The following is a 576716-nucleotide window of genomic DNA, read 5'->3' on the forward strand; positions in this document are numbered from 1 at the left end:
GGGTACATCTTACGTAGGGTAACGTGGGTTATCTGGATAGAAGTATCCGGTGTAAATGTTGGTGGGGCTGGGGTGTGGGTGGGGGTGGGGAGGAAGAAAGGCTTAAAGAGACAGGCTCGGGAGGCATCGTAGAGAGCTCAGGGTTGAAGCCACAGAGAGCCTGCTGGAGGCAAGAGTTAGTGACATGAGAAAGGTGAAGGTGGAAACCTGCTACAATTGAAGGGGTGGTGGAAGTGGGGGGCAGACTTCTTAAGAATCATTAGTAACACACATAAAAGCAAAAAGATTGTAAACCCAGCAATTAAAAAATGAAGTTGAGTAGGTACTATTTCCTACCTCACTTCCACTCCCCAGGGTTAACGATGCGGGAGCACCTCCTGGGTATCCCTCCAGCCTTTTCCTTTGCTTATTCATATGGACTCTGAGCTCCCCTTAAATACACTCTCATCTCAAAAGTCTATGCCCTTCCAATTCATTCTCCAGCAATAGTTAACAAGTACTAGAGGCAAAATGGACTTCTGAGCTCAGAAGCATACAAACCCATAATTACACCTGTATGGAAGGAAGCACAAAACATCCATGTACTGAATTTATAGGATGGAAGTACCTTATTAAATGTAGGGTTTTTTTGTCATTTTTTTGGTCTTTTGTCTTTTTAGGGCTACACCCGAGGCATATGGATGTTCCCAGGCTAGGGGTTTAATCAGAGCTGCAGCCGCCGGCCTACGCCAGAGCCACAGCAAATGCCAGATCCTTAACCCACTGAGCAAGTCCAGGGATCGAACCTGCAACCTCATGGTCCTAGTCGGATTCGTTTCCACAGTACCACAACGGGAACTCCAAATGTAGGGTTTTTAAACCATACATTGAAATGACAGTTTTTATTTTTTTATTTTATTTTATTTTTATTTATTTATTTATTTATTTTTTTTTTGGTCTTTTTGCTATTTCTTGGGCCGCTCCTGCGGCATATGGAGGTTCCCAGGCTAGGGGTCGAATCGGAGCTGCAGCCACCAGCCTATGCCAGAGCCACAGCAACGCTGGATCCGAGCTGCGTCTGCAACCTATACCACAGCTCACGGCAACGCCGGATCGTTAACCCACTGAGCTAGGGCAGGGATCGAACCCGCAACCTCATGGTTCCTAGTCGGATTCGTTAACCACTGCGCCACGACGGGAATTCCGAAATGACAGTTTTTAACGGAAGAAAGTAATTATAAGTATTATATTAATTAAGCACTTAAATATTTTGGGTGGTCAATTTTTTTACACCATTCTGGTCCCTTTACTTTCCCATAAATATTCAAAACAAAAACCAATTACGTGGAGGATTTTATGAAAGCTCTTCATGAATTCAGGCTGGCCAGTGGAGGTAGCTTTATAAATATCGTTGAGGACACATGGATCATCACAGTGGACCCCACTCCCACAGTCGAGAGAACTGACTAAAAAATCAGCCTTTGGGATAATATAGATAGAGGAGATATGGACCATTTTTGACTCATTCCAATAAAGAGTCTCAATCTTTGTAGTCACAATACAGCATCCACGGGAATGGTACACTTCAAAAGAAAAGAGCACTTATTGGTTCTCCAAGTAGGATGAATGCCTAATGTCTGTCCTTCATGAGAACTTAGAACGTAAGTTCCATGAGGATGGCATTGTGTTGTCCTATTATGTCCCCAGACTTTAGCAGCACTGCCCAGAGTAGATGATCAATACCAGTGGAAGGAAGGACAGAGGGAGGGAAAGGGGACAAGGGAGGAGGCCTCCGCCTTTGGCCCAGCTATGAAAACCAGACCTCGTCACACCACACTCATGTACACTGGGTACCTTCTAAAGGGTGGCTGCTCTCACTTCATGTTTTATTTGAAAGACAAAGAAGAAAGAAAGTTCTAATTTCCTGGAAGCACTCCCTCCTGGCCTGGCATCTCCAGGGAGCTCCTTGGCCTTCTCTTTAGAGGAGAGCATCCCAAAAATTCTCAAAATTTTCAAGTCAGACACTTGACATTTTTTGAGCATCTGACCAAGGATCTCATTTATTTTTCCATTTTACCATTAAGATATTTTTAAAGTAAAGATCTAAGGAGTTCCCGTTGTGGCTCAGCGGTTAACGAATCTGACTAGGAACCATGAGGTTCGGATCCCGCGTTGCTGTGGCTATGGTATAGGCCGGCAGCTATGGCTCCGATTGGACCCCTGGCCTGGAAACCTCCATATGCCACAGGAGTGGCCCAAGAAATGACAAAAAAAAAAAAAAAAAAAAAAAAAGATCTAAAAATTTCCTTAGCTGAGCAAAAGATGGGTAAAATTTCATATTTACGATATTTATTTTAGGAAGATAAGAATGTTCCCACCTTGATGCTGTGAAACTAGCTTGGTGAAAACTTTCCTCAACAATCTAAGCCACTTTTACATAAATGTTATTTTTAAATATCTGGTCATTTACAAAGCACTTTTAAATACATTTTCTGAACAATCATGGGCGAAAATAAGAAATCCCATTTTACAGATTAGAAAATTGAGGCTCAGAAATCTTTAATAACCTACTTGAAGTTACAGAGCTAGGAAGAGAAGGAAAAGCTATAAGAATTTTGACTCATTTCCTTCTGGCTCAGCTAGCTGATTCAGAGAAAAAAAAATTTCAATTATTAGTATTTAATTCATAAACCAAGGCAAGCATCTCAGCATTAGCTCTCACTTTCTAATCTCTCACTAAGTTATTATAAAAGACAGTAGCTCTGCCTAAATTCTGGACTAAATTCTCACAGGAAAGAGTCCTTGATGTGGTTAAAAAGTACACAACCGTTAATACTTCTGTTTCAATCAGATAAGCATAGAAGAAGTCTTTTCTGTGTGTTTCAGAATGTACAGTTGTCAGGCTACTCCATCCATTTTATTTGTTTTGAAATTAACATTTGTGTATCTTTCCCTTGCTCCTGCCTTCTGTGACCTTCCAGACTGACATTGTCATTAAAGAACTAGAAAAACTGTGTGCTGACTGGAGTTAGAAACACAAAGATATTCTATCATTCCCAGCCCATCTTGGTTTTTAGGTTTCTCCAGCTGGACTGAGATATCGCACACAAATATCTTAGCCAAGTGCTTATAATAGAAGCTCAGGTGATGGAGAAGTTTCAGGTCTTTAACAATCACAGATGATGTGAAGTTCAGGACTCAATTTTCCTCCAGCCAGCGGACTCTATCCTGGGTCACCAGAGGCACAAGAATGCCACCAAAAGCTGCTTGGTACTGTACAAGAGAAACAGCTTCTTCTGGAACAGATGTTAGTTTGTAAGGCATTTTATTCAGGATAAGCATTTTTGGTGGACAATATCCATTTTTAAAAATAGATCATGGAGTTCCCGTTGTGGCTCAGCAAGTTAAGAACCTGATTAGTATCAATGAGGATGCAGGTTAGATCCCTGGCTTTGCTCAGTGGGTTAAAGATCTGGCATTGCTACAAGATTCAATGTAGGTTGCAGACGCAGCTCTGATTTGTGGTGCAGGCCTGTAGCAGCAGCTCCAATTCAACCACTAGCCTAGGAACTTCCCTATGCCGCAGGTATGGCCCTAAAAAAATAAAATAAAATAAAATAAAATAAAATAAAATAAAATAAAAGATCATATGTGAGTGGATATATATATAACTGAATCACTTTGCTGTAAACCTGAAACTGACACAACATTGTACATCAACTATCCTCCAATATAAAATAAAATAAAATTAAAAATAGATCAAGGAGTTCCCGTTGTGGCGCAGTGGTTAACGAATCCGACTAGGAACCATGAGGTTGCGGGTTTGATCCCTGCCCTTGCTCAGTGGGTTAACGATCCGGTGTTGCCGTGAGCTGTGGTGTAGGTCGAAGACATAGCTCGGATCCTGAGTTGCTGTGGCTCTGGCGTGGGCTGGTGGCTACAGCTCCGATTAGACCCCTAGCCTGGGAACCTCCCATATGCCACAAGAGCGGCCCAAGAAATGGCAAAAAGACAAAAAATAAATAAATAAATAAATAAAATAAAAATAGATCACATGTAATGCCCTATGGAATTAAATGGAGGTTGTCTAAATTGGGTTAACTCATGGGTTCTGATACAACAGACAGAGGACCCAATTTGAAGCCTGGATGCAGCATAATGCCATCATTTATTCAATCATAGATGTCAGTGAGACCTTGATTTCTCTGATCCTGTTTTCTCATCAATAAAGTGAGGATTCAGTAGAGGAATTCACTAATATTAGCACCTTTCACGGCTAATGTCTGGTAAATTTATTATTTTAAAGCATTCCAAAATGATATAATAGCCACAAAGCATCACAAAACCACTAAAAAGACTGTGCTCTTTTATGACTATCTTGAGAAGAAATCGATATGATGTGCTCAAAAAGATAGATCTTTACACAATTCAGTTAAATGAATTCTCCCTCTTGAAGGTAAAACCGAATATTGATGCAATTACATAGAGGATATTTGCTCTAAGCATTTCAAGTGGGGTTAAAAAAAAAACTGGAATTTAATAAAGAGTAGCCTCCATTGTTTATTTTTGGGGGGTTATGAAAGTTAAAGACCTGAAGATGAAGTGATAGAAAGTAAAATTTTAATATATCTATATGATAGCTGATAATTATGATTAAAATTTCAAATCCTTGAGGAAATCTAATTATTTGCTATATGGCTTGATCGCAAATAATGCAATTCACACACACACATATCTATGTATAGCTGATTTACAATGCTGTGCCAATTTCTACTGCACGGCTATATACATACATTCCCTCTCATATTATTTTCTGTCATGGTTTATCCCAAGAGACTGGATATAGTTCCCTATGCTATACAGTAGGACCTCATTGCAATTAGCCTGATTTAGAGTCCCTTTCCTTCTAAAAGTATTCTTTTTAATATTTGCTAAGACTCTGCAGTTCATTGTTATCAGAGCGTGAGAAAACTTTTCTACACTCCAAAGTCAGAGGAATGCAGTAGAAAGAACACGGAGTCAGCAAGTATGAGTTTTAGCCCTGTTCTTGTTAAAGAGTTTTGTGAGCTTAGGCAAATCACTTAGCCTCTCTGAGCTTCTGTGTCCTAATTGCTAACATTAAGGTGCCTAGGATATTAGACAACTTCAAGGGCCCTTCCGTGCCCAAAAATATTACAGCAAAACCATCTCTGAGCGATAGATGAAATGTCTTAGAGGTTCAGCTCACTTCAGGCATCCAGATATAACTTCCGTATTTCTCAGAGCACAAAAAAGTGCAGGCAAAAATCTCACAGGAAAGATAAGACATTTCATACAGGTGTGTTTTGAAATACTTGCCCAGAATTACCACCCTCACCTATCTGCCAAGACAGTCTTCCCTACATTTACCCCAGGACATTTCCACCATTAACAAGTAAAGAAAAAGTGGAGCATGCAGAATACCACCGATCAGACACAGGTTCTACCTGAAAGGGAAGTATAGCCACTGGTCTCCTTTGCAACTGCAACCTAAGCCACAGCTGTGGAAACACTGGGTCCCCAGCCCACCAGGCCGGACTGGGGATAGAACCTGCGTCCCAGGGCTCCCAAGATGCTGAGGATCCTGTTGCACCACAGTGGGAACTCCTATAATTATACTTTTTAAATGCCATGTATTCAGTTAAATATAGAGGAGATTAGCTGCTGGCTTAGAGGAAAAAGTGGAAGCAGGGATCAAGGCAGATTTAAAGAGATGCCAGAAAAATGAAAACACAAAATGTTTACCTGGTGGGGATACAGGAGCAAGTAAAGGTAAATCAGTGGGAAAGAATAGGAACAGAACAGGCTCATGGGAAACATGAGTGTCGCAACACATTGTGTATGTGTAATCACATCATCAAAGGACCTGTCGCAACACATTGTGTATGTGTAATCACAACATCAAAGGACCTAACTGTCTTCCTGAAAAACACAAGAGCTCCTGTCCCGAACAGGGTGATGGATGTGGAGCACAGAGTAGGCAGAGCCGTCATGACAAGAAGCCATCTAAGCCATGTGTAGGCAGGATGGGATTGCAGAAATCTGGTGTCATAACGAGAAGAAGCGATCTTTGTTGTTGCCTTTTTTGAGTAGTTGTGTAGATAAACCTACTCTAGGGTAGAAGCTGAGCCCCAGGACCTAAATGCCGGGTGGAACCCAAGCTTCAGGGAGGAGAGAGAATTTGACTTTGGTACAGAATCCAGAGAGCAGAAGGCAGGAGGGAGGCCTGCGAAGGGAGCCCTGCTGGCCAAAGCCAGGAGGTGACAAGCCTGGGGAGAGCATCGGTGGCTCAGGGGGATGGTTGAGTTGTTGCTTCTTTAAAAATGCCCAGAAGGCACAGTTGGTCTCATCAGCAGGCCCTCTGGAGCTTAGGTCACAGGCTGGCCTCGTGCCAGCCTTGAGCATCACAGTGGCTCTGTGATAGACTCAGCCAGTGTGGGGCCTGGAAGTGTAGGGGATTTCTGGCCCAGGAGCCGGAGATGCTGGCCCTGTTGTGAAGTTACTGAAGGCAGCCCTGTGGCACGGAGCCTCGCTGTCTGCAGCAGAGACCTTGAGAACACACCATGTGATTCTTCCTCCTTTTGTCCCTCACAGTCCTTTTCCTCATCCTGCTTCCCGAGATCACCTCCCAAAGGAGCTCCCTGTGCTGGAGTCTTGCCTCAGTTTGCTTTGGAGAGAACCCCAAACTAGGAAGCTGTGTCAACACCGGGTTCATGTGAATGGAATTTGGAGACTGCAGGAGCAGGACACCTTGTCTCAGGTCAGCCTGACTGAGAGCAAACTAGGAAATGCCACCCGGATGCAGAGTCTCCTGGACCAGAGGAGAGTAATGTCTAAGTGACTCTGGGAAGTTGCTGCTGTGGCACAGTGGGTTAAGAATCCAACTGCATTGACACAGCACCATAAATCAACGATACTGTAATAAAAATAAAATAAAAATTTTAAATTTATTTTAAAAAATCTTTGTGGGGGTAAAGTCTCTAGCATGAATCTATGTAACCAAAGCCTTAGAAACATCTCATCATATTGTGGGTGTTTATTTTAAATATTGTATGACCAGGAAATTAATTGGCATAGCGGAAATGAATCAGACTAGGAACCATGAGGTTGCAGGTTCGATCCCTAGTCTCGCTCAGTGGGTTAAGGATCCAGTGTGGCCGTGAGCTGTGATGTAGGTCGCAGAAGTGGCTCGGATCTGGCATTGCTGTGGCTCTGGTGTAGGCTGGCAGCAACAGCTCTGATTAGACTCCTAGCCTGGGAACCTCCATATGCCATGGGTGTGGCCCTAAAAGGACAAAAGACAAAAAAAAAAATTTGTACGACCAAACACTCCTGCTCTGGCTCTTAAAAAAAAAAAAAAAAAAAAAGAATTCTCCTGCAACTGCAGCAGCTCTGTAAGGGTACAGGTTTAACCCCCCAGGGAAGGGGCAGTGGGTTAAAGGATCCTATGGTGTGGCTGTGGCTGCTGTGGCCGCTGCAGTAGGTCGCAGTTGCAGCTCTCCTGGGAACTTCCATATGCCACCAGTGTGGCCATAAAATTTTTTTAATTAAAAAAAATAAAAATCAATAAATGACTCTGGGCCTTGTTATCAGAGAAACATGTTTCCTGTTGCCTTTGCCTTCCTTTATTTCATCCACTTTATCTCTCCATCAGGGCATCTGGTTGACTCCTCCCCCTGTGTCCTGCTGGTGCATCCTGCTGGTAATGAGACTGACTGCACAAAGAGTTCAGTTAAAAACCAAGCAAAAAGACGCTTTATGGAGGAAGACAAGCCAACTGCTAATAAGCACGTGAAAAATTATCAACATCATTAGTCATGAGGGAACTGGAAGTTAATGCCACAGAGAGAAACCATTCTTCCCTCCCTAGAACGGCTACAGTTAAAAAGTAATAAATGTGGATGAACAGGGAACTATTATGCCGAGGAGAAGGATCCTTTTCAAAAGAGAATATAGTCGTCTCCAGTAATGGGAAGTTCTGGGGCGACTATAATCTGTAGTTCACAGGACTGGTCGAAGTAGTTGAAAAAAATGAAAAAGAACGGTGGCCTTGCTGGGGGTGAGTAAAGATAATAACTGATTGGGAAAACGTATGAAAGAACGTCTGATGTAAAGGAAAACGTCTGTATCTTGATGGAGTTTTAAGTTACACAGCTTTGTGTATCTGTCCAAACCCATGAAATGGGGCATTTAAGAAAAAAAATGATTATAAACAAACATTGAACTCTAATTAATGATATATATAATAAAGTATTTAGTAAGAAATCTGCTAATGTCTGAAACTATCAAATGCATTAAAAGATGGATTAATGTGTGCACAGAGAGCTGATAAAGTACCTGTGGTAAATGTGAGTTGTAGGATGGGGTGAGTATATGGGTGCCCACTGTCCTTTCATCTTTTTGGTAGGTTTAAGGTTTTCCATAGGGTAAGTTTCAAAAAAAAAAAAAATCGGTAATGCAATAGAAAAAGGATAGCTGCTTTTCCTGAGAAATTGCTTTATGCCATGTTATCCCTATAATACCTTATATTTTTATTGTCTCAAAAATCCTGAGGAGTAGATATTCCCCCATTATCCTCAGGAGAGAAAAGTACCACCCACAGAGGTTAAATTAACTTCCCCAAGATCAAATAGCAGAATATGATATTCAGTGACTATAAGTATAAACAAATACTATGGCCCAGCAAATCCACTTAAGAAATCCTTTTCAAAAGATTTGTACAAGAATGTTCAGAGCAGCTTTATTTATAATACAGGAAGCAAAGTCAGATCTTTCCCAAAATTATGCTTTTAACTTTCATGATATCCTGGTTTAAAAAAAAAAAAAAAAAAACAGGGATACAATCTCTACCTTTAAGTAGTTCTTGTTCAGTTGGGCAACCAAGTATGTATTTACAAAAGGATGTAGTATCTCAGGGAATTCTGCCCAATATTCTGTGATAATGTCTATGGCAAAATAATCTGAAAAAGAATGGATGTGTGGATATGTATAACTGACTCACTTTGTTGTACAGTAGAAATTATCACAACATTGTAAATCAACTATACTTCAATAAAACTTAAAAAAAAAAAAGAATGTGTGTCTCTGTTTCTCTAAACTTGGAATATCTGTCTTAATCATGACTCCCAGAGGTGCCAGGACATGCAGTCCCAGTGCCAGGGAGGAATGAGAAAGGCAGGCTGGCAGCATAGCTCCCATGCAGCCAGGGAAGCCAGGGGAAGGCTGGCAGAAGGGCCCTGCAACTGCCCAGGTCAGAAAGGCCACAAGTCCACACACACAGTGGTCAGCAAAGAGTTAAGGTGCTATGAGAGGTCATCAAGCCCCAGGCCAACCCAAAATCTAAGGAAAGAGATTGGACCAGAAAAAGAACTGGACTTACAAACATAGGGCCTGGTTACAACAACCATGTTGCTTGTTGTTGTTTAATAGACTTGTCTAGAGCAGTCTTAGACTCACAGAAAAAATATGCAGAAAGTACAGAGATTCATTTCTGCTGTGCCATGAAGGAACTCCTGAGGACCTGTTTTCTAATGTATGCAGTGACCAAAACCCCACTGAAACTCTTCATTTTAAAATGGGGAAAATTGTTTACATACATATAGCTTTGGTGAGACTAAATGAGGTGATAAATATGAGTCTCTGCAGATTAAAAAAAATTAAGAACATTAATATTTAAAGATTTTAAAGGCATCAAGAACATCATTATGGAACCCTGTAGAAGGCGGGCTAAGGGCAGTTACTAGCACTTGGAATTATGCATACTGAATGAGTTAACACAGAAGAGGCCCTGGGCCTAGGGAGGGGCCACTGAAGGTTAGTGAATATTACTGGTATTAGTTTGCTTGCTGAGTGCAAGCCTGTCTGAGTTGTAAGTTCTAGAAGCTTCTGGTTGATCTCTGCTCCTTCCCACTTTCTGTCAGCCTTTCCGGATCCATGTGTCTTTGTCTCAACTAGTCAGAATATGGGGCTCAAGAGTGAGTATGGGTGTGTTTTAACTTGTGCTTTATTTATGCATAAATAACAACTTATTGCACAAACAATAATTTCTTGCTTCTAGTTTCTTCAATGAGTTCTAATTCTTTTCTGTTTCTCTATTCGCTCACTCATGTTCACTTCCCTTTCCTCATCCTTACTTCCCCACCCTCTGCCAAAGTCAAATCAAACTTCACTTGAAATGGCTTTTTATTGTGAATTGTCTCTGCTGAGTCAACGGCCTTCAATGGAACAAAACATTTCCTACCTCCTCTGAAACGTCTATGCTTTTATTCCTATACTCATTGCATTGCTGAGAAAACGATCTCATTTTAAGACAAAATTTATTGGCAGAGATATTTGAAGCAGCTAAATTTGACTAATTCTCAAAACAAGCATCAATTTGGCTTTTCTAGGTATGAAAAAAAAAGCAATATTACCAATTCTGTAGCAACTAAGCAGTCTTTAACTAAAAAGAAATTTTAAAATACAGACATCATAGGTCATGTAGAATGGATAAAAGTGCAGGTTTGAACTCTGACCTATTAGCTGCATAACATTGAGCAAGTGATTTAACCTCTCTGAGCTTCAGTTGCCTTAGCTATGAAATGAGGTACCTTGAGTGCTGTCATGAGGATTAAATATAATAATTACCTTAAAATGCTTACTATACAGGCTGGTCTTAGGAAATACTAAGAAATACTTTTAAGTCAAATGATTTGAACTTCCAACTGTCACTTCTATACTACACATCTGGACTTTGGAAAGTGCCAAAGCTTTTCTAAAAATCTGTAATTCCTTAGCTAAGCATACAAATAGGTAGTTTTGTTCTAAATTATTTCACGTGACTTGTGGCCGTGGTCCCTCTTGTTTGTGCATATGACCCATTTGATCTGAGAGCTGGTATGTCCCTGAATTAGGACAAGGGTTTTGAGCCCTATTATCATGCATGACCAGGAAGAGATCAAAGTAGCCTTTATTTTTCTTTCTGAAACTTAATACAAACTGACAGACCATAAGCAGCAATTTCTGCATCCTGTATCAGTTCCAAGGAACACACCCCACCTCCTGAACTCCCTCTGACCCAAGTTCTCCACCATTCCTCTGGGTATTCATGGAAATTTATTCCCCAGCTCACTCCCCTTCTGTCCTCTTTGCTTTTCCCCCAAGGTCTGCTGAATAAAAAGGTGTCAAATCTCTAAGATCCTTTCAAAACATTGCATAGTACTTGTTTGTTTAAAGAAAGAAAGAAAGAAAGAAAGAAAGAAAGAAAGAAAGAAAGAAAGAAAGAAAGAAAGAAAGAAAGAAAGAAAGAAAGAAAGAAAGAAAGCCACACATGATTCCTGCCTCTGAGAAGGAGCTGACGTCTTAGGACCTCCACACAGTGCCATGAGGGGCACACAGCTCTTGGAAAGGGGAAGCTGAGGATGACCTTGGATGTGAATTGGGTAGGAAGAGTGGACCCCTAAGATGCATCTAGTTATTTCAGTGTCAAGGTGGCTCCTGAATTGGTCAAGTGGAGGAGAGACTTTCAGTTTGGTCTTGGATCAACTTTTTGGAAATTGTGTCAACTTGGGAAGTTTTCACGTGATAGGCAGTAGTGGGGATAGGACCGGCTTTCACCTAATAATGTTTGTAAAAATCCTTTGCAGACTTAACAAAAAGATTGCTTTTTTTTCTCCAAAAAATTCATAATGTTAATGACAATTAGATAAAAAGATGAATGTTGACTGTCTCCTAATCTACTCTGAGTCACACTATTGAATCTAGCATTTCCAATGTAACTCTGAATTCAGTATGAAATTAAACATGACTGATGTTTTTGTGTATGCAGAAGCCACATACTCTACATGAAAATTTCTAAAAACCAGTCATTCTTTTTTTTTTCCCACTGTACAGCAAGGGGATCAAGTTATCCTTACATGTATACATTACAATTACATTTTTTTCCCCACCCTTTCTTCTGTTGCAACATGAGTATCTAGACAAAGTTCTCAATGCTATTCAGCAGGATCTCCTTGTAAATCTATTCTAAGTTGTGTCTGATAAGCCCAAGCTCCCAGTCCCTCCCACTCCCTCCCCCTCCCATCAGGCAGCCACAAGTCTCTTTTCCAAGTCCATGATTTTCTTTTCTGAGGAGATGTTCATTTGTGCTGGATATTAGATTCCAGTTATAAATGATATCATATGGTATTTGTCTTTGTCTTTCTGGCTCATTTCACTCAGGATGAGATTCTTTAGTTCCATCCATGTTGCTGCAAATGGCATTATGTCATTCTTTTTTATGGCTGAGTAGTATTCCATACCACATGTTCCGAATTCAATCATCTGTTGATGGACATCTGGGTTGTTTCCATGTCCTGGCTATTGTGAATAGGGCTGCAATGAACATGCGGGTGCATGTGTCTCTTTTAAGGAGAGTTTTGTCCGGATAGATGCTCAAGAGTGGGATTGCAGGGTCATATGGAAGTTCTACGTATAGATTTCTAAGGTATCTCCAAACTGTTCTCCATAGTGGCTGTACCAGTTTACATTCCCACCAACAGTGCAGGCGGGTTCCCTTTTCTCCACAGCCCCTCCAGCACTTGTTATTTGTCGATTTATTTTTTTTTTTTTTGTCTTTTTGTCTTTTGTTGTTGTTGTTGTTGCTATTTCTTGGGCCACTCCCGCGGCATATGGAGGTTCCCAGGCTAGGGGTTGAATCGGAGCTGTAGCCACCGGCCTACGCCAGAGCCACAGCAACGTGGGATCCGAGCCGAGTCTGCAACCTACACCACAGCTCACGGCAACGCCGGATCGTTAACCCACTGAGCAAGGGCAGGGATCGAACCCGCAACCTCATGGTTCCTAGTCGGATTCGTTAACCACTGTGCCACGACGGGAACTCCAATTTGTCGATTTATTAATGATGGCCATTCTGACTGGTGTGAGGTGGTATCTCATGGTAGTTTTGATTTGCATTTCTCTTATAATCAGCGATGTTGAGCATTTTTTCATGTGTTTGCTGGCCATCTGTATATCTTCCCTGGAGAAATGTCTATTCAGGTCTTTTGCCCATTCTTCCATTGATTGATTGGCTTTTTTGCTGTTGGGTTGTATAAGTTGTTTATATATTCTAGAGATTCAGCCCTTGTCGGTTGCATCATTTGAAACTATTTTCTCCCATTCTGTAAGTTGTCTTTTTGTTTTCTTTTTGGTTTCCTTTACTGTGCAAAAGCTTTTCAGTTTGATTAGGTCCCATGGGTAAAAACCAGTCATTCTTATTATTAGAAGAATAACTGGAGTATGGTGGCCAAACTGAGCAAATAAAAATATGGAACTCCCATATTCTGAAATTCAAATTTAATCAAGGGTCCTGCCTTTTATATGGTGACTCCAAGTTACAGAAAAATTTTCAAATAAACAAAAAAATTAAAAATAAAAATGTCGACGATCACCATAGACTTAAGTTGGGCAAGGGCTGCTTTCAGATTTATTGAAATCAGGAGATCTATATATGAGGCCAGCACTGAGATACTGGATCTTGATTCTGAAGATCAAAGGTACCCAAATAGAACCAGAGAAATTCATTTTAGGAATTTCTTGTGGTACAATGGGTTAAGGATCCGGTGTTGTCACTGCTGTGGCATAGGTTTGATCCCCGGACCAGGAACTTCCACAGGATGCAGACACAGCCCCAAAAAATAAATAAATAAAATAATTTTTTGAAAAAGGAATTCATTTTAATACAGGTAACAATAAAGCTTTAATATCTATAGCTAGCATAAAATGCTTAAAAACTTACAAGGAAATACCACTGATGCATTGGAAAAATTGAACAGTGCTATGAAATAAAGCTCACCAAATCTAAATGGCTAAGAAATACGAAATGAATAGGAAAATTCGAAAGAGCAATTGATATATTGTTATACCGATGATAGTCCAAGTACCCAACTAGAAAAGTGACAGCATTTTACTCCTTTTTAAATGGCTCTCTGTGGAATCATGCACCTTGAAAATGTTTGTGTTGAGGATTATTTGAGAAGAACAAAGAAGGTATTTTGTTTCAACCCCAACTGATACACTCCAGTTCAATTCTGGTACTATGCAGACTCCACATGTTAAAGTCTGCGTCCTCCCCAGGACTGCCCCCACCTCAGACACCAGCCACAATGTCAAGGGTCCCCAAACCACTTGCTCTCTGGCCTACTGGCTACGAATTTGGAGGTTCCCATAACCTCCAACAGTTTCAATTATTCACTAGATGAACTCTCAGAATTCAAAAGAGTTATGCTTATTATCACGGTTTTATTATAAAGGACATGACTCACAAACAGTCATTAAAGTCTCAGAGCAAGGTCTAGAGACTTCCCAGGTGTGAAAGGTTGTGTCCTCTCCCCACACGTCCACATGTGCACCAACTAGGAAGTTTCGCCGAGCTTCCATCTTCAGAGTTGTTCCCAGTTTATTGATTGAATAAATCACTGACCATGGTTGAACTTTCCTGCTACCTCCCCTTCCCCAGGGGTCAGGCAGCTGAAAGCCCTAGCCCTCTCATCTGTGCTGTTTTTCTGGTGACCAGCCCCAATCCCGAAGATAACTAGAGGTCAGCTATGAGTCCCCTCATTAACATATAATCAGGTGTGATCCAAGGGGATCATGAATAACAAAGATACTTTTACCACTTAAGAAATTCCAAAGGTTTTAAAAGTTCCATGCCAGAAAGTGGGGACAAAGACCAGATAAATCTTTTTTTCTCTTTAAAATTTTTTTAATTATTATTTTTTAAAATTAAAGTGTAGTTGTTAGTCTCTTGGGATAGACCATGATGGAAGATAATATAAGAAAGGGTATGTGTGTGTAGATTGATCTATCTCTCTCTCTCTATCTATCTATCTATGAATATGAATGAATGGGTCACTATGCTGTACAGCAGAAATTAGCAGATAAATTCTTTATTGTACAATAAAGAGTAAATGATGAGACCAAGTGTTTGAAAAGGTAACATACTCCAGATCAAGGTTTTTCAAACTTGAGGTCATGCCCATTCATGAGTAGAAAAAATTTATTCCATGGGGAACCAGTATTACTTTTACTAGAATACAGAATCGAATCGAATCAAATTGAATCGAATAGAATATATGCAAGTATATCATGTATAGTAAGTATAAGTTATTTTTTGAAATTTTGCTTCAGACATATATAGATCTATAGCTAAATACAGATCTAGTCCATTAGACATATATATACATTTTTACTGTGGTTTAAGGTCATAAATATTTAAGACCAGTGCCCCAAATGGACAGATAACATTTTGAGATATTTTTAAGGTGTCATGAGAATTGCAGAATCTTTTTATCCATGTTTTATTTTTAGTATTGGTTATTATTAGGATTTCAGTAAACATTTTAATTAGCATTTAAGCCATTTGAAAATAACTCAGCCCAAATGATGAACTGCACTTATTTCTCTTGTTAAAGCAAACACTTACTACAGTATCTATGCTAATTTTGGGGTTTTTTTACTACCCAGTCACCTAGCTGAAAGTTGTAAATTTACTTGGTTCCATGTAAGTGTAGCCACTCAATCATCAGAATAAGAAACTTTGAGCCAGGAAGTCTTCTAAGGAAGGATTTCTAGTGAATTATGGAGTTGTTGTGGAATTCATTTCCACATTTCCTGCATTAACTGAATCCCTTTCACAACCCCTTGGTCTATGGGAACCTTGATTCATATCTGTGAGTTTGAGGCTTTTTTTTTTTTTTTAGAATATAGTTGATTTACAATGTTGTGTCCATTTCTGTGGAAGAGCATAGCGACCCAGTCATTCATATATATATTTATAGAGAGAGATTCTTTTTCTCATACTATCTTCCATCATGTCCTACCCCCGAGAGATCAGATATAGTTCCCTATACTGTGGGGGAGGATCTCATTGCTTATGCATAAATGAGGCTTTCTTTATGGCTGATTATATGATCAATTTTTATGTTTTACGTTTGTAGGGGAAATATATATATTTTAGATTTATTAGAAGCAGAATTCTTAAAAGTCTGCTAGACCCAACTTATTGTTTTTGTTGCTTAGATCTTCCATTTACCTGCTCATTTTTGTCTGCTTAGCTTTCAACGGTTAGGAGAGATAAGTTGAAATCTCTCCACTTATGATGGTGAACTTCTTAATGTCTTCCTACTGTTGTATCAATTTTTGCCTCATATATTTTGAAGGCCTTCGGAGGTGTTTAATGCCTTGACTATTTTCTCATTATGCGGTTACAGTCTTCCTCTCTTTATCCTAAAACCTCTGCCGATATGAAACACCGACTCTTTTTTTTTTTTTTTTTTTTTTTTCCCACTGTACAGCAAGGGGGTCAGGTTATCCTTACATGTATACATTGCAATTACAGTTTTTCCCCCACTCTTTCTTCTGTTGCAACATGAGTATCTAGACATAGTTCTCAATGCTATTCAGCAGGATCTCCTTGTAAATCTATTCTAGGTTGTGTCTGCTAAGTCGACTCTCTTTTAGTTAGGCTCTACCTGACATATTTTTAACATCCTTTACCTTGAACCTTTGTATCCAATATGCTTAGGTGTGTCTTTTGTAAACAGCATCTGCCAATATTTGTTTTTTAACTGGCATATTCAGTTCATTTGCTTTTACATAATAACTGATATATATTTCTTTATCTATTATTGCAGTTTGTCCCTCACTTTTTCTATGCTTCATTTTAATCAGCCCCCAAAGATAAGAATTTTAACATGTTCTCATATCCCTCGACCTAGTCTGCCTCCAAGTTACTCATCAGGTTCATGCCAGGCACACTTTTGGTAGTCAGTCACAGAAGCCTTCGAAGATGACAAACAGCATCAGGATACTTCATCATAGCTTCTTCACACTGTCTCTTACAACACCATCTCCTGGATTTGCTTTTAAATACTTCACACAAACTTTTTTCACTGAGTCATTTTGCATAGCAAGGTGTCCAAAGGCTTACAAGCCTCAGAATATTTCACGCCCTCAGATTCAAATGAGTTTGTATGTTTAAGTTTTTTTCTTCAACACTACCCCACTCTCTATAGACATCTAATTTTTGTTCTTTTGTATTCTTCTCTCTATATATGTAGGGTTTAGAATTTCTTCTTTGTCCTTGGCATGATTAAATTTCACCACAAGCTGTGGATGTTTTTCCTTCTTTCTTCTCTTAATTTTTTAAAATTAATTCTGCAAATTTTATATATTATTTATAAACACATAAATTAAAAAATTTAAATGCATTTGTTTTTTGGAGTTTCTTCAAACATTTCTTGAAATATTTCTTCCTCTCCATTTAAAATTTTTATCTGCTTCTGGAACTCCTAAGTAAGATATTCTACGTCTATCCCCCATATCGCATAATTTTTATTTTGAAATTTTTATTTCTTTGCTTTCTTACCTTCTGGGAGATTTTCCAAATCTGGTGCTCCCGATTCACCAATTCATTCCTTAGTGAAATCAAGCAGGGCCCTGTGGGCTCCTGGGCACACAAGCCTTTCTGTGCTCCCCATTTCTTGTTTTTAGGAAATAAACTTCAGGCTCCATGACCTTCCCTGAGTTTCAAAGGCTGGTTCAAACACTTGATATTCAGGGGAGGAGGGGGGATCATGCAGAGACTGGAGAGGAGCAGTCAAATAACAACAGTGCAACTTTGGGGCAGGGTTCTGGTCCCTCCTCAAGGAATATCAGTAACAATATCTTTGAGTTCTACAAAACTAAAACCCTCAACTAATGGAGGATGTTAATGAAGCATTCTTTATTTCGGAAAGAAGACCACCAGGCCACTGAACACCAGCTTTGAAAACAATGCAAACCTGCCTCTACCCTGATCCTTACCTGTGGCCCTATTTTTCACTCCCAAAACTATAAAACCACCTCCCAGTCTCTCCTAAGGGGGGCACAGTCGTTAAGGCTATTTCCTGCTGTGACCCTCCTTTTCCTGGTAAAGTAATAAAGCTATTTTTATTCCTTCGCCCAAAACTCTGTCCCAGCATTTGTATTTGGCACTGGTGAGCAGAGGCTGAGCCCCAGCGACACTGGCTGTATCCACTCTGCTGTTACTCTTCGCCTTGATGTGTGCTTTATTAAAATTGTGGAAATACCAAATATTTCTGCTTAATTCTCATTTTCTTCTTTTTACTGCTAAAAATTTTCCTTATCTCATTTTTCATGCTGACTAGGCTACATGCAAATTCTTGGTTCATCTGTTCTGAGAGTCCTACCTCTTATAGGAACTATAACTGTATGTGTCTCTTATTAGAAATGCTCCTCCTCCTCCTCCTCCTCCGAGATCTTGTTAGTGTGTTGGATGAGTTCCTGTTTGCCGTGAACCTACAGGGCAATGCATCAGACATGACCCCAGAGAGTATGAACTTAGTGAGCTTAGAAGATGAGGAGTGAATGGGCCCTGGGTGGAGAGCCCCAACCACTAACCCACATCAATAAACCAGCTCTCCTGCCTCAAAATAACTCCTCCGCTCAGCTTCTATACCTCCCTAGCCCTGCCCACTCCACCCCTTCCAGCAGCCTGGCCCTGGGAAGCCCTCTACACGATCTTTCCCCACCCTCTGGCTGTGGAGGCTCAGAGGTAGGGAGAGCACTGCCCAGAGTCAGTCCCGCGTGTTTTTCTCAAATTTTAAGCATAAGACATCCATGTTGCCATGATGCCTCACCCACATCCATGATTTTCCTCCAGAAGACCCTTGGACCAGAGCTCTAGGTTTCTATGTGTGGCTAGGCAGGCACTGTCTGGTCCCAGGTATAGCAAGAAGAGCAAAAGCAGAACTCTACTGGCGTCCTTTATATTTTATCCTCTACAACATCAGCATCACCGCTGCTTCCTACCACTCACCTAGACTGCTCCCCACCTACACACCACCCCCGTTCTTCCCCACCTCTGCAGTTTCTGTTTTTGTGTTTTCTTCCATCATTCCTCCAGGGGAGTGCTTCCATCGTTCCCCTTGTGCGGAGATACAGCAAAATCAGCACTTTGTAGAAACTGGAAACTGATCACTAGCTCCTTAACACATTCAAATGATGCAACAATGGCTTTCTTTTGTACATAAGCAGAGTGTAACACCCTCACTCCAGTTGTCAACTTGTCAGGGGCTAGCAGAACAGAGCAGAACAGGTTGGGGGAAGACACCCCTGCCACACAGACGCACACAGTGATGCTCTGCCGAGGGGTCTCTGCAGGGGAGAGACATGATATTCTTCTGCTACAAGATTATGAACTTCAAGGAGCTGTTTGTGTAGGGGCACTGAGAGCATACATTTGAAAAAAATCAGTGTGTGCCCAGTAAAATTTTAAGGGCCTATCCTTGGGTTGAGACATTTAACTTTCTTTATGCTAATATTTACAGGGCACACTTCCCTATTTTAGGAGCATATAGAAAAGAAAAGCAAAGCCAATTTTTCTTTTCTTTCAGGCAATGCAGATGTTCAGAAGGCATTTGGTTCTAGACATCTGTAGCTTTGGAGATGCTCAGGTCATGTTTCAGTTTACTGAGGACAGTGGGAGCCATGGCAACAGATGGAATTCATGAGAGGCCCCCCAGGGTAAGAGGAAGAGAGGACCTTAAAGCTGGAGGTGTAAACTGTGATCCAGCCCAAAATCAAAGGGCAGATGGGGAGAGGGCTCCTCAAAAAATCAGGGGCCAGGAACATGGAACATCTTTCCATTTCTTTACGTCTTCAAAACTTTCCTTAAAAAAGACACATGCACCTGCATGTTCATTGCAGCACTATTCACAATAGCCAAGACATGGAAACAACCCAAATGTCCATGACAGACGATTGCATTAGGAAGATGTGGTATATATACACAATGCAATACCACTCAGCCGTAAAACAGAATGACATAATGCCATTTGCAGCAACATGGATGGAACTAGAGACTCTCATACTGAGTGAAATAAGTCAGAAAGAGAAAGACAAATAGCATATGGTATCACTTAAAACTGGAATCTAATATATAGCATAAATGAACGTTTCCACAGAAAAGAAAATCATAGACTTGGGAGAATAGACTTGTGGCTGCCCCGGGGGAGAGAGAGGGAGTGGGAGGGATAGGGAGCTTAGGGGTTAACAGATGCAAACTATTGCTCTTGGAATGGATTTACTGAGATCCTGCTGTGTAGCATTGATAACCAAGTCTAGATACTTACATCGCAACACAACAATGGGAGGAAAAAGTATGTATACATGTATGTGTAACTTGGTCCCCATGCTGTACAGCGGAAAAAAAAAAATTGGGGACCAATGAAAACATGAAAGAGAGGGGAAAAAAGAAAAAACATACACATGTATATGGATAAAAAAGACTAGATGAATGTAAACCAAAATGCTAACAGTGAGGTCATAGTTAATTTCTCTCTCTCTTTTTTCCTTTTTTAGGGCCGCACCTGAAGCATATGGAAGTTTCCAGGCTAGGGGTCCAACTGGAGCTGCAGCTGTGGCCTACACCACAGCCACAGCAACACTGGATCTGAGCCACATCTGTGACCTATGCCGCAGCTCACAGCAATACTGGATCCTTAGCCTCCTAAGGGAAGCGAAGGATTGAACCAGCATCCTCACAGACACAGTGTTGGGTTTTTAACCCTTTGAACTACAATAGGAACTCCTTTTTTTCTCTTTTATTTTGTCCAACAGTCAAATACTTCTGTCATCACAAAAGGCCATACATTTTATATTTAAAAAGAAAATGGTTTACCCTAAGGGAATTTTTCTCTCTCAAGATGTATTAGTCTGGAAAGGAAGTAATATTCTGAACTATGGAACATGTTGCCATGTATTAGTACAAAGAACTGAATGCAAACAGTAATTCCAACGAGTCACTTTCTCTCTGGCTCCTTTTAAACCGTGAGATAGCAATCAGGCCTAATTATTTGGATTTATAAATATTTACTCTCGAGACAAGTTCCTTATGTTAATAATGTTGACTGAACCAATGCAAGTTGACATTGATATATTACATGACTTCCTCTTTCAAGGGTGAGGTATTGTATTGAAAGAGTTTCATGAAGAGGAGCAAGAATAAAGAGAGCCAAGAAGAGCTTCTGTGACTACCCAGTTTTAACCCATGACCTCTCCAACAAACAAACACACAGAGATTTCTTGTTCCTCTTTCAACCTTGTTTTCCTCCTTAGCACTTATTAACATAGTATCTGTACCACTGTAACATCTGAAATCTGTAAACTCACCTACACACAGGTGTTCCTGTGTCTCTGGTACAGATTAAAACAGAAATTCTGATTTAGCTGGGCCATAGTAAGATTTGAGCATTGCTACTTTTTGATGCCTCCGGGGCGATTCTTACTAACAGCCAGGATTCCACAACATCAACTCAGTTAAATCAAAAATGGAATTTTTTTGAGACTTGCTCCCTTGTGCCATGAATATCCAAATCTTCTCTGGGCTGTTAACATTCCTGCCATCTGTGGTCCCAGCCATCCTGAGTACCTGGCTGTTCAGTTCCCTGATACACCCTGTTTTCAGTGTCTGCCTTTGTGTCTCTCCTTTGGGAAAGTTAACTGAACTAATCAAGTAGAAAAATGGAGAAAACGGACACCTCAGATCCTTTGAAAAATAAGTAAGTAAAGGTCAAATCACATCTTTCAAGTACTTCAAAAGGCAAAATGAAAGAAATGCCTTTGATGGAAAAGTTACACCTGTAAGAACTTGTCAAGGGCTGCTTTGCGATGTTTAATGGTGAGCCCAGGGCCGCAGCTGGCAAGGGTGCCATGAAGTTCATCGGAAACTCAGAAGTGACAGCTGGCAGAGCTCACGTTGTGTCACTTAAGGAAGTTCCTCGGAGATTATGAAGTAGCAGCTGGCAGGACTACACGTGAAATCAACTCAGATGACATAAACTATACCAAAATCACTTTCTCAACCAGTATCATCTTTGTCAAGTTTTGTTTTTAAATAATTAAGATTTATAGGAGACTTCAAAAATAATACAGAGTTTTACCTTTTACTAAGTTTCTCCCAATGGTTACAACTTGTGGAACTATGGTCCAACATCAAACCCGGGACACCGGCACTGGTACAACATGTGTGTACAGTTCTGTGCTGTTTGTACCACACGTGTAGATTCGTGTACCATCACTGCAATTGAGATATAGAAATATCCCATCATTTTCATTTCTCCAGAGTAAATGCCCAGGAACTCTATGGCTAGGTCTTTTTGGTGGATTGACTATCTACCCTTTTGGTTCTCTCTGTACTTGGAAATTCTCTTTGCCCTCAAGTTGGCTTTATCTGATTTCTTCTGACTCATGTTTGCATGCTGCATCTTTTTCCATTCTTTTACTTTTACCCTATATATATAGTTATAGTTTAACTGAATATATTATAAACAGCATATAACTGTGTCATTTTTCAAAGCAAAGAAAAATTCAGACTTTGAAAGGGATTGAGTTGATGGAAAACTCTTGTAGTGAGTAGAGTTCCCACACACTCCTTCCCTTCACTCTCTCCCCAGAATTCCCCTATTATTCATGTCTTACACTAGTGTAGAACATTTGTTACAACTGATAAACCAATATTGATGCATTATTATTAACAAAAGCTCATCATTTATATTAGGGTTCACTTTTGTGTTGTACATTCTATGGTTTGACAAATGCATGACGTCACGTCCCTGCCATGCCGGTGTCACGTAGAAGAGTTTCATGGCCTGAAAAAATCTCTTGTGCTCCATCTACTCATTCCTCCCTCCCCTGCAAATTCTCAACAACCACTAGTTATTTCACTGTCCCTATAGTTTTGCATTTTCCAGAAGGCCTTGTAGCTAGAATCACATAGTAGATGGCCTTTTCAGACTGGCTTCCTCTACTCTGCAATATGCCTTTAAGATTCCTCCATGATTTTTTGTGGCTTCAGTGGCTCATTCTTTTTCAACATTGAATAACATTCCATCACATGGATGTATCATGGTTTGTTTATTCATTCACACACTGAAGGACGTGTCTTGATTACTTCCAAGTTTTGGGAAGTATGAACAAAGATTTTATAAACATTCATGTGCAATTTTCTGTGTATACATGTTTCAACTCATTTAGGTAAATACCTAGGAAAACTGCATCTATGCTCTCCTTCTGGAAGGAGAGGTCTCCTAGACAGCACTATTTGAGAAGGGAAATCAATGCATTGTTAATCTGTAGCTATTGTTTTTTTTTTTTTTTTTTTTTTTTTGCCACGACCAGGATATTTTTTAATTATCTTTTTTTTTTTTTCTTTTTAGGGCTGCACCTGCGGCATATGGAAGTTCCCAGGCTAGGGGTCATATCCAAGTTGCATCTGTGACCTATATACCGCAGCTTGCAGCAACACTGGATCCTTAACCCACTGAGCGAGGCCAGAGATTTTTTAAAAGGTATTACTTGACTCTCTTTGAGAATTATACAGCTAGCTATACAAGAAAATGGAGAAAATTATATGAAGTTAACTGAAGAATAACTCAAGTGAGATCAAATTTCAATAAGCATATCAATAGAGCAAGTTATTAGTTCCCTTGACTGAATAAAAAAAGTGTTACCCATTTTAAATTTATTTTGAATTTGATATAAGTAATTTTGACTAATGATTACCTTTTAAACATAAATTAATATTTTTCTTCAGCTGTCAGTAATCTCTTTGCTAAGTTTCAGACAGGCGATAGAAATTCCAAATATGAAGACAGAGTATACTCATTGGCTTCTAATATGTCAATGTCTACACTAGCTTTATCTCGGGAAAAAGGTGACTTGGCTACCTCAGCATAATTTAAGTCTATGCTGTTTTTAGCTACTAGTAGTTTGTGCAATGAGAGTGAAATTGTTTGTCATCGCTCAAAATAAACAATGGCAATATAAATACTGTAGATTCATTGTGAAAGTTATCTAAACTTTAATAAAAAGGGAAGTCTTCAGGGATAATTAGAAAAATGCTTACTTGTATAACGCAATGCAAAAGTCATTCAGGGAAATACGAAAATTTCACCCATCAGTCTTAACGATCCTTACCCGTTGGTTTATGACTAGGATGTGATGTCTCCTCTGAGCCTGCTTTGTACCCCAGCTCAGGTCTCCCCACACCTTCCTCTTCCCAGCCTTTCACATGAACCACCACCCCATCGTGGTTATCCCAGCCTGCTGGAGGCTGACATCCAGCATGCTACACCCAGTACTTTCAAGGGGTCAGGAAGCCGTGGCTTGATCCAGGACAAGAAATGGAACTAGAATCTCTAACCAAGCTCACCACAGTGGTCCACTGATGCTCTATCTCCTTTCCAGGCTCTACTTATTCTAAATGACTATTAAAGATAGGACACATACTATCCAGATACTCATTCATTTATTTATTTCATAACAAGGTGTATCACCTTGTTTTAGGTGGTGCAGAGACAGCAGTGAATGAGGTAATTCCTCTCCTCTTCTGTTCCTGGAGCTTATGGTTCCATGTTGGGAGACAGATAATGAATAAATGCACAAGTAGAAAGGTATATGGGAGTTCCCGTTGTGGCTCAGTGGTTAACGAATCCGACTAGGAACCATGAGGTTTCAGGTTTGATCCCTGGCCTCGCTCAGTGTAGGATCCCCCATTGCCCTGAGCTGTGGTGTAGGTCAAAGATGCAGGGTGGATCCCACGTTGCTGTGGTTGTGGTGTAGGCCGGTGGTTACAGCTCTGATTAGACCCCTAGCCTGGGAACCTCCAAATGCTGCGGGTGTGGGCTTAGAAAAGACAAGAAAGAAAGAGAAAAAGAAAGATATTTTCGTATACAGTGTGATGCTGTGGTGATAAGTACAATGGAGAAAGTAAAGCTGGCTAAGACAGTAGAGATTATCAGCGTGAAAGGCCGTGGACGTATCCGGGAAGGGCTCTCTGTGTTGGTGACCTCTGAATGGATACCTAAGAAAGAGAGGGCCGTAATGGGTATGTAGGCAAGTGCAAAGGCCCCAAGGCAGGAACATGTGTGTCTTCTTTAAAAAAGGTAATAGAGAGACTGCGCAAGGGAGGAGAGAAAGTCAGAGGGAGAGCCAGGGACTGGATCATGTGTGGCTTTAGAGCCATGAACAGGATTGTGATTTATCCTAAACCAGGGAGAAAGCCTCTGAAGGCTGTCTGTGGTTTTCCTAGATCTGCTTATACCACCTGCCTGTTGCCCTGGATGCTGCGGGGTGGACATTCCATAGGGCACATGCAGACACTGGGAGACCACTGGGGGCTCCTCCAGGAGATGGTGGTAGCTAGGGGAGGATTTGCTGTGGTAGAGGTGGTGAGAAGAACCATGATACTGGATACATTTCCAATTTAGAGCCTGAAGAATTTGTGGATGATTTAAATGAGCCGTGTGAGAAAAACAGGAGCTTCAAGATCGATACTGGCTGAACTGTGGTGCCATTCTTAGAAACAGACAACACTGAGGGAGGAGCAAGTCTTGAGAGAGAAATCAAGAAGCCCTGACATAGTAGATACTTGACCTTAATATATTTTTTTAATATTTTATTTTACTTTTTAAAAATATTTTATTTATTTGCTTTTTAGGGCCACACCCACATATGGAGGTTCCCAGGCTAGGGATCCAATTGGCTATAGCCGCCGTCCTATAGCACTCAGGATCAGAGGAGCGTCTGCAACCTACGCCACAGCCCACAGCAACATCAGATCCTTAACTCACTGAGGGAGGCCAGGGATCGAACCTGCAACCTCATGGTTCCTAGTTGGATTCGTTTCCTCTGCACCATGACCGGATCTCTGGACCTTAACATTTTTTGAGGTAAGTTATTGAGGCATTTATGAATTGGGGGGAGGTCCAATTCAAGGAATCCCCCAATTCATAAATGCCTCAATAACCTATCATTTTTCCCATAAAATACAGCAGAGTGGCCTCTTCCTTTTTGTCCCTTAAAGATCCCTCTCTTACTTGACAACAATTATGGCTGAGGTCAGAGAATGCTCTTGAAACAGTGTCATAAATGTCCTTTTCTTACCATTCCATAAGACCACACACTGTACTGTACTCATCATTGGTGTGACTGTTCCACATGAAATTTGACCTTGCCTTCTAGTTTATGCAGAATGTTTCATTTTCAGCTCAGGTTTTTTTTTAGGCATTTCACTTCCATCATCAGCATTAGCAGTAGTTTCTTTTTTTTGGCCATTTTTCAAAATGAAATAGAATTGGTTTCACCTCGCTAGTGTTTCTGAATATGGGACAATGACTCAGCAAAAGAAAGCCAAGTGAAGACAAGATTGGGAAGTGAGCTAGAAGCATCTCTCAGTAGCTAAGTAGATCATTCAGGAATATCATCTTGCCTATACCTAAAAGATTCCAATGTGCGAATCAGTAAAATTTGAAATTCTTTCAAGTTATAAACCAGGGAGCCTCATAAACAGTTAAAACCATGAATTTTATATAGAAGAATGTCTCAGTTGATCCCATCTAGTTTCTGCTAATTTGTTTTACTTCCTATCCATGAAGCGGTGTGTTCTGAAACCCCCTTCTTACTGCCTAGGGTAAAGGCAAAGCTTCCCCTGCCTACTTCTGAGAATCTATCAAGACCTCAGTAAAGTTTTATCTATGCTAAAGAGAACATATTTGAACAGAATAGCCCAGATTCAAGTCCTGTCTCTACCATTTACAAGCTGTGTGGCTTCTGGAAAGTGGCTTAGCCTCTCTGAACATGTTTCTCCATCTTTTAGTGGGGATAATGACAACTACCTTGTGAGGTCGTTGAAAATGACCCAGAGTAAGTGCCTTTGTTATCATGGAGATACACCACTCAGACAGCCTTTCAAGAGATGCTGCTGTGAGGAGCTCATTGTGCCAATAGCTCTGGCTGCCACACCTTTGGATTTGCTGTGGCATTTACATGGAGGCCACTCCTTCCCTCGAAAGACCGAACATGGCAAGTGCACTAGAGTTGGGCCACTTGAATTCAAAAGGTCAGACTCTTCTGGAAAATCTCATAGGCCTGGCTGAAACTTTTCTTGAGAGCTGCTCTGAACAACCTATGACTATATTTACACAACCATCTTTCCTTTTCACTCTCCACACACAACAGGCAGAGCTGTCACAGGAGGAAGAAGCCTGTCTCCTCTTGCTCTCTAACACTTCACCCTTCGCATGTGTGTCCCTTGATATACTTCCTGTGTATCTGACTGTGTCTTAGCATCTGCCTCTCATAGGACCCTAACACACACATCTTTCATAGAGGCAGATAGCACCTTGGACAGGGGTCCAGGGCGGTCCAGCATTTCTTCTCACCAGGATATAGGACGCAGGCTGCCTCTCTGCAAGGTTACTCATGAGTAGCTAAGTCAACATTAGCCATGCTTGAAAATTTCTATTCCATAATTGCTCTTAACCTACGGCCTCCAAAGCATATATATCAACTTCCCAGTGTGGTTCTGTCTATCTTTTTCAGAATTCTTAATCTACCTTTGTGTTGGGTCTGTCATCACCCCACCCTGTCCTATCACATCACTATTCCAGCTCCTCAAGTTTTCCAAGCTCATGGAAATATATGTACAGAAGACCTCAGGAACTGGGTCATAATTCCCCTGATTTAACATGAACAAGGAAACAAGAACTCAACGGCGCAACCACCCAGACAGTCTCCAAGTTTGGGTAATGATTAGTGTGGCGTGGAGGGCAAAGCTTGTGTCCAGGCAGATCCTGAACCTGCCACTTATTAGACATGTAGACCCAACTATGCAAGTGTGACTTTGAGTGATTAGTACCGCAATGTCTTTGCTTTTTAAAAATCGGATAACAATCACATAGTGAAAATTCATTGCTCATTAATGTCTGCTACTACATATTAATCACAAAACATTTTCCTGGTAAATTGGGATGCCTTTATGAATTTGGTTTTTCTTTTTTATTTTTTGCTTTTTAGGGCCGCACCCACAGCATATGGAGATTCCCAGCCTAGGGGTCGAACTGGAGCCACAGCTGTAGGCCTACACCACAGCCACAGCAACTTGGGATCCGAGCCACTTCTATGACCTACATCACAGCTCATGGCACCGCCAGATCCTTAACCCACTGTTCGAGGCCAGGGATCAAACCCGCAACCTCATGGTTCCTAGTCGGATTCGTTTCCACTACACCATGACAGGAACTCCTGAATTTGGTTTTTAAATATGGGTTTGTCTTTAGAGAACAAAGTTAAAGTTAAGGGATTGTGTTTACTACATCTGATAATTCAGACAAGTTTCACAGTGTTAATTAAGCCATATCAGAAAGCATAGTGCCACAACATAGGTAGTTCACTCACAACAAATTAGCCTTTATAGAATGTAATGGTTGGAGAGGAGGAAGAAAGAATTAAAGAAAAAGAAAAAGAGAAAAAAATAGAGAAGAAAAAGGAAGAAAGAAAGCTAGACAGGCGTTCCCGTCATGTCTCAGCAGGAACTAATCTAGCATTCATGAGGATGCAGGTTCGATCCCTGGCCTTGCTCAGTGAGTTAAGGCTCTGGCATTGCTGTGAGCTGTGATGTAGGTTGCAGTCATGGCTCGGATCCCGAGTTGCTGTGGCTGTGGCGTAGGCTGGCGGCTACAGCTCCAATTGGACCCCTAGCCTGGGAACTTCCATATGCCAAGGGTTCGGCTCTAAAAAGCAAAAAAAAAAAAAAAAAAAAAAAAACTAGACAATAAAATAATTAATATTCAGGACCATGGAGTAAAGATGAGGTGTCAATATGGAGGGATGTTTATTTCTCAATTTGTGATGTAATATACTGGCTGGAAGCTGGTGTTTTCCAACATTTTAAACAACTTTGTTGAAATATAAATGGTATCTTCAAAACTGCATTTATTAAATACCTACCATTTGATGAGTTTAGACTTACATTCATGAAACTACTACAGTCAAGTCAACTTAAAAAAAAAACAACAAACCTATTTTCCCCTACTCTGGGAAGGGCTTTTTTTAGAGATGTTTTTATAATGATCCCTCCATCCCATGAAAATTTAATACCACCTATATCTCATTGTAAAGCTGGCCCTTTGGAGGTGACAACTATAATATCTAAAATTTTTTGCCCCCAAGGACCAATTTCCCCCCACCGGAGCAACACCGCCCTTGCTGAGAAGGCCTCTGTAGTCAAGAGCCTTGAGCTCTGGTCATATGTTCCCTGGTTCTTCAGCCTTTGCAAGTCACTCACTCTTCGAGAATTGCTTTTCTCATTTGTAAGTTGAAGAGGTTGAACAACATGCACCTGAAGACAGTGCAGCCCTGGTCCTGATTCTCTGTGGTTTGCATGGACCCACAGAAACTGCCTCCTCCTGACCTGTCTGCCTTTGCATCACCCACCTTTGCGGGCAGAAGGAGGAGGCAGCGACTGTGCGGTGACAGTGGGTGTGTGTGCCAGTCTCCCTCCAAAACCACATGAGCTGCTTGAAGACCGAGTCCATGTGCATCTGGTATAGGAGCTGGCAAGACACACGCACTCCGTAGACTCTGTAGCATGGGCTGCACAGTGTATAGACGAGTGGGAGGAGATGAAACTGCCAATGTTAGATCTTTTTTTTTTTTTTAATCAAATTTAATTCTGCTTTTTTCTTTTTTCTTTTTATTTTTATTCTTTTGTCTTTTTGCCATTTCTGGGCCGCTCCCACAGCATATGCAGGTTCCCAGGCTAGGGGTCTAATCGGAGCTGTAGCCACCGGCCTACGCCAGAGCCACAGAAACGCGGGATCCGAGCTGTGTCTTCGACCTACACCACAGCTCACGGCAACGCCGGATCCTTAACCCACTGAGCAAGGGCAGGGACCGAACCCGCAACCTCATGGTTCCTAGTCGGATTCGTTAACCACTGCGCCACGATGGGAACGGGAACTCCCCCAATGTTAGATCTTTATGACATCAGATATAGGCTAACTTGGGCACGGTGGAGTTAAATGACACCTATTCCCTCCTGTAGCTCACAGGGTAGTATGTGACATTTCAAGAGGAAGGAAAGTGGACAGTGAAAGAGAGAAAAGGCAAAAAAGTCATACTGGTACCAATTTTATATACCTTCAAAAAGTGCTGAGTAACATTTAGCCAGTGCAGATCGTTTCCCCCAGATCCAGCAGGTGTAGGGATACTGACATTGAAAAATGTTATACTTTTTATAGTATAAATCTGCCATTAAGAAAAAGAGAAGGAAACAAGGGTTCTCATTGTGGCTGAGCATGTTACAAACCCGACTAGTATCCATGAGGACACAGGTTCAATCCCTGGCCTCTCTCATTGGGTTAAGGATCTGGCGTGGCCACAAACTGCTTGGATGCAGCTCGGATCTGGTGTGACTGTGGCTGTGGTGTAGGTCAGCGGCAGCTGCAGCTCTGATTTGATCCCTAGCCTGGGAACTTAAATATGCTGCAGGTGTGGCCCCTAAAAAACAAAAACAAAAACAAAAACAAAAAAAGCAAAAAAAAAGAAAGGAAGATGGAAACAGTTGTTTGTCAAGCACTTTGTAGTTTCCAAAGGACTTTCTCACTGACTATCTCATTGCATGCTCCAGAAAAGTGTCATCTCGTATCAAAGTCAGTCAACTAAGGAAATCCATGGAACCACTGCTAGGATCATTCCACTGTCAGCCACCTTTTTATCTTACCTAGTTGTCTTAAGCACTATCTTCACAGACTGAGAGTATTCAAAGTTGCCATGGTTAAAAGATAGCGATATAACCCATTTGCCATTTCTCATTCTCAGCCACAAACCCTGTGACTAGACCAAGAAAATGTAAGAAACCAGTCTCACTAACTACCATGGCTTAACACCACAGAATGTAGGTGGTAGAAGAAACTTTATCTTCCTGTGTAGATATTGTTTTTTTTTTTTTTCACTTTTGAAAAAATTAAAGTATAGTTGATTTACGATGTTTTGTCAATCTCTGCTTTACAGCACAGTGACCCAGTCATACATATTTAGATTCCTTTTCCTTTTTTTTTTTTCTTTTTGCCTTTTCTAGGGCTACTCCCACGGCATATGAAGGTTCCGAGGCTAGAGGTCGAATTGGAGCTGTAGCCACTGGCCTATGCCACAGCCACAGCAACATAGGATCCGAGCCACGTCTGTGACCTACACCACAGCTCACGGCAACGCCGGATCCTTAACCCACTGAGCAAGGGCAGGGATCGAACCCTCCACCTCATGGTTCCTAGTCAGATTCGTTAACCACTGCGCCACGACAGGAACTCCTTTTCTCAAGTCAGCCCTCACCATGTTCTATCATTGGACACAGTTCCCTGTGCTGTAGAGCAGGACCTCACTGCCCATGCATTCTAAATGTAATAGTTTACATGTGCTAACCTCAGATATTCGTAATCTTAGGTACATGAATCCCTAAAATCGACCAGAACACTTCACGGCTATAAGAATATTTCTTACGACAGTCCATAGCTTTCATCAGATCATGAAGGTGGACGGGCTTCACCACGACAGCATTTACATATGGGTAATGGAGCCTGGAGAGGCCAGGGGAATTTCTGGGGGTTCCACAGCACTAGTTAGGGGCAGAATTGGCCTTGTGACACTCCTAGTTAAATGCCCTTTTCCCTTGTCACTCCAATGTCTTCAGGAGCCATAGGCTTTTGACCTCAATCAGGGAACAGTTATCCATGTATTTCTGAATTGGAATATGAAAGGTTCTTGCACCAGCCTGTCTAATTTATCCTAAGGTTCCAGAGTTTAATTGGGATGAGTAGCATTACCTTAATTATACAATCTCAGCAGTAATGCATAAAGAAAATGAGTCATTTCACAAGGTTAAAATTTGATGGGTGCTCATTAAAATTTTGAATAGAACTGATAATGTTCCATGATTACAGATTAAAACATACATTCAGCTTCCTTGGAAAAGATTAGTGCAGATGTCATTATTTAAGAATCAAGAAACTGAGAGCAAATCTTACCGTAACTGGAGTAATCTTAACTCATATACAAAAAGCAGTAGTAAAGATGCTGAAAAAGCTTATTATAATCATGTAGGGACAAAATTTTTAAAAGGCTGCAATGCCAAAGTTACAAGTGAGAAGATAGGAAACATTAATAGAATTATGGGAAATAAGATTTCCCCTAGTTTTTGTATTCAGGAATTGGCCCAAATTATCTGAATAGTATTCTTCTTATTTTTTTTTTTTAGGGCCACACCCGGGGAGGTTTCCCGGGCTAGGGGTTGAATCGGAGCTGCAGCTGCCAGCCTACACCACAGCCACAGCAACGCTGGATCTGAATGGTATCTGTGACCTATGCTAGATCAATAACCCACTGAGCAAGGCCAGGGATTGAACCTGTGTCCTCATGGCTACTAGTCAGATTCACTTCCGTTGAGCCACGATGGGAACTCCTGAACAGTACTTTCTGAACAGATTCTTAATGTATAGACCAACGCATTATGTCCTCATTCAGCTGACCCCATGAATAACTTATGCCTTTAGGTCTTTGTTCTTAAGCTTAAGTCATTTACCAGCACTGTGACTGTTTTTCAAGCAGGAAGATGGGATAAAGTAAAGCAGGACAAGATGGAGTATTCAGCAAAGAGGCTAAGAAAATATTGTAGAAACATGTCTTGCAACAGATAACCTAGTGGTTAAGGATCCAGCACTGTCACCCCTGGGGCTCAGGTCACTGGCAAGGGTTCCATTCTTGACTGGGAACTTCTGCAGGCAACAGGTTCGGCCAAAAAAAAAAAAAAAAAAAAAAAAAAAAAAAGAATTCTACCTCTCATAGGTCCTTAACTCTTTATTCTAGCTACTTCTCCCACTCAGATCTTCAGAGTCCATATTTTGCCCTCCCATCAAAATCAGCTTTTAGGAAAACAGGTCATGCTACTAAAAGATAAAGCCCTGATGACACCTTCATGTCTCTATGGAAAACTACTAAAGTCTCAAAAAATGCAGGGAAAGAAAACCCTTAAAGCAGGGGTTACCCTATTAGCACATGTCCAAATACTCTCTGGCCTGCACAGCCCTGAAAATAATAAGATTTGAGGACAGGAAACCCCACTTCGAAATGAAGGAGATGGTGAGCATTCTTTGGTCACTGGGCAGCCTGCCTAGTGCCCCCAAGTGTCATAGGAAGTACTGCTCCCCATTCTTCCAAAGCCTTCCTGATCACCGAGAGGGGACCGCAGAGAGAGGGAGGCCTTGGGTGCCAAGACTCACCGTTGGAGAGGGTGCTGTGGGGACATAGAGGTGGAGCCAGGTGCTGGCCTGGAGACTCCTGGGGCTCTGCTCCCTACTGTCCTAGAAGCGTGGCTATTGCTCAAAGAGCCACAGGTGAAGACGTGGACATCTAGATGCCTTCTCCCAGCTCTTCTATCAGGGCTCTCCAAGTGGGAAGAGTTGAAGATAAGGAAGGAGGAAATGACAGAGGAAGCATCAGATGCTGTGTTGGGGAAAGCACCCCTCAGCCACATCACTGGCCTGACCACACAAGGTGGGAGAGATGCCACTTCCCTCTCCAGGTTCTGCCTCTGCTTCTGCCTCTGCTTCTGGATGCTTAGAAAACAAGGGAAGAGCTTTCAGAGCAGCTGCCAAATTATGGGATTGGAATCTTAGAGAACATCTATCACAAAATGTTATTCCATTAGCAACCGATGACCTGAGGGCCAGCCAACTCTGTAGGGTCTGTGGTCAAGTGTCAAAATGGGAACAGAGGGGTAATATGGAGTTCTTTAAACTGCTGATGGTGGCAATTGAAAGAAACTTTCCACTCCTGCTAGAACTGACAAAAGGCGTACCCCGTCTGGAGTGAGGGGCTTCGGAAGTGGGGAGAGCAGTGGGCCCCAGAGATGGATTGTGTCTGCCCAGCTTCCTTGAAGATGTTGACTGTTGGTAAGATCTCCCCACCCCCCACTCCCAAAAGAGAATATTTTTGGCCAGTCTCTCTGGCCTGGCACCTTATTTATTTGCAGAGCTGTTATTCTGTAAGATCTGAGCCAGGCCGGGCCAGTTTTTTTGCCAGTCATGCTGAACCTGCCATCCTGTCACCCTTTCCCCTCATGTTTTTACTAGGGGTGCCACGTGTGGGGCTAGGAGGAAAGAGGGCTTTTGTTTGCTTCATGGACAGTCTTCCCAGCAACTCCAGGATGCTTCCTCTGCTTTCTAAGCCTCAGCCATGGAAAGCATTTTAGCTCTGAGTCCACCATGTCTCCCAGGCTGAAAATATCTGGGTCTGCTTTGTTGACAGGCCAGGGAGAAAAGGCCAGGGGGTAAGGGACCAGCAGGCACCACACTCTCACGCCCCCTCTTTCCTTTTTTCCCATGTGTACCACAGTGAAACGGAGTTACCATCACACCATCATGGGCAGCTTTGAAGGCGGAAAGTCATTGGACGATGAAGGGAGAGGGGCAGAGGGATCCTGCATGTTCCTTGATGCTTTGAGGCAAAGGATGGTAAGAGCATGGGGGGCACATGACAGTTCTGGGCAAAGGTCACCTCTCCTCTACAACTGCTGGAGTCATGGTCAGACTGCACACACCGCGTAACTCAGTGAGAGCTGCTGCTTATAAAATCTGCTTCTTTTGAAAACCTGAATTTGAGTCTAATGGGTCCAGTTATAAATCTGTACTACTTGAAGTGATCCTTTGAACTTGAGACTTTAAGGATTAGATGAAAACCTGAACTGACATATATGCAATCACCTATATGAAACTGAACAGATTCTCACTATATAGGCTCATGTGTCCACCAATATACATAGCACAGGATACAATTCTGGGGTTAGAGCTACGTCTAACTAGCAAGTAGAAAAAAAAAAAAGACTCAGGCAAACTTGACTAATAGGATAAACATCTTCTTTCTATCTAGATTTGTGTCAGATGACCCCCCACCCCGTCCCCTGTTGGCCCAATTTGGAAATTACATCGTTATTTTCAGGTTCTCATTCTAAAGGCAGAGCACTGCCAGTTTATCTGTTTACAATTGGTCGGATTTCACATTTTTAAGTAAGTATTCATTTACCGTAATTCTCTACCTCAGGCTAGCATATTCACTGCACAGATTCATACAATGGTGCTTTTTTGTTTGTTTTGTCTTTTTAGGGCCACAACCACGGCATATGGAGGTTCCCAGGCTAGGGGTCAAATCAGAGCTACAGCTGTCAGCCTATACCACAGCCACAGCAATGTGGGATTCGAGCCACATCTGCGACCTACACCACAGCTCACGGCAATGCCGGATCCTTAACCCACTGAGTGAGGCCAAGAATCGAACCTACAACCTCATGATTCCTAGTCAGAATCGTTTCAGCTGCACCATGATGGGAACTCCTATGCTTGCTTTTAAATTTCTCACTTCAGCTTATTCACGGCTGCCCACAGCATGTGATGGAAGAATGCTAAATGGGCAACCCCTACCTGTCATTAAGAAAACAATGAACACTTTGGGTTGCATGCTGCTTAAAAAGATTTATCCTTTTTTCCAAAAGGCGTTGATCTTACTATCTTTCTTTTGCATTACTATAAAAAACAAGCCCTTCCTGCAGCTTCCCAGTGTTTTAAGAGATAGCCATTTCATTCCCAAGCGTGGAGGGCTCACCAAGAACACTTCAGCTTGAGAGGTATGGTAGGGTTTGGGGCTAAACCAAGACGGCTACAGGTGAGGAGTCCTGGTCTAGGTGACCAAAGCATTTTCTAGGCAGACAACGAGCAAGTGCAAAGAGCCTGAGATACAAACGTTTATGTAATATCTGCTCTGTGCTCCATACTGCCCGGGTCATCAGGAAGACAGAGCTGAGGATGCCATAGTTCTCAGCCCAGTGCGTAGCCTATGTGTAGTTTCCCAAATATTGTTTGTGACTTTATTTTTCCATAAGCCTAAGCACTTTATCAAGCTGCTCACATTTGATATCAGTTTTCTCAAATTGGAGAAAGAGAATTTTAAAACACCTCTTAGGGTACCCCCCCATCTTTAAGGGATAAAATCCCCTATAAGACAATAGAGAGGGGGGTTCTTCTCCCCCCTCCCAGCTTTCCTGGGAGCTGTCTGCTTTCCTGTAATAAAGACTTTGCTTGGGAAAAACAAACAAACAAAACAAAACACATCTCTTGGGATATGTCCCTATGGTCAAAACATTTGCACTTAGGTTTTTAAGCAATTTCTTCACTAAGGATGTCTTTCGGTAGTTGCATTTGTCCACTCTTTTGTGTTGGAGCTGGAAGACCTAAGTACAAGATGGATGCCATTAAGAAGCGGAGAAAAAAAGAAGTAGAGAAAATGGAATCATACAATTTCTCAGACAGCCTCTTGGAAATGACTTTCACTCTCTTACTAGATTACTGTGTTCTCTGGTGTGGGAGGAGTAGCTTCTAGAATATCTAGAGTATTGGTGTCTCTGTTTCTAACTCAAAGCAATTTGCCAGCAGAGAAATGAGCTCATCAAGTGATGAAGTCAGCATTGCAGCAATTCCATGAAGAGTTAAAACATATTCAGGAGTACAGTGTATAGCCACAATATAACACTAAACAACCATTTTTGAAAGTAATGAATCTCATATACTTCTTAAAGTAAAAGAAATATTATAGAATTTCAGATATATGGGCAGTGGTCTTTAGGTTAATAAAATCTCATTGCAATGATATAAAGAGGCACACCCTGTTTTCCATGTTAGCAAGTTTTTTGGCAAAGTCGCTAATACTTTGTTTTTTGGTACAGGCTTGGTAATGTTTATCATGTGCTTATGAAATTGCAGAATAGAGTCAAGTCAGAATGACAACAGTATAAAAAGGGCTGAGCTAATACTAATTTTATATAGGGTATGTATGATTTCTAATCAACCATCAAGAATTTAAGCTAATAGATTCAAGCTGCATATTGCAGTAACATGATTTATTATAAGGCACACATCTGCTTTATGTACTTAGATCTGACGAAATTGGAGGAAGCTAGAAACTAGTTTTAGGGTATTTTTATTTGGATAAGGGACCTGTATTCACCCAAAGAGAATGGTTTTCATAAAAGACATAGAAATTAGTATCTTAATTATAGGCACCCCCACACACACACCCCTATTAGATCCATTAGATTCTTAAGGCAAATATAATTTAACTAAAATTATCTTGCAAATAAATTAAATCTTTGTGATTCCTCCACGTTTCTTTCTTGATTTCGCTAATACTTTCCAGACTCCTAAATCACATTAATATTTCCTTTCATATACCATGGAATTGCCACGGCCATAATCAATAGTTATTCTCTAATTATTCGACTTTTCTCCATGCTTAAGTTGCTCTAAGCATTAAGTTTGAGATGTAGGAAAAATCCATTAATTCCATGAGCTCCCTAGACCAGGAAATTTGAAACTTAGCAATAGCTATTATTAAAATGCTATTTATTAAGAAGAGAATTTGGCGCTAAGGACCACCAATCCTGATAGAAAATGCAAAGAACTGAAATGAGTTTTTTAAAAAAACTCTATAGGTTTCTTAGCTAGTATGTTCTCAGATTATTTTTCCCATATCAGAACACAGTCTTTCCAATTCTAATCTATTTTTGACTAGATTTAAAATTACTTCTTATATAAATTCATTCCATGTATTTACAATGTAAATACTAGCCAGGCTTACTTTTTTCTGTAGGAATACAAAGTCAAGCTGTTTGATGAAAGTGACAGTTTGTTTGCTTGTTGAAATATAACTCATATGGGAATTGCTTTGAGAACACTCTGAGTACAGAATGCCTTAAAAAAAATGTTCTTGTATTTGCCAACACGGGCTGCACTGCAACAAATTCTACCAAAATGTAAAATGAAAACACACAGCTGAATCACCATGATGAATTGAAATTCACTTTTTCCACTATGGCAGAATTTGCCATGATAAATAAAGACAAGGAAATACTCATTTTTAGTTTGAAATAATAAAATTTTACATGAGGCAGCCTACATACAAATGAGAGCCACTTTCTAGGAAGCAGATAAAAATGCAACTTTAAAGCAATATTCTAAGAGGTATATGTAAGTCCAGAAATACTTAATTTGGACAGCGTTTAACTGGAGGTTGTGAAAGGTCAATACAAGAGGAAAAAAAAAAAAAAACCCATTTAGGACAAATCTTGCCCTTAAATTCTCACTTGCAAATCCCAGTGGTGAAGCCAATGGAAAGTTTATGGAAATATCTGAAAGGCACATTTGGCCTAGTTCAAAAGCTCTATTAAATTAGTATTTTAGTACATTGTCCTAGATAAAGTCTTGCCTTTACAGTCCTTTTAACATTGCTGCAACCAGGGTTCATTCATAGCTTACTCAGAAATCATAGAAATGAGGGTAGGCTAACAAGGTATCTTTGACCTTTTGTTTAATTTCAAAAGTAGCTTAGCTCCCTAACCTCCTCCATCCCAATGTTGAGAAAAGGACCTATGTGAAGAAATTCATGGATCCAAGAAACTTGCTTTGTGCTTTTTTTAAAAATGCTCATAAGGAGGGAAGTATAAACAGATGTAAAAATGTATAATACTAGTACTTAGCTAGAGGGAATTTAGTCCTTTAAACTGCATGTAGCTGATAGTACCTAATGTCATGAATATTGTTATAAGTTTTATTTTATAATACTGAATGTATAAATGTCATTGTAGCTGCTTCCTTGCCTTAGAAGGAGGAAGTCAGGAAACCTCTAACTTCCTGTGATCTGCATTTACAAAGCCTCTATTTTTGCCCTGATACTGCCTAAGATACTCAGTTATGTACCTTGTCAATGTTACCAGATTTGGTTTTTTTGGGAATGCAGGGGCAAAACATCACTTTATCACACTGTGGAGTCAGCTATCAAAGAAACTTGATTTCCTTAAAGAGGTGAACCTTGCTAAGTAACCACCATCAGGTGTTTTCAGACTTACCTTTGCAGGTAGTACCAAGGGGGCTTCCGGGGGACCTCTGCTCAGAGAAGGAGGAGCCGGTGAGACAGTCTCTGCTCAAGACCAAGCCTTGTCCTGGAAGGAGAATTTGAACCATAGACTCTGGAGCCAGATGGACCAAGTTCATATCCCTGCTCCATTACTTACCAGCTCTGTGACCTGACTTTTATTTAACCTCTCTGGGCCTGAGTTACCTCAGCCCTAAAAAATGGACACAACCACAGGGTTTTGACAGAATTCAAGAGTTCAAATATTACTGTTTTGTCAGTTTAGTTCTCATTATTGTTTTTTATTAAATTTTGTTACTTAGATTAATTTCTTAGTCCAGATCTTCTATGCTTCCCCCACTACTCCCCCTATTGAAATAACGGTAAGGGGACCTGGGATGGGAGAAAATGAAGGGAGAATGAGATACTGTAAGATAAAAATGGAAAGAGCTGCTTCAGTAAAAACTCTGTGAACTTCCCTGCCCCTGCTCTGTCTTGATAACTATCTAACATTATTTCACAAAAAGGAGAGAAAGGCAGTTTCCTCCTTATGCAATGTGACCCTCGGTGGGCTTCTGTGAATCAGAAGAGGCTGGTGGGGCCAGGGACCTGCCAATGGGGGTGGCAGGGCTGGAGAAGAGGAATAAAAGCAGGTATCACTTTGCAACGGTGTGGGTTCTCAGCCCTTTTGAGACACTCCCAGGAGGTGCTCTGAAACATGGTCAAGAACTGGGGGAAGTAAGAAGTTACCAGAAAACTATCAACTCACCAAACATGTTTGGCTTCTCTGTTACACACCAGGCATTGTACAGGCAATTGGTGACACAAAGGTGATGATGATCAGTCTTTGACCTCAAGTCTCCGTCTGGCTCATCCCAGGGACCCAGATGTTTTTAAGACCACGTGTGGAATTCAGGGGGACTTGGAGACCCAGGCAATCTGAGACTGCACGGGGGAACCACAGCTGGAGACACCAAGGCAAGAGGAACGTAGACATCAGGCCCGTGGAGAGACTTCAGGTAGAGAGTGCCCTGCAGGGCAAGAAAATGAACTTTTTGCTTTACATTTGCATTTGTACCTCTTAACTAAGGCTGTCTGAAAATATTGAAGGCACAAACGAAATGAAGTCCTGCTTTAAAATCGAATGAATCAACTACGTATGGCTTAAGCATTAAATACTCCTCGCATCACCATTTCGGAAATGTCTTAATATTAATACTGACAAGAAACACATTTTTTTTTTTTTTCACAAGAAGGGGGATCGCATCCCTTGGTATCCGTGCGTATAGGGAAGTGGGACGTGAACAGGATTCCCACTGAAAGGCCTAGAGGCGGTGGGCTCCGTCCAGACGTTGCACACGTGTTGCCGGCCCCGCCTCTGCGCCCCGCCCCATCCCAATGGTACAGAGTCCGCCAACGCTCGCGAGAGCCCTCTCGCCTTCCACGTTTGCCACGTTCCAAAGGACCAGGACAGACTGGAAAGCCGAAAGCGGCTTGCGCTCACAGGCTGCCGAGTCGCGCTAGAACAGCTCTAAGTCCGCAGGGGGCGGGGAAGCGCTATACGGTTCTGCCCCCGTCATAGGAGCCTTTATGATTGGCTGCTTGGCTCGTCACTCTGCCTTCCGCTGGTGGCGAGGGGGCGGAGTTCAGCCGGGAAGGGGCGTGGCCTCAAGCTGGAGCGGGGCGCGCTCTCGCGCGGGGAGGGTAGACACTGGTTCGGCGCGCGCGAGAGCCGGGCGCGCGCAGGAGGCACGCGGGCGAAAGTCCTCAGAGGCGCTGCGGGCGGTGCTGAGACACCCACGCCGCTGCAGAAGCCGCGGCCCGCACCCGCTGTAGCGCCAGCAGCCGTCAGCGCCCCCCGCGCCCTGAGGGAGCCCCCCACCCCTCGCCTGCTCCAGCGGTGCGCATGATGGCCCCGCGCAAGAATGCCAAGGGAGGCGGCGGCGGCAACAGCAGCAGCAGCAGCTCCAGCAGCCCGAGCAGCTGCACCAGCGGCGGCAGCAGCAGCCCCGGGGCCCGGAGAGGTCAGAGGCGCTCCGGGGCCGGGGGCCGGGGCCGGCCCTGGGGATGGGGCCCGGGCGGCGGCACTGCGGATCCATCTCCCCAGATGCTGCCGTGCGTCTTCTCCATCCTCCGTGTCGTTCCTCGTGTGGGCGCGGGGCGGAGGCCGCGCTGGGTGGGCCTGGCGGGCTGGTTCGAGGGGCCAGGCCCAGTGGGGTGCGCGGCCTCGGGTTGGTCGGGTCGGGTAGCCCCTTCCTAGCTGATGTCCTACCTGCAGTGCGCAGCCGAGATAGAGATTATATTGATCTCCTCTTTCTTGGCTTGTCGTGGAATTGATGATGGGAATAGGAGAAACAATTTGCCTTTGCTCTGCATATTTTTGGGAGTTTGGAAATGGGCCAAAGTCAGAGAAAATAAGTTCGTGCCAAACCAGCAGCTTTCTGGACAATTCAAAGGAGAATGTTCTATGAGGGCTGCAGGGGTGTGTCGGGGGATGGGGAGGGAATGGTTTGAATGTTCTTAAACATTGGCTTAAATATTTTTGCCTTTATGTCGCTTTCTTAACGTGCGTTGTAGTTGCTTTTAGAGAGTCATAGAATACCATGGAATACTGGGCGACCTTTTCTATTTTTTCCTTTTGTCCTCCCTTCTTAAAAAAAGTCTGTTGGATATTCACCTTTCTCCTCCATGTGCAGACCCAGCAAAGAGAGAGGACAGATGTTTTAAATGTTTCATCTCGTATTTCAGTGGTTCTTGGTTTCTTATATACTTCCTTTGACTCATATTTAGGATGTTGAAACTGTAGTACACATATGTATTGAGTGTGAGCTGTAAACTTTCCTGTTGGAAATGATTTCAACTCTTTGTTTCTTGAGGTCTGCAAGTAATGTATTTATATGTGTCAAGAAAGTAAACCAGCTAAGTGTAGTCATACTTAAAAGAACGTTTTAAAATAGCACTTTCCACTGTGGGAAATTACTTATTTTCTTGTGTATTCCTTCCCGTCTTACTCCCTTTTCTTGTTCCTTCTTATTCCTAACTCCTTGAGTGAGTCTGGCCCTTAACAGATGCTCAATAAACCTTTGATTAGAGAATGAAGGACTACATTTAAATGGTGAAAGTGGTAGCAATTAAAATTATTGCATAAATTTACCTTCTGAGAACGAATCATTGTAAAGAGAAAAAGATACATGCGGTTTGCATTTTAAAGCAAGCATGTTAATTCACCTTTGTTATGAGTAAAAGTTTGTATTCCTCTGTCACTTTAGGTTCCCTTAAATGCCAGCTAGTTTACTTAAACAGGTAGAAGAGTAGATGAATTGTCCTTTGCGGAACTGGCTACACTTTTTAAAGTTTCTAAACGAGAAGAGCCCGTTGTACAGCTTAAGCACCAAGCCTAGAACGCTGTCGTAGGAGACTTTAATGTTAATTGTTTTCCAAAGTTTTCTGGAGCTGTTTATGCGTGAAGCACTTCTTTTTTCCATTTTGTCCTTTGCAGTCCTGGGTAGAAAGGAGTGACTCCACTTGAAGAAGCTGCTTTCTGGGGCCTGGTACTGGTGGGCAGGTGTGTAATGTGTTCTTACCTCCCACTGGTTCAATAACTGGACCCGTTTTAACAGGCAGGTGATAAACATAGGACATAAATAAATATGTTTCAGCTTTCATATTCAGGAATTTCAGAGCAAGTTCTGTCTGGATTTGAGGATCTGTAGCCTTTTAAGCATTTACAGGTTGATTCTGTAATGGTCGTGAAACAGACAATGTATCAAAGAGCATGTGTAAAGGAGAGAAGTACCTGTATTATCAGCAAAACGCACAAACATTCAAAGCTTGTATTGGAGTCTTGCGTGTTATATAATGAGTATTCTTTTTCTGCAGTTGTTTTTTTTTTTTTTTTTCCTTTCAGTAAATACTGAGTTCGGCCTGTGTACCGGGTAGAAGGTACTGGAAATGGAAAGGATTCTCAGTGGTAAACAGTTACACTGCAGTGTTAAAGTGCCAGTCTGTTTGTATTGATTCCTTGTAGCAGCATATACTGGGAAGATCAAGCCACGTCTCTTGTTGCTCTGTGTATTGGGTCACTGAGGTGTACTCACTGATGCCCAAATCAGTCCCATGTGCCAGGGAATCACAGAAGCTGAGGAGATTTTAGCCCGCGGCCTTCATGTGAGGCCCATTCAGTTCCCTTCTCCAGCCTCGGAGATGAGGAAAGTAATGCTCAGGAAGATTGGCTGGTTCCTTAAAGGTTATGTAGCTCTTGGAAAACCATCTCGTGAATGGATGGCCCAAGACTTAACCCAGGTTTTCTGTTATTCGTTCATTATACCATAATACTGGATTTGGGGTTCTTTACTTCTGTCAGGTTTTATGGGGAATCTTGGACTTGAAGTAGATTATCTTTTACATTTGAAACAGTACATTCGAAAAATCTTACTTTGAGAAGAAGCACTTGGGCTCAGTATACGGTTTTTGAGATGTTTTGCATTGAGAGTCTGAAGTTAATGATGACGTTGGTGACATTAAACATTATTGTTTCTTAAATTTTTGTATGCATGCAAGTATAGCAGGAAAAGGACCCAGTCCTTTGAAGTGTGCATTTTAAGGAAAATGTAATTATCTGGACTTTTGCTTATCGTGGTGGTCATTTTTTTTTTCAAAAGTGGTGTTTGAAACTGCAACTTTGGGGATTTATATAACACTTAGATTTTTCTTTTTTCTTCTTTTCTTTTTATGGCCGCACCCATGACATATGGAAATTTCTCGGCCAGGGGTGAATCACAGCCACAGTTGGAGCCTACCCCACAGCTATGACAACATCAGATCCGAGCCGCATCTGTGACTTATGCCACAGTTTTTGGCAATGCCAGATCCTGAACCCACTGATGGAGGCCAGGGATGGAACCTGTATGCTCACAGAGTCAACATTGGGTCCTTAACCTGCTGAGCCACAAGGGGAACTCCGACACTTAGATTTTTAAAGCAGATGTCTCCTTTTTAACTCTTCAACTTAAATTGAAAACTGACAAAATGTCTCTAGTTTGTTTTGCAGAGCTCAATTTTACCTTTTCCAGTTTTATTCTTTAAAATATAAAAGAAACATGAGTAAATTGGACTTTACTCATGTTTAAATCTTTTAAATCTTACCTTTAGAAAATTGACTTACCTGGCCAGTTGGGACCAAGGCAAACCTCTTTCAGATTTATTGATTTGAAAATCTTTGGTTAAGAAGGATCATGATGTGCTTTTGAACTTATTTTGTAGTTACAGACACTGGAATGTATAATGTTTTCTTTAGCTGTTTCCTTTTTGGGTATCATTCCCTTTTGATTCTTCCCTGCAGCTTCTAATTTGCTGCAGGGATGTAGACATCAGACTATTTTGTCTAATAGTGTCATGCTGTCATGTCCTGCTTTACCGGTAGGTGTCGCTGTAGAACACTTTTTCCTCTTTCAGTTTGAAGCTTCAGATTATGTAACAGCTTTGTACACCCTCAAAACCATTGATGGACAACTACTTAAAAATGCTCAGCCACTACTGTTGAATTCTCTCAAAATCTCTAACAGCAGGTTCTGAAATCGAGTAGTATGGGTTGGTCCCTATCAGTCTTCTTTATTTAGGCTTATCTTATTTAGAATTAAGGGCATTCATATACTACCTGTAAAGTGTATACATTTGTAGATATTTATTTGATGGGTGTTAATCGCTGAGAATATTTTCTTTCTCTTTATTTTCAATATCTCTTAGACTCCTTCATAATTAACATACAGTACAGTGCTGGTTCCCTTCTAGTTCCCTTGAGTGAGGAGGCCTTGGTGAATTTCCCTTTCTTTAGCCAGAGACTGTGGGTTAGGGCCAGTTGCTTAATCCTCTGTTAGTCATGCTAGAATGAGAAAATAGGAAGGCTCTAATTCTTCTACTGTAAGAACTGTGTGTTTTGTGTTCAGTTGAATAGCATTTTGGACCACCTGGCCAGCTTGGATGGAACCAAGTGTAAAAAAAATGTTCTGAGGGAATCCTTGAACACCTGTGTCAGGTTTAGGATGTACAACGGAGAGAGCTGTACTTTAGCTTTGCTTTAAAATCATGTGTCTCAGAGCGATTACTGGAAAATGAAAAGTTTTCATTTTCAGCTGATTACCAACTGGGTAACTTGGTTAAAGGAGCCTGTGGGCTATCCACTCTATTTTTAGTTAGTATCAGAAGTGTAACCCCTGAGCTCTGTCATCTCAATATAATAAAATCTTTTTTTTTCCTCTAGAAAGGCAATGTAGTTTAGGAAAGTCAGATGACCTGGATTCGTACTCATTTAAGAACTCAAAATTTCTAACCCTGGTCTCAAATGGAAAGAATTAGAGTTATGATAGCCTTGAAATCAGTTTTATAAGCCTCCATCTTTCTCATGCTTTTGTGAAAGTGCCTTTCATGTTAAAGGAGTATAAAACTTTGGAGAATATAAGGCTGTAGAACTAAGCAGGCTACTGCATGCTTGGCATTTTTATATGGTTTATGTAAATAAATAATTTTCTGTTATATTGTGCAGCATCTGTTGAAGTGAAATGGATATTCTAGAAGTGGTGTTCATACTGGGCTGTAGGTACCACTTGACACAGCTTCTGTCTGTCTCTGGGGGTATAAGCATCCATCTGCACCTCCGCCTTGAAGCTGCTGATTTACCCTCTAATCCCTTTGAGAGCTGTGTTATTTTCTCTTACTAGCACTCAGACAGTTTCATCTTTTGAGGCTACTCCAGCATCCTGTTTTAAGGTCAGGAAAACATGCGACTTAGTTTGTGTCTTGGATACTTCTGCGTCTCTTACGTGGTTTGAAATCATTCTGTACCAAGGTACAGAACATTTTAAAATTAACTTATCTTGAATAAATCGTGATGTACATAGAACCCACCTACAGGTTACCCAGGTCTCTGGGGAGAGCCTCAGCCATCTGTCGGGAGACATGGGGGGGCCCAGGCTGACTCCTTTGTTTAAGCATCTGCTGCCCCAGTGTCTGCCCAGCTCTGCACACCTGGGTCTCCTGCACACCTGGCCATTTCTACTAGAGGACCAGGGCGAGGATGTTCAGTTCTTCCTTCCCTTGTTCTCTATCTGCTACTCCAGAGGCACCTATTAAAGTCCAGTGCTTTAGCCATTTCACTTCCTTCTGCTGGTTCCGGGAGCCCAGGTGCTATTTGCTTGTCAGTCATTATTATTTTTTTAATGATGGTGCTTCAGGCATTTGGTCTGCATTTAATGTTTGTTTTCCGGGATGTGTCTTAGTTACCTTTGGCTGATGGGGTTACCTTTTAGTGGCCAATCACTGAATGCAATGTAGTTCTGATCAGATTGGTGACACCTGAGGACAGATTTTCTGTAGACAACCAACCTGTTAGACTCAAAGGACATTTTGAGCTTACTTGGTGAATGAGTCATTAGAAAAAATAGTTACATAAGATCTTTTGAAGGATTGGGGCTGTTCTTTGGCCCCTGTGTGACCCCAGTGACGTGCCCCATTGTTCTGGCTGTAGCATGACTGTCATCACCCGCTGTACCTAGATGCTCTGTGTGCTATGATGCGGATGGGGCTGGGGGTGGACCGGTATCCAGTTAGGGCAGCATGGAAGCCACTCTTGCTGTACTTGGAGAGATGCCAGCATTTCTCTCCCACATGTGTCCATGCAAATCTAACTCACTACAGAAACCAGCAAACATCAGTCTTAATTTTGAAGTAAGAAAATGTGACTTGAGAAAATAATTTTTTCCCATAACCGATATTATATAACTTCCTGCTCTTATATCTTATGTAGGTTTGACAGCCTTTGCTGCCATTGCCTAGCTCAGCCTCAGTGAGCTTTTGTTTTTAAACTTCTGGTTTTTATTATATGGCTAATAGACAGTTTCTCACACTGTCTTTCACACTCTGTTTTTAATTCAATTTTCCTGAATTGGTATTCTGGAAAGCCTTTTTTGGTCTTAGGTTCACAGGCAAATTTTATTTAGAAGTTAGTTGTTTTTCCTTACATGAAAATAAAAATCTGTGTTCTGAGTGTTGAAAGAATATCAAGCGTTTAGCTTTTCCATTCTCTGAATCAAATCAGTTTGGATAAGATGCTTGTCACTTACTGAATTTTACAAAGTGTTTATGAATTATTTGGGTGCTTTTGGGTGACAGGTCATCTCTCTAATGTTTAGAATACAAATATTTCTATGTACTGCTCTTTAAAACTATTTGAGGAGTTCCCACTGTGATGCAGTGGGTCAAGAATCTGACTTCAGTGGCTTGGGTTGCTGCAGAGATGCTGGTTCGATCCCCACTTTGGTGTAGTGGCTTAAAGGATCTGGCTCTGCCACAGCTATGGCATAGGTCACAGCTGTGGCTGGGATTCAATACCTGGCCCAGGAACTTCCACATGCCACGGATATGGCATTAGAAAAACCCAAAAACAACTATCCATTTGAAATATTACATATTAAGACATTTAAATAGGTGTAAAGAGTAATGCAATGAATACCATTTATCTACCATCCAGATAAGGAAGTAAAATGTTTCCAAATTCTTGTTTTCTTCTCTCTTGTGTTTTCCTCCTCCCAGTCATAAGCATTGGTGATAAGCATTCTCATTCATTTCTTTATAATATATAGACACACAGATGATATATGTTATATAATGTGTTGCACATTGTATACTATTTATCTATTTGTATAAAGTAGGTCTGTTGTTAAATACTATATATGCATATATATAAGATAGATAGGAAGTGTATCTATATCCCTCTGTATAGAAATATTTTATATATATACATGTATATATGTATATATATGTATATGCCGGCATTTACACTTGTTTAGCACATGCTAAAAGTTTTATGAATAGGCTCGTTATCTGACATACTAATTTGACACCATTTCTTTGTGATTCTACCAATCCGTCTTTTTTGTTTTCATAAATATATTTCTTTTTTAAAATTTTATTAAAATTTTTTATTAAAAATTTTTTGTTAAAGTATAGTTGATTTACAGTGTTTCTTCAATTTCTGTTGTACAGCAAAGTGACCCAATCACACCCAGTTCCCTATGCTGTACAGTAGGGCCCCATTGTCCATCCCTTCCAAGCGTTAACAGTTTGCATCCCCAAACCCAAACTGCCTGTCCATCCCACTCCCTCCCACCTCCCCCTGGGAACCACCAGTGTGTTTCTGTTTTTTTTTTGTTGTTTGTTTTTTTGTTTTGTCTTTTTGCCATTTCTTGGGCTGTTCCCAAGGTGTATGGAGGTTCCCAGGCTAGAGGTCCAATCGGAGCTGTAGCTGCCAGCCTACACCAGAGCCACGGCAACTCGGGATCCGGGCCGCGTTTGTGACCCACACCACAGCTCAGGGCAATGCCGGATCCTTAACCACTGAGCAAGGCCAGGGATTAAACCTGCAACCTCATGGTTCCTAGTTGGATTCGTTAACCACTGCGCCACGACGGGAACTCCTGTTTCTGTTTGGTAGATAGGATCATCTGTGCCATATTTTAGATTCCACAAATGATATCATATGGTACTTGTCTTTTTCTTTCTGGCTTACTTCATTTAGTATAAGAATCTCTAGTTCCATCCATGCTGCTAAATGGCATTAGTTTATATTTTTAATGGCTGAGTAGTATTCCATTGTGTTTATGTACCACATCTTGATCCATTCATCTGTCATTGGACATTTAGGTTGTTTCCATGTCTTGGCTATTGTGAATAGTGCTGTGATGAATATAGGGGTGCACGTATCTTTTTCAGTGAAAGTTTTGTCTGTATATATGCCCAGGAGTGGGATTGCTGAATCATGTGGTAGTTCTATATTTAGTTTTTGGAGGTACCTCCCTACTGTTTTCCATAGTGATTGTACCAACTTACATTCCCACCAACAGTGAAGGAAGGTAACCTTTTCTCCACACCCTCTCCAGTGTTTGTTATTTGTTGACTTCTTAATGATAGCCATTCTGATAGGTATGAGTTAGTCCTTCATTGTAGTTTTGATTTGCATTTCTCTAATAATTAGTAATGTTGAGCATTTTTTCATGTGCCTGGTGGCCATCTGTATGTCTTCTTTGGAGAACTGTCTATTTAGGTCTTCTACCCATTTTTCAATGAATTGTTTTTTTGTTGTTGTAATCATATGTATATTTTGGAGATTAGGCCCTTGTCTGTTGCATTGTTTGCAAAGATTTTCTCTTGCTCTGTGGGTTGTCTTTTCATTTTTTTTTTTAAATGGTTTCCTTTGCTGTGCAAAAGTTTTGGGTTTAATTAGGTCCATTGGTTTATTTTTGTCTTTATTGTCATCATTCTAGGAGGTGGATCAAACAAGATGTTGCTGTGATTTACGTCAAAGAGCATTCTGCCTATGTTTTCCTCTAGGGCTTTTATAGTGTCTGGCCTTATATTTAGGTCTTTAATCCATTTCGAGTTTATTTTTGTGTATGGTGTTAGGTAGTGTTTTATTTTCATTCTTTTAAGTGTAGCTTTCCAGTTTTCCCAGCAGCATTTATTGAAGAGGCTATCTTTCTTCCACTGAATGTTCTTGCCTCCTTTGTCACAGATTAGTTGACTGCAGCTGCTTGGGTTTATATCTGGGCTTTCTATCCTGTTCCATTTATCTATATTTTTGTTTTTGTGCCAGTACCGTATTTTTTTTTTTTTGATAACTATAGCTTTGTAGTATTGCCCGAAGTCAGGAAGCTTGATTCCTTCATTTTCGTTTTCCTTTTTCAATATTGCTTTGGCTATTCGGGGTCTCTTATGTTTCCCATACAAATTTTAAAATATTCTGTTCTAGTTCTGTGAAGAATGTCCTGGTGATTTGATAAGGATTGCTTTGAATCTGCAGATTGTTTTGGGTCGTATGGTTAAAATATAGTTCTTCACTGTATGAATGTGCTACTTTTTCTTTAGGCTTCCTGGCATCTACAACCACTTGGCTTATTTTCATTTTTTTCTTTGAAACACTGCTGCTCTGTACCCGCCTGTAGGCCGTCCATCCCTTTGTGTACATGTCTAACTGTTTTTCTAGAGCATAGTTTAGGATTGGAGTTGTTGGGTTGTAGCAAATACACGTATGAAACTTTACACATATTAAGCTTTACATATATTAAACTTTATTAGATATTGCCTTTTTTTTCACCCCAAAGTGGTTGTATCACTTTACACTCCCACCCCCATGAACGTAGCTACCTGTGTGCTGCAACCGCTTTACCAACATAACCTTTAATATTGCAAGTTTAGTGGGTGTGACGTAGTATTTTGTGTTTTTTTTTTCCTCCTTTTTTCTTTTTAGGGCTGCACCTGCAGCATATGGAAGTTCCCAGGCTAGGGGTTGATTTAGAGCTGCAGCTGAGGCCTACACTACAGCCATGGCAGCACTGGATCCATATTGCATCTGCAGCCTATACTGCTTGTGGCAATGCTGGATCCTCAACCCACTGAGCAAGGCCAGGAATCAAACCTGCATCCTCACGGGTACTCTTTGGATTCTTAACCCACTGAGCCACAACGAGAACTCTGTATTTTGTGTTTTAAATTCGCATTTTCCTCATCACCAGTGAGGTTACTAGTGAGCCATTTAATTTTCCTTTTTTGTGAGTTGTTTATATATTTTACCTATTTTTCTGGGTTTTTAAATTTTAATAATTAAAATTTTTGGTTTAGAATTTCTTTCTTTTTTTTTTTTTTTTTTGTCTTTTTGTCTTTTGTTGTTGTTGTTGTTGCTATTTCTTGGGCCGCTCCCGCGGCATATGGAGGTTCCCAGGCTAGGGGTTGAATCGGAGCTGTAGCCCCCGGCCTACGCCAGAGGCACAGCAACGCAGGATCCGAGCCGCGTCTGCAACCTACACCACAGCTCACGGCAACGCCGGATCGTTAACCCACTGAGCTAGGGCAGGGACCGAACCCGCAACCTCATGGTTCCTAGTCGGATTCGTTAACCACTGCGCCATGCCGGGAACTCCAAGAATTTCTTTCTTTATCCTGAACCTTGTGATGCTGTGGTAGAGGACTTCTCCCAGTCTGTCATTATTCACATTGTCATTTTCTGTGGTATATTTTGTTGAACAGAATTTTTAGACTTTTAATATATGTAGAGTAGAATTTTTCTATTTTGTACTTTGTGGTTTGTGCTTTTGTGCTTCATTTAAGACATGCTTTCTAATATAGATCATAAAGCATCCTCTATTTTTTTCTATACAGTATCTTAAACTTTGCCTTTCACATTTAGATGTCTGAACTGTGGCATGTAGATTGTGTTGTGTATATTGTGCGGGAGGGATCTGACTCAGTATTTTTAAAGAGTAGAAAATGAAAATTTCCTGTACTGTTAGTTGAAGTGTTCCATTTCTACACCAATCTGCAGTATCACCTGATGTGTGTGGATACGTGTGGCTCTGTTTTGTGCCTGGCATGTAGATGTGGTACCCCATTCTTTCCTCTCTATGGCACCTCTGATTGGGCAAGTCCTTCTACACCGTCTTTTTCACCACTGTTCTTGCTGTACTGGGACCTTTCCTTGCCTTTTTATAATTTGCTCATCAAGTTAAGTTTCATGAAAAACATTTCAGGATTGTATTGAATTTCTAGAACAGTTTGGGACAAGTACACGTTTGTAATACTGAGTCTTCCTGTACATTTAACATGGAATACTTTCCTGCTTATTTGTCTTACAGCTTTTATAATTTTATCCCAAAGTGAACAGACCTCTTTTATTAGATTTAGTCTACATATGTTTTGTTTTTGAAACAAACACTTTACTAGGGAAAATTTAAAGTATACACCAAATCTAAAAGAACTGTAAGATGATCCCATCATCTAGATTTTACAGTGGTGAGCATTTAATACATTTGCTTTATATTGTGCTCATCAATTAACCTATTCTTTTATGCGTTTCAAAGTAAGATGTAGACATGAGCATAGCTCATTCCTTAACATGTGTGCCTACATGCCTGTCATTAGAGTCTAATATTTGTTCTGTTTCCCCCCTACACACTCTAAGGTAATATTTTCATGGATTTTTTTTTTTCTCTTTTAGGGCCACACCCACAGCATATGGAGGTTCCCAGGCTAAGGTTTGAATAGGAGCTACAGCTGTGGGCCTTCGCCACAGCCACAGCCACAGCCACAGCAATGCGGGATCTGAGCTGCATCTGTGACCTACACCACAGCTCATGGCAACACTGAGAAAGGCCAGGGATCATTCTTTTATTGATGGACACTTGGGCTGTCCCTGGTTTGGAGTAATAGCAAGAATAGTCTATGAATATTGTAATATTGGAGATTTCTTTCTTTTTTTTTTGGTGGACATATGTCTTCATTTCTCTTGAGCAAATACATAGGAGAGGAATTAGTGGGCTCTGGGTAGGTGTATGTTTAGTTTTATTAAAAAAAAAAAAAAACCTGCCAAACTGTTTCCAGAGTGATTGTACAATTTCGTTGACACTCTCGCTGACACTGTGTGGGAGCTTTAGTTGTTCTGCATCTGTACCAACATTTGCAGTTGTCAGTCTTCCTAATTTTAGTTGTTCTGGTGGGTGTTCAGTGACTTTTCATTGTATTTTAAAATTGTATTTCCCTGACGACTGTGATGTCATGTACTTTTTCTTGTGCTTAATGGCTTTATACGTTAGTGTCTTCATTTATGAAGTTTCTGTTTAGCTTTTTTTGCCCATTTTTATTTATTTTTGTTACTGAGCTGGGATTTTTGTGTATTCTGGATAGAGGTTCTTTTCAGATATATGTATTTTGACTATTTCTCTCACTGTATAGCTTGCCTTTTCATTTTTTGGAGAGCAAATATTTTGAATGCTGATTTTTAAAAATGGTTTTGTTTTCCATATCTTGTGTAATAACTTTTCCTATTCACAAGTCACAAAGCTATCCTTCCGTGTTTCCTTCTGAAAGTTTTGTAATTTTAGTTTTTGTGTTTAGGTCAATGATCCATCTCGAAACAATTTTGGCTTAGTTTTTTGTTTTTCCATGTGGATACCTAGAGGTTATGGCACCATTTGTTCAAAAGGCTTTGCTTTTCATCATTGGATTGCTCTTGGCATCTTTGTCAAAAACCAAATGACGATGTAATTGTAGACCTATGCCTGGGCTCTGTATTTGTTGTTGTTTTGTTTATTTTTATTATCTATTCGTTCTTATGCCTTTACAACACACTCCTGATTACTCTAGCTCCATAGTTAAGTCTTAAAATCAAATAGTGTAAATCTTCCAACTTTATCATTCCTTATTAGTTAGCTCTGGATATTCCAGGTCCATTGTATGATCATGTACAGTTTAGATTCAATGTGTTGGTTTCTACAGAATAAAGCATGCTAGGGTTTCTGATTAGAATTCATTAAATGTATAGACCAAGTTTGGGTGAATTGACATCGTAATGATATTGAGTCTTCCTCCAGTCCATGACTGTGGCATGTCTTCATTTATTTAGGTCTTAAATTTCTTTCTTCCTTGTTTTTAATTTTTTTGTGTGAAGATCTTACACATCTTTTAGTTAAATATTTTTATAAATATTGTTTTTTTTGACGTTACTGTATAAGGTGTTTAAAATTTTTCACTTTCCTGTTACTTCTTGCTAGTTTACAGACATAGAGTGGATACTTATATCGTGTGACTTTGAAAAATTAATTTATTCTAGTATTTTTTTAAAAGACTAGATTCCTTGGGATTTTTAATATGAATATATCACCTGTGAATAGAGACAGTCTAACTTCTTTTCCAGTCTGTATTCCTTTTATTTTCTTGCCTAATTGCACTATTTAGCACCTCTAAAACAAGTGTTGGAGCTGAAGAAATAAAAAGTATTAAAATGTGGAGAGTTGTTTAAATTGGTCAAGTCCCCACTGGTAGTTTCAACATGATAGTATTTAGGCCAGTGAGAAGCTTTCATAGATCGTTCATTCTGATTGGGAGGAAGGCTGGGCAGAAGCAGGCATTTATTTGTTCTGCATTTTGTGGAATTTGAAAAGCTCTGCTTACTTTGCAAGATTTTGATTTCCCTTCACTTTATTAATAACTGTGACTCATAGATAGGCTAAAATTATTTATGTGAATACTAAAGTACTGCTACATTTTCATTCCCTTTATTTTTTGGTTTTAGCTTTTAAAATCCTTTTGTAACAATTATGTGTATTTCCCTCTTGACTCAAGACTTTGTTAATTTTAATTAAAAAATAAACAAACTATGAACAAAGCTAACATTTAAAGAGGAGAATGTATATTAAAATGCTGTATCTTTTAAATTCAAGGTAATAAAATTTTCCAAATGGTTATTTTCATGGTCCCATATACTCTTTTACCCTAATACAATACTTAGCAAAGTGAATTTTTATTTTATTTGTATTTCTTTTTCTCCTCACTGGACTGTCAGCTAAGTGGCCATTGCTATAGCACAGGGTATGGATTTCAAGAGTGCTTGCTGAATAATTGAATATTCAGGTGCATGGAGAAAACTGTGGATGCGCTTTCAAATTTACCATCCCATGATTTTGATTATTTTGTGTCTTTTTTGTTTGTTTGTTTTAATGCCTGCACCTGTGGCATATGGAAGTTCTTGGACTAGGGGTTGAATCTGAACTGCAGCTGCAGGCCTACCCACAGCCCCAGCAACACCAGATCCCATTGGCATCTGCAACCTATGCCACAGCTTGTGGCAACTCCAGATCCTTAACTCACTGAGCAGAGGCCGGGAATCGAACCTGCATCTTCAAGGACACTATATTGAGTTCTTATCCCTAAGCCACAGCAGGAACTCCTACTTTGTGTTTAAAATCTTTATTAGCTTATGGAGTGGAAAGCACTTTGTTTTGCTGCTCCGAATTATATGTTGAACAGAAATGTTCTATTTAGAGCAAGACTTTTATCCAGGATGGTATTAAAAATGTTTAACCACTGCCAGGAAGGAGACCCCAGCTGGTCATCCAGCACCTGTAAAACATCTCTGCTTTCTGCCTGAACATTAGCTTTGCTCTAATGAGCATTAAGCTTTGAGACTTGGGCCTGGTCAGATTTTATTGGGTTGTATACTCCTGGGCACTTTTGGCAGTAGACTAGCTGGGTTGCTCTGGAATATAGCCAAGATACTAGCATTTGAAACAGTTTGCTGCAGTGCAGCCTGAGCCCAGGACAGCGAGCAGGGTGCCTGGTGACTTTAGTTCTGGGTGACCTCAGCCAGGGGAGGGAGGGAGTGCCTTTGGTGAAGCTGGAGCTGAGGGAGGGGTTGGGGAGGGAGGTTAGAGCCTAGTGAGCCAGTGAGAGGAGAGTTAGGGGACACCTGAACAGGTGGTGACAAGGGCCATCGCTTTGGTTTTGAACTGGGGGAGGCTTGGGAGGAAAGGACCGAGTTGGGGTATGGGGTGGGTTCATTGAGGTGATGAAGCCAGTGGGGTCCTTGCTGCACCTGCCCTGGCCATTCCTGTCCCTCACCCAGGACTAGCCTGTCCTCTGCTGCCTTGTGGTCTGGTTTTGTTTTCAGGATACTCCATGTGTGTTAGATTTGCTTTACCATCTAGATGGGACAAAGACCATTTATATTTCCTTTTTTTTTTTTTTTTACATGGAAGATCGTGTAAATTGTCAGTGAAGGTAATGAGGGTTTACTGTGCCCCAGGTCCCGTGCCCTGTGGGGAGAGGACATAGACTCTGGGAAGTCCCCATGCTATGGGCTGCAGAGCAGGAAATACTTGTTGAGTGGATGAGGTGTGCATGGTCAGGGAGTGGGGAAAGGAAGACTAACAAGCACACCAGCCAAGGCTTTTCAGGACTCTCCAAGCTACAGCCCCAGCTAAAGTTTGCTGGGTAGTTAACCTTTGAGGAGTGGTGCACATTAGAAGAGGTGACAAAGACACTCGAGGGACAAATGGCCCGTTTTTATTACAGGAAAGAAAAGGAGATTCAGGGCAACTCTGAACTGATGTCTCATGACAATCCCAGGTGCATTCTAGAATTAAAAATTATTTTTCAACCCGGAGAAAAGAAAGCCGTGAACACTAGGAGGTTCTAATTGGGCATTTTGACAAGCTTTCTAGACTCAGTGGTCAGATTACAATCTTGTGATTTTTCCTGACTTCACCAAGGGGTTTAACACCATCTCTGTACCTTGGATGGTAAATATTAGGCCTATGATGGAGTTTGGATCACAGCCGACTGCAGCTCTGTCCCCGCAGAGTGTCATTAGAGGGTTGATGGCAACTTCACCAGAGCCCAGCCAGTCAGCGTCTCCTAAAGCAGTGTGTGGCACAGAGGTGAGGGCAGTTGGTCCTGAAGGAAAGAGCCACCAGGCAAAAGAGCAGCCTGGCTGAAGCAAGGACTCTGACAGGTGTGCACACTTTTGCAGAACCAATGCTTTGTTGAAGATATGCTGGGACAGGCTTGAAGAAGTAGGGGCTCTTTCAAAAAGGCCTAGTGTTTTTTGTTTGGGTTGGGTTTTTGTAATTGCTTGCAGTCCCGGAGGGCTGCCTACAGGGTGTGTTTCTCAAGGAGTCCCCTGGAGAGTGAGTGTGATCAGTCCCACCCTGTGTTGGTCGGCTGCATCTGGAATCCTGTTTCAGTTGTGGAGGGTGCACATTAGGGAGACGATGGTGGGGACCACCTTTCAGATGAAGGTGCGGGGGTAGGGGGTGGACCCCACCTTTCCGATGAAGCCCCGAGATGAGGGTGTGCTAACCTGGTGGGGGAGAGGGTTGAGCACCCTGGGGCGCCGGCCTGAACGAGAGGCCCCCCCCCAGGAGGCGGCAGAGGACTTAGATGGCTCCAAGGCGTCCAGTCGCAAATGCCCGGTGAGGAGGTGGAGGTCTGTGGGCCGCAGAGACGTGGTGGGGAGAGCATTTTCCCTTCGGGTTGACACAAGTCGGAGGCCAGACGTGCAATCAGTGTGCTTTTCATTACTGCTGGCTTTAGGTCTTGATCCTCGCCTTCTCTTATTGGTTTATTTTTATTTTATTTATTTTTTTTGTCTGTATAGGGCCGCACCCACGGCATATGGAGGTTCCCAGGCTAGGGGGTCTAATCAGAGCTTCAGCTGCCAGCCTACACCACAGCCACAGCAACGCCAGATCCCAGCCACGTCTGTGACCTACACCACTGCTCATGGCAATGCTGGATCCTTAACCCACTGAGCAAGGCCAGGGATCGAACTCACAATCTCATGGTTCCTAGTCAGATTCGCTTCCACTGCGCAGGACAGGAACTCTTTATTGGTTTATTTTAAAATCGGTTTAATTTCATTTTTATGTTTATATTTATCCAATCTTTTGTTTTGAAACTTTAAGATCTATTTAACAGCAAAAAAGATTTCCACATCGAAAGGTTCCTGTGCTCTTCACCTGCGTTTACCAGCTGTAAATGGCTGTTGGCTGTGTTTGCTTTTTTTAAGTATTGATCTGCCTTCTTCTCCCTCCCTCTCTCTACCCGCACCCCCCCCCCCCCACCTCCCTTGAACCTCTCTTAAGGTAAGCTGTTAGTCGTCAGGACAGCTGGCTTACCTACTTCCTTCCCTGCACATCTCCTAAGGATGAGCACGTACTTGTATGTAACTGCGGTAAGGTTCTCAAACCTAGGAAGGTAACACTGATACAGTATTACCTAAGTGCACTCCCTATTCAGATTTCTCTAGGAGCCTCTAGAAGCATTTGAAGGTTTTAATTTAATTTTTTTAAACTTATACAGAATCTAATCAAGAATTAATTTGGGAGAGTTTAACAATTCAGATTCCTTAGCATTTACCCTCTGGAATCTCTGATTCTTTAGGACTAGAATGCACCTGGAGATCTGTATTTCCCCAACTTTTTAGTGTTAAAAAAATTCAAACCTTCGAGCGGGTTATAAGAGAAATTCATCTAGATCCATCAGTTATTAATATTTTGGTAACTTTGCTTTTTTTTTTTTTTTTTTTTTTTTTTTGGTCTTTTTAGGGCCTTACCCAGGCTAGGGGGTTCCCACGCTAGGGGTCCAATTGGAGCTATAGCCACCTGCCTACACCACAGCCACAGCAACACAGGATCCAAGCTGTGTCTGAGAACTACACTGCAGCTCATAGGAACTCCGGATCCTTAACACACTGAGTGAGGCCAGGGATTGAACCTGCTTCCATGAGGATGTTAACTGCTGAGCCAGATGGGAACTCCCCATTTTGTTTATTCATTTTTCTGCTGAATCATTTGCAAGTGAAATCATGATACTTTACCCTTAATATCTTCAGCACGTTTTCCCTGTGAACAAGGATATGTTCCTATAAACCACAGTGTAATATCACACTCCGGAAGTTTCACATGATTTACAGCACTGTGACCTGACTAAAGCCAGTAGTCACATCTTCCTAATTTATTCCAGTAATGTCCTTGAAATAGCCCCCTCTACCTTGAATTCTTGATGTCTCTTTTATACAGAGGTTTTTTTTTAATTAAAATAGATTTTCTCCCACAAAGTCTCATGGGCAAACGATATGCCTTTTCTCCAATATATGTTGCTTTTTGCGATTTTTCTAAAGATCTTACAGGATGGATAGGGTGAAAATCACAGTAAGGAGACACTTTTTGATTTCTTCCCTTTACAACAGTCTGGTAAGTTAAATTCGTGAGTCATGAAATGTTGGGGTGGGGAACATGCAGATAAAAACACAAGTACACTGGCTTTAGGAAGAAGAAGTTCAAGTCTTGGCAGGGCTGTTGAGTGGCAGAGGAATAGATTTATCCCATCCAGTTGAACCTGAGGGAATAATAAGTTGCTTAGAAACATTTTGAGACTCATTGGAAATAATGAAAATATTCCTTAAAATTATCAAAGTTCTCTTGCTTTTCCTCTGTGATACCTGCCACTAACAGATATTTAGTTGACACCCTGGACTTTGACTTGGGAACTGTCCTTTTCACTGGCACAAGTGTTTGAGTCAGTAACATGGCTTCTGTCAGCGACTGTGTCACAGATCCAGTGATTGTGTAAAAGTGCTAAAACAGACATCGCATTTCAGAATGTAAAGCGTGGAAACCCTCTCAGTGTTTAAGTAACATTTTCTAATTTTTTGATATATTTAAAATATATATGTATATATATAATTAATACATTAGGCATCATCCAAATTAAAAATTTTTACTCTTTAAGAAGTTCCTGTGTGGCTCGGTGGGTTAAGGATCTGGTGGTGTCACTGCTGTGGCTCTGTTCACTGCTGTGGTGGATTCAGTCCTTGGCCCAGGAACTTCCACATGCTGTGGGCACTGCCAAAAAACCCCTTTACCCATTAAAAGATGCTTTAGGAAAACGAATAGGACAGTCATAACCTGGGAGAAAATTTTGTAACACATGTATCTGTTAAAGGACAGATGTCCATAAAAATAAAAAGAACTCCTACAGTTCAATAAAAAAAAAAAAAAACCCAATTAAAAAATAAACAAATGTACAAAATATTTGAATAGACAGTTCACAAAAGATTAAATGGTTAATTTGCATGTGAAGAAAGTGCTCAAACATTGGCCCTCAGGAATGCAAATTAAACTACAGTGAGAGACCTCTGCATACTCAGAAAGGCTAAAACTAAAAAGACTGACAACACCAAATGTTGGCAAAATCTGAGAACAAAAGAACTCTTATACCTTCTTGGCTGGTGTATAAAATGGTAGAACCACTTTGGTGAAAAGTCTGGCAGTTTCTTATAACATCAGGTGTACTGTGCCGTGGAAACAGCAGCTTTATTTATAATAATCCAAGTCAGGAAACAGTTCAGGCTTTTAGCTATAGGAGAATACTCTGAAACACTCTGGTGTATTTATCTTTTACCTGTATACTCTGAAATACTCTGGTGTATTTCTCCCTCCAGTGGCCTACTTCCCAGCAACAGGAAAGAATGGAGGACCACTGAACATACCATAAAGCTGGGGGTGGGTAGGTGGGGCCATACACAGACAGCCACGTACTGCAGAATGCTGTTTTTAATGACAGTTCAAAAACAGGCAAAACTAACCTGCACTGAAAAAAAGGCAGAACAGTGGGGCTGTCCCTGGAGTTTGGGTTGATGCAGAATGTGTCTGGTAAGAGCCATGAGAGAACTTAGGGGTGGCTTGATGTCCTATGTCTTGATAGGGATTTGGGTTACACAGTGTATATTTTAGTGAAAACTCAGGAAGGTACACGTAAAATTAGGGCATTTCATTTTATGTAGATTGTATGTAAAAATGATAACTTTTGGATTGTAATTTATGATATAGAAACTGAAGTTCTTAGAAGCGTGCTAATGTCTACAGTTTATTTTTTTTAATGAAAAAAATTTTTTGGCCATGCCCACAGCATACAGAAGTTCCCCAGGCCTGGGATCGAACCCATACCACAGCAGCAGCCCGAGCCATGGCAGTGACAACGCTGGATCTTTAGCCTGCTGAGCCACCAGGAAACTCTTACAGTTTATTTTGAAATGCATTCGACATAGAAAATGGATTAATGGATGGACATAGAGGGGTGAATAGACATGCCATAAGCAACATGATAAAATGATAATCATAGAATCAGTGATACGGAGAGGGACAGTCCATGTGAAATTCTTTCAGCTTTGTTGTACATTTGGAAATTTTCATAATAAAATATTTTGCAAATATTCACATATTGTTTGAATCCTGTGAAATAGCCACTTTCGTGGGCCCCGAATGATCAAATACGGGCAGTTTTTTATGGCTCAGCCCACATGTTGTAGCTGTTATTTAGCAGTCTTGGCCTGACAGCACGACGCTTCATTTTCCTCTGTCATTGTGGTTAGCCGGGTAGATTAATCTCTGGGTAGCAAAGGCTGGTGACCATCTCAGAGAGTGGTGTCACACAGATTCCTCAACACCCCAGTCACTCTCCATTTTGAAAAGTCTGTCTACTTTAAATACGATCTCATTTTCAAGGCAGGTTTCTTGTCCCCCGTGGCAGGAAGGCAGGAGGGCCTGAAGGGGGGACTGGGATGTGTACGCACCCCACATGGCTGGGCGGGGCCCTCCTGGCCTTTTCTGCTCTAGCCTCTTGGGAGTCCCTGGAAAGGAGCTGGTCCCCTCGCTGGTCCCTGTCAGAGTCGCCTGCCGGTTGATAAGATGCAATGACCATGGATGCCCTCACATGACAGGCACCCAGACGCCTCCTCTGGACGCTCTTTGGAAAGCTTGGGGGACCCTCACCTAGGGGCACTCTCCTGAGCAGGTATACAGCTTCTTCCTGCCCTCCTGGGCGTTCGCTCCTGAAGGGCAGTACACTCTCTCTTGCGCCTGGGAACCCCTGGCCTGGCAGTCAGCCCTTTTGAGTGAGATGCCGGCACGAAGCCCCCTCCGTCCTTTTCGGGCCATAGGAGTCGGGCATCTGGCCAGGCTGCAGCCCGCCTGGTAGCTGCCGCCTCCCCCCCACTCCATGTCTTTGCTTCTGCTCAACTCCCTTAGGTGGGCCATGGAGTCTGACGCTTGAGTAAAGGTGCCCGGCACAGGAGACATCCGTGCCCCCAACCTCGGGCACTCCTAGTCTCTTCAAGGGATTCTCCTGCAGGACCCTTGTCTCTCCTTTGGCTTTAGACAGGGAGTTGCTGGAATTTATAAATGAATATTCATTTCTTATTAAGTTTGTTGACACTGAGACTCACTATTCCCCAAGTGTGGTGATTGAGCTCTTGGCAAAGCTGTGAGATTTCCATGGAGATAGCTGTCAGAAAGGATGCAGTTCATGTAATGTGGGGAAAGGACACTGGTAGCCAATCAGTCATTTTTAATTGGTCATGGCTTCTGCAAGGAGTCAAGGTAAACTGAGCCATCCAAGGAGACTGTCCCCATGAGACCGCCCTCACTTCACATAGCAGCCCCAAGTTTGGAGGAGCTCAGGGATGCTATCCATTCAGACCAGCTGGCCACAAATGTGGGGGTCCCCACACCCACTCTCAGGCTTGATAGTTCATTGGAATAACTGGGAACTCAGAAAAGTGCTCTATTCACCACTGCAGTTTATTACAGTGAGAGGATACTGATTAGAACCAGCCGGAGGAAGAGACTCAGGGTAAAGTGGAAAGATTCCAAACACAAAGCTCCCATTGTGCTCAGGGAGATCAGTGTGGGACAATAATACGTATGGATTGTTGCCAACTAGGGGAGCTCATCTGAGCCTTTGGTACCCAGAGTTTTTTACTGGGGCTCCAGAGTTTTTTACTGTGGGTATGGCTAGCATTACCCGATACAGCCGTACAGGCTGCCCCAAAGTCTCCTCGTAAATCATATTGTTTGTCCTGGGGCCAAAGTCCCCAAGCTAACCAATCCCTGCTACCAGGCAGGACATTCCAGGGACCTCCAAGGAGGCTGGGGCAAAAGCCAGACCTCTCTTTGGGTCAAGTTAATTCTTCACTACGCACTTGCAGCTATTATAATAATTGCAGCTATTCTTGCTTTTTATTTATCTTTTTTATTGGCTTCATTATTGTTGATTTGTTTTATAAAGGGTCATTGGCTGTCCCCAAAATGTATTGTGATGCATAATTGCATCGGCTGTTTTTTTTTTCCTGTAATTTTTCAAGACGCATATGTTTTGTATTTTACCTGTGAATTTTCTGTGTATTTTGTGCTGATGCTTTCATTTGTTCCCTATCTCCCCTCCCTCTTGGCATCTACAGGGTACTTTGTTGCAAATGCTGAATTTTGTCCTAGAAAGTGGAAGCTGGTGGGGAAGGATGGCTGTGGATCTTTTGCTGTCTAAATGGGTTAAAGTCAGACACCTTCAGGCCTGCAGCTGCAGACGGGTGACGGTCACACATGATGGCTTTGTGACCTAGTCTTAATGCCTTGTTTAAATGAGGGAGGCTAGGCTTTTCTGCTGGCTTTGTTTTTGAAAAAAAAATACCCTTTTTTTGTTTTGAGTGAACTTTTAACAATTTTTTTCTTTTTCTTTTTTTCTTTTCTTTTTTTTTTTTTTTTTAAGGGCCACACTCATGGCATATGGAGGTTGCCAGGCTAGGGGTCAAATTGGAGATGCAGCTGCCGGCCTACACCACAGCCACAGCAACACCAGATCCAAGCCACATCTGCGACCTACACCATAGCTCACGGCAACGCCGGATCCTTAACCCTCTGAGCGAGGCCAGGGATCCAACCTGCGTCCTCATCCTCTGAGCCACGACGGGAACTCTGGAAAAAAAAAAAATCTTTTTGGTTGTTTTTAAACAATTTTACACCATCTCAGAGTTTCTGAATGGATACCACAACTTATTTTTTTTTAAATACCTTTTCCCACTCCCAGTCCGGCAGGCGCCCGTCACAGTGTGAACACCATACTAATAGCCGTTACCCATACAGACAAACGGTTGATGAGTTCGGGCCATTCTTTCTAGGAGACTAAGTGTTCTGTCTTTATTGAATCATCTGTAGGGAGAACTAATGAAGTCTAAAGAACTAACTCATTGGGCCTGGCATGGGCTTTTGGAGTTAACTATCATTTCTTTTTCTTTTCTTTTTTTTCTTTTTTTGGGGGCTACACCCATGTTGTGTGGAAGTTCCCAGACCAGGGGTCGAACCCATACCACAGCAGTGACCTAAGCTGCTGGAGTAACAACACTAGATCCCCAATCCACTGAATTACCAGGGAACTCCAGCTTCTTTCTTTTGGGGCAGGGGGCAGATTTTGGCCACTCCTGCAGCATGTGGTGGGACCCAGGCTAGGGATCAAACCCATGCCATAGCAGTGACCCAAGCCACTGCAGGGACAAAGCCTGATCCTTAACCTGCTGCGCCACCAGGGAACTCCCATTTTTAGCCTCTTACCAGTGCAGTTTTGGTTCATCACATAGTCATAAGGTGAGGTTGATGGGCCTGACTTATGATTCCGTTGTTCCCCTCTGCAGTGAATCAGCAGTTGTACAGACAGAGACATAAGCCAGAGCAGTGGGTCTCCAACTTGGGGTTCCAAAGAATAATAAAGATTAAAGAAATAGCTGCTGCTAATATTTCTCTTCCCTTTATTTATCCTGATGCAAATGGAAATGACTTTCTCAGTTTTGTTTTACTAAATTCTAAAACCCACAGCAGCCTCCCGTTATCCCTTGAGCCATGCAAGCCTCCCCCAGGGCCAGCCAGGGGCCCTGTTTTAGGTGTCTGGCTGTTGGGCTGGATGAATGGCCTGCAACACCTTTGTACTTGGGCCTTCTCATGGTCAGACTGGGTGTCTTTCACCCAAGATGGATCAACAAGGAATATTTATCTGACACGAAGAGATGAAGACTTGGTCATGGACCCCTTCAGTGTGGCCTTTAAGTTCACACAAATGAACGTATTTCCAAAACAGAAAGGGACTCACAGACCTAGAAAACAAACTTATGGCTACCAAAGGGGAAAAGCTGGTGAGGGGCGGGATTAATCAGGAGTTTGGGATAAACATGTACACTACTCTATATAAGAGAGATGACTAATAAGGACTTACTGTAGAGCACAGGAAACTAGTCAGTATTTTGTAATAACCTGTAAGGGAGAAGATTCTGAAAAATTACGCGTATATGTATATATCTGAATCGCTGTGCTGTACACCTGAAACTAATACAACATCGTAAATCAACTATACTTCAATTTAAAAAGAATTAAGGAAAAAGAGTCAACTAGAGGAGCACGAGCCGGCAAAAAAGATTGGGAATTAGAATGTCCAGAAAGGTAGCAGAAACACCAGGTGGTTCTGGAGTAATGAAGGTCAAGGGAAGAGAATACTTAAGAAGGAGGGAGAATGCTTCTGAGGGGCAACTTAGATAAGGACAGAACATTTCTGTTGGGTTTAATGACACGGAAGCAGTTCCTAGGACACGGGAGCTGCCACGGTGGAGGCATGTGGCAGAAGCCAGGTTGCAGTGTCCGGGCTGTAAGGAGTGATGGGCGGCCAGAGAATGAGAGCAGTGAAGTGACAGCTCTGCAGAGAGTGCACCTGTGATGGGGAGTGATGGGGAGGAGGGAAGGTGCAGTCTGGGGCCCAGGCTGGTGGTGGAGCTGAGAACAGAGAGAGGGCAGGGTGGCTGAGGAGGGAGGGGGAGGACTTGAGAGGAAGGCAGAGAGTGCCTGCAGGTGGGTTCAGTCTGCAAGGGTTGGCAGCACACCGTCAGGACCATCCCTGCTGATGGCTCTGTCTTCTCTGTGATGTAAGAGTGGCATTTTTTTCCTTTGACTTGAAAAGATAGACCACTTTAGAGGCAGAGAAATAGCCGTCGTGGAGAATGGAAAAGCAAGCTCTGTAAGGGTGTGTGGTGGAATCCGCAGGCAGGTGGGCTCCACTGCCTGGTGCCAGACTTGCCCTCGGTGCCCAGCCGCCCTCACCATCGGGCGGTGGGGGAGTAGCTGTTTGTCCAGGGAGCTAGTGATGGCAGATTGATACAGTGAAAGGGTACAGCAGCAGGTGTTTAGTGAGTCAGGAAGCCGTTTAAATGAGGAACCCTGGGCTTTGGAAAGATGTGAAGACAGAAGGTGAAGAGAAGGTAAGAAAAAGGAGATGCCAGAGAACTACCTGGTCCAAGAATGTGTTGAGTAAACAAGCTGGAACAATGGGACAGTTGTGATCCCAGTGGATATTTTCGTTCTGTGCATCACATATTCGTTGGAACATAAACCTTTTCCTGTAGAGAAAGTGTTCCCTGGCTGGGGGTGAGTTTAAGGAGATTTTACTCAGTGTCTGCTGAGCTGTCTCTTGTTACTTCTGTACTACTGCCTACCTAATGTTAGGTCTAGAATGATAAACATGCTCGTGTTTGCTGTGTTTGCTCTGGAGAAGGTATGTGTGATGAAAGGTTTGGGGGTTTTGTTTAAAGAACTCTATTTTTGGCACCTCAGTCTTTGTCATGCACCCCAACAAGCCTTGCTGTGCTCATAGGGTTGCAGGACCTGTTAGGATGATTGTGCCAGGAAAACTGCAGAGATATGTCAGCAAGAATGAAGATGCCATGGGGAAGGTGCGTTAGGTTACGTTGAGGACAAGGCTCGTGGTGAGACTGTGACAGTGAGTGTGTGGCTCTGCAGTGAAAGGGAACAGGTCAGTGGGGATGAAAAAACGAAGGCAGGAGAACCTGATGTGCCGGCCACACAGCTGGACGGTGCAATCTCGGCGAAGAAGAGCTCACGGGGGAGGGGAGGGCGGTGACGGGGCGGAGACAGGAGGAGCTTAGTGGAATCCTGGACCTTGCGGGAGCAGGGTTCTGTTTTCTTCTTTAGGTGGTGAGCAGTGAAGGTCTGGAACTTGGTAACAGCTGGCGCTCCTTTCCCTTGCTGCAGACGCAGAGAATTAGGATGTCTAGAGCAGCAGTGCCATGACTCCGCATATGTGTGGTCACTATATCAGCCGCATCACAGCACTTGGGAATTTACTAGAAATGCACATTCTCAGGCTCCGCTCCAGACCTACAGAATCGGAAACTCTGGGCGGGACCCGCAATCTGTGTTTCTAGTACCCCTCCAGGTGACTCTGAAGTTGAGAACCACTACTGTGATAGCTGATTGGGTAAAGGGAGGGAACTCAAGAGAGCTCAGGTGCCTTTTTACTTGGTTGGTTTTGAAGGCAGGTAGAGCGCTGGACTCCATAGGTTCTTGTTGTCTCCAGTGGCATCAGGCTGAGAGTAATAGTCTCAGAGCACATGATAGATGTTTGACGTTTCTTGGACCTAGACATTTGCTATTAATTCTAGCACCTCTTATAAGAAATAGTTAATAATACTTTAGTTCTCTTTGCTAGGGTTTTAAAAACATGATTTGCTATATGCAAATTTTGTTTATTTAATACAAGTTTTTAGAAACATATCCCATCATAAAAATGAATAGTTATTCTATAAGATAGTTCCTTGGAACCCAGAATTTCTTTTCCTTTAAGAAATGTGGTAGAATGGCGTTCCCATCGTGGCTCAGTGGTTAACAAATCCGACTAGGAACCATGAGATTTTGGGTTTGATTCCTGGCCTCACTCAGCGGGTTAAGGATCTGGTGTTGCGGTGAGCTGTGGTGTAGGTTGCAGATGCGGCTTGGGATCTGGAGTTGCTGTGGCTCATAGGCCGGTAGCTACAGCTCCAATTCGACCTCTAGCCTGGTAACCTCCATATGCCACCATTGCGGCCCTAGAAAAGACAAAACAAAACAAACAAACAAACAAACAAACAAAAAAACAAAAAAAAGAGAAAGAAAGAAAGAAAAAAGAAATGTGGTAGATTAAATGTTATTTCAGAGCCATTTATCCTAATCACCTTATCTAGAATAACAGGTATGCCATTAATGTGAAACTAAGGAAGGAAGATATTTTATTTAAATAATTGTAAAACTGTTGCAAAACATAGAGGAGGAGGTAAAGCCTAGGAATATATGTGATGAAGATTTTTGGAGGAGACCTAATTGGAGCTTGTGCTGAAGGAGCCTCAGGGATGAGACACACCCATACTTAGTAGCTGTGATTCTTGTTTTCAGTTCAGAGACTGAAATTTAGGATGCAGCTGGCCTTGCACAGATCCCCAAGGGGAGAGAGGGAACTCTGGCAGCCTCTGCATTCTTGGTGGCAGGCAGGGATCATGAAAAGAGCTGGGAATTGGAGATGAGGAGACTTGTGCACGAGTCTAGATTGATTCAGTCAAAATAAGTTTCGTGCATGACTTCAAGAAATATTTACCTGCCTAGTTGGTGTCAAGACAGGTTTGATCGGCAAGGAAATCAAGGCCCAAATGATAACTTTACCCAAATCAAAGGTGATGATGCAGCTGGAATTGAATCCAGGTCTCTTAAGTCTGAAATGGGCTACTGCCGTGTAAGTGTGGTGGCTTGGTTTTCAGTCGTCCCAAGAAGGGCTCTCTGGTCACTCTCACTCTTTCTTTGAAAACCACAGAAGCTTCTGAAATATTTGTCTAATCAATTTGTATGATAGTTGATCATCTATCTTAAGCCCCTGTCTCCAGATGATGCATTATCATTCAGCATTTTAGTAAGCACCGGCTTCAGTGGGACACATCCTTGAGGAAAGGAATGGCTCTCGGTCAGGACACATGAGACCCTGGTCAGTTTTGATGTGTTGTCCCTGCTCCCCTGTTCACTCTGTCCCAGCCTTGGGCCATCAAATATTGGTGTCTTAGTTTGCTGACTCCTTTTCAGAACATTAAACTGTTTAATTTGCATGGGAGGCATTCGCTTTGAGAAAAAATTGAAGACTCATAAACCACTTTGAAAGGTTGCTGCTTTGTTCTGGATACTATTTGTGTTAAATTAATTTGGTGGACTGATCAGAGCTCTGATGAATTCTGTGAGCTGCTAATCTTAGATCAGTGAATAAATTGGGTTGGTTTTATTTCCCAGAAGAGAATATTTGAGGAGAGGGGGCAGGAGGGACATAGCAGAAAATCAGAATGCAGCTGTACAGTCTCTTTCTGGTTCCCTGAGATCGTGTTTCCTAGGTGAGACTCTTACTGATGAAAAGTTCCTTTCCTTGTCCACCTCTCCATGCCTTTCTGCCTTGCTCTCCTCCCCTCCTTCTCTAGGGAGACCCCCTCCCCCGACCCCCGATGCACCCATGGCGTGAGGAAGTTCCTGGGCCTGGGATTGAACCGGAGCCATAGCAGCAACCTGAGGCCACTACGGTGACAACTGCAGATCCTTAATCTGCAGCACAGGGAAACTCCCGGGAGACAGTTTGTTATTATTGCTTTACTTTTGCTGTTGGAGGACTTAGTCTTGGGATGGTAATGCTTATGAATCAGAATTCTGGAGCATTAATTTATTTCTTACCATGTAGGGTTCTGTTTTGTTCAAATGAACTAAGCAATGGGCTTTCCATGTAGGCAGTCAGTGATTCTGAGAGGCCAATTCAAGCTGTTGCTGGGTGTGGGGCCACGGTTTAGAGCAAGACCTGTTTTGGTTTGGAATGATTTTGTACTTAGGCTAACAGCATTCAAGACTGATTCCAGAAACCCCACACTGGCAGCACGTTTGTTCCATTTGTTTTTTTTTCAACATGCCTGATTTTCTTTTTAGGGTTTGGAGTTGGGGGATAGAGCCAGCCCAGAAAGGAATCCCATAAGTGGGAGAAAGGCAGTCGGACTGTTAGCAGAGCATTTCAGTCTGAGTGATTAGCAGTGTTTGGTCATGAGGAAGAGGCCTCTAAAAATAACTGGTGAGCAGAATTTTCGGCAGGTCCAATTTCAGTTCTAGAGGCCTTGCCTGAGGAGCCACTGGCCAGCCCACAGCTCAGTAGGAAGGCCTGCAGTGCCGGACACCTGCTGATAGGGCTTTGGTCCTTTTCCTTCCATATATATTATTCATGGATTGAGGAAATCACAATGGCAGAAGGTAGAGGTCTGTCTTTATTGTTAGGGTGGTTGAAAGTGGTTTGGGATTTGGCTGATAGTATTTAGTTTGATTTTCAGTTGTGCGCTGTGCAGATATTTTTGGCCAAGTGCTTTGACTGCATCTTCTGCATTTTCTATTTTGAACTTCTGGAGACCTCGACATTTCACATAGTTTAATTTTTTGGTGGGATAATCTGTCTTTAATGTGAATAGGAAGTTTTAGCGTCTTATAATATATTTTAGGGTATTATACTACCAGAGACCGCATTTTACAAACTTTGGAAAAATGAACACGTGGTCTGCCTTGGTCTTAGAGGTTAATTACAGTGAATTTAAAGACATGTGTGCATTCAGATCTCATGTAAAATTATGAGAAATGTCAGGTCTGTACAAGTTTCGTCTTGTGTTGGTGAGTGCACTTTGTTGGCTCAAGCAGAGACTTAACCACATGTGGGAAGGGACCTAATTTTTGCAAAGCAGACCACAAATATAAGAGAAGACACTAGGGTTTTATTTTGTTTTTTAAATTGAATCATTAACCTTGAACTATTCTTTAATAGTGTGTTGAACTTACATTTTTATGTTTGTTTTTGCTTGGTCAGTTAAGATTGTCTTTTCATTTAATTGAAATCAAGCTACATTGGCTCATGAGGTCGAAAACGTATTTAAGGAAAGAAAAAATAGACGTATTAAGACAGCTTCCAACTCTCAGCTGCCTGAGCAGTGGCTGGAAGGATTCTATTATTAGTATAGAGAAGATGGGTGTCTCTGCTGTGGACACCGTTTTAAATAAATGGTTAGAATGGGTCACTTGACTTTTGTGATAAACGGTGCCTCGTGAAGCCGAGAAGAAGAATATGAGGCTCAGATCTGACTTTCAGTTCTTGCAGAAGGCGTTTCCCCCTTCTCTCTGGATTGCTTAATCCACATAGGCAAAATCCACTGTTACTTCTGACCCACTTTTAACAGTTCTTGGCTTCAAAGGATGACATTTTGTAATGTGGAAAAGTAATAAGTTGGATGAGTTGCTTTTTTTTTTTTTTTAACTTGACGTGTGTGAGTTTATGTTGTACGTATGAAAGTACCAGCATCATCACCAAACTCATAAATGGTCGAGTTATAACTCACTTCGTTGTAGTTGTAGCTCAGTGAGGGACTAGCATTCAGGGGTACATCTTCGGTTCTCCCTTTCCTTAACCAAATAAATACAATTTCCGATTGTCCCCAGCCCGCTCTTTGTTTTGTAGAGACTCATTCTGTTGCTCACTGCAGTCGTTTTCTGTGTTCAGTGGTACGTGAGAGCGTTGTCTGATTTGGTCATTACTTTTAACGGGTCAACATGGAAAAAAAAAAATGCATCACGTAGGTCTTGCCGTATGAAAAAAACATGCCCCATTAAAAAATCTTTTCACTAATTTCTGGGGCTGCAGGTTGAATATGGAACCAGAAAGCGAAATGAAAATTCTTAGATTTATTCTCATCTGAGAAAAGAGGGAAGACTCCAAGATGTTCTTCCAGAATAAGTTTGGAACAGAGTCCTGGTTTCAGGTTTGCTCGGGGAGTTGTGTTAACTTTCTGGAAGGGTTTACCTTACTATGTTTTGGTTTTATTTTTTCTGTTTGGTTGGACAGAAACTGATCTTCCCTTAGGGACTAGGCACACCGTATTTACAAAATAACGAATCAGAAGTGTGTCACTTGGTGTCAGTTAAAAAGTCCCCCTAAAAAAGATGTCTTCGGCAAGACTCCTTTTTATAATTTACCGTTCTGTTCCTTTATGGAATTAGTAAATATTAACAGCAAAAAGATTAATAGTGCTAGAGTAACACCTTATTTATTTAACATTATAAAGGGATGGGTAAAATAACGTTAATTGTTGCATGTTCTAGCTAAATAACCTTTACCCTTTTCTTGACATTGATCTTTTAAAGTGATAAATCAATTTAATAAAAAAATACTTTGAGGGAGTTCCCGTCGTGGTGCAGTGCAAACGAATCCAACTAGGAACCATGAGGTTGCACGTTCTATCCCTGGCCTCGCTCAGTGGTTAAGGATCCTGAGTTGCTGTGAGCTGTGGTGTAGGTTGCAGACGTGGCTCGGATCTGGTGTTGCTCTGGCTCTGGCATAGGCTCTGTAGCTCTGAAGACCCCTAGCCTGGGAACCTCCATATGCTGCGGGTGTGGCCCTAAAAAGCAAAAAAAGAAAAATTTTGAATGAAACTTTCCAAGGTTTATTTTACATTTCTTGCCTTCTTAAACAGTTTAAAATAAGATTTTAATGAAAAATTAATATGAATATCATTATTACCTTATAGTAGAGATTATTTTAATAGTTAAGGACTGTAAATTTAGGGGTTAAGGACTAGTCATGGTTTACCTCCAGCATCCATCATAACGAGCCTCCTGCCACTCTTCTAAGGTCTAGTGTCTATTCTTGCTGTTTTTGAACATTTTATAGGCCTTCCTAACATCAGCACTTTGTTATTTTAACTTCTGTAGGTTAGGCTGTCTTTAAAGTCTATTCTTTAGTTTTGTGCAGTGAGTTTGGGAACTTGACTGAAGTTAAGAGTCATGTCTAAAGTAAAAGGAATAGATTCTCGGTAAAGCTGTGTTCTTTACTGTGTTCGACTTTCTCTCTCTTCCCTCCTAATCCCGTCTCTCTGTCTTAGTACATGCATTTACAAAATGAAAAAAAGAACAACTTCTCCACTTTTTTGCTTGTATTTGTTGTCGCAGGTCAGTAACTTAAACAAATATTACTGAATTAATTTGGATAAATAATACTGTCCTTTTGAGAATCTCAGAAATTTTCCTCTTCCATTTCTGCTTTAAGAAAGAGATAGAAATGGACAATGGATTCAAATGATTATTTTGTTTTATTATATATTATTTATTATATATTACTTTGTTTTTACTATTTCTTTATAAGCTTATTTTGTTTTTGCTTTTGAGGGCTGCACCTGCGGCATATGGAGGTTCCCAGGCTAGGGGTGAAATCGGAGCTGTAGCCGCTGCCTACATACACCACAGCCACAGCAATGCCAGATCCGAGCTGTGTCTGCCACCTACACCACAGCTCATGGCAACGCCGGATTCTTAACCCACTGAGCAAGGCCAGAGATCAAACCTTCAACCTCGTGGTTCCTAGTCAGATTTGTTTCCACTGTGCCACGTGGGAGCTTCTAAGCTTATTTTAAATGGCATCACCTGGGGTGTATTTTTATTGAGGTACATATTTTGAAAACGTTATTGACTAAGAACTGTGTCACGTCTGGCACATAGATAGTGAATGAATACATTAGATAAATGAGTAAAAGGATGAACTGTATTTACTTAGCCTTATGATTTTCTAGTTAATAAGAAACAGTATAAGAGCCTGGTGTCAGTTACCAAATGTTCAAGAGGAGATAAGACATTCAGTTTTCTTGCCATTTTAGCACTTACTTTAAATAAAAAATTTAAATTTGATTCTTAGGTAATAAGTAACCAAAGAAGGATCATAACTATTAACTATTATAGTTCCATCATTAATTATTATAGTTCCTTATTTAAAAGTAGATGGATTTTAACCTGAAGGCATTATTCTTATTTTTTTTAATTCCTAACATTCCTTCCCTTATTTGCAATTATTCTTATTAGAGTTAGTATTCTATATAGATGGTTATGTTTGCATGTATTGATTTGTTATATAGAAATAAGAGTTTTTAAGATATAGTCTTAAAAAATGTCATGTTTATAGAAGTTTAATAAATTACACATGCAACACTGCTACTGAATCTGAGGTGTTTCCCTTCCCACAGAAGCAATTTCTTTTTTCTTTTTAAAAATTTGAGTGGTGCTTTATTTGTTAGTGGTTCTTCTAATTTCTGTGTTTAAAATACATAAAAATATTTGAAGTCATCATTTTCCCCTGAAATTTTCATCTTGTCTCTGCCTTCCATGGCTATGTTCAGATAATAAAACAGTGAAGCCTGTTTTATGTGAATTTATTTATTTATTTATCTTTTCTAGGGCTGCACCAACGGCATATGGATGTTCCCAGGCTAGGGGTCCAATCCTAACTACAGCTGCCAGCCTGTGCCACAGCCACAGCAACTCGGGATCCGAGCCGAATCTGCAACCTACACCACAGCTAATGGCAATGCTGGATCCTTAACCCACTGAGCAAGGCCAGGGATTGAACCAACAGCCTCATGGTTCCTAGTCGGATTCGTTTCCGCTGCGCCACAATGGGAACTCCTGAAGGAGGTTATATTTAAATAGTTTGGATAAAGAACTTGGAAGGAATACACAGCAGATCCATTTTTATTGAAAAAAATCATTAGGGAGTTCCCATTGTGGCTCAGCAGGTTAACAACCTGACATAGTGTCTGTGAGGATGCAGGTTCAATCCCTGGCCTTGCTCAGTGGGTTAAGGATCTAGTGTTGCTGCATGTTGCAGCATAGGTCACAGATGTGGCTCCAGTCCAGTGTTGCCATGGCTGTGGTGTAGGGCTCAGCTGCAGCTCTGACTCAACCCCTAGCCGAGGAACTTCCATATTCAGGTGTGACTGTAAAAAAAATAATAAGAAGAAGAAAACATTAGCCCACTGGTAGTTTATTTCTTTTTCTTTCACTGCTTTGAAGTTAGGGTCTTACATAGGTGGTGTTGAGCCTAAGCATAGTCTTTTCCATTTTCAAAGTCATTTTTTTGGTAATATGATTTGGGAATTTCAGTGAAATCTAATTTTGAAATGATTTTCCCTTGTAAGTACGATCAAATTCCTGGAGAAATGAATGAATGAAAAGAGGTTTAGTAAAGCGTTTCCTTCTTACATAATGACGTGGTCTGTCTGTCTGATTTTTTAACAGAGACAAAGCATGGAGGACAGAAGAATGGGAAGAAAGGAGGACTTTCTGGAAGTTCATTTTTCACGTGGTTTATGGTCATTGCGTTGCTGGGAGTCTGGACATCGGTAGCTGTTGTCTGGTTTGATCTTGTTGATTATGAGGAAGTATTAGGTAAGGATTTTGATATTGTTTTTATTGGTACTATTAATTTCTGGAGACTTTCCGGGGTTCTCAGGAGGGAAGGAATGAAAGGGGATGTTATCAGAGTTCCCTCAGAGTCGTGGTTTCAGCTGCTTTGAACACAGTGACCTAAGCCATTGCAGACAGATGCTTAACCCACTGTGCCACAGCGGGAACTCCTCTATATGTACTGCGTTGTGTAGAAAACCCTCTCTCTTCCATAGAACCTCCTGTACTTTTGCTTTACTTATTGGATAGTCATCTTTCGAGGGAAAAGAGCAAAGAATGACATCACACTTCCATGTAAATATCTTTTGTTGAAGCCTCTCATTTTTATTACTTTTTAGGAAAAGGTCTCTGGATAGAGTGATAGAGGAAGAATTTTAATTTGGAGACAAACTTCTCAGTAGATCTGTGTTTTTGTTGACTTAGAGTGATGTGTTGCTAGGGAAAGTCTATTAAACAAGAGATTTAAAAGATTGTACATTTCAGCACAAGTAACAATTTTCATATTTTTACATGCATGCAGCCAAAGCAAAGGACTTCCGTTATAACTTATCAGAGGTACTTCAAGGTAGGCTATTGGAGATGCGTTTTAAGTCTGCTTGTGTTGGTCTCTGAAACTTCATCCTTAGGCTCCTGGTTGAGTTATCACCTGCTTCAGAGAGTGTTAAGTGGTAGGACCAATTTCCCCTTTTAAGTGTGTCAGAAAGTATAGTATTTTAAAATATAGAATACTTCTAAAGTATAATATACTATAATATAAATATAACATACTATAATATAAATACTTCTGTAGTATTTTAATGCTGTTGAACTCTGTGCTATGTGTAGCCTCGACTGCAGATTAGAGTTTTTCATTTATATTTTCTTAGCTGTAGAAATAACTTCCCTATCTCTCCATTATTATTATTTTTAATGTGTGTGGGTTTGTAAAGCAGACTTCTACATAGCAAGTTAACTATTTTCCTAAGTAGTACACCAGTTCTGAGAGGGTCCAGATTGGTCATAGCTACTCTGCTCCCAAAGGTCCTCCTGCTCTTATGCAATGTTTTAGTTTATGTTTTATTGAGAAATGATGGCATGCTGCCAGCTGGGGCTTTGTACTGATGGCTGGCTGGATTTGTGAATGTGTTTTAAAATACATTTAAAACATGGTTGTTTAAAGTCTTAAACTGAACAAGTCTCTTCACAGCCATTGTCCAATGAGGAATTATAAATCGTGTTGATTTTAGGATGTTTTTAGGGAATTGAATGTATTTGACTCATATTTAAAATGCTAAACATGACAGTACTCTGAGATGATGAAACTTTGTTAAAGCTTATTTGTTTGTTTGTTTATTTTTGTCTTTTTAGGGCTTCGCCTTCGGCATAGGGAGGTTCCCAGAATGGGGGTCGAATTGGAGCTGCCGGCCTGTGCCACACCCACAGCAACGCCAGATCCGAGCCACATCTGTGACCTACACCACAGCTCATGGCAATGTTGGATCCTTAACCCACTGAGCAAGGCCAGAGATCGAACTGCATCCTCATGGATCCTAGTCAGATTTGTTTCTGCTGTGCCATGCCAGGAACTCCCCTGTTAAAGCTTTAAAATATATATTTCCTGGAGTTCCCGTCATGGCGCAGTGGAAATGAATCCGACTAGGAACCATGAGGTGGCGGGTTCGATCCCTGGCCTCGATCAGTGGGTTAAGGATCCAGTGCTGCCATGAGCTGTGGTGTAGGTTGCAGATGCGGCTCGGATCTTTCTTTGCTATGGCTGTGGTGTAGGCCAGTGGCTACAGCTCCGATTAGACCCCTAGCCTGGGAACCTCCATATGCCTCGGGTGCGGCCCTAAAAAGCAAAAAAAAAAAAAGTATTTCCTGTTCACGAAGGAGGAAGGCTCTAGTAGTATTGCCTTTTCAGTTTATATGTTCTAAGCCTTATTTTTTACTTAGCTGGCCAGTGCTAATTATGTTTTTATGTAGGATAACAAGTTCTCCTTTGTAATTTCAAAAAGCTAGTTCTACATACTTTATTTTCAGAACTTTTTTTTAGGTTGATTCTTGATGTTTCAGTTGTAAATCATTTATTGTAAAATATAAAATTAATAACCCTCTCATTTTTAGTACTTATACTCGAAGTTAATTTAGTCTTTATTTGTGGCTTCGTGGGTGTTTTTTTGTTTTGAATATTGATGGCTTGAGGAACTTCTATACTTTAGAAACATTCCATTTCATGTAACTGTTAGACATGGATTAATATTGTTCCTTGCATGTGTTGAAAATTTGACCTAAAATATTTTTAGCAGTAAAATTAAAAAAAATTATTTTGCAATGATTAAATCTCAGGGTAATGTTAAACCCTTAAAGAAAACATTATCTCAGCTATACTTCTTGGCTTTGTTAGGTGAACATTTCTTGAATCCCTAAGTGAGTTGCCTTCATTTTCAGGTGGGATATTCACTGAACATGGCTTTTTAGGATTAAAGGAGCAAAGAATTGCATTGATGGGTAGTGTTGATGGCCGACATGCAGAACTGCAAGTGGTAAAGTCTTATTAAATTTGTTTTTCCCTTTGTTCCCATACCCTTCTTTCCTCTCCTCTTGTAGGGAAACTAGGAATCTATGATGCTGATGGTGATGGGGATTTCGATGTGGATGACGCCAAGGTTTTATTAGGCAAGTACACATTTCGTTTTGTCGTAGTGGTGGTAAAATGTTGGAAACAAAATAATATTTTTGCTTTAATAATATCTATGTCAATCACTTACATTTTCTGGAAGATATTTTCCCACTTAAATCATATATTTCATTCTTGTTGGGATGTTAAATACCTTGATGCTCACATATCAATTTACTTTTACAAATGGATAAGTACGTAGCCCTTGTGCAGGTATTTTTAATAAGTAAAATAATTTCAGGTGTGTTTTTAGATTTAAAGCATTTTGTATTCTAAATGTAACATTTGGACATATAGGTAATGTCCTAGTCTGTTTTCAAATATGGTAATTACAGCCATTCTTTAGACTCTTTGACATATTCACTTCTATTTGAAAGTGTAAATTAAAGGCCTACATAAATGCATTTTGAAATAAAACAGTGGTAGTAAACATCTTAAAATGTGCTATTCATGTTTGAAAGGTATCATTAAAATATAAACTAAGTAGTCTTTGGCCAGGTTTCTTGATTTTTTTTTTTTTTTTTAAGTCTCTTGGACCCTTCTCTTTTATCACCAGAATTGCCTGTCTTTATCATTGAGAGGTTTTTTTGTAATAAATAAAGATGTGGTATTTCTTCATTTATTTTAAAGCATTGTCATACGAGAAAGGATGGTGCTAAGTTAAATATGCAAATTTTCTATAATCTGGCCTGGTGAGAGATGTATCTCTGCTTGTTCAACAGCATCCTTTCCTTTGTTATAGTATATAGCAGAATATGTATTAAAACATTTTATACTCAAGTCTTTAGTAAATTAACAAATATGGCAAGACATTATACACTAAGTTTAATAGAACAAGGGCACAAAGAATTTCTTCCTAGATAAACAATTTTGTATGTATTTGTGGACATGAGAAAAAGGGAGATACTGCCTCTGTAAACAATGAAACTTTTCAGTTATTCAAACAATAAGGTCTAAATATGAAGAGGTGTTTTGGTTGTGATTAAATGTGATAAAGCTTCTTAGTTTTGACTTTATATGTTCTTGTTACTAGTCAGTGAGCATTATTTTGCTACTTAACAGTAAAAGCTTCCTACCCATGAAATTTCTTTTCCTGTCTTAATCTTAAAAGAATTTTCTATATAATTTTGTCATTACAATCTAAATTTGGTTTCTATAAATATAGTAAGTCTTCAGAAGACTATAATCCTAGGCGTGTGAAATAAAGAAAATTATATAGAATTTATACTAGAATGATGCTAATTTTCTTGCCTAGAAATGGTTTATTACTCAATTTTGTTACTTTAAATGACAGATTCTGAATAGCAAAGCTTTTTATTTTAAAAATAATCTCATGTGGGGCCAAGTTCCCTCATTTTTAGAAATAATGTTACTTATCTACTGTGCTTTGTTGATATTTATGAGGGTGTGCTTAGGATCAGCTATCTGGTATGTCAGGAAATGTCAACTACTAAAAATTAAAACATTTTTTCTTCCATAGCACACATTAATTTCTTTAGCAAACTTATATTAATAACTTGATTTTTAGTATTTTAAATTTCGAAAGCTTATTCCCCTTAATATTTTAAAGCAACCATTAAAAGTGTAATTAACTATAATTGAGAACATTGCCATCTGCGGGTTGCCACATATGAGTTATGGGCAAACAGTAACGTGTTCCTTTTATAAGAATCATATACTTGGAGACAGAACCAATTTAGTCAGTATGAGGGTTCATTTGGTAATTTGACTATTAAAAGCACAAAGGCTAAGCTACGCTGTCTCAGGTTCTGATTCACAGTTGGCTTGTGGCTTTGGTAAAGATGAAAGAAACTAATGTGAGCTGTTTGTCCTCTGACCTTAGTTCTATAGTGTTTGGGTTCTCTGCATGAAATACAACTTTGACCAGAGTTGAATTTTATGGCCAAAGTTCTTTTCTTAGTTGGTGTGGTGATTGTAGCTTAGTTGTTCCTCTGTTACCGGTGGGTGGTTGCAAGAACCAGGTGAAATTCTTGGGGTTTAGAGGTGTCACTGGGCTCTGTAAGTTCGGGGCGAGGTTACGGGCAGGAGGTTCAGTGAGAGTGTACCCAAAAGGGAGCCAGCCTCAGGGGTACGTTCTCATTGGAGAAGCAGCTAAGGCTAAGAGCTTTGAATTAAGTGAATGAATAAATATGGCAAGACATTGTACACTGACTTTGGATCAAGTCCCGAGGCAGGGAAGGAAGTAGGAAGGCAGAGGTTAGAGGAGAGCGTGGCGTGGCAAGTGTGGTAATAGTTTTGCTGAACTTTCAGGGTTTGGCATTTGTTTGTTTGGTATTTCTTTCTGGAGTCTTCTATTTGCATACATCTAAATCTGATAAATTTGAGGAAATGTTTACCTGTTTCCCTTTCTTTCACATTTCAAACTTTGGCTTTTCTTATGAAATATAAAGAAAGAATGAAATATGTCAGTAAATCAAGATCAGTAGCCATCATTAATTTTATTCTTTCTGGCCGTGGCCCCATGATATACTTTGAAAATAGTCTAAGCCTATTCTTGTTTCCCGCTTCCCACTTTTGTTGCCAAATGAGCTTAAAATAAAATGTCTTTGATTTTTGGTTTGGATTATTGATAGCTACATTGTCTGAAAATGTCTTCTTTGAAAACTTGTTTCCCAAATAAAATCTGTGGGAAAGAGGACTAAGTGCGGAGTAACATTTTCTTAGAGTAACTCCACCTGTGGGTTACATGGTTACCCTTTTTTCCTGTGATGAGCACCTAGCTGGCACCAGGTATGGCTGGAGAACACAAGGGAAGGCAGTTCCTGGAGCCTGACCAACGTTTGCAGACGGACCTCTGCATGAGTGAGCAGAGGAGGAGAAGGGCTCAGGCTCTCCCAGTCCAGGGCATCCACGCCCAGCCCTTTGGTTCGGTCTTATTCCTAGAGGTTAAGGAATTGCATACCCAGAATATATTTTCCTTTTCTCTTTGGGCTAGTACTTTTGTCTTAAGAACCACAGAAAGGTTGCAGAGTTGGGCAGATTGTTCAAATGTTTTTGCATATCTGTTGCCTGCTTCAGCCTGTCATACGGAAGGGTGGTAAAGTTTCATGTTATATATTCAATATGTGGAAGTACTTATATTGGATAATGGAGAAAAAGAAAAGTGTTTATCCTAAATATACAGCTGCAGTGTTTTTAGACACGAAGAAGAAACTGTGCTATTTCCACAGAGGCTTGGATGGGAATACAGAGCTCTGTCCAAAGCACTTGTCAGCTGTTAAATTCAGTGAAGAAACATTCTGGGTTAGTCAAAAAATAAATTTAACACCACCTGCAATGTGTGGCTTCCCCACCCCCTCCCTTTATGTGAAGAATGGCAAGATGTAGTCCTTCTATGGACGAATGAGAAATTCACTATACTCATTAACAGGAAACCAGCTGTCTTACTATTAGACATGCTATGTGGGGAAACTCTGTGTTGCCAAAGTCAGAAATACCGAATTAGGTGGTTATAATTTGAAATGCTCCAAAATCATGGATGTTCACATGTCTTAGAGCCAGAACCCTCCAGCCTGTTATTTTTCCCCTCAGAATTATGGATTTTGCTGTATAGAGCTTGACAGTGTTGGTGAACTTTGATACTCAGTGGAGCGGAGACCGGTCTTACCCAAAGCCAGTTCTTCACAGGAAGAAAACAAATGATAAAAACCACATATGTGTTGCTTTCTTGCCATCATGGCAGTCTGTTTGGGGGCCAAGACTTAAACACAGCAGAGATGGGCTCTTGGTAGTAGCCTTGGCTAATTTCACCAGCTGATCAGGGGACAACTCTGGAATGTTCCTATTACAGGTGGCTGGCCTTGATTACATTTTGTAAGTGGTAGGCTGAGTGAATTGTTATTAATAGCTGACTCTTATTATTGGTCAGCATTACAGGACCACAAGTCAGTGGCCAGAGCATCATAGAGCTAACGTTTCATAGTGTTAAAATTTAAGTTGAGGGAATTCCTGTTGCGGCTCAGTGGGTTAAGAACCGGACATAGGGTCCGTGAGGATGCAGGTTCGATCCCTGGCCTCAATCAGTAGGGTAAAGATCCAGCATTGCTGCAAGCTTCAGCATTGATTACCAGCGCGGCTCAGACTGGTGTTGATGTGGCCGTGGTGTAGACCGGCAGCTGCAGCTCTGATTGGACCTCCAGCCCGGGAATTTCCATATGCCGCACGTGCAGCCGTAAAAAGAAAAAAATTAAGTTGCTTATCTGATACAACTTGAATATGTTAGTGCCCATCCGTGGAGGCTGTGAACCGTAATCTAATCCTTTTCATTCCAGAGTTTCCTAAATTCACTGCAGCTCCTGAGGGGAAAAGCTTCAGGAAATGAATGTCTCTATTCCGGTGAATATTTGTTGATGTATGTAAATGTTGGTATAATCAACTCTCGATAATATCTGGTTGCTGCGTGAGCAGATGTGGGGTTGTTGGGAGTGTCTGTCCTTTTATCCTCATACTGCCTTTACCCACTCTTCCCATTGACGGTGGTCGATCATTGTTGGCCGATACTATTTCGTGTCTTCCAGGCTCTGGACTCTCTAACGAGAGAAGGGCAAACCCAGGTAGGGGCTGATAGGGTTGGTGAGGATGCTCAGATTTCCTCCTTTTGCACATATGATTGAGAGTTGATTGTAAGGTGTGCATCTTAATCGTTTTCTTTGTTTCCCTGCTGTTTTCCCTATAAACGTCCCCGACCCTGATGCACATCCTTTTTGAGATCCCTCTTTTCCACCTAACTACTCTCCTTATTTTCTCTCTCTCTCTTCCTTTATTCTTATGTAGGCCTGACCAAAGATGGCAGTAATGAAAATATTGATTCTCTTGAGGAAGTCCTTAATATTTTAGCAGAGGAAAGTTCAGATTGGTTTTATGGTTTCCTCTCATTTCTCTATGATATAATGACTCCCTTTGAAATGCTAGAAGAAGAAGAAGAAGAAAGCGAGACCGCAGATGGTGCTGATGGTTCGTCACAGAACGAAGGGGTTCAGGGAAAGACGTGCGTCATTCTGGATTTACATAACCAGTAACTTTGATGCAGGGACTCAAGTGACTGACTGGCTCATGAACCCCCGAAGCAGGCTCCTTTTTCTTTCTTTCCTTTGCTCACCCAGGGCTTAACGTGCAGTGGGGCAACTGTGATTGAACCGTCCAAGGCTACCACGTGATCTTTTCCCCAGTCCAGCGCCTAGCTAGTCCCTTGCTTGACTTTCCCCCTTGAGGAAAGCGGCATCCTTCATTCTCCTAGTTGTCCCCAAAGTGCTTTGAGAATGATGTTCTTGGTAGTATAATTGGTTTCTGTTATTGTTTTGTTTCAACTCATGTACTCACTGAACTAAATTTAGAAACTTTAATAGCAAATTGTTTGGTGATTAACCCTTGCTGCTTGTCCTTCTAACACACTGTTGATCGAGACGATTATGATGGAATTGATGATAAAAATATTTCTAGCATGATTCATAAGTTAAATGCTTCTCTGTTGATCCCTAACATGACTGATGTGTGAAATGATGGTTCTTTAAAAAGCTGATTTTTTTTAATTGTAATTTGTTTAGGTTGATTTGTCAGATGGGTTGATACAAATTTCAGTGTAAAATTCTGTATTAATGGTGCTTTTAAAATAATTTGAAAATAACCCCATGTTTTTGCCTTAGGGTAGTTAAATTACTGTATTCAGGTAGTACTGTGTCTGAATATTTCTGTCTATGAAAGCGAAATTTATTTTTAATTTTGTTTCCAAATATACATACAGAAAAAGTAATTTGTATTTTTTTTAAAGCAGGCATTTACACAAGAAGGAAAATGTGAATATGTATCTTTAAAAATGTTGTACATACATATTAAAATTATTCATCCTAAATAATGGTCTTTTTCCATTTTTTCCTGTATTTACTTATTAACTGGCCATCTACTTTGGTCTAGGCATAATATGATTTTTAGATTTGTAAATTAAATTTATTAAAGTGGTCATTCTTTTTAGGAGAATCAATTTTTGCCCTTAGAAAACCTTAAAAATACCTTTGTATCGATTCATTTAAAATGAGTTTACTTCGGTGATAGCAAAGACTATTATATTAGACGTATGTAACAGGCATTTCTTTTTTCTTTTTTTTTTTTTTTTTTTTTGGCCACACCTTGAGGCATGTGAAAGTTCCTGGGCTAGGGTTTGAACCCGCACCACAGCAGGTTTAAGACCTGAGCCACTGCAGTGATGACGCCAGATCCTTAACCCGCTGCACCACAAAGGAACTCCTAACATGCATTTTTTGAAATGAGATTTCATTCTTTTCCTATCTCAAACAAAGCTCTTAACAGCTTGTGAGTGACAAGACCTAAGAGCTTCAGTTTCTTTTACCCTTTTAGGGAGTCGATCATGTTTTTACATCTCTGAGCTTCTGTGAAACTTAGCTTTGTTTCTTTATGAAGCTTAACATTTGGAAATACTTGCATTTTTAACATTTTACTTAACTATAATGATTCCTACTTTTCAAATCTTCATTTTTTAAAATTTAATCAAGTTGCTTTCAGAAAGTGGATTTATTCACCCATTTTTTCAGAGGGGAAGGTGACAAATTTCACTTCTTTTTTAGAAATCACTCTTGTAGGCTATCAAAACAATAGCCTGAAAGTAAAAGCCTCAAATCAGAGCACTGAACGCACATCAACTGTGTGTCAGCAAAGACTGTCCAGCTTGCTATTCTTACTTTAAAAAGGCATCATTCAATAGCTACTTTTGGAAATAGGTACATGTGTTGTACATTAGACAGTGATCTCCTAACTCTTAAATGACTATTGTAAAGCTATTGTCTTTTCCTAATTGGTCAGGGAATATATATCATTCTGTTCATGTTTCTGACAGTCAGAAGCTTCTGATTTGGGAATGTTAATATTCTGGAACAAATGAGTCTGATTTACTAACGTTCTTTCTGAAAGTGTGTGCAGTCTTTGCTCACATTTATCCTGCCTTCCACTTTGAGTGCTGCGAAGTATCAAAGTTGGTTAGGTTTAAGTTCAAAATCACTTCTAGGCCTCACTCTCAGAGAAGGTCGCTTAGCCCCATATCTGAGATGTGGTTTTTAGGCAGTCTTGTTTCTTAATGCTTCATTGCTACTAACTCTTGAAGATGTTGGATGAGTTTACGAGAGGTAAATAATTAAATTTGTGTGTTAAAAATGTTTGGAATCGTTCATGTCTCACCAGGCTCTGTTTTTTGTTTGTTTTGTTTGCCATTATACTAACACACTTTTTATGTACAGAGATTAATTGTGCTTTATTTTTGTAAGTGAAAAGTAACGTGAGATAATAATTTGCCATTTCTTTGGTACCTCCTCTGATCAGCCCTTTTGAAAAGCCTCCAATGAAGGTAAAATCCAGGTAGCTGTTGAACCCCTGACTTCTGTGACTGCCTTCAACTTGTGCCTGTGGCTTGCTTTGGTGAGAAAATAAAGTTATTTCCAAAACCGGTATAGAGTATTTTGAAGCTAATCCAAATTGCTTTCCTTCCATTTTATCTTCTATGTATGTTACAGTTGTTAATTTTCTAAAGGATGTATTGTGTAATTTTCTGTTCGATTATAGAATTTTCCTAGCATATGACTTTTAAACTTAAGAGCTTAAAAAGGCAAAATTGTAATCTGTACGTTTGCATGTTTCCTCATAGTGATGGAATTTTCTGTTGTACTATTTTTCCTGGGACGTGAGGGGTGGGGTATAAGGAAGCCAGTTGAAGAAGCATCTTTTGGGTTCTGATCTTATTAAATCCCTGAGGCTGAGCTGCTGGTTCGCTGCCTCGGATGTGATGGCATGCTGGGTGATTCTGCTCTTTCATCTTGCACTTGATGCTTTATTCTAGAAATCACCTCAGTGTATCCAGACAGGGTGCATCCAGACAGGGGAGAAAAACTTTTCTCTGAATTCTGGTTTGTTTTCATTTCCAGTTGGCTCAGCTGAGCACAGTGTTTCCTTGTCTGTCCTGATGTTTCGAACTTTGGAGACTTGTCAAATGCCAATAGAGGTATGGACAGTTATGAATTTGAACCCTTGGCAGTTACACCTCTTGGGAACTGATACTCAGTGATCCTTTCTGTAGCAGATTCTGGCCTACAGAACAAGTTAGTATGCTATGATTTGGGCTGTGGAGTTTTCTTTGATCACCATACATATTATGGAACACTTTTATGAAATTCAGTGACGCAAACATTGATAGATGGAATAGTATACCGAATTCTCTGCCTCTGTTACCTATTGAGAGAACCACGTAATACATAGGAGCAGATATTAACTCAGTTGTGAATTCTCTGGAGTTAGGAGTCCGGCAAGGCTTCATTGGAATTCCTCTTCAATTCTGAGCCCAGCGCAGAGTATTTTATTCGCTGGGGTTAGTCCTTACGAGTGAGAGCATCAGAAGTTGCCCATTGCATGATAAAGGACTGATGCTTTTTTTAAACAGCTTAAATAAGTGAAAAAAATGCTTGGATGTGTTTTTTTTTTTCCAATCGAAATGACGCTTTGACACTTTGCTAGCAGGGGTCTTCGGGTCATCTTTCTGATGTCTCCTGTGGGTTGAATCTGTGTTTATCAGGCTCTCAGTCTCTGGATAGAATCCTTCTTAAACTTTGGGTCTTTCCATTCTCTTAGGTTCTGACATTCTCTTATCTTTGAATGTTGGAAGGTTTGTAGCTTCTTTTTGTTCAAACATGTCTGTGATCATATTATTACACCTTCTATTTAAAAATAAAAAGGAAAGGGATGTAGTGTCTTGGCTGCATTTTACCAAAACTAGACATCCTAAGGCAGAGCCGGCCTAGCTCACAGAATCTTCTCTGAAGCATTTGGGGCTTCATCTTTAGTCAATGTTGAAATAAATTATGATGTTTCAGACGGGCGGAAGGAAGATCACTGGTCTCACCAAGGACGATGGCGAGACGGGGATGACCTAAGCCCGACATGGAACCCCGCTGGCCAGTTCTGTGACCCAGTCCCTGAAAGCCTGCAGTTTCTCCTTGGGTTTCTGTAATGGGAGCCAGGCTCCTAAAATTGTGGTGGGACGGCAGGTCCAACCACTGGCCTCAGGATTCAGGATTTCCATTTCATCCAGAACATTTCACTTTGAAAATGTGTGTGGGATAGGGGCTCTGAGGCAGTTGCCAAAATAACATTAACTGCCTTTAAGCAACTCCTTCAGGGTCTAAGGGAGGACGTGCTTTTGCAAATTTCTGTGTAAGAATTCTCAAATAGGAGTTCCTGTCATGGCACAGTGGAAACGAATCCAACTAGGAACCATGAGGTTGCGGGTTTGATCCCTGGCCTCACTTGGTGGGTTGGGGATCTGGCGTTGCCGTAAGCTGTGCTGTAGGTCGAAGACGTGGCTCGGATCTGGCATTGCTGTGGCTCTGGCGTAGGTGGGCAGCTGTAGCTCCAATTGTACCCCTGGCCTAGGAAACTCCACATGCTGCAGGTGAGGCCCTAAAAGGAGAAAAGGACAAAAAAAAAAAAAAAAAAAAAAAGAATTCTCAAACAGTCAAGAGCTTTAGCACTGAGGGCCTTAATCCATCAGAATAAGCATACAGGGCAAAAAAGAAGTAAATTTTATGGGGGTGATTTTATGTTATTGTTTTTACTATTCTCTTTGCCTGTGGCCACATGCTAATACTTCTCTGATGACTGCCTTCGATTGGAATGTATTCTGTGGATAAAAACAACTTTTATCCAGATGGATCACAGAGTCCCAAGATGCCTCCTTTTCAGATGCTAATTGATGTAATTTTCTCCTTAGTACTTGGAAATTATTTTTAAGGAATTATTGTATTGTCATGAATTTTATTATCTGCTGGAATCACTCTTATTTTTTCCTCTTGGGTTTTGGCTATGGTAATAAAGAGAAAAGGAGAGAGACAGGGTACCCTTGTTGATTTGGGGCAGTGTTGTAGGGAGCATGCAAATCCCATCTGCCGCAGATGGGAAGGATAAAAACTTAAGTCTGTCTAGAATTAGATCGTATATGAAAGTAAAGCCTCACACATGGAGGCTGCTACTTCTGTAATGTCCCCCCAAACTTGAACTTTTCTTTGTTTTGTTTTGTTTTCCCCTCTACATGCTGTCACCCATCAGAGATCACTGCCAAGCTCTTCTCCACCCCAGGGCTTCACACTGTGGTCAGAAAGAGATCGAGTCTGACCTCACCTGAATTCAGCCTCTGGGAGGTGCTCCCTGTTCTGTGACAGTTACAGTCTTTCGTAGGAGGTCAGAACCTTGCCACGCTCCCTCATCTTCCCTCCTCTGCACAACTGGTTTTGTTTTCTCCTTTACCAAGAGAGTCAACTCTGGCCTGGGTTCTATTATCGTCTCTCTACCCTGCGTGGCATTTCTGTACTCTGAGCAGTTTTTTGAATCATTGTTTCCTCTCTCATTGGTCATTTTTTTCGGAACCTGACCTTTGCTCCGTGGCTGCACTTCCTGCTTCTGGCTTCAAAAAACGAAGAACCTTACTTACGGGACAGGACCAGTGCAAATCCTAAGGCCTTGTTCATGCTTGCCTTCCTTCCTTCTTCCAACTACTGCTTTGACTTTTAGAATCCTGCATTTTCTATTTCATTCATTGATTCATTCATTTATTTCCTGCATTTTCTTGACTCTTACCTCCTTCTTTGTTACTTAGGGGCTCCTTCTGTTTTCCAAGTGCTGTGCTATCTTTCACATTTCTACTCTTCCCTTCAAAGACTCAATATCATTGTGATTTAGATGACTTGTTCCAGTAGGCTTTGTCATGTCAAAAATATTGAAAAATTATTGACTGTATTCGTTAGGTTCAGAAAAGGCAGCTTAAATGGATACTTTGGAATTTTATATAGTACATTGCACATTGTTAATTTGTATCACTTTAGGGATTTATGCCCAAACTGGAAAAGTTTTAAATCAAGTACTTATTTTTTTCTTTCTCGTGTCATTCCTCTGATGTTGGTCTAAGATTGGCTTGTTTGTGACAAAAGTTAACTTCAGCCTTTTTATCAATATCAATATCAATATTTTTGACTATATCATTGTAGTGGGATTGGGAGCAAAGGGATAACCCGATGCTCACTATTGTGCTTTTAAGGGAAAATCCTGGCCTGCCAGTCAGGAATGTGCAGAATCAGGAGGGGACATTAGCATCACTAAAAGTGTATTTTAATGCTTTATGCTAATTCCTTCTGCATGTTGGATAATAATACCTATGTACTTAAAAGTTGGCATTACAAGAATAAGTTAGATATTTCACCGAAATAAGCTTTACTGGGGAGCGGTCCAAGACAGCATTTGGTACTACAAGATGGTATGCTGTTTTGGAATGAGTTTAGGAAAGAATTGGACTTGATCTGTGAAAAATAGTTGTCATGTGCACACACTGGTTGTGGTTATATACACCTGGTCAGATGTAGGTAGTCACAGGGAATATTTAATTTGCGTTTCTGTTTTTAATGTAGTCAGTGGTAAGACATACTAATACCCATTTTTCCTCCGAGAATAGCAATAGTGATATCCCAACCAAAATAAATTGGCATTCTCAAATGGACTGTCTCATTTGATGGAAACAAATTGTCTTGAGCTGAGAAAGGGAAAGGGATTCAGGAATGGATCATGATGCGAACAGTATCACAGAATAGGAGGAAAAATATCTCTTACTGGAAGTGGAGTGTGATTGTGGTTTTGAGAAACACCCAGAATGGGTTCTACAGTTTTTAACTGGAATATATGTGAAAGGGCTTCTGGACCTATGCCCGCACTTCAAGACCTTAGTTGTAGTGACAGATTGTGTGTGGTGCTGCCCCCTACAGGAGGTGAGCAGGAATCGCCACATCTCCTGCCCTGGTGGACCCAGGAAATGGATGGGCAACTTGGAATGCTGATTTGGAGAGTTTGCTGGTACATGAGTATAAAATAGCATTTGTATGACCATTTATAGAAGTAGCAACATCTGTTGGCTGAGACACTAAGTACAGGCTGGTTGGAATAACAGTGTACTGAGAGGTGTTTGGTATTGATATTTGTTAGAAAGTTAAGAATAAACCCATTCTAAGAACTTTCATTTGTCACGAGAGGAAACAGAAAGCCTTTGCAGTGTTTTTAAATGAAAAATAAAAAAGTTAATATACTCTTCCATAGTGGTATAATTCTTACTTATGTAGTTTTTTATAAAGAAAGCTTGAAACTATTGGGGGAAAAGCCGAGATTATTGAGAGAGTAAAATATGCTATCCTTTCTTGGGGTGGCAGTGTTGATTAAGTAGGGAAGTAAGGTCCCCCCCACCCCCCACCCCCCGCCGTGCTTATAGATGATCATCTGTGTCAGAGCAGAAGCCTACTGATACCCAGGCGCCACTGAGAGGAAAATGCCATTTCCAGTGGTCCATTGAAATGTCCAATGTAGACATTTCTAAAGTCATAAATTCTCTCAGCTCTAAGCCAGGTTGTTGGTTTGACCAAATTAAAAAAAAAAAATGATTTTAATGCATTTTTTTCGGTTATAGATAGTGGAAGTAAGGTTCTAAAATGACATATAAATGATAGGTATTTGTATGTTGAAGGAGTGTTTTTTTAAATGGTGAATTTAAATAAATTTGTTTACTAGATGCATCAATTTTAGCTTTTATAGATATTTATTTTTTAGTTATCTTAATATTTTCTGTTTATAACCTATTTTCATCTTGTAAATACCAACAGAAGGACCCGGTGGGGTAGCCAAGAGAAAAACTAAGGCTAAAGGTATTTTGTGTTTTTCAAATTAGCCTTGAGTGAATCAACTTTGGTGCTTGAAAATGCATGATAGTTTCTAGATGCGTTGTGTAAATGCGGCTACTAATGCTAAACATTGTTGCTTTTTGATTTTGGGTGCACCTTTGGTCATAAGTAGTTTTGTCAAGACTTTATTAAAGATTTTTCTGCATCATGCCTATAATTTTAAGATTGTCCTTTTCAGTACACCTATAAATGTAATAAAATCCATTAAGTATTTAAAAAGGATTTCCTTTTCATATTAGCAAAACCTCATGAAAGCCTTTAAATAACACTTGTTAAATTTATAGTATACATACCTTCTGCCTTCCAACATCTAAAATCTAATTTGAATATTTTAGTTACTTTTGGAAATAAAAATGAATTCATAAGTGATTGATTTCATTTCTCCTAAAGCTCTGATGGTGCTGTCTTGGAGCACAATAAAAGCCAGTGTGTTCAAATTTTTAGTTTTCAGTAAAATCAAAATTTAGATTTAGAATCTGGAGCACTGCATTGTGCCAGTATAGAATTTACCAGGTTTGATATTTTGATTCATTAAAAATGATTACACCTGTCAACTGTTTGATATAGGCTAACAGCTTATTATTGCAGCTTTATTTTATATCCCTGTGTTTTTTTTTTCATTCACTTATAAATATTTCTGTGCTTTAGAGGGAGGGGCATGGGGAAAATGCATGCTTTTCTTTATAAACTTGGAGTATTCTTTTGTGTGCAAGTGCTTGGCACATTGTTTGTAATTTGATTTTGGTGAAGCATTAACAGGTGAGATTTTACTATGTGATCTGCAGGGTTTTGTGGTTTGTATTATAATTTTAGGATTAGGAAATTTTAATGTTTTAACTTTGGTATTCCACCTGAATAATGCCTAGAAAGAAAACAGAATTTTTACAATTTTATTCTTGTATAAATAACTGTGAAATAAATGACCAGTAAAGTATAATTTTACCCTTTGATCTAGAGAGGCAAGTTAAACGCTAAATATTTAATATTATAAAAACCGTGTGCAGAATAAGACCTGCCACTGTGGTACCAGCATTCTCCTCCTGCAGTGGCCTTGTCTGTGTTTGTCTAAAGGGCCCTGCAGGAGAATGAGGACTTGGAGGATGGCGCATGGTTTATTAATTCTATTCTGTATTTTCACAAGGTTTTAATAAATTGTCAGGCAGAATCGAATAGCATTTTGTACTATGTGAGTTTTAGGTGATATTGGTAGGCAAAAACATCTTCCACATTTTATTGTATTAAATCTGTCTAATTTTTGTTTCTGCTTAAATGCTACATTGTACTGTGACTGCCTTGCTTCTCTGGTGATTTCCTAATGAGAGAGCAGGAAGGTGAAATTCAGAGCATTTGCCAGCAGCCCTGTTAAACTTGATTGGAAGCAAGCTGAAAGCAGCGTCTCACATGAGATTTGGAATCGCTGTATTTTCCGTTTACCTGCTCTTCCCGTTAGCGCATGGACAGCATAGATTTTGGCTTAGAGTGGATCTACATAAAATAACAGAGAATATACTTAAAGGAATGCTGATTTCAAAATGTTGAATAGAAGCAGGAAAGGAGTTCTTCTTGTCATTTTAGATGCTTTATGTAACAAAGTTTCATACTCATTATGGAAATTGTATTTTTCTTAACTAAAATTTTTCATACCTTTTATTGGCATATATCTTGATTTTTCTTAGCTTTTCATTTTGCATTGTATTTGTTTCCAAGGAATGTAAACACAAATAGTTTAAGGTCATAATTTTTTGTTAGAGCTAAAGATTTTTAAATTCTTTTTATTTCCTTTATTGGCCGCCTCCACGGCATATGGAAATTCCTGGACCAAGGATTGAATTCGAGCTGCAGCTGCAACCTGTGTTACAGCTGCAGCAATGCTGGATCCTTAACCCACAGCATCACAGTGGGAACTCCCTAAAATTATCTTTTTAAAAATGCTTGCAAGTTATGGAAAATTTGTTCTTATGTTACCAGTGTTCCTTTAATTATTATAGCTGTGAAATGTGAGTTGTCAACGCTTTGTATAAATACTCCCTTTATGGATGGACTCATTTTATTAATATTGCATGTTAACCTTGTTTTGAGCCAACTCATACTATATTGCAAACTGGAAAAATATGACTGCAGGTTTCTAGCGTTTCTTTTATAGTTGATACTTTATAGAGGTAGCTCTCTGTTTTTAGCCAAGTTAAAACTAGGGGATGAAAGTCACTTTTTGAATGATCATTTCATGTGAGGGAGGAGATAGGGAAAAAGACAATACTTTTGCACTAAGTTGCTGTTCTGTGAATTAAGAGATGCCTGCAATAAACATTTTTTCCTTTGATTGGAAAACCCAAAAGTTAAAGAACTCACTAAAGAAGAGCTCAAGAAAGAAAAAGAGAAACTTGAGTCAAGGAAGGAAAGTAAGACTGAAGAGAGAAAAAGGGGGAAGAAAGAAAAAGAGGATGACCGGAAGGAGAAGAGAATTACGGATTCAGGTGTTTCCAGGAAAGCGTCTCCTAGGGATAAAAAGGACAGAGAAAAGGAGAAAGTGGGGCCGGATAAAGGTGCGAAAGCCAAGGAAAATAGGAGGAAATCAACCACCATAAAGGAAGTTTCTGGTAAAATGGCACCTGGAGGCAAAGATGATAGAAAGGAAGGGAGAAGTTCTGCCAAACACGCTCACCCAGCCAAAGGAGATAACCAGAAGAGAAGGCACTGAAGTTCTAACAGCATCATCCCAGGAAATGGTCAGAGTCTTCATCCTGATTCTGCTGCAGGGCATGGAAAACTCACTGTTGCTCTGGTTGGGGAAGAAGTGCCATTTAGCCACTGAATGTCTTTATTGGTGCTCAGCAAGAAAAGTCTTTGAAATTTAAGTACCTTTCTCATGCTTCTAAATGTAAAAGATGAAGCTTTGTGAAAATATGTCCTTAAAACTGTGATGTAATTACAACTGTTTCTATTAACATATTGATCCTGTATGCAGGTAAACTGTATACGTATAACACGCATTGTAATGACTGTATTAATACAGAATATTTTCCTTGGAGTTACATAAGAATATTAACATTTTAAATAGTATTTACTTGCAGAGTGATTTATAAGTTTTCGGTAAGACACATACTCAGGTAGGTAGGAAGTTCTCTTCTTTCTCAGTCAGCTGTTGTTCTGCTTCCCTCCTTCCCCTTCCTGCTTCCCTGCTTCCCTCTCTTGCTCACCTCCCCTTCCTTTCTCCACCCCCTTTTGTGTCTCTGTCTTCCGCTCCCCTCCCCCCAGCCTTTGCCGGGCCCCTCCCCAGGCTCTTTTGAGATCACCTGCCTCATCCCCTCTTCCTCAGGCTCTTCCACATCCAGGGTTCCCGTCTGCGTCTTTCTCCTTTCTGTCTCTCCTTCTCGATCTTTCACTATCTCTTTTACCTCCTTTTTCACCCCTCCACGCCTCCTCGCTCTTCACCCCTCCTCCATGCCTCTGCCTTTCCAGCCATCACTCCCCATCTTCTCCTGCCCCCCAATCAATACTTAGTGTTTACTGTGTTCTGCAAATTCTAGAAACAGTCATGGATAAAAGAGGGAATTTTATGTAGAAGAACAATTTTAGAGCACTTATTTACTGTATCTTCACAGACTCAAAATAGTTATAGAAAGACTTTAATTATCTCAAATTAGCATATACTTTCATTTTCTATCACACCGTTTATCAGTTAGGTTGGTGGAATGGCATATCTTTTTCATATTTTATTGTATCATACTTGTGTACCATTTCTAAGGCAGTGCAAATTTGAGACCTAACTTATAGATCAGAAGTGAGTTCCAAAAATATTTAATAAAATGAAATTTCAACAAGAAATACAGTCCTACAAATGGTTTGTGCTGTTCTGCATGAAGTCTTAAATCTCTAATTGTGACTGCTGGTGTCATTCAGTTACTGAATTTGATAAGAGCAACCTGATTTGTTGTAACAGAATCCTAAGTGCTGTCACAAAAAAATTTATTTTATTTTTTTAAATAATTCTTCGACGCTTTTTTCTATGGAGAGCTTTTAAAGACAGATTTTGGCATAATTAAAGATAATTTTGAATCAGAAATGATTAAGCATTAAGTGTGAAATTTTCTAAAAGTATTGTGCACTTTTTTTTTTTTTTTTAATGTGCGGGCACCACCTTTTACTGCTTAAAATCAGACACGTACATTTAGTTGACAAAAATTCCAACTGATGCGATAAAATTATACAGCAAGGGGGCAAGCCTAGAGAGTTTCTAGTCGAATATCTAATCTAGTCCTCTCATTTCATTGTTTAAAAACTGAGACCCAGAGAAATTGTCACATGTGTTCCCTTGGGGTTTCGTTATGTTGATCAGTTAAGACATGGTTGTTTTTATGGATTGATTGTAGGAGTACAACCAGTTTATGGCTCATTCTCTTGGCAAATATGGGGCACTGGCTTGAGGGGAATAGGTCCCAAGTATAGAGCTCTTCCTTCCTAGCTTTCTTTTCAAATTCTGGGTCTTCTGATTTCTACTTGACTTTAAAGGTGGTCCTTATTGGGCCCCAGACACACCTTTCTCCTTTAGCCATCCTTGGGCAAGGTGTAGTTTTCTTGGATGGCCTTGAGAAAAAGAGTCCTGGGCAAGTCCCCCTGTCCTGCTCGGTCCTGGAAGCATCTGTGACCATCCTGCAGTTGGGGATGGTTGGTCTTCCCAGGCTGGCTCCTGTGGATAAAACTTTGGGTGTGGGGTGAGGGAGTCCCTCTGATGCCACATAAAACGTTTCCTGCAGGAAAGAGTTTCTGGGAGAAGAGGTGGGGGAGAACAGGACAGAACAATGAGCAAAACTATGTCTACCAACTACATAAAATTACAGCTTTTTATATCCTGATGTTAGCTCTTGCTAAGATAAATGGATTGATTTTTTAAATTTATGTACCAGATTTTAAGTGTTCATTTCTGTATAGATGGCTTTTCCCCCCTCCCTTGCAGAAAAAGGCAGAGAATTATAACACTTATTAAGGGCATTCTAATTTTGCTTAGGTTTTGGAAGGACGCTCAGTGGCAGTGGGTCATGAAGTATATAGATGCTAAATTCTAAGAAAATGAGTGAAAAAAATTTAGAATAATCCTAATCACTGTAAGCATGTAAACATTTTCTGTTGCTACGTAGTAAAGCACTAAAGCACTTGGAAATATTTTAGTTTTGTCATTGAGTTTTCCTTTGAATATCAGCTCCAGAATTGACTTGAAACTTCTCTGCTAAAACATTAAAAATATTTCAGGAGCTCTTGTGAACTGGGAATTGGCTTGCTTGCTTGCTTGCTTGCTTGCTTTCTTTCTTTCTTTCTTTCTTTCTTTCTTTCTTTCCTCTTTCTTTCTCTTTCTTTCTTTCTTCCTTTCATTTTATTCAGTAAATAAAGGCTTTAAGTGAATTTTTTTGCGGTCAAAGTCACACTTTACTCAGCTGCATTGGCCCTTACTGTTCACCTAAAAAACTTAATGCAAGATCTGCTTTTGATCATGGTTGATGGATTAAAATTATGCTTGCTTTCTCAGTTTTACTCATTTTTTTATTCAGCACGTAGTATTTCTATATTCTGGGGCTTATTATTATGTAAAAATCATTAAAACCAGAAATGTCACTTTTTTTAAAATAAGTTAACTAAAAACAGGGACAAAAACTTTATAACGTGAAGTAGTTGGGAGACAGAAAAAGTCCTGAAAAGTGAAAATTAAATACCGAGAGTATAAATTAATTTTGTTATATCACCAACATGTTATTTAATCTGCGCTAAGAGATAATACATGGAATTCTAAAACTTGGTATTATTGGTGTAATTTTCCTTAAACTTTGTATGATTGTGTCCCCATGTCATAAAGACGGTCTATTTTACAGAAAAATATTTGAGAGCCTATCAGTTTTTCCAGGAATCTCTTATCCTTTAATGTTCAAAATACTTGAGAAGCACTTCATCCTCGATTTTTTTTCCTTCAGTTGCTGTGATGTGTAACTTCTGTGTTTCATTGGTTAATGGCTTGTGTGTGTGAATTTCAGCTATTTCTAACATCGCTTGTAATCAACTATTTGAAATCTTTTTTAAAATTTATTTTTTTCATTTAAAAATTTTTTTATTTTTTTAATTGTATGGCCACACCCATGACATATGGCCACACCCACAGCATATGGAAGTTTCTGAGCCAGCTCTGATTGAATCTGAGCTGCAGCTGTGACCTATGCCGCACTTTTTGCTGGACCCTTTAACCCACCGCACCACATAGGGGACTGAACCCGCGGCTCTTGCAGCAATAAGAGCCACCGCAGTCAGATTCTTGACCCACTGTGCCACAGCAGGACCTCCACTTTTGTTTGTTTGGTTTTTTAAATAATATTTTAGTTTTACTTTATGGGTGATTTGCATTATGTATAGACAGTCCACTCTTCAAAATGAGGGGGAGACTGGTAAAGAAATCGACATAAACCATGGGCGTGAAAGTTGGAGTTAACCCTGGGGAATTAATTCTGCCAGTGATTGGCTCATAGAAAGTGTGTCCTGGTGTTGTGGCCATGCTCCTTTGTCACTTCAGAGGTTCTCATGATGATTACTTGGGTAATAAGGTCTCCCTGTATATACTGCCTGCACTAGGAAACAGGTCATAGACAAGTATGATTTTACGTGTCAATAGTTTAAGTGCATTGTCATATCATTTTCCGTGAAATGGGTCTGATGATTTTGACTGTGACTTCTGACTTGAACTCTTTTCTCCTGTGTCCTGCACTGTTCCTTCTGTACATGCAGTCAATGACAACTCTCCAAATTGATTACTCAGGTTAGTTCACTCGAATATGCGTCTTGGAAATGCTGGTTTACCTCACCTTTCCCTCAAGGTGCTATGGAAACAGCTGGCATTACCTGTGCACGAGCAGCTGGTACGTTGTTGGAACTCATGCTTCCCTTTTCTCTGGCAGAATAATGGGAAAATTCTACCAAGCTGTTTCATTCAGTCGTCAAAAATGTAGACGCGCTTGGGCTATGATCCCATTCCTGCTTTTACCAGCAGATTGTGAGACAAATACTTATCCTTTATCCTTTGTGACTTACATGTCTTTGTGGAATGGGGGTACTGGCCCCTGCTTTGTTCTACTGAGATCATTGGGGGGGGCGAATGAAAGTCATTCTAAATGTTACTTACGTATGTGTAAAGGCACAAGAATGCTCAGTTATTTAAAGGATACAGTTACACATGGAAGGACAAGATGTGAGCTGTAAAGGCTAGTTACGAAGAAACAAAGTATAGCCTTAAGTATTAGGCATAACAATTCTAAATTGTGAAAAACTTACTTATAAGTTTGTTTGTCCTCAGAACACATTTTCCCATAGAAGTGGTTTTATGGTCTTTGGAGGTTTTCTATTCCAGTCTGCAAAAATCCATTTAATCCCTAATGTCCTGTTTTGCAAGTCTTGGTGTAAATATATTTCTGTGGACAAGGCATTCATCATTCTTCCTTCGGATATTAGGAACACATGTAGTTTGACTTCTAAGTATTTTCCAGAATTCTTTTGGTTATATTCATTAAAATTAGCTTATATGGACTGAAAACATGGACTGGCTGACTTAACTGTAACGCTCTGGGGAGAGTTGTGGGGTTTGTCTCTTGATTGTGCTCAGACAGTGGTCTGGATCCCTCTCTCCATCTTTGGACTCTCTGAGGGTGGCCTTCTTTCTCAGGCAGCCTGCCCTGGGTCAGGTCCATTCCCCACCCCCCTCATATTTATCCCTAATCCTTACAGAATGAGGGGAGGGAGCGGGGATGGGGTAACAGAGCTGTGACTGCAGGACCACAGGCATGTAAGTGCCACCTTTCAGACTGTGGAAGGATGGGAAACCAGTCCCTCAATGAGAATCGGTGTGCTTTTACTGGAAGAACAGGAGTAAGGTGGGTGGGGGGTGGGATAGGTGCCGGCTGGCCACACAGTGAGTGTTTATACCCTGCACTTCATCTGCATCAAAGGCAGCAGCGGCTCATGCAATTGTTTTCCTCTTCTCTTCTCCTCACCTGATGCCTCATTCCGCTGCTGACTGGATCTCAAGGGTTGGATGGAATGAGCCCGATGGGGTATCTCGGAGTTAGAGCAATGGAAATAGCGAGAACCCATCCCAACCCTGCTCAGCCATAACTGCAGACAGCTAAAAGAATATAAGAGAATATTTCCATATGATAAACACTATCACTTAGTTAACAGGTGAGTTAGGTTTATTTTGTCGTTAAACTCTTTACATCCTCCAGGTTCTAGTTAAAGAGAAAGTTGTTCTCAGAAAACAAGGGTGGATATCTCCTGAGACTTTTTCTCATGAAAATCTTGTTTGAGGAACTCAGATAAAATCCTCAGAAACAATCTTGTCGTCTCATAGCCCGCTCCCTTCATTTGCCTGAGGATAAAACAACATGAACTAGATGGGAAAATGTGTTCTGAGGACCAAGCAAACTTATAAGTAAGTTTTTCACAATTAGGTTTCAATTTTTTTTTTTTCTTTCTAGGGTCGTATGTGTGGCAAATGAAGGTTCCCAGGCTAGGGGTCGAATCAGAGCTGCAGCTGCCGGCCTTCACCATAGCCCCGGCAACTCGGGATCCCAGCCAGCCGCATCTTCGACCTACACTGCAGCTCAGGGTAATGCTGGATCCATAACCCACTGAGCGAGGCCAGGGATCGCACCCGCATCCTCATGGATCCTAGTCGGGTTGTTACCACTGAGCCACAATGGGAACCCCCAAGTGCCTTAGCTTTTATGGGCTAGGTATATGAAGCCCTATGAAGCAACACACTCTGTATAATCCTTTTGCAGATTTTGTTGAGGCAGCAGTTTGTTGGGGTTTTTTTGTCCTTTTGCCTTTTCTAGGGCCGTTTCCGAGGCATATGGAGGTTCCCAGGCTAAGGGTCTAATCGGAGCTGTAGCTGCCGGCCTATACCACAGCCACAGCAATGCGGGATCTGAGCCGCTTCTGCAACCTACACCACAGCTCATGGCAACGCCGGATCCTTAACCCACAGAGCAAGGCCAGGGATCGACCCCGAAACCTCATGGTTCCTAGTTGGATTCGTTAACCACTGCGCCACCACGAGAACTCCAGAGACAGCAGTTTGTGTCTAATTCTTGGAAAAAGTGAATCCTTGACTCTCACTCAAGTAAAGGCCTTGGTGAGCCGGGTGGCCAGGACCTTGCTGATGCTCAGGCCTGTCCTCCGCAGCGTGCTGGCCACCTGGTCCTCCTCACTCCCGAACCTTCCTGGCTGAGGAAGGTCCTACTTGCTGGTCTAGAGCTTTTCCTGCAGACTCCTCCCCAGTGTAGCTCAGTGGCCACATCCCTGACTTTGTTCAGGGGTCTGTCCCAGTCTTAGCAGTGAGTCATTTCCTTGTCAATTTCTCATAAATAGTCCCACTCCCTTTCCCTAAGGGCCTGCCACTTCCCCCTCTGATATACTCTAAACAATTCCTGTTTCTTACCTTTTTAATTGATCCCTTCCTATGGGAGGGAGGGGGTTTGTGTGTTGGTTTCCTATAAAACAGTGCCTTGCATTAGTGAGTGCTAAATATTTGTTGAACGAACGAATGCAACATGCATTGTAGTCGCTTTTAAACTGTTGGGGGTTTTGGGGAAGAAAGTCCGTTCTTTCACCTCATGATCAGCTGTGGTTGGGTAGCACTGAACCAAGTAAGCTTATATTGGGCCAGGATAATTGTGTCAGATAATCAAATTTACTATGAGTTCAAGTGCTTTTTTCTTTTCCTTTTTTAAAAATATTTTATTTTTTAAATGTAATTTTATTGAAGTATCATTGGGTTACAGTGTCGTGTTAGTTTCTGCTGTACAGCAAAGTGATTCAGTCATACAGACACACATCTCCATTCCCATGTAGGTTATTGTAGAACATTGAATAGATTTCTGTGTGCTCATTTCATTTACTTTTGGCAACTTCTTCCATTTTCACTTACGATTAGAGGAAAAGTGCTATTTATTAACCTAAACTTAAAAAAAATTTCTAATGTATCGGATGCACCCCAAAAACTAAAACCAAGGTATGTTTTAAGGGAATTCGTTGGTTTTCCACATCATACGGAAGCTGCTGTGGTTAACTTGCAACATTCAGTCAAGCCTGGATAATTACTATCCAGCAAGTGTGGTCCTCCTGCTTCCCTTGCCCGTTTAGGAATGGAAGCGGGTTCTGGTTTTGACGATTACAATTGAAAGGGAAGAATTCTGGGAGCTTCCAGGCAAGACTTCCTCAAGCCTAAGAAGGAAGCAGAGCAAGAGGTGGTCCTTTCTTCTGGACACCATCTTGCTGAAAGAGGAGCTTGCAGCTGGAAAAGCCCCGATTGTGGCCTAAGGATGAAGCCAGTGCTGAGCGTGAGCCAGCTGCCTCTGTGCTTCTTGTGAAGTCAGATAATAAACTATCTTGCTCAAGCCAGTGTGAGTTGGTGTTTTGTTATTTGCAGCCCCAGGAACATCAAAACTGCTACATTCATTTCATAACCCAAATTCGACTAGTTACTTCAGTGCTACATCCTTGCCGTGTGAACCTCGTAATAAATCCAGTTTGAATACCTTTCCTTTGCGTGATATGTATTTATTTTTCTAAATTTTTGTTTACCTTTTGCCTAAAATCTTGTCTGAGATATGGATTTACCACTGTTTGGGGAACATTTATTCATGGATTCATGGACTAAAATGGACTTGGGTGACAGAGATCTTTTTGTAGATGCCAGAGTAAAAGCTTCCATATGGTTATCAAAACAATAAGAATTATTCCAGAATGTGTTTTTCTTAAATAGTAGAAAGTTTATAAGGGCCTAGGGAAAAAGATGTGTTAATATGATCTTCAGCTTCTTTGAAATTTATAAAATAGTTAATTTCTGCATTGATTTCACCTCTGAAAAAGAGCTGCGACCAGGTACCAGTAAATTTACAATTCCGCTGCCACTCTGGACAGAAAAGAAAACTGCTCCATGTTTTCTCTTGTTATGTACTTTTGCTTTCTCCTGTTGTTTATCACTGTTTACAATTTCATTTTTAGAGACAAATAACTCCCAGCTGATTTAAAGAAAGCCAGTTTGTGGGTCTGGATATTTATGAACTCATAGTTTTGCAAGCACGTTTAGCATCCAAATTTTTTCAAATAAAACTTTTTTTGGAAAACCAATTAAAAATGGGATTTTCAAGCAGCTTAAATCTTTAGTTTCATGGGGAAATATTTTACTGCTTATCGAACCCGTGGAGCACAGTTTGAAAACCTGCCATGGATGGGATTAGTGAAGAACCTGGTAAATTTTCATCCAATCTGAGATACTTGTGACAGTGAAATAATGATTCCAGGACAGCAGACATAAACAGGGACTGTCCGGGAGAGTCAGGTCCATGGACCACAACGGTGGATGCTGCCAGAGCACACGTAGACTTCTCTTTGGTAAATAGTAGTAGGAAAATTGACAAGCACCCCTCCCCCACTTCCGTCCTCTATAGCCCTAAGCTGTTTGCAGCTGGAACCCTGGCTCTGGCAGAGTCTGCAGCCATTTAAAGAGCAGAGCAGTTGCACCCTGGGTGTGCTCAGCCCTTCACACGTGCTTATTGAGCACCTGCTCTGTGCCAAGTGTTTTCTCAGGTGCTGAGAGTGTAAAGATAAATGATTGATTGTGACGACTCAAGGTTCGTCCTATTCATTCAGCAAAACTTAGCCGTGAATAGGTCCGTCCATCCCTGTTCCATGAACAGTCAGAGATGTAAGCATGGGTTGTTTAAATGAAAAGGACATGGGAGAGTTCTCAGCCCTCAGCTTGGGATTTGAAACATGATGCCTTTTGATAGTTACCTCCTGCCCCCCTGAAATGGATGGAGCTACAGTTAGGGTCTCTGCCTAGGTGTGCATGCTGTCTCTGGAATCTGCTTTCTAGTTAGGAATATTGCACAGCTATGTGTGTTGGTGTCGGGTTTTCTAAAGTTAGGTTTTTTGGATAAATTGTGTCAGAAATCAGTGACTAGAGGAGATTTAAATGATGAGGTGGGGAGTCCCTCGAAGCTCTGTTTCAGTGTCTTTTTAGGATTTGGAAAAGGAAAGTGGGCGTATGTTTTTGTCAATGAGAGAAAAATGAAGAGATACAGAAAAGGGAAAATAAAAAGAACCAAAGAAGAAGTATTGAAATGAGGATTTCGCAGACTATCATACTATATCCACACTGAGTTGTGGAGAGGTGCTTAAGTTTAGAAAAGGCCTCTCAGTTCTGTGCTGAACCTTTTCAGACATGCACGCAGAACACATGCTCTTTAACAGCAGATCTCAGTACAAGATTCCCTGTGGGCTGGCGAAGAGCCGAGAGTTTGGTCAATGGAATTGTCAGGCTCTTGACCATCTGATTTAGGTTTCTAAATAATTGTATTTAATTTAGTTTATATTTTAATGGGCTACATATGAAAATACCAAAAAACTAGCAATGTTATAGATTTTAGACTATCATGCACTTCAAAATCAGCTTTCTTGTTAATTTACCCTGATGTCTTATTTTACTTAAAGGCTTAAAAAAAAAAAACAAAAGAACTTTATTTCCCCATGTTTTTTAATGGAATAATAGCTCATAAGTGTTACCTTTAGAAGATTGTATATAGTGAATTACGTATGGTTTCCTCCCATGTTTAACTACAGTTTTTAAGAATAATTGTATATAAATCAAAACATGGAGTGCAGGCTTATAAATAACAGTAGGATTCTGGTGCATCTTAGTTGTCTTATTTCTCAATTCAGAGTTCAAGACTTAGAAGTTAATTAGTCACTTATGAACACAAGGGGAGCTTGAACTCATACTGAACTTATTTTGGCAGGTTCAGACCTGACTTTTTGTTTTGGTTTCCTTATTTTTTTTATTTTTTATTTTTTGGTGACTTTATATTTTAGAGATTCATGAATATTTAAACAATGATTTGTTATTCTTTTTTAAAGGAGAGTTTATTTAGGCAAAGAGATGTTGAAGACCTAGGTGAAATTAAAGAACAAACTATTTTCCTACTTGAATTTTTAAGCATATCAACATTTTCATGTAATATAAAGTCTAGGAAAACGAGTTACTGGCAGTTTTGATGAAATGTTTGAGAATATTATTTTGCTTGGTTTAACATCAAAAAAATTTTTTTTTTAAAAATAAAAAAAACCCTTCAGTTAACTTTGTGAATAAAAATGCAGGCCTTAAAGAAAGATCTGCTCCAAAGCCAACAATCCCACCAGAAGAGGCCGAGCCGTACCCTTGGCTGGAGGATCAGGTTCTGGAGGGGCCAGGTAAGCATTCCTCTGATGCTGACCAGATGCACCTCAGCTGCAAGGTAGCCCAGATAGTGGTGTCCAGAATCATGTTTTACCCATAATTTTGTTTTACAAAGTTTGCATAATAATGAAATACCTTTTATTCTTCTTGTCTGAAATTTTGTAGTAAACCTAATTTTTTTCCGAGAAAAAAATTTACACAGGATTATTTTAATTTTTGAGGTCAAGAATCAGGAGTTCCTGTTGTGGCGCAGCAGAAACAAATCCCACTAGGAACCATGAGGTTACGGGTTCGATCCCTGGCCTCGCTCAGCGGGTTAAGGATCACCGTGAGCTGTGGCGTAGGTCGCAGACATGGCTCGGATCTGGCGTTGTTGTGGTGGCTGTGGCATAGGCCAGTGGCAACAGCAGCACCGATAAGACCCCTAGCCTGGGAACTTCCATATGCTGCAGGTGCCGCCCTAAAAAGCAAAAAGACCAAAAAAGAAAAAAAAAATCAAAGGCACAGAGGGTTGCTCCTGGGCTATCATAGTTAGAAACATTGTGAGCTATGTTCCTTCATTCCAAGTCCAGGACTACTGTACCATATTATATTAAGAGTGAAATTAGACCTGTACTGTACACCAGTTTTGTCCTCTTTCATCACATTGTTTAAAGTAGTTCCCAATCTTTTTTTTTTTTTTTTTTACTATTTTAGAGCTGCACCTGTGGCGTATGGAGGGTCCCAGGCTAGGGGTCGAGGGGTTGAATTGGAGCTGTAGCCACAGGCCTACCCATAGTCACAGCAATGCAAGATCCTAGCCTCTTCTGCGTCCTACACCACAGCTCATGGCAAAGCTGGATCCTTAACCCACCGAGCGAGGCCAGGGATCAAACCTGCATCCTCATGGATCCTAGTCGGGTTCATTAACCGCTGAGCCACCAAGGAAACTCCCCCAGTCTTTTTAATATGAGTCTGCTGTCCATAGCAGAAGACTTCCTAGGCCTCCACATGATATCTGTGAAGCCTGTTTTACATCTGCATGAATTCATAGATCAGTTCAGGTATTTTTTTAGTTATTCAAGGGGCTGTGACCCATAGGATGAAAACTGCTGAACTCTCTTAATAAATGGGTGATTCTATTACTATCATTTCCTTTTTATGCTTTGATTTTTTATGACAAAGTACTATTTAATTTCTGCACATGTTTCCCTTCCCCAGGAGTTCTCAAAATTTTGGTTTTATTTTGCCATCTATTGGAAGTGTTAGGTATGACACTGCATATACTGGCAACGTAATTACTGACTCCAAATGGGGGGGGGGGCGCTGATGTTATCACTATGTACTGGTGAATAATACTTGATTTTCCCTCCTTCCTTTTAATAAAGATCAATATGTTGTTCTCATTTTTTGTTGTTGCTCTAATAATCCCAGGAGAATTTCCTGTTTCTCTCTCTGTCTCTGTCTCTGTCTTTCTGTCTCTCTCTCCCATTCCTGTAGAATCCCTATAATCATACCGCGGCTCAGGCACGAAAGTGATTTTTTTCTTTTTTTTTTTAAATTTTATAACTTAAATGTGTATTTGGACTTAGAACCTCAAATTTTACTCTGTAGTCAATTAATATATAATTTAAAAAAATCATGCTTGTCAAAGCTGGTACTTTGAAATGTACTGTTTGCTTTCTCTCTTCCTTTTTTATTCTTTGTTATTATTACTCTTTACATATTACTGATAAATTGTCCTCCTGAGTCCTTTGGTTTGTCATTAGCTCACATCCTTTTCAACTCCTTGGTGATAGTGGTTTTGTTTAAATGTTGCCTTCTCCTCCTCCCTCTTGTCTAAGTCTTTGCCTTCTCTCTTCTCTGACTACCTACCTATTCTGTAAACAAAGGTATCTTTCATTAAAGCACAGTGAAATAACCATCCCCCTTGATCTACCTGCCCTCCAGTCCCTCTCCTTGCAGTACTAGACACACTTTTGAAAGAAGGATCTACAGTTGCTTCCCACCCACCCCCCTTTTTCCCACTTAGTCTTTAACTCATTGCAGTCTGGGTTGTTTTTTTTTTTCTTTTTCTTTTCCTCTACTGACTCTTCTCCAGGGAAAGGAGGAGCATTAGAGAATCATGGGAAGATGAAACAATATGGTTCGCTCACCAAGTTCACAGCCAGTGCTGACAGCAAATGATTCTAGAGAGACAGGTGAAGGCTAGATTGTGGAGGTCTTATACTCCCTTTTGAGGCTTTAAGGAGCTTAGATTTTCATCTCTTCAGGCAAGGGAAGCCATGAAAGTGTTATGCAGAGGAGCGGAGAGCCAATCTCCGCTTTTCTTTACTCACATTATATTTTCTGTGAATGGTGCTGTCAGCAGTTGTAAAACTGAGAACCCAGTGAGAAGGCTGTCGTGGGAGTTGTGAGAGATGATGCGAGAAGAATAGAGATTGGCTGGCTCTTCTGTAATTCTATGAGACTATGTATAAACATAGTTGGTGAAATATAAACATCTGTATGCTGTGTGCTGTAGAAATGGCTTTGTTGGGTAAGTAGTGTAATAGAATCTCACACTTTTTTCCAACCCAGAGTTAAATTAACTCACTCTGTTTTGGTCATTGAAGATTACGTCATCGGTATAGCTGATGTCGTTGGCATTATTTCACATGACCGTGTTCATGATACTAAGTCTCGAGCTACTCCTACTTAGTGAACATAGATGACGTTTGTTAGAAAATTTGCAATAATGTCAATGGAATTATGGCTTCTTGTTTGTTGTGTGGTATGGCAATAAACTTGATAATCCAGTCAGCATCCCAGTGTCGTTGGACTGTCGTCACCAATGTCTGTGATTTACATCTGCTCGAATCTATGGATCTGACTGTCAGATAAGGGTCTTCAGAGCTGGGAGGATTATCTTGTAAGGTCTTCTATTCAGGCTTCCTGTCACTTTCTGGGAGTGAGCAGCCCACCCTGATCCACCCAGCCCTCACACCAGTCAGAGGGCCCTTTCTCCAGTCTATTGGGGAAGACACTGGTTGACCATGGACTTGACTGTGTATTGAGCTCATCTTTATTTCCCAGTACTTCCTTTTCTGAAAGCTTTGCACTTTGCATTTTCTTTCTTCTATCACTATTCTGAATTTTGTTAACTAGAAACTGAAGAAATTTTGCTCTGAGGGAGGGTTTTTTTTTTTTAAGAAAAATATGAATTCAAATTAGTTTCCTATTTTTAAAAATTTTATGCAGAAGTCTTTTAGCATTGATATCTGTTGTCAAAATAAAACCAATTTTAAATATCTACTGTCTTTGCTCACATAGAAAAAAGGGAAAAACTGATATGATTAGGCAAATATATTTATTTTAATATGTATACATGGAGGCCGTATTTCATGTTCTACATTAATATCTAGATTTTTTTCTACTTAGTTATGTTTTGTAATTATTTTAGGGCCTCAGAATATTGAAGATGAACTGCAAGACCAAATTCAGTCACTTCTTGATGAAACCGTGTACCCAGAACATGGTATGAATTAAAAATATGTTTTTTTCATGCCTTACTAAAATAATGATTAATTGTGTAAAAGTGACTTGGACATTATTTTAAAACTTAAATAATACTTGAGTGTTTGTGGGTTTTTTCCCAAGTTATTAGAGGACAAGTATTTCTAAAATAGTACTACACATTTTATTTTACCCCATTTTATTGGTAAGAGAATAAATGGAGACCAATGATACACCAAAAACCAATGACAGCAAGAGGCGGGAGGGAGATTTAAGAAAACCCAGGGAACTGTGATGGGCTGTCTGGAAGCTGTCATTGGGCCTCAAATTATACTGAATGCTTGAGCAGCTCCCAAAGCAAAAAAGGAGAAACTTTTAATTACGTGGGTCATATTATTAGAGAAGTAAACATGCTATTTACTTAGAGAATATAAAGCACTTCCCCAGCTCTTACATCTAAAAAGTTTCTTATGTGAAGTTTTGTACAAAGACTATTAAATGATAGCCTGGAAACCAGTGTCTTAAGATTTTAGAAGACTGTTTCTTGAAGCATCCTTGATAAAAGCAGGTGGAATAAGCCTAATGTGTAGCAGAAGGATTTTAAAGGCAGAACACACCGTATCCTGAAACTTGCAGTGGTTTGGTGTGAGCCGAAGGTAGTCCTAAAGGAAAAGCATGTATTTTTAAAGACATTTAAATTGGGCTTTAGCAGGCCCTGCTAAACTGTCTTATTTAGTCTTAGGTATTTGGGGTTAAGTGTAAAACATCTGATCCAGCTTCATCTGTGCTGTTTGGGAGACCAGTTTTGGCTGAGTGGGTAGGTTTTTGCCCTTGGTTACTAGGGGTCTAGGAGCCTGTGTATTCCTTTTATTACCAGTTTCTTTTCAGTTAGAAAAGCAACTTCACCCAAGCATATGTCTGCCTATGTGAGCAAACGCAGGCTTTCCCTTCCTACATCTTTTTTTTTTTTTTTTTTAAGAGCTGAGCCTGTGGCATGTGGAAGTTCCCAGGCTGAGGGTTGAATCTGAGCTGCAGCCACTGGCCTACACCACAGCCACAGCAATGCCAGATCCGAGCCGCATCTACAACCTACACCACAGTGCAAGACAATGCCAGATCCTTAACCCACTGAACAAGGCCAGAGGTTGAACCCACATCCTCATGGATGCTAGTCAGACTCATTTCTGCTGAGCCATGACAGGAACTCCCTACTTCGTTTTTTAAAATTTAACCTAACACAAGGGTAGTACAGTCTCCAATATGATGAGGTGAGTGCTGTGATGATGAAACACGGGGTGCTATGAGGGACTTTCTCAGATTTGGGGGTTAGCAGTGGCTTCCTGGAAGAAAGGACATTTTGCATCAGGAACAGAAGGATGGTGCAGTGCTTTGCCAGGCAAATGTTTAGCCGCGGGTTTTATGCAAAGGGCATGGTGTGTGTGAGAGTCCAGAGGCCAAAAGGATCTGAATGTAGTTCAGGTCAGCTGGCACGTGGAATAGGCAGGTGGAGAGATTTTGACTTGATTCTAAGAGGAGTTGAAACCACTGGAGGTTTTGTGTTCTGTCTGCAGCGTGAAAGATGAGGTGGAGGGAGAGCAGATGGGAGCTTGTCCTGGTGCCCAAGTGAGTCGGGCTGGTCGGTCACTAAATTTCTTCTAAGGTGGGGGGAGAAGGCGGGGGAGGGCGTGGTAGACACTTAGGTGAGTGGATACAGGAAGCCACCCTGAGGAGGGGGGAGTCCAGTCTGCCATTGTGTTCCTCGGACTTGGTCTTTTTTTTTTCTTTTTTTTGTTTTTGCCTTTTTTTAGGCCTGCACCCGAACCGTATGGAGGTTCCCAGGCTAGGGGTCGAATTGGAGCTGTGGCCGCTGGCCTATACCACAGCCACAGCAACTCGGGATCTGAGCTGCATCTGCAACCTACACCACAGCCACAGCAATGCTGGACCCTTAACCCACTGAGCGAGGCCAGGGGTGGAACCTGCATCCTTATGGATACTAGTCAGATTCATTTCCGCTGAGCTACGACTTGGGAACTCCTAGACTTCTTTTTTATCAAGACTTTCTCCTTAGAGGATCACAGGCCATGGCTTTGCATATTATTTGTATTGCTTCTGAATATGTATCTATAGCCCAGCTCTCTCATCTAAGCTCCTGGGTTATCTAACTGTATATTCTTATCTCTATTTGCATGTTTTTTGGATATCTCCCACTTAAAGTGTCCCTAAAATTGAATTCTTGATTCTTCTCCATCTCACAGTTCCCCTCTCCCCTCCAAAAATGTTTTACTTTTATTCCATTCTTTCATATTTTACTTAGTGGTCTCCCTATTTGCTTAGTTGCTTAAGCTAAAACCCTAGGAGTTTTCCTTGATTTCTCGCTTATGTTTTCCCCTCATATGTCATCCATCAGCAGGTCTCTTCAGTTTTGCCTCCAACGTATTTTGATATCTGCACAGTGTCAGCTGTCACCAGTCCCTGTTTCCATCTTTTGCTCCTCTGCACCTTGTGTTTGATGTGCCCCAGCCCACTGTGCCTTATCTGGGCCAGATCTCTCTCCCCTGGTCACCCCCCCCAACCTGCTTTTTAGGGCTGCCCCTGTGGCATACGGAAGTTCCCAGGCTAGGGGTTGAGGTGGAGCTGCAGCCACCAGTCTATGCCACAGCCACAGCAATGCCAGACACGAGCTGTGTCTGCGACCTACACATCTCCCGGCACCTTGGGATCCTTAACCCACTGAGCAGGGCCAGGGATAGAACTTGCATCCTCATGGATACTAGTCAGATTCATGTCCACTGAGCCGCGACAGGAACTCCCCCTGGTCACTTTTTTCTAGCCGAGAAAGCCCAGAAGCTGGCCTTCTCTCTTCCTTGTAATTGCCAGGCCTGTCCCTGCCCTGGGGCCTTTGACTTGTTCCAGCTTGTTAATGTGTGTGTGTGTGTGTGTGTGTTCCACTCTTCACATCCTATCAGACCATACTTGACCTCCTTGACACTGTCTCTAAAGGAGATTCTGTCTCAATGATTCTGTAGTTCATTGGTAGTTTAGGTACTGCTGTTGCATTTATTAGCAGTGTGCCTTTAGCAAAGTTCCTCGAGTCCCTCATCCTTCAGAGTGGGATGATAGTGCTACCTCATAAGGCTGGTGCGGTGGCTGTTGAGGGCATGGCAGTCCCTCTGGTGAGGTCTAGTAAGCTCTACGGAAGCTGTTTTTCTCAAAGCAGGCTGTCCCTGAGCAGTGGAGACTCACACACGGTGTCCAGTGCTTGGTTGGTTTTCCTATGAAAACAGATGCTTCCACTGACCAGATCAGGCTGGCTCATGTAGAAACTGTAAATGAGTGAGTGAGTGAGAATAAGGGGAAAGGAACATGGCGAGAAGAAAAGGAGTCGTAGAATTAGTGATAGGAAGAATTCTCCTTGCCCTGTTCCCTGGTTTGCTGAGGAGAAAATCTGAAATGAGGAGATATAACATAGGAGGCTATGATGGGAAGACGGGAGACAAATAGAATCCAATAAAAGGGCCTAAGGATTCAGTGACACCTGAGAGCATCACTGGGCCACACCAACCATAACGTGCTAAGGACACCATCCTGCAGTTGAGGGGAGGGTTCAGCAGCAGTGGAAATAGTAGTATTGTTATTACTGTGATGATGATGATGGTAAATATATTAACAACATCAGCAGCACAACAACAATAAATTCTAAATACTTATTATGGGCCAGGTATTTTTCCAAGTGCTTTAGTTCTCATGACAATGCAGTGAATAGGTACTCTTATTTTTTCTTTTTTCGCCTTTTAGGGCCACACTCGTGGGATATGGAAGTTCTCAGGCTTGGGGTCGAATTGGAGCTGGAGCTGTCAGCCTATGCCACAGCCATAGCAATGCCAGATCCGAGCTGTGTCTGTGACCTACACTGCAGTTCATGGCAACGCTGGATCCGTAACCCGCTGAGCGTGGCCAGGCATCGAACCTGTGTCCTCATGGTTACTAATCAGGTTCGTTACCACTGAGCCACGATGGGAACGCCTTATTTTTTCTTTTTAATGAAAGAGAAGTCTTAGGCACAGAGTAATTAAATAACTTACCCAGGGCCACACAGCTGGTGTGGAAGAACGTAGATCCTGAGTCACATATTTCAGACTGCACGCTCCTAGAGTGATGCTGCACTGCACAGCTAGGTCTAATTCTCTTGTGTCCTATGGTTAGAGTGTTATGCCCAGCATCTTCTGCTTAAGGTCATGCCAAGTTACTGCTGGGAGAATGCTTTTCACCACAGCGACAAGCTGAACCATGTGGCAATGGAGTAACATAGCATGTCCAACATCTATACAAGAGAAGCAAGAAGCAGAACAGCTCATTATATCATGAAAATCTCAGAAGAGAAAATGAGCATCTGCATAACTTGAAGGCTCAATATAGGACCCTTTAGAAGCAAAGTATACAACAGTGGACCTCATGTAGATGACCTAGCATACGGTTTAGATGGTGCCTGGCTATTCTTTGCAATAAAGCATTTGCATAGAGTTATTTAAGATTGTTACCTGGAGTCTTGTCAACTCTTAGCGAAAAGTTGCAAGGTGAGCTTTGCTCTGACCTAGTGATAACTGAAGAGGCAAATATAATTCTAAACTCATTTATTTACTTATTAAATATAAAAACTTCCTAGGGCCAGTCCTGGCCCAGGTCCTGGCCATACATGGTCACTAGAATATGGAAGGTCCCTTCCTTGGTGAGTTTATGTTCTAGTGAGAGAGGACCTGTTCCCCCTCAGGTGGACTAGCCCTTGGCCAGAGTGAGGACAGAGCTTCAGAGTGGGCAGCGGTGTGTTCGGAGGCCCAGAGAAGGGCCCGGGCGTGCCCAGCAGCTGAAGTGGGTAGGTGGCAGCCGTTCTGATGGGATGTGTGTGTCTGTGTCAGCTGCTGCCTGGGGCCTGGCTACAGATCTGTGTCACTTTGTTCATTCTCACTGTTCAAGGTGAGGACCTGCAGCAAGAACAGGATGCACCAGCAGGAGAACTGCAGCTGGAAGATGCTCTCCTCACAGGAAGGGATGAAGATGAAAGAATTGAGTCCATGGGAACTGAAGCAATCCATGAAGGTAGAACACTTTTTTTTTTTTTTTGGTTTCAGAATAAAATTCAATAGGTAATTTTTAATTATGACTGTTGAAGTTTTTCTTAGACACCTTTAAAACCAGTATTTAATTTTTTCTAAAGTTTTTTAAACTGAAGCTAAAAACTTCAATTAAAATGATTTTTTCCCTAAAATAAATAGATGTCCCATTTTTAAAATATATATATATATATATATATATATATATATATATATTTTTTTTTTTTTTGTCTTTTTAGAGCCTCATCTGAGGCATATGGAGATTCCCAGGCTAGGGGTCGAATAGGAGCTGTAGCTGTTGCCCTACACCACAGCCACAGCAACACAGGATCCGAGCTGCGTTTGCGACCTACACCACAGCTCATGGCAGCGCCGGATCCTTAACCCACTTAGCGAGGGCAGGGATTGAACCGGAAACCTCATGGTTCCTGGTCAGATTCGTTTCCTCTGCGCCACGACAGGAACTCCCTGATTTTTTTAAATTCAAAGCATGTTCAGGGAAATTCTCAGGATATAGGAATTTCTTTTGGAATGTAGGGGAAATCCTTCAGCACTTTCTTTTCTTTTCTTTTCTTTTTTTTTTTTTAGGGTTGCACCTGTGGCAAATGGAAGTTCCCAGGGTAGGGGTGGAATCAGAGCTACAGCTGCTGTCCTATGCCATAGCAATGCAGGATCCTAGCTGTGTCTCTGTGACCTACACCACAGTTCAGGCATGGATAGATCCTCAACCCACCAAGCGAGGCCAGGGATTGAACCCACATCCTCATGGATACTAGTCGGGTTTGTAACCCACTGCGCCACATCGGGAACTCCCAGATGCTTTATTTTTGAAGAATGAGACAAGAAAACAAGCCGATGCTGACTGGGGGCGCGGGGGGCCGGGGGTACGTTGATGGCACCAACACAGAATGAGCCCTAATGCATAATATGTCCCCTCCTAGTCATCAGAGTCTGTAGGACCGGTGTAATAGCATCACATCGCCGGCCACAGAGGGTCTAGACTGGGGTGTCTTGCAGGGTTCAGGGGACCTAAGCAGAGTTCAGAGAGGGAGACAGAACTGTGAGGAAGGTGGCGGGGGGCGGGTATCAGATCCGCACCGCTGGTGCGGTAGGAAGGTCTGGAGCCACGGGGTCGCGGATGCAGAGAGACAACTTCTTGTGAACAAGATCCGCTACCGTGGATTGATAGCCCTGAACGCGGTTTCTGGTCCTGGAGGCCCCGTAGTGGCCCCCGGGGAGCTTTTAAAAGAATTCCCGCGACTCACCCAGGACAAAGTGAACCGGAAAGTTTGTGGTGTGGAGCCCCGCAAAAGGATACTTGTACAAGCTCCCTGGAGTTAGGAAAGTGCACCAGGGTTGATCCCGAGTGTGGCTGTGCTGTTTACTGTCTCCTGGGCCTCACCCCACGTCCTGCTCTGCTGGGTCTGAGCAGGTTAAGATTCTGACATCTGGGCTCTTAACGAGTGGGAAGGACGCGGGGCACCTGGGACTTGTCCGGGCCACGGAAAAGCCGCGTGGACAGGCAGCCTCCAGACAGTACAGCTGGTAAAGGGTTGCAAGGACTATTTTAAAGCATAAATGTTATGAAAAAGCAAAGTAGGTCTACTTCTTGCAGTATTTAATATTCCGAGAAACTCCTTGAGAAGCAAACAATCCTAATGAATGAATGTATTTCTCAAAGCTTACATGTCTGCCTGTTGTTGAGAGCAGAAAAATGCACTTTTCCGTGGAGATAATGTTATAAGTAGTTTGGTTTGTGTCCGTACCAACCTATAGGATTGTATATGATGCATAATTTTCTGGGAAAAATGTCAGTTCAGAATGCTTTTTGAACATGTGTGTGATTTCAGCTACACTGGGCATTGAAAACAGGCATTTATTTACAGATTAGCTTTTGAACTTTAGACCTTTAGTTATCATCTATGTCATGATTTCTATGGGAAAAATCTTTCTAAGTTCTGAGTAGGAATGCTGATAAAATCATTTCCGCATTTCCTTGGTCTCTCTTGGTCCTTCCTACCTTCTGCCACGATGGTTCAGGAAGATTGACAGCTGCTCAGAATTTTGGTGTCGTAGATGCTGCTTATATAGCACATTTCAATGAAGACATTCAAATAATCTGAAATATAAAGAATTTGATATTTTTGAGGTTAGGAGTTATAGGGAGCAGGAAGAAACACTTCTGAAAAGTTCCTAAGTGGAAGACACCTTATTTTCTGAGCTAATTTTTGATTGGGGCGTGGAGTTAGTTTGAACTGAAAAGTTGCTTGTTAAAGATCTTCAGAAATTTAAAAATATATGTATATACTCCATAGGGCCGCTAAATTAATGAGGGTCACGTGAGTAGCAGCACTTTGCCCTTGTGGTGTGGGTTACTTTCAGCTCCTCAAATGAGTAAAGTCTCCCTGTTCTTCGTGTCCCTGTGTGGAGATGATGCACTTTTGCTCGAGAGCATGGCAGGAAGTGTCAGAAAATAGGATGCCACAGTGGAATGAGATGTGGATACGGCCTTTGTCACTGTATTACTCTAAATTATCCTCCCTCCATAGCCCGAGTTATGGTACGTATCACCCTTGTGGGATGTTAAGTGGATCATATAAGAGAATGTGTGAGACATTTCTATGTACAGTTCTAATGAAAGGTAGTGTTTAGCAGATATTTAATTGCTATTTTCATGGGCTTTTAAAAAATTTTTTTTGGCTGTGCCTGCGGAAATTCCCAGGCCAGGGATCGAACGCATGCCACGGCTGTAACCAGAGCCACAGCAGTGACTACACCGATCCTTAACCCGCTAAGCCATGAGGAAACTCTCTCATGTTTTATTTTAATAGTTATTTGCTTTCAAAATAAAGGACAAACATTCACTCAGAATATACATATACAGTATATGAACATACCATTTTATGAAAGCAGTAATATTTATTTAATGTCATTTTTTTCAGAAACTGAAGATAGCTACCATGTAGAAGAGACAGGTAAGATTTTAATTTAGTGATATTCTTTTTTAACTAGAAGGAGTTTTTTCCTGTAAAGGAGCACTGTGCGAAAGAAAGATAAGATTGTGGTTATTATTAATTTTAATGTTACAGTTTATATCAAATGTCACATCATAATAATTATTATATAATATATATTATATCACAATTTTATTTATATTTGTGATTATATTTTTGTGCTTTTGAAGTCTACTTCCTGGGGATAAATTCCTAGTAATGGGTTGAAAGACTTTGTGGAATTGCATGTTTTGTAGTCTTAAATTACAAAGTCAGTGAATGGTTAGAATTATGTGTTGTCAACATGTCATGTGTCCCCAGAAGCTATGGCAACACTGGAGATGGACACATCTTTTTTTTTTTTTTTTTTTTGCTTTTTAGGGCCGCACTCACGGCATGTGGAGGTTCCCAGGCTAGGGGTCAATCGGAGCTACAGCGGTCAGCCTATGCCACAGCCACAGCAACACCAGATCCAAGCCACGTCTTCGACCCACACCACAGCTCACTGCAATGCCGGATCCTTAACCCACTGAGTGAGGCCAGGGATCAAACCTGCAACCTCATGATTCCAAGTTGGATTTGTTTCCCCTGTGACACAACGGGAACTCCATGCACACATCATCTTTCAATAAACTGTGTTGTTGGCCAGTTTTTCTCCTGATGTTGGAATAGATCCCTCTTTTTGTGCTTGAGGAGCAGGAGATATTGTTGGCATTTAGGACCTATATTGTTTCAACAGTAGGTGTCTACAAACACTAGAACTACAGGTGTTTAGTCCACATGAGGAGCTGGGGAGTGTGTGTCCTTGCTCAGGCTCACTTTGGCAGGTGCCTGCTGAGTGCCCGGGAGGAGGGTTCACCTGCACTGCTGTCTCCCTCTCTCTTGAGTCTCTGTCTCATTTTTTTGTTTCATGATTATAGTTGAATTTGCATAAGCTAAATGGGAATATAGTGCCCCAGTTTTGTGCTTCAGTTACAAACTCATTGATAGTGAGGACTTTATTGTTCATCTTTCTATTTGGCATCTGTATTTAGCAATTAATACCTGTTTGTTTCAGGAGTGAATGTAAGTTTGAGCATCATTGTGATTTGGTTTCTATCCTTAGAAGAAATTTTGCTTTTCCTGTTTTAAATATCAAGTGTAATCCTTTTTTGGAGACATGTTTGTAATTTCCTAATTATTTCCTAATTTACAGCCTCACCAGCCTATAATCAAGATACAGAAGACATGATGTATGAACAAGAAAATCCAGGTCTGTGATACATGTTTCTGTGTGAGGCAGTGGCCAAGGTCATTTTCAGTCAGGGTTAATGATTCACTCTGCTTCAACATAGGGATCTCTTTATAATAATCATTTTTGGTCGCCCAGATATTTTATCCATTTCTGAATATAATTTCATATTACATAGTTGGAAGTGCTGTAAAATTTGGTTGTGATGATTGTTGTACACCTATAAATGTGGTAGAATTCATTAAGTAGTTTAAAAAAATTTAATATTACATAGGAACATAGAGAAAAAGGAGAGGTGTTTTTCAAACCACTGTTGGGATTTTGGTCTTTGTAGGTGGGATACTGGAAAGAATATTTGGAAATGAACGAAGCAGTACCATGTAGTAGAGTCAGAGTGGAAGCAAATCCTAGTTCTGCTCCTTCCTATCTTTGTGCCTTGAGAGAAAATTATGGACTGTTATTCCGCTTAGATTTAATTAAATCGTGAGAATAATATCTTTCTTTCACAGCTGTGAAGATGAGAATTGACTTGTAAATATTTTAGAATGGTGTCTAGCAATGTGTTTTTTTTTTTTTTTTTTTCAAGTCTGGCAAAGGTATATGTTTTTTCTTTTTAGAGTCCAGTGAACCAGTAGTGGAAGATGATGGAAGAATATACCAAGAAGCAGGTATCAGATGAACGTTTTCATTAGATTTTAAACATTACTGACAGCTTTACCAGCACAATGCTCTATTAACATGGTGACTTTTCTTTCAGTGGGTCAAAGACATGAGTTTTCACACCTAAATACAAGACTTTTTGCTTTGTCACAAAATTAGATTATTCAAAGAAGATCAGACTTTTGTATTTCACCTCATCTGCCATCTTTCCACAACAAAGGAGGATATTAATTCCTAATACTCCTTTTGCATGTCTTGTTTTATGTCAATTTGAGGAATTTTTATGAAAGTAATTTACCTGCCTTTCCCACAGGTTGCTTTGGGCAGAGACTTTTTCTCAGTGTGCAGACATTAATATTGAAAGGAATCTAAATCTGTAGTTGAGATTAAGTTGTGTTTTTTTAGCTAAGCAATTACACGGAATGACTCAAGTGGTACTTATTTTGGTTTTATTCTCTTTTTTTGCAGACGACGTAACATACCAAGACTATGATGAACAAGGTTTGAAAATGCTCCTTACCTTAAGCTACCTACTTGTTTTAATATGGACTCATAGTTTGGTTGTAAAAATGGAGAGTGGTGTTTTTAACACCTCAACGGAAAAAATCCAAATGAATGGGTACTTTTCACAGAGTTTACTTGAGGATGTTGTTTACCTATTCCAGTGGTTCTGTCATTGCCTAAATAGTTTCTTAAACTCTTTGCAAGGTGCCTTAGGAACCGGTTACCAAGAAAATTTAATCTCACTACTATAAAGTCATAGCACTCTTTTTTTTTTTTGTCTTTTTGTCTTTTTACCATTTCTTGGGCCGCTCCCATGGCAAATGGAGGTTCCCAGGCTAGGGGTCTAATCGGAGCCGTAGCCACCAGCCTACGCCAGAGCCACAGCAACTCAGGATCCGAGCTGCGTCTGCGACCTACACCACAGCTCACGGCAACGCCGGATCGTTAACCCACTGAGCAAGGGCAGGGATCGACCCCGAAACCTCATGGTTCCCAGTCGGATTTGTTAACCACTGCGCCACGACGGGAACTCCCATAGCACTCTTTTATTGAAAATATGTCTTGAGGGAGTTCCCCGTCTTGGCACAGAGGAAGCGAATGAATCCGAGTAGGAACCATGAGGTTGCAGGTTCCATCCCTTGCTTCGCTCAGTGGATTAAGGATCCGGCATTGCTGTGAGCTGTGGTGTAGGTCACAGACATGGCTCAGATCCTGTGTTGCTGTGGCTGTGGTGTAGGCCAGCGGTGACAGCTTGGATTCGACCCCTAGCCTGGGAATCTCCATATGCTGTGGGTGCGGCCCTAAAAGGACAAAAAAAAAAAAAAATATATATATATATATATATGTCTTGTGGTTGGGAAAGATTACTTTAGTCTGAGTTTAACTACTCTAGCTGCCTCTGCAAATTAATTTCACTTAAATAAAGATGACTGATCTGCCAGCATGGAGAAGGGTACAGAGGATTTTCGTTCCAGGCTTAAAGGGAGCCTGGAGAAAAGCATTTTGGTGTCCAATTCTGATTCAGGCAATTATAGATCTTCTTGTTGCCCAGGCTTGGTTCATGTTGTTTTTATTAAACTCCATGAAATGGAGTGTATTTTCATTACCTCCAAAATGAGAGAAATAAGGTTCAGAGAATGTAAGAAATTTTGCATAAGTTCCTATGACTAAGAAATGATAGAGCCAATGGAATATCCTTTTTATTCCAATATCTTCAAAGATGAATTGGTAGAAGGAAAGAAGCCAATCGGGTGTAATTTTCTGTGATGCAAAAAGGACGAAGGAATGCCTGGGTCAAGGTTGGAGGATGTTCCATGCTGGGTAGTTTTAGGGCTTGATATTTAAATCTGAGTAATATAGAGTCAGTCTCTACTTTCTTTCTTTTTCTTTTTCTGTTTAGGACTGCACCCACAGCATGTGGAAGTTCCCAGGCTAGGGGTCAAATCAGAGCTGTAGCTGCCGGCCTACGCCACAGACACAGCAATGCTGGCTCCAAGCCACAACTGCGTCCTATACCACAGCTCGAGGCAAGTGCAGATCCTTAACCCACTGAGTGAGGCCAGAGATAGAACCTACGTCCTCATGGATACTAGTCAGGTTTGTTCCCATTGAGCCACAATGGGAACTCCTCTATTTTCAAAAAAATTTATAGTCACATGTTAGCAGATGAATCTTGAGTGAAGAGAATTAGCAAGTGCCATGTATAGATCTGATATGTTCATTTATCAAATGTGTGTTTTTGAGATTTGAGACCCAACCAGATCATCATCCATGGTGGCTATTCCTATGGGAGGTGAATGGTACCACTGGAAGAATCCTGGAGCCTGACTCTAGGGACTAGTATTTTTAATAAGAAATTAAATAACTCGGCCACTGTGATTGCATTTAGATATTTTTTTCAGTGTTGAATTTGAAGGAGAAAATAGGAATTTGAGGTTTAAAAGTTGCACATAGAGGTGGATTAGAGATAATTTTCACCATGTCTATCAGCAGTTTTAGTGTTTTTCTAAATATGCTAACAGGAACATATTTGGAATGCAGATTTGCAGACCAGATCTAGAAAGTTTAAAATCAAATTTGAAAGAAGTGTAAAATTAGATAATATGCTAAAAAGGATGTGAAAGTAAAAATATTTTCATGGCAGAATATCCTAAGAAACATAATTTAAAATGTTAACAGAGTAAAATTATGCCCTGAGGAGTCATCAAAATTTGATGACATACTTTGAATTACCTTGTTTTAGAACATACATTTTTTTCAAAACAAATATATCTAATAGAACAGAGGATTATTTATTACGTACTAAAATTGTGCAAATCAGGAACCAAGCGAGGGAAACCAAGTGACTATATCTATAAGTAGGATGTAAACAAACACTGTTTTTCAGTGGGAGAAGCAAATATATTCTGTACTAAACTCCCTAAACTCTAGAACCTGCAGAACATAGTAAATTACTAAGACTGTAGAGGGAACCAGTTTTCCATATAAAAAATAACCTGGAAGGCATTGAGCCTACACTGGAAACACCTGAGAGATGACATTTCAGTCTCACCATCTAACTGATTTATTTATTCATACACTACATACATATTATGTATTCTGTGGCCAAAGCATAGAACTTCACTGATCGGTTCCAGGGAAGAACATACATGCGGTTCCTATTCTCATGGACCTTGTATTTTAGCAACCGGATAAAATTGTACCAATAGTATGAATTTAATATTCAGTCACGGTTATGCAAAGTGCTGGTGAGAGTGTGTGCAGTGTGTAAGGAGAGTGTATGGTGAGAGCCCCCACCTGATTTGTGGACCAGGAAGGCTGAAGTGTGAGCTAATAGTACACTTGAGGAGGCAAGGGGCAGGGATGCTGGAATGGAGAATGACGCCTCTGATGGGAACATGTGTCTGGGACGCTGAGCATAAAAAGAGAGATGAGAGCTGATGTTGTGAGATAGCCTGGGTCCGGAGGATGTTCATCTTCAGTTAAGGATGTTCACCTTCGCCTTAGAGCACTGTTCTAAGGCAGCACATTTTGTAAGGACTGATGTGTCTAAAATGCAGTAAATAGATTGGCAGGCCCAGAGGAGATGTGGGAGACCAGCTGGGTTACCGTGTTATCCAAACCTCAGCTTCCCTGACCCACATCTCTGCCAAATGAGGCGTCAGAGCTGAGTTTAAAGAAAGGGGTGTTGTGCAGTGTCCCGGCTGCCGGGGGCCCTTGTGGGTGGAACCCTGAGGACCTGCCTTAGACCTTGTGCCGCAGAGACCCTACCAGTGACCTGGGCAAGAGCCGTTTTCAATGGACAGAAGTTGGACAGAGACAATAGTTTAAAGCTGGGTGGTGGCAGTGAAGGTGCAGGAAGTAGGCAAAACTGAGGAGAAGATAAAATTGATAGGGCTCAACGAGCAGGTGTAGCTGGGGAGAGAGAGCGAGGTGTTGGGAACCACGTCCAACTTCCTGCTTCTGCACCTGGTGGGTGGGTGGGTGCCTCTTCTTGAGGCAGGTGAGCCTGGAAAACAGGCCTGGGGCCCCAAGGTCATGAGCAGTCTGCCCATACCGGTAACGCCCGCTGAGCCACCCAAGGGAAGATGCCAACTTAGCACGGATGGTATCTGGCTGTCAGGAAAGCCTATTCAAGGTTGAGTTTGAGAATCAGCAGAATATGCATGGGGATTGAAGCCAAAGGCTGAGATTTTTTTTTTTTTTTTTTTGTATTTTTTGGGCCACACCCAAGGCATATGGAGGCTCCCAGGCTAGGGGTCGAATTGGATCTGTTAGGTGCCATCCTACACCATAGCGACAGCAACACCAGATCCCAGCCGCATCTGCAACCTGCACCACAGCTCATGGCAACGCCAGATCCTTAACCCACTGAGCAAGGCCAGGGATGGAACCTGCGTCTTCAAGGATGCTAGCCGAGTTTGTTTCCTCTGAGCCATGATGGGAACTCCAAAGGAGAGAAGAGAGAGCAGGAAGAGAGGAGGTTCCATGGCTGGACTCTGAGGAAAGGCCACATTCAGGGCCTGGGAAGAAAAGGGTGAAGTGATAAAGAAGAGGAGAAAGGAGAGAATGAAAGGAGAGTGTGGTTACACTGGGTCCAAGGACGAGGGTGTTGGAAAGGAAGGGGCTGCTAGGAGGTCTAATACCGTCAAGGCAGAGAGTGCCCGTTAGGTTAAATGTGGTGCTCCTGGGTGATCTTAGGGGAGCTTTTCAGGCCTGTGGTCAGAGGTCAGGGCCCAGGGCTGGAAGGCAGATTGGAGTGGGTCCAGGAGAGGAAGCGGGGAGTGAGACAGTGTGTGTAAATGACTCTGAAGGAACAGGTTGTGAAGCGGAGGAAAGAGGGGGTGGGGGACTTATAATGGAGAAGAATCTGAAAAGGATAGATAGGTGATAGTTAAGTAGGTGGATAGCTAGGTACATAGACAGAGAGCCTGAAACACTGTGCATCAACTGTACTCCCATAAAAAAATAGAGCACATACAAAAGAAATAAATAAAATAAAAATAGCAACAGAAAACAACAGCCTGTTTGTTTTTCAGTTGATAGAGCATATTTATTTATTTATTAAGTCTTTTGTCTTTTTACGCCCGCACCTGAGGCATGTGGAGGTTCCCAGGCTAGGGTCTGATAGGAGCAATAATGCCGGCCTATGCCAGAGCCACAGCAACGCCAGATCCAAGCCTCGTCTGCAACTTATAGCACAGCCACAGCAAGGCCGGATCCTTAACCCACTGAGTGAGGCCAGGGATCGAACCCTCAACCTCATGGTTCCTAGTCAGATTCATTTCCACTGTGCCATGACGGAAACTCTGATAGAGCATATTTAAATGCTGACACACTTCAGGGTGACAGAGGGAGCAAATGCTCGTGACTCCTTTGTCTTCCAAATGCCACCAAAAGGATGGAAAGCGATCTCTTAAAAATTGTTCCTTGCTTTACCCGAGCACTAGGAGTCATATCTGAAAGATAGTAGATGCTCAAAAGTTTTCTTTATTAAATGAACGAGCAGAAAACATTTGTAACCATTCTAGGAAAATAACACAGTTTGCCCTTTGGGTACCAGAAAACTTGAGGCTTTTTGGACAGTAGGAAAAGAGGGATCAGGCTGAGTAGGAAAGCTTCCAGCTATGCAAGCATGAGAGGAGTCCGTGGCCAGGACAGGGACCTCCTTTGCAGTGGAGCAGAGACCTGTTGAGCCCTGCAGGCAGGTCAGAGGAGAGATGAGCCCTGGGCTGTGGATTAAGGGCCTGCCAGACGAACCCTCATTCTCAGGGGCTTAAGCCAGGGCCCTTTGCTCCGGGTGAAAGATCTGAGCATTGCTCCCTAAGCAAGGTAGAAAGTCTCCCTGGTACAAATTTGAATCCAGAGTGATAAGCCGGTAGAGCCACAAGTAACTCAGAACCTCCGCCATAGTCATGAAGAAAAGAAAAAAAGGAAATTCAGTGCCACCAGGGAGTAAACCAATTCCTGAAGCCTGGTAACAAGAGACTGGGGAGGGACTTTGATTTTCCCCATTTTGCAGGAAGGAAGTGGGCGTAATTGCCCATCTCCTCTGACTAAGAGTAGCTGCCCTGCAATTAGTATCCAGGCCTGTTTCACTCTAGCCAAGCTCTCCCCCACTCTACGCTGTAACCTGCCATTTCCCAGTGACTAAACCTCAGGGGTTCAGGGATAAATTAGACAGTGGTTTGATCTTGAACCACACAGCCAGTGCTGTGTTTTCATGGGAGTTATGCAGTGCTGAACGGTTATTTTTTTGTGTGTATTCTACAGTGTATGAGCCAGCGGAAAATGAAGGAACAGAAAGTTCAGGTAAGGTATTTCTTCTCTAAGCCGATGTTTCCTACAAGTCAGTTCTCCTTGTATTTGTTAAAATGAGTATAACTGGTGGAACAAAGATAGATGTCGTAAGAAACACAAGACATTCTCAAGTCACTAAGGAAGTAATTGGTAATGTCAAGATATTTATTCCCCATTTATGGTGCAGGTGTTAGGTCAGCAGGGGCAATATCAGCCCTTTGATGTATTCTTTAAATATAATTTAGAAATTAAAGTTGATGAGTCTTTCTATACGATGCCTCAATCCAAAAAAAAAGAGCCAGATTTAGATCTCTGGGCAGATATAAGTTAATTTAAGGACCTAGTGAAGGTGAGTTGGTAAGATACATTTCCTTTTTTTTTTAGATAATGCTGTAGACGATTCACACACAATTTTAGAAGGTAAGTTCATTTTATAGACATCATTTTCCTTTGGATATTAAAAGTATGTTCATTTCTTTAACAAGTATTTATTGAACACTTACCATTTGCTGTCTTTACAGTGTTTGGGGGCTAGAAGGATGAGAGTGAATAAGACAGATGGAATTCTGTTTTCACTGGGGCTGGCAAGCTAGTGGCTGAAGAGATGATAAAGTAATGAAAGATCACTGCAGACAAAACCAGAATCGTCTAATAGAAAGTAACTCGTTGGGGTGAGGACAGCTACCCTAAGTAGGAGGCGTTATCCATGGGCAGAAATGGGTTGAAAGTTGGGTCCTTGACATTGTTATTCAGCTGGAAAAAAAATTTTTTGAAAGCGAACAATCTTTATTTGTTTCTAAAAAAACTTGTCACATATAGTACATAGTGGGGCTTTGACACGACTTAGATTTCTAGAGTTCACAACAGTTTGCATAAAATTATTTACGATATACTTTTTCCATTGTTTCTCACCATAGTAAACACTGAAGAGGTAGGACAAATGCCTGTGTACTTACTTTACAGATGAAGGGCTGAGAGTGTCCAGAGGTCAGGTCACTGCCCCCCCGACCCCGGAGTTCTAGGCTAGGAGTGGCTACGCTGGTCTTCAGCACCAGCCAGGTGACTCTAGGGTCCCTGTGCCCACAAGGAACATGTCACAGGGAATTTTGCTCACAAAATGACTCTTAGAATTCCTTTGTGAGCCACTGATGGTCAATTTTCAAGTTAAGTATTACTGCTTCTGAGCTTGCTTAGGCACAGTCAATACTAGTACAGTTGACTGAAATGGGAAAAGATGGGGTGGGTGGGGGGGAGGGGAGGGGAGTCTAGAGCTGCCCTCACTGTCCCCTTAGCTGCTGGGAGACACCCTGCTGTGGCCACAGTGTCGACCTGATGCATCTCCATGTAGCAGGCTGGATGGAGCTCAAATGTTCTTCCACCTCCCATTGCTCGATTCTCCATGGAAAACATAACCGAGTCTGGTTTTTTTATTCACTTAGAATCAGAAAACAGAACCCGGAAATCCCTAGGAAGAACTTCGTCCAATCCATGCCATATATTGTTTTATACAAAAGCACTAACCTCACAGTATGCAAAGTAGCTTTGCTTTTTTTTGTACTAGAAATACAGAAATACAGGTTTCTGCTAAGATTTTTCAGGCATCCTGATAAGCTTGTGGAGGGCAGTGCAGAGATGGTTAAGGGAATTCCTTCGAGTGGGTGGTGGGGCTCTGGACTGTGCCTGTGGTTTCTGTCTTTCTGTGGACAGCGACGGGGAGCTCAGCATTTTCACATGCCCAGGGACCTTCTCTTCCCCCATCTCCCCCGTGTCGGCTGGTCGCATCCATATGCATTGGGTTCCCAAGCCAGACCTGTGAGACACAGCTCCTCTCTAGCCAGTCCCAAGTCCCAAGTCCTGTTGAATAGACTACTTAAATATTTCCCAATTCATTCTTTTCCTTGTAGCTGTAGTGACGTATCAGCCCCTCCCCATCTTCCTGGACAGTGGCGGTAACCACCTCGCTAGTCTTAAGTCCATACTTGTCCGCTTCAAATCCATCTTTTACAAAGCCATTAATGATCTCTCTCTTCGAAAGTAAACATCTGGCTGTATCGGTCCTGTGCTTCAACCCTTCTGTGTGTCCCCATCTGCATCAGTAAGGTTACTTTCTGTTGCAGGTAACAGAAAACTGAATTCGAATTGGCTTAAGTAATAAACAGACAGGGGGTAGATCCCTTGGGACCTTGGAGGCCCTCATAAGAAATCTGGATTGTGCTCTAAGTACAGTGAGAACCTATGGAAATACTTGTGAGATATGGCATAATCTAATTTATGTTTTGAAAAATGACTTCCAGTGTTAGAGAATGGATTGGATGGACAAAGAATGGAAGTGGGGGCCACCCTGTTAGGAAATTATCATGTCCTAATCCAGGGAAGTGATTGTGGTGGCCTGAAGGAAGATCATGACGTGGACATGGAGGGGGAAGTTTTGAATTTGAGATCTATTTTAGAATTACACTTGATGGAACTTTCTGATGGTTTTGAAATAAAGAGGAATAAAAGGGGCCTTTGATTTGAATGACTGTTGGCTGGTGGGGCCATTTACTGAGGAGAAAGCCACATTGTAGAAGAAACTGGTTTTAGGAAAGAAAACCAAATATTGTATATCTGATATTTTATGTTTGGGAATTATGTGAGATACCCAGTGGAGGTAGCAGGTAGGGATCTGGTTAGGCCAGTCTGAGCTAGGTGGGCGAGATCAGAGATGGATATAAAGGCTTGGGAGCCATCATCGAGAAGATGGTATCAGCTCCATGGAAACGGGCTGGATCATTTTGGAGGTGAGAGCAGAGAGCGGATCAGCAGTCCTGGGACTGAGCTGTAAGGAATCCCAACATTGTGAGGCAGGAGGAAAACCAGTAGAGGAGAGCGGGAAAGGGCAGAAGGAAGGAATCTATTCTGTGGAGTTTCAGGACCTGAGGAGCATGGATTGCATTTGGCAGTGTGGGGAATGTTGGTGATCTTAGCAAAAACTATTCGAGAAAGGTAATGGGAGTCAAAGCCATCCTGAAGTGGGTTTAAAATGTCCCAGAGTAGGAAAAGGAGGCCATATCAATAGGCAGACCTTTCAGGTTGTGCTGATATAATTATTTCTTTTCAGAAATTCCTTCTGTTCTATCATTATCAGAATGCATTTCAGATAAGTTTGTTAAATGTGCTTTTTTTTCCCAGAATAAATTTAGATGAAAATTTATCCTGCAGCAGTAATAAGTCTCTCTAGCAGGTAACATTATTGATGGAAATAACAACGGAAGTGGTTAATACTTTCTGATCCACACAGTTTTTACAAATGCACAAAAGTAAAAGAAATTCTGAGAAAGAAATTGGTAAAGTTGGTAAAGGGCTAATTTGCCTCAAGATTATTAAGAACCAGGCTCAGTGTTAACGAAACTGACTGGTATCCATGAGGACGAAGGTTCCATCCCTGGCGCTGCTCAGTGGGTTAAGGATCCAGCTTTGCTGTGAGCTGTGGTGTAGGTCGAAGACGTGGCTCAGATCCTGAGTTGCTGTGGCTCTGGCGTAGCCTGGCGGCTGCAGCTCTTTAAATCCCTAGCCTGGGAGCCTCCTATGCAGGTGCGGCCCTAAAGACAAAAAAAAAAAAAAAAAAAAAAAAAAGAGAGAGGGAGAGATTGTTAAGAACCAAATAGATAGGTAAACCATTAACAAACCAGTTACAACACAGAAAGCTAGTAAACATTCATGGTGCTGCCACTAAAAGAAGGAAATATCTCGGAATAGTAACAGGAATCAGGGTGATATTTTTCTGTTTCCTTTTTACTTTTACCTAAAATATTTCCAGTGTTTTCTTACAGTTAGAAGCAAAGTACAAGACGAAAAATGATTAAAATAGCTGCAAAGTATTTTCAGTTTTTTAGAAAATGCTATTAAAACTTCCTCTTTTGACCAAAGCCTGTTAGAGATGTTAAGGTGCAAAAGGAAAGCAGATACAATCTTATCTCTAGATCAAGGTCATTGTTAAATGGGCTGTTAGGTATGAAGATATTAATGTGTGAGGTAATTTTATAGAGTGAATCAGGTCAATATATAATTATACTGTTGGGTGGCAAGGCTTAACTTTCTTTATTTGTAAGGGGGTTGAAGTAGCCAGGGAAAAAGACTAGAGGTTATAAAACTCATATCCACACTTTTGGTTAGTTTTAGAATATGTTTTGAGTATTATTTTTTAAAAGCTGCTTTACTAAGAATAGCGATACATTTTTCAGATTCTATTTCCATTTAATTTTTTGTGTTGTTAGCAAGAAACAAGATGCTTAACTACCTTTCCTCAGCTTTCTTATCAAGTCTGATGCCAAATTGTGAAAACCTAGGTTTTAGTTCATATCTCCTTTGCCAGACCTTGAGTTTTGAGGTTAGGCAGTTAGGCAGATAATGTTTTAAAGCCTGTAGTTCAGAACAGTTGAGAGATAGATAACGTTTTACAAAGTTAGAGCTAATTTTTGTTGTGATAGGGTAAAAACCCAACTTTTTATGATAATTGCAATCAACATCCCCCACACACACTCCCCGCCGCAAGAGTCTGTAAAAACAGTCACCTTAACTTAAAGATCAGCAGTATGTATTTTCAATACTGGTTAGCAGTATATAATGGGTTGTTTTATTATTTTCTTTATTCTTTATTATTTATTTTAGAAGTGCACGTGCCCCCTGCAGAGGAACAGCAGGAAGTACCACCAGGTAAGGCATTTTATTAGATATATTGCTTTTTCCTTTTTTATTTAATTTAAAAGGTGCTGGAGTTCCCTGATGGCTTAGCAGGTAAAGGATCTGGCATTGTCACTGCTGTGATTCTGGTCACCGCCGTGGCATAGGTTACATCCCTGGCCCAGGAAATTCCCCACACCCTGGGTGCGGCCTAAAAAAAAAAAAAAAGAATTTAAAAGGTGCTGTTGATAGTCACACTAGCTGTATGAAATAATTCTATAAAGAGTAAAATTCCCAAGAGAAAAGGATTAATTATACCTACATTAAAAAAAAACAAAAACATTTTCTTTGTTTTGCTCGGTCTAGCCAGTGTAATGGGAAATACACATTAGACCCAGACTAGTAGATATTTGTTGAGCTAGAATTTAAGAAACATTCGTCATTCACAATCAAAGTACCATATGATTTTTGCCATTGTAGATGGTGATGGTGGTAGAAGTTAGAGGGTTCCCCCCCTTTTTTGATTGACAGTCAATTTGTAGAGGATGTGGACTCAGACTTGCCTTCAGATGAAAAGTTGAATAGTGCCTAAGTTTGTGACATTGCCCCTCCTCCCCAGCCCCCGTCTTCCCTGAGAGCATCCTTAGTGCCCCAGGTGATCCAGCCTGCTTAGGACTTCAGCCTACAGTTTTACCCCCATTTCTCTGATTTTTCCTACCTGCCCCCCTGTCCGTTTCATCATCAGTGAGCTTAAAGAATGGGAACAGAATTTCAGTCAACACCTGTGCTTTTGAATGCATTTTAGAGATGATATCAATGATACCTACAGTCAGAAATTAACACATAAACCTCCTGTAAGTGGGGAAAGAAACATTTCATAAAGAGAGGATTTTCTCATACCCGTTTCCCAAATATGCTTCTTCTTGTTTCCGTGTTTCATTTCCATTTTTTTTTTTCTTTTCGTGTCATTTGTTGGCTCAGTTTTTACTCACATTTTTCACAGAACACTGTGAAATTTGTAGCTGTGATATGCGTTTGTGGCATTGATTTTGGTAGAAATAATTGTGCCTGCCAAAATTTATTGAAATGCTAAATTTCAAGGGGGAAAGAACCTTTTATAATCCAGGACTATTTTTTAGTAATACCTCAGCTTGTGTTTGCTTATTTAATGGTCGGGACATTTTAGGTTTTGATAGTTACATATGTTGTACGTTTTTACTATTTACAAATGCTGAAGGAAATACAGCATTGTTGGTATTATGATATGACTGAGGAAAGAAACCCATGGAGAAGTTGACCTTTGACATGTTGACTGCTGGGCATATGTGTAGATTTTGTGTTTGGGAAAGATGCACAGAGCAAGGAAGTTTGATGTTTCTGTCCTACTTTTGTTATTTCCTCTTTATGGTTGAGCAATGCTTCTCAAAGTGCCTTGTTTCTAACCTAAGGGTGCAGGGCAGGTTACTGAAGTCGCCTTTTGATTACTATTCATCCTTTGAAAGAAATTGTTTTATAAGTATTCCTGCAACAATGACTTTTTTCTAGTTCATATTTTTACCATTGACCTGACTTTAATAAGGTGTGAAACACAGTAATATTATTTTCTGACCAAAAAGCTCTGTGCTTCTATTTTGGTGTATTATAAACAAAGCCCAAGAATTTCCTTGGAATGTAATTATAAAATACTAAGCAGTTGGTGGACCGGAATAAGGTGCTTTTTCTTGATGAAATATTTAACAGCCAGAGCAAGTGGAAATGAAGATTTGATTCATATGCATACTTGCTGACACACAGTGAGCTCCCATTAGAGCAGCTGTGGCTGTTATTGTTAGTAATTAATTAGCCTGATCTTTGAAGTGGATCAAGAGAAGCTAAATTCTGAAAGGCCTGCTCAAGAGGTTATAACCTGTCATTTGGTGTCATAAAACTTTTGAGAGATGCACTGCGTGGCTGTAGTGTGACCTTTACCAAAGAGAATGTGAGACCGAGCGTTAGCAGTAGTTATTTGTAATGATTACATCGGGTTGCTTATTTCCTATTATTGTCTTAGTCTTAATTTTTTTATTATTCAATCTTACAAAAGACTAGTTTTCATAAATCAGTCTCTATTTTGTATGTAAGCTGACTGCTGTTGCGTTAGTGCTCAATTATGGATATGACACAGCAACTGCAGAAACACTCACTGTGGAGCTCTTCTCCTTACTACCTTTCAATCCTTAAAATTCTATATTCAGTAGGGAGTTCAAATTGAGGCCCTCTGTAAAATACTGGCTATTCGTTCGCTCTTTCCCGGCCCTCAGACTCTAATTGATGCTTACTTTGCCTTCCCTGATTGTTCGAAGAGTAGGTTGTTCGGTGTTAATATTGTATATTAAATTTCATAATACCCTTATTGGCGTGATAATCCCCCAGAGCAGGAACTATCTTAATTTGCCATTGTATCCAGCCACCCACCAAGGGACAGAAAATGCTAGCTTTATTAAGCATTGTGTATGTAAGGCTCTTCTAGAAACACACATGCATTAACTCAGTAGCTCTAGCAGCCCGAGAGGTGGATATGCTGTTAGCTCCATTGTACAGTTGGGAAAACTGAGGCACAGCAGGGCATTGTCACCTGCCCAAGGTCACAGAGCTATCAAACGGTAGAACTGAGTTTGATTCTTACATTCTGGCTCCAGAGTTCACACTCTCAGCTGCTGTACTCTAGAAGATTTTACATGAGTGAAGACCTGGGAGTTGCATTTTGAGAGCTGTTTTGATGGGATAAAAGCAGAGCTATCATATTCTTTGGTATCTTTTTCTTAAAATGCATTAGCCCTTGTTTTAAGACTCAGAAATATTGAAGATCAGTTATGATTCATTGTGGGAAAGTAAGTTTAAATTTTCCAAGTCCAGTCATTTAAATTTTGCCAGATTTTGCTTATATTTGTACATTTGTAAGTGCTCTGCTGGCATATGTTTGGCAAAGCGTAAAAGGTTAATCCTGAGAATTGGTTATTCTGGTGTTAGAAGTCAGTCATTTTGAATACTAGATTTTTTTTTTTTTTAATTGATTTTGGAACCTCTACTCCTTTAGTGGATTTTCACCTTTGTCTTCAACATCATATTTTTACTTGAAATCATAGAGCGTCTTTCTAGCTATATAGAAAGGTGACAGGAGGCCACTGAACAATTCCGAGGAGACAGGGCACACATGGAGTGGCCTATGAAGGAATTGCTTAGGAAATTCATCAGAGTAAAATTTCCTGCCAAACAGTACTTTAAGGCTGTTTGACTCATTGGTCCTATTAATGACTTTTCTGTCATGCCATGCCAGAAAAGAAAGTTAATGTTATGTCTCGTGATGACAGTTATGTTATTTGAAATGGAGGTATGTGAATGTGTCCATTTTTGGGTGAACCTGGGGCTTGTCTCAGAAAATTATTTGAGATAACATGTGTCACCCATCCCACTTTTGAGTCTCTAGAGGGGCTGATGGTTCCACCCCGCTGCGTCTGTCCAGAGCTGAGCGCCATGCCGCCTCTGTCACCACACTTTCTAACACTGACCAGTAAGGCCCACAGCCAGCTTCAGCCTGGCCGCATTGGCGGTCTTAGCTTACAAAATTCCTAAAATGCCTATCAGTGTTACCGATGTCATTATTCATTAATTCAAGAAATTCACTAACTGCTCTGGTATAGACTTGGCCCGGGACAGTGCAGATACACGTGACCAATACAGGGCCCGTGTCACAGCCATTCACAGACACGTGAGTGCGCGTGCGCACAGCTGAGGACAGCAGCCAACACGGCGTCATTAACGTCACAGTGTGTCACATAGGGCAGCACACAGAGGGGATAACTAACCCAGCTTAGGGGGCCGGGTTGGGGGTGAGCGTGAGGGACGGCTTCCCGCGTCAGGAGCTGGCACGTGGGGAGCAGGGAAGCAGGGGCTGGCAGCGCAGAGACCTCGGCCCAGCGGGCAGGGTGCCGGGTGCTGGGTGCTGGGTACAGGCTGAGAAGGCAGGGCACATGGGCAGGCAGGCAGCACTTCTCTGAGTGTCCCAGAAATGTGTGAGGATTTGAATATGGGCCTAAAGGTGACAGGAGGCCGCTGAACAATTCCAAGCCAAGGAGTCACATGACCAGACCCAGCTCTGCAAAGAGCAGTCTTGCAAGGAGATGGAGCCTGGTTGGGCAGATGTGTTCATCCAAGCATAAATGGGGGGTGTGGGGGGGGGGCACGCGCTGGGCCTGGGGTAGCGAGGATGCAGAGCAGGAGTGGAGTTCCTGACTTGGGCTTGCAGGTAGTTTGGTGGGAAAGGGGGCTGGTTGCGGGGGAGGAGTGGAGGAGGAGTCCGATGCTTCTGGCTTGAAAGGCTGAGTGATGGAACCGCAGTGGAGATACGGAAGGCAGGGGGAACAGAGAGTAGCAGAGACAACTGGCCTGAATTTGGAGATGTTAGTTTTGCAAGCTGATGAACAACTGATGAGTGGAGAAGTATTCAGATATTTAGGGGCATGTATTTGAGTCCTTCGAAATTGTAAATGAGCTTTTAGTTCATTTGCCTTACTCATACTTTGAACAAGTTCCCAGTCTCCAGGATTTTTGATTGCACAGGTTACACAAATGCTTCTTCCTCACAGTCCAGCTAATTGTTAAATTGGAGGAGACCCTCAGGTCAAACCCATTTTCAAAAGCGCTCTCTGTTGAGGTGTAATTTACACACAGGAAAGTGCTCCCCATTGATGGTACAGCCTGGTGAACTTGTCCACATAATATTCTTGTACCTCCTACACGGTTCTTCCAGAACCCAGGAAATTGCTCCCTCTTTCCTCCTCAGTAACGCCCCCACCAAAGAGAACCAAGGTTCTGACCTGTGTCATCACAGACGGATTTGCCTGCTTTTGAACTTGATGAAATAGAACTACAAGTAAACATGCACAAATACACATACACACTTTTTTGTGTGACTGGTTTCTGTTGCTCACCATCATGACTGTGAGTTTCATACACCTTGATGTGTTTAGTAATTGGTCTTATTCACTGCTATTTACTACAAATATACACCCCTAAAAAATCCCCTTCTACATTGATGGCTGTAGTGTTGTTTCCAAGATTGGGTTATTATGAAGAAAGCTGCTCTGAGTATTCTTATACATGTCTTTTGGTGGACCTAAACACTCATTTCTGTTGGATATATAAAATGTACATATCATTTCCACTTACTTCTCCTTTGCACCAAATAACTCTGCTTATATAAAAATTTCTGGTTACACACACATGTCTGTACACATGTGTAGATAGATGGAAAGGAAGGGAGGAAGGGATGAAGGGAGGGGAGAATAATGGAAGGATCATAATTGAGTTTCAGAAATTATATCTAAATTTGACTGGGCCTTTTGTGCACAAGCTCCTTTTTTACTCTAATGGTAGATCCAATGCTATGATAGTACAATAAATCAGATACTAAAGTTTGGAATAAGAAAGTTGTTTATAGAAAGTTGGGCAGAAATCAATTTGACGTCTTTCAAAATACAATCTACTTTTTTTTTTTACACCAACCAATTATATTGTCAATAACATTAAAAATAACGTAAGATTATTAAAGTAATATATTTAAGTGCAGCTTACAGTATCCGGTTGCTCCTAAAAAATCCCTACTGTAGTTGTGTTTCAAATACCATATGGGATTTTTTTTCCCTCTATTGCATTTCATTTTTAATACAGTGAAAACACTGATGGGAGAAAGAAATGTAACACTTGGTTTTCTTGAAAAACGGACATTCTTGAATTCAATTGCAGTTCTCAGATGCTCTAAAGAACCTCAAATTTTCAGCAGCTTTGCAGATAGTCCCACAGAAACTCCTCTAGGTAGTTAATCATTCTGTTGTCAAGTTGCTCTTAAAAACAACAACAATACAAAAGCAAAAAAAAAAAAAAAAAAAAAAAAGCATTTACTTCTGTTGGTGGGTTTTTTAAAAGTAGAGTAAAAATTAAGCAGCTTCACAGTCTATGTCTAGTTGGTCCTTTAATTTAGATTTCCCCTTATTTTTGCAGATACTTAAAGCTTCAAAAAGACTGCCCCTACTACAAGAGGACCAGCTTAACCATACGCTCCAAAAGATGGCTGTGATAGATCTTGTGAAGTAATTTCTGAGCAGACCAAGATCTTTGGGAATGAACACTAAAGATGTTTCAAATGAACCATAGTCCACTGGCATTTTAGTGTGTGTGTGTGGTTTTTTTTTTTTAGAAACAAAAATCACACGTAATGTTACATTCCTGCATGTCCTTTTTTGATAGCATTAGTGGATCCATTGGGTTTCTTTTCTTTTTCCTTTGGTGACACAGCTTTTAGTCTTACTTGTATTTATGTGTTTTGCAGACAGTAGTTAATAATGATATTGATGATGTAGCAGCGATTGTCATGGCAGGGTTTTAATATATATTATCAGTAATTAACACTAACTATGTTGGGTGACTTGTATAAACTGTGCATTAAACATGATTTAAAGCCACTAAGAGTGCCTCGTTAAGAGCTCTTAAAAACACTGGTAAGGGGTCATCATTAGCTGTGAGGATTTGAGTTGTATATATTTGCACTGATATCTTTATAAAAAATTTTGACATTAACTTTGAGTGTTCAGGGTGTAAAACTCAACATTTGAGATCCCTGCAGCTTTTAGCTTGTGAATGAGAAAAATTCAATATATCAATAAAAGTTTAAATTATCACGATTAATTTAATTTTCAAAATAAAGGGGGAAAATTACAATTCCTTGTTAGGACATAGGGGAAAGGCATGGCTTGTCATATCATGCAAAATGCTTCATGACACAGAGATCGATGGCACAATAGCTATTGTCCCATCAGTGTTTGTTTAAATTTTAGAAGATCTCTATCAATTACTGGTGCATAACTTAGGGTTGCTCTGCCTTTGGCTAATGTAGTTAGAGCCTGCCCAACACTGAAGGCTGCTCCCCGCAAAATAGCCACGTTGCCTCTGGCTGGGTGACGTGGGGTGTGCCGAGTGCTCACAAGCCAGAGGCCAGCTGCTGTTGCACAGCATTTGAGCCTTTTCCTTTCCACACCCAAGGGCTCCTTCTGTTACTGTAGCTTATTCGTGGCTCAGAAATAGTTGCTGTGATAAAAATATTTCATCTGTTAGAAAAAAAGGGTAGCTCCACCCTCTTTTCGAAAGGACCATGAGCCACTGAAAAACTCTAAGAAGTGGTTTCATTTACATGTCGGGGGTGGGGGGGAGTTCTTGATCATGTTCACATTGTTTTAAGATAAAGTGATGTTTTTCCTGCTTTTAGGGTTAAAATCAAAGAGATTTTATATTTTTATCGTTAGAGATCATAGTTACAATGTAGTAAGTTATGCTGAATCAATGTATAGTGAAACCCAAAGCAATATGTTAGTAAAAAAGCAATACTTTTCTAACGCTGTGATATGGGTAATACAGAGTTGCTACTCAGAATCTGATAAAGCTCTTACTTCCTATCGTGAATTAGGGAACACTACTTTTTATAAAGCCATATTTTTTTAGGGAAGCTTAGGAGTGACATGGATCTAATGAGTGAATGAGTGAAATGTTGCTGGATTTTTGTATAGAATCATCTCTAAAACTGTGGACACTGAGGATTCATTTTGCTGTGGTCAACTTCAAATACTTTCTAATTCCAAATACCTGAATTCATGAGCCTTGTCTTTACAAATGTCTGCCAAGCTGGGCAACACCAATGGATTTCTAAAAAGAATGGAAGTGTCTTCTGTTTAATGTTATTTGAGTGCAATAAAATGCAGAATTCTTCTCTATATTGTCATTGTTTTGAAGTCTTTCTGGTTTTGTATGTAACGGTTCATTTATACTCTGGTATTTTAGAATATTATAGCATTTTTGTTGACTAAAGTCACAAAGCAGTGTGAATGTCTTAACCTATTTGTAGTAAGTAATTCCTAGTAGTACTGATTTCTCGTGGTGGTAATTTCTAGTAGGTAATGTTTGTTTATGTTGTGTAACATTTACTATCATGCTCCATTTTCTGGGGCAGGATTAAAATGAAATAGCTCCTGTGTCCGTCCTGTGTAGGTTTTTGGCACCTAGAAGTTCTGATAATTCCCCAGAGAGTACCCCCCCCACACACCGCCGTACCCTTCTGATCCTCCGTGGCCATCATAGCATACTGTGGGGATATTACTTCATCCTGGTTTCGAGGATTGAGGAGTCTGAGCAGGTAGAAGGGTAGCAAAGGGTACAGGAAGTTCTCTTTCTTCTGAACTTTATCCTCTGGGCAGAAAAGGAGAACTAGACACAAAGGAATCATGTGTCTGCATGGATTCTGCAGAGGGCTGAGCGCATGGTAGAAAGTTGAGTTTTCCTAGCACTTGAATGTTATTGCTCTGCCTGCAGACAGACTGAGGGTCAGAGAGGCAGAAATGCTTGCAGACGTGGATGTGAGGCAGGGGCAGAAGGGGACACAACCGAGGGCTTTTGCCTCAGGGCTGGAATGGTTGGATTAGGCTTTCTTAGGTCAGCCTCTCGTGCCATCCATCCTAGGGACCACACTGCAGGAGGAAGAAAGATGGCAGCTGTGGTTCCTGGGAGCACCTGGCTGGGGCCCTCCCACACCCATTTAAAATGTGACCAGTTCAATCCACTCCTCTTTCCTTGGTTCCCCACCCCAGGGGCGGGAAGATTTGTGGAGAGCCCTAAACCCTTCTTCGAAATACTGCCGAAAGAACTCCTCAAAGACCTCAATTTTTGATGTTTTTTTTCTCACTGGTGTCCCCTTGTCTTATGCCTACAAGAGTACCTTCTACTAAATGATGCATTCACTGCCTAACTTTACGATAAGGAGCTTATAGTTAATACAATCAGAAATTCTAGAACATTCAACAGAGACATAGAACTCTGGTAGCTCTGGCGGGGGGCAGAGGGGGGGTGGTGTGTGGCAGCCAACTTCATAAAACCCACTCTTTGCAAAGGCCAAGACCGGCACTTCTCTTTCCCTTTGTTTTTCCTGCAACAGAAGTAGAGTCTGGCGCAGTGGGAAGAACGTGTGTTTTGGAATCATGTACACCGCTGACTTTGATAACTTGGACCCTCTGCTTTCTCATCCTCAGCCTCCTCCTCTGTACAGAGAAGGAGGTAAGACCTTTACCTCCTAACTAAAGGAGGCTAAAGACATGCCTTGTGCTTGGCACCAAGCTTGATACACTTTCAGTCGGCTTGCATCCTCTCCCCAGGGACACCAAGGAGAGACACTTGACCCATAAGAACCCTCTCCTTGCTTCAGATTTACTTCTCGCCTCCAAAAAGTGAAATGTTTCATATGAAAGAATGAGGGAAACTGAAGATCAAAAGTATTGAATGATCATGACTGCACCGCTGATCGCACGCTGTCTGGCATCCATACCCTCTTATATCTGCTCTGGGGAAAGGATGGAGTCTATGATCTTTTTTAAAAATTAATCTTCCAGGAGTTCCTGTCGTGGCACAGAGGAAACGAATCCGACTAGGAACCATGAGGTTGCAGGTTCAATCCTTGGCCTCGCTCAGTAGGTTAAGGATTCCCCCATTGCCCTGAGCTGTGGTGTAGTTCCCAGACGCAGCTTGGATCCCGCGTAGTGTAGGCTGGCAGCTGTAGCCTCCATATACCACAGGCTCGGTCCTAAAAAGCAAATAAAGAAATACGTAAGTAAATAAATACATAAGTTCCCAAACTCTGCCCATCCCCACTGTGACTCATGCACACATTCCTTCCTAGAAATTCTCTAAAACTAGATAAGTACCGACAGGGACTGAAACTGACGGGTCTACCTTGAAAATTAACTAGATACTAATCTATACTAAACAAAAGGCCGGCCATGAGGTGATACATGCAGAAATGAGGTCGTTGGCACACAGTCAGGTTATGTGTTGTTTCCTGTGTGGGTGTTCTTTGGCTGGCTCAGGTTCTTGGTGGGTTTCATGGCACTCAGCAGCTCCATGCATTTGTGGGAGAGACATTTTAACTGTGGTTAACTTAGTGAGAGGCTGATACAACTGGGCTCTTGGACCCACCCCAGCTTCTCAGCAGGTGAGCTATAGCACACCTAGGCTCTGTGCCGGCACCTCCAGGGGACATGTAAAATGAAAATAATTCAGGATTATATAACTCATATAATGTGTAAAGAATCCAGGATTTTTGGAAAATTGAATCATTCGCCCAGAAATAGTTTCCTTTAAAAAAAAATGAAGTATAGTTAATTTACAATGTTGTGTTAGTTTCAGGTATATAGCAAAGTTTTTCAGATATTTTTCCATTATAAGTTATTACATGATATTGAATATAATCCCCTCTACTAAACAGTAGGTCCTTATTGTTTATCTGTTTTATATACAGTAGTGTGTATCTCTCCATCCCAGAAATATTTTTCCGAAACTATCTTTATTTGAATTCATTTAAAGATAGTCCTATAATTTGAGATACTGAATAGTGACTCTCACAGTACTTATTTTGTTTTGTCTTTACTTTTCAGAAACAAAGAGGAAAACAGATGATCCCGAAAAAAAAGAAAAAGGTGAGATTATCAAATCAACAACCTTTTAATATACATAGAGGAAAGTTATTTACTATCCATGAATAACATGATTTTATTTTATATCAGTAGTTAAAGTAAATTGCCGGTGAGTTTATTGTTTCAACAATCTTATCAAAAGACATGAATATTCTACATAAACATTAAGAGCTAAGGCTCTGGAGAAAGATTAGTTTCTAATCCAAGTTTCGCCATTCACCGTGTGTCTTGAGAATTATTTAACCTCTGTGCCTTAGTTTCCTCTTCTGTGATGTAGGAATGATAATAATAGTACCAGCTTCCAAAACCATAAGACTGTTGTTTCCACAATAGTAATTAGCTGAAAATATATGTAAAGTGCTTAAAGCAGTGACCAGCACAGGGAAAGCCCTTAGGGAATATTTATTATTTATTGTCACCTATGTTGACAACTATGCTTAAAAGTACAAGGGAATGCAAATTTTACTAGAATGTGTTTTCTCAAGGAACTCGGAATTGTTGGAAAGATGTGCAAAGTTACCCGTAGACAAAGGATCCTCTCTGCCTTCCAAGAGTTTAATGCAGAGGCATTCTAATGAATTTAAGGACGCAGTAGAGGGATTTCCCTTTGTGGCTCAGTAGTAATGAACCCAACTAGTATCCTTGGGGATGAGGGGTTGATCCCTGGCCTCGCTCAGTGGGTTAAGGATGAGGCATTGCTGTGAGCTGTGGTGTAGGTTGAAGACTCAGCTTGGATCCTGAGTTGCTGTGGCTGTGGTGTAGGCTGGCAGCTGCAGCTCTGATTCAACACCTAGCTTGGGAATTTGCATATGCTGTGGGTGCAGCCCTAAAAAGAGAGAAAGAAAAAAAGGAATCGGTAGAACTTTAACTCAACTCTCATCAAGGTTCCTAAACTTAGGAGTTGTTTTTAAAGTTAAATTTATAAAAAATGATATGGGTGGTCATTGAACAGTGGTTATACTTTTAGTATCAAGTGAATGATAAAATCTTCAATGATTAAACATGATTATAGTTTCATGCAGGGCTTAATTTGTAGTGATTAAAGCTATAGTTCACATTAGGTATGAGATCTTGCTTTCTCAGTGTGTAAATACTTCTTGAGTATATGGAGTTGTAGCCTCTGGCCGTAATTTCACTAAGAACCAGGCATTTTGTGCATGCATTTTTTTTTTCTGACAAGTTGTTTTTAATTTTTTATCAACGTAATATACAGCTCTAGTTTTTAAAGTTACTTATGAAGAAAAACAATATTCTTCTACCCTACTCCTCCCTATCCATGAGGCCCATTCCAGCTTTTTTCTAGGTGTTCTGGTACCTCCCTACGCATTTCTAAATAACTTAATGAATTCCGCAACTTTCTCCTCCATATTGGAAGCTGTCAGTTGTCTTTTACATATAGATGCCTGGGATTTTGCCCAGTCATCAGACTCCACAGGCTCTCCTCCATGCCTTACCTCCACCCCCACCCCCCCGCCGCGCCCCCGCATACTCAAAACATGCTTTGCTCTACTGGGTAGCGAGTAAGTACCAAGGAGAGAAGACAAGGCAGAGAGGAGGGAATCCCGAGCTTGTGATAGAACTAACCGTTTCTTCCACCCTGAACCCTTCCTTCCCTGGCCTGCAGAATGCCATACCCCCCCCGCTTCCTCCTAGCCTCTCCTCTTTGCTTTTTCTCAGCCTTTTGGGTGGATGCTCCTCATCACCTTGACCGTCAAGCACTGGAGGCCCCAGGATTGGTCCTCAGAGCGTTTCTCTATCCGCACACACACTCCCTTGATGATCCCATCCACTCTCATGGCTTTAAATGTCTATATGCCAAAGACAGCTTTTACCTGCAGCCCGGTCTCTTCCCAGAACTCTAGAGGGGTATGTCCAGCTGTCTACATGATGGAACTTGATGCCCTCAGATGGGTGTGTAATAATCACATCAAACTTAATAGGTGTGAAATGGAACTCCTGACCTTCCCGTGAAAACACACTCCTCCTATGAATCCTCTCTTTCCTGCCTCCCTGTCCTTCCATCAGCAACCACCCCCCCGCCCTCTCTTCAGACTATATCCTGAATCCAGCTGCTCCCTGCCACTCCCCCTCCACCCTTCGGGTCCCAGCCAGCACCCGCTTTTACCGGATTCCCCCCTTGCCTCCTAACTTGTCTTCCTTTGTCCCATATTCTTTCTTCATTCAGTAGCCATGGTGACCGTTTTAAAACCGAAGTCGTATCAAGTTGTTTAGATGCTTCCAGCACCTTCACATCTTCCTCAGAGTCAAACCAAAGCCTTTTGCTGTGGTTTGCAGGCCTCACACGACCTGTCCTCTCTCATAGAAGGTCTCTGAGGAGGTTAGTGATGTGCGCAGGGCAGCTGTGGGAAGACTTGGCTAAGAGAACAGTCTGTGCAAAGGTCCTGAGGCAGGAATGAAAGGCTTGGGAAGCAGGAGCATCCTGTACAAGCTGCGAGTTTGTGCTATGCAGTGGGAGAGAAAGTGGGGGAGCAGACCATGCCAGAGTTGGACGTTCTTCCTTCTGCAGTGGGACGCCAGGCCCAGCCCACCCTCGCAGGTGACTGCGCAGATCACCGCCTTTCCCATTCATGCACTGCCCGGATCGCTTTCTGGATGTGCACCCCCACATGTTCTTGCAAAGGTGGCGACCAGAGCGGGGAGATTGTTGAGTGTCGCTGATTGTAGACATGAACATGTGCGAACCCTGCACAGTGTCTGTGACCATGACTCCTTACTCCACACCGCCTGGTACCCTCAGCACAGCTTCATCCTCCCAGAGCTCTGAGCCTAAAGGGCGTTTTCCAGTGACATGGGAGGTGGGCCCCCTTGGCCATTTCTTTATGGAATCTGTGAGAGAATCTGTAGCAACTTCACCTGGCTCCTGGCTCCTTGCTTTCCTCATCGTAGAACTAGAGGCTTATATTAGTGCCAGCCGAAGGATATTGACAACTAAAGCCTTTTATTGCATGTGACATCCAGAAAGTGTCGTCAGATTAAAAGATGTAATGAATCAATGTTACCCAGATTCATTGAAAATCCCGTTTGAGCTAATTGTCAGCTTTGGGAATTCCATCTGTTTTTCACTCAGTTAGATGCTGTTAACTGTTAGATGCTGTTAACTGTTAGATGCTGTTAACTGTTAGGGCAGATGGAGGGGGAGGTAATTCATTTCTGGAATATGTAGTGACAAACCGAATGTTTTAATAGTCAGATTTTAATTTCATAATAATAAATATGGAGATTTTTTTAAATGGGAATTAAATTTAAGGACAGACATTAGGTTGCCTAATTTTCGGAAACGGAAGGGGAAATGGTTTTACTTAGAATTAGTAATCATATGATCCCTTTATTTTAGAGAATTAGGTTTAGTTTATTTTGATGGAGGCATAGGTTTGGAATAGGTCTAATTCCGAAACAGGCCCTCTTTGGAGATGCGAGCTTCTTAAATTCAATCAGATCGTTTACATCTGTCTTAGTGAAAATTGCTATATCAGTTTCTCCCCACTGGATGTCATCTTTTCCCTTGTATTTCATATTCCACACCCACAGAATGAAAGGGTGAGCTCAAAGTAATGCAATACAAAATGGTTATTAGGTGTCCTTATTTGTGTTCATCCATTTATTCAGTACGTATCAAGTACCTGCTATGTGCCAGCCCCGTTTTAGGCACTGGGACTAAAACATTCAATGGAAACAAAGTCCCAGTTCTCAGAGTACTTACCACTTATATTTTAGTGTTGTGGGGGATGTGTAATTTTTAAAAAAGAATATAATATGCAGTGATAAGTATGAAAAGGAATATAAAGCAGAAGAGTACAGAGATTGACAGTGGCTGGTGTGTCGCTCTGTTGATGGGCCTCTTGGACAGTGACATTTGGAGATAGAAGATGCAAGGGTGTGAGCTCCACAGCCATCTGGGAGGAGTGAGTTCCAAGCGTGGAAAAGCATATTCATAGTCCCTTCACACCTGTAAGGATGAGTGAGGAGGCCAGTGTGGCCGAGGAGGAATATGAGGGGGGAGAGAGGAGTGGGTGAGATCAGAGGGGTATATGGTCTAAATCACATAGGGCTTTGAAGAAGGGCTTTGATTATTATCTCAAGTGAGATAGAAAATCTTTGGGAGATTCTAAGATTCATATAATCTGCTTTATATTTCAAAAGGCTCATTCTGGGTCTAGGGATGCACAGCTGGAAGCGGGGAGGCCGCTTAGAAGATGCTTGCAACAGTCCAGGCGAGAGGCGGTGACACCCAGGATTAGGAGATGGGGTAGATATAGCGAGTGACAGTTAGATTCTGCATCTATTCACATGCGAGGTCTATGGGATTTACTAGTGGCTAGGATACTGGGTATGAAAGAGAGGAGGCAAAAATGAGGATGTTTCCAGGTGGTGCAGTGGGTTAAGGATCCAGCGTTGCCGCAGTGGTGGTGCAGGTCACAACTGTTGCATGGGTTTGATCCCTGGCCCAGGAACTTCCACATGCCACTGGTGTGGGGGTGAGGATGGGAGACCCTCAAAGCTGCATGTTATCAAATCCACTGAACATAAAAATATATATGAGTATAAATATATATATATATTATTGATTTAATACATGTAAAATGTCAGTTATTAGCTGAGGACTTGTGAGTCTTTGAAGAAATTTGAGTAGTAACAATATCCATCCCTGAAAAAAGTGACTGTGGTTTTGCTTGTGTGTGTGTGTGTGTGTGTGTTTTAGATAAAATTGCTTTTAGGTCAGTCTTTTCCTGAAATTCTCCTTTGATTTAGACTAATATTTAATGTCCTGTTATATTATTCATTACAACTTAGGATATGCTTATCTTTCGTGAATGTCTTTAAGAAGGCAATTGAAGATTTCCGGGTCACTCTTCATATTCTTTTTAAAAATAATAGTCAATGCCCCAACAAAACACCAGATGGCACTAGAAAACAAGTCACTTTTATACTAACAAATGACGTCTTTTATGTGACTCAGAGAAAAGGCTGCCATGGCTCTATTATTGCCCTTAAATCATCTGGATGCAACTAGTTCCTCACACAGATACTTCTGAGTTTTCTATGATCATAAGGAAAATAGAGAACCAACAAGGGCAATAATCAAGCCTAATTAAGAAATTTTCTTGTTTTAGACTGTATCTATCTCTCTGAAGTTTTTCCTGGGATTCTTACAACAGTTATGTAACATGTTTGAGCAAAAATAGACAACAGGAGGATAAAAACTAGACTCCTTAGGATAGCACGTGCCACATCTCAAGATCTGTCTGCTGCTCATGGCTTTCCTCTGCTTGGAATGTTCTTCGTTGCCTCCACACTCCACAATCACAAACCCCTCTTCCTTAGAACTGAGCTTAGAGTTGACCTCTGCCAGGAAGCCTCCCCTGACTACACCCTATCTCCTGCCCCAAACCAGATGTATTTCTTCTCTCTTTTTTTCAAGAAACCCCGAGTTTCAGCTACTGTTCTTTTCAGCTATAGATTTCTGATTGCTTCTTTTTTTAAAAAAGCTTCCATTTCAGTGTTGAGATTTCATCTCTGTTCACTCATTAATACATTGTTTTTCTTTAATCCTTTGTACTGATTTATAATCACTGATTTGAAGTGTTTTTCTAATAAACCTGATATCTGGGGCATACGCAAAGGCAGTTGCTATTGACTGCTCTTTTATTTTCCTGATTTTGAGTCAGGAGAGTTCTGTTCCTTTGCATGCCTTTAGTAATTTTTGGTCAAAAGCTGGATTTTGTATGTAGTGTGTTGCCACAACTCTGAAATTTTTTTTTTCCTGGGAATTGTTGGTGTCTAGTACACAGTTAATTTGTCTGGACTCAAACTGAAAAATCTGTCTCCTCTGCCATCTGAAGCAGCTACTGGCTCTGCTCCGGTTTCTTGGCTCCCAGCTGCTGTTTTTAAGTCTAGTCCTCTCATGGGTGGGGTGGAGGTGCCCTGTATAGCATACTGATCTGTGGAATATTTGGGCAGAATTCATACTCAAATTTTGAGGCTTGCTTCTGGGATTTCCCTTTGCATCTGGGATTCCCCATCTAAGTTTCTGGCTGCTTTGACAGCCCCAACTTCTGCTCAAGTTATGCCTCAAGCCAGTAGAACATCTATTTTCTGCTACTCAAACTATGTGTGTATTGTGAAGTGTATTCAGGCAAAACAGCAAACTTACAGATTTCATAAGAAGCAGTTCTGTTTTTTTCAAGATCAATTTCTGTAGTAGTTTGCTTCCACAAGACCCCCAGTGATTCTTGCCTCCTCACTTTCATGCCTCTGTGTTGTCTTCTCTTCACTGACAAGGGCAAACCTGTGTGACCAGTAGGACATTGCAGAAATGACAGAGTGTGACTTCCAAGGCTAGGTCATAAGAGACATTGCAGCTTCTGCCTTGCTCTTCTTTGGATACTTGCTCTGGGGGACACCGCCTGCCATGTTTTGAGACTATATACCAACAGTCCTTTAGGCAGGTCTGCGTAGCTAGGAACTTGTGTAAGATAAAAAATGTTTGTGGCTGTTGTATGCTGCTAAGTTTAGGGATAGTTTGTTTTGCAGTCATGTATAACGAATCCATCCTCTTCGAGTTTCTGCTTGCTTTGTCACCAGCCTTGCTGGGGGGACCCATGAAGGTAGAGAGTTATTAATCAGCCAGGGATTTGGGCACAGTTTACTCTCAGGACCTCATCCCTTCTGTGGCTCTCCTGCTTCCAAAATTTCTGTCTGCTCTGTTGCTCTGAATGCTCTCATCTGCTCCCTTCAGTGAGGAAGGACTTGGGGTGGTTAGGGAGCACCTCATGCGAGCAAACCACAAACTCACCATTCTTACCCAATATAGAAATAGTCTTTCAAGAAGAAACTCTTCTATTTTTAAGTTTCTGCCTGTCTTAGTCATTTTCCAGTGCCTTCAAATAGTTGTTTTAATGTCACGGTGATATGTGATTGATTTAATGAATGAAATATGAATGCTGATACTCTGAATACTGGAGGGGCTGGATATCTCAGTTTTGTAACTCATTATGGATTGATTCCCTTGAACTTCCTTTTTTAAAAGATAATTTTAGGAGTTCCCGTTGTGGCTCAGTGGTTAACAAATCCAACTAGGAACCATGAGGTTGCGGGTTCGATCCCTGGCCTCGCTCTGTGGGTTAAGGATCTGGCGTTGCCATGAGCTGTGGTGTAGGTTGCAGACGCGGCTTGGATCTGGCGTAGGCTGGTGGCTACACCTTTGATTCAACCCCTAACCTGGGAACCTCCATGTGCTATGGAAAGTGGCCCTAGAAAAGGCAAAAAGACACAAAAAAAATTAATTAAAAAATAATTTTATTGGGGTATAGTTGATTTGCCATGTTGAATTAGTTTCAGGTGTACAGCAAAGTGAATCTGTGGTACATATACATCTATCCATTCTTTTTTCCCATGTAAGATTTTGTAGAACACTGAATAGCCCTCCCTGTGCTATGCAGGAGTCCTTGTTAGTTTTCTGTTTTATATACAGAAGTGTGTGTGTGTTCATCCCCATCCTCCCAGTTTATCCCTCCCCCACCGTGATTCACCCTTCGGTAACCATCAGTTTGATTTGGAAATCTGTGAGTCTGTTTCTGTTTTATAAATAAATTCTTTTGTATCTTTTTTATGAGACTGCACATAAAAGTAAAATCATGTGATATTTGTCTTTGTCTGACTTAACGTCACTTAGTATGATCATCTCTAGGTCCATCCGTGTGGCTGCGAATGGATTATTTCATTCTTTTTATGACTGGATGATATTCCATGGTATATCTGTACCACATCTTCTTTATCCATTCCTCTGTCGATGGACATGTAGGTTGTTTCCATGTCTTGGCTATTCTAAATAGTGCTGCAGTGAACATTAGGGTGTATGTATCTTTTTGAATTATGGTTTTCTCTGGATTTATGCCCAGGAGTGGGAGTGCTGGGTCATAGGGCAGTTCTTTATTTAGTTTTTTAAGGAACCTCCATCCTCTTTTTTTTTTTTTACAGTGGTTGCGGAACTTCCTATTCACATTTTATTTAAATTTTTTTTTCTTGATCTTCAGTGGTTTCTTTAGTATTACTGGTATTAATCCCATGTTGATTTTTGTATTAAAAATATTTTCCCAACTGTTTTTTAGTCTGTTAATTTCATGCCTCATGCCTTACAGGTACATAATGGTTGAAATAAAGGAGTATATCAATGAATACATGAGAAGGGTCTTCTCTAGTCTGGTTTGGTACTTTGAACAGGTCTAACAATATCCCCTTGTTTTCATATATTTTTCTATTATAAAATAATAAAATATGACCCAATTCCTGGTACCAAAAAAAAAAAAAAACCCAAAAATAAAACAAAATGAAATATGTACAAAACGTGGACAACCTTGATTCAGATGGCTTTGCCTTGGGAGCTTCAGAAGGATGAAGCATGGTCTTTCCCTTAAAGAACTTATTCATTTGTCTTATTGAGATAAGAACTCTCGCACCTGGCTTTGGTGATACCTGTCCTCAAGCTTCAATTATTTGGTCTCTGAGGGTCCTTTTTCTTGATGCATGTGGGCTTGACCAAGTCATCACTGCCTTGAACTTAATTCCTGCGAGGCCAGTGTGTGTAGGTCTTCTGTCTTTAAGCTGCCCGTTAGAGGTGCTTTGGTTCATTGACTTGGGCAGTCTCTAAAACACTCTCTAGTTTTCATTATTAGTAGCAACAATCCGCTTAAATGTAGCACTGGCTGGTGGTTCGGTTCAGGCCACACTGCTATGATGTTGTAATCTTTCCATAATGTAGAAGAGCAGTGTAGCAATAGCACACTTAAACCAACTCAGGGCAAAGCTTTGGAAAAACCATCTCCCTCCCACCCTTGCAGCTGTGAAAAGAGGTTATGAGATAACCGCTGTTCAAGATTTATTATAGTCATTACATTCAACAGCTACAGTCATTTTAGTGGTTCCGAAAATACACCAGGAGTTATTGTCTGATTACTTCTACAGATAAGTTAATTATAGGAGATTTCTGACTCTTATACAAGTCTGATTTAGAGAGAAGTTTAATTACAGCAATTTTGGTGATTTAAATAAGCTCAGCATATATTACCAGGCTCACCAAGTGGAGGAGAGGTTTTTAGCGGTGTTGAAAATACACATTTGCTTTGTTTTTATTTTTCATGTCATGATTTTTAACTGTGTTGTAGTAGGAGTGATAATTCAGGGCACCTGCTTCCACCAGAGTGCATCTTCAGTCAAATACACCGCAGGACAATAATAGCAAATTCTTCGTTATCATTAAAATCTCATTCTAATGTTTCCCATTGAGCATTCAACATTTTACAGTGCTCATTTGTGTAATGGTTGTGACAACATGAGCAGGGAAGTAAAATAGGTTTCTTAAGGGAAAAAACTCAGATATTAGTGTGTTTTGAAATTATCATTAGGATCTAAATTTTCTTTTAATTGATGGGAAATGCAACCCTATGTTCAAATCAAAACAATCCACTTTATTGTGTATTAACATATTGTCTATGTGTATACTAAAGCAAATTAAAAAGTAGCATTTTAGCCACATATGCCCAAGCTAGCTTACAGTTAAGCTTTCAAAAAACGTGCTGTTTAAAGACAGTTCTGTTGGAAATTGAATATATTCATTTATTTAAAAAGGACTTCAAATAGGAGAGTGCATTAGTTTGAAAAAATACATTAGAGAAAATTATCTCAGTCTGATTTTGGAGCTATTCCCCAGAGCATTTTTCATTCTTCTGATCTAATGGTAGATTGTACTGGCATTTACAGCAATAGTGCTTGCCATATGTTTGTTTTTTCATTAAAAAATCAAGTATGTGTTGACAATAGAGCATATTAGTTACAGTGAAAATAAATCACTTTGTGTTTCATTTTGGGTGCTTTTATTCCATTCTGTCGGGGAAGCTGTTTTGTTTACTTATCCCTAACACCGTGTCAGTTTTGCTTTTCTCCTTTGCTAGAATGTTCTTTCTACGTTCTCTTTGCTTAGATCCTACCTCCCTTTGCTGTGACTGAGCCTGGTCAGCGTGGGAGTGGCTGGAACCTAAGGTCAGGTGGACACTCAAGGATGGGGCAGAAAATTAGGCACAAGCATCTGGGAGAAATAGGCAACAGGCAAATACATTAGGAATGGAGAGAAGCCAGTAACCATCACAGGGATTCGGGAAAGGACCCTAAGGAAAGCTGGGAGCCGGAGGACATTTGCTGACAAAGTATTTTCACATAGAGGAGTAGCACTGAAATCCTCCAACAGCCCTACCTACCGTAGAGCCCTGTCACCAGCCCTGCCAGGGACTCTTAGGAGCTGGTCCAGGGTGATGGCAGCAGGGCATGAGGTTGGTGCATGGACATCAACCATACGCAAAGCTTATCAGCTGCCATAAAGCTTTTTTTTTTTTTTTTTTGTCTTTTTTGTCTTTTTGCCATTTCTTGGGCCGCTCCCGCAGCATATGGAGGTTCCCAGGCTAGGAGTCGCATCAGAGCTATAGCCACCGGCCTGCGCCAGAGCCACAGCAACACAGGATCTGAGCTGAGTCTGCAACCTACACCACAGCTCATGACAATGCCAGATCCTTAACCCACTGAGCAAGGCCGGGGATCGAACCCGCAACCTCATGGCTCCTAGTCGGATTCGTTAACCACTGAGCCACGATGAGAATTCCTGCCGTAAAGCTTTTATTTAACCCTCCACTTGTCCTCTCCCACTCCACCCAGAAACATTGGAAGCTAATATATGGGATTAACCGCTTTTGAAATCAGGAATGAACCTGAATACAACTAGTTTCTGTGCAGGCTCTGGTGTATAATACAGCAATGCTCAACCCCAACTTCATATTAGAATCGCTTGTGGGAGCTTTCAGAAAATGCCCTGGGACCACCCCCTAGCTATTGTGATTACCTAGTTCTAGAGCAGTCTTTCTAATGAGCAGTCATGGTTGAGAAGTACTAGATCTGTACTAGGTAATGATGATTACCTGGTCAACCTGGTTTGTCCACCAGGATCCTCTTAACTGAAAGTTTCCATTGGATCCACTGGTTTGGATATCATTCCTTGGTAATATTTGAATCCAATTTGAAGGGACTTTTAAAGTAAAATATAAAGACAACAAAATGATTATTTGAGATGAGCTGAACCTATACTAAGGAATGAACCATCATAAGTTTATTAAACTGCTCTCTTAAAGACAAGTGTAGGAGCCACAAATGTAAACAAACCAGTGGCACTGCTGATCTGGGGGAACCAGCGGCTTCCTCATCGTGGTGTTCATAGGATGCTGAGCTGGGCCAGGGAGGTGTCTGTGTCTGGCTCTGGCTCTGGCCCCTTTTCCTCTTTCCTGGCCCATCTGCAGACCCTCTTCTCACCTCGTGTGGGTCCATCTCTTTGCCAAGTCTTGCAAATTTGAATTGAGACTAAGAGAACAATGTTAATGACTTCTCAGTTGCCATCTACCCATGCTCGAATTTCAGGTATTGAAAATTGAAAGAACATGATTTTTAGCAATGACATTTTCATGAGTCCAGCTTCTTTGCTTAGTTACTATTGCATTGATGGCACCAATGTTGGAAGCGAGATGAGCCTCTTCCAAGGCTGCACAGATGCCACCTGGGAAGACAGTGGTTGCCTCTCTGGCTTTGACCAGGAGGGACCCATATCCAGGCAGCCCCCCTCCCCACTGTTGTCCTCCTCACCCACCCTCCTGCAATGTTCTGGGGCAGAAAATGCCCCTTTTGGGATTTTTGCTGCTTAATTGTTAGAGACCACTAAGTTACCCCTCAGGCGTAGGTTCTAAACATCTGGGGAGTAGGTGTATCATTAATTGAAGACATATTTCTACACAGGATGAAAATGTTTGGGAAAAAATATAAGCCTATAATAAAAAGCAAATACATTCCACTACTTTGATTCATTTTTTGCCCTCTACTTGATGGGGCCTGGCTGTGCCTCATGCACAGAAGCTGCTCAGCATTGAACGGATCACTGCCATGCCCCATTTTTTACTTTTTTTCTATTAAAGTCATAAGAAAATGGAGTTCCTGTTGTGGCTCAGCAGGTTAAGAACCCGACTAGTATCCATGAGGATGCGGATTCGATCCCTGGCCTCGCTCAGTGGGTTAAGGATCTGGCATTGCCGCAAGCTTCAGCATGGGTCGAGGCTTTGGCTCGGATCTGGCTTTGCGGTGACTGTGATGTAGGCCAGCAGCTGCAGCTCAGATTCGACCCCTAGCCTGGAAACTTCCATATGTCATGGGTGTGCCCTAAAATGAAAAAAAAGTCATAAGAAAACATCACTGAGGTAGTTAAAGGAATCTATTTTGTACATCCTCCAAATTATTCAGTACTGGAGATATTCATCATTGAAGGCAAATATGCAGCAATTTAACTGCAAATTCTAAATTTATTTCAATTCACAAGTACATTTGCCCACTTGATTGTGGTAGAATCAGAACACACTGATTTTTGCCTTTGAGTTATTTTTTAAGAAGTCAGCGCGTGTGGGTGAAGGGAGTAAGAGTAGGAATTGCATGTGTTCTAACACATTGCTTTCACAGGAGATTCATTTGTGTTCAGTGACAGTGTCCTCTCTTTAGCCATGACTCCTTCCTCCCCTCTGTGTGTTGCCATCTTAAAGAATGGATGTGGGAAGTTCCTGTTGTGGCACAGCAGAAACAAACCTGACTAGTATTCCTGAGGTTGCGGTTCGATCCCTGGCCTTGCTCAGTAGTTTAAGGATCTGGCGTTGCTGTGAGCTGTGGTGTAGGTCACAAACATGGCTTGGATCCTGCATGGCTGTGGCTGTGGTGTAGGCCAGCAGCTGCAGCTCTGATTCAACCCCTAGCCTGGGAACTTCCCATATGCCACAAGTGCAGCCCTAAAAAAAAAAAAAAAAATGATCGTACATGGGAACCAAGTAGTCAAGGATTTCAGCTTCCCCTGGTTGCCGTGCCCTGTGGAGTGCACTGAAAATAAAGCCAGTAAAAAGCTACAGTAAAAGGAAGCAGAGGTTAGGAGCAAAATGCTGTGGGAGCAGGAAGGAGGGAGTAACTTGCTGCTGGGGGGTGGCGGGGGATGGAAAGAGCTGCCATATTCATGGACGGGTGATATTTGGGCTGGTCCTCTATTAGCGAGTAAGGGTTGTATCCACGCAGTTCTCTTTGCATAACCCGTGTACACAGATACTGAATGATTTTTGATGACAGGGATGGTGGGTGGTGTTTCTGCTCACAGCCAGCTCATCTTTACTCCAAGAGCAGTACTGCTGGAGTATCACAGGAATGCTCCCTATGAAAGAGTTGACAACACTTGGCACTACCACTTTCGGGGAAAATTGTTATAATTTAGAAATATAGAGAGTGTTTTTTTTTATATACGTTCTCTCCCTTGATTCTTCAGTACCATTGATGGTCCCTTTTGTTGAGTCCTTTCCTGTAGATTAAATTAGAGCCTACTTCTAGGACTATGACTATATATTTTATCTGGAACCTTCAGGGTCCGTTAGCTCCCATGATTATACAGTATCAACTCTGCTCAAGTTGTGTGAAACACTCAAAACTAAACTTGAAATAAAGGTAGATGAAATCTATTTATACTGCATGGTGCCTTTTGTTGATATCTTGTACCTAAAAGCCAGGGTTTGATAAAGGTGTGTTTCGGGTAATAGCCTTGATCTTAATGATTCACTGAAGTTTGTTCCTCTCCCCCATGGATCACTGACTTCTTTGTACATTGATAGCACTGGATGTGTGATGTCATCACTAATGTCATTCAGCCACTCATAGGGTGGAAGTAGCGTTAATTGCGAATTATAGCTTCTACATAAAATCAGTGAACTTGGGTGAGCTTTTTATTTCTGTGCCTTGTCACTTTGATTCATACCACATCTTGCTTTTTAACTGCTGCCGTGAACCCCATGTGCTTTTCTCTGCAGTCTATTTTTTCATGGCCCTTGTAGACAGAGACTCAAGCAGCAGAGGACCCAGCAGGGCGTGTGTTGTTGTGCCGTTAATTGCATACCCTGTTCCTGGCTAGGAAGGAGGCTGGGGGCAGATTGTCTTTTACCCCCTGAGAGGTATGATAATAGCTCAAAAACGTACTTCCTGGATTGTTTCCCTGTGATTATAAAACACGAGGGAAGAGACTTGTTGGAAAGAAAGAAAAAAGGAATATTCTTAAATTGCCTCCTAGATTAAAAGTATCAAAGATGCTTAGTGCACTAGCACCAGAGTGATGGAAAAACACCGTGTTACCACTCTTGGTTGGTCATCTTAGACTGAGTTTCCGGTTTGATCGGTTTTGTTTTTAGATGAACGTATGTGGCTGATGCGGTGTTTGGAGGTTGAGGCTGATCACAACATTACAGGAAATTTCGAGATAAGAGTATTATTCCGCCTGCATCAGCCTTTAAAGTAGCCATCATTTTTTTCCCTTTCTTTTTGTGAATATTTTCCTCATCTATATTTAAATCCCTCATACCAGCATCAAACTGCTTGATCAGAGCTAGAAAACTGTTGCAGCATGTGAAAGGAGTCCTTTTCCAAGAGTTTTAGTCTTGGCTCTATCATTGCTCATTACCATTTGATCTTTGAGCTTCTTATTTGCAATTCCAACTTGAACAAGTCTCTTAGCCTCTTAAAACTTCTCTTTTTCCACATGTAAAGTATGGAGAAGATTCTCCCTGCCCTCCTGCAGTTTGGGGTATGTCAGGTGACTCTTTGTCACTGATGTCATGCTGTCCAGAGAGGAGCAACCATTATCATTGCTTTCCCTCCAGTTACTTTTTTATGTAAAATGTATGCAATCTCCAATCCAGATGCTGTTTAATACTGTTTATTTTCTATGTTCATTTTCCAAGAGGCTCTTGATGAATCCGATAAGTTTAATCCTCATGACATCCCAATATATTTAATGTTTTAAGTGCAAGAGGAGCCTACTGGTTCTTCAGGGATGTTCCTCTAAAAAATGTTTATAGGTAGAGAATAAAAATCTCCATGCTGAATGAGGTCAGAGAATACTGAGAGCTACTTGAAGAATGCGCATAGTGGCATCTCATTAAAGAGTAAGTTATGCTTTCCTCCTGCCTCGGGTGTTAAAGCTTTATTAACACCGCTTTGGAAAACAGCTAACTAAAAAAGCTAAATGCTTAAGGGATTTATTATAAAACTCAATCGTGCCATTAATTTCCATGTGTGCTTTAAATTGCTGGAGTACAATAATGTATTCAGAAAGTAAGCAAGTTCTTGCTTCTCCCATGTGTCCGCTTGATTGTGCTATTGGTAGCTGGTTCTTTAATTAAATGTGTCCAAAGATAGGATCAGCTAAAGTGTTTACTGTATAAATAGTTTTCATTCCCAGTGTGCAAGTTTAAAACCCTGGTAAAAAGAGTTTGCCATCTGTTAAAAGCTAAAACATGTGGTGTCCCATTGCATAAAAATAAACTGCACATTATTTATAAAAAGATTCGCATCGTAGATCCTATCCTTCTGTCTTTTGGATGGACAGTAATTTGCGATGCTTTAGAATGTCGCCGCCTTCCCTCCAAGTGATAGCATGCATTATGTTTAAAAACATGGTCATCTAGAAACAGTGAAATTAATAGATGCGTTTTTATTCAAGAGAAGGTAGATTTGTCTGAATGTAAGTTTTACTCGTGAGAAATTGCAGCTTTTTTTCTTTGGTATTTGCAAATGTGCTTCTTTCTAAGGGCTTTATTTTCAAGTCTTCTTTTTCCCTCAATCAAATCTTATAACCCTTTGATTTAGCCAGGAATTTGATTCCAAAATGTTGAGTAGAATTCTCTGTGCTATACAGTAGGTCTTTGTTGTTTATCTATTTTATACTGTATAGTGGTGTGTCTGTGTTAATCCCAAATTCCTAATTTATCCCTCCCCTCACTTTCCCCTTTGGTAACTGTTAAGTTTGCTTTCTATGTCTGCGGGTCTATTTTTGTTTTGTAAATAAGTTCATTTTTATCATTTTTTTAGATTCCGTATATGTGTATGTGATGTGATATTTGTCTTTCTCTTTCTGGCTTACTTCACTTAGTAGGATTATCTCTAGGTCTGTCCATATTGCTGCAAAGGGCATTATTTCATTCTTTTTAATGGATGAGTAGTAATAGATTGTATGTATGAACCACATGTTCTGTATCCATTTATCTGTCAATGGACATTAAGTTTGCTCCATGTCTTAGCTGTTGTAAATAGTGCTGCTTTGGCCATCGGGGTGCATGTGTCTTTTTGGATTATAGTTTTCTATGGATAGGTGCTCAGGAGCGGGATTGCAGGATGAGATAGTAACTCTTGTTTTTACTTCTTTAAGGAACCTCCATACTGTTCTCCATAGAGAATTTACTTTCCCACCAACAGTGCAGGAGGTTTTCTTTTTCTCTACAATCTCTTCCATTTCTCTCCTTTGCCTTTCTATTTATATATATTCACGATAAGAGAAACTTCCTAAAACACAGGCTATGTATGGTCGTCCATGAAAACCATCAGGAACTATTGCCTATGGGATAGAGTCCGAATTCCTTAGACTGTTTTTCAGGAAACTCCATAATCTGACTCCGAGCCATCAGTGTAGCCTTGACACTCACTATTCCTGACCTACAGCCCTATAAAATTCCACCACTTTCCACAGATCACCAGACTCGCCTCTTTCACGTTTCCATCTCCATATATTCCTCTTTCCACGGAAGATTTTTCTCTGCTCCTGCCTCAGCCCAAGTTAGATTGGTGCTTCAAGACTCAGCTGAATAGGGGAGTTCCCAGTGTGGCTCAGTGGGTTACAAACCCAACTAGTATCCATGAGGATGCAGGTCGATCCCTGCATTCACTCAGTGGGTTAAGGATCCAGTGTTGCTGCAAGCTGTGGTGTAGATTGCAGATGCGGCTCTGATCTGGCATTGCTGTGGCTGTGGCTGTGGCTGGCAGCTGCAGCTCCAGTTCGACCCCTGGGCTGGGAACTTCCATATGCCACACATGTGGTTCTAAAAAGCAAAAAAAAAAAAAAAAAAAAAAAAAAAAAAGACTTAGCTAAACTCCAAATTCTTCCTGGAATGCTATTGTTCCAAGGATAAGCAAAGTAGAACACCTTGCTTCTTTATGTTCCCAAAGAATTTTATAATCCTGGTTTTGCCTAATAATTATCAACATGCTATTCTAGTCATTAATTTGCTTTGTTTTTATTTTCTAATATCGATTGCTTGAGGATAGAGATTTGCTTCTCGAGCTGCTTAACAAAAATACCGTAAACTGGGTGGCTTATCAGAAGTTTATTTCCCCGGTTCTGGAGGCTAGAGAGAGCCCAAGATTAGAGCCCCTGCGATTTGACATCTGGTGAGAAATCTGGTTCCTGCACGGTACTTTCTTGCTGTGCCCTTAATTGATGGAAGGGACTGGGGTTGCTCTCTGGAGTATCGTCTGTGAAGCACTAATCTCACTCAGGAGTTGGAGCCTTTGTGACCCAGTCACCTTCAAAAGGCCCCACCTCCTAACACCGTTACCTGAGTGGTTTGGGTTACAACATAGGAGTTTCTGGGGCACAGAAAGATTTAACCTTTAGCGGGATTATATCCAGTTCATTTTTGTATCCCCTTCATGAGCCAGCACTCCATAAATGTTTGTCAAAGGGGCTAGAAACCTGATGCACACGTTCCTCTGAAGAACTTATAACAGCAAATAAATGCAATGGAGAAATTTAGGTCAGAGCAGATTTTCAGACTCCAGGTTTGATTTTTTTAATAGAACTGCTGGGCAATAGTTATGGATGTCCTAAAATAATCTCAGCTCCTTCTGTTCAGTATTTCTTAATGGACAATTAACATCGCCCAAGACTTTGTGGGAAGTTCTGCCTAATTTGTCGGAGACAAAACCCGTCATCATCTCTGTACCTCGTTTGGAGACCACATCAGAATAACAAATGTGAAAAATATAAATTTTTAAGATAATTCGGGAAAGGTAGTCATGGACTCTCCAGTGAAAGCGAATGCAATATGAGAGTCAAGAATTATTGTTAATTTTTTTAGATATGATTATAGGAGGGTGGTTATGTTTTATACGTTTATTATAAAAGCTTTATTGAGATAGTTAACATGCAATAAACTTAATCTAAAGCTTACAATTTGGTGTGTTTGGACAAGTATAGAGCTGGGAAACCCTCACCATAATCAAGATTATGACCCTATCCCGTGGCACCAAAAGTTTCTGGGTTTTCCCTCTGCTGCCACTCATCCTACATGCTCCCCCTTCCGCATGCACCGAAGCCCCTCCCCACCCATTAGTTTACATTTCCAAGAAGTTTATGTAAGTGAAATCTCACCGTGTGTGCCCTTTTTCGGTCTGGTTTCTTTCACCCAACAATTATTTTGACACGCATCCTTGTGGTGTGTAGTGATAATTTATTTCCTTTTACTGATGAATGAAATCCATTTTATGGATATAACAGCTTGCTCATCCATCCTCCTCATTGATAGACATTTGAGTTATTTCTAGACTTTAACTATTACAGTTAAATCTGTGAAGATTTATGTACAAATTGTGTGGAAATATGCTTTCATTTCCCTGGGGTGAGCACCTCCAAGTGAAATGGCTAGATCATAGGGTAGTTGTATGTTTAACTTTTTTAGAAATTCTCAGTTTTTCAAGGGATTCCCAATTTAATTTTACATTCTCAGCAGCAATGTGTAAGAGTTCCAGTTCTTCCACATCCTTACTAACCCTTTGTATGATCAGTCTTTTTAATTTTAGCCATTCTAATAGGTGGGTTATGGTATCTCATTTTGTTCTTAATTTGTGTGCTTTTAGTGATGAATGATGTTGAGCATCTTTTCATGAACTCAGTTCTCGTTCTTATCTCTTCATTGCTGAAGTGTTTGTTCTAATCTTTTGCATATTTTTAAAATTTTGGTTGTTTTCTTTTTATTCTTTGAGTTTTGAGAGTTCTTTATATGTTATTTTTTATAGCATTTTTATCAGGTAAATGACTTGCAGATAGATACTTTCTTCCAGACTCTGGCTTGTCTTTTCATTTTCTTAATAGTAGCTTTTGAAGATTTTTAAAAATTTTTTGTGGCCATGCCCATGGCATGTGGAATTTCCTAGGCCAGGGATCAAATCTAAGCTGCAGTTGCCCTGTACACCACAGCTGCAGCAACGCTGGATTCTAAACCCACTGCAGTGGGCTGGGATCAAACCCACACCACCGCCAAGACGATGCTGGATCCTTAACCTACTGCGCCACCTTGGGAATATTTTTTATTTTAATGCAGTCTAATTTGTGGACTTGTTCTTTTATGGATGGTGCTCTTGGGGTCATGCCTAAGAGATCTTGGCCTAATTCAGGGTCATGAAAATTTTCTCTTATGATTGTTTCCAGAAGTATTGTGGTTTAAAGTCTTATGTTTAGTCTGTGTTCTATTTTGAGTTAAAAATACAGATATCCAAGATAAAAAGAACAAACTAGTGGTTACCAGTGGGGAGACAGAAGAGGGGAGGAGCCACATAGAGGTATGAGATTAAGAGATACAAACTACTATGTGTAGAATAAGTAAGTAACAAGGATATATTGTACAGCACAGGTAAATATAGACATTACTTTGCAATGACTTTAAATGGAGTATAATCTATAAAAATATTAAATCACTGTGTTATATAGCTGAAACTGATATAATATTGTAAATTAAAAAACCATATGGATACTTAATTATTCCAGTATAATTTGTTGAAAAGATTATTTTTTCCCAGCAAATTGCCTCTCCACCTTCATTGAAAATGTCCCAATATGTGTGGCTCTATTTTTGGACTCTATTTTGTCCCATTGATCTGTTTATTTCTATACCACACTATCTTGATTAATCTAGCTTTCTAAGAAGCCTGGAAATCACAGAATTTCAAATTTCCTTTTCATAGTTGTTTTGGTTAGAGTAGAGATTATTTTTATTTCCATATGGATTTTAGGATTAGTTTGTCAATTTCTACCAAATGAAAAAGCCAGCTGGGATTTTGACTGAGATTGCATATAATCTGTGTACTTCTTTGGGGTGAATTGACATTTTTACTGCACTGAGTCTTCTGATCTCTGAATATGGTATGTCTCTCCATTTAAGTTTTTAAAAAAATTTCTCTTGGCATTGTTTTATAGTTTCTCTTGTATAGGACTTTTACAACTTTTGTCAGATTTATTCCTAAGTATATCATATTTTGGGATGCAATTGTAATGGTATTAGTTTTATCATTTCAACTTCCTCTTGTTTGTTACTGGTACGTAGAAAGAAAATTGATTTGTCTATATTGATCTGTATCCTGGAGTCTTGCTAAACTGACTTTGGCATTTCAATAATTTTCCTCTACTTTTTGTCAGATTTTCTACAAAGATATTTATGTTACCTCTAAATAAAGACAGTTCTATTTTGTTTTCAGTCAGAGTGCTATTTCTTGCTTGATTCAGTGGCTAAAACCTCAAGTAGAATTTCAAACAGAAGTTATGAGAGGAAGAAATTTTGTCTCGTTCCAGACCACTGGGGGAAAAAATCAGGCTTTCACCATTACCTATGATGTTAGCAGTAGATTTTTCATAGATGCTCTTTATCAGATTGAGAAAGTTTCCTTGTATTTCTACATTGCTGAGAGCTGTGATTATGAATGAATTTTAGATTCAGTCAGGGATCGTTTCTTCCTAATAAAATGATCATATGGTTTTTCCATTTTTATTGTGTTAATATTATAAATTACATTGATTTACATGATTTTCGGATATTAAACCAACTGTGTCCATGCCTGAGATAAACCTCATGAGGCATTATCCTTTGTATATGTTATTGGGTTTAATTTGCTAAAATTTTGTGTAGAATTTTTTTACATCTATGTTCATGAGGAAAATCAGTTTGTAATTTTCTTCTCATGTAATATCTTTGTCTAGTTTTGGTTTCATAATAATATTGATCTAACAAAATGAGTTGGGTAGCAATCACTCCTCTTCATGAATTTATGTGTTATGAGAGTTCCTGTTGTGGCTCAGCAGGTTAAGAACCCAACATGGTGTCTGTGAGGATGCAGGTTTGATCCCTGGTCTTGCTCAGTGGATTAAGTATCCAGTGTTGCACAAGCTATGGCATAAGCTGCAGATGCAGCTTAGATCTGGTGCTGCTGTAGCTGTGGTGTATGCCTGCTGCTGCAGGTCCAATTTGATCCCTAGCCTGGAATTTCCATGTGCTGCAAATGTGGCCCTAAAAAGAAAAAAAATAATAATAATTTATGTATTATGTATTATTTCTTCCTTAAATGTTTGGTGGAACTTACCTGTGAAATGACTGGGCCTAGAGTTTGCTTTGTGCTATCATTTTAAATTGCATATCCAATTTCCTTCATTGGTGTAGGATATTCAGGTTATTTATTTCTTCTTGAGTAACCTGGTAGTTTGTGTCTGCTTCATCTAATTTGTTGAATTCATTGGCATAGCATTGCTCATAATATTCTATTATCCTCTCAATAATTGTAGATTCTATAATGATTCTACATTACTTGACTCATTCCCGATATTGGTTATTTATATCTTCCTTTTTCCTGATTAGCCTAGCTGGGGTTTTATCATATTGCTTATCTTTTCTCAAAATCAGATTTAATTTTATTGACCTTGTTATTTTTCCATTTTCTAAGCTATCGATATTTGTTCTGATCTTTATTGTCTGCTTTCTTGTACTGCTTTAGGTTTAAGTTGCTCTTTGTTTTTTAATTTTTTTTTTTTTTTTCTTTTTAGGGCCGCACCCATGGCATATGGAAGTTCCCATACTAGGAGCTGAATTGGAGCTGCAGCTGTGGGGCCTTCACCACAGCACAGCAAGGCAGGATCTGAGCCGCATCTGTGAACTACACCACAGCTCATGGCAACGCCGGATCCTTAAACCACTGAGTGAGGCCAGGGATTGAACCTGCATTCTCATGGATACTAGTTGGATTAATTTCTGCTACACAACAATGGGAACTTCTTAAATTTTTAAGATGAAAGCTTGGGAAATATTACATATGCACTTGCAAACATGTATGTTTCAGTGTTGTTGAGGGAGCATGCTAGAAATGTCTTACTCAAATCGTCCTTATCCTTTCTGGTATTCTCTCTACTTTTTCTACCAGTTGTTGAATGAGCAGTATCAAAATCTTTGCCGGATTTACAGATTTTTCTATTTTCTTTGCAGCTCTGTCAGGTTTTGATTCATGCATTTTGAAGCTTGGTTACTAGATGTATAAACATTTAGATTATTATGTTCTCCTAGTGAATTGACTCCTTTGTTATTATGAAATAACCTTTGTCATGTCTCTTCTTTGTTCCATTTTTTTTTCTTCCCCTTTCTCTGCCTTCTTTTGGAGTAATCAAGTAATTTTCATGGTTCCATTTTATCTCCTTTATTGGGTTATTAGCTATAACTCTTTGTTCTCTTACTTTACTGATTGCTTTAGTGTTTCTGGAATATATTCTTAACTCATTTCAGTCTACCTTCAAGTGAGATTATACTATTTGACATACATTGTCTGGAACCTTACAATGGTATACTTCCTTCTCCCCTCCGAGTTTGTGCTATTGCTCACATACATTTTATTTTTACATGTGCTCTAAACTCTACACTTCATGGTTTTTATTTTTGTTTAAACTATTATTTTATTTTAATAAACTTAACCTTTGAAGAATTTTAAATAATAAGGGAGAAGACTTATATTAACCACTTCCAGTCCTTTCATCTTTTTGTGTGTAGATCCATATTCCCCACCAGTTATCATTTTTCTTCTGCCTGAAGGGTGTTGTTTAACCTATCTCATAGTGCACACCAGTTGGTGATGAATTCTTTCAGCTTTTGTATATCTGAAAAAGCCTTTGTTTTGAGAGATATTTTTGCTGGGTATAGAATTCTCAGTTGACATTTTTTTTTTTCTGTTCTTTCTTTAATAATATTGCTATACTCTCTTCTCCCTTTCATTTTTTCCTAATAATATATCTATTATTCTTATTTTTGTTTCTCTGTATTTTACATGTCTATTCTGTTTACCTTTAGAATTCTCTTCCTATCACTGGTTTTAAAAAAAATTAATTCCTGTCTCTCAGGGGTCACTGCCTTTCATTATCTAATGTACAGTGTCTTGAAAACCACTGTTTCATATATGATACAGAAATTTTTAGAAATTTGATTTTTTTTTTTTTGGAAAGTATGTTCTTAACCTTACTATTTGAAAATAGCATCCCTTTCTTCTTTATTGTTAGTTCTGCTACATCTCTTTCAGAAAGACAATGGCTTTATTTTTCTGCATATTGAATTAAAAGTTTATGTCTCTGTTCCTGAGCCTTATTCACACTTGTCTGTATGAAAGGCTAGCCATTTCTACTTGTTAAAATATCAGAAATTGTTTGTCACTCTATCATCCTGCTGTTGCCTGAGTAAACACAACTATTTCTCATTTCTCTGAGATCCAGATCTTTATAGTTTGGTTGCTTGTTGAAAGTGTAGCCATCTTAGTCTGTCTACTACCTCTCCCATAAACGAAGACTAGTATATTCTATAATATCAGGTTTTCATTTTTTGTCACACAGGGAGAAACTCCAAAGATACTCTTGGGATTTCTCTCACTGCAGTGATCAAATTATATTGAAAGATTTCCACTTGGGTTTGGTGAAGTCTTTTATATTGTCTAAAAATACATGAGCTCGATGTAACTTCTGTCTTAAAAGATATAATAATCAAGACCAGTTGATATCAGTGCTGGCAAACACCCATCAAACATATAGATCCTTGTCAATACCTAAACAATCAAATAAAATTTAAAGTAGTGCTAGACATTTAAGCTTAAATAAGTGAATACCTATATTATTCACTTACATCTCATATTGATCTTTAGGTATACCTGAGATGTTACAGAGTGGAGTTACATACACTTTTTTTTTTTTTTTTTTTTTTTTTTTTTTTAGTAGAGGTTCTTGTTGCTTCCTCCCACTCCCTTCATCATTTTTATTTGATGGTGTTTGGGAATGTGTATTTTGTTTCCAGTTCCCCTGGTGGTACTGTGCAGGCAGGCTTGAAAATTATTGTTTTATTTGACACTCCTAACCAGGAATTTCATAGAAAATGTTTTATTTGACATTCCTTCCCAGTATTTCATAGAAACATGTATCTAAAGATGACTTTAAATCCCTTTAAGCACCATTTAAACAAAATTAACAAAATTTGGTAGATACTTCTTTTTTTTGATACTTTTCTAAAATGCTTTTTATGCCTCTCTGCCTCTTTAAATTGTATGCTGCACACAATTTAACTTTCTTTGGTGATTGGAGACTATCATGCCCATTGTAATGAACATTGGTTCTTGTTCAGTGATACCTCTTGGGGCTATTGAAGTACATAGCCCTGTTTACCTCTTTGCAGTCTGACCCATACTGCAATGCTTTTTGAGCTGGATTTTATTTCTGGTGGTGTTTCTGTCTTTCTTACTGTAGTCTGTTGGCCTCTACTTCCGGCTGCTTATTCAAGCAACCCTCACTTCCTCTTTCTGATTTATTTGTAAATAAGTTAAAGGAGCTAGCCTCTAGAACCTGAAGATCAAGATTGTTATAATTGGAGTTCCCGTTGTGGCGCAGTGGTTAACGAATCCGACTAGGAACCATGAGGTTGCGGGTTCGGTCCCTGCCCTTGCTCAGTGGGTTAACAATCCGGCGTTGCCGTGAGCTGTGGTGTAGGTTGCAGACACGGCTCGGATCCCGTGTTGCTGTGGCTCTGGCGTAGGCCGGTGGCTACAGCTCCGATTGGACCCCTAGCCTGGGAACCTCCATATGCCGTGGGAACGGCCCAAGAAATAGCAACAACAGCAACAACAACAACAAAAGACAAAAAAAAAAAGAAAAAAAAGATTGTTATAATTGCAGCTAAATAAAGTGTGTGTGGGGGGTGGCTATTCTCACATGGAAGAGTGAACATGGAGATGGAATTTCTAATGTATGAAGCAGCCTGTGGACAGCCTTGGTCCTGAACAGGTTTCTCTTATGTATAGAAAATACATCACTTAGTGTCTCTGAAATTTCTAATTTAACCTATGGGGTCACATTTGTTAAAGGATTATTACTTTATAAGGGGAGTGATGTATAATTTATTAAAATAACCCTATGGGGAGACAGCAGACTACATTTAATAAACTGGAATACCTGCTGGATCCATTGACTGCTCCCAACTGATTCTCACATTATTTCAATAGAGGGGGAAGATGAAAACAATTGCCCTTTATCTAATGTTTACTATGTTGTAGTACTGAGTGTCTCTCAGCTGAAAAACAATTCTGTTAACCGTTCAATTTAAGCTTTGCTGGCAGGTAGGTGATATTTAATTCTTAGGAAAACTAAAGTCCATTAGCTGTAGGAGGCAAGGGAAGGGTTCATCTCCCCCCTTCCCTCCAACCTGCAGTAAAGCCTGGCAGGTAAGACAGTCTTCCCTGAGCTGCCCAGATTTGCCTCTTCTCCCTCGATGGGGTACCTACAAGGTAGACGGTAGGGAAAGGGGGCTCCGAAGGGGTTCTTTTTGGATCAAACACATTAATTTTCCTTTTCCACAGTGATAATACAAAGACTCCTGCCAGCAGCACTTCCATGGCTGTCTGCTGATTGGGTTTCTCGATAGCCACTAACATGACCCTCTCTCAATGGGAAAGCAGATTTATTTCAGACCCCAGGGTGAGGCAGCAATAGAATACCTTACACAAGTCCTACTTTTAAATGAAAGAGAAAGGAACTCAAGGTTCCTGCCCAAATCCCCTGCCTATGCCTTGGAGGAGCTCTGACGGATGTGGGCTTCTTTCCCTGTACCCAGCAGGAGGAACTTCATCAAAAACCCTAGTACTGGATTCTTGAAATCCTGACTGTTTTGCTCCACTGTTCTCTTCTTTTTTTTTAATCATTTGCCTTAATGTATAGTTCTTACCGCCAGACAAATTTGGTATACAGATTTTTATCTTATTTTGAAATCCATCACTGATTTTAAAAAGCAAAGCAAAATCAACTTCCAAATCTAACATAGGAAGATTAAAATAAGTAGTGGGGGGGTCTGTCTTGGGTTAACTGCTAATTAACATGAATAATATTGCAATAAAGCATTATGTAATTATTTCAGCTTAAGGCTGCACCTCGGATGTAGAGCAAATTTTTCTTCAGGGTCTTACTCTGGTCTTACATTTCCTTCCCTTAAATCATTTTGCTTTTTAGACTATTTCTCATCCAATTCCACCTTTGGATACCTATAACAAAAAGCAGCCCTTCATATTTTATGTATTTCTGCTTGAAAACACACATAGTAGGGTTTAGGGTTTAGGGAACAGGGGTGCACAATGGGGCCCCATGGCCCCTTGGTCCTTTGTTGAGCCAGGAAAAACAAACTGGATGTAGGGCTAGTTAGACAAAGTTATTGGTTTCCCAAAATCTCTGCCAGGGAAATGTTTGACTGTAAAGCAAAGCATATGTAGTATCTTAAAAAAAAAAAAATTAATTGCTCAAACATTTACTAATAAGGTAGAACATAGACATCTCCCATTTAATTAAAGAGCAGAATTTTAAAGTAAGTGAAAATAAGGCATTATAGATTAAAGTCATGACTAACATTTATACAATGTTTTATGCTCCCTTATGGTTGGTAGGTGGCAGTCAGACATGATTCCCATTTCATGGATGTGATATTAAGCCAATCACCTGAGACAGGCAGAACTGAGGCTCACACTCTGGCTACCAGACTCCATGGCCTGTGACCTTCCCACTAAGTCAGGCATCTGTGTAATGTGTAGCCATTGGGTCTTTGAGACACAAAAGGACAGAAACTCACTGTGATTATTTAACTACCTTTATCCTCTGAGAGAAGTAGTCCAAAGTTCAGCTACTTCCTCATACCGAAAAATACTTAGACTAATACTTAATTCCACTCTGTCATCACTTTCCAAGCCCGTAGGGACACCCTGATTTCTTAACTTCTTGGCCAGATGCCAGGTATACAGCAAAATGGTCAAAGCATAGACATTGGAGTCAAGACAGCCCCAACTCCAGTCTTGGCTCCTGACAATTTGTGCAGCCTGGATGAGGTAAACATGTTCAGCAGAGTAAGTGATCAATGGATGTCAACAATTATTATCAGCAAGTAATTTGATAAGGCATTAGGCACTGATTCAGAACATAAAAGCAAGCTGCTTGGTGAATTTTTTATGTTTACTAAAGTGAACTGGACTTTGCAGTCCAAGAACTTACTGGTTAGTTGTATCCAGTATTCTGCCATTTGTGTTCTAAGTTGCTAAATATATGGAAAAACAAGAATGGAATAAGAAATACATATTCAGCCATAATGGAAAAAATAAAAATAATTTTAATTAATTAATTAATTAATTAAACACTGTAAACCAGCTATAATGGAAAAAATAAAAATAATTTAAATAAATAAATTTTAAAAAAGAAAGAAAGAAATATTGCTGCTCTCTATAAAATCTTCAGTGGGGATTATCTCTCACGTACCTAGTGTTTTCTTGTGTTTTCTCTTGTCTTCCTCCGTCGCCTCTGTTGCTGGCCATTGACACTTTTTGGACTAGACTTTCTTTATAAAGCAAGGTACTCTCATTCTCAATTCATCCCCTATCTTGGTTCTTTAACAATTTTCAGGTTGTTTTTTAAATGGCTGATATGCCTAAGTTATAAATTGTCATCGTCCTGTCCTCTTCTGGAGTATCTTTTTTTTTTTTAATTGAGTTAAAATACACATGTAATATTACTTTCAGGTGTCCAACATGGTGATTCGATGTTTTTTATACTTTATAAAATGATCACCACAATATATCGTTACTATCTGTCACCAAAGTTGTTGCAGTATCACCCTATGTGTACATGGCATCCCTGTTATTTATTTTGTAGATGAAAGTTTGTCCTCCTAATCCTCTCCTCCTATTTCACCCAACCTACCACCCACCTCTCCCCAGCAACCATCATTTTGTTTCCTGTATATCTGAGTCTATTTCTGCCTTGTTTTGTTTGCCCATTTGTTTTGTTTTTTAGATTCCACATATGACTGAAATCACACAGCATTTGTCACTCAGCATAATACCTTCTAGGTCCCTCCACATTGTTGCAAATGGCAAGATTTCATGGAACATCCTGATCCGTTCGTGCTTACATGTATTTATATATGTTCAGAAACATTTATTGCAGACTTTATGGGATGGGTTATGTGCTGTGCTGGAAATAAATTATGAGGCAGACAGTTCTTTCCTCACAAAATTAACAACTCAGCAAGATGCTGGGGGCGGGGGCGGGGGGGAGGGGGGAGGCGAGTGGACATATGTAACCATCTGGCCAACTTAAACACAGCCTGAAACTTTACTGTTTCTAGGAAGTGTTATATGAGCACAGAAAAGAAAGGGTTTTGTTTTTTGGTTTTTGTTTTTGTTTTTTGTTTTTTCATGAAGATGTCTTTAGATGACTTGAGAGTGGGAATGGTCTCATTTAAATTAGGGTTCAAAAATTGAAATAGAGTATTCTCAGGCAAAAAAAAAGAACCACAAGAGAAGAGTCCTGGCAGCTCATAGGAGACTTGAGAGTCTGTGTAAAGGGGGCATAATCTGCTTTACAGCAAGTGACAGGAGGTGAGGGTAGGGAGACCAGGAGCCAGTTTGTGAAAAGCAGTAAAGCCGGTTCCAGGAAACCACTGTGAAAGAGTTATTTCAGGATGTACAGATTTTCCTTGATTAAATACTGCGTTTCAGGGGAGTTCCCATTGTGGCGCAGTGGAAATGAATCTGACTAGTGTCTGTGATGATGTGGGTTGGATGCCTGGACCTGCTTAGTGGGTTAAGGCTCCCGTGTTGCTGTGAGCTGTGGTGTCGGTCGAAGATGAGGCTCAGATATAATGTTGCTGTGGCTCTGGTGTGGGACAGCAAGCAGCTGCAGCTCCCATTCCACCCCTAGCCTGGGAACCTCCACATACCATGGATTCGGCTCTAAAAAGCAAAAAAAAAAAAAAAAAAAAAAAAAAATACTGCATTTCAGATAGGTTTTGAATTGGTGGGAAAAGTTCCCATTTGCTCACTCTTTCTCAGAGTAAAGTTAAATTAAGGTCTTTCATCAGCCCTACAATATTGTATCAGGAGCAGATGGCAGCCCCGGGCAGAGCAGATGCTCTGGCCCTCAGCATAGGCATCTCGAATCTGGCGTCTGGGTGGGGTGAGGGGGCTACAGCTGTCTGCTTTCTGTCTCGCATGTTTGCAAATGCCCAATTCTTGCTGTGCCGCCTCCTATAGTTGGGGTGTACATCCTCTCTCTACAAAACTGAAATGCCCTGAATGTGCATTTCCTGCTCCTTCTGGCTCTTGGAGCAGACACAGTGTCATGAAGGCCACATCCTCAGATGTGGTGAGAAGGTAGGTCAGTGCCCAGAGTCCCTGAGCAATATCTCCACCATGAGCGTTCCAAAATTCTGCAAAGTCCGGGTTCCCATAACAAGAGTATTCATATATATTGTACCAAACCCTAGCATCCAAGCAGGAGAAGACTTTTAGCCTTTGACTTACAAGAAAAATAGCTAATTGGAGTTCCCATCATGGCTTAGTGGAAACGAATCCGACTAGGATCCGTGAGGATGCAGGTTCGATTCCTGGTCTTGCTCAGTGGGTTAATGATCCAGTGTTGCCGTGAGCTGTAGTGTAGGTCACAGACGTGGCTTGGATCCTGCATTGCTATGGCTGTGGCGTAGGCTGGCAGCTACAGCTCTGATTGGACCCCTAGCCTGAGACTCTCCATATGCCATGAGTGCAGCCCTAAAAAGACAAAAAAAAAAAAAAGGAAGGAAGGAAGGAAGAAAGAGAAAGAAAGAAAGAAAGAAAGAAAGAAAGAAAGAAAGAAAGAAAGAAAGAAAGAAAGAAAGAAAAAGAGAGAAAGAAAGAAAGTGACTAATGGTGAAAATCCAATTTCCTAATCTTGTGACCAAATTACAAAATAAATATTCTTTCCTCTGCTCAGAATGCTCCTTCTGCCTGGATATATATATATATATATATATATATATATATACACACACACACACACACACTTAAATTCTAAGTTTCCTCTGAAGCTTTCCCTCCCCCTTCCCCAAAAGAGTAGCACCACTCCTGACCCACCCTTAGAATTGCTCTCATTCCCATAAAGATTCATTATCCACTTAGAGCTTTCTCCTCAGTAAGACTGTAGCCTCCTTGAGGAAGGTTCTTTTGAATTCCGAGCACTTAGCACAATCCTTAGAACACAGTGGCATTTTAGCCAGTAGTTGATGAAAAGAATGAACCAGTGAACAAGGCTGGTCTCAATCCTAAGTCCTGGGGCCCCTACCGCTGCTTACAGAGCCACACACTAAAGAACAGCAGTGGCCCACTGTACTTTAAGAGTCAGCAGAAACTTTTAAAGAAAAATAAAAAGTAGGAGTTCCCGTCGTGGCTCAGTGGTTAACGAATCCAACTAAGAACCATGAGGTTTTGGGTTCCATCCCTGGCATTGCTTAGTGGGTTAAGGATCCCGTGTTGCTGTGAGCTGTGGTGTAGGCCTGCGGCTACAGCTCCGATTAGACCCCTAGCCTGGGAACCTCCATATGCTGCAGGAGCAGCCCTAGAAAATAAATAAATAAATAAATAAAAATAAAAATAAAAAGTATGTTGCTTGGAGGGTTGAATGAATGATAAGAAGAGACAGAGCCAGAAGCAGAGAAGGTGGCTGGGATATTAAATAAGGCAACTGCATAGACGTGATCAAGGGCATAGTTGAGGCTAGAAGAGCATTTTTATTCCTTTTTTCTTATTTTTGCAGGAGGGAGCATCTTCAGCATGGTTGAATTTGAATAAGATCAAATTACCTCCTGATGGGTTCATGGTTGGCAGGGAGAGCTCAAAATCATATTTAATTTTTTCTTCTTTTTATGGCCACACCTGCAGGAAATGCAAGTTCCCCGGGCTAAAATGCTATGTAGGAGTTCCCGTCGTGGCTCAGTGGTTAACGAATCTGACTAGGAACCATGAGGTTGCAGGTTCGATCCCTGGCCTTGCTCAGTGGGTTAAGGATCCGGCATTGCCGTGAGCTATGGTGTAGGTCGCAGACACGGCTTGGATCCTGCGTTACTATGGCTCTGGCGTAGGCTGGTGGCTACAGCTCCAATTAGACACCTAGCCTGGGAACCTCCATATGCCGCATGAGCGGCCCTAGAAATGGCAAAAAGACAAAAATAAAAATAAAAAAATAAAATGCTATGTAAAGGGAATTGTCCAGTTGGTGGCCTTTTGAATTTGGCCTCTGTCACTTGTGATGCATCTGAGATGTACCCATGTGGTTGCCTGTGTTCATATTGTATGTCTGTTCACCACCTGATGGCCATTTGGAATTTTTCTTGCTTTGGGCTGTTTTGGGGCTACAGTGACTATGTGCATACAGGTCTTGGGGTGACCTGTGTCCTCTTTCCTCTTGGGCAGATAACTAGGAACAGGATTCCTAGGCTGGTACTCTAAGGAGTTTAGTTTTTATTTTATAGGTTTGGAGGATCCGTGGTTTATTTTATATATTCAGGAAGATCCTGCAGACAATGTAGAGAGGGGACAGCCTGGCTGCGGGGAGACGGGTCGGGAAAGTTGCTTTTCTGTCAACCTTATGGCAGTCATTGCCACTTCCTTCGCTTGTCAGTGGAGCGGGTCAAGGACATGGAGTCACGTGAAGATTCCAAATCTGTCTTTATTGGTGATCAGCTTCTTCTCATGTGCCGTAGTCTGAAAACATTTTCTTCTGTGGACCAAGTGGAGATGAAAGGGAGTCAACATTTAATTGTTATGTAATTGATGTGTGTAGTGTTCGTCTTTTTTCATGGCTTTAATTGTTCTTTTATTTTCCTTCTTTTCTATTTCATTTGCTGTTAATGTTTCAACCATGGCATGGGAGGTCAGGATTTGAAATGTAACTAGTTGCTGTTTTCCCTTCTTTGTGGTTTTGGAAAAGGGTAAAACGCTTGTAATGGCACTAACTGCCCCCCTTCCCCCAAATTATAAAGTTTATAAAACATAGACAGCTTCTTCCTAAACCATTTTTAAAAATCCAAGTTCAAAGTTCCCGTGGTGGCTCAGTGGTTAACGAATACGACTAGGAACCATGAGGTTGCGGGGTCGATCCCTGGCCTTGCTCAGTGGGTTAAGGATCCGACGTTGCCGTGAGCTGTGGTGTAGGTCGCAGATACGGCTCGGATCCTGCATTGCTGTGGCTGTGGCATAGGCCAGCAGCTACAGCTCCAATTGGGCCCCTAGCCTGGGAACCTTCATATGCCGCAGGTGTGGCCCTAGAAAAAGACATAAAAAGAAAAATCCAAATTCAACAAAATTAACAAATGGAGTTCCCACTGCAGTGCAGTGAGTTAAAAATCTGACTGTAGTAGCTCCAGTCACTTTGGAGGCACAAGTTCAATCCTTGGCTGGCTGGTGCAGTGGGTTAAGGGATCCCACATTGCTGCAGCTGCAGCATAGGTCAAAACCGAGGCTTGGATTCTGTCCCTGGCTTGGAAACTTCCATATGCCACTGCTGTGGGTATAAGAATAAAACAACAACAACAACAAAAATAACAACCCATGTGAGTACTTCTGGGTCTAGTTTAAAAAGACATTAACATGATGTAAATCAACTGAAAATTAGAAGCACAGGATTTGTTCAAAGAGATCTTAGGAGAACTAGCCCAAGCCACTCATTTGTAGACAAAAAAACTGAGGCCCAAAGTGCCTGAGTGACTTCACCCCTTCTCATCAGCAACCCCAAGAAGCCATTGCTGTTTCTATAGCAAGACCACGTGCTTCCCCAGATGAAGAAGGAAGAGTTCTCTCTGTTTTCACAATTGAGAACATTGCCTTAGGCTTTTTATACACTTAAAAATAAAAGTCGTCATGATAGGACAAAACTTGAATTTCAAAAAGATGAGCCATATTAGCAGCTATTCAAGAGGAAGGTATATGAAAAGATGAGACAAAGTTATTTCTCTCGGCAACAAAGGCTTTGAGATTTTCATATTCTATTTTGGGGATGATATTGAAATATTTTGGCACTAAGTACGGTATGACTATTTAACAGACATATTTACTGTTGACTGTTCTGGATGTCCTGAGCTGCCAATAGTTTTGTTTTGTTTTTCTTTGTAATTACATCTCATGGTAACTTTAACTGCAAACACGGGAGGTACCAAGGGAGGTGCTGAAACCTCAGTGGCTACTTGGGTGATGTTCAGTTCCCCACATCCGGGAGGTTGCGAGGATTAAAGGAGACGTGTAAAGGCTCTGGCCTGGAGACTGGCACACGGTGTGTGCTGAACAAAGAGGAGTCTGCTCCTCCGGCTCCTTCTTTGCCCTGTCGTACTTGCCTTCTCTAACCAGGTTTGTCATTTGGAAAGAGATGTATATGGTACCACCCTCTGAAATAGGGCACATCTGAGACAGAATGGATTTGTGAGCCACAGCGAAGTTCATTTCTGATCTGAGCTTGAATATCCTGTGTCCATAGGCACCTGGGTTTATGATTTTTGTGTGGCAAGAGAAAATTAACTAGTTAATATGTATCTCAGTTTGGAAGCCCTTTAGAGGCTGAAGACGACCGTGAAGAGTACGATATGATGCAGCCCAGCAGAGGGCAGGAGACTGGAAGGAGAACCAGGAGAGCCAGCCACACGGCAGTCCAGGAGGGGGGTCCTTTTGGGAAGGAGAGAGAAGTCCATTGTGTCCGATGCTGCAGTGGGCCAGGTGGAATGGGAGAAGAAGCGACAAGGGACCTTGTAGAGAAAGACAGCCCACGCATTGTCAGCTCTCAGATGCTTAACACTTATTGTATGTATGCTTAACGCTCTGCCAGTTGCCCACGTGCAGTACTGATTTAATTCTTGAAAAGACTATCCGCCTGTGATAGATTAGGGAAATAAGCGTCAGAAAAGTCTGGCACCAGTTTGGCTCAGGTCACAGAGCTGGAACTCAGGCCCCTGCCATCTGACTCTTAACCACTGAGCCTCCTTCCTTCCAGAAGACTGGCTTTTGCCCCTGGCGCAGGTGAGGAAGTGAATTCTGTGGGTGGAGAGGGAGCCAGGAGAGGGCGGGGAAGAGAGGATGAGTAGGGGAGAGGAGGCTCATTTTGTCCTGATTGGTTGGTTGGCTTTAGGATGGCAGAGACCAGCACTGTGAAATGTGGACAGAGGCTCAGAGGAGAGCCAGGGGGGCTGGGAGACCTTCAGAGAGCTAGAGGGGGCAGAGGGCAGGTGTGTGTGCGGAGGACAGGGACCTTAGCAAGAGAGCCCCTCCTCCTTCATCACAGAATAGAGCAGAAGGGAATGACTGTGTCGGTCTCATGTCAGAACATTGAGGAAGTTCTCTGACTGTTCTTGCATCTCCCTACCTGAAACATCTGGCTTACGGTTCCACCTTGTCATACCTCTGAGCCCTGAAATAGGATGATTTGCTCTGGGCATCCCCGAGCACTGGGTGTCTGTCTGCATCCATCCACTCCACAGGCTCTGTGGGATATGGACCAGCAGGCCTGCCCCTCACCTGCTGGGTACCACTTGATACTGAGTAAGCCTGAGGATATTTGCATCTAGGACACAGTGCCCCTCTGCAGGGGCTAATGGTTTGGAAAAGGACCAAGATAAGTACACAAATGATTATAATAAGTCTAAGGGGGAAGAACCACAAAAAAAGATGTATGCGTGGTGCTGTGGACTTCAGTGTGGCAGAGAGAGAGGGAGAGAAAGCAGAGCACTTGTGTGAATGATGTGAGGAGTGAGTGTGGTTGTGAGCTGGTGGTTGAAGGAAGGGCGTATTTTCAACTGATAAGGAATAAGCCAATTTCCTTGGAGAACGTAGCCTCAGAAATGGCACAAAGCTTATTAGGAAAACGTGGGGTGGTCCCTTCTGGCTAAAGTGTGGAATGTGCTAGAATTTAAGTCCATGATGCAACAGCAGCGCCTTGAGTCCTAGACAAGGACTAAGAAATCCTGCTCACATGAGTTTCTTAGGAGTAGCTTCCTCCTTTTATTGTAGGTGTGTTCAGAGATGGGAATCAGCAGCTTTGGGGTTTAGTCAAGGAGCTGAACATAAGCGTGAGGAACCACCTACCATTTTCATTCGAGAAATTAGGTTACTGAGAGTTTCAGGATCCCAGCACCCACCCAGTCTCCCAAGAAAACTTTGAGCCTATGAGGAAAAGGGCTCAAGGCATTTACTGACTGGGTCACTCTGGGGGCAGGGGTGCAGTTTCTGACTGGATCATACTGGGGGTAGGGGCACAGTTTCTGACTGGGTCATACTGGGGGTGGGTGCAGTTTCTGACTGGGTCATATTGGGGTGGGGGGAGCCATGTGGGAAGGTGAGCCAGGAGTGTACTTGCTCCTCCAGTTATAGGCTCGAGACCTATGTTGGGTTTCTTACTACTTTCGTAAATTACTATTCTTATAACCATTTCTAGACAAAAGAATAAAATTTAAAACCTCTTTTTCTTTCAGTTAAGAAAAAGAAGCCTAAACTATTAAATAAATTTGATAAGACCATTAAAGCTGAACTTGATGCTGCAGAAAAACTCCGTAAAAGGGTAGGTGGCTGTTTTGTCTTGCACGGAAATGGGCAATGGTTTCGTTATTAAATAAACTCAGGCATTACTCTTGGTTTTGTTTAGGGGAAAAAAAAAATGTCAGAGAAACAACCTTTGAGTAGAGTGAATTTTTCCCCAGGCGCATTAGCATTCCACAGGGAGTGAATCAAATGAAAAGAAAAATTGCAGCTCTAATGGCCAAATAGAAATAGAACTTTACTTTCGGTCAGATGACTTGGGAGTCAGGCCCCTTCCATCACAGTCGAGTTGCGTGGCTTTGGGCAAATCATTTGGTCATTCTGAGCCTGTTTCCTTATTTTTAAAAATGAGAATAATAAGTACTCTTCCTACTTGGTTTTTGTAAAGATTAAATAAGACTAAAAAAAAAAAATTAGTATTGTCCAGTACCGTACAAGTAGGGGTTTTAATTTTCAAAAACCTCGATGCAAAAAGAAAGAAAAAAAGGTTAGTCCAATACTCTTAGAATGGTTGCTATTAGGGGAAATGACATTAGATTTAATATTCTTCTTAGTTGGGATTAACTTCATATTCCTCTATTTTCCAGGGTGACTGTTTTATATTTTCCTTTGTCATCTGTTAATTTGAGATATGATTTGCATTGTTTCTGGATATTACAAGTCTTTGAAAACAGTGAATTAAAACTAGACTGCAGATTTCTGTTCTCTTAACTGGGTCATGTTCATCTAATTATTGGGGCAAGTATTTATCCTAATATATTTAATGGTATCTTTACTTTATCGCCTAGAGGCATACTTCATTTTCTTGTACATTCTTGTGCTTCACAGATATTGTACTTTTTGCACATTGAAGGTCTGTGGCAACCCTGTGTCAGTCAAGTGTATTGGTGCCATTTTTCCAACTGTATTTGCTCACTTCGTGTCTCTTTGTCACATTTCGGTAATTCTCAAAATATTTCAAACCCTCCACCAGCAGAAAGACTATGACCCCCTGAAGGCTCAGATGATTAGCATTTTTAGGAATAAAGTGTTTTTAATTAAGGTATGTGCTTTGTTTTTTAGGCACGATGCTATTGCATGCCTAATAGATTGCAGTATAATGTAAACATAACTTTTATGTGCCCTGGGAACCGGAATTCATAGGACTCGCTTTATTGCGGTATTCGCTTTCTTAATGGTTACCTGAAACAGCCCAAAATATCTCTAAGATCTGCCTGTACTTGTTCTTTTTTTTTTAATTTTTCATTATAATTGATTTACAATGTTCTATCAAATTCTGCTGTACAGCAAAGCGACCCAGTCATACACATATATACATTATCTTCCAACATGTTCTATCACAAGGGATTGGATATAGTTAGTTCCCTGTGCTGTACAGCAGGATCCCATTGCTTATCTGCCTGTACTTGTTTCTCATGGAAATTTCTCTTTCTCTTCTCTGTACTTGAATTTATACTCACTATTGGCCTGTAATGTGGTTTTTAATCAGTAGACATTGGCTGCAAAAAAGGGAATAAAGGGACTATCATTCTTAAGCAACAGCAATAAAATGACCCAAGCTAGGTACTAAAATGGGACAAGAATGTGCTTCCCATGTATTTTTCAGGACAGCCTCAGCAAGCGTGGAGATGCTTGTAACTAGCATTAAACAAGGTTCCCAACCCAAAGCCTGGCTTACCCTTGTCAGCGGCCACTACAAATGTCATAATTCCGAATGTGGCAGCAAAATCACTATCCGTGAAATTAACATGGAGTGATCTCGGTTTCTATCGTGTTTAACTTTATAAAATGAAGCCATCTACTATTTGTTGAAAATTTGCATTCCTTAAGAGACATGAAGCGGGCTCTTCTTTCCCCACTTTTCTCTGCGCTGCATGCTGTTTATGAAAATGGGGGAGGGTGCCTCTTTCACAGGTGCCTTAGGGGGTAAAGAAAAAAAACCGAGCAGCTTTGGAGAAGGATTTTTATGTGATTATAATGAATAGTAAATAAGGCCTCCATTATCAAGGGGCAGATAAGCCAGTGAAACATAAAAGCGCTGGAACAGTCATGGGCGTTCTAGCTCACCTGGAGAAATGGTGCTCTCCTCAAGGAGCACCTGCATCTATAACAGGCTAAATCACAGAAGCAGTTCTTGAATCCGAAACAACAGGGAGCTGTATTATTGACCGAATCATCAGCATAACTTCATTAGGGTCATTATTATAACTGGCGTTTCCAAACAATGCAACCCCCCTGAATAGCTATGGCCCTGAGGGGTGCCCTGCTCAAAGGCCTGGACTTCAGATACTATGTGACATGAAATAGGAGGTTACTTTAGTTTTCCTCCAAAAATCCTATCAACAGATCATATTTCAATCATCTATTTTTTTAAAAATAATATTCATTGTTTAAAAGTCCTCTTTAGATACCAGCGAAAGGATAGGAAATGATGTGCCGAAATGTTTGTTCATTTGTTGGAATCATTTATTATTCTTGTATTATAAATGGAGAAAAAAAAGGAAAGAAGGGAAAAGTTAATCAAGCCAGAGTCAGGCCAGTGCAGAACAGTTCACACCACAGGCCCTAAGTGGACCTGGGAATGCTGCAAACTGGAGGTGGAAGGAGGAAGGGGTGGGCAGAGCCTGCTGCTGCCAGATGAACAGGGTGCTTCAGAATAGCTGTTCTGCACCAAGTCCAGAGACAAAAGTTCTGCTGTAGGTCTTCATAAAGGTACACTGACGGATGGCCCAGCCTCCTCCCTAATGTCACACAGGCCGAGTTTATGTGACCTCTACCGGGTGTGTTAATGTTCTTCAGTGCAGCCCATTGGCCTCCTGCCAAAATGGGAGGGGGGAAATACCCCTCTGTCCAATGAACTGTCTTGGTTCTAGGATCAAATATAAGCTACGGTGAAGAACAGATGATTTTCAGGCAGTGCTTTGCAAGTATTCTATCTTGTAGTTGAGGTGTTTTTTGTTTGTTTGTTTTTTGGTTTTGGTTTTTTTTCCTTCTTTAGGGCTGCACCTGCAGCATATGGAAATTCCCAGGCTAGGGGTTGAATCAGAGCTGCAGCTGCCGGCCTACACCACAGCCACAGCAACTTGGGATCTGAGCCACATCTGCAATCTACACCACAGTTCACAGCAACACTGGATCCTTAACCTACTGAGTAAGGCCAGGGATTGAACCCGCATCCTCATGGATGCTGGTTGGATCCGTTTCTGCTGCACCCCAATGGAAACTCCCTATAGTTGAGTTTTTAAATAAGAATTGTGCTAGATTCTCTTATAGTAAGAACCTGGGAAGGGAAGTTCTTTCAGACTAAAAGCAAACACATTTCCTTCACCAGCAACTGAGACGAGAGCAGGGCTGAAGGTCCTTTAGGAGAGGCACATAGCCCCTGTGATAACAGATCCAAAGGATGCATAGGAGAAAGCCAAAATAATCCATTATTTTTATAACCTTGATGGCCAACTAAGGGAGTTTTAATTGGGAACAAAATACTTGAGCAAATTTGTTATGAATATTGTTATTCCCATATTTTAAATCTGGAAATGGTACATTTAACATAATTTTCAGAAAAATAGCCTCAACAGTAACAAACAAATAGATTTTCATCTTAAGGTCTAAAGCAGCATTTCATTCCTAATAATCACGTCTTGAGCATTAACCTTAAATAAATTACTAAAGCATATCGAAAAAACATGGCCTCCACATTTGCGATTTCACTTTGCATGAGGCATGTGGTAGGCTGAAAACAGTTGTCCCCCCCACCCCGGCCGCAAGATATCTGTGTCCTAGGCCCCGGAACCTGTAAAACCTGTAAATGTTACTGAACTTGGAGACAGCGTCTTTGCAGATATGATTCAGTGATGGGTCTTAAAATGGGGGGATTATCCTGGATTATCTAGTTGGGCCCTAAATTCAATCACATGTTTTCATACAAGAGAGATGCAGACAAAAGAGGAAGCACAGATAGATGAGAAAGCAATGTGAAGGCAGAAGTGGAAGTTGAAGTGATGCAAGAAATGCTGTCTGGAGGCAAGGAGCAGGTGCTCCCCTAGTGCCTCCCGAGGAAGAACAGCCCTGCTGACACCCTGATTTCGGCCCCCATGAAACCGATTTTGGACTTCTGTTCGCCAGGACCCCGAAAGAATGAATTTCTTCTTTTCAAGCCATCAAGTTTGTGGTACTTTGTTACAGCAGCCACAGGAAACTAATACTGGGTGGTTAGAAGAACGTTACACAGGACAACGTGTTTAACATGAGTTTTTCATTCCTTAAAATCAGTCGTGGAAGAAATGACAGAGTGGTTTTAAAAACTGTTGTCGTGGAGTACCCATTGCGGCTCAGCGGAAACAAACCTGACTACTATCCCTGCGGATGTGGGTTCGATCCCTGGCTTCACTCAGTGGGTTAAAGGATCCGGCGTTGCTGTGAGCTGTGGTGTAGGTCGGAGATGTGTCTTGGATCCCGCATGGCTGTGGCTGTGGCTGTGGTGTAGGCCAGCAGCTGCCACTCCAATTTGACCCCAGGCCTGGGAACTTCCAGATGCTGTGGATGCGGCCCTAAAAAGACCAATAAATAAATAGAGGAACTTTAATGTAAATATTTCCTGGCTCTATTTAGTCAAGTTGTTGACAAGTAGATGTCAATAACAGTTGAGTAGCACTGTGTGATTTGCTGAGCCCAGTCACACTTGTAGGGTAAAACTTTGTTGTGAAAACTCACTCAGTGAAGGTCAAAACATACAAACCAGGGTCAGCTTATATCTATGCACTGGATGAATGGATTTATGGATTTATAGGTGCTTGAAGTGTCTGGTAAAGTTCAGCTCAGATAGTCTGTCTCTGTCTTACGGTTCCCATATCCCGAGGGGCTGTCATGCGTTAGAAACTGGGAGACATTTGTTTCTCCCTGTGGAGTGATGCTGGATGGACGGGGGTGGCAGGTGGCGGGGCGAGGGGAGGTTCCTCACCACCATGCCAAGAGGCCAGTGACCCTCTTATCCTGCATGCTCATTCCCCACCAGGCATGCACTTCTCATTGCAGACCCAAAGGCATTCCAGCTGCCTGCAGGATTTTTCTCCAACTTAAATCCTAAATAATTTTTTTAAGAATGCAAGTAAGAACCATACACCTGGAGGGAAAATGCAGTTTCTTTAACAAAGGTTCATGGTACATCCTTTGTCAGGTATCTGTCTTTAAAACAATAAAGTATAGGTATAGTCGTTTCTAGTTTTATGTTCACCATAATGCAGGTCATTATTTAAAGTCTTAAGATAAAATTGGAGTCCAGGAAATTCTGATAAAATTACTTGGTGAATATTAAATAACTATGTTGAATAACACTATGCATTTGAATTTCTTGTATTTATGTCATTTCCTCTTCCTAACAGGGGAAAATTGAGGAAGCACTGAATGCGTTTGAAGAACTAGTTCGCAGGTACCCTAAGAGCCCAGGGGCGCGCTATGGAAAAGCACAGGTACGTAGAAACCCCGCCACTTAGGATGCTGTTTATTCTGTATAATTGGACTTTCACCACCCAGTGTTTGTATTTTATTTTTCTCTTCTCGTGTGTATGCTGAATCAATTTCTCATGCATATGCCTGAATTCAAGCAAAAAATACTTTTTAAAATAAGACAATTAATTATTGCTGTTTGCACTGGTGAATTTAGTGGCTTTTCTTTTTCTCCCCCTCCATATAGCTTCTGTCTGGGTTTGCAAAGAAAATAAAGAATAACACTTTTGTCACTCATTTCCCATCACCCTCACGTTCCTTCTGTTTAGACCCACCATGTAGTTTTGACCTCAGGTTCCTTAGGGCTTTAAGAACCTCGTTTTATCGCTAGAGGTGCCTGCAGAGGGTGCTTAGGAAAGACTCTTTTAATATAAAGTGGAATAGGGAGTTCCTGTTGTGGCTCAGTGATTAACAAGCCTGACTAGGAACCATGAGGTTTCGGATTCGATCCCTGGCCTCACTCAGTGGGTTAAGGATCCGGCGTTGCCGTGAGCTGTGGTGTAGGTTGCAGATGTGGCTTGGATCCAGTGTTTGCTGTGGCTGTGGCATAGGCTGGCAGCTACAGCTCTGATTGGACCCCTAGCCTGGGAACCTCCATATGCCATGGGTGTGGCCCTAAAAAGACAAAGTAAAATAAAATAAAATAAAGTGGATAGACTTTGTTCTCTCTGTAGTTTCTATCAGCTGACTCGTTTCTTACCACCTCCCTTCTCCCATCGCCACCTCCACCTTCTCCTTTCTTACTGAACCTTCCCCGTTTTCCAGCTCCTCAATTCATGAAGCTTTTCCACATCTGTCTGTAGCTGCGGAAACCCTCTGTGGGTCACGTACTGTTTTAGGCCCTGGGATTATCTAGAGGACACGCTAGGGGTCTCTGTCCTTGTGGATCTTATATTCCAATGGAAGCTATTTTAAAAGTTTCTTATTCACAATTTTTTAGTGAATAAAAATGTGGCAGGCCCTGTTCCAGGCACTGCAGCCACCCACAAAACATGTGGCATTTTCATTGTGATGGAGAAGACAATCATGAGACATAGAAAATCTATTGCTTTTGCTACTGGATACTTTGTCAGGAGACAAAAACAAGGCAGAGCCCAGCTATAGGATGCGTGAGGGGGTTGAGGTGCTGGATAGGACGGCAGGAAAATATCTCACCACGGACGTGACCTTAGAGCAAAACCCTGAAAGTCTTTACGAATAAATATATATTTAAAGAATATTAGAAATGTTAAAGTAAATACATTAGACCATCTCACATAGTAATACATGCTGCAAAGAGAAAGTCATGGAATACAGAGCAGGTCATTAAGATGTTCTGTTGGCGTTCTCACTGTGGCACCGTGGGTTAAGAATCCGACTGCAGTGGCTCAGGTCACTGCAGAGGCTGGGGTTTAATCCCTGGCAAGGTGCAGTGGGTTAAGGGATCCAGTGTTGCCATAGCTCATATTCAGTCCCTAGCCTGGGGACATATCTCCATATGCCCGGAGTGGGCCATTAAAAAAAAAAAAAAAAAAGATTTTTTTTTTTGTTTACAGATGTTGTATTTGAGTGACAGCAGACTACACTTGAGATAAGATGATCCAAAAAGGGAGGTGACAAGTGGCTGAGATGTGACAAGGTCGAGGAAGGAGATGTCCAGACAGAGCGAACAGTGGGGACAAAGGCCATGATGCCGGGACTCAGCCTTGGCATTATCTGTGGGGACTAGGGAGGGCTGAGCCGAGAGGGGTGACGTGGTGGCGGTTTAATTCTCTGAGCCGTGGGAGCCTTGGAGGGTTTGTGCATGGCATGCCTGGCTGGTTGTCTGTTTGTTTGTTTTAATGACGATTGCTTTGGTTGCTGGGTGGAGAATAGCTTGCGGAGTAGAAGCCAGGAGAATGGGGGACCTGAGATCCACTGGCTCGGACAGTGGTTATGGCCGTGGAGATGGGCAGTGGACAAGGGCGGAGCCAAGAGGACTTGATGATGGATTTGATGTGAGGGTCAGGAAGAGAGGACTCAAGAGCAACCCTGGGGTTTGGGGGTCGGCCATCTGAGGAGATGCCAGTTACTGACCCAGAAGACGGGTAGAGGCACAGGTTTGGGGGGCTGCACAATCAAGAGTTTTCTTTCAGTCCTGTTAAGTTTGTGATGCCTATGACACAATCAAGTGCACATGTCCAGCAGACCATTGGAGTTTTGGGGTCTGGAACCCAGGATGAAAGCCGAGGCTGATGTGCAAGTGTCAGGCAGTTGAGCTCCTCCAGCCTGCCTCGGAGACCAGACTGTCAGCCCTGCCCGGAAACAACAGATGCAGAGCTGCAGAAATTTTCCAGACCCAGGAGAAGCTGCCAACACCCCATTGGAGGGGGCAGTACAGTCACTTGGGTGTGACACTCATACGGAAACCAACACGTCTAGAGATAAAACAAGTATGTTTTGCTCTGAACTGAGGGTGACAACCACTCAAAATCCAGATACTTAAGTTCTTCCTGTCTTCCCTTTAAAAACTTATTAATTAAATTTGTATTAATTCAGTTTCAATAAGTTAAATTTGTGAAAATTTAATGCAAAGAAGTTCCTTTTATCCATGGTACAATATAGACTAGGTTTATAGCAACTGCAACTGCATTTTTCCTATAAATGAATTTGGTCAGTAATCCTCCTAAACTTCTAAATTGTATTGTTATTATTGAGCAAGAGAATATGTGTGTGTTGCCAAAAGATCACACCTATTCATATAAGTAATGTGCTTTGCCACTAGTTCTGACAATCATTTGATTAAGGAAAGGATGTTAACTCAAGAGAATAATGATTGGGGCAGATGCTAATTAAGGCAAAAATGTTTGACGACTTAGAATTTTTCTCATATGTGATATTAATTGCAGGTACCAAAGTCTAAGTAATGCGGTACTTTTTGCACAAGGCAGAGGCTGTATTTATACTCTTATTTAACAGTAAGAATTTGAGATTTACGCCCCAGCAATATTTCTTATCTCTGAACTATTATGCTACAAAGTGTTATTGCTATTAACATCAGTACACAATTTAAGCATGGTAAAGTAAGGTTTAATAGACAATTTAACAGAAACTTTAAATTCATAAGAGTTTTAGAAAAAAGTTCTACAGAGGATGGATTTCATAGGGAGGAATACGATGGCTTTTTCACTCTTTGTCAGCAGATTAAACAGTCAATGGAATATCCCAACACATTTTTAAAATTCCGCAACATTAAGTTAAATAGAAACTATAGTATTTGTCATTTCTAAAATAGCGCTGATATTGTCTTAATCTTTGGATTACTGTAAAAATCAATTTTGACCGAGTTCCCTGATCATCAGACACAAAATATTAAATTATGAGCTCAATTCACTTTATTATCTTACACAAATCGTTAATGCCTCTCAGGCAAGATATGCCATACCTCTTAGAAAGGTTGGATCGGGAGTTGTTTCCAATCAAAACGCTTTGTGATGTTAACATCCTGAAACAAATGTTCAGTTTCAGCACAAATCATTTATCTACGTGTGCTAAATTGATCAAAATCAATTTTGATTTTTCAGAGCAAAGCCTATCGGTTTTCTACAAGAGATTTAAAAAATTATGTGCCATTTTAATACTGATATTTTCCAACCCTGGAGGTTCTAAAATGTTTATACTTCATTCAGATGAAGGACTTGAGGATCAGGGGTGGGGACAGAGGAACGAAGTGTGTAGTTGTATCATCATTTTCTCATTTCAGATTGAGTTTAGTAAAGATATGTATTACTCTCTCTATAGAGAATGATGTTTTGGTAGGCATTTGTCCTTGCACTGATCTTGAAAAACCTTCAGTCCTGGGATCTGTTTGGTAGCTCCAAGGGGTTGCCAGATGAAGAAGGCAAACGAGATGGCCTCAAAAGGGCTCTCTCAGCTCTAGGACTGGCATTCTGTGACATCATTTATGAACAGTCATGTTTTGGGGAGTTAACTCACTATAGCCAAACTCACAAGAAACTGATGCCTAAACAGAAAAGCCAGGATGTGAATATATGGAAGGCCACGAAGCAGGATGACCAGTATGGGTCACTGACATTGGATTTTCTCTCTTGGTAGATATGTCTATTCTGGAGACCATTTGCAGATATGAAAAGATTGTTGTATATGTGGAAGCTTTTATCTGTCAGGCACAGGTGAATTGCCCTTTTCTAACCTACAGAGTTTCATCCCATCAATTTTCCTTTATCATAAGTCCATCATTGTCTGTCACCACACTTCAATTCCAGCCCTCTTCGTCTTAGGAAACTTATCCTTATCAGTGCATGTTAATGAGTTATTTCTTTTTTTTTTTTTTGTCTTTTTGCCTTTTCTGGGGCCACTTCCACGGCATATGAGGTTCCCAGGCCAGGGGTCCAATCGGAGCTGTAGCCACTGGCCTACACCACAGCCACAGCAACGTGGGATCCTTAACCCACTGAGCAAGGCCAGGGACCGAACCCGCAACCTCATGGTTCCTAGTCGGTTTCGTTAACCACTGAGCCATGACAGCAGCTCCAATAAGTGATTTCTTTGATGTGGTATTTTCTGAAAAGCTTCCCACAGATATCTTATTTTTATCCATTTGTCCTGGTTCTTGTTAGTTTTTCATTTGGGGGTCAGGTAGGGATGGATCATTTTCTTACTATGTCCTCACATTGTGGGATCATGGTTTTGGTTTTGTTTTTTTGTCTTTTTGCCATTTCTTGGGCCGCTCCCTCAGCATATGGAGGTTCCCAGGCTAGGGATTGAATTGGAGCTGTAGCCACCGGCCTACACCAGAGCCACAGCAACGCAGGATCCCAGCCGAGTCTGCAAATTACACCACAGCTCACGGCAACGCTGGATCCTTAACCTACTGAGCAAGGCCAGGGATCGAACCTGCAACCTGATGGTTTCTAGTCAGATTCATTAACCACTGCGCCACAATGGGAACTCCATGTGGGATTATGCTTTATTTTGCTTCTGTAGGAATCTATATATTGCCTACAGAACGTACTTTATTTTAACATGGTAAAAATGCTAAATAGGATAATCTAAGGGAAAAAAAACCACGTATACTTCTTTTAGCATCTATATCACATTTTCTCAAATGGTCATCTTCAAATTGTAGTCAACTAAATCTGATGGATTTCCAAAACCATTTTACATGTTCTCCCCTCTCTTCCCACCCCAGTATTTTGGTCCCTGTTCTCATGGATGAACTGTTCTCACCTACTGAAAGACATCATTCTAATTTTGGGTCCCCTGCATCATCAGATGTGCCCCCTCTCCTGGGACTTTCTTATCAGCTTAGAAACAGGCTCTAATATTTCCCATTGCTTAAAAAAACCCAACCAAACAAAAACAAAACCTCTCCCTTTTGTCTACATTACCTACAATTACTGGTCCATCTCTCTACTTCCCTTTACAGCAAAATTCCTTGAAAGCGTTGTCTTCACCTCCCTCCCTCCTGTTTTCTCTTAAACCTGCTCCATTCAATTCTGGGTCCCCAGAAGCCCCATGGAAATGCTCTTACTGGGGCCACGAGAGGCACCACATTGCCTAGAATGCTCTTCTCCCACATATGTTGGTGCCTCACTTCCTCTCTTCTCTCAGACCCTCTTTGACCATCTTGGTTAAAGCGGAATCCTCCCTGCCGCCCACTCCCAGCGTTCCTAAGCCTGCATTGTATCCACAGCATTTATGGCATTCCTAAGCCAGGAATTCCTAAGCCTGCATTGTATCCGCAACACTTACAGCCCCAAGACACGTGATACTTTCATTTGCGTATTGATGTACCTTTCTAGAACGAAGCAAAAAGAGAAAAGGGCTCTGTCCGTTTTGTCCAATCTGTCTGCCACCTGCATAGAACAATGCCTGACTCCCAGAATATAGCTGTTGAATGAATGAATGAACACAGGGATAAACCAGTGAAAGAACAGGACCTGCGGATGGGAGCTCTGTCAGCTAATGTTAATGTGTAACAGCCCAGCATGTATTAGCCTTGCTTTCACGATATTCTTTCTCCTCTGTAGTCCTAACTTTTCTTCCTATTACGAAAATAACGGGTTGTGTTGCTTTGCTTTACTTGTTTATCCTTCATAAAAAGAAAATTTTCATTTGTCCTGGATTACTTTTTTAAAATTAAGGTATAATTGATTTACAATGTTGTGCTAATTTCTGCTGTACAGCAAAGTGACCCAGTCTCCTCTCTCTCTCTCTCACGCGCGCACACACACACACACACATATTTATCTTCTTATATTATCTTCCATCATGTTCTATTGCAAGAGACTGGATATAGTTCCTTGTGCTATATACAATAGGACCTCATTGCCCATCCATTCTCAATGTAATAGTTTGCATCTACCAACCTCAGGCTCCCAGTCCATCCCACTCCCTCACCCCTGACCCCGGCAACCACAAGTCTGCTCTTCATCTCTGAGTCTGTCTCTGCTTTATAGATAGGTTCATTTGTGCCATATTTTAGATTCCACATATAAGTGATATCACGTGGTATTTGTTTTTCTCTTTCTGACTTACTCTGCTTAGTATCAGAATCTCTAGTTGCATCCATGTTGCTGCAAATGGCATTATTTTGTTCTTTTTTATGGCTGAGTAGTATTCCATTGTGTATATGTACCACATCTTCTTAACCCATTCATCTGTCAGTGGACACTTAGGTTGTTTCCATGTCTTCACCTTTGTAAATAGTGCTGCTATGAATATAGAGGAGCATATATCTTTTTGAATGATGGTTTTGTCCTGATATATGCCCAGGAGTGGGATTGCTGGATCATATAAATGGTAGCTCTATGTTCAGTTTTCCGAGGCACTTCCATGCCCTTCTCCATAGTGGTTATACTAGTTTACATTCCCACCAACGGTGTAGGATGGATGTCTTGGATGACTGCTCTTTTTTTTTTTTTTTTTTTTTTTTTTGGTCTTTTCTAGGGCCGCTCCTGCGGCATATGGAGGTTCCCAGGCTAGAGGTCTAATTGGAGCTGTAGCTGCCGGCCTACGCCAGAGCCACAGCAACACGGGATCCAAGCTGCGTCTGTGACCTACAGCACCGCTCAGGGCAACGCCGGATCCTTAACCCACTGAGCAAGGGCAGGGATCAAACCCGCAACCTCATGGTTCCTAGTCAGATTCATTAACCACTGGGCCACAATGGAAACTCCTCGGATGACTTTGAAAACATGTCCCAAAGCCAACTTTTCATAAATATTTTGGGTAACTGCAAAAATAGCTTGTCCTGGGACATTTATCCCGTGCCGAAACTTCCTCTAGTGTGAAGATGATTTGGCCGAGAAGAGGAGGAGCAATGAGATCCTGCGCAGGGCCATCCAGACCTACCAGGAAGCGGCCAGCCTGCCGGACGTCCCCGCAGACCTCGTGAAGCTGAGCTTGAAGCGACGGTCAGACAGACAACAGTTTCTAGGTGAGATGGCTAAGAATCTGCTCAGTAGCAAATGGTGCGCTTTTATCTTGAAAAGCCTGACGGCTGTGTGTACTTGTAGAAAAGTTTAGTTACATGGAAGGAAACCTGAGTATTATAACTCATTTCAGGCAGTTTATCTGATGGTGACAGACTGAAATAGCAATCCTAATCTTCATACTGGCAAAGATGCAGATGGTATTTTTGCCGCCAACCCACCCCACACACATTTTACAGATGAGGCAAATGGAATCTTGAGAGGTTGGATAATTTGCCTAAGGAATCATAGCTAATAAATTAATAGGTCTGGAATCAAGAGCTCCTCCTATCATCCCAAACTCTTCTCTTTCTGAACTATCACCAACTGGTTCACGGAGGCTAAAAGCATCAGTGCAGTAATTTTTTTTGTGGCCCCAGTCCCCCCGGGCCAGGGATTGAATCTAAGCCTCAGCCGTGACCTCTGCCTCAGTTGTGGCCACACCGGATCTTTTAACCCTGCTGCAGTCGGATTCTTCACCCACTGGACTACAGTGGAAACTCTGAGTGCAATAATTTTTCTGGAGGAATGGTGGTTCTAAGCCCTCTAAAAAAATTTTACCTGTTGGAGTTCCCGTCATGGCGCAGTGGTTAACGAATCCGACTAGGAACCATGAGGTTGCGGGTTCAGTCCCTGCCCTTGCTCAGCGGGTTAATGATCCGGCGTTGCCGTGAGCTGTGGTGTAGGTTGCAGACGCGGCTCGGATCCCGCGTTGCTGTGGCTCTGGCGTAGGCCTGCGGCTACAGCTCCGATTAGACCCCTAGCCTGGGAACCTCCATATGCCGCGGGAACGGCCCAAGAAACAGCAAAAAGACAAAAAAAAAAAAAAAAAAAATTACCTGTTGAGTTTTTTACTTTATACCGTAGAACATGATAGGGAAAAAATGTTCATCAACAAGCAAATTTGCAAATTCTTTGAACAGAGCCGCATAAAGCATCTACTCTGACTGACCCAGGTTCCCAGGGCCAAAGGCAAGCGAGACTCACTTTATTTTAACCAGGCTAGTGGTGGGTTCTCTCTCACCCAGAATGCCCTCAGTGTGCCGGGAGGGGAGACTAAAGCATGTGTAACTGCTCAGGTGGGCTCTCTGCTGGCTGGATAGGTTATGTAGGTGAATTATCTCAGTGTCACTAGAAGAGCCCCATGAAAGTAGTGTTCAAAGCCAACTGAACCTTGTATCAGTTTTCCGAGGGTTAGAATTAAAGGGAGTTGTGTCGCTTTGGTAGATGAGTTAGAAACTGGAAGAAATAGCCCATTAGACATATTCATAAGGGCTAGTCCAGGGGAAGAAAAATGCACAGCACACAGAGCGGATGGAAAAGGCAGGGCTGCGGCTCCATGCACGCACGCACCTTGGGTGCGCAATCAGTATCACCAAGCTGTCCTCTTTCCGCAGGCCTCTGATGTGGCTCTGTTTGGCACGGTGGGTTTTTTACATTAATTTTTATTTTTAAAAAGAATACATAGGTGTTCCTGTTGTGGCTCAGCCGGTTATGAACCTGACGAGTGTCCATGAGGATGCAAGTTTAATCCCTGGCCTCACTCAGTGGGTTAAAGATGCGGCATTGCCATGAGCCGTGGTGTAGGTCACAGACATAGCTCGGATCCCGCGTTGCTGTGGCTCTGGCGTAGGCCCGCAGCTGTAGCTCCAATTGGACCCCTAGCCTGGGAACCTCCATATACCGCAGGTACGGCCCTAAAGAAAGAAAGAAAGACGTAAAATATCTTTCATCTTGATTCCTGGATTTTTGGTGCCCTTTTATTAAACTCTGCACTAACTGTCAGCCTCATCACCCTATATAGCCCTGGAGAAAGATGACCTGTGAGTAGGTCTGACCTTCTTTCGAAACAGTCCTTCAATATTTGAATCTAGTCTTCTCTCTGAATGAGAATGAGACGGGGAGGGAATCCGACACAGACAAGGTGGTTCGTTCCTCGGAGGCAGCATGGAAGGAACAGGGAGCATGTGGCAGCAGGACAAAATCTCACCTGGGCCTTTGCTGTGGTTCAGCTGGGGGGAGTTTAGAGGCAGAAGGAAAGTGTGAGCCTAGGCTGGGCAGATGAGAAGGAAGGGTCCAGGGAGGGGGAGTCAGATTTATTCATGAAAGAAAGAATGGCTGAGCAAACCACCCTAGGTCGCCAGTAATGGAGAGTGGGTCATGGGGTAAAGTAGCGGTATTTTATGCCAGATAGGTTTTCTGTTAGTGAGGCATCTAACTGCAATTAGCTTTTTTTTTAAATTATTAACGTATAGTTGATTTACAGTGTTATGCCAATTTCTGCTATACAGCAAAGTGACCCAGTCATACCTGTGTATACATTCCCTTTCTTAGATTATCTTCCATCATGGTCTATCCCAAGAGAGCAGATAGAGTTCCCTGTGCCAGGCAGGAGGATCTCATTGCTTCTCCTTTTTAAATGTAATAGTTTACGTCTACTAACATCAAACTCTCAGTCCATCCCACTCCCCCCCCCCAAAAAAACCTAAATGCCATTTGCAGGCATGTGGATGCAACTAGAGATTCTCATACCAAGTGAAGTAAGGCAGAAAGAGAAAGACAAATACCGTATGATGTCACTTGTACATGGAATCTAAAATATGGCACAAACAATCCTATCTGCCTTAGCTTATTGATGGTCCTACCATCTTAGCTGATTTTCAGTTTGTCAGCAAAACCCTAGTGGTAATTAATCTCATTATGTATACTAGTCTCATTTGGAAAACTTTCTGTTATACTTGTCTTTCCAGCTATGATGAGGAGTAATGACGCCTGGCCCCTGAAATCTTAAATTCCATAAGAGAGCCTTAAAAATGAATTGAAGCTAGGTTTTCATGACATATGTGCGCATAGTATCTTATCGTCCACCAGAGGGCGCCCTAATACCGAACGATGCCTCCTTTGCCTCCATGACTAGGTCGAAACCCAGAGAGAGAGCACCTCAGTGCCTCCTCAGGTTCCATGGAGGGTGCTGGACCCTCTATGAAATCTATTAGATTTTTTTATTTACCTGTTCTCTATGCATAATTTTAAAGTTAGTCATAATAAACCAAAAATATCCCAGAAAAATACTTTTTAAGTAAGGACTTGATAACTGAAACTTTCTTAAGAAGGAATTTGACATCAAAGGATAAATGTTGATGATGAATTTAGAGAAAAAGAATATATATATATAATACATATAAAAAACTGGGTAACTTTGATGTGCAGCAGAAATTGACAGGACATTGTAAATCAACTATAGAAAAATTAAAAAGAAAAAGAAAATAAGAATGCCTTTAAAATATTTATCATCAGTATTATATTCAGTATCTTCTTATGGGAGCTACTGATGCTTTGGCAGCTGCAGAATGAAATCCTAATAGAGACTTAGCTGTCAGTATACAGTCAGATTTAAGCAGGTCTTCAGGCTCTGTTGAATAGTCTCTTATAATGTGTAGTCTCAATACAAAGGTGAACATAATCTGTCTTTATTTCTACTGTTTTTTTTTTTTTTTTCTTTCCACCGAATCAGGTCACATGAGAGGTTCCCTGCTTACTCTACAGAAGTTAGTTCAACTCTTTCCTGATGACACTTCCTTAAAGAATGACCTTGGCGTGGGGTACCTCTTGATAGGAGATAATGACAATGCCAAGAAGGTTTATGAAGCGGTGAGCAAGCAGCAATGTGCTATTAACTACATCGAATAATTTGAATATGAAGTTCTAATGTTACTTGCAAATTGCATTTAATTCTTCCTGTCTCTTACTCTATTTTATATTCAGTTAAATAGAATTTAAGTATTATTATGGTTGGCTATCCTAAGTTTTGTTTCATCCTTTCCCCACTTCATCAGAAGATTTTAGATTTTAGATGACCCTTGGTACATCAAAACCTTCAACTACAATTATGATATTTTAAAAAATGATGTATTTATCAGTCCACAAATAGGCTTTCTAAAAGTGTTCTTTATGATAGGAAGAGGAACTCAAAAGCTTGTGAACTTAAACTCATGACCTGAAAAACACATAATCTTGTTCTTCTTTTCACTCAAAGTCCAAACTAGAGAGAGACTACACAACACAAGACTTTCGGACCTATGGACTAAATCACTCACCTTTCAGAGGGCATTGACTGTTTGATCCTACAGCAAGGATACCTTTAAAAAAAAAAAGTCGGAGTTCCCGTCGTGGTGCAGTGGTTAACGAATCCGACTAGGAACCATGATGTTGCGGGTTCGGTCCCTGCCCTTGCTCAGTGGGTTAATGATCCGGCGTTGCCGTGAGCTGTGGTGTAGGTCGCAGACGCGGCTCGGATCCCGCGTTGCTGTGGCTCTGGCGTAGGCCGGTGGCTACAGCTCCGATTCGACCCCTAGCCTGGGAACCTCCATATGCCGCGGGAGCAGCCCAAGAAACAGCAAAAAGACAAAAAAAAAAAAAAAAAAAAAAAGTCTCCCTTAATAATGGATGCTGTAATAAATAACTGCAAAGTCACAAGTAACTATATCATCTAGAAAACTGTGACTCCTTCAAGCACTGAGGGATCTTGGTACAGAATAGACAGGATTGAGAACTATGTCTAGATACTCATATTGTAGCAGAACAAAGAGAGGGAAAAAAATGTATACATGTAAGAGTAACTTGATCTCCATGCTGTACAGCGGAAAAAAGAAAAAAAAAAAAGAATAGACAGGATACCCAATGAACTTTGAAGCTGGAGCACATCAGAGCCTCTGTAAAAGAAAAAAAGCACATTTCCTTGTTATTCTGTTATTTAGGTCTTGGGATCAATGGCTTTCAAAATGCTGCTGCTCAGTACAGGCAATAAGATTCCTTCTGTTTTTAAAATGCTGTGGGGAATAGTGATTTCATTCTCAGTCTAGGGACTGGATCCACTCACAAAGTGGTGCTTTCCTCCCCCCCCCCCCCCCCGCCCCGCTGTTGGTCCCCTAATCAAGAAAAACGGACTTTCAGAGCAATAGTCTTTTGACTTTTGTCCTAATTTTTCCATTTTCTGAAAGAGCAGAAATGGGACCTTTGCTGTTTATAGCATTTCTACTATCTATTCAGAGTGGATTGAGCTTACAGTGTTGAAAATGTGTGCCACATACTAAAGTACCTGTTATAAATCATGAAATAAGTCCATATGGGGCATTGTATTTGCTAAGGGCTAAGACAGTACATTGAATACCCTGTCTTGCAGAGTTTGGCTAAGAGAAACATTGTGTTATCTCAATGGTCCAGGAACATAGGAATTTAAGAATTGCCAAATTATATCAGAAATGCCCATTATTAGATACACACTTTCACAAGCCACAAAGGTGGAATTACAGAAGTCCTTTCTTCCCTCTCTCTCTCCCTTCCTGCCTTTCCTCCTTCCTTCCTTCTTCCAAAAAACCATGATCAAGTGTCTGTAGGGTGTCAAGGACATTCGAGGTTAGCCTAGGGTCTGAAGGCATCCTTGTTTCTTTCACGCACTATAGGTTTGTCCTTTTGCAAAACCTTCCTTGAATATATTCATTCCTTTAACCTGATACTAAATGATGTTGAAACATTTTCATTCATTTTGAAAAATAAAGCTTAACCTGCTGTTGTTTATATATTTGAAATTATAATCCCATAGGAATTAATAACAGGATGCAGAAAGTCTAAAATATCCCCATATTACACAACCGAATGGGTTTCTTTTTAAAGACATATTAACAGCCTGAAAATATGTGTGGGGTTTGTCTTTTGTTCCCTGCTCTCACTACTAAGTTAATAAGCTGAATCTAATGGATTCTCTTTGCTTTACCAAAGTTTATCCTATATGTTGATGTCTCAGTCAAAGATTATTTTCAGAGAAGGGATATTGTAACTTTATATTTCTCCTCTGTTGATTTTTATCTTTGAATAAATCTATAAAAACCATCGATCACTCCCTTTCTGGGTTTTTTAGCTCCTTCTAGTTTCAACCAAGACCGATTTAAAGTGGTTGGAGGTGGTTGCCTCACAGCCGTGGCTTTTGGAGGCTCTCCTCCACCTCCCTCCACGTTGGTAACACATCACTTCCCTGAGTCACACCCGGTGGAAAGTCCAGCATCTTCCTGACCCCTCCCTCCCTCACTCCTGACATGTATCCTTTCACTCAGCACATAGTGACTGAAACCCACACACACTCTCTTGGGAAGCGGGTTAAAGAAACAAACACAGAGTATATGCCCTTATGGAGTTATCACCTGGTCCCAAATCCCTAATCTCTGTTAACTTTATCTCCTCCATATCTTTCAAGTCCCCTTCCTTTTTTACCCAGGCGTGTATCATCTCTTGCCTAACATAGGAGAGATCCATCCTGCCCAGGCTTGTGCTTATACAAGCTGTGTGGAGAAGGGGTTACAGGAGAGTCAGGCTGGAGCTGTAGAGAGTCAGCTGTGGGAGGCTCCTATAAGAATGTAGAGAAATGATAGACTTGGACCAAGGTAGCAGCAGTAGAGGAAGTGAACAAGGGGTATGATTCTGAACATATTGTGAAGGTATTGTTGGCTGGATTTGCCAGTGCATGAGGTGCACGTACAGATGCAAGATGGAAAATGCTAAAATATGGGCACTGTGTACTGCGGATTCGCCAGGGGCATGGGGTCCCCGCCTGGCACCCTCACTCCTTCTGTGTAAAGATCCCATGACTTCCCTTTGCAACTCAGGCTCAAGGACGAAGAGAAGCTACAAGATATTCACCTTTTTTTCTGCATGTTTTCAACTCCAACCTTCTTCAGCTTTCATTTTCATTCTGTGAATGAGCTTGTCTAAGCAGTTTCACAAGTTTAATGTTGTTGTTTTGATAACTCACTGCTAATATTTAATTTGGAGGCATTTTGTGTAATTTATCTTTAATCATAATAAATGCATACAGTCATAAACAATGATTTGATTTATATTAAATATTTACCTGGGTTTTATCACAGAATATTGGATTTGCTCACCACTTTATCCTCAGTACTTAAAATGGGCTGGGTGTTCAAGAAATTTATGTTGAATGAGTGGACCATGACATTATCTTGAATGCAAATCTAAATTTTCTCCTAAGTAAGGCAATAATTAAGGATATATATAAAGAAGTGTATAATAACCATTGAGAGTTGACTTCGAGGAGAACTAATTTAAAGCAGTTTTTCCCTGATCACTAAAAAAATATTGAGGTCATAAAATTGACAGAGATTTTGCTGATTTGCATTGTTAAAACAGTGCTTTAATGGTCATTGCCTTTTCATTCATTTTTTTCATTCTTGGAGAACTAATGTGTAGAATTGGAAACATTTTGAATTGAGGGAAATGGGGCCATTTAAGCCTGATGGATCGCAGTGGGAGAAAACATTATAGCTATAACATCATAATCCAGTCCATGTATGGCAAAGTTAATTAAAATCTGTTTTGACAGTCATTGGTATAATTCATAGTCCATCACAATAGCCCTTTGTTTTCTTTGAGCTTAGGTTCTGAATGTGACGCCTAATGATGGCTTTGCTAAAGTGCATTATGGCTTTATCCTGAAGGCACAGAACAAGATCGCGGAGAGCATCCCCTACCTAAAGGTACCTCCCTCCCCTCCTCTCTTGTCCTCTTCCCACCCCTTTCAGTCCTTTGCACACCCTTGACTATGTATCATAGATTGATTGGCTTGTACTGCTGAATCTTTTCATCACCAAAATGTACGCCCCCTGACTGCAACATTCTTAGGCAGAGTAGACCTTCAGCATAATCAAGAGTGTCAGATGGAGAAGAACCAACTATGTAAACAAAGATTCTTTGGAAAAGATTGTATGAAGTTCCTAAAACTGCAGTTATGTGTTGATAAAGTATTTTACAATGTGAACAGTGCATTACTCTTCCTTTTATACTTTCATTATACATTGATACTGTGTTACACAGGGCTCATGGCAACCTATACAAAGTGAGGTAACACATGCAGACTGAATAGGTCAAATCCCCAAAAGCCTGATAGCTTGAAAGACTCAGAGTAAAGTATGCGGTCATTTTTTTCTCACCTCTCTAATTGAATCCTTGTCCATTCACCAGAATCACATTTGGTCTAGCTCAGGGCTGCCCCACAGAACTTTCTGCCCCAATGGAAATGTTCTTCACTGGTATTCTTTAATGTGGTAGCCACAGGATACACATGACTATTGAGCATCTAGAATATGGCCAGTGTGACTGAGGAACTGAATTTTTAATTTAATTTTTTTCTTTTTCGGCCACATGCATGGAAGTTCCCAGGCCAGGGATCAAATCCAAGCTGCAGCCACAACTGTGTCACAGCATAGAAATGCCAGGTCCTTAACCCACTGTGCCATAGCAGGAACTCCTATTTTAATTTTAAGTAATGTTAATTGAAATAGTAACACTCCCTGATAGCTGCCATATCAACCAGGTAGCTGATTGAATACCAGTGACCTTTAAGTAACAGCTTTGTGATCTCTTTCACATGACTTGATCAGAGATCCCAAATAGCAGCCCACTGATTGCAAATAGCTTGCCTGGTCTATTTGGCCAACATAATTCCTTTAAAAACAATTTTAATTGCTTGTGCTAGTTGAGAATCTGAACAGTTTATGTAATTATGCAGGTTTCTGGTCTCTGGAAAGGTCACATCTGGCCCTCCCACATCCCAGCACAGGACTAAGTGGTGGTATCCCCTGGAGGTGGCCATGCACCTACCCCCCCAGGGTGCTTGGCTGTCACTGGGCCTCTGCAACCTTCCCATTTCCTACCATGGTTCTGTGGGCACGTGGGTTTCTCTGATTTAAAGAGTTCCCCTTAGATTTCCTTTGACCTAATAAGGGCCTACCTAATAGTACCTTCCTGGCTCAGAGGTGGGGAAGCAAGGGTAGGGTTGATTAGTTAATGAGCGTGGATGCTTATTTGCCCATCTGTCAGTCAAGAGTCTGGATCACCACTCTCCTCTCCTGAGTGATGCTTCTGGTCCTTGCTGATATTTTCCAACAGCATGAAAATAAAATTTCTTCTGAGTGAAAGATAATGGACTTCTTGTGAAGAGGCCTCAAAGATGAAGATTTTTAGACATTTAAATAGGCTTTATCTTTGAATTTTCTAAATTCATTCTCTCGTTTTGATATTTTCTCTTTTGTTTTTATGCAAATTTAAATTTCAGTTCTTTTGTGGGCAATGGGGATAGAAATCAGCTAAGCATTTTAGGAGTTGTTTAATAAAATTATATTTTCATAGATTCCAACTGGCTTTAATCCTATTGTGTGTTCTGTAAAAGATTTCATCGAAAAGTGAGAACACATTTGTTTTTTGAGTGGAAATAAAAATATTACTTGCAGTTGGGTCTCTATCATTTCAAATGTCTATGAGCAACTAAACATTTTGGTTCAGGGATGAAAAAGCCTCTAGATGACATATGGTCAGATTTGGAGAGCAAAATTAATGTGATAGAAACCCAGCCAAAGAAATTCTTTGGGATATTGAAATCCGATTGCTCCCACAGAGGCAATTCACAAAGCATCTTACTAATTTTATGGGCTATTATTCCAGTGTTAATTGATGATGAATGTATTGTTAAATTTAATTTTACCACCTCCTTTTGGTTTTGCATTGTCAATGTTGACCAGTAACCTAAGTGCCAAACTTTAATATTGAGATGAGTTTTCTGGTTCATTTTCATATGGTATTTGAAGATTAAGTAAATCAGTGGATTAAATCTGGTATTTAATTCTTTCATAAATACTAACACTGTCCTTTCTACAGGAGGGGATAGAGTCTGGGCATCCTGGCACTGATGATGGGCGATTTTATTTCCACCTGGGGGATGCCATGCAAAGAGTTGGAAACAAAGAGGTAAAGCGTTCGTGGACTTTTTGTTCTTTTTAACAGAAAATGGGGGGGGGGTGTTATTTGTCTGAGAAAGTTACAATTGAAAAAAATATTTTCAGCATAAATTTTTGAAGGTGGTGTTTTAAACAACCCAATAATTCCTACTAAATCCTGTAAAGGACTTTTGGGCTTTGACTTTTATAATTCCTTTCAAGAAAGTATCTGAATTATCATAAAAGCAGCCTCTACATCACTGTGTGTTTGTGTATGTCTGTGTGCCTGTGTGTATACCTGTGTGTGTGTCCATAGAGAAGATATTGCCTTGAAAAAATATTTTTAAAATTGTGAAACAAAGAGATGTCTTGAAATTGTTTAAATATTCTAAAACTTTTTACAGTTTACCAAGATTTTTACTTTATTTTGGAATTTTAAAAGTAGTTCTATTTATTTATTTAGTTAGTTAGTTAGTTTTTTTGCCTTTTCTGGGGCTGCACCTGCAGCACCTTCAGGCTAGGGGTTGAATTGGAGATGTAGCCACCGGCCTGGCCTGTGCCAGAGCCACAGCAATGCAGGATCTGAGCTGTGTCTGTGACCTACACCACAGCTCACGGCAACGCCAGATCGTTAACCCACTGAGCAAGGGGAGAGATCGAACCCGCAACCTCATGGTTCCTGGTCGGATTTGTTAACCACTGAGCCATGATGGGAACTCCAAAGTGGTTCTTTTTAGAATGAAGGGTTTATTCAAATGACTCCTAAGCATACTGAACCCAGTGATTAATTGGGTCATTTGCTTTCTGAAACGTTTAATACCAAGTTTAAGATGAACACCTGTAGCTATGGTATTGACCTGTACTGACACAGAAAATGGAATGGCTGAAACGAATCAGATGTTTTCTTTGTGATTCTTCCTTTTTTCTGAGTGCAGTGTCAGCTTTTTTAGACATAACACTGGATCATTAATCCTGACGTCATACAATGTAAATTCCTCAGCTTTCATCATCCGTGTGGTTCACACAGCATTGCCGGATCTGTCCTACACCATCGCAAGGCTCTGGGCTGGGCTCTCCTTAGAGTAAGGGATCAAAGACTGAAGTGAGATCTTGAATCTTCGTGACCATGCATTCTATATAGATAATAAATTTTGGTTGCTAAAATTAATAAGAACCTGGGATCATTTGGACAGTTGAGAGGGTTTATTGGAGCAAGGGGTTTTGTGATGGGGAATTGTCAGCTAAAGACATGAACCAATTTGGGTAACAGAAATTTGGATAATTGACACTGTTTTCTTTATACATTGCTATCTATCTGTACCTTTCCCCTTCTGACCTGCCAGTCAATCAACTGGAACTGAATGAGAAAGGAGAGGTGAAGAGAAAGAAGGGAGAAGAAATGCTGATTCGTAGTGACTTTTGTGTTCATTCTTTTAGATGTAAATGCCTAGTACCTCCTTTGAATGAAAGAGATAAGAAAGATTTTGCCACAGTATCTAACACTGGATACATGCTCATTTCTGATTGCTAGAAATGTAATTGTCACTAATTAATTTACCTTTGAACATCTCAGGGTCCAGGGCAAAGACAGATAAAAGAAGTCTATGATTTATTTTCACGTCTTAGATGAAAACAGCCCAGACTTCAAGGGCAAAGAATTCACTACCAAAGACGTGTTAAGGGCTTGGGATTTGAACCTATGGGACAGTTCTATCAGCTAATTACCATTCATATGCAAAGAACAGCACAGTTTTTGAATAGAAAAAGTTCACAAAGATTCATCCTTACAGGAGGAGCAAGCCTATAGAAGCCCCACATTAGTCTGAGTCTGAATTGACTCTGTGCTGAGTTTGCAGACAAGAAGCCACCATCCTTCATGCCCTGAAGCACGAAGCTCTGCTTCAGGCAGCCCGGGCGGTGAAGACCCACAGCCCCTAACGGGACCATTTCCCATGGTCAGGAAATGGGAGGAAGATCAGTCAGGGTACTTTGGGGCCAGCTCAAGCCTGGGCGGTTCCCAGTATTTCTGTATCTCCCAAATCTACTTCCTAGCCCTGGGCTCTTGCTCAAAGCTCAGAATCCCATGTTTTCTGGTTGCCTAAGGTCCCCACATGATGACACAATAACCCCTTGCTTGTTTTCCTCCAAGCCATGCCCCTTCCTAGTTCCGGCTCTTGTGTGATGGTATGGCCCACTCCTGGCCTCAGACTTGAATATCAGCCTCATCTCTTCCCCCGCTGTGCCCAACCCCCTCCTCACCCCAAGCTGGTCAGGGTCTCTTTGTTACCGTCCACCTCCACGGTGGCTGTAAGAACCCGGTTGTCGTTTCCTGCTTTAGTCTCACTTTCTTCCAGGCACCTTGGGCTCAAGACACCCATGGTAGAAAATAAAAATAAAGTAGTATTTCCAAGCAATGGCTTTCAGGATCCTCCCAGGCCAGTGGCAGCCACCTGTTCTCATCACAGGTGTGTGTGTTCCATGTCCAAGCCCTGTGCTCTGGGCAGAACAGCAGGCCTCACACATGGCCTGGGCTTCCTGAGTTAGACTCTCGACACACTATTTTTATGCAGTGAGTGTGTGTGTGTGTGTGTGCGCGCGCATGTGTGTGAATGACAGCTGGCACTGGTTTGAAGTATAGTCGACCCTGACATAGACCACATATAACAAGGTGCCCAGGTGTGCCTTCTGTCTATTTCGGTATTCCTGAGGAGAGAGAGAAAAAGGAAATAGCAAAGAGGACATTTTCAGAGGAGTCTAACAACTTGATCACTGGTTTTCTAGCAACTTTTATTGTAAAAAAAAAAAAAAAAAATAGGTGTTCCCATTGTGGCTCAGCAGAAACAAATGTTAAAAAAAAAAAAAAATAGGTGTTCCCATTGTGGCTCAGCAGAAATGAATCTGACTAGCATCCATGAGGACGTAGGTTCCATTCCTGGCCTCGCTCAGTGGGTTAAGGATCCTGCATTGCTGTGAGCTGTGGTATAGGTGGTATAGGTCACAGATGCAACCCAGATCCCACAGTCCTGTGGCTCTGGTGTAGGCCGGCAGCCACGGCTCTGATTTGACCCCTAGCCTGGGAATCTCCATATGCCATGGGTGTGACCCTAAAAAATAAATACATAAATAAATAAATAATAAAAAGGAACCTCACTGAATTCATTGGGTCCCCTATATCAATGAAGATATTTTTGTGGATGATTTTTCTAATTCCTAATATATCATTTCATAGTTCCATTTCTCTAAAAGTTAAATGGCAGGGCTATAAAAATCAGGGGTCCTGTATGATGCACTAGTACTGACTTTGAGTGTCAGAAAAGCTCTTGTAGACAGTTTAAACCCGTCACCGTAAACAAAGTCCCTCGCCCAGGTGTCCTGCATGGTGAGTGTTAAAGCCAGGATTGAAATCTACCTTCTGAACTAGAATTATAAAGTTTGCTGTAATATGTATATATTAATATAATAAGATAATATGAGGCTTTCCTATAATAATTTCTTTCTCACTGTTCTAACAATATGCCAAGTCCTTTTTTAAAATTCAAATATAGTTGATTTACAATGTTTCTCTAGTATCTGCTGTACAGCAAAGTGACCCAGTCACACACAGTTCCCTGTGCTGTACACAGATGCCCCATTGCCCATCCAAATGAATTGCTGATAGTTCCAAAATTAATGGACTATGAGTTTCCAAAAATTATCCATGGTAATTAATACTGTTTTTCACTTTAACACTGAAAAGCATAGGAAATTAAATCCTAAGTTTAAATTGGACAAAAATAACTAAAATAGTCAATTTCATTTCAAAAGTAAAGTGCTATATTTTTAAAATCAGACAACCACGAGCCATTTTTCTGGTTTTTAAAGAAACTGCTTTATGGTTACCACTGACATGTATTTCAAGGGAAATGCGCTAGAGTGATTAGCATATGTGTTCTTAATTTGAGAAATTACTGAGAAAGAGAATTAAATAAGTTTACTTGTGATAATGTATTTTTGATTTTTTTTTTTAAATGGTACAAAGATGGAAGGAGAATGGAATAATTTGCCAGGTATCCTGGGCGATGGTTCAATATATTTAGTGTTTTTTAAATCTCAGTTTCACCACTTGTAAAATGGACTTATCTGAGGTTATTGGGAAGATCAAATGAAATGACACATGCAGAAGCAAGTAGTCAGCTAGAAAGTGTTACTGAAAATGGGAGTGGTTCTGCTAGCACACTCGCTTTTCCTAACCAAGGAAATTTGGACCTGCGAATCTTAAAAGACTGTTTAAAGTGATTATTTCTTGCATCCAAAGGTAGTGAGATATTATGAAGATACTCTTCTTGACTATCTTCTTAATCTGCTTGATGTTTAATGTCTGTTTTCATTGCTCCAAATGCATATTTGAAATCACTCTTCGAAAATAATCATTGGAACATTCTTTAAAACCCTTTGTTGTGCACATTATCTGGCAGTACATTCTCTCAATCTTAAAGTTACTGAAATGTCCTAAGTCAACTTACATTTTGAATGATTTTTTTTTTCTAGTTATGGAATTCTAGGTTAGCAGGTCTGTTTGTGGCTAGGTGTGTTTCAACACTTCCTCTTTATATGCGTTGTTTCTGGTGAGAATTCTGCCGTCTTGTATATTTATCCCCTCTGTGTAATGTGTCTTCGTTTCCCCTTAACTGCTTTTGAGATTTTATTTCTATCACTAATTTTCAGCTTGCCTTGCTGAATTTCCGCTTGTTTATGATGTGCCTTGGTGTGGTATTCTTTGGATCTTTTGTTGCTTGGGTTTTAATGAGCTTCTTGGATATACAGGTTTAGTTTTTATTAAATGTGAGAAAATGTACAGATAATTGCCAAATATGGCTGTCATTGCCTTGAATACAGAATAAGTGAAACAATTCAATTTTTTTTTAAAGTATCCATTAGATGGGAATTAAAATAACAGACAGGATGCTATTCATCACACTCCTCGAATCGCCTTCCATTCTAAAGACAATGGGGCAAGCCCCATGCAGAAGACGTGTGGGGAGGGCCACCAGGAGAGCATATGGCTGGGGTGTCATTTGAAGGGGACATATGGAACAGACTGCAGGCAGCTGTCCCTGAAAAGGCTAGTCTTCTTGGAGGCAAGTCGTATCGTGTTACAGCTAGCCTCCAGCCACAAATGTTATCCCTTCTGGTAGGGAAAAAAATACGAGGAACAAAAATGCCCTTCTGAAAAATGGAATGCAGACTATCACTCTATTTACTGCCAGCTCGGAGTAGTATTTTCTTTCTGTCGGCTTCCTTAACGGAGGATGTACACGCTGTTACCCTGAGGTAGCCGTCTTCATGGGGACGGTTTATGCGAAAAGAACCTGCTCTCCATTCTGGCATTGCAGTTCACTCAGTGCAGATATCCATGAAGAAATTATGACAATCACAGTCTTTTCCTTTTAAAGGAGACATAGAAATAGAATTTAGAAATGAAAGCTAAATGATCGACTGGACCCTCGGGAAGAGACCAGAATGAATGCAGCCTGCGCCCTATATTCAGAGAGCTTGCAGCCTGGGAGTGAAGATAAAAGACCGACATTTATTTAAAATGATGGTTCCTAATCAGAAACCCAATCAAGTGACAGTATTTTTGCCAGTGTAACAGATTTAGACACCTGACAAGCAAGCACTTTCTTGAAATGTCGCAAAGTCCTATTTTTAGTGACTTTAATTGTTTTCTCTAAATCAAGGGAAAAAAACTTTATTTTTTTATATGTAATGATTTCTTTTTTTTTTTTCATCATAGCTGGTTTCCAGTCTTCTGTCAATTTTCTACTGTACAGCATGGTGACCCAGTTACACATACATGTATAGATTCTTTTTTTTCCTCACGTGATCATGCCTTTAATTGTAACATGAGTAAAAACACTTCGTTTGGAGTTCAGTCTTCCTGCTTTCCTCCAGGCGTATAAGTGGTACGAGCTTGGGCACCAGCGGGGCCACTTTGCATCCGTGTGGCAGCGCTCCCTGTACAACGTGCGAGGACTGAGAGCCCAGCCCTGGTGGACCCCCAAGGAGACGGGCTACACGGAACTTGTGAAGGTGAGCTTTGCCCCCCCCCGCACCCCCCTCCCCAGCCCTTGTCAGTTTCCTCCTCGAAATACTTTTAACAGTGAAAAGTATAGGAAATTAAATCCTAAATAAATTGAGAAAAATAACAAAAACAGCCAATTTCATCTCAAAAGTAAAAGGCTGTATTTTTAAAAGCAGACAACCATGAGCCATTTTTCTAGTTTTGAAATGTCAGGGAGGAGATAGATTTCCTTTCCAGGGCTTTTGCAAAAAATACCGCAGAAAGAATCTTTTCGTCTCGTCTCGCTAGCCAAGAGTTCGGGTCAGATGGGGGAGGAAGGAGTTTGTTGAAGAAGAGCCCTCAAATATTTTGGCTTCCGGACCCCTTTCCACTCTTAAGCTTATCGAGCACTCCAAGGAGTTGGAGGGGGCCAGCTGTGTGGGGTGTGGGAGTTATGTCTGGTCAATATGATTTTTAGAAATTAAAACTGAAAGAAAATGTACTCTTTTTATGATTTCTTTGAAAATAAAATAACGATTCCATGACATGTTAATAGAAATAACTTGAAAAATACATTTTCGAAACACAAAAGGCGAAATGAGAAGATGGGAATTGATTTATATTTTCACAAATCTCTTTGATGTCTGGCCTAATGGAAGACAGGAGGGTTCTGAGTTCCCGTTGTGCCTCAGCAGGTTAAGAACTCAACTAGTATCCATGAGGATGCAGCTTTGATCCCTGGCCTCACTCAGTGGGTTAAGGATCTGGAGCTACTGCAAGCTGTGGCGTAGATCACAGATGCAGCTCAGATCTGGTGTTGCTGTGGCCGTGGTATAAGCTGGCAGCTGCAGCTCCAAGTGGACCCCTTGCCCAGGAACTTCCATATGCTACAAGTGCAGCCCTAAAAAGGAAAAAAAAAAAAAAAAGACAGGAGGATTCTCACCACTACTTTACACACACCCCACCAGAGCAATGATCCAGCCTCTGGAACACTCCACTTGTGTGCCCATTGCAAGAGAGAGCATGTAAAAAGCAAATAACATCCTTGTGGTATTAAGAAAATGGTTTTGATCTTACACACCCCCTCATGGGCCAAGAGAACCCCCCAATGTCCCTGCCCGCACTCTAAGAACCACTGGTCCTCAGTATATTAAAAAAAAATTAGATACGCATATTTTTAGAAAATGTTGTGGTAGATATGTAGGTTAAGAAATGAAGTGATTCCAACAACTTACTGGCTTAAATATGTATATATTGCAAGCTTTTATAATGGTAGATTGAATCCAAACTGTAAGAATGTCTACTTTCTGATTTTGGCACACTTTTTTGATAAACTCCTTCTTCTTAGATACCTTAATAAAATGGAAATCTTGTTTACTATTCAAAATGTAAAAGACATCATTTATCGCATGCATTAGATGGTCTTCAGTGGTCTGGCCTGAGAATCTAACGGCCATATGTACATTGTTCATACAAGAAAAGACATCCTGATTTCAAACAACTGATTACACATAGTCAAAGTGTGTTTTTCAACACCACCGGGGAATTCTCCAGTTTTCAGGGGACACTGACTGGGTGCCCTACAAATTGAACTCCATTCTCATACTAGCTACCTGGAGATAGCATCAGATCCCAGAAGTTAAGGGCCCAATCCCAGAAGACTGCCCCCCATTTCAGATGCCAAAAGCAAGTTCAGATTGTCACATGAGCTTCTGACCAACTGTCTGTAAAATCAGAGGTTTCCCTATGACCGTCCCCTGGGGGTTAATTTTTCAGAGTAGTATGCAGAACTCAGAAGATTTACTCAGGTTTGCTAGTTTATTATAAAGGAGATTGTAAAGCATACAGAGAACAGCCAAATGAAGAGGTCAGAGGGTGAGGTCCAGAAGGGTCCCAAGTCCAGTGGCCTCTGTCCCTGAGGAACTGGGGTACACCACCCTCCTGGTGTGTGGACACACTCATCCACCCAGAAACTCATCAAATCTTGTGGTTCTAGAGTTTTTGTGGAGCTTAATCTGCAGCACCCTCCCCTGTAACCTGACCTCCCTCCCTTCCAGTGGTGGGTGGGGCTGAAAGTTCCAACCTTCTAATCATCTTATCTTTCTGGTGACCAGCCCCAACTTGAGGCGACCTGGGCCCCAGGCTAAGTGGTCACATTGGCATAAATTCACTTGTGCTCCAAAGGGGCTCCTTTGAATGACAAAGTCACTCCTGTTATTCAGGCAATTTTGTGCATTTTAGGAGGTTTGTGCCCCAAAGTGGAGACAAAGGCCAGATATCTTTCTTGTATTATCCCACACCACCCCTAGGTTTTGACCAACAGAGCCCTTCTGACAAAAGGATGCTAAGAGTTAACTGACGCTGCCACGGCTACTAGATCTCATTCAGTCATTAATAATGAGTTCAGTCCATCATCACATCTTAGGAAAGTATCCCCCAGGGCGAGTCCACTTGGGGTGGCCCGCCTCCAGGAGCTCTCTTAGTTCCAAAAGTAAGAGTGGTCCTAGCAGCAGATGGAGTCCCCCATTTAGACATCAGGTGTCACTGAGAAGACAGTGTCTCGCCCCCAGCCTCTTCGAGGTGTTCGTGTACTATTGGAGTCCCCGTGACATACCCCCCTTATTCATCCTCTTAACTTCAGCCACTGTTTCTCCTTTTCTTCATTTATACCCAAACTTTTCCACCTTTGGGAAGGACATGAGGTTTGGCTCTTGAGAGGGTCTGGGTTGTAGGCAACAGCGCTCGTCTTACCAAGTGTTCCCCTCAACCCACGCTCATTCGGACAGGGAGGGTCACCCTGGGCTCCTGGGCTGTTTTTACCACCAGGCACACTCTCATCTGAGAGAGGCGAGGAGGGAAAAGCAAGCGGGACAAAATATTGATAATTTTGGAATCTAGATGATGGATATACAGAATTCTTTATACTGTGCTCTTTACCTTCAGGTATATATTTTACATGTTTTGTAATATTTTGGTTAAAGACCATTGTGAGTAAAATGTGTCTATAAGACTTAGAAGACTTCATTGATCAATTCGGTCTACTTGAGGAGAAAACTTTCATTGCGTTTTCAGTATCCTTACATTAAATATCTTCCTTAACACTGTTTATTTCATATCTTATTGCAGAAGCACACTTTATAATGATCACAATCCAGTTGTAAAGTAGGATGTCATCAGTTAGCCTTTGAATATTTTATAGATCAAAAAACCATGGTGTGGGGACAGTGAATGCAGATCGATTTAAAGAGGTTCTATAGCCAAAGCAGAAATAGTACAGGAAAAACTTGTTCCTTGAATTATCTACTGCATTGAGCATTGTCAGTGATGGTTTTTCCTTTGTAAAATTCCATCCTATCTCAGATGGAATCACACTGAGTTCCTCTGATCCCCCTCTACTATCTAATCTTATTTTTTTCTTTGGTCTCTTTATGAGTTTATTTCCCTGCTGTAGCTTTCAGGATGCTTTCAAGTTCAAGTAACGTAGATGCGCCTGTCTTAAACAACAAAGAATTTGATTGACTCATGTTAAGGAAGCCTAGCAGCAGGGCAGACTTCAGGGTGGTGTAATCTGGGGAAGATTTTCTTGTCACTACTCTTGCTCCTTGGTCACTTTTGCCCCGTGCTGGCTTTTTGCATGATGGTTGCCCAGCAGCAAGTGGGAGAGATGGAAGGTGGGAATTTCATAACATTGTTGAACCCCCACATCAGCCCTAAGTGGACTTGTGGAAACCTAGCAGACCCTCTCCTGTTGGCCAAAACCATATATGTGGGTGCTCACAGTTACAAGGGAGCCTAAGAAACCAAGTAGCTGGCAATAGGCTGGAGCAGTAGGCTTTTAACAGGAGAAAGAGTGTCCCTCTCCATCGGGCAGGAACACAGTCTGACTGAACCAGTTTCCATCACATCTCTACTCTGAATGAAGTACTAGCAAGAGGCTGTGAGATTTTCCCTAAAGCAACAGATCAACCACTAGAGCCAGGGAAGGGTCAGATTCTGCTAAATCGAATGGATTATCTGGGGGGAGAGGGAACACTCGAACTAAATCAGGGATCTCTTAGGAAAGAGGAAGGATCACAGTGAATGTTGGAAAGTGACCTACAGTGGCCAGTGCCCTCGCTGACTCAGATCGAAACACTGTTCTCTGCTTTGGGGTCTCCCTTTTTTTTCTCTTCTTCTTCTTCTTCTTTTTTCTTTTTAGGGCTGCACCTGCAGCATATAGAAGTTCCCAGGCTATGGGTTGAATCAGAGCTGTAGCTGCCAGCCTACACCACAGCCACAGCAACACGGGATCAAAGCTGCATACAAAATACCTTCTACATCCTTTTTAAGCCCTTAGCACACTGTATTCTAAGAGCCCATGAGGCGTTCCCATTGTAGCTCAGCGGGTTTCAAGCCTGACTAGTATCCACGAGGACGTGGGTTTGATCCCTGGCCTCGCTCAGTGGGTTAAGGATCTGGCATGGCCATGAGTTGTGGTGTGAGTTGCAGATGCAGCTCTTATTCAACCCCTAGCTGGGAACTTCCATATGCCACAGGTGTGGCGCTAAAAAGATCAGAAAATACAAAGTAAAATAAAATAAGAGCCTATGAGACTGTAAGAGGGACCATGTCCATCTTACTCAGGACCAGCACAGTATCTGATACATGATAGACACTCAAAAATCAGGCTTGTTGTATGAGGGTTTGTTGTTGTTGTTGTTGTTGCTTTTTAGGGCTGCACCTACGGTATATGGAGGTTCCCAGGCTAGGGCTCAAATCAGAGCTATAGATGCAGAGCCACAGCAACGTGGGATCCGAGTCGTGTCAGCAACCTACACCACAGCTCGCGGCAACGCCAGATCCTTTAACCCACTGAGCTATGAGTTTTTATAAACATTCTTTTCTCTAATGGTTTCATAGATGTGTTGGAAATTTCAGAAATGTAAAAATCTTATCACTTGGCATTTCCTATATGTAATAGTTGGTACAAGTGGCATTCTTCTTTGCTGAGAGTGAGGAAAACTCTCTCTTACTTCTTCTGCACTGCAACAGGATGGCTTGGAGAAGAGAAAAATGCTCTCTCCCTGCTGTTTTAGGAACAAGAGTGTTCTAGCCTGGAAATTGCTGCTGCATAAAAAGGAAGGTTATTTAGACCGTTCAGAGTTCCTGTTGAAACTTCAGCTGATTAACTGCTTATAAAATATTGGGGTAGGCCTTTGGAATGGCAGAAAGAATATCTCTGTGAATTTACCCCTCCATAAAAGCAATGAAAACATGGAGAAAAATTGTCTAAATCAACTTTGGAACTCTTTACATTAACCAAAGACTTATAGCAGTCTGTGGAGTGTTTGGTCAAGAAAACCTGCTAAACATCAGTAAGAACAGCAGGATTTGTGGGATGGTAACTTGACTTACTCCCAGCCATTCCTCCCCAGCTCCAGGGTAGCCTTGAAAACTGGCAGTCTCACAACACTGCCTATGAAGACCACAGCCTTTCAGGCCTTGGTGGGAGCCCATGAAGTTTGGAGCACTTGAAAAAGTTTCGCCCCCAAGGCAGTATCACTCTTTGACCTATTTCGTGCTGCTCAAAAAACCCTGTCATCAGGACATTATTGTTATTTGAACTCAGTCATAAGCAAAACTTCATCCCAGGCTGTTAGACAAGACAATCTTGTGGTTGTTTTTAAAATATCACAGCTGCCCAAGGCAGCGGTACCAATTAGGGCTAACAAGAACCTGGCCAAAAAAAAAAAAAAAAAAAAAAGGCTTAAAAAAGAAGATCTGTCCAGGCAGGACTTTGAAAAGCTCCAACATATTCCTGGGGATGTGGAAAGCCAATGCACGTGCGTGCAGCGTGGCGAGCGTGTCCAGGAAGTACCTGAGAGGACACAGTCTTCCACCTTTGTCTGACCTTGAGACATTGCACAAGCAAGAACTGAAGGCTCGAGCAGAGTTGTAAACTGCCTGAGCATCACAGGCATACCCCCAAACTTTCCCCCACCTCAGCAAAGGGAGGAAGAGTTATTGGTTAAAGGTCAAATTTCTGACCTTTCATTAGTTGACCATTAAACTCACCAAGAAGAAGCTCTAGTGGTCATCCAGTACCCCAGAGTAATAGAAACTTCACAGAATTATTCCAAGAAAGTCACCAAACAAGCAGTAACAACAAAAATCATCAACAAATGCTGGAGTAGGGTGTGCATCTACTTTCTAGAGTTGCCACATTATGTTATCTGAAATGTCCATTTTCAACAAAAATGACATGACATAGAAATAAACAGAAAAATATATACGTTATTAGAAAAAAATGCAGTCAGTAAAAACTGTTTATGAGGGTTCTAGATGCTGAACTTACTAGACAAAGACTTTATTTATTTTTTTTTTTTTTATTTTCCCACTGTACAGCAAGGGGGTCAGGTTATCCTTACATGTATACATCACAATTACAGTTTTTCCCCCACCCTTTCTTCTGTTGCAACATGAGTATCTAGACATAGTTCTCAATGCTATTCAGCAGGATCTCCTTGTAAATCTATTCTAAGTTGTGTCTGATAAGCCCAAGCTCCCGATCCCTCCCACTCCCTCCCCCTCCCATCAGGCAACCACAAGTCTCTCCTCCAAGTCCATGATTTTCTTTTCTGAGGAGATGTTCATTTGTGCTGGATATTAGATTCCAGTTATAAGTGATATCATATGGTATTTAGACAAAGACTTTAAATCAGCTATTATAAAACATGTTCAAATACCTGTAGGAAGCCATGTTTAAAGAATAATGGAAATGATGATGATGGTGTGTCACCAAATAGGGAATATTAATAAAGAGATAGAAATAATAGAAAAAATCAAGTGGAAAATTTGGAGTCATAAAGGACAACACCACACAGATTCAATAACAGATTTGTGCAGTAGAGGAACTAATCAGCAGATTTGAAGCTGGGTCCATTGAAAACCAAATCCTCTTCACAAACTCTTCCAAAAAGTGAAAGAGGAGGAAAATTTTTCTGACTTGCTGTATGAGGCCAGTCTAATCCTGATACTCAAACCTAACAAAGACATCACAGGAAAAGAAAACTGTAAGCCAGTATTCTTTATGAATACAGACACAAAAATCCTCAGAAAATTAGCATACCAAATCCAGCAACATATAAAAGGAATTATGTGCCATGCCCAAGTGGGTTTTTTCTCCAGAATGAAATGAAATCAATAACCATGACAAACCATTTATAGAATAGAGAATTAAAATTACATAATCATTTCATTAGAAATGATCAGAAATTCATTAGAAATGAATGGAAAAGGCATTTGACAAAATCCAATGCCCTTTCTTGATAAAAATCAATACGTAAAAAACTAGGAATAGAAGGGAACTTTCCCAGTCTGTAAAGGGACAGCTATGAAAAACCTATATCTAACATTCTACTTAACATTAAGAGACTGAAAGGAAGAAGAAAAGTTATCTGTATTTACATAAGGCAAGTGCTGGGGGGGGTACATCTTCAGCATATAAATTTGGGGATCATAATTCAACCCTGAAAATATACTTAAGAAAAAATTTTTCAAAGAAGTGCAGACTTGGCGTGTACCTCTCCATCAGGCAGGGAACACAATGTGATACACCTTTTTTTTGGTCTTTTTATTTTATTTTATTTTATCATTTTTTTTTTAGGACCGCACCCACAGCATATGGAGGTTCCCAGGCTAGGGGTCGAATCAGAGCCGTAGCTGCCAGGCTACACCACAGCCACAGCAGCTCTGGATCCGAGTCGCATCTGCCACCTACACCACAACTCCCGGCAACACCGGGATCCTCAACTTAATCCTTAGGCGAGGCCAGGGATCAAACCTGCGTCCTCATGGATACCAGTCAGATTCGTTTCTGCTAAGCCATTACAGGGACTCCAACAAAATGTGATATATCTACACAATGGCAATCAAAGAGGACCCAGCTCTGAGATCCATGGTACAACATGAATGAACCACCTTGCACAATTATATCCCTATGAACTGTGTGTGGACAGGCAAAGCAGGAGGGAGAAGAAGTAGGTTGGTGTGGCCCAGGATCGAGGGGAGGGGCTGAGGGTGAGTGACTGCTCAAGTGTAAGGAGCTACTTTTTGGTGTGATGAAAACATTCTAAAATTAGTTAGTGTTGATGGTTTCATAACTCTGTGAATATCCTAAAAGCCACTGAATTGTAAAAAGTTAATTGAGCAAATTTTTATGGCATGTGAGTTGTCTCAATAAATCTGTTAAAAAATGGGAAGCTGTGATATATATAGTGTAGTTCAAGTATGTTAGAAAATAAACAGGTTTCTGGGGGTTGATGAAGAACTCCTGACTTAACTGTCAGTGAGGCCGTGCAGGTTAGACCATCCACTCCATAGCCATAGTCTGTTTTTGTTTGTTTGTTTTGCTGGTTTTGTTTTTATCGACGTATAACTAATTTACCATATTATGTTAGCTTCAGGGGTACAGCATAGTGATTCAGTTTTTGTACAGTTTGTACACAGGAGTTCCCACTGTAGTGCAGTGAGTTAAGGATCTGATGTTGCATAGGTCACAGCTGCAGCTTGGATTCAATCGCTGGCCTGAGAACTTCCATCTGCTGAGAGTACAGCCATTAGAAAAAAAAAAAAAAGTTATCAATAATTCCCTGTGTGGCACAGTATACCCTTTCTGCTTATCTATTGTATAAATAGTGGTTTGTATCTTTTAATCCATATGCTTTATGGCTCCTCCTCCTTCTGTCTGCCCCACAGGTAACCACTAGTTTGTTTTCTGTATCATCAAGTCTGTTTCCGTTTTGTGATATTCAAGCATTTTTTAAATTTTTTAGATTCCACATGCAAGTGATAACAGAGTGTTTGTTTTTTCTCTGTCTGACTTATTTCACTATGCATAATACTCTCTAGGTCCACCCACGTTGCTGCAAATGACAGAATTTCGTTCTTTCTTATGGCTGAGTAATACTCCATTCTGTACATATATATAACACCTCTAGATCCATTTGTCTGTGGATAGCAATGCAGTGAAATAGTTTAGAGCATCTGCTCCACAGCTACATTGCCTGGTTTCCATTTTTTGGCCCCATTCCTTACTAGCCATGTGATATTGAGCAAGATTTCTTCTTGCTTCTATTTCATTAGCTGCCAAGCGCCTAGGACGTGTTCCATGTTTATTTAATAAGTAGGAAGTACTCAATAAACATTATTGTTATGATGTATCATTTTAATGTATTATCTTGTTTTCATAGGAAAGTACTTTCTAGTTTCTAAAAAATAAGTTGGAAAGCCAATTTTGAAATTTTATGTATTATTGAAATAAGAGCATAACAGCTGTCATGTATTAAATGTCTCCTATTCGTGGAGTTACCACCATGGTGCAGTGGTTAATGAATCCGACTAAGAACTATGAGGTTGCAGGTTCAATCCCTGGCCTTGCTCAGTGGGTTAAGGATCCGGCGTTGCCCTAAGCTATAGTGTGGGTCACAGACGTGGCCCGGATCCCGAGTTGCCGTGGCTCTGGTGTAGGCTGGTGGCCACAGCTCTGATTAGACCCCTAGCCTGGGAACCTCTATATGCCTCGGGAACGGCTCAAGAAAAGGCAAAAAGACAAAAAAAATAAAAAATAAAAATAAATAAATGTCTTCTATTTGTAATCAATTTGCTAAATGCTTTTGTACATAATACTTCTAATCTTTAAACAACTCTTTAAGATAGGTATGGTTTTATGCACTTATATTTGAGTAAATAAAGATTAGAGGAAATCAGAAATTTGCTCAAGGTCCCATGTTCATGGATCAGGGCTGGGACTGGAACTGGGGTCTCCTTGTCCTCCAGCCCATGCCCTACGCACTCCAAGTGAGGTCTGCCCTTATGGCTCATGTTATTCTCCTTTTTGCCAATTAAGTCTTTATCTCAACATTCTATTTCTCTGGGCTTCTTCCCTTCAGCCCTGCCTGCTTTAAGCTCTGCTTCATCTAGGAAGAAAAGCAAGTCCTGGGCTTTAATCACAAGGCCCCCAGCAGCATAGACTCTCAAGTGGATGACAGCTTGGGTTTCAAAATCAGTGCTTTGTGATTGTGAAGTTAGTTCTACTTTGCTATCTACTTTTATTTATTTATTTATTTATTTATTTATTTATTTATTTGCGGGGCAGGGTTGCTCCCGTGGCATATGAATATTCCGAGGCTAGGGGGTCTAATTGGAGCTGTAGCCGATGGCCTACACCACAGAGCCAGATCCAGGCCACATCTGAAACCTATACCACAGCTCACGGCAATGCCAGATCCTTATCCCACTGAGCGAGGCCAGGGATCGAACCTGAGGCCTCATGGTTCCTAGTTGGACTCGTTTCCACTGCACCATGACGAGAACTCCTACTATCTACTTTTATTAGCAGAAATGTTAATATTGTTTATGTCAAGACTTTCAAAAAAAAGTAATTTCAAGGTGACCCCTTGCCAGTAATGATGGTGACAAGAGAGAATTTGCTATGTGAGGAGACCTGGGGCCCAGGACCACTTAATTGACACCCACTTGCATATCAAGATGTTTTTCTGTTTTCAAATTACAGATTTGACTATTGTGAATCACAGACAGTCACCCAGGCATGAATATTCTAAGGTGGGACCCTTCTAGATGGGGGAGCTGCCATGTTTGACCAAACTCCTTTTAGAATAATTACCCAGATTCTGGCCTTTGAGTAACGATTAACTAACATGGATAGCACATTTTCATTTAAATTAGCCTCATCGTATGTTCCAGGGAGCTGTGGAGTGCAGTTTTCTTGAAGCACAGGACAATGTTCAGTAAAATAAATGTATCATCTGTGTTTTCTTTTTGGTTGAACTGCCATTGTTCTCCCCTTATTGTGTAGCTTGGAATTTGGCAAATTTCTGTACACTGGGGGTGTTAAGAGTCTGTACCAAGTGGTGAAAAAAAAAATTTAAAGAAAAATATCCCCGTCGAGTTTTCTCTTTTTGGAATATTTTCATTCAAATTGAGTTATTTTTTTGTCCAAATAACAAGTATGAAAGCCCCAAGTAGCTTGGGGGTATTTAACATCGAAATAGAAACAAAAATGGATTCACATCCTTGCTAAGTTATAAATAAGAAAGGGCAAAGAAATTTTTTCCAGTGAGAGAAAAGCCATCATACTTAAGAATTTTGCTTTTCTTTTTGGAGACTACGTTGTTTTTTTTCTTTCTTTCTTTCTTTCTTTTTTTTTTTTTTTGAAGGGGAGGTCTTTTTTTTAGAGCTGCGCCAGCAGGATTTGGAGGTTCCCAGGCTAGGGGTCGAATCACAGCCACAGCTGCCAGCCTACACCACAGTTCACGGCAACACCAGATACTTAACCCACTGAATAAGGCCAGGGATCAAACCCGAGTCCTCAGGGATACTAGTTGGATTCGTTAACTGCTGAGCCATGACAAGAATTCCAAGATTAGCTTTTTGATCCAAATCATTCCATGGCTAATTTAGACATAAACATGCATGCATTGAAACCGAGGTAGTAACATTGAGAACGCAACGACAGGCAATAGCAACTGAAAAACCATAGCTCCGAATAACTCTTTCCCATTTTTTCCCTGTTGCCTACCTTTGTCTTCATCATTGGGGAAAAGGAAAACACTTGCATCCTTTTTCTGAGTTTTTCAAAAGAGCTGCTCTGATATAAACATATAGCATCACAGATAAGTTTTCCTTCCTCATACTGTACTTTTATTCCAGTTGGAGAAGTGCCCAGTAATATTTGCCAGGCTGTGACATGGTGCCTAAGAATGATTGATTAGAATGATACTCTGTCTGGCATTTTCCCTCAGACTGTGGCTTTTATTAATTAAGAAACCCATTGTGTAGGAATAAGACCACCTGGACAAAAATAAGACTCAGGCAGGACTACATTCGCAGTTTGGCATTTGCATCTGTCTGATTAAATATTTGAATGTTTTCACTGAACTGCATTGGAAATGAATTAGATGGAGACAGAAGCAAAAGTGTCAGATTACAGTGGAATTAAACTGTAAATTAAGAGGATTATCAATTTTATGGAAAAGCAAATATAGGGTAAAGAAGTGCTGAAAGCAGTTTTTTAAGATTAACGTAATAGTTTAATCCTATTTTTCTAAATCAGACTTTAGACTTTTGGATTCCAATTATATTTTCAGTAAAAATGACGACAGTCCAGAGAATTTACACAATTTAGTGGTTATGTAATTTAAAATGAACCTAGAAGCTTGGAGTTCCCATTGTGGTGCAGTGGAAACCAATCCAACTAGATTCCATGAGGGTTTGGGTTCGATCCCTGGCCTTGCTCAGTGGGTTAAGGATCTGGCTTTGCCATGAGCTGTGGTGTAGGTTGCAGACACGGCTTGGATCCTGCATTGCTGTGGCTGTGGTGTAGGCCGGCAGCTACAGCTCTCATTCGACTGCCTTGCCTGGGAACTTCCATGTGTCGAGGGTGCAGACCTAAAAAAAAAAAAAAAGAAAAAGAAAAAAAAGGCAATAAAATAAAATAAATAAAATGAACCTAGAAGCAGATTAGTTTTGCTTTCAGCTCCGACATCTTGGCAAAGTCTTTTCAGCCATCTGAGCCTTAGTTTCTTTCTCTCCAGATTCAAAATCATTGCCTCACTTCCTCCTCTCCTCCAAGGTGCAAAAACAAAACACAACACAACAAAACTGCACCAGTGTGGATGTGCCTGTGTGTGTTTCAGAGTGTTTCTAAGCTTCGACACTCTGCAGAGATTGTAGGATGGTATAAGGTGCCAGTTATGATAACATATTAGAAGGATGAAATATTTGAAATTCTTTGAATTAGTTCAAACTAAAAGGTCATTTTCTTTCTCAAAGCAAAATCAATGAGTTTTCAGTATTTGTCAGTTTTTTAGAAGGTGTCTAAAAATTGGCTTTATCTCTGCCCCCATTGGGAGGTCCAGTCCAGGGTGTGACCTACAGCACCGGGCACTGTGTTGCAAGCTGTACCTCTAGGGTGGTGCACCGTTTGCAGCTCCAGATTGTATGATGAGTGGGTCATGATCCATAGCTTAATACACGTACACCTCCACTGAGGTGTTAAATGTGCATCCACACACATTATGTGTAGAATATTTGCGTATCTGTTTATCAAGTGGTTCATTTTATATCTAAGGAGAATGTCTATCTCAGACTTTCAGCCCCTGGCGATTAGGGACTTGGAGCTTTTTACTCCCTCCAGACATCGCCCAGGGCACTCTTCCATCTGGGGGGATCGCGAAGGGGAGACAAAGCCCTGTCTCCCCTTTACTTTCCTCTGACGAGCAAGTTGGCCAGCGTCCTGGCCAGTCTAGGCTGGAGTCCCAGGAACATGGATCTCCTTTGCTCTCTGAGACCTTGAACCCCGCAGGCTGGCTGTTTCTTCTGGCAACCTGGACTATCCTTTTTCCTTTCTCCTAGGAGAAGAAGCCTTTGCGCACCCTCCCCCCCTCAACTGCCCCTTTAGAAAGAACAGAATTCAGTCCTTCCAGACTCTTCCCTGACCCTGTGCTACGTACTTGATGTGATCCTTTTCCATCGGTAAGGACAACGAGAGACTAAATGTACCAAGCCACCATGGCCAGACCTTTCAGAAACCCAGAACTTTAACCCACAACCTGCAGCAACCTGCCAGGAAAACCAACCCCTTTTCTACAATACATAACCCAGGAAGCCAGGCTGCTGTAAATCAGACTTGCAATAAGCCAGATCGCCCTCTCCAGAGACGGTCCAGGAAGCTAAACAATACCTTCTATAATCTTCTGCCCCAAACGGCCAGGACCTGATTCCTAACTGACAACTTCTCTAATGTTTATCTCCACTTTCAACCTAAGACCAACCAGAGAAAGCCAAATATGCTCCCCTAACAAACCACTGGGACCCCCAGCATCCAGTCAGCCTGCCTACCGCTTCCCTGGGGCCAGCAGCCTCCAATCAGGTCACAGCCAAAGTCTTCCCTTGTGTCACCAGAAGGCTTTCCCACTCGCTCTGAACACACAGCCCTCGCTTTCCTCACGTGGCGGGTCTTTGTTTATTTCCCCAATAAGGAATATCAGATGTTTTCCTTTATTTTTATATTCAAACTTGAAAAACAGGAGCTCTGATTGAAATATATTTGGACCAGCAAGAGCTTGCTCTTTCAATGCTACTAATTTCCCTGGAGATTTTATTAAGATGAGTTTGCTGTGAGAGCGTTGCACTTATTATGGTGTTTGCTCTAATTTCCTAACTGCAGCTCAGCACTCAGGGGGCCACCCCTCTACCCTGGTACATTCTTTCTAAGGCAGAGGACACTGCTACCCCATGTCGTCTCATCACAATGTGAAGTGTAGGCATGTTTTGGCTAAGATTTAAGTAAAGTGACTATCTTTAAAAAAAAAAAAAAAAAAACAGATATAAAATTCCTAAAATAATTACCTGTAACCCAGCAGCCTTTTGGACAATTAGGTAAAATTTGCTATCCATCCTACGAATGCACCATTGTTATCAATTCCTCTGACTCCAATTTTATGTATAAATGTTGCCTAGAATAGTCTTTGACCCCATCCCTTCTCTTCATTTAGAGTCAGAACCTTTCCAGGTACATACAGTTCAGAGGTCTCTGGGACTTCCCAATTGGCAATGTCTGGGTTTTTTCAGTTCCCTTTTTTCTTAACAGCTAATCATACACAGTTATTTACCTTAATCTTGCTTATGTTAATCTGAGCTCTACAATTTCTTTTTCATTTTTGTTTTGGCTGTACCCATGGCATGCCGAAGTTCCCTGGCCAGGGATCAAACCTGTGCTACTAAAGTGACCCTAGCCACAGTAGTAACAACGCTTTGAGCTACACGGGAACTCCTATGAGCTCTTGTATGATGTTTTGCCTACATAGGGTTTTTTGGGGTTTTTTTGTTTGTTTGTTTGTTTTGCTTTTTAGGGCCACACCCATGGCATATGGAAGTTCCCAGGCCAGGGGTTAATTTGGAGCTGCAGCTGCTGGCCTACACCACAGCCACAGCTATGCCAGATCCAAGCCACGTCTGCGCCCTACACCATAGCTCATGGCAAAACACTGGATCTTTAACACACTGAGCAAGGCCAGGGACCCAGCCTGTGTCCTCATGCATGGATCCGAATTGGGTTTGTTAACCGCTGAGCTACAATGGAAACTCCTGTGCACATGTTCAAAGCATCACCCTTCCTGACTTTTTCCCTGTGTTTTATTTGCTGCTATAGATTTACTTGATTCCTGATCCCCTTCTATCTGCTCTTTGCTTTCATAGCTGGATCTAGTTTTACCCTGAATCTTCAGTCGTGTTACAGGTTGATCATGTGCCCTCAAAAATTATGTATTGAATTCTTAACCCTGCTAGGACCTCAGAGTGTGATTATGCTTGGAGACAGGGCCTTTAAAGAGGTAGTTAAGTTAAAATGAGGCTGTTAGGCTGGTCCCTAATCCAGTATGACTAGTGTCCTTATAAGAAAGGGACATTTAAACAAAGAGTGGTGTACATGCACACAGAGGAAAGACATGGAAGGACAGAAGATGCCCATCTGCAAGCCAGGGAGAGAGGATGCGAAAGAAACCAAACCTGCTGACACCTTGATCTTGGACTCCAGCCTCCAGATCTGGGTGACCACACAATTCTCCTATTTAAGTCACCCAGTCTGTGGGGTTGTGTTATGGCAGCCCTGGCAAACTAATGCCATTAGTGACTTTCCTTACGTATCGATCTGCGACATTTCCTAACTGCCTTCAGCAAAAATGTTCCTCTGAGCAGTCCTATTTTCCTCCACAGAAGAAAATATTTAAAGCTCAGTTAAATGAATTTTGTTTGATTAGGACAAAATTCAAGTGATTTTATGTCAAGCTTCAAGCATCGTAATTTTATCATCACCTGAGCACATCATGGAATTGGGTCTGTAGCAACTATGATGCAAGGAAAGTGTAGAGGCCAAGAGGTGAAGACAAATTGGTTGACAATAATCAATGTATGGATTAGCAGAGTTTGGTTTAAAATGTGAAATATGATGCTGAGAATGCTTTCTTCTCTGTTGATAAATTTTTTTCACAGGAACATCATTACTTTGAGTTTTGTCACCTTTTGTAGACACATTTGAGGGGTTGATAAAGGCTTTTGCAAGCCAGTAGGATTTCATTTCTAAACTTCACTAGAAAGTGGAATTATATGTTACAAGATCTTTCTAGTTTAAGAGAAGAGAAGGAGGTAAGCAGTCTATAATAATCAGCTCTTAGAGGTGTATGAAAAATATGAATGAGGCTTGGTTACGCAAAAGCGGACACATCACATGTAACACCTCCCCACGAAACCTCACATAAATGGCAATTAAGAAATAAAAATGGGAGTTCCTGTTGTGGCTCAGTAGGTTAAGAACCTGATATAGCATCTGTGAGAATGTGGGTTTGATCCCTGGCCTTGCTCAGTGGATTAAAGATCTGGTATTGTTGCAAGTTGTGGCATAGGTTGCGATGTGGCTCGGATCTGGCATTGCTGTGGGTGTGGCGTAGGCTGGCAGCCACAGCACCGAATCGACCCCTAGCCTGGGAACTTCATGTTCTGCAGGTGTGGCTGTAAAAATAATGATAATAATAATAATACTATAAACCTACAAATAAAAAAAATGGAGGGCAGCAATAATAGCAGAAGACAACGTCAATGCTTTTTGGAAATGGCAGATGCAAGAAAGGTGAGAGTGAAGTAAGTCTTGCAGAGACTTCAAAGAGAAGGAATTTCACGTACCTGGTACTACAGCAACTAAAAAAGTATGTAGCCTCAAAAAAGAGGCCTGTCTGTCCTGACATTTTAGGGAGCCCTGAGAAAACACTAGCCTGACAGTGCACCCAAGAGTGAAGCCTGTCAATCATGGGCTCTGCCCTTTCCCACAGAGTTTCCAATGATAACTCAGTTCTATAGGACTAACATCCAGGGGTCACCTCACATTGGAGAGACCTTCAACTCTGAAGAAGATAAAACAAAATCAGAAAGAATTCTGTAGTTCACAGCAAACAGAAAAATTGGGAAGCAAAGGCCAACTTAATAGCTCTAATATACTCAGAGCAATAAGAGAAGAGAGTGCAGCCGTGAAAAGAGAATAGGATGCTTATTAAAAGAGGCAGGGCTCTCAGCAATTAAGAAATGTGATTTGCAGAAAAAGAATTTAATAACAGTATTAGAGGCTAAGTCAAGGAAGTCTCCCAGATGGACAAAGAAAAAGACAAAACTGGAAAATATAAAGTTGTGAAAATTCCAATATAACATGTCCAACATAGAAACATAAAGAAATTCCAGAAAGAGTATGGTGGAAAATGGAGGAGAAATTACTAAAGACGTTATACTAGATAACATAAGATTGAAAAATGTGAGTTTCCACATTGGGGGGGACCACTGATTTACTCTAAGGCACGTTTCCATAAGATTCCAGGAAATTAGAAATAAAGATCTTAAAATTTTCATCATTATCATCATAGCTCTATTTAAATATAGCACAGTTACTTTTAGCACATTTGATCTTCTTGGAAGAGGGAAGTAGTAGTATTTTATTCTCTTTAGAAAAGAGAAGTCTAAGGCACAGAACCATTAAGTAACCTGCCCAATAGCACACAGCTAATAAATGGTAGAGCCAGGTTTCCAAACCAGGCAGTCTGGCTCTGTTTTACACCCCTAACCAACACACTGTACTGACTACAAAGCTTATAGAAGGAAAAATAAAAAAAGAAATCCAAAGGCATCAACTTGTGCACTACTGGGGGGAAGGTAAAGTGGTGCAGCTACTGTGGCAATTTCTCAAAAAATTAAAATTCTATGTGGGAAAAGAAAAGAAAGGCATCAGATTTCCCAACAGCAGTACTAAGCATTATAATGCAATGGATCAATGTTTTCAGAAGTCTACAGAGAAATTATTTAATACCTAGTTTTTTGGTTTTTTGTCTACACCCACGGCTTATGGATGTTCCCAGGCCAGGGACTGAACCCATGCCCCAGCCGTGACCCTAGACGCTTCAGTGACAATGCAGAATCCTTAACCTGCTGCACCACAGGGGAAATCCTGGAATCTGTGCATAGTCAAGGCTTCAGTCAGGTGTAAGAATAGCTTCAGATTTTCAAAAATTTGATTTTGCCTGTGACGTGTCCTTGGACATAGATAATCTTTTATCCGGATTAGAATCCAATAATTAGGGAGCCTCACCCTGGGCAGAGGTCAAGTGAAGTTCCCTGATGGCAGTTGTCCAGCACACCCCAGACAGCAACCCGTTCACAGATGGCTGCTGAGTGGTTCCTTCAAAAAGAGAAAGAAAGAAAATAGAAGCTTATTTGATGTTTTGGGCAAAGGGTAGAATAGCACCAAGAGATTTTACAGTACTCTTTCAGTGCCATAAAGATAAGGGCATTCAAAAATTAAGCCAAAGAAAAAAAAGGCAAAAAAAAAAATCTACACGTGAGATGAAGTGTAATTGTTACAACTCGGTAAAATATGAGTTTACCCAGATGTAGGAAGGGTTTGTGAAATGAGCTGAATTGCTAGACAGAGAAGAGGGAAAAGACGTCATCACCTTGCTAACTTGCTACCTTCCTTGATAGGAAATGAGTGACAGTCTAGAGTTAATAAATCAAAGAGTAGCAATATAAACATACTATCTAGATGTAAGCAGGTAACTTTGAGAAAAAAAAATTGAAAGGAATTAGCAGGGGATTGGACTCAGGACTGGGGAAAATTGAGTCTACTGCTTTCATGGTACAACTTGTAGTAATGTTTGATTTTTTAAAATGGATATTTCTTAATTGAATGCAGATAGCAAGGGAAATAGTTAAGAATTAGTTTGGCTTTAGTTTTCTCCTCTAAAGACTTTGTGTAAGCAATCAGTTTTAGAAGACTTTAATGAAAATAGGACCTAGTCTAATTTGATGCTGAAAAGTCTTCCATGCAAGTGGGGTGAGCAGAATATCTGGGGAGGGAGAAAATGGGCCTGTACCGGTTGGGGCACTTGGATTAGGAGAGCTGGCGCACACGGCAGGATTAATGGGGCTTGAAACTGGGAAGTCCATTTATAGATGACTAGGATGCCAAATACAGCTGAGGTTTAACTGAAAGTCAAGTGCTGATGACGGGTTTAGAATGCCACGTGATGCTGTAAAAACAAACAAATCTCCGTTTTCTAAAGTCTGTGTAGCCAGAAATGAGAATCAGAAGCTGTTGTCTTGTGGGCAACTCAGATACCTATGCTATTTGTTTCTCTTCTCAATTTTCTGAAATGAGTGTATTTAGGGTCAAGGAGGTAATATTTCAGATGAAACCCTTAAACATATAGGCATGATCTGCTCTGCGTGAGCTGTTGGAACTTCCTAAAAAATTAGAATTATTTGCCAGACAACTAATAACATTGCCTCTGTCTCTCTCACGCATGCACACACATAATTAAATTTGGTCTCTAATGCCCTGTAACCATGTGGATTTTGTATAATGTCATTTGTATTGAAAATACCACTTCCAGACATTCCTGTTGTGGCTCAGTGTAACAAACCCAACTAGCATCCATGAGGATGTGAGTTCAATCCCTGGCCTCAGTCAGTAGGTTAAGGATTTGGTGTTGCCATGAGCTGTGGTTGTAGGTCAAAGACACGGCTCAGATCCAGCGTTGCTGTGGCTGTGGCTGTGGCGTAGGCCAGCGGCTACAGGTCTGATCTGACCCCTAGCCTGGGAATCTCCATATGCCCCTAAAAAAGACAAAAAAGAAAAGAAAAAGAAAGTTGGGAACCAGGAGGCTCTTTTGCACTTGTTTGCTCCTTTTGGCCACAAGTCTGTCATCCAGCACCTCTGCCATGTGTAGATGGACAAATAAGAAAGTGTTTAAAAAGCCTCACTCCTCATGGAAAAGCCCCTTAGCAACACTTCCCTGGGGGCAGAAGGTAGGAGGGGACAGGAGTGACACTTCACAGGACAGCCTGCTCTTAAGGAAAATTTTAAAATGTTATTAAGTGGTACAATCACTACAATCACTTTAACATTTTCCCCTGGGGCTGTGTGCCCTATTTTTAGAACAAAAGATCAACTCTTTCCAAAGATAAGATGCCCCTAAAGTCGGCTTTCAAAAGACATGAAAGCGGTTGGGGGGAGAAGAGCAGTGCCTGCTGTATGAGGCACCCATAACCTCCTTTGAAAAGGAATTCTGTGTGCTGGTAGTTCTCCCTGTCTGTGCGGCAGTTTAACAAGAATCGAACAAATTTATCTAACAACTTGAACAGGTCACGATAGCTTCTTCGGGGAGTGTTGGTGATTTAGGTGCATTTGAGAAGATGTGAATATCTGGGGTGTGGGTTTTTTTTTCCTTCCCTTTCCATGATCTTGGGATTCTTGAGAAAACCATGATTTTCTCTCAACCCCTGAGACCTAAGCGAGGGCTTTTGAGTATCTCTTAATTGCCATTCAGTCTTTGACTTACTATTTATCAGTTACCTTCTTAAGATGAAGTAATACTGAAATTGTTACCCAACAGATTCCTTTGCCTGGTGGGTGGCAGCAAAGAAAGGGTTTATTCACAAGGCAGCCAAGGGAGGACATGGGAGACCTGGTCTCAGATCGCCTCCCTGCACCCCAGGCTCTTGAGATATTTATTGGTAAAAGCGGCAGGGTGGTCTTGGGTGTGGGGAAAGGTGATTGGAAGTAAGGAAAAGGCTATTTTACAGCCACACCTGCGGCATATGGAAGTCCCCAGGCCAGGGGTCAAATCTGAGCTGCAGCTGTTGGCCTGTGCCACAGGCATGGCAACACTGTGTCTGAGCCACATCTGCAACCTACACTGCAGCTTATGGCAACATCAGATTCTTAACCCAGTGAGCAAGGCCAGGGATCAAACTTGCATCATGGATATTATGTTGGGTTCTTAACCTGCCGAGCCACAATGGGAACTCCCTGGAAGGTATATTTTAAAATGGAGGCATCTAACACAATCTGAGGATGGAGGTTTTGGCCCTCTGAGTCAAAAGGTCATTCATCAACCACCTACACAGAGCCAGTTTTAGTGTTGGTGGTCCCATCCAGCCTTTTGTAGCTTCAACTTGAACTAGACACAACTGACTCCAAGTTCCTGGAAGACAACTCAGGCAAACATTGTCTTGTTTAGGCAATATGAAGCTTGGAGGATATGCAGTCTGGAACAAAATAATTAAGGTGAGCTTGCTCTGTGAAGGCGAGCTGCAAAGCAGAGGGATTTTGAGCAAGTTCTAAGGCAAGCTCTGGAATTTCTGATAGCCATCCATTTCTGTTCACTCTATGGGACACAGTCTCGGGATGGGTTTTTTTTTCTTTTTTTTAACTCTGTGAGGCATGGTTTCAAGATTATTTGTGGACAGATGACTGGCACCAGCATAGAACAGGGTGATGATAGGATCAGCTCTAGATTTTGACACAAATCAGTGGGTGGGTTTCATAGAAGTTGAAATATAAAACAGATTGGTGCAGCTACTGTGGAAAACATTAAGACCCAGCCATCCCAGGATTGGGTCTCTAGCCAAAGAAATGCAAATAAGATTCAAAATAAATATTGAAGCAATATCTGCACTTTTGTGTTCATTGTACAATTATTTCCAAGATTATATACCTTATAACCAAGATATGAAAAGAACCTGACTTCCATCCATGGATGAGTGGAGAAAGAAGATGTAACAGGGAGTTCCCGTCATGGCGCAGTGGTTAACGAATCCGACTAGGAACCATGAGGTTGCGGGTTCGGTCCCTGCCCTTGCTCAGTGGGTTAACGATCCGGCGTTGCCGTGAGCTGTGGTGTAGGTTGCAGACGCGGCTCGGATCCCGTGTTGCTGTGGCTCTGGCGTAGGCCGGTGGCTACAGCTCCGATTCAACCCCTAGCCTGGGAACCTCCATATGCCGCAGGAGCGGCCCAAGAAATAGCAACAATAACAACAACAACAACGACAACAAAAAAAAAAAAAAAAAAAAAAAAAAAAAAAAAAAAAAAAGAAGATGTAACACACACACACACATATGCACACACACATACATGTATGCACTACGGAACACTACTCAGCTGTGAGAAAGGAAATCCTGCCATTTGCAACATGAATGGATGTTGAGGGCATTATGCCTCTCGAGATCCACCAGACACAGAAAGACAAACACTGTGTGATACTACTTACATGTGGACTCTGCATTTAAAAACAACAGGACTTCCCTTCATGGCTCAGCAGTTAACAAATCTGACTAGAATCCATGAGGATGCGGGTTCAATCCCTGACCTTGTTCCGTGGGTTAAGGATCTGGTGTTGCCGTGAGCTGTGGTGTAGGTTGCAGACGCGGCTCGGATCCTGCGTTGCTGTGGCTGTGGTGTAGGCTGGTCAAATAGGTCCAATTTGACCCCTAGCCTGGGAACCTCCATATGCTACGGATGTGGTCCTGAAAAGCAAAAAAAAAAAAAAAAAAAAAAAAAAAAAAAAAAAAAAAAAGAATAAAATAAAATAATATAAAAAAATAAAAACATCCACAAAAGTGAAACTCATAGAAGCAGAGAGTAGACAGGTGAGTGCCCGGGACAGGGGGTGAAGGAAAAGAGAGAGGTTTTGGTAAATGGCAAAAGCTTTCAGCTCTAAAATGAATGAGTGCTGAGGATCTGATGTATAACATCATGACTGTAGTTGATAACTCTGTAGTATGTGCTTGGAATTTGCTAAGACAGTAGGATTTAAATGTTCTCACCCCTGAAAATTAAATAAATTATGAGACGATAAACATGTTCATTAGTCAGATACACAATGTATATGTATATGTATATCAACTTTCAATATCTTACAATTTTATATGTGAATTATGCCTCAAAGCTAAAAATTTTTTAAGAACGAAAGAAGCCAGTAGACTGACAGAAATAAAGGAGAAAAAAGAAGCATGAAATCAATATCTCATCTTCAAATCTCTTTCTCACCCCAGACTATTTTAATATATGTACTGTGGTCACACAGTGTAACAGGTGTCCCTTAGATGTGGCTGAAGCTGGCACCGTGTTTTCACACCAGCCTCTGAGGGTGTCTGTCTTTGGCACCCAAGATCGCTTGGGTGATCTTCCTGGCTTCTTACTGTTTATCCTACATTGAATCATGAAGTCATAAAGCATGGCTGGTAAAAACACTTTACACGCTGTCGTGGGCTTCACTCTATCCAGTCATTGGTCCTCCAAGCTTCCCTTGAATAATTCAAAAGATAGAGTCTCCTGTTTTACAAAGCAACTCCATCCATTTTCAGAGCACGCTAATTGTTGCTTCTATTGTGTGTCAAAATCTTCCTCTGTTTATAACTCATTAGTTTTACTTCTGTCCCTGAGCCCTGATTCTTGCTGAAATCAGCTGTTGTGTTCTTGCCTATCCATTATCACAGACTCCACGACCCTATCCACTTCTCACTTAACATAGAGATGTTTGAAATTATTCATATTTCAAAATCCTAGTATATCTGTATAGCCTTCCACTTTCAGACAGTAGGAGAGCAATTTTTATTCTTTTCTCCCGATGGTAGTTCCTACTAGGCTGCCACTAGGATGCTTGCCCTGCCTGGCCCCCTGTCCCCCTCGGTCCCCACCCCCATTGCTGTCCCCACTGCTCATCAGGGGCAGCATGTAGTGAGGATTAAGAAGAGGAAAGCCCGACTCTCTCCTTCCACGGGATCTGCCCACACCAGCTGAGTGCTTCCTGACAGGTGCCTGCAGCACCCTCATAAGTGTGAAGTCAGGAAAATGTTTGGTTGAATTCTAAACACGAGGGCATTTATTTGTTTTGGGTTGCTATTAATTTTATAACACATTACATGCTCCAATGGACATTTTTCCAATATTCTCAAAAGTTTAATTAATACTTCCATGTGGAGTGGCATCTTTATGAGGACCTCTACTGAGAAGTGGAATTAAGTCTGTGATTTGTATTCCAGTTTGGTTGCTGGGGTGTCACACAGAGCGCCTGGCAGGGTCATGGTGTGAAATGATCAACAGGATTAGTCCTCTTGTTAGGTTATAGTCTTTTAAAAAAAAGAAAAACAAACAAACAAAAAACCTCTAGGCAAACCTAAAGACAAATTATAGAGGGAATTACTCTCTGAGGTTCCTAGGAATTGTGGAGATTCTTATGCTGCAATGGCATTTGGTTCTGAAAAGTAATATCAGGTGGGTTTTCTCATACCCTTGACACGAAGTCCCAGAGGAAATTGAAATAAGCCATCCAGATGAGAGGAGAATTTTCATTACTTACTAATCAGACCAGCCAACGAAAAGCTGACTGTCATGATGAAATGTTTTACCAGGCATATTTTCAGTCAAGTAAAACCAGAACCTTCCCTCTAGTCCTTAGAAAGAAACTGGAAGTTAATCCGAGACGAAGGCCTTGCAGTGATGGATAGAACCCAGGGCCTCTTCCTGCCTGAAGATGAGAACCTGAGGGAAAAGGGCGACTGGAGCCAGTTTACACTGTGGCAGCAAGGTGAGCGCCTGACTTCCAGAGCCTTCTCCACACCCTGATGGGAAGGGGTGCTTCTGGCATAATTTCCCAGGGCCAGGATCCCTGGGAAACCCAGATTATCCAAATCTACCCATTATTTCTTGAAACTATGTATGAACGCTCTGTGTGTGTGTGTGTGTGTGTGTGTGTGTGTGTGAGAATTCATGTGTGCATATGCGCATGTGTATTTGGATAAACATATATATGTATATGTGTTTATACAGACACACACACATATTGTATTTTGTATATATATATATAAATTGTATTTTGATATTCCTGGCCTTTCCTGGTAAATGATTTGTTACAAAGAGTTGCCCTGCCACGCAGGCACACCTGAAGAGCCCACCATGTGCTCATCAGCACTTTAGAAAGGAGCTTCCCTGAGCCTTTGCTCCTGTACAGTGGAGACGATGCTGGTGCCTAAATGGTATCCCAGCAGGTGAAGGCTGTTAGGAATGGTGACACACAAGAATGACAAGTCCAGAATAACTAGTGTCTGAGCTCAGCAAGAACAGGAAAGGGTTCTCCATCAACCTGATATTCCTTGAGCTTAACCCAGGCCCAGGTGCATAGGCCAGGCTCCAATATGAGTGTATCCATCTGTCCTCAGAATGAAGAGCTTTGAATCTTATCTTTAAAGCTCTCTCCAATTCTCTCCTTGGAAATTCAAGTTAACCGGGGTTAGCAATAGCTGTACAAAAACTAAATCCACTTTGAAGACTGAACGGCACGTGTCCCACCTCTTTAGCTGCAGAGAGTAAACGGAGAGGATGATAAGCAGTCAGTTTATATTAAAGGACAAATAAGTACAGTCGTTTATCTGAGTTTGCTTTCAGAATACTAGGATTTACGTGTCAGGGGACGAAGAACAACTTAAGCAATAATTTCAGGGAAATGTCCATCAGAGGAGAGATCACATGATTTCAAGTGACTCTGTCAGCTTTCTGCCTGCAAGATTTTTTAAATAGAGCTATAATAGGGTCAATAGGTACGCGGCCTGCTGATTTTATCTATTGGCCTCTCACTGAATGAGTCAATTCTGTTGGCTTTAAGCATTCCCCAGTTCATTTGATGTCTCAGTTCCATGAACATCCTCATGCTTCATGGAAGCTGTTGGGCTTCCTAGAAGAAGGCTTCAGAATAGTACACATCCTGGCAGTAATTTCCGGAAACCATAGCCTCTGCTAGAAACCCATGCTTTAATAAAGTTGAAATGCGCAAAGCATTACAGGGTGTATCACAGTATTAAACAGGAAAGGAAATAATAGAAGCGATTTGATTGGCAACATTTTGACTTGGGTTTTGTGTTTTTGTTAGGTGTTTGGGTTTTTTTACTTTTTTAAATTTAGCGAAATACACGTAACTTAAAATTTACCCCTACACATTCCGTAGGGTCAGGTATATTCATATGTTCATGCATCCAGTCTGCAGAACTGTTTCATTATGCAAAACTCAAACTCCACACCCATTCACAGCATTCCCCAGGGCCCCTGCCCAGCCCTTGGCTCTCAACTGCACTTTTTGTTTCTACGAATTTGCCTACCTCGGACACCTCATATTAATGGAATCACGCAATATTGGTGAACTTGTACATTTTCACCTTTTTTTTTTTTTGATCTTTTGTCTTTTTAGGGCCACACCTGCGGTATATGGTGGTTCCCAGGCTAGGGGTTGAATTGGAGCTACAGCTGCTGGCCTGCACCACAACCACAGCAACATTGGATCCGAGCCAAGTTTGTGACCTACACCACAGCTCACGGCAATGCCAGATCTTTAACCCACTAAGAGAGGCCAGGGATTGAACCCACAACCTCATGGTTCCTAGTTGGATATGTTTCTGCTGTGCCACAATGGGAACTCCCACACAAACCTCTTGTTATCTCAGCAGCAAAGCCTTGAAACTTAAGAAAGATACAACCCAGGACCTTTAAAAATCCCAGGTCCTGTGGTGTAGGTCGCAGATGCCGCTCGGATCTGGCATTGCTGTGGCCGTGGAGTAGGCTGGCAGCTATAGCTCCATTGGACCCCTAGTCTGGGAACCTCCATATGCTGTGGGTACGGCCCTAAAAAGACAAAAGACACACACACACACACACACAAACACACACACACAAACCAGCTCCATGAATATCTCATGGGGTATAGTCATGGGGTATAGTCTTCACATGTAAATGCAATTTTCAGTTGATTCTTTGAGATCTGCATTGGCATTTCGATCTCTTTCTAGGGCCATTTTCCCCAAAGAAATAAAGTTTATCACATCCCAAAAGCTGCTTTAAATTTTGTGGAAAATCATAAGCTAATAACACAACCACACTGAGCTGCTGGACAGATGAAGGGTTTGTTCTGCACACTTATGTTCAAATCCAAGATACAACAAAAGAGAAAATCAGGCTTTAAAGCACAGACTTTGGAGCCCAACAGTCCTGAGTTGGGGTCCTGGCTGCACCACTTAGCATGTGATGTGAGCGTGTTCCTACATCTCTGTGCCTGATTCCTCATCTGAAAGATGATGATGAAACTGTGCCCCAAGTGTGGGGTTGTTAGTGGGATCAGTGAGCACTCGCAAAGGTCTGCCATACAGACCAATGGCACTGATGCGGTTTATTATTACATAATAATCATATGTAATAATAACAGTAATGGAGACGGTCTTAGGTCATGGTTAAAAACGTGGACTCTGGATCCAGCTGGGCTGGAATTCCTGCTTTACCACTTAGCCTGTGACAGCTCTGTGCCTGGGTCCCTTTTCTGCAAAAGACAACCTTAATAGCCCCTCCCTCACCAGATGTTGTGGGCATCAGGTGAGTGGTCCCTGACCCATGCTGAGCACCACAGAGCTGTGGCTGCACGCACTTCTAAACCCTCACGATTACAAGCAAATAGTTAAACTGCCAGGGGCAATCCACGAATGTCACACATCTACTCCCAGTTTCTGCCCCTACAGAGAATGTGTGTTCACAGACTAGAAAAGATTCATGTGTCTCACAGGCTGGAGACACTTTCTCACCCAACCCTGACCACGTGGCAAGCCTAGTGACCCAATCCATAGTTCCCCATTCATTACCCATCACTCAGGTAAAACACACCTGTTCTCAAGTGGCACATGCTCAGCCCTCACTGTTGTGCCGGTGGGAAGTCCAGATGTCTCTGGTTGCTCATTGAAAAGCCAGACTTTACTCAGCTGCTGCCTGAACAGCATGGAACCCAGTACTGAGACTCCTGCCAAGGCATCCCCAGACACAGTGTAGGGAATGGCTGGAGAAGCTGGGGCTTCAAAATGCCTTAGGATGGCTTATACAGGAATCTATTTGTTCAAAGTGACATTTATCATTAAACTCATTGGGGGTATTCACTTAAAGACTAAAATCAGCCACTAACATCTTACTCAAGAGACAAAAAGATTACTTAGGACAAACTAATGTAGGGTGGTTTTCTAAAATATGGAGGGGAGTCCCTTGAAGATGCTTTCCCCGTACCTCTCATTTTAGTCTCAGTGTAGGGTTATGTTATAACATTACTTAAATACAATTAAACTCAGTTTTCAATGGAGCAGTTTCTCATAGGAATCCACAATAGGGAATTAGAATGTCTCTGTCTTTAAAAAACAAAACAAAACATCCTTTTAATCCTCCGTGAGAGCAAATGATGTTCTACGTTCCTGAGCACATTGCCCCTAAGAAACAGTGATTCTGTAGATGACGAAGAAATTTGCATAGTCCAGGATGCTTAAGACTGTGTTCCAAAATTTGTGTCCCTGAAACCACTCTGTCCTTCCTAAAAACCACTGTCTCTCAGAGACCCCCTCCCCTTTTCATTTAAATCTTCTTTAGCAGCCTATAAAGGATGAGCTGAACATTGAAAAACACATTACATTTCAATGGGAAATGTTTAAATGATTAGAATATAGTCCTAGAAATGCACTCTGAGTTTAGAAATATGAGCTCTTTCCTTCTTTGCAGGGGGAGTGGATTTGTTTACCATGGCTGCTATAACAAATTACCATGAACTTAGCAGCCTAAAATAACTCCAAAGTATTATCTTTATGCTTCTAGAGGTCAGAAGTGGGTCTCGTTGGGCTAAAATCAGCGTGTCCTCAGGCCTCCCTGCCTTCTGGAGGTGACAGCTTCTAGAGGTTGCCCACATGCCTTAGCTTGTGGTCCCCTTCCATCTTCAGAGCCAGCAGTGGCCAGTCAGGTCTTTCTTATTTTGTGCCACTCTGGCACTGATTCTTCTGCTACCCTTGTCTACATTCAGATCCTGTGGTTACACCAGGGGCACCCAGTTCATCCACAATAATCTCCTTAATTAAAGGTCAGCTGATTAGGGAGTTCCCATTGTGGCTGAGCATGTTAAGGACCTGACGTTTTTTTCCCAGAGGATGCAGGTTTGATCCCTGACCTCACTCAGTGGGTTAAGGATCCAGTGTTGCTGCAAGCTGCAGAGTAGGTGGAAGATGTGGCTCGGAACCAGTGTTGCCATGGCTGTGGTGTAGGCCTGCAGCTGCAGCTCTGACTCAACTCCTAGCCTGGGAACTTGCATATGCCATGGGTGTGCCTGTTAAAAACAAACAAAAACACCAAGCTGATTAGTAATCCCAAAGTCATCTGCAGCCTTAATTTCCTCTTGCCACATAACATAACATATTCACAGTTCCTGAGCTCAGGATGGGGACCCCTTTGGGAGGGGGGCATTCTGCCTGCCTCAGGGGGAAGTAAGTTCAGCACGTGCCATGTCCATTAGACATTCTCAGCCAAGTCGTCCAGTGCCGAGTGGGGACTTCTGGTCCTTGCTCTGCCAGTCACTATCTATTGTCTGCCTGTGTGTCATACAGTGAGGTGGATGATAGAGACTGTAGATGGTCAGAATGAGATGAGTTAAAGCTTTCCTGTGCTTTGTTTCTAACTGTGGTTTAATCATGTATTGTTCTAGGAAGAAAAAATGAAAATGCCTGCAAAGGAGCTCCTAAAACCTGTTCTTTACTAGACAAATTCCCTGAAACAACAGGATGCCGAAGAGGACAGGTACCAAGAGTGTTTCCCGCGATGGGAAGAACACTGGCCGTTATTAGCATGCGGGAAAACAGAACTTAACGGAGACATGGCATGGTTATTCGCTTTGCCCCGCTGAATGCCTCTTTTTTCACTCGTTTTTTAATGAAACATAATTTCATGCCCTTGATGTCAGAATGGAGGGTGGAAAATGTTCAGTGTATTTATAGCCTTGTGGCAAATGGGAGTCCTTATTTTTAGATCCCTCACAAAGAAATAAGACGAGAATATAAATTCTGAGTTCTACAAAGGCTCTAATCTAAATTGACAGTAATTTCGTCCTGTCACGTTAAATTAGCAGTTCTCCCACACCTTGATAAATGGATGAACGGGGTGGTATATTTTCTGTGCAGATCAAGTATTCCGTCATGCACCCAGGAACCCACGTGTGGCCGCACACGGGACCCACGAACTGCAGGCTCCGGATGCACCTGGGCCTGGTGATCCCCAAGGAGGGCTGCAAAATCCGATGTGCCAACGAGACCAAGTATGTGTCCCCGTCCCCAGCCCCGTCATTTTCTCTCTTAGTCACCACCTCTGAGGATGGATGTCTGTCACAACGGAGCTCTGTTTGGCTGGATTATTTCTCTTCCTCCGTAGCTGAAGTTGCCTGGGTGGGTGTATGAATCCAGCTTCTCTCGTCCATCTCGGTGCCCTCTGCTCTCATGGAGACGATCCCCAGTTTCAGGGCCGCACTCTCGTCTGGGTGTTGAGCCTTCTTGCTTTTCTCTCTAGATGGACAAACTTGCATTCAGAGTCAGCTCACCTGTGCTGGGCCCTGCTCATATTACACATATTAGTGCTTATGGCTTTACAACCTGAATTATCCATCAGTACAAAGAATCCCCTTCCTGGAGTGATGTTTATGTCTTGCTCTCGAGGAGACAGCACAGTGCCGTGGACATGACTGCCTTTTTCAAATCCCAGCGCTGCCAGCTAATCCTGTGTCACCTTGGTCAGTTTCTTAAGCCCCTGGAGCCTCAGCCTCCTTGCCTAGAAAACTGGCGATGATGCTCTCGGCTTTGCACGACTGTTGCACTGATTCAATGAAAAGATGCGTACGAGGCACTTAGCCCAGGTACTGGCCAGAATAGCAACAAGGGGGATATTAGGGCAGCTTCTTCTAATGTCTTTTCCTAACCTGATCTTATTATTTTCATCACCTGGAACTCTCCATCTTTTTCACCCATCCAACATAAATATATTACCAAGATCCAATTTTATTCCCTGAAAGGGAACCTTTCTTTTGACTTCTGGGAGTATGCAGAGTGTATATTCGCAGTGACCTTGTTCTTTATCTTCCATTGCTCCTTATTAATCGGTGCATATTAGTCTAATCCCCATGGTCGAGCTGTAAGTGCCTGGAGGGCAGAAACCAGTTGTCTTCTTGCCTGTCTCTCACAGCCCTTAGCTGATGGAGGGGGGTTCAGGACTACAGAGCCCTTTGTTTGGTTATTGGCAGACACCGGCCTGCTCCTTGGGGTGGGGGATTTGAGGGGGCCCTTCCCCACCGGAGGTGTCCATCAGGGAGACGATAGAGCTCGAAAGTCATAGGAGAGGCACAGACAGGGAAGCTGCAGGTGGGTCAGTGGGCAGATAGCTCATGGCTGCTGAGACTCGGGAACGGCTTTTCAAGACAGGCAGGCTGTGTATCTGAAACTAATACAACATTGTGAGTTCACTGTACTCCAAGTAAATAAATAAACAAGGACAGGAAAGATCTGGACCTTTAAAGCTGGAAGAAAGGGGAGTTCCTGCTGTGGCTCAGCTGGTTAAGGACCCGATGTTGTCTTGTGAGGATGCGGGTTCCATCCCTGGCCCTGTTGAGTGTGTTAACCCTCTGGCAGGGATCCCATATCATGGCTGTGGCTTAGGCTGCAGCTGCAGCTCTGATTCGACTCCCGGCCCGGGAACTGCCATATGCCAGAGGTGCAACTGTAAAAAAGAAAAAAGAAAACAAGAAAAAAAAAAAAAAGCCAGTAGACAGGTGCATCTACCAAGGCACAGAGGCAAGCATTATAGGCCATATGTGAGGAACATTGAGTGATTTCAGCAACCAAGAGCATAGGATACTGTTAAAAGGTAAACCGACACATGTTAACATTTTCAAGAATTCAGGAGTTTCCCCCTTGTGGCTCAGCGGAAACAAATCTGAATAGCATCCATGAGGACGCAGGTTCCATCCCTGGCCTCACACAGTGGGTAAAGATCCAGTGTTGCCGTGAGCTATGGTGCAGGTCGCAGACGTGGCTCAGATCTGGCGTTGCTGTGGCTGTGGCGTAGGCTGGTGGCTACAGCTCCGATTCGACCCCTAGCCTGGGAACCTCCATGTGCCGCAGGCGCGGCCCTTAAAAGACCAAAAAAAATTTTTTTTCAAGAATTTATTTCAACAAATACAATTCAAGTCAGGCAGCACCAAACCAAAGGTGGTTAGCAACACTGACAGGAGCTAAGGGCCAGATCTTTATAGTGAAGGCACTGCAGCAAAACAAGGAAATAATTTGACTGGTTCCTGTATCTGGCAAAGCCTGGCTGACTGTTTGTCACAGGTTGTTCTGAAATTTCACTCTCTCAGATTTGAGTGCATTGGCTCGGGTTGAGGTTCTGGTTTTACCAAGGCGGCTACCCAGGCATTAGAGCTCTTCCATCCAATGGCTTCTTTGTTTAATTACCTTAACATACAGAATAAGGGTGGAAAGTTAGAGCTTGGGTTAACAGCTAAATCATGGAAGGCTTTGAATACAAACCAATGAGATCAGACCTGTGTTAGGAGGGTCTTCCGGAAGCTGTGGGTGAGTCCTGTGGGAGGGGGGCGGGGTGGGAAGAACAGCTAACAGACTGTCACGGGGGCCCATCCCAGAAGAGCTGGTGCTGGGATCCTGAAAAGAAAGGGAGAGTGGGGAGCAGATGTTGGAGATGCGACGGAGGCTGACTCTAATGTCTAGAGTGTGTGAGGCGGGGGAGGCGATTTTGCCAAGGACAGACTGTTTCGCGTGGTCTCGCCCCTGAGGGGCTGGGAAGCATCACTGCCCCTCCTCCCCTCATCACTGCTGTCAGCATCCTTCTCCGTGTCCCTCCTATTGTGTCTGTTTTGTGTTGTGTTACATTCTCATCCTTAATAAGCCTTCACTCGGGTTGCTGGGTCAGGCTAAGGACATCGTTAAAGAAAGAGTGGTTTTCATGAGAGAAATATGTCAATTAAATTAAAGCATTGTGCCATGCTTATAGTGAAAATAGCTCGATTATCTGACTAGGAGAGTCGGTTTATAAACTGAGGACAGAAGGACTGTAATATGAAATCTGGAAGTTTAATGCTGTTATCGTGGAAATACTATTAGCATGGAAACAGAAGCACACATACCAAGCATCACTCATGCGGGAAGCAATCTTTCAGAGCGTCTCAGCTTTTGAAAGAATAGCAGTTGGTGCGAAGTAGTTCTCAGGTATTAGCAATCGCACTGCTATTCCTCCAGCACTTTGCGATTCCTGCTAGCGTGCATGCGGGTTGTTTAGAGTCCAGAAGTTGAAAGAACATTGTAAATCAACTGTGCTTTAATGAAAAAAAATTTTTCTAAAAAAGATTCTGTCATTGCAAAACATAGCACAGCTTTTTTTTTAATCTGAGGATGAGCTTGCAGGTGTGCAGCCCTTTATCCCTATAAATCAAATGATCGTTTAAAATTAATAAATGCTTTCCGACGACAAAACTGACACATGCTCGCTCCTGCTACATAATTTGTGAAACACAGAGAAGCAGGATAAAGAGAGTAAACATCATTTCTGATCTCAAGACCCCCGAGCTATTGCCCAGGTGCTCCTCAGAGCTTGTACGTGTGTCTTCACAATAAGGACACACAAGTGATGACAGACGTTGTGCTTGCCGTGTGCCAAGCGTAGTTCTAGAGCTCTGCCTACATTCATGCCTCAACCCTCACAAACTATCCTGTGTAACTGGGATTATTAAAATCTATTTTTCCAGAGTTCCCATTGTGGCTTAGTGGTAATGATCCTGGCTAGTATCCATGAAGATGTGTGTTCGAACTGTGGCCTGGCTCAGTGGGTTGGGGATCCAGCATTGCCGTGAACTGGGGTGTAGGTCACAGAGGTAGCTCGGATCCCACATTGCTGTGGTGTAGGCTGGCAGCTGTAGCCCCAGTTCAGCCCCTAGCCTGGGATCTTCCATATGCCACATGTTCTGCCAAAAAAAAAAAAAAAACAACAACAAAAACCTCTATTTTTCAGTGGAGGAGGCCAATGTATAAACATACTAAATAATGTCTCCAAGGTTACTCAGCTTCATAAGAGTTAGTTGATATTTGCATTAGTGCCCTGGGCCTGTTGTAACAAAGTACCACAACCTAGATGAATTAAAACAACAGAAATTGGAGTTCCTATTGCAGCTCAGCAGGGAGGAACCCAACATAGTGTCTATGAGGATGCGGGTTTGATCCCTGGCCTCGCCTAGTGGGTTAAGGTTCCGGCATTACCGTGAGCTGTGGTGTGGGTCGCAGACATGGCTCTGAACCCGAGTTGCTGTGGCTGTTGTATAGGCTGCCAGCTGCGGCTCCAATTCAACCTCTAGCCTGGGAACTTCCATATGCTGCAGGTGTGTCCATAAAAAGAAAAAAAAAAAAAGACAACCAAAAACCCCAGAAATTTATTCTCTCACAGTTTAGACAACAGAAATCTGAATTCAAGGTACCTCAGGGTTGGCTCCTCCTGGAGGCACTGAGGGAGAAGCGGTTCCCCACCCCACTCCTGGCTTGGTGGCTGCGAGCTCTGCCGGCTGTGTCCTTGTAGGCACATCCTCCATCTCTGCCTCTGTGGTCACATCACCTCCTCCCCGCACCTTCTCTTCTTTGTAAAGGCACTTCCTGGATTCAGAGCCCAGCCTAACCCAGAATGATCTTGTCTCAAGATCTTGAACTTAATTACAACTGCAGAGGCCCTTTCTCCTTGTAAGGTTACATTCACATCTTCCAGGTGGACCACCATTCATCCCCTATAATGTTGGAACCAAGGTTCTGTCCCAGACAATCTGGCTTAAATGTCTGTGCTTGTTGCCTCGATGCCATGGACTCACTATATAGAGATTTTGGGGCTTTTTGAGTTTTGTCGTTGTTTCCAAAATTTGGATTGTGCTCTATTTCTAAGGTGAGCCCTTCGAAGGCTGCTTTTTGTTTCCAGACCACAAGGTAACAAGTTAGAGAAAGCAGCGGGGTAGCTCCATCTCTGGGGGTTTGTCTGCATCACCCCCGACAAGCTATGCTTTGTGGTGTGTAAGATGAGCTCATTAGAGGTCTTGAGCCAGAGCAGAATGAACTTGAGTCAATAGATAAAGATGCCACCGCTGGCAAGTAGGAATAAATGTGTTCCCACTATTATGTCGTTATCATTAATTATAATAATTTATAATAGTAGTTCCTGTGGTGGCTCAGTGGTAACGAACCCAACTAGTATCCATGAGGACTTGGGTTTGATCTCTGGACTTGCTCAGTGGATTAAGAATCCAGTGTTGCCATGAACTGTGGTGTAGGTTGCAGACATGGCTTGGATCCTGTGTTACTGAAGATGTGGTGTAGGCCAGTAGCTGCAACTCCAATTCGACCTGTAGCCTGGAAACTTCCATATGCCACATGTGAGCAAGAAGGAAGGAAGGAAGGAAATGGAAAGGCAAATATAACTAGTAGGAAACACTTACCCTTAGGATTTTTACGGCCCTCATGGAATCCAGCCGCTTGGATTACCTCCCAGATTTCTTGTGTAAAAAATTGTTTAATCAGTGGTTTACATTAGCCCATATTAGACCTAAACTATCTGAAAAACCACCAACCGGTAGTAACTTAGTTCCGCCTTTATAGGTACTGGTGCTCCATGAACGAACCAGTTCCCACACTCAAAGTTTCTCCAAATTTACAAGGAATTGAAATTAATAAATAGAATGCTAAGATTTTTCTCACATCAAGCATTCCTAAATCACTGGCTTTCTTATACCTATCATAATCTAGTGAAAAATGTCATTTTGTGGGAACTAAGAATGTTCTACTTAGTTGTTTTAATTACTTCCAGTATTTTAAGTAGGTTCTCCATTCTTGGCCGCTCAAAAAAACCATTGAGAATGACTTGTCATTGTCACACAGATTCTCTTAGAGATTTGAGATCACATCTGCTGGGAAGTTTTCACTTTTCTCAAACAAAGGCAAGCGCCGAGGGAGTGATGCCGGTGTGAGTTGGGCTAATGTGATACCACTTCCGGACACGGTCACCGCCATTGTTTATCTTTGCCCTTCGTGCCTCTGTGTTTTCCTTTCTCCTCTGTCATTTCTTATTCTCTACCATTCATCGAACATCTACTTATGCCAACCCTCTGCTCCCGGTGACCTCAACAATCAGATAGATACAAAGGCTCAAACCTGTTAAGTGGCTCACCCCAGGTCACACAGCGGTAAACAGCAGAGCCAAGACATTGAAATCTGCTTCCCGTTTTCTCTTCTACCACCTGCTCTCCTTGCCGGTCCCTTTTTTCCCTTGTTGTGTTCAGATGCACTTAGCAAAATGTACCGTCTTTCCTCTTTGTAAATCTGTATAGTGTCGTGGCATGAGGTGCATTCAGACTGTGCTCCCATCGCCAGCGTCCATCCACAGAATTCTCTCTTAGCATGGGAACTCTTGTACCCCTGAGCTCCATCATCCTAGCATCTGTGTGAACTTGACCACTCTCAGTGTCTCATAGAAGGGGAATCACACAATCTTTGTCCTTGTGCGAGTGGCTTGTTTCACTTAGATGATGGCCTAAGGTGTATCCATGTTGCAGAAGTTCCTTCTCCAAGGCAGAGCGACCTTCCATTGTGCGTGGGAACCACGTTTGCTATCCATTCATCTGTCAGTGGATGCTGGCGTTGCCTCCACCTTCTGGCTAAGAGGTGGAAAGCTGCCTTCATGCAGGTGAACTGCCTTTGTCTTTTGAGGGCCTCCTCCCTCATCTTCTGCCCATATTGTGGGCTTATCAGTGGGACCTCCAGACATTACTTCATCGCTCCAATAACACTATGATCGAGGAGGAAATGACCATCAAATTGTATAAGCTGTGGGTCATTTCACTTCTCTTTTCCTGTCATTTTTTTCCCCTTAACTTTGCCTTTCTTTTCAAGTTTGGTTTGGCACAGCAAGGAATACTTACTCTGTCCTTTGCTCCTGAGTCTATATATTTCTGTCCTTTGTTACATTTGGCCGAGACTCCAGTAGAACACTGAACTTTCAGAGGAACTGGATCAAAGAACCAAGCAACTCTTTTACTGAGTGCAAGACAGGAGGCTGGGGGTGTGTGAGAGAGCACACGAGGTGCGTGGGGGAGGGAGGGAACGGGGACCAGAAGTAAGAGGATTGGTTCCCAACTCCAAGGAACTTTGAACTTGCATCTGTTTGTTACTCTACTAGTTACTATAAATAATTTGCACATTTTATTGTCAGTCATTTACATGTCTGGGATGAAACTGTCTCCTAGCTCACTGCCCAGGACATTTGGCAATGACTGGGGACATTTTTGATCGTCACAACAGGTAGCAGAGCGCTACTAGCACCCAGTGGGTGGGGTCCAGAGATGCTGCTAGACGCCTCACAAAACACTGCACGGCCCCCACAACAGAGAATTATCTGGCAAAAACGTCAGTTGAAAAATGCTGCAATATGTAATATTACTTAATTTAATATTGATTAATCACCCAGTAATGAACATAAAAAGACAAATCATTTCCCTAAGGAACACTTCCTTATGATCATGCAACAAAATGATATCAAGCTAGCATTTTTCCTCCTATAGTTTTAATTGTTAGCTAATCCAGGAAGTAAAATTTTAAATATTTGAGAAAATGTTAACATCTAGAGAAAATTTCCTAGTAAAACTTTTATTTTAAAAGCATAGCCTAGCATTTAATATATTGGCAGTTAATACCTATTTGAAAAAGAAGAGAATATTAGCATAATTAATCAACTTTTTTAGGGTTTGAAAGGCACTGAATGTATGGTTGCCTCTTCTATATTTCTCTCTTGACTGCTTTATTTAGACTAATACCATATTTAGATATCTTATGAAGTAATACTGTAAGCCTTAAAAGATGTTTCACAGTATTCATTTAAAATATTCCATGGAGGAGTTGTGGCTCAGCAGGTTAAGAACCTGACATAGTATCCGCGAGGATGCGGGTTCGAACCCTGGCCTCACTTAGTGGATTAAGGATCCAGTGTTGCCATAAGCTGCCGCATGGGTCACAGATGCAGGCCGGATCTGGATCTGGCGTTGCAGTGGCTATGACGTAGGCCGGCAGCTGCAGCTCTGATTTGACCCCTAGCTCAGGAACTTCCATAAACTGCAGGTGCGGCTGTAAAAAGAAAGAAAGAAATGTTCGATGGATAACCCTTTTCATAGCAGATAACATTAGAAATATAAACAATCTTCCCTTCCATAAATGAAACTTTAACAAATGGAACAAGTTGAAAAGAGAATCATTTGGAGATGCACACACACCATGCCAGGCATCCTACAGGACAGAGAGATGTCTGAGACTCAGTTGTTGTGGGTAGGGCTACACCAGTCTCTGAAATGCCACTGAGGACACCATGGAGTCATTTTCTGGGAGGGCACCTTGGGAATGAGCCATTGGGTGCTTGCCCAGCTAAACAAACCTTGCCTGGGTTTGTACCAAAAATGTTTCCCCTGCATCAGCCCCCTGTTCTTTGTACTCCTTCAGAGTTAAGTACTAAAAATCGATATTCATGGTAGGGATCCTGAAATAATTCCTTCCTTCCTTCCTTCCTTCCTTCCTTCCTTTCTTTCTTTCTTTCTTTCTTTCTTTCTTTCTTTCTTTCTTTCTTTCTTTCTTTCTTTCTTTCTTTCTTTCTCTCTCTCTCTCTCTTTCCTTCCTTCTTTTTCTTTTTCTTTCTTTTTTTCTTCCTTCCTTTCTTTCTCTCTTTCTCTCTTCCATATGCACCTGTGGCATATGGAGGTACCCAGGCTAGGGGTCAAATCCGAGCTGCAGCTGTCCTCTACAGCAATACCAGATCCTTAACCCATGGAGTGAAGTCAGGGATCGAACCCGCATCCTCTTGGGTGCTAGTCTAAATCGTCTTCTTTACTCGCTAAGCCGTAATGGGAACTCCCTAAAATTCTTTCCTAATCACCTAGGAAAGTACACATCCTTGCTTGCTGTTCCACTTACCTGGCCATATGGCAAAGGTTATCTTGAGAATGCCTGCTTGAACTTAGATGTGGGTCAGACCTCAGGCATCTGAATCATAAGCTCCCATGCTTTTCTGTGCCAGGACCTGGGAAGAAGGCAAGGTGCTCATCTTCGACGACTCCTTTGAGCACGAGGTGTGGCAGGACGCCAAGTCTTTCCGGCTGATTTTCATCGTGGATGTGTGGCACCCGGAGCTGACACCCCAGCAGAGACTCAGCCTTCCTGCAATTTAGTCGTGCCGTCTCGGACACGCTGGAGAGGTTCCGACTCCTTGATGTGGACATAGACCTTCAAACACCATAGCCCTTAATTCCCTTGACTTGCAGCCTGAAAAATTTCTAAACCTCCTCTGGGATCGGAAGATGCTAAAGGGAATATTCGCCTTGCTGTAGTTCTTTTAGAAAAGACCTGCCGGTTTTCACCCAGGACAGCCCTAATCTGATGCCCGTATTCCAGGTGAACACATGATGCTTCTACCTTGCCAGCCAAAGATATTTTTTTCCACTGAAAGTAGGCAAAATCAACATAAATGAGAATATGTGTAGAGATTGTGAATAATTGCTTTAGTTTGCCATTTTTCTCTACAGTTATATTTTTCGAGGGTCGCTAGACCATTTTGTCATCACATACCACGACTGTTTTTGTTCATTTTAGTGACAGGCTGTATAAATGCTTGACTTCTAGCTGTAGCTTCCCTGGTGAACTCAGATTTCCATCTTTTAGTTATTTTTAGTAAAAGGCACTCATTTGAAAAAAGAAAATTCTACTTTCCTAATACAAAGGAGAAGGAAGTAATCACGCCAGTGTCTATGAACTGGACTGCTCCCTACCCATTGGGTCGATTTACTCTTTTGTCTTCATTGAGAGCCGGTGTCTTAATTTCTCTCCTCGCCATGTGAATTGTGGAAATACTGTCAAAATGGTATTTCTTTCTAAGAGGAACTTATTTTACACTGAAAAGGGACTTGGAATCATTCTATGTTGAGTTATAAAAATGACACGTGTAAACATTTTTTTCATGCCAAGTATAGGCATTGGGGGCAAACATGTAAAATTTCTCCAAGTGGAAATTTTCTCTCGGGATCAGGTAGCTAGGGGCTGCTTGGACATCTGCCTTGTGACCTCTGTCATCTGTGAAACGGGGCTGGTATCCAGAGTGTCTTCTGCTGTTTATCCCTGTGAGTGACGAGGCCCTTGAGAGGGTTTCCCATCACAGTTCTATAAAAATATGAGGGATAGAGAGCAGAAGACCAAGAATGCTGGACTCTGTGTCCTGGGTGTAGCGTGTCAACATTGCTTTCCTCTTTGAAATCACTTGGAAGACGCTTACATCTCCCTGCCTTGAGAAACTGCTGCCACTTAAACATCACCTTGAGATGGCAATTATTATTGATAATTTAACTGTACTGTTACCCACAGCATAGAAGTAACTATTGCCTACTCGTTCCAAAGAGGATCATGTTATTAATTTAGTAGCACATCAAGGCGTTCAATTTCAAGATTTTTTAAATCAGAGCTAACTAGGAATGTTAGCTATAAGAATGTAATAATATTTATGCACTGAATTTTAAGCCAATATGAACAAAAGTGCTGGAAATGACATATAGGTTACCAGACTTCATTCACAGGTAGGAAGAAAACCACTTGTGCTTCCGTTTCCATTGAAGGACAAAGAGGGATGCTTGCTTTTATTTTTATTTTTATTTTTATTTTTTTAAGGGCCGCAACTCGTGGCATGTAGAGGTTCCCGGGCTAGGGGTCGAATTGGAGCTGCAGTTGCTGGCCTACACCACAGCAACTCAGGATCCAAGCTATGTCTTCAACCTACACCACAGCTCACGGCAAAGCCAGATCCTTAACCCACTGAGTGGGGCCAGGGACCGAACCTGAGTCCTCATGGATACTAGTCGAGTTCATTAACTGCTGAGCCACAACAGGAACTCCAAAGATGCTTTCTGTATCTCATTTAAGAAACAGTTCTTTAAAATTGAAATGGACCCCTTTTGCTTGTCCTTAAGGACATTAGCTTCCAGTAGAAGAGTTAGCACAGTATTTGTCTTGTCCCCTCTGTTTTGCCAATATTGAAAAATCCCACTAAAATAGATGAAGAAGCAAGTGAGGAAAAATATCAAAATTCATTACCAAAGCCCAGAAAAAAGGCAGACTCTTGCAAGATAAAAAGTCATGTGTGTCCTTCAGTATTTATTGAACAGAAGAAATGACTGACAAAGGACAATACAATCCAGTGCTCATATGGTAACATTCATGTCACTTACTGAATTTGGTTCTTGTATGTATATTGCATACACATAAGGAAATTCAAAGTGTAAGTTGTCACTGTTGAACCATCACCTTTTACATTCGTTTAATGAAATCATGGAATAGAGTAAAAACTAGCTCTTAACTTAGTAATAATTATAATATGGTATTTAAAATCAGGTCACTACAGTAGGATTCTAAATATTGCCGATTGAAAAGCCAAAATTATTAGTACTGTTGCAAAACGTTGGCCATAATTGACTCCAATAGCATTTTAAATACTTGGATCCCACACCTATTTTATAAACTCGAGTTATAAAATGGGTTTTCTAATTTGCTTGAATGCTTCATTTTTCTACCCTATACAGTGGTATTTGAGAAAAGTTATTTCTGTCACTGCATTGGTAGAATCATCTCAATGTTAATATTTTGTTATTGGACATGTCTACACAAAATGGATTGGTTTTGTTTATACTGTGATACAGTTGGTTGAGAAATATTTTAAATTGTTTTAATTTTATTTCAAGGGTAGAATACAAAAATCTCTTCTGTTATTATTTTCTGTCAGTAGAAAAAAAATTAAAACACCAGATCTGTTGAGAAGGAGATGTGATAAATGATAAAGATGGATAAGAACGTCTAATGAGAATGATTACGGCCAGTCGAATCACCTCTTTCCTTTGAATTTTTTTAGCTAACGGATAACCTTCCCCCATACTTAAAAGTATAAAATCATATTTTACTGCTCATTATCAACTAAAATATTTTTCATTTGACATTGAGCACCCACTGGTCCTACTCATGAAGGCCCATGTCATGCAGATGGCTGGGAGAGTAAGAGAGCGCTAAAAACATACAACCGGTTTTGGGAAACAGGGCACAAGTCAGGATCATACCCCGTGATATCTGTTTATTTTTATCTAATTTCCTTTGAATGGACAGTTGGGGACTCCATTTCTAAGGATAATAAACAAAGAAATAAAATGATCTTTGGCATTTCATCCTGCATTCCTGGTCTTCTCTTATTTTCAGTGTTTGTGTACACAGCCATCCTGAAGGGTCTTCATCCATGGTTAACACCCGCCCTCCCAGCAACAGCCAGACCCTTTCTCCACACCTTTAACTGGTTGCAGGAGGAGTTGGGGGGGATGCGTGGGGGTTGTTTAATGCTTTTGTAGCACTTCTCTTTGCTGTAGTGACCCAAATGAGGCAACTTGAATGGATTCATTAATCACTGACATGTTTTCTCAATGAGAACCCCCCCCCACCAGCACAGGACACGTATTTCCCCTGGGGAGTCACATTGCTAAGATGCACTAGTCATATTTCAAATGGTGCGTCTTTGTTTAAAATCTGCTCATGATAATCATCTGGCGGCCTGACCAAAGATGTCACATCAAATCATTTTTGCAGGATATCAAAATAAACCAAGTCTGCAAATAGCCAGACCTAACAAGAACATACTCTCAGGCTGAATAATTTGAAATTTGATGCTGGTGATGAGGTCAAAGAAAATAGTTCAATATAGAAATGGAAATTACTGGAGACGCTATTGTCTTGGGGCTTTGCTCTACATTAAACTTGACAATTGTGTCTGCACAGTTTAATTCCTACGTATCTACTTGGAAATGTACTCAGTCTTAAATTGCAAAAACTAGAGAGGATCTCTGCAATGCCTCAGAAAAATCCTTGTCCTAATGAAGTGTGTGCATCAAATTGAGTTTGTCTCTTTTCGATCCATTTAACACCATAAATATGGGGCAGAGTGTGAATCTTGTTCACATAATGGCCTTACTTCATCCTCCAGTTCCCTCATTGGAAAAAAAAAAAAATCTCTCAAGTCTTCGTTCAACTTTGGCTGCTCAGACCAATGGCTGGTGACAGTCATTACTGGGTGGCAGGAGTGGAGGCCCTTGGGTCGAGCCGAACGCATGTGTTGTGGGGTCAGTTGCACATGAGCTTCCTGGTGGCTCATGCCACTGAGGGCTGGCAATGCGCAGGAGCACAGGGTGGCTCGGGGTTCAGTCCAGAGCTAGGAGAGGCTGGGTGTTCTCATTCTCTCCCTTCTCCTCGTGTTTCAGGGTCCCAGCTTCCACCACCGACTGAGATCTAGTAACAGGGGAAGGAAAAAGATAGGATGACAGACAGTTCATGGTGGCCACGGTTTTGGATCCTCGGAGGGGATTCAGACTTTATGTTCCCCTTATAACCAAGACACTCAAAAGGACTATAATGTCTCCCCCCTTCTGTATCTCTGTTTTCCTTGCTTTTGTGTCTTCTTCACAACGTTTTTATGGATGAAGCATCTTGGAATCTTCTTTGCAAGAATCTCTTTTCTCAACGGAACAAACCCATGTTTTTCCACTAATCTGCCCCTGGTTTAACATTCTGTGGATCTTGAGATGTATAAAGTCCAATGAATTTTGTTGGATCTTTAATGTTTTAAAATACTTTTTGGAGCCTTTCTTTCTCAAGATCATAGGAAACTATCAGATATGATGTTAAGACTGTGAGGTTTGGGGGAGTTCCTTGGTGGCTTGGCAGGCTAAGGATTTGGCCTTGTCACTGCTGTGGCTCAGGTTTGATCCCTGGCCCAGGAACTTATGCATGCTGTGAGAATGGCAAAGTAAATAAATAAATAAATAAATAAAACTTTTAAAAAGGCCATGAGATTTGGAATCAGATAACAGATGTAGATTCAACCCCTTACTGACTGACTTATGTAACATAATTCCATTTACCTGATTACGCATCAACATTTGATATAAGTAGCACACTATATCATGAAGTAGAAGTATTTAAAATTCATTGGAAAAACAGAAAGCATGTGTTGCTTTTTTAAAAAAATCCACTATCAATAAAGTGCAGAGAAGTGCTCCCTGGTGGTGCAGTGGGTTAAGGACGTGGCGTGGTCACTGCTGTGTATCTGATTGCAGCTGTGGTGAAGGTTTGAGCCCTAGCCTGGTATTTTCCACATGCCAGAGGCACAGTCAAAAAAAAAAATTTTTTTTTTTTAAAACACAGAAGCACAGAGAAACACCTTTTTAAATTCTTGCCGTCAGTCCACTTAGCTGAGTCTAAGTACTCTCTGGGAAAACTGAACAACTGGGTCACTGATAAAAAATATCTCCATCGGGAGTTTCTGTCGTGGCTCAGTGGTTAATGAATCTGACTAGCATAAGGACGCAGGTTCGATCCCTGGCCTTGCTCAGTGGGTTGAGGATCCAGCATGGCTGTAAGCTGTGGTGTAGGTAGTAGACATGGCTCAGATCCTGTGTTGCTGTGGTTGTGGCATAGACCAGCAGCTGTAGCTCTGATTGGACCCCTAACCTGGGAATCTCCACATGCCAAGAGTGGGTCTGGAAAAAGAAAAAAAAAAATCACTTGTAAACAGAGGGTTTGGGAGTGTTCACTAACCATGGAAGAGCCACTTGCTTTTGCAAATTTGTTGCTCTCTTTGGTAGCTGATCACCCCCATCAGTGGCTTTGCCTTCTCACTAGATCAACACTTCTGCTAAAAGAAACATTTCAGACTTTTCTCTTGGGTTCTCTTTCCAACACTGAAAGCCAGTTTAACCCCAAGGGAAAGCAGGGGAGTTTGGGGGGATTTCTTGGAGCTATTTCAGGCACCATTATCTCAGTGGTGTAGCAGATGCCCTAATAGAGGCTTCATTCTTGCCTTAGTGGTCACTTTGTTTTCCTGCTATTATATCTCCTCTCTGTCTGTCTCTTTCTCTCTGTCTCTCTCCCATTCCCTCTCTCTTTCTTCTTTCTACCTCCTCCTTTTCCTCTCCAAAATTTGGAACTTTCCCCGATGCATGTCATCAAACATCTATAGCCATAGTTTAATTTTTACTGATTCCAAAGGCAATTAAATTCCAAAAAGAGTAAGATGAAGATAGAAAATGTTCACCATAAGCCAGTCAATTCTACACAGACTTACAGTTGGACTAAGTTTTATTCGTGGTCAGAGGTTTATTTCCAAAGCCCTGTTTAGCTGCCTTATCCCAATAGCTATCTTCTTACTAATGAACTGCTATTGCCTGGCTTGGGCTTCATGGACCGTAAATAAGGGCACAGGAACCCCAGGCAAGAGTCACAGAAGGCCAGGGCTGGAAGGAGCCTCAGAGGCAAATTAGTCAAACCCTCATTCAGTGCAGGTCCTCCCCCTTCCTTTTCCGGGATCTCGTCATTTCATCCGGAACTATTCAGTGGTTCTGATTTTATTTTATTTTATTTTATTTCATTTCATTTTATTTTATTTTATTTCATTTTATTTTATTTTATTTACTTTTTGCCCTTTTTGGGGGCCACACCTGCAGCATATGGAAGTTCCCAAGCTAGGGATAGAATGGAAGCTGTAGCTGCCAGCCTATACCACAGCCACAGCAACGTGGGCCCTGAGCCTCGTCTGCAACCTACACCACAGCTCACGGCAACGCCAGATCCTTAACCCACCGAGCAAGGCCAGGGATCGAACCGGCATCCTCATGCATGCTAGGTCAGATATGTTTCCGCTGAGCCACGATGGGAACTCCCTGATTTTATTTCTTACAGTCAGTGATAGGCTTGGTTTTGTGGAATAGTGTAGAACTCTGTGTCTAATACCCTAGTGAGCCTGTAGAAGAACTTCTAAACAAAAAGTGTTTGTTTTTTTTTTTTCTCTTAATTCTTCTAAGTAATTCTATTCAGTCTCTTTTTCTCCCTGTAAGTTAAATTATCAAGGAAATTCCCTCAGGAGCTCCTGCCTGGCTTGAATGATGGCACTGGCTTTGTAAGCTTGGACCAACTCCACCCCCTTGTGTGTAAAGTGGGAGCACGCTGGTGCCTGCATCACAGGAGTAGTGAGAATTAGATGAATTAAGGCATGTAAAGCGTTTAGCCCAGTGTCAGCTAGCATATGTTTTCGTTCCTTTTTAGCTTTTATTATTCGTCTCCACGTGCAGATAAGAAAATTAAGGTCTGGAATATTTAGCTCATTTACACACAGAGTCAAGAAGCATGAATTCAACTCAAAGTTCCCATAGCCTCAGTGTTACACGTATAAGAGAGAAGTATAAACTCATGTGTGTCATGTCAACTGACACCCACTGAAGACTAAGATTGGACAATGGATAAAACTAACATTTTAAAAATTCAAAATAAGTGATGAGACTATTCCACATGCAAGCTAACCTTATTATTTTACCTTATATCTTATACTTTTGAGACGTAACACAGAAATTTCACCCCTAATTACGGGTGGCCACTGAGGACTTAAAAATGGGCCAGTCTGAGTTGAGATGGGCTGTAAAGACAACGGCTACATTGAATTTCAAAGATAGTATTTTAAAAAAAGAACGTGAAATATCTCATCAACACTTTCTTTAAAAATTACGTTTTAAAATTATTATTTTTAGGCACATTGGTTTAAATAAAACATTATTCAAATTAATTTCATGTTTCTCTTCACATTTGTAATGTGGCTACGAGACAACTTAAAATTCCATATATATGGCTCACACTGTATTTCTAAAGGACGGCAGTGGTCTAAGCCCTCATTCCCTCCATCATGCTTGTGGCTGAGCCAGAGTAATGTACTAATCCTCGTTTAGAAATTCATAGTCATCCCAAAGGACCGCAGCAACATCACCAAGTGTCATTGCCAATATCCACTGTGCTGAGTTATCTTCCATGTGTTAACTCATTAAATCCTCACACTGACGCACATAAAGCCCCAGATGACATGAGAGCCGTTTGCTGAGTATCACTGTTGTTCCTTGAATTCTAAACAGAAAGAAACTCCATTTGTTTAGCCTCATTAATTTGTTATCATTTAGATGAGGGTCAACAAACACCCTTATTTTATCTCTGACACAAAAGACTTTAGGAAGATATTTAAACTGCTTGAAGAGAAATAACTTCTTTCCAAAGAAAATAGAAAAATGAATATTAACTCTGTGTTATGACTACAGATGTTTTTTGCTGTTCATTGTAAGGGCCCTTAGAAGGTGAGCTGATGGAAGAGAACTAGCCTGGGAATTAAATGCATCTTCTCGTTCCTTGTGTCACTAACTTGTCAGAGGACTGCATGGAGCCCCTCACTCAGCTTCTATGATCTCACTTTCTTCAACTGCAAAATGATGATTTCGGACAAAGTGATATTTTTGGCCCCAAGATTTCGTGAAGTTACCAGACTGGTTTGTTTATTTATTTATGTATTTATTTAGTCTCTTTTTTTTTCTTTTTTTTTTTCTTTTTGCCTTTTCTAGGGCCGCTCACACGGCATGTGGAGGTTCCCAGGCTAGGGGTGTAATCGGAGCTGTAGCCACCGGCCTACGCCAGAGCCACAGCAACTCGGGATCTGAGCCACATCTGCGACCTACACCACAGCTCAGGACAACGCCGGATCCCTAACCCGCTGAGCAAGGGCAGGGATCGAACCCACAACCTCATGGTTCCTAGTTGGATTCGTTAACCACTGCACCACAACGGGAACGCCTACCAAGCTGGTTTAAATCAACTGTTTGTTCTTGAAATGATTGGACTTCGGTTTTCAAAGTTATTTCAGACTTTAAGCTAATTCACTGAAATATCTAAGTACCTCTCAACCACAGCATTTGTTTTACCTCCTTCTAGAAAAGCATCACAATACTAAAAATGACAAAATTTAGCCAGACATGGAAAGTCTTTCCTGAAACTTGCATATGCCCAATACCTTTAGATTCTATGAGTCAAAAATATTTACATTTCAAAAATATTTTTGCTTCCATAAAATTTCCAAATGTGGAATTTGAAGCTGCAAGGTGCTACTTGACAACTATTTCTCTGTCATTGCACAGTTTCTGTTAAAAATAATGTATTGCTACATGTGATCCATCCTCAGGTCAGGGTTTCCTGCTACTGAGAGTTGCTCCATCAGATCTAAAGTCACCAAGGGTGTCCCAGAGTGAACAAAATTTCCACTCAGCTCTCAGTAAATCTTGTTTGTCCCTCTGAAATAAGTTTGAAAATGTTTCAGAAAAGAAGATTTCAACAAACGCTTTACTTGGATATTTTTAGAACTGTCACCTACAAGAGAGTTTCCCATCACCAAGGCTAGTTATAATTATTGTCATCTTCTCATCATCATTATCAACAATAACAACCATACCATTTATTGAGCACTTACTACATGCCAGGCTCTGCATTAAGTATTTAGCCTGCATCATCTTTGTTTAGGCCTTTGTTCAGTAATTTTCTGAGCTGAGTATGGTCAATTTCATTCTGCATATCAGGAAACTGAGCCTTAGAAAAGCTAATTAATTTGCTCAAGATTCCACAGTTAGTTGTGAACTAAAATCTGAACCCCCAAATGAATCTATAATCCAAATTCTTAAACACTATGCTATCCTGTGCAAGAAAAATTGACAACTTGGTTAGAAACCAAAGAACATAAACATATGTATCAGGAGCCATTAATATTCAATTTCACAGAGATGCATTTCTTCTTTTGGTATTGATTAAGCCAATGGTTAGCAAAATCATCTTATTTATTAAAACTTTATTTTAGGCATAGTGATAAATCAGAAAAGAAAATAGCAGAACTTCATTCAAGAGAAAAACATTCTAAGAATTATATGTTGTACAATCGTATCTTCATCAATAATGACCAGCAGAGTGTTTAATAAATCTTCAAGGTCCTGTCTTCGAAATGTACAGCATTCACCCAAATACCTGGGGACATCTCAACAGAACTGGGATCAGCCAACAGGGCAAGTCGATTAGGATGGAGAAAGGGAGCAGATAAGATTAACTGGGAACGGGAGTTCCCATCGTGGCGCAGTGGTTAACAAATCTGACTAGGAACCATGAGGTTGTGAGTTTGATCCCTGGCCTTGCTCAGTGGGTTAAGGATCCGGCATTGCCATGAGCTGTGGTGTAGGTCGCACACGCGGCTCGGATCCCGCGTTGCTGTGGCTCTGGCATAGTCTGGCAGCTATAGCTCTGATTAGACCCCTAGCCTGGGAACCTCCATGTGCCGCGGGAGCGGCCCAAGAAATGGCAAAAAGACGGAAAAAAAAAAAAAAAAAAAAAAAAAAAGATTAAGCGGGAACAGAGCTCGGCTGCCGGAAGACAAATCAGCCCTGCACCTTGGAGATGGAGAGGAAGAAATGAAAGAAGGAACCAGGAAAGGTCACGGTAGAAACAGGCTGCTGCCACTGGATGTTTTGATTAACTTGCTGGCAGAGGCGTTTATTGCTCTTTATAAAACTATGCATTCCAGGCAGATGAACTCACAGTTTTTCACCTGTAAAATGAGGGTAGAATATTACCACATTCTCCAGAGCACTCTGAGAGAAAAAGATAACAGTGAAGTGCTTGGAGCTCTTTCAAGAAGGAGTTATTTAAATTGGAAGAGCTTATCATTTTACCAACACTGCCCTGAATATGCTCTTGTGACACTTGGCCTTGTCTGATAACAGAGGTAGCCCCTGTCTGTCCACTTGAAGAAAACCAAAGAAAAGACTGCAAACTTAGAAATATATTGGAGTTCCCATTGTGGGGCAGTGGAAACACATCCAACTAGTATCCGTGAGGATGCAGGTTTGATCCTTGGCCTCACTCAGTAAGTTGAGGATCCGGCATTGCCATGAGCTGTGGTGTAGGTCACAGATGCAGCTTGGATCTTGCATTGCTGGGGCTGTGGCGTAGGCTGGCAGCTGCAGCACCGATTTGACCCCTAGCCTGGGAACTTCCATATGCTGCAAGTGCAGCCCTAAAAAACAAAAAACCAAAAAAACAAACAAAAAAAAAAACAAAAAAGAAAGAAAAGAAAAGATATGTAGAGCAGTAGATCATTTATACTATAAGAATATTCTTAATTCTACTGAGCCATTTACCAAAGCATTTCTTTAAGCAGTCATCCTAGTGCCATTGGGGAGTGAGACTATTCAAGGTCATAATTAGTGTGTATTGTTCCTAAATTCTTCAGAGGAACCCCGGGCATCAGATGGGGTCTCTAGACATCTTAGGGCCCAATCTGACAAGATCGAGTGTGTTCAGGGTGGTATGGCCGTAGACTTAGGGCCCAATCTGTGTCTGAACCAGTCAACCTTCCTCGCTGCTCTGTGTGTGTGCAGATTTTAAAATGTCGAGAAATGGAATCCACTGCTATAGGTACTTCCATGTGGATTCAGGGGTCCTGAAATGGTCAGAGGGCCGTTCAGACAATACGGGTTTAATGTGCAGATGTTTCTCAAGAGGTAGTTTCTACCACTAATCATAACTCAAAATAGCAACCCAGTAAATGGCTGCAGGTGCTTGCACTACCTGCTTTGAATGGAGTCATATTTCAGTAAAATTAGACGGGCACAAAGAGCTGCCAGTCACTTTCAGAGCACGCCTAATGTTTCCTAATTATTCTGCTCCTGCTGAAATGAATGGTGCTCACCCTCAGTGGGGTTGCTGGGGTTGCACTAGAAGCAGGTAGAGAAATGCCAGAGGCTGCCACCAGCTGAGACAGTGAGGCTGACTTGTTCCAGCTGAGTTTGAAAAGGAAGGCTAGTGTCCTCGATAAAAAGTACCTGCCCTAAGTCTATTTTGGGGTCAGATGATTTAAATGGATCCAAATGGCAGGACAGTAACGGATCTTCTCTGATATGACTACATTTAGCCTGTATATCAATTTTCTTCCTGAATAGCTTATCTTCCCCACTCAGAATGGGGTTTGGGGACAGCACAGTGCATGGAAAATGTGACAAAGGAAGTTGTTTTTCAACTGTGTCCAAAAGACAGGGAACCATTGGGGCTGGCAGGAAAGGGACCAGACATCTGAGACAGCTGCAGTGCTTTGAACAAAGGCACTTGCCCCCAGTGGGTGCTCTAGAAGCCCGTGTGGAAAGAGTGAATAAGGGAATGTGTCCGTGAAGGCATGAAAGTGTGAGAACAGATGTGATAAAGGAGACAGAGCATTGAGCTGGGAATGAAGAAAACTGAATTTACAATATTTCACCACCAACCAGCCCTGCGATCAGGGCTAAATCATTAACCTCTGTGTGTTTCAGTTACTTTATGTATTACACGAGGAGAGCAATCTGTCTATATTAATTAATTCTAATCTATTGTTAAGATTCTCTATTTTTAAAAATCCTTGTTTTTTAAAAAAAAAGATCTCAAAACTCCAAAGACTCAGTTTTCCAAGAACACTCAGCCTGAGTCCAGGAACATTTGTATCCAGCCTGGCATGTGGAAGATACCCCAGTCTGGGGCCTTGCCACTCAAAGTATTGTCCCCAGACTCGCAGCACAGGCACCACCTGGGAGCTGGCTAGAAATGAAGATTCTCAGGCCCACCCCGGATCTACTGAATCCAAATCTTCATTTTAGCAATATCCCGGCGCATTGTATACACATTGCAATTTTCGAGGCATTGCTCTGGAGCTGCCTGGCCTGTCTACCTGACCACGGGGCTGTTAGAAACCTTCCCTTCCAGCTTTGCCTAAAAGGAAACCTGCTCTCATCTGCCTCAAGAAGAGCTGTAAAGATTTGTCGGGTGCGGCTCATTCCAACCAAATTCTTGCTCTGTTCAATTTCAGATTCTAATCAAACACTGATTACAAAGAAGACGGGGAGTTTCTGTGGCACAGCGGAAATGACTAGGATCCATGAGGATGCTGGTTCAATCCCTGGCCTCGCTCAGTGGGTTAAGGATCCGGCACTGCTGTGAGCTGCATTGTATGTCACAGATGCTGGAGTTGCTGTGGCTGTGGTGTGGGCTGGCAGCTGTAGCTCCCATTGGACCCCTAGCCTGCGAACCTTCATATGCCTCAGGTGCAGGCCAAAGAGAAAACAAACAAAAAACAAAAACAAAAAAGAAGATGATGATACTCTCTTATTCCATAAGGGAGGGCTATTTCTGACTATTTCTTTATCGCTCTACAGAGCATTTACTGTTAGGACTCGTCATTTATTCTGGCTCTGACGGCAAGCCCTGAGTTATATCCAAGACTCCACATGGTTACATGGTTTGCCCAAGGTCACCTAACTGGAAAAATCCCTGGAAGGAAGTGATCAGAACACATGTCTAGTCTGATGAGGGGAGACTGGTGTGGGGGTGGGAGAGGAAAAGACAAATAGAGAAGACAAGAAATGTAACCACTGCCTCAAAGTCCCAAGGCTGAAGCAAGCAGCTGGGATTAGGATGTGCTGGCACGTGCCTGGCGCACCGAGGGCCCTCTTGAAGAGGAGAGGAGCAAAGCGAAGCAGGGCCAGCAGCCCTGGTCACCATCATCACAGCGACACAGGCACCCACACCCCAGGTGGGGCCCTCCGGGGTTTCAGGGAGATGTTCAAAGCTCCACCCTCACTTAGGGCCTCAATGGGAAAATGCAAACACTGCGGTTTGGATATGTGAAGCCCGAATGCGATCTATAGCAAGGTTTGCTTAAACTTGAAGAGAAACTGTACGTCTCTGTGCAGGCAGCGCATTGTCTCTATGAACGACACTTCAAAAGAGATTTTTATCAGGTACCACGTCAAATACTCGCTTTCATCCGTAGGATCAGTAAAGCGTATGAGAGAGACCCACTCCTGGCTCGGTGTGGTACACACAGCATCCGCTTTGTTGGAATCAGGCAAAATGTTTGAGTACCAACAGCAATATGTTCACAAAAATAAACCCTTTTGTTTTTTCTTCCCTAGACCACATCTCCCTTTCCAAGTAATCACTTCTGACCACCGGGCATTACCACACAGGAGTCTTTTTTTTTTGGAACATAGCCTGTGAGTAACCAAACACTTTGCGTTTGATACCACACCCAGTCACATCCAGGGCTGCTCATGTTCCTCGATATCAACCCACCTTCTTGGCTGTGCCAGGAGCTGAGAATGCTTCCTCTCACCCTTGGTCACATCACTCAGCAGAAATCGAAGGAACATGGTAAATCAACTAGATTTTAGTAACTTTAATAAACATTTTTAAAGTTAAAAAATAAAGTAGGAGTTCCCGTTGTGGCGCAGTGGTTAACGAGTCCGACTAGGAACCATGAGGTTGCAGATTCGATCCCTGGCCTTGCTCAGTGGGTTAGGGATCCAGCGTTGCCGTGAACTGTGGTGTAGGTTGCAGACGTGGCTCGGATCCTGCGTTGCTGTGGCTCTGGCATAGGCTGGTGGCTACAGCTCTGATTAGACCCCTAGCCTGGGAACCTCCATATGCCGCGGGAGCGGCCCAAGAAATGCCAAAAAGACAAAAAAAAAAAAAAAAAAAGGTAATAAAAACCAAATAATTTTAATAAATGAATGAATTAAAAATTTGATTTATAAATAAAAATTTAATAACAAAAATATTTTATTAAAATTTTTTTTAAAAAGCTTTAAAACCTCAAAAAAAAGGCGGGGGAGCATGTCCCCCCGCACTCAGCATTTTGTCTGGCCTCATCCATGTCCTGAACTCATTGTCTAGATTCTCTTTTGTTCTAACCTTACATGGCTCTACCGGAGGCATCTGTGGGCAGATGACCCACCTCCTGTTCTGCCCCAGCGCAGAAAGCTGTATAAATGCAGGGTAACCCCTCAGCCGATGCACAAGTAACAAAGAGGCCAAGCAGCTATTTTTCCTGCTTCTTTAAGAAGTGTTAACAAATTCCTGTCAGCACCCTTGCGACACTCCAGTATCCAATAACCAACATAACACCCTGGCGAGTACGAGTACGGCTCACCCAAAAGGTCCTTGCTTCTAGAAGCGATGACGTCTCAGGTAGCGGCTGCCTGAAGTGGACTGACATCCCCAAAGTGAGAAGTTCAGTCCCATTTGAGCTATAAACCAGTCATGAGCCCACTCACAGGGCAGCGGGCAGCAGGGACTGCGGGGCGTTCATTAAGAAACGGTGCATTATGTAATTTTATGGAACGTAACGTCCATCTGGAACATCTGTTCCCAAGCCACATGGTGAAAGGGACCCTTTTGGCCCTGACTGCTTAGAAGACAAGGGTCCCCCTGTTCCCGCCCTGCCACCCCTCATTCCTTTCCTATGGCTTGTATTTCACGATGATGTGTGACTTCTGCCGGAAATGAGCAGTTATCCAGCAAAGGCGGACGCTCACCCTATAAAACGAGGACAACATGCTGAACGAGCACCAAGGTCGTGGCCAATTCTACTGACAGCTGAAAACAGTTAAAGTGACTTTTTTCTTAACCACCCAGGCAGAAGCCAAGAGGGAACAACATGGCCAAAAATCTCCTTCTCGCTCAGAAATCTGAACTCAACTCACGCGTTTCTCCCCCCACCCCCCACCCTACTTCCTCCAAAAAAAAAGGGGGGGGGGAAATGGCTCGTTGTTTTGACATCATCCCACTTCTTCCATGTGGGGTCTAGGAGAGGAGTTTAGGGAACATAAGGATGATGGCGTTTGGTCAAAGGGATTAAAAGCAGTCCTTCCACTGTGTTGTTGGCAAGATCCCAAAGCACTGGTCCCTCCCACTGCCTGGTGTGCAGGTTAGACTAGATGGATCATTTCTGTCAAAGCTGGGTCCACTCCTTCCTGACAGGAGTAGAGGTGCAGCTTGGGTCTTTAAGGCCTCTTCCTCTACAAATCATTTTCTGGATTCCTAATATGTTCTAAAGTTTAATAAATGAGTACAAGCAGGAGTTATTGCATATACTTAGCCAAACTTTGTCTATGATCAAGTTGCATCAAAAACTCCTAAAGCACTGGAAATTACAAAATTTGACAGATTTGACTGCATGGTGGTGTTATCTTTAGATTTAAAAAAAATCTTGGGAACAAACACTTTTACATGTAAATACATACTGAGGGCAGCAGAATCACTGCCATGTCATACTACTTAGAAAGTCAGTGTAGAAGTGGTAACCAAAACATTAGGTGTGTGCTCTTCTGTGTGTGTGATGCATGTCTGCTGTGTGTCTACCCTGTGCTGGACGTTGAGCTGGATCTTTGGGAAGTGAGTAAGGTGACTAAGAGTTAGACAAAGCTTTAACCCTCCAGAACCCACTGTCTAATCATGGAGGGTGGCACCCCCCTCTGCTCCTCAACATTTAGTCAGAGGGGGATCTTGGGGTCAGGACATGTCTGGTCCCCTAAAAGAGACAGAACTCTGGTCATCTGGGGAAAGAGGGGCAAATTCCTATTTTATACCACTTGACTTCGGAGGTTCAGGTACTTAATGAGAGTACAACAGCCTTATCCAAACAAGATAGAGTAGGGACAGACCTATCCTGAGATGTCACTATCCCCATCCATGGAGGGCCTGGGGAGAGAAGGCTGGCAGGAAAATTGGGGATAGAAAGTATAAGGAAAAGCAGGCAGTGTGCCATATCTCATAGAGGACATGAACCAGGAGCATGGAGCCCGCCTGCCCAGGTCTGAAACCCATCTTGGCCATTTACTAGCCGTGTGATCTTGAACAGTTGCTTAACCTCTCTGTCTCTGATGCCTCATTTGTAAGATGATAATAATGACAATACCTTTCTCATGTAGCCCAGTCCCTCAGAGGAGACTCCGACAGTGATACTTCTCCTTCCCTAGATCTCCAGAATTCAGGGGGCCTTCCACTGCTTCTGCCTTAGTTCTGGACCCCGAATTCCCACCTGAATTCCTACATCATCCTTCTGGTGGCTGTTAGTCTCCCCTTCTCCTCTAATTCCATGATTCTTACAAAATCCAGACTTAGCTGTGCTTAACGACATCTGGTGGGAAAATACAAATGAAAACAAAAATACGATACAGATGTCCCACCAACAGAATGATGATTAATACTGAAGTGAAAAACAAACTCATAGAAAAAGAGAGATCAGATCAGTGGTTACCAGAGGCAAGGAGCCAGGAGGGGGGCGGGGAGGAAAAATTGGATGAAGGCAGTAAAAGAAAGTTCCAGTGATAAGATCAATAAGTACTAGGGATATAATGACAACCTGATAAATATCATTAGAACTGCTGTTGTGTTACACACGAACGTTGTTAAGAGAGTAAATCTCAAGAGTTTCCATTACAGGGAAACATTTTTTTCTGTTTCTTTAATTTTGTATCTATATGGAATGCTGGATGTCCACTAAATTTAGGGTAATAGTCATTTCATCATGTTTGTGAGTCAAATCATTATTTTGTACACCTTCAATTTCTATAGTGTTGTCTGTCAATTATATCTCCAGAGAAAAAAAATCGAGGTCTGATAACGTCAAGCATTTTTCATGCGTCTGGGAGGGAGAGTCTCACACACCCTTGGTGGGAGTATGACATGTGACAAGTAGGGTCACTTTGGAGGGCGTTTAGGCCACGTGGAGATATGTAAGATGCACAGTCCTCCACCCCAGCATCTGCAGGGCTCCACGTCCACCCAGGGAGCTTTCCCATGACAGTGAAGGAGGCACATCAAGAACATTCATTGAGTCCCCGTCGTGGCTCAGTGGAAATGAATCTGACTAGCATCCATGACAACTCAGGTTCGATCCCTGGCCTCCATCACTGGGTTAAGGATTTGGCATTGCTGTGAGCTGTGGTGTAAGTCAAAGATGTTGGATCTGGCATTGCTGTGGCTGTGGTGTAGGCCAGCGGCTACAGCTCAGATTTGACCTCTAGCCTGGGAACCTCCATATGCCAAGGGTGTGGCCCTAAAAAAAAAAAAAGAAGAAGTATATTCATTGAACCCTGTTTGGAATAGAGAAAAAAAAATCCTAACTGCCTGTCAACAGGGATATATCCATGTTCTGGAATATTCTGTGGCACCGAAAATGTGAGGTATGCCCAGATTTACTGACATGAAAAGATGTTACTTAATGGCACGTTATGGGTTTCATTGTGTTGTCCCCACCTCGGATTCACATGTTGAAGTCCTACCCCCACTACCACAGACTATGACTGTATTTGGAGATGGAGTCTTTAAAGAAGGGATAAAAATTGGGTGATATGACTTGTGTCCTTATAAGAAGAGGGGATTAAGCTACAAAGAGACATGCACAAGTGGAAAACCATGTGAAGGCGCAGAGAGAAGATGCCATCTACCAGCCAAGAAGAGAGGCCTCAGAAGGTGCCAACCCTGCTGACACCTTGGTCTTAGACTTCTGGCTTCCAAAATGTGAGGAAATAAATTTCTATTGTTTTAGGCACCTCGTCTGTCTTAGTCTATGTGCTTTGTTACATCAGCCCTATTGAACTAGTCTACACAATACACAGCATTAGATGATTCCTATAGGTGTGTATAGATGTGTGTCATGTATGGAAGGCCCACCCCAGTATGAGGACAGTGGACACCTTTGGTGAGGGACTGGGATTAGGGGACAGCAGTGGAAGGGGTAAAATAGGGATTTACTTTTTATAATTATTTGCACATTACTTTAGAAACCCCTCCCCCATGGCCCGCTACTGAATACCCTACACAATGCACTCCCCCACCTGGACCCACAATCTTTGGAATGTGATTCCCACTCTCATCCCTGACCCTCACACACATATTTGCCACACTAGAACATCCACCCCTCCTCTGCTTCTTTCCCTCTGTCTTGTCTTTCCCCCTTTTTTAAGCCTGGGCCGCTGATTTTCATCCTTGAGAGCCCAACTCAAATGCCATCCGCTTTAGGAAGAGGTTGCTAAAAGTCTTACTTGGCAGATTTTCCCAAGGCCTACTTCTCTCTCTCTCTCTCTCTTTTGATGTCTTTATTCATATTTATTTTCCCAGTGCCTAATCAGTGCCTGAGGCCAAATAAAGGCTCAGAAAATGGGTCCGAATGCATTGATGATCGGGACGTTTTATGGCAGTTTGCTTTTTCTTCCAGTAGATCTCAAAGGTCCCACATTGCATCCTGTGTGAATTCACAGCCTCCCTAGAGACGAGGACTTCAATCAGGACATGAGTGAGGTCCTAGCCTTTTACTGTTTTCTTCGTACAAGGGGGACAACCAATTTCTGGACCAGCCAAGCCCCATTTACTTTCAATTCTGGTGGAATCGGCTGAGAACGGATTGCAATTTATTTTATTCAAGTTCTGTGCCCATAAATGTCTTCAATTGCTTAATTCACTATAGGCCGGCATCAAAAACTCCTACTGACCTCTACTTGGGAGGGTCTATAACCCAGGCCTTACCTCTTCATCGGCTTGGGTGAGCATTCTCTCTCCAGATTGGACGATGTGTGTTTCACATGCATTGCGTTATAGGAAGTATGCGTATAATCATTTTCATCACTGTAGTCAGGTCCAAGCAGTGTCCGGGCCCAAGTTCCCATGTCATAAGGAGGAAGGGTTCCTCCAAATTCAGACGGCAAAAATTCAGGGTGTATTAGCTGGTGGAGGCTGTTTAAGTTGTTTCCATGCAGGAAAATCTGGAAAGAAAAATTAATTAGCAATAAAAAAATTCAAACCATATGACTAAGTGTTTCATCTCAGACACAGTTTAGCAATGACAAAGTGGATACACTACTGGTAATCATGGTGTTTAAAGAGGCATTCAATTTTGTACCTGTGGCTTAGTCTTCATAAAATGTTAATTTATTGCTCAGAAAAGGGGCTGAATTAATTGTCCTTAAAAATGAAGTTCATGAACAAATTGGGTATTATTTGGCCATGGCCCAGATGTGCACATACAGTCATCTCTTAATTATCTCTGATGATGAACAGAGTAATGATCACTGATGCAGACCACTGAAACCCCTAATCGCCCTGCAGCGGCATCCCCACATTGCTCTCCTCTCCCCCAGAGCATCCTTTGGACCCACCTCGGTCCTCCCCATCCTTCCCAGGCCTACACCGAGTGGTAACTTCTTCTTCCATCTGTCCCGGTGACACCTGCTCACTCTGGTTCTCCCTCCCTCCCCCTAGTTAACTCATCTTATGCGATGACTTCTATTTGTTTCTGATTTGTTCATTTATGTCTTGCTTCCCCATAGGAAGAGCAGAATGCTCAGGAAAAGGGACAGTATTTTCTTGCTCCTTTTTTTAGGCCACACCCATGGCATGTGGAAGTTCCTGGGCCAGGGGTAGAACCTGCACCACAGCAGCGACCTGAGCCACAGCAGTGACAAGGCTGGACCCTTAACCTGCTGTGCCACTGGGGAACTCCTGTTTTCTTAGTCTTTTATTAGTCTCCTAGCTCCCAGGGTGGGGTGGACCCAAGGCAAAATCTCAATGAATTCTTTCAATGGAACTGAAAGCTGGGACTTGAAAATTTCTTATGAAATATTTTTGCAACAATTTTCTATTTTTGTCCGGATTGAGGGCCAATCCTCTCAACAAACAAGTTTCCATCTTCTAAGCATATCAAGTATGGTGATGGAAATTAGTCAAGCAGGGGAGAAATCACCCCCAAATAACAACATTTTCAAACAAATCTATAGAGTGGATAAGCTACAAGATGATAATTACCATTGCCTATGATTTAGGAATTGACTTCTAAAAGTTTATTTATTTATTTATTTATTTATTTTTCTGAAAGTTTATTTAAAGTGAATCTGTGTATGGAGTTCCCTTCATGGCTCAGCGGTTAACAAACCCGAGTAGGATCCACGAGGATGCAGGTTCAATCCCTGGCCTCACTCAGTGGGTTAAGGATCCTGTGTTGCCATGAGCTGTGGTGTAGGTCGCAGACACAGCTCGGATCCTGTCTTGCTGTGGCTGTGGTGCAGGCCAACAGTGGTAGCTCAGATTCAACCCCTAGCCTGGGAACTTCCATATGCTGTGCCATAATGGGAACTCCATAACAGCATCATTTAAAGAGGAAGGGGACAATACATTTTTCTGACATCGGATTGGTGGACGTGACTGAATTTTAGCAAGAATTTTTTTGAGAGGGGGAAGAAATTCATGTATTCTGGCTTTTGCAAAATATGTCATGTGAGGAAATGTAGTATCGAAAGCATGGAAAAGCTGGAGTGAAATGCTGGCCCTGGGGTTCAGAGCAAACATTCGTACCCACCCACCCAACCCCTCCAATTCTTAAAGGAAAAGGATCGATGGGGAAACCAGCCCTCTCTCCAGGGGTCCTGTGGGATGGAGGAAGTCAGCAGGTGGGAGATGGAATCCCCAGCTTCTGGATTCTGTGCTGCACCCAGAGATTCTCCTGAGTAGATGGAGCCTGTGGGAAGCCTGAAGCCATATAGGGGACAGTCTAGGGCACTTCTCTGTCCTTATCACATCCTGAGCCCCAAACAGATTGCAGGGTGTCCTAGAATGTTTCTGCCTCCTGAGGCAGGTGAATCCTAGTTTCCGGCTCCACATTCATGTGGGGACAGAGGAATTCCGGCTCCCATAGCCTAGTGCAGTGTTTCTTAAAGATCTGGAAGCATCTGAGGTCTAGGAGTGAGGAATCCTGCAGGGTGCGTATGGGCGGGGGGGAGGGGGTCCCTCACATCAACATGTCCCCCTGAATTCTCAGAGCTCTTCCCCAGCATGGGGTCCCTGGGGTATAGAGGCCAATGGGAGGTACTGTGGGACTGACCCTGGTTCCCTTACGAGGTGGTGCCCCTGAGCTAGACCAGAGCTGAGAGCAGAGCATGTGCAAGAAAAGAGCCAAATGGGAGAGAGAAGTAAGAGTAACGGAGCTTCTGCTGCACGAATGGCCTTCTGCTTTTTCTGTCTCTTTAAATTACCCCAACGACTCCGGGTCGTGGGTGTTAGCGTTTCCATTTCATAAATAAGGGACTGAGTTTCGGGGTAGTTAAAGAATGTTCGGTTCCTCGGCGAATCAGAATGCTGTGAAAACAAACAAACAAACAGAAAACCTGGCTCTGATGGAAGATGTTGGCTTGGGAAATGCCATCAGCTGATGCCATCAGGATTTTAAAAGGAGTTCCTGCTGTGGCTCAGTGGTTAAGGAACCCGACTAGTATCCATGAGGACACAGGTTCGATCCCCGGCCTCGCTCAGTGGGTTAAAGATCTGGCGTTGCCGTGAGGTGTGGTGTAGGTCGCAGATGCAGCTTGGATCTGGTGTTGCTGTGGCTGCAGTGTAGGCCAGTAGCTACAGCTCCGATCAACCCCTAGCCTGGGAACCTCCATATGCTGCTGTCTGGCCCTAAAAAGACAAAAGACCAAAAAAAAAAAAAAAAAAAAAAAAAGATTTTAAAAAGCTTTCTTTCTACAAGCATTATTATTTCCAATGAAAAATGCTTCCCCGGTCTCAAGTGGGATGGAGCTGGCAGCTATGACCCAAGAGCCACGGGGAAAAAATACAAATTATCAACGTTCTTCATAGTGATAATATATTCATAGGACAAAACACTAGCTCTTAAATTATTCCATGAGCAGGAAGCTGCTTGACCCCACATCACCTGCAAGCATTTACAGTAAAAGGGGCATCTGATATTTGCATATGCCTTCAGTGCTTCCTTTGGTTTGTCACAGGGACTCTAAAATAACCCAGTTCTACTGAATTATTGATTCAATCCAGGCCATTTGCAAACTCCAGCTGAGGCTCAAATGCTCAGGGACTGCAGAAAAGCAAAAACAAAACAAAAACAAAAACCCACCATGACAATTAAGGAGAGAAGGAGTGATTAGGAGGAGGGGCTTGTTAATTTTCCCCCGAATGTCCCCCTTTGGGTATTTGTTTTCATTACCCGTTTCCTGGTCTTGTCCTTGAGGAATGGCTTGATGAGCGTGTACAGGGCGTGAATGTACCAGGGCTGGTTGACAAAATGGACGCCTCCGAAGCGGGCAGGAAAGCTGTCCTGGGTGGAAAGAGAGAAACGAAGCGCACACCAGTCAGCACGCATCACAGGTTAGATGGGACCAGCAGGACTGAAGCAGCTGCTCTCGGCGGCAGAGACGGGAAACCCTTCCCAGCGGTTAAGGTTTTCTCAGTTCCTGGGCCTCCCTCCTCCCCTGTGACCCCACAGGTGCAAAGTCAGGTACAGGGGCCAGGCCTGTCTTTCCAAGTCACAACTCTAGGACCTGGCACCAGAGCAATTGCAGACTGGACGGCGAAGAAGTTGGGATTCTTTGTGATGTCAGGGGACCAAGGCTCCAGTCCCCGCCCGGCCCAGCCCTATGAGATGGCTCTTTACTCTGAGTTTTGCCCTCCACTCCAGCCCTCTCTGCACGGTGATCATGACAATAGCTGAGTGAGCAAGCTGTGCATCGGAAGGAGTTGGGAAAGGATTTTCAAGGGTCTTCAGAGATGGGGCTCTGAAAGCCCCCAGGTCTGACAACACCGTGGGTTCTTTTTGACAGATTTCACCATTTTATTTATTTTTGCTTTGTAGGGCTGCGCCCGCAGCATATGGAAGTTCCCAGGCCAGGGGTCGAATCAGCTACCGGCCTACACCACAGCCACAGCAATGCCGGATCCTTAACGCACTGAGTGAGGCCAGGGATTGAGCCTGCGTCCTCATGGACACTAGTCAAGTTCATTACCGCTGAGCCACAGTGGGAGTTCCTTTTTCACAGATTTCAGCAATTGCTCCTTACTTCATCCTGGGACCCAGACCCACACAGTAGGAAGATGCTTGCTGACTAATTGGTTAGTTGATTTCTCTAATTGAGGTCCTACTTTTCTGCAGATCAACACATTTTGTAAATATTGGGAAATAAGAGCATTTTTTAAAATGCTTCCAGTGGGATGGACTGGGAGGTTGGGGTTAGAAGATGCAAACTATCACATTTAGAGTGGATAAGCAATGAGGTCCTGCTATACAGCACAGAGAACTATAACCAGCCTCTTGGGATAGACAATGATGGAAGATAATATAAGAAAGGGAATGTATGTACATATATATATGTATTACTGGATCGCTTTGCTGTACAGCAGAAATTGGCACAACATTGTAAATTAACTCTATTCTATAAAAAAATTAAAAATGCTTCCAATTTTAGAATCCAGATCAGGATATAAGATTAGATGTTGGAAGCTGAGGAGCTACTCTGGGTGCTAATTAGATCCACAGAACACGGGACCTTGATCAGAAAGCTTGAACTAGTTCCACAGCACCAGGTCCTGAGTTTTTGATGCAGGGCTTCTGAAAATTGCATTCATTGCGGTTCATGGAATTTAAAAAGAAAGGACATCCCATGCAATTTGCATTGCCAAGCATGCTGACAATCAGCTTCATGGCAACAAACATCTTTGCAGCATGTCAACAAAGATGGGATGGAAGCAGAAGGAGCCTGGTTATCTGAGCTAACAGTTCAGGCAGCTAACCTCTCCTTGCAGGTGTATGAAATGCGCAGTCTGGATCTTTTTTAGTAACGAGGAAAGAGGGCTATTCACTTTTTTCAGAATGCTTTGAGTCTACAGGCTCCCTGAGCATCTTCTACACTGAGACCTAGTTTCCAAGGAAGTACATGGAACTGTGCTTAAAGGTTGACCTTTAAAAAACTTAATAAATTTGCCTCTATCTAGACATTTTACAGAGTACAAAGAAATTAAATATTTTGAAGGTCAAACTAGACCATTTGAGTGAAAGGTCTTTGTTTGGCAGGGCAGGTACTTTCTGTATTGTTTATCTTATTTTTGAAAATCTTAATGAAGCTGCCAAGTAAGAATGGAAGGACTGTGTACATCGGTTTGCACACTTGTCATCATCTCTCACGATTCCAGAGGAGAATGTGGCAAATCAGAAGTTCTTCATAAGGTTTTCTCTTCTCTTTTTGGTACAGTTTGGGATCTAAACATTCTTTGGTTTCTTAAAAAGAACTACCTTTCCCTGAAGTTTATCCTTTGCAATAAGTGCTCTAACCTCCAGTCTTTGGGGACCTTTTGAACTTGTTATACGGAAATATAATTCATCATCTTACACGCGAAATATGGGTCCAAGGGCTGCAGAAGGAAAGCAAGAGCAAAGGGTTTGTCTATAAACTAGGGTTTTCCTGTCTTTTTCAACAGGACCAATAAGAAGGGTTTTATGTCTATTGAGAGTCTATATGTTATACATTTCTAGGTTGATAAAGTAGAAAAAAACAACAACACAAAAACCCTCTGTAAATAATACCCTAGAGGCACTAGGCAAAATCTCAAAGAAATATTAACCTTTAAAAAAATATCTAGAGGCTCCTAATTTTATTCTGTGGGATCTCAATCCTCAGAGATATCTATTTGTGTCAGAAGAGGTTGACAGAAAAAATACGGGGCTAAAACCCCCCCAGCTGGCTCTAGTTGGCCCTGGCTTCGAGCCTGCTGTCTTGAAGGTGTGGGATTTTATTGATCTCATGCAGGCCAGCAAGCAAACATGTGCAGATTAATGCATTTGAAATCCTTGCCTCAATTTTAGGTTTGGAAACAGGGTCACTTCTCTTAGGTCCCTCCTATAAAATTCAAATGAAAGGACTTCCTTTGTAATAAGGGCAATGGGCCAATGTTCTTGTTATCCTCAAATGAGCCTGACTACATTATTAATAATTGTGTGTGTGTGTGTGTGTGTGTGTGTGTGTGTGTGTGTGGTGCAAAGGGAAGGGCAAGGGGAGGGAAAATTAGCAGATACAACCTTCTTTTAAGCAAGGCCCATTATTGCCAGTCATTTTGCCTGATCTCATTAGCAAACCACAGATAAAGGTATTGTCACATAAACGTCTCCCAGGACTGCAGGGAGTCATCCAAGCTCAGGCAGGTGCATTTCTTAGGGACCTTTCTCAAGATGGTAAACCTTGATTCATTGACAGTATAACACTTTGTTTTTCAGAGTTCTTGGCCCCTAAAAGGTATGTTCCCAAAAAACATACCCCAGGTTCAAGAAAATGGCATTAATTTTTATGCATTTCATGCAGGTATCAATAAAAATCCAAGATAATTTCAAATTATAAACATACTCAAATCATAAAATTGATCTTTTCTCCAGTTTATCTTAATTTTATTTATTTCCTTATTACAAAAATTTTACCCATTTTAAAAAGTACAAAATAGATTTTAGAAAACATTTGAAAAATTAGAAAATACAGAAAGACAAGAAAGAAGAAAAGAAAAAACCCACCAATCATCCAGTTGCTAAAGACATACTCTATTTTCTATCATTCAGGGCAGGTGATATTATGCCACAGTAACAAAAAAGCCCTGCTGGTTTGCTTGCTTGCTTTCTCTTTCCTTCCTTCCTTCCTTCCTCCCTCCCTCGTTTCCTTCCTTCCTTCCTTTCCTTCCTTCCTTCTTTCCTTCTTTCAATCCTTCCTTCCTTCCTTCCTTTCTTTCTGCCTCCCCAGGCCAGGATGTTCCCAGGCTAGGGATTAGATCCGAGCCACAGTTTTGACCTAAGTTGCGGCCACCTGTGTCAATGCCAGATCCTTAACCCCCTGTGCTGGACTGGGGATTGAACCTGTATCCTGTCCCAGTGCTCCCAAGATGCTACCAATCCCTTTGAGCCACAGCAGGAACTCCAACCCCTGCTTCAGTCATTTAAAACTGTGAAGATTTATTTCTCGTTCACACCAAGTGTCCTCCTCGCTGGGTGAGCAGGAGCTGGGCTTGACAGGGACGCTACCTCCCCCGTCTAGAGGGGGGCTGCTCCCATAGCTGAGGGAACCCACCTGGGAAGGGACTCACAACTTAGCTCTTAAGCGTGGCCACCAGAAGTGACACATTTCATCTGTCACATTTCACAGGTCAAACACCTGCCTGAATTTAATGGGTCAGGAAATAGAATCCTACTCTGTGGCCAGCAGGGAAAGACCGAAAATGTTGGCGAACCACACTACTGATTACCAGACCTCTCCTCTCCTTCTTCATTCCCTTCTTTTTTTCCTTCTTCCTTTCTAAATGAGATCATGTTTTTTTACATTGGACTTACTGTTTTTACATTGGATTTTTTTTTTTTTTTTTGCTGCACCTGCAGAAGTTCCTGGGCCAGGGATGGAACTCTTGCCCCACCAGTGGCAATGCCAGATCCTTAGCCCACTGAGCCACCAGGAAACTCCTACACTGGACTTCATGGATGGCCTGTTTGATGCTAGTGAAATAACATCAAATAATTAATACCCAAATTGGTGTTTACAGAGTAGAAGGGAAAACAGAAAATTGCTTCCACGTAGTAATTAGTTTAGTGTCTATAATTCTTTGCTAAACAGTCATTTCATGCCTTGTACCATTTTGATTCAGCACACACATGAGTGTTGACTACACGACAAACACTGGTTTAAGCTCTTTATTTATTTATTTATTTATTTATTTATTTATTGTCTTTTTGTCTTTTTAGGTCCTCACTCTCCGCACCCATGGCATATGGAGGTTCCCAGGCTAGGGGTCTAATCGGAACCATGGCCACAGCAACTTGGGATCTGAGCCACATCTGTGACCTACACCACAGCTCACGGCAACGCCGGATCCTTAACCCACTGAGTGAGGCCAGGGATCGATCCTGCAACCTCAAGGTTCCTAGTTGGATTTGTTAACCACTGCGCCACGACAGGAACTCCAGGTTTAAGCTCTTTAAAGTGTCAAGTATACTTGACAGGAACAGCCACTGCCAGGACCTTCAAGGATTTTGACTCCTTTTTGCCCCTTCTCTATCTGAGCTCTAACCACACCCAAAGCTGCTGAGGTCAGGTTTATGTCCCTTGGTGTTCTTAAAAAAAAAAAAAATTGCAATCTTGCCTTTCTAATATTTTCCTCTGGAACAGTGGTGACACTAAGAGGTAGCTTGGAGCACTAACATTGCTGTGATCAATCCTTCCTCTAACTCCTAAGTCACATGAATACATGTTCACACTAGATAAACTAGCAAGGATATTTTTCCAAACTAGTCCCCAAGGCATTCTAACTCCACATTCGAAGAATGCTACCTGTAAATTCCTCCTAAATGGAAAACTGGCTCAATGATTGACTAGAAAATCTGCAACCAGGATTCCCTCTTTGCTTTCTGAATACTCAGAGAAGGCTGTTCTCATCTACCTGCCTTATTTTCCTATAGCCGATAAATATCACAGCATTTGAGTGTTATTAAGAAAAGAATCTGATATCAGAGAAAGTAGGAAGTAGGATAACACTGACTTAAGGGGAATAGAGGATGAGCCAGTGACCAAGAGAGTGATGGTGAATAAAAACAGGTCTGAACATGCTGGGGAAAAAAAATTTTTTTTAAGAAATTGAGAATGTCAGTTGAGTGGAATAAACTCAGCTAGGAAAGGAAGGAGATAGAGGAGTTTCTAGTGTATATTCTATTGTTCATAAATCTAAGAGTCAAATAAATACTGGAGATTGATCTTTACTGTGAAAAATAAGAAAGTGAACCAGAGACACAGCATCATGGACAAGAGGTTACTGGCAGGGGAAACCACATTAAGGCTGTATGGGATCTCTCTGTATTATCTCTTAAAACGGTATGTGAATCTGCTATCATCTCAAAATAAAAATGAAAGAAGTCTCATTTTTGTATTTCAAAACTCCCCAAAATAGGAGTAGCCATTTTCTTAAGCATAGTAAAAGCATTTCTAAGGATGACCTTTTCTGCTTTTGATGAAATGTTAGACAAAAAATGCCAAGGTAATCTATAAGGCCCAAGATACACAGTGGAACATTTGAAGGGGCTCTTCTTTATTCTGGGGGGCACTTGGGCAGCATTAGATTCTTGCAATCCATTAGAAATACCCTTTATTTGTAAATGGGCACTTCGTGTGCACTTCATTTTCACACAGGCACTCTACAAGCACCGCTCAGCTGACTTTTCATCTGTTTGATGGAGATTTAGGAGCAACATGGCAGAGGCAAAACCATTTCCCCTCTCCCTCCTTGACAATCAGATACAGATGTTGCTGGTGGCATTTGGCCGAGTTTCCTCCTGGATAATGAAGCACTTACTAGCGCTATTCTCTAAGATTTGTAATGCCTGCAGGCTAATACTTCCAAGAGGGTTCAAAACACACCTGACCTCAAAATCCTGTTGCCCTGCAAAGCTGGGGGAGCTCTGCTCATTCTGGCTGCCCTCTCTAACTCCCTTCTTTCCTCACCTCTCGTCGCTTTTTTGTGGAACCAGAACAGGATCAAATTCACCAAAAATTACGCTCCTCCCCCCATCTACCAAGATGCTGCTGAAAACCAAATGCAAAGAAGAAAGGAGAGAGTATGGGCATGTAAGCTCTCTTTCAGTCCGCGTGGCTCCTTCCCTTTGGTAGCTCTGAGTGTCTTTTGAGACCTTGGCAGAAAACGCCCATTCATTCATAAAACTGCACGTATGTAGGTCTGCAGGCAGCACGAAGACACAAGCGTGAAGTCAGGATTTATGTATTCAGTTCGTGCCAGTCCTACTAATGATACCCATTTCCCACATCAAAGCAGAGAAAAACATTTTCAGCAGCATAAATGGGCTTCGCTGATGCAGGAGAGCCTTCTAAACATGCTATATTTCATGGTGATGGGTTTCTATGACACCACGTGGTACTCATTAGCCTGGAAGTCACATATCCACCTATTTGCAAGGAAATGGAGAGCTCACGTGATAGCAGTTACACACCAAATGCTTTACATACATCAGCAGCAAGCATGAGGGAGGAAAGAGGGTACTTATTAGGGTGGCCACTGGGCAATGTCTCCAGCTGACTACAGGCGATGGATTTTCTCTGGATATATGCTCCTGGCTCGCTGATATCTGAGAAGCTGTACCTAAGCAGTGTCCTCTTGATAGGAGGGGCCAGGGCTCTTTATGCAGGTTCAGACCAGGGCATGCTGGAAAATAAAGCTTTTTATCTGCAGATCCTAGAACTGTTATAAGCCTTTGGCAATTGTCCTAAAGAGAATAAACTAAACTGGTCATCTGTCAAAAAGGCCCAGACCACCAGATCAAGCTCAGAACCAGCCCTGGCTACAACCTCATGTTCCTTGATGCTCTTTCTCATATTCAGTTCTGGTCAACAGTTCAACAAGCAGTTATTGAGCTCCTTGTATGAGGAAAATGCAGGGGTGCGTGGACACTGGAGATGCACTTCTGCCTCCAATCCGTTCATCTAGTGAGAGAGACAGAGAAACGGTGCTGCTTCAAAGGAGGGAAAGACCCAGAACTCAGAATGTAGCGTCTATGGTTTATGGCCATTCCTTCAAATGGAGCTAATAAACAGCTCAGATGACCAGAGGCAAGGATCGGGGGAGGCTGAATGTCAGGCAGAGGCCAGATATAAAAAGTCTTATATAAAAAAGCTATGAGAATCTTTGGGAATTTAAGGGCCAAATGAGAGAAGATTATTACTAATAAAATTAGATGTTTTCTATTAGAGAAAATTTACCTCCACCATTAAAAATTCCTAGGGGAAAATGGCTTTCCTGTTTTTTAATTAGTAATACAAATTCTTATGAGTATTTTATATTTTATACCAGCAAAAAAACCCCACTATATTTATTGAAAATTACACTATTGAGGCATTCTATTTCAGATTAGAGGCTTCCAGAATTACCTGTTATTTTCAAGAAAATTCTTTTAAATATAATGATATCACACATAAATCATAGCATATATATCTACAGGATAATGGCTCACCGGATGATCAGAGAGTATCTTAATCAGCCCCAAAGGGAAGAAGGTGTTTTTTTAATTTTTTAAAAAATTTTTATTATAGTTGATTTACAATGTTCTGTCAATTTCTGCTGTACAGCAAAGTGACCCCGTTATATACTTATACACATTCTTTTTTTCACATTATCCTCCATCACATTCTTTCACAAGTGGCTAGATATAATTCCTAGTGCTATGCAGCAGGATCTCATTGCTTATCCACTCCAAATGCAAGAGTTTACATCTACTAACCCCAAAATCCCTGTCTATCCCACTCCCTCCCCCACAAGTCTGTTCTCCATGTCCATGAATTTGTTTCTTAAGAATGTGTCTTTTCATATCAGCACAATTCAGATTTGCTCTCCTAGCTTCACGCCCTCTGCGGAGTTCTTCCTTCAGAAATGAGAATTCACTACCTGAGGGAAAAGACTCCAGGGATCTTATGCAGGATGTTATAACATTGCCCTCTTTTCCAACTTAATTTTATGTTAACATTTTGGCCATTAGCTATAGTTCTGTAATTGAATGTTAACTCAGGATAAAAGTTGTTTTTTTTTTTTTTGCCATTTAGGGCCGCACTGGCGGCATATGGAGGTTCCCAGGCTAGGGGTCTAACCAGAGCTACAGCTGCTGGCCTACACCGCAGCCACAGCAACACGGGATCCAAGCCGCGTTTGCAACCTACACCACAGCTCATGGCAACGCCGGATCCTTCATCCACTGAGCGAGGCCAGGGATTGAACCTGCAATCTCATGGTTCCTAGTTGGATTTGTTTCTGCTGCACCACGATGGGAACTCTGATAAAAGTTCTTATTTTGTTCTTTCTCTCCTCCCCTTACACACACACACTCACCACAGACCCCAGGATGTAATTGATATATGTCTATCTTTTCGCTTTCCTCTTCCTTGCTTATTATTGATGCCTCCCAAATTTAGGATTAAATGAATTCAAATTTACCAAAAAAAAAAAAATCCAAAGTTGACCTTCTAAGCAAGCAATCATGCTGTGACTTGTGACTTTGGTAAGCTCAGGGTGGGCACACATCCCACTCCTTCAGCCAGCAGATCTGTCATTAAAGAACCATCCCTCTGCCAAAAAGCTGATCTCCTGGTAAAGCAGGCACCACTGTCAGGGTAACACTCCAATTATTTTTCTCACTATTTCCTGAGAGCAGATCCGGAGGTGTTATGGGTGTTATGGGTGTAGGTTGTGCATGTCTGTGTGCTGGGGGTGGGGCTGGAGGAGGAAGGTGAGTGTCAGTGACAGAGAATAACAACTGGAGGCTGAGAAGGAAGGCTGCCAGGGATGGTGGAGGAGAACTGCTGCCAGCTCCCCCTGCACCTGCTCTGTCCCTCTAAGGATATTGCCAAAAGCGACGTCCTTATGGGCTCCTTAGAGAACTCAACACTGTATCAGCTGCAGCAGGTCCGTGGATGCTTGGCGGGCAGTGAGCTCTGGTTCTGAAGCTACATATGTATGACTTTGGGCAAGCTACTTAATCTCTCTGGGCCCAGTTTTCTGCTGGTAAGCTTCTGCAGCAGCTGTAAGGCTTCAACTGCAAGACATGTATGAGATCCACCAGGTCTGGCAACCGGAATATGCCCTGATGTCCCTTTGGAGCCTTTGAAAAGTTTTGAGTGTGTGAAGGTGTCACTGTGGACCCCTAGTGGGAGGCAGAGTGAGTAGGGATGAGGTCTGTATAGGAGATGATGGATAGTGTCCATGGGCTGACCCTGGTTGGGTTTCCATTGAAAGAGTAGAATAGAGGTAAAGTGTGAGATGGAAGCGAGCCTAAACTCTTCATGTGTATGCCCTATGGGCTTCTGACTGGAGCCAGGTTCCAAGTCTGATAAACTCATTAAAAAAATGTATTCACAGCTCAATAGGGCCAGAGATATCAAATGATGGTATTCTAGCAGCTTAAAACCAACTTCATACAAAATGGAGTTGTGTTGAAGTTGACAGCAATCATGCACAGAAGTTAGTCTGTGTACTCTGAGCTTATCTCCAAAAAGAAGTACATCTAACGAGTTGCACTGTGGACTCTTTTCCATCTTTATACCCCAGATAGTATTCAATCAATATTTGTAGAACAAATGAATAAGAGAATGGCATGTCAGTATAAACCACCACACCACTGTCTATTCTAATCATGAAAACTCTAAATTCCACATTTAAGATGATTTTTCCTACTGAAATGAAGCTACATGGAGCTTGGGACAGGGGTACGGGGAGTGAGGGCTGATGGGAACAGGGTGTCTATATGAGGTGATGAAAATGCTCTGAAATTGAACAGCGGTGATGGTTGGAAAACTCTGTGACTATACAACTCACCGAACTGTGCACTTTTTAAACATTTTATTTATTTATTTATTTATTTATTTATTTATTTATTTTGTTTGTCTTTCTCAAGATTGTTTTGGCTATTCAAAGTCTTTTGTGGTTCCATACATATTTGAGGATTGTCTGTTTCATTTCTGTGATAAATGAATTGGAGTTTTAATAAATATTGCATTGAATCTATAAAAAAAAATTAAACCTTTTTTTTTTGTTGTTGTTTTTTGTTTTTTGTTTTTTTATAGGGCTGCACCCGTGGCATATGTTCCCAGGCTAGGGGTCGAATGAGAGCTGTAGTTGTCGGCCTATGCCACAGCCACAGCAACGCGGGATCCCTGACCCAACAACAGCGCCGATTCCTTTCTGTTGCACCACAAAGGGAGCTCCTTGAATTGTGCCCTTTAAAGGGGTGAATTTTGTGGTGTATGAATTACACTTCAATAGAGCTGTTTGTTTTTAGAAATTGTAGTTGAGATTCAGTCTTGATGAAATACGTTATAACTCGAGAATGCAAATACAGCTCATTGTACATAGTGCAGTAAATTAGTTTTATTCTTGAAAGTAAGGAGATTTGTGTTATAATCCAAAGAAAATTATGACTTTACAATAGAGAAAACATTTTCCTGTTGAAATAGGAAAGCACTTTTAACAGGAGACCAGCATGCAAATGAGCAGGGGCTCATTAACCAAGAGCTGTAAATATTTTGCGTATCAGAGAATTGATAGGTGGGCTGTTGGTCCATTTGGTATTTCAGCCAACAGATGTTTATTAAGAAATCTGAGTAGGAGTTCCCATGATGGCGCAGTGGTTAACAAATCTGACTAGGAACCATGAGGTTGCGGGTTTGATCCCTGGCCTTGCTCAGCGGGTTAAGGATCCGGCATTGCCGTGAGCTGTGGTGTGGGTCACAGATGCGGCTCAGATCCCTCATTGCTATGGCTGTGGTGTAGGCCAGCAGCTGCAGCTAGAGCTCTGGTTAGACCCCTAGCCTGGGAACCTCCATATGCCTCGGGAGTGGCCCTGGAAAAGGCAAAAAGGCAAAAGGCAAAAGGCAAAAGGCAAAAAAAAAAAAAAAAAAAAAAAGAAAAGAAAAAAAAAAAAGAAAGAAATCTGAGAGACAGTATTTTTTTTAGGATCCTTAAGAGCTGTCCTGTCACTGGCTGAATCATGGAGCACTAGAAAGTTTTGAAATTTGAACTTCTCTAAGACCACATGAATACACTACAACCCAGGCTGTATGGATCCATCTGCTACAACAGCAAGACTCTGGGTCTCTCCCTGATGGGAACTGGGGGAGAGAGTTGCATAGCTCTAGCAGAATTGGGTTCATCTGGACCACAAATCTCTCTCTCTCTCTCTCTCTCTCTCTCTTCCTTCCTTTCTTTCTTTTCTCTCTCTCTCTCTCTCTTTCTTTTTTTTTTTTTAAATTTGCTTTTTAGGGCCCCACTCGAGGCATATGGAAGTTCCTGGGTTAGGGGTCGAATTAGAGCTACAGCTGCCAGCCACAGCCACAGCCACAGCCATGCCAGATCTGAGCCATGTCTGTGACCTACACCACAGGTGCATGTCTGTGACCTACACCACAGTTTACAGCAATGCTGGATCCTTAACCTACTGAGCAGGGCCAGGGACCAAACCCGAATCCTCATGGATACTAGTCCAGTTCGTTACTGCTGAGCCACAATGGGAACTCCTTGACCACAAATCTTGATGCCTCTACAAACAGGGAAGCAGAAGTTCTTTCCTAGTGATAGTGACTTTGCTCTTACATTTATGGTCTAGAACTACCATCAGTTCTCCATCCACCCGGCATCCACTGTAAGCTTCAACAGACTGAAGGGTAGTCAATTTCTATAACCTTGAACTGGCCAGTATCTGTGCCACTGGAACAACAAGGTTTCTGAACAGCTGAAATGTGTCTTATCCGTCCTGGATGTGCTATCAGTATAAAATACCCACCCACTTTTGGAGTTCCTGTCGTGGCTCAGTGGTTAATGAATCCGACTAGGAATCATGAGGTTGCGGGTTTGATCCCTGGGTGGGTTAGCTCAGTGGGTTAAAGATCTGGCATTGCCGTGACCTGTGGTGTAGGTTGCAGACCCAGCTGGAATCCCACGTTGCTGTGGTTCTGGTGTAGGCCAGTGGCTAGAACTCTGATTCGACCCCTAGACTGGGAACCTCCTTTGCCATGGGAGCAGCCCAGGAAATGACAAAAAAGACAAAAAAAATAAAATACCCACCCACTTTTGAAGACTTGTGCTGAAAATCTAAAAAACTCCCTTGATATTTTAAAGTTGGTATCACATGCTGAAATCACACTATTTTGGATATAGTGGGTGAAATAAAAGTACATCACCCCTCCCCACAAATGGAGCAATCCCTTCCCTGAGGGTGAACAGCAAAGAGACTCAGGTACAGAAAGTTCAGCCTTGTGAAGGCAAGAAAGAGTATTGTCAAAAAAGGTGAAGAGAGGCTTGGCGAGCCTCTGATGCCTAATTTTTGTAACTGCTGTCATAATTGGGGGGAAATCATGAGAATGCGTTTTGGGATATTAATCTAAACCTGGTTTAACCCTTCAGTCCTTCTGAGATTTTAACACCATTTTATAAGCAAGTGTTCTTTCTGGAAGGAGAACTCGAGTCGCCCACAGGCATCAGACTGTGTTCCTGGGCATCAAAAACTAGATCTTCCACAGAGGCTCAGGTCACTGCTGCTGCTACGGACAGGCACAGCCAGACATTTGGAGAGTGGAACCAGCTTCTTAGGGAGGATCAAGAAAACTGGAGCCCTTTGCCTAATATCCTCATGGATATTGGGAGTATAGTTTGAAAGCGACCGCTTATCTCAATCCCTGGCCTTGCTTGGTAGGTCAAGGATCCTGCGTTGCTGTGAGCTGTGGTGTAGGTCGTAGATGTGGCTCAGATCCAGCGTTGCTGTGGCTGTGGCATAGCCGGCAGCTGCAGCTACGATTGGATCTCTAGCCTGGGAACTTCCATATATGTTGCCAGTATGGCCATAAAAACAAACAAGCAAAAGGAAATCTCCCTAAATAGCATTTTCAAGGAAACTAGATAAGATAAATTATTCTTAAAAAAAAAAAAAGAGAGAGAGAGAGAGAAAAGTTAGGCAAAGAAAATGTTGCCCACTATATCAGTAAATATGAGATTTTGCTTGTGTGCATGTGTTTGGGGGCCAATAAACAGACTTTACAATACACTAAGCATCTTTATAACATTCCTTTGTGGATAGCACACATAAGCTCATCTTGCAGATCTTAGAGTAAGATATGCTGCCAGTGTTTCCCATAAAGGTTTATAATTGCACACTTATTTTTGACATAACTTTGGTCAGATTTAGGACACATTCCCTTTATTGAAAAACGTTTTTAAGCACAATTATATAACACCACACAGATTGCGTTTTGGAAGATATTTATAATTAGGTGAGAAAGGGAAGCAGTGTCCCTTGCAGGGAGAAATCCCTACAGAATATTTTCTGTGCTTGTCCTGCCCTAGAAAAGATGTAAAAAGTCATAATAAATTTGTTTCAAGTAAGCTAACTAGCATCATTAGTTTAATGTGAATTAGGTAAACTTCTACATGGCTTGACTTCAAGAATGTTTTACTATTTGGTATTACTAAATACTAAAGCTTTGTAACTCTGCTGAAGTGACAGCAGGTTGACACTTCCGCATGTGAGTTTCAGGATGACATGCATTTGTAAAGAAATGAGGGCCTGGCCCTGATGCTGCAGCCTGGGAGAGAAGGGAGGCAGTGTGGACCAGTGGGAGGCTGGCTCCTGGGTGGGGAGGGGCCTGTGGAGGGAGGAATACACAATGCAGGGCACATTTGTCATTCTGGTAATGCTTTGATGCACTTTGATCCTTGGTTTCCCGTTAATGATGGTCAGTGGACACCGGAGGCTGGTATCAGTCTATTCACTGTCCAAGAAAGCTCACCACTGAACACAAGTCCATTGCCAGCTCTCCCAGGGAGTGTTCCCAGCCGGAGGATGGCCTACCTGGGACGGGGCTGGGAGGGCAGGCTGACGATGGGTGGCTTTGGCAGTGTCTACCTCTGCCTGCTTTTATTTTAGGTTGCACCCCCATGGCATGAGGAGGTTCCGGGGGCAGGGTGGAACCCAGACCACAACAGTGACAATGTTGGGGAGTTCCCATCATGGCTCAGTGGTAACCAACCCAACTAGTATCCATGATGATGCAGGTTTCATTCCTGGCCTTGCTCAGTGGGTTAAAAATCCAACCTTAAACCACTGCTGTGGCTGTGGCTGTGGCTGGCAGCTACAGCTCTGATTTCATCCCTAGCCTGGGAATTTCCATATGGTGTGGCCCCTAAAAAAGACCAAAAAAAAAAAAAAAAAAAAAAAAAAGGCAATGATAGATCCCGAATCTGCTGACCTCTGTCTTCTTTGACCTCTACTCCCTTCTTTGACCTTTGACTTGTAGAAGAGAAAATAAAGTTTTCTCTCCCTTAAATACCCCCTATTGTTTCAACTAACTCGTGAGAGTAGATTAAGGAATACTGTTGATAACAAAGTTTCCTTTACTTTTATAGGATTTAAAAACACTGGTAAAAAGAATCACACACTGAGTACTGCATTAGAGCTAACAAGTTGGGTGTATATCACATGCCAGATCTTTTGCCGTGTGCTTTTGTAAGGTTATCAATTAAATCTCATAGCAACCCTGGAAAGGACAATATTATTAGTTCCATTTTAGGCACGAAAAAATTGAGGCCCAGAGAGTTTAACTAACATACCCCATGACCTCTAACCAGTATGCTTTGGAGTCAGAATTTGAATCCAGGCAATCTAACTCCGGGGTTCCTATATTGAATATAAACTCCACTGTATAAGATGGAGGAAAGTTATTGAAAGATATTAAATGATAATAGGTTTGAAGTTTCCATATTTGCATAAATAATGGATAGGTTAGTTGCCTTTTCCATAATGAGCCTGCCTTAACCTGCTTATTTAGTGTGACTAAGGTAGACAGCAAGAGTCAAGGGGTTAGGAAATTATTCCTAGACACTCTAGAAGTCTGTCTTGGGCCCTTTGAACATTACATCTTTAACTGGTGGTTTGCAGATATGCAGTGAAGTTCAACATGCAAAGTCCAGAAGCATCTAGAATCAGGAAGTTATGCCTGAAAAGCCTCAGAGCCTATGGGGATGCAGAGAAAGATTAAGAGCATAAATAAAGCATCTAGCACTACGAATTAGCTGCTTCCAGGGGCACGATTCCCTGAGGACTTTCCTAAGAATTATGTTAAACTATATTAATGTAAGAAGGTAAAAGAAAAGCCTGATTTCTGATTCAGCTTTGGAGTTCCCTTGGCTGGTGAAACAATTACAGGTCCCTTGCCACCAGCCTTCAGCGAGTCAGCAAATTTCTTTTTCTCCCCATTGCTATTCAGATGCCTCCTCAGATCTCTTAGAGAAAATTCCCTATTTTCCCTCATTTTTTTCTTCCTTGTTTTCACCAAAACACTCCTGAAAGCATGATCCTTGTTTGCGGCCTTGTTCATATCTTCACTTGTTCCTTTTCAATGATTGGATGTGTGTGTATGTATAACTGAATCACTTTGCTGTACAACAGAAATTATCACAACATTGTAAATCAACTTTACTTCAATAAAATTTTAAAAAGTGAAAAAAAAAAACAAACCAAAAAACCACATTGATCTCTTCATTAATTCTCCCTACATTCTTATCCCACTTTTATTGGTCAGTCAATCTGTAGTATTCCTGATTCTGGGGACAAACTTGGATCAGGTGACCCTTCGGCTCCTCTTCTCCAGGCATGGGCCCTCCTACTGCTTCCCCTGAGGGACTCTTCCTCGAGACTGGACACATGGGACAATTCTGAATTCTATGCACCAAAGTTAGTGACTTAATGTCAGTTTAGTAAATGCACCTCTTCCTTCATTCAGTTCATCTCTGGTGGATGTTCTGAAGAGGAAGCCCGGTGGTGACTACCAAGCTCTTTCATGAATCTGATGTCGCTTGCTTCTCAAAACAACATTATATTGAGTGGGGAAAAATCTTGTTGCAGAATAAAGTGTATATTATAAATAAATATTAATGCAAAAATTCCTCTTTATTTATGTTGTATGAGCAGAAAGGAAGAGGTGTAGATATTGGGCTGCGTGCGTTACCTGTATCAGGAGGGTTGGCCTGAAGGGGAAAAAGGAGAAATCATCTTTGCCTTTGAACAGTTTCATTAGCACCTGTTTCACTATATAAAATAAGCATGCAGTATTTTGTAGCTGAACAGATATCAAGTCAAAATTTCATACTGAGAAAACAAAAATAAGCAACCCTATGAGGTTGAGATGAGTGATTCTTCATTCCTATGAGTGAAGAAATTGAATGTGGGGGAAAGCAAGGGTTTTCTTCAGGTGATGGAGACAGAAACAGAGCCAGGCTATATTCTGAACCTTCTTGTTGAGATGATAGTGAGATTTCAGCTCCAAGCCACTGTTTCCTTTCCAGAGAACAAACACATTTGTTTGGGGGCAGTGTAACATGACAAAGTAAAACTCTATGTTACTGATGGATAAGACATTTTGACTGAAGGGCTAAAGACCTTGAACACAAGTGACAGGTCACCTTGGGGTGAACTAATACAAAATTCAGTATTTTTCCCACCTGTTGTTTCTAATATTTATTCTATGCATTAGAATATCTATCTATCTGTCTGTCTGTCTATCTATCTAGCTAGCTAGCTAGCTAGCTATCATCTATCTATCTATCTATTAACTTCTTACTCAAGTATAGCTTTCCAGGAAGCCAGTCCTGAAATCTGGAAGAAAAAAATGATAATGGACAAATGTCACTATTTTACATAAATGTATTATCTCAAGTTTCATTTCTGGAACAATAATTGCTAATCCCCCAAATTATGAAAAACAAGATTGTTAGTTCTTATTTTCTTCTCTTACAAGTTCCATAACCTTGTTATCCAAAGGCAGGTCTCCACATCTGCAGGGTTGCTAGGGTTCCTCTTGGCACTAGTGCAACTGTACTCTGGGAATCTCCATCAGCCCACATGTGGCAATAAAGCACCCCCACGTGTATCCTTTGGGTGAGTAGCACAAGGGGTTCGCCAGGCTTTATTTTTGAACTGGTTGGGATCTAGCTCAGGGGTCTCCAAACTTTATGACAGAGTTTACTTATGTACAAACTGAATGTATGGATTAAATCAGTAAAGTTGTTTCTTCCTATACATCAGTGGATCATCTTATGTGCCATCTTGGGGCTGCTAATCTGTCCTCATCTTAATTATAACATGTGTGCTTTATTGCCTTGAGGAAGAAGATAAGTAGCCACTTGTTGGAAATACTTCTCATTTCTGGAGAGCAAACAGCATGGACCTTACAGTGGCAGCTGTGGAAGGCTCTGAAACTCCTCCAAGGTCCCTGGAATTCCACATGTCTGCTGGCTTTCCAAGCAGCTCCTCCACCATCCTGTGCACAGGTGCACAGGCATTCTCAATGAATAGGAGCTTGTATTGATGACTTTGACTAAAGGTCTACACCTTAGACTGAGCTAGCCATCACCATTTGAAAGACAATTAAGAATCTCCTGGCATCCCCTTTTTTTTTTTTGGTTATAGATCTTACCCTTCGTAACTAGAGAGATTTCAGCACATAGTTATGACTGTGAAATAGAGTGGAGGCTGAGAGCAGTGCAGCCCTAAACTGAGAGCTTCCAGGGTGGGTGCCCAAGCTCCTGGCATGAAGCCACACTTGGTGACCACCTAGCTACCCCTCAGGAGGCCACTTTTTTGCTCCTGCACTCAGGAGTTAAAGGCAAAAGTGAAGAATATGAAAAAAAAATGGGCCTAATGTGGAGTGACAAAGCCTGGGAGAGTAGAGAAATGCAAAGAGAAGTGGTTTGGGGGAAGAAGTCTTAGAATATACATGAGGCAAGAGCCAGTGAGGATAATTAAGCCAAAAGCCTTGGGTCTTGGCCCAGAGCAGTATTTCAGTCTCCTGTTTTCTTGGAGGGGAAACTTGGTTAACTGTTGCCTCTTCCCAACCTTTTGATTGGTGCCTAAATTCTGCCTGTTTCTGTGCTTTACAGTGGGGGGTGGAGTACAGAGTATAAGTTAAACCTCACGGATGGATTGTAAAATAAGTTAATAGATTGCCTGAAAAGGAGGCAGATTGTCCCTGGCTGGCACGCCTAAAGCAGAGGCAGGCGCTGTGTGGATGAGCTTCATCTGACATCTCATTTGACCAGCCTCGGGGAAGCTACCTGCCTAAGAGGGTCAGTGAGGGCTTTTTCCTGCACATTCGGGGTCAGTTTAATCATATTAACTCAGCACCTTAACGGTGTTTCTCTTTCTCTTCCCCTCTGGACTTCATCTCCCACAGTTTTTCTCAGTTGATTGCAGGCTGATAACAGTGATGGTAAAGGTAGGAGCTGGCTCCTTAGGCCAATCTGAAAACCTCGGACGCCACCCACCATCCTAGCCAAGGAGAAGGCCATTTCCTCATCTTTTGAAAAAAAAAAAACTGGCCAACAGGGACCTGCTGAACAGCACAGGGAACTCTACCCAATATGTGGTGATAATCTACATGGGAAAAGAATCTGAAAAAGAATTGGGGCGTTCTCACTGTGGCCCAGTGGAAATGAATCCGACTAAGAACCATGAGGCTGTGGGTTTGATCCCTGGCCTTGCTCAGTGGGTTAAGAATCCGGCATTGCCGTGAGCTGTGGTATAGGTCGAAGATGCGGCTCAGATCTTGCACTGCTGTGGCTGGCAGCTGTAGCTCTGATTTGACCCCTAGCCTGGGAACCTCCATATGCTGTGGGTGTGGCCCTAAAAAGCAAAAAAAAAAAAAAAGAACGATGTGTGTATGTGGATAACTGAATCACTTTGTTGCATATCCCAACATTATAAATCAGCAACACTTCAATAAAGCTTTAAAAATTGAACATAGGAGTTCCCGTCGTGGCGCAGTGGTTAACGAATCCGACTAGGAACCATGAGGTTTCGGGTTCGGTCCCTGCCCTTGTTCAGTGGGTTAATGATCCGGCGTTGCCGTGAGCTGTGGTGTAGGTTGCAGACGCGGCTCGGATCCCGAGTTGCTGTGGCTCTGGCGTAGGCCGGTGGCTACAGCTCCGATTCAACCCCTAGCCTGGGAACCTCCATATGCCGCGGGAGCGGCCCAAGAAATAGCAACAACAACAACAACAACAACAACAACAAAAAGACAAAAGACAAAAAAAAAAAAAATTGAACATAACAACAACAACTTTGAGACCTGGTGGTTCACAGTAACACCTTTCCTTATTAAATATATCTCACTCTGTTCCCCATTTCATGGTATAAAAATATCCTAGCCCCAACTAAAAGTAGAGAAAAAAAAAGAGAGGGAAATATGAAAAATAAGTTTTTTGATAAACTCCAAATGAAGCTTAAGCGAGTGCCCATTTTTCTTCTATGTCTTTTACAACCTATTTATTGTTTAAAGGCCCCTGTAGATCCTGTTTTAGTCACAGGACCTTTCTTACCTAATTGCAGGAACTTCCATGTTATAGCATTTTTTTTCTCACAGTCCTGCAGCCTCTTGGGAACACTTTTATTTTCATACTTCTCAATTTTCTTTGTATTAGTTTATATATCTGTCATTCCTACAAAACTATGAGCCACTTTGGGGAAAGAACCCAGACTTATTTATTTTTCTCCCCCATACTTTCTCATATTATTTTATTTTGATATGTTGGCCTAGAACAGAGTGCTCAGTGTTTGTTGACTGACTAATTTGGACTATAAATTATACCAGATCTTCTACTGCGTGGAGGCTTGGTGCCTCTAACCCTCATGTTGTTCAAGGATCAATTGTACTCTATTAATATTGTGAAAGATTTGCCTTGGTCATTCATAGCTAATATGTGTTTCCTTATCACAAATACATCCTTGGAGAGAGTTGCTGATGATTCCAGGAATGTAACTGCCATTCTGAATATGGAACTTATGGGAAATGTCATTTCTAATTTTGAGTAACTGATTAATAATTCAAACAGAGCACAAACAAGGTTGAGATGTTGACCCTAGGCTGAGTCAGCCTGCCGGTGGCTGAGAGACACACCATGCATCCAGCCTTGCAGGGTACAAAATTCAAGGACCTCAGCAAAATGACAATTTATTTACCAGGGATTTTTTTTTTTTTTTTTTTTTTTTTTGTCGTTTTGTCTTTTTAGGGCTGCACCCTTCACATAGGGACCTTCCCAGGCTAGGGGTCGAATCCGAGCTGCAGCTGCCGGCCTATGCCACGGCCAGAGCAACGCAGGATTTGAACCACATCTTCGACTTACACCACAGCTCAGGGCAATGCCAGATCTTTAAGCCACTAAGCAAGGCCAGGGACAGAACTTGAGCCCTCATGGATCCTAGTTGGGTTCGTTAACCACTGAGACACGATGGGAATTCCTGCCAAGGGCTTTTAAGCATCATTTATTAACAGAAACACAGATTAAAGCAAAATATTAATTCCAAAAATACACAAAACCTTCTAAATATATAAGCAAAAATCAAAGAGGATGTAGTAGGTATCTATTATTAGTGGGGGGGGAACAGGTGCAATTAAAGGAGACTAAAGATTTGCAATATAGGGAATCTATAATTCTGACAGAAAGGTCTAGAAAATCCTAGGGAATTTAGAACTTCATATACTAGGTCTTAACTTCTTCACTGACATTCAAGGCCCTCTAAAAATTAATACAAACCCAGGTTTTAGCCTTAGTTCTGCCTTCCCTTTTGTGCAGCCCAGTCTTGGCCACACTGATCCTGCTGCCCCTTGAGCTCAGGGCTCAGCCTGTCCTGCAGCTACACAGGGAGGGTGGGATGGAGGAATAGCAAGGAGTGAGTGTGTGAGTGTGTATGTGTGGTGTGTATAAGGGGTGTGACTGAGCACGCGAGTGTGGGAGGGGGTAAGTGTGTGAGGGGTGAGTGTGCGAAAGGGGTGAGTGTGTGTGGTGTGCATAAGGGGTGATTGTTGGGGTATGTGAGGGAGTAACTGGGGGGAGTGGGGGGAGAGGGTGAGCGTGTATGGGGGAAGGTGACAGTGAGTGGGTCACTGTGGGGGGTGGTGATAGGGTGAGTGTGTGTGTGTGCGTGTGTGTGTGAGAGAGACGGTGACTGTGGGGGGTGGTGAGAGGGCAAGTATGTGAGGGGTGACCCTGTGTGTGCGTATGTGAAGGTGACTGGGGCATAGTGAGAAGGTGAGTGTGTGTTAGGGTGACAGTGAGGGTCTCACTGTGGGGGGTGGTGAGAAGGTGAGTGTGTGAGGGGTGACCGGGCAGCAGGACGGGTGCAGGGAAAGTAGCGCCGGGGGCTGACGCGGGCCGCCTTTGCGTCCACTGCGCCTGCGCTCCTTGCGCCTGGGCGCAGGCCCCGGGACGTGGGTGCTGCCCCCAGAGTGGCTCTGCCGAGAAAGGCTGTCCCCCAAGCCTTGGAGCTGCGCCATGGGTGAGAAGTGTTAAGTATCCTTCCTTCAGGTTTATCCTCTCTGTCTCTCCCTGTCACAGTCTCTCCCCCTTTCGCAGTGTCTCTGTCTTCGTGTCCATCGCCAGGGCTCAAGAAGGGGTGAGAGGCAGGGCCCCTTCGGTCCTGTGCCCGCAGGGCTCAGGTGTCACTGCAGCGCGGGGCGGGGCTGCCTTGCGGGTTCCTGGGACTTCGGTGTTGGGCAGAGCCCCTCCGCAGAGCCTGCAAAGCAGTTTTTTCTCTTCCCCCCCCCCGCCCGCCCCGCCTCCTCCTCTTCCCTTCCTCCCCCGCCTCCCCATTCTCTCTTTTCCTTTCTGCCTTATGCCTTTAGGTTTGTTTCTCCTAGATAAAGTGGTGGAATCCTGCATGTCCCTAAACGGCTCCCCAGAACAACTTCTAGGATCTGGATCCAACAGCCTGGGCTACAGGTCTAAGTCCCGCCCACATCTGGAAGCTTTTAAAAGCACTGCTTTACCATCTTACAAATAAAACCACGAGTATGGAGGGGACTACAGTCCTCTGTGTCCACAAACAGCAGCTCTGAGGGTACATCGGATGGGGGAGAGGTGGGATGGGTGTGCAGAGAGCAGAAGTAGAGTCAAAGAGGCTGCACTGATGGAGGCCACGGGGCTTCTGACCCAAGAAATCATACAACCAACTTTGGAGAATCTGCTCTTTTTCTTTTCACAGCCGGTGAATTTATACTGAGTAGAATTTCTCAAAGCAACTAAATTTACTGAATATTAAAACTTATTTTTAAGCCTCAATAATTAAAACAGTATATAAGACATATGCTGAAGATGGCAAGTATAATCAGTAGGTTAGAAATAAACGTGTCTATAAATTGTGCAGCCTTCTAGGAAAACAACAACAGCAACAACAACGAAAACTCACACTGTCCACTAGGATAAACTGCACAAATTTAAATGCAAGATTTTAAAAAGCCATAAAACTTCAGGAGAATATCCAAAAGCCATACATAATTAATAAATATGACAATTTAAAAAATCCTCTTATCAAGTAAAAACAAAACAAAGCAAAACATCCTACAATTAAAATCAAAAGATCACTGCAAGAAAACTGTGAGAAACATTTGCAGTTTATATGAGGAAGTGCTAATCTCCATAATATAAACTGATAAGGCTAACGACATAACAGAGAAAATGGGAAAAGGATATGAACACAAAATTAACAGGAAAGACAAATTTCATTAAAACATGTGAAAAGATGCTCCACCTCAGTCATAGAGAAATGCAAATTAATATTTTACTGGGACAACATTTTTTATTCTATCAGTCTGTCAAAAATCCAAAAGTTTGAAAATACATTCTGGCCTTGGCAAGGCCTTGGATAATAGCTGTTCTCTTAATGATTGATGGTAGTGGATCTTGTAGTGCTTCCCCTATGGAGGGATATTTCTGAATATTTAACCAAATTACAAGTGGATAATTTTAAATTTATACAAAAATCCTACTTCTGCAAATTTATCTTGCAGAAATAATTGTACATGTGCAGAGTAGTGTATTATGCACTTGTTCCTTGCTACATCAATTGTAATAGCAAAAAATTGAAATTAGACAAAGTATCTATTTCTAAAGGACTGTGTGTAGCACAGTGTAGAACATCCATATAATGTAATACTCTGCATATGTAAAAATAATGAGAAAGTTTTCTATGTGCTAATATGGAAAGATTTTCTTTTTATGGTGAAATCCTTAAGACATACTGTTTGAATAATAAAGCAAGATGAATAACAGGGTATAGGATAAGGAATATTTGTATAAAAAGAGAATATATATTTTCTGTTAACATAAATGAAGACACAAAATGAACCTATCTATAAAACAGAAACAGACTCACAGACATAGAGAACAAACTTGTGGTTGCCAAGGCAGGGGGGAGGAAGTGGGATGAATGGGAAGTTTAGGGTTGATAGATGCAAACTATTACATTTAGAATGGATAAGCAGTGGGGTCCTACTGTACAGCACAGGGAATTATATCCAGTCTCTTGGGTTAGACCATGATAGAAGATAGAATGAGGAAAAGAATGTATATCTTTGTATGACTGGGTTACTATGCTGTACAGCAGAAATTGACACAAAACTGCAAATCAACTATATTCTAATAAAATAAAATAAAATAAAAGGAGTTACCCTTGTGGAAATGAAGGATAGGAATGAAGTAGAACCATTTTCTAAATCCCTCTTTATGTTGTTTTGATTTATATGCTATGTGAATGGATTGCCTATTCAAAAATTTATATGTTATACGTCTGTCACATTGAAATATATCTGATTTTAACAGTATCATAGAAAAAAATCCTCTTTAGGAAAACCAAAACAAAACTCAAAATTGCTTCTTACAAATCGCTCTGTCTCCTTTTTTTGTTTTCTGTTCCCTTTAGGGCTTTTAAGCCTGACGTATTTCTTCCTTTGACTTGGAGAAGAAGATGAATAACTGTGCTGATGAGCGACCTGAGGATTTGGGGTGTTCTGTCAACAATATGGAGACCACCGTTTCCCATTAACTCTGGATATCAGTCTCCAAGACGTCAGCTTTTCTTAATGCACTGAGTGTTTTACTCTATAGATCACTGTTCTCAACCTGCTGACAACACCCAAGTAGATCAACAGCTGTCATGGTTCAGCCCAAGAGGGACTGAGGTGAAGGCAGTGTCTGTCATTAAGATGAACACCACCAGGATCCAAGGTATTTGTACTTATATGCCAGAGCTTATTTTTCTCAGTTATAAACAGCGGTTTATATACAGTTTGAATTTCTAATGCTTCCACGCAAAGGCTAACAGTTCCTCAGTGCATCCAAGTAGATGAAATGAAGTCATGTCTGTGACTTGCTGAGGACATAAACCCTGACAGTGCCCTGATCCAATGGGTCGATTTCTAGGTCTAGAGAAGGAGAGTCAGGTCAGGTTCTAATGTCAGGTGGTGCACACCTGGAGGAGGTGAGGTGGGAGTTGAAGGAAGGAGGAAGCTTCCACCTGCTTGTCTTTCCACTCTGGCTTTTTAAAACTCTCTTCTTCTAAAGGCCTTTGCACTTGCTGTTTCTTCTGTCTAGAAGTTGTTGTCCTGGATCTTTGAATGTCTATCTTCTCTGTGTTAATTAGGTTTAAGTTCATATTTTACCTCTTGAGATAGACTTCTTCTATTGCTTCCTCACCCCTCCCCCTGATTCTGTCATGTCCTCTAGTTTTACCTTCTTGACAGCACTAACCACTGTCTGAAATGGTCTTACTGACTGGCTTATTATTTATTTTCCATCTTCTTCCTACAACCCAAGAGAATGTAGATTCCAGAAGAGCAGGAGCCTGGCCTCTTTTGCCCTCCCAGATAGTCTCAGTGCCTAGAACAGGGTCTGATGCAGAATAAGATCTCCATAAACACTCAGTGAGTAGATTAGAGTCCATGTCTGCTTGCATTTTGTACATAAAACCTAGCAAATGAAACATATTTAACAAATACTCATTCAGTGAATGAATAAATTCAAGTCAACTCTTTTTAGACACAGACATCGCCTTTTTTGTTTTTTTAATGACCACACCTGTGGCATATGGAAGTTTCTAGGCCACGAATTGAATCCAAGCTGCAGCTGTGACCTACGCTGGTTAAAGAAATGCCGGTTTCTCTAACCTCCTGTACAGGGCTGTGGATTGAACCTATGCCTTTGCAGTGACCTGAGCCACCCCAGTTGTATTTTTAACCCATTGCATCATGGCCAGAACTCAGACATTGCCTTTTAAAACACTCAGTCTGGCAAAGAAAGACTGGGTTGACCCTTATTTGTTCAGTCATCACTCTTTTCTATTGTATTTGGGACAATTACCGTTATCTCAGAAATTCTGAATTAAAAAACAAAACAAAACAGTTTCCTTTTTAAATTTAAGTATTGGTTAAGAAAGTCCAAAATTCATTAAAAAGCTTAAATAGGAGTTCCCGTTGTGGCGCAGTGGTTAACGAATCCAACTAGGAACCATGAGGTTGCGGGTTTGATCCCTGCCCTTGCTCAGTGGGTTAAGGATCCGGTGTTGCTGTGGCTCTGGTGTAGGCTGGTGGCTACAACTCTGATTAGATCCGTAGCCTGGGAACCTCCATATGCCATGGGAGTGGCCCTAGAAAAGGCAAAAAGACAAAAAAAAAAAAAAAAAAAAAAAAAGCTTATATAACTTAAAAAGCTTATTTGACTATCAGAAGAGTTATTTATCCTACATGTAATTCCTTTCTTGAGAATCAATGGAACTTGTGCTAAACTGAATTTATTTTTCCTCCAATAACTGATTTAAAAATCAATTGCACAAAATTCTTTATCATTAGCAAGGCAGTATTTCTTTAGATGCTTTATTCCAATTTCAAATGCCATTTTTATCAATTGTGAAAATAGATTTTTAAAGTGTAGAAATAACTAGAGTTTATTGATGTGTTGGTTTAGTAAATCCTAGCCACAAGGCCGCATTTACAATATTAATAGTCCTGGAGACATAATTAGTTACAATGAAAAATACAAATGTTTGTGTTTTTTAAATGAAGTTTAAATCCCCTTTTAGAGAAGCATTTCCCTTCTCCAACATATGTCCTTTCCTGATGAGGTAAAATTATAGATACTGAGCCAGGTTTTGGAAAGGAAAACAAATGTCTATTGGGTGTCTAGACATAGTGCTGAATATTCTTCAGATGTTGGGGAGCAATTCAGTATTCTCTGGAGTTTTCTGCCAATCACCCATCCTTTGAGGAACAGCCCTTTTGGGCTCTGTGTGATTCAGTCTGCATTGTAAGATGGGCCCTTGTGAAGTCAAATCCTTTTGATCTGGGTCCAAGATAAATCTTATTTTATTAAATTTATCTGTAATAATAACAAGGTTCGATATACTGTAAAATCCTTAAAACTTCAGAATCTTGTCTTTTGGAGAATTTTTTATTAGGATGACCTTATCTGGAAAGAATTTTATGTCGGGCTTCATGGAATCGGTCAATTAATTAGGAACTAGCCTACGTTCTCTTTCATTCTTATGATTATACATTAACTGCTTTTGCTTTGAATTTTATTATGAGGAACACATGCCTAAAAATCATACTTCAAATCAAAGGAGCTGAAACACAACTGATTACTAGGGAGTTAGTAAAAAAGAAGAGTTTTTCTTTTTTTGTGTAGTGAGGTAGTGAAAAAAGGAGGGTTTTTCTTAGAGAAAGTAATGGGGTCACACACTTATTTTTATCACTGTTTCCTTCCCTAAGTTTACAGATCTGTTATGACACTGTTTTTCATTCTCATGAGTAGTATATTCAATGGTTGAGGTATCTGAGTTGGGAGAAGTAACAGAAATTGAAGGGAAATTACTCTTTCCCCTTGGACACACAGAGCCATGAGTTAAATTTGGACTCTTTTATCTTTCCTATAAAGAGGACATAGGAGCTTTAATTCTGTAGAGCGTTTGCTTGATAAGATGGACTTCTACACTTTTTAGAGGGAAATGCAAATTGGTGTATCACGTCTGAAAGGCAATTTCTAATAGGTATCAGGCACTTTAAAATATTTATAGACTTTGACCCAAGACTTTCAAGGTACACGAAGGGATTTGTAGACAGCAGCCATTCTTAAATTATTGTCTGTCTTCCTTCAGGGATCCTTGAGACTGTTTTAGGGGGACCACAAGGTCAAAACTATTTTCATAATAATGTTAAGATTATTTGCCTTTTCCACTGTGTTACTGTTTGTACCAGTGGTGCAACACGAATCAAGACAGTGCCACCGAACTGTCCTAGAACTCACTCTCTTCCACATTTGCCAGTCCCAGAAGTGAAATACATGTCAGTTCCACTGAAGGGTGTCCTTGGTAAAGCAGTAAAACCCAGTAACTTTACTGAATCTCAATCTTTGAATTCACATGGTTTTAATAATATATATGAGGATTACATGTGAAGCACTGTTGCTGGGCACTGAGGCACGACAGTTGTCTAGAGGAAATGCCCTGTGTCGTTGTTTGACTTGAGAGCTGAACTAGCTGTTTTTTACATAGAACACTGCCCCCCCTTTTCTCCTCTTGGTTTAAGAACAACTGGAAGGCAAACCATGGATATTCAGATTTGGGGCTTTAGCAGATACTTTCCCCAAAATTAACACAGCAATCCTGTCACTTCAAGGAAAACAAGTGACAGTGTTTTTGTTTTTTGTCTTTTCTGGGGCCCTACCCGCAGCATATGGAGGTTCCCAGGCTAGGGGTCCAATTGGAGCTGTAGACACCAGCCTGCGCCAGAGCCACAGCGATGCCAGATCTGAGCTGAATCTGTGACCTACACCACAGCTCATGGCCACGCCGAATCCTTAACCCACTGAGCAAGGCCAGGGATCGAACCTACAACCTCATGGTTCCTAGTCGGATTTGTTAACCACTGAGCCACGGTGGGAACTCCTCAAGTAACTGTGTTTTTAAGTCAGAAGAGTCTGGGCTGGAGGCAGGGCTGGGACAGTAGTTAATACAGACATATTTTTAGAGGAATTATTGCACATATCCACTGCCCCGGGAGAGTTCTTTGTGACATTCAAACATACCCTGTTGGCATCTCAAGCAGCCAGCCATATCCCATTAGCTCCTATTGAGCAGAGCTAAGATTTGGTGCTGGTGGCCAACCTTGAGATCAGTAGTAACGGGTTGGCTTAAACCACCCATGGTAAACCATCCTAGTCTTTTCTTACCCTTCGTTCCTTCCTTTTTAGGAATACACTTGTGGCATATGGAAGTTCCCAGGCTAGGGGTAAAATTGGATCTACAGCTGCCAGCCTACACCACAGCCACAGCAACTCGGGTCCAAGCCATGTCTGTGACCTATACCACAATTCATGGCAAAGTAAGATCCTCAACCCACGGACCAAGGCCAGGGATCAAACCCGCATCCTCTTGGATACTAGCCGGGTTCCTTAATGGGAACTCCAACCATCCTACTCTTTATTGCCAGGGCAGGGGTTTGAACTTGACATTGCATCTCCTCTCCTGCAAAGGATAGCTGTCATCTTGAGGTCTTTTGTGGACAGGCTGAGCCCAGGGCTCTTCTGACAGGTCTTTGAAGGGATAAGAATCAGTTGCCAAAGTTCTCATTACCTAAGGCACAGTTGGCACGTTAGTTCTTTCATCCTTATAAGGTATGCTTGTAGGCTAAATAAATGCCCTTTTTTGCAAATCCATCATCATTTCCCTCTCTTTAATTAATTCATAACAACCTGACCTGTGTTCTCTGCCTTCAAGTTTCCAAAGGTTCTTTCTCAGCAGCTGGAAGGGCATGTGTGTGTTCTTTAGTCACTTGATAGCTGCCGTTTTGAAAAATCCTGTTTTCTCCAGTCTTTCTAGTGTGTTAGCTCTTATAAGGTAGAGGTCCATTACCTTTGATCTATTCAATAAAGACGAGGATTTCTCTTTTAATTTAAAACTCCCATAGGCATTGAAATGAAACTATGATAAAGAGATGTGTGTGTCAAATACAACTCACTGAACAAACATTTATTAAAATTCCACAAGTGAATCATTGTGGTAGATAAAAATCAAAATATAAGGTCTTTGCTCTCAAGGAACTTACAATCTAGGGAGGCCAAGAAGAAAGTAAACAGATTCTTAGAATACCCAGGGACAGTGCTGAGATGGAACAGTGGTTGGGGACCTCTGAGCTGATCAGTGGGCCAGGGCTGACTTTCTAGAAGAGGAGCCTAGCTTTTGAGGTGCCCTACGCTCTCACCCCAAGTCACCTCTAGTCCATGTTTATGCTTCAGTGTTTCCAGTGAGAACTTGTCATCTCAGGCTCATCCTCACAAACTCACCACCCTTTTTCCTATTCCAAGGATCTTGCTTAGAGATTTCCTATGTCTGGGATTCTCTTACTACTCTACTCTGTAGCCAAATTTTTCCTATTATTCAATGCCCACTTCATGTACTGAAGTCTTTTTCATTGCACAAGCTTCCTTTGTAGAGGCAGTATTTGTCATTTCCTCAGAAAGCTCCATATGGGTGCCTGTTCCCATAGAATCCTCTGCTCATCTCTGCGTTGGCACTTATATATCCAGCTGCCAATGTCAGTCTCCACCAGAAGGTTTTCAGGCTTACAGTGTACAGCACTGAACGCCTGATCTCCCTGACCCCAACCCTAGTCACTTTCACCTGAAGTCTTTGCTCTCCTCCTCATCCTCCCCCATTCTCCTCTGAGCTCCCACCAAAACCTTGAACTCATCTTTGAATCCTGTTTCAAAAATCATACGCTCAATTCTGCTGGCTCTAATTTAAAATATATACACAGCCTGAGTGTCTTCCCACCACCACCACTGTTTTCACTCTGGTCTCAGCCAATAGAAAATTCTCAAGCCTAAATTAGGCCAGTCATCTCCTGACCTATTACCCTACATCTGGGCTCTGGTACCTCAAGTCTATTCTTCACCAGCAGCCTGAGGAATCTGTTTAAAACCTAAACTTGATGGCACCACTCTTCTGCTCAAAGATCTCTAGTTGTTCCCCACTTTACTAAGAGTAGTCATTTCAAGGTCCCTGGAACACCCCAGCCTCTCTAATCTCACCTGCTGCCACTGCCCTTAGTCACTTGACTTCAGAACTAGAGCTTTTTTGATGTTCTGTGAGTACTGCAGGCATCCCTACCTCAGGGCACTGTCTTGACTGCTCCCTCTGCCTGTAGCATCCTTACCTGAATAGCTGTATGGCTAACAGCCTCACCTCCTTCAAGTCTTAGCTCCAATGTCACCTTCTCAATGAGGCCGGTCATAATGACTATAAATTGCACCCCATTCTCCCCCATTCCCCAGCAGTCTCAATCACCCTAATCTATTTTTGCTCTTTTCCATGGTATTTATTTGTTATTATGCTACATAATTTATCTGTTTGTTATTGTCTTCCTCTCCCACCTAGAATGTATGCTGTTTCTACACAGATTTTGGTCATTTTAATTCATTGCAGTAGCATGAGCACCCCTAGGATAGTATCTGTGACAGTGTTTGCTGAATGAATAAATATGTTATATGTTAATTCGCATTATTCCCTCACTAGTCTATAAATTCCTTGAACACACAGATTGTGAATCATTCAGTGTTACATATTCAACAGCCAGTCCAGTATGTAGCATGTTGCTAGTACACAATAAATAATTGTGAGTGAATGAGTCTCTCTCCACTGTACTGCTCTTATCTGTACTACCTGTTTTAACATTTAATTACTGACTGCTTTTAATCTCTCACTGGATCTTGTGTGTGAGCATTAACCATTTGGTGAAACTTACCTTTATTGCAAATATAAGCTGCAACTCTTACTTCTTTTGTTGATTACCTAATATATTTTCTACTGTGTTTTTTAGATTGAATGGAATGTCTAGTAACTGGTGGTGGATATTGCTGGTGGGTGTGGGAGAAATGGGGAATAAGGTTCCCTAGGAAGGTGTTTCCTAGAGAGCATTGTTTCCAATAATTAAGACAAGCTCTGTAAACCTGATATACATATATATGTGTGTGTATATATATATATGTAGGCTTGACATGTCTTTTTATCTGCTGTACATATTTTCCTGCATTTAGGTTCCATAGGCTTTGGAACAACTCCATTTGCCTTTAGGGTCTCTTGCTTTTTATGACTGTTAAGAACTTTAGGATTGTTTGAATCTTTTTATTCATGTATGTATGCTCAGTATTAAAAAAAATAGCACAAATGTCAACATCCATCTATCCATTCATCTGTCCATCAAATTAGTGAGTTCCAGGCACTGAGGGTGAAAGATGGACCCTGCCAATAAGAAATTTATCTTATTTGGGGAGGCAGAGGCTTAAATCAACAAGGCAGAACAGTATGTTGAACTCTAACGTAGCAATGTGTGCAGTGTGCTAAAAGAGTATAGAGGAAAGGCACTTAAACCAGATCTCATTAATTTATATCTTTTTGAAATTAGTGGCAATTTAGTTGTGTCTTGGAGTATAATTAGGTAGTAAAGAGAAGAGATAAAGCAGAATATATAAAACAAAGAGACATGAGGTAACATAGAATATTAGGATCTATGTACAGGTTACAACAGGTAGAGCTCAACATTTTTTTGAGATAAGGTTGGAAAAGGAGGTGCAGAGGGAGGGGTGTCCAGAGATGAGGCTGAAAATCAAGCAGGGGAGGCTCCAGGAGGATCTTAAATCATAGACTGTGGAGCATGAACTTGATCTGTAAGAAATAGAGATCTACTGAAGGATTTTAAAAGGAGATGGTGATTGAATGAATAAACTGGGAATAGAAAGAAATTTCCTCAACCTGATATAGGATGTATACAAAACGCAACTAACCTTATACCTAATGGTGAAAGACTGAATGCTCTTCCCATAAGACCAGGAGCAAGACAAGGATGTCTGTTCTTACCACTTCTATTTGATATTGTACTAGAGATTGTAGCCAGGGCAATTAAATAAGACACACACACGAAAAAAGCATCCAGATTGGAAAAGCAATAAAACCATCTATTTTCAATTGACATGAACTAGTGTATTTAAAATCCTAAGGAATCAAGTTTTTAAAACTACTGTAGCTAATAAGTGAGTCAGCAAGGTTGTAGGATCCAAAATTAATACACAAAAATTAATTATATTTCAATATGCTAACAATAGAAATTAAAAATTAATTTCACTTAAAATATATCAAAAGAATAAAATACCTAGAGATGAAGTTAACAAAAGATGTGCAAGACTCATACAATGAAAACTATAAAATACTCTTGCAAGAAACTGAGTATATAGATAAATTGAAAGATAGCTCACACTCATGTATCAGAAGACAATATTATTATGATGGCAGTACTCCCCAAACAGGTTGTGAAATTCAGTGCAGTCCTCATCAAAATCCTAGTTGCATTTTTTTTTTCGGAAATTGACAAGCTGACCCTGAAATTCATGTGAAAATGCAAAAGACCTAGGATAGCCAATACAACCTTGAAAAAGAAGAGTAAAGTTGGACAACTCACATTTCACAATTTAAGACTTATTTCAAAGCTAAAATAATCAAGACAGTGTTATGCTAGCATAGTATAGACACATGGATCAATGAAGTAAAATGGAGAGCCCGTAAATAAATTCATACATTTATGGCCAATTGATTTCCAACAAGGGAAGCAATACCATTAGACCTAAATATAAACTCTTAGACAAAATCTTCATGACTTTGGATTAGGCAGTTTTTAAAAATATAATACAAAGTACACACAAGAAAAGCCAAAGATAGGAGTTCCCTTCGTGGCACAGTGGTTAACGAATCTGACTAGGAACCATGAGGTTGTGAGTTTGATCCCTGGCCTTGCTCAGTGGGTTAAGGATCTGGCGTTGCCGTGAGCTGTGGTGTAGGTTGCAGACATGGCTTGGATCCTGAGTTGCTGTGACTCTGGCATAGGCCAGTGGCTACGGCTCCAATTAGACCCCTAGCCTGGGAATCTCCATATGCCGCGGGTGCGGCCCTAGAAAAGGCAAAAAGACCAAAAAAAAAAAAAAAAAAAAAAAGCCAAAGATAAATTGGACTTCATCAAAATTAAAAACTTTCATATTGCAAAGGATTCCATCAATAAGTGAAAATGCAACTTACCAAATGGGAAAAAATATTTGCAAATGATATATCTAACAAGGGAATTGTATCCAGATTATATAGCTGGATACAATATAATACTAAAAAGACAATGTAATACTAAATACAATATAATACTAAAAAGACAAATATCCCCCCCCCCAAATTGGAATTTGAATACAAGACAATGAAATTCACCTGATAAAAGTAGCAAATAGAAGAAAAAGGAAATTAAGTAAAAATATCTTAAGAGACTTATAGGACACCTTCAGATAGACTAACATTCTCGTTATAAGCCTCTCAGAAGGAGAAGAGAGAAAAAGGGGCAGAAATATCATTTGAAGATGTAATGACTAAAATAATTTCCTAACCTGGGGAAGAAAACAGATCCAGGAAGCCCAGAAAGTTCCAAATAATATGAACCCTAAGAGACCTGCACCAAGACATATAATTAAAACATCAAAGTTAAAGAAAAGGTGATAATCTAAAGCAGCATGACAAAAACAACTTATTATATACAAAGGAAGCCCCATAAAACTACAAGCAGATTTTTCAACAGAAGTTTTGTAGGCTAGAAGGGAATGGCACTGTATATTCAAAATGATGAAAGAAAAAAACTCCCAGCCAAAAATACCCTACCTGGTAAAGTTGCCATTCAGAATTGAAAGAGAGATAAAGAGTTTCCTAGACCTAGTTCCTGGCCTGGGAACTTCCATATGCTATGGTCATGGCCAAAAAAAAAAAAAAAAGAGATGTAAAATGTGATATCAAAAATATAAAATATTCATTGGGGAGAGGACTAAAAATGTTGAGCTTTAAAGTGGGATCAAACTTAAGTTCTTATGAATTTAAAATAGTTCATAAAACTGTTACAGATATAAGGCGTTATATGTAAGCCTTATAGTAAGCACAATCCAAAAGCTTATAGTAATACACAAAAAATAAAGGACTGTAAGGATACCCAAGAAAAGAATGTCATCAGACCACAAGGAAGAGAGCAAGAGGAGAAGAAAGGAACAGAGAGAAACTACAAACACAGAAAACAACAAAATTACAATAAATACATACCTATCAGTAATTAATTGAAATGTAAACAGAATATATTCTCCAATCAAAAGACGGAGTGGTTGAATGGATAAAAAAAAAATCAAGACCCAACTGTATGGTGCCTCACTTTGTATGGAGGGACACATGCAGCCCAAAAGTGAAGGGATGGAAAAAAGATATTCTATGCAAATGAAAACCAAAAGAAAGCTGAAGTAGCTATACTTATATCTGACAAAAATAGACTTTAAAACAAAGACTGTAATAAGAGACAAAGAAGAGTGTTATGTGATGGATAAATGTGTCAATCTAAAAAGAGGATATAATATTTGTAAATATTTATGCATCCAACATAAGAGCACCTAAATTTATAAAGCAAATATTAATGAACCCAAAGGGAAAATCGACAGCAATACCATAATAGTAGGGAACTTTAATACCCCACTTACATCAATGGATTGAGCATCCAGACAGAAAATCAATAAAGAAACATTGGCTTAAATGGCACATTAGACCAAATGATTAACAGGTATATGGAGAACATTCCATCAAAAGCAATGGAATATACATTCTTCTCAAGTGCACAGGGAACATTCTCCAGGATAAATTATATGTTAGGCCACAAAGGAAGTCTTAATAAATTTAATAGGGTGGAAATTATATCAAGTATCTTCTCTTACCACAATGGTATGAAACCAGAAGTCCATAATGAAAAAAACTGGAAAATTCACAAATATATGGAGATTAGACAACATGCTGCTGAACAACCAATCGGTGAAAGAATAAATCAAAAAAGAAATAAAAATATACCTAGAGACAAATGAAAATGGAAGAAAGCACCAACATTTATAGGATAATCAAAAGCAGTTCTAAGAGAGACGTTTATAGAGATAAGTGCCTATCTCAAGAAATAAGGAAAGTTTTCAATAAGAAAACTAACTTTATATATTAAGGAACTAGAGAAAAAAGAACAACAGCAAAAATCCTGAATTATTAGAAGGAAGTAACAAAGATTAGAGTAGAAATAAATGAAATAGACAAAAATGATAGAAAGGATCAAACAAAGTAAAAGCTGGTTCTTTAGAAAGATAAACAAAATAAATCTTTGGCTAGACTCACCAAGAAAAAAAGAAAGAGGACTCAAGTTCAGAAAATGAAACAGGAGCTACAGCTGTACAGAAATAAAAAAGATCGTGAGAGACTACTATGAGCTGTTATACACCCAAAAAAATGGGACAGCCTTGAAGAAATGGATAAATTCCTAGGAACATGCAATCTACCAAGGCTCAATTACAAAGAAATAGAAAATCTGAACAGACCAACTGCTAGTAAGGAGATTGAATCAATAATCAAAAATCTACAACAAACAGAAGTTTAGGACCAGAGAGCTTCATTGGTGAATTCTACCAAACATTCAAAGAATAATACCAGTTCTTCTCAAACTCTTCCAAAAAGTTAAAGAGGAGGGACCTCTTCCAAACTCACTTTATGAGGCCAGCATCACCCTGATACCAGTGTCACACAAGGATGCCACTTCCTGTGAAAATTATGGGCCGATATCACTGGAAAACAGTGATGTAAAAATCCTTAACAAAATATTAGGAAACCAAATTTAACAACACATTTAAAGGATCATATACCATGATTAAGTGGTATTTATTCCAGGAATGCATGACTGGTTCAACATTTGCAAATCAGTCAATATGATCACTTAACAAAATGAGAGGTAAAAATCATGTGATTATCTTAATAGATGCAGAAAAAGAATTTGGCAAAATTCAACATCAGTTTATGAAAAAAAACTCAACAAAGCAGGTATAGAGGATACACAACTCAACATAATAAAGATCATGTATGACAAGCACACAGGTAACATTGTCAATGGTGAAAAGCTGACCTTTCCCCTAAGATCAAGAACAAGACCAGGATGCCCTCTGTTGCCCACTTTTATTCAGCATCATATTGGAAACTTTAACCACAGAAACCAGACAAAAATATTTAAAAAGCATCCAAATTAGAAAGGAAGAAGTAGGAGCTCCCATTGTGGTGCAGCAGAAACGGATCCGCTAGGAATCATGAGGTTGCAGGTTTGATCCCTGGCCTCGCTCAGTGGGTTAAGGATCTGGCGTAGCCTTGAGCTGTGGTTAGGCCAGCAGCTGTAGCTCTGATTTGACCCCTAGCCTGGGAACCTCCATATGCCACAAGTGAGGCCCTAAAAAGCCAAAAAAAAAAAAAAAAGGGAAGAAGTAGAACTGTCCTATCTGAAGATGAGGTATATATACACACATATATATAAAACCCTAAAAACAAAAATCAAAAACTATTAAAACTAATAAATATTGCAGAATACAAAATTGATACACACAAAAAATCTGTTGTGTTTCTATACGCTAATAACAAACTATCAGGAAGTGAAATTAAGAAAACAATCTGACTTATCAGGAAGTGAAATTAAGAAAACAATCTGACTTACAATTGCATTAAAAAGGATAAAATACCTAGGAATAAATTTATTTATTTATTTATTTAGTAAAGATGTTCCAAAAAACCCAGCCAAACCCAATTCTCAGCAAAAGGATGGTACAATCAATTGTACTTTTTTTCAGCCTGGAAACGATCATAAACTTAGGTCATTCTTGTAATATCGTCACAAGATATTACAATAAAAGAGCGAACTCTTTTACATTGGAATAAATTTAACCAAGGAGGTGAAAGACCTATATACTGAAAAAAAAAATTAAGGAAGGACATTGAAGAAAACAAATAAATGGAAAGATATTTCATATTCCTGCTTGTGGACTGAAATAGATAATGCTAAAATATCCAAATTACCCAAAGAAATCTGTAGATTCAATGCAATCCTGACCAAAATTCCAATGGCATTTTTCACAAAAGTAAAACAAATATCTTGAAATTTGTATGGAAGCACAAAAGACCCTGAGGAGCCAAAGCAATCTTGAGAAAGAACAAAGTTGGAGACATTACAGTCCCTGATCTCAAACTCTAGTCACAAAGCTATAGTAATTAAAGCATGATATTGGCATAAAAACAGATGCATAGAGCAATGGAACAGAATAGAGAGCCCAGAAATAAACCCATGCATGTATGATCAATTAATTTACGACAAAGGAGTCAAGAATATACACTGGGAAAGGAGAATCTAAATAGTATTAGAAAAACAGGACAGCCGTATGAAAAAGAATGAAATCGGGCCACTATCTTACACCATAAACAAAAATTAATTCATTTGTGACCTTGATAGAAATGCCAATTTCAGGCCTTATGGAAATCAGAAGCTCTGTAGATGGGTTCAGTATTTTTTAAAATCCTTTCTTGTAGATTCTGAAGCATGCTAAAGTTTGAGATCCACTGATCTTTGCCATTCCCAAGTTCTCTTTTAGATCTAAAATTTAATGATCTAGAAGAGCTTAGGGGAAGAAAGGTTACTCAAGAATTAGAAAATCTAGAGACACTCTTCACAGAGGAAGTAATGTTTGATCTAGTGACATATCATACTGTCATAAGAGATGGAGAGGATTTTAAGAGATAAAAGGGTAAGGGAACTGGTAGCTTTATAGGCTGAGGTACCAGAGGGATAGGAATGGAGAGAAGGGGATTTTATAATTCATCTGTGATAAGGGAGGAAATTAGGCAAATGGTGCAGAAAAGGGGGGTAGTGTTGGCCAACACTGATGGATATGCTTGGTTGAGTAGAGAAGAGCAGCTACGGTTGCTCCTAAATATTGAACATTAGGTTTATCCTCAGAGTTGATTATTTTGTCTATGTATCTGTTCCTACTTGGGGTTAACAGAATTATTATGTGTAGCTAACTTTCTTATGGAAGGTGTAATTAAGACAATCAATTTTTTGCAATCTTAAAGACTTGTGAGTACTATAGGATAAAAAACACAAGAACAATCAAGAAAGAGAACTTTGTACCAAAGTACTCAACAATCCATGCTCTGACCAGAGAGAAATATTTCAGAATATTTTCAGACTCTATCAAGACATCATTCTTTTCAAGGCTTCTGAGTCAGGTCCTCTCTTCTCTACATCGCTTTGAAAACCAAGTTCCCCCTTCCCAAGTCTTAAAATCTGACTTTAACGTTGCCCTGACCTTTTGTTTTCCTAAGAATTTCTTAATTAAAACCTCATTCAGTTAATGGAACAAGTTATTCGTAATTTCTTCCAAATCCTTAATGAGTATATGGATTAAGGCATTAGGGATTACTCCTCTCAATTAATGACATTTCAGTTGAGCTGGCATTAGCTTAATCTTTTAAGTTTTTTCACTCTCCATTAAACGTCTTTAAATTCCTAAACTCCACTCTAATACTTTTGAAGCAGAAGAAATCATCTTTATGATTATATTTTTAGAATTTCTTCGAAGTGAAAGGTATCTTCCAAACTCTTCAGTCTAGATTTTGTCCCCAACAACAATTGCCCTATGCCTGGGCAACCCATCTGGTTTTTCCTTCTCTCCTGTGTGGCACCAGAGAAACACCAAGCTAGTGTATGTCCTGTCCTGGAGACATGAGCAGCTGGTGTTTGCACCTATGCATGCTCAGAATTCTGGCACATGGAAAGTTGAATAAATAGTTGTTGAACTGAAATGAGCCTCATCTTCGATCCTTTGCCAATTCATATTACTCATACATATAAAAAATTAGCTCAGAATTTTAATAAAAAGTATTAAGTAAATAAGTAGCTATGCCATCACTCTGCTTCTTAGTATTCCCTTAGCACCGATTTATCTATCTTCTGAAATGCATTTCAGGATGCATTATCTAATAACTAGGATTAAGACTAATCAGGATACACATACAAAATTTAAGTTAAATCCCTTCTTCACATCTTTTCAAATGTGAATTCTGATAGATAAAAATGTTAAATAAAAAACCTAGGTCTAAAAAGAAATATTGGTGAATTTTATATAACATTTTGGGGAGAAAAACTTTCTAAACAGTGAAGTCCACTTAGACTTGATTGTATAAACTTCTTAAACTTCTTTAAACAACAACAGCAAAAAGAAACACTATCTATTATAGATGCAAATTGTGAGAAAATATTTGTGACATGTGAGAAAAGTTGTTATTCCTTAGGTTATAAAAATCAACTACTAATTAGGAATAAAACAAAACTTTAAAACCTCAACTGAAAAATGGTTGAAGTACATTAACAGCTTGTACACAAAGATAAAAAATGTCTAATGAATGTGGAAAAATGTTCTACCTCAGTAGTACTCAAAGGAAATTAAAACAAGAAGGGGCCGTGTGGTGGAGGCATCAAGGGGAGGTTACAGATAGACCAAGATTTATTTTTAATACCCAGTGCTGATTTTGGTTCAGAAGCAGACCTTCACATACATTGCTGATGAATATTTAAAAAAACAAAACAAAAAAAACTTCTGGAGAGCATTTTCAAGACACATTTCACCTCTAGAAATTAATCTTGAGGCAGTAATTCATATGGCCGGCTAAAAATTTAGCTAAGGGTTGGAAGTTCCCATTGTGGCTCAGTAAGGAGCCTGACTAGTGTCCATGAGGATGTGAGTTCAATCCCTGGCCTTGTTTGGTGGGTTAAGGATCCAGCATTGCCGTGAGCTTTGGTGTAGGTCCCAGACATGGTTCGGATCTGGCATTGCTGTGGCTGTGGTGTAGGCTGGCAACTGTAGCTCTGATTCGACCCCTAGCCAGGGAACTTCCATATGCTACAGAAGAAGTAGCCATAAAAAGCAAAAAAAAAAAAAAAGAAAAAAGAAAAAAGTAACTAAGGGGACATGCATGTCAGCAATTTACGTAATACTGGAAAAAACTGAGACCAGTCTAAACATTAAGCAGTTGGGAGTTGGTTAACGCATTATCATATATAATCAAACAGTGGAATACCATGCAGTCATTATCATTGATGTTGAGGTAAAATAGGGAATAGTGTTCACTGTGTACAGTAAAGTGAAAAGACCAGATGCCTAGGTTTAAAATGTTGGTTTCTGTGTTGGGTTGCATGTAATTTGCATTGTCTTAGTTTTATTTACCAGTATCACCAATATTTTTAAAAGATTTTTTATATGAAACATGTATAATGAACCTCTTAGAGTGGGGTTTGGTGGTGCAAGTTGAGTTTTACCGATTTCGACAGCTGGAAGTGCTGAGAGCATCTGTTGTTTCATTTTAGAGAATCTAGAAGCCAGACTTTTTAAGAGTTCTGTCTTGGTGATGTGAAAACTACCTTCATTCCATAATAAGACTTCTCTAAACTTCTCAAATAGTGAATAATTTCTGGGATTCCTACATTAATGCAAGTGACTAAGGATTTGTTTCTTAAGCTGTAAAGTTTTCTATATCCCATTATAACTATTTTAAATCAAAGTCTCTCCACCATTTACACATTTCCATAGTGTCTTCAATAAGGCTTATTGAATGTGACTCTTCCCATAGCTCAGGATCACGGCCGCACACATCATATCTGGCTCCATGGTGGACTGATGCTCTGGGGTACATTAAGGTGTATGCAGAACCACCTCAATCATGGTGCTTTTTAGTTTTAACAGTGAAATTTTTCTTATTTTTCTTTCTTCCCTAGCTGACAGCTGTTATTTCTTAATATAGTCTACACAGTAATGTGGATTTATCCCTTAACCAAATTCTTGTTATAGATTTCTATTATGTGGTGAGCTTGACCAAATCAACAAAAATCACACGACCGAATCAACAAAACAAAAATTTAAAAAAATTAAAAAAACAAAATCACATGACCAAATCAACAAAAATTCAATGTAAAACGAGAATAAATGGGCTCTAAGGGAAAGTGTGAGAGAATAAAGTGTATGAGGAGTTCCCGTTATGGCGCAGTGGTTAACGAATCCAACTAGGAACCATGAGGTTGCGGGTTTGGTCCCTGCCCTTGCTCAGTGGGTTAAGGATCCGGTGTTGCCGTGAGCTGTGGTGTAGGTTGCAGATGTGGCTTGGATCCCACGTTGCTGTGGCTGTGGTGTAGGCCGGCGGCTACAGCTCTGATTTGACCCCTAGCCTGGGAACCTCCATATGCCGCGGAAGCAGCCCTAGAAAAGGCAAAAAGACAAAAAAAAAAAAAAAAAAAAAAAAAAAGAATGAAGTGTATAAGTTTAATGCAGCTTTTTTGTAACACTTATTTGATGCTGTATATTCTGTATTCTGTGAGATACAATTGCCGTATAATTAAACTCCACAAAGGCAATGTGCTACTGCATTTCCTAGCCTTGATATTTTCCAAGAATAATTATACTTACTGAATTCCAAATATGGACATGAATAGTTTTAGATCTTTGATGAGAAAAGTAAAAGCGGATTAGCATACCAATTGTGGTGATACCGCAAAAAAATGACTGACTCAGGTACACCTGGACACGGGGTAGGTCACTTCTTTTTCTCTGTACATCAAGCTGTACTCTAGCAAAACTAATCTAAGTGTGGGAAGTCGGGATGGTAGCTGCTTTGAGGGTCAGTTACTGGAAGGAGGAAGGAGAGACCTCTGGGTAACTGATAGTATTCTTTTTCTTGATCTGTATTTGGTTACTTAAGTGTTTCCATTTTCTGAAAATTCACTTGGCTGCATACTTACCATTTGTGCAGTTCTCTGAATGTATATTAATAATCAATACAAAGTCTGTTGTGCAAAAATTAGATCCCTGTAAGTGTAAAAACAAAATACTACACTTTGAAAACTTATCTTTGGGTTAAAAAGGGTTAACCATTCTTCTTAGTTTCTTAGCAACAAACACTTTCCTTTGGTGGAAAAGGAGAGGGCACTTTATCACCTGTTTATTCTCCCAGAATCGACCTTCTCTCATGGTGGGACACAGCAAAAGTCTGGGGTCTTCTGCTGGCCTCCGAGGCAACTAAAATCTTATTCAAATCTTATTCGATGTTTCTTCGATTGTTCCAATCAATCTTTCCATGTTTTTGTTGTGAAGTGGTGATTTGTTGCTCTTCTGCTCTGCTTATTACCAAGAGCAGTTGGGAGGATCACGTAAGATATTGTGTGAAAATGCTTTAAGTGCCAGACTAACAGCGGGTACCATCGCCACCACCATCAGCAGCAATGGGTGTGTTTATCTTTAACCTCGAGTAGAAAATATGAGCCTCTTCAGAGGTTTGTCTCACCCTATGATTATTCTCCTTATTTCCTGTACCATGAACACTAGACTGTCTCTGCACATATCCTGGGTCAGGATATGTGGCAGGCTAGCCCATTTACCATCCACAGTGAAAGGAGCCCTCACCGATCAATGCCAGCATTGTTTTTTTGCCTGAGCTGCATTCAGATTGTTTAGATTTGTTATGTAAGGACAAGCCTATTTTCTATCCCTGACATAAGCACTAAATGCTATTTCCATGAAGACTAAGTTCTAGATGTATAGCACTGGCTGATAAGAAAGGATTCTAAGAATTGTCTAGTCCAGTGCTGTCAAGAGTGATCCCTGGATCAGCACATCTGATCACCTGGAACTTTTTAGAAATGCTGATTCTTGCTCACCTACCCCTGCCCACCCCACTCTGTCCCAACCTGCTGAATAGGACAGGCCAAGGCTGGGACCCTGTCATCAGCACTTTAATAAGCCCTCCAGTGATTTTGGTGCATGATAAAGCTTGAGAACCACTGCTTTAAACCAGTCCTCACTGGATTTTGCTGATGAATCACTTTAGGTCTATAAGGGTTACGCTATTTTCCCAAGGTTATCCATGGAATTACAATTGCCAGACAGAAATAAAACTCAGCTTCCTAATTCCTAGTCGCTATACTGGGTAGCAAGTAGAGGATTGCAGAAAAACTTCCTGATTTACTTCTGATTTCTGCATTATGTTTCTAAGTGAGAATTTTTTTTCTTTTTGCTTTTTAGGGCCACGCTTGTAGCATATGGACGTTCCCGGGCTAGGGGTCGAATTGGAGGTGTAGCTACCAGCCTACACCACAGCTGCAGCAACGCCAGATCCTTAACCCACTGAGTGAGGCCAGGGATTGAACCTGCATTCTCATGGACACTGGTTGGGTTCCTTACCACTGAGCCACAACAGGAACTGCCCCCAAATGTTTATCATTTCCCACTATCTTTTGGGGCCACCCCTCCAACATCCTTCGTCTGTGTGGTTGAGGTGCAGCACTTGGGATGGGCTCTTAACTGATCTGGGCAGAGCACCCTCAATCCCCTCGCTCACAGTGGGAATGGCCTGTCTGAAAATGAAGTCAGTAGAGAGAAAAGTATAACTGGGAGACAGACGGAGAGAAACTGAGTTCTTAGTGGCCCTATTTCAACTTGGTCCCCAGATCTAGCTGAGCCTGAAAGATAGAGTAGCTCTGAACTTTTCTCTTATTTAAATGCTCCCCGTTCCATGTTTGTTTTGCTTGAGCCAGATGTGAGCTGTTCTTCTATTCCAGGCACCAAACAGCTCTGTTTCTTTGCCAGTGTGTAGTGTTTTAATACCTATAGTTTAATCACCAGAGAATGGAGGTTTGCAGGGCAAAGTTTTCCCACAGGTTCTTTCAACAAGGGTCCTTCGGGAATGCAGGATGCTGTTTAATTCTGTGGCACTGGGTCCCCTGGGACGATGACATGACTAGAAACTCATAGTAGTCCATATTTCTGCAAGTTTCTGATACATTCAGAACAGAGTCTCTGGATAGTCTTGTCACACTTCATTTCATAGTCATAGTCGTCTTCGATGCACCAAGGAATATTAACTTGGAACTAAATAATTCACAAATGTCAATTTTTTGTCAAGACTGATCTCCCACAGCTGTGTGAGGGACCTTAAAATATTCCTGGGCTGAAAAATCTCGTCCAATGGAAAAGTGACTGCCATTCCTTCTCCCTCTCCTCCAGCTTCCTCCATCCACCTGCCTCGTGTGGCCTTGATGGAGTTCTCTCACCTTCCTCACTCCCCCTCCAGTCAGAGCTTTCTAGATGCCATGCTCACAGCTGCACTCAGTGGTCTCCTTCCTAGAAACCCTGCTTCCTCAGCTTCTTTCAGGAGATGAGCTCCTGATTCTTTCCAGCCTCCCACCTCCACCTCTTCTTTCTCTTTTGTGGGCTCCTCCTCCTGTAAGTCATTCACTGACATGACTCTTCACATGGGTTCTTTTCTCAGTCATTGGCTTCACCTCAGAGTTTTTCTCCAAATGATCTTTTCCTTTGCTTTGATTTCAGATACTGCCAACTCTATAGATCCAACCCACACCTCTCCCCTCAGCTCATACTTAATGGAAACAATTGAAATATCCCATGGGATCTTATACTCAGCGTGAACAGCACTCAAATGATGCTCGTTATCTCCCCATACCGGCCCTCGCCTGTCTGCTCCATCTCAGTGGTTGTCACCACCCCCACCCTTCATCCCAGCTGCACACCTAGGTGTCATCCTTCATCCTGACTCCTCCTCCTCCACTTTCCATTCTCCAGCATCCCACCGCCAAGCATTGCTCTACTTTACTTCCTATGTAGTTATTGAATCCTATTACTCTTAATTTAGGCTCCTCCTACTTCTTACTTGAATGATTTCACTGGCTTTTATTTGGTTCCTCTGCTTTTGAAACTTCCTTGCTTATATCTACCAGGTTGATCCAATGTGAACTATCAATCTGTACTGCCATCCTGCTTCAATATGTTCAGTGGCCCCAAAGGCTACCAAGCTCCTTAGCGTGGCACAGGGGCGCAAAGGCTCCTTGCCTGGCCCCTTGTGCTCTCCAGGATAATGAAATTTTTCTCTTATTTGTGTGTGTGTCTTTTTAGGGCCTCATTCACAGCATATGGAAGTTCCCAGGCTAGGGGTCGAATCGGAGGTGTAGCTGTCCGACCACACCATAGCAATGCCAGATCCAAGCCAAGTCTGTGACCTACACCACAGTTCACAGCTACACCAGATCCTTAACCCACTGAGTGAGGCCAGGGATTGAACCTGCATCCTCATGGATACTAGTCATGTTCCTTACCACTGAGCCATAATGGGAACTTCTTATTTCTCTTATTGAGTGATGTCTTGCCTCTGTATTTTAGCCCATTTATACCTCCTCTACCTGAAATTTCTCCCACCCTGCCTTCACTTGGCTCTTTCACACTCATCTGCTAAGAATCAGCTGAGGTGTGTCTTTAGCCAGAAGGCCATTCCTAACTCCTCTTGCCTGGATTGGGATTTCATTAATCTGGTGCATATATCCCTTGCTGCATGTGCTACATCATTTTCATCATTTATTTGTAAATCTTTTTATAAATCTGCCTTTTCTCTAAACTATGACCTGTTGAGAACAGGGGCTGCATCTATTTACTTTTGCGACTGACTCTAAGTCATATCTTAGTATCTGAATCTTGAATGGATGAATCAGAGCATTGGCTGCGTCTGTAATGCATGAGAGTCCAGAAAAACCATTTATTAAAAATATGCCTGAGATAGACCTATTTAGTTGGAACTGTTTTAAATGGGCCATCCTGTCTGCCATCAAGATCACCCCAGTGTCATTAGCTCTAATTGTCTTCCTGAGTTTAATTAACACTTAACAAGGTAGAGCGTTAAAGGGAATATTTTATTCCTCCAATATTTTCATTACAACATATTGCACTATTGCAAACTCAGAATTACAGTTTGTGGACTAAGAAGGTAGAAAGTAGTTTGTTTAGACAGAAAATGTTCTTTAAGAACCCCTGCAGTGTTCAGAAAACATGAATTAAGAACTTTCTTGGCAATATATATACAAATATCCTTTTCCTTCAATCTGTTTGTGTCTAATATTCTTTAATACATGAAAACTGTAAGAATCAACCAAGGACTGTAAATGTTATGGTTAAAAAGAGTCCTCTAGGATGAAAGAGGTGAATTTTGACCCCATTAATCACTCAGCTGCCAAGGCTTTGGGAGTAGACTGTTTGGTGATAATTAAAAGGTTAACAAGACATAAAACAGAAAGAAAAAAAAAAAACTGCAAGTGCTGCGGTCTGAGCAGGGGACACCAGCCTGGATCCAAGTCATTAACTGAGGTGAGCAGGGAGAAGGGAACCTCCTTGTTTGGGGCCAGTTAACAGGGTGCTGAGGTCTAATTTTCAAGGGTCCAAACTTAGAGAGCAATTTCATTTAAATCCATGCATTAGAGCCACAGAAGTCCACAGATAAAAGCTGGCCTCTTCATTCTTTCAGTAACACTCTACCATTCAGTAACCACTGGCTATGGACTAGGCATTTTTCATGGAATATTTAGTTTCCACCATAAACCTTTGAGGTAGTACTGTTTTGACTCCACATGTTTTCAGATGACAAGACTAAAACTAATTAGATAAATGACTTCCCTGAGGTCTTTAAGTGACAGAGCCAGGATTGAAGCCCAAATAGTTGGACTCTGCTCTCACCTACATCAAAGTGTGGTTTTATTAGCAGCTGCAGCAGCACCTGGGAAGGTTTTTGAAGGATAAACTCATGGGCTTTGCTCCAGATCTATGGAATCAGAAACTGGGAGTGGGGTCCAGCAATGGTGGGTTTACAGGCCCCCAGGAGAGCCTGTGCACTTGCAGTTGAGCTCTATCTCATTATACTGTGGTACCATCTATTAGAGATGTGCTTCTCTAAATCTAACAGTCATACGGATCACCTGGAGAACTCCTTGAAATGTAGATTGATTCAGTAGGTTTAGGGTAGGGCCCGAGATTCTGCATTTCTAACCAGCTCCTGGTGATGCTGAGATTGCAGACTATACTTTGCATAATGAAGCCCTAGAATGTAAGCTTCAGAAAGCCAGGTTGCTTTGTTTTCCTGTCATCTGGTTTAGTAGGGTACCTGACCCACATTTTCTGTTGAATGAATACACCATGATCCAGTATGTCTGCATGTCTGAGTCAGAGACTGTTGATTTGGTGTGAATCTGCTACTGACTCAGAATGCATCTGCCCAACCATCCTTTCCAAATTTCTAATCACACCACCCATTCATTTACCCGCAGGAACTGTCATGTTCCTGGCTTGATGTTTTACTGTTTTAGTCTTTTAAGTGAGTAGGGCATTTTGGATTATCCAAGGGCAATTGAATGCATCATATGTTTTGGAGAAGGGGTGGAAAATAGGGTGTGGAAGGAGTAAGATGTGGGAAGGAGGCTAGAGAGAATGGATGAAGGTTGGAAACAGTTTAATGAAAAGAGATGCCCAGGAAATGGATTATTCACAGTTGGCTGAGCATTGCTCCCAATCCCCTCCCAACACTGGGTTAAGAGTTAGAAAAGCAGTGGACCTCCTTTCATACTAAACTGACTCTAAGCTGTTGGGAGAGTTTAAATCAAAGTTGATATTACAAAACCATTTTAAACAAAACAACAATAAAAGTCACATTGTAAACCTTGAACTGAAGAGGAATGAGAAAAGGATGTTCACTCTTGCCACTTATATTCAACATAATTTTGTAATTCCTAGTTATAGCAATCAGAGAAGAAAAAGAAATAAAATGAATCCAAATTGGAAAAGAAGTAAAACTGTTGCTGTTTGCAGGTGATGTGATACTATACATAGAAAATCCTAAAGATGCTACCATAAAACTGTTAGAGCTCATCAATGAATTCAGCAAAATTGCAGGACACAAAATTAATGCACAGAAAAATCTCTTTCATTTCTATATACTAAAAACAAAATATCATAAAGAGAAACTAAAGAAACAATCCCATTTACCACCACAATGAAGATAATAAAATACTAGGAAGAAACCTACCTAAAGAGACAAAAGATCTGTACTCTGAAAACTATAAGATGCTGATGAAAGAAATCAAAGATGACACAAACAGATAGAATGATATACCATGCTCTTGTGTTGGAAGAATCAATACTGTCAAAATTACAATACTACCCAAAGCAACCTACAGATTCAATGCAACCCCTGTCAAATTACCAATGACATTCTTCACAGAACTAGAACAAAAACTTTTAAAATTTGTATGGAAACAAAAAAGACCCTGAATAGCCAAAGCAATCTTGAAAAAAAAAAAAAAAACCAGAACTGGAGGAATCAGTCTCCCTGACTTCATACTATACTGCAAAGCTACAGTAATCGAATTAGTATGGTACTGGTGCAAAAACAGAAATATAGATCAATGGAACGAGATAGAAAGCCCAGAAATAAACCCAAGCACCTACGGTTAACTAGTCTATGACAAAGTAGGCAAGAATATACCTGGAAGAAAGATGGTCTCTTCAGTAAGTGGTACTGGAAAACTGGACTGCTACATATAAAAGAAAAATTAGAACACTCTCAAGAGGTGGGGCAAGATGGCAGAGGAGTAAGAGGTCGCCCTCACCTTCTCCCACAAACACATAAAAAAAACACATCTACATGTAAAACTACTCGCAAAGAACATCAACTGAATACTTGCAAAAGAACTTAAACCTCCAAAAAGGGCAAGAAACACTTGACATAACTGGGTAGAATGAAAGAAAAAAGAGAGAGAGAGAAGGAATCAGGACGGGACTAGCATCCATAGAGGGACCCGTGAAGGAAAAAAGGAACCCATCTCCTGGGAAGCCACCTAACTGACAAAAGATTGGCTGAGTTGGCAGGACCTCAGAGTTGCTGAGAAAAGCATAGCAGCTGGACTGAGAGCAGCAGAGCAGAGTGAGAGCCACACAGGTCATCTGAACCACTGGCCCAGACACCACAGCCTGAGATGCTCAGGTGGGGGCTGGGTGCTGAGACTCGGGCTCTAGATGTCCTCATTGCTATTGTAAGCCCAATGATCAGGCACTGACTGCTGGCCCTACCCATTGCCTCCTTCTCCCTGAAAACACACTGAGAATCCTGAGAACAACAGCCTGCTCACACCTAAGAAAGAGACAGCAAATATTCAAACTCCCACACCAAAAATAAATAGTAACACCCCCCCCCCACCACCAAATACAAAGGGGTATCCTTGCATAGAAGTAGCCTTACAAAACTACAGTTTGGGTTCCTCAAACTCACAGAAAAAGAAAAACACAAGCAAGATGAAGAAGCACAGAAACCATTCCCAGTTAAAGGAAGAGGAGAATTCACCTAAAGCAGACAACAATGAAACAGACCTCTGCAGTCTGACAGACATTGAGTTCACAAGGGAGGTATTGAAAATACTGAAGGAATTGAGAGAGGATATTAACAGTAATGCAGATTCCTTTAGAAAGGAACTAGAAAATATAAGGAGGAGTCAAGAAAAACTAGAAAATTCATTTGCAGAGATACAAACTGAGCTTAAGGCAATAAAGAGCAAAATGAGTAATGCAGAGGAATGAATTCATGCAATGAAAGATAAAATAATGGAAATCACCCAAACAGGACAGCAGACAGAAGACCAAATGAAAAAACATGAAAGCAATATACGAGACCTATGAGATAATATAAAGTGGGCCAATCTATGCATAATAGGAATTCCAGAAGGAAAAGAAGAAGAAAAGGGGATTGAAAATATATTTGAAGAAATGATGGCTGAAAACTTTCCAAATCTAAAGGATACTGATATCAAGCTACAGGAAGCACAGAGGGCTCCAAACAAGCTGAACCCAAACAGGCCCACACCAAGACATACTATAATAAAAATGGCAAAAGTTAAAGAGAGGATTCTAAAGGCAGCAAGAGAAAAGCAAAGCATTAATTATAAGGGAACCCCCATAAGGCTATCAGCTGATTTCTCTATAGAAACACTACAGGCCAGAAGGGAGTAGCAAGACGTATTTAAAGTGCTGAAAGGAAAAAAATTGCAACCTAGAATGCTCTATCCAGCAAGAATATCATTTAAATTAGAAGGGGAAATAAAGAATTTCTCCAACAAACAGAAGCTAAAACAGTACAGCAATACTAAACCCATTCAAAAGGAAATACTGAAAGGGCTTCTCTAAATTTAAAAAAGAGAGAGAAAAGAGAAAAAGAAGAATTAGAATGGGGGAAACCACAACTGGAAAGCAATCACTTAAATAAGCCAGCATACAGATCTAAACATGAAGATGTTAAAAAAAAAGACATCAAAATCATACAATGTGGGGAAGTACAGTGAGGAAATATAGATTCTTTTTTTTTTTATTTTAATGTTGCGTCTGAGCCTATATGACTATCAGACAAAAGCAAGCAGATATAGGAAAGGCTTAACGTGCTTAAAAAACAGGGAAACCACAAATCAAAACCAAATGTTACATTAACAAAAACTGAAAAGAAAAGTACTCAAGCATAAAATAAATGGAAACCATCCAACACAAAAAAGAAAAGAAGAAAAGAGAAACATAAAATCAACCAGAAAACAAGGTTTAAAATGGCAATAAATACATATCTGTCAATAATCACCTTATGTTCCAATCAAAAGACACAGAGTGGCAGACTGGATAAAAAAGCAAAAACCTTCAATCTTCTGCCTATAAGAAACTCACCTTAGAGCAAAGGACATATATAGATTGAAAGTGAGGGGATGGGGGAAAGATCTTTCATGGCAATGGACAAGACAGGAAAGCAGGAGTTTCAGTACTCATATCAGACAAAATAGACTTTAAAAGGAAGCCCATAAAGAAAGACAAAATAAAGAAAGACAAACAAGGACATTATTTAATGGTTAAAGGATCCATTAAGAAGAGGATATTAACAATCGTCAATATATATGCCCCTAATATAGAAGCACCCAGATACCTACAACAAATGCTAACAGACATAAAAGGAGAAATCAATGGTAATACAATCATAGTAGGAGACTTTAACACTCCACTTACAACAATGGGCAGATCCTCTAGACAGAAAATCAATAAGGCAACAGAGATCCTAAAGGACACAATAGAAAAGTTAGACTTAATCGACATTTTCAGGACATTACATCCAAAAAAATCAGAATATACATTCTTCTCAAGTGCACATGGAACATTCTCAAGAATTAATCACATACTAGGGCACAAAGCTAAAATCAACAAATTTAAGAATATATAAATTATTTCAAGTATCTTCCCTGACCCCAATGGCATGAAACTAGAAATCAACCACAGGAAAAGAAATGAGAAAAAACTTACTACATGAAGACAAAACAACATGTTACTAAAAAACCAATGAGTCAATGAGGAAATCAAAACAGAAATTAAAAAATACCTCGAGACAAATGATAATGAAGACACATCCACTCAAAATCTATGGGATGCCGTAAAAGCAGGGCTCAGAGGGAAATTCATAGCAATATAGGCATTCCCCAAAAAAGAAGAAAAATCTCAAATCAACAACTTAACCCAACACCTAAATGAATTAGAAAAATAAGAATAAACAAAACATAAAGTCAGCAGAAGGAAGGAAATCATAAAGATCAAAGAGGAAATAAATAAAATAGAGATTAAAAAAAACAATTGAATAAATCAGTAAAACCAAGAGCTGGTTCTTTGAAAAGGTAAACAAAATTGACAAACCTCTGGCTAGACTCACCAAGAAGAGGAGAGAAAAAAACCCAAATAAAATCAGAAATGAAAAAGTAGAAGTCACAATTGGTACTACTGAAGTACAAAAAACCATGAGAGAATACTATGAACAATTGTGTGCCAACAAATTTGACAACCTGGAAGAAATGAACAACTTTCTAGAGACTTACAGCCTGCCAAAACTGAATCAAGAAAAAAGAGATCAACCGAACAGACCAATCACTAGAAATGAAATTGAATATGTCATAAAAACACTCCCTATAAATAAAAGTCCAGGACCAGATGACTTCACAGGAGAATTCTACCAAACATACAAAGAGGATCTTATACCAATCTTCCTTAAACTTTTTCAAAAGGTTGAAGAAGAAGGTACACTCCCAAAGACATTCTATGACACCACTATCACCCTAATTCCAAAACCAGAAAAAGATACCACCAAAAAAGAAAACTATCGGCCAATATCTTTGATGAATATAGATGCAAAAATTCTCAACAAAATTTTAGCCATCTGAATCCAACAACATATAAAAAAGATCATACACCATGGCCAGGTGGGATTCATCCCAGGTGCACAAGGATGGTTCAACATACGCAAATCAATCAACGTCATACACCACATTAACAAAAGAAAAGTCAAAAACCACATGATCATCCCAATAGGTGCAGAAAAAGCATTTGACAAAGTCCACCGCAAAGGAAACCCAAAAGAAAACAGACAATTTACAGAATGGGAGAAAATAGTTTCAAATGTTGCAACTGATGAGGGCTTAATCTCTAGAATATACAAACAACTTATACAACTCAACAGCAAAAAATCCAACCACCCAGTTGAAAAATGGGCAAAAGACCTGAATAGACATTTTTCCAAGGAAGATGTATAGATGGCCAACAAGCACATGAAAAAATGCTTAACATCCCTGATTATTAGAGAAATGCAAATCAAAACTACCACCAATCACACCAGTCAGAATGGCCATCATTAATAAGTTCACAAATAACAAATGCTGGATGGGGTGTTGAGAAAAGAGAACCCTCCTGCACTGCTAATGGGAATGTAAGCTGGTACAACCACTACAGAGATCAGTATGGAGATACCCTAGAAATCTATACATAGAACTACCATATGACCCAGCAATCCCACTCTTGGGCATATATTCGGACAAAACTTTCCTTAAAAAAGACACATGCACCCGCATGTTCATTGCAGCTCTATTCACAATAGCCAAGACATGGAAACAACCCAAATGTCCATCAACAGATGATTGGATTAGGAAGATGTGGTATGTATATACAATGAAATACTACTCAGCCATAAAAAAGAATGAAATAATGCCATTTGCAGCAACATGGATGGAACTAGAGACTCTCATACTGAGTGAAATAAGTCAGAGAAAGACAAATACCATATGAAATCGCTTATATCTGGAATCTAATATAAGGCATAAATGAACCTTTCCACAGAAAAGAAAATCATGGACTTGCAGAATAGACTTGTGGTTGCCAAGGGGGAGGGGGAGGGAGTGGGGTGGTTGGGGAGCTTGATTAATAGATACAAACTATTGCCTTTGGAATGGATTAGCAATGAGATCCTGCTGTGTAGCACAGGGTACTATGTCTAGTCACTTTTGATGGAGCATGATATTGTGTGAAAATAGAATGTGTACATGTATATGTAACTGGGTCACCATGCTGTACAGTAGAAAAAAAAATCATATTGGGGAAATAACTATTAAAAAATAATAAAATTTGCTCCAATTATAAAAAAAAAAGATCACTCTCTAACACCGTACACAAAGATAAACTCAAAATGGATTAAGGACCTGAACATAATGCAGGGAACTTTAAAACTCCTAGAGGAAAACATGGGCAGAACGCTCTTTGACATAAATCACAGCAATATCTTGTTTGATCCACTTCCTAGAGTAATGAAAATGAAAACAAAAACAAACAAATGGGACCTAATCAACTTTTGCAAAGGAAAGGAACATTAATAAAAAAAAAAAAAAGACAACCTGTGGAATGGTAGAAAATAATTGCAAAAGATGCAACTGACAAGGGCTTAATCTACAAAATATATGAAAAACTCAACACCAAAAATCAAGCAACCCAACTGAAAAATGGGCAAAAGACTTCAATAGACATTTCTCAAAAGAATACATAAGGATGGCCAACAAGCAGATGAAAAAATGCTCAACATCACTTATTATTGGAGAAATGCAAATAAAAACTACAATGAGGTACCACCTCACACTGGTCAGAATGGTTATCATTAATAAGTCTACAAATAACAAATGCTGGAGAAGGTGTGGTGAAAAGGGAACTCTTCTACAATGTTGGTGGCAATGTAACTTGATCAACCACTATGGAGATTCCTTAAAAAACTAAATATAGAACTACCATATGATCCAGCAATCCTACTCCTGGTCATATATCTGGAGAAAAGCTTAATTTGAAAAGAAACATGCACCCTGATATTCACTGCAGCACTATTCACAATAGCCAAGACATGGAAGCAATCTAAATGCCCATTAACAGAGAAATGGATAAAGAAAATTGTGGTACATATACAATGAAATGTTACTCAGCCATAAAAGAGAATGAAGTAATGCCATTTGCAGCAACATGGATGAACCTAGAGATTACCATACTGAGTGAAGTAAGTCAGACAGAGAAAGATAGCATATGATATCACATATGGAATCAAATAAAAATGATATAAAACAACCTATTTATAAAACAGAAACAAACTCACAGATTTCAAAACCAATCTTATGGTTACCATAGGGGAAACTTTGAGGGGAGGGAGGAATCAGGAGGATGGGAATAACATATACACGGTACTGTATAAAATAGGTAATTAGGAGTTCCTGTCGTGGCTCAGTGGTTAATGAATCTGACTAGGAACCATGAGGTTGTGGGTTTGATCCCTGGCCTTGCTCAGTGGGTTGGGGATCCAGTGTTGCCGTGAGCTGTGGTGTAGGTCGCAGATGCGGCTTTGATCCCATGTTGCTGTGGCTGTGGCGTAGCCTGGTGGCTACAGCTCTGACTGGACCCCTAGCCTGGGAACCTCCACATGCTGCAGGTGCGGCCCTAGAAAAGACAAAAAAATAAAAAATAATAAAATAGTTAATCAACAAGAACCTGCTATATAGCACAGGGAAATCTACTCAATAGTTTGTAATAACCTGTATGGGAAAACAGAATGGATATATATATATAACTGATTCAATTTGCTATGCACCTGAAACCAATACTCCAATTATAAGTCAACTATGCTCCAATAAAATTAAAACAACAACAACAACAACAAAAACCTTGAACTGAAATGAAGAGCTAAGTAAACTGATAAAGTGTCTGATTGGCCAGAGAAAGATGACACAAGCACGCAGATGGGCGGGGGAGGGGAGAAGAATGCTTCCTAGATTTCCTCTGCTGAGTGGAAGTAAGCTTCTGTAAAGCCTTAACAAATGCCTGGGTCCTTAGAGAATCAGATATTTTGTAAGTAGCCCACAGGACAAAAGGCTAAAACTCTTCCTAAGTAAGACATTTTAGCACAGTAAACTCTTTTAAGTATATGGGTTGGCTGAACTTTGATAAATGCCGTGTGTGTATTGTAATAGTTGGGCGGCAGAAATCATTACAAAAATTGATTCTGGAAACATTGCAAAACTCAGGAACAGGATTTCAGTATGCTGTTCATTCTGCCAGAATTCCCCAAGAGAATTGAGAATAATGCTCTGCTATATTAAAATGATGGCATAAATGTTACTTTAATTAAAATTCAAACAAGTTGTAATGAACAGATACAATGGCTCTTTTAGACATTGACCACATTTAAGAGATCAAACAGACTGAGAAAAAACGATTTACAGGCATTTTCAAAATTAGTATTTAACTAAAGCTTTTTGAACTAATGTTCACAGAATATTTATATAACTGAGACAACTTAATATTGACATATCCCAATGATATATCCCACAGTTCTCAGAGGAGGCATATATACTCTATACACTATTAGAATTTCATGACTGGGTGATCCAGAGTAACTTTTTATATAAAAATCTGATGACCTCTTAAAGAACAGTCTTATACATGACTATTATTATAACTCATTAATTCAGCCTATGACGTACATAACCAAAGTTCTGTGAATATCCCATTTTTTGAGGATTATTTGTCAGGGGCACTATAATTACCCCCTTTTTTCCATTAAGACTTTATTTTTTAGAGCAGTTTTAGGTTCATGGCAAAACTGAGGGGAAGGGATAGAAATTTCCCACATATCCCATGTTCCCACACATGTGTAGTCTCCCCCATTATCAACAACTCCCACCAGAGTGGTACCTTGATTACAACTGATGAACCTCCATCAACTCATAATAACCACCAAAGTCCATAGTTTACATTATGGTTCATTCTTGGTGCAGTACATTCCATGAATGTGGACAAACTATAATGACAAATATCAATCATTATGGTATCTATGGTATCATATATCCTCTATGCTGTACCTGTTCATCTCTCCTTGCCGTGCCCACAACCTTTAGTCATCACTGATCTTTTTCCTGCCCCCATAGTTTTGTCTTTTACAGAATGTCCTCTATTTGGAATCAAACAGTATGTAGCCTTTTCAGATTAGCTTCTTTCACTTAGCAATATTCATTTAATTTTCCTTCATGGTTTGGTAGCTCATTTCTTTTAGCACTGAATAATATTCCATTATCTTGATGCATGATACTTTATTTAGCCATTCACCTACTGAAGGGCATCTTGGTTTTTTCCAAGTTTTGTCAGTTATGAATAAGCTACTATAATCGTAAGTTTTCAAATCCTTTGAGTAAATACCAAGGAGTGCAATTGCTGGGTCATAAATGATAAAATTATGTTTAGTTTTGGAAGAAACCATCAAACTATCTTTCCAAGTGGCTGTACCATTTTGCATTTCCATCAGTGATGAATGGGGGCTCCTCTTGCTCCACATTCTTACCAGGATTTGGTATTGTCAGTGTTCCAGATTTTGGCCATTCTAATAGGCATGTAGTGGTATTCTGTTGTTGTTTTAATTTGCATTTCCCTGATGACATATGCTCTGGAGCATCTTTTCATATGCTTATTTGCTTACCTTAAGGTCTTTAGTCCATTTTTAAATTGGATTATTTGTTTTCTTATTTGTATATTTTGGTTAACAGTCTGTAATCAAATGTGTCTTTTGCTAATATTTTCTCCCAGTCTGTGGCTTTTCTTCTTATTCTCTTTACATTGTCTTTCGAAGAGCAGGAATTTTTAATTTTAATGAAGTTCAGCCCATCAGTTACTTCTTTCATAGATTGTGCCTTTGGTCTCGTATCTAAAAAGTCATCACCATAACCAAGGTCTTATAGATGTTCTCCTACCTTATCTTCTAGAACTTTAGTTTTGCATTTTACATTGAGGCCTGTGATACATTTTGAGATAATTTTTGTGAAGGATATAGGTTCTGTGTCTAGATTTGTTTTTTGGCATGTAGCTGTCTAGTTGTTCTAGCACTATTTGTTGAAAAGGATATCTTTGTTCCATTTGCTCCTTTATCAAAGATTAGCTCTGTGTGTGTGTGTGTGTGTGTGTGTGTGTGTGTGTATTTGCCTTTTATTTTATTACAAATGTAAATTGAAGTACAGTTGACTTACAGTATTATATTAGTTTTAGGTATACAACATAGTGATTAGATGCTTTTATAAATCACATGCTATACAAAGTTTTTATAAAATAGCTATATTCTCTGTGCCATATATTATATCCTTGTATCTTATTTATTTTATAACTGGTAGTTTGTATGTCTTAATCCCCTTCACATGTTTTATCCCTCTCCCACCCTCTCCCTTCTGGTAAACACTAGTTTATATCTATACATCTGTTTCTGTTTTGTTATATTTGTTCATTTCTCCTTGTCTGGTTTTGGTTATGCTGGTCTTGTAGAACAAGTTTGGAGGTTCCCTCCCGTTCAATTTTTTGGAATAGTTTGAAGATGATAAGTATTAACGCTTCTTTAAATGTTTGGTAGAATTCCCTTATGAAGCTGTCTGGTCCTGGGCTTTTGCTTGTTGGGATTTTTTGGGGGTCACTGATTTAATTTCATTATTAATAATCAGTCTGTTCATATTTTCTATTTCTTCCTAATTTGGTCTCGAAAGATTATATCTTTTTAGGAATTTAATCATTTCTTCTAGGTTGTCTAATTTGTTAGTTTATAACTGTTCATAGTGTTCTCTTATCATTGTTTGTATTTCTGTAATACTGTAATTTCTTCGCTTTCATTTCTAATTTTATTTGAGCCTTATCTCTTTTTTAATTTATGAGTCTGACTAGGGGCTTATCAATTTTGTTGATCTTTAAAAAAAAAAAAATCCAAGCCTTAGTTTCTTTGGTCTTTTCTATTTTTGGTCTCTTTTGAATTTGTTTTTAGTCTAATCTTTATTATTTCCTTCCTTCTACTAACTTATAATTGCCTTTGAAATCACAGAAATACAACAGGTAGACCCAAACAGACTGTCACTACGTTGCTAGTCCAGTGCCCATTACCTCTATGTTACCAGCTACCACCTCTACTTTGGGGATAATTGGAACTGTATGGAGCCAAGAGGGAAAAAAACAGTTAAACATCCAGATTCAAAATAAAGGAAGCTCCGGAGATCCCATCGTGGCTCAGTGGTTAACGAATCTGACTAGGAACCATGAGGTTAAGGGTTCGATCCTTGACCTTGCTCAGTGGGTTAAGGATCCAGTGTTGCCGTGAGCTGTGGTGTAGGTCACAGACGCAGCTCGGATCCTGCATTGCTGTGGCTCTGGTGTAAGCCAGTGGCTACAGCTCCGATTAGACCCCTAGCCTGAGAACCTCCATATGCCGTGGGAGCGGCCCTAGAAAAAGGCAAAAAGACCGAAATAAATAAATAAATAAATAAATAAATAAATAAATAAATAAAGGAAGCTCCTTGACATTACATTACAGGATATTCCAAGGATCTTTGCTTATTGTGGTAGATATTCTGACATGTTGCCAGCCCCCTTTAGGACCAAGGATTTATTCCCCACCTGCTTGAGGTGCTGCCAGGAGAAAGTTCGCAGATCGTAATGCCCTCTGGGGCCCCAGGTTGAAGAGAGCCATTTGTCCAAACTCACAACCACTTCTCAGGGCAGCCTGCACCAGTGATTGGACAATATGAGAAAAAAAAGTCCAGTCCCTTGGCCCCAATCAGGGACAACTCTGAAGGGTCATCTCCATTTTAGAACACCTGAGACTTTCACTGGAAATGACTGAATCCCAGCTTAACTTCTGCTGCCAAACGTTCTTCATGGCTTCCCTCCTACAGGCATTAACCCCAAGAACAGTCCCCAATAAATCTCCTGCATGTTAATCCCTGTGTCAGAATCTGCTCCTCAGAGAACCCAACCTGCAGCAGTTAGTGATTGAGGGTCTCATTGAACAACCTTCCTTATGAAGAACTATGAACAGAGGTAACAGGGCTGAAACTCAGGGTTCCAAAACTAGGTTGTGATACAGGTGCAGGACTGACCAAAAATGGTTCTAAATTCTCACTCCCTGAACCCCTCACCCCCTTCTACCTGCAGGAGGTGTTGTATTGTCTATGCATGTTGGAGAGAGGGGAGCTGTCATGTTTCAGGGTCCCAAATTCTCCAGGAGTTGATCAGTGAGTAGTCCTCGACAATGCCCATGAACAGCTGAAACCCCACACCAGATGGCCTGGCACAAAAGTGGTCTGATTGTTCCCCCTGATGAAGCTACTTTCTCACTTCCACCTACAAAAGGCAGGATGGCAGAGAGGGCAAGATCCCTAGACTGGAACATAGGGTCTCCCTCACCTGCAGTCCCCTGCAAGTCTACAAGACACTCCCTAAAGGTGGCTTCTCTTCTCCTGCTGACGCTGTCCCTTTCTCCAGTAAAGTCTGTGCCTTCACCTGTGCCAGTGGAGGCATGGAATTTGTCTTAAACTTTCATGGCTAACAAAGGGAGACTTAAATGGGATCTTCCTTGTACTGTAGTGTGACCATGAAGGCATGAAATCAGGTAGGGCTCTTTTGGAGGCCACAAGGGGTTAATTGTGACACTGTGAATGGGAACAATCCCTGAAGTGAAGAAAGATCCCGGGAGAGCTGGCAGAAGGATGACTGTATCTGAATGCCCCCAAAGCTTGAGAGAGGATGGTCTGGAGCAAGTAGTGGCTAGTGGCTGGCCAGAGCTGACTACCCACTGTGAGGCAAGAGCCAAGCCAACAAGCTAGGTAGTACAAAGACCTAGGTAGTGCAAGGACCTAGGTAGTGTAAGGACCCTGTGTCCCGGATGGAGGCTTCGACCTAGCTCTTCTTCTTCTGGGGTCACTGGCTTCCTTCTCCCGGCAGGAGGGACTGCACCTTTCTAAGAGTCCTCAGTTCTTTGGGGTCTGGGCAGGCAGAATTTGCAGGAAAAGCTGCATCCCAGTCCAGACAGCCTGACTCCAAACTTTCCCACAGTCAAGGGCATCTACCTTGTTTAGTAACAGAGGGTCCAGGTCATTGCTCTGTGAGATGATGGGAGGAAGTACCTTTTCTCCACACTGACCCCGACCTCATGCATCCCCTCTTCTCCTAGGAGAGGCTGTTCTTTAACCAGAGCTAAAGGACATTGTGGAATTCGTCCTGGACCCTGGTAGACCCAGATAGAATGCACCTTGCCCCGCAAAAGGTCATCTAGTATTTCTTGTAAAAATCAATGACAAACTTATGTACAGCTTTACCTTTTAAAACACACTCACATGCATTAACTAAGACCCACATCAGCCTAAGTCAGCAAGAGACATGTTACGTAATCCACACAATTTCAGAAAGAAAAATTGAACACAGGGTTGGGAAAAAAAGTACATTTTTTCTTCCGAATTTATGAAAAATCTTATAAATACGTAGACCTTGAATCAGAGCTACTTGCACATGTAATGAATTATCTCTTTTTAGAAAGATAAAATTACATGAAGCTTATACTACCATAGAAAATCCTGGTGCTCTGGCCAGCATAATTATAGGGCACGAAATAAACCTTGCTGCTTACTTTAAAACTCCCTTTGATAAAAGCTTTAAGGAGAGAGAGATCAGATGTTCGGAGACTTAGATGAGAGGAGGTTGGAGGAAAAAAAGAGCTAAGAGAAACTCACTGACAGAAAAGGCTGTATAAGTCTATGATTGAGATTTTTAAGGCAGGCAGGCAAGACATTTTTAAATGCAAAAGCAACTTTTAAAATGTGCCCCCAGTACACTGCATGATGTAGCTACCAAGGGTAAGGTGGCATTCTTGGAACAGTGTGTGCTGGTTCTTCTTCTGAAATGCCTGCTCTACTTCTCCTCCTCTTGGAAGAAGAAACCCTCTCAATACAATATGATCCAATCAAAAACATAAGTTTATTAGAGGCCCAATATGTGCTACATATCTGCTGGGAGCCAAATGAGAATCAGCCACAGTTTAAGAAACAGGCCCATCAATTACTCATTAACACTGGAATATTCTGGGTGATTGAAGTGGGTTTCTTCGTCTTGTACTTAGAAGAGTAGAAGTCCTGGCTGCTTGATCTGAGAACTAACAAATATTTTGCTGTCCACCTAGCTGCAGGTAACTGCCATCTACTGGGAGGAGAGTCACCCTGTTGAGTCAATCTTCCTACACGAAGAGGAATGAACATAATTTTATCTATGCTGATCCTGAATCTTCCTGAACTGTGCCTTTTCTTTTGTACAGTAATAATGTGTCACCAGGAAATCAGTAGCATTGCCCCTCTGAGTTTGTTACTTTTTTTTTTTTTTTTGTCTTTTGTTTTCTTTAGGGCCTCACCCATGGCAAATGGAAGTTCCCAGGCTAGGGGTCAAATTGGAGCTACAGCTGCTGGCCTACGCCACAGCCACAGCAACGAGGGATCCAAGCCACATCTGCGACCTACACCACAGCTCATGGCAATGCCAGATCCTTAACCCACTGAACAAGGCCAGGAATCAAACCCACATCCTCACGGATACTAGTCGGGTTTGTTAACCACTGAGCCATGACAGGAACTCCCTAAGTTTGTTACTTTTCACAGAATTACTGGTCCTTAAAAGTAGAAGGGAGTCCAGGTACTGTCTACTAGAACCTGTACACAGCACAGAAGCCCCTTCCCCTGAGTCCTGATAACTGGTCATGCAGACAGGAAGTAGAGTTTCAGCTACTTCCTTTGTTTGCACTGACTTGATCTACCTTAGTACAAATACCTCAACACATCACTTTCTGGGAAGTAAGGTCCCACAGGGTGCAATTTCCTGTGCAAAGATGCTTCCGAAAACCCTGGAAAGTCCCCATGCCTCTGCACCATAAGAACGTGCTCATAAAGCAGATGTTTCCTAGTTTTAATTTTTGTGAACCCTCAGATGGATTTGGGTAAACGTCTCCAAGCTTTGTTCATAATTGCTACAGTAGGTAATTTGTGCCCTTGGCAACAGTAATTTAGAGTTGTTAATGAAAATGGAAGCTAATTTTTAAAAACAGCTAAACTCGGGCTGTGGCAAAATACGGAGTATTTGCAGGTGGATTCTATTGAAGTTTTCTTTTTCCATTCTCAAACACAAATATGACTTTGGCTGCGATTGGAAAAAAGTACACGGTCATGTACAGTTTCATATTGTGCATTCATTGAACATACCTGCAGCCCTTCAATGGCCAGTTTGAGGATTGAAGGTGTCAGTTTGGAGGCTTGTTTGAAGGAAAAATTACTCCAGTCTATAATTAAAATGAAACCATTTATCTGAAGCTCTGGATCTTCAATAAGGACTTCCAGTGACAGCAGGATGGCACGGAGGATGTCTGTGAAGGAGTTCCTATAGCCAAAGCAGAAAGGAGAGGCTGTGTGTGAATATTAGCAGGGGCTAGGACTTTGTGTATAAAGCACTGGCCATCACACTCCATTGCTCAGTGAGCCCAGCCTGCAGGGTAACACCAATGCCCTCTACCCAAGGTGACTGAAAATGCGTTTTATAAACTTCCCAGGAATCACAGGATGGAACTACCCTTTGATCTGGCTGCACCAGAAACCTAAACTTTATGGGGGGGGGGGTCTCTCTTTTGTGCTTCCATGGGTTTCTATTCTCTGATTCCATCATAGCACTGATTACATTTCACTGAAATGCATCCCTTATTTGTCTCTCCCTTCTGGACCATAACCATACTTGTGTCCCCAATACCTAGCTACTTAGTGAATCATTGCTGAACAATGAGGTAAGACCTTAATCAGAGGCACTTGTTTTGATTTAGCCTCTTACTCCTTTTGTATGTTTAAAATCTTGCTCAAAATGTAAAAACAACTGTGCAATTGATGCTATTTTTTAGCCTCAATTCACGGGTAGAGGAAAATAAAGCAAGAAGAATAGCTTATTTTCATTGAAGGTTTGCAGAATGTGATTCAGGAAGGAAATCACTTGGAGTACACTGGTAACCATGACAACAGGTAGACCTGAATACAAACCAGAGTGAGAGTTCTCTAGTGTTGTTTGTATCCTTCCACATCATTTATTCCTAGTCACCAGTTTATTTTTGTTTTAAATGATTTTCAGACACAAAGAACGGATAGCACATTAATTTTGCTAATTCTGCCAGCAAATTTCTGAGCTATAAATTTAAGATCTTAAAAGATATCTGAATTCAGTATTATGTTTTGTTTGGAAAATATAAGTAGAAAAATATAAGCTTGTATGTCAAACAATGGCAAAATCTGTTACCTCCTTCAGGCTGTCATTAAAATCAGAAGTTGTATCCTCTTGTGAAATCAGATGAAATGATCAGATTCCTGAGCATTTCAATCTCTTTCAAATTCTAACCAAGTCTGATGATTCCAGATTGGAAATCAGAAAATATGTGCTCAAATATGGAATTCACATCTGCCAACTAATACACATAAAATAGATACACATCAAGGATTTACTGTATAGCACAAGGAATTATACCCAATATCTTGTAATAACCTATAATGGAATATAATCTGCAAAAAAACCCCAAGCCATTTTACAGTGTGGTACAACTGAAACTAACACTATATTGTAAATCAGCCATACTTCAATAAAACAAAGACCAAACAAAAAACCAGTAAGAATTTACTCCATGTCTATTATAAGCTCAGAGCTGTGTTTAGTACTTGAAGTTATAAAATAGTATGTCATATTTCTGCTTTCAAAGAGCCCTTAATTAAATTGGGATAGAGTAAGAGATTAGCCATATGAGTTGAAAGGAACCAGTAAAAGTTGAGTAGTTAGGAAGAGTTTATAGAGGGATGAACACTTGGGATAAGACTTGGAGGATGAGTAGGATTTGGGGATAAGTGGGAAAAAGAGCAAGACATTTCAGGAGAGAGGAGAGACAGGTGTAAAAAATAAAAATACCAGCCCGTTCTGTTTCTGTGCAGTTCTTCTTACTAAAAATGTCTTCCTTCTATCAAGCAAAAATTTTCTTTCCCCAAATCCACTCATTGTGTGTAATTCTGCCACCAAGAAAAAACCTCAGGTTCTCCTACACCATACACTTACAATTATCTAAGTCATGACACCCTATATAATCTCTGGATTAAAAAAATACTAGTAACTTTAACCACTTCTCATAAGAAGTGGTTTTTTAATACTGTTATTATCATTTTCTTTTATATATGTTCTCTTCTAAATTTGAGAGATGTCAAATCCCTGCTAAAATAGGGCAAGTTTTCATTAGGGCTTTGTTTGACTTTTGTTTTTGCATTCATATCAAACATGATCTAAAGACCTAAGTCTTACTTAGAGATACAGCTTTGCATTGGGAATAAACATCGATTTAAGTGGCACATGAGACCACAGATTGTGAGTTTAGGCAATTCCAAAGGAAAATGTAGAAGTTCTCCATTAGGAAATTAGAGAGTCTGATCCTGTATTAGCTTTCTTAGGAAGAGTACCCACGTGGAGGGGAATCAGGAAACTTAGAAAAGCTAAGCTTTATCTAAAGTTTACCTGCAGTACTGAGGTTGAAGGAAGAAGAATTAAGGAAATTAAAGATGATCAAGATAGTAACTTTTTTAAAAGGAGTGAGTATTTCAAGAAGTAATGATATGATAGTTTGCATTACTGCATTGCCAACCCCAGTTCTTCACTTATCTGAGTATTCACACACTAGCTCTGTGTTGACTTCATTGATGATAGATGTATTCATTGATGATAGATGTATTTCTCACCCTGGCCAGATGACTTGCTTTAACTGACAGTATGGGACAGAAATGACAGTCCACCAGCTGTTAAAAGACCTTGGATTTACTACTTATTCTCTTGCTTTCTGCAGTTGCCCTGGTTGAAACAAACAAACAAAAAATCACAGCTAGATGGCTAGACTGAAGAGAAGGATGATTTCCCAGTCAACCTGCAGATCCTCATACCAAGCAGAGCCGCCCAGCTGAACCCAGCCTAGACAAACTCTAGCTTCCCTGCAGAAATGTGAGTAATCATAAATGATTGCTTTTTTAAGCCACTGAGCTTTGGGATAGTTTGTTACAAATTAATAGCTATCCAATACCAGCGGGTCATTTAACCAAGTCAAATGCAACAGAAAGATCAAGGAGAATAAGGAAATAGAAAAGGCTCTTGTATTTGACAACAAAACAACTCTTTGGGGAGTTTTGAGATAGCCCTTTTCAATGAATGGTGAAGATAGAAATCATTGATTATGTAGATCTTTGGCAGATCACTAAATTGCTACCTCATTTTACTCCCATGTAAGTGAGGGCTAACACCTCTTCCTTTTTTTTAATGCTTTTTTTTTATTACTCAATGGATTTATTACATTTATAGTTGTACAATGATCATCACAATTCAATTTTATAGGATTTCCAACCCACAACCCCAGCACATCTCCCCACCCCCCAAACTGTCTCTTTTGGAGACCATAAGTTTTTCAAAGTCTGTGACTCAGTGTCGGTTCTGCAAAGTTCATTCTATCCTTTTTTCAGATTCCACATGTCAGTGAAAGCATTTGATGTTGGTGTCTCATTGTCTGACTGACTTCTCTTAGCATGATAATTTCTAGGTCCATCCATGTTGCTAAAAATGCCAGTATTTCTTTCCTTTTAATGGCTGAGTAATATTCCATTGTGTATATGTACTGCTTCTTCTTTATCCATTCCTCTGTCAATGGACATTTAGGTTGTTTCCATGTCTTGGCTATTGCAAATAGTGCTGCAATGAACATTGGAGTACATGTGTCTTTGCAAGTCATGGTTTTCTCTGGGTAGATGCCCAGGAGTGGGATTGCTGGATCAAATGGTAGTTCTATGTTTAATTTTCTGAGGAACTCCATACTGTTTTCCACAGTGTTTGTACCAATTTACAGTCCCACCAATAGTGTACTAGGGTTCCTTTTTCTCCACACCCTCTCCAGCACTTATTGTTTGTAGACTTTTTGATGATGGCCATTCTGGCTGGTGTTAGATGGTACCTCATCGTGGTTTTGATTTGCATTTCTCTAATAATGAGTGATGTTGAACATCTTTTTATGTGTTTTTTGGCCCTCTGTATGTCTTCTTTGGAGAATTGTCTGTTTAGATCTTCTGCCCATTTTTTGATGGGGTTGTTTGTTTTTTTTGGTATTGAGCTACAGAAGGTGTTTATAAATTTTGGAGATTAATCCCTTGTCAGTCGATTCACTTGCATAGATTTTCTCCCATTCTGTGGGTTGTCTTTTCGTTTTGTTTAGGGTTTCCTTTGCTGTGAAGAAACTTTTAAGTTTAATTAGCACCTCTTCCATCACAGTTCCACTTGTAGTCACAACCAAGAAAAGACAATGAGTCCCAGAAACATGAAAAACATTTTATGCATTTTCAAGACCAGAATCAAATGCAAGCCATTTGCAGTGAATGCAGTATTATTCTCATGGGATGATCCCAGCAGAAAGGTATAAGAATTTTGGAATTTGCTATAGTTTCCAAATGTTTGAATACTTCCCTCTTCCAGAGGAACTGGGTGGGCAGCAAAGAACTGAATGCACTGTGTCTGAAGTCCTTGTTGGTAAGTTTGACCCCACCTCATACCTTAGCTGATCATTAGCTTGAATTCCCTACTTCTTGACTTCTTTAAATGGATTTCCTCAATTTTTTCCTCCTTCTTCTTCATGACCGTTGAATTGTGAAATCCTCTTGGCTTTTTTATAATTTAAAACACCAAATAATTTACATAGCTCCTCAAAGTAGCTTAGCTTCCTTAGGTGTGGGCTAAGCATAGTGACTGCCTTCCAGAGAGTACAGTGTGGAAAGGATGGCAGGTAGAAAGAGGAACTTTAGAGAAACCAGACAGGTGTCTGCAGGTGATTAGGATCAACATCAAGGAAGGGAAAATCATGATAAAAAAATCACGATCATTTTATCACCCTCGAGACTGTGATAAAAGCACACTTTACCTCTTCGATCTTCCTCCAAAAAAATTATAACCCCAGATTAATCAAGAGGAAAATATATGACATTCTACATTAGACATTAGACATTCTACAAAATACCTAACCAGTACTCAGGTATTTTGAGTACCTGAACTCAAATTCATAAGAATTCATATGAAGTTAAGAGGTTTCAAGATAGAACTGGCCAAAAGAACTTTAACTACTAATATTAACAGACTTCTTGCTGTTTTATGCAGAAAAATTAGCATAAATTTATGAAACTGTCAAATTCATAAAAAACCAAGGAAAGTCTGAGAAACTGTCACAGTCAAGGTGAGCCTAAGGAGATGTGAAAACTAAATGTAATGTGGTCTTTTGGATGGGATCCTAGGGACGAAAAAGGATATTAGGTAAAAACTAAGAAATGTTAATAAGGCATAGCCTTTAGCGAATAATTATGTATCATGTTGGTTCATTAGCTGTAATAAACATACTATGCTAATGTAATATATGAATAATAAGGAAAACTCAAAGCAAGGAATAGGGAAACATTCTGTACTCTCTTCACAATGATTTTGTAAATCTAAAACTGTTCTAAGTAAATAGTTTATTATTTGAAAGTGCTTGCTAGAGTTTCTAATCTGCTATGATAAGTTTCCATGAATCTTCTAACAAGTTTCTAAACAAATCAAGATGGTTGTAAACAATTCAGGGAGTTCCCGTTGCGGCTCAGTGGTTAATGAACCTGACTAGCATTCCATGAGGATGCAAGTTTGATCCCTGGCCTCGCTCAATGGGTCAAGCATCTGGTATTGCCGTGAGCTGTGGTGTAGGTTGCAGACGCGGCTCCGATCCCGTGTTGCTGTGGCTGTGGCATAGGCCGGTGGCTACAGCTCTGATTCGACCCCTAGCCTGGGAACCTCCATCTGCCACAGGTGTGGCCCTGAAAAAGACAAAAAGACAAAAAAAACTCAAAAAATTCAGGAACTTCATGAAAATTGTGGAAATGAGGACAGAAGAAGACATTTCCAGAATTTCTTCATTCTGCCAATTCATTTAGACTTACACATTGTTTAATAAACGGGAGGGGGGGAATTATTTTCTGTGTTGCCTGTAAGCACAATTCTATCAGAGCAGGTTAGCATTTCTATTGAAATAAACTAACAGCTGACAAATGGGTATTTACATTTCCTCAGTCCTTTTCTATCATCTGCATAGCATTTATATAGTTAGCCATGGACTATATCAGTTTTAGTTTGATAATTAAAAGCTCAAGTGTGAAAATGTATGTGAAAGCACTATGTGAATTGCAGATTGCCAATGCAATATAAAAAAAAAACTTTTCTCAAAAAAAGGATAATTTTATTTCAATTAGGACTTATTAATGGTTTATCTACAGGGGGTTCATTATTATATGGTGAGCAATTAGAGATTATGAAAAGTGGCCCATTAGTAGTTCTGCTGTTGTTTTTGTGAGTTGAGCATCCAACATTGCTACCCGAGACTTTAAAATCTAAGCCAACAGCATAATACAAATGAGATGGAAAATAGTGTCTTATGTATGAGAAGATATTTAAGTTTCAAGAAGTGACTTCTTTATGCCTTGAATTTTTAATGGATATTTTAGAACCTGGATCTCAGGGCTAGACTCATAAGAAAAAAGATGCTGGATGATCAGATAATCATCTAAAGATATGATGTGGTTGCTAATGACACTATTACTCAGAAAAAAGCAGTGGGAAGCCTTTTAGTCAATTCTGAAATCACAGGCATACTTCTATGATAATTTTTCTGCATAAAACGGCAAGAAGTCTGTTAATATTAGTAGTTAAAGTTCTTTTGGCCAGTTCTGTCTTGAAACCTCTTAACTTCATACTCAGTATCATTAAGTGTTTATGATTTTTTTTCTCAGGGATTTTTAGGGTCCTCCTTAACCCAGAAAGTAGTTGTGCGGATAGTTTGCCACCAAATATATATTTACAGGTACAGAAACATTGCATCTGCACATGCTTCTTTATCTCTTCATCCCATTTGAAGGTTCTTTCAAAGTTAATTACTAAAATAACTAAGGCATGACTCTCACATTACTGAGTGTGCTTTGCCTCTTACCTGATAATGAAACCCAAGCCCACGTGGAGAGAGACACAGGCTCCTTCTGCAACTCTTCTGATATATTTTGGCCTCTGGACAAAGGAAGAACCCTCTTAGTAAAAACAGCAAAGGGCCTGTCCTCAAGGGCTTGACATCATGGCTTTGCCATGCAGCTCTGTATAGATTAGTCCATTAGGGGGTAACTGCCTGTTTCTCCAGGGACAGGCAGTTACCCCTTGCTGGACTTTTCTCCATGGGCTGTTGCAAAGGTTGTACAAAATGATATGTGTAAAGGCCCTTTGTGAGTTGGAAAATCCATTCCAGTAGGAGGCAGTATTTGTACTTGCACGGAATATAGAGATAGCTTTGGTTACACTACTTTCATGGTGGAGATGGTGATATGCTAATGGGAAATGTACAAAATTCCATTGTGTTCTGTCTAGGTGAACCTATTTTATCCTCTTTCAAGGCTGAGGGTCTTTAAAGAAATGGCCTGGAATGGGATTTCTGTTTGATATATCTTCCTAAATGGGCTCTAATAATTCACTTGTGAATCAAGTTTTAGCTGGATGGTCTCTGTGTGTCTGGGCAAACGAATCTCTATTTCTCAATGAGATAATCAAGGAAAAGTAAAAAAAAAAATCATGTACTGAAACTATTAGGTCAAGGAAGAGGTTAACAAAAATGTTTAGCTTTGCTGTGGTAGAATTAATATTTGCAAGACCTTAATCTTAATTTTATCACCCTGACTGTTAACTGGAAAGTCAAATTAGTTAATTATTTTTCTTAGCAGAGGTGGTCACCCAAAGAACAGAAGCCTAGGATTTAACTTTGCCTCATATGGTTTGGTGAAGCTCCTATGAATTAACAGGAGAAAGAAAGAAAAGGAAGAGAAAGCAGAAAAGAAAAGAAGGAGGAGGAAAGAAAGAAAAAGGAGGGAAGGAAGGAAGGGAGGGAGAGAGGGGAAGGGAAGGAGCCCCATCTCACCTCCAACTCTCAACCATTTGCTTATGGAGGACAGACCACAAAGGGCTCTGCGTTTGAACTAGTGTAAAGAAAATAGTGATGAAAATGGTGAAGAAAGTGTTCTCTCACTCAACTAAGACATGTAGATAAGAGATTGTTTCTTTATACATCAGTCCTGACAGGCTTATCCATCTCTGGCTGTAGACACAAGAATGCAAACTACTCATATCCACCCATAAAATGACAGTGAAACTAAGTTCTCAAATTCCAGTCTACCAGGGTTTTTCCTTGTTTGTGTTTCTGTGGTGAGCAAGTGTATAAATTATTTGTGTGTGTGTACACATAAAAATAAATTCATCCTTTAGAATCACCTCTATTCAGGCTTTTTTGTTTTAAATAAAAAGACGGTTTGAATAAATAAAACCAATATTTTGCCGCATTTGAGCCAAGTGCCTCTAACCTCTCCCAAGAATGGAAGAGAATGAAATTAACATCAAATGCATCTATCTTCACCTCAACAGCTGATGAAATTTCTCATCATTCATTGTTTTCTTTTAAAAGTTTTGACATACCTAGAACTGGATCAGGAATCAGTAGGCATTTTTTTCAAAGATAATGGCAAAATTTTACTTTGTAGAAAATATGTAAGCTAAAGGATTTTTTAAAATTTTTCTTCTAGTAGATAGAAATTAGTAGATGACCTTAAAAAATATGTACATGGGAGGCAGTGAAGCATAGTTATTAAAAGCATACGATTTAGAGTTAGGAGACTCTGATTCAGATGCCTGCTGGTCTGTGTAAGTTTAGCAAGTTACTTAAACTCTCTGTGGTTTAGTTTGCTCATCTGTAGAAACAGGATCATAGCACCTACCTCACTGGTAATGATAAAGTGAGATAATATACACAAAGCCATAACAGCTGACTCATTCTAATCCATAGAAAGAGCTGATGGTCAGTCATATTGGTTTTCTTTATCACACAAGTGACTATGACAGCAGGTAGAAAGTAATAGGAAGGTGCTCGGGAGTCATAGGGAGAGATCACTTATGGCTGGGGTTTTTGGAACATCTTCAACTGGGCTGTGAGCAATCTTAAGGTGTGGACAATAGACACACAAGGAAAAGGGAAGAAGGAGCCACAGAAACAGTAAGATCTGAGAGCCTAGAGACTATTGTATCAGGAGCCATGACAAGTTTGCCTGTGCCATTGGAACAACTGAAAAGGAAGGTAGAAATAAGGTTAGAATCATGATCCATTTTCATTCTCTTTGCTGGGAGAACTACTGACTATTTATGGAGAGGAAGGAACCAGGAGCAGCTCTGCTTTAGGAAGATTTGAATTGGTAACTGGGATTACGTGGATAGAGTTAAGAGCTGGAGACCCAGAGTCCAATTTAGAGGAGGCAATTGCAGTAGAGTAAACGAGAGCTGAATGGCAACGATAGAGGCATGAGAAGAACTATGAGGGACAGTACCCAGGACTTAGTTACAGATTAGATGTGGGTGTAAAGAGAGGAAGGGAGTTCCCGTCGTGGCGCAGTGGTTAACGAATCCGACTAGGAACCATGAGGTTGCGGGTTCGGTCCCTGCCCTTGCTCAGTGGGTTAACGATCTGGCGTTGCCGTGAGCTGTGGTGTAGGTCGCAGACGTGGCTCGGATCCCGCGTTGCTGTGGCTCTGGCGTAGGCCAGTGGCTACAGCTCCGATTCGACCCCTAGCCTGGGAACCTCCATATGCCACGGGAGCGGCCCAAGAAATAACTAAAAAGACAAAAAAAAAAAAAAAAAAAAAAAAGAGAGAGAGAGAGAGAGGAAGGTCAGTGGTACTATTAAGGATGAAAGGAACTCTGTTAGGTCGCAAATGACTCAGAGGTGCTGAAGTTGTATCTAGTTCTTACAAAGTAAGAATCAGGACCCAGGACAGCAACACACAATGTTAACATTAGCATTAATATGACTTGACATCAGGGCTGTCAAGGGGGTGCCTTAAAGGGCATGGTTGTGTGGGGTCTGCATTCATGCCACTCAGATGATGAAATATCACCATAAGCAGATACCATGTCTGCAAGAGGGAATATTTCCTGTTCTCATCATAAGAAGAGACCACCTGCCTTTCTAACCTAGACTGTGAGCTGGCAGTATATAGTATTTGTCATTGAATTCCTGTAAACCATAGGTACCTACACATAGTAGATGAACAACAAATGATTCTTAATAAAGGCATGAAGGCGAGCATGTTAAACTAACCCATGGAAAGCTCTGAAACACTGAAAATAAAGAAAACCCACTCTGGAAGCACCAGTGGGTAAATTTTCTTCCTCTTCAGTTCCTCTTATGCTCATTGATGGGGCAGTGATGTCAGATGTGTGTCCCTTAAGCACTTTTTCCATCACAGCTCATATTTATAGAATAATATGCTACTAAGTACCATGTATATAATAATTGGAAAGAAAACTAAGCTTTAAGATTGATTTTGTATTAGGATATGGCCATGGCTGCCTTCACATAAGGTAGAATGGACATGAATGAATACAATAAGAAAATTACAATCTAGAGCAGTTAATAATAAATGCTAGACAGAGTTCCCATTGTGGCTCAGTGGTAACAAATCTGACTAGTATCCATGAGGACATGGGTCCAATCCCTGGGTTAAGGTTCCAGCGTTGCCATGAGCTGTGTTATAGGTTGCAGACTCAGCTCAGATCCCTGATCCCTCATTTCTGTGGCTGTGGTGTAGGCTGGCAGCTGCAGCTCCAATTCGACCTCTAGCCTGGGAACTTGCAGGTGTGGCCCTAAAATGACAAATAATATTAATAATAATAATGAAATTTTTAAAATGCTAGATGGAGGTTTACAGATAGGAAGGCTGGAATACCACAAGATTCTTCACCCATTGGGAAATAACTAGTCCCAAAACACCACTTTAAGACAGGCTGAAATGCAAGCAAGGGAGAAGTTTATTCATTAGCTCTCTAGATGGGGATTGGACCAGAGTCTATAGGGAGCAGAGGCAGAAGAAGAAAAAAATCACCCCAATGGAATTGAGTTATGAGCACTCCATCTATTACTAAACAACTATGAAAAAATAATTTCATGCTTGTCTATTCTGGTAACTCCCTTGGCTGAAGAGCTTCAGAAGAGTAAAAATTAGGAAGAGTCTCAAAAATGCACAAGAGCACTTAGTACTAGACTTGGAGCGATGGTCATATCGGCCTAACTGGGGTCACAAACAGCAGGTCTCCTCTGAAGTGAGTGAATTTGTGTAGATGGCTACATTGCTCTTCTTACTTAGATGTCAGCTGACATTTACATATCTTGCTTGGAGTTCACGGCAATGTACTAGCCACTACTTGAAATGGATTATTCTTTCCTCTAAGACTGTCTGGCTCCTATAGCTGTAAAATCACTCTTAGGATATGAAGCTGGACAATAAGATGAGAAGGCATTTTAGGAAAACATCCATTCCATGATACTACATTGCTTTGAATGAGTTTTCCCCTCCTGAGATCCTTCCCTCTGGGTGTTATACTGCAATCACTCTTGCAATCAAGAAGTTCTTTTCTGAAATCACAAACTCTGATAATCATGGGCAAGACATTTAATTAAATACTGCATGAACAAAACAACTCTGTAGATGTGGTGTTTCATGGAAGGCCCCCCTATGACTTGAGCTGGAAGTATACAACATCTTATAATTTTAATTAATTCATGAAACTGCCAACCTCCAATAAAAACTCCAATCTTCTGTACTTAATAAAGGGATCAGTGTTTTCGGGCAGAATAGCCAGATCTGAAAACCAAGAGAAGTCCCAAGGTTCTAAAATTAGTAGGCTATAACTGAGGGGTCTCAATCCTGAAGCATGTGGGTAATTCACATCAGAAGAGTCAGTATAGACTGATTGAATTTAGAGTCTGCAATGTGATTGAAGTTTTCAGAGTTGGTTTATCCTTTCCCCTTTGGAAAATTCTAGCCTTCTTAATCATAAGGTACTGACACAGCAGCAAGCAATCAAAGGTATGAAAGAGTAAAAGGAGAGAGCAACAGGAAATCATTATGTAATGAGGGGGAAAAAAGCTTATTTTCATAGATAGTATATTTAGGATAGTTTTATAATCCACTCTGACAGAAATACAGCTTGTTGGCTTGTTTTGAGATAGGCACCCCTCTATATAGCCATCACTCTTTAACTGTTCAGTCTTCCCAGGGAGAGGAAGGTATAAGACCCTGGTGATCATCACAGCTCTCAGACTCAGGAAGACCCTCACCATGGTTTATACTGTCTCTGAGTTTGGGCACCACTAACGCAAGTGTGATGGGAAGAAATTTTGGTCTTGAACAACTCCTGCCTAACTTCAGCAGAAAAATTTTCTTTGGAGATTACAGAAGACAGCTGGGGCTTGAATGCTCTGCCTTTAATAGTTAACTAGTAGGACCAGACATGTCAGAATAGAGAGGTGGGAACATCTAGAATTCTCCTAGAAGAGGGCCCAAGTGCACTCTCCCTGGGCTTCACCCCAGCCCGATCCAGGCAGGTCAAGGAGACAGAAGAGTGGCAGTGCCCTCTCCTTGCACCCTTGTCATAAACCAGTGCCTTGGAAACATCCATACCATACTCCAAGAACCCCAGTCAAAATACAAGCCCTTGTTTTCACCCTGCTTAATTCTAGGAATCAAAAGTAAAGCCGAAGGTAACTCTTGAAGTGTTCATAAAGAATAAACATAGGCCCCAAGTAGGTTATTTAACAACAGCGAAACCCACAAAGGGATTGGTTGACATTTCCTAGCTCAGGGACAGTGTGAAAGACAGCAAAATTGGAGGGCTAATTTTGCCCTATAAGGTAACTTTAGTCATGGAAGCTCTGATGCCTCTCTAGGGAATTATTTTATGGAGGTGGTTAAAGACAGCATTGGTTTCTTTACTTAATTACATCACAGATTATCACTTGGCAATTCTCTAAGCAATTAGAGCCAGTGGTTATTATTTATTGCTGCCACTTAACAGTAGCTACACTGTGGGAGATATAGTAAAACATCAATACACATTTATGTTTAATGCGGATCCAAAATATCCTACTCTGAATAGCAGAACAGAATTTAGAAAATGCAGTACATATGCATGTAGACACATACTTTATATATTTTAAAGTCTCACAAAGAGAAAATACAACATTTTAAGACAGGATTTGGCTCTAGGAGGATTTCATTGCCTATATTTATCCTAACAAAATCTCAGAGATTTTTACTACTTAGAAAGACCAGCAGTTTAATTTCTAAAAAGGAAAAAAAAAAAAATTTAAATGCTCAGGCTCTGGAAAGTTCTATCTCAAACTTTTTCTTTGGCTTTGATCCTCACCTACTACAAATAGATGGGCTATTACCTGTTCTTTTTCTATTAACCAAGGCACCAAAAGGGTATTCCTAATTATGGCTCATATAGGACATTCCCAGAGGAAAGAGTTGGAATTTTCTCTCTCTTTCACCCACTTTCAGGAATGTGGGGTAGTACTTAGCCACCTACATAATTCTCTGGACCCTGAGGTGACACATAAATACTTCAGGTAACTACTGACTAAAACAAGCTCAAATCCTGGGGAAGCTTGGATGAGGGAGAGTGGGTTAAGATGAGGTTGGTTCTTCCAGAAAGGACTTCCAGTTTGAATAGAATGAGATCATTGAGAGCTAGCAGGAATCCTGATGATTACACAGTGATTTTCAGCAGAAAGTGGGATCACTTCCTCCCCAATTTGGGGGGACACCTGGTAGTGTGTATGAGAGGGGGTCATTGCTGGTTTTCACAACATTTGGAGAATGCTATCAGTATTTATTGAGCAGAGGTCAGCAATGCTCTCAGTGCTAATTGAGCAGAGGTCGGTGATGCTAAATATCCTGCAACGTGGAGTACAGGCCCCAGAATAAGATCCCATCCCAAATGCCAGTAAGTTATTTATCTTAAATGGTGAAGTTCATATCCAGAGAAGCTCCATGAAACCACTGAGTAGTTATTAACGCAGTCATAGCAAAGTTCCTGACTCCTGAGTCCAGTATGTCTGCCCCACCTCGGAGACTCATGCAACATTCAGAGGAAGAAATACTGACTCAAATGGGAATGTATGGAATCAAGAATTTCCTGCTGCTTCTTTCTTGCACTTTCTCCCTCTGCGCCTAGACTATTCTTTCCCTTCTCTTCATCGGGCTAACTCTTTCTCACTCTTTTAAGTCTTGAGTCAAATGGAACTTTGTTAGGGACACTTTCCTACTACAAAAAAGGACAGAGTATTGATGAGAACTCCCACCTTGACCCAACTTTAGTCAGGCTCCTCTGGTCCTTTCTTCAACCCAGGCCTCATCCTTGGTCTATATCCTTGGCCAGAAAAGTCCAGTTTTAGAAAAAAAAAAAAATCCTGTTAAACTGGTTTATTGAGAATGTCCCCACCCTTGATATCTAATCAAGTTTCTCCCTGTCACCCCCATCTTTGACACCTAACCAAGTTCCTCTTAGTAATTTTCCATCCACTCCTTCGCCCTGCCCATCAGCTATAAATCTCCACTGTCCTTTGCCCGTTGCTCTCTCCTGTTAAAATAGTCTTGACCCCTGTGTATATACAATACAGGTGGATGTCATCTTATTGAGCTTTGCCATACTGCACTTCACAGATACATGTTTTTTTACAAATGGAAGGTTTATGGCATCAAGCAAGTCAAATGGTGCCATTTTTGCAACAGCATTTTCTTACTTTGTGTCTCTGTGTCATATTTTGGTAATTCTCACAGTATTTCAGACTTTTTATTATCATATTTGTTATGATAATCTGTGATCAGTGATTCTTTGATGTTGCTGTTGTACAGCAAGCCTTCATATTGGGTAGTGAGTGATCCCTCCCAATTTTTTTTTTTCTGGTTTGTCAAAATTGTTTTAGTTTTTCTAGGTTCTGTGCCTTTCCATATAAATTTTAGAGTAAGCTTGTATATGTCCACAAAAAACAAAACAAACAAACAAACAAAAAAAACACCTTGCTGGAATTTTTAATAGGATGTGCATTAGGCCTGTATTCTAATTTGGAGAGAATTAGCATCTTTACTATGTTGAATCTTCTAATTCATGAACATAGGCTATTTCTCCCTTTGTTTAAGGTTTATTTGGTTTATTTCACCAGCATTCTGTGGTTTTCAGGACATATATCTTGTACATGTTTTGTAAAATGTGTACATACATATTTCATTTTCTTTGGCGCTATTGCAAATGGTATTGTGTTTTTAATTTGGGTCCCCATGTGTGCATTGTTCATATATAGAAATGCAGTTGAATTTTATGCATTGAATGTCTATCTTGTAAACTTGCTGAACTCATTTTTTAATTCTAGGAGTATTCGTAGGTCCCTTGAAATTTTCAACGTAAGGCATTATGTAAGCTACAACTAGAGGCAATTTTACTTCTTCCTTTTCAACTGTATACTTTTATTTCTTTTCCTTGACTTATTTACAATCTTAGAGAAAGGGCATTCAGTATTTTACCCTTAAGTATAAGGTGAACTGTAGGTTTTTTGTAAATGCTCTTTACCAAGTTGAGGTAATTCCCCCTTATTCCTAAATTGTTGCATTTTTTTTCTAATCATAAATGAGTATTGAATTTTATCAAAGCTTTTTTTTCCTGTCAATTGATAAAATCATAGGATTTTTCTTTTTTAGCTTGTTGACATGGTGAATTATTGTGATTGGATTTTGATTGTTGAACTAGCCTTATATACTTGGAATAAATCCTGCTTGGTCATTGTATAATTCTATATATCATAGGATTCAGTTTAATATTTTTGATGATTTTTATATCTAAGTTCATGAAAAGTGTTACTCTGTAGTTTTCCTTTTCTCTACTATCTTGGTCTGCTTTTGCATCAGAGTAATATTTGCCTCAAAAAGTGAAGTGGGAAGTAGTTTCTCCTTTTCTTTTTTCTGGAAGAGATGATGTAAACTTGGTGCTAGTTTTTCTTTAAATGTTTGGGAAAATTCTCCAATGGAACCATCTGGACATGAAGGATTCTTTTTCAGTAATATTCTAACTCTAAATTAAATTACTTTAAAGGAAATAAGGTTATTCAGTTACCTATTTCATATTGGTTGAGTTTAGTTACTTGAGGTTTTTGAGGAATTGCTCCACTTTTTCTAAGTTGCTGAATATATGAGAATAAAGTTGTTCACAGTCGTCCTTTAATTTCCCTTTTCATGGCTGTAGGATCCGTAGTGATATCACTATTTCATTCCTGATATTAGTGATTTGTGTCTCTTTATTTTTGTCGATCTTGCTAGAGGTTTATAATTTTTATTTATTTATTTATTTTGAAGAACCAGGTTTTTGCATTGATTTTCTCCTTGTTTTCCAACTTTCAGTTTTAGGGATTTCCATTTTTTATTACTACCTTCTTCTGACCTCTTCGGGTTTATTTTTTGTTCTTCTCTGTTCTAGTTTTTGTTTTGTTTTGTTTTCTTTTCTTTTTATGGCCACGCCTGCAGCATATGGAAATTCCCGAGCCAGGGATCGAATAGGAGCTGCAGCTGCAGTCTATGTCACAGCCACGGCAACACCGGATCCAAGCTGCATCTGTGACCTATACCACAGCTTGCAGCAACCCTGGATCCTTAACCCACTGAGTGAGGCCAGGGATGAAACCTGCATCCTCACAGAAACCACATTGGGTCCTTAATACACTGAGTCACAATGGGAACTCCCTGTTCTAGTTTCTTGAGGCTAAAATTTAGGTTTTTGATTTGTGATCTTTCCTCTTGTCTAATAGCAACATCTCATGCTTGTTAACACTCTTAGCACTCCCTGTTTTATCTGCATTCCTTATATGTGGGTGTGTTGTCTTTTCATTTTCTTTTCTTTTTTTTTTTTTTGTCTGTTGTTGTTGTTGCTATTTCTTGGGCCGCTCCCGCAGCATATGGAGGTTCCCAGGCTAGGGGTCTAATCGGAGCTGCAGCCACCGGCCTACGCCAGAGCCACAGCAACGCGGGATCCGAGCCGCGTCTGCGGCCTACACCACAGCTCACGGCAACGCCGGATCGTTAACCCACTGAGCAAGGGCAGGGACCGAACCTGCAACCTCATGGTTCCCAGTCGGATCCGTTAACCACTGCGCCACAACAGGAACTCCTCATTTTCATTTAATTGTATATAATTTAAAATTTTTCCTTTCAGACTTCTCTTTGACGCATGGATTACTTCCAAGTGTGCTGTTTAATTTCCATGTTTTTGAAGATTTTCTGGTTGTCCTTCCATTTCTGTATTATTTCAGCAGTAGAAAAATGCCATGCTTCTCCTTTCTGTAGCTGTGGTTTCATATGAAAAATCCACAGTCACTTGAATCAGTATTCCTCTATATGGAATGGGTCTCTGGCTGCTTTCAATATCTTTTCTTTGCCTTTAGTTCACAAAGACATTCGATTTTGTCATGATGTGTCTTAATTTATTTCATTCTGTTTGGAATTCATTATGTTTCTTGGATCTGTGGTTTGTGTTTTTCACCAAATTTCAGTGCACATAAACAAAAGCATAAGGATATAAGGAAGGGAAGAGGACGTGCGTTTTCTAAGCTGTCTGGGGGTTGACAATTATTTGAATGTGTGTGTACTTTTAACAAGATGGCAGATTACACCATTAGCTTATCTTCGGAGTAATAAAAACCAGCATTCAGGAACCAAAATCTTCTAATGGTTTATTGAAATAGTTCCCTCTTGCAATGTACTATCACTGTACTTTATGATAAGGAGGAAAGTATGTTCCATTACAACATCAGATAATGCCACATGCATAGACTGGCAAGAGAAATAGCTCACTTAGGAAACAGAAGTGAACAAAAAGATGCATCCAGTGAAAGATGCTAACTAGACCTCAGGTAAACAAAATAAGCCACAACCCATATGGGACCCCTGATTCTCTTCCATGGTCAAAAACACCGAGGAGGAGGGTGAGTAGAGAGGAATCACAGTTTAGCGTGTTTTAGTTAATTTAATCCCCCGCAGATCTTGTTAGTCCCTGCAGCAGATAAAATTAAACCTTTCTTAAACATGTCTTACATGGCAGAGACCGCATGCCTCAGCGATGCCATTCAGGGATTATCTGGATGGGGCTTAAAAGGTGCAGGCAGTGTAGTGCACACCTCTGCTGTGTCTGGAAGGTGCTAGAAGGCCAGGAAGTAGTTGAAGTCACTGCCCAGAGTGAGCAATCCTTCACTCACTGCTGATGCCTTCCTTGTGAAACTTTAATGTATGGAAGCTAATTCTGTATTTGCATTTTACTTTTGGAAATTTCAAACAAGAAGAGTTTGGGAGCTTGGAATCAAGTATCCTAGAATGGCAAGTCATTTCAAACTGTTCTTCACTGACTCCACGTGGTAAATCAGGAAGGTTCTGAGGAGTTCCCATTGTGGCACAGTGGTAATGAACCCAACTAGTATCCATGAGGATGTGGGTTTGATCCCTGGCCTCTCTCAGTGGGTTAAGGATCCGGCCTTGCCAGAACTCCTAGCCTGGGAACTTCCATATGCCACTGGCGAGACCCTTAAAAACAAAACAAAACAAAACAAAACAAAAAGAAGGTTCTGAGCACTCAGATGGGGGATTAAACAGAGAGAACAAAAAATGTCTTGGCATGTGTTCTGAACCATCTGACAACCCAAATCCGGTCCTCCTGTCCCTCCCCATCTCAGGAAACGGCACCACCCCAAACACGGGTTCATACTCAGAATCCTGAGGGGCATCCTTGACCCCTCATTTCTCCCCTGCCTCTTGCTCAAACCCAGGCAGTCACAGAACCCTCTGGTTTTACCTCCTCATCACTTATCAGTTGGTCCAGCCCACCTTATCTCCACTACCACCTTGCTCCTCCAGTGACCTTCATCTCTGCAGGAAATAGCCTTGGGACTGGTCTCTGCTGCTTTCCCTCTGACAACCCTCTAATCCCTTCTCAGCCCCTCAGGCAGAGGAACTTTTTAAGAGACAAAGCTGGTTATACTTCTCCTTTCCTTAGAACTTTCAGTCGCCTCCTCCTGCTGTGTCTTAGGATACCCTACCAGGCTCCATGGGGCTTTGTTCTGCCCCTCCTCAACTTGCCGACTAGGGGCTCATTCTTGGCACTGCTGCAGCCCTGTCAGTGACCTGTGCTCCCTTGGAGTGGGCTGTGCCACAATTGCACGTGTGTGTACATTTAACAAGGGAAGGAAGTACCATGACCAAAGTGGGGTACCATTCTCCAGCCAAGCTCTATTGCTCCTACTGCACTAGCCCCCTGGATATACCACTCTGTGTACCACCTGAGGACATTCGCACAGACTATTCTGTTGGCCTAGGATGCTAACTTTGGCTCTTTTGGATCATTGCTCAAATAAATAGCTGCTCCAGAGCAGATCAGGGGCCCTTGCTTTCCAGTCCTTGGAGTATTGTTCTTCTCTCCTGACACTTACAACACCTGTGCTTAAAAATGAGATGGGAGGAGTTCTATCTACACCATCTACAGCTCCCCCAGCTCCCCCAGCTCAGGAAAGAAGCTCTTCACCCGCTTTTCCCCTTCTGGATATCCTCCTCCTTTCCTTCCGTCTCTCTTCTTTTTCTCCTTTCCCCATTTTCTGCTTCCATGCTGTCTTAACATGGCTGTGCTTTTCACAGGTTTGTTCTTTCCCTGTAACAGCTGAAAGATAGCCACCCATGGAGTCAAGCCGAACACACACCTAGAAGCCCCTAACAGGGAAGAAAGAAGAGAGCAGGCCCAATGTCCTAGGAAGCAGCAAGTCCTTCAAATGTAATGGAGGTTCCTTTTCACCCAGGACTAGGGGAGTGTTGACTCTGCCTCCTGAGCACCCCTTTTAGAAAAGGGTGTCTCCCATGTGCTCTGTGATCCTCTGAGTGACCTTCAGCCAGTCAAAGCATCTGCTGTGGGGCACTCGCATGAAGGGTCTTGAGCAGTGCAGTGTCAACCTAACCTTTGCTCTGAGAATAGAAATTAAAATGCAAATGCGATTTTATAAGTAATTGTCGAAAGGGTTATTGTCAATAATAGAAAAAAATACAACTACAAGAAGTATAATAAAGGAAAACCTGGTTGATAAGTGTATGGAGCAGAGGGTCATGGGCAACAGAGTTGAACTTGTTTCCTCTCAGCTGTCGTGGATATGCTGTCAGGTGCATTGCTCTTCTGTAGCAGTGTACTCTTTAGGTTAATAAAAGGGGGTGTTTTTGTCAAAAACCTTGAATATGATAGTTTAGAAAATTACCACTAAAGAGACACTTCACAGCAGCAGATGAACAACTCTGAGCCAACAAAATGCACATTTGCCTTTTGGTAACACAGTGGGTCACATGGATGTTAACTTTCCATATTATCCATTCCATATGGTATTTTTTTCACTCTGTCTAGGATAGCACTTTTTCTTTGGTAGTTTGGTCTCCAAATGGTATGCCTTTTACAAAACTTCAATTTAAGTAGGGGGGAAAAATCAATACTTACCAAAAAAGTATGTCTCATGACTAAAAACTTAAGGCAATATTGGAACCAAGGGAAAAATTAGAGCTGGTTCCTTCAATAAGAGAAAAAATATTCTAGATCCTGTTGGATATTTATTCATTCATGCATTTATGGAGCACCCATGTGTATGGCCTGTGCCCCATGTTAGAAGAGCTGAGATAGAAGGCCAGCTGCACCCACTCCAGCCTGTACTGCAAGATGCCAGAACTGAGGGGTGAGCAGATTGCTATGGGGTCATAGAGGAGACGGAGTTATCCAACTGCGCGAGATTGCTCCATTTCCTGGAGACAGAGTCTAACCCTACTACAGTGCTCTGAGTACCATTGCCCAGTCCAGTCCTCCTGAATTAGAGGGAGATCAATCTTGCCCTGTACTCTTGATGGCCCTTGGGACGTATAGCCACAGTGGTTAACAGTGGGAGCTCTGGAGCTAGACAGTGGGGCCTGCATGTTACATCCAAATTTATAGCTTGACTTGGCCAAGTTTGTTCTTGTCTTTTAATTTCTCTGTGACTCAAGTTCCTTGTCTGCATAGGATTTGGGTGACGGGATTAACTTTGAAAAGGTGCAAACTCATTTTTTCATCAGAGGTTCACTGAATTCTGCGTGCCTTGCACTGTGCCAGCTGCAGGGGCAACAGAAGTAAAGGCAGCACAGCTTTGGTTTTCAGGCTCAACTGAGAAGAAACTTAAGCAGTACCTGTCACATGATAGGTGCAGTGGCAAAGAGGGTGGCAAGCGAGGCAGACAGGCAGCTCAGGGAGCTTTGTGTGGAGTGGGGATTTCCAATACATGCTAACATCAGACTCCATGGGCTAAGGCATGGCGAAGCTAAGACCTCCCCCTGTTGAGTCTGAGGCACAGCCCTCTCCTCCTCTCATCATTACCTCCTCTTAGGGAGGCTCTGCTCTCTTCTCTCTCTCCTCCCACTTGGCCAACTATACAGTGGGAGGGGCCCTGAGCTTCCTCTGGTTGGGGAAGAGGATGCTTCCCCCTTTGCAAAGGGCAGGATGGAGCTGGAGGGAGACCTGGGTGCCAGGAGGGTGCCAGTAAGTGGAGCCCACTGGATGCTCTAAGGGGAGAAGGGCACATGTAGCCCAGTTCACCATGGAGCTAATGGAGAGATTTGCGGGCCAACCACCACCAGGTACTCTCCCTGCAAACGTCCCCGGTGCTCGGAGGCGGATAAGCGAAGGTTAGAAGGTCTGTGGCTTTCCACTGGAAAGCCAACTAACACGTTTTCAGGACTCTGAATCTGCCATTCTTAAGATGCTGAGCATGTAAAAGCCCACCAGGAAATGGCAGTGAGTTCAGCATTCATTCAAAGAGAGGAAACAGCAGCTGCTTTCGCTCAGGGGTGTTCACACCCAAGTCTTCTTAAAATGCCCTTCAAAGCCATCAATTCGATTCTGGTAGCTTTATCCCAATCTGCTAGCACAACCTTGGCTTTCGCCTCCAGCCTAAAAAGGTGGAATGTACGGCCAGACTGTTCTCTCCCCACCCCACCTCCATGCATACTTTTTTGTCTGAGACAAAATTCTAACCCCCAGGGAAAAGTTCATCTTAGTGACACTCAAAACAAATCTGCCTGGATTGTAATTCACGGAGGCGTGCAGTGCCTGGAAGAGCTGGCCACCCCAGCAACACCAGATGGTGGGTGTGGAATTGATTAGGGATCATCCCGAGAGATGCTGGAGGAAGCGGACATGGATGTGAGTTCTCAGCCTGGGAGCCAGGCCTGTGATCGGGGTCATGCATATTCACGAATGCCCCCAAAGAGAACGGACAGCAAGCTGTGACCACATTGTACGTGTGGAAAATGGCCCACGGAGAACAATGAGTGCAAGGCAGCAGGCCAGAGGACCCTCCATTCATTTGTGGGGTTTAACACAGGTCTATTATCTTTAACAGCTTTGCACTTCTGTGCAATTTTAGTCTCTGCACAATTTTCAGACCCATTTCCCTCTAAACAGAATGGTGGACTTATCAACACATGGAATAGAATTCATTCCATTGTGGTGACTAAAAATGACAAAAATGATCAACAAGCCAAAAAGGAGATGTTTTCTATTGTTTGCCTACTAGGCATAACTTATTCTTCCCTGCTCATTTTTAAAGGCATATGTTTTTATTAACAATACTTTTAAGAGAAGGCCATTATCTTCAGTGCCTTATCCTACCTGTGATGTTTGCGCTGAGCTGACAGAGTGGATACCTAATTTACACAACAGAGCAAAGCAAAACCCAGCAAAGACAAAGTGTCTTCCCATCCCCCAAACTGCAGACCTGAAAACATTCTAGTCCAGAGTTTAAAAATCATTGAGACAGTTAAAAAACGAGAGATTATTCAGAAACGGAGTTTCGATTTGCTTTCAACAATGTGATATTGAAATCTATCCAAATCAGAAATATTCCCAGCACTGCTGGAAAATTAGGAAAGGTCTTTTCTTTTCTTTCCTTTCCTTTTTCCCTCCCCCCCTCCTCTTTCTCCTCTCTCTGCCCCTTTCCTTCCTTCTTTTTCTTTTTCTTTCTTTTTTTTTTATTCTTGAACACTTCCTCAGCCTGCCTGAGGTATGCTCTCCTGACTACCCATTAGCTGATGAGACACATTGGTGGGGGTTCTGGGCCCCTCAGTGGACGTTCCGTGAGGGATGTGTGGCCGAGGACCGCTTCAATATCTCACCCAGAGCTGATAATTGCCCAGAGATGATCAGCTCCAGACCTGGTTCTTAATTGCACAAATACACAGATCTCTTGCATCCCAAGCCAGGGTCCTAGTACCTTAGAACCGATGCCTTTCTGCTCCATCCATTTGGCTGTGTTCTCCATGCCCAGGGCTCAGACTCCACTGTTCTCCGTGCCTAGGGCTCAGACTGCCTCAGGGGCAAGAGGTCTGAGGTCTGAGTCACTGCAGTCCCCTTGCTTCCACTTACAGGGGGGAGGGGCCACTGACACACCCCCATCCATGAGGGGTAGCAGGTGCGGGTTCCCCTGCTCCCCAGAGAAGGTCTTTGAATCAGGTCCAGGAAAGCCTGTCCACCACTTTCCTCTCCTCTTTTCTCCTCTCCCCAAAGCATCCTCAGCCCCTCACACGTACACAAATAAAGCCTTTTCTTTCTTTACCAAGCCCACTGATCCAGGAGGGAGAGTGAGGAAGGATGAGCTGGCTGTAAATTAGACTCTGACTGGACCTCAGTTTTGAGTATTTCCCACTCCGGGACCTCAGCTCAAGAGGGCTGCATGTGCTTCTACACCAGGAAGAGAGGCCTCATTTTGGCTGCTCCCGGGAAAATCTGCTGCTTATGGTGGAATATGGTTTTGAAAGCATAAAGACACAGTTTGGGAACCAGAAAATTCTGTGTTAGAATCTTGTATCCTTATTGAATTAGGTAATCTTAGGAACTGACCTAACATTTCTGAGACACAGTTTCCTTTTTGATAAAATGAAGAGGGTAATAGTACCTTGTGGGTTCACTGAGAGGATTAAGATAAATATGTCTATATTAGTGACCCTCAAAATGTGGTCTGTGGACCAGCAGCATCAACATCACCTGAGAATTTATTAGAAATGAAAATTCTGGGAGTTCCCATCGTGGCTCACAAGTAACGAACCTGACTAGTATCCATGAGCATGTGGGTTTGCTCCCTGGCGTCACTCAGCAGGTTAAGGATCTAGCATTGCCGTGAGCTGTGGTGTAGGTCACAGACACAGCTCAGATCCCGAGTTGCTGTGGCTGTGGTGTAAGCCAGGAGCTGCAGCTCTGATTTGATCCCTAGCCTGGGAATTTCCATGTGCCATGGGTGCAGCCCTAAAAAGATAATTAAAAAAAAAAAAAAAAAGAAAGAGAGAAAGAAGAAAGAAGAAAGAAGAAAGGAAGGAAGGAGGGAAGGAAGGAAGGAAGGAAAGAAAGAAAGAAAGAAAGAAAGAAAGAAAGAAAGAAAGAAAGAAAGAAAGAAAGAAAGAAAGAAAAAGAAAGAAAGAAAGAAAGAAAGAAAGAAAGAAAGAAAGAAAGAAAAAAAGAAAGAAAGAAAGAAAAAAAGAAAGAAAGAAAGAAAGAAAAGAAAAGAAAAGAAAGAAAAAGAAAAAAGAAATGCAGATTTTCAGAGCCTACCCTAGGCCTACTGCACCAAAAACTCTGGGAATGAGGTCCAGCAAGTCTGGGTTTTCACAAGCCTTCTAGGATCTTGATGAACCCCCAAGTTTGAGAAGCACTGGTCACTTGAAAGGTGCCTATTACAGTGTCTGGAATGGCAAGTGCTTGGCAAATTATAGCCTTTTCTTCCCATTTCCCCCGCTCAGAAATAAGGAAGTACAGAGTCTTAAAAATTTTCCCTAACCCATACCAATTCAACTCACTTGAGATATTAGCAGAAATAGAGGTTCTGTGTCTGAAATCATAGGTATATAACACGAAATAAGATGGGTTGCACTGGCTCCGTGGGTCATGCTAAGGGTTTGGACTTTTTCTAGAAGAAATACAAAGATACTGAAAATTGCTGAAATTGCCCCATTTTATAGTGCTAAGACTCAAGGTCTCCTGCTGCCGGTTGCTTGTCTGGGAGTGAGATCTTTTTAAAGTCAATTCTGCCACTAACTACTGCAAAATCAATTTCTGCAATCTTTGCTTTCTTTATCATCATTTTAAAAATAAGAGCCTTAGAGTAAATATTCTCTAGTCATCTATAGGAGGTAGAAGAACAAATAAGTTCTAGATATCTCACAAACTGGGATATAGATCCCAGCCCTGCTGCTTCCATGGCCTTGGGTGAGTTAGTTAATGATTCTGGTCTTTGGTTCCCTTGTCTCAAAAATAAAGACCACAGTAGCCCACTTCACACATCTGCTGTGAAGATTAAGTGCGTATTTATGAAGGCACTAAAGCAGCAACCCGCATCACACATCCAGTGCCAAGGGTCAGATCAGATGGGGCTGGTCCAAAAGGCAGGACATTGCAGCGGAAATTTCTAAAACATGGCAGATGCCGTGGTCGTGTTTGTGGAACGGCAGGAAGCATAGAGGTGTCAGGTCATTTGAAGCGGCCTGTGTGAGTCAGAGGGAGGGGACCATGAGAGCCCCAACTGGAAATGCGCAACAAGCGCAGGGGCAGCTGCAGGGTGAAAAAGCACCGGAAGGTTGTGGCAGACCCAGTGGGAACAAAACAAGGATCTCGTCACAAAGGGAAATTGTGTAACTCACCCCCTGGCACAAGGTATCTGAAATACCAGCGGACTGCACGGAATGCCCCGGGACATAGGGCCACATCAGCTGCTGCAGTGTTCACTAGTTTGGAATGGCAGAGGTTGGGGCAGACAGGGATTAAAAGCTGCCAGTCCTGATCCCCTGGGCAGCTTGATCTTGCAGTCCACGTGGATGGTGGGTGCTAGGGGACCACCTTTGATTGCTTCTTTAGTCAAGAACCCACTTCTGAATTACCTGACTTCACAGTTTGAGAAACAGAAGCTGAGAAAGCCACATAATTTTCACCCTGGAAAAGGGAAATATTAAACAAATTTTCTGTTTTCCAAACCGCTCTTTCTGCCGTGCTCTAGCCCCTTCTGTATTTTTGGGCATGGAGATTTGTTTGGTTTTAATTTAGTTTTCCTTTCTGTTGCTGGCCAAGTACTTCACTGTTTTACCCTTCCTCAGATGCTGTGCACTGCCTGCTTTGTCAGCTTTATGAATCTCCATGTTCACAAGGTTGTTTATCTGTCCTCCTATGGCCCGACTTCTTCTTCTTCTTTTTTTTTTTTTTAATGACTACACCTGTGGCATATGGAAGTTTCCGGACTAGGTATTAAATTGGACACCTAGTTGCTGCTGCCTGTGCCACAACTCACAGCAACACCGGATCCTTAACCCACTGAGTCAGGCCAGGTATCGAACTCGCATCCTCACGGAGACAACATTGGGTCCTTAACCCACTGAGTCACAACGGGGAATGCCTTCCTACTCTTGATTTTAAAGGATTTGGGTTTTTTTTTTTTATCATTCTGTTGGATTATTATCATTATTACTGGATTATTAGCGTTTAACTACCCTAACTTCCTCACTGAATCGTACTCCGAGAAGCTGTGCCTCTCCTCTGAGACAGCATCCATCTGTGCCCTGACCTTGGCCTCTGACCTCGAACCCCCCCGCCCCCCCCCCCCCCCCCCCGGCTGTGTCCCTTCCCCACCACACTTGGCGTGCCTGCTGTTTGGGTTCTGAAACACAGATTTCCCTTCTGGGAAAGGAGTGCCATTCCAGGAAGCTTAGATATCAGATCCCCTAAAGGCTCTGCTCTGTGTTTGGAGCAAAAGAAACGATATATGCTTTTGGTGCAGTTTGTTTCTTAAAAAGAGTGAAGCAGAAGTTTGACACTTTTTAGAATATGAAGTTTGATGCTGGGAGACAACCAGAACCTTAAATTGGAAAATAAACTCTAGATAAATGCATATGTGTTACCTATTTACAAATAGTCTCCTACTTGGAAGGAAATAGGTTTAACAACTTCAGTGAGGAAAACCAGAGGGTGAGCTGGGGCTTCTCCATGCCTTCTGGACCCTCTTTCCTACTCTGACCTGTCAGCAGGGTCGGGGACCCACCAGATGCAAAGCTGCCCCGGCAGTTGCTATGACACCACTCAGGCTTCTCTTCAGGGTATAGAAATCTCACCATGCATTCAACCTTGAGAATGTCCAGGCTTTAACCCAATTTGAGACTCACATTTCCCTCTGTGAATGACAGGCTTCTGTTTTGTTATTACTTGACCTCCCAAGAAGGAGAAAAATCTCTCGTCAGCCAGAAAAGACTCCTTTTCCCCAGTGCACTTGAACATAAGCTTTGCTGCCTAAAGTTTTCGAAGCGCATTTGCCTTTCTGATCTTCGCTGATATTTCCTGGTTCCCAGCCGATGCCCTGTTCTCCACCTGGATAGATCCTGGTCATCCATTGAGACCCCAGGCAGCCTTCACCGCCAGCCCCTCCCCCGCATGAGGTGCCTTGCCTCTGCATTGCCATGGCAACCAGCATATTTATTTATCACAGAGAGCACTTCCTACATTTTATGCAATTACTTTTTACTCAGTGATCGCCCTCATTAACCACCTAGCTTTTCAGGGGTAGTCATTTTGCTTTCTCATGTAGACAACGTTGAAATTTATCCAGTTTCTGTAATCCGGGAAAATAGCAGAAGGTAAGCCATTTCCGCATCCTTTGTGTTCCAGGAAACATGGGCTGACTGCAAAGGAGCACCCTGCCCACGTGACTTGGACCAGACTCACACACATGCCCCTCCCTTGTTGACCTGTGACAGACACAGATTCCCCAGCTCTCCATTCTTTGGCTCATAAATGATTAGCTGAGCGGCCAATTCCCACTGATCAATGGAGCAAAATGCTTGTTAACCAAATTTGGTTAAGATCCTCTCCTTCCCGTAGACCTGCAAGCATGGTTCTTTATCACCTGGTCTCAGGGTAAACCATTCTCTGATCTGCTGCCTATCTGGCCATCCTTTCTTCTTCCCACATCCTGTTCCGCTCCTCCATATAAAAGAAAATTCTTTCTGCCTAACCTATGAGACAGTTGCAGACCTGTGTTCAGAGTGTTCTCTGTATCACAGTGGTCCCCTTCCCCTATAGCAAGAGGGGACCCAGAGAGAACTCGGGGCATTTCCACACTGCGTATCGTCTGTGAGCAGAAGCTCCTTCTGCAGAGCACTGCTGCCCGTCCCAGCTCCCGTTGCCCCATCTGTCAAGGCGCCCTGCGTACTGGACAGGCTGACTGCACCATGTAGATTGGGAGCTGGGTTGGTTTTTTTTTTTTTTTTTCCCCTGTGCAAATTTGTTTTTAAAAAAGAAAGCAACTCAGTGAGTAACCTTGCAGTGGTATGTGTCTAAATCTTTTTTAGACTGGCTTCAGCATTGTTCATTTTAAAATAAGTAACTTAAACTTATTTACATCTTGAACTGTAAAAAAAAATTACTTCTTCCCCTTGCAGTAATCTTTTTGAATAAAATCTCTCCTTAGTAAATCCAGATTTGTTTTTTACTTGACAATATATTTTGACACAGTAAGCACTTGATAAACGTTTTAAGCTATTGTTGCTTTTTCTAGTTTTGAAATAAGAACTAATCATCCCAAAGTTTCCTTCCTATTTTATTTTTCTTGCAAGCTCCAGTTAGTCATGTCCCCTTAAGTCAGTGTTTACTCTTACAGTTTAGATCTTTACAGAATCTGACAAATGTCACAACTATGTGATTGGTCTTTGATTTCTAAAAGAGTTTTCTGATTATATTTATTTTTTTACTATGATGCTTACCTATTTGTCGCTGGATATATGCCTTATTAAACTTTCAAATTTTGCCGTATCATCATTCTTTCCCTAATTCAAAGGATGTTTCAAACCTTTTTTTTTTTGCTTCTTAAGGAAGGTAATAAAATATATAATCAGCACATTTGATCAATGAATGAACTAAAAAATTTTAATGGCATTAAAGGCAACTCGTAGGTGTTTAAATTCTAACATTGTCAATAATATCCTTAGAGGAAAGTATCAAAAAAACCCACATATGAACAAAACATAAGAAACATGCTAGAGCTTCCAGTTAAACAAGGCGGGTTACGCATATGAGTTTATTTCTTCTCCGTTTAAAACCTCATGTACATATGAGTAAAGGAATTGGTTTTTAATGTGTAAACCTTGGGCACAAAGAGAACATATGGAGGGATGATAGCAGATAAGAGGAAACATCAAATGTGGAAGTTGGAAAGCAGATGGACAAGTGGCTGCTGACGTAACAACCTAGAAAAAGGAAGCTGCAAGAAGCAAGTCAATTTTGCACCTTGAACTCTTGGAAATGCTCAGGTGACTGTCTCCCCCAAAGGCTGGGGCAGGTGGCTCAAACCAGGGGAGTCCATAGAATGTGTTTAAAGAGCAGTTAGACACCAGATTCCCAGTCAGCAGAAGAGAGGTGGTCTCCTCTCCTGCTCTCTGCAAGATTGGAAGAGAGAGGCTCCATAATGCTATGGCCAGCTGGAGCCAGGCCACAGGTCAAACAGGGGTTGCGTGAAAGCTTATTTCTGAAACTGCAAAACCCTTGCTCTCCTTTCCCACACCCAGCGCCGAGAGAGCTGGCACCACCCTCACCCCCGGTCGGGAGACAGGGAGGACTTCTCCCTGGGGATGCTGACCTGAACAGGTGAAAAGACCTACAGACACTGAGTTGGAAGTCCTCTAAGGAAAAAGACGGCTTGCTGCCTTGTCTTGCACCATGGAGCTCACAGGCCCCTCCCAGGCAGGCCCAACTTCCAAATAGGTGTTTGGTATCCCCACTCTTAAGGATGACTCAGCCAAGGAGCAAGGACAGATGAGGAAGCAAATTAACTTGGAGAAAATGAGAAAATGCAAGAAGGAGGATTATAAGTAATATTATCAGAGAGGTAAAAATATTGCATCTATGGGGAAAAAAGAGAAAGATGTTATTAACAACACAACCAAGAATAGGAAAAGTGTGATATCGTGTGAAAAATGCAGAGAAGGATTAGAAGCTCATATCAAGAAAATAGGGGAAAAAAGAACAAAAAACAAATTTAAAAAGAGGAAGAAAAGGGTAATATAGAAGTTTACTCTTGTAAATTAAATATTCAAATAACAAGAGTTTCAAAAATAAAAATTGGAGAAAATGGAGGAGGGGATTCAACAACAAAGAGTAATGAATTTCAGGTTGAATGGGTTAATGGAGTATATAACTGAGTAAATCAAAAAGACCCAAACCAAAGCCATCAACACGAAACCATAGAACACCCGGAAATGTCTCCCGAGAGACACTCTAGGAAAGAAGAAATCAATTCCATGTGAAGGACCAAGGATTCAGGTGTCATTTGATTTAGCTACAGTATTGGAAGCTTGAAGACAACAAAGCAAAACCTCCAAAATTCTGAAGGAAAAAAATTTCCAGCCTCAAAATTTGATACCAAGCTTGGTGTGAGGATGAGACAGAATATTCTCCAAGCTCTGATGTGTCTCGCCTGCACCCTCTTAAGAAAACAATGAAATAAACCATGGCATCCAGAAGATAGCAGAGGCAGCATGGAGGAGAAATAAGAGACTCCAAAAGGGGTGGAGAGGAGAGGCGACGGGTGTCAGCAGCTCTGCAGGTCTGGTGGGTTTGGACCACTGTGAAAGGAGGGACTTCTCTAACGAATAAAACAGAGGTATTAGCGATTGTGTTTGAAGAAACCGAGAGGAGACTTCATGCGGTCATCTGCTGGGCGGTATTATTGATAGGTGCCTCCAGCCCCCAGTCCACTCCCAGCCCCTTCCTTTACCATGAGGTGTACACCCAGTAGGACCTTTGCCAGGAGGGACCTGAAAGTGTGCTTGGGGCCATTTGGGCAGGGGAATTCTGGAGCCCAGCATTTCAGAAGACAGGTCTAGGAGGGCAGAAGGACACAAGCTCCAGGTGGGCATGTCCCTGTCCCCTTGGTTCCCTTGACCAAGGCATTCCTTGCCATGGAGGGATGACAAGGTAGGAAAGTCAGAGTCTCAGGCTCATGGCCAAGGGCAAAAGAAAGTACTGGATGCATAGAATATCAAGTAATCTCTTATAAAAGCAATTACTAACTTAAAGGATAACAAAATATTGTCTAAGGAAGGAAATAATATCTAAGTTGCTCACTGCTGAAGAACATTTAAAATATAATCAGTTTTTTAAAAAATGTTGCTCAACCATGAATACTATTTATATAGTTATAATGTTGTAAACACTAAATATTGATTTAGCCCCAAATTGGGTTTTAACTATTTTAAGAGGTTGGGAAAAAGAAAAAAAATTCTGTGAAAGTTGGGGTAAAACTTTCTTAGTAGAATTCCTAAACTGTAACTTAAACTAAAATAATAAACAAATAGCAATTTATGCACGTAAATACCAGAAGATACAGTCAAAATAATTAAAAACATTTGTGTCTGCACAAGGGAATTAGAGATAGAGATAATGAGAGGTAGGGAGATGCTGCCTACTGTTCAAAGGCTATTATTATAATTTGGCTTTTGAAACTACTTACAGTATTATCTTAATAAAATGAAAATTAAATTTAAAAAGATAACTAGAAGGAAATACTGGGGAAAATGAATTAAAAAATGGAAAGAAAAACATCAAAAGGGAGGAACTCAAAATTTTTTAGAATTAAAAAAAGAAAAAGTTAAAGAATGTACAGGTCCAACTTGCAGACATAATAATGAAAATTCCTTTTTAGACTCAGTGCACCATTCAGCACAGTTTTCATGGATTGTCGTTGATTAATTTTGTTGCCTTAATTTATTTCCAATAACATGCCTCTGAGTTAGCAAATGTTTAGGGTAAATAGAGTGCAGGATGAGTCTGGAGGGGAGTTAACACACGAAGACAAGTCTTTGTTTCCCAGGAACTTACCTCCTCTTGAGAGACAACCAGCATACGTGGGAAAACATGAAAACACAAATGAGAGATACATAGAAATCCATCTGAAGCAGATTAGAAAGGAACGCATGTGCTGGAGGACTTCTGAGGCTTTGGGGGATTTGCAGTCTGAAGGATGCTTTATGGAGTTAATGGGTCTTTCTGATGAATGAAGGAAGAAAAGACAGTTCTTGGATGGTGATACAGGAGGTGATTAAAAAAAAAAAAAAAAGAGTAAGACTGGCCTGGATAAGGTTGAAGGGGCCAGCAGGAAAGTTATGCTGAAGGGACAGTCTGGCCACATGACCCGGTTCTAACTTGCCTACGTTAACCCTGCCCATCCCGTGTGTCTATAAGTCGACCTCACCTTCCAATTCAAGCTCTGTCTCCACATAAGCCACAAATGTGCCCTATTAAGAAAGACAACAATAATTTCTCTTCTCCTCACTGTTAACTGAGGTCCTGTACCCTCATCTTGGGCACTTTTAAGATTTTCTACCAGGTGTCCCAATTCAGCTATTCCCTGGATTAGAAGGCTGCCCAGAAAGAGCATGGCCTTGGACACTGAATTTGAATTCGAATTCCTGCTTCATCTGCTTACTACAGCAATGGTATTAGCCAAGTTCACAGAACTCCCTGAGCCTGTTTCCCCACTGCAGACTGGACATAATGAATGTGCAATTTGCAGTGTTTTTAAATTTATTTTATTGAAGTGGATTTACAATGTTGTGTTAATATCTGCTGCACAACGAAGTGATTCAGTTTTTTATATATATGTATATATATATACTTTTTTTACATATATTATGCCTCCTTTCTTCAGTTTTATATATATATATATATGTATATCTTTTTCATATTCTTTTTCCATTATAGTTTATCACAGGATATCAAATGTAGTTCCCTGTGCCATATGGTGGGACCTTGTTGTTTATCCATGTGTATATAATTGTTTGTATCTGCTAATCCCAGACTCCCAAACCTCCCCTCCCCCACCCATCTTCCTCCTTAGCAAACACAAGTCTGTTCTTTATGTCCATGAGTCTGTTTCTGTTTCATAAATATGTTCACTTGTGTCTTATTTTAGATTCCACATATAAGTAATATCATATGGAATTTGTCTTTCTCTTTCTGACTTACTTCACTTAGTATGATAATCTTTAGGTCCATCCATGTTGCTGAAAATGGCATTATTTCATTCTTTTTAAGGCTGAGTAATATTCCATTGTGTACATGTACCACATCTTCTTTATCCAGTCATCTGCTGATGGACATTTAGGCTGCTTTCATGTCTTGGCTATTGTGAATAGAGCTGTTATGAACATAAGGGTGCATGTGTCTTTTTGAATTATAGCTTTGTCTGGATATATGCCCAGGAGTGGGATTGCTGGATCATATGGCAATGCTATTTTCAGGTTTTTTTTTTTTTTGAGAAATCTCCATACTGTTTTCCATAGTGGCAGCAACAATTTACATTGCAGTGTTTTTGGAAGAATGGAGGTAATATATGGAAAGTACCTGTCACAGAGTAGGTGTGCACAACATGGTAGCTGCAATTATTATTATCAAGATTATGATTCTTTACATAAATATTCATTTCTCAATTAAACTACATGTATCTTGAAAACAGGGACTTCTTTCCTCCATCCTCAGAATTGCAGGGCTGGGCACATGGTGGCTCTTGTTGCATCTGTGTAGACTGATCAAGTCGGGGATGTCTCAGTGTGTGTTTAGAGAAGGAGAACCTAGTGTTTCTAATAAAAGCAGATGGTTTTGGGGTGAGCCTCTGAATCTCATCCTGACCCAGGATCAGGGACCAACACTTAGGTGGAGAAAATCTTGCTAAGTTGTGACACCCCCTTAAATGTGGAAGAGAAAAATGCCTTCCAAAGTATCTGAAAAAATATTTCTTTCCAATGTGCATACAGGAATAAAACCATACAGAGAAGGTGAAACTTTTAAGTCACAGTTGGAATTGGAACTACAGGGTCAATTTGATTTAATTCAGCTTAAGTACTGAGGAGCAACTAAATGCAATGCTCCTCTGAGTAAGTGCATAATATGTAGTCTTTAATTTTAAAAAGATGAAATACTTGCATTATAAGTAATCCTAAATGTGATTGGAAATTTTCTGTTCACTCTTTTATCCATTAATAAGCAGAAATGTGAAATAAGGCTCTGGATTTTAAACAATAGAGCATTATCATGACAACAAAAACAATAACTGTGCTGATAACTCTACAAGTTTATTCTCAACTTTGACCATATTTTAAATTGCTAGGATTTAAAGTCACTTTGATTGTTTCAAGATGAAATTTATTGCAATATATAGAAACAATGCTTCCTCCTCCCTTTTTTCTTAACTAAAGAGAAAAAATTGGATTTCTTCCTTAAAAAGCTCTCCTTGAATTTTCTCATGCTCTCTACATCTAATACTTTCATCTGCACAGACATGTATAATGAAAAATATTCATGTGTATGAATTGTTCTTGCCTCCAGTATAAAGAGATCTTTAGCTTACTTTTTTATGATAGCCTGAATATGGTATTCATGAGAGTTGTCAAGTTGAAAATCCTTTAACTGAACTGAACATGCTTTTAGGGTTTTCAAGTATTAAAAGATAAAATCAGCATTTTTCTGGCCACATTTATTATGTGGAGTGAAATCCTAAATCATAGGGGTAAAAAATGCTTTTGAAAGTATCTGAATGCCAAGTCTATTTTAAAAAGAACATCAGATTTGGAATTACTAACCTCAATTCTTCTTCCTCCTTCACTTTAAACAGATATCTATTATAGCATTTATTTATGTTTGTTAGATTATCTGCCTAGTGCTGCAAGGAATACAAAAATTAACAGGACCTGGCTTCTGTGGTACCTTATTCAAGGGTCACAAATTCCTCACATCTCAGGATACAGCACTGTTTTTTTGTTTTGTTTTGTTTTTGGTCTTTTTAGGGCTGCACCCTTGGCATATGGAAGTTCTCAGGCTAGGGGTTGATTCAGAGCTGTAGCTGTAGGCCACAGCCACAGCCACAACAATGCCACATCTGAACCATGTCTGTGATCTACACCACGACTCATGGCACTGCTGGATCCTTAACCCATTGCATGAGGCGAGGGATCGAACCTGCATCCTCATGGAGACTAGTTGGGTTCTTAACCTGTGGAGTCACAATGGAAACTCTAACAGTACCATTTGTAATGTGATGTTCTGTACCCCTCATCCAAAGATAAGAGTCTCTTTCTGCACCTCTTCAAACCAGGCTGATCACATGATTTATTTGGCAAATAGAATGTGACAGGTGAGTCCCAGAGCCATGCCCGTTGTAACTTTTGCCCTTTCTCTCTTGGAACCCTGTAAGCACTATAGAAGCCCAATGTTAAAGACTGCTTGGAGACAGAGGTCAGCTCTCCAGCTGTCACAACTGAGCCCAATTCACAGCTGACCCAATAGCTGAATATGGCCATATAAGTGAAACCAGGCAAAACCAGCAAAGAACCACTCAGTCAATTTACAGGATCATGAGAAATAATAAATGGTTATTTTAAGACACCAAATTTTGGTATAGTTTGCTATGCAGTAATAGACTCAAATTGATACCTGGAAATGGAGTTCTGCTGTAACAAAAACTTAAAACACAAGGCACTGGTTTTAGTTCTAGGTTGCAGGTGAAAGCTGAAAGGCAGTGAAAAGGTTGTTAGCAACGGTGGAAGAGCAGTAAGGAAGTTGCTATTAAAGACTGGAGGAAGCCAATTTGTGTTACAGAAAGATGGAACATTTGCAAGACCATTTTCCGAAGTAATGCAGAACAGAGAAAATATACTGAAAGAACCAGTGAATATGGCAAAAAGTTGAGTCAGTTGGCAGTTTTTGGTCATGTATGATAAATTATGTCAAAGGAGGCTTGAACTAGGAAGGAACTCTTCATTTTGTGAGCATACTTAGAGGAGAGGTAAAAGGTCCAGGATTTGTTGAGTTGAAAAATAAAATTATTTCATATTCTCAGTCTCTTCCACTTGCAAATGATTCTCAATGTAAAAAGTGACCTCAAAATAGAGATTAAATCAAGGCTCTTGGTCCTTCGTTAAACTTCAGAAGGAATTAAGATAGTGCCCAATAAACACTTTCACCTAGACAAAAAAAGCATCTAAAAAACTCAAGGCATTGTCATTTGGCAGCTACTCACCTAAAGTACAGAATGATCTATCTTAAGAAACAGATGCAACTCGTGGAGCATGGCAAAAACTTTCACAAGAAACTCACAACATTTTAAAGAGAGTTACACTGATAACAGCTTGGACTGAAATAGACTGAGACAGTTCAAGTAAAAAGAAACCTCTGGGTCCTCAATGTTCTATAGGCAAGAGGTAGACTGAGAAAGCTGCAGACTCAGCTGCAAATAGGAAAGGGAAAAGGAAAGATGTCTCACAAGGCAAGACCAATGGCCTAGAGGGCAGAGCTAAGAGTCAAGGAGACTAATAAACCTTGAAGCCACTTCAAATCAATAGAAGCAAGCTCTAATTAAAAAGCTTTGTCCCTAAACACTTGACTCTAAAGTAGGAAGGACTGGCAATATGGCCTAACTGGATTTCAGAATTGCTATGGACCAATGACTATTATGTGCTTCCCATTCTTCCCTGTCTTGAAGAGGATATCTCAGTCATCCACCATGGTATGTTGGGTGTGTTTAGGCAGATAACTTGACATTTTAGTTCACAGATCCCTAGATCAAAAGTTTCTGTTCTCAAGATACAGCATCACAGGAGCCATGTCCACATCTGGATCTGATGGAAACCATGAGATCATGACCTTGGATCTTGATGCTGAAAATTGAGTTGGGGGAGGGTGCGAGTATATTTTGCATTTGGGAGGGATGAGAATTATGTTGACTGGATGATGGATCTTTACAAACAATCAAAACCTCAACAATTCCTTCCAATATACCCGTTGCTATACAGTGTCAGTTTGCCATTGGAGGTGGAGTCAACTTCCTCACCCCTTGGATCTGGATTGGCTTGTGACTTGCTTTGCTAGGATGTGGCACACATGACACTAGGATCTTCAGCTTCTAGAGGTCTTGCAGCTTCTGCCTTTATGTTCTTGGGAAAACTGCCATAAGAGCATCATGCCCTGAAGAAACTTGGGATGAAAGAGAAGGCCAGCCATCCTACCTATTCCAACTGATCCCATAGCCCAAATTGCAGATCCTCTCTCAGTTAAATGCTGCTTCCTTTGTGGGCCCAGGGAATTTAATCATTCATCCAACACATATTTAATGAGCACTTAGTATATGCCAAGGACTATTTTGGGTGCTTGGAATATATCAGAGAACTAAACATACAAAGATCCCTATTCTCATTCTAGTGAAGCTGGAGTGGGGGAAAATGAAAAGCAACCATAAAAAATAGTTTAAACAAACAAATAAGCTAGAGAGTATTTTAGAAATTGATATGTGTATGGCAAAAGGAGAAGTAGAGCAGAAATGGGAATCTAGAGTGCAGAGTTTAGGGAGGGATTGCTTTGCTGAATCAGATGGTCAAGGTAGGTCTCACTGAGAATATGACATCTGAGCAACAGCTTAAAGGAGGAGAGAAAGTATCAGAGATGTTTACCTCTCTAAAGTAGATGTTTTGCAAGAAGCAAGAGAAAATATTCTTAAATTTCTCATTTGTCCATTTCAGAGAATATCGTATCTATGGAACTTAAAGAAGCTGATGTGAAGAGTGGTCACTCTGATAGGAGAAACGGCATGGACTTTGCACAACACTGCTGCTTAATAAGAAACAACAAGAGAGGAATTAGTTACAGCAATATAGGAAGTATTTCCTAACATAAACACTCTAATCTAGAGTGTACATTGTTTCAGGAAAGAAATATCAAGATAACAGCCACTCTTAAGCATAACAAGGAGGAATTTTTCAGTATCTGAAAAAAGGAGGAATCTTATAGAAATCCAAAATAAATAAATAAATAAAAATTTCCAGAAAAAGAAATCCATACCTATTTCAAGTTGTTCTCAAACTGCTCAACAGGTCAAAGTGCTGGAAATCAAGCTAGAAAACTGTTAAGAACTCTGGAGAATAAAGCTTCTCAGAAAAAGCAAAAGCACATTGTCAGATACAAATACACAGAATTCCACCATCAGGGCAGTCTTCCTGAATAAGCTGCTGGAGAACGTATGCCAGGACATTGAAAACAACACATATAAAAACAAGCTTGAAATACAGAAATCTTGATAGGTGGACAGGCATCCAGCAGAAAAGTGAATAAGATGCAGAGATAAATTTGAATGTGTTTCAAATGGTTATAAAATTAATTACTAAAATATATTTTAAGTTAATTAAATTGATCACTTTTATTTCTCTGATAATAGAAACCAAATTATGGCCTCCATAACCACAGAATTCTGAGGGAAAACTGGGATTAGAGTGGTGTAGTGTAAAAGGAGACAGTATTACATTTCTCATCTTCCATGAGAGATGATTTTTTAAATTACTAATTTATTACTTAATAAGTTGAGTTAATTTAATATAGGCCTAGGATTTGTCTTTCAAAAGTCTAAGTTAATCACTATTAAAATTGAAAGCACAAAATTTATTTTTAAATTTTTTTCATAAAAATAGCAAATAAAAATAAATATATTTTTTTTTGTTCAGCAAAAATGAACAAACTAGAAAAGCATGTACAGAAATGGCAAAGATAAAAAGTGTTAAACAATAACACTACCATCCATAACAATTGTAATGTATAAGCAACACATCCAAAACAAAGAACACAGAAAAGCTTAAAACAATTAAGTTGACAAAAAGCAGAGCAGATAACTCCAAATGAATTATCTTTTGGAGGAAGCTTTTGTCTGTATAAAATAATTGAAAAAGAAAAAGAGCATTTATGTTGTACAGACAAAAGCTATAATCAATTCTGAAGATAAAGTGAACAATAGAGTATTTACAAGGAAGTGAAGCTATAGAAAGACTGTTAAAAATACAATTATATTGAAATTATATTTGACACAGTGCTGTCAATCTATGACAAGAATACAAAGGCAAAAATAAAGCTATAAAAGTTGTTGATAAAAATAGAGAACAAATTTACCAATATTTTAATAATATGTGATTGTATGCTTGAGATCCAAGGAAATAACTTAAAGTGAGTAAATATAAGATAAATATACAAATCTGCATATATTAAAGATTCTTCTTAAGATGGTAGAATAGGCTGATGCCAGAAAGTGGAAACTGCTCTCCAAACATAAATGTGGGATACATATAATTTTAAACTGTTATTTCATAGCTGAAGTCAAAAGTAAGGCAGCAGAAATCCACAGGTCACAAATAAAGCAGGAATCATAAATAATCATAAATAAAATAGATCTAGCTCTTAGGGACTAGGGCTTTAATGCTGTCATGGTGATGAGATAGAAGTCAGGCCTTGGGACTGAAACTAGAACTGTCTCCCCACATAAAAGGAGGAGATGGAAAATGAGGAATCCTAGTCATAACAAGAATAGAGAAATTCTGTCTGCTTATTATAGGGGATAACATGGAATTGGGCTTTCTTCTAAGCCCATGGCAGAGGGTGTGGGAAAATAGAGTATCTCTTTGCAGATAACATAGCATTATATATATTAAAGACTCCACACACACACACATATACAAAAACCTGTTAGAATAAGCAAATTCAGTAAATTTGCAGGATATAAACTCCACAGACAAAAATCAACTGCATTTCTGTACACTAGCAATGAACTATTGGAAAGAGAAATCAAGAAAAAATTCCATTTGCAATAGGAGCAGAAAGAAAAAAGAAAGGAAGGAAGGAAGGAAAGAAGGAAGGAAGGAAGGAAAGAAAGAGAGAGAGAGAGAAAGAAAGAAAGAAAGAAAGAAAGAAAGAAAGAAAGAAAGAAAGAAAGAAAGAAAGAAAGAAAAGGAAAGGAGGAAAGAAAGGAAGAAAGAAAGGAAAGGAAGAAAGGAAAGGAAAGACCACTTAGGAATAAATTTAAGGAAATGAAATACTTATACACTGGAATATAAAATATTGATGAAAGAAATTGAAAAAGACACAAATAAATGGAAAGATATTCTGTTCATGGATTAGAATAATTAATATTGTTAAAATGTTCATACTATCCAAAGCAACCTACAAATTTAATGCAATGTCTACCAAAATGGCATTTTTTTGGCAGAAAGAGAACAAAGAATCCTAAAGTTTGTAAGGAACCACAAAAGATCCCAAATAGTCAAAGAAATCTTGAATAAGAAGAACAAAGCTGCAGGCATCACACTTCCTGGCTTCAAGCTATATTACAAAGCCTTCATAATCAAAACAGTATGTTTTTGGCATAAAACAGACACCAGAAACAAAAAACAGATGGCCTATCAGACCAACAATACACTTTTTTAAAGCAAACAATGCAATTAATTAATATCTTCAAAGTGTTCAGGAAAAAACCATTTTTAATCTAGAGCTATATTCCCAACAAAAATATTACTTAAAAGTAAAGAAGAAATTACATTTTCAAACATACAAAAGTTAATTGAGTTTACTAGACACATCTCCTCACTTGAATAAAAAGGAAATAAATTCACAAAAAGGAGTCCTGTGTAGGATTCAACAGTGAGCAAAGAAATTGGTAAAACATCTTGGAAAATTTGAACAGGCATTAATTGAAAGTAATAACCACAATAACAGTCATGGTGGGGTTGAATAGACTGAAACAACAAATAGCTGTGATTTTAAATATGGGGACATTCAGAGAGAAGTGAGGGCATTCTTTTTTTTTTTTTTTTTTTTTTTTTTCCTTATTCTGGATGAGAATAGAGAGGTTGACCTCAGACTTTTTAGCAAAATCTGCTGGTAAAGCTTCCATATTAAAATGTGGAGAATAACATGTAAATTAATAGATAATAACTTCCAAATCCAAAAGGTGGAAGTGGAGAAAAGCAGGAAACAATAAAACCTTATCAGACCAACAGAAAGCAGAGCTTTAATGATGATGTGCAAAACAACATGTTGCAGCGTGGGGCAATGAGAGGGGTGTTCTTATAGATGCTGGGGGAATACAGATTGGAACATTATTTCTGGACAGTGATTTAACTACATGTACAAGAGGAACCATGTGAGTTTTCATTGCTCATTAATTCAACTTCTTGGAATTTATCCTAAGATGGGACAGAATATGTAGAGATGTAAAGAAATATTTATATGTACAGATATTTGTACCATTATATACTGGTTAAAAATTGAAAATAGCCTAATGCTCAGTATTAAATGAGATATAAATTATCCAGTCAAAATTTTGTGCTCAGTGCATATTTAGTAAACTAATAAATTAACCTTTATATAATTTTGTGATAAAAGCAGATTAATAAACAAATTAGTGGTTTTCAGTGGGGATGTGGGGGAGGGACGTGGTGGAGGTAGGGGATTAAGAGATATAAACTATGTATAAGTGATTAAGAGATACTCTACTATGTACAAAATAGATAAGCAACAAGGATGTACTGTACAGCACAGAGAAATATAGCTGTTAATTTTAAATAACTTTAAGTAGAATATAATCCATAAAAATATTGAATCACCATGCTGTACACCTTTAACTATGTAATATAGTAAATCGACTACGATTTTAAAAATTACTGAATTTTTAAAAAGCATATTAATAAAAATAGTCAAGTATAGGTTGACTATTTTTGACTGACCTATACTAGCACTAGGGTTAGGGTTAGGGTTAGGGTTAGGGTTAGGGTTAGGGTTAGGGTTAGGGTGCTAGTATAGGTCAGTCATTTCTCTGAGCCTTTATTTGTATCAACTACTTTAGTTCTCATTATCTTTAAGGTTGATACTGTTACTATTTCCATTTTATGGATTTTAAATTGAGGCACAGTATTTATTTATTTATTTATTTATTTATTTATTTATTTATTTATTTATTTTTGAGGCACAGTATTTAAGTCACTTGCCCAGGCTCAGGCAGCTAGTATGTGGTAAAATTCTGACTCATTCTCAGCAGTCCGGCCACAGCTCTTGAGTGCTTTATCCCTTGCTGTCCTGCTGTCCAGGATAAGCCCAGTGTGTGTAAGTGTGTATTTATGTGTGTATGTATGCAAAATATACCTCACTTCTCAATGGTCTTTTTCTGTCAGGCTGGGCCAAATATTATAGAGAAGAAAGATACCTAAGTCAGAGGGGGAGGTAATATATGAATCCAAGTTTGGGAAAACCTTGGAAGAAAAACGGCCCAGGTTTTCCATTTTGCACAGTTACAAATAGAATCTGTAATGGAAGGTGTTTCACACCCTGCCTGCTGGTGCATCAGGCAGAGCTGTAGTTCTGAGCATACAGATGAGATGCTATAAAATTCATGCACTGCTACAGCTCATTTATTTTATTCCTTGGGATTCCCCATAGGTCTTCACCCAAAGCATATAATTCAACAAGCAAGTTTTGGCTTCCTAATCCACAGACTATTAGGAGAAAGGGTTTTGAAGCAAGTCCACTAATGGTAACCAATGAATAGCTAAGAGGAGAAAGAAGTACTAAAAAAAAAATAAAGATTAGAAAGTTCATATAGCATGGCAGTATGGGCTGTGTATCATGGGAACTAAGCCCATGTGCTCCAAGAACCCTTGTCATAATATCAAGCTATTTCACAGCCCAGGGCACTGTAATTGAAGTTCACTGTAGTCATCACTTGTCATTAAAAAAACAAAGTATTAAATTATATTTAACAAGGGTAAGGAATGCATAATGCATTCTAAAGTTTTTTAAAATAAAAACAACAGGAAGTTCCCGTCATGGCTCAGTGGTTAATGAATCCGACTAGGAACCATGAGGTTGCGGGTTCGATCCCTGGTCTTGCGCAGTGGGTAAACGATCTGGCATTGCCGTGAGCTGTGGTGTAGGTTGCAGATGCAGCTCGGATCCCACACTGCTGTGGCTCTGGCGTAGGCCAGCAGCTACAGCTCCAATTTGACCCCTAGCCTGGGAACCTCCATATGCCTCAGGAGCGGCCCAAGAAATGGCAAAAAGACAATAAATAAACAAATAAATAAATAAATAAATGAAAACAACAGAATAAGATAAAATTTTCAAATTGTCTTTTGCAAGGCAACCCTCAACTATCTGGAGATGTAACTTCCCTGGGGTACTCTCTTCCCTTACAAAGCTGGAAGGTAAATGAGGCATTGCCGTGCTGTTCTGGGGGATTTCACAGATCAAATATCAAACTTGAGCTGTAATGTGTGATATACTCATCAGTATGCATGCTGAAAAAAAAATGTGATGGATTAACTCATCAGAAACTCATGAGTAAATGTGTGCTCGACATAATCCACACAAACCTGTCAGGTTGAGGGGATCCTGAATAGAAATAAGTAGCCATTCACAAAGAATGAGGCAGGGAATTGGGTTTCTGTTCCCAGGACTCTGCGTGGAAAAAAGCACCCTGCACAATGGAGGTTTCTGTAACCTTCCCTTAACTCTGTCTTATGCACAATGACACACATAGAAGACAAAATTTAAGAATTGTGAGAAAACAGTGGAAGTTGTCTACTTCCACTTCACTATTGGATGAGGAAATTGGCATCTGAGCTCATCACACATGGATGGAGCTGCTACACACCCCACAGTGGCGACTCCCTTTCTGTGCCCTGGTTGCTTCTGTTGCTTCTAGGGCGTTCTCTGTCTCCATTCTGTTAGGCAGAGAATCACTGGGCAAGGGGTAGATGGAGCATTCTTCTGTCTTCCTCTTTCATCCTCAAGTTCAATTGCACACAACTCTAATCCCCTGAACAAGAATATCATCGTTGGGAAGAGTTCCCAAAGAGCCTCCCTTTTGGGCTTTCCCTTGTTCTAAACTTCTCCCCACCAATCAGTCAAGAAGACGGTATTGAGCTCCGCTCTGTACTCGTGGATACCAAGGAGAAAAACACACAGCATCCTGCCTCCAGGAACTTCCTGAAGCATGAACAAGTGTGCAGTAAAGAAGATTAGTGTGACAAGCATTCAGGGAAGAACAAAGAGAGAGATCAGGGCTGCCCCAGCCATTGGCAAAGCTTCTTAGCATGGACAGAAGCTTTGAAAGATGAGTAGGGCTTGCTCTGCCCTCCAGCATAAACCCCAGATTCCTTATGGTAAGTGAGACCTTTCATTCCTGGCCTCTGCCTGTCTGCTCAGCTCATCTCTATCCTTGTGAGCCCTTATAGTCTATGCTCCATGGAACCAACGGAGGCTCTTCCAACATTGCAGGCTCTCCCCGTTCCCCTAACTCTGGTCTCTGCACAGTGTGCTCTTTTGGTCTCAGTCTCCTTCACACTCCTTCCCTCTACCTACTCAACTTTCTCCTTCAAGTCAGATCATCCTCCAGGAAAGGTCCTCTGAGGCCCCAGCTTCCCAGTTCTCTTATCTGTGCTTCTGTGGGGCCTATGCTTACCTGGTTATGGAAATGAAAACTGAGTAGTAGGAACTACTACGTTAGCAAAGGTGGGAAAAATCATCAGTGGTGGGGGGTGGGGGTGCAGGGCATTGTGGGGGGCGCAGGTATGAGACTCATTTGACTCAGAGGGAAGATGTCCTTTGGATAAAGAAAGGAATACCAAATTCTTGCGGTTTTTATATGGCAAAATGTATGGCAAAGGGACTGAACCAGCTTTATTACAAAGGAGCCATTCAAGATTCCTGAGCAAGGAATTTGCAACAAATTGTGAGCCATCATAGATTAGGTGACAAGTCCCCAACAGCAGATCCCAAACATAACCACCTTTCATGAAGGAGAAAAAGATGTACTCAGGATGAAACCACCAACCAGCCTTGTGATTTTGTCCAGAGTAGATACTCTCTATTTAAAGTGAAGATGATAATTTTCCTTTATAAGTTGTGAGAATTAAATGAACAGCATGGCACAGGAGATGCCCAGTGCCTGCAAGCATTACTAATATTAACATGCTCTAAACCAGGAAGGCTCTGGGTGTTATTTGTGGGAGTGCCGTATTTGAAATTAGATTCAGAGACACTCAGCGGGGAATATTAGAGATAGGGAAGAAATAGAGGCAGAGAGAAGAGAAAAATGATGAGAAGCAGAAAGAGAACGTGCAAAGAAAAAACAACACATCACTTTAAAACCTTCACCATGAAATTTACCCTCTCTTTATTTTCCTGTCTGATGCCACGTTTTGCAGTATAGTAGCAATAACTTCTGCTTTATAGTACCCTCACAATAAATGGCTGCTGAGCTTGATTTACAACCTTAGCGAAGTGCAGGCATTTAATCATTCCCAGCAGCTGCTTAAGGCTCTGTATATCACTGTTCAGGAGCGATTATCTAGGAACCATATTTAAAGGGCTGGAGAGCTGGTGGCTGGTCCTATAGGGCTGAGGTTCAGGGCTTAGGGACTGGAGGGGTTCCTTCCAAACTCTGCCCTGTGCTCCTTATAAAGGGACCAAAAGATGTTTCCCAGCTTCTTGAGAACTGGGGGAGGCAGCCAACATCCCTGAAGAGCTTCAGATCATACAAGACCCATGGCTCATAGTGCACTCATTCAGGAAGTCAGCTAGCCTTTGAGAAAACCTCACAGTGAAAGCAGCAAACAGGCAACATCATGACTAAAAATGCTCTTTCTCCGCGCCCTCTTTTACCTACACTGGCCTTTTAAAGAGCAGACCCAGGTTGTGCCCCCACTGCAGCAGGATTTCAAGTAATTGAGAGAAGCCCTGGTTTGGCTGCTTTATCCAAGCTGTGCTCTGGGAAGGAGGGATTTATTCTTAGACCTTCAAATTTATAGTCATCTGAGGGGACTTTTTCATCTCCAAGGTATTGAGTATTGTGTCTTTTAAACTCCCGGGTTTGTGAGTGAGAATTTGGGAGGAGCAGGTGGCCTGGAAAGATACAGTCAGTAAAAGCTTGGTCTTCTGACCCGGACAGTCACCTCCTGCCCAAAGTCCCCCCAACCCCACTGGCATTTGTAACAATGTTGCAGGAGCCCTGTGACATCTGACATCTCCCTGAGGGCCAGCCACCCAGTTTGGCAGGGACATGTGTTGCCGTGTTATCTCAGAGCTGAGACCCGCTTCTCTGTCTTCCATTCAATTGCACGGGAGATGGCATCTAACAGGCACTCTTTCAAGGGCCTGAGCTCAATCGGAGGGCATGTTGACAGTGGGCAGAAAGCAGCTGAGCCCTGGACTAAGAGGAATCAGAGTGTGAGTGCTGAAGAATGTCTGATAAGGAGTTTTGTGGTCGAAGAGGGGGAGTTAAAAGAAATATTTGAAGATCGGCTGACTTGCATGGAGAGCCATACACTCGTCCAGCAGGTTGAGGAAGGATCGTAAACTCTTCAAGTTCATTTCCTCATCAATCACCAGCCTTTCAGGAGCATACAACAGAGATCTACTCCATTTTATAAGATCTTTAAACTGAATGAGAAATCGTATCCTGGGCATTTTAGATTCTGGATTAGGCAAAAGTGGGAAAGCTACCTGAATTATGGAAAAAAGGAAATGGTTCTGTGTCAAGACCCCTCCTACTTAAAACCTCCTTCAACCCTCATTTCTGTACCAAGGACATATGATTATTAGCAGATGGGAAGGAAACCAAGGGTTAGAGGGGTTACATATCTCACCAAGGTCACAGAGCTGGTAAACTTCAGCTGGGGTTCACTTTGTCAACTGAAAGCCACCGTATCAACACTCATCTTAATGGAGGGAACAGGTAACAAAGACGGTGCTTTGCATCACTACCTTAAGTCAGACTCATATTAGGATCACTTTCTGTAATATGTTCCAAGCAATATCCAGATTCCATTGTTGGGCTGGGATTTAAAAAAAAAAAAAAGCTGGAGTTCCCGTCGTGGCGCAGTGGTTAACGAATCCGACTAGGAACCATGAGGTTGCGGGTTCGGTCCCTGCCCTTGCTCAGGGGGTTAACGATCCGGCGTTGCCGTGAGCTGTGGTGTAGGTCGCAGACGCGGCTCGGATCCAGCGTTGCTGTGGCTCTGGCGTAGGCCGGTGGCTACAGCTCCGATTCAACCCCTAGCCTGGGAACCTCCATATGCCGCGGGAGCGGCCCAAGAAATAGCAACAACAACAACAACAACAACAACAAAAAGACAAAAAAAGACAAAAACAAAAAAACAAAAAAACAAAGCTATTTTCATTGTTGCTGTTATTCTCAAATAACTAGCCTAGAGATTGGACAGGATCTTCAACATTTGATTTGCCAGGTCTCTGTGAGATTGGAGTATGTGGCAATAGGATTTACCTGTTGAGCTATGAAGTCTTTTTCAAGTCTTTGGGACCTTGAGTGACTGGTAGAGGCTTGCTCGCTGACACCTCAGGGAGAGCCCCCCTGAATATATGATTGAATGGCTCTCAAGTTTGGCAAATGGGTCTTAGTGGTGAGCTATGCAGAATGGTGTTTGAACTGTGGAGATAGCTTGTTCTAGCCATTTACCAGCTGTATGATCTTGAATAGGCTACCTAACCTCTCTGAGTCTTTGTCTCATCTCCTGCAAAATAAGGATATTAATGGTGACTACCTAAGAGCATCACTGCCTGCCCATGGTAAGGACTCAACATTGTTTTTGTGATTGTCATAACACTCCTCTTTCGTTCGTTTTTGCTCATTCCCAAGGTCACAACAGTTGGAAAACTGATCACTACCAGAGTGATTATGGGAATATTTCTGTAGGAAGAACGAACTGCTTGACATTTTCTTGAACCTCTCTTGATAAGCCTTGGGATTGGGGAGGAGGGTTATTTCATGGCCCTGGTGAGAAGCATAATATCCACCTGACTTACCTCCTCTTCTTGCCTCCCCAGTATTCCAGCATTGACATATTAGAAACCTGCCCCCTTTTGTTCACAAGTTCTTATACCAAGGACAGTGAAACAACCAAGTGCAGACCCCCCACTGCTTATAAAAAGCTCTGTTATGCTCTTGCAGAAGCTAAAGGTGAACCTCAATCAAGTGGTTTATTTATAGTTTGAAGAGTTATATTCCACCTACTGCCTCAGGGTTTCAATCAGAAGAGAGGACCTCCCTGATGCTCATCTCTCACCCCAGAGCTGTCGGGACACAGACACGTCAGCCCTCTGGAGGTTGCCACAGGTCAGCAATAACCGGTGACGTTTGAAGGAACTGAATCTCCAGCATATCCATCAAATAAATTACTGCCTGGCATGAAGGGATGAGGAGCAGTTGAATGCCTTCCCAGAAAAAAAATGGTGAGTGGAAAAGCACCTGCTCCCGAAGAGCAGACAGATTCCTGGTTGTTTTCTTCATTATAAAGTAAATATGACAGTGTCCTTGCTTTCAGAATGGTGACAGCAAGAAGGTCATGTACCCCAGTAACATCCATCTTCCTGTCGTTTCATGTCTAGAGGGGCTGGAGGGCTGGTGTGAAATGCTATTCTGGAAACCAGAGCTCCTTTAGACCTTCAGGAACTCCCCCAGAGCTGGACGACTGTAGGCATTCTGCATGTTTACGAAGTGCAGGGAGGAACGAATGAGGCTCGGATTCATCCCACTGAAGAATAGAAAGTCTTGCCTGTTGATCGCTATCCACTCACTTTCTTATTTGCTCCAACTGAAGTGAGGAGTCCCTCACCACTTCCTCCCTTCCCACGCATAGCAGGACTTCCAGAATCATCTCAACTTTTGGTCCACCCAACTTTGTCTTACACATCCTTCACTGTCTGAGCCCCACAAGAACTCAGAAGGAATGGCTTTACTGTCTACACCAAGCCACCCTGGGCTTCTTGGTTGGGAGAGGGGGCTGAGGGGAGGCTGTGAAAAAACATCGCATTTGGACCTCAGGTCCACTTTGCCATTTAGCAATATACCGGTGATTCAGATTTTGATTCTGAGAGGCTTCAGGAGCTTTGAGACCATAGCTATGGTTTAGTGGAAAAGCAGAGTTCAGACAAATGAGGGAAAATTCCCTCTCTGTTACACATTACCTACATACCATAACATAGATCCTTGTGGGACCATGATAGGAATTAGAAATTATATATGTAAAACAATTGGTGCAGTGGTGCTTAACAAAGGGCGTTTTGACATTGGTGTTGGGACGTTTTTAGATAGGCACAATCGGGGGTTCTCAGAGTGGGTTCTAGGTCCTCTAAAGGCTCTGGATGTGTTCTATATGGATGTGGTTGTTTTGGTGATTCTGGCCTTGGTAGAAAGGATACTAAACCCTCCACAATGCTGGACACAGTCCAATGAAGCAGCTCCAAATGCCAGTTGTGCTCCTGTTGGGAACCTCCTCCTCTCAATCTCAGGTCCTCTCGACTGTGCTCATTTCCCTTGTCCACCACCAGAAGATCCATGTCCAGCCTCTCAGAAGCTCCATGGAGATTTTGAAACATTTAATCACTCAGGGGCTGAGCAATGGCTCCAGATATCTTTGGAATCCGCTTGAAATTTGAAGCCCTGAGTCTGAGTCCAAGTTTTTCCATTGATGAGTCATAGTGGTCCTGGTTAGAAAGTATCCTTTTCTCCCAAACCTCTTCTTTGTTATTTGTAACTTATTGATTCTGAAATTCCTCAAATGATCATAAGCATTAAATCAGAAAATGTACATGGAAATGCTTGGGGGCCATAAGGTCCTTTACAACTGTATAGCACATGGACAGATGACCAGTAGTATGTGCTGTAACATAATTGACTAGACCCAATTTAAGGCTCTTGAGAAATCTGACTGGCTTGAGCAATGCTTTGCAGAGCCTTATTGGAGCCGGAGGCACAAGGAAAAAATCAATAACTCTTATCCTGCCTTCTTTAAAATTTTGATATTTTTGTTCATCAGGAATTTCTGTTTACATTAATTTTGATTCCAAAAAAATGTTTTATGACAATATTATTTACTTTGATTAATGAGTGTTTTGGTACCCCCTTAAATTTTGCACCCCAGGCAAATGCCCCACCCCCTCACCCTTGTCTCAGCTCTGGGGCTGAGGTTTTGGCTCAGACTCCTTAATCTTCATTCCAGATGGTTGTGCTTCAGTGCAAATCTTTTGTCCCTTTTTCTGTACATTGGGGAAAGAGAGCCTACAGGATTCATTGCCTTCTTATAATAACTTGATATCCTTGAAGGTAGTAATCAAGCTGTTCATTAGCTGCCTTTTCTCTACTAAATTACCCTAACATAGCTCTTCCTCAGAGTGCCTCCACTTCCTTAAAGAGCCAACTTTGCAACACATTTTCAACCTGGCTGCTGATTTTTGAGCTGTCAGTTGTGAGAAAAAAATAATTTGTTGACAAAAGCATGTCCAGGGTAACTTCATGTATTTTGACTTGCGATGCATTTCCTATCGTTTCTCCCACGTTAAAGTACTTGGGGGGGAAAAAGGTACTTAGGGACCTGCAAGTCTACATATGGCACCAATGGACATTACTGTAGTCTATTGAGGGGGCTTTTTTACCTGGACCCCTCCTCTACAAAGCTTTCTTCTATCCTGAGACTGTAATAAACCTAATAGGTTTGGGGCACTAAGACCAGGTGACTTCTCAGAGCCTCCCAGCCACAACTGAGCTACCATGGAGGACTTTGGAGCATGGTGGCTTGGGTTTCACCTATGTTTTCTATACTTCTCAGGTGGAGGGAAATTAGTAATGGCATCACAATCCACTACCCTTAAAAAGAACATCCTGTGACCCAGTATCCTAGATCTTTGCCTGGCTTGAGTTTTTTTCTTCAGAAACAATTGCCATTTATTGAATACCAAATTAGTGCTAATCTGTGATCCCAGTCACCCCCACTTTACAGATGAGAAACTGAATGTAATAAGAATTTAAACAACTTGCTCAGGATCATACAGCTGGTTAGGAGGTGACTGGGGTTTGAAGCTGGCCATCTGGCTTCAGAGTTTGTGCATTTAATCACTGTTTTATTCTGCTTCTTGGAGACCATCAACTAGAGCAATTGCGGTTAATCCTTGCAATGACTCCACATGCCAGATCTTATACCCATTTCCATTTGATAAAGTTGAAGTTCCAGAAAGTAAAATTACTGGGTCACATTTTACTCTTTTTTTTTTTTTTAACTGAGCGAAATCCATGAACAATAGATGTGTTCCTCTGGGCTGACATTTCCTCCTCGTGGGAAGGGCATTCGTTGGCCAGCCAGGCTCTGCAGCCCCGTGCAAGTTTGCCACTCAGAAACAAATGGGAAGTAGATTTCTTTTTTATCATATCTTAAAGGACAAAGTGTGAATTCTTGCAGATGCCAACATGAGTTTAAGTGAGAAAGATTGAAAGGCTCATTGCACAAGAGTGTCCCCATAGGCCACTGTTACACACCAGGCTGGCGAGCTAATATACACTCGGCTGACTTTGGAGGTGCCAGCTTCATTTTAGGAATGGGTATGCGGGGGCTGATTTAATCTAACTCATTTTGGTTCAGCCTGGCAGCCTCAGAAAAGAAGGAGTCGGGTATCTCCTGCTGAGGCCTGGCTTTTGGAGGAGGCCAATTGTATGCTCTGGATGCCCAGAGACTCCTGTGCCCCTGTGAGCACCCCAGCCCAGCACATGCCCCTGGGGCACAGAGCATGCCATCACTCACCATTCTGTGCACTTGCTCAGGCTATCTGGGTCTAGATGAAGGAGATTTGCATAGTTTTAATAAATATTAATAACCATTTTAATCTCAGTAAACCTTTCAAATGAGACATTCAGATCACTTCCCAGTCATTGCGGGCTCCCCACGAGAGTCCAGTAATCATTCTGCAAAGCTGTGCCAACTCTTCAGGCCTTCAGGGCCCCGTTAGGCTAGGTCTGTGTGATCAGGGTGTGTGTGGGGAGACAGCAAACAAGTGCTAAGGATGGGCGGGTGGCCGATCACACTTGTCGGCCCAACTCCATTGTCAAATATTGTACTCCTGTCTCTCTTTTTAATTCGTTTACCATCTGTGCTCTATTATATTTGTAGTGGGATGTTTTATTGTATTAATGATCATACTAGAAGCTAATATTTACTGCGTGCTTACCATGTGCCAAGCAATGAGCTGTGTACCTTAAATGCCATTTCATTCAGTCCTCCCAGCTACATTACTAAATAACTATCACTGTCATCCCCACCATACAGATCAGAAAACTGCGTCTCAAAGAGGTTGCTTGTCTCGAGTCATAGAACTAGTAAATCACATGGCAGTAGCTGGTTTAAACTGAGGTTTCTTTGCTTCTAAACATCTTGGGCTGTCAGTGGGGTTGACTTATCATTCACATTTTCATTAAAGCTGAAATGGTTTGGAACAAAGAGTGTTCTGCAATTTGATTAAAAAAAAGAGTAGTCAGGTAGACCCAGGCTTGGAGTGGAAGATAGACATGTGTGTATGTGTGTATGTGTGTGTATAAGAGAGAGAGAGAGGGAGAGGCATTGAGAGAGATTACTTCAAAGAGCCTAGGAGCCTATAAAGCGAGTTTTTAAAATCCCTTTCCATCCATAGAATCAGGCCAAAATAGCTTAATGAGCCATTTGAGCTGGAAGAGTTCTCAGGGATTATCTAGGTCAAGATTTGTATTTTACACAGAAGGAAACTGAGGAACAGAGAAGTGAAGTAACTCCTTCAAGGTCATCATAGTCATAAAGATTCAAATTATTCCCTCAGAGACTTTTTCTTCTTGCTTCTTAACAACACATTTTGAGATATATACAGACCAAAGACTAGAACAAAACAAGATGTTTTACTATGATTTCTCTCTTCAAGTGTAAATCATCGCTTACTGGTGTTCTCTGCATCATCTGTCTTAGCAGATGGACGTTCTAGAACACCTACAACTCAGCACAAATGAAGTCATCATGGTCATTCTCCAGAATCATCAGATTTTCCTGTTTCAAAACCCAAAATGTTAATGTGCCATTATCGAGAGGCCAGCTGTTCCCTCTAGTTTAAGACTCACATCCTGGGTTGATGGTTTGTGTCTCAAAAGGAATTCTTCTGTGAATGGAAGTTAACTGTCTGTATATTTGCACCATTGCCAGAGAGTGGGTGGCTAAAGGGGCTAGGCACCTTGTGCTTTCATCACTGTCCTCAGTGCCTTAGCATAAGCCCTGGCACAAAGTCTATACTTTTCAGATGTTTGTTGAGTTGATGGATGGGTGAATGTACAGACCTGGAAATCTTTTTCATCAGTGAAGCATTGTTTCAAGAAGCTCATCCTTAACACTAATGGAATAACAAAACAGAGACATGGCAGGACAGCCCAGGCCCAGGTGCAGACCTGGCCAGTCTCTAGACTGATAGTGTTAAAACATTCAGGAGTTCCCTTCATGGCTCAGTGGTTAATGAGCCCAACTAGGATCCATGAGGATGCAGGTTCAATCCCTGGCCTCACTCAGTGGGTTAAGGATCTGGCATTGCCATGAGCTGTGCTGTAGGTCACAGACATGTCCCAGATCTGGCATTTCTGTGGCTGTACTATAGGCCATCAGATGTAGCTCCAATTCGACCCCTAGCCTGGGAACTTCCAGATGCCACAGGTGAGGCCCTAAAAAGCAACAAACAAACAAACAAAAAAAATATTCAAATACCTTTTCAGGCTTAGATTGCCCTCTTCCAGTTTATCAACAAGAAAACAGCCAGCAGTTGCTAAGATGTCCTACACTAATCATTATTTTTAATGGGAGGGGTAGCTGTATGAGGCATTAAAGGGGCACCCCAAATATTCCTTTTAATTATATCAGAGGGAAGGAATTTTTGGTATATTTTTAAAGTTAAACCTGAGTTTTCCCAAGTGCCATAATTTCAGTATGATCCCTCTATGACCGCTGAAGCCACAGGTGAAGTTTTAGAGACTGATTCATGCATTCTTTTTAATTCGGCATTTATTGTCTGTTACTCCATGTGCCCAGGAGATAATCATGAAAAAGGCATAGTCTCTTGTCCTCAAGGGACCTTCAGTCTTGGGAAGAGGGGTTAGAAAGAGCACACGAGTCAACAGGCAATTATAACAAAGCCAAGTCACTCTCAGGTCAGGCTGTGGAAGCCTAACTCCCCACTCTATATTTCACTAGTTGTTTGACATTAAGTGAGTTCCTTAATTTCTCTAAACCTTGTGTCATCAAATACAAAATAGGGATCATAGTAATATCTACCATGCAAAGTTCTTGAGTGTATTCAAGGAGATAATATATGTATATATAAATGGTTAGCAGAGCATGTGGTATGTGTTAAAAAATATTATTACAACAGTGGTTCTTACACTCCTGTTGTAACTACTTTAATGAAATATGCAAGCATGAAAACAGGGTTGGGGTGGGAGATAAATGAAGCATATCTTCCTGAAGAACCACATCGATAGCCCTGAGTCAGTAGGCAGGTTATGTCCAAGACAGTTGGCTTCAGCCTAAGAAAGTGTTGACCCCTCCACTGAGTGTCTGGTGAGGCAAAGTCTTGGAGGCATGACAGAACCTCCATTATTTAAGGCAAGGCGTATACTTCCAACCAGCCGGACCACAGCACATGAAAAAGGACAGAGGGTGAAACAGAGCACGGGATGCGGAAGGTGGATCGTAAAGGGCTTGACTTTGAAGACCTTGCAGGTCACTGAAGAACGTTAATGAGAGGATTACATAACAGAATTTTGGAAGGGTTACTCTGATTATAGTAAAGACTAGAAAGGCTCAGAGAAGACTAGGCTAGAGACAGGGGTGCCAGTCTGGAGGCTGCCACAGGGATGCAGCGAAGAAAGTAATGAGAATTTACACTAGGGCAGTTGCCATGAGAGCAAAGAGAAAGAGCAGACTTGAGGTGGTGTTAAGAAGAAAGGGTAGGACTTGGCAGTTAATTGGATGTGAGGAGCAGGGTGAGGAGCAGTCCAGGAAGACACCCAGACTTCTGGCTGGAGAGACTGGAATGGATGGAAGAATAGGTAGACTGGAAAAGATGATGCATCAGTTTGGGACATGTTAAGTTTGTAGTTCTTTATAGGACTTTCAGTGGGGAAGGCTAGCCAGCATTGGGATGGGAAGGTCTGGCACACAGACGAAATGTTAGATATTAAAGTTATGGAGGAGTTCCCATCATGGCGCAGTAGAAATGAATCCAACTAGGGTTGTGGGTTCAATCCCTGGCCTCGCTCAGTGGGTTAGGATCTGGTATTGCCGTGAGCTGTGGTGTAGGTCACAGACGTGGCTCGGATCTGGCATTCCCGTGGCTCTGGCGTAGGCCAGCAGCTACAGCTCCAATTAGACCCCTAGTCTGAGAACTTCCATATGCCTCAGGTGTGGCCCTAAAAGGACAATAAATAAATAAATAAATAAATAAATAAATAAGTAAATAAAGTAAGTCATGGAAAGGATCCAAGAAATTCTTTTACAGGTTTAAAACACTTTACTTAAAGCCATCTACCGAATCCATTTTTGTAGTCGTTCTTAAAGATGGGAACACTAAAGACAGTATATATGGTTCTTCTAGAAGACCAGTTTTACTAAAATAAATGACCCCCTTTGATGAGTAGAAAAGCTTCTGAGGTCTCTTTCAGTTCTAACACCGAGATTCCATTGATCCACAACATTGCTGTGGATCTGTAATCACCTTTTTGACAACAGTAAACCTGTGGCCTTAAATGTTTCCTTGTGAATGTGTGGAATATGTATCTTTGAATGAAAGCCCATTATCTGTAAAGGCGTACAGCCACAAGCATGCAGTGACTATGCTCATAAAAAAGAAAAACCAAATAAAGACACTATCTACATTTACCTACTCTGATCCCAATTGGCTGCAAACAGCAGAAGAATCTTCCTGCCGTAGTGATCGCGGTTTTCCAGCACTCCAGGGAACCCGTCGATGAGAGCCCTCTTAATGCCAGGATCATCAGCCTTGAAGTTTTTGAACATGTCCAGGTTTAGCTGGCGGTACTGGAAGTACTGGGCCAGGAGTCTAAAGGCATCTGCTTGGTGAAACTTCCTGGCTCGGAGAAATCTCAGGATGAAGGCATCATCTGTGCGTAAAAATCCAATGTCGGGCCTGGTGATGATCATGTCCCTGACTTGCTGAATATCCTGGTGTAAAACGTCTGGGTTTTCATTCAGTTCCAGGCGAGCTTTCTCTATAGTCTCTGGGCTGAGTCCAGCCTGTAAATGGGTCATCTTGGCCAAATCTCCTCTCCAAGTGCTTAATTTCTGAGATGTGGGAGGAAAAGAGACTGGTCCCATTCACGTGATGGTCTGCTGAAATGGTAGCCCATTCAACAGTTGTTTTACTACCAAGCAGCCACCAAAACAGACAGATAGAGGGTCTTCCTTCTGTTCCCGGAAAGTGGTAGGACATCCAGGGCCTATTTGGTGGTGGGCATCCAAAAGAGAAGCAGAACCGAGGCCATTGCGTCTGCAAAACAAATGCACACAAAGGAAACAAAACAGATGACAAAGGAAGTCTGAGCAAGTTCGTTGCAACTCAGAGAAGCAGTATATTATGCTGCAGATCTGATTAGAAGAATAAAGGGTTTATTTTGTTTAAAATAGAATGGTTAGCGTAATTGTTATTATCGACAATTTCAAGACATAATTTGCAAATATTTACAGTGCGTTTAGGAAGGTTTTAGTTACATTGACGAGTTAACGTAGTAGTGTATGGTCAGTTTAGTAAGAGATGGCTCTTTTATGAATTACCCTAAGAAACAGTAGAAAGCAAGATCATCCTCTGTTAACAGCTTGCTTTATGGGGCTATTCACAGGCCTCGCTCTGGCAGAGAAATTATAGCCTCCCATTAGCTCCTTTTCTCAAAAAGAGTTTCTTTCACAGAAATACCCCTCCCCCACCCATTTTAAGGCAGCCATTTGCAGCCTAACCATAAAAGGAGACTTTTAAAAGTCACCCTATTTTAACCCCATGGTGCCTAATTACTCAAAACTGAACTGAACTGGAGCAGAGAGGGAAGGATAGGCTTATGGCTGGAAGCTTGACCTTCGATAATCAAATTCAACAGCAATGAGAAAGGGGCTCACATGTGGACATTTACAAGAGGTTTTACTATTTGCCTTTGTCGCACTTCTGCTGAAGGCAAAGGGACTTGAAGCTCTTGGTGGCCTCCCTACCTAACTCGATATCCATATGGCTTAAAAACCATTTTTATACAGCTTTTCTCTTGTCCTGAGATGTTCTTTTACTTAGGATAACAGTTGAGTGTTTTAACCCCCTCTGATGCATCCCTTATGATTTTTCGACCTAAGTTATGTACAGAGGGAAGCCCATATTATTTACATCTTTCTTATTTTAAATATAAATACTTAAGCTTTCTCAGACATTCATTTGGTCTGACCTAGAAGTTCCCCAGATCAGAAGTTCCCATCATGGCGCAGGGGAAATGAATCCAACTAGGAACCATGAGGTTGTGGGTTCGGTCCCTGGCCTCACTCAGTGGGTTAAGGATCCGGCGTTGCTGTGAGCTGTGGTGTAGGTCGCGGACGTGGCTCAGATCTGGTGTTGCTGTGGCTGTGGCGTAGGCTGGCAGCTATAGTTCTGATTAGACCCCTAGCCTGGCAATCTCCATTTGCCGTGGGTGTGGCCTTAAAAAAGACAGACGACAGACAGACAGACAGACAGACAGACACACACACACACACACACACACACACACACACACACACAAAGAAGTTCTCCAAATCAGAAGATATGTTAGGTATAAAAAAACTTAGAGGCATGTATTTTGTCCCTAGCTGTCCTAGATCACACAGTATCCACAATAAGAGGAAAAATATGTACTTCCAACTGATTATTAATGCTTTATCATGCCCCCAAAAACGTTAAACACAAAATGATTCTTTAACTTAATTTAGGACTAGTAGTAATTTCTCCGGGTAGACAGTCACCTCACATATATCTGCTTTATATTGCCTTTGTGATATAGAGAAGGTGAAGGACAGTTTGGGTAACTAACTATTCAGTATTCATCTTCAAGATGATAGAATAGTAAACATTTTTATTTATAAAATGTAAGTGTTGCAATTTGTAAGAAAATGGCATATAGCTCTGTAATGTGTGAAAATAAGAAATGTTAAGAGTCTTAATTCTCACTGATCCTGAAGGACTTAGAATAGTAAAGGAAAACAGTGCTGTGAACTAGTCCCAGGATTGAAAGAATCTTCAAAATCCATCTGGTTCAATGTCCATCTGTTGTTAAAACTCCCTAACAGCCTCCCCATACCCCTTCAAAATATTCCCTTGTTGGATGTCTCCCTCTTCAAATTCGTCTCCACACCCAAAGCAGAGTCTGTCTTTGACTGTCCTCACCAACCGATGACTGGGATGATCCTATAATTTATTACCCCAATTTAGACACTGAGGAGCGCTGACAACAATATTGCTGAAACAACAGGCATGATCAGGGACCGTTCCAAGCAAACCTAGACATCACCCTACCAGTGGATGACCTTTTTGTTGCTATATCCAATAGACAAATTTCGGTAACCTATTATGGGTGACCCCAGCTAGCATTTGATATTGATGACTGCAGCCTTCCTAAAACTCTCCCATTTTCCCACTCTTTTCTGTGATATTGATGACTTCAGCCTTCTTAAAACTCTTCTATTTTCCCACTCTTTTCTAGGTTTTCCCATATACCCTATTTTCCCCTAACCTCTATCCATTCCTGCTCAGTCATCTTCTGAGCCCACCATGTCAATATGTTGTTTTCCAGGACCCACCCATCCTTTGAACACCTGCGTGTGGAAAGCTTCAGTCCATAGCACTCTCCTGATCTTCAGGCTACATCCCCAACTGCTTACTGAACACTCTGCTTAGGTATTTCCTAGACACCACAAATTCAGTATGTTCAAAACTGAACTAATTAGAGTTCCTCATCCTGAATTTGCTCCTGCACCTCTGTCTCTTAGTGTCTGACATCACCTTCTGTGTAGTTTCCTTCGCTAGAAGCCTGGGAGTTGACTATTATCCCTCCCTCACCTTTACCACCCACATCAAGGCAGTCGCTTCCCTAGTATTTCTCAAATCTGCCCAATTCTTTCCTTCCATTTCCACTGTCTTTGTTTAGGCCACTCATCTGTTTAGTCCTATGACATTCTCCCTGTGGTGCTCTTGCTGCCAACCTTGCCTTTTTCTTATCTGTTCTTTGTACTGCCATTGAAATCTGCTCATGTCACTCTTTGATTGACATCAATCAATAGCTTCTAACTGTCCTGGGATGCAGTTAAAACTTTGGGACATGGTTTCCAAGACTCTTTATCATCTGGTCCCTATCTGTCCCTTCAGATTTACCATCTAGCCATGCAGCCACACCAAGGCATTTGGCAAGAGATGTTCTCTCTGTGTAGAATAACCACTGATTAAGTCCTCTTTGCCCTTTAGGAGTCATCCTGGATATCATTTTCTCCAGGAACCCTCTCTCAGGGTTCAGACCTCACCACACACAGTTTATTGCTATTTTCCTCTCTCCCTCGTTATGCTGAACTCTTTGCACAGAATCTCATTAATTACCTGGGTCTTGTTCACCTGCATATCTCCAGTACAGTGCCTGGCACACAGAAGGTCAGTGCCATGGGCAGAGTCACTTTGTTGTGTTCACTGCCTATCCTCAGTGCCCGGAACAGTGCCTACAGTAAGCACCATATACATACATACATATAGAACAAATGAATAAAGAAAGGGGTCAGATCATTATTTCCATGAGCAAGTAGGTAGTTTTCTAACTGGGTACCCCAGGACTCTTTTCCTTAAATGAGGGTGTTGAAGCTGCCTTTTAATTTCTTTCCTCATCTACAAAATATTTTTTTCTTAGAAAAAGTTAGCCTAGGTATACTGTACTTCAGATCATTGCCTATTGAAACCTACTGAGTGATGTTCACAGTTCCAGCCATGGCAAGAGTGTGCTCAAAGCACACGGCATAGCAAAGGCTTGTCCTGACAGAATATTTAAAGCTGCTGGGAGCAAGTTACCTACCTTACCGTTCAAGGAACCCAACAGTGTTTCCAAGATAAATTACTGTGGGTTCAGGAGCGAGTTAAGGTTGCATCTTTCATGGCCTGCTTGCACGCATAGTTATGCCTCCAATCTATAATCTCTGAAATAAATTTTCTTCAATCTATATCTTTATTCTGTGCTCAGCCTACAGTAGAAGTTGCTGGTGAGAAAGCCCAGATCACTGGGCTTCATACTGAGGATGAGATAAATATTTTCCATTAAAGGCAAATCCTTCATTTCAGAAGTCTGAATAGACTGCTATTTAAATAACAGCTTCAACTGATAATATTTAACGCACTAAAAACACCATGCTACAAGAATGTTCTCCCAATGTAGCATTTTCAAATGACCCTATCTTTTGTTTACACGAAGGACTTAGTTCTCATTCAACTTTTCCAAATTGGTCAAACAAGTATAAAGGATACACTGGACTTAGGATCACCCAAAGAATCACGAGTGGTTTCTTTCCTGGTGGTATTAATAATCATTGTTTTAATTTATTATAACTGTGTTTATTATCCCAGTGATTTACACAGTCTCTTTTTACATCTTACTCAATCCATAGAACAACTGTGTAAAGTGAGTATATCACTGTCTTCATTTTTCAGATGAAGAAACTGAGGCACAGAGATGGTAAATGACTTTCCCTAGGTTCCCAGTTACTAAGAGGCAGAAAGTGGGTTTAAGCTTAAGCAATATTTCTGAAATCCCATGCACTTTACTACTGTGCTGTGCTGTCTTTGTATGTAGCAGAGAGGTTCTAATATTTACTATTTAAGACCCATGTGACCTTTAGCAAATCACCTTCCCTCTCAGAGCTTCGCTCATCTTTCCTAAAATTCTTCCCATTTTTACCATTCATTCTATACGCCTAAAAGTGCCTTAGGGTTACCAGACAATTTTACAATGCCTTACAAATGTCCACTCACCATCTCATCCTTGTCTTTCATCAATGGATGCCTGGAACAATTTAATATCTAGCTATCTTTGACTTTGCCAGCTGTTACGAATTTTTGCTCCTCCCGTGTGTATTTTCCTATAGCTAAAATGACACATCAGAGGCTCTGCCATTCTAGTTGAAGGACTGATGCTTTGCCATGTCTGGAAGAGTCACAGCATCCTGGACCTTGAGATTATCCTACTTGATGGTCCAAAAGGGCACTTTTGGCAGATTAACGTGAGCCTCAGAAACTCTCTCTCCCACTGCTGGTTGGGGCCCAAATGACTGTTTACTTAGAGATTATTCCAAATACACAAAGAGTAGCTCACTACACTGTCTGGGGAGTCCAAAGTAGAAGCCGACTTCCGTTACTAATCCATGCTCTTTCTTTCTAATGAACTGGAAATTTAGGTAGCAGTATTTTTGTATGAGGAGGAGGAAAGGAGCGTCTTTATATCATAATGATATTTGAAATCGTGGCATTTCCATATTCATACTTCATCTCAGATTTCCATTCAAAAAATATATTTGTATATTTTGTATATTTTCTCATGCAGAATTCCATCTCAAGAAAGGATATTTCCATGTCACACACAACACACACACACAAACACATACACTAGTCGTTGTGAACCAAGGGGTCTAGGTGAAAAACATCATTTCAAAAAGTATAATAATTCAATTGTAATCTATTTTGGTTATTTCAACATCTATTATTCTCATTTATTTCAGTATCTTTAAAAACATACATTAAGTATCGTTGAAACAATCAGAATAGTAATAAGCATGTCTTATCTGCAAATATGTGCATATGTGTATATATTATTTCAAAGCATTTTACAGCAATCATCTTTTCTCATTTTTACAATTGGACAATCCTGCAATTGGTCCAAGAAAGATAATTCCCTGGGAGATGCAGAGAACCACATGAAATAACGTGTGTAAAAGTGCTTTGAAAATGAACAGCTCCAGTTTATATCTACTGTATATTTCTGTTGATGCTGTACTTTTTTTGTCTCCAGGTAAATAAAAGGATATCAAGGCCTGGAACAGCTAAGCATGAGGCATTAAGTCAGATAATGAAGTAGTGTTATAACTGAGAGAAAAAAACCAACAAGAATTCCTTGAGTCCTTGTTACATGCCTCGGGCTTTGATAGTATATGATCTAATCTCCATGCCAACCTTTAAAGCTAGGTTATTACTTATTAGATAAAAGGATAAATCTGAGATTTAGATAGATTAAATATAGCTGGAAAAACAAAGATTCACACCCAAACCTACCTGACTCAAAGCCCGAGTTCTGGCCGTGACCCTACCCTGCCTCTTAGAATAGGTGCTTTCTCTAAACCGCCTGGGAACCAGTGCTCTCAGACTCACTCGCACAGCAGGCACAGACTTACACCCTATCATTCCTAGGGAAGAACACTTAAGGGATATAAAATTGGCCAAATTATGGAGGAAAGAGTACATCGTTGTCATGACCAGCAAGATGGAATCTATAAATTCTAAATACTGTTTGAAATATAAGAACATCAATAACACATGAACAATACCTCAAATATTGATTACTTCTGGATGTCTTGGTGATACAAAGAACAATTTTAAGTACACAAAAATTTAAATTAATAAAAATATAAAATTAGAAACTATACTCATCTTTGTATAGTTATAAAACACTAAAAAAGATGAAGCATGAATCTCAGTGATAATATTTTCCACATGAAAGTCTATAATCAACTACCTCAGCCATCAGTAAGTGTGAAAGGTATGTTTCAAAATTTTTTTTTTTTTTTTGTCTTTTTGCCTTTTTTCTAGAGCCACTCCTGCGGCTTATGGAGGTTCCCGGGCTAGGGATCTAATCAAAGCTGTAGCCACCAGCCTACACCAGAGCCACAGCAACTCGGGATCCGAGCTGCATCTGTAACCTACACCACAGCTCACGGCAATACCGGATCCTTAACCCACTGAGCAAGGCCAGGGATCAAACCCGAAACCTCATGGTTCCTAGTCAGATTCGTTAACCACTGTGCCACAACGGGAACTCCTGTTTCAAAATTTTAAGTGTGTGCTGAATTAGATTAACCCTTATGGCTCTTCGCCTTTCTAAAACCTCCCTTCAAAAATTTTAACTGAATATGTATTTCCCCTAAGAATGCTAAAAGGAATTTTTATACTAAATGAAATAAAAACAGATGCTGCTGATATATCAAAACGAAAATCAGAAATCACAGTGAGCAAAAATATGTTTTTAAACTCAGTTCTATTTGAAACCTTTACTGAAAAATAATATGCTCCCTTACCGCCAGTGGAACCTATATTTAAATCTCAGAGGTCGGTTGATTACAACATTCTGTGGTGCCAACCAGAAAGGAGCCTTATTTCCAAATGATGAATTTGAGATTGGCCATGAGGGCTTGTACGACTTCTCTGCATAAGTACTGGCATAGGAACATAAGCCTTGAGAGTAACAAATTGGCTCCCAATACAATGATTTTCCATCAAACATTAGTCAACTTGCGGATACTGACTATCTATGCCCGGGGCAGGGAGAGTAGTCTGGAAGGATAAAAGGGAGGCCTTTAATCATCTGAAAGTGTAGCGTGGCCAGAATTTAGCTCCAGCTCACAGTCAACTTTCTATCCCCTTTAGCTCAGTCCTAGCCCAGGGCTTCCCCTTGCCACATAAATATTCATTGGGTAGACTCCCTTGGCTCCCTCTAAAATAGCAAATCAGCACACAGTCATCTGCCCCCATTTTCTCTTGCTCTTAAGAAAGATTAAAAGTAAATTGGAATGAGTTCTATTAGAGTAGAGACACTGAGAACTTATACCCCAAATAGATGACAGATCAGAATTAGAATAGGCTGGGACTGAGATGAATCCTACTCGACAAAGGATTGTGTCCTGTGCTTGAACAATCTATAAAATTTGTATCATTTTAGTTTGCTTTGGGGCAAATAATGCAAGAAGTTAAAGGGAAGGACAACTTGTAAGGAAGGCAGGAGACTTTTCAGCCTCCTTACCTTTTTAGGTAAAAAAGTTTTTAGTCAAAGTAGTGGGTTACCTTATACCTCACTGTATTTTATATAAAGTCTAAAGGGGAAAAATTATTGAGACATAGAAAATTAAACTGGAATATTTTTCTGTGCCATTAAACTATCCCCATAAGAAGTCAGTGGCAGTCAATGCCCCAAATTTAAAAGCAGATTCATTGTGTTTCTTAGGGGAAGGAAAACAAAAACACTTGGAAGAAGATATTTTTCTAAGATTAGACTCTTTTTGAGGAAGAGGATCTGGAAGAATGTCAGAAAGGCAGAGTCACTCAAAAATGACCACTAAACCCAGCGGTCCCCATTTCCATTCAGTGTTTTTCTCAGCATGTCGATGTGACTGTGATCCTTCTTTTGGATGTGATTTGGAAGACTGTGAAAGCAGCAAGAATTAGAATTAAGAAAACTGCCTGGTGAAAGTGAAATGCAGCAGAGGTAGGAGGAAAGGGGCTATTTCCATAACTTCCTCAACTAGAGTTAAGGTGTCTGAGCTCTTATTTCCTCTTATGGGGGGGGGTTGCTTTGTTTTCATGTGAGTGCCATTGTTTAATAATCAGACATAAAGGTGGGCATGTTAAAAAAAATAGGGAATTTGTTCTTTGCTATTGCTTCTCAAAGTGTGGTCCATGGATGGGTCGCATCAGCAGCAACTGGAGTTTGTTAGGAACAGAGATGTCAGGACTCACCAGACTTGAATGGGCAGCAGAATCCCCAGTCAGATTGCATGCACATTAATGTTTGAGAAGCTGACCTAGAGGATTAGTAATGAATCATAGGTGTTGAGAAGGTAGGTTAATTATCCCTGAATGCAGAGCTCACTCTGTCTATAGACAGCAGTGCTACTTTATCCAAGAGGACAGTAAAACATCTGTAATGTTTTCCTTCTTTTGGATCATTGACACTCATAAAAGATCACCTCAGTAATTGTTCTCACACATGCTCTACGTGCCAACCAAAAGCAGTGAAGAAAGGAAAGAGGGAAGAAGCAAAAGAGGGTGAGAGAGAGGGAGAGAGAAGAAGGAAGAGGAAAAGGAAAGAGAAAAATCTTACATGTTTAGTTTATTTTGTTTTCTTTTGACCACACATAAGACTAGATGCCTTTTATTTATAGAGCCTGGACTTGGAGTTCCCAAATGCCATTTCCAGGCCCACAAATTTCCTCCTACTTCCTCCAAAACTTCAAAATAGAAAACACTGAATACACTATGTACCTGACACACATACAGGTAAGGATTTTACATAAGACATTTGAGCAATAGTACAGGCTGAAATGACATGATGTTATTTTAAGGAAAAGAGGTGGAGAAAGTGTTGTGCACAATATCTACAAATTGGAGATTTGGCTAAAAGGGTCCAGAAGACGGAATGGATTATGGCTGAGAAGTCAGGAAGAAGAAAGGCTCACAGAAAATCAGCCTCCCACAAAGAAACTTTCACATGCTCATTAGCATATATAAAGTCCTTAAAGTGGGAGAAAATGGTTTCTTCATCAGAGACAGTGTGATAAAGGGCTCTGAGAGTCAGCAGAGGTGGTAAAGAATAAGGAACTTATTAACTGAACAAATGAAAGCTTTTTTTTAATGAAGAGAATGGGGATCAGTTGATTTCCACATCCATGAAGAATCAAGCCAAAGAGGATGAACTTCCATTAAGCTAAGAAAAACCTGGGTTGAAAATTAGGCATGGTTTTCTCTAGAGAAATGTAACACTTGGGGCCAACATTAGAGGCTATGGTCTTATAGTAATTCATCCTGTGGGTTTTCTCTTGAAATGAATTTATTCCCATAAAATCTGGATTAAATGAAAAATGGTCAAAACGATGGAAATTTGAGAGAACGATGTAATGGCTTGGCTTGAGTGGTATGTCTGGGCTGATTGCATGTGGTCACACTTCATAGCCATTCTGCTGTGTTACCTCCTCTGGGTCACTGTATAACAGGAAAACAGAAAATATCCAAGTCAGCCTGGGTCCATTTACTAAGGGAGGCTCTGCTGGGGAAATGTGTAAAGTCATGACTTGACTTCCCAGGGTTACTAAGGTGTCCCTTTGTAAAGCCTGCATAAGTAAGCAGACACCACCAAGTCTGAAGAGTTCTGGATTCCCCCTTTTGGGGAAATAAAGGACCTTCCAGCTTTATATTCCATGATTCTAAAAAGATGCATCCCTCTGTGAACATGTGTACAAAAGTGTATTTATGCCACTCTGGATGGCAAATGTTTTCTGTTCACCTTTAAATCCATCATAAAAGTGAGAATGTTCTGTTATTGAAAATATGAAAAAAGCAAAATAGCCCTTTATAGAAAAAACAAAAGGAGAAGCCAGGATAGTGCCACTCTATAAAAATTAATAAGCTCAGTATAATATCTTAGTCAAAGAAAGGCACTGCTTCTGAGACAGATGCCTGTAAATCTTATCAAAGCAGGCTTGCTTTGAAATTTCCCCAGCCTCAGGAAATTGTATTAAGCACAGGAAGAAGTAGCATTGAGGGGACTAGATTCCTGGCATGAGTTTCTGGTTCAAGCAGCTAGAACTAGCAATATGTACACTTTAAAAAATTATCTCAGCCGAACCATTCTTTGCAGACAGATAAGGGAGTTTTGAGAATAATCTTGTTGCTTGGGGATTTGAGAGATCCAGTTTACCATGGATATTATCAGTCTAAGGACAGTATAAGGATGACCAGATTTTCTTCTTCTCTAAAATGTTTCACCAGATATTTTCACTAGTTTTCTTGGTTTGAGTTCAAAAGTGAGCAAATTTTAGATGCTGACCGAATTAATTCTTACTACTATTCCTTATTTGAGAAGTGCATTTGGTGTGACTTTTTCCTCAAAACTTCTTCCAGTAGATACTTGTTTGTGACTGTTCTTTATTTTTGACAATGCCTCTGATTATGAGCAAGCTGGCTTAGACAAACTTGCTTCTTTTTCTTTTTAAAGAGGCAGAATAAACATACAATGGCAATTTTTGAATCAGCCTTTTCTGTACTCTGGTTTAAACTTGGTTGTTACATGTGACTGACATTATTCTCATATGAAAATATCATTTATCCATTTTAATAAAGATGTATCTTTATGAAAAACAATTTGCTAAAAAAAAACCCAACATTTTGCTGTGTGGTAATAATTGATTAAATGAACAATCATCAGAGGATTTTTATTTATGACAGGCTCGGGCACTTATTTTCTGAGGTTTGTTACCTCTTATAAAACAGCTGGTCCTGGCTACATCAAAGAGGTGCTATGACTTGGGTTTGGGCCGTCAAGATATTTGAAGATGTTCCAACTTCCTTTCAGCTGAGATAGAAAAGCTTAGCACTCTAAAAGCAGAACCACAGTTACATAAAATGTGTTTTCAATTTTTGTTCACTCTATTGCCCCTTACTATTATAGGGAAATGGTGTTATCACTTGATTACTTGAGAAAGCACACAAAAATCTCACCTTCCAAATCTGAGTCAGTCCTTGACTAGGATGAACAAAGCCAGGCCATCTGCTCTGAATATCATTACTACTTTGGCCATTTGGGCAAGAGATCTATCTTCTCTGTTTCAAAGAGAGATATAAGATTGGAAAATTGAAATTAAATAAGTAGACAGGAAGAGACATTTGGACAAATAACACTTTCCAATGGAAGCCCCATTTGTTAGGTTTTATCACCACCATCATTTTAATTTCCATTCCGGCCACCGAATTAACCTTTGGGGCTTCCATTTTACAAAACATTTCAGTCAAAAACTTAATTCCAGAGTTTCTGCAATAAATGCCTAGGAAGGAAAACGGCATGTGGGTGAATATGAGTCATCAGTCCCCCCCACCCCCTGCTTCCTGGTGATTCTCCATTGGAAAACCAGAAAGGCAGATTGAGTTTAGAGATCTATTTTACCGGAATAATACTATACCCCAGGCCATGTTAATTTCCTAAACTAAACAGTCTCTAATCTGCTGAAAGGCATCTGGCTAACTGCTGGTGTCTGGCAAGTGCCCCATCTGTCCCCTACCCGGGGTCTCTCTTCTGTCTTCACTTTCCCTTTCTCTCAAGCAGGCGTCTCTCTTTGTTTTCAGGGGTGTAGTCCACCTGAACTTTCCTTCCTGTGCCTGAAAACTTGGGCTCTTTTCCTCTATCCTGCGGACCTCTGGCTTTGTCTAAGTGACAAGACACAGTTGTGTTGACTGTAGTTACGGCGCTGGTGATGGTGGAGAGCATGACGGTGATGGTGGAGATGGGGGTGCCGATGGTTTAAGGAGCGCAGGCTGAGCGGGCGCTGGGAAGAGGATGGACCACGGAGACCGTGGAGAGTAGGGTGCGAGAGAGGTGGAGTGCGGAGGGATTGCGGATGGGAGCTGTCCACGCACCGAAGTGCTGAAACGCCGCAGCCATGGCATCGCAAGAGCGGGGAAAGGTGGGGAGGCGCTGAGAATACAGAAGGGAGAAAAAAGGCAACAAATACCTTCACACGGCCGCCCAGCCTTGCTTTGGGAATGTGTGTCTGCAGGTGTCCTCGATGCTGAGCTGAGTGGGTGAGATCCCCTATTCTGGCAGGTTCAGGCTCAGATTTCTCTAGAAAGCTGTGAATGAGAGAGCCCCGGCTCCTAGGGGCTGTGATTTTGGTAGGAGGCGTGTGCGCCCGAGACTCTGTCCTTCTATACGGAGCCTGGCTTTCCCCTGGGTCCTAAAGGCCTCCTCACCAATGCTCTCCCCCGGTTCCGTCAAGACAATACGAAGAATTATTGTAATTTTGTAACATCTGGGACCAAAAAGTACTGGAACCATTCTCCCCACCCCACCCCCCAACTCACACACAACCTTAAAAACAGAATCCTTTAAACAGATTAATGCAAGCTCTGAAATAGACTCGTGTGTGCGTGTGTGTGTGAGTGCGTGTGTGAATTTAACAGATGAGAAAGTAACACAAACCTATGGAGAAAGAATGGATTATTTTATTAACAAAGGGTGGTAAGAAAACGAATGATTTGGAAAAGTCTCCAGTAAAAGCCCCATAGTACCAAAATTAATCCTACATAGATTAAAGAGCTAAATTAAAAAGTAAAATTAAAAAAAACTAGAAGAAGGTAATAAATAGATTTACTGACTTCAGAATAGGGAAGGTTTTCAAAGCACAAGAGGAATAGAAGCAATCCTAAAGAAAAAAGGCCAATAAACCTGAGTGCAAAAAATACTTTTGAATGTAAAAATATCATAAAAACATAAATACAAATAACAACTCAGAAAAATTTCAACAAATATGTATTTCATATATTAAAATATCACATATAGCAAAAGAAAAACACTATCAGCCTAAGAGAAAAAAGGATGACAAGCACACAACAAAGAATTCACAAAATAAAGGTAAATGCTTTATAAACATATATTTTAAAAACTAATTTCTCCTGTAAACATAGACATGTAATTTAAAATAGGGCTGGAGTTCCCCTCGTGGCTCAGCGGTTAACGAATGCAACTAGGAACCATGAGGTTGCAGGTTCGATCCCTGGCCTTGCTCAGTGGGTTAAGGATCCAGCCTTGCCAGTGAGCTGTGGCGTAGGTCGCAGACGTGGCTTGGATCCCGAGTTGCTGTGGCTGTGGTGTGGGCTGGCGGCTACAGCTCCGATTAGACCCTTAGCCTGGGAACCTCTATATGCCACGGGAGCAGCCCTAGAAAAGGCAAAAAAAGACAAAAAAAAGGGGGGGGGCAATTTTGGAGTTCCTGTTGTGGCTCAGCGGAAATGAATGCAACTAGGAACCAAGAGGATGCAGGTTTGAGCCCTGGCCTCACTCAGTGGGTTAAGGATCTGGCGTTGCCGTGAGCTGTGGTGTAGGTTGAAGACATGGTTCAGATCCGGCATTGTAAGTCGGCAGTAGCAGCTCCAATTAAATCCCTAGCCTGGGAATCTCCATGTGCCACAGATGTGACCCTCAAAAGACAAAAAGATCAAAAAAAAAAAAAAAGTAGTGCAATTTTGGCTGAGAGTTTAAATCTACCTTGTATCTCATATTGTTAAGATAATGGTGAGAAATCTGTTTTATAGCATACATTGTGTCATAAAATATAAATACATTTAGATCCAATGATTCAACTTTATGCACCTTATGCTGGAGGTATAATCAGATACACAGGTAAGGGTTTGTGTACATTAATTTATGATCACAGAAATTATCAAAAATAATGAAAAGTTCACATTTTAGGTATAGCCTGTACTATTTGCAGCTATTAAACACTTACTTTTTTTTTTTTTTTTTTTTTGTCTTTTTGTCTTTTTGCTATTTCTTTGGGCTGCTCCCATGGCATATGGAGGTTCCCAGGCTAGGGGTCTAATCAGAGCTGTAGCCACCAGCCTATGCCAGAGCCACAGCAACGCAGGATCCGAGCCACGTCTGCAACCTACACCACAGCTCACGGCAACACTGGATCCTTAACCCACTGAGCAAGGGCAGGGACCGAACCCACAACCTCATGGTTCCTAGTCGGATTCGTTAACCACTGCGCCACGACGGGAACTCCTAAACACTTACTTTTGAAGACTACTATAGACAAGGAAACATGCCCACAAAATGGTAAGTGAAGAAAAAGCAAGATACTAGGTACAGTTACCGCCCCCATTATCAAGTTGGTAAGATCATAGGATAGGATATAGTTAAGTTTGGTTTTTGTGAAGTTAGATGACTTGATTTTCTTTCTTATATTTATCTAAAGTTTTCATATTTACTAAAAAAAGAAACATTAAATATTTTAATGCAGTCTTTTTTTTTTTTTTGGTCTTTTTGTCTTTTTTAGGGCCGTACCTGCAACATTATGAAGGTTCCCTGGCTGGGCATCCAACCAGAACTGTAGCCGGTGGCCTACAGCAATGCTGGATCTGAGTTGCATCTGTGACCTACACCACAGCTCATGGCAATGCCAGACCCTTAACCCACTGAGTGAGACCAGGAATCAAGCCCAAGTCCTCATGGATGCTAGTCAGGTTCACTAACAGCTGAGCCATGATGGGAACTCCTAATGCAGTCTTTTAATGTATATTTCACAGACTTTAAAATTATCAGAATTTTTCCAACTCCAATATAACATTATATATCTGTTTACTTATCTGTATATTATCTCTCTCTCCAATAGAATGTAAGCACCATGTGGTAGAAAATTTGCCTGTTTTGTTCACTATGGCTTCTCAAGCACCTAGAAGCATGCCTAGAGTTCAATGAATATTTGTTGAATATGGAGTTTCCGTCATGGCTCAGGGGATAATGAATCCAACTAGGAACCATGAGGTTGCAGGTTAAGGATGAGTAGGTTAAGGATCCGGCGTTGCTGTGAGCTACAGTGTAGGTCGCAGACGCGGCTCGGAGCTGGTGTTGCTGTGGCTGGGGCGTAGGCCAGCAGCTACAGCTCTGATTAGGCCCCTAGCCCGGGAACCTCCATATGCTGCGGGTGCAGCCTCAGAAAAGACAAAAAGACAACAACAACAAAAAATTTTAGTAGAAAAATGAATAAATGAATGAATGAATGATATAACCCCTCCCCCACATACAGATATGTTTTAAAACATTTTGTAGAGCTATGACTTTCATTTAGAAAGTTATCCAAAAAAGTATAGTACACCAGAATGATCGGAGGTTATTTCTGAGTTTTGATCACACATCAGCTCAATTAAAGAGACATCTTCAAAGTTGTAGCTAATCATGGACATGACTTGCCAAGTAGCACCAAAAGGGAACTTTTTAAGAGAAAAAAGTTTTTTCTAATTAATTTGCAGTCTAATAATGTTCACATTTCTTCTTGATCCTGATCCCTTTAAAAGCTTTGTAGACTTTCCTTTCTTCTGAGATGTTAATGTTAATTATTCTGCTTCTCTTCCTCCTTTTCTTCATTTTCCAACCACTACGGAAATATAAACCAAGACCAAGACTTAAGTGTTTCATTAGCCTATGATTTAAAAAAAAAAAAATCCCTTTTTAAAAGTTTCAAATGAACTTTGCTCATCTCATCTTCCCTTTCAGGTTTTTTTCAATCAATTGTGGCTTTTGAATGTTATCATGATAACCTAGCCAAGTTTTATTTGTATTTTTTGAGCCATAAGGTAGAAAAAAAAATCATATGTGTATGTATATAGATATGTGTGTGTACTTGCCTTCCTGAGAAATCTTTATAGAAGAAAACTATCCCTGTTTATATGAGGGTGAGAAATCATCCCAGAGTGTTCCTGCCTGATCAAGTGATCAAGTGATAGGATGCATTGAGATGGACAGAGTGACCGCAGAAGCTACTTGTTGCCAGAATAGAGTCATCTATTCTGAAAGTTTTACTTATTCATTCATTTACTGTCTCTTTTAGGACTGCACCTGCATCATATGGAGGTTCCCAGGCTAGGGGTCAAATCGGAGCTGTAGCTGCCAGCCTACACTACAACTCACAACAACACCAGATCCTTAATCCAATGAGCAAGGCCAGGGATCGAACCCACGTTCTCATGGATCCTAGTCAGGTTCGTTACTGATAAGCCACAAGGGGAACTCCTATTCTGAAACTTTTAAAAACAGGTTTATAATTTACTTGCACTGATCAGAGTGAAAAAATAGTTTTGTTTTTTTTAAAGAAAAACTCATTTTTATTTATGATTAGAGCAGATATATTTGCTGTATTAGAAGACTGACTTCATCCCAAAGTGCCAATGTATTTAAAACTATTACCTTGTATGGTTCATAATAATACCATTCTATACCACATAAAATTTCTGGAGAAGAACTACTGCCCTTTACTCAGTAGATGTGACTTCATTGCATTGAACCTGTCTCTTTGTTTCCCAGGATCCAGAGTATCTTTGCTCAAAGCTTTTGCTGATAACTGCTAGCCAGAGGCTTCTGTGATGGGTTTCTTTTCTTCACTCATCCTGACTGATCTTGTCCTGATACTTTACTATGCTACTCACCCTCCATTTCAGCTTCTCCCACTTCTCAGCTGCCTACACATGTGTTTGCAGGATTCCTCCATGCCACCTTTGTGTATAAGCAGCCAGTGCCAAGGGGTCTAGTGTGGTCTGCTCATCTGCTCACAGATGTGTCTCATGGTCCTTGACTTCGTGCCTGACATTCCTCAGTCACTCTTTCCACATTGCCTTAAAAGACCTTGTGAATGTTGCATTTACCATGGTCTAGGCTTGTTTAAGGGAAAGGTGCTTTCTTTGAGTTGGCTAGTGACAGAGGAAGGCTGTATCCGTGTCGGGGTGAAGTCTGAGAGTCCAGGCAGATGGGATAACACCCAGAGAAATCTTGGTATTTATGAGAGCGATGTTAGGATGATATCACAAAGGTAAAACAGCACGTTTCTAGACAACTGGATGTTTAAGGACTGGGAAAAAAATAAGGACTAAGGTCAAATTACGAAAGTAAAAGTATTTTATTTAACCTTAAGGATAGTTTATTCTCCTTATGTATGTTTTATAATGTACATCTCAATATATTATCATGAGAGTGTCCCTGATATTTTTACTATCTCATATACAGGCCAATTTTGATGCTTCAGTGTTTGTCTTGGTCAGGATAGGCTAGGTAATGCTGAAAGAACAAATTAACTCTGCACTGCCTATGACTTCCCACAGCAATGTCTTCTCTCTTGTTTATACTTGTATGGAAGTTCAGGAGAAAGAGGGCCTCTGTTCTACCTCATCACCTAAGGGCCAGGGGAGGAGTTTGCAAGCAAGGAAGAACGATGCATGGAGAGCTTAAGCCTGCTTTTACATTTTTATGCTTCAGCTTGGAAGTAACACATGTCTTTTTTGCTCACAGCCCACTGGCCAGAACAGGTTGTGTGGCCCTGCCTATTTAAAAGGGAGCCAGGAAATGTGTGCAAGCTCAGGGATATTTGGTGAGCAGTCAGTGTTTATGCAAGAGTCTACCCTTGTGGTTACCAAAAATATCTCGATTCCTTTCTTAACACACATAGAACATACTCAGCTCATCTCTGAAGATTCCTTTATTCACCACATCCAGCTCCACGTTTCAGACCTCCAGGTTTTATGCAGTTATCTTATCTCCATGACATATTTAGACATGATCCCCTTGTTCTAAAGATATATAAACAAAAATGCAAATAATTTTCAACTCCTTCTTCCAACATATCCCATATGCAACAGTAGAAGAACAGTAACCACAGTGAACACTGCTACTTAGAAAGGAAAGCATGGGAAGGTCCCTGGCAGTCATTGAACCCAGTAATTCTGAAATCACACTGAACAGATGTGGCCAAGACCCCCCACACGGGTAGTTAGAAGTTTTTTTGATCAGCGCCTTTCTGTGGTCTCTGGGAAAACCTTCCTATTCCTTTGTTCTCTGTGACCCCTGGCACCACAGTCTGCAAGTTTCCTGTTTTTTGCCATCATACAGCTTGGCCACATCCAAAATGGGAATTACAGAATATACTCTCCTTTGAAATTGAGTTTTCAATTTTAGTTTCAATTTCTGTTTCACTTGGGTCCCTACAAACATCTAGTTCTTGGAGTAGCAGTATGCACTCAAGAAACCACACAACCATGGAGTTAAATGTTTATAAATTCTAGCATTTATTTCCTCAAAAGTCTAAATGAGTAAGCAAGCTTAAAAAGACAGTAAAGTGGTGTACAAACTATGTCTTTGAATTGGTCTGTTTTTCTGTCTTTACCACTATCAGATGTCATCTGCTTGTTGTCATTTCAAGGGTTCTTGGAAAGGTTTAGAGGGCTGAAGTCAGAGGTTGCTCCATCACTGTGGCTCTGGGAGGTTGGATTTCTTCTAGCTGGGACCTGGATGGTGTCAATGGTAACTTACAATCCATTAGTTCAAAGTTACAACATTCACAGTCCCATCATTAAGCTGGATTCTTCCTAGTCTGTCCTGGGGACCATGAGCATAAGCTCATCAGGGTAGCCCATTTCCTTTGCAGTGACATAGGAAAGCTCAAAATCAAATGAAGTTCACATCTAGCCAATTTTCCACCTAAGGCAGGTGCAAGCAAGAGGTTTCAAACAAGACGAGGCATCCTTTACAATATTTTGGAAGATATATACCTCAACCTCGTTAAGAGATGCAGTTTTTCAGTCCACTACCTTCCATAGGAGATTAGGGCTGGGGGCATGCAAGTTATTTCAGTTCTCTAAGGCTCACTGGTTTTCTTATTCCAAGTTCATCTCTCTCTCCCCCTTTTTTTTGGGGGGGGGGGAAGTATTATTCTCTAAATGCTTTAGATGTTATATTTATAGTTCTTTGGAGACTTAGACCTCAGATTTGCTAGTTGTTGTTGTTGTTGCTGTTTGCTTTTTTACCCCCTTAATATATGTTTTACCTCTCAATATACTTGAGCCTCTCTGGAGTAGTAAGTGGTAAACCCAGATCCTTTATCTTATCTTTTTCTTGAAAAAGTCTAAACCATTGAGAAATTTTAATTAACCATGAAGATCACACCTCCCCCCCTTTTTTTTTGTCTTTTCTAGGGCTGCACTCTTGGCATGTGGAGGTTCCCAGGCTACGGGTCTAATTGGAGCTGTAGCCACCAGCCTACACCACAGCCACAGCAACGCCAGACCCTTAACCCAATGAGCGAGGCCAGGGATCGAACGCGCAAACTCATGGTTCCTAGTCGGTCTTGTTAACCACTGAGCCACAACGGGAACTCCAAGATCACACCCTTAATCTGATTCTTGCCAAAAATATTTGGTCTTAATGGACTTTTCATCAAATGCTTTCTTAACTTTATTTCTTTCTTTATTAAATTAATTTTAAAATTAATCAGCTATTCTGATACGGTAAGGTCTTGGATTTATAGAAGTCTCTCTGCTTTTATTTCTACTTATAAAACTAGTCATTCCTTTCTTTCTTTACTATCTTGCAAAATGCAGCAAATAATAACCAAGGCAGGAGTTCCTGTTGTGGTGCAGCAGAAATGGATCCAACTACTATCCATGAAGATGCTGGTTCCATCCCTGGCCTCACTCGGTGGTCAGGGATCTGGCGTTACCATGAGCTGTGATGTAGGTGGCAGACGTGGGTTGGATCTGGCTTTGCTGTGTTTGTGGTGCAGGCTAGCAGTTGTACCTCCGGTTTGACCCCTAGCCTGGGAACTTCCATATGCTGTGAGTTCAGCCCTGAAAAGCAAAAAAAACAAAAAAAAAAAAACAAAAAAACTCAAGGTGTATTACTTCTAAGACTTTGTTTTTCACCCACATTCCTCTAAAGATTTGAATTCTTAAGTATACAATCTTACTTTTAAGTTATTGTAGGTGACAGTTTTGCCACTGCATAACATAGTTTATCTTTCTTAACTTTGATGTCAGCCAACCAACCACATGTTACCAACCATTAAGTCAACACTACACAATTGATTTTTTTAATACAGCACTTCACTTCCAGGAGATGATAAGCTATGCTTTAACAATAAATCGATCCAAAGATCTCAGAGTCTTAATAAAGCAAAATTGTGTTTCTCATGCTGGAGGTTCAGTGCTAGTTGGCAGGGAGGTAGGATGCAGGGGAGATAGCAGGGCTCTGCTCCACAAAGTCAGACTCAGAGAAGTCCCATCATTTGAAAAGCCATCAGGAGGAATGAATACATGAAAACTTACCTTCACTCTTCCTGCTGTGATCTGGAAGTGACATGTATTTTTCTACTCAGAGACCATTGCCCAGAATAGGTTGTTTGCTCCTACTTGAATGCGTGTATCTGGGAACAGTGGAGAGACTGGTTGATGTGCAGTAGAATTTAATAAAGAAGCGCAAACTTAAGCTCATTTCCATGCTTGCGAGACTGAAAACAAAGAACTAACAATGCATCATTTTATACTGATATTCATCCCCAGGAATCATTGTGCAAGATTGAACAGCAGGAGGTGCTTAAGGTTAGAGATCCTTGACAGCAAAGAGTAAAGTAATTCAGCCTGTAATAAATGTCTACTATGTTTCAAACAAAGACACATAACCATTGCTATCAGAGTTATTACTTCTGTGACTGGAAAACAAAAGGACCCAGTAATCGATATCAGCCTGATTGAAGAAAGAGCATGAGCTTTGGAGTTAAAAGTCTCTGCTTCTTACTAGGGATTTCAGATGAATTATAGTAAACATATGTTTTCCATCTGGGTTATACACCTTTGGAGGAACTCTTCCTCCCGGACTCTCCAACATTCTGGTCCAGATTTGGTTAATTGCTGCTGAGCTCCACAGTGGATAAAGAAAATAGGGAGACCTGGAGCCCATGAGAGTTTGAAGACTTATGAAAAGAAAGTTCTATGGGTCCCATTCCTGTTCCAAGGTTTTGGTTCCTACACCTTTTCCCTCAATTTTCTGAGCCCATGAGCCAGCCCATTAAGTTAATTTGAATTGAATTTGATTGTCTGTCTTTGCTATTAAGCAGTTCTAGTTGATTCTGCTGATTTCTTCTAAATAGTTTAAGAAGACCTTACTACTCAGACTGTAATTTCTCTATGAAACCTGGTCCTATGAAGAAAGTCTACTCCCCTAAAAATCAGTCCCCTTAGTGAACACCCCACCTTAGGAGGAAAAGTAAGAAGTACTAGTGAGTTTAACTGGCATTACTTACACTAGGGCCGCCTATGAGCCTGCTTACCATTTATTTATCCAGATTACTTTGGGTAAATCCTAATGTTTTCCACACATCTCTTCTTGTTAGGGCAAAAATAAGCAGTTGAGTATTAGAAATTATATGCCTTAATTCTCACTGAACCTCTGTAAAATGTGTCTTTAGAGAGAAATGACTCATGTCATGATAACTATGTGATGGTGAGTGTCTTTCAGATGAGATTGAGTGGATTCAGGGTGGTATGGCCATAGACTGATAGTGTCTTTCAAATCACAAGGAACAGACCCACACTTCATTTACTTCATTGGGGGAGCTTACTATAAATATACACAGTTTATAATAATATAATAATATTTAAAATGTATTAATCTTTTACTATATGTAAACAGTATTGTAGGGAGTTTACTAGCAATATGTCACTGAATCCTACTATCAGTCCCATGAGGGGGCATTTTATTGCCCTCATTTTACCAAGGAAACTGAGTCATAGAGAGTTTTAAGTACATGGCTGAATTATTTGGGCAGCTAGGGGCATAACCCATGTCTCTTCCCAAGCCCAGGGTTCTTAACCACTGTTTTATTGTACAAATCCCACAGAATTGGGGCCCCAAGCCTCTTGGAGAACTAAAAAAAATGCCCTATCTTAGTGTGGCTCTTGTGGTCTCAAGTCCTGGCTTGAGAATTGGCTCCTCCCCCCATGCTCTCTGCCTCCATCCACTGCTTCTTTCCCTCTTCTCCTCTCGGTCTCATGACTTCAGCTGCTTATGCTTGATACCCACTGTCATCTTTCCCTGAGTCTCTCCCCGCTCTGCTGGCGGAGATTCTCTCTGGGTATTGCATTCAAACGCTCCTAGAACCGCGATCTGATTGGCTCACTTCGTCATTATCAAGTGAGAAGTGTCTTCTCAGGTAAAAACTCTCTCATAGGCAGCATAATAGTTGGTCGCATTGCTAGTTGCCGTTTGCTGGGGACCAGCCCTGTTCTGATTGGTTGTGACCAGAGTTTTGGCGGGGTGACATAATTATTATGGAGCACCCATGTGTACTTTTCTCAAAAGGGAACATGCAGGGTGTTCAGAACTTCATGACGTGTTAGTTATTTGTTGTACATGTTCTTGAACATCTTTAGATGCACTCGTTTGCTCACACATTCAGCTCCTTCATTTGACTCTATGCACTTTAAGGATAGGGATTATGTCTTAATCGGTTGTGTATTCCTGGCACCCAGCATGGTATATGTGATATTACTGAAAAGAAAAAAAAAAAGAATGAATAAAACCACACAAGATAATATCTGTCTGTGAAGAGGATTGTTTTCTTCACATTCCAAGTTTTAGTTAATTGTCTCTAAGACAGAAAAGAACGTTTGTCTCAAGTGAGGTTTAATGCTCTTGAGAGAAGACTGTAAAAAGTGCATGAACACGTTGGTCATAAATTATTGCTTACGAAGCCCTAAGTATTGCAAAGCATGGGATAAAATTATTCCAGAACTTCTATTTTTTTGAGCTGTTATATTTGCTAATAAGGGACTTTGTTGCTACTAATGAAAGTCCAGGGAAATTAACTCATAGTGTCCTAAAATTTTTAGAACAAAGTATTTCAAAAATAAAATAATTTTTATTAAAGTATTAAAAATACTTTTAAAAGTATTTTTGCTTTAAAATATATGATATTTGTAATGTATATATGTAATGATCTTACTATGTTCTTTTATTTTTCTTTCCTATTTCAGTATAACAGTCTAATATAAAACTCATGATAAAATAGCTCTTCAATACCAAATGTCAACGTATGATTAAAAAAAAATTAGTAACCTGACCCCCTTGCTGTACAGTGGGAAAAAAAAAAAATTAGGTTCAGCAGAAATTGGACATCGTTTTGAATTCCAAAAGAAAAATTCTAATACAAGGGATAAACTTCAGTAAGTGTGTATTTTATTAGGTTCATTATTTATTTAGCATATTTAAACTATCCCTTTAATTTAAAAATTAATCCTTTTGCCCCATGCTTTGAATAATATGATTAATAATGTGTACAGAAAATATTTAAGAATGCTGACTTCTTATCCTACTTAAAATAAGATATTTAAAATTCACTTTTGTCTTCTATTCATGTAATTTTATGCCTTCATGACAAATACTAGCATGCTAGATGAGACCTCATTTCTTCTAATAAAAATTAAGCAGTTTCTGTTATTTCTGTAATTCACAGTAATTTTACCAAAAATTTTACTGACACTCTGAAACTGGGTTAAATATCTACTGGGTTCTAAACTCACTGTGTTTAACATTTATATTGTATATACACATATTCATAAATAAACAATCAACCAGGCAAACATCTTCCATATGTATCTTATTGGACTGATATTTCAAATATCCTTGTGGTACAGTTAAAGTTTATATCTTTCAGTGTATATCTTAATATGGAATCAAAGGAGAGTTTTGGTTTTGGAAATTAGTGCTGCAAATAGACTCCAAATGGATTTCAGCTGCTGTGGGTTCTTCTTTCTTCAAAACTGGAATACGTGTGGAATTATTTCTGCAGATCTTTTCAGCAACCACAAGAGTTTGGTTTCTAAATTTGCAATTGGGAAGACTTTACTTGAGATAACCATAAGGAAAAAGAGAACTGGTCCTTGGGAAAAAGACAGAAGCAAAGGTAGAGAGAAGTAGAGTTTTTGCATGAAGACTTGGGAGAAATGAAGAAACTAAAGCACATCTGGGCCAAAAGTGGCCTTTCTTCCTTGCCCCATGGGAAGCTGGGGGAGGTGGGATGCAAAAGAGAAGTAAAGTTTTTTGGTTTTTTTTTTTTAGGTCTCCACCCACAGCATATGGAAATTCCCAGGCCAGGCGTCAAATCGGAGCCACAGCTACTGGCCTACACCACAGCCACTGAAACACAGGATCCCAGCCGCATCTGCAGCCTACCCCACTGCTCACGGCAACACTGGATCCCTGACCCTCTTAGCAAGGCCTTATGGATACTAGTCAGATTTGTTTCTGCTGAGCCACATGGGAACTCTAGAGGAGGAAGAAGTTTTGGGTAGGAAATCATGTGGGCAGAGCTGTGTCGTCAGGAGAAGGGAGATTGGGGTGAGGAAACACAATTCAGGATTTTTAAGCCCCATTTATTTTTCATCCCAAATGTAACCTAAAAGACCTGCATCACAAATTCTGTGATAAGAGTCCCCAGTCTCTTACCTTACTTAAATATCTCTGAAAACCTTGTGGGCAGGAAGTCCCTACTTCCCCTGTGTTGTCTAAGAACCCCCAAGTCCAAAAGGAAGCTGCAGGCCCCCCCCTCACCAAAACTGGGGTGCAGTTTGACTAGTCCACCCGGGCAGAGTTTCTCACAGCCCTATGTCATCTCTGAGAACCAGTTCCTACCCAGGTGGTGCACGTACTCAAGCTGTTATTGCTCCAGTGCTCAGCACCATCCTGAACCAGAGGTCCCAGGAGCATGGGGTTAGGCAAGGGACGAGCACCCTTGTGGTCCAGGGAAAAGCTACTCTTAGTGATTGCAGGATGATTTCCTCTTCTGAGAGAGATCCACCAAGTCATTCCAAGGGGCCGGGTCCTAAGCTTGTGAGGGTTGGAGGAGGGAAGTTGCCTTAAGTGATTTCAAGGCCCCTGTTCCAACTGAAGGAAAGGGAAAAAAATTATATATATAACATATATAGTATATAAAATTATATATATATGTATATATGTAGTAGATTTAATACATATGTAGATTTTATATATATGTGTATAAAATCTCTGATGACATCCAGCAACACATATAACCAAATTCCAAACTAGTCTGTGGTACTAACACTATCAGAGAACCTAGAAAGTTGTGTCTAATACCTGTAAATTAGAAAAGCAGAGATGTTTTGAACATCCGCTTTGAAGACAGGACATAGGGGGAAATGTTAAAAAAAAAAAAAAAAGGAAACAAATTTACCAAGACCTTTTAATTTTTGAAATTATAGTGGAGGTTGCGTCTAAACAGTTCCTAGCAACTCAAGATTGGTAAATAGAAACTGGGGGACAGCACACGTGATTGCCCGTAGTGAGTGTACAGTCAGAGCCTTTCCTCCACTTGCTGGATTGTCTTTCTTGGCTTGTTTAGTGGACATAGAAAGTTTCATGAGAGAAGAGGTCATCTGTTTTTGCTCCTCACTATATCTATCAATAAATATTTGTGGACTAAATGACTTTACCTGAGACCTTAGTAATTCCCTCTAATTCCCAGTAAAACCCCAATTTCCTCCACGTGGAACTGTTGTGAGGGACAAGTGAAGCAATATTTGTAAAAGCTCTAACAATTATGGGAGCTGAAAGTGGAAATCCAGTAAAAGGAGAGGCCTTCCCCACCCCCACCAATAGGTCACCCCCTTCTACATTTGCCCTTGGCTGTGTTCTATATTAGGGGAGCCTCATGGACACACATATGTGTCCCACACAACACAGCTCAGCCAGCCTTCACCCATCCGGTAGCTCAGATGCGCTCAGGAAGCAGGGCCTTTGGAAGAGGTGCACACGCCCCCACATGCAGGTTTTGGGGCCCTTTGAACAGGAGATTCTTGCATTCCAGGTACTTGGAACATGGGGCTGGGAGGGTACAGACTCTAGGTGGACATGTCCCTGGGTACCTGTGAGCATTTCACCCCATGGGGATGCGGGTTCAATCCCTGGCTTCGCTCAGTGGGTTAAAGATCCAGTGTCGCCTAGAGCTGCGGTGTAGGTTGCAGACATGGCTTGGATCCTGTGTTGCTGTGGCTCTGGTGTAGGCCAACAGCTACAGATCTGATTCAACCCCTAGCCTGAGATCCTCCATAGGCTGCAGGTGTGGCCCTAAAAAGACAAAAAATAAAAAATAAAATAAAATAAATAAACAAATAATCTAAAAACAAAGAATTATGGCCACAGACCATCAAAGAGGTAGCAAAGGTAAGAAACAAGACAGCAGAGGAAGAAGCGAACTCGATTAGCGGATAGAGAAAGCATCTGAGGTCAGTGGTAGCCTCTGTGTCCTCTGATCTGCCTGGGTTATTGATCTGAGGAAAGCTGGCCCCGTACCCTACATAAACTGTCCTCCCTGGTTCTTCTGGGTCAACCATTGTGTTTCATTTCTGTGTTTTTATACATTAACTAAAACTTGGGCATTTAAGAAAGCACGCCTCTTCACAGATAGCTGTGATCTTGTATGGTTTTTATTTATTCATTTTTTTTCTTTCAATAATATCACATATACCATGCTAGGTGCCAAGAATACAAAACCGATTAAGACATAATCCCATGTCCTTGAGGTGCATAAAGTCAAATGAGGGAGCCAAATGTGTGAGCAGACAATTAGAGTGCATCTGATAAGAGCTGGATACAGGTATGAGAAATCGCTGTGGTGCACAGGGGTGGCTCAGAAACTGAGTCTAATTTAATTAAAATCTGAAAATAAAAGAATATTGCCAGAAAGATAACTTTACTGGTGCATACATGCAAGGATTTTTCAAGCAATCTTTCCACCTCGCGTAGATCTCCTGCTGTGAGTGTTTGAGATCACCCTGTAGAAGAGAAAAAAGAGAAGAAAAGCTATTCTAAATCTGCTAATCACAAAGTGACCGAGAAACAGACAGCAAAGAGGCTGAAAAGAGAGTGTAAACAAAAGTGAGTGTGTATTGATAGCCCTTGCTGGACCAAGAATGATGGGAGAGTGTCGTTTTAATTACCTGTCTCTACTTTGTCCTTCATTCTGTGGGCACCTGTCCTGATTATTAATGGTGTATTCCGAGTATCTTAGAAAAACCACAAAAGCATTGTTCTCTTAACCAATGTTTAACTCTGAGTCAGAAAGTGCAAGGAGTTCAGAAATCCCCAAACTAAAATTTGCTCTTTCCTTTTCTGTTTCTATGATGCAATTGTGGTTCTTGATTACCATATGCATGGTGACTTAAATTAAGAAACGCCACTGCCAACCCCAGGGATCTTTTGGAAAGGAAGTCATATTGACATAAGGAAACTTTGCATGAGTAACATGATAGCTAAGAGAAAATCATTTCTGAGCATGCCATGAGATTTTACTTATTTATTTTAATTTAGGGGATTGTTCTTTGGGGGATCCATGACATTTTAAAGGTAAGCACCTTCAACAAGTTTATTTGGAAATAAATAAAATTGGAAACAAATTTCTATGCCTATAGAAATGTCATAATTTAATCACCTTTACTAGCTGTTCCTTTCATTTTGCAAAGTTAAGTAATAAACTGTGTGTGTGTGTGTGTGTGTGTAAGGGTTCTTGAATATAAGACTCAAAACCCAGCTTTCTCCTGCCGCTTGGTTAAATTATCCAACCTACAGGACTAAGCTCCTTTTCATCATTCCCTTTATAAAATACTTTTGTGATTTCATTCATAGATTTTGTTGTTGTGGTTGGTTCTGACTTGACTCTCTCAGACAAACACAACCAAAGATAAAAGTGCAAGGGCTGTGGAGGGAAAGTCAGGATGTTTGTGAAATGTACATCTGTAAAACTCCTAGCTCATGTTACAATGAACAAGTCACTTACCGCACAGTTTCCCCATCTCCTTGTGGTGAAAACTGGGTTACAGGTTGAAATGTCTTGAGGTGCCAGGCAGGTGATACCAATGCATGAATGGTTTCAGGGGGTCAGGCAGTGTTGATGCTGGAAAGCGTGGTGGACAGATTTTTTTTTTTGCCTTTCCTCAAAGCATTCAAAACCAAAGTTGAAAAAATGAAAACAATCTGTAGCCCAGCTGAAGCCTAGAGTTCTCCTGTTTGCAGTCTCTGAATTAGCTAATAATTCTCCCCCTCCCCAGTTTTCTTAATTCTGTAATCTTTACTTCTTTGGCTTGAAGTCAACATCTCTCAGCATCTGAGCTATCCCTGGATTGCAAATTGGGCACCTTCGGAAAGTTCATTAATTCTTTGCACCACCAAAGAGCCCTTCCATAAATTACTTATTCGGTTGCACTCTTTATGTATTACTCAATGATTGCAGTCTTAAAGCTGTCTGACAACCCTGTTTGCACTTGGAGAAATGAACAGAGTCTAAAATATGAATTATAAAGAGATAAGACACTATAAGTGTTAATCAATTTAGGAAAGTAGTACCAAATTTTAAACAACTTCATCTAGAGAAAAAGGATGTGTTTTGAGTTAGTTTTAAGCCACCCAAACTTAAAAATAATCACTGATTGTGTCCTCTTTTGTCATGATATATCTTCAAAATGGAGATAGATTCTTGGGCCCTGAAAATCAATAGCGGTGTGATGAAAGAGGGAGGTAGCAATTTCCCTGCTTTAATGAAAACATTTCAACATCGCTACATGTTAAAAGACACCCAGGTACAAATAGTAATGAGCTCACTAATCAGAATTTGGTTAAGACGGAGGAGGGGAAGAAACAAGAAGAGAAAGTTTAAAGGAATTAAGTATGTCCTCGGCTAAGTGATTCATTGGAGTAGAGAAATGGCATTATCAATAACTGTCAAGAAGATTTAAAGTCAGGGAAATAGAGCTAATTTTAGCTGGAATAAGGGAATACACCTAGCAATAATGCAGGGAAAATAAAGCCAAAGAATGTTTCATCTAGTCCAAGCAAATGGCAACAAAATAAAATAGATTCTCTAAAAAAGTATTGAAAGAACAGCTCTTATGCCAATTTTTTTTTAAATCGCCCATTGGCTCTTCGTGCAGCACTGGGCACAATGAAATCGCTGTTGATTGCCTGATAGTACATGGGGCATTTAAAATAACAGAATGTCGTTTTTAAAATTTGTTATCCAGAAAAATTAGCCATCTCTAATTCTTACAACTTCAAAATGACTCTACTATCACCATACAGCTGGCATCAGGACTTTTTTATCATGCTGAGTAACCACCAGGGCCCATGAGTGGCAGCTCCTTCCATGATCAATCCATCAGTAAAGAGTTAATTAATGGCCTTTTTCATACCCAGTTCTGAAATAGATTCCTTAATAGCAGTGAGCAGAATTTTCTTAAATAAATTAACTCAAAATGACAATATAGTTACAGTAAAATTAAGCGTATTTTATGGCCCTTGAAACGTAATTATACCAACTTGGAAAGCTCATATTTGTTATACATATAAAAAGGCAATAAACCCAAATTAGCTATGTACCTCAGTCACGATTATCACTTAATATGTTTGCAATTAAGAAGGATGTTTAGATTAGTCATAAGAAGAGGAAAAACTAAACTGGTATGGAAAGTTTTTTTTTAATCACAGTTGTTTAAACAATATATGGAAAATAAAGAAGTTGCTCTTTCTTTCCAGGCTGAAGACAAATTTTCCATAAAATTATAGTCAGCTGTATCCTTCATACTAAAGGATGAGGCTAAGCATAAGTGATCCAAAGTAAAGAAAACTTTTAAAATAATGGAAGATTATGTTTATGTATGTGTTGAGGGGCAGTGTTTAAGGGTTAGTATTTATTTTATTTTATTTTGTTTCTGTTGGTTTTAATTTTTAAATGCAACCAGAAAAATACAAATTTAAATACAAAATTTATAAAATGCTAAATATCTGCTTGAAAATGGGAAATCTTTATTTATTTATTTATTTATTTTTAGGGCCGTGCCCTCGGCATATGGAGCTTCCCAAGCTAGGAGTCTAATCAGAGCTGTGGCTGCCAACCTACGCCACAGCCACAGCCTCAGCCACGCCAGATCTGAGCCACATCTGTGACCTACACAACAGCTCACGGCAACACCGGATCCTTAACCCACTAAGCCAGGCCAGGGATCAAACCTGCAACCTCATAGTTCTTAGTTGGATTTGTTTCTTCTGTGCTACAACGGGAACTCTGGAAATCTTATTTTAATAATACCCTTTGATTATGTGGATAGTTAGTCTCCTGCAGATACAAAGATAAATCCCACACTGCCTTCATTTTATTTAGCGTCCCACATCAGGTGGTATCCAATGAAGGCTCAGGTGGGAAATGAGGGGTCTAAGCTGAGTCCTTGGGAGAACTAGAGCATGCATTTTTATTCAAGTGAAAAATAACGAGTTGATGAGTAAAGGGCACTTCCATCTCTACCATGAGCCACTCACTCTTGGCCTGAATGACTTGTCTCTCCTAAAGTTCTACCTCTATGCCCAGAAGTGAGCACAAAGTAAAACCACCTCTGTGTGCTTTGTAGCAGAGGATTCAGCAATGAGCACTGGATTTGCCATGCATAGATTTGCTGTACAAAAGCTACACAATTTTGCCTAGAAGCACAATTAACACTATTTTTTATTCCAGAACAAATGTCTGTTAGGCATTTATCGTAGACCTGGCACATTTTAGACACTGGGAATTGTGAAATTTAAAAAAAAAATGGGTTTATTAAGGAGAGATTTTATTTAAAAGGATTATTGCAAAGGAGAAAAGGAATTATTGCAAATGGGAGAGGAGGAACATTATAATAAGACTCTGACTATAAGATCTGTGAGTACCTCAAGGGTTGGGCAATAAGGACTTTTCTTTTATAGGAAGGGAGTGAAGAAAAGAACCTGAATGGGGGTGACAGGATAAAGGAGTGTCCTGATCAAATGGTAGATCAGAGAATATTTTACCCTGTGGCCAGCATGTACTTACCTGCCTGCTGGCTCAGGCTGAGAGTGTGCCAAAATTGAGTGGCCTGGGGGAGGAAGAAAATATTAACCAAAATTTGGTTACAAGCATTTTGTTCTGATTTCTGAGTGGAGACAAGCAGCTCAGTTAATCATTTATGAGGCAAGGAATAGAAATTTGGAAGGTCTGTGTCTGGCCTTGTTCTAGGTAAAGGAAGGGCGTCCATGTGCCTTATCTAAGTCATTTCGGGGAAGGATAGTTCTTTGCAAGTCATTTCTTAGAATACAAATGCCAGGGGATTTCTTAGCCTTCATTGTTTTCCAGGCATAGGGTAAAGTTCAACATTATAAGGATGTAGCAACAAAGTAGACAAAGCAGGTTCCCACACTCCAGGACCTGACATTCCTTGGGAAGAGATGAAAAGGGATTAGTGAGGTCATTTCAGATTCTCTTAAGCCTCTAAAGGAAAGAGAGGGATATGATGGTGGTGGGCAGTGACTGGTAGAGGGGACTTCTAATGATGGAGACAAGAGAAGGTCTCCCAGAGGAGGTGCCACTTGAGCTGAAAAATAAATGATGTAGAAGAGCCATTGTGACAAAACAAGAGGGAGGGGGCAGGGCACAACCTTTAAAAAAAAAAAAAAAAAGTGTTTATGCCATTGAGGACACAGCAAAAACTGGTTAGAACAGATTAAGCCCAAGATCAAGTAGACCTTCCAATAATAATGACTCCTTATATAGTCATTGTAATACATGAGCTAAATGACATACCCACAGGTGCCATGACAGTTCCAAGGCCAACCATAAAAGGACCAAAAAGTGGGACGCAGCCCAATACCTGGAAATCCCTGCCCTCACCTTAAAATAATGGGAGTAATCCTCCCAATCGTTAGCCTATGAAATTACCCAGCCCATAAAGACTAACTGCCCCACGTTTCAAGGCCACTCTCTCACCTTCTGAGATGTGAGATGACCCACATTCTGTCTCTCTCGATAACTCTACTTCTTACCTATCACTCTGTCTCTCTCGATAACTCTGCTTCTCACCTATCATTCTGTCTCTCTGAATTTCTTCTGCACTGAGACATAAAGAACCTGAACTTCAATTAAGTCCTGAAACCAAATGTGTGATTTCAGTTAAAAGACAGTGGGTTCAAGTCCCAGTCTGTCTTGACTGGGTTTGAGTCCCAGCCTGTAGGTTCAAGTCCCAATCTGAGTTGTGCAGTTTCAGCGGCAGCTAGACCATCCTGAATGAGGGAGAGAACCGCAATGAGATTGGAAAGCAAAGTAAAACCAGAGCAGCTGGGACCTGCAGGTAAGGAGCCTGGACTCCAGCTCCTCTGCAGAGGGTGCCCAGTAGCCGAGGGAAATCAGAGACAGGGAGGCAAAAGCAGGAAGAGCCCAGGAATTCAAAGGAGCTAGAAGCTGGAATAGTGGTCTGGGCCTGGGTTGTGTATTGGGATAGTGAAAAATGATCAGATTCAAGGTATGTTTTGGAAGTAGAGCTAATGAAAGTTAGATGAGGCATGAGGGACTAATAGTAACAGCAAAGCCTTACACAGACCCTACAGTGCACCAGGCACCATTCTGGGTGCTTTACATGCACTAACACACATTTTGCCATCAAAAAAAAAAAAAAATGTGAAGAGATAGGTACTGGTATTGTTCCCATTTTGAGAAAAGGAAAGTGAGGCACAGAAAGAGTAAGTAACTTATCCAAAGTCACAGACCTGAGATTGGAACCCTGGTGGGCTCCAGGCAGAGTCCAGTTACACATGTTCCTGAAATTTTGGCCTGAGCTATTGGTCCTGCCATTGGTTGAGATTATTAAGAGTTGATGGGAAGTGGGTTTGAGGGGGGATTAGTAGCTCAGTACAGCCCATGTTAGTTTTCTAATGCCTATTAGACAACCAAGTGACAGCATCGACTATTTAATTGGATATATGTTTGGAGCTCAGGGAAAGTTCCAGTTTGGGGCCGGAACTCTCAGCATCTTCAGCATATAGATGACGTTCAACATCATGGATTGAATGAGATCACCGGGGTCGAGGGGAGAAAAAGACAACGATGTGCACCCCCGGCAGGTCAGAAGGATGGCAGCTATGCTATTGGCGTTGAGCCTCTGTTTGGGGTTTCCCGATTTCAGCATGTTCTGGTGCCTCCTTCTCATCGTCTGGTAGCTTAAAAAGAAACTTCCAAGTGTACTGACAGTTAATTTGCAATTACTTGAGGCAGACCATTTCTTTGTGTATAGAAAAATCTCTTGTTTTATCACTGTGAGAAGGACCACCTTCTCAAGCTAAGATACCACGTGGTTAACACCTAGGAGACCCCCTAGCATTAGAGCCCTAGACTGAAATATAGAAGATCATGTTGCAGTTTATTAAATGCTTTCATCTCTGTGTCTCATTTGACCTTCACGCTCACCCCAGGAGGTAAGCAGGGTACTGATGATGTCTAATGCTTTGAGAAATTGAAAGACTTGCTCAAGGCTATACAGTTAAGTAGCAGTACTGGGGCTCAACCCCACACCTTGTGTTACCAAATCCTATGTCCTTTCAACCTGTTCAGGACACCCCATGTGCTTTGTTGTAGTAGTTGTAACTCCCATTCTTTTTGTCCAGAGACAAAGGTGGAAATGCAAACATTTAACTTTATCTCTCTTACTAGCCAGCATGTCTTAGGGCTGATAATATTGAATCCCAAGACATCATGGATTATAGATAAGAGCCCATAAAAGAAGTCAGACAGGAACTGGGCAGCCTTCCAACATTTTCAGAGGGAGCTCTGCCCAGTAGGGCTTCACTACTTGTTTAAATCAAAGCATGAAACACGCCCATCTTCATATGTAAATGCAAGAGTACCTGTAAGAATCAACTAAAAATAATCTGTGGATTTTCTACCATAATTATGTCTTTGCAGTACTACCAATAATTGACAGTTGATATTCAAAGAAATGCCATGTAGGTAAAAAAAAAATAACTATGTCTGAAACCCAGCCTCTATCTTCTGTGTGCTGGTGAAATGGGCAGGGAGTTTCAGCACAAATCTTAAACAGATTATACCAAATATGAGTTGGTTCTCAGTACCTGTGCCAGCCAAGTCAGCTATTTAATAAGGGACTTTTCTGGGTCATTTTTCACTTGTCAAGCCTCCCAGGGAGGTGTCTTTCTCTTGCTCCTCCTCTTTCAAATGCCAGCTGATTCGGTCACTAAAATGTACATTTATCTTCCTGCCTTGAGACAGTACTGCACAGCAGGTTTAACTAAATTGCCAATAAGACCATCTTAAATGACGCCACCCCCACCACAGCCCCTCCAGAGCCTTCAGGGGGAGCAGATGTGTGACAGGCTTTCAGAGCAACAAGTGCTCTTTGATACTGTTGCTCCAAACCTTCTGGCAGACACCAGTCAGGAGAGGGCAGGTCAAGGACAAGGAACCTGGAGGATGAGAGAGTCCAGAATACTGGCCACCCTGTCACCCAGCGCTGCCTGCAGCCTGGGAGGTGGGAAAGCATGCACAAGGGGAGACTTGTCTGAACTCAAGGGGTGAGCTCTGCGGCAGAGGAAGGGTGTCTGATCTCTATCTTTCCAGACGCTGATGTGAAAGTCAAGTTCAGCACATGTACTTTCGTTGAAGTGGTGCCATTATTCCTACCTCAGAACAAGGAGCAAAATCCCTCTGAATTCTCACCAGATGCGCCTAGGGAACTATGCCTCTGATGGGTGGATAGTGTCTTCCCAGACCGTTAAGCAGCATCCTGCAACATGCTTTCAAAACACAAGGCAGTGAGAATGGCTGCCAAAAGGCGAAGGAAAAAGAAACCGTGATTCAGCACAAGAAGAGAGCTTCTTTGCCTGAAGATGTGATCCTCCCTCTGGCCAGAGTGTTCTCTCTCTCTGGTTTGTGGATGAGGACGTTGTGCAGGGTCCTTTCCTGCACTCCACCCTAGCCCCAGACTATATCTTTCTCTTTTCCTCTTTTATCTGATTTATAATTTCTCTGAAATTAACTTTACTATTCAAGGGGTTGTTAACCTGTGTGGAATTTTGAAACAGTATGGCTTAGCGATGCTTCACAATCTCTATTTGGGAGGCCTAGCAAGGGGAATGCATGAAGCTAGTCAAGGGTCATCCTTCTAGACAGGGTCCGCGAGCTACTCCTGGAAAGCACTACCTGAGCACACATCACTTGGAAGCACCGACTCAGATCGAGGAGCTCAAGCCACAGATGCCTGATTCCTTTAGGACAGATGATGTAAGAGTCAGTGTCATGATATTATCATGACACCAGAATGTAGATTCTGGGATCCAACATTTCTGTCCCAGAGCTACTGAATGCAAACTCAGGTAGTTAGGGAGATCTGAGGATTTGAACTGACCCAAGCGCCTCATATCATGCTTGCAAAGTTAAGTTTGCAAATCTTTGTGTCTGGTGCCTCCGTTCTCACCATCCTTGCTCTTTCCCCAGCAGCATTATCTTCCCTCTCCTTTATCCACTGGATGGGTGCTTTCTCTAGGGAGGTGGCATTTACATGTTAGGATAGTAGAAGACAGAAGAAAGAAAAAAGACTTAAACACAGGAATTAAACAGAATTAAACACAGGACTGGGATGCTCAGAGGCTGTCAGGAGATTTGAACTGGACCAGGAAAGACCACTCCTCACCTTATATACAGGCCCCAAGGGCCCTGAAAATTAGAAGCCCCTCCCTACCCTTCCCCCAGCTCCCATTAAGCAACAGCTTCACCAGAGCAGTAAAGAAAGCAATGGTGCCTCTCTGGAATGGGGAAGGGCAAGGAGAAAGAGAGGTAGAAGTATATCTCCCCGCCTGGCTACTGTGCAGGGAGAGGAGGGCAGGAGAACAGCCATTTGCTGGCAATCTAACGGAAGAGGCAAAAAGTGGTTCATTCCTTCCTTTGGACTGTGTATTGGCTCTTTCACCTAACAGTCAAGTTTGCTTATAGGCAAAGGGGCTTCCAGATATCCCCTGCCCTTTCAGATACTATAGACACAGCCAAGGGCGCCACGGTTAATCTCCATCTGAGGCACTTCTCCAACTCTCTGGCCATTAATGTCCTCGTTTATAAAAGCAAGGGATTGGACATCAAATAAGTAAAATCTGGTACCAAAGTGCAATGAAGGAAACCAAGAAGGGACTGGAATAGAGAACGATAAAAGCAGGGCTCTGCCCCCTCTAGTGTAGCTGGCCAAGGGGGCAGGGGAAAGGCATCATTTACCCTGAAAGCAGAAGGAGGAGGAGAAAAAAAGGGGGCTCCATCATGCACTCTTGGCAGAGGCCACATTTGTGTGAAAGGTCAGGTGAGCCCTAGAGTTGCTGCAACAGTTGTGCCTCAGCCCCCAGCAAAGGAGGTGCTGCAGCCTCTTCTGCAAGCTTGGTGCTGCAGCTGGCAGAGCTGGGTCTGGAGTACCCCTGCATTGAGTGCTGCGCAAACAGCTGCAGCCTGGGCTGCCTCCTGCCCTGGCACTGTCTGGCTCTCATCTCCCACTCACCACCAACACCGCTGCAGCTACAAAGCACTGCTCCCAAAGCCTAAGCTAGAAGGTGACTTTACTTGCATGGGCGATGCCTTGTGAGCTGGGCTATTGGAATCTCTCCTCATGCCGCCTGCATCTTCTCACTCTTCTGTTACCACATCTCTGGTTTTGCCCTCAACACCTTGGCTGCAGTCACTATCATGTTTAAACCAACCCCACTCAGGACGACGCATGATAACTGCCTTGCGCTAATTTTCCCAGCAAGGAAGATATCAGGATGGCGATTCCTAACCTGTAGAGCATTAACTTGGCATTTAAGGGTTACTCAACCTGCTGTGTTTGGAGAACTTCTACTGATATCCCAAGGTCAAGAACTCCTCTGATGCTGTGATTTATATACTAGCAAATGTACCTTAGTGCTACAACGGCCATAAAATAATCGGCCTGAGGATGATACTACCTCTCGGGTCAGCCCTGCCCAAATGGAAAGCCTACCTGGGAAAGACAGGTTGACTTTCCAGGTATTTAAGTAATAGTTAGTCTGTTTGATTTCGAAAATTAAAAATGAAGTTTCCATTTTTCAATGCACTCTGAAGTTATTCGCTAATGATCTGCTGAAGTTTTTAAGCTGAGATGATATGCTTAATCACTTTATGAGTGATTTTTAACTTTTCAAAATTTTATTAAACTATAATTGATTTACAGTGTTATGTTAATTTCTGCTGTACAGAAAAGTGATTCAGTTATACATAGATATATATTTTTTATATTATTTTCCATTATGGTTTATCACAGAATATTGAATATTGTTCCCTGTGTTTTGCAGTAGGACCTCGTTTATCTATTCTATACATACTGGTTTGCCTCTGCTTCCAAACTCCCAATCCTTCCGTCCCCCACTGCCCTCCCCCCTCGGAAACCACAAGTCTGTTCTCTATGTCTGTGAGTTTCTGTTTCATAGATAGGTTCATTTGAGTCATATTTTAGATTCCACATATAAGTGATATATGATATTTGTCTTTTTTTGACTTCTTTCTCTTTCTGATTTATTTAGCTTAGTATGATAATCTTTAGATCCACCCATGTTGCTGCAAATGGCACCATTTCATTCTTTTTTACGGCTGAGTAATATTCTGCTGGCATGTCTTCTTTATTTGCTCATCTGTTGATGGACATTTAGGTTATATCCATGTCTTGTCTATTGTAAATAGTGCTGCTATGAACATTGGGGTGCATGTATCTTTTTGAATTAGAGTTTTCTCTGGATATTAGCCCAGGAGTGGGATTGCTACATCATATGGCAACTCTATTTTTAGTTTTTTGAGGACCCTCCATACAGCTTTCTATAGTGGCTGCACTGATTTACATTCCTACCAACAGTGTATGAGGGTACCCTTTTCTCCACATCCTTTCCAGCATTTTTTATTTGTAGACTTTTTAACAATGGTCATTCTGGAGTTCTGTCATGGCTCAGTGGAAACAAATCTGACTAGCATCCATGAGGACACAGGTTTAATCCTTGGCCTCACTCAGTGGGTTAGGATCTGGCATTGTCGTGAGCTGTGGTACAGGTCATAGATGTATCTCGGATCCTGCACTGCTGTGGCTGTGGTGTAGGCCGGCAGCTACAGCTCTGGTTTGATCCCTAGCCTGGGAACCTCCATATGCCACGAGTACAGCCCTAAAAAGACAAAAACAAAAACAAAAAAAAGCCATTCTGACCAGTATGAGGTGGTACCTCATTGTGGTTTTGATTTGCATTTCTCTAATAATTAGTCATGATGAGCATCTTTTATGAGAGATTTTTAAAAACAGACACTGACTAAAATGCTATACGTGGTCTGCCTGTAATATTCTTGCCTATGAGCAGCTTAGGAATCTTTAAATGCAATTTTTCAGACACTGGAAACTTTTTAAATGTTTTGTATCCCCTGAACCCCAGAGTGAGGGGCTATTTATCACCCTCCTACTCTGGGTGGACTCTGCACCTTTGGAATGTGTGAAGTGAAACCACAGTTAGGCATTGCTTTTTCCTCAAAACATTCTGTTGGGCAGAATAAGCTCTTATGGGAACAAGAATATGAATTATGTAATAATTTCACTGGGCAGTAAATAGAAGTTCTAATCTAAGTAATGTCCGCTTATGCCTCCTTTTTATGACATAAACTCAGTGGCGATTTTGAATGCACTTACCAAGGATGTTCTCTGTGGTTTAGGTGGAAGCCATTCGGCAGCTCCCGACAAGGAGAGCAATAAATAACAGCTGTGTCTGTGCTGGTGTCATGGGTATAATGCCTGGGTCACAGGGGTGAGAACAGATTCTGCTGGCCTTGTGCTTTGAGAGATGCTTCTGTCTCCTGGTCCCCACTGCTCCCCTGGGCTGCCTTTATTAAGTATTTGGCTCCAGCCTGATTCAAAGAGGTCCCCCTGATGTGGATGTATGTGCTCAGTAGTGTGAGACGACATGTTCTTTTCCACTATGTGCCTCTGCTTTGTACTTTCTAGGGTGTAGGAGAAAAATATTCCTTTAAAATATAAAATAGTGGCTCTGGCGTAGGCCGGTGGCTACAGCTCTGATTCGATCCCTAGCCTGGAGTTCCCATCGTGGCTCAGTGGTTAACGAATCTGACTAGGAACCATAAGGTTGCAGGTTCGATCCCTGGCCTTGCTCAGTGGGTTAAGGATCCAGCGTTGCCGTGAGCTGTGGTGTAGGTTGCAGATTTGGCTCAGATCCTGCATTGCTGTGGCTCTGGCGTAGGCTGGTGGCTACAGCTCCAACTGGATCCCTAGCCTGGGAACCTCCATATGCCGTGGGAGTGGCCCAAGAAATAAAAATATACATATATACACATATATATATATATGTGTGTGTGTGTGTGTATATATATATATATATAATAGTTAATTCTTTGGAAAACAGTTGGGCTGCTTTCTTGCTGAATATTATTGTCTCGACTATTTAAATACCAAGAAAATTTTTTCTCATTTGGTTGATTAAAAGCCTCAAATTGACTTCTCTTAGTTTCATTGAGGTATAAGTGACATATAAAATTGTAGATCTTTAAAGTGTACCACTGCAATCATTTGACATATGTGTACATTGTGAAAGGATCTGCCATTAATTAACACACACTCTCCTTTTTTTCAATAACATCGAAGTTCTCCTCTTCTTAGCAAATCTCAATCACACAGCACAGTGTTAACAACTGCAGTCACCACGTCATACGTCACATCCTCAGACTCTATTCATCTTTTTTGTCTTTTTAGGACCGCACCTGCAGCATATGGAGGTTCCCAGGCTAGGGGTCCAGTCGAAACTGTAGCTATTGGCCTACACCACAGCCACAGCCACAGCAATGCCGGATCCGAGCCATGTCTTCAACCTACACCACAGCTCACGGCAATGCCAGATCCTTAACCCACTGAGTGAGGCCAGGGATCGAACCTGCATCCTCATAGTATGAGTCAGATTCGTTTCCACTGAGCCAGGATGGGGACTCCTTTATTCATCTTCTAACTGAGAGACTGTACCCTTTACAAACTTCTCCCGATTCCCCCAACATCAGCCCCAGTATCCACTTTTCTACTTTGTTTTTGTAAGTTTTACTTTATATATACATATATTTCACATATAAGTGATTACACACAGTGTTTGCCTTTGTGTGGCTTATTTCACTTAACACAATGGTTCATTCATGTTCATTCATGTTATTGCAAATGACAGAATCTCCTTTCCTTTTTAAGGCTGAATGATATCCCATTGTACATATATACCACATCTTCTTGATTCACTCACCAGCTGACACTGAGCTTGTTTCCATACCCTGGTGATTATGAATAATGCTGCAGTGAACATGGGGGTTCAGCTATATCTTCAAAATACTGGTTTCATTTCCCTCAGATATATACCCAGACGTGAGATTGCTGAATCACGTGGTAGTTCTATTTTTCATCTTTTGAGGACCTCCATACTGTTTCCCTTAGTGGCTGCACCAGTTTACATTCCCATCAAGAGTGGGCAAGGCCTCCCTTTCCTCTACCCCTGCAGCAGCAAATCTACTTCTTGTTCGTTATTACATTCACCGAGATGAAGCCTTTTGTGATTAAAATGAGATTTGCTTCCATCTAAAGAGAAGAGTCAAGAGTGCTTGCAAATCCAAAATGTGGCCTGTGGGAGCCGAGCAAAGTGGCAGGACTGGCTGACTCCCCCTGTTAATCAATTTTGCTTCTTATTTTCTTCATGCCCTTATCTCCTCCCGTCTTGCGTTTTCTCCTGTCCTTGACTTTCTCGGTGAAAACCATCCTCATGATCATTACCATTACCATTGCTGTCACCATTAACAACCACACACAGATATTTAATAAAATAGCAATGCGTAGCAAGTCTCCTCCCGTAGAGAAACAGGACACATGAACAAAACATACATTGTAATTCGGGTTAGTGTGAGCCACCGCGTAGCACACAGACATATTCATTTTCTAAATTTCAGTATCCCTGCCATCATCGTTTTAATTGCTGAAAAATTCTTGGTGAGCACGCCTGGAACACAGATACAGATCTTACTGATTTTGTAGCCTACGACTTGCACTGGTGCCTACAAAATCTGCTTGCTTCAACTTTGTGAGCAGACAGGAGCATTTCCAAAGTTAATTTAATTAGAGGACAGAGAATTGAAGGCATCCAACACAATTTACCCAGCTTATTCAAGTATGCTCAAGTCATGTATAATTTAAGGGTTTCTGGTCTGGAGTTAAAACATATTTAAGACTTATAAAATCTTAAAAGTCAAGATTTTAAATGTGTGGCTTTGCTGAACATAAATCACATTTATAGGCACTGAAGACTGCTTGTCATCAATTTAATGGGTGACAAAGCAGCTAAAGATGTTTTATCAATATCTGTTTGCTGTAAAACAAAGATCTGTCTACTCAATTAGCACAGAGACAAAAAATAAAAGTGATGCTGCTAATGCATTTGTTGGAGTTATCCCCACAATCTGGGTTTTGTTTAAATCAAAAGGTACGGCTGTAATCGATTTTAGCCCACTTTTAAATGCATGCGTTATATCAATCAAAACCATATTTTAGTGTTATTTCAGGAAAGAAAATAGTTTTGAACATCAGAGAAATTTTTTATTTACACCAGAAACATCACCTCAAACCTATACAACCTAAGACCTAAAGCTTTTTTAATCTTCTATTTCCAATTAGGAAATCAATAACAATAACATGAAAGTGCTTAAGTAGCCCTTGATTCTGACACTTGCCTTCTTTAATTCACTTAGAAGCCCTATATGTCATGAGGAGGCTCTATTGATTTATTTTGTCGAAATAATCTGAAATGGCTTCCTTCACTAACACCACCTCACAGATTTAAGAAGCCAAATGCATAAAAACCACAATCAAAAACAATGATCAGAAGAGAGTGGCTTGTGCTAGTAATTACTATGTGATTCCTGTATAAAGAGTCAGTTTTAAAAATAAGATTTTAAAATAGTGTACAAATCCACTGACACAAGGTGCTAGTCAAATTCATAAAGACATAAAGCAGAACGGTGGTTACCAGAGGCTGGGGGCAGGCAGGGTAAATGAGGACATGCAATTTTCTGAGCATAGTGTTTCGTCCCAAACTGAAACGAAAGTTTGGGACGAAACACAGTTCTATAGATGGATGGCAGTGTTAGTTGTATAACAATGTAAATGTATTTAAAGTATGGGATGCTGGAGTTCCCGTCGTGGCGCAGTGGTTGACGAATCCGACTAGGAACCATGAGGTTGCGGGTTCGGTCCCTGCCCTTGCTCAGTGGGTTAACGATCCGGCGTTGCCGTGAGCTGTGGTGTAGGTCGCAGACGCGGCTCGGATCCAGCGTTGCTGTGGCTCTGGCGTAGGCCGGTGGCTACAGCTCCGATTCAACCCCTAGCCTGGGAACCTCCATATGCCGCGGGAGCGGCCCAAGAAATAGCAACAACAACAACAACAAAAGACAAAAAGATAAAGTATTGGATGCTTAAAATGGTTGAAATTGTATATTTTGTATTTTTATTCAATGAAAAGAAAACTAAAAATAATATTTTCACTATCTTATTCTCAAAGAATAATATGTAATTGACGTAAAAGGAAGTTGAATCATGTATTCCTTAAGTCAAAGATGGTACTCAGATTTTCAAAGCATATATCTTCCTTCTGTTTGGTAAGGTCTATTTTTTATGGGAAGATCAACTTTCAGAGTTTTTGTAAAATTATGAACATTTCAGCAGCAAATCTTCTGTTATTGTGGACAGAGAGTACACAGTGTGCTTCCTTAGAGATTTATTTGACCTCTATTCCTGCTCTATTGTCTTACTTGAAAAGACGTGCCTGAAACCAAACATCATACCATCCCATGCCTAGGAGAAGACAGGTACAGCTCTACCTGCAGAATGGATATGATTATAAGGAGAAGTTTATAAAGGAGCTAGAATAGTACTGACCAGTACCTGAAATTAATCATACCTCCATTTACTTATTTTCTATCACCTTCCCTCCTCCACACACACAGAGAGCTTGACTCTCCTATAAGTAGTTTTGTCTGCAGTGTTTCCTACTATGCCCTCGGTACCTTGCATGGTCCCTGGCACGTAGTAACTGAGTAATAACCATTTGCTGAAGGATGAATACATGGAGAAACTTGACGGAAAGTCTGGTGACTTGAAGTTACCAGAATTCTATCGAAAAACCAGATTTCTACTGTTTGCTTTGGCACACTGCTAATTTAAGTGTTTGCAAACTCAAGCACATCCCCAACCCTCTGGAAACCTATATCCTTGTTTATAAAAGGAAATCCAAGTTTCTTCCTCTAATATCACAGCTGTAATATCCTGTGATCTCATCCTGTCTTTCCTAAGGCCCTAGAAAGGGTAGCTTCGTATGGTTAAAGCGAATTCCAAAACAACTCCTCCATTTAAAAAAACAAAAAACAAAAAAAAACTACAAAAAAGCAACAAAGATTAGTGCAGATATTTATTAGATAAAGTAAGTTTCAATGCAAAAGTATTAAAAATGGTAAATGATCATTTTACCATAGTCTGGCAGAGGGAATGGCCAGTGCCAGGCCCTAAATCAGAGAGGAACTTGGTCTGTTAGAGAAAGAGCAAAAAGGTCGACGTGAGTTAAACACAGTGAGCTCTGGGGGGGATGAAGATCAGACAGGAGGAAAGCAGGGGTCCAGTCCTGCCTCAAGTCTAGGAGTTTGATTTTATTGTAGCCATGGGGTAAAATCATCGGAGGCCTAAGTGAGAAGGAGCATGCTTTTCCATCTTTATCTTATCTCCACTTTTCAGTGTTTGTTGGTTTAATTTTGTTTTTTTGTTTGTTTGTTCGTTTGTCTTTTTTTAGGGCCACACCTGCTGCCTGTGGAGGTTCCCAGGCTAGGGGTCTAATCTGAGCTATAGTTGCCAGATATCATAAAATCTGTCTTAAAAGGCTGAAAAATACATGTAGTAAATTTGATCTCTGGATAAGTCTGCTTTCTAAATACAATAACAATAAAGGAAATCACAAAGGAAATATATGCAGATTCCACACCTAATTCTAACAAAATTTAAACTCTTTATTGGAGTTCCTGTTGTGGCACAGTGGAAATGAATCCGAATAGGGACCATGAAGTTTTGGGTTCTATCCCTGGCCTTGCTCAGTGGGTTAGGGATCTGGCATTGCTGTGGCTGTGGTGTAAGCTGGCAACTGTACCTCTGATTGGATCCCTAGCCTGGGAACTTCCATGTGCTTCAGGTTTGGCCCTAAAAAGCAAAAAACAAACAAACAAACAAACAAAAAAATACTCAGTTATTTACCAAGACCAATGTATAAAAATAAGCATCCAAGTAAAAAGTTAGAAACTATGTGAATGATTGTTAATAGCAGAATTCAATAAATCACGTTATCTTCATTTGGAAAAACAATCATTTGGAGTTCTGACTGTAGCACAACTGGATCGGCAGCATCTCTGCAGCACCAAGATGCAGGTTCCATCCCTGGCCTGGCACAGTGGGTTAAGGATCCAGTATTGCCACAGCTGCAGTGTAGGTGGCAAGTGAGGCTCAGAACTAGCCCAGGAACTTCATATGCTGTGGGGTGGCCGAAAAAGAAGGAAAAGTCTTTAAAAGTACCTGATTTCATGAGAAATTGCACACAATATAATATTATGTAAAACAATTTTTTTTAACTCCATGCTGTGTGATTCACATTAAGAGGCTGAGTAGCTGGAAGTGCATGCAGCACATGAGTGTGTGATGGTCGGTGAACCATAACTGCACTGAGAAGAAGAGAAAACCCATCCACCCAGAGAACTGAATGAAATGGAAATAAAAACAAAAATAAACAAGTGGGACCTAATTAAACTTAAAATATTATGCACAGCAAACCATAAACAAAATAAAATGACAACCTACAGATTGGGAAAAAATATTTGCAAATGATGCAAAAGACAAGGGATTAGGCTCCAAAATATACAAACAGATCATACAGCTTAATATCAAGAAACAAACAAATGGGAGTTCCCGTTGTGGCACAGTGGAAACAATACCGACTAGGAACCATGAGGTTGCGGGTTCGATCCCTGGCGTTATTCAGTGGGTTAAGGATCCGGTGTTGCCGTGAGCTGTGGTGTAGGTCACAGACGCGGCTTGGATCTGGTGTTGCTGTGGCTCTGGCGTAGGCTGGCAGCAAGAGCTCCGATTAGATCCCTAGCCTGGGAACCTCCATATGCCGTGGGTGCAGCTTTAAAAAAAAAAAAAGACAAAAAAAAAAAAAAACAACCCAATCAAAAAATGAGCAGAAGATCTAGACATTTCTCCAAAGAAGACATACAGACAACCAATAGGTGCATGAAAAAAGGCTCAATATCACTAATTATTAGAGAAATACAAATAAAAAACTACAATGAGGTGTCACCTCACATCAGTCAGGGTGGTCATTATTGAAAGTCTACAGGTAATAAATGCTAGAGTGGCTGTGGAAAAAAGGGAACATTCCTACAGTGTTGATGGGAGTGTAAATTGGTATAACCACTATGGAGAAGAGTATGGAGGTTCCTTAAAAAAACAAAAATAGAACTACCATATGATCCAGCAATTCTACTCCTGGGCATATATCTGGATAAAACTTTAATTTGAAAAGACACATGCACCCCAGTGATCATAGCAGCATGGTTTACAATAGCCAAGACATGGAAGCAACCTAAATGTCCATCAAAAGATGAGTGAGTAAAGAAGATGTGGTATATGTACACAGTGGAATACTACTTAGCCATAAAAAAGAATGAAATAATGCCATTTACAGCAACATAGATGGATCTAGAGATTATCATACTAAGTGGAGTAATCAGAGAAAGACAAATATCATATGATGTTACTTATATATGGAAGCTAAAATAAAAAAGATAAATGGGGTTCCCACTGTGGTGCAATGAAAATGAATCCAACTTGTATCCATGAGGATGCAGGTTCGATCCCTGGCTTTGCTCAGTGGGTCAGGGATCCGGCGTTGCTGTGACTGTGGTGTAGGCCAGCAGCTGTAGCTCTGATTTGACCCCTAGCCTGAGAACTTCCATATGCCTCAGGTGCGGCTGTGTGGGGAAAAAAAAAAAAAAAAAAAAAAAAAAGGATTTTCAGAATAGAGAACTTTCTCCTTGGGCCACTTTGCACATCCATTTCCCCCCCTTGCATGACTTTCCCAAACAACCCCCTCAAAATGGACTTTATGGTTCTGCCCTGGAACTTGTTGCCTAGGCCTGCTCTGCCCCAAGTAGATGTCATCCTCTGATTTGACTTTAATTTGCTAGAATTCTCTTAGGTTTGGCTCAGAGCCTGGGCTAATTAAAACAGATTCTCTTTTCCTCACCGATCCTTGTCCCATGGATAGATTTCTCTTAGGGATTTCATATGAAGAATTGATTAATTGAAGGCAGGATTTAAGTGTTTCTGGGTCCTCTGGCCACTTTAATAACACATATATTGTGTTCTTTGATTAACGGTCCTGCAGTCCATCTCCCACCAGTGATGGAGAGAACAAAGAGTAGAGGATGCAGGTGTTGGATCCCCTGACCTCTCACATTCTAAGTGTGGGCTCATCCATTTGAACGGATTTCCCCTCATGAGCTGTGTGACCTTGGGGTAGTAGCTCAGCCTCTCTTGGCCACATTTCCTCATTTGTAAAATGAGGTCAGTGAACTGGATGATCTCTGCCGTCCTTTCTGTTTAGAAACCTGTAATCCTTCCTGTTTTTGTCAGTGAAGCCCAGCTGGATGGAGGCCCTGGGGAGCCCTGAAAGAGCAGAGCAGGTGCCGAGCGCTGGAAGGAAGCATGGATTTTACAGAAAGAAAGGGCGGTCCACTGAAGAACAATGGTAGTGCTGCATTAGTGAAATTTTACTCTCGACTCCAGAGCTCTGTGCCTGGTCAGATTTCTGGGCCCCAGAGGGATGTATGAGCAAGCGGCAGACTGTGGGAGGGATGCCAGCGGCCCCGCAGGCTGAGTCTTGGAAGGAGGCCTTTGCAGGGCCTGCTGCCACTGGAAACAAGCCTTACTGCTCTCACTCTGGCCCCTCAGTGCTCAGGCTCACCACGTCCATCCCTCAGTGCCTGCTGTCACCACGTGCCCTTCACGGCGCTTTTTCATCCTTTCTCTGGCTCGAGGACTTGTCCTGCCTCCCTCCCACGCCCTTGGCTGATGAGGTGTTCTCTCCATGCCCTTGGCCCTGGCAGAACTTTGCCTCATGCCAGCCTCAGGTCAGCAAAGCCAAGATGCATGGAGGGGAGCTTGGCTCAGGTGCCTGGGGACTTAGGGCACAGCCAGCTCATTACTGACTGGTTTTGCTTCCTCACCAACTATGGAAATCGGTCCAGGAGCCTCGCAAAAGATCCAGACATCAATAACACATCTCAGGAGATTGGGCCAAAGCCTCTGATTTCATCTATCTGAGACCTGACTGCTGAGGGTGCCAGGCCCAGCCGACCACGAGCCAGAGGACACACTGCTTTGTTTTCGACGGGGCTTCTGGCTCAGAGGTGGAACTGTAAACAAAGAAGGAATGTCTCCAGAGATCCTGGCTCCAATGGTCTTTATTCCCAGCAACAGGAAGTGGCTGGTACATTCTTCAGGACACAGAGTGTGCCAGGGCGCAAGGCATTCATACACTAACCTTCAAGTCAGATCCTGTGGTATTTGTGGGTCACGGCATCCTTACAAATGAAGGCTCCCTCTTAACACCGCTGGTGGCCATCAATCAGCCTGGGAAGAGGAACTGTGCACAAACTGAAAGCTCTCCTTCCCCTACTTGTTCCTTTCTAGAAAATCTTGCCCTTAAAATTATAATTGCTTTTTTCACTGAAAGACCTTGTTCAGAAGCTTTAAGAAAGATGTGAGTTAGGCTAAATTTGAATAAAACACAACAAAAACTACAAAATGCGTCCACTCAATTGCATTTTCTTGAGCTTTAATGATAGTTTTTTGTTTGGGTTTGGGTTTTCTATGTTACAGGTTTTTTTATATCCCAGGCTAGGGATCGAATCCGAGCCTCAGTTGTGACCTATGCTGCAGCTGCGGCAACACTAGACCCTTTAACCCACTGCGCTGGGCCAGGGATTGAACCCACACCTCCTCAGCAACCCAAGCTGCTGCAGTTGGATTCTTAATTCACTATGCCATAGCGGAAACTCCTAATCATAGTTATCCATAATAACACAGAACTAGATAAATGCATCTAGGTAAATGATTTGAATTTCTTGCCTCCTGAAACCATTAAAGAATTTAAAAAAAAAAAAAGGCAGAGGGCATTTTATTGCAGCTCCTCTGGGCTTCTGTTGGACTCCTGTCTGTTGGCAGCTGTGGGTCATTTCTCTGTTCACTTTGGGGGCAGCCACAGATTGTCTGGCAACTAGAACATTGTTGTATTCTGCTCACGTGCTTGGATTTTGACCTTTGAAACCATGCTCCACAGTCTAAACAGTAATTGCTTGTAGGACAGCCGAGTCGTTGAGATGCTCTTTCTACAAATTCTTTTAGTGCCTCCCTCTCCCCATCTCTCTGGACTTTCTGTTTAAGCTACCAGGTCCACCTATGAGCTGCAATTAGCCCAGGTGTTAAAAAGCAACACTCATTGCACTCTGTTTAGAGCAACAATGCTCACTCTGGAGTGGCCTAGATTGCCTGTTCCATGCAGAGAAAACAGCCTGCTCCTTAGAGTTCTAAGGTGGAATAGAGCCACAGCAGCTGTTCTGTCAACTCTGATTTTTTTTTTTTTTTTTTTTAGAGACATAACTATGAAAACTAGCAAAAAGTGCACCATATACGCTGAGGTCTTCAAGCTCGGAGCACCCCCATTTCCCTGCTGAGACCCATGTCTGCTAAGCAGGTAAAGACTCAGCCAGGATCACAAGGGCTAACAGTTAACGTCAATGCCAGAGACCAGGCACTGATCCCTGGCTTGTCCTTGTCTACCTGTGTGATTTGGGGCAAGTTATACATACTTTTAAGCTTCAGCTTTCTCATCTGAAATAAACAGGGATAATCAAAAGTATGCAGTCACATAGGTGGTTGTGAGGATTCAATGAGATGGTTCCGATGAAGTGATAGTCTTAATGTCCCATCTTAATTAGCTCTCCCTGGTTTATGGGGACTGGATACACTCCCCCCCCCCTTAGGGCCTTACCCTCAGGCTAGGGATTGAATGGGAGCTATAGCCTCCCAGCCTATGCCACAGCCACAGCAACACCAGATCCGAGACATGTCTGCGACCTATACCACAGCTAATGGCAATGCTGGATCCCTGACCCACTGAGCAAGGCCAGGATTGAACCCTCATCCTCAGGGTACTAGTTGGCTTCGTAACCTTCTGAGCCTCAGCAGGAACTCCCTGGATACACATTTCTAGTTGTCTTCACCTCGAGAACAGGGTCATGTGTACACATGCTGTGCACCCTGAGCCGTCAAAAAATCTGGTGTGTAAAAAGCACTACTGCTGTTCAGCAGAAGCCTGTTGAGGTTCCAGCCTTCCTCCTGAACTCGTGATTTCTGTCTGTGAAGGTTATGCCTTTGGCCCTGAGGACTCAGACCCTGACCTACATTCTCTCCCCTGGGGAGCATGGGGGCACCAGACAGTGAGCAGTTAGTATGGCCTGTCGTGGACACTAAAGAGTTCTTCCTAAAATGCCATCGCACACCCCCTCCCCCCCCCCTGCTGCCCCAGCCCTGTGTGGAGCTGCTGGGCCAGCTCACCTCCTGCCCACTGGAGCAGCTGAATGAGAGCGAAGCTCAGATGTGCTTTGGGCCCCTGGCTGCCTGGACTCAGATAAAAGGCACAGACACACTCTGTCAATACAGATGGGCCCAGCAGGGATAATTCACATCTTCCCATGGAGTAATTATCTGCAGTCACTTATGCACAGACACGGGGATCCCTTGCTGAGCTGACACTCCAGCAGGAAGAGGGGGACAAAGATGGCAGCGCTGGTCCCACCGGGCTCTGGCCCTGCAGCCAGGACCCCCACGCTGTCCAGCCAGCCCAGCACTGGCACCCAGCCACCCTTGTTCCCCACTCCCTGGTTGGAAGAGACTTCTGCCCCACGCTGGCTCAGTAACACCCTGGTTACTGAGTGGGGGCCTGAGCTGAGAGCCTGGCCCGAGACCACTGGTCAGGGGGGCCGCTGGTGCAGGTAATAAGATGCTGAGTGGGCCTTCTCCTGTTGCCTCAGGTGGGTGCTGAGAAAACAAAACTAAAGCAAAGGGCTGTCACCTTCCCCCACTCTTTAACTGTGTGCTGGACACCCCTTCCTGGCTCACTAAGAAGCATCCCGCCAACTCTGGTATCCACCTACCTGCCTTGTTTCCTCTCTCTCTTTGGGGGGATCTGCTCAAAAAGAAAGGGAGGGAAAGTCTCCAAACCAGATACTGGCTGTGCAGAAAGAAGGGGCTGGCATCTCCTTCTCTGGGAGGTTGTCCGCCACGCATGGCACAGAATGGAGTGAGGCAGGCCTGGGGAGGGAGCGGGGGCGGGGGGGGAGCCTGTATTCCCTGGGGTTGAGTGGACACTATGCATGAAGCAGCCTGTCCCCAGCCAAAGGGACAAGCTGTCTGGAGAGGAGACCCCAGCTGTGAGAGACGGGGGTCTGCAGCCAGGAAAGGAAGCTGAGGAAGCCTTGAAAGAGGCCTGGTTCAGGGAGAAGGGAAAGAGATAAGCATTAAGCCAGAAATGACTGAACTTTTAAACTCGACGATACCAGCCTTGATTTTTTAAATAACTGAATGTTATAAAAAGCTGTGGGTTCTTCCTGAGACTTCATTAAGGAATGAGGAATGGTTGATGGAGAATGGCCAACGGCAATGATGGGGAGAAAAATAGGAAGAATAAGTTCATCCCATGTCTGTCCCCCCTCCCTAAATCTCTTAAATGACCAATACTGAGAAATCCTGAGTACCTCACAATGCAGGTTGACTCAGAGTATGTCGACACTCTGTAAATTCTCTTTTAGCCTTTTGAAATATAAAATGACAAACTATAGCATAATTTGTTTGATAAATAGGCTAATATCTCCTACTTCCTAATTTTTCACTTAGTAGAAAAAGAGGAAAATGTGCCCAATTCCCTCAAGTGATTTCCTTATAAAGGTTCAAACCTTCCGGTGCTCAAATTTGATTAATGAATTAATATTATTTGATAAAAAGTAGTGGGTTTTTGGAAGATATTATAACACTTACTGTCTTCTTCCGACATGCTGGAAAATAACCATAGTCTTTTACCTTCTGTTAAAGCTTTACATGGGTATGTAATTTTACATATTATTTTCCTTTCCAAAGATTAGAGGAAACCAAGACTAAAAATGATGAAAATCCCAAACATTAAGTAAAGAGCTAAAGAGATGATCAAATGTGTTTTATTTTAACGCAACCTCTCAATACATACTGTAATGAATGCTATTACATTTCGCTCCAAAGACCCTACTTAACCATAGGGGGAGATGTAAGGATATTGCCAGATAGTTGCCATAGTAACGTCTATGTTTCTTGATGCTGGGTCAAAAAACCCAAGGCTATGACTGTCCAAGATTGATACTGGCGGTGTGGGGAGACTCTCACTAAGAAAGTTTCTAGGAGTTCCCATCACGGCTCAGTGGAAAAGAATCTGACTATTATCCCTGAGGACACTGGTTTGATCCCTGGCCTCACACAGGGGGTTAAGGATCCAGTGTTGCCCTGAGCTGTGGTGTAGTTCACAGATGTGGCTCAGATCCCGGGTTGCTATGGCTGTGGTATAGGCCAGCAGCTACAGCTCTGATTCAACCCCTAGCCTGGGAACCTCCATATGCTGCAAGTGCAGCCCTAAAAAGACCATTAAAAAAAAAAGAAAGAAAAAGAAAGTTTCTAGATTCATGGATATTCACTTGTGTGTGTGTGTGTGTGTGTGTGTGTGTGTGTGTGTCTTTTTGTCTTTTTAGGGCTGCACCCGTGGCATATGGAGGTTCCCAGGCTAGGGGTCTAATCAGAGGGGTAGCTGCCAGCCTGTACCACAGTCAGATCTGAGCCACATCTTTGACCTACACTACAGCTCATGGCAACCCTGGATCCTCAACCCACTGAGCAAGGCCAGGGATTGAACCCATAACCTCATGGTTCCTAGTCGGATTGGTTTCCGCTGTGTCACAGTGGGAATTCCAGTATTCACATATTAAAGAGACTGTGGATCACATCATGATGGCATCCCCAAACCAACCCAACACTGCAGGTCTGGGTTGCAGTTCCCATTTAGTAGAATTTCTATGCAGACCAATCTCTCAGTTGAAGGAAACTAGTCTGGGAAAATGTGGGGCTTACATAAGACTCTAATTTTTTGTTTGTTTTATAGACACTATTTCTTTTTTAAATTTTAAATTTTTTATTTTTTATTATAGTTGATTTACAATGTTCTGTCAATTTCTGCTGTAGAGCATAGCGATCCAGTCACACACACACACACACACACACACACACACACAAACACACACACACATTCTTTTACTATCTTCCATCATGTTCTATTCCAAGAGATTGGATATAGTCCCCTGTGCTGTACAGTAGGACCTCATTGCTTGTCCATTCTAAATGTAATGGTTTGTATCTACTAACCCTAAACTCCCCGTTTATCCCACTCCCTCCCCTTGGCAACTGCAAGTCTGCTCTCCATGTCTGTGAGTCTGTTTCTGTTTGTAGATAGGTTCATTTGTGCCATACTTTTTAGATTCCTCATGTAAGTAATGCCATATGGTGTTTATCTTTCTCTTTTACTTAATATGTTTGACCCAAGTTTCTTATTCTAAAAGGTCCAAAAACTTTCCATAGCTACAAGGGTCCCAGAGGTGGCTGAGCCAAATAATGAACAGACCTCTCCCATGTAGAGGATTGGAGGTCCCCAATGAAAACTATACTTTTAAATTATCCTAAAACTTTTCAGGGCTCCTTCTTTGGCTGCTCCTTTGACCAGAAGGATCTGGAAGCCTCTAATGTTCCTGTAGCAAAATATATGCCCAGAGGTCATTGCGATGGCCTTCCCTACAGCCCCCCTCGCCAACACCCATCCCTGCCTTGTGTGTTTGAATGAAGTGGTCCTGCATCATTTCTAGGTCTGGGTCCCTACTAGTTTAAGCCAGGCTCTCCAACTTAAGTGTGCCCAAGTGTCACCCAGGGAGCTTGTTCAAACAGGTTGCATTTTCAAGTTCTGATTGAGTTATCTGGGGTGAGGCCTGAGAATCCGCATTTCCAACGTTTCCAGGTGCTCTACATGCTCCTGGGTTTTCTGTTATTTGCCACCCACAGCCCTTGAATGATATAGTAGGTGAATTCCCAAAGCATTCATTACACTCAAGAGATGAATGCTCTCTGTGTAGGGGAGTTACATGGGTTGATGTTCTCTAGAGCACTGAGTCTCAACCTTGACGACACATCAGAATCACCTGGGGGTCTTTAAAGAAAAACTGAGACCCAGCTCCTGCTCTCAAGTGAATCTGATTTTATTGCTCTTGGGAGGCATGTGCATCAGGACTTTTAAAACTTCCCAAGTGATTCCGAGTCCGTTTTAGTAGAAACAAGGGACTAAGTGGACTCTGTCATGGGACTATGGACTCATATAGTTCTTAGAGAAGATAGCTTTTCTGGAATCTTGAAGTAAATGACATGGTCCAGTTTTACATAGTGAACCAAGTGGCTCATCCTGCTCAACCCATGTAGAAAGCCTGAGTAGATGAACAGGAAAAAGGTAAGGTAAACAAAAATAGCAAACCACATAATACACAATTAAAGTGAATTTAAAAAGCAGAGCTAGTTGCCTTACAATGCCCTTTGAACTTGAAAGTTCACAGCTAACATTTAAACAGTACTTACTATATTCCAGAGACTATCCTATGCTTTTACCTTTTACCTAATAAATAACCTCTAAGGAGGACCCTGGCTTTCTCACGATTGTTTTATAGATGAGATTATTGAAGTTCAGAGAGGTTCATCACAAGCCCAAGGCCACACAGCCAGGGACTGGAAACACAGGGATCCTGGACAGTCTGTGATCCACCACTGTGCTGGATGCTGCCCTTCTGCTAATATTAACATTCAGAGTACTTAACTTACCCACTAAACAAACCAAAGCAGAAACAGGCTACATTGTAGTCTCTGTCCAGAGTTAACAAACAGCCTTGGAGAACCTCATCTGTCACTGACACTCTTCGTTTATTCCCCTTCATGTTTATTGTTAGAGAGATTCCTGGAGTCGAATGTCCTTTTCTGATGGCTCAGCGTTCTCCTCCTTGCTGACGTAAGCATCAGCTAAGAGGACCTCTGTGAAGGACGTTAGAAATGTGCCTGGCATCCTGCGAATGCTCCATCACTCAGCTCTGCATTGAATCCAGGGCTTTGCTTCAAGGACCAGACCTTTCCCACCCACCAGTGTCACATGGCTTTTTGAGGGCTTTCATTTCAGACTTTAGTGGCTTAAATCACAGCATTCTGCCTTGGGCAAGTTCCTTTGTCTCTGAGCCTCTGTTTCTTTACCAAGAAAGTGAACTAACAGTGGGATTCAGTAATTAGAACTATTACTGCGGAGTTCCCATTGTGGCAAAGGCAAAAACGAATGCAACTAGTACCCATGAGGATGCAGGTTTGATCCCAGCCTCACTCAGTGGGTCGGGGATCTGATGTTGTCATGAGCTGTGGTGTAGGTCACAGATGCAGATTAGATCCTGCGTTGCTGTGGCTGTGGTGTAGGCTGGCAGCAACAGCTCCGATTAGACCCCTAGCCTGGGAACTTCCATATGCCATGGGTGCGGCCATTAAAAAAAAGCAAAAAAAAAAAAAATAGAGTTATTATGGGGAATAAATGAGAACCCAGGTGGGTTCTCAGCATTATGTAAAGTCCAGTAAGGGCCAGCCTCAGCCTTGTGAGTGTAAGTCTCACCCAAGGAGGAATGCTATTCCTTTGGTGGCATACACTTGACCTTGAACAACACAGGTTTGAACTGTGTAAGTCCTCTTCTACGTGGAATTTTTTTCAATAGTAAATACGGTACTACCCCATCCTGAATTGGTTGAATCCACAAACCACAGTCGAATACAGGATCTCAGATACTGGGATCAACTCTTGGACTTGAGCATCTGTGGATTTTGGTACCCATGGTGAGTCCTGGAACCAGTCCCCTTCAGATACCAAGGGATAACTGTATTTCTCTTGACAGTGGCTGGCATAGGAAAAAAATATTCAATAAATATTTTTTGAATAAATTAATAAGTGAGTGGATGGGAAAAACCACTTAACTGTTGGCTTTAACTCACTCATTAAAATTCAGGGAACCTGAAAACTGATGTTTCTCAGAAAAGTCCCTTCTCTCTGGAACTACACAGCATCCCACAGACCTCAATTTCTCAGAGGACCAGTTTTTTTTTTTTTTTTTAATCTTCCCACCACTTCTGGTATTATATTTCTGTGTATTTTCTTTCCACACAGGAAACCTTCCCCCTTCCCAAAGGATTTCTCTGTCTTGATCCTTGCTCTCTCATTTTTCTAGTTACTGTCTTAGCACAAGTCGGCCAACAGTCTCAGTTGGCTTAGCATTTCATGGTTTTAGTGCTGACAGTCCTGTGTTCTGGAAGACCCCTCTCACATCACCCTACTTGGCACAAGACATATTTGCCCTGTAAAAATGTAACATGTGGGCACCAGTCATTGCAATATAAAATGTCTCAAAATAACTCATTCCTTTGCACCTGACCTTCGCCAAGGACCAACATAAGCTTCCCTCCCAGTGTCTTGTGTGGATATGATTCCCACGGCAAAAAGGTAAACGTGAGAATGGATGTGTCAAATTTATGGAAAATCAATACTAATTTTTTGGCAGAAGCCAAATCAGGAATTAATATAAAACGAATGACTCACATCCCTTCAAGATATTTTTCTTTAAGTTGGGTTATTTAAACAGAAGGAAATGTGACAAAATGCTTATAATGAAGCAAAGAGCAGCAAGTTCTCATGAAAATGTAATGGTGTGGTTTCAGCTCAGGATACATCAAAGCTTTGCTGGGAATGTGATTATATAGTTTCCCAGAATCAGATTTTACCACTATGTACCTGATCAGAAAGATCGTAAAATCTCTCACACAAGAAAGGAATAGCATTTCTCACCTAATCCTTAAAGGGCCATTTTCTCACATCCACATGGACTTCATTCTTAACCAGAGCTCATTCCATATGGCACTGGTTGTCTATGATAGAAACTTGTTTTATTTTCACTTTTTTACTTTCTTGGCCACACCTGTGGCAAATTCCCGGAACAGAAATTGAATCGAATCTGAGCTTCAGCTGCAGCAATGCTGGATCCTTAACCCACTGGGCTGGCCTGCGGATCAAACCTGCACCTCCGCAGCAACCCGAGCCACTGCAGTCAGATCCTTAACCCACTGGGCTACAGTGGGAACTCTCTAATTACCATCCAAAGGGAAATTCATTATCTCGGCTCCACCATCTTTAGACTTCAGTGCCCTTGACGTGCTTACTGGATGGACATGAATTATCATTTGCTGATACCAGACCAATGATTGCAGCAAGAACCAGTTACCTTCCTCCTGCATACACCCCAATTTGAGTCTCCTCCCTACCCAGGCCCAGTGTTTAAATGAAAGATTGAGGGAGTTCCTGTTGTGGTTCAGCAAAAACAAATCCAATTAGTATCCATGAGGACGCAGGTTCTATCTCTGGCCTTGCTCAGTGGGTTAAGTATCCAGTGTTGCCGTGAGCTGTGATGTAGGTAACAGGTTCGGCTTGGATCTGGCATTGCTGTGGCTATGGTGTAGGCCAGTGGTTATAGCTCCAATTCAACCCCTAGCCTGGGAACCTCCATATACCACCAGGTATGGCTCTAAAAAGACAAAAAAATAAATAAATGGTTGACACTACCAAAGGGCTTGTATGATTACCAATGAATAGGAGCTGATTCAACATGAAGCTTCTTCAGCATGAAGAAGACTCCAAGATTATTCTTCACTCTAAATTTTATTTGATTTTAAGGGAAAACTGAGTTCTGCCTCAAATCCTGTTGCAAGAAGACATCAAGATGCAAAAGTGGAGAATCTGATATTTCTTCACCCAGTCATTCTGATCAAGTTAAAACAATGCCAGCTACAAGCAAAAATAAAGTGCAGCATGTGAAAAATATCTTCCAGTTTTAAGGGCCAGGGCTAAAGTTGAAAAACTTCATCAAAAGAGATGATTAACGAGAACCTACTGTATAGCACAGGAAAATCTACTCAATAGTTTGTAATAACCTATGTGGGGAAAAAATAGATGTATTTATATTTATGACTGATTCACTTTGCTGTACACCTAAAACTAACACAACATTGTAAGTCAACTATACTCCAATAAAATTAAATTTAAAAAAACCTTCATTGATCTTAAAAGTATGAATATTTTGTTTTAATTTTAAAAATAAAACATTTTGAGCATCTTATGTATTCCAAGCCAAGAATGCAGCTACTGTTCAAAAACACAACTTCTAATAATACTGTTGAACAATAAAATTGCTGGCTGATTTTCCTCTTAAAAGTAACATCTAGGAGTTCCCATTGTGGCTCAGTGGGTAAAGAACTGGACTAGTAACCATGAGGATGTGCGTTCAATCCCTGGCCTTGCTCTGTGGAGTAAGGATCCGGCATTGCCATGAGCTGTGGTGTAGGTCACAGACACCACGTTGCAGTGCCTGTGGCATAGGCTGGTGTCTATGGCTCTGATTCAACCCCTATGCCATAGGTTTGGCCCTAAAAAGCATTAAAAAAAAAAAAAAAAGACATCTATTCTTCATTGATTGATTTAGCTATCTTGCAAAGAGGCAGTAGGTTTTTAAAAAAATTATTATTGACCAGCTTCTTTTTTTTCATGTCTGGAACGTAGTAACTTTACTTCAGCAAGCATCTCTGCTCCACTCACAACACTTCTAAAGCCAAAAAAAAAAAAAAAAACCTAGAGATTATGTTTAACTGTGGTCAGTTATCACCCAGGTATCTCAAATTGGAAATTCAGAATTTTTTTTCTCCTTTTTAAAAAGCTTACATAAAATGTCTTGAGAACTAAGCAAAGAGGGCTCTCTAGGGATAATATTAGAAACCCAATGGTTACACCATCTTTCATGATATAATTGGAAATAGTGGACATGACTTTTTCCCATGTACTGAATTTAGCAATTGCTACCCATGAGGAAGCACAACCAGGACAGGCAAATGCATCCTGGGGATTAATGACATCCCAGGGGTTGCCAAGGGACTGAGTTGATGACAAAATTCCATTAATTCCAACTAATCATTTTGCCCTAGGATGTGCTGTCCAGCTAAGTGGCTCCAATGGTTGTAGTGGAAATAGCCTGAAATACACACACACAGACACTGACTTACAAAATACATTCCCCTCCAGCCAAAGTAGGATTATTCTTTCCTTCTTTCTTTCCCTTTCTTTCTCCCTTTCTTTCTTTCTCTCTTCCTTCCTTCCTTTCTCTTTCTTTCTTTCTTTCTTTCTTTCTTTCTTTCTTTCTTTCTTTCTTTCTTTCTTTCTTTCTTTCTTCCTTCCTTCCTTCCTTCCTTCCTTCCTTCCTTCCTTCTTTCCCTTTCTTTCTTCTTTCTCTCTCTCTCTCTCTCTTTCTTTCTCTCTCCCCACCCCCTCCCCACCTTCCTTCCTTCCTTCCTTCCTTTCTTCTGCTTCTGGTTCAAGTATCATGCTAGTGGTTCATTTCCTGTAACACTGTAAAGGGAACCGTGATATGAATTTAGAGGAATCCTTCAGAGTTTAAACCGCCTTACCAGGATTTGAGAATCCAGTGGAAAATGTCACTTTCAGATCTCAGCATGTTCAGAGCCTTGGAACAAGACTGCAAAAGATTTCACTTAACAATAACAATGCATGATTTTAACTCGTTTCCCAGGATTTGATGTGTAAATGGTAATAAATGGCTGTCAATCATGGTTAATAACCACGAGGCATGAAGGATTTATGTTCCTTTTTTGTAAACTGCTGTTTTCAAAACTATAAAATTACTCTGGTAAAAAAAAAATACATGTCATGCATTTCTATTTCTCCCAAAGCTATAGATAAGAATTCATAACGCATTTATGGAGGATTAGAGAAGGCAAATATCCTGCAGTCTGGAGCTAAAGACTACCTCCTCACCTCTCCCCCACCCCCACCCCACCGAACATTAATTAACCACATCGAGGATCTGGGCCCTGGTGGCTCAGCAGGTTAAGGATCTGGCATTGTTACTGCTGTGGCTTAGGTCGCTGCTGTGGCATAGGTTCAATCCCTAGCCCTGGAACTTCTACATGACCTGGGCATAGCCCCCCAAAAATTAACCACATCTAGGGAAGTACTCTGTTTGCCTGTTCATCTCCCCCACCTACAAAGACTCTGAGCTCCTGAGCTCAGTTGCTGTCTCTTGTTTTTATATCATCTCGGGCCAAGCCCATAGCCCACACATAATAAGTGCTTAATTAAAGCACAGAACCACAAGGCTAATATATTCAGCAGTATTTTAACAGAAGAGCTAAATGGTGACTTGAGGCATACCTCTGATCTAAAATGCAGTACTCATAGCACCTATACTTTCAAAGAGGAAAATATATTTGAGCATTTCTTGCAGGATACTTCCCTCCCTCATTTGAGGTTACTTTTTCCCTCCAACATCAACTAGTCTGTTAGGAAATAAAAAGTGGAGCAAATGGCATTGTAGCTGCCTTAAATTGGCCTCCCTTGCTTTTCTTGTGGTTCCTGGGGCATACATTTCTTGGTAAACTAGAAATACCTGAAACCCTGAGCCTCTAAGAAACTTTTTATAAGTCAAGATCAAATCCACCTACACTTATAAGATGCTATTTATCGCAACACTTGGAAAAAGAAAAAGAAAATAGCAGGGAAGACTCAGAAAAGATAATGAAAAATCCTAGAGGAGCCGAGATTTCAAGAAGCTGAGATTAATTAGGATAATATTTTAGAAAAGGGAAAGTAGAATAATCTAGATCCAGACAAGTGCTGGGCAGAATTTTTTGCATGATAGATAATTAAGGAAGGTTAAAGATGCTTAAATCTGTGCATTTGTTTTGAATAAAAATATCTCTAGAATAGCCTGGAGGTGGAATGTACATTGTGTAAAGATTGGGTCCTGACGTAATAGAAGAATGCCAATGAGGAACTTGCAGGAATATCATCCCAATCAGTTCCTGTCCACACTAGAAGGCCAGCATCCAAACCAGCATCTGTCTCAGGGGCAGAGGCTGCCTCCTTTGTGCAGGTCCCAGTGGAGACAGGAAAGAGTGGGTTCGAATCATTATTCTACCACATTTGCTGAACTTCTTTGGGTAAAACATTACTTCTAAACTTCCATCTTGTAGTCTTGTTTTGAAGGTGATGAAATCAATCTGGTGTCCCCATCTTCATCCCACAAATCAGTCTCTTTTCTCTAGTTAAGTATAATAATGTTAGGATGTTGGTGACCCAGAGCCCAGCTTCGTAATGCAGCATCTCTGTCTTTGTGGGGAACGTGTAAGATAGATGCTAACAAGATCTGCTAAACTCCTCCCTCCAAACAGACTAGAAGGCCGAGGGGCCAAGCACATGTGTCTAGAGAGCAGACTGTTTTTGGCCAACAAGGCAAAGGTTCTTTGGAGGGATCTTCCATACTACTCTTAGGGACCCTAACCTCTCAATCATACTCCCTTGACACCTGGTTTGGTGACAGTGAGATCCAAATGGATATAAAGAGTAAGGATCTAGTGCTAACATTTAATCTATTGTCCTGTGAGAGAAGCCAGTATACCCTCCAGTTATAGATGTTCTTTGTCAAGAGGACTCTAGATTCAGGATGATGGTAAAGGAATTTCAGGGATAGACCTACAGAGGACAAAGCAAAGGCCAACTGGATATTTTCTATGTCTCTCAAATCCTCCTGCATTGGAGGACTGACTGACAAACTAGAATTGGGTTCTACTGCCCAGTTTTTGTGTTCACACACCTGGGAAGGACTCAAGAAGTAGTGTGAACAAGGATGTGGTGACTTAGGGGCAGCAGCAGAGAGGGTCCTCTTAACCCAGGGTCAGCTTCCTGGGAAGCCCAGCCCTCACATTCCTCCAGCCATCGCCAAGTCAGTTCCTTCCTCAGATCAGCCTCGCTTTCCCTTGACAAAGTCATAATTGTCAGATATTTAAAAGTTGGGGCATCCCTGTCATGGCTCAGAGGTAACAAACCCTACTAGTATCCATAGGATGCAGGTTTGATCCCTGGCCTTGCTCAGTGGGTTAAGGATCTGGCATTGCCTTGAGCTGTGGTGTAGATCCCAGACATGGCTTGGATCTTGTGTTGCTGTGGCTGTAGCATAGGCTGGTGGCTACAGCTCCAATTTGACCTCTATCCTGGGAATGTCCATGTGCCGCAGGTGTGGCCCTAAAAAAGACCAAAAATAAATAAATAAATAAAAGGGGGAGGACAGTTGGGTTCTCCTATTGTCAATTGAATTCCACCTCTCTGAGCAGTGACTCAGAGACTTTTAAGTGTGTGAGTAGGACAGCACCCAGAAACACACACACTCACACATGCATGAGCACACACCCACTCACACCACTTTCTTTTTTTTTAACTTTTTAGGGCTGCACCTGTGGCATATAGAGATTCTCAAGCTAGGGATCAAATTGGAGCTACAGCTGCCGGCCTACACACAGTGGCGTTGTAGATCCCTACACACAACATGGGATCACACAGTGACGTTGGATCCTTAACCAGCTGAGCAAGGCCAGGTATCGAACCCACATCCTCATGGATCCTAGTCAGTTTCTTTACCACTGAGCCACGATGGGAACTCCACACACTCTACTTTCAATTTCATTGCTGTGAGTTCAACATCATTTTTTAAAAAACAGGGGAGGGAGTTCCCGTTGTGGTGCAGTGGTTGACGAATCCGACTAGGAATCATGAGGTTGCAGGTTCAATCCCTGGCCTTGCTCAGTGGGTTGACGATCCGGCATTGCCGTGAGCTGTGGTGTAGGTCGCAGATGCGGCTTGGATCCCACATTGCTGTGGCCCTGGCATAGGCTGGTGGTTACAGCTCCGATTCGACCCCTAGCCTGGGAACTTCCCATATGCCACAGGAGCAGCCCAAGAAACAGCAAAAAGACAAAATAAAATAAAATAAAATAAATAAAAAACAGGGGAAATATGATGTTTTGAAACTTTTTCTGGCTGGTAGGTTCCTATTTCTAGGTATATGAGAATTCCAGTGGTTTTTCTTCATAGTCATATTTTGGGTTTTGTTTTGTTTTTTTTAAGCCCTTGACTAAGCTTTACCTTTGATCACTGGAAAATAAGCTCGTTCATGAGGCTGGCCCAATATAATAGGAGTTTTAATTCATAGGCTGTCAAGTTCAGGTACACAGGGTGACTTTAGTACAATTACCTCTTCAGCTGCTTTTATTGTCTATTCCCACTGATCCGTGCACCACATAGTTTTGCCAAAGTGGAAGTTTTGATGCTTCTATTTTTATATAGCCAATTTGAAATAACTACTAAGATATTTAATGCAGCCTAAAAACAGACTATTAAACATTAAGGTTTTTAACAAAGTCCTTTGAATACCTGACATCTGCATCCTGGACCCAAACCTTATCCTATTTCTCCATCTCATCCTGGACCACAAAGCTTCAGGAGATAAAGGATGGGGCTATCTGTGGTGAACATTTCTTAGAAAAAAAAAATGCTTGTAAAAGCTGAATATTTATGTCACACAATAAGAAACACGGTCAAAACATTTTCAGTGTGAAAAAGGACTCTGCAGGCTCAGAAACTCAATTTTACAGCATTCACCAGTAAAAGAGGGAATCAAAGAATGAAACATCATAAGTTTGCTCATAGGGAGTTCCCGTCGTGGCTCAGTGGTTAACGAATCCGACCAGGAACCATGAAGTTGTGGGTTCGATACCTGGCCTCACTCAGTGGGTTAAGGATCTGGCGTTGCCATGAGCTGTGGTGTAGGTTGCAGACACGGCTCAGATCCCGTGTTGCTGTGACTCTGGTGTAGGCCGGCAGCTGTAGCTCCGATTAGACCCCTAGCCTGGGAACCTCCATATGCCATGAGATCAGCCCAAGAAATGCCAAAAAGACCAAAAAAAAAAAGTTTGCTCATAAAAATGCTGCACTAACCAGAAAGCCAGTCAACTAACTCACAATGGGAAATAGTGCTGACGAGTGGCCTGGTAATGAATTCCTTCCCCATTATAATTCCTCCCCTCCTGCAAGTGAGGTCAGATTATAACCAGAAAGTTACCCCAGGAGTAGGAAATCAGGGTGCAAAGAGTTGAATGGATATATTAGTTTTCTAGCTCTGTCATAACAAAATGCCACTGACTAGTTGGCTTAAATAACAAATTTAGAAGTCCAAGATCAAGGTATCAGCAGAGTTGGTTTTTTTCTAAGGCTTCTATCCTTGGGTTGTGGATGGCCATCCTCTTCCTATGTCCTTACATGGTCTTCCTCTGTATGTCTGTGTCCAAATCTCCTTGTTTTTAATTTTCAAAATTTTATTAAGATATGGTTGATTTACAATGTGCCAAGTTCTGCTGTAGAGCAAAGTGACCCAGTTGTACATATATATATACACATTTCCTTTTTTATATTATCTTCCATCATGACCTATCCCATGAGACTGGATATAGTTCCCTGTGCTATACAGTAGGACCTTGTTCCTCATCCATTCTAAATGCAGTAGTTTGCATCTACTAACCCCAAACTCCCAGTCTATCCCACTCCCTCCTCCCACCTTGGCAAGCACAAGTCTGTTTTCCATGTCCATGAATCTGTTTCTATTTCATAAATAGGTTCATTTGTGCCATATTTTAGATTCCATATATATGATATCATATGGTGTTTGTCTTTCTCTTTCTGACTTATGTCACTTAGTATAAGAACCTCTAGTGGCATCCATGTTGCTGCAAATGGCATTATTTCATTCCTTTTTATGGCTGAGTAGTATTCCATTGTGTATATGTACTACATCTCCTTAATCCATTAATCTATCAATGGACATTTAGGTTGTTTCCATGTCTTAGCTATCGTAAATAGTGCTGCTATGAACATACAGGTGCATGCATCTTTCCAAAGTGTAGTTTTGTCAAGATATATGCCAGAGTGGGATTGCTAGACCATATGGTAATTCTATTTTTAGTTTTGTAAGGAATCTCCATGTTGTTCTCCATAGCTGTGCCAATTTATACCAACAGTTTAGGAGGGTTCCCTTTTCTCCACATCCTATCCAGCTTTTGTAATTTGTAGACTTATTAATGACAGCCATTCTGACTGGTGAGAAAATATCCTTTTCTTAGAAGGACATGAGTCAGACTGCATTAGGGCCCATTCATATGATTTCATGGAACCTTAATTACCTCTTTAAAATCTCTGTCTCCAAATATAGTTACATTCTGAGGTCCCAGGGATTAGGACTTAATCAATGACTTTTGGAGGGACACAGTTCAGCCCTGACAGTGGATGACCTTCAAGGCTAGTGCACCAACTTTTTCATAGCTCAGTGCTCCCATCCTCGTTGCAAGTTAGCTCACCAAGCAGACGTGCAATTGTGTGGTCTCTCAGGGCCTTCTGCCCAACAGCACTGGAAACACAAGTTCTCGACCCATGAGAATCCCATTCAAGTTCAGCAATGACAGTCCCACCAGCGTTGCAATTTTCGTTCAGAGCAGTGTTCCAGAGGTTAGCTCTAAGCTTTCTGTGCTGCACTTTGATTTCAAGCTTGCCTCTCTTGACTGGCATCTTCCTCGGAATTGAAGTGTTCTCTAACTCTAGTCACACCTTTCCTCCCTCTCTCGTTCTCTTCCATAAATGGCCAAACACAGTGGGTTTCTCTAGCTTAACTCTCAGAAGGCAACCATATTTCAAAATTCTCCATTATACACTTTGGTGGCCACTAAACCATTGATTAAAGAAATAGGGATTAGAATACAGCCATAAAGACTTTTTGTAAAGATGTTGTTGCTTTAACCCTATAAGCTTCTCTCTTTGCTATAAGCACATCAGTAATACACACACACACACACACACACACACCTCTAACTGATAACTTGAGTGCAGTTAAAGACAAAAGGAATAATTCATAGAATAGAAATGCACACAACTATAAATGAAACTAAAACTGCACACTGGTTCTGGGTCAAAGTGCCACTGGCTTGGGGACTGGGTCTGCCCTAAATCCAGCATGGCCATGGGAATCCAGCCAATAGTGTAAAAGCTGCATCTGGACAGGGAATTTCAGGAGACCAGATGGAGGCAACTTGAGGGCTATCAGCCAGGGACAGGAAAACAGAGGGAAAACTTTGAAAATAACCTATTTTTATAAACTGCAAGCTATTATTTCAAATCACATGAGAAAAATTAACACTAGGAAAGATAACCAGGAGTTCCCATTGTGGCTCAGTGGTTAACGAATCCGACTAGGAACCATGAGGTTGTGGGTTTGATCCCTGGCCTTGCTCAGTGGGTTAACGATCCGGTGTTGCCGTGAGCTGTGGTGTAGGTTGCAAATGCAGCTCGGATCCCGAGTTGTTGTGGCTGTGGCGTAGGCAGGTGGCTGCAGTTCCGATTCGACCTCTAGCAGGAATCTCCATATGCCGGCGGAGCAGCCCGAGAAATGACAAAAAGTAAGAAAAAAAAGAAAAAGAAAGATAACCAACAAACCACAGTCAACAGTGACTTTCCGCCCAATGAGGGAGACAGTGCAGTGCAGACCTGTCATTTTCAAGTTTGATAACATCACAGTCACCAGGGGATATTGTTAAAAATATAGATCATGGGTCCCCAAATGTGCTGTGCAGGCACCATCTCCACTGCCCCTGCCTTGGTAGGGCAGTGGTCTTTTTGTACCTGGACAACTACCCTTTAAGCCAGTCTCTAAGCCTTTATGCTTTGGGTCTTGCCTACCCAAATCCACAAGATGGGCAATGTTCTATCACATTCGAGTCTATCTTTCTTTGCAGCATTTTGAAAGCTCTAGAGAAATATGACAATAAACATCTTCTATGAAGATGGGATAAACTTTCTAAGAACAGTCAAGACAGCAACCTCCATAACAAGAGAATAGCTTAGCCTCACAGCTGGGTGCTGGGCAGCAAGGCCAGCCCTCAGTACTGCATGGCCCCTCGAGCCTGGTCCACATGTCTTTCCTTCATTCTATTCATTGTATATTCCCCTTAGAGCCCCCAGATCGAAAATATCATCAGTAACTATAGAAATGGGCGATTGTTGAGAGTTCCCATCATGGCTCAGTGCTTAATGAACTCGACTAGGATCCATGAGGACATGGATTCCATCCCCGGCTTCACTCAGTGGGTTAAGGATCCAGTGTTGCCATGAGCTGTGGTGTAGGTTGCAGACTCGGCTTGGATCCTGCATTGCTGTGGCTCAGTTATAGGCCAGCAGCTGTAGCTTCAATTCGACCCCTAGCCTGGGAACTTCCATATGTTGAGGGTACAGCCCTAAAAAGCAAAAAAAAAAAAAAAAGAAAGAAAGAAAGAAAGAAAGGGATGACTATTATTTTAGCAATGGATTTTTTATTTCTAAATTTATTTATTAAGTAAACTATATTATTAAATTATTATTATTAAATTTAACTAAATTATTGTTATATTATTGTTAATAAATTTATGTATTAAACTATATTATCAAATTAAACTATATTATTGTTATTAAATAAATTATATTTAGATGCATTGACATAAATTCTTGCGCTGCCCTCCCAGCAGTATCACCTTAAAAAAATGACCCAGGAGTTCCCGTTGTGGCGCAGTGGTTAACGAATCCAACTAGGAACCATGAGGTTGCGGGTTCGGTCCCTGACCTTCCTCAGTGGGTTGACGATCCCGCATTGCCGTGAGCTGTGGTGTAGGTTGCAGACGCGGCTCGGATCCCGCATTGCTGTGGCTACAGCTCTGATTGGACCCCTAGCCTGGGAACCTCCATATGCTGCAGGAGCGGCCCAAGAAATAGCAAAAAGACAAAAAAAAAAAAAAAAAAAAAAAAAAGACCCAGACTCTTCCACAGCTTTTTTTTTTTTTTTTTTATCTTTTTAGGGCTGCATCCATGGCATATGGAAGTTCCTAGGCTAGGGGGGTAGAATCGGAGCTGCAGCTGCCAGCCTATACCACAGGCACAGCAGTGCAGGATCCGAGCCAGGTCTGCAACCTACACCACAGATCACGGCAACACCAGATCCTTAACCCACTGATCTTTAACCCAGGGATCAAACCTACATCCTCATGAATACTAGTCATATTTGTTTCTGTTGAACCACCATGGGAACTCCCCACCCAATTTTTAATGGGACCATATGCCTGCCCACAAATGTCTCTTAGAAATTGAAGAGGTTGTGAGAAAATTTCTACAATCCTTTTAGAAAAAAAAAATTGAGGCAATTCACTAAATTATTTTCCATATCTGGTAGATGTGTTCTGATAACTTTTACATTCTGTTGATTTTCATGTTCAAACACTGCAAATTACCTTGGTCATTGAATTGCAAAATTCAGCTTTGCAATTTCTGTAGGTTAATTTCTTAGACTTTTGCAGCTCTTGCCAAGAAAGAGTAACAATTATTGTTCTGATTTATCTCATATTTTGTCAGAACCCTTTCTTCAGAATTAATGATCTGGATACCTTGCTCCAAAGTATATGAAAGATAGGGTCTTTACAGAATCCTGCCATACAGTTGAAACTAAATCAGCATGTGTGTCTGGAAAAAAAAAATCTATCATTTTGTGAAGGCAGTAAATAGCCTTCCTTAGCAAATGTACTGGTGATGGATCACAGAGAAAGATGGCTTGATCTGTCTGTATGCAATAAAATGTTGGAAGGCACTTCTATTTTCTGACTTCTCATTTTTAGTTGTGTTGAAGGACCAAGAACCTAGATGAAAGGTTATAGGAATGGCTCCTGGAGGGCTACAGGCCATGAGCGGTGAGCTCACCCTTCTCCCCTGGCCTCCTGCAACAGCCAGGGTGTGTTGGCTCCCATGGCCAATGTGTGCCAGCTTAGTGCCCCGAGCAATCAGCCAGAAATCTTTCCAAGGACCTCCAGTGGCAGAAAGCTGGTACTTCAAGACCAGGTTGACAGGCTGTCTGGAAGGCCATGGGACTGCACGATTTCTGTCTTTACCTGCCCTCTTTGTGAACACACCAAGCTCAAGCTGGCAATCGTGATTGAGAAACATAACACACATTCTATGTGGATACAATGGTGTCAGATTATGAGCCAAGTACTTCGCAATCATTTCCTCCTCACCAAACCCAAAGTGTAGTTGAGGGACAGGCTGAGAGCCAGCAGTTGAATAACTGGAGGTCATGTTGCCAGAACTCAGCCTCTGTTCACTGGTGCCACATAGAAACTCAGAGACAGCATTTTGGGTGAAGTAGAAAAGAATATCTTTGCCAGGCAAAGGGAGCCAGAGTAGGCTAATGCCCTCAAAACTCACTCCCGCCCTGAAGGAAGTGGTGAAGAGTCTTGCAGTGTTCAAGAAGCAGGGCGTGGTCGGCTTGCTCACAGACATCCTTCTGATTGGTCGGTGGTGAGGTAGTTGGGAGTCAGCATCATCCACGTTCTGGTTCCACCCAGTCTGGGGTCTACGTGCTCTGGGCAGCATACAGTTAACTTCTTCCACCTGGTGGGGGTTTCATATCTGCAAAACAGCTCAGAGGACATGGCTCAGAATATTATCCATAGTCCTTGAGGAAGAGCTAAAGGTCCTTGACTCGGTTGAATGGCTAAACCATTCTTATGATGTCTTGCCTGACTGTTTTCCTTTCTCTCCGCATTTTCTCACTTCTCTGATTAAATTTGTTCTCAGACTAAAGATTTTTTTTTTTAACAGACAAAAGGCAGGTGGAGGACATAGTTGAGGCTCTATTCTGGGAAGGCTTTCATGGGTCCTGCTCACTTACAGTCATGTGTCTGGCCAGTTGCAGAGGTCTTTGTGCTCAGGTCTCTCTGTCTTTGTCAGTAGCTTTCAGACCTGAGTGTCCATCACTGAGGGGCTTTTAAAAGCCTGGTCCCAGAGCACTTGCAGCTTTACAATCTGTGTGTTTTTAATGATCTCTCCTGGCAGGTGTGATGTGCCTGCAACCTGATGGGGCATCTCTGCCTCACACCACCTCCTACAGTTCTTCAGGGAAGCACAGCTGGATGCCACCGCTTGAAATGTCAGCAGCTCTTGGGATGGAGCTTGAGTCAGTCAGGGTCCTATCCTGTAGGTCATCTATTCGTAATAAACTTGACCTCATGACAGCTTAAAAATCTGGATCCCCATGTACGATGGAAATTGCTTTAATAGACAAGTGGCTATACAGAGTACTATGTGGTACTTCACATTTGTTTTGTTATGTAAAATTGATTGTTTCCTCTTTTAATGAAACAATGATGGACTTAATGTCATCTGCAGAATGTTTAGGGAGCCTCATTATATTCTTCCCACATTTAACATTTTCTGGTAGAAATGGTCCAGTTCTGTAGACATGCTAAAAAGTCCTCAGTGCATTAAGAGCAGCATTTTTTAATAGGGTAAACAAGTGTTTATAGCCCCTGAAAATTCTGCTTGGATATTTTGCTGGAAACAGACAATCCAAAGTCTGTTCGTTTTCTTCCTGAAAACCTATCAATTTTGGCTTCAGTGGAAAGGCAACATCTCTATACTTGTTTAGTTTGCTTTTTAAAATAAGTCTTTGCCCAAGAATACAAGCACTGTGGGGTCTGGTTCTCATGAACTGCCAAAATAATGATGGCTTTCTTTTCCCTGTGTCCCTCAGTAAGCTTGTCGGTGACAATAACTCCCCTCTGTGCAAAGCCCTTCCACCCACAACCAAGTGGTGTTGAACAAACCTGAAAGGAGTGTGACACTTACTAAAAAACACCAGCTTTGAAGCTGGGGAACCAGAATTCAAATTCCAGCCCAACCAGCAGTGAAATCTTGAAAAACTGCTTAACTCTTCTTGGCCTCAGTTTTCTTATCAAAACAGTGGACCCATATTTCCTACCTAGTAGGGTGATTGTAAGAATTAAGTAAGATATCTTAAATGGAAGCCCTTAGCACATGGCAGTTAGTCAATAAATTTTAGTTGACTCTTTTTGTAGAGCTGTTTTAAGTAATCAATAGATCAGTCAATTTGCATGTATGATAACTCTACTGTGTGCCTAGCTTTATGCTGGGATTAATCTCGAGAAATTAACATTTCATTATAGTGGTAAATAAGAATAATATCCACAGGTGCCAAGAAAGCAAGGGAAGGTGCAGGAAAAATCAATGCTAAGTTGGGTGGGACAGGCTCTGAGTACTGGAGCAGGTTCCTCTGAGCCTGACCTGCCTGGGAGCCTTCTTGGAGGAAGTGGGGACTGAGGTGGCAGCAGCCTTCCAAGATGGCAAGGATTTGGACTGTCAGAGAAAAGAGTATAGGGCATGAAATGCAGTAGCTGCATCAGAGAACCCTTAAAAACAGTCTCTTTGGCCCACAACATCATAGCCATAAAGATAACTTTTCACTTTATGGCCAAGTCACCCTTTCATTTGTGCTAAAATGAAAGATTTAAATATTTCTGGGCACCTCTATCAAACATAGCCATCCTACAAGAGATTCAGTAATGCCCGCACTCTTCTCTTTGAGTTTTCGACTTTCTTTTCTTCTTTTGTATTTTATTTTTGGGTTTTATGATGAGCCATTGGGTTTGTCATCAGATCTGAGTTTGAGTCCTGACATTGCCTTTCCTCCAGGGCTTTTGGGAGTGTGTGTACCCTTCCTCCCACTAACTTTCTTACCTGCCACTGCACAGGTCCTGGTGGATACTGCTCTGCTCTTCCTGACTTGGCTGGAGCTCCTAAGTGTCCCATCTTTCTGGTTGGCTAACTCATTCCTTTATGACAATAGGCCCTTGACCTTTGGTTGGTTAGAGAAAATATGGCCCCATCACAAACCTTAAGGAAAAGGTTTGCTGTATCAAAGTTATTGGGTGGATTTATTTCATTCTGCTGGCATAGTTTTTTCTTTGTGAGGTACACAGGCAAATAACTGAAAAGGAAGTCAAGGAAAAATTGCAGTTTAATACATTTTGCCATGATGGGTTGTGGCCAATAATTTCTCAAAAACATTTCCCAACTCCAAAACTTTATTATGTGTTGCCATATGCTAAGGTATAATTCAGCCCCAATAGGAAATAAGTACATAATCCAAAAATCAGACCTGCAGTGGTCAATAATGATAAAAATTTTTAAAAATTACTAGTAATTAAATAATGAAATAATAACAAGATACTATTTTTGCCCATTGAATTGGCAAACTTAAAAAGAATGATAGTAACTAGTGCTGATATAACTGTGGGGTCAGTAATACCTTATGCATTATTAATCAAAGACAAATCAGCCAACCTGTCTTACAGGGCATTAAGGCAAAAATTTCATGAATTGCATACCTTTGGGCTCAGCAATCTTTTTTTATTTTATCTTATTGAAGTATAGTTGATTTACAATGTTGTGTTAATTTCTGCTGTATAACAAAGTCATTCATATACATACATGTTATACACATACATTCTTTTTCATTTTATTTTCCACTATGGTTTATCACAGGATATTGAATATAATTCCCTGTGCTATGCAGTAGGACCTTGTCGTTTATTCATTCTGTAGATAATAGCTTGCATCCATTAATCCAAACCATCCCCTCTCTCCCACACCCTCTCCACCCCCCTTGGCAACGACAAGTCTTAGACTCAGCAATCTTATTTCATGAAATTTTTTCTAAGTAAATAATTTGGAAAACACTCAAAGACATATGTACAGGGATATTTATAGCATGTTTTTCCATTAATGAAAAAAATTTTAAATAAATTAAATATTCAAAGTAGGAAAAAAGAATAAATACACAGATAACAGTTATATGTGGATTGGTATGCCATCTATCATTAAAAATGACAATATTAGTGTGCATTTATTTTTCGTCATGGACGACTTCCACATATACTAATGTTGCAGTGATAACTTTATTAACTCCAGAGTGTTTGCATGTTTTCTCCTTTACGACCCATCATCCCCGCTCACTACAGAGAAGGTTGATCTTGCCTGTTTAAGTTCTCCTTCCTTCAGTCCTCAGCAGAATTTTCCAGCAAGATCCTTTACCTTTGCTAATGCAGACTCTGAGAGTGGAAAATTAATAAGGGTACCAGAAGACAGAGGCAGAATAGGGGAGAGGGGGCAGGCAGGACTGAGCTGAGAAAACCAATTGCTCCTCATAAAAAGGTAGAAGGAGGGATCTGGGAATGGTGGCCACTCAGAGAAGTTTGACATGAAAGATGCCTTCTGAAGCTCTGGATACAAAAGAAACAAAATAACTGAGGAAAAGAAGAAGGGCTTTCAAGAGAGCAACTGTGGGTGGTTGTGTATTTGTTCCACCCTGATATTGACCAAGAGATACAAAGACAGAATGGGACTGTGCTTTGTGTTCATAGATTCTGTGTCTTCAAAGCATCTCTAAATAAGTAACAAGGAACTCTTGGATGTATTAGAACATATTAGGGTTACATTGTTTGAGAGATTATCTAGAAAGCAAGTACAATACAGTATATTATTTTTATACATTCATGTGTATGTATTTGCATAAGCAAAATTCTAAAAAGACATAAAGTCAAAATTTTATACAATGGTCTTCTTTTGAACACTTTTTTTTGGGGGGGAGGGATCTTTTTTAGGGCCACACCTGCGGCATATGGAAGTTTCCAGGCTAGGGGTCGAATGGGAGCTGTATCTTCCAGCCTACACCACAGCCACAGCAACGAGGGATCCGAAACACGTCTGCGACCTACACCACAGATTGCAGCAACACTGGATCTTTAACCCACTGAGGCCAGGGATCAAACCTGCATCCTCATAGATACTAGTTGGATTTGTTACCGCTAAGCCATGACGGGAACTCCTATACTGAACTTTTTTTTTTTTTTTTTTTATGGAGCAAAAAGGAGGAAGAAAATCAAAGACACTAGAAGCTTGGGCACAAATGTTCAGTGCTGTGCTGTGCTCAGGATTTTATTCCAGTCTCTCCCTCAAGATAGCTGCTTAAGGAAAACTCTTGCTTCCCTGCCCCACCTGTGGGTCCCAAGCCATGTTTAATTCTTGTGTGTGAGGCCCCCATGGCCACATGTGTGAGGCCTCCACCCTCCGCCATGCACTTGGAATTCAAGGCAGCTCCATCTCCAGTGTCTCTGAGCAGAGTCCTCCTCTTGCATAAAAACCGACTTGAGTTACAGGCAACCCACTGCACCAGGTGCCAGGGCCACCAGCATGAGTCTCAGGAGTAGAATGCGAGTATGAGATAAATGAGGCATAGCGTGAAGACTACTGAACCAAACATATTATTCACCATGAGAAGAGCTATTCAGGACACAACAATTCACAGTAGAGTTAAGGGAGAGGAAAACCTAAGACAGGAGAAAACCACATCACAATCTTTAGCCCAAACTCTAGAAAAAGGAAATTGAAAAAAATGTAATATATTAGGTATATAATTTATCTGTACATAATTTCATATTTATACATGCAAACTGACACCTAAGGGGAGATGAATAAAATGTGAGTGAGTTAATACCGTCTCATGAGTTCATCCAAGACTTATACCCAATCATATTGTCGTCTTCAAGGACTAACAGGAAACGTTGATATTTAATGAAAAACTCATAATCGAGTGCAAGAAGACTCTAAAGTGGTCTATGACATCTGACCTGGGAAGATAGCGCTCAGGGAAAATATGTTGATTGTTAATCCAATTTTAGACTTTTGAAATTGTCAAAACTGGCATTTTCAGCTCTGCAGCCGGGTGAGTGCTTATAACAAGTATTCTTTTGCTTGTCAGGAATCATGCTCCAGTTTATCTGTGAGCACCAGCCTGCCACCATCCCAGTCAAAATTACTCCTCAAGGGCTCATCTCAGCCCCCAGTTATAGAGTTGAATATTTATCAGCTGAGTCGCCAGAACAATGAAGCCCAAGCTTGCAGTATTTAAGTGACAATGTCCAGACTTGGTGGAAGAGCCCAGACAGACAGGCTCTTGGCTCCACAAAGTGATCCAGGATCCCAGGTTGTTTTCACTTTGTTCTATCCTCAGCCTTTCTAAGTTCCCCCAAACATGATTGATTGCTAGTACTATTCTAGATGCTTAGGAGAGAACTTGATGCATTATATACAACGGATGCTCGAGGGCATTAGAGCTCAGTCTTTCCTGGAACCTCTGGTGGAGGGAGGCTATTAAAACACTGCACAGATGTAGCAGGAGTAATCTGGTTTGTGTCTGCATTTTGGCAAATGGAAAAGGAAACTGAGAAGCGTGTTCTCTAGAGAGATAGCCTCGTGCCCAGATAAAATTTAGGGAGGTATTATTACTAAAAGAACAAAGAGGGAGGTATACAGTGGGTGACAAAGAGCAGTCCATGCTTGGGACACAGTGATCCAAGTATAGCAGTCAACAAGCACCTTATTCCTCCAGTGCTGCTGCAAGCACGCGTGCGTGCACACACACGCACTCACACACACACACATTCACATGCACACTTGAGCAGATGGTGCTGCTCTTGTGGACACTATCTCTAGTGGCAGAGTAGGGCAAAAAGGTAAGAACAGGTAAACCTAAGGATATCCTTCAGTCCTTCAAATCATGTCTAAGCTGTCCTGGGCTTCTAAAACATGTGAGCAAATAATTCCCTTTTTTGTTTAAGCCAATTTCAGTTGGGTTTTCCTCTTCTGTCATAAAATGAGCCCTTACTAGAGAAAAGCAGCTCCATTGGCTTGTATAACATTGTGATGTGTACTTTGTCATTAATAATAAGAAACTCAACCAACACTTATTGAAATTTGATTGTGAATTAGGCACAGTACTAAGAAGCTTTCAAACTTCTTTTCATCGATATCCTATATCTACACCCTGTTACCCACATGGTAGCTATCACAATCCCTGCTTGTTTATACAGTTTGTTACCTGTCTGGTACCTGTCCCTTTAATAAAAGATAAATTCCATGATAACAAAGACCTTGTCCATATCTCTGGCACATAATAGATGTTCAAGAAATATCTGCCAAATGAATGATTACATACCTCTCAAGCCTATGTGCTTAAATATTATGGCGTGTTCCCTTTCCAGAATAATAAAAAATCGTCTTATTTGGGAGATTTGAGATTACCTTGTACAGTCTACTCCTCTAGTGGAAAAAGAAACTGAAGCCCAACGCAGTTATATAACAAAACAAAACCCTGAAACAATCTCTGTAGAGATGATTTCATCCTAATGGCTTAAGGATGTACTTGTAATAAATAGAAGTGTTGATTTGCTACTTCGACTCCTCATTGAGGCCATTCAATTTTATAAATCTCATCACTTCATCGTTTCTACCTCACACCTCTCCCAGTCATTAACTTATGTTCATTCACCATCTTCACTTTTCTAAATTCAAGTACCATTTAGTCCTATCAATAAATTTTGAACTTAATAATTTCTTATAATTTTTATCTATTCTGAAATTTCAGGAACTCATATTGCATAAATCCAATGATAAGCTACTCTTTCATTATGTGGCATTTATGATTTAAGGTAATCCTTAATTTTAAGTAAAAATATAATTGAGGAAAAAATACCATCTTCCTTTTGAGAAAGCAAATTACAGCAAAAAAAAGTAAGGAATAAAAATTAAGTAAGCATTAGCTGTGTGCTCTGCATAATAAATGCTCACTACAATATACTGAGAAAATATATGTGAAAATAATTTTTTCATTAGAGTAATTTGTAAAAGTCGGAGACAGATGCAAATTCTGCCAAATCGGTAGTGATATCTCCCTTTTAATTCCTAATATTAATAATTCGTACTCTCTTTTTCCTGATTTCACTAGAGGTTTGTCAATTTTATTAATCTTAAAAAACTTTTGATTTTGTTGAATCTCTGTTTATATTTCATTAACAATTGCTCTATTAATGTTTATTCTATTTACTTTACTCTTCTTTTTCTGACACCTCAATGAAATTTCAACCTTTTTTTTCCAAATCTGTCCTTTTAAAGGTATGCATTTACATCTAAGTTGTGCTTTAGAAACATTCCACATGTCATGAAATGTAATATTTTATTTATCATTCAGCTCAAAATACTTCCTGATTTTCATTATGATTTATCCTTTGAGTTACAGGTTACTTAAGGGTATTTTGAAATTTCAAAACATACAGGAATTTTATAATTTTCATTTTGTTATTGATTTCTAACTTAACAGGGTTTGGTCAAACTTGATATGATTTCAGTGCTTAAAATTGGCTAATGTTTGTATTATAGCACAATATTTGAGGTTTTTTAATATTCATTCATACGATCTCCAAAAGAATATGAATTTAAATATATAGTTGTGAAAAAAATAAATAAATAGTTGTATTGTTTATAACATCTATAGCTATTCATTTTTATGCTTTTTCCATCAGTTTTTGAAAGATGTGTATTAAAATCTCCTATTACTTAGGAACCCTAAGGCTGCAGGTTCAATCCCTGGCCTTGCTCAGTGGGTTAAGGATCTGGCATTGCCGTAAGCTGTGGCGTAGGTCACAGACACGGCTTGGATCTGGCATTGCTGTGGCTCTGGCATAGGCCGGCAGCTACAGCTCCGGTTGGACCCCTGGCCTGGGAACCTCCATATGCCGTGGGTGTGTCCCTAGAAAAAGACAAAGGACAAGCAAAAAAAAAAAAAAAAAAAAAAAAAACAATAACAAATAAAGTAAAATCTCCCATTACTATGTTTATTCATTGATTTCCCTTTAGGGAGGAGGAGGGGCTTTATGATAAAGTGCATACAAAACTTGAAATTGTTGAATTTTCCTATTTCATTAAGCCTTTTGTCATTATGAAATATCCCTATGAGATTACCTCTAATAAAAAGTACTCCCAAGAGCAATAGTCTTTCCTCTGCCCATTGTAGAGGAGAACTGGTGATATTGGGATCACTTTAACTGAAATTCAAGACTTGCAATTTTATGCAAGACCCAGGTGATCCAAACTGGGGCATCGATGCCTTCAAAAGAGTGGCCACTTCCAACTCACCATGATATTAAGAGTTTAGTTCTTCAAGTTACCAGGCCATTTTGGAGGGGTCTCCACTTCTGCATATTTAATTTTAGTTTCTATCCGCACACCTCGTAAAGCCATCAGGGAAAAGTACAATTTGTTTCTCAGCAAATAATCTCAAGACCAAACCAAACTGCTTCCCTCATGCTTGTACTGTTAACTGCTCTGAGCCGGTGTTCTCTTGTAATGTTGGTCTACTATTTTCTTTCAGTTCATGCAATTTGATACTTTTGTTAAGAAATATATTATATATATGTATATAATTATACATATAATAAGATACAGTATACACATATTCTATGCACACATTTTAGCTGATTTCACTGAGATAGTTGGTCCAATCAACTTAGCCTGCCATTAGTGAAAATAGATATATCCAGAAAAGTGTAAAGGAAGGGACAGGAGCAAGATTCAAAATCCTGGCTCTTTGGTAAAGATATCAGACCTGTCTGAACTTCAGGGGTTAATTTCCTGCAGAGATTAAGATAAGTTAGGTACCACATCTGACACAATGCTAGGCGCAATGCCTTTCTCTTTTTATTGTTACATGAAGTGGTTCCATTTGAAGGCTTCTTCAAGAAGGAAATGGAGCATATGTTGGGTGAGACCAAATGTTGGGAGGAAGAAAGGTAGTTTGAACTGGGGAGCTGCATAATAGACAAAGCAATAATAAAATGAGGTTTCTGAGAACAGATCTGTCACTCTGAGCTGGAGTGAAAATAGAATCACATGGCGTGTTTATATAGAGTCATTTTACTCCCTTTTGTCTGCCTGTATAACTAATTTCTGTCTTTTATGACCCAGTTCAAATGTCACCCCAGGGTCAAAATGCGTATTATATGAATGAATGAATGAATGAAACTGTTTATCAATCAGATTTTTGTATGAGGAGTTCCCGTTGTGGCTCAGTGGTTAACAAATCCAACTGAGAACCATGAGGTTGCAGGTTCCATCCCTGGCCTTGCTCAGTAGGTTAATGATCCGGCGTTGCCGTGAGCTGTGGTGTAGGTCACAGACTCGGCTCAGATCCCGCATTGCTGTGGCTCTGGCGTAGGCTGGCAGCTACAGCTCCGATTCAACCCCTAGCCTGGGAACCTCCATATGCTGCAGGAGCAGCCCAAGAAATGGCAAAAAGACAAAAAAAAAAAAAAAAAAAAAAAAAAAAAAAAAGATTTCTGTATGGAAAAAAATTATTAACGCCTTGGAAAATGTCCGGAAATACTCCTCACTGTATATTCTCAGTTTTTTACTCTAGGCTCTCATTTCATATTTCCAGTTACATATGAAAATAAGTTCAGCTGCGTAGCCCAGAATAGCATGAATAAACCTAACATGGTCTTGAATTTCCTTTCCGTACCCTCAAAGACATCCCCACTCAACCTTCTAAAGCGACTTTCTTTAAAGATCTCAGAGAAGGTGCTATAGTCTTCCTCAGTCCAACAGCCCTTTTTGTCCCAAATCCTTCCTCACACCTCAGTTAAGTCCTTCTTGAAACTACAGAGCTAGTTGAAATATGTTTGGGATTTTACACTTTTTAAAGTCCAGTTGCCAGACTCTCAAGCTTTTTCTAAGGCATCTGTTGTAACTATGTTCGATTACAGTTCTTTCCTTCCTCCCTCTCCTCTTCCTTCCTTCCTTTTGTCCCTCCTTCCTTCCCTCCTCTTGCCTCTCTTTCTCTCTTTCCTTAAAGGGTTACTGTTCCCATTCTCCACTGTTTGGTGGATTCTCCCTGCCTAGCAAAGCCCCAGGGTGGCAGACTGGCGGAGAGCTAGTAGAACCAACTCTGACTCCAAGAAAGCAGCTTGTCTGCTGTGTCCTTCCCTTTCTCATCCCTTCGACTTTGCAGTCCCCCTACACTTCCCCCACCCCGTCCCTCCAAACGCAACCTCAGATGCTTGTCCTCACTTGTCTTTCCTCTCGGTGTTGACAGTTCTCCAAGTCTGCAGAGAAGGAAGGAAAACTGCACCTCCTCTTAGGGGAGTTTGCATTTGCATCCCATTTTCATTTCATTATGTGTCCGTGCAGATCTGCAGAGATAGGACATCAGTTCATCCAGCTGAGTGTTTTCATCCCACAGAAGGTAAATGCCAGCCTCAGACATGCCTTTATCCCAGTTGCCCTTACTTGGTTCTCTTCTTCAATTCCAAAAACATTTATGATAATGAGTTAGCCTGGCTGCCCTTCTCTGGGATGACCCTTCCCCCCAGGCCCTGTGGTGTTGGTGCGAGATGTCAGAAAGGCATAAATTCCTGTTAGGGAGATTTCAGGGAGAAGCACGGGAGCCTCCCCCGGCATCCTGTCAGCCCAGCTGTGCTCACACCATCTTCAGCTCCAGGGCTAGCACAGGGCCAGGTGATGGCCGCCATATTTCAGGTGACAACCAGGCAGGAAGGGAGATTTGAAATCATGGCTGTCAGGCTAACAACTAACATTTGTATAGCCTTTAAAAACCTTGCAGAGGGCTTCTGGTTTAGCCACTAAGTCACCACAGTCATTCTGGAAGCTAGGTGTCTGTCTTATTATTCTCACTTTACAAATAAAGAAATGGAGCCCCATGAAGATATTATAAATAATATTAAGATTACACTGCCAGTAAATTACTGAGTCTAGTAACCAAACCCAGGCCTTCTGACTCCAGAACCAATGTTCTTAGAATTTACTTAAAATAGCCTTCAATATCACCTCTATTTCTACTGGACCATAAGTAGAAAAAGCCTACAATATGTGCATGAGCTTTCTCCAGACGTGCAGAACTTCTGGTAATTTATTGCTAGAAAATAATTAGAAATATGAATTAATTTATTCGTGGGAATTTCAGGTGGGAATGGCATGAAATTATATGCACACCTATGTTTATATACACATGTATGTATATGGCATGTTTTTTATGTATAACCAAAATTAGTACAGCTGGATGGCTCCTACTTAGCCACGGTAGTCAGGGACTGGTAGATCCAACTGGATTCTCACTAATTTTCAAATCTCTCCCCTAATGTAATGGAGAATAAAAGACACAAATGCCAAGAGGAAGGAAACATGCATGTAACAGCCCTCCTGCTGAAGTCTTAATTCTGCAGAAGGCCTCTTCCCTTAGGGCTGTCGCCGGGGCTCCTCTGTGAGATCTGCCACCCTTTCTCTATCGGTTAGCATTTGTAACAAATCACCCCTCAAATTTAGCTGCTTATAACAACAACCATTTATTTAGCTCCTCTCCTAGGAAGTAGGAGAGTCATTAAAAAGATTAAACTATTCTGGACCTAATTCTGACAAAGAATTGGTTGATCAATGGATTGGTTATATCTGCCAAGACTTTGCCTCTGAATAAGGTTGCATTCATGGGTACTGGGAGTTAAGACTTGAACACATCTTTTAGGGGGGCAAAATTCAGCCCACAACACCCACTTATGGTTACTAAGCAGCGTCGCCACTGGGCATCAACAGCCCAGAGGGACTTACAAGCTAGTAGTAACTTGGAAAAGTCCCCAGGAATAAGACAGTGAAGCTGTATTCCCTGATTAGGTGGTTAAGTGTAAACCTAGTTTCTGTTACTCCATCTTTTCTGGAAATGGAAATCATGGTCTTTTGTTAAAATTGTAAATGTCATAACCTCCCTTGATAGTTACATACTCTAGTATTTAACAAAACACACCGTGGCCAAAAGCTACTGTAAATTCAGCAGCTCTTTTAAATACATTACCTTCTTTATCCTAACAATATCTACATATATTTGAAAAATAATGGCAATTGTATTTGTGAGTCATATGATTTATTTTGCCTGCAGACCAAATTTAGTGTGCATTACAGATTTTTTAAACCCTTATAAAGATGGTTCTAACAATCAAATTATAGGTTCTAGGAACCAAGGACAAAAAGAATTTTACATTAATCTCTTCAGATCTCTAAAATAAAGTTTTAATGTAATTATGGATATTCACTAAAAAGTAAGAGTGATTAGTTCAGATGGAACAAGTCATTTCAATCTAGTTTCATTTTCTTTAATCGTATGTCTATCAGATGAATATTCTGGGGGACTGTGTACTTACCTTCTGGATTTCATTAAGATCACTGGTATTCTGCATTATCCTCTGTGTGTATGTGAGTATAGAAATGTTAGCGAGACAATAACCAAAGAGCAAATTGAAAAGATGCCGATCCAATGCCATTCTAGAGGGAAAACACTAAATGACACATTTGGTATCTCAGGCAGAATTTTCCCAGCTTGTCACAAAATCTGTTTCCTCCACCTCTTACTGGGCACAAGGCTAGAATTCCTACCCTGCTCTGCCCTTCCAGTCACAGAAGTGATTCGTGCCTGGTGCAAAGAAATATCTCATGGCCAATTTTCCATGCTCTTTGTTCTCCCGTCAGCTGAGGCAGGCAAGTATGGCCTCCTTAAAGGACACACACTGAGGTGGTGGAGGCACAAGAAAAAAGGAGAAAAGAATAAAAGCACAAGAAAAAAAAAAATCGCTTCTGGAGAAGACTCTTCACCAACTCGGATCCCTCCTTTGTGTTTTCTATGAGTAAGTGGTAAATTTTTTCTATTGCGTTTGAGCCGATGGAGGAGGAAACATTTTTCCTCTACCCTTCTTGGTTCTGTGGCTGGTCTAATAATCAAATTAACATAGGATAGCTTGTAACAGGAGGAAAACAAACTTAATTATGTAAGTACAGGGATCCCGTAAGAATATGAGACCCAAGGGCAAGATGGGCCATTGAGGTTTATATGCCCTCCTGCGCTCAGGAATGGGGTGGGGCCTGAGGCCTCAAGGGGGAGGAGGGTAATTCAATAAGAAGAGCAGATGTTGGTTAATGAGATGTTTGCCCTGCCCTACAGATGGGTCATTCAGATAAAGGTTATCTCTGGTAATAGCTCTCTCTTTGAGTCGATGGCCCAGTATCTAAATTATCTTAGGAAAGGGAGAGGCAAATGTTTCTTGCACCTGTTGGGTCCTGATTGCTTTCAGCTCAGAAGAACCCACACGCCAAATTGGCACCTTTTAGGGTCATGTTTTCTGCTCCCATTCAGGACATTTTCCAGATTTTTTTGGAAGAGGAGGAGCTACCCTATGTAATGGAGCCTCAAAACATGGTGCTTTGCTGCTTACATTTTTATAAACTAATCGGATCAAGATAAAATACAGTTTCACAATGAGTATTATTAATTTTTAAAACTCCTTAATTTTTCATAGTTTATTATTATTTTATGACACTTCCTACGTTTAAAGTCATACAGGCTCATTATGTATTTTGTAAAAATTTGCTGCTCTTTACAAATAGAAAAATGAAAAGGAGATAATAGCAGTCTTCTGTAATAAAACACTCGAGGAAAACTCCAGTTAACTCTACCAGTTGTCTTGAAGCTCAAACTCAGTGTTCTCAGCGCTGAACTCAGGAGCTTTCCCCACATAAGGTCTTCTTCCAGCGTTTCCTACTTCACCATCCCCCAGCCACAAACCACAGTTGTTCTTAACACCCGCCCCTTCATGTGCCCTTACTGTAAACTGCAAGATACAGTGAGTAGACGACACAGTGGCTGATGAAATCTCAGCATAGATTGATATGCTAGAGTCATGGACAGAATCTAATAATCCCATCCCAAAGCCATGGGTTGGGAGCTTGGGTGCAGGCAGACTGGGCAGAGGAAACCAGTGATCAGCAAGACTTTGTGAAGGGGACCTTTTATTCTCTGAGTATTTGCTTTTGTTATGCTTCACATTTTTCCTGATGAAAATCCAACCCCAGGTCCAGCTCGAAAAAATCTACCTCTTGCATAAAGCTTGGCTTGACTCCCACCCCCCCACAATCCAGCTCTAGCTCGGAGTAATTTCTCCCTAACAAAAAGATTTTGCATCCAGTCCATTCACGTGGTGCTGATTTTTAGCCACACACTCTTAAACTTATTTTGTTAAGGTGGCTATACATGTTGTCCTAGCTGGAGTTAAGTAACTCCACAGCTTGTGAGGGGTAAGGACGGTGGCTTGACTCTTCTGTGCACTCAGGGTCTGGTACAGTGCCTGCTCCCTTAGCATGCTCATTTTAAAGAGAAGAATGAACAAATGCCTGCTGACTTATTTCAGTCTCATGTCGCCCTGGGCTAAAAGTGCCAGCAAAGCCACAAGAGAGAGGAGTTGGGGCAGGGTGGGGGGGGGGGGTGAGTAACTGTGTCCTGTCCCACCTCCTTGTCAAACAGAAGGCAATGGACCAGGTTTCCTGCATTCTGACCACCGCCTGGAGCACGTCTAGAAGATCAAGATTTCCAGTTACATTAAAAAAGGAAATTGGAATTCCTGTCGTGGCTCAGCGGAAACGAATCCAACTAAGAGCCATGAGGTTTCATGTTCGATCCCTGGCCTCGCTCAGTGGGTTAAGGATCTGGTGTTGCCATGAGCTGTGGTGTAGGTCACAGATGTGGCTTGAATCCTGAGTTGCTGTGACTATTGCAGCTCCGATTGGACCCCTACCCTGGTTACCTCCATGTGTGGCAGGTGTGGCCCTAAAAAGAACAAACAAGCAAACAAAAGCCATAGATAATTTATAAATAAGTGGACATGGCTGTGGTCCAATAAAACTTTGGAGTTCCTGTTGTGGCTTAGCAGAAACGAATCTGACTAGTATCCATGACAGGTTCCCCTAGCCTGGGAACCTCCGTAAGCCGCGGGAGCGGCCCTAGAAAAAGCAAAAAGACAAAAAAAAAAAAAAAGACAGAAACAACCAAAGTCTTGGGAGAGAAAAATCATTGCTTAGAATTTGGGGAGATATGCTCTTTTACAAAACTGCTATGATGCTTTCATGAGCTCAGGAACCTTTGGCATACCTGCATTATGCTATATAATTCTGCTGTGTGATTTTCACACCAGCTTAGAGATGAGCATGAGTACTCTTCTTTTGCCAACGATACAGTCAAGGCTCAGTAAGGTCTCTGAGATCATCCAGGGCTGCTCAGTAAACGGGTGGTGGGGGGGCGGCAGGGGTTAGGGGAGATGGAGGCTGGAGTTCAAACCTGCCTCAGCCTGATTGCAAAGCTGAGCTCTCCAGAGCCACATCACTTTGAACATGGCACCATGCCTAAAAAAGCTTGTCGGAATGACATGTCTGTCATCTGTGTTAGCTGCAATTGTCATTGCTGCTCATGATTGCTCTTGGTTTAGGATGATAGAGCAGCTAAAGTTAGAGTCGTTCACACATGGTGGGAGATCAGTAATACCTGAGAGAGAGAGGGAGGGAGCGACAAAGATAGAGAAATGGGGGCTAGGGACAGGAGAAGAGAGGCCTTTGCTGATACTGTGCGAAGAGGCACGGTTCTGAGGTCTCGTAGACATGGCTTCAAATCTGGCTCCCCACACAACAGCCGTGTCACATTGTACAAATGAAGTCAACTTTCTTATCTGTAAAATGGTGTGACTGGTAAGGGCTCCTTTGGGGGGCAATGATATGCCCATCACCTTGATTGTGGGAATAATTTCCCAGGTGTGTACATATGTCAAACCTTACATGTTTATTCTATGTTAAATTATATCCCAATAAAACAATAATAATAATAGTAGCTTGTGTATCTTTATTTTATTTATTTATTTATTTATGTATTTATTTATTTATTTTTTCTTTCTGCCTTTTCTTGAGTCACTGCCGTGGCATATGGAGGTTCCCAGGCTAGGGGTCTAATTGGAGCTGTGGCCACCGGCCTACTCCAGAGCCACAGCGACTCGGGATCAGAGCTGCATCTGTGACTCACCCCGCAGCTCACGGCAGTGCTAGATCCTTAACCCACTGACCAAGGCCAGGGATCGAACCCGCCACCTCATGGTTCCTAGTCGGATTCTTTAACCACTGCGCCACAATAGGAACTCTGCTCGTGTATCTTTAGGTTGCTATGAGGATTAGAGTTAGTATGTACTTAGAGGCCTAACCAATGTAACCATGTCACCAATTCTCAATAAAGATAGCTCTTGCTACTGTCTGAGGATCTAGGTCTTGTTTACTTAGTTCAAGGCTATTTCTGAAGAATCCGACCAGGAACCATGAGGTTGCAGGTTCGATACCTGGCCTTGCTCAGTGGGTTACAGATTTGGCATTGCTGTGAACGGTGGTGTGGGTTATAGACGTGGCTTGGATCCTGCGTTGCTGTGGCTGTGGTGTAGGCCGGCAGCTGTAGTTCCAATTGGACCCCTAGCCTGAGAACCTCCATATGCCACGGGTGCAGCCCTAAAAGCACAAAACAAACAAACAAAAACAAAAAACAAGTTTACTTCTGAATCCTTTACATTAGAAGATATTGCAGCATAGGACAGAGCAAAGAACAATCCCTCCATGGAATGTTTCTTACTAGCTGGTAAATAAATAAATCCCTTAAGCCATGTAAGCCTCATTTTCTTCTTCTATAAAATGGGGGCAAGAACCTACCTCAGTGGTGATGAAAGAAGCAAAAAAAACCAAAGTTCTTAGCTTCATGGAGCTCTTAGGCTACCAAAGGAAAAATTACTCTGACACCACCTGTTAAAACAGTAAAGAAGACTATTCAAGATTCTTGCAATAAACGCCCTGAAAAGAGATCAGACCCAATTCTGAATACAGCCCGGACGAGTGGAAATTTCTGGCTAAGGTGGAGGGAGGATGAAGGACAGTGTGCCAGGAGGAAACGTCGAGGATAGGATTCCTGCTAAACTGACTTAATGGGATCCCTGCTGAAGGCAGGCCGGGGGCAGGCGACATCGAGTGTGGTGGACAAGGAACCCGACCAAATACCAAGGATGGGGGTGGCGGGGCTGGGGGGTTGGGGATCTCTCAAAGCTGGCTTAGCAGGATTCTTGCTAAGACTGGGCTCTGCCAGCCTGGTGAGGACGGGGCCACGGGCTCAGAGTTTCTGTCAGTCCGGTTCTTTGAATATTCAGCTGGGCTCAACCCTTCTGAAGAGCAAATGTATAGTAAAAATGTCATTTAGTTTTGTCATTTAGCCTCTTGGTTATGAATTCCTCCGAGGGACAAGGAAGCTGGTGGGAGAGACGGGAGCTAATTTAGAAGCACAATCTTTGGGAAAGCCTGGGTGGGAGAGTCAGAGCCCCTGAGGACAGAGATAGAGGTAAATCTTCCTCTCTTTTCTAGTTTGCTTAAACTTCCAGAATCGTGATGGAGGCTCTCCTGGGCTGCCTGGGTTGGCTGGCTCTAGGGAGGGTCTGGGAGAAATGTTGCCGAAACTTGGCCTCTGTCTGCTGCTGCCAAATAGAAACTTGGAGACAGAGTTTTGGGTGAAGGAGAAAAAAGCAGATTTATTGCTTTGCCATCCTCCCTCCACCTTAGCCATAAATCTCCACTAATGCCTTAACATCTGTGTCCCCCCCTTAGGAGAAATTAGGAGATGGTTTTATAGTTTGGGAAGTGGAAAATAGGGCTGTAGATAAGGATCAGGGGAGAGGCAAGTTTGCATTGTTTCTCAAAGATGATGTTTAGTAGCCTCAGGACTGGTCCCGGGGGTCCTCCTTCTTCATCAAGTAGTTCTTCCATTTGTTGGGGGTTTCAGTTCTGCAGAAAGGCTCAAAGATACTGTTAGGTAAATTCCCCTGAGGAGGGACCAGAACCTGCCTTGTCTCTTGACTGTTCCTCCCAGGTCTCTGCATCCCCTCTCCTCTCTGATTAGCAACTGCCCTCTGGAACTCAGGGAAGGTCATGGAGGCTGAAGTTTAGGCCCTAAAACAAAGAAATGGGGGACACAGAAAGGCTTCTGTTCCCAGGAGCCCACAGGACCCTGCTCAGTTACAGAAATAGTTTTGGGGGGGGGTTGGTTGTTTTTTTTCACTAAATACAGATTCATAGTGAGGAATCATAATGGGTAAAACCAAGGCTAAAAATGCAAGTGTTCCCTAGCCTGTCAGCAGATACTGCTTTTAGTTATTTTTTTAATGGCTTATTGACATACTATTGATAGTGATTTTTAGATAGACACTGCAATTAATTCTTGTAATCAATATGCATTTTTTTTTTAAATCAAGGTGAAATCCAGCTGAATTCAAGAAGTTGTTGAGGAGAGCCTTCCCGGTGTCATCTGAAGCCCAGTCTGTGCTGAGCTTCTGCAGGACACTTTCAGTTCCTTCCGGAACAAGTCAGGCCAGAGAATAAATGGAAAAACACCTGCCTTGGCTCACTAACAGTGGACTGGGAGATAAAAGGTCCCTCCTGGGGAAGCGTCAGTCACTTTACAGTGTCAGCAAGAAACCAAGTCAATGTGCAAAGGAGCTATAAATAATTCCCAGGGCCTCCCACAAATTGTTGGAGAATGTTCAGAAAAATCAAGCTGCTCCTGATCACTCTGAATTCCTTTCCCAGGTGTAGACAAAGGTTCAATGTCCCTTAGCCCTGGCCCTTCTGGGCTCTCTGTTGGGGACACTGCCCTCTTCTCTTTCTGTTGATCATGTGACAAAGTCCCAGAGCACTGTCACACCTCCCTTTCCCCTCGTGGCAATCGATTAAAAGCAGGAAGACTTGACTTTCTCTGTGCCTTGACTTACAGTGTTTTGCATTCTCAGCAAGCTTTTAATTCCTGATAAATGACTGAGTGCCTGGAAAGGAGCCGTCCCACCGGAAAGACTAGAGAGCTTGGGAGGCTGAGGAAATAAGTGCTTTTCCTCGATTCAAATCCAGTTTGGTTAATGGAGAGAGACTAAAAAGCCATTCACCAACAGAGAAGGAGCAGATCTCCCCGATGCAGCAGTCTTTGCAAAGTCACTCCTCTGGAATTGCTGTGAACTGAGTGAGGTGTTCCCCAACACCTGCCCTCCCCCCACACACACCCAACTCATAGGGAGAAGCCACCACCTGCTAATATGGCTGGATTTGAAGATAGAACCCTTGAAAGTAACTAAGGTTAAAGGAGGTTTGAAGAGTAAGCTCTGATCTAATAGGATTAGTGTCCTTACAAAAAGAGAACAAGACACCAGCAGCTCACTCTCTGGCTCTCCCCTCCCCCACCTCTCTGCAGGCACATGGAAGGAAAGCCTGTGAGCACATAGCAAGAAGGTGGCTGTTTACAAGCCAGGGCCAGAGACCTCGTCAGAAACCAAATCAGCTTGTACCTTGACCTCGGACTTCCAGCCTCCAGAATCCTGAGACATGAATGTCTGTTGTGTGACTTCTTTATTTTTTTTTTAATTTTTATTTATTTATTTATTTTGCTATTTCCTGGGCCGCTCCCACAGCATATGGAGGTTCCCAGGCTAGGGGTCTAATTGGAGCTGTAGCCACTGGCCTACATCAGAGCCATAGCAATGCAGGATCCGAGCCTCATCTGCAACCTACACCACAGCTCATGGCAACGCCAGATCCTTAACCCACTGAGTAAGGCCAGGGATCGAACCCGCAACCTCATGGTTCCTAGTCAGATTCGTTAACCACTGAGCCACGACGGGAACTCCAATGACTTCTTTATTTTATAACTGAAAGTTTGTATCTTTTTCCCACCATCCCTGATAACTCCCTTTTTTAAACTGAGGTTGAATTTGCACACAGTGAAACGCCAGATCTTAAGTGTACTGTCCCATCAGTCCTAACGGATTCGCATGGAAGCGCAGAACACTGTCGTTGCCCTAGACAGTCTGCCTGCCCCTCACCACCAGTTCTTGTTCCCCAGAATTAACCACTATTTGGGTTTCCATCACCGTAACATAGTTTGCCTGGCTTAGAATCGTATATAAGTAGAATCATATGTGTAGGTTTTGGCCGGTAGGGAGGTCAGGCTTCTTTCACTAGGAAAATGTTTGTGAGATGCCTCTATCTTACACATGGCATTAGTTTGTTCCTTTTGCATTGCTGAGTAATATTTCACTGTAAGATGCACCATGGTTATCCATTCCATTGACGGGCATGCGGGATGCTTCCAGTTTGGGGGCTATTTATACATGAAGCTGCTATCAACATCCTTGCACATGTTGTCCTCATTGCTCTTGGATAAATACTTAAGTCATAGGGTAGGTATAAATTTAACTTTAAAGACATTGCCAAATAGGATATACCACTTCACGCTCCTGCTGGCAGTGTCTGAGCAGTCAGACTGCCCCACCTTATTTCTTTTCAATTCTTTCTTTTTAGGGCTGCTCCTGCAGCATGTAGAGGTTTCCCAGGCTAGGGGTCTAATCAGAGCTGCAGCTGCTGGCCTACACCACAGCCACAGCAACACCAGATCTGAGCTGCGTCTTCGACCTACACCACAGCTCATGGCAACCCCAGGCCTCCAACCCACTGATCGAGGCTGGGGATTGAACCTGCATCCTCAAGGATACTAGTCGGGTTCGTAACCTGCTGAACTACGACAGGAACTCCCTGCCCACCTTATTTTTCATTTTACTGGGTATGCAGTAGTCTTTCATTGTAATTTTCACTTGCATTTCCTGAAAGATATTGTGTGCTTTTTTGCATGTTTTCTGCCATTTCATTAGCCTGTTTTTGTGAAGTGCTGAAGTCTTTTGTCCATTTTTTATTTGGTTGTCTTTTTTATTATTAAGTCGAAGAAGTTCTTGATATATTAGATACAAGTCATTTGTCATCGGCATGTGTGGTGAATTCTCTTTCCCAGTCTGTAAATTGCCTATCAATTTTCTGGATGGTATTTTTTTAATACACAGGAGTTTTTAATTTTGATAGTCTAATTTATTAATGCTTATTCTTTTATGGTCTGTGATTTTTATGTCCGTTCTAGGAAATATATCCCCACCTCATGGTTGTAAACCTATCTCTTTGTTTTATTCTAGTAGCTTTATCATGTTTGCTTTTTCACCTAGGTCTGCAATCCATCTTCAGTTGATTTTTGTGTGTGGTATGAGATGAATAAGTTTCTTTATTTTTCCAAACACAGTTGTTCCAGCCCTGTCAGTTGGATAGATTTTCCTTGAATGCCTATGTGTGGACTTGGCATTACTTTGATATGTTTACATAAAAAAGAGCTCCCTGGAGTTCCTGTTGTGACTCAGTGACTGACTAGTATCCATGAGGATGCGGTTTCGATCCCTGGCCTCACTCAGTGGTTTAAGGATCTGGTGTTGCCACTGAAGCAGAATAATGAATGATGATTTAGGTAGTTAGTGTAGGAACATGGGCTTCGAAGTATTCTTTGATATAGTTGTTGATTAATATTTTGATGTATTCTTTGATATAGTTGTTGATTAATGCCTATGATTTGGGAGTTCCAGAAAATAACCTTCTCACAGGCCTTGTTTTCTGTAGAAAATGCATCTGCTTTACATCTAGGTGGACATGAATCTCTAACTCACTCATTGACTGATGGGGAAGGAATGAGAGGAACAGCTACTCCCAGTCTAGGGGAAGGAAAAACAAAGTAGGCGTAAAACGTATGGGGCAGACTCATCTCTAAGACCCCTGTTGGATAAGGCCTGATACAGGGGAGGGGACAAGCCCAAGGGGAAAAAGGAATGATGTCTAGACCCCACGTTGGTACCCCCGACCTTAAGAAAGAAAAACCTCCATAGAATAATAAGAAGGGGGCCCTTCCTCCCCTTCGCAGGATCTGTGCTGGGAGCTGTTTGCTTTCCTGTAATCAAGACTTTTGCTTGCTTGCTGCCTGTGTGTGTTCTTGAAGTTCATTCTTTGGCTCCCAGAACTGGAACCCAGATTCCGGTAACATCTTTCCAGTGTCACCACAAGCCGCAGCATAGGTCGAAGATGCAGTGCAAATCCGGTGTTGCTGTGGCTGTGGTGTAGGCTGGCAGCTGCAGCTCGGATTCGACTCCTAGCCTGGATGTGGTACTAAAAAAAAAAAATTTTCAAAAAAGAACCCCTTCCTAACATGAGTTGGGGATGGGGAGGAGGGCGGGAAGGGAAGGAAGGGTACAGAGAAATCGATGCTCACAGGGACAAGGTCTGTGCTGAGTCTGCAGTGGATCCAGAGGAGCCTGGGCTGCCCTTCCCTGAACAAGGAAACCAGTGGTCAGCGTCCCAGGACCCTTCAAGCTGGGTAGGTGGTGGGCACAAACCAAGCTCTCTGATGATGAGAGAAAGAAAAAACATAAGAGAAATTCAGTCAAAAGAGCTGTGGGAGTTCTCGTCTTGGCTCAGTGGTTAACAAACCCAACTAGTATCCATGAGGACGCAGGTTTGATCCCTGGCCTTTCTCAGTGGATTAAGGATCTGGCATTGCCATGACCTGTGGTGTGGGTCACAGATTCGGCTCAGATCCCTCATTGTTGTGGCTGTGGTGTAGGCCGGCAGCTGTAGCTCCAATTTGACCCCTAGCCTGGGAACCTCCATATGCCACGGGTGCAGCCCTGAAAAGACAAAAGACCAAAAAAAAAAAAAAAAAAAAAAAGCTCTGGGCATTTGCAAATACAGAGGCCTAATTTGTTGTTTCCCTCCCTCATCCAAAGAGAACTGTCCAGGGTTCTTCCTGAAGCTCTGCTGTGAGGACCCTCTTGATCCAAAACACAGTCGTGTCCTTTCATTTCTAGAAAACTGCCTGGAAACAAGGGCACTGAGCAGATGTATTTAGAGTTTTACTGCTGCCCTGGAGCAGAATTCGGGAGTCAGTAGCCTGACCAGTGTTCACTTTCCTATCCCCCCTCAAAAATTCTAAAGTCATTTTGATCATAGGAAAGCTGACATTTTAAGAAGAGTTTTGTTTTTTTTGTGTGTGTGTGTGTGTGTGTGTGTGTGTGTGTCTTTTTGCCTTTTCTAGGGCCGCTCCCACGGCGTGTGGAGATTCCCAGGCTAGGGGTCTAATCGGAGCTGTAGCCACTGACCTCACCAGAGCCATAGCAACGCGGGATTCGAGCCATGTCTGCGACCTACACCACAGCTCATGGCAACGCCGGATCCCTAACCCACTGAGGAAGGCCAGGGATGGAACCTGCAACCTCATGGTTCCTAGTTGGATTCATTAACCACTGAGCCACAACAGGAACTCCCAAGAAGAGTATTTCTTTTAATCCATGGCAGATACATCTCTTTGAAGCTTAGGTGGAAAAGTCTTCCTCCCAGTTATCACTGTCAAAGTCACGGTGGAGGGGCCTTGTTGAGGATGTGGAAATGGGCAGAAAAGGGATTTGCTAGGCATTTACTCTGCTCGGTGCCCTGTGCGAAGATCTTCGAAGGCAGTATCTTCCTGGAATGATCACACTTCCATCTGGGAAAGGTTTTATCCTTGTTTATCTTCTAGATAAAGAAGCAGAGGCTCAGGAAGATTCAGCCACTTGCTTGTGGCCACAGAGCTGATTAATTCTGAATTTGAGCTGAGGGCTGTTGAGCTTCAATGCTGGTCCCTAACAACGATGTGACTCCTGGGTTTGGGTATATGTGTTTTGGTTTTTTGCCAGATTAAAAAGTGTTAAAACAAAACTATCCCCCAAAATGTCATAGTACCCTCAGATGCTTCAGAAGCTACAGTGTTTATGACCAGAAGGATAACATGGTTGTTTCGGATTTTTGAGTTGGAATGTTTGGCAGGAAAAAGATACTTTCTTCATTGAATGCGTGACCAAGCTAGTGCCCTGTGGGGCTTCCAGGCACGCAAGCATTCACACGAGCCTTGCTGTGACCTCCATTTCTTGTTTTGGGGGACTAAGCTTCAGCCTCCATGACCTTCCCTGAGTTTCTAAGGACAGCTGCTAATCAGGGAAGAGGGGGGATGTGAGGGTGGGGGGGAGCAGTGCAGCCTTGGGGCAGCATCCTGGTCCCTCCTCAAGGAGTATACATAAAAATATCTGTGAGCCTTTCTACAGAACTAAAACCCCCAACAAATGGAAGAACTACTTTATGAAGCATTCTTCATTCCTGGAAGAAGGAGGACCACCAGAACCAGTCCTGGGGCCACTAAACACCAGCTTTGAGAAACAATGCACGCTTGCCTCTATGCTGATCCTTCTGTAGGTCCCCGATCCTTGTTCCACTCCCCAAACTGTAAAACCACCTCCTAACCGCTTCCAAGGAGGGCAGAGTCTTTAAGGCATCTGCGTGCCATGGCCCCCTTTGCCTGGCAAAGCAATACAGCTGTCTTTTTCTCCTCCACCCAGAACTCTGTCTCTGCATTTCAACTCCGCACCAGCAGACAGAGGCCGAATGTCGGCAACAAATATGACTGTGTTGTTGAATAGAGCCTCTTTTCATTCCAGGTTCATTCGGAACAGACAGAAATCAATTTTTTTCTTACCAAGAAAAATAAAATGACATGCTCCACCAAGAAAAAAAAAAAATGTCAGGTTCCATGTTAATGTTGTGAATAATGACACATGGCCAAAGGGGAAGAAAGACCAGACAATAGACACGAAGCAACAAAAGCAGGGACGCTGCTGAGCCTCTCGTCATTGCTGTCTAGTATGTTCTTTTTAGCTTTCTTTTATTTGTGGCGAAGAAAAAAATAATCCTACCTGGTTTATAGATTTTTTTTCCCCCAGCTCCCTGGATATTCACTCTTAAAAATCTAAGGATTTAGCTGAAAATGGCTTATACAGCATCTTGAAAGGACTAGGGTTTTTTGCACATCTCAACTCCATCTAACCACAGTGGTGCAATTCTACCTGGACGCGCCCCCAGGCGCCAGGTTCTGGAGGCTGTTGGGTGGCAGAAGTTCCTCCTTCCCCTCGTACCCTGGAGACAACTGCAAACCCAGAATGAGGACGAGAAAGGACCCACGGTGTTGCAGGGACCACTGCGTGCAGACATGAGGCAGGGGTCCACCGGCAGCCCCACCACCCTGAGGCCACCGCCCTCCTCCCTGAGAGACTTGGGCCCCAAGTGTGGGCTGCCTTGATAGGGATGGAGTGGGATAGTTACTCGGGTAGTTGCAGAGGCCCCAATAAGGGATCATAGAAAGGGAAACCTAGAGCACTTTGGGAGAGCACTAAGTTAATAATTGCTCGAGAGGCCCATCGGAGCAAAGCAGGCTTGCTCGACCAGCCCAGGGGAGGCTCCAAATATGCCTCAGGTCATTGGGTGGGGGATGGGGGTGAGGCCTGCTTTCAGATTCAGCCCGAGGGCAGGAGTTTGAGGACCTCCCTTCTGCTGATTTGAACTCAGAGAACGAGGAAGAGGTGGTTGTTTCCTACCCCCAGCCCCCTTGGAGGATAAAACTTGCAGCCTGCCTCATCCTCAGGGTAGAGCCTCCTGCCTGCCCACTTGGATCTATCACAAGCAAGTGTCCTATCTTAATAAATCTATTTCTTGCCTATCACTGTGTCTCTCGCTGAATTTCTTCTGTGCCGAGGCACAAAGAACCTGAGCCTCAGTAGTCCAGACACCAGGTGAGCGATTCCAATTTAAAAGCTGTGGGTTCAAGTCCCAGTCTGGGTTCTGGCTAGGGGTTCAAGCCATGAGTGCTGTCAGTTTCAGCATCCTGGTTGCAGTCTCTCCGAGGGTCTCCCACAGAAGAACAAACCCAGCCTTCCCATGTCTTTTTTTTCTCATTACCACAGGGCTTTATTTTTCTGTCTCCCTTGCCAGCTGCGAAAAACAAACTACAGCAGCACTTTCGATGGCACACTTTCTGAGGCTGGAGCCGTCCCCACCTGCAGCCACCATCTGGGAGAGCCCTTCTCTAACCCAACGCACAGATGGTTCCAGCCGGCCCAGGAAGGCAGCCGCTTGGCACAGCCAGAGACTGCTCTCCACAAACAGTGCGATTTCAGATTTCAATTGCGGCCCTTTGATTAGGCATCAAAGGTCCATTTGTGAGCGTTTGAAATGGCATTTCTAAAAGGCAAATCTGCCCATTTCAAGTGCTTCGGAGAGGCGCTGTGAGGACTGAATGCCCTGGCCGATTCTGAAAATGTGCTTGCACCGCGCCTGGAGAAAACACTCCTGTGGGTATAGCACTTTCTCTGCTCTGAGAGTCACCTTCTTCAGATACCTACAGATCATCCTAGCCCCACACCAGCTAAGATGAGGAGGAGGACACGGAAAAGGGAAGACAGTGGGGGACAATCTGTGAAATTTACCTACGGCCCCCGCCCCCAGCAGGTCCACGGGGCAGAGGGAGGGGTGGGCTATGGGCCTCCGAAAGCTCGTGATCGAAGCCCTTCAACTCTAATAAACCTGGACCTTAAGAATTTCAGATCTGAAAATCTGTAAGGAAAAGGGCTTGCATCCCAGTGGGTCACCCTACAGGGGGGAAAATGCAAGAACTGTAAGCTATTCCTTAGGAAATATTTGTGAACTCCTGGTCCTCTGTGGGGGAGGGGGGAGGCTGGGATTGGTCACGTGTCAGGTCCCCTCCAGCAGGAATCGCTGTCCTCTTTGAGGCCAAATCTCTTGCTTTAGGAAGCCTTCCTTCCCGGTTCTAGAAAAAGCAATAGAACCGACTGCTGTAAAAAGCTCTGCCTCTTTCTAGCTGTGGGTTTGTCAAGGAGTAACTTAACACCACTAGGCCTCAGTTTTCTCATCGGCAAAATGCCAAGACTATCTACTTCATAGGATTATTGTGAGAATTAACAGGCAATGTAACAAAGAATAGAGCCCAGGTTCCAGAGCCAGTAAATGGTCCATAAATAGTTTCATCATTTTGGCCCCTTACCATTTTCTGGTTTATTACAATAGCCTCTGAACAGCGCCCGGTATGAGCACCCTCCTTCCTCATTCACCCAACACTACACCAACCCTGCAGAAGCCTCCTCTTCTCTCTCCTCGACATTGACTTTTTGTTACGTGCACAGTACCTACAAGATTTTGTGTTCCGCTAAGCCCGGCAGCTGGTACCTTAAGTTGGGATCTTTTTTTCTTTTCTTTTTTCTTTTTTCATATTGCAAGAGATGGAATCTAATTTGCTCCAACATGGTCTGGAAATGCCTTGATTCTCACCACCGAGGAGAAGTTGCGTCCTGGCTTATCCATGGCCCCGTCATGTCCCCCACTCGCTCCGGCTTGTTTCTCACTCTGCCTTCCCTTCTGGGTCAGCCTCCGCCCCTGCTGCGGATTGCTGTCACTTGTGGCCAGGAAAGATGGCTTTTAGAAGTCCCAGAATCTCATCCTCCCAGACCGCTGACCTCCATAAAAAGAGGATGCATCTCCCTTGGTGTCCACTCGCCAGCTCCAAGGCCCAGACCCAACTGGCCTACAGCAGTTCCATCTCTGTAGGACTGAGGCAGAGGCAGAACTCTGTGGTCGGGGTGACCCTCGGTGAAAGGAGGGTAGTTATGACATCCCAAAGGGTCGTGCTGCCTAATCAAGCACAGCACCTGCTCCTGCTAGCCAGGGATCCCAGCACCAGCCACCCACAGCCTCACTGCTCAAGCATCAGAGGAAGCCCAGCAGGAGAGTCCGGGGCAGGGCGGGCTCCCAGCCTGACCCTCCCTGAGGGGGGGGGTAGATTCCAATCCAGGCTCCCCCAGAACCCTAGCACCACTGGGTCCCAGCGTGGGACAAGGCAGGTCTCCCCAGCATCTGGCCTCTGGAGACCAAGCTAAGAAAAGTGTGGAAAGGAAGAGCAAAGCCACCTAGGGCCACCTGAACGCCTGGTGGACCACAAGAAGTACTAAGCACCATGACCTTGACTCTCTGTGCGGCTCAGTGATTAATCTTGCTGGACCCGAAAGGAGGTGCTCTTGTGCTTCAGGAGGAGTGAAACTGGACCGTGGCAGCTAAGCCAGGTCTTTCAAGAGTTGCCATCACACTGCCAGAGCACTTCCAGCCTCACAGTCATCTGCTCCCAGGAGCCGCACACCCACTCACCCACAGACACACGCAGACACCCCCCCCCCGCCCCCGGCACTGTGGTGAGGAGGTTACAGGGATGTGTCTGTAGAGAGAACAAATGGGTTGTTTGGTCTTTACTAGGTGCCTTTTATCTGTCGATCACAGGAACATTTTCAAAACAGTTAACCAACATGTCTGTAAGAAAAGAATTGTCATTGACCTTCCTCAAATGAGAAAACGGAAACAAAAAGCTAAAGGTGACTTTCCCAAGGCTCTTCAGAAGTGGGATTTCAGCAGCGTGAGGCACAGATTCTGAACAGGCCTCCCCTCTCCCCTCTCTCGCTGCCAGGAGCCCGGCTTCCTTAGCAGCCAGAAGATGAAATCCACACGGTTAAGCTGATAAGACTGGTCAGTGTCACACAATGCTGGATTCCTTCAGAGGAGGAGACTTTTAAATACATTTAAAAATAACGTTTTAGCTTAATCTCAAGGTCAGAAAAAATCATAGAGCTCATGTAATCCGTTTCTCCCTCTAGTCCTGCCCCCAAATGTTCTCATTGAACATATCAAGTCACAGGGAGCCGCCCACAGAAAACGCTGCTTCCAACCCGAGACACCAGCAGCTGTCGAGACATCCCGCTTCCCGTTAAATTAGAATAAGTCTCTTCCAAACTCTGTGCATGACTTCTGTCTTTGCCCATTAGAATCCATTCCTATTGTCTTCCTTCTTTTCTCCCTTCTGGCTGTTATTTATTAAGTAACTACTCTGTGCTCTGTATTGCCTTGGAGGCCTGGAACCCAGCATTGCACAAAAAAGGCCCCGGCCTCGAGGGGATTCTATTTTAGTGGATAAAGATAGAAAAATAATAATAACAATAAAACAAATGAACAAAAATTTCAACTCATGCTAAACCTCATAGAGGAAATGAAACACGGTAATGAGATTAGGAGCCTGGCAGGAGGGTCTGCTCCCTGTGAGGGTTATAACAGGCTAAGATGGAGTTCCTGTCGTGGCTCAGTGGTTAATGAATCCGACTAGGAACCAGGAGGTTGTGGGTTCGATCCCTAGCCTTGCTCAGTGGGTTAAGGATCCGGCATTGCCATGAGCTGTGATGTAGGTTGCAGACATGGCTCCAATCCCAAGTTGCTGTGGCTGTGGTGTAGGCCAGCAGCTTCATCTCCAATTAGACCCCTAGCCTGGGAGCCTCCATATGCTGCAGGTGAGGCCCTAGAAAAGACATAAATAAATAAATAAATAAATAAATGGCTGAGATGACATTTGAGATGCCATGTGAATGTTCCAACGGTCTTTCCTCAGCCTCTGCTCATGTGTGAAGCCAGACACCGTGACACTTATGTGTGCCTGTGTGGGTGTGTGTAGACTCACATACACAGCTTCTTCTTTCCTCTTGGTGACACACCTCTAATCCTCTGTCATTTCGCCTATATACACCTGTTTAATTAGTGCTGCTCTTCAAACAGGGTGTTCCAACCCGGATCGTCCACTCTAAATTTGGTCAGACCGATACAGGAGGGTTGGGTCCATCTGTCAGTCCCCTAGTTCTGGGCTCCCTCCCTCCATTAACTGGACTTCTGTGCTTCCAGACTTTGGGGTGCCAAAGTCGCAATCGGCTTTGAAAGCCTGCGGCTCATTAGTTTTCCCATTACTAAGCGCTCAGCCCACTAAACACAGTAAGGCGATCACACGTGCTGTTGCTGGGCATCCTGGCCGGCATCCCATAATTTTGTCACTGTGGGTGGGGAGGGGTAGACAAGGCTAGGACCTGGGTCTCACCTTTCTTCTGTCAAAGCTATCTTGCCACCTGCTTAATATGTTTTCACTGCAGATACTGTCATGAGGATTTTCACTGTCCTTCTGCATTTCAGTCTCAGATTTGATAAGCATGACACCAAGATTCATATCCAACTCATGATAAAAATATTTCCCAACGAGGGACAGGGAAGGACTTTGGGCAGTCTCTCTGATACCAATCCATCTAAAGTATAATGAGCCAGTCTACGTAAGAGAGAAATATACAAGACACTTGCTGAAATTCAAATACGCTGTATACATTCATTCATGACCCAATGAACGGAGACAGAGGTCATTGGGGTATGATGTTCTTAAACCAGGGCTGAGTCCTGAAAGTGAGCACTCAAAACCTCCCTCTTTGAAACTATGTTCTAAATGTGTGTTCTAGAATCTTGCCTAATCTATACACAGTATGTTCACTAGTTTAAAGAACATACTTTTTTATTTTCCTCTTTTGAAAATTCCAATTTTAGAAGTTCCCATTGTGGCTCAGTGGTAACAAACCCAGCTAGTAGCCCTGAGGACTCGAGTGTGATCCCTGGCCTCGCTCAGTGGGTTAAGGATCCGGTGCTGCCGTGAGCGGCAATGTAGTTTGCAGACGTGGCTCGGATCTGCAAGGCTGGCAGCTGCAGCTCCAATTCCGCCCCTAGCCTGGAAACTTCCATGCACCACGGGTGCAGCCCTTAAAAGACAAAAAAAAAAAAAAAAAAAAGAGGAAGAAGAAAAAAATTCCAATTTTAATCCCTGGATCATGATCCAGGATCCCCCAGAGGCAGCAGTGCTGCTGCAGTTGAAATGGAAGTTTTTTTCTCAGTGTCCCAGGGTGCATTCCCTTTGGGGGCAGAGACTTAAGAACTTATAAACCACAACAGCTTCACTTTTATAATCTTTAATCCAACCTTGGGTCACTTTCATGATAGCCAGTAAGATTCTCATCCCTAAAACATTTTTAGGTAGAAAATAGGAATTGAGCACTTCTCCAATTATTGCTTTTTGTCTATCGTTTTTGTTGTTCATACCTTTTATTTGAGGATATAAAGAAGTTTCCCAAGGGTAAAGCAGAGAGTGAGAGAAAGGAAACCCACATAACAAATAAATGAAAGACAAATCCAGCACAATTTCATTCATATGTGGAATGTGAAAAACAGACCCCCCCCAAAGGGAAAACCAAAGCAAACAAACACATAGCAGAGCAGTGGCTTAGAGGAGGGAAGGGGCAGATGAAATGGGCAAAGGGGACCAACTGTATGGTGATGAACGGAAACTAAATTTTTGGTGGTGACCTGTAGGGTTTACGAAGTAGACAGACATATAATGTGCACGCAAAACATTTAATATTGTAAATCAATGTTACCTCAATTTTTAAAATCTTAGGGGAATTCCTGTCATGGCTCAATGGTAAAATGCCAGTCAGGTATCCATGAGGACACAGGTTCAATCCCTGGCCCTGCTCAGTGGGTTAAGGATCTGGCATTGCTGTGAGCTATGGTGTAGGTCACAGACGCAGCTCAGATCCCACATTGCTGTGGCTCTGGCGTAGGCTGGCAGCTACAGCTGCGGTTAGACCCCCTAGCCTGGGAACCTCCATATGCCGCAGGAGTGGCTCTAAAAAGAAAAAAAAAAGAAAAAAAAAATCTTAGGAAAGAAATGAGACTTTACATTGATATTTTTAGGATATTTTGACAATTGAATTTCTAAATTCATAGCTGCCTGATCTCACCACTATGCTGAGAAATTTCTCTAAGACTCCAATGATACCCAATCCTCTTTCACACCCAAGGGTTTTCTAATTACAAAGGTTTCCCTTTCTGATCTGAAAGAATTCTGCAGCAACGATCCCCATGGTTGAGTCTTTTAACGTCCCAGAAATAGAGCTGTCACCAAAACTAGTGGAAAATCTGTGGGCAGCTCTGTTTTCATGGTGTGAGAATTCCAGCCCAGGCCCTCTTACGTCCAGCCCTCACTCCTGATTAACCCCCAAGCCAGCCTTGGGCTTTGCCTCGGGACCTATGATTCACTTCTTCTCTCAGGCCTGGCGGCTCCACATGGACACACAATGTCCCTTCTGCCACTCTCTTTTATTTATTTATTTGTTTATTTATTGCTTTTTTTTAGGGCTGCCCCCGTGGCATATGGAGGTTCCCAGGCTAGGGGTTGATTCGGAGCGGTAACCACCAGCCTACACCACAGTCACAGAAACTCGGGATCTGACCCGCCCGTCTTCGACCTACATCACAGCTTATGGCAACACCGGATCCTTAACCCACCTATCGAGGCCAAGGATTGAATCTGCATCATCATGGATACTAGTTGGATTCTTCTCCACTGAGCCACAAGAACTCCCTGTCTCTCTTTTAATCTTGACTGAGAAACTCTCCGTCGGGTAAAGGGGACATTCTCCAAAGAAGGATGTTCTGTCTGGGCCACCCTTTCACAAGGGTTTATGCTGACTTCATGATCAATCTGGTCACCAGGCACGAAACTCAAATATGGGATTGCACCTACTGAATCAGGTGTGTCCCTAAAACAATACATAGAGTAAGCTTTTAACGCAGGGCTTTATAAAGACTCCACAGTGATAGCTGATGATATCAGTAGATACACAGATACATAGATAGATGGGGTTGAAATACTGGTTAATATGCAAGTTTTCAACAAATAGATATGTGTAGAAATAAAATGTAGGGAATAGAAATAGATTATATATATTACATATATAATATATATGCCATTTTCTGAATGCTTTGTTTCTTTCTTTACTTTTTTTTTTTTTTTTTTTTGTCATTTTAGGGCCATGCCCACTACATATGGAGGGTCCCAGGCTAGTGGTCGAGTCAGAGCTGTAGCTGCCCGCCTATACCACAGCCACAGCAATGCCAGATCTGAGGCGCATCTGCGACCTACACCACAGCTCATGGCAACGCCAGATGCTGAATCCACCGACCAAGGCCAGGGATCGAACCAGCATCCTCATGGATACTAGTCGGGTTCGTTAACCACTGAGCCACAGTGGGAACTCCCTGAATGCCTTGTTTCTTAAGTGAGTTGATATGCACCTGATTTCATAGGGTAAGGCTCCCCTTGTCTCTGTGCGTATCTATGCTTTTTTTTTGGAAGAGGTTATCTGAAGAAGAGGAGGAAAAGAGGAAGAGGAGGAGGAAGGGGAGGCTGATATTAAGGAGGGCTTACTAAGTTGCAGGAGTTTCTTGTACCTTGTTGCATTCTATACACGTGATGGAACAGCTTTGATTATTATCCCCCATTTTACAGCTAAGAAAATGCGAGTGCAGATGAGCTCAGATCAGTGAAGTCATAAAATCAGTAAAAGGCAGAGCTGGATTTTTTACTTAGTTTCTTCTGATCCCAGTCCCCACCTGTTCTCTTAACAACAAGAACCTGATCGACTGGAGGTCCCCTTAGTGTCATGACGCACCACGTGCACATTTTCAAACAACAAGAATATTCTGGGAGCTCCTGTTGTGGCTCAGTGATTAACGAATCCGACTAGGAACCATGAGGTTGCAGGTTCGATCCCTGGCCTTGCTCAGTGGGTTAAGGATCTGGCGTTGCCGTGAGCTGTGGTGTAGGTCACAGATGCGGCTTGGATCCCGTGTTGCTGTGGCTCTGACGTAGGATGGCAGCAACAGCTCTGATTAGATCCCTAGCCTGGGAAACTCCATATGCCATGGGTTCTGCCCAAAAAATGGCAAAAAGACAAAAAGAAAAAAAAAAGAATGTTCTGCAAGATATTTTAATTCAAAGAAAAAACTGAATTGTGTATGCCTAAATATGCTTTGGGTTTTCTTGGGCTCGTTACAAACATTTCCCTCTTCCGTTTCAGGTAGGCATTTGATTTATAGAGCCAAATAGACCAATCACTTCTAAAAGAACAGAAGAAATATTTCATTCCAAATCCAAATCACTCAGCAGTTGGCTTTCCATGTTCCTTGTAATTACCAATATCATTTATGCCAAGGCCATGAGTGTGCGTAAAATTGGAGATTTGTAGGTAGTCCTCCAAAGGAAAGAATTAGTACTATCTGTAAAGAAATACAGTGACCTGAGGAACAGCAAAGATTCTAGGTTTTTGTAGCAGCAAAGAACCTTCACCAATGATATAATTACCATTTAATCAGGCTAAGGAAGAGGACTTCACAGGATCTCACCCAGTTGGTCCAACTATCCTCTACCCTTCTCTTGGTCCCTATAAATGTGTCTTTTTAAATGGATTTAATTTTAACAGCTTGTGGACAGTGGTGGAGATATCTCTGCTGAGAGCCAGCTCAGATTCTGGAACACTGACTTGGCATCCACAGAGTGGAAACACAGAAAATGGAGACAAAACGAGTCTCATTCTTCTGGCCAAATACGGAAGGATTCAGGGCCACTTTTAGCCTCGAGGCTGTGCCCAGGAATTTGCTGCAGCGCAGCCGGAAGCAGGGGAGCGGAATGGCAGGGGATGATGAAGGACAGAGGAAATGCTAACCGTTTCTCCCTGCTGATCCGCAAAAATCAATATGGAAGGAGACACCTGTCGCCAAGAACAAGGCTGCCTGCCTCCCCTCACTTTCTGCCGTCTCCGCTTCCTCCATCAGGCTGTGATGCTTTGCCCCCTTCCAGATCACAGCCTCGCTGGAAACCTGCCTGCATCCACAGCATCCTTAATGCAGCTGCCTGCTTTTCCCTCCAGCCCAGGTTCCCGGTCCCCAGCCCCTGCTGGCTTCAGCTTTCATCTCATGGGTGGCCCCTCCCGCTGCTGGCGATGCCTGCACAGATGGCATTTGGTGTTGGCGGGGGTTGGGGTTGGGGGTGGGGGTGGGTTGGAGAAGGTGGGATGCCGCAGAGGCGTTCCACCGGCTCTTGACCTTAAGCCACCTTTAAGTGGGAAGAATGTGTCATCAACTGATAAAATTCTAAATGACAACTCATTTTCATTCTGCGGTCCAGAATTGTTGAATATTTCATTCCTATCACCCGCTCCTTCTCCGGCAATCCTCATACTCCAGGAAGGGCTCCCCCGGGAACTGCCTAAAAGGTCGGTGCCTGCAACCCGCGAGGGTCCGCAGGCTCTGTTCGCCGGCGCGGACCGGGGGCGCCGGCTCCGTCAGTGTCTCAATGCTGCCCTCTGCTGGGCGGCCGCTCCTCGGGCAGCGCCCGGAGCCGGGACGCGAGGCCACCGTGCAGTTAAATGGAGGGGGTCACCTTTGCGGGAGGGGAGATGGCGCTAAGCACTGTGTAGTTGTACCAGAGGGCGCACAGCAGAAGTGCACCGCCTTCGAGGGCATCGGACCTCACCGGATGGATGGTCAGCTGCTCTCTCCCCGGCGCGGCCGCTCCGACCCGCTCTCCGATGTCAGTACACAGAATGAAGAAAGCCATTGTCGCCGAGGATTTCCCTCCTTGAAAGAGATTTGCATGTGGAACAAAGATATATGAGAGAGAGAGGTGTTTCCTACCAGGAAAGAGCAAAACAACGCCTGGGCCTATCTACAAGATTTCCAGATTCGGGTCCAGTGATAAGCCACACATTCCCCTCAGCTGGGGACCACCCCCTCCTTGGAGCGCACCCCGAGGGACACAGCCCCGCCCGCCCCGTGGAGCTGGCTGCTGTCCACACCCCCTCTCCCCCGGGCTGCATCTCTAGGACTATTCTTCAGGCAATCGCCCCAACTTGCTTCCTCCACCGGCCACATCCAAGCTGCCCTGCTTCTGACCAGCCCTGCCCTGCCCAAGTCCATCATCACGCCACTCAAAGAAATCTCCATTAAAGGACTTAATTAACGTAAGGTTCTTCATACAGTGCTTGGATTGGGATAAGCTCTCAAGAAATTTTAGCTAGAAATTTAGTTACATCTGAAAAGCCACTCCTTGCCTGGCCAAAGCTTTCAGGCTCCTCACGCCTTGGATAAAATCAGCAGGCCTCAGCCTAACTCTCAGCTCCTCTCAAGCATATTCGCAGGCTTTACACACCAGCAGTGAAACCCCCTGGGCTGTCCCTGTGCCTGAGCTCCGCCAGTGGTAAGGCTATGGTCCCTTTACCTAGTAGACCCTCTCCCAGCCTCTTCGTTCATTTGTTTATTGAAGACTCAAGCCTTCCTGGAGGCCGCTTTTCCTTGGGGATCATCATAATTCTCTGCCTAGGAGTCTGCCTGCTCCTGGTATCTGTGCTTCCTGAATTCCAGGAGTGGCTGAATCATCCTTCTGCCCCCCCGCCCCAGCTCACCCACACCTGCCCAGAGTTGCCATCAGGCCAATGCTCCCACTCTGAGAGGCTCCCACACCCATGCTCCACTGAGAAGACAGACTCCAGTGGGTGCTTCCATCTGGTGCCCCCCACTGGGCATATGCTCCTGCGTGAAGTCACATGGACAACACTTTTTAAATGAACATTTCCTCTCCCTGTATCCCCATGTCTTTGTATCTATTTGCTGACTGTGTAGTTGTATTTGCATATACTACATATGCTAATGACACGTGGTCAGATTTGCATATGCTAATGACATGTGGTTGGATTTGCGTGCACTGCATATGCTAATGATGTGTGGCTCCACTATACACCCAGCTGCCTGCTGGATGCCTCCACCTGAACATTCCACAGACACCTCAAAAGCACAGAGTCCAAAGCTCAGGTCCACTGAACTCATCTCCACCTTTCTCCCCACCGCCGGCACTCCACTACCTCAAGCAGAAACAAAACTTCTGTACCCCTCTCCCTGCTCGTTGGCACCATGATGGCCTGGTCACCCCCTTCAGAGCTTCCCCTTCTCTGAGCCCTCATGTTCCAGAGCCAGGCGTGAGGTCCTGGGGTGTCCGCCTCTTGAGTGCACCACAGCAGTGCCCTTGAACTCTCCTTAACCACGGCCTTAATCCCCGCCTTCATCCCTAGAACTCTCCGTGCACTGGCCTCCTAAGACGGACCTACCAAATTCCCATCTTGCCCCTTCCCAGTCCTGCCAATTCTGGCAGAGATGCCCCAATTCACTATGTTCCTCCCGGACACAAGGTCCTTCCAGATGTCATTTCATTGCAGGGTGACCTCCAGGCTCCTCAGTGTCCCAGGAAAGGTCCTCATGACTGTCCACACCCTGCTACTCCCACCTTGCACCTGTAACCAGTCACAAGGAACTGCTTGCAAGTTCAAGAAACATGCTATTCTGTGCTGTCAGCCTCGGAGTCTGCCGAGATGCCTTCCTGGACTCCGTGTGCCTCTATCCACTGGCTGATTTTCATTCACTCCTCAAGCCCCCATGCAGCCCTTGTGTCTGTGGGGGATGTTTTTCCTGGTGCTCCCTGGTGTCCCCTCCTGAGCAGAACTTCCCTCATGCCACCTCTGTGGCTTTGTACATCTCCCTCTGGAGGCATCTATTTAACTCCATCGAAGCAGTTTGCTTTCCTGTCTGCCTTCCTTGTAGGCCGCAAGGTCCTGGATGGCGATATCACTTGGTGTCCCCAGAACTAAGCACAGCAGCCAGCTCTGGGCTGATGCTTCATGTTCATAAAAGCTTGAATCTCCAGGTGGACTCAGGTCCCTCATGGTGCAGCAGGATGCTGGTTCTTGCAGGACTCAGAGGGTGGCAGTCATTACTCTTCCAATTCAGAATCTCTCTGATTTCCATGAAAAGAGTGAGGCTGCTCAGACCTTTCTGGAAGGGAAGTGTGTCTTGGGTGAGGCCCACCACACAAAAGCTGCATCTCACACCTGGCTAATCAGCAGGAGCAAGGTCATGTGTCACCCCTATTAAGGAAAAGCAAATGTCATGCCTCAGGTTGTGCAGGGTAGGTGACAGGCTGCGTGCTCGCTAAGCCACCCCTTCAGGTCCCAGCAGGGACCCTGGAGCCCCGTCACTCATGGGCAAACACAGCCCTGCACCTGCTCCCAGGGCTTTGGGGCCTTCACGCTGGCTGAGCAGGAACAGTCCTGGATCAGCCACAGGAGCCACCACCATGTACATCCAGGGCACAGGTCCATCCCCTGATAAAAACTGACAGATAGGCTGGGCTGTGCCACCCAGAGAACGGCAGGTGCTACACGACATGGTGTCTCTGATGGAAGGAAAGGCACAGGCAAGGGTGCCCTCTTCTCTTTTGTGAAAATTGGAGCAAGTTCTTCTTGGGGGCAGGATCCACCTGTGCCTGAAGCCAGCCGTCCAACCTCAGCAGCCCTCACATCCTGAGTTGTCCTTGGCCTGTGCGTCTCCAGCTTCCAGAGCTTTCCAAGAACACCTTACTGGGCCTGGCCTGAGTGTCTGTGGTTCCAGGCTCTCTCTCTCCAACCCCAGCGTCACTTTTCATCACCACCAGCAGCCCCTGGGCCCCAGCTCCCCAGCTCCTGCCCAGAGGGATCCCAGCAGGAAGACTGGGTCACCAGAGGGCTGGTTCATCACATCTTGGTTTCACCTGCTCCCAAGAAGGACACACGAAACCCCTCACAGCCCCGTAAGGGAAAGACTCACACGGTCAGAGGATGAACGTGTGTGGAAGTTCCAGGCCGACGGCCCTCGATGCAGGTGCTGCTGGTGCTCTGCGGGGAGCATGGTTCTGTTGTGTGAGTGTCCAGATACAGCGGGTCACCGGGCATCCGTGACCCCCACGGGTCACTGTGGTGACCCAAGTGCCCCCATCACACACCCAAATGCCCCGTGGAGTTTTATGGGAAGAGTGATCTTCAGGGAATTCCCTCACCGTGAAGTTCACGAAGTTTTCAAAAACACCAGGTGCCTTATGATCCAACATACCTGGAATTTTTGCCACGTCTCAGACCTCTGCCCCGGCATCAATTTTACAGAGAATGGAAGTGGCCCAGGGTAATCGCCAAGGAGAACCTTCCAGGCTTCTGAGAAAATCCCAGTGCTCCTTCCATCAGCCGTGGAGGGGGCTGGGGGCCCTGCAGCCTGTACATCTCAAACGCTTGTCCTGCAGCCTCTTAAAGCTCCTCAGAAAATGTTCTCTCCCTCGCCCTCCCCCTTCCTCACCCACTCAGGCAGTTATGTGAATATATGTAACTGCCTTTTAACTAAATTATGTGTACTAATAAAACAAAACAAAGCAAAACAAATGTCAAACTAATTATATTTCAGAAACATATTTCCTCACCCAAGATGCCCAGTTATAATTCATTCTGTTGGCTTCTAATCTATTTGGCTTAAGAGCTTTTGTGATTGATGACAGATATGTGAACTAATTCATTACCGACTCACCCTTTCATCCTGTTTCTCTTTATTCACTGTCCACAGGATGCTGGGTGTGAAATGGGCCAATTTGACGTCCACAAAGGCTCCATATAGTCCGTGATATCTTATGGAAGATACTGATCAACAGCAGAACTTCACAATAAATATGGGCTTTTTAACTCTTTAAAGCAATTGCTCAATTGGGATGTTTTAAAAAGCATGTGTTTAGATTCAAACCAAAGAATAGATTAACATTGTCTTAAAGAGGTGTGGTGATTTTAAAATGTGTCTGCAAATCAGCAGTGCTGCCCTTTGAGAGGTAGCCGTCCACATGCCTTTCCTTTAAACCTGGCCCAGTCTTAGTGACTGGTTGACAAGAGGGTTTGATGAAATGATGCTAATGGGACTTCGGAGACCGTGTCATGAGAGCAACGTGGTTTTTACCTGGTTCTCTGGAACATTCACACTGAAGCCCTACGACTCTCTAGAGTTAAGAGGCTGCCATGCTGTGAGGAAGCCCAAGCTGACCTGTGAGGTAGGACCACATGAGAGGCCCTGAGAACTACACGGTAAGAGAGAGAGAGGCAGGCACCGCCCTGCTCTCCAGCCTCCCACAGTCCAGCTCCAGCGGCCATTAGGTGACCCCACAAGCCGTCCTCAACCCCTGACCCTCAGGAACAGTGATTGATTATAAGATGATTATTGTCAGACACCATTAAGTTTGGGACTGGCTCCTCACACAGCACTAGGCCAGTGAGGCGTGAGGAAAAGGAAGGTTTTCTTTCCTTTTTTTTTTTTTTTTTTTTTTTTGCCTTTTTGCCTTTTTGTCTTTTCTAGGGCCGCTCCCATGGCATATGGAGGTTCCCAGGCTAGGGGTCGAATCAGAGCTGTGGCCACCGGCCTATGCCAGAGCCACAGCAACGCCAGATCTGAGCCGTGTCTGCGACCTACACCACAGCTCACGGCAACGCCAGATCCTTAACCCACTGAGCAAGGCCAGGGATCGAACCCTCAACCTTATGGTTCCTAGTCAGGTTTGCTTCTGCTGCGCCACAATGGGAACTCCCAAGGGAAGGTTTTCTATACAAATTTCTACTGTTCTCATTAGGAGTGGTCCAGAAAGTGTTTCCTATCACCTGCAACAAAACCAACCACTTTTCTTGTCTTGTATTTGGTCAGTTAGTTCTCTGAGAAATTAACGTTTCCTGTGCCCTTAAGTACTATTGGGCTTCTCAGGCCATGCTTGACTCTGAGATTATTCAGAGACTCTGACTTGCTTACATGTTCAGAAGAGATGGTGTTAGAGGAAGAAGCAGTAACCATAGTTTAGGCAACGTGTAATCGTCAGCATTTCTGCAGAGGCAGGTCGCAGAAAGCCAGAAGCATTTTTTCTTCCACTTAATAGCTGTGTCACAGGTGCCCAATCAATGTCCTCTAATTGCTATACAACTAAAATGGCCAAACTTCATTCATCCGCAGGGAAGGCTCTGCTGCTTCTTTTCTGAGACAGATAACATGATAGATCGCTGCTAAATTGTCTGGTCCTCAACGACCATGAGTTACTATCTATTTGTTCCATTTAGCTACAAACCATTCCACCCCTCTCTGCAGCTGGCCTGGGGCCCACCTTACAACAGAAGAATCAGCTGAGGGTTAGAGTTCTGACAAAACTGGATGGGCTTTAGAAATGGGACCTTCTTGGCCTAGAAATAGGAGTCACTGAAAGCTACCCTGGAAAAGGTTGGGCAGCGTGTAAGGCAACAAAAACACAGTCACTAAAGCATCAAGGATCCCAGGAGCAACATAGAAAAACTAAGAGGGGAGCAGTGGAATTGCTCTGCTTAAGAGCGAGTCAGGAAACTGTAGGACGGTGAGCTTATTATCTATTCCTGCAACATCCAAGTCAACTCTTTTGGCACAAATCCTGTGCCTCTTTCTCCTCTGGATCCTGGATTTCATATGGTCTTATGTAACTTACCAAAGCAGGGCTTCTTGTTGCAGCAACCGTTAATTGTTCAAGAGAAAAGAATATGGAGAAAGGAACACAAGGAAGAAAAGATTCCAGGAGAAAACATAGATGATAAAGATAAACCAAACAGACCCAACTCCGTGGCTAATTCTGACTGTAAGGGATTATGAAGTCTTTTCTTTGAAAGCATCTAAAAGTTCATAAAGAGTACAACCTACCCCCACGTGCTTGGTGGGATAATTCAGGGCTTCCTCCTGGTGTCTGAATGACCTCTGAGAACAACTTTGTTTTTTGTTTGTGTGTGTGTGTGTCTTTTTGCCTTTTCTAGGGCCGCTCCCACAGCATATGGAGATTCCCAGGCTAGGGGTCTAAGCAGAGCTGTAGCCGCCAGCCTATACCAGAGCCACAGCAATGCCAGATCCAAGTAGTGTCTGCAACCTACACCACAGCTCACAGCAACACCGGATCCTTAACCCACTGAGTGAGGCCAGGGATCAAACCCAAAACCTCATGGTTCCCAGTCGGATTCGTTAATCACTGCGCCAAGATAGGAACTCCATAGAACAAGTTAAATCACAGAAATTCTTTCAGGACTTCATGAATCTTGGCAAAAATCTGGTATCACTACTAGGAAATATCTTTCTACTAGGTGATCATATTCAGTGAAAACTAAAAAAAAAAAAAAAAATCAGATATTTGGTTATGCTGATACCCAAAATCTTGTTTAAAAAAATAATAATGAAATCAATCAACTGAACGCGCCACAGAAGTTGGTTAATGAGTTTCCAAAAAAACTCTTTTCTGCCACTATTGCTCCTTCCTAGATCTTCTCCGTGTATTTGAAAACATCTCTTGTTGGAATGGTCCTCTAATAGTGACAGCTGTGTTTATTATAAAGAATCGTGAACAGTATGTATTTCATACGGTTTAAAGAACAGACTGTACATCTCGAAAAAAATGCAGGAAGGGGATTCTTGTTTGGACTTTGCAAAGTTTATTTTTGATAATGAGTATCTAATCGGAATACTCAAGGAAAGAAAAATATATCAAGTGTAGTTTATCTCAACGATTAGTCAGTTTGGCTTAAAATACTTGGTGTGCTATCAAGCGCAGGTATGCTATGCCATGAGCTCACCAGGCATATTCCAGTTATTAAAAATTAATGTAAAATATTTTTAAAAATCACTGTATATTTTCCCACTTTATGGATACCTTTTTCTCCTCAAGCATATACATCTGAGGTTTAATTCTAAACTGAATCAATGTATTTTTTTAAAAAAACAGAAAAGGACAACCATGATTGCTGACATCTTTGTTTGTCCAGCGTGCTTAGCGCCTTCCTTTTTGCGGTTCTTTTGGTCTGTTGCTAAGCTCTGCCCCCATTCCTGTGGGCCTGTACAGTGGTGAAAGCACCATGCTCCCTTCAAGCCCCCCAGCAGCCCCCCTCCCATTCCATCCAGCAGGAGGGGAAGAGACTCCAGGCCAATGGGGAACCACACCCCCAGGGCCCAGTGGTTGGCTCAGGATGCATGTGTACCCCCAGCTGTGCCACCTCTCGGATTCAAAAGGAAAGACTGTCTTTTCCCTTTTGGGGTCATAAATGGTAGGAATATCAACTCAAGGCTTGTCGGTAATTTAAAGAAAAGTATGAGTCAGGAAGAGAGTAAACCTGACGTGCAAACAAAAAGCAGAAAAAGCTGCTCTGAAAAGTAAGAGGAAAAGGAGGGCCTGCTGTGATGCAGTGGGTTAAGATAAGAATCCAACTGTAACCTCTCTGGTCACTGCCAAGGCACGGGTTTGATCCCCTGCCAGGGAACTTCCGTGTGCTCAGGTGTGGCCATTAAAAAAAAAAAAAATTGAGAGGAAGAGAGCGAGAAAGTGATGATAATATTTTTTGAATCCTTGGATCCAGCCATGCAAAAGAGTGATATTTCCCTAGCGCTCAGTTAAATCAATCAGGACTGCTGGCTCTTGCAATGCAAAAAACCAAAAAAACCCGAAAAACAAAGCCCCTCAGATTAATACCACTGATGTGGTTATTTTAATAATGCTTTAATGCTCTCAGTTCTGTTGGATGCAAACATGATAGACTTTATGCCTATCAAAATATACATAATTTGGATGTACAAAATATTCCAATCTTGTAAAACAATAATGTAAAAAAATAATAAATAATTAATGTAAAACTATAATGTAAGAAATAATTTTGTTCCCTTACTACATGTACGTTTGTATAAAGAAAAAGAGCAAAGTGAGAGCAAGCTCCAGGGTCAGCTAGCCTGGCAGGACAGACTTCCAGGAAGTTCACAGTGCGGGTCTGAGGAAGCTTCGAGAGCTTAGTGATTTCCACTTCCTTGTATACATCCATTCATTTCCAAACCTCCCACAGTCATCTCTCTTACATTCGGAATCAGAGCAAAAAAAAAAAAAAAAAAAATGTCCTTGAAAAGGACTCCACTCCATTTGTCAAACCAGCAAGGCTATTTCTCATTAATTGTTGTTTTAATATTAATTAAGAACATTTATATACTGTTGAAAAATCAAACGAAAATATATTATCTGTCACAGTATTTCATTTGGTGTGTCTCAGAGCTCTGTCTTCCTATTAATCTCCCCAGGATATTTGCATATCTCTTTTTGAAATTCCCTCACAGAAAATCTTCCTGTGTACGACGTAGGAAATCCTCCGGACCCTGAAAAAAAAATGGGAGTTCTTTTAGATTAGAAAATCCCTTGGGACTCAACCAAAACGACAGTGGAGAGGTTGTTGCCTGCCTGCTTCTTTTAACTCTCCCAAGAATGAGTCCGTGGGGCCTCTGTCATGTGACCTTCTCACTCTTGCGTTTTAAGGTGGGGGCAAAAAAATCACTCATGTCTTTTTCAGTCGGTTTGAACTACGTGAGAAAAGAAATCTCACCTGGAAGAGACACACCAAAATGAGGAACTGAATTTCCGTAATTTTTTGAGTTTTAGTTTTGAGTAATGCCTTCGGGGTACGACTCTCAGAAGCTGGCTGTGCGGTGCAGTGATCTGACCTCCCACCAAGCCCTGACCCCTTCCCCGGACACAGTCACATCTGTGGCTGCAGCTGCCACCTCAGGGAGGCAGACCCACACTGAGTGTCTGCAACACCCACGTCAAGAAAGGGGAAGATAACCAGGCTTAGCAGTTAGAGGCAGGACTCCAGGGTTTGTTTTCTGGGGAGGTCTCTAGAAGTTGTCCTTGAAAAAGTGCATGACCTTGGGTGAGTTGCTCATCTCTCTGGGCCTGCATTTCTTCATCAGTTGAGAGGTGACAGTAGTCACGACCAAAGAGTGATGTGGAGATGATGAGAAATGCCTGCCGTGCCCAGCCCAGCACCCAGAGCACAGGAGGTGCTCTGGGTGTGTTTGCTGTTACTATTAGCCGAGGACCGTCCCAGACATCACTCTCCTCCACTCCGTGGCGTTCTCTGCTCCTCCCATCCCACCCATCGCCACCACCTCCCACTCTCAGATGGTGTAGGAGACACTTCATGAGCTCAGGGCCAGGCATGGTGTTTACACGCGCATCCCTCTGCTGCAGTGCATCACAGTAAGACTGCGTCTTATTTGTCTTTGTGTGTCTGACACCCAACCTCCAGTGGCCATTCCCTATGTGCTAAAGGAATGACTGCATGAATTTTAAGAAAAGAAGAATTGGAGACTCCACAGTCCTAAGCGGCTTCACAAGCCGGTGAACGCCAGACTCTGGTGCTTTCATTAAAGGGTCTAGAGGAACTACAGTAACATGATGCAGTTTCACATCCCAGAAAAGCAGACAAGCTGGACTAGAAAGGGGACAGGATAAAGGGGCTGCTGAAAATAACGAATGTGGATCAAACATATGACAACATGCTCCCTTGATAAGCAGTGAAGGCCTTGCCCAGAGATGCACACACCAGCCTCCAAGCAAAGGGATGCACTCCAGCCCTGCCACCCAAGGTATGGCTTTGGGAGTGATTCGCCTCATTCCAGGGTTCAGTCATGAACTGTGGCATCACACATGAAGTACTTTACCTGTTCTTTGAAGCCCTCCTAAACCCTCTCTTTCGTCTATGTATTTATTCTTTGCTTTCATTCAAATCACTTTAAAAAAAAAAAAAAAAAAAGCACTCAGTGATGGTGAATTTTGGAGGCTTGTTTTGGGAAGGTTTGCACCTAAAACTATAACCAACACCGAGAACAGGGGTCCTGCTCGTTCCTCAACACTTGGGTGTTTTACTAAAGTTTCAGTGACTTTCAATGGATTCTCATCCTTGTCTTTTTTTTTTTTTTTTTTTTTTAATGGAGAACTTTGTGCTTTGAAAGTCAGAGTCGTTTTGTCTCCGAGGCTGTTCAAGAACAAAATATTTTCAAACCTCTTAAGATGCAACATCATTTTTTTTTTTAAATGTGTTTGGAGCTAAAGAAAAGGAAAAGCAGCTGCTTCTTCTCCTGTGACTTTTGCTCTCTTTTTGTCTGGTCTGAAGCTCAGGCTGTTTCAGAGGAAGTGCAGAGCTGCCATGTAAACAGGCCAAGTGAGATCAGAGGGGACCAACCCTGACTTGGCCCAGAGGGCCGTGGTCACTCACCCTCCATAAGGCCCTTCCTCTGTGGGGCTTTATCCATGAACACCAGGTGACCTGAAACTTAAAAAACTCCAAAAGAATGACTTGAATCAGCAGAAAACTTGGGTCATTCAATTTTGGGGAGCAAAGTTTTCCATGTAATAATGAAGCAAAAAAATTAATATTTCCAGTTATTTTGAAAAATATTTAATATTAAAGATTTTCTCCAATACATTCCTAGTTAAAAATGAAAATTGGGGGGAAATGTGAAATCTATTTACTACATTTACTTTTTAGCTTAATAACACAAAAATGCACTTGTTGCAACTTCTTTTTTTGTAAAAATTCTCAATGATTTTTACTCTACGTCAGGAAAGGTGACTTAACAATAGTTGTAAGATTACTGATTGTATTTGGTTCCCAAGGTTTTAATGTTTCCTCTAAAGGGAGGTACAAACTATGAAGGTTTTTAATGTACTAGACATCTCTTGTTTTTACCAGCTTATGAAAAGCAGAAAAAAAAAACAGAGGAAACCATAAACATTAACACTGAGAACAGAAAATGACATTCTCTGTGCTTAAAACCATTGCAGAGTCAAGCATCATTTTTCAGCAAAGAAACCAGAGAGCTGGGAAGAGCTGAAGCTGGACCAAAGCATCTTTGGTTCCAGGAAGTGTATTTCAGCTCCTCTGGTGCTAAGGTTCATCCTTTTCACTGTCTTCTCAAAGTTCAAAAGAGCAACCTCACGCTTTCATGTGATCTTTCACTTCTTGGTTGGCTGGTTCGGGGTTTTTCCTAATAAAGGCCAATGGTTTTTGCATGCTGGAGGAAATGGATAAATAGGATGCAGTAAGAAGCAAGGGCAGCCCAAAGCCAAATTTGCCAAAAGCCGCTAGGTTGCCAGAAAAATGTGCTGGACAGAATCCTTAACAAACCACGTTCCTCACCTGAGCACCTGGAAAAATCGAATGGTGCAGCAGCTGCAGGATCCTATGTGTGGTGCTCACCCTGTTCCCGTGTGATGCTGGGGGTGCTGGTGGGGCCACTCAGCGGCATCAGGAAGTTTGCAGTAAGTGGCCAGAGCTCTTGACAAGACAACACTCATATCTTTAGTAGCGTCCTTCTTCTTACCCAGCTGTGTATTTATAACAGAAACAGCTTGAGAGGAACCGAATCAGCTTATTTTATTTACCTGGTTCATTTTTGTAAGCCGTGTCTACCAGCTTTAGACTGAAACAGATTCAGGTATTGCTGAAGAAAGTGGCTTTAGGCTCTTTGGAAGGTTTTATAGTTAAACTCAGAAGAGATTTTCACCAAGTTGTGGGGGATTTTGTTTGTCTTTTTAGGGCCTAACCGTCAGCATATGGAAGTTCCCAGGCTAGGGATCAAACCAGAGCTGTAGCCACTGGCCTACACCACAGCCACGGCAACACCAGATCTGAGCTGCGTCTGTGACCTACACCATAATTCACAGCAATGCTGGATCCTCAACCCACTGAGTAAAGCCAGGGATCGAACCTGCGTCCTTATGAATGCTAGTCAGATTCATTTCCTCTGCACCACGGTGGGAACTCCACCAAGTTGTGCTTTTTTTTTTTCACTTACAGGAATTTTAATGTCTCAATTCATTGTGACTCTTTACCTCCCACTGTGTATTACTATTGTATTTCAGCATCTTCATTTCACTGGCCGGTTTTCTTCTGGAAGATAACACTTCTAATAGTTTGCACATATTCAGGCATCTTTTCTTCCCCTCTAGACTCTTTCAAGAATTTCTATTTTGTGCTGCTTTAAGCAAGTGTAAACCAAAGAACCTACATCCCACTGCACTAGTTTCTGCGCGCGGGCGGGCATGTTTCCGCGCGGATCCGCCCTGCTGCTTCTGTGTACACCGCACTTTGACAGTCAGCCACAAACGTACTTGAAATGCTCATGGTCTTTCCTTGATTTCACGGGCCACAGTATCTGTTCACTCAAGTTTAGATTCTCCTGCAGAAACCTGATGGAGTCAGACGTAATTACAAAGTCTCTACAATACTTTTATTTCCCAGAATGTGTCTGATTCATCTGGACGGTCCACAAGTCACATGTTTCAGTGGTTCTTTCTGGAGCAATATTCCAACACACACACACACACACACACACACACACACACACACACACACAAACACACACACAAAGAGTAAATCTAATAGTTGAAATAATGAAAGCTGCTATTTATCTAACCCTTACTCTGTGCCAGACGTTGTACTAAATGTTTTGCACACAGTTGTCTCATTTTGGTTCACAATGACGGCGAAAAAGAGCTATCATCAGCCCCATTTTACTAACGGTTCAGAGTAATTTGTCCCAAGTCACACAGGGGTAAGTATCAGAACCGCATTTTGAGCCCAGGGCTCCATCCCGCCAAAGCCTGTGCCCTGGAAATCCCTGCTTTAAGGTCACCGCTGCAAAGGGCTGCTTCCAGAAAGGTCTATAGGGAAAACGTTGCACAACCTTTTTAGTTGCTTACAGCATTTGGCTTCCATGCACCTTCCCTGGCTGAAAATGATAAGCCCAAAAATTGCATGGAATTTTTAAGAGCAGGGAGAGTTTTCGTATTGTCTGAGGGTCTCTTACACTCACAAGAAGACACTGGTAAATTTCTGTTTTCTTTTTTTTTTTTTTTTTTGTTTTTTGTTTTTTTTGCCATTTCCTGGGCCGCTCCCACAGCATATGGAGGTTCCCAGGCTAGGGGTCGAATAGGAGCTGTAGTGCCGGCCTACACCAGAGCCACAGCAACTCGGGATCCCTGCGACCTACACCAGAGCTCACGGCAACGCTGGATCCTTAACCCACTGAGCAAGGGCAAGGATCGAACCCGAAACCTCATGGTTCCTAGTTGGATTCATTAACCACTGCGCCACGACAGGAACTCCTTTGTTTGTTTTTAAATATAGACTTGCATGGACTACTCAGTAACTTAAGACATTACTTAGAAACTACAGAAACAAAAGATAAATCTGGAGGTTTGAGAGAGCTGAAATAAAGAAGGTTTCATTCACTTCCTTTTAATGTTGGCAAGATATTTCTTATACCAAAAATTCTCTGGGTCTTTCTAAAACTCTTGATGAATACATGCTTCATTTGCAATCATTTTTTTTTAAACCTAATAATGTATTAGGTGAGAATTTCAACATCTTACTCAGAAGAGATTTGCTTAGCCGTTAGGTTGCTGATAAATGTTAAGTTTATCAGTACCAAAAATAACTTGATTGTTGCATTTTTTTTTTCTTTTGATCCATTAACTGCAAGAGTGGTTTTATTTAGGAATCTGGTCGTTCTTTACATCATTTCTGTGAAAGACACTCCCTCAGAGCATTTGTGTAGAAAGCCCAGTTAATTCAAAATTCAGAGGGTTTTCTGGGCAACTTGCTATGAAGGAATCCATGTAAAGGTCTTTTGGTTATTTAATTTTATTCCTCTGAGTGGGCTTGGTCCTAGCAAAGGACTGTGTATTTGGTTCATAAAGCAAGTGAGTGTTTTGTGTGGGTAAAACTACCCTCTGGCACCTGGTGTTCTAAGGCCTGCAAGCTGAAAAGGGTTTTACATTTTCTTTTTCTTTCTTTCTTTCTTTTTCTTTTCTTTTTTTTTTTTTTTTTTTTTTGTCTTTTTCTCTTTTTAAGGGCTGCACCCATGGCATATGGAGGTTCCCAGGCCAGGGGTCTAATCGGAGCTGTAGCTGCCAGCCCACGCCACAGCCACAGCAACGCCAGATCCAAGCCTTGTCTGTGACCTGCACCACAGCTCACGGAAATGCCAGATCCTTAACCCACCGAGCAAGGCCAGGGATCGAACCTGCAACCTCATGGTTCCCAGTCGGATTCCCCTCCACTGCGTCACGACAGGAACTCCAGGGTTTTACATTTTCAAGTGATTGAAAAGAAACCCAAGATGAATAATATTTCATGACATGAGAAATTATATGAAATTCTAATTTATTTTCCATAGGTAAAGTTTCACTGAAACACTGCCAGTTGTGCATCTATTTATCACCTACGATGGCTTTTGAAACCCAAGGACAGGACCCCCCAAAGCCTAAAACATTTACTACCTGGATCTTTGCAGAAAAAGTTGACCTCCTTGGTGCCAAAAGTAAATACAGTTGTTTTTTAGACGCCAGAGGCCTTCAGTGCTTTGGTTGATTTCTTCTTATTCTTCCTTACTTGACAGCTCATGAAAGGTACAGTTTGGCGTGGCTTAGCTTTTTGTATGCATAAGAGTTCCAAATTTTAGCACTGTCAACTGCTGCATAAATTATAGACAAAGTAAACATTAAGACTGGAGGAGGCTGTAAGAACCATCTATTGGCAAAAATGTGTCATGTACTCTTGTCTTCTGAAACTGGATTCATCAGACAGGGCTTGCCTTCCCCCACTGACGGGCCTGCTATGGTGCCAGCTGGGATGTGTGATGGGGGCGGAGGTGGGGGCTCCTGAGGAGGGACATCCCTTCCAGGTGACAATATCTTGCATGTCTGCTGACCCTAGAACTTGCTTTCTTGAAAACAAGCTGAAGCTAACTTGTTTGTTGGTCCTTTGCCTCTTTTGCCTACATGGGGTGTGGGATGGGCTATGACTGGGCGGGTCTCTGGGTGGCTCAACAAGCAGCTGCCTTCCTGCAGGCTGAATAGCAAGTTCAAGTTTGAGGCAGGCTTTTTCCACTTGGCTTTGCCTACCACCGCCCTCCCCTGCAAAATCATTTTCTTCGTTTTCACTCTCAGTGTAGTTTGACTCATCCAACACCACTCAAAGCCATGTTTGTTTAATCTGGACAGTCCCCAGGGCTCAGCAGCCTGTGGCCATAAACAAGGTCACTTTTACAACATTAACCCAAATTTCCTTTTCTTTTCTTTTTTTTTTTTTTTTTTTTTTTTTGTCTTTTTGCCATTTCTGGGGCCGCTCCCGCGGCATATGGAGATTCCTAGGCTACGGGTCTAATCGGAGCTGTAGCTGCCAGCCTATGCCAGAGCCACAGCAACGTGGGATCAGAGCCGTGTCTGCAAACTACACCACAGCTCTCAGCAACACCGGATCCTTAACCCACTGAGCAAGGCCAGGGACCGAACCCACAACCTCATGGTTCCTAGTCGGATTCGTTAACCACTGCGCCACGACCAGGGACCGAACCCACAACCTCATGGTTCCTAGTCAGATTCGTTAACCACTGCGCCACGACAGGAACTCCCCAAATTTCCTTTTCTTGTTCTGCTGCTCCCAAACACCTCGGGCCCTCCACATCATCACACGAACCTCCCTGCAGTATATTTCTAGAAGTCCCTGAAATGCCATCATGTGCTCAAGAACCAGACTCTCAGTCTAGTCACCCAGGGGCGTCTGCCTCACTCTGCTTTTCACACGAAAGAGCTCAGGGCTGCCCCGAGAATGGCAGCCAGTATGGGCACCGCCCCACACCTCCGGGCTCCCCAGAATGCTGACAGTCCAGGTGCTGAGGTAGGGCAGCTGTCCACGCAGAAAGGGAAGAAAGATCTCCCCAAATTTCACTGCTTTTCCCAGCCAGGCATCCCACACATGGTGCTGTGTCCAAAACCTCCCAGTGGTTCCCAAAGAAACAGCGTATTCAGTTATCAATTATTTGAACTTGGTCGGGTTATTCTCCTTTTGCAGATTAAAAAAAGAAACTCAAAGAGATGGGATCCAAACCCCAGTCAGTCAAAGTCCATGGTTCTGTTGCTTTTCCAGGCTGGGAAGGTTTTCCAACCTAGAATTAAGTTCTAGTTTTCTTTTATCTCTCGAACTTTTTAGACCCTCTTTTACTTTTCTCTGCTCTAAATCCTTCAAAAAAGTGAGGCCTCAAGCATCTTATTTCCAATTTATTATAGAAGTCCTCATGTGGTGTTGACCTGCGAGGCTTTAACTGGAAATTATTTTGAATGTTTAAGGAAAGAGTTCTCTCTCTGCCTATTTGAATTATTTGAATTATTCCAAGGTTTTGAAAACAGGACGCTTTGCAATTTATTATTATTCATCAACCTAGCTGAGCTCTGATATAAAATCTTGAAAGATAGCACTGAAAAAGAGAAAATGATAGAACAATTCTCATCTACAATAGAAATGCTACACTAAGTGTTAGAAAACTCAGTCAAGCTTATATTATCAAGATTAATACACCGTGATCAAGTAGATTTTATTCTAGGAATTCAGGAATGGTCAGAGGAAAAAAAATATGAACCTCTTTGTGTGTATATGTGTGTGTGTGTGTGTTTATAGTACAAAAAACTTTACACCATAATAATAGGTGCTCCCACTAGATGGTTGAATTATAGATTCTGATCTTTCCTTCCTTTTGAATTATAACCAGGAGAATCTTCTTCATAATAGCAACAACAACCAAAAAAAAAAAAAAAAAGAAAAAAAACCAAACTCCATAAAATGCCTAGGTGATATTTAGCAAGAAATCTGCAGTACTATTTAAATAAACTTTAGTGAGCTCGCTACAAGAGGATTCTACTAATTAGAAAGATCTTATGGCAAAACAAGTGACAATTTTCTGCAAAATATCTATACATTTAATACAGCTTCAATGGAAATTTCAAGGAAATATTTTGTAACCTATAAAAATGATTTTTAGATTTATTTGATAGAATGAATAAATAACAGCTAATTTTTTTTTTTTTGGTCTTTTTGTTTTTTCTAGGGCTGCACCCGCGACATATAGAGTTTCCCAGGCTAGGGGTCCAGTCAGAGCTGTAGCCACCGGCCTACGACACAGCCACAGCAAGGCCAGATCCAAGCCTCGTCTGTGACCTACACCACACCTCATGGCAATGCTGGATCCTTAACCCACTGAGCAAGACCAGGGATCGAACCCGAAACCTCATGGTTCCTAATCGGGTTCGTTAACCACTGTGCCACGACGGGAACTCCAACAGCTAATATTCTTTAAAAGACAACAAAAAAGGATAATGGAGGAAGACTCATCTTCCCATATATGAAAACATGTTCTAATGCCACAATGATTAAAAAGTTTACTAACAGCAAAGAACCGGGCAGAAACTTTTACAGGACAGCATAGAAGACCAGAAATGGACCCATCTAGAAACGAATAAATTATAATGGTAACAAATTCGCCTAGCAATTTTCCACTCCCAGTGCTTTCATCCTTTCATGCCAAACCTGAAGGGTAATACACATGGAACCCATTCATGTCTATCAAAAACCAATTCCAGAGTTCCCTCTGTGACACAGTGGGCTAAGAAGCCGGGGTTGTCGCTGCTGTGGAGGAAGTCACAGCTATGGCTTGGATTCAACCCTTGGCCCAGGGAACTTCCATATGCCACAGCAGCAGCGAAAAAAAAATTTTTTAAATTAACAACAAAAGAGTAAATTCCAAGAAGTCAACAAAGAAAACACCAAGTCATCATCCTGCTATTGGGAAAAGTGACAGTGCCTTTCTCAAGGAGAAGAGCATCTTGCTTCTGTGATGAACCATCATTACTTAGAGAATTTCATTCTTCTGACAAATAACGTGATTTTTATGCTTGTGAATTTTCTAGTTTCTCAAACAGCAAAAGCTGAATATTAATATCTGAATATGTTCTCTTTTGCGTTATTGTATTTTCTTCAGAAAAAAAACTCAGGCTTGCTTTCACAAATCCTCCACAATGTTTTAATTATAGAAAGGGGGAGTCCACAATCCTGGATCCCTGTCTTAGAGTTGTTTCCCACCTAAGAAAGGGCTTGAGTCCAGAATTCTTGTGAAATTAAGAAAAGGGTCTCAGAAAGGGAGAGAGGAGCGCAGGAGGGGGCGGCAGAGTGGTCCTTAACCCAGGCAGGCACACCACACCCCCCAAAGCTGCCAGGTGCTACCAGGCTCGTTTATGGATATTACTTCATTTAGACGTTAAAACAACTCCCTAAGAGTAGTCGTATTTTCCATATATTGCGAATGTTAAAAGTTACAGAAATCACTGGAAGAAGCAAAATGTGAGCCCAGGATCTCCCTACCCCCCAGCCTGCGGATGCACAGCCTCCACCAGCCACTCCGAACGGGACTTCTCAAGTCACTCTCCCCCCAAAATGGTACTCAGGCCAACCCTTAGCCAAGGGGGAGAAACCCCAAGGAGAACACTCTCAGTGAACCCCCCCCCGCTCACCTCTCTTCCCCCAGCCAGGCCTCGTGTGAGGAGCTGGCTCTCTACTCTCACAGTGAAGGCTGTTTCCCTGCTCGGGGCAATGCAGTTCAGAACCCACAGAGGTGAGGGACCTGGACACAGGGCTGAACTGGAAATGCTTGCAGGCCCCTGACTCAGCAGGGCCACCTGGCCCACGAAAGAAACAAAGGCTTCTACACAGTATGCCCCAGGAGTTCCTGCTGTGGCTCAGCGGTTATGAACCCGACTAGTAGCCATGAGGACTGGGGTTGGATCCCTGACCTCGCTCAGTGGGTTAAGGATCCGGCGTTGCAGTGAGCTCTGGTGTAGGTCACAGATGTGGCTCAGATCGGGCATTGCTGTGGCTGTGGTTCAGGCCGGCAGCTACAACTCTGATTCGACCCCTAGCCTGGGAACCTCCATATGCCACACGTGCGGCCCTAAAAAGACAAAATAAATAAACAGTGAGCCCCAGACTCAGGGCTGAGCTTTGTAATAACAGAGACAGGACATACCAGCTGAGAGGGTTGTAACTGGAAAGGAATCAGAGTCAGGAGAAAATACAACCTCTGAATTAGGACTCATATTTAGCCTGGTCGGGTCTTAAAAGCTGTCTCGGAAGTTCTAATAGTCTCACCGAGGCTCCCGATGTAAGTATAATAACAGATGTCCTTTTCATCCTTTCTTCCAAACGTTGTTAGGGACACACAAATTACCTCAGTGGCAGTAAATATGTAGAAAGAGATATAAATACACACACAGGGAAGAGAGAAAAAGATGCAGAGTGAGAAATTGGAATAAATTGAAACGGAGATCCACGGAGCCTTTTATAGCTTTTGGATACCAGAATTACAGATCAACTAAGCAGTCAATGAAAATGAAATGAATGGCCCAGAAAAGCACCAGGCAAGTGTTGCTCTTTTGATGTAAAGGACCCATGTATATTTGCACCTAATATCGCAGGGGTTTTTTTTGGGGGGGGGAGTTGTGTTGCATGCAGATTTTTACTGCACCGAATGTAAGATGCCAGAGAGCAGAAATCCCTGTCTGTTTTGTTCCTCAATGAATCCCAAGTTCCTGGAGCAGAGCCTGGTATGGAGCAAGCTCGTAATAAACATTTGTGGAAAGTCTTAAATTTCAGCTTATAAATAACCAGAGAATATGGAAGTATCACAGTCGCACCCTGTCCAAAGGAAAAGCCAATCATTTGCACTCTGGAAACTGCAAAGAAGGGGCGGGGGAATATGTCCAAAGCAGCTCAAATGACATTTCAGCTCAGTCCAGCAAACACATTTCCCAGCTGAGATGCTGCGCAGAGCAGCCGCGTACGCAGGCAGATGAGGCCACAGCACCTCACAAGAGACGATCTGCAGCTCCAGATTAGTCCTCGCGGACGGAGAATCTCAGGACACTGGGTTCAGCAGCACAAAGGAAGTTTTCTGTCCCACATTCTACCTGATCTTTAGATAATTTCTCAGTCTTTTTAAATTTTATTTTAGTATTATTTTTTTTTTTTTGTCTTTTTGCTATTTCATGGGCAGCTCCCGCGGCATATGGAGGTTCCCAGGCTAGGGGTCGAATCGGAGCTGTAGCCGCTGGCCTACGCCAGAGCCACAGCAACGCGGGATCCTAGCCGTGTCTGCAACCTACACCACAGCTCACAGCAACGCCGGATCGTTAACCCACTGAGCAAGGGCGGGGACCGAACCCACAACCTCATGGTTCCTAGTCGGATTCATTAGCCACTGCGCCACGACGGGAACTCCCTCAGTCTTTTATTTATTTATTTATTTTTGCTTTTTAGGGCCTCACTTGAGGCATTTGGAAGTTTCCAGGCTAGAGGTCGAATTGGATCTACAGCTGCCAGCCTATGCCACAGCCATAGCAACGCAGTATCCAAGCAGCGTCTGCGACCTACACCACAGCTCACGGCAACACTGGATCCTTAACCCACTGAGTGAGGCCAGGGATCGAACCTGCAACCTCATGGTTCCTAGTCGGATTCATTTCTGCTGTGCCACAATGGGAACTCCGAGATACTTTCTCAATCTTTCTTATGTGCGGCCCAGCCTTTATGGTTTCAAATTATCCTTCTAGTTTTCATCTGTTCTGCTTCCTTAGGGTAACAAGAACATAGCTGATCCAAGTGTCTGAAGTCCATTAGGACAATCAAGTGGGGGAATGGGGGAGGGTGGCACTCGGCCAGCTTCCATCCATCCCTCTGAGACAGCCTTCTCAAAGATTCGGGACTGTCATTGCCTGGGTCCTCTGTCAGGGACGCTATCACATGCCACCAGGCAGCTGTGCTTATTTTCTCATTCATTCATTCATTCAATCCAAGCAGCACTGAGTACCTGGCCCTCTGCTTACCTCTAGGCATCCAGAGCTAAGAAGCCTAGTCTTTGCTTCTCAATGTCATGTTCAGTCCCTTATTGTGGAATCAGGCTGAATTTTACCTATTAAGCTTCACAGAACCTGGGAGCTGACCCAGGAAGATTTCAATGGCTGTGTCTTCTGCACACAGGGAACAAAATCAGGCCTCTCCACATGGCCAAGTGCCTCTGCGCAGCTGGTCCAAGCCTCCCACCTGCACCTGGGTGGCTTGTCAACTTGCCCAGGGCTGTGACGACCCAGAGCCACCCGCGCCTGCGCCCAGGTGCCAGCAGCTCCTTCTGCGAGGCCTGGAGCAGGCCCGGGCTGGGCGCTTGGCTCCCTAATCTCTAATCCTCCCCGGCCAGGCCTGGTCTCAGAGCCTGTTCCCAAGATTGTTTATCTGTTTGGCTCCCAAGCCTCTTTAGCCTTCGCTCTAAATCCTTTCTAAATATCAAGCTTCCTTTCCCATGTCCGGCTCTTCAACCCTTTTGAAGATCTTTTATTTGGCTGTTAAAACTGACAGCTGGCCACCCAGCCTGGACCTGTTTGTGGGCTGTTTTGCTTTTTGTTTGTTTGTTTTGGAGAGTTCCATTGACCGTTTTTCCTACCACATTTGAATTCAGCCACTGGCTTTATATTTAAAATGTAGTTCAAGATAGTGACTCACAGCTTGAAAAACTTAACGGTTTCCGAATGAGACAGGTTGGGGGGTGTGGGGATGCCCTGAGGGTTTGGGATGGAAATGCTGTAAAGTCTGGTTGTGATGATTGTTTACACCTATAAATGTAATAAAATTCATTGAGTAAAAAAATAAAATAAAATAAAATGTAGTTCAATTAAACTAATCTTAACCAAGAGGCTACAGAGTCCCCCACTCGACTGGGGATCAGTAAAGGAAGGATTCATGGAAGCAAACAGATCGGAGAAGAAAGTCCGCCAGTGTCCAGGAATAAGGAAGTGCTGAGATGAAGGGAGAGGAAGGAGCCTTCTGGGGGGATTATAACCAGCTTCCAGAAGAATCCTTGGGGCTAACACAAACTAAGGTGGAGGTAGAAAGAGGCTCAGCAGGTCCTGGGCTCGGTTGGGTTGAGGATGGGCCACACATCCGTGCTCTGTCTTACAGCTGCTGATGTCTATGTCTTGGAGTATGAAGATCCCTTTTTTAAGTTTAAAAAAAAAAAAAAGAAAAGAAAAGAAAAAGCTTGGCGTTCCCGTTGTGGCTCAGTGGAAATGAATCTGACTAGGAACCATAAGGTTGTGTGTTTGATCCCTGGGTTAAGGATCCAATGTTGCGCTGAACTGTGGTGTAGGTCGCAGATGCGGCTCGGATCTGGCATTGCTATGGCTGTGGTGTAGGCAGGCAGCGACAGCTCTGATTTGACCCCACACTGGAAACTTCTATATGCCGTGGGTTCAGCCCTAAAAAGAAAAAACAACAACAACAACAACAACAAAAAAACCCAACCAACCAAACAAATTCAAGGATGTCCTATGAAAAGAGTTGTATTTTTAATAATCTATGATTAAGAAAATGCACATAAGGAAGCTCCCGTTGTGGTCCAGCAATAACAAGCCCAACTGGTACCCATGAGGATGCTGGTTCGATCCCTGGCCTCACTCAGTTGTTTAAGAATCATTGCTGTGGCTGTGGTGTAGGCTGGCACCTGTAGCTCTAATTCGACTCCTAGCCTGGGAACTTCCATATGCCACAGGTGTGGCCTTAAAAAGCAAAAACAAACAAACAAAAATGCATATAAAAATACTATTGAAGGCTACCTTAAGAAAATCTGTATTTGAAAAATATCCCTTAAAATCAGTTTTAAAATTCAGACCCCATCCTTAGGTTTTTCTTCAAACAACCCATATGCTTTTCATTTGAAAAAAAAATCTGTATTGCAGAGGATAAGCCAAGTTTCCAAATGATGATGTGAATAAATTTCATGATTCTTACAGGCTACTACAGCTAATAACATTAAGATGCAGCAATAGATCTCTTTTCTTCTACTCCATTAAAATCACTGGAGTTAAGGTCTGTATGAAATTCCCTTGGGTTTCCCATCACTGCCTACCAAGAGAGACATCCATACCATATATACATCATCACATTTTAATTTTAATATATATCACACTTAATATGATATATCACTATCTTAATTTTAATCTGTTGAAACAACTAACCTCCCATTCATCTCAAGAGGTTTGACTGTGACCAAACAATGAACCCAGCCTGACTTCTTGGGGGGTTTTTTGTTTGTTTTTGGCTGCAACCACAGCATGCAGAAGTTCCCAGGGCAGGGATCAAACCCAAGGCACAGCAGTGACCAGAGCCAGAGCACTGACAATCCTTAACCCACTGAGCCACAAGGGAACTCCCTGACTTTTGGTTTATATGGACCAAGTTTCTCCCTTCTGCTGCCTGTAGCTCAAGTTTTCATTATCTATAATAATAAGTTTTTAGAAAAGCAGAAATTTGGCAAGGCTGAATTTCTTCTTCAAAGAGCAATGGGCTAAATTTGCTTCCTTTCACGCTTGCTGAAATCACCAGGTCCAGTAATTGTTAATTGCTTTCTGAATACATGAAACATGCCAAGTGAAAAACAGATGTTATGATATATGTTGGTTATTGATTATGTTGTGCTCCTGAATTAAGAAAAAGCCAAAAGCCTTTGCAGTTGGTGGTTTATTATGCTTCTGGAAGAGCAGTCCAACTGGGGGACGATATAATAGGATTTCTCCTCCACTCAAAATATCCTCACCCATCCAGGAGGGAACAGAGCCCTAATGTTTGCATTCTTTTAAGCCAGCCCTTGCCTAAAGTTCACCCCTGCCTGAAATTCGGCTCCTCTGTTCAGCACACATCGACCCTGCAATAATAAACTGGCACAAGCCTAATTCTTATGATGATTAATGGAGCGCCTCAGATGCAGTGTATTATTTCATCCAAAGTTAAAAGAGTGATTCATCATTAATCACTATAAGAAATGGGCTCGGCAATTCATAATTCTAAGCCAGCCCATTTCCTTAAGGATCCCATTTGCCTTTTGTTTTCCAGAAGTGGTACCGGTCACAGCCTCACACTGCCTACATTCTGACATGCACATTTTCTGATTAATTCTCTTTAAAAAGTCACGTACTTCAAGGATATTTACTTAGAACCCCAAAGCCTCTGAAAAATCATACTCTTTTCAGATACCAATCTTTTTCTGGATCCAGCTGCCCTCAGATTACCAAATTAAAACAAGCATCCTCGTCCAGAGATTGAATGAACTAATCAACTAATCACAAATCAGTAATGCTCAAGCCTACCTCTGGTCCTAGGCAAAAAGCAGCAATTGGAGTAGGGCTGTTTGGATTGATATGTATTTCCCTTGGTTACCTCTTCATTGCTACTCGTCACCTACAACCAAATGGCAACCAGGGGCCAAGGAAGAGCAGCAACATAAACCAGGCATCCCCTTCCCACCCTGGCTTGAAGGCACTGATAAGGACTGCATCCCCACTTTCTACCCAGAAACTTACACTGCATCATTTGCCACCTGGATGCTATTTTCTCCAAAGCTGCCCATCCGGTGCAAGGATGTGATTCTTTTCTGCTTTACACAAAGAAAATGGAAGCCTTTGCTAAGCTATAGCATCATTGCCTGCCTCTCCTGGTGGTGATCAAGCAGTGCATAAAAACAGCTTTACTGCTGGCACTAACGCCTGCAGAGAGCTCAGAGCCTCCTCTGTTTTTTCTGTCCTTTTCCTTCTCCTCCAACTACCTCCTTCCTGTTTCTCTCTCTCCACTCACTTCTTGTTTTTTTTCCCTCTCACGTTCCCTTCTTCTCACTTCCCTAAGATATTTTCCCCCAATGGACAGAGTAGTCAATCCCAGATAACAGGTCAGCCCATTAGCATTTAGGGATAAAAAGCTTGGGAGAGGCACAGAGCTTATCATTATGACTCATGCTAGTCTCTCAAGAAATTATAATTTCTAACCAAGTCAATGAAGCAAGCATCTTAAAAAAGAGGCATCCAGAGTGGAAGGAAGAAGGAAAACCCTCTCTATTTGCAGATGGCATCACCAGATGCATGGAAAATCCTAAGGAATCCACTAAAAAACTATGAGAACAAATAAACAAGTTCGGTGAGGGGTTTTTTGTTTGTTGTTTTTTGTCTTTTTAGGGCGGCACCCACAGCATATGGAAGTTCCCAGCCTAGGTGTCGAATGGGAGCTCCAGCTGCCAGCCTACACCACAGCCACAGCAACACCAGATTCCCCAACCCACTGAACGATTGAGGCCAGGGATCGAACCCGCGTCCTCATAGTCGGGTTTGTTACTGCTGAACCACCACAGGAACTCCCAAGTTCAGTGAGATTGCAGGATACAAGAAAAATAAATAACAATCAACAGTTCACAAGAGACCCTTAGGTCACAGATGAAATAGCTTTGTCATCTGCACACCTGCTGTGGGACTCAATGGGTTAACAACTCTGGAGACTGAAAAAGGGGGGTGGGCAGGGGGTCTCTCCCATGTTTCAGGCTGCTCTGTGCTTACCTTTCCCAGTGCCCTACGGAAACTGGAGGCTCATGAGTGATTAGCAGCATTCAATCCACTAAAATATCATGTTTTTTTAAATAACTATTCTTATCACCTCTTTAAAAACGTCCTTTTACTCCTGGTGACAGAGGCTGCTAGATGTCCCTTAATACCCATTTTCCTGCTCTTTCTTAGGAAGCTGTGGACACGGCTGCCTGGTAAATGCAACACTTCCCACCCTCCCACGTAACAAGGTGTGACCACGCGACCACATTCTAGAAAACAGGAGAGAAGCAGGAGAGGTGTATGCAGTTTGCAACATCTTTCCTTCAAAGGATGGCTGTGTCTTCCCCCCACCCCCCACTCTGCTTGCTTCCTGCTGGCAGAGGTGTGGACATCAGGCTTCATCTCCAACACCCATTTAAACAATACTTGCAATTTGGTCTTGGTCAAAACGTGGCTTTGTGGAGACACTGCCGCTCTTCTCTGATGGCTTGTTCTCTCCTTCTACATACAGTGGCTTGTGATCCCCACCCCTTGACCTTTAGCTTGGCCATGTCATTTGCTTTGGCCATGAAATGTCACCAGAAGTGATATTTATCATTTTGAGTTTAAAAGAGTTCACTGTCTATGCATGACCTTCCGGCAAGATCTGCCAGGTGTGACAATCGGGTCAACCCATTCTGATACACAAGTGCAGTATTAAAATACTGTTATTTGGAGTTCCCGTTGTAGCACAGCAGAAACTAATCCAACTCGGAACCATGAGGTTGTGGGTTCAATTCCTGGCCTTGATCAGTGGGTTAAGTATCCGGCAAAAGTTGCCGTGAGCTGTGGTGTAGGTCACAGATGTGGCTCGGATCTGGTGTTGCTGTGGCTGTGGTGTAGGCCAGCAGCTATAACTCCAATTGGACCCCTGGCCTGGGAACCTCCATATGCCACAGGTGAGGCCCTAAAAAGACAAAAGACAAAAAAAAAATGTTATTTGTTTAAAATTATGTTATTTGTTACTGCAGCCTAGTCTCATCTAATCCAAATATGACAAGAAAACGGAAGCCAAATACAGGTGGAAAAATGCTCATAAGAAAACATTAGGATGGTTTTAATATCTTTTCTGACCTAGAAAATTTGTATCCCAAACAAAGTATGTATTCATTAAAAACACAATCTTTGGAGTTTGAGAAAAAATCTAAAACACAAAAACAAAAGAAAAAAACCTTGGTCTTGGCAATGGGAGCTTTGCAAGGTGGAGTGTGAGAGCAGGAGCAGGGGGTCCAGATGCTATCGCTAGACCATCTGCTGCCAGACTTTGACGTGAGAGAGAGCAATTTAAGCTGATTCTACTTGGAGTGTCCTGGCAACCAGTCTTTCCTTAAATTTTCTTTCTACAGCTGCGCCTGTGGTATATGAAAGTCTCAGGGCCAGGGGTCGAATCTGAGCCGCATCTGCAACCTATACCACAGCTTGTGGCAATGATGGATCCTTAACCCACTGAGCAAGACCAGGGATCAAACCTGCAACCTCACAGACCCTATGTGGGGTCCTTAACCCTATGAGCCACAGAGGGAACTCCTGGCAGCCAGTCTTAATCTCCCCATTAGACCCACCCACCCAAGAGTCTTTGGATGCTCTCAGTTCTCTAAAATCAAAGCCCCCCCTCCCAGCCTGGAGGTGAGGTCTGAGAGTTCAGCTTGGAGGGAAGGAGTCCCGTGCTTGCCGGGCGGGTTGGCCACCATAGGGGGAGGGGCGATACAGACATCAGAGTCACTGAGCATAAAAGCCCTGCCCTGTCTAAGCGTGGGGCTCATCTCTCTTCTACAGGAGCCCTGACTTCCTGCCAGATGGCCTGTGTTTGGTCCAACAATATGCTCCCACTTGTCTTTCTCCCTCTCTAGCTCATTTTTTTTTTCTTCATTTTATTTCCTCTGCCTAAAATCTCTCCTATTCCTCTCTCCCATTACAGGTTCCCATCCCAGCCCCAGCTTAGTTTCCATTCCCCCCCCCCCCAATTCTAGCTTCTCCACTTTTCTCTGGATTTCCACCGTGCTTACTGGCTGATCCTCAAATGGTGCTGACTAGACATCACGGTTATTGCTCCTTGTCCTTGAAAGTATATCCTGTTTTCTCAGATGGGAATTTGCCTAAGGACCAGAATCATTTCTAGCGTCTTTGCTTCCCAGGAGCCCAGAAGAGTAGCTTTTGCACATATGAGGAATTCAGTGTCCACTTGCTGCTGTTGCTGCTGAAAATGATTTGCCAACAGACCTTCAGCAAATGGATGATCCTTGAAAGTTTAGCTCCAACCATCCCCTCAGCAAAGTCTTCATCCTTCAAATCCATCCTCTATTTGGTCTTCAAGATCCCTCTGAGCCATTCAAGCTCATTTGCCTTTTTAAAATTTTTTTATTTTTATATTTTTGGTCTTTTTGTCTTTTTAGGGCTGCACCCAGGGCATATGGAGGTTCCCAGGCTAGGGGTCCAGTCGGAGCTACAGCCACCGGCCTACACCAGAGCCACGAAACTTGGGATCCAAACTGCGTCTTCGACCTACACCACAGCTCACGGCAACACCGGATCCTCAACTCACTGAGCAAGGCCAGGGATCAAACCCACGTCCTCATGGATGCCAGTCGAGCTTGCTAACCACTGAGCCATGACAGGAACTCCAAGCTCATTTGCTTTAATTGGACTTTGTAAATATCTCTAAGATTACTCATTACTTTATATAGTAATTATTTGTTTGTTTGTCTTTGCTCCCTGATTGCCAGCTCCTGAAAGGTCAGCGTTGTGTCTTATTCATCTTAGAACTGCTCGCACCCAACCAAGGACTAAGGACTGGCATATAATAGATACTTGATGAAAGTCTGTTGAATAATTTAGTGAATCATAAATAAAGACCATGACTCACGGCTTCCCACTGAATTTGCTACTCCGCCTTTCAAGTCAGTCTCTGGAGTCCTTTGACCCCAGGTCCCAGGCTTTCGGTGGGTCTGTGGACAATAATGAGCCCCTCTGACGCCCTCCTGGATCACACAGTGGCCCCTGCTCTGGCTTCATTGAAACGACAATGAAGTCCACGTGAAACCAGCTTGCATTCAAGTGGAACCAAGGAGAAAAGTTGTTTGTCAAACTTAAAAGACAGATGTTAGTACTTCTCAGTTTCAAACTGAATCCTAACTCTTGTGAAGTTGAAGTTTCATTTCTGCTTGACCAAATGGAATTTCCTGATTCTATGTAAGAAAAGTGTGAGGGTCTATATTAAAAGACTTTGAGGACTTTGGGGCTCTAAGTGTTACCCAATTTTATTTTGGTGATTAATATATACATCTCTTTTCCTTTAAAGAGCATATGTTCTACATTTCAAGAAGACACTATTTTTGGCAAGATGGTCAGTGTGTTGCTCCACACTGATATTCAGAAAACAGGTAGAGACAGTTCCCAAGATCCGGCTGGCAGTGGCCTTCACTCCCGGGAGGAGGCAGCCTGGGGGTAGAACACCAGTAGGCTCTGTTCTCCGCCCCCCTCTGACTTATGCAACCTTGGAGACGGTGCTGAAATCCTCTGTGCCTCTGTGGCCCTGTCTGGAAAATGGGCTAATGGCCTTGCCTCCCATATGCCTCCCTGGAGTGTTGCAAGGATTAATGAGTTAATAATGCTTGAAGAGCACTTTGAGCTTTGGATGAAAGATACGGGAGAACAAAGTATGATGGTTATTATGCATAATTAAAAGCTCCAGTGGAAATTTTGGTTGGAGTTAACCCCCAATACCACAATAACCAGAACTCAGACACACCATAAGAGCTGGTATTCAAATAGATATCATATTTAAATTTTAGCATTTCGAAGGAGATTTTAATCTGATGGTGTGACTGCACCTAATTCACTGTTATGAGCACAGAGCCATCATGATCGCCGTGGGTAAGTGCAGGATTCCATTCTCGCCCCGAGGTGGTGGTTATTGCCCACCAGCTGTGCCTCTGGGCTGGTCAAGTTGATGTCTGAGTTGGAAAGATTAGAAAGCAGAGTTCGCAGAGTGGAGCTTGGCCCTGCCCATCAGCCTCACACGGTCTGCTGCGGCCACTCAAATACACCAATCCAGACAGGACTGGGCACATCCAGAGAAGCAGGTGGCCGGGGGCGGGGGGGGTGGGGGGTAGGGATCCAGTCTCCAAAGCCAGGTTTTTCAGCCTAAAGGATAAAGCCTTGGGAGCTGGGGTGACTTCCTCCTACATGTGAAGAGAGGGAATCCACTCTCCGTATCGTTTCAAAGCACAGACTCAGGACCAACATTCAGCAGGTGAACACAGTTTAATCCAACAGAAGGACACGCTATCTAAGAGCACCAACCCAGGGAGGGGTTAGCTGGCCACTACCTGCTTCCTGGACTCAACCAGAGGCTACTGAGCATGATTTTAATCTTTTTTTTTTAATTTTATTTTTAATTTTTTTTTGTCTTTGTGGATGTTCCCAGCCAGGAACAAGCCACAGCAGTGACCCAGGCCACTGCAGTGACAACGCCAGATCCTTAAGCTGCTGCACCGCAAGGGAAGTCTGATTTCAGTCTTTAAAAGTGACATTTTTACAATGAAAAGCATTATTGAGTAACAAGCTGTTACGAGGATAGAAAAAAAACAATTTTGAAATGATTTCCTTACCAGTTCAGACATTGTGTTGAACAAATCATTCTCTTGTTTCCTCTTTCAATATTTATATCCTATTTATTATCGAGGAGTCTTAAAGAATTTGAAAATTCATTATAAAGTAAATCAAATACACTTTAATAAAGAATAATAAAAAAGAATACTTTTTCCTCCATAACATGTGGTTTCACTTTGTATTCTGAAATAAAATTTAAAAAAAAAAAAACCTCCTATAAATACAGATCCCGATCTCTCAAATCTCACTGGGAAGTGGGTAGAAGAAAAAGTCTTAGAGACCAGTGAGTGAGTTCCACCTCAGAGAATGTTTGGCAGCGCGCGTCCCCACTCTGTCCTGTAGGTGGCAGCATGTGTTTACAGCTGCCACATTTACATCCAATGGCGGCTGGAGGGCGACTGGGTTGAATGAGTTTGAATCCGGCTGCTTCAGTTTTCAGAACATCCAGCATAATCAATTAAAATTTTAATAACATTAGGTCACTGCCTTTGCTGAAGGGAAAAAATAACAAAAGAAGCATAGAAGTCAGCTCTGGCTGATGGAAGGGGAAGCAGCGTATTGATCCCACGCAAGGTCGGAGCTCAAGCCACCACCACCACATTTTTCACCTTGGCCACATATTGAATCCTTTCTTTTTCCTCGGCTGAAATCTGCATGAATGCAGCAAAAACTGTTGTTTGCTATTCTCTTATCCTTCCCAGGTGGATTTTAGAAAGAAACCAAGGCAGTAGCTTTCCCTTACCCAGTGAAAATTCAGACAAGCCATGAACCGTGCCTAGAGTTGAAACCAGGTAACTGGGCAAATGTTACTTTTGATTTAAAAAAATGAAAAATATAAAATTATATATGTGTGTAATGGAATAATTTGTTTTCCTTTTTAGGGCTGCACCTGCAACATATGGAAGTTCCCAGGATAGGGGTCCAATTAGAGCTGCAGCTGCCAGCCTATACCACAGCCACAGCAGCGCCAGATCCTTAACCCACTGAGTGGTGCCAGGGATTGAACCCACATCCTCATGGATACTAGCTGGGTTTGTAACTCGCTGCACCACAATGGGAACTCCCAAATGTCTTCAAGTATTAAAAATAAAAAGCCAGTTCTGCCTTGAAACATGAAACATTCTGCTCTCCATGCTTGGGGTCTCTGTGTTGATTCATTACCACAAGGCCCCACTGTAGGCCAGAGAACATGGCGAGAGCAGGCCTTACTCAGAGCTGCCATTGTGGTCAGTCTTTTGGAAAAGCTCAAACTACACTGTTGTGTAAGATCCTCTAGGGCAAACATTTCTAACCAGTAGATCAGGATCAACCAGCAGAGTCACCCAGCTCGCCTGGGGGATGGCCAAGTCCACTCCCCGCCCTTTCATCCCATTTCCATCCCAGGCTTCCTGTCGGGAAAGGACAGCATGCAGGCTGCACCTGCGAGGTCTCTTCTGGGGGGCTCTCCGCCCCAGCCCTCCCCCATGCCCCAGGCTCTCAATCCTTTGGGAAAATAAAAAATGCTCTACCTCTGGAGAGGCTGCCCGCCCGCCCCTGCTCTGGGGTCAGAAAGCCCCAGTCTTCGGGGAATTTCCGAACCTTATTGTTTGTTTGATTTCCTGAAACCTGCCTTCTGCCCCTAAAAACCAAAAGCTGTTTTGCATAGTTGTTTTTTTCCCTTTAATTAAAGAAAATTTGAGTAAGTGTTGTTTTGAAAATGTCACAGCTCACTAGGAACTGGACACCGGGGTGGTGTAGAGTCAGATTTGGGAGTAACAACTTTCAAAATTTGGTAAATACGTTATACATAGGAAAGGAGAGACATCCTTTCAGAATATTAACTACTGCTTACATGTATTACTCAGAACATATGAATAGAAAAACTATGAGGTTGACACTGAAAAACGCAGGTTCTATGGTCCGGCTTGCCAGGTGTGTAGCCTTGGGAAAGTTCCTGTGCTACTTTGCTGGAAGAGAACACCACAGGCTGGGGGCTTAAATGAAAGAAATCTATTTTTTCACAGTTCCGGAGGCTGGAAGTCTGAGTTCAAGGTGTCTGCAGGATGGGTTCCTTCTGCGGCCTCTTTGGCTTACAGATCGAAGCCCCCCCGCCCCATGTCCCCACTCTGTCCTCCTTCTGTGCCTGTGTTCTCGGCTCCTCTTCTTAGAAGGACACCAGGCGTGCTGGGTCAGGGCCCACCTTCATGACCTCCTATCAGTCAGTGTAAGGATCACTGGGAACATCCCAGCTCCAGACTCGGTCACAGGGCTGAGGTCCTGGGAATTAGGGCTATTCAGCCTGTGAAGTGGGGTGGGGGACCTAATTTGGCCAAGAGGTACCCAACCTTTTGAGTCTCAGTTTATTCATGTTTTAAATAAAGGAAATAATAATAACAGCCTCTGAGTTTTCTTGCGACTAAACCACCATCACTCTTAGTGGTGCATCGAGCTTGGGGAATACGTGCTGTGGTCTCTGCCCTCATCATCCACAAGGTGATACAACACACGTGGAAATGCCCAGCATCAACGCCCTGAGTCCCTGAGTCAGAAAACAGTGGAGGAGGACTGCTCATTGTGGTGCAGCGGAAATGAATCCGACTAGGAACCATGAGGTTGCAGGTTCGATCCCTGGCCTCTCTCAGTGGGTTAAGGATCCGGCGTTGCTGTGAGCTGTGGTGTAGGCCACAGACATGGCTTGGATCCCGTGTTGCTGTGACTGTGGTGTAGGCTGGCAGCTACAGCTCTGATTTGACCCCTAGCCCCCTGAGAACCTCCACAAGCTACGGGTGCAGCCCTAAAAAAACCAAAAAAAAAAAAAAAGAAGGAAACAGTCGGGGGTGGGTGGGAAAGGGGGAAAGAGTGATGAAAACATGACTCCAACACCATTCCCTCACTTCTGACACACAGGTTTCTCAGAGCAGATCGCTGGAGCCACACAAAATTCCAGCAGAGGTGGAGCCATGTAAAGGCATGGCTTCTAGAACTCAAACCAAACTTGGGTTCAGGAAGAAAGCAGGAGAACAGAGACGCATTTTCCTTCCCTCAGAAAAGCACCCAGCCGTGCGCAGGGCTGGTGGTCAAGCCCAGCCAGGTGACGGAGCTGGCCACTGCTGCCAGGCACATTGCCTGGGGTGGAGTTCTGCATTCAGAGCTCTCCTGGCAGAGACAAAGCCTGGCCTGTCTGTCCCTGCCCCTCCAGGGAAAACGCAGGGCCATTAACCCAGTCACCCCAGTGGCTCAGAGTCTGATGTCGGCCTGGCAGCCCGCTGCTGAGACGGCATTGCTAAGGTAAGCCAGCGAAGGCCAGGCCACAGCGGGTAAAGGCGATGAGGTCTTGCTGGGGGGAAAGGGCCCCCCAAAAAGCAAGCAGGCAAGTGTATTCCAGAAAGAAAGGTAACCCGAGATCAGCGTGGTGCCTCCCTCTTCTTCCCTTGCCAAAGCCTTCTCACCGGGGCTTGTTGCTGCCTGAGGGCACAAGGTGCTAAAGAATCTGTATGTAGATTTCACAGTGACAGTTCCCCCAGACAGCAATCCTTTGAATCCCATTTGCTGTAAATTTCTTCACAGTAACTTTATTTATATATATATTTATTTATTTGGTCTTTTTCAGGGCTGTGGCATATGGAAATTCCCAGGCAAGGGGTTGAATTGGAGCTGCTGCTGCCAGCCTACACCACAGCCACAGCAACACGGGATCCAAGACACATCTGTGACCTACACCACAGCTCACAGCAACACTGGATCCTTAACCCGCTGAGCGAGGCCAGGAATCGAACCATCAACCTCACGGTTGCAGTGAGGAGCCAATGCATTTCTTTCTCCACCATCTTCCTGTCAGGGACACATCTTGTTCATGCCTCTCCATCTGTGGTCATTAATTCCTGCTGTGGCCCAGCCCCCACTGTATGGCTGTGGCTGCCAGCCCCAGCAGCACCCTTTGTGGAAAGCAAAATAATGGCTTCCAAAGACATTCAAGTCTCAATTCCCAGAAACTGTGATTATGTTACAATAGAGGTCAGGGGGATTAAGGTTGTTAATCAGCTGGGGTCAAAGTAAGGAGATTTTTCTAGATTATCCAGATGGACTGAGCCCTGAAATGATCCTTAAATGTGGAAGAGGTGGCAGAAAAGTGATGTTAGAATGATGCGATGTGAGAAAGACAAGCCAGTCATTGCTAGTTCTAAAGATGGAGGAATGTGGGTGGCCCCCAGGAAATAGATTCTCCCCCAGAGACTTCAGAAAGGCACAAGGGGAATTCCGGTCATGGCTCAGCAATTAACAAACCTGACTAGTATCCATGAGGACAAGGGTTCAATTCCTGGCCTTGCTCAGTGGGTTAAGGATCCAGCATTGCCTTGAGCTGTGGTGGTGTAGGTCGCAGCTCAGATCCCAAGTTGCTGTGGCTGTGGTGTAGGCCGGCAGCTGCAGCTCTGATTCAACTCCTAGCCTGGGAACCTCCATACGCCACAGGTGCAGTCTGAAAAAGACAAAGAGAAGGAAGGAAGGAAGGAAAGAAAGAAAGAAAGAGAGAGAGAGAGAGAGAAAGAAAGAGAGAGAGAGAGAGAGAGAGAGAGAGAGAGAGAGAAAGAAAGAAAGAAAGAAAGAAAGAAAGAAAGAAAGAAAGAAAGAAAGAAAGAAAGAAAGAAAGAAAGAAAGAAAGAAAGGCACAAGGCTCTGGTGACTCCTTGATTTTAATCCAGTGAGACCCATTTTGGACTTCCAAACTGCAGAACTACAAGACAATAAATCTGTGTTATTTTAAGCCACTGATTTTATGGCAATTTGTTACCACAGCAGTAGAAACTATCCACCACATCTAGAACTAAGGGAGAGGGCAGCCTTCTGCTGGTTACTGACCAAGATGTCCCACTGCCTCTCGACAGGCTCTCACATCTTACATCACATGTGCGACTGCACATCTGGTTTCCTGACTGGTCTGTGGCTGACAGAGGTACCATCAGCGCAAAACATTATTTAGTTTAAAAAAGCTCAAACACTAAGGGAAAAAAATGCTAGCTAATAAGCTCGTTACCTCGACAACTAGATACATTGTTTAAATACAATCTTCAAATTTCTTCATTCACAAATCTTTTCCAGTGACAGAATCCACATCAATACATTAAATGTAAATGAGTTAAAATGTGATATGCGTGCATCTCTGACCAATCAAAAGAAGAAAGTAAACATGGGAATAAAGACCTCAGTCTAAAGAATTTTCTGCCTAAAATCAAAACCTCATACATTTTACATCACTGTTTTGCTAGATCTGCCCAAACCTATTCTGAATAACCAGTGCTGGAGTTCCCTTTGTGGCTCAGTGGAAACGAATCTGACTGGTATCCATGAGGACACAGGTTTGATCCCTGGCCTTGCTCAGTTGGTTAAAGATCTGGTGCTGCTGTGAGCTGTGGCATAGACCAGCTGCTGCAGCTCTGATTTGACCCCTAGCCCAGGAACCTCCATATGTCACGGGTGCAGCTCTAAAAAGACAAAAAATAAAAAAATAACCAGTGCCATCAAAAACACCTTGCCAGCTTTAACCACAGCATTTCCCCCCCTCAGGATTTCCTAAGAATATCAGTAATGTGAACTTGCTGTCATTTTGATAAAGGTAGTTTTATGTCATTGTTAGTTTCTTTCCTAAGAAGACTTAGATCTTCTAGAGAGAGGTGTTTTTTTTTTGTTGTTGTTTTTTTGTTTTTTTTTAAATGGAATTAGGTTGATATTTAGTAAAAACTGAAGTATTTTACCCCAGGTAGTATCTGCTGAATTATAGAACATTTGTTTTAGAAAAGACTTTATAACTCACTTTATTCTTTGTAGTGTGTCTAAGGGTGTTGTTTCATTTGAGAAAAAGAAAAGCGACCAATTATAATGAAATAGTCCTCAAGCAACTCTCACCTCCCTCATTCCTTTTCACACAACTGCTCTAGCTAATATTCTTGAATGCACAAAAGCACTTAAGGACCCTGGCCCAACAGATAGTGTATTTGTTTCCTACTGCTGCTTTGTAAGAAATTCCCACCAGCTTAATGCCTTAAAGCAACACAAATGTATTGCTTACAGTTCTGAAGGTCAGAAGAGCAAAATGAGTCTCAGAGGGTCCAAAGTAAGGTGTCAGCAGAATCTGGTTATTTCTGGAGGCTCCAGAGGGGAATCTGTTCCTTGTCTCTTTCAGCTTCTAGAGGCTGCTGACATTCCTTGGTTAATGGCCACATCAATCCAACCTCTGCTTCATGTGGCCTCTTCCTTTGAGGTTGACTCCTCCTACATCCCTCTGATAAAGATGCTTGTGATTATCAGGCCCACCTGGATAATCCAAAATAATCTTCTATGTCAAGATCCTTAATTGAATCACATCTGCAAAGTCCCTTTTGCCATGTAAAGTAACAATCACAGGTTCTGGGGATAAGGGCATGAACATATTTAGGGGGTCCTTACTCAGCCTTCCACCACCCATCCTCTGGCCCCCAAGATTCACATTCATCCCATGTGCAAAATGCTACTCACCCCATCCCAAAGTTCCCAAACGTCTTAACCCATTACAGCATCGAGTCCAAAATTTCACCCAAGTCTTACCAGCTCCGAAATCTCATCTAGGAGATGCAAGTCACGTACAGGCAATTCTGCATATAATCCATCCTGGGGCAAAAGTCTTTTCTTATTGTGGACTCGTGAAATTTAGAAAATGAGTTATATGTTCCAAAAACACAATGATGGGACATGAAGAGGGTAAAGGCTATAGACATGCCACTCAAAAAGGGTGAAAACAGGAGTTCCCACTGTGGTGCAGTGGGTTAAGAATCTGACTTCAGTGGCTCAGATCCCTGTGGAGGTGCAGGTTCGATCCCTGGCCCAGCACAATGGGTTAAAGGATCTGGTGTTGCTGCAGCTCTGGCATAAATCACAGCTATGCCTCGGATTCAGTCCCTGGCCTGGGAAACTTCCGTATGCCACGGGTGCAGCCATAATTTTTTTTTTAAGGGGGTGAAAACAAAAGGAAAAAAGGAGTATCTGGATCTCAACCAAAGTCAAAATGCAACCAGGCAACTCCATGACATTTCAGGACTTGAGGATGGTTCTCTGTGGCTCTTAGCCAACAGCGCCACCCTTGAAGTCATCCTTTGTCTTAAAGGAGACTACATGTTTGCAGCTGAGTACCTGCAACCTCATGGTTTCTAGTCGGATTCATTTCCACTGCACCATGACGGGAACTCCCTGTCTTTTTAAAATTAGGGTGGGGGAGCCCTTCCCTCCCACCTCGGGATAAAAATGCAGCAGGACTGGTCATTTCTACATGATGGAAATTCTTGGTCATCTTACATGACCAGCCTGTCTCCTACCTATAAAATTTGGGGAATCCACTGACCTTATTTTATTTCGTCCTCTCTCTGTCCCTTTCAATCCAAGTGGCAGTGTTTCTGCTGGAATAACATCCCCCCAAACCTGTGGGCCATTATTCAGCCTGCCACAGAGAGCACAGACAGGATAATTAATAAAGGGAAGAAAACGTGACTTCTGGAGGATGGACTGGGCTATCTATGTTATAAAGCACTACATACACGGAATGCAATCATTCAAAGTTCTTAAATGTGGATTTGAAGCATGTCAGGTCTTTAAATCTCAAGTTATACACTAGAACATGATATTATCTGAAAGACCTTTCAACTGTGATATATCTCCTGACAGGACAAAGTCAGAATGAAGGCTAAAAAGTAAAAACTGGACTGCTCAGAGGATGCTGATGACTAATAAATAAAGAATCATTTTAAAAGGAGGGAGGTGCTCAAATTACAGCAGGAGGTATTAGGGAGAACTTCCTCCATAAGAACCCAAACTAGCATCAGGATGGTTCATGAAGCCATGGAACCTGCTCCCTGGGAGACTCTTAATAACGGCTTTGGAAATTGATGCATCAAGGACGTTCTTTTCTGTGTTTCTTTCTTCCCCACTGCTGGCAAGGTGGACACCGAAGAAGTGACAATCAACACTTTGGAAAACAATTCGGAGAAAATTAAAAACTGATACCATACAACTCAGTAATCCCATTCCTAGGAATGTACCCTAAGTGAACTCTTGCAAATGGACTCCTTTAAACATGATTAGGACAGTGCAAATAATATAACAGCAAAAACACCAGTAATCCAAGTATCCATTGACAGGAAAATTGGTAAACACATCATTATACATTTGCACAACGGACTCTCCTGTACGGCAGTGAATAAGAAGAAATCAGAGCTGTGAGCTTCAATGTGGATGAATCTTAGTAGCTTAATAGCCATTGACACAAGCAAGTCCTAGAAAAACACATAATATAGTTTGATATCATTTAATAAAGTTCAAATCGAGCAACACATTATAGAATACTAACCTATAAACAGAACTGTAAAGTAAAGGTAATGCAATTAAACCAAATAACAGGATATTGATCAACTGGTAGCAGAGTGAATGGTGGGATTGGGGAAGGCTACAGGGAACTTCAGGATTTGAAGCATGCGCTATTTCTTCAGGCACATGGTGGGTTCATGAGGGTTCATTTTATGATGAAGATGAACAATTTAAAGTATAAACAGGTTTCAAGTATAAACAGGACTCAAGGTAAAATTTTAAAATTCTCCCAATGTCCTTTTTTATTTTTTATTTATTTATTTTTGGGGGGCTGCACCCACAACATAGGAAAGTTCCTGGGCCAGGAATCAAATCTGAGCTGTAGCTGTAACCTATGCCACAGCCACGGCAATGCCAGATCCTTTATCCACTGCACCACAGCAGGAACTCCACAATGTCCTTTTATTTTTATTTTTATTTTTAGGCTTTTTAAGGCCACACCTGCAGCATATGGAGGTTCCCAGGCCAGGGATCAAACCAGAGCTGTAGCCACTGGCCTACGCCACAGCCACAGCAACACCGGATCTGAGCTGCATCTGCGACCTACACCACAGCTCACAGCAATGCCAGATCCTAACCCTCTGAGCAAGGCCAGGGATCGAACCTGCAACCTCATGGTTTCTAGTCGGATTCATTTCCACTGCACCATGACGGGAACTCCCTGTCTTTTTAAAATTAGGGTGGGGGAGCCCTTCCCTCCCACCTCGGGATAAAAATGCAGCAGGACTGGTCATTTCTACATGATGGAAATTCTTGGTCATCTTACATGACCCAAGTCAGAAATTAGAAGCTGGCTTTGCTTCTAATTTGACAAACTCTAGAGTTGGCTCCCTTGTAGGCCTTCTTGAGAGTTTCCCCAAGAGCCCAGCTGTGACAGCCTTGTGGGTAGGCCGTGCACTTTCGTCCTCTGGCTAATGTCCCCACATGGGCCCTGGGTCCCACCTCTGCTGTACACAGGCTCTTGGCTGATGGGCCCCTGCTCTTCCAAGTCCAGCGTGGTTTCGGGCTGGCCCTGCTGCCATGTGGTCCCCATGCACTCAGCAGGAAACATTCATGTCTCCTTGGCTCCAACAAAGGGACTGCAGGTCTGCTCCACTCTTCTGTGTCCAGCTCAGAGCAGCCCTCAGGCCCAGTCTCTTTCACTCTCAATTTCTGAGCCTGGAAGGCAAAGGTCAGACGGTAAAGACACCATGGACCTTGGGGGTGACACCCTCCACCCCCATCTATCTCTCCTTCTCAGTAAGGTCTGGGATGGAAAAAAAAATCAGGATAGTTTTCACCAAGGAAATCAAGTTCAAAACTTCCTCCAAGAGTCTAGTCTGTCTTTTTATTTTATTTTTTTTCAAAGGGTCAAACCTAAGCATGTAGATGTTCCCAAGGTATGGGTCAATTTGGAGCTGTAGCCGCTCCCTACATCATAGCTCACAGCAATGCCAGATCTTTAACTCACTGAGTGATGCCAGGGATTGAACCTGCATCCTCATGGATGCGAGTCAGATTCGTTTCTGCTGAGCCATGATAGGAATTCCTAGTCTGTCTTTTATATGCATGATTTGGGCAAAGAACCCTAGAATTATGTAACTGTCTCTTGGTTATTTCCTTTAAAAGTTAAACTTGAGGAGTTCCCTTAAGATGCGGGTTCGAGCCCTGGCCTCACTCAGCGGATTAAGGATCCAGCATTGCCATGAGCTGCAGTGTAGATAGAAGATGCAGCTTGGATCTGGCGTTGCTGTGGCTGGAGAGTAGGCCAGCAGTTATACCTTCAATTTGACCCCTAGCCTGGGAACTTCCATATACCACAGGTGTGGCCTTAAAAAGCAAAAAAAAAAAAAAAAAAAAGTTAATCTTGGGTGTCTTTTTCAACTCACCTGGGTATTTGGTGTCTATATATTAGTGCTAAAGGCAAATATTCTAATTCAACGTCTTTGACAGAGGTTATCAACTATTTCACTTCTCACACGGAAGGGAGCAGCCTTGCCATGAATTATAAAACCCACTTGCTGTTGCCTGCTTTCCACTCTCAGCCCTGGCTTCCTTGGGGTCAGCACCTTGGGTCCATGGCCACTCTGGCCGTGTTAAATTAGCCCTTTACCTTTTGCTGCTTCTCCTCAATAGCATCTTACTAGCTCAGCAGCCATCATAAGCACACAGTAACTCTGGACCCCATTTATGAAATGAGCGTAGCATTACCTGCTTCCCTATGGTGAGTGTCCAATGCACACAGAAGTTAAAGCACCACGCAAATATAATTTGTTTTTACTGTTATGATTATAGCACTTCATTGACAATCTCGAAGATTATATTCCAGAAAATAACCACGGAAGGCAGGATCGAGGTCTCTTAGAACATATGGAAATGGGGGAAAACAAGATAGAATTAAAAGAGCACGGGAATGAAATGTTCTAGAAGATGCTGTTGCTAAAACAATGGATGTTATATTTGAATAATAATTTGAATTACGAACTTGAAAAATATAGCCATTGTTAGGATTTCTCTACAGCTCACCTCTTTTAATTCAAGACCATTTCATTAGCTCTTACCCTGCACATCCCAAGACAATCTTTAACTCTCTTCTTACATGTAAGTTTTTTGTTTGTTTGTTTTTTGTCACTTCAGGGCCTCACCCATTGCATATGGAGGTTCCCAGGCTAGGGGTCCAATTGGAGCTAAAGCTGCTGGCCTACACCACAGTCACAGCAATGCCAGATCCGAGCCACATCTGCGACCTACACCGCAGCTCACAGCAACACTGGATCCTTAGCCCACTGAGTGAAGCCGGGGGTGGAATCCACAGCCTCAGGGATACTAGTTGAGTTCGTTACTGCCGACAGGAACTCCCAATTTTCAGTTTGTTAAGCTTTTTTCTGTCTGTGGGTCTATGAGTTATGACTTCCAAGCCTTTTATAAGCCAGACCAAAACCCAGGAGTCCTCTCTTCTGTTTATACCAACAAGAACACCCTGACCCTGCAGACCAGGATGCAACTTAGTTTTTTGCCTCACCTAGGCTCTTCCCACGAACTCCAGGCTCTTATCAAGCACACAGAGGAGAAATCCTGCATCAGCCTCAGAATCGACCAGAGATGGGGCCATCCTCATCCCCTCCAGCCTGGAGTGCCTGCTGGCATCAGCAAGCATTGGCTCAGGAGAGGAAGCCTGGACACGTTCAAGTTGCCTTTTTTCCAGAACTCTCTCTAACCCACCTGTACCCGATCAGTTGCCAAATCAGACGTAGGTTCTGCCTCTTCGCTTTTTTTCCCTGCTGCCACCAGCCTGGCCCAGGTCCCCGTTCCTTCTGCTCTCTCTGCCTCACAGGGCATTCTACCAGCTTCCTCTCTGCAGGCTCTTCCCAAACCATCTCCGTTTGGTCCTCACCATCAGTGAAGCATGACTTGGAACATTTCACTGCCTCCCCAGAAGCTGTCAGTGTCTTCCCAGGGCTTTCTGCACGAAACACAACATGCCTCGTCCTGACATTTAGGATCAATCTACATTTCTAATCTTAACTCTCATTGCTCTCCTACAAACAACCTTCTCCCAGCCAACCTAAAATTACAGCATTTGCCCAGCACCTGGGCATTTGCTATTCTGTGCCGGTGCCTTATCATTTCAATGCTGCCACCTGAAACACGCTTTCAGTTTGCCAAATTCTTACCCATTCTTCCTTTATAAAAGGACCAACCCCCCGCACCCCACAACCTCACAACAAAAAGCTAGCCCTCGTTCTCTTTCGCTCTCCTCTGTGAATCTCCAGGCTACATTCACCCGCAGCATTTAACACTCTCTTTTATTAGAATCTGATGGTTCATTGGGCCCCTGCCTTTTCCACAAATTTCTGGTTCCTTGAGGACAGAGTCTGGGCTGTACTCATCTCCCTCTTCTCCCACAGCATCTTACACAGGGCCTTGCAGATGGTACATGCCCAACAAATAGATTTTTAATTTAATTGAAACCATGTTCTTTTAAGAAGGCAACTCACAGTTTTCAGCACAGTCATTATGGTTGGAATGTATTGGATAAAATAGATGCTACAGTATCCCGGACATTCACAGGAGCAAGAAGGACCGGGACTAGATGAATCCCAAATAATAGAACTCAGAAATGTTCAGATGCATCCTAATTCCTCCCTCGTAATGTCTCCCAATAGCTACGTGTTGACCAGCTCTCCACAGATGAACTACATTTTCTGTCTTTACTTTTTCTCTGACTTAATGACCTTTTCATTCAAAGGAACAAAGTTTGTCATCATTTCATGAACGTTACGCTACACGTGTCGGGAGTAGGTAAATGGGCAGCCAATATGTGCGGCTGGCTTTGTGTCTCCCCAAATGACAAATTACTATAAAGTATGGCCCTTAAGCTGTTTTATTCACAGTGACCACCGCAATGGTTAAATCCTTATTGCTAAGAAATCACCATACTAAGAAGAATATTCAAATTATCCACGACTTGCCATCAATAAAATTTAGTGCCAGCCATAAATTAACACCAGATTTGGGGTGTTACCCCCCCCCGATCGCCACTCGCTGTTCCCTCCACCTCATTCAAAACCACAGAGCTGCAATCATAATCAACACCAACATTCTTGGCCACTAGAGTAAGAGAAACTTTTTCTGTTAACTTTTTTTTGGTGGTAACATAAACTTCACAATCCGTAATGTATAGGACATTCACAATGTCATATGCACCATCACGACTCTTTAGTCCCGGATATATTGACTTTTTTTTTCCTTCTCCTAATAGCTTTTGCTAAAATAAATTAGGACTATTTTCTAGAATGTGAGAGCTGCTCTTAATTTTGCAGAATTGGATTTTTCAATCTCTCAGGCTCACCAGCTTTTGTAAATGGGACAAATAAACAGCCTCAAAGAAGGAATCGCTGCTGGGTCCCGCTGTTGGTCTGTGGAGAAGCATTTGGAAAGTAATAGGTAACTGATATCCATTTGCCCCAGGAGGACCAGGCAGCCACGTGACTTCCAGCCCCTGGCAGTAGGTTTCTGGAACTATAACAAACCGGGGTGAAACACAGGAGACCCGAGACCTTGGCACATTTTCACCTAAGCCAAGTCACACCATTAAACCTCAGTTAGGAAATATCAATAACTTTGGAAAAGTGGATTGCAGTTTTGCGTATTACCAGCTGTCAGCACCTCAGGAACTAAATTGAACGGCCAGGGAATTGAGATATGAAAAGTAAGAAAAGAAATCACATAGGGCTCCTCTAATGCCACCTACGGCACGTGCCCCCAACCTCACTGCCCCTCCCCAACAACGGCCGCCAACGTAAGCAGTAAAAAACACAAGTTCCACTTTGTGTGTAAAGAAACAGGGACAGAGCAATTATAAAATTCCAGAAATATAAAAGCTGATGTCTCAAAGACCCGCTACTCTTTCTACGCGTATATTTTATAACAGAAACCAGATGTTTTGAGTTTTTCCAAATAACGTCTTTCAGAGAAATTATGTTTTAGTCTTTGGCATGTGTTTGATCTTAGATCAATTATTTCTACCTATTTTTTTCCCCTCCACCTTCACAAATGTTGTTTTCAGAAGATTATGAAAGTAAATAGCCCCCTAACTGGGCTAATTTGCATTTGCCGCTGTTCATCTTAAAGTTTAATATTTATCCTATAATAGGATATTGGTTTTGAAAAATTGGAATGTAATGAGAAAAATGCATTTATAGGCCTCTCTCAGAGATACTGCAGGTTCACTGTCAGACCACTACAATAAAGCAAATATCGCAATAAAGGGAGTCCCATGAATCTGTTGGTTTCCAGCACTTAGAAGAGCTATGCTTACACTATACCGTGGTCTATTAAGTGGGCAATCGCATTATGTCTAAAAACAATAATGCACATATCTTAGTTTAAAAATACTTTATTGGAGTTCCCGTCATGGCAAGTGGTTAACGAATCCAACTGGGAACCACGAGGATTCGGGTTTGATCCCTAGCCTCGCTCAGTGGGTTAAGGATCCAGGGTTGTCGTGAGCTGTGGTGTAGTTCACAGACTTGGCTCGGATCCTATGTTGCTGTGGCTCTGGTGTAGGCCGACGGCTACAGCTCAAATTAGACCCCTAGCCTGGGAAACTCCATATGCCGTGGGTGTGGCCCTATAAAAACAAAAGATAAAAAATAAATAAATAAATAAAATAAAAATACTTTATTGCTAAAAAATGCTAACCATCATCTGAGCCTTCAGAGATTTGTAGTAGTAACATCAAAGATCACCAATCACCATCCCCAACATGATAATGAGGCATTATCTCGTGGTGCAACAGGTTAAGGATCTGGCATTGTTGCTGCAGTGGCTTGGGTCACTGCTGTGACTCGGGTTCAATCCCTGGCCTGGGAGCTTTCACATCCATGGGCGTGGCCAAAAATTATTTAAAAAACAAACCCAAAAACATGAAAATGGAAAAATTTGAAATATTTTGAGGATTCTCAAAATGTGACACAAGAGGCATGTAGTGAGCAAACACCCCTGGAAAAATGGCACCAAAAGACTCATTTGACTCAGAATTGTCACAAACTTTCAAGTTGTAAAAACACAATAACTGTGAAGTGCAATAAAGAAAAGTATATGTAACCTACGTATAATTACTCTTTTGAGGTGACGTACCAAATTCTTTGGAAAATTTTTTGGGAAACATTAGCCCCATAGGGAGAGCTGACCACTGAGATAGAAGAAATGGCCCCCAATACTTAAAAATGCCCGAGGTCTCTACAGTGGTGGGTTTTGCTGACCAACACCAAAAAAGAGGAAAGGAAAACTCATGAATTCAAAAAGCATCCCTTGAACTTGTTAGATTTATTGTTAGAGTGAAAAATATAACCAGTTTCAGAATGAATCTGATTAAATCTTCTGAGGTTTCACTCTGAATCGGACGGTTTGCATGTATTCCAGGCTCACAGAAAAGCCAACCGGTAACACAAATCAAGATGGCCATAAACATAGATATCAGCTGAGAGGAGAAATTTCCACACCAAGACATTCCATCTTGCCCGGGGCCTGGCCCCTGCCCTGGACTGACTGCCACAGCTGGCAGATAAACAAACACACAAACACACACCCGGGGATCCTAATCCAAATTCAGCCCAAATTAGAGAGCGAACCTCACCACTCAGGCCTCATGACACAGCATGAGGCCCCCCTACCCCCGCCCCGCCCCCGCCCCACTTAGCATCATCACACTGAGGAATGCAAAACAAATCAACCTCTCTCCTTCCCATTGCCTGTACCACACAGCTTCTTTTATCAGCCACCTCCTGTGCCCCTTAGACAGTCATTCTTATAGGGCAGTCCAACTGCGGACCAACCGATGCTGTCTGGGATCCAATCCGGGGAAAGCCTGCATGAGGGTTCTATTTAAAACTTCTGCTCCACACTTCCCTCAGCTTCCTCCGCCCCAGGCACTGCTTGTTAAGACAAAAGGACATCGGGGGCGGGGGTGGTGTCTGATCCTAGATCCAGCCAGTCCAGTCCAGCTCAAGAACACAAAGGCTGTGGGAGGAGGAGCCGAGCTCCCACGCTGCCAACTGCAAGGCAAGCCAGGTAGGCTGGCAGCTCCCCTTCAAGCCCCGGCATCGTCACGCGGTTCCAGCGTGGTGTGGGGTCCGCTGAGGCCCACGGTGCTCCACCCGCTGCTGGAGGGGAGCCGGAACAGGCCCTCTGCTTGGTCCACAGGGAGCTTTTTCTCTCCTCTCTCCGCTTCCAGCCCTGATTTCAAACCCCAGTCTGTTGCTGATCTTCGGGAAAAGCGGATTATTTGGGTTTTAGGCTAAGACCTGGCCCACGCCCAAGAACACGTTTGGGGAAATATTTCAAGGAGCAAATGTGAAGGATAAAGCAGAAGCCCTAGCCTCCGAGAAACGCATGGCACCAGGGCTGGGAAGCCTGGGCTCATCCGCAGCATGTTCATGACCCCCAGAGGCTCGCGGGGCAGAGCGGATACTCTAGGAAGTGCTCTCCTGCCAGAGGCTGAACAGCGGGCCTCTTAGGTAGGGCCCTGCCTTCTTCCCGTGGGACATATTAGAACCAGTATCCGGTGGTACAGCTGGAGCTGCCCAGGTGACGCATTCTCCAGACAGAGCCACCCGAAGAGCTGGCAAGCTGTCCTACTCCGCCCAGCTCTGTGAGCTCATCGCGACGCGGACGCATCTGGTACATTCATCATCTTCTCCCGGGTGTGAAGGGATGTTTAGGAGGCAGATAATTTCGCCGGCATACATATGTGTATTATCATGCAGATATGACAATTATTTCATAATAGAAATGGAAGCCGAGTGGTTTTCGCCTGACCTTTGATCCTGCCAGAGCTGCAGAAAAACACGGGCTGCTATGTTGGAGAGTCAGGAAAAGGAAGCACAGAGGGAGGGAAAGAGATGATCGGCTTCTCTGTGCATTTGCTAGCGCGTGCTGTGCTCTTAGCCCTTTCTGGTGAATATCTGATTTCACAGGCTGAGCAAAAGCTAAATGGGAGACAAAGGGGCCCCAGCCAGCATGCACACATTTTCCATACCAGCCTGTAACTACAAAATAGAACAGAGTCCTAGAAAGCACGGCAACAGACCAGACATTGTAAAATGGTGCAAAAGGAAGAGAGAGATCGAGGAAGAGAGAACAAAGGCAAGAAGAAAATAATATGTAAAACTGGCTTTTTCTCATGATAACTTTCTTTTGAGTCAGATCCGAGTGCCCCACCTGTGTCATTTTTTGAGGAGTATTTAGCTAGACATGCATAGAGATAAATGCTTTTCTGCTTTAGATTTTCATCTCAGCAAGGGCCAGGCACAGTCCTATTCCCTCTCTAATTCCACAGCATCAAACTCTTGGTAGAAAATCTAATATTAATTTTTTTTCTGATCTAATTTGACAAGAGTTGGAAGATGTAGGGGGAAGAAGGAAATGAAACAGGATGTGTGAGAACAGGTGTATCCCAGCTTGAATTGACTATAAGCTGGGAGAAGAGGGAGTGGAAGGAGTCCTAGCCATTGAGTCCACCATGTTCCTTTGGTAATCCAGGAGACAACAGGTCTTCAATGGCCCAAACACCCCAGGTGTTTGCTGAGAAGATTGCGTGTGACAAGGGGAGCAAGGGTATGTGAAGGAAGCCAGTACCCAACCAATCCTTCATATTTATGGGCTGTCATCAATTAGGTATTTATAACTTGGGACATCCCTTTATTTGCATCACATTTGGAGTCGTTTCAATCATAGTTTCAGCGTAGGCAGATGTGACCAATGTAAAGGTTATTTCCTCTACTTCATGCATCTCAGGAATGTAACAGCCCTATTAGCTCAGCTCTGATCCCCCGGCTTTAGCCTCTGTGGAGGTCACACCTTGTCAACACTGGAGGGTGCTTATGCATTTTTATTCAGATTAACTTAGGGGAGTTTGATGGAGCTGTCATAATTCTCTCAAGCTCTTGGTCCTGTTTTGGATCAATTCACTGCCCTTCCAGCTGCAGAGAAATGCACAGCCTTTGAGGAGAATGATCTCCACACACCTCTCTTTTGCCAGTGGCTGCTACATGAAAACAGCCACCTGCCACCATCTGGCATCCATCCATTCATCCATCCATCCACCCATCCATCCATCATCCATCCCATGCTTCTTGGGCAGTTAGTGGTGGCATCCATTTCCCTTTTTTTTTTTTTTCTCTTTTGTGTTCTTAGGGCTGCACCTGCGGCATATGGAGGTTCCCAGGCTAGCAGTCCAATTGGAGCTATAGCTTCTGGCCTACACCACAGCCAGAGCAACACAGGATCCGAGCTGGGTCTGCAACCTACACCACAGCTCATGGCAATGCTGGATCCTTAACCCACTGAGAGAGGCCAGGGATCAAACCTATTAACCGCTGAGCCATGATGGGAACGCTGCATCCATTCCTTAAGACTGCTTGAGAGTCCTTCCCCACAAGCCAGCACATTGATTAAGTGTTGACTTTGGATGAGGTGTAAGTAAAGATTACAGCACCATCATAGGAACCATGAGTGCCCACCTGAGCAAGAGAAAAATGCTAGAAAAGCATTTTAAAGGGGAGGGAGTGATTTTTCTATTTTCTACCCACCCCCTACCCAACCCCCCTCCCCCTCCGATTCTCAAAGATCAAACTGTCCTATAGCAGCTCTCTCTATTCAGCCCAGTGGAGAGTGATAGTTCCTGTCTCTGAGCTCCCAGGAAATTTATCCATTAACATTTAATTTTGCTAACTACCTACTAAGTGTCAGACACTTGAAACACATAGTTGTTTTTACAGACAAACCTACAAGGTGACTATTATTACTCACCCTCCATTGTAAATATAATAAATATAAAAATCAGATAAAAGGAATTCAATTGGGAGGAAATGCTAAAAACTGATACAACATTATCAATTAAAAAACCATAGCCAAATACAAAAATATAATGTCATCAATATAATATATTATCAAAAAGTGAGGAGTTCCCGTTGTGGCTCAGCACCCGACTAGTATTTATGTGGATGCATGTTCGATCCCTGGCCTTGCTCAGTGGGTTAAGGATCCAGCATTGTGTGTAGGTTGCAGCTGTAGCTCGGATCCGGTGTTTCTGTGGCTGTGATGTAGGCCAGTAGCTACAGCTCTGATTTGACCCCTAGCCTGGGAACTTCCATATGCTGCACATACAGCCCTGGAGAAAAAATAAAAGCTAAATGCCAAAAATGTATAGACTTCAATTAAGGAAAGCCTTATCATTTCCCTTGTGGTTTATTATTTCTTTTCACTGAGCTTGATTTCCCTAGAGATTCGAAAGATTTGACCTAAGGATGATAGCTGAACTATTCTATATGGAACATAATTTGTTTACTAGCAAACATTATGCTTATGGTGCATGGCATTGCTTTACTTTACGCTAAAATGTGAGCTGAAAAATGCGATTTTATTTATTGCCTAAGTACCGTATTTGAAACCTCTTTGGTGCTTTCATTGGGAAGCAGTGGATGGACCATTAGCTGTGATTAAATCTCATTTCTAAACTTTAATACACTAAATCCAGTTTTTGCTAAGCTAACTTGTCACATTTTGGATGCGTCTTTCTGAGTTTAGCTCTTTCTGGCTACATTAAGTTTCTTCCATACGTATATTCACAATAAAGACATTATCATACCCAATATTCAACCAAAGTGGGTCATTAAAACAGATTATCTCTGCAAATAAAAACATAATCATTAAAACATCCTAACCAGGAATCCCTGTTGTGGCTCAGTGGAAACGAATCTGACTAGCATCCATGAGGACGCAGGCTCGATCCCTAGCCTCGCTCAGTGGATTAAGGATTCGGTGTTGCCATGAGCTGTGGTGTAGGTCATAGACATGGCTCAGATCTACTGTTGCTATGGCTGTGGTGTAGACTAGCAGCTACAGCTCCGATTTGACCCCTAACCTGGGAACTTCCGTATGCCACAAGTGTGGCCCTAAAAAAAAAAAAAAAAAAAAAAAAAAAAAACACGACAAAGTATACTTTTATGGATTTATATATGATACATCCATAAAATACATAAAGAATAAAGGAATTTTCCTTTAAATATATATGATACATAGACATATAATATTTGATAATGCTATATACACATCTATAAAGGAAAATGCCTTATTAAGAAACATTCTAGGGCCAGAGTAAAATTCAAGAAAGTGACACAGAGAAATGTGAGTCATCAGAGGGCAGGTGAAATGCAGTGTGTGACATTGTGCTAAATAAAGTCCCCTAAAGGTGTCCATGTTCTAATCCCCGGGATCTGCGAATATTATTTTATATGCCCAAAGGGACTCTCCAGCTGTGATTAACTTAAGGATATTGAACTGGAGGGATTACCCTGAATTATTGGGCTGACTCTAAATACAATCACAGGGGTCACTCAGAGAGGGAGGCAGAGGAAGCCCTGACTTGTAAGGGGGAGGAAAAGTAAAGGATGTGACGAGGGAGGCAGGAGCATTGAGGTGACATGGCAGGTGCCTCCAGAAGCTAGAAGAGTCAAGGACACAGATTCTCCCCTGGAGCCTCTAGAAGGAACCAGCTCTGCTGACCACTTGACTTTGGCCCTGTGAAACTTTCTGGATTCCAGTCTTCCAGACCTGTGAGAAAATAATTATGTGTTGTTATACGCAAAAGTTTTTAAGCATTTTATAACAACAGGAAACAGGAAACTAACACAGATGGCACTTTGGGGAAATATCCTCATTTTTATTTTATTTATTTATTTATTTATTGTCTTTTTTTTTTTTTTTTTTTCCTTTTTCTTGAGCCACTCCCGCGGCACATGGAGATTCCCAGGCTAGGAGTCCAATCAGAGCTGTAGCCACCCGGCCTACACCAGAGCCAAAGCAACATGGGATCCGAGCCGAGTCTGCGACCCATACCACAGCTCACGGCAACACCAGATCTTTAACCCACTGAGCAAGGCCAGGGATTGAACCCGAAACCTCATGGTTCCTAGTTGGATTCGTTAACCACTGAGCCAAGACGGGAACTCCAGAAATATTCTCATTTTTAGCACTGCACGCAGGCGCATGCTTTTCTCTAGAAAAAGCATGGTAACCTCTTTAGTGGGTGTTCCTTGAGTGTAATTCTGCCTCTTTGACACCACTTCCCCCGCACAGAACCGGGCCTGCAAAATCTGTAGCACCGATTTAACCACAGGTCATCAGCAGGATCTGGGTCCTGTGGGCAGGGGGGGTCGGAAGAAAGGTTTGAAAGCTGCCTGATGACAGTGAGAGGGAGGCGGGTGTTGGTGCTGCCCCCAGCACAGGTCAAGGAAGATGCGCCCGGGCTAGAGGTTGTTTTTCTTTGGGACTCAGGTCTCTAAACCTGAGGAGCCAATTTCAAGGTCAGCGAGTATTGGGGTGGAGTATGGGAAACAACCAGAGGTTCTTGGAGACTGGAGAAAACGAGTTGCTTCATCTTATAATGTCGTTAAATGCTCGTGGTCCTCGGGGATAGTACTGACAATAACATACACATATGCACAAAGAATTTTAAAGTCAAGCTATCATTCTTGGCATAACACCTACAGCCCACTAAGCAAGGTTCAACAGTGACCGGTAAAGCTCCAGACCTAGCCGATGAAACTGAAGTGAGAAGGGTGACGTGAAGAAGGTAAGGAATGTCTACAAAACAGGCCAGGGGATAAAGTCACCCGCCGAAAGCTCTGCGAGCTGGGAGAGGAAGTACAGGCACCGCTCAGAACCCGGTGGACGAGGTGTTCAAGGGGCAGGCAGAGCCAGAGGCAACCAAGGGGAGTTCCCATTGTGGCTCAGCAGGCTAAGAACCCGACATAGTGTCCAAGAGGATGCAGGTTCAATCCCTGGCCTCCCTCAGTGGATTAAGGATCTGTCGGGGCCCTGACTGTGGTTGTGGCTGGCAGCTGCAGCTGCAATTCGACCCCTAGCCTGGGAACTTCCATGTGACGCAGGTGCAGCTTTAAAACGAAAAAAAAGAGGCATCTAAGGAGGCAAAGGAACCCTTGAAGGGTTGCAAGGGGGACAGGGAGCGTGCTGGGAAGTCTGCAAACCAGCAGGGTGGACACCGCCCTCTAAGGCAGGAGGTGGGGGCTGAACAAAGGGTGGGGGCAGTGGGGAGGCCCCCATGACCCTGATTTTCAAGGGGTGCTGGGAGTAGAGCCAGGGAGGGCGGGGGAGGACGTGGAGGTGTGTAATGAGGCCATGAGGAGCAGAGGCAAGACTGAGCCTGGTGCCTGAGTCTGCTGGCAGGTGCAGCTGGTGAACTGTCTTGCTATTAATAAACATCACCTACGCAAATAGCTGACTTTCAAAGGGAGGGAGGGAAGGAGGGAGGGAGAGAGAGAGGGAGGGGAAAAGGAGAGGATTGAATATCACTCTTAGTTACTTGAATTCTGATAGGATTCCTGGAAATAGTGAAAAGTAGGAGAGTTGGAGCTAGTGCACTGGGACTTGCCCATGACCTTGCATTTTAAAAGACTCCGGTGTCTGTCTGCAGAGCGGGAGAGGGAAAATGGAAAGGCGGGGCAGCTCGGGGGCTGCTTCAGAAATCCAGGAGAGCGGTGGGAGTGCAGCCTCTGTCCAGGCAGAGGGGCATCGTGGACACGAACCTAAGGACGTAGCCTCCTGGTGCGGGGGCAGGGACCCTGGCAGAGGCTTCTGCAGCTGGGAGGAGGCCACCTCTTCTTTGCGGGCTGGAGGCCAGGTTGGGAGGACGGGTGTGGGTGTAGGTAAATGGTAGGTAGAGTGGGAAGTTACCAGAAAGCACATGCATGACCTCAGTTTTCTCAATGACTCATGAGTGAGGTGTCTGCTGAGAGCAAGGAGGGCAGGAGCTGAGATGGGTCTTTGGGGGAACACTGGGCTATAAATAGTCTTCTAACGAATCCGACTGTGTAAGACTGTGGGTCTGTCCCTGTGCAGCCTCTTCCTGGGACCACGAACCCAGGTCTGTGCCCACTGCTGCTTGTGAAAGACACACAGTAAACACGCCCAACCTAGAGAGCCCGGGAGCCTCACACTCTCAGCCACGTTTAAGTAGTACGGACGCCTGCAAGAAGCTATGGACTCCAAAGTGGGAGCTTTTTAACAAATGATTTGGATATAGTAGATTCTTTTTGTTTGCAAAACATATCGGGTGTAATTATACATATACATATATTGAATGAATATATACATAGAATGAATATTTGTATACGTATACACACATATATTATCACACTACAATAGTAACATCGTGTGTCTGTGTGTAGGTCGGCACATATACGTGTCTTACATATAGGTAGGCATTATGTATGTATACACGCTTGTGTGGTTATAGCCCTCATTCATTCAATATGTATCTGCTGACCACATTCTACAGGCTGGGTATGAAGCTGGATGCTGAAGAGACAAGGATGAGCAGAAACAGATGAGGCCTCTGCCACTCCGGAGCAAGCATGGTTAATACTGGGAGAGGTCTGAACAGATGTAAAAAGATGCCGTGCTTAGCACTGTAAAGTGCTGTCCCTAGTGCAGCGAGAAGGTAAATCAGCACAGGTCAGGTGGTTCCACGCCCACCCACCCCACCCCACCCCCGGAGGTCACGGGTCGACAGGTCCTTGACCTTCTCCCCAACTGCATCACATTCCTTTGCTTTGAAGGTTATGGATCTTTACCTGCTCCTCCCTGTTCATGGCACCTGCCTCCTGCACACAGCAGGTGCTTAGTGTGTTTTTGATGGCTAACCTGATGCCATGGCATGTTCGTTGGCCGTTTTGGTGATGGCAGCCAAGTGGGCACTGACTGGCTTTTCTTTAGAGACCTACGGATGGGCATCTTGGTGATAGCGGGACAGCAGCGCCACAGCCTGGCTGGTTATCACACCCACCGCGTGGACCCTCAGCCCTCAGACGGAATGTCATTGACACTTGTCCTTTTATAAAAGCACAAATCGGAGTTCCCTGGTGGCCAAGCAGTTAAGAATCTGGCGTTGTTGTCACTGCTGTGGCTTGGGTTTGATCCCTAGCCTGGGAACTTCCCAATGCTGTAGGTGCAATCAAAAAAATTTTTTTTGTTTTTAATTAAAAAATAGAAAAGCATAAATCACTGTGCTCTTTTGCTAATGTACACTGAAGATCTATATGCTTATTTCCTCTTGTTTTTCAGGGCAACTTTCACTGATGCACCAGATTATCAAGGGAAATGGGGAGCGAGGGTTCAGTGTGGACAGGGTTTTTCTCTTTGGGAACTGAATGAAAAATTTCTGAAACTGAATAGTGGAGATGGTTGTACAATATTGTGAAGGTAATTTAATGCCACCAAAATACACAATTAAAATGGTTAAAATGGTAAGTTTTGTTATGTTTATTTTTTACAATAAAAATTTTTTTAAAGACTTAGGCTTGCAAATTTAAAAGTAGAAAATAAAACTAGTTATGAATAACAGCCAGCTTTTTCTTAAAGCCCGTCAGCAGTTCCCCGTTTCCTCCTGACCAAATCTCAACCGGGCCCTTCATGGCCGGGGTCCTCCTTGCCTCCTCCTGGGTCCATCCTTCCTGAGCCACGTACCCCAGCCAGGCCAGAGGGCTCGCGTTTCTCCCATCATGCCCCACTTCTGGATGCTCCGTGTTTGGTTCACACAGGTTCAGGTCCCTGGAACACTGTTCCCAGCCTCCGCCTTCCAGCTGGAAAGCACCTTCTCAGGCACCTCAGCTTGGCCTCCTCTAGAGAACTTTTCCCAACGCCCATTTCAAATCCTCAGGCCCCCAGGGAAATGACTTTCTCTCTCTCTTTCTCCTCCTCTCTTTCCCTGTTGTGGGTCATTATCACAGCAAACTTAACATTAAATGTACTTGTTTATTTATGTCTGTCTTCTTGTGCCATACCATGGGGGACATGGGCAAAATCTTCATTTTCTTTTTCTTTTCTTTTTTCTTTTTTTTGTTTTGTCTTTTTGCCTTTTCTAGGGCCACTCCCGTGGCATATGGAGGTTCGCAGGCTGGGGGTCAAATCGGAGCTGTAGTCACCAGCCTACACCACAGCCACAGCAATGCGGGATCCGAGCTGCATCTGCAACCTACACCACAGCTCATGGCAACACTGGATCCTTAACCCACTGAGCAAGGCCAGGGATGGAACCCGCAACCTCATGGTTCCTAGTTGGATTCATTAACCACTGCGCCACGACGGGAACTCCTTCATTTTCTTTATGTAGGTATGGTTTTACTTTTTTAATTAAAGCATAGTTGATTTACAATGTTCTGTCAATTTCTGCTGTACAGCAAGGTGACCCAGTCATGCATATTCATGTATATACACACACACACACACACACACACACACACACATTCTTTTTCTCACATTAACTTCCATCATGTTCTATCACAAGTGGTTGGATATAGTTCCCTGTGCCAGTGTGGCTTTAAAATCTTTGGCTCAAACTGTGTGACCTTGGGCAAGATATTTAACCTCTTTTAGGTCTGTTTCATCTTCCATACTATTTGAATAATGATAATAGTCTCTACGTCACAGAGCACTTATGAAAGATAAACGAGATAATGCATATGATGTGCTTAGAGAGGGTCTGTTACACGACCAACTATAACGTGTTTGAAGAAAGTGCAAAACTAGTAACAACTGTTCGATGGATGAAAAGATGAATATTTAACACTGAAAGCTGGTAAGAAGAATGAATCACCTAATTCCAGCTGTTTATTTAGAAAGACGTGTGAAGAAGCAGAGAGACTGAAAGATCGTTAGAGGAGAACATCTTTTGGTGTGTGTATCACAATGCAGTTGAAACCCTTTCGAGGACCTCCCACGTTTCTGCCATAAACTCTTCTATTCCCTCCAGAACCAGCCCGATCAGGCTACAGAGGTCTTTATAACGAAAATATCACAAAACAAAGAACAAAAACCCAGGGAAACCAGTAAGAAAGGCTTTTTGCCATAGACGTTGATACCAAACCGGTGGAGGATCTTCATGCTTTGAAAATGAACCTATGGTACCGAATGGGGAGGGAGGACTGGGAGCCTGGAATGACACATGCACACCATGGGATGTGGAATGGATGGTCAGGGACGCTACTCGATGTTCTGTGATGACCTCTATGGGAGGGGAGATGTGTATACATATAACTGCGGTGCAGCAGAAATTAATACAACCTCGCAAATCAACTATACCGCAATAAAATTTTTTTTTTTTGTCTTTTTTCTATTTCTTTCGGCCGCTCCCGCGGCATATGGAGGTTCCCAGGCTAGGGGTCGAATCGGAGCTGTAGCCGCTGGCCTACGCCAGAGCCACAGCAACGCAGGATCCGAGCCACATCTGCAACCTACACCACAGCTCACGGCAACGCCGGATCATTAACCCACTAAGCAAGGGCAGGGACCGAACCCGCAACCTCATGGTTCCTAGTCGGATTCGTTAACCACTGCGCCACGACGGGAACTCCATATTTTTAAAAAATAAAGATGAATAAATCCCTGTATTTAAAAAAATAAAGGAATATAAAGCAATCCTGTTGTATATTTTGAGGAACTTTGGCGTGTTCCCTTTGCTGACATACTTGCATCAAAATTTTGGCAAACAGGCCTCACTCCTGGAAGTTAAATCACTCAGTAACCTTCTCTCCAAGTCAGCCTAGCTTGGTATATAAAGGCTGATTACACGTGGGCAGGTTTTGGCTATTTTCAAGGTACAAAGCTGGCTTATGCCATGGAGGAAAAGAAGTTACGTGACACCTACACCCCACTTCTGATAAGGCAACACGCACTGCACTGAATACTGCCAGGGCTCTTGTGGTCACTGTACCTGATTTCCATGCAGTCTGGTGAAATCGACTCCACACCCAGCCCCAGGGGTGGAGCTGGGGACCCAGGCCTAAGCCATCAGCATGTCTCATTTCCCCTGTCCTTTAGCCTTTGTAGATCATACGTGACCGAGTCAAAGACAATGAAATGCATCTTTTCACCACATCTTCTGGGGAAGGGACTGTCACTCATAACCCTTGACCAAAAACATAAGAGAATGAGTGGGTTAGCAGGGGCCCCTCTGGAACCCATAAAAGCCAAGGCTGGAGTCAACAGAATGGAAGACTGAACAAAGGAATAAAGTTTTTAAAAACTGGCAGGAGTCACTGATAAGCCCGAGCCTGGTTAATGGAGCTGTGTCTGTAGTTAGCATCCTCTTTTTCAGCTTCTGACTCAATAGGGTCCCTTCGTGATGAAGCCAGTTTGGGTTGGGTTTTCTGTAACCGCAACTAAATAATCCCAGCTGGCATTCATCAAAGCCACTCTTCCCAAACGGGAGCTCCACACTCTGATTCCAGCCAAAAGATAACTGGTTTCTCTAGAGAACTCACATGAGAATGAATCAGGGCACATTCAAGAGGGTAAGTACCTGCGTAATCAAATCTCTCCTTTGGGGACGCCTGTGGTTCACGTTGCTGTGTGGGCCAGGAAACTCCTATAAATTTCACCTGTTGACACATTTTCTTTGCAAGCATTTTGCCACTTCACGAGGAGGAGCCGGAAACAGAGGTGGAGAAGGGAAGGCGTGAGGCAAAATATGAATGATTGTGCAGGAAGCAATATAGCTGATGGCCTTTTAGCGGAGGGCTGGCGTGTGGGTACATGTGGTGTGAATTCATGGCAGAGGAACTAATCAGGCAACGTTATCTGATCTGGAACAACAAGAAAAAGAAAGAGTCTCCTTCATTTGGCCCTGGTTGGCAGGACCAAAAGCCCTTAGCAAGGCGACAGACCTTCGACACATCCAACCAGAAAACTTGAACGTCCAACTGTGCTGAAGTGGGGACTTGGGACCTGAGATATTTTCCAGGGACCAGATCTCATTTCCATTTTCATAATGAAGCTGGATTTTGGTTCTGTGAACACAGGACAGATTCTGGGTTGAAAACAAAAGTCGGACGTGCTGATGCTTGAATGTGAAGAAGAACGGAGTTTCTTAAGTTCTTCTGAGTAATAGAGGCTGGTCTTGAGCCTGGGGCTGAGGAGGCTGTGGGAGCAGAACCAGAGTCTGTGAGGTTATTTTTCCCATGAAAAGCAAAAGCCCAGGGCAATACTCTGAATAATCCAAGTGCAAAGCTGCTCCCCTGGGAGGCAACAGAGCTTTCAGGAGGCGGCCTGGCCCTGGTGACAGGGCTGGTTTCAAACTTACCTCCCTCTCTGCCTGGCTCCATTGGTCATGGCCAAGTTAGTTATCCTCTCTGACTCTGTTTCCTCATCTGTCAACATCAGTTAGGACCTCGAGAGAAGTAAATATGTTGACTTACATCAAGAGTCTAAGGCCCAGGAGTTCCCGTCTCGGCGCAGTGGTTAACGAATCCGACTAGGAACCATGAGGTTGCAGGTTCGGTCCCTGCCCTTGCTCAGTGGGTTAACGATCCGGCGTTGCCGTGAGCTGTGGTGTAGGTTGCAGACGCGGCTCGGATCCCGCGTTGCTGTGGCTCTGGCGTAGGCCGGTGGCTACAGCTCCGATTCAACCCCTAGCCTGGGAACCTCCATATGCCGCGGGAGCGGCCCAAGAAATAGCAACAACAACAACAACAACAACAACAAAAAAAGACAAAAGACAAAAAAAAAAAAAAAAAAAAAAGAGTCTAAGACCCAGTCTGTACACTATTGTATATGCAATGGCAGGATGGCGTGTAGCACAGGGAACTCTACCCAATACATGGGAAAAGAATCAAAAAATGAATGTGTACTCAGTGTATAACCGATTCACTTGTTATACAGCAGAAGTGACTACAACATTGTACATCAACTGTACTGCAATAAAACTTTAAAATAAAAAAAAAGAGTCTATGGCCCATTATAAGAACCCGAATAATTGGCACCCACATGATTTCACTTAATCTGGGAAGATTCAGCTCGAATACAAACAAGGCTGCAGGTACCAAGACAAGGAGAATTTCTCATTCAGCAGGTGAAGGAGGCAAGTTCAGTTTCATTTTGAGAAAAGCACCAGTTTGCTGCCAAATTTCTGCATTTTTCTGGCTTCTTTGAAGCTCAGCAAAATCTTGTCCCTAAACTGCTGAATCACTTTATAATTCCAGACTGGCTAGAGACAAACCTAAAACAAAAGGCTGTCATTGGGTCCGTTTCTCAAGAGCAAGAATTGTGTTTGATTCCTCTTTTTAAGACAGATGCATAGCACAGTGTCTTACTAGTTGTTCAAGGAATTTTTATTCTCTTATCTAGAAAAATGAATTCATCTTCAGGCCAGCCAACTTAAGCTTCTGTTGGAATTTAAACAAAGAAGTGAGGAGTTCCCGTTGTGGCACAGCCGAAATGAATCCGACTAGGAACCATGAGGCTGTGGGTTCAATCCCTGGCCTTGCTCAGTGGGTTAAGGATCCGGCGTTGCTGTGAGTTGTGGTATAGGTCACAGATGTGGCTCAGATCTGGCGTTGCTGTGGCTGCAGTGTAGGTGGGCAGCTGCAGCTCTGATTAGACCCCTAGCCTAGAAACCTCCATATGTCGCAGGTTCAGCCCTAAAAAGACAAAAATACAAAATAAATAAATAAACAAAGAAGTGAGGAAGGAAGGAAGAGTTTCTTAGTGTATTAGGAGAAGAGCTAAGTTGTTAAGGGCTAACAGAGACCCCAAAATTCAGTGGTTTAAAAGCAAACAGAGGTTTCTTTCTCCACCACGCAACAGTGTAAAGGAGAGTGAGCCCACAGTGCAGGTCATTCTGATCCCCAGGCACTGTTCTCAGCAGCATGATCAAAGCTGAGCATTGGCTTGAGAACATGAAAGAGAGTCCAGAGAAACACACACATAACTTTAAGGACTGAACCCGGAAGGAGCACACTTCACTTCTACTCACATTCCATGAGTAAGGGCTCAGTCACGTGGCCATACCCAGCCACAAGAGTGGCTGCAGAATGGGTACACATCCATTGTTAAAAGGATTAAAGACAAGTCACAAGATATTTGCAAGGCATAATTTTGATAAAGGTCTTGCATCATGAATATATAGACTTTCAACCCCCACTAATGAGAAAACCAACACCTGAAAGACATGGAACAAGAGATTTGAACAGGTGCTAATGCATACAGACAGATGGCAAATAAGCACATGCAAACTTGCTCAATGTCATTAGTCATTAGGAACGTGCACGATACCCCAAAACATCTTTGTGTTGGATGCCTAAAATGGCAAAGATAGATGTCAGCAATTGTCAGTGAAGATGTGGAGGAACTAGAACTCTCATACATTGCTAACGTAGGAATCTAAAACGGTACAATCAAGTGGGGACAGCTTGTCAGTTTCTTGGAAAGTTAAATATATACCTACTGTATGATCCACTCTTTCTATTTCTAGATAGTTACCCATCAAAAAATAAAGCATGGGTCATACACAAACTTATATATGAATGTTGACTGCAACTTTATTTGTAATATCCCAAACCTGGAAACCGCCAAATGTCCAGCAAAAATTGAATAGATAAACACATTGCATAATACATATCTGATGAAATACCACTCATCAATAAAAATGAACTCATGTAATACACAAACAGCATAGATGAACCTCAGAATAACTACACTGAGTGAAAGAAGCCAAACTAAAAAGACTATATATAGTAGGATTCTATTTAGGTAAAATTCTAGAAGATGCAAACTGATATATTGTAACAAAAAGCAGATTTGTGGTTGCCTGGGGAAGAGAGGCTAAGGCAGAGAGGGACAGAGATGGGGGAATTACAAAGGGATACAAGGGGGAGTTCCCTCTGTGGCTCAGTGGTAACAAACCTAACTGGTATCCATGAGGACACAGGTTTGATCCCTGGCCTCGTTCAGTGGGTTAAGGATCCAGTGTCGCCATAAGCTTCGGTATAGGTCACAGATGGGGATTGGGATCCTGTGTCACTGTGGCTGTGGTGTAGGCCAGCGGCTGCAGCTTCAATTTGCCACCTACCATGGGAACTTTCATATGCCTCGGGCGTGATCATAAAAAATAAAAATGAAAAATAAAATAAACAAAGGGATACAAGGACACTTTGGGGGGTCATGGATATCGTCTCTATCTTGATTGTGATGATGCTTTCATGTGTGTAGACATATGACAAAATTAGTAACTTGTACACTTTTAAGATGTGCACTTTTTTTTTTTTTTTTTCTATTTTAGGGCCTTTTGCAGGGCATGTGGAAATTCCCAGGCTGGGGTCAAAGTGGAGCTGCAGCTGCAAGCCTACGCCACAGCCACAGCAACGCAGGATATGAGCCACATTTGAAACCTACAATACAACTCACAACAACACTGGAACCTTAACCCCCTGAGTGGGGCCAGGGACCAAACCTGCATCCTTATGGATACCAGTCAGGTTTTTAACCCGATGAGCCACCACGGGAACTCCCAGGGTGTGCACTTTTATTGTGTGTCAATTCTACCTCAATTTAAAAAAATATATATGCCTTTTTTTTTTTAACACAGATAATGAGAACAGAATTTGGTTATCAGTCAGAAGTATCCTCCACATTTAGTTTCTTTTTGTTATTTTACTGTCAAGTGATGGGATAAGCACCAACCAAGTCCACCTCTGGTCTTGACTCTGCGGTGGTCACACTCTATCTTGTCCATGAAAATCCCCCACCCACTACCAGTCCACAGTGCCAGTGACTTTGCACCCACGCCTGCCAGACCACACCTCTCCCAGGGCAGCCTACAGGCACCAGAACCCATTCCAATTCAGCCCACTGGACGCGTTTCTACCTGGGTCGAGGCTGACCTGGCCAACTGGGTCATTTTGCTTGCCCTGACATTTTCAACAGAGTGAGAAAAGTGACTGTATCTGCATCCCATTGAAACTCACCTAAAGCCTTTCCCCATGGGGGTTCCCATTGTGGCTCAGCTGTAATGAACCCGACTAGTATCCATGAGGACATGGGTTCGATTCCTGGCCTTGCTCAGTGGGTTAAGGATCCATCGTTATCACGGACTGTGGTGTAATTTGCAGATGTGGCTCCACCTCGCATTGCTTGACTGGCAGCTGCAGCTCCAATTCAACCCCTAGACTGGAAACTTCCATAAGCTTCAGGTGCAGCCCTAAAATGCAAAACCCAAAACAAAAAACCTTTCCCCAGAATTCCAGTTAGCATCCACAGGACTTTTTCTCCCAACACTCTTCAAAAAGACATCCTCAAGTCTAAGCCCTCTTGTAACCACCATGCTCCCTCCCACCAGCACAGCACATTCATGTTGGCGATGCTTTGGAATCTGCCTTGGGTGAAAGGCTCAAGTATATGGAGACATCATGAAAGACTTCTAGAGGGCTTGGGCAGGATTATTCTAAGATTTTTATCCATCCACTTCAAGCAATTTCTTCTGTTGATCTTTAGGATTACTATGGAAACAGTCAGGGCTTTTGCTGATTTATCCGGAATATCATCCTGGCGGGTGTATAGTTGTGTGGTATCGTCAACGTAAAGGTTTTTCTCTCTGGCTGGCTCCAACTGGGATACCAGAGCTAAGTAAGGAATAAGCCTATGTAAGAATGTGAAGATTTAAGGATTATAATCGATTCTCATAAACCTAGGTTGGGAGAGCGGTGGGGGAAGTAATTTTCATCTTCTTCCCTCTTGTACTGAGGCTTCACCTGGAAAACAGAATATACCACCTACCCTCCTTTGAGAGGAGGTGTGTGTGTGTGTGTGTGTGTGTGTGTGTGTGTGTGAAGTATGCTAGGGTTAGCTGGGCTTGATCACCAGAAACGGTGCTGCCTGGAGCAGAGAGCCACTGATAAACCAAGCCAAAAACTCGAGAGAAGAGATGGAGCATAGAAAATGCCGGAGGTGAGCTGAGTTGAATTCCACTGGACAATGGGATGGGGGCGGTCCTGTTGACTGAAGGCCTTCCCTCTTGGGTTCTTGGGGCAGAATTAGCAAAAAACACACTGCAGAAAAGCCTTTTCTGCAGCCAGAATTCTTAGTAGGCAGTCATGTGGGGGTAATTGTGCCTTTGTCTGGCTCCCACTCCCTCCTCGCCCTCAGACCCTCAGATTTCTGCCTGAATGGAAAGAACTCTCACCGCAGTTGGGTCTTCAGGAGATGTGGGGGTGGGGAGGAGAGGCGCTCCCCTCCCAGAGGCCCCACCACCCTGACAAAGGCCCGGCGGTTACCTTTCTGCGCGTGGAGACAGGCAGGCAGGAGGCTGGTAGTGATGGATTGCTCGTCCCTCGGATGTCAGGCTCTGTGGTGGCTGATTTCTCCTTCAGTATCTGCCATCACCCTACAGCGTCCGTGAGAGGGGAATTATTAACCCCATCTTCACAGAATGAGGGACCGAGGGAAATAATTTACAGAATAATTTAACCTCAGGAGGTAAACAAGGTGCCAAAATGTCACAGCTACTAGGTTGTGGGCTGCAGACTTTTTCCCACATCTCCCCGAGGGTGGGGTTGACTCACCAGTGCGGGTAAGGAAGCTGGGGTGGACACGAGGCTCCCTGTCCTGAAGGAGTCACTGCTACAGGGTTTGCAGGTCTGGGGGCGGGGGGCGGTGTGGGAGAGCAAGGGAGGGAGGGAGAGAGAGAGAGAGAGAGGTCTTGATCCTGTTTCAGACATTGAAACATCTTGGTGTGCAGCATCATTTTCAGATGACTTACAGGAAAATAGCGTCAGGTCGATTTCTTTTGCTATAGACTCTTTTTTTTTTCTAAGATGTTATTATAGACTAAGATTTTAAGATGTTGAATTCCAATCTAGAAGCCAATGAGATGAGCAAAACTCAGTAGCAAACAAAGGAAATGAATTTAATACCCTCTCTTGAAGCCCGCCCCAACAAGTACGCCATGTACTTGGGAGTGAGAGTCTGGCCACAGCCCAGAGTCAAAAGCCTCTTGACTGTGGCCACAGAAGGCAGAAACTCTTACTGCAGGTTCACCCTGGCACGCAGCTAAGCTACCCCCCTACACACCTCCTTGCAGGGAGGTGTGGCCTTGGTCCAGCATCACTCCCGCTCTGGTCAGTGGAAAGTGTGCAGAGCTGATCCTCGCCAGTCACAGGGCTGGATCACAAATCACATGGGACCCTCTGTGTTCTTTTCTCTTCCAGTGACTGGAATGAGTGGACCTGGGAACTGTCTTGAGAGCCACACACTGAACTGGTGGAGCCAGTGATGAGGAAAGCCATGCCTTCCAACCACACCGTGGAGGAGAGCCGCCTGGCCGGAATGTCAGCCTTGAACTTTCCCGTGACGTAAACTTGTGGCACATGAGGCAGTTACAATGGGGGGATTTTTCTGTTACAGCAGCTGGCACTCCCTTCACCCACACACTAGAGCCTGGGTTTGCTCACCTTCCCAGGATCAGGAATGGGGACCTAAAAGCACCAGAGCTGGGAGAATAAAAACCACTCTTCCAGGGGGAAAAAAAAGGCCCATATACTTCTGAGCCTCAGAACTTCCCCTTCCTGCACTCTGTGTCCCAACCACAGGAAGTGTGCAAAGGATTTGGACAACATCTTCTTTATCTGGTTTAGAAAGCAGAATCCAATTATCGCACCAAGAATATATGTATTATACATACATATATATATATATACACACACACTGCATTGGAGTGCAAAGCTATAAGGTAAAACATTCTTTTTCAGATCAATTATGGGAGAAGGCCAAAGGAAATTAGCATAAAGGGTGAATGATAGGGCTTTTAGGTAGTTTTATTGCAGTAAATAAAACATAGGATGAACAGCCGCTGCCTCCACATATCCTCAAAAATCTGCCTTTGTGAATCCAGACAATTTATGTGGACCTGGCACCCACTGTTTGGGTGCACTGTGACGTTTTTAAAGTGCTCAAGGGTGTTTAAAACAGTTTTTCTCTTGAACGCTTTAAATTCGCCCTTCCTGCAAATGTGTTTAGTCTGGTTAATGTGCACTATCTATAATTATCTGAGCAACAAGTAAATCTCATTTCAGCATCTGTCAAATGCTACAACTTCCAAATGGGTGGCACCGCGTTTAATGAGGTTTGCTGAGTCCGTCTCCTTCACACTCTGTGATACAATTGGAAGGAAGTATACAACTGGAAGGAAGGTTCAGGGTTGGTGTTAAAAGTAAGTCGTCTTCAGCACAAAAGGAATCTGAAATAGGAGCGAGCAAGGAGGCAATGATTTAAATGCATGGGATTGAGAGCAAGACCTTTGGTGCACAAATACCGCAGGGCTCTGTGAAGTCCTAACCTCAGCATAGGTAACCAGGGATTACCACTGGAGCATCATCTGCCTGGCTGGGGTGCAGGGAGATGACCAGGGCCCTTCCAAGTCTGACTCATGCATCCACCCAAGCAGGGAAGAGCACAGAGAGGAGCTGAACTGCCTGTCTGCACACAGACCTGGAAGAAGTGTGAAAACATGGAGCGGGACTCTGGAGCTCCCTGCGTCTTGGGCTCTGCTCTGGTGTCTTTCAGATGCTGCAGTGTTTGTGTGTGTGTGGCTGGCCCTTTGAAAACAGCTCCAAGCCAGAGAAACCTCATCCAGCAGAATTAGTCAGTTTGTTTTAGCAACTGCTTGCAGTGCCCTGGTCTCTCATGACTTCATCTGCATTCCCCAGATGCTGGCCCGTCACCCTCAAGCCCATGGCAGTTCCCCTTGGTGGCTTTCGTCATCTTCCAGGGAACTCCCCGTCCCCAGCCCCGCTGACCCGCAGGATGCCACCTCCTGGGTCACCCAATGGCCACCTCCTGGGACACGGGTGGAACCTGATGCCCTCACCCGGCTTCTCTGGTTGCAACCCTACCTGCCCCAGATCTCCAAGCTGCGTCAGAGGCTGTGGCAGGATGAGGTGGGGAGGTGACCCTGTCTGGTCCTGCCCAGGCTGGCCTCCGTCGTGCAACTCCAGGCAGCTAAGAATAGTCCCAAATCCAGGGGTTGCTTAGTCAGGTTTATCTAGAGAGCTGGCCCACGAGGACGGCCAGCATCTGTGACCAGCGGCTCAGAGACCCACCTGGTTAGCCTCTGCCCTGCAGGCAAGTCCACCGCGTGGCCTTTTGAACCCTTGGCCGCATTGTCAGGACAGAGACCCCCCCCCCTACCCCCCACCACCGGACACAAGGGACAGAGGCTGACTTCAAGGAGTTTAAACTGGTTTGCTGGCTGGGAAGTGACATTGGGTCCAAGGGGCAGGGGCTTTGGGCAGAGCCGGATCCGATCCAAATCCTCCTGTCAGGATCTGTCTGACTCCGCCTCAGAAGGAGTGAGTTACCCGACAGGCAGGATGTCTGCTGGAGCCCGGGACCTGCACCCCAACACTTAGCAACCCCAGGGATGGGCCAGTCTGTCCTGACAGCTCCAGGAGAAAAGGGCCAGAAAGCCATCCAACCGGCCAGTCTGGGCTAGGTGCTCTGCTCTGAACCAGTCACTAAGGCCAAGGGAAGGGACCATCTCACACACTTCCTCTTTTTATTTTAAGTAATTTTTTTAACTTATTCATTGCGTTTATCTTTTATTTATTTATTTATTTATTTGCGTAAATAAATAACACCCATCTGCTCCGCCAAGCACCGGTCTAAGCAGCAGTTTCTCCCCGTGTGTTCAGTGCTGTGACCCCAGCGCCTCAGGCTCCTATGAGGCACTGATTGGATGAATGAATGAAATGGAGCAACTTTTCAATCCCTTAGTCTGGCTTCCACTAGGGTGTGGTGGCCTCCCATCCCCCACCTGTCTTAGCCCCTGGGTCTCCCTCAGGGACCAGGGGGCAGCACAGAGTCACGACCCAGACAGAGGCAAGATGGTAATATCAGACCGGGAAAGGTGAGGCCAGGAGTTCCTATCATGGCTCAGAGGAAACGAATCTGACTAGCATCCATGAGGATGCATGTTCAATCCTTGGTCCCCCTCAGTGGGTTAAGGATCCAGTGTTGCCATGAGCTGTGGTGTAGGTCACAGATGCAGCTTGGACCCCGCATTGCTGTGGCTGTGGTGTAGGCCAGTGGCTACAACTCTGATTTGACCCCTAACCTGGGAAATTCCATATGCTGCAGGTGCTGTCCTAAAAAGCAAAAAAAAAAAAAAAAAAAAAAAAAGAGAGAGAGAGAGAGAGAAAGAGAAAGAAAGATGGGTGAAAGTGTTGGTGGGTGACATTCCACTCATGCAATGGGCCCTGTGATGGCTGGCTGGCAGGGCCAGGCAGGGTCTGTGTGGCCTCAGTCCTTGTGGGGCTGGCACAGGGCAGATGCCAGGGCCAAGCAGGAGAAACACAGGGATAGAGCACAGGAGACCCACTGAGGCAAAAAGTGTCAAAGCGCAGCACCCAGTGAGCTCAGCCAGGGACAGGCCAGCCAGCGTCCTCTGCAGCCAGGGTGACAGATGTCCGCTCTCTGAGATTCCAGGCTTCTCCGAAGGCCAGAGCCTTCTCTTACCTTGAGGGCTCAGCAATTCCTCTCTCGCATTTGACAGATTGCTTCTCTTCAGGCAAGACCTCAATTACCTGTTCCAGCAACCCCCTGAGGCAGGCCTGCCACCAACCTGGAGGAGGCCCCATCTTCCTGCCTCCACTGCACCCAAAGCAGTTATTTCAGCATTACAGAATTTAAAGGTAGGCATTCACGTTGTGGCTCAGTGGGTTAAGAACCCAACTAGTATTTGTGAGGATGTGAGTTCAAGCCCTTGCCTCATTCAATGAGTTAAGGATCCGGCATTGCCCTGAGATGTGGTGTGGGTCACAGCTGCAGCTCCCATTCGACTCCTAGCCTGAGAACTTTCATAGGCAATGGGTGTGGCCCTAAAAAAAAAAAAAGAAAAGAATTTAAAGGTACCTCGGAGACCCTCCAAGCCCAAGGGCTTCATTTTATTAGTGGGAAACCTGCAGCGGCAATGGCAGTGCAGCCTGGGTGTGCCCAGCCAGGGCTCTTTCCAAAGACCATCCTAGCGAAGGTGCTTCCACTTCCAAACCGAGCTGGGGACCTGGCTGACGAACCTGTGAATCAGGAGCTTGGGCTTATCAGACACAACCTAGAATAGATTTACAAGGAGATCCCACTGAATAGCATTGAGAACTATGTCTAGACACTCATGTTGCAACAGAAGAAATGGTGGGGGAAAACTGTAATTGTAATGTATACATGTAAGGATAACCTGACCCCCTTGCTGTACAGTGGGAAAATAAAATTAAAAAAAAAAAAAAAAAAAAAAGAAGCTCTTGAATGTTCAAGGAATTCCCCACCTACCCGGTGAACTACTAGGAAGCAAATTGGCCTGTTGACTCCGCCCTCTCCCCTCCCCCTGCTGCCCCCGCCTCCCGCGCTGGGATGGGGTGGGGTCGCTTCTTAGATGGGCACCTGGGCTGCTCGCCCTCTAAGCTCATTATCTGACTGGCTCAGACTTTCCCAGGGGTGGCAGGGAAAAAGAAAAGTAATTAAGTGTTTTGCTTAAATGGCCTCTGCAGTTGACAGAAAGGCTGAGCAGGGATGCAGCAGATTCACCTTCTGGAGTCTCTCCCTGCATCGTCCCAGGCTCTGCAGGCACCAAGGGCGAGGGAGGCGACCGACTGATGGTGGCGCGGTGGGGCAGACCAAAGGCGGCGGCCCTCCCCAGCCTAATCCCTAAAGTGGATCATCTGCAGGCAGATGATGGAGGAGAAGGAAATTAATCCAAGCACCCTGCCTTCACCCCGGCTGGCCTTCTCCCCTCCAGGCACGGAAAGTGTCTCATTTGTGCACTGGTGTGCCCTTGTCGCATTCACGTGCGAAAGGCCGATGAGAACCTGGGTTTTTCTCCTGCCTCACAGGCCCCTCTCTGGGACCAGCATACTGTGTCCGGGACCAATCAGCGGTGATGTCTAATGTCCCTTTTCTACCAGGAGCAGTCACTGTTGCTTAGAGAATGCAGTATTTGGGGAGAAATGATCTTGCCATGAGGAGCTCTTGGAGGCTGAGGGATGGGATGGGGGAGACACAGGCAAAGCACAAGGACACAACCCCCTTAGACTCCGAGGATGAAGACAGGTCAACAATCTCTTGCAGTGAGCAAAACATGCCTTTGCCAATAAAGAGGAAGTTGGATGCGGAAGGGGCTCATTATAGAAACCCCAAGGAAGAAAGGAGGGACTGAATGCAGTAAGAAAAGAAAAAAGAAAAGAAAAGAATGGACAGTTCCTGTCGTGGCGCAGCAGAAACAAATCCGACTAGGAACCATGAGGACGCAGGTTCAATCCCAGGCCCTGCTCAGTGGGTTAAGGATCTGGCATTGCCGTGAGCTGTGGTGTAGCTCACAGACTTGGCGCGGATCCCATGTTCCTGTGGCTGTGGTGTAGGCCAGCGGCTACAGCTCTGATTTGATCCCTAGCCTGGGAACCTCCATATGCTGCAAGTACAGCCCTCAAAAGACAAAAGACAAAAAAGGAAAAAAAAAAAAAGGAAGAAAAAAGAAAAAACAAGAAAGGGAATTTCTGGAGTTGGGATAGGGCTGTAAGGAGCATCTTAAATCAGACCCCGAAGAGTTAAGTCCAAGCTCAGCTCACAGCACCTGCTGATAAGGGCACATTCAGCATTATTGTGTTAAAGATAATAGCAGACTTATTGCAACAGAGCACTCCGCAGACATTAGTGCCCACACAATGTCACCTGTCTGTGAATTCAGCAGAATTTGCTCACAGAATAATACAGTCTGGCCATTGTTACAGCTTAGAACTCCACATCCATTAATAGGGACAGTATCTCTGGCACCTCCATGCAACACTCAGTCCCCAAAAATGGCTCATTATGGGATGTGGCCTCAGAGCCAGTAATGGCAGTCATTATGACAATATGCATTAATATCAAAGGAGCCGTAATTATTTTTACATTTTTCCCAGTATCATCAGTGATTCTCTAAATTGTGGACTACTTTTGGTGTGATCATGTGTCCTTATAAGAACCATATGCAAAATATCATTGCAAGCTGTTAAAAATTACAAAAGGTACACCTGTAGAAGGTTTATTAGCTACCATTTTGTTCCAGATTGAACCTGATGGCAAAGTGATTTTGCTATCATTTAGTGATATTTAACCCAAATCAAATCAATCAAGGGCTTCAGAATTTATTATTGGAATGAACATACTGGAGGCAAAAATCTCTCCTCTTCTCTGTACGGGGTTGGGATGGCTTAAGCTGGTCACCAAAACTGGAGGAAAGGAGGGAAATTGATATACCTAGGAAAACTCAGGGGGGAAGAAAAATGACTTTGCCAGATTTATGTTCATTGCTACAGAAATTCCTAATCTTACCCACATCCAGTTCTCTCCTCCTATTCTAGGTGATGTCCCAAATCCTCACCTAGATATGACGATGGGCTGAGTTACAGAAGAGTCTCTGACACCTTGTACCCTATCTCTTTCCTTTCTACAATGTTTTTGTGAAAATTCAGCAAGCTGTATATCTCAGTGTGTTTTTCTGTGCATGCATTATGCTCCCATTAAAAAGAGTAAAAATAAGAGACGGTCTTGAATAAATCATGTCCTCTAAGGGGCCCTTCAGCTCTAACAATTCTGCCTTCCAGCAGCTTCATTCACCAGCGTTCTTATATCTGTTCCTGGCGTAGTAAAGAGAATGCCTGCTCCTCGTGCTCAAGGACTAAACGAGGGAGAGGATCATCGGAGCCTCAGTCAGAGATTCAGACGTTCAGGATTGGCCGAGGGAGTGTCTCACGGGAAAAGCCGGTACAGAGGGAGGAGGTAAAGCATGGCAGGGAGAGAAAGGAGCTGAGCAAGGCTGTTGTCTCGCACAGTCCAGTCTCCGCAGGAGGTGGGGGGAGCTCTAGGCACCAACAGAACTGTGGGTTTACCCTGCAAGCTTGATTCAAAAGATATTGCCTTTTATACCCTTTTATCCGTCGGTCATTGCCTATGGGCCCCCAACGTGGAGGGCAGTGCAGGTTTTATGACAAGGCCATTCCCATCAGCTGACAGAAATGATATGGAGAAGCAGCCACCTCTGGGAACCAGGATTTCTAAAACTGTGGGGATGGACAACACAGATTCCCCAGGTCAGTGGTGACAATGGACAGGATGCTGGGCAAAGCCACGCCTACTTCCCAGAGCCATGTTTTGACCTTCGCCTAAAGCCTCATCCACACAGAGTTTCACCTTCGTGCTGGTGACTCTGCTGTTATGTTAAAAGGCTTTCCCACTATTGTGTCAACTTCTGAATGGTAAAGTAGGGGGTAGAATCAGTGATCTCATGGTCATGTGCCCTCAGCCACACCCCCTTTGCCATAAAGTGAGTCTTTGGTCTAAGGAGATGTTTGTTGTGTATGATCCCATGTTGTAGACACTCCACGAGCCTGTGGATGGTCTAATGACAAAGGTCTTGTGGGCAGAAAGGACCCCATGTCCGGGATAAGCATCAGCCCCAGTGAGCGTGAATCCCCACCCTGCCCAAGACTGGAAGGAGCCTTGGGGATAGACGTGTCCCCACTGCCTTTCCGGTCTGCTCAAGGAGCTCAGCTTTGTGACTTCCAGCAGCACAGTAGCCAATCAGCCTGGGTGAGAGGGAGTCCATGCTTTGGGGCCCATGCAGGGCCTCCATCCCCACCTTCACAATGGCTCCATTCATGAGCCCATTGCTCACGCACTGAGGAAGCTAAGGGCAGAGACTAACATCAGCTGGCCAAGCCATCCTCTCTGTTTGGTTGTTTAGCTCTTCTCCTTATCACCGCCCTGAGCAAGCATCCTTGTTAGGGACTCCCAGGGGCCCCAAGCCCTCAGACAGGGCTGGGTTGTGTGCAGCCTGGAGAAGAAAGGTGCTCATCTGAGATGCTGCAGTTCCAAAGTCCGTGGCAAAGCATGTCAATAGCCATGGTTTTATGCTCAATTCATAAACCAAAACTGAGCTGCTGGAATGCTAGAAACTCAAGTCACTGAACAACCAGAAACACAGCCAGAACGGATTTGGAAAAGGAGCGCTGGAAAGAGTTCACCAGAACGTGCCTTTGTGTCCTCACCTGAGAGTCTTTTCCCTGCCTGGCTGCCTCTCATCCTCAGGCCTCAACACAAATGTCGCTTTGTCAGGAAGCCCCCACCACCAGGTCACCTGTCAGTGCCCTCTCAGTGCATCTGCTCTCTTCCCTCCCAGCACTGATTGTAAGGAATCATTAAACGCTGATCGGTTATGTTCACAGGTTTAGCACCTGCCTCCCCAGGTGACTGAAGGCTCTAGGCCAGCCTGAGGGTTCGCCCTGGATGCCAACACACGGCCCCCAGCACCTGGCACCCTATTATAGATAGTGAATGTTTGTCAAAGGAGCAAATGAGTTCCCTTTAGGAAATTGGCATTTCATTACCTGTTGCCATAAAGCAGTTGGTTTGCTACCAGATTTTGAAGAGATCATCATTAGTATCAAAATATTAAGTGTTTACATACACTCAGCTCAGAGCAGCCTTATTCCTAATAACTGAAGGATGGAAGCAACCCACGTGTCCATCAACAGGAGTGGATAAACGGGTGTGGTACAGACACTTGATGGGACGTTATTCAACCATAAAAGGGAAGGACATTCTGGCACATGCTGCACCACGAAGAACCTTAAAGACATTCTGTAAAGGGAAATAATCACAGAGACAAATACTATAACATTCTACTTAGCGTGAGGCCCTTAGAGGAGCTAAATTCCTAGAGACAAGAAGTAAACTGGTGATTACCAGGGGTCGGGCGAGGGAGAAATGGAGCTTTAGTGTTCAAGAGGTATGGAGTTCCAGTTTGGGAAAGATGAAAATGTTCTGGAGATGGGTGGTGAGGATGGTTACACAAAAAGATGAATGTACTTAATGCCACCCAACTGCACCCTTGAAAATGGTTACGGGAGTTCCCATCATGGCTCAGTGGTTAATGAATCTGACTAGGAACCATGAGGTTGTAGGTTCGATCCCTGGCCTCGTTCAGTGGGTTAAGGATCTGGCGTTGCTGTGGCTCTGGCGTAGGCCAGTGGCTACATCTCTGATAAGACCCCTAGCCTGGGAACCTCCATATGCCACGGCTGTGGCCCTAAAAAGACAAAAGAAAAATTTATGATGGTAAGTTTTACATTACAGGTATTTTACCACAATATAAAAAAATATTAAGTGTAACACCCAAATGCATGCTTGGGTGTCACAGCAGCACAGGTCAGATTTTGTATACATGTTAACAAATACCAAAAATATCAGTCAGCTATTGAAGGCAGTTTTCTATGCTGGCTGTGATGTCCAAGGCATTTCCACATCTCCCCTTTTCTTGTCGGAGGGGCCCAGTGTCTCGCTATGTGTCAGACACATGGCAGGAGCTGAGAAATATTCATTGTATGGCGGGCTGCAGGCCTGCCTGGATGCAGGTATAGACAGACAAGTGGGTGCATTAATAAAAGGATGTCCATGGGAAAAGAAGCCGTTCAAGACAAAGATTCAAAAAAATCATGGTCATCATTTTAACTTTTTTGTTGTTGTTTTTTAGGGCCGCACACTCAGCATATGAAAGTTGCCAGACTAGGGGGTCAAATCCAAGCGACGACTGCCGGCCTACACCCCAGCCACAGCCACACCGGATCCTTAATCCACTGAGCAAGGCCGGGGATCAAACCCGCATCTTCATGGATACTAGTCAGGTTCAAAAACCGCTGCGCCACCAGGGGAACTCCCTTAACATGTCAAAGTTGGCCATTTTTATTTGTCTTCAGAGCAAATGACTAGAAAGTGACAGCCTATCTCATGAGCCAAAAGTCCCACTAGCTCTTCCTCTTAAACAAAAAGATAGGAAAGAAGGGAGGTGGGGGGGAGGGGAAGGGATGAGAAAGGAAAGAAACTTCCAGTTCAGCTTCTTAAGATTTAAAAGCAGAGTCCTGTTCAACTCTTTGGTCCATTTTAAGGCGCCCATTTGAGCCCAACCATCTCAGAGTGGAGCTTCTGCATCTTCTCCGTGGGAGTCTGAGTCTTGCCACACAAAGTCTCCGGTTTCCCAGGATGTGGCCCCTGCTGCTGCCGGGAGCCCGGCCCGAGGCCCCACGGCCCCCAGGCCTCACTCAGCCTTCCTGGAACAAAGGACCACTTCCCTCGCCACTCCACAGTGTCCGGGAGGCTGCATTGTTCTCGGATCCCCATTCTGGAGTTCCAGAAGACCTCATTTCCTCCAGCCAGTCTTTCTCCTTCCAAGGCAAGTGGGGGACAAAACCAGCCCCTTCATCCTCCTGGGCTCAGATTCATCATGGGCTCAGATTCTTCATCGCCTCAGGGACCTCGCAAAAGGCCCAAGATGCTACATCACTGCAGGACCCAACCTCCCAGAGATGCGGGGGTGGGGAGCGGGGAGGGGCTGTGGGGGCGGGAATAAGGAGGGCGGAGCCTTATGGGAAAGTCAGAGAAGGTCCAGGACAACTAGGTTTAGAGTTTGATCCCTGGCCTTCCTCAGTGGGTTAAGGATCCGGCATTGCTGTGAGCTGTGGTGTAGGTTACAGATTCGGCCTTATGGAGAAAGTCAGAGAAGGTCCAGGACAACTGGGTTTCGGGTTCGATCCCTGGCCTTCCTCAGTGGGTTAAGGATCCGGCATTGCCGTGAGCTGTGGTGTAGGTCGAAGACGCGGCTCGGATCTCCTGTTGCTGTGGCTGTGGCTTAGGTCAGCAGGTACAACTCCGATTTGACTCCTAGCCTGGGAACCTGCATATGCTGCTGGTGCGGCCCTAAAAAGACACCCATAAAAAAATCATCAGGCGCACCCAAAAAGTGTCATTGAATTAGCCTTTATTCCAATAAATGTTTTTACCGTGGAGGTCAAGTTAAATCAGTTCATACATAATATAGTATTTATGAATAGTAATTTTAAGAGAAAAAGAAAAGAATATAATGGGGGGAGGGCCTGTGTTTTCTAGCTCTCTACTGTCCTTGAGAAGTAATTGATCATCATTGTTGGGGTGTCTGCCTGGTCTTTATTCTTCAAACAAAGTCTGAGGGAGGTTGCTGAGCCTGAGGGAAATGGTGTTCGTGTTGCTCTCAGACACCTGCACCTCTGTGCTTGTATTAAAAATTACACTGACCAGACCTTCCTTTTTCCCCTCTCGGAATTCTGGCCACCCCGACAGTGCAGACCAGCTCTCAGGAACATGAGACAGGTCAGAACCCCGGGCTATGGCACGTCTGTTTTTCAGGATCAAATTCAAAGTGCTGGCCAGCTCTCTCCTGGCGGTGAGGCTGAGAAATCTTAAAATTACTCTTTGGTGTCTTGCCCTTATTTTATCAGTCAACTTTATAAAGAATAAAACAAAAAGCATAGAACTTCAGACTGGAAAATGCAAACAATGGAAGGAAATGACGGAGACACTGATTTTTTGAGCTCTCAGGAACAGTGAAGCTTTGGTGAAGGAAGAGTTTCAGAGCCCCCCCCCCCCGCCCACCCACATAATCATCCTAGTGAGTCAGGGTAGGAAAGCTCCAGATCTCCAAAAACGAAAACACTTAAGACTAAGAATTTCAGAAGGGAGTTCCCACTACGGCTCAGCGGGTTAAGAACCCTGCTAGTATCCATGAGGTTTGGGGTTCAATCCTTGGTCCCACACAGTGGGTTAAGGATCCAGCATTGCCACAAGCCACAGTGTAGATAGCAGATGCAGCTCAGATCTGGTGTTGCTCCAAATCGACCCCTAGCCTGGAAACTTCCATATGTCAAAGGTGCAGCCCTAAAGAAAAAAAAAAAAAAAAAAAACAATTTCAGGAGGGGTTTTTTTGGGTTTTTTGGTTTTTTGCTTGATGCAATTTGCATCCTTAAAATTTCAACCTTAAAAATAAATTTCAGGGAGTTCCTGCCATGGCACAGCGAAAATGAATCCAACAAAGAACCCTGAGGATTTGGGTTCAATCCCTGGCTTTGCTCAATAAGTTAAGGATCCTATGTTGCTGTGGCTGTGGTGTAGGCTGGCAGCTGTAGCTCCAGTTCAACCCCTAGTCTGAGAACCTCCATATGCCATGGGTGTGGCCCTAAAAAGCAAAAATAAATAAATACATTTTTTTAAATAAATAAATTTCAGGAGTTCACATTGTGGTGCTGCAGAAATGAATCCAACTAAGAACCATGAAGTTGTGGGTTCAATCCCTGGCCTCGATCAGTAGGTTAAGGATCTAGCGTTGCCGTGAGCTGTGGTGTAGGTCGCAGACGTGGCTCAGATCTGATATTGCTATTGCTGTGGTGTAGGCCAACAGCTGCAGCTCCAGTTGGACCCCTAGCCTGGGAATCTCCATATTCTCAGGTATACGGGAATATACCCTACACGGCCCTAAAAAGCAAAATAAATAAATTAATTAATTAATTAATTTCAGGGTATTCAAAAAATCAGAAACTAACTTTTTTAAACATACATTTTCTCAAAAAGCTATATGTACTCCCATGTTCATTGAAGTTTTATTTCCAACAGCCAAGATACGGAAGCAACCTAAGTATTCATCAATCAATGAATGAATAAAAAGCATATGGTATATACACACAGTGGAATATTATTCAGCCATAAAAAGAATGAAATCTTGCCGTTTGCAACAATATGAATGGACCTTTAGGGCATTATGTTAAGTGACGTAAGTCAGAAGAGAAAGACACGTACTGTACAATCACAATTATATGTAGGGTCTTCAAACAAACGAACGCACAAGCTCATAGATACAGAAAACAGACTGGTGGTTGCCAGAGGTGGGCAGTGGGGACTGCCAGAAATAGCTAAAGGTACAAACTTGCAGTTATAAAATAAATTAGCCATGAAGATATAAGGTACAACTGATGATTATAGTTAATAATATTATACTGTAAATTTGAAAGTGGCTAAGAGACCAGACCTTAAAAGTTTTTATCACAAGAAAAGAATATTCTATAACCACTTATGATGACAGATATTAACTAGACTTGCAACGGTGATTATTGTGCAGTATATGCAAATATTGAATCCTCTTTTTTTTTGTCTTTTTTTTTTTTTTTGTCATTTCTAGGGCCACTTCTGCAGCATATGGAGCTAGGGGTCTAATCAGAGCTGTAGCCGCCTGCCTACACCACAGCCACAGCAATGTGGGATCCGAGCCGCATCTGCAACCTACACCACAGCTCATGGCAACACTGGATCCTTAAGCGACTGAGCAAGGCCAGGGATCGAACCCGCAACCTCCTGGTTCCTAGTCGGATTCGTTAACCACTGAGCCACGACAGGAACTCCTTGAATCGTTATTTTGTATACCTGAAACTACCATAATGTTGAATGTCAATTATACTTTAATAAAATAATAAATTATTGTTAACTCTGAAAAAATACATATACACATTTTCCAATAATGTGCTCCACGCATATCTTCAACTTCCATACTCCTTTCTTGACAAAGTATCTTTAAACTTAAAGCTTTAGGTCTGATCATGCATGTGGAAAAGTAGATGCTATTGTCTAAAACATCTGGAAACTCAGGTCAGATTGTGTTTTTATTGTGTGTTTATCAGACGTATCCTGAGTTGGGGACTTCCCGTATTTCTTTCTTTTTTCAAGACCTCTGCTTCTTTTTTGCAGCCACTGTATCGGTTTTCCCTCAGGAAGCACTGAACACAGCTTCCACAGAGAACAACTGCAGATAAAATAAAGTCACACTGAACACTTTACTCAAAGTTGTACCCAAATGGGGGGTTCCCGCTGGGGCTCAATGTTAACAGGCCCAGTTAGTATCCATGAGGATCCTGGCCTTGCTCAGTGGGTTAAGGATCTGGCATTGCCGTGAGCTGTGGTGTAGGTCGCAGATGCAGCTCGGATCTGGTGATGCTGTGGCTGTGGTATAGGTGGTATTCGACCCCTAGGCTGGGAAGTTCTGTATGCCGCAGGTGCAGCCCTGAAAAGACAAAAATAAAAAGCTGTACCTGAGCAGCAACAGCGTGGCTGTGGACCCACATTAGATGTCTCAAAGGAAGCACAGCTCAGAGGACTTGGACAACTTCCTAGAAGGACTCTCGGGTGCCCGAGTGTGGGAAGGTCGTTCCTGGGTTCTCAACCCCGTGGTAAGAGCTGCTGGTTTCTCAGGCCTTGAGCTGTGGATCTGGTGAAACCCAATGTGACCTTGGCTCTGATCTCTCCCTTTGAACCTGGGAATGACCGAGAAGACCTGAGGAGAGGACCAGCCGGGGAGCAGATGAAGAACTGCGTCTCCATCTCTCCATCTGTCAGGCAACAGCGAGACGTGAGGTTCCTGGGGTCTTGCTGTCCCCCCTGAGTTTCCACACCAGTCTACCTCGCCTAGCCACATAAAGGTCATTTGCACTATGACTGAGGTCACCTGTCAAGGTCGTTCCAGCCCTGACTCTTTCACCAGCCTGTGGGAGTGCCTTGCTGGAGCAGCAGCCTGGGGTGCAGCCCCTCCCCCACAAGGCAGAAGTGACACCCCAGTTTCATCTGACCTTTTCAGCCAGAAAACTTCGCCTCCCCTGGGGACAGGGGTTTCCCTCCCACCCAGCCAGCCATCAGTGGGAGGGGGGTCCGCTCTGGAAACGGCCCTGTGTTCTCTTCCAGGACTCGCCCCTTTCTGAGGCGTGTCCTCCAACTTTCTCTCACCTGGTCAAACCCAGGTCCCCCAGTGAGAGAGAAAGGACAGAGCTTTTCTGTTGCACAAGGCAGACATTGGGAGAATCCCTCATCCTGTTTGAAGGTCCTGGGCCACTGCTCTGGCTCTTCGGCTCCCCGCTATCCCCTGAACAGGGTGTCCTTCCCACCTCTCCATGTTGACCCGCCCTGGGCCATGTGACGACAGCAGGCGGCATGCAAACGGCGGCTTGGGGACTGGCTTGCTCTCCTTCACATCTGCCATCATCATGGGAAGGACAGGCCAGCGCTGGCCTGCTGTCCCCAGAGGAGGATGGAAGACACCATAGCCAGCACCCTTTCCAGATGGAGCTCAGGCCGTCAGACTTAAGAGCTAAGAGGGGGCTGCAGTCTTCAGCACTTGAGTTTGGGGAAACTTCATTCCATGGTACTTCAAGGTGACAGTTGACAAATACATCCTATTGCAGTCTCCCCGTGGGGATGGCCCTGATTCGCGCACTGCAGTTGGGCTTAAAGATAGAGGAGGCCTTAGAGCCAGAAGCCACACGGAAGAAGGAACAATGGTCTTTCCCTCATTCTCAGCCCTTCCTCTGTGCGCTCCTCTCCCCAGAGCTCACATACCAGATTCATAACTGGAGGAGGTGCTTCTATAGAGGGCAGCAACCCCCGCCCCCCTGTTTCCTTCCTTCATTGTCATGTTTTCCTTTATAGCCCAAAGGACCCCCCAAGAACCAACTGGTTATTGACTTCTGCTCACAGTCATTAGCGCCTTGGTCAGCACCGTTTATCTACTGGGCAGCATCACATGCGTTAACCGCAGACAGTGACAGGAAGTTACTTTAGAAGGAGACTCAGACACACAAAGGCTGTGGAGGAGACCTAGCAAGACCTAGGGAAGCGGCAGCTGCTCACTGGGCTCCTGCTTCCACCTAGTCTGAGAGAATAGAGCAGTAGTTGCTCGGATAATGATAACAGGGGCAGGGAGGTTTTAGCACATGACTAAGCCCCCTGCCTGTTCTGTCACCCTGATGTCCTTGCTGTCCCCAGTCAGTGTCCCTCCTATCAGGACAGAAGCAGATCTTCCCCACAGCACAGTTTCATCATCCTGGATGCTGCCCGCCCTCCCTCAGCCCAGGCTCTGCTTTCTGGACCAGCTCTTGATGGCTGGGCTGCACACCTGCTCCCCACACCCCACTCCTAATATATAATGTCTCAGACCCAATTTGAAGGTCAAGTGTCTTTGCCTGAAAGCTAAAACCTTCCACCGCGGCATTGCCCCCTGATTTTATCTTGTTTCATTTCCTCAAATCCTTCACCCCAATCCAGAAGACTTCAGCTTTCTATCCGCTCTGTCATAAAATCTTAATTTTGTACCTTTCTTTCCATGGTTTCCTTTCATTCAGAACAATGCCCATCAGTGTTTTCTTGCTTTAGCTCCTTCTGAAACCCACCTGTCCTACAAAGGGTTTCATCAGGAAAAGTCTTGATCCCCTCATCCCCGTTCTGCACTGAAATATTGATGCCCCTCATGCTGCTAGACTACAAGTTCCTCAATAGCCAGGAACTTTGCAATTGGTTTGGTTCTCTCTGCTGTGCGGTCCTATGTTCATTTACTACCCCAAACGGAGAATAATAAGAGAGTAACGATGTGAAACCCAAAGGCAGAAAATGATTTTTCTTAATGGGCACAAAGAGAAACAGACATTGTGAATGACTCTGGTGCCTTTGCAAGGACCACAGAAGTTTCCCTTTGAGCATCTGGCTCTGGATGAACCTAGTATAGGATGGATGGATCAGGAGGTGGGGGGACCCAGGAGGGGGTGGCCCCTGGGTGAGGAGGGCTCATCCATGGAAAGATGGCACCGGAAGCCCACAATAAGGGCCAGGCAAACCCCATGGATTTGTCCCAATGTCAGGCAGCATGCCGAGGAGCGTGTCAGGAGAGGCAAAGCAACTGTGCCTCTTCCCTCCTCCCCAGTGACCTCCTGCCCACTGGCCACCCTCTCCCAGCCCAGCTCCACCCCAGGGCTGCCATTCCATCCAGTCCTGTTCTCCTCAAAGAGTTTTCTTTCCTTCCTCTCACCAACATCCCTTCCTATTCAGTGGAATAGCTACAGTTTACCAAGTTGCTCAGAACCTTCAGGACTTGGAGCTAATGTATTCTGGAGCTGAAATAAACTATCTCACTTAGTCCTTGCAACCGGATCCTTAACCCACTGAGCAATGCCGGGGATTGAACCCACATCCTCATGGATACTAGTTGGGTTCGTTACCGATGAGCCGCAACAGGAACGCCAGTTGCTTCCTTTTACAAAGGAAGAAAGAAAAGCCCAGGAATTCATAGCTTTCCCAAAGATTTGGACCCAGCAGCCTGACTCCCAAACTTACATCTTTCTACTGCCCTGGACCCCTCTTCCACGGTAGCCGACCTCTCAACGTCCTTGGGCAGAGGCAGCTCAGGAATATGTGGGTTTTCAGGTCGTAACAGAGCCAGCCTTCTAGGCAGGGGCTTTTCCAGTGCCTTGGAAAGTCGGGTGCCCAGCATGCAGTTTATGCCCAGTGAATACAGATGAGCAGAGGAAGAGCTTATGGGTAATTGCCTTCTCCATCTCTGGGCAGAATCCTGCCCTTAGTTACTTGTCAAGACATTCTAAGAGGAATTCCCATTGTGGAACAACAGAAACGAATCTGACTAGTACCCATGAGGATGCGGGTTCAATCCCTGTCCTTGCTCAGTGGGTCAGGGATCTGGCATTGCTGTGAGCTGTGGTGTAGGTCACAGACGTGGCTCAGATCCTACGTTGCTGTAGCTGTGGTGTAGGCTGGTAGCTGCAGCTCTGATTTGACCCCTAGCCTGAGAACCTCCATATGCTGTGAGTATGCCCCTAAAAAAAAAAAAAATATTCTAAGAGCTCCAGAGGAGACCAGAACTTTGCCCAACTCGACCTGGCCCCTCCATCTGCAGAAGGGTAAATGTGAGGTGTGTGAAGAGCCCCTATCTGTGCAAAGACTTAGTCACCTTTATTTCTCCAAAATCGAACTTAGCTGTCTCTGCAGCTCCCCATTTCCACTGATGTGGGAGAATTTAGTCTTGCTAGGAGTTCCCTGGTGGGCTAACAGTTAAAGATCTGGCATTGTCACTGCCATGGTGTGGGTTCGATCCCCGGTTAGGGAACTTCTGTATGCCGTGGGTGGAACCAAAAGAAAAAAGAAAACTTAGCCTTCTTAATTCATGATAATTAATGCGATTTATCATGAGATTTTTTTTCTGTCTTTTTTTAGGTAAGTACTTAGTCAATTCATACTTTGCTCTCCATGTCTTCTCATTTCCTTCTCTCCAAGACTGGCCTAAGTTCTCTAAGACCGAAATTATTTCCGAATCAAAGATTGGAAGACAGTGGTCCTGTTAGCGGTAAGTCCTCCCATCTAGATGGAGACTGAAGCATGAATCTCTGTGGTTGGCACAGGGCCACCTGCCCAGGCAGACAAGGTCCACCTGCCACCAAATAGGTTGCCCACAGGGACAACCAGAGATTCACTGAGGTTTCCAGTGGTTTCTGTGACTGCAGCAAGGAGATCTTGGACGCAAACACACTTTCCACCGTGGGGTCAGGTGGAGGAGGGTCGTCTGTCCCAGGAAACTGTCGTGGATCCTAAGGTGACTTGTAGGAGTTAGACCAACCCGGGCTGTGTGGGAACTAGAATCAGCCTGGACCGTTTCATCTCACGGTTCAATCATCTCCTGACGCACAAGGGAAAAGAGAGTCATAAAGTCATCCCCGATTCTTAAAAACCTCAGCCCAGAAGTGACAAGTTTCACTTCCACTCGCGTTTCTGTGGCTGCTCTCGAAGCCCCGCCCCTTGCTCACCGTTGATCCAGTTTCCTGGGGCCACACAGTAAACCTGTGGCTCCCAGGGAGGCCACGCCCTCGCCCACAGCGCCAGGGGGAGCTCCCAGCTGCTGAGAGCCCAGGGCTAAGAGGGACAAAGAAACCCCCGGTTAAAGGCTTAAAGTCCCAACCCACCTCTAACGGGTGAGATAACCTTGGCAAGTCACTTCACTTGGGACTGAAGACACACACAAATCGTTTTGCACACCTTTTGGCCTTAGTGCTTAATAATCGTGCGGGATCTGCATGGATCGCTCAGAATGAGGGAGAAGGTGGGCATCCAGTCTCTTCCTTATTGTCCTCTGAGTGGACGCAGCCAGAGGAGGAGCTGAGGCAGAAACAGATGCAGGGAAGAAGGGCTGTGCCCTGGAAGCAAGGAGGGCATAAGGCCGGGCGTGGGAGGGGATTGTTTGGAGGAGGAGGGATACACTGTGACAGGGGGAGCCCAGGGCAGCAAGTGGGGGCTGGCTAGGAGTCTGAATGAGGGGTGGGGTCAGCAAGGAGGACACAAGAGCCTCCCAGGCCAGGGACATCCCCCAGCCAGGCCCCTGTCCACCTCTCAGAGGATAGTGGTACCAGTCCTGGAAGCTATCTTTGTTCAGACTGCCTTGAATATTGATTCATCCAAGCACTCATCTCAGAAGCACCCTGAGGTTATTCACCAGGTGTTGTGGGTTGCATGGTGTCCGCCCCCCAAAGATGTGCTGCCATCCTCAACCCTGGCACCAGTGAAAGTAACATTCTTGGACAATAGCATCTTCTCAGATGTAAGTTAAGATGAGGTCACACTGGCATCAGGTAGGCCCTTGATCCAATATGACTGATGTTCTTATAAGAGACCTGGGGACGGGCACACGCAGAGGAGGACAGCCACATGACCACAAAAGCAGAGAGTGGAGCACTGCCCTGCCATCTGGGGACAGGGAAGGTTGACGGTCACGGAGTGGAGGGATAAAGAGAGTCCCTCTGCATACCCCCAGGAAGGAACTAACCCTGCTGACAGACTGTAGGCTGACAGCAGACACATTTCTGTCATCGGTTGGGCAGGGCAGAGGAGGGCTGTTTTTTAGGTGTGGGTTGTTTTTTTTTTTTTTTTTGGCTGCCACTTGGCATTTGGAAGTTCTCCTGCCAGAGATCAAATCTGAGCCACAGTAGTGACCTACGCCGAAGCTGCAGCAACACCAGATCCTTTAACCCCCCTGTGCAGGGCACAGGTTTAAACCTGCATCCTGGCGATGCAGAGATGCTACTGATCTAATTGCGCCACAGCGGCAGGAACACTTCTGTTGTTTCAAACCACGTAGTTTGTGGGGCTTTGTTGCAGCAGCCCTAGGACACTAATGCGACCCTGTTGCACTTAACAACCATTCCTGAATACTGGTTATCTGGTTATCCTCCAGGCATCGTGAACAAAACAGATGCGGTCCTTGCCCTGGTCAAGCTCACAGTCTGGTGAGAAGCAGATGTTCATGAAATAGCTCGTTATGAAAGTCCCAGGTGCCACCTCTCTGTTACCTCAAATGTGAGAGAGAAATGGGGTATGGTCACTTTTCATCCCTAGATCCCAGCACGGTGGCTGAAATAGAAAAGCTTAATTAAAGGTGGACCCCGCCAGACTGGGCTCCCCTAGGATCATCAAGTTGTCTGCGGAGTCCTATACAAAGCCACGCTGCCTCCAAAGGCCTTGAACGATGATGTCTTTAGTCAGGATTCCATGAGGAACTGGCCATAAGGGAGGGGGGCCCAAGCCCACAGCGACATCCCCCCCCCTCCCCCGCACCCAGGTCACGAGGCCCTGTTCTCAGCACGGCTGCTCCAAATTCCTTGCCCTCTCACCCGCCTCTTTCTGAAGGTTTTCTCACCTCCTGGTTTTTTGCTCATGCAAAGAAGTTTAAACTCTCTGGGCTTCTCAAAAAAGAGTTCTGCATAGACGCTGGGAGAAAGGTAAAGCTCTTTGATATTTAGACTCCATTTTCGTTTTCACCAAACCTGTGATTTTTCAAACAAATGCACAAAGGACCAGCTCCAAGCGGCCTCAGGTTTTTGCTCTGTGCAAAGTAGGAAGGAGTCTGAGTTATTTCAGCCGACCTAGAAAGCCCAGAACTCTCACACGACCCAGGAGCCCTTGATCCAGGTGGGAAATTAACTCCTTCTGTGAAGTGTCGCTGATTTCTCAGCTTTTCTCTGATCTCGCAGTTTCTCACGTGGGGCCTCTGGTAGAATAGACACTTTTGCATTTTCCCCCATTTGCCTGCAGCTCACTGCTTGGTCAAGGTGCCGAACTGGAGACCAGAAAGAAGAACCTGGGCTGGGGATTTACAGACCTGTGCTCTGGGGAAGTCCCTGCAGGTCTCCGGGGCTCGTGAGCCCACACAAGCAGAGAGGATGCTCTGAGACCAGCCCCCCACCCCAAGGGCCCGAGCAAGTTCCAGCATGCAATAAGCTTAGGCCGCAGGCTGGGAGGACCAGAAAGATAAACCAAAGAACAGGACCCTCTGTTCAAGACACTTCGCAAGTTCTCTGTTAACCAAGACCTAGTGATTTGCCGCAGTTCATCCGTATTTCTTTGAGAACAGTTGGCTTAAGAGATTCTGTGAGCAGACAGCACCCATAGGAGAGCAAGAGACCATGAAATCACTCAGAGCATGCCCAGCCCAGCAGAGGCAGAATGGCCATCAGAGAAATCGGGAATCCAGCCACCGGGGAAACTCATGTGGAAAGGCCGTGGGATCTTCAGCATTGGGCTTGACATGACCCCCACACCTCAGAGTGGCCAGGCCAAGTGTTGCTGCCTTCAATACTTTAATGCCTGGAATCCTAGATGTCTTGTCATTATTAATTTATTGGATATTGATTGTGATTATCCCTCTTGCAATGAATTTTGATGTCACAGGCACAGGACTTTCCTAAGAATTACTGGAAGATTCTGCATTAATTAGTCTCCATCTTTAAGTGAAATATTAACAATCAAGTCGTATGACTTGGATCCTAAGCCACTGGCAGAGCCTTTATGATAATTATTACTATTTACGAATTGTGCAAGCTATTTTCAAATGCATGCATTCACAGATTTCTCGCAACCCAGCTCTCCCAGCTATACTGCTGCCTTGCCAAACAGATTTGTCCAATCAATACCTCTGTGTCCTTATCTTTAAAGATGTCACCTTGTGTTTGCAGCTGTTAGCCCATCAATACACGTGAGGATTTCTGAGCTGCTTCTGTAGCAGTGAAAATATCCTATTTTCACACCACATTCATCTCCAGGACCATCCAGTTAGGAAAGACATCAGGATGTTTTCTGTGATACCCTGAACACATTCTCTTGGTTGCTCACCGCCCCCTTATCACAGATCACCCACAAACAAAGTCATATTTTAGAATGAGAACATTAGAATCAGGTTACTTTGAAGGGAATGATATTGTAAAGTCAGGTGACTTCACATAAGCATATTTGGTATTTCACCTTAAACATCCTGATGCCAAATGAAAAATGAAAAACCGTGCAGCAGTTTGTCATATTCTAACCAGACCCTGGATATTATAAATACACAGCCCATCAGTTCTCCAGTGCAAATGGGAATGAGCAGAGACCATCACACCAGTGCCAGAGAAAATATTCAGGAAAGAAACATAAAATGGTTAAATCATTGAGGGACTGACCCTTCTTGAACTTGACCTTAAAGATCTCAGCAGCAAAAGAGAGTTATTTTTAAGCAGGTCACACTATATGCTTAATTTAGGTAGGGTCTTACGGACCAAAGCAAAGGTGACACACATGTGTAATTTTGAGTTAGACCACTCATTTGAGTCCAGTTTAATATTAATTCCATTCCAATTTTTGATATTTGATTAGCTGTCTTAGTATTTAATTTCCAACCCCCTTGAGCAAACGCCTAATGTCTGTTGAATACTTTTTTATTCCAGTGCGTGTGTGCATGTATGTAAAACACAATCCAATGCAGGGTAGTGAATGGTTTCTTATGAAGTATAGGATCCACATTAATGCACATTCTCGTGGGCTTTTGGGGAAAAGAGAGTCTCCTTGAGATGAGTTTGTCTCATCGTGGACTTGACATGATGTATGTGATCCATCAAGTTCATTCCCCTTGTGTGATCCTTATCCCACTGGAACAGGCACGAGATGATGGCAATCTTTTTCTTTCTTTTTTTTTTTTCTTTTGTCTTTTTAGGGCCACACCCGCAGCATTTGGAGGTTCCCAGGCTAGAGTCAAATTGGAGCTGTACCACCGGCCTACGCCACAGCCACAACAACCTGGAATCTGAGCCGCATCTGCAACCTACACCACAGCTCACAGCAATGCCAAATCCTTAACTCACTGAGCGAGGCCAGGGATCGAACCTGCATCCTCATGGATGCTAGTCAGATTCGTTTCAGCTATGCCATGACGGCAACTCCTGAGATGATGGTAATCTTATAAAAACACAACACGATTTGTTTATTACTGAGGGTTTATTTAAGGCTGTCGCCATGGCCTGTCTCCATTAGTAACCTCACAGATTTGTAAAGGGACACTAGCAACAATACCTGACTTTGTAAAAACTCTACTGAGCTTTGTAAAAGCTCATGAAAAAGGCATTTCTTTGTGCCCCTTCACCACTGCCTTCTGATCCCTTTGAGAATCATTTTGAGTTATATCCACTTTTCCACACACACACACAAATTTCAGGACTTATTAAATAGGCCAATGTCCCACGGTGAAGTGCACTAAAGAAAATTAAAATAAAAATGCTCTACACTCTTGACTTACACCACAGCTCACGGCAATGCCAGATCCTTAACCTACTGAGTGAGGCCAGGGATGGAACCCGAAACTTCATGATTCCTAGTCAGATTCGTTTCCAATGCACCACAATGGGAACTCCAAAAAATGCTCTACATTCTTTTTTTTTTTTTTTGTCTTTTCTAGGGCCGCACCCATGGCATATGGAGGTTCCCAGGCTAGGCGGGGGGTCTAATCAGAGCTGTAGCCGCTGGCCTACACCAGAGCCACAGCAACATGGAATCCAAGCCGCGTCTGTGACCTACTCCACAGCTCACGGCAACGCCGGATCCTTAACCCACTGGGCGAGGCCTGGGATGGAAACCACAACCTCATAATCCCTAGTCGGGTTCATTAACAATTGCGCCACGACGGGAACTCCAAAAATGCTCTACACTCTTGGGTGAAATTAAATTCTCATGATATGACTTGGTGTGGAAATGTTTATTTACTAAAAGAAAAAACCAAATCCAGCCATAAGTAGTAATTTCCCCATATCTACTAACCCAAACCCATCTGGTACCCCTGCCTAGTTGCTGTGCTCACAGTATTCTCCTGGTGCCAAACCAGGGTAGCTTCTGGGCAGGGACCTCAAAGTCCACGGGGCATAAACTCAGTGCCCATGGCATCCAGCAAAGTCATCAGCATCTGACCCAGTGCCCCCTGGGAAAAGCAGCCGCATCGATGAAAAATGAAAAGGTGAATCAGGCGCGTCCTTGAAGAGCATTTATTGACGAGGCCTCACCTCTCAGAGCCCCAGTGAAAGCCCATCATCCAGCTGGATGCCGCACACAGGTGCATGGGGACAGTCAGCCCTCTGGTTCCGCATCTGCAGATGGAAAATATTCACCCCCCCCACCAATTCCAGAAAGTACCAAAAAGCAAAACTTGAATTTGCCCTGCTGTCAACTATTTACATAGTGTTTATATTGTATTAGGTATTATAAGTAATCTAGATGATTTTAAGTACCCGGGAAAATGGACCTAGTTATATACGAATATTATGCCACTTTATATAAGGGACTTAATCATCCTCGGATTCGGGTATCCGTGAAGGGTCCTGGACTCAGCTCCCCTCGGATACCGAGGGACCACGCTACCCAAGGATTCAGTTTGCAGGTTCATAGAGCTTAACTCTGTTCAATCTCAAGTTAAGGGTCTGCAAAAGAGACATGTAAAGCACTGGGGGTTTTTTTGTTTTGTTTTCTTTTGTTTGTCTTTTTTTATTTTCTAGGGCCACACCCACAGTGTATGGAGGTTCCCAGGCTAGGGGTCTAATCGGAGCCATAGCCACCGGCCTATACCAGAGCCACAGCAACGAGGGATCCAAGCCTTGTCTGCGACCTCCACCACAGCTCATGGCAACGCTGGATCCTTAACCCACTGAGCAAGGCCAGGGATCGAACCCACAACCTCATGGTTCCTAGTCGGATTCGTTAATCACTGCACCACAACGGGAACTCCAAGCACTGTTTCGAAGTGTTTCATTTGTCAGCTTGAAAGTGCCGTGTCCAGATACATGTAGTAAAATAAAAGACGGTCACAGCCAGTATTAACCACAATCTGACATGACCCCAATGCTGCACAGACTTGGGCACGACATCATGGTCTACCCAGGAGTCAGTGGTTAGGTTAGGGCCAGGCTAGAGGCCTCGATTAGTGAACTCACCTGCACCCCCAAACACATACACACTCATAGCACTGCCACCACCACCATCACCACCACTACCAAAGCCCACCAATCTCCCTGCAAGAAAGAGAGTCCCAGGCCCCTGGGATTAAAAGCAGTCATTTGGGAATACAGAGAACACACCGATGGCTGAATGAACCCTCTCACCCTCTGTATGGGTGTGCGAGGCTGCCGTGACAAAGAATCACAGCCGAGGTGGCTCCCATGTCAGGAAGTTATTGCCTCACGGTGTGACACCAAGGTATCTGGAGAATCCACTGCTTCCGGGGCCCCAGGCAGAGGGCCTCTCTCCATGTCCTCATGCGGCCTTCCCTCTGTGCATGTCTGTGTCCTCATCTTCTCTTCTTATAAGGACACCAGTCCTACTGGATCAGGGCCCAACCTAATGACCTTATTTAACTTACTTCCCTCAGTACAGACCCTGTCTCCTAATAAGTCCACATTCTGAGCCACTGGCGGGTTAGAATTTCAACACATGAATATGGAGGGGACCCGATTCAGCCCGTACCACCTTCCTATGGGGATCTGGGAGTCAGATGACACACTTCTTTAGACAATTTGTTTTTGGTTTTCTCCCTAAAATAATAAGCCAAAGAGATTAAGGACTGAGTTTGGGGGAGCTAGGTCATACCTGTGTTTCTTTGCCAACTCCTTTAAGCTCAGTGGAATTAAAAGAGCCCACCAAACAATTATTATATTAAACAGGAGCTAGAAAACCACAGTGCTAAGGGGCAGAGCCAGGGTGCAAGAGGGTGACTCCAGGACACGGCGCCCGGGCAGCAGGCTGGCTGGCTGGTAAAGCCTTCAGGAACCTGGCCAGACACAGGATCATTCCCCCAGGGATGTAACCATGACCAAATCAATCCTCATCACAGTCACACCAACACAAGACATTTAGACGAGCTTGCCTTCAGTTACCAGATGAAGCAAAGATGATTCCATCTTGAATGTTAACAACTTGATTATCAAAGAGTCTTTGCTTTTTCCTCTGAGCAGCAAGGAGAAAGGCTCTCAGGCCTCAGGTCCTTTTTCATCTGGCAGTGTCTCTGTGGTGGTGTGGGTTTGATCCCTCACCCAGCGCAGGGGGTTAAGAATCTGGCATTGCTTCGGCCGTGGTGTGGGTTGCAGCTGCGTCTCGGATTTGATCACTGGCCTGGGAGCTTCCAAACGTAAATAAATATGTGGCCAAACATAAACACATAAGTAGAATGAGATTTTTGGCATTAAATGAAAGCTCAGTAACCAGTCCATCAAGCAAAATTTCGTCTACTTTTCTTACAGCAACTGAAGGCTGTTACTTAGTTTTGACTCTCGTTTAGAAGACAGAGTGGTCTTACAATCAGAGATCTGTCACTTCACACAGGCAGCAGGACTATAAATCATGTGCCCTTGTTCCTAAACGGACGGCCTCGTCCTTACCCTTCCTCTCTGTACAAACATCTGAAGACAGTGCTTAGAATCAGTGGGGACCAGTGTTGTGGGAAGAAGAGGCTGCCTTTGGAAGGTGAGAAAAACACTCCGAACCATGGGGCTTGGTGAAGGGAGCTTAACTTTTCGGAGGTGGGTCATTGGAAGTTATTAATAACAGTGAAAATCTTCCCGAGAAAGCACAAAATAGACCATCCCAAACTCAGCAAAAAGCCCAAAACACCATCTGTTGCTGCACTGAGCCATCTGACTGGGAGAGAAGGCAGCTGACAAGTAGGAAGGCGCATGGATATCCACTCTGGGCCTCTGCTTGGGACCCTGGCTGGGATGCTTGGATTATTATGTTCTTAAAAATGTGTGAAAGCATGTAAGTGGCATGGTTGTGAACTTGAGTAACACGACAGAGATTAAGCAAAGGTGCCAGAGAGGTTTGAAGTAAGGAATATTTTTTTAACGTTTATTGAAGTCAAGTTGATTTACAAGGTTGTGATCATTTCTGCTGTACAGCAAAGTGAGTCAGTCCTACCTATACCCACAGCCATTCTCTCTCAGATTCTTTACTCACATAGGGAATATTTTAAGGCGGCTTTAAGGGTTTCCCTCTTTTTTTTTTTTTTTTTTTTTTTTTTTTTTTGCTTTTTAGGGCCACACCCT

The 576716-nt window shown here is 42.2% G+C and overlaps 2 protein-coding genes and 3 long non-coding RNA genes across 27 annotated transcripts; 2 read left to right on the forward strand and 3 right to left on the reverse strand.

Annotated features, from left to right (window-relative positions):
* On the reverse strand, positions 36409-41152 carry LOC102158507. Its single transcript, XR_002343299.1, has 3 exons — positions 41081-41152; positions 39578-39839; positions 36409-38896 (listed from the first exon to the last, which is right to left on the reverse strand). It is a non-coding gene; the product is annotated as an uncharacterized LOC102158507 (long non-coding RNA).
* ASPH (aspartate beta-hydroxylase) lies at positions 40047-244203 on the forward strand. Of its 21 annotated transcripts, none has more exons than XM_021089315.1 (28): positions 40047-40832; positions 73941-74090; positions 74629-74673; positions 76695-76763; positions 89472-89513; positions 102741-102833; positions 106241-106315; positions 111065-111166; positions 111268-111390; positions 114347-114379; positions 115593-115649; positions 116246-116296; positions 116757-116789; positions 122565-122603; positions 122976-123011; positions 127242-127286; positions 137762-137803; positions 173326-173411; positions 178771-178857; positions 186164-186314; positions 189863-189999; positions 193797-193895; positions 196072-196161; positions 202062-202199; positions 226500-226635; positions 231589-231680; positions 232061-232194; positions 241026-244203. In XM_021089315.1, the coding sequence occupies exons 1-28, from the start codon at positions 40715-40717 to the stop codon at positions 241174-241176; spliced, it is 2454 nt and encodes an 817-aa protein (XP_020944974.1). In that variant the 5' UTR covers positions 40047-40714; the 3' UTR covers positions 241177-244203. The 21 variants fall into 21 exon arrangements, with proteins under 21 accessions (XP_020944974.1, XP_020944978.1, XP_020944975.1 ...); XM_021089321.1 differs by lacking the exon at positions 40047-40832 and adding an exon at positions 68937-69092; XM_021089320.1 differs by lacking the exon at positions 40047-40832 and adding an exon at positions 68940-69098.
* Positions 241677-394415, reverse strand: CLVS1 (clavesin 1). Of its 2 annotated transcripts, XM_013996738.2 has the most exons (7): positions 394210-394415; positions 393203-393304; positions 381551-382177; positions 326137-326311; positions 263724-263834; positions 260258-260493; positions 241677-245311 (listed from the first exon to the last, which is right to left on the reverse strand). In XM_013996738.2, the coding sequence occupies exons 3-7, from the start codon at positions 382003-382005 to the stop codon at positions 245224-245226; spliced, it is 1065 nt and encodes a 354-aa protein (XP_013852192.1). In that variant the 5' UTR covers positions 382006-382177; positions 393203-393304; positions 394210-394415; the 3' UTR covers positions 241677-245223. The 2 variants fall into 2 exon arrangements, with proteins under 2 accessions (XP_013852192.1, XP_001927868.3); XM_001927833.6 differs by lacking the exon at positions 393203-393304 and having other exon boundaries at positions 394210-394414.
* LOC106510074 lies at positions 284302-469569 on the forward strand. 2 transcript variants are annotated; one of them, XR_002343297.1, is made up of 5 exons: positions 284302-285404; positions 287826-288130; positions 328785-328936; positions 463458-463612; positions 469076-469569. It is a non-coding gene; the product is annotated as an uncharacterized LOC106510074 (long non-coding RNA). The 2 variants fall into 2 exon arrangements; XR_001308208.2 differs by lacking the exons at positions 463458-463612; positions 469076-469569 and adding an exon at positions 363532-365666.
* On the reverse strand, positions 542230-544086 carry LOC110260459. The gene is made up of 3 exons (XR_002343771.1): positions 543941-544086; positions 543161-543778; positions 542230-542767 (listed from the first exon to the last, which is right to left on the reverse strand). It is a non-coding gene; the product is annotated as an uncharacterized LOC110260459 (long non-coding RNA).

The sequence above is a fragment of the Sus scrofa genome, chromosome 4, assembly GCF_000003025.6.
Source record: "Sus scrofa isolate TJ Tabasco breed Duroc chromosome 4, Sscrofa11.1, whole genome shotgun sequence".
Classification (NCBI taxonomy): Eukaryota; Metazoa; Chordata; class Mammalia; order Artiodactyla; family Suidae; genus Sus; species Sus scrofa.

Excerpts from the sequence above, each read along its gene's own strand:
- ASPH (XM_021089315.1), top strand. The coding sequence starts at position 40,715 with ATGATGGCCCCGCGCAAGAATGCCAAGGGAGGCGGCGGCGGCAACAGC. Across the intron at positions 115,650-116,245 it reads GTATGAACAAGAAAATCCAG|AGTCCAGTGAACCAGTAGTG; the intron begins GTCTGTGATACA and ends TTTTCTTTTTAG. Across the intron at positions 190,000-193,796 it reads CCAAGAAGGTTTATGAAGCG|GTTCTGAATGTGACGCCTAA; the intron begins GTGAGCAAGCAG and ends CTTTGAGCTTAG.
- CLVS1 (XM_013996738.2), bottom strand. The coding sequence starts at position 382,005 with ATGGGACCAGTCTCTTTTCCTCCCACATCTCAGAAATTAAGCACTTGG. Across the intron at positions 263,835-326,136 it reads TGGCCATTGAAGGGCTGCAG|GACAGCTTTCCTGCCCGCTT; the intron begins GTATGTTCAATG and ends CTTTCCACCCAG. Across the intron at positions 245,312-260,257 it reads TCACCCAAGCCGATGAAGAG|ATCTCAGTCGGTGGTGGAAG; the intron begins GTAAGGCCTGGG and ends CCCTGTTACTAG.